A 576,716-nucleotide genomic window follows, 5' to 3' on the forward strand; every position below is an offset into this window, starting at 1 on the left:
TCTTGGTGAATAAAATGTTATTACCATTGACCATTAAAGAAGGAATTCCACGTTCTGCTTTCCTTATCAAGATTAAATGATGGTGACACAAAACCTTGAAAATCATTTGTCTCTGGTTTTTGTGATGAGGATTACGATGAGAAGGAATCCTATGGGCTTTATCTATTTCAAATTTATCAGGAGATTTGATACGCAAAAGACCAGGTATCAAATTCTCCAAATATAGGGGCCGATTATGATGGTGGACGGATGCATGACCGCTGGGCTGGAGGTGGCGGAAAATGCACCTCTTCGTCTGCCAGCAGCGGGCCTTCCGTCCGCCATATTAGGATGGGGAACTGGGCACATTTACCGTCTGCCGTGTAAAAACATGAACCTCCGCGGGAACACACCAGACACCACGGCGGAAAGAGCCAATCCAGGCTCACCGCCGTGCGGAATGACGTCCCGACCGAATGCAATATTACGTTGTCGTAAATAAACCAGAACACCGCAGCGGAAACACCTCCCTCTCATAGATAGCAGAAGCACCACAACGGAGAGGGAAAGCAGTGCCACGAGACCCACCGCACGGACCCGACCGCCATGGACCCAGCCTTACACGCCTTCCCAGCCCTGTTCCTACTTCACAACCAGCAAGTCATGCACTGTTGTGGACGCCACCGCAGGTACGCAAGCATGCAATACACACATACTACGCCACAGCATGCATGAACACTTTTACCTGTCCACACCAGCAGCGTCGGATTGGTAACGAGGGCACTAGGGCAATGCCCGAGGGACCGGTGTCCAGTCCCAGCTGAGGGCTGCTCTTTTGGGCAGCCTTGGTGGACCGATTTGGGCGGGTACTGCATTTTCAAACGACCGCCAGCGGCCCAATGGGTGCCTGAGAGCCCTTTCTGGAGGTAAATGGGCGTCCATTGCCACCCTCATCAATGGCAGAGGTGTCACTCCCTTCCTCTTGCTGGGCCGGCCCAGTAATATATGTATATTGAGCGGTGCAGGGGGCATGATCAAAAGTCGCCTCACTTATTTTCAGGTGCGTCACCAGTGTTAACTAATCTGTGGTTTTTGTAACTCACCCCCCTTTTGTAATAAAATTTCATTGAAGCAGTGCATACATGCCAACATTTTAGGACAGGGACGTGGGAGATTTAAAATAAAGCAGCGGGAGAATGAAAATTCCCCATTGATTTATATTGTAGAAAATGCAATTTCAGGCGGGAGACAGCTGAAATAAAGCCATTTGTGGCCTTAAAAATCGCTAGTCTCCCGTCTGAATTGGGTCTATTGGCATGTATGGCAGTGTTTTGAAAGGCAATTTGCAAATGTGGGCCACTTTATTTTTGGCCTGCCCGGGCCGCTTGTAAATCCCTATGCAACCCTGCACACCAGACACCCTGGTGGGTACGGGAACACACACAAGTGCACCCACACCAGTCCCACCTCAGCACAATCACCCCCCGCATCAGGCACGCGCCGCACACGCAACACCACAGCCAGCCCACAGACATCGCACCGTAGGGCGCACACGCCAGAACCCAAGTGTCCAAGATACCAGCCAGGCAGACAGGTAAGCATGAGTCGTCCTCTCAGACCACAGGGCCTCCATCCCACCACACACACAGAAGGCACACCACACACACAAGGAGAAATGCAGGAGCATCAACAAGTCCCCCAGCCCCACCCCCTCCCAGGCAGCTTCACATAGGCCATCCCTCACCCCCACCCCAACCAGCTGGACATGCACAGAATGTTGGGGTGAACATGAACACAAGACACCCAACCACAGGGCAATGGCAACACAATCACCAAAAGGCACCCCACATCAATGCCAAGTACACAAAGAACAATCACAAATACAACACACACATCACACATGAGCATCAACCACCACAAAGCCACCATATACAAGCCACCAATAACCACAGCCAGACACACATATCAGAAGCCAGCTGCAATGGAGAGCATGCACACAGATACTAAAAAGCTAAGGGGACACTCAAGAAAAGGCATATGGCCAAAACAAAGCATGTCTGCAGCACATACAAGAGAAGCAACAGAGCACAACACCACCGTCTAGCAAACAACACCCGGATGGCACAGTCAAGCAATGCAAACCACAGTGATCTGTGTGCAACAACAACTCTGGGTGACAAGAAGACAAGCATTGCAGAGTCACAATAAGCATAGGAAGTGCACAAAGTCAAATGCAGAAGATCAGAAGGATGCACATCAGGGCAATGCAAGCCAAAATACACTCACAGCACTGCATGCATGACAAGTAGTGGGAGAAAATAAACAGATGTTCAATCACACATCACAGGGACACAAAAAGTACCTCCACAACACTAAGCGGTACAAAAGGGGGTGGTGATGGACGGAGCATCTGAATCAAACACTCACACCCAGTCAAAAGATATGGGTTTAATCCATCACCGTTCTTTAGCCCACTCTGCCACCCCAGTTCAGACATGGCTATATGCAAATCAGTCTGACCTTGTGCCTCATGGGAACAGTCCAGCCCGAACTGCCAAGCCATGCCTTCCCTGGACCGGAAACAAGCTTCCGAGGACCGGTTTCTGGCATTCCAGCCGTCTTCAGCCCGGCTTGCTTGAATCCAGTGGCAAAGTGAGCAAGGGACTCACGTCTGAGCATACCCTGCCACATTTATGGCAGCCACAAGCGGTACAAAAGGGGGTGGTGATGGACGGAGCATCTGAATCAATCAAACACTCACACCCAGTCAAAAGATCTGGGTTTAATCCATCACCGTTCTTTAGCCCACTCTGCCACCCCATTTCCGACATGGCTATATGCAAATCAGTCTGACCCTGTGCCTCATGGGAACAGTCCAGCCCGAACTGCCAAGCCATGCCTTCCCTGGACCGGAAACAAGCTTCTGAGGACCGGTTTCTGGCATTCCAGCCGTCTTCAGCCCGGCTTGCTTGAATCCAGTGTCAAAGTGAGCAAGGGACTCACGTCTGAGCATACCCTGCCACATTTATGGCGGCCAAAAGCGGTACAAAAGGGGGTGGTGATGGACGGAGCATCTGAATCAATCAAACACTCACACCCAGTCAAAAGATCTGGGTTTAATCCATCACCGTTCTTTAGCCCACTCTGCCACCCCAGTTCAGACATGGCTATATGCAAATCAGTCTGACCCTATGCCTCATGGGAACAGTCCAGCCCGAACTGCCAAGCCATGCCTTCCCTGGACCGGAAACAAGCTTCCGAAAAATACAAGGAGAATTATCTAGCTTTATTTGGTCAGCAAAAAGTACAAGAATCTCATGGAACAAACTCAGGAGAAAGAAGGAACAAGGGGGAATAGCAAGCCCTGACATATACGAATACTATAGATCCTTCCAATTTAAAAATTTCAGAGTCTTGTTAAAGGTACATCAAGCCTATCCAACTTACTTACAACATCTAACAAACGGTGAAGATTATTTCCTCTTCAAATTTGGCCACCCAAAATTCTTTAAAAAAGTAAAATTGAAGGCTCTGAACAACGCTGTTAAGCTTTGGAATCAGATAAGAATTGCCACAAAGATCCCCTACTATAGTAGTATGGCTCCAATATGGGACTCGCCAGGCACCCCAGAATGCTTAAAGGACGTACTATCAAGCCCACTTAGACAATCTGGAGTTGAAAAATGGGGACAATTACTGGTTGAAAATGTTTTAATATCCTGGGAACATTTGCAAATAATAACAGAACGAAAAATCTCAAAGTTTAAATATTATCAGCTATGCAGCTGGGCAAATACCATTCCGAAAGGAGTAACAGATCCGAATAATTTGGAACCAGAAATGACGAAAGAGGTGGTATTAAAAAAAGAAGTCTCAAAATGGTACTGGACTCTAATTGAATCCGGCGAAGAAAATTTTACTATACCTGAAAAGATATGGAGGAAAGATCTACCAAATGAAGCTTTGGATTTAAGTCAAATTTGGAAAAAAACAGTAGAGAAATGCTGGCTGTGTGTAAAGCCCGCAGCCTTAAAAATAAACCATCTTTTCTCTATACATAGAGCTTATTGGACACCCAAAAGACTATCAAAGTTTAAAGGCTCGGCAGTAAAATCGTGCGGCAAATGTGGCGAAGAAAAGGTGGATGATATTCACATGTTTGGTGGCTGTCCGGCACTAACGCAATATTGGCAAGAGATTGGTAAGACACTAACTGCAGTACTGGCAACACCTATAACTGTGAGTACTCTTTTAATTATTTTTGGGATCCATTGTAATACTCAACCAAATCTGATGAGGCTAAGTAAGCATCAAGAAAATTTACTGTTCGTTATGATCTTGTTAGCACGTAGAGAGATTTGTATTAACTGCATAAAACCAGCTCCACCAACCCATGAAAATTGGCTAAACGCTGTAATAAGAACTAGCAGATTAGATAGAAAAGGGAAACAACCCAAGAGAGTGAAATACTGGGAGATCTGGCAAAATTATATCACCTCCAGATGACAAACTAGAACCTCTCCTCGTTTGGAGTTTTTTTTTTCTTTTGGCTTCTTTTTCTTTTTCTTTTTTCTTTTTTTTGATTCCAATGATTAAGCGGAACAATAATTCCAGGCACGACTTGAAATCTGCCAAATAGCCCAAGGGCTAGATATTACCAGAAACAAAGGAATTATTGAGCAAGATAAAGGTGTACGGAAGGAAATTGACTGGGTAGAACTAAGATAAAGACAAACTCCCCTTGTACCCATCGATAGACGATCAGGGGCAGTATGGTGGAACAACCACTCAAACACGGTCGAACTCCCAAACACCTTTTTTTCTGCATAAACCGCAATATGAGGACAAAAAAAAAAAAAAGCTTCCGAGGACCGGTTTCTGGCATTCCAGCCGTCTTCAGCCCAGCTTGCTTGAATCCAGTGGCAAAGTGAGCAAGGGACTCACGTCTGAGCATACCCTGCCACATTTATGGCGGCCAAAAGCGGTACAAAAGGGGGTGGTGATGGACGGAGCATCTGAATCAATCAAACACTCACACCCAGTCAAAAGATCTGGGTTTAATCCATCACCGTTCTTTAGCCCACTCTGCCACCCCAGTTCAGACATGGCTATATGCAAATCAGTCTGACCCTGTGCCTCATGGGAACAGTCCAGCCCGAACTGCCAAGCCATGCCTTCCCTGGACCGGAAACAAGCTTCTGAGGACCGGTTTCTGGCATTCCAGCCGTCTTCAGCCCGGCTTGCTTGAATCCAGTGGCAAAGTGAGCAAGGGACTCACGTATGAGCATACCCTGCCACATTTATGGCGGCCAAAAGCGGTACAAAAGGGGGTGGTGATGGACGGAGCATCTGAATCAATCAAACACTCACACCCAGTCAAAAGATCTGGGTTTAATCCATCACCGTTCTTTAGCCCACTCTGCCACCCCAGTTCAGACATGGCTATATGCAAATCAGTCTGACCCTGTGCCTCATGGAAACAGTCCAGCCCGAACTGCCTAGCCATGCCTTCCCTGGACCGGAAACAAGCTTCCGAGGACCGGTTTCTGGCATTCCAGCCATCTTCAGCCCGGCTTGCTTGAATCCAGTGGCAAAGTGAGCAAGGGACTCACGTCTGAGCATACCCTGCCACATTTATGGCGCCCAAAAGCATTACAAAAGGGGGTGGTGATGGACGGAGCATCTGAATCAATCAAACACTCACGCCCAGTCAAAAGATCTGAGTTTAATCCATCACCGTTCTTTAGCCCACTCTGCCACCCCAGTTCAGACATGGCTATATGCAAATCAGTCTGACCCTGTGCCACAACACTAAGCAGCACACAGACAACATCACATCCTGGAAGGGTAGTGGTGCCACTGTAGACACGCAGACGACCAGCAATACACTTACACAAGCAAAACTCAGGAACACACAGGTGCCAACAACATCAACAGAACCCAGTGCAGCAACAACAGTTGGACAGCATACAACCTACAAGTATTGCAAACCAGGACAAGAACATGACATAAGAGCAAAGGGACAAAGGATACACTGGCACATTGGCCCTGTGCACAGTCCTGCAACACAAACACAGTGGAATAGATTAACTGATGGTGAGGCGCACACACTGTCAAGCTAAGGGGATAAGACACACAACACACAAGTGAACTGTAACTCATAACCGAACAGGTCAACAGTGCACCACACACAAATACAAGGAGCAACAACACACAAAGGGGATGATGCACATACCAAGAAACAGGATAGAATGAGCACATATCACACATACCATACTGGAGAACAAACACACACAGGTGACATCATTGAGAGACAACACACCCCCACCATGTCAAGGGAATGGAATAGGGCTGCACACTTAACACACACTGTGAGCAGACACATATCCCATCAACAACACAGACCTGCCTGTCACACACCCTGCATACTCACAGTTGCCAGCAAAAGCAAGTAGGTGGACCACAGGACTGCAATGAAACCACAACACACTGCACTACCCAAACACCCACATGTGCACCCAAGCACAAGACACACAATGCAAACAGACTGGCACACAGCACCTGGCTCATACACTGCATAGCTGCCAAATGTAGGAGCATACACACCACCACAACAAAGTCTTCTCCTCACATCCCAGCCCATCACAATTGCACACAAACAATTTAGCACATGTGACTAGGAAGGCAGGCCATCACCAGAAGAGTATACATCCACATTGCTGTACACACATCAACAACCATCACACATACATGATTGACCCTGGACCGGCTGCCTGTCTATGATGGGGATAGAATCCCCACCTTGATAGCAACAGCATCAGCTATTGACATATGTGCAAATAGGGAGTGTATGCAAACTGTAGTTGGACTAAAAGATCCATCTGAGTCCACCTGCCTCTGTCACACCGACAAGACAAAATCTATTGCCTGTTACAGCTGAACACAAATACAGACCATTGGTCATGTGAAAGTGGTAGACAGGGCATGTTGTAAATCACAAGAAATACACAATGCAAGTACACAACAAGCACGGACACTGACAAAGTACACAACATGAGTAACTGACTTTATTAAAAATCTCAAAGATAGCACTCTGATGTACCCAGGAGCCGGCTCAGTGGCCAGTACACATTGCAGAGCATGTCCATGAGAAGCTGCACACCCAAGTGTCAAGAAGCAGCACAGTTCCAAACAGGGCAATGAGAGAGTGCAGAGCATGTCCATGAGAAGCTGCACAACCAAGTGGCAAGAAGGAGCACAGTTCCAACCAGGGCAATGAGAGAGTGCAGAGCATGTCCACGAAAAGCTGCACAACCAAGGGGCAAGATGCAGCACAGTTCCAACCAGGGCAATGAGAGAGTGCAGAGCATGTCCATGAGAAGCTGCACAACCAAGGGGCAAGATGCAGCACAGTTCCAGCCAGGGCAATGAGAGAATGCAGAGCATGTCCACGAGAAGCTGCAAAACCAAGGGACCAGAAGCAGCACAGTTCCAACCAGGGCAACGAGAGAGTGCAGAGCATGTCCATGAGAAGCTGCACAACCAAGGGGCAAGAAGCAGCACAGTACCCACAGAGCCAGTGGGCAGAACAGGGCATGTACATCTGAGGCAGCACAAGTCAGTGGCACATTGCATCATAACTCAAACAGGGCCAGTGGCCAGAACAGAAGCAGGTACATCTGAGGCAGCACAAGTCACTGGCATATTGCATCATAACTCAAACAGGGCCAGGGGCCAGAACAGAAGCAGGTACATCTGAGGCAGCACAAGTCAGTGGCACATTGCATCATAACTCAAACAGGGCCAGTGGGCAGAACAGAAGCAGGTACATCTGAGGCAGCACAAGTCAGTGGCACATTGCATCATAACTCAAACAGGGCCAGTGGCCAGCACAGATGCTGGTACATCTGAGGCAGCACAGGGGAATGTGGTGCACATACACTGCCATGGACAGCAACACAGCCAGGGTGCCTACAATGGACAGTCCAGCCAGCAATGTGAAAGAGATATGTATGAAGGGGACTTAAAGTCACACCAGAGAATCAGGTGGACTGTGTACTTTCGGAGGTGCAGACACACTGGCAGCACCTGATATAGGAGACTGAACAACAGACACAGCGCTAGCATCTGATACATGAGAGATAGCTCCATACACAGTGGCAGTACCTGACACAGGAGAGTGAACAACAGACACCATGCATCGTGTACATGAGAATGAACCACAGATACAGTCCTAGTATCTGAGACAGGAGAGTGAACAACAGACACAGTGCTAGTATCTAATACATGTGAGTGAACAACAGACACAGTGGCAGTACCTGATACAGGAGAGCGAACAACAGACACAGTGCTAGTATCTGACACCTGAGAGTGGACAACAGACACAGTGCCAGTATCTGACACATGAGAGTGAACTGCAGCTGAGGTAGTGACATCACTGTACTAATGACCCACTGGGCTGTATGGTCCAGGAGGCTGGGTGGCACTGGGAGCTGGAGACAGCTGTACAGGAGAGACAGTATGAGGCTCAGTTGTTTGCGGTGTGTGTCTACGCTTTTTGGGGATCTGTGCGGTCAGTCTGGACTTGAAAGTATAGGGAAGTGGTGCTGGCTCCACTGACACACTTCCCTTCAACGGTGGATCATGTGCTGGTGGTGGTCTGCTCTCTGGGGACGTGCTGGACCCTGCTGAACGCTTGCCCTGGCCCGGCCTTCTGCCCTCGAACACCTGTGTAACAGGGGACCCCACAACACTGTACTCCCTCCTCTGCTTCACAGGGGTGGTGTTGGGAGTCGAGGTATGGGGTGAATCTACCTCTGAGACATGTATCTTATGATCCCTCACCAACACCAGATTCAGGGGAGGCATGGCTGATGGCTGTATGTCCTCGGGGGATGTCTTGTCCTTGGGAGGTACCTTGTCCTTGGGAGGTGCCTTGTCCTTGGGAGGTGCCTTTTCCTTGGGAGATGCCTTCTCCTTGGGAGGTGCCTTGCCCTTGGGAGGTGCCTTGTCCTTGGGAGGTGCCTTGTCCCTGGGAGATGCCTTGTCCCTGGGAGGTGCCTTGTCCTTAGGAGATGCCTTGTCCTTGGGAGGTGCCTTGTCCTTGGGAGGTGCCTTGTCCCTGGGAGATGCCTTGTCCTTGGGAGGTGCCTTGTCCTTGGGAGGTGCCTTTTCCTTAGGAGGTGCCTTTTCCTTGGGAGATGCCTTGTCCCTGGGAGATGCCTTTTCCCTGGAAGATGCATTGTCCTTGGGAGATGCCTTGTCCTTGGTATGTGCCTTGTCCTTGGGAGATGCCTTGTCCCTGGGAGTGGACATGGATGGGGATGCCTGAGTGCCCTGTGTCTCATCTGAGGAGCAGCTTACATCGCGCCCTGCGCTGTCTCTAGCTTTCCCAGAGGATGGTGTCTATGGCCTGTGTTGCTTTGCCTGCTGCTTGTGTTGGCTCTGTGTGCCATATCCAGAGTGTGAGGCAGGATTGGAGAGGTCACTCTCCTCTGTTACAGCCTGTGGTGTGGACGCAGGGACAGAAGCTGAACTTTGGGCATGTGACAGCTGAATGGCTGCCGTCACTTTCGAGGACAAGGACTGGACAGTCCTGTGCATACCAGCCACATCCCCATGCATCCCCTCCATGAAAGCTACCACATGGCCCAACTTCCTGTCGTGGTCCAGGAATGCATTTAGCATGTTAGTCTGACCCACACACAGCTGGCGCAGCAGGTCAACTGCCTCAGCACTGAGGGCAGTTTGGCACACAGGGTCAGGTGCAGCGGTGCCTGGACCAAAGGACACCCTGCGTCTCCGACTCTGGCGAGCACGGGCAGTACTTGTTGCAGTTTGCAGGAGGGTGGGCCCTGTACGCGGTGTGCCGGTAGAGGGGGTCGATTTCCCACTCCCTGTGTCACCTAACAATGACGACTCACCTCCGCTGTCGGATGACGAGGATGTTGGTGTCCAACACGTGAGTCCTCATGGACACCCCTGCCACCCTCAACGATGCTACTCACATCCGTCTCGGTCGTATCCTGTGTTACATCAGAGCACGATGCATTGTCACCAACTGCCTCTGTTGTCTGCCTGACTTTGCCCTCGTCCAATGCTGAAAGAGAGAGAGATGTGGGTACACGTAAGTGCCAGAGTCCCAAACTTCATAGGCAAGTTGTGGACAGACCTGGAAGGCCAAACAACATATCGTACCCAGCCTGTGCATCCGCAACCTCCATCACCTATCCCCATTAGCACAAATTGCCTGTAGATGTGAAACATGTGCGTCAAACATACATGGCATGTCAATGCGGACAAATATGCAGGTGATGCCGTTTGGCCACAGATCTGATTGCCAAGTACAGGGCCAGACACAGGAATGCACCATGTATGTCTTGCTGCTGGAAAACCATGACAACTGCACACAACACAGAGTCCACTCACAAGCAATTGAAGCACACTGCCAACATCACAGAGGCAAGTACTGGCTCTAGCCTGCAACCTATGTGGGCACTCATTACGAAAATAAGCCCATACTGTAGAATCACCCCCAGATTCCTGCTGTTCCTCCCTCAAACGTGCAGCCAGATCAGGATGTGTCACTGCTAGGATGCGTGCCATCAGTGGGGTCAAGGTACGTTGTGCCAACCTGCCAGCGCGTGGAATCACCCCCAGTGTCATCTCCGCCACGTTCCTGCTGAGCCTGGAGATGTCGTCCCACGCTTGTGGCAGTGTGTATGCCGCCTGTTGCACACACCCACGGCACGCATCTCGCGTGCTATGGCCCTCCATATGGCCTTACGCTGGTGAAGTTTGAGCTACGGATTTGGGAGGTAAGAGGAAGACATGTCAGTGTACATTAGTCAGTCAACACAGGCACACTGTACATGTGAATCACATAAACATAGCAGGGGAACAGCAGATATGGTTGGTAGGTACATATGCCATGAGAGTTAGAGAAAAGGCATGGGAGACACACACAAACTAGATAGCTGGGATGGGGAGTGGAACAGCACATGTACCAGCATACACATATCTTCTTGGTGCCCATGGGTGAATCAGATGTCATATCATTGTAGCAAATCAGCCTGTGAGTGAATCAGACAAACCCCACAATGTCCAGGCAGGGCTGGAGCAGACCCACATTGCCCTCAAATGCACACCACCGAACGACATTGCTCTGGTGAAAAGGGATCTGTGCCATGGCCCCAACATGGAGGGACATGGACATGCGATTCCCACACCACCCCCACGGATTGTCACTTGCACACAACAGACCTGAGTCAGCCCACTAATTACTAGCCTTCTTATGGCATGTTCTCTGTGACACTGCGTGCCACACCCATCTCAAAGTGCGGACTGCGAATCATGAGGCACTGGGTACACATCACATCCCACACAGCCCCCAAGCATGCCCTGACAGCAGAAGCACAGAGTAAGTGGTGCACCCCATGGCCCCTCAGTTACCTCACACTATGCCTACCAGCACTCCAGGGGTACCGTATAGCCTCACATACTGGTTAAGCACCCCGTCCACAAGGACATCCAGCTCCTCAGTGGTGAAGGGACGGGACTGGATCTGCACAACCCTCGACATCACAGTGTCCAGGACACTGGCACAGCAGCACCTGATTCTGTACGGAGCAGGCAGCAGCAGGAAGAGGTGATGGGTGCAGGCAGCACTGGCTGAAGACTGGATCTGCAGCAACAGCAGTGGGTGTTGTAGGGAGCAGGCAGCAGAAGGTAGAGGTGATGGGTGCAGGCAGCAGTGGCTGGAAGCAGTGGAGATGTGGTGCTCACTCCCACACATATATAGGGCCCAGAGGTAATATCAGTGGTACAGGGCAGCTGCAATTGGTGTCCCAGGTCTGCCTTATTCAAAACTCTCCAATGACTGGCCCCGCGGTGGCAGTGCACGCCTTCTGCAATTTTCATACTTGCATTTGGCAACCGCGATGGCGGTTCCCATTGGCTGTTGAATAGGGTGCCATGGCGGGGACACACCGGCGCGGTCATGCGTGCGCTCCCGTTAGGGTGCATCTTTCAAATGCATCCAGTGTCCGGCACCGCGATGGAGGGCGGGGCACGCTTTCCGCAACATTTGAATCTACATTGTGAAATGGCAGTTGGTATGTCCCTCCATGCAGATAGCGGTACCCACCGCCGTTCCCTGGCGGTGAGTGACCGCCCATGCCCATTCAGTCTAGGGGCCCGCCAGGCACATAGAAGGTACCCACCGCTGTTCCTCAGTGGTGAGTGACCGCCCATGCCCGTTCAGTCTAGGGGCCCGCTGTCTGCATGGAGGGACATACCAACTGCCATTTCACAATGTAGATTCAAATGTTGCAGAAGCGTGTCCCGCCCCCGCGGTGTGCGTGAACCTCCATCGCAGTGCCGGACACTGGATGCATTTGAAAAATGCACCCTAGCGGCAGTGCACACATGACCGCATCGGTGTGTCCCCGCCATGGCACCCTATTCAACAGCCAATGGGAACCGCCTTCGTGGAGGCTGAATGCAAGTTTTGAATTTGCGGCAGGCGTGCACTGCCAGCGCAAACCAAATAACTGCATGGTCAGGCACACATTCTGTGTTGGCAAGGGGATATGGGTGGCAGAGCATGTACATGGTACCTGCCAACACATCATGCAGTGGCGAAGGGCGCTGTCCAAGGGTGTCCATTGGCCACCATGATCATGCAACAGGGCAGTGCAAACATTGCAAGTTACCCAACTAGACCAGTGCTGTGTGCACATGCCAGGCCCGTGCACATCAGTGACAATGTTGTGATGTGGCTCACATGTGACATGGGTTGTTGGTTAACATTTACACAGTTCAGTGTTACCATGGACCTGCAGACTGTGCTCCATGTGAGTCTGTGCTTGGTCTGTGCAACGACATGTGATGATGTGATGGATGCACTTTGATTTTGTTGCTGTGTGATGTATGCTTGATGGATTGCCCTCTCATGTGTCCATGTCCAGCCTATGAAAGTCTAATCAGAGGTGCCTGACCTCATGGACTGTGTATTTATGTATTGGCATGGTGCAGCACCTAGATTGGGGCCTGTAGGGATCCAGTTCCACACATGAGGTGTATGTTGCACAATCAGGGCTGTCTATGCTACATGTGGAAACGTGCCTTTGTGCATACACATGGCCGTGATGTCATTGTGGGGATGTCAATGTGTGGCAAGTCTACAGGTGTGCCATTGTTATGTGCCAGGGCCAACCCACATGTAGTCTGTGGTACCATCACTGGTGATGTCAGTCATTGTTGTTGCTGTGTCTGTCATGATCACAAATGTGGTACAGCTGTGTTGTGTTTACAATTGACATGTGCTCCCATCGTAGGTGGGCTCCGAATGTGCACCGTCCATACACTGTGCTGGAGGACATGGTGGCCGACGAGGTGATACACAGATTCCTTTTGGACCGTCCCACATTGCAGATCCTGGTAGCCCAACTGGAGCCCCACCTGCAGCCACGCAGGGCATATCTCGGTGCAATAACACCAACGGCCAAGGTGATGGTGGCACTTCACTTCTTCGCTACTGGCACATTCCAGCACACGATTGGTACAGCAGGGGGGTGTCCCAACCCATGTTTAGTGTGGTACTACGTGATGTCCTGGCAGCCATGATGCTGTTTAAGGATGAATATATCCATTTTCCACTGGCAGCTGAATTGCCAGCTGTGAAGGCTGATTTCTACGCTCTGTGTCTGATTCCACATGTGGTGGGTGCCATTGATGGCACACATATTGGTCTAGTTCCACCACAGGCACGTGAACACATTTATTGTAATCGGAAGCATTACCACTCCATCAATGTGCAAGTGGTGTGCCAGGCCTATCAGATCATCCCGCATGTGTGTGCCAGATTTCCAGACTCATTTACAACAAGGGGTGGTGATGGACAGAGTCTCTGAATTAAGCAGAGTACTCTCACCCAGTCAAGAGATCAGGGCTAGATCCAACACCGTTTTTTAGCTCATTGCACCATCCCAGTTTCAGAACCTGGCTGTATGCAAATTAGTCTGTCCCTGGCCCAGTGCATCATGGGAACAGTGCAGACCAGACTACAAAAGCCAATTCTTACACTGGGAAGGAAACAAGCTTCCGGGGACCGGTTTCTGCCATTTCAGGCGTCTTCGGCCCGGCTTGCTTGAATCCTGATGGTGCAATGAGCAAGGGACTCACATCTGAGTATACCCTTCCACGCTTAGGGTGGACAAAATTATTTACAACAAGGGGTGGTGATGGACAGAGTCTCTGAATTAAGCAGAGTACTCTCACCCAGTCAAGAGATCAGGGCTAGATCCAACACCGTTTTTTAGCTCATTGCACCATCCCAGTTTCAGAACCTGGCTGTATGCAAATTAGTCTGTCCCTGGCCCAGTGCATCATGGGAACAGGGCAGACCAGACTACAAAAGCCAATTCTTACACTGGGAAGGAAACAAGCTTCCGGGGACTAATTTGCATATAGCCAGGTTCTGAGCTGGGATTTGGGGCAGTGAGCTAAATAACGGTGATGGATCAAGCCCTGATCTTTGGACTGGGTAAGAGTGGTCTGCTTAATTCAGACACTCTGTTCATCACCACCCCCTTTTCTGAATCGTTTTTGGCCACTATAGGTGTGGCAGGGTATACTCAGACATGAGTCCCTTTCTCACTGCTCCATCAGGATTCAAGCAAGCCGGGCCGAAGAGGCTGAAATGCCAGAAACCGGTCCCCGGTAGCTTGTCTCCTTTCTGGTGAAGAATTGGCTTGGTAGTTTGGTCTGCCCTGTTCCCATGATGCACTGGGCCAGGGACAGACTAATTTGCATATAGCCAGGTTCTGAGCTGGGATGGGGCAGTGAGATAAATAACGGTGATGGATCAAGCCCTGATCTTTGGACTGGGTAAGAGTGGTCTGCTTAATTCAGACACTCTGTTCATCACCACCCCCTTTTCTGAATAGATTTCCAGACTCTGCACATGACTCCCACATCCTGCGGAGCAACATTGTGCCCCAACTGATGGCAAATCTGCATCCGGAACGTGCCTGGCTTGTTGGTGAGTTGTAAGTATCAACCACTGTGTTGTATGGGTGCCCTGCTGACCCCCACCACAGTGGTAATGTTGGATGTGCCTGTCCACCTCTCCCATAGGTGACTCTGCGTATCCGAACCGCCCATGGTTGTTGAGCCCAGTACGGAATCCCACTACCCCAGACGAACAGAGATATAATGTGGCACATGGCAAGACACGTCGGGTGGCGGAGCACACATTCGGGCTGCTGAAGTCAAGGTTCCGCTGCCTGGACAAGACCGGAGGGGCCCTGCCTTACTCACCGCAAAGGTCTGCAAAATCGTGGTCGCCTGTTGCATGCTCCACAACCTGGCCCTGCGCAAGGGGATCCCCCTGATCCTAGACCCTGCAGACCAACAAGTGGCTCCGCATGCTATCCCGCCCGTGTCCAGTGATGATGATAGTGGAGAGGAGGAAGGTGTGGACCAGAGACGTCAGCTCATTAAGCACTACTTCCCTTGAAGGTGGGTGTCAACGTACGGTGTTGACATGGTATGCGGGAGGGGTGGTTGGTGATGATGCCTGGATGTGGGATGTGAGTGCTGCCTGAAGTTGGCTCCTTGCTGGATGCCAATGTGTGTGGGACATGGTAGTCATGCACGGCTCAAGAATGGGTATGTTGAGACTGCAGCAAATTGTGGAATGGGTAGATAGCACGGCCGTGAAGTGCGGTGTGGTGTGATGGCTGTGCGGCAGTCTCCTGACATGTGTATGTTGTTCTCCTGTTCTCCCTAGGTCGCTTCATATTCACCATGCGTACAGACAGGGATTGCTCCTTGGACATGGTAATGTTTACATCATTGTACACCCTGTGATTAAAACATGGAGTACACACGGACATGAATGTTTCAAGGGTGTTTATTTACAATGGTGGCAGTGTTGGGGGAGTGCACATTTACAAGATAGGGGGTGGGGATCAGCAAGATGAAAGTCATGACGGATGAGAACATCGTGTAGAACCCACATTGTTGTGGGAACCCAGTACAACAGATTTATGCCATGGCCTGGTGGTGTGGGGGAGGATAGTCAGCAGAGTGAATCACAGGCTCAGGGTATGGTGAAGTCAGCGCTGGCTCCTCGTCCGGCGGCTGGCTGGTGCTTTGCCGCTGGTTTCACCTGGCTGTTTCCTTGGACGTCCCTTCTGTATTTTGGCTGGAGGGGGGGCTGCTGTGGGGGCAGCTTGTTCGGGGGACAGATCCCTCTCTGTGGCCTCAGGGGATGTTTGTGGAATGACATCCTGCAGGCCACTGGGGGGAGGCGGAGGTGGTATATAGCCTGCAGGCTGGTCCCTCCGAGCCGCTGCTTGCTGCCCCATGAGGTCCACCAGTTGTGCCATCCTGTTGTAGATGGACCTCAAAAGCTGCCGGTGCTCCAGTGCATCTTGGCATGCCTGTGCACGATCATATACCTCCACGACCCTGTTGATGGCATCCAGGGCCTCGGCACCACAATTGGGTGGGTCTTGCTGGCCATCTACCCTTGCACCTGCCCTCCTGTCCGGGACCTGTTGCCTCACCTGGGTCCTAGCCTGGACACTCTACCTGCTCTCCTGGGATGTGGAGGGTGTTTCATTGTCCAATGGGTCTGGGAGATTGGCACATTGAAGACTTGTTGCAATGGTGGTGGTGGTGGTGGTGGTAGTGGTAGTGGCAATACAGGTCCCGACAGCAGGGGCCACTGTTGATGTTGTGGTCAAGGTGGTGGTGACAGCAATGACCTGGGACCGTGAAGGCACTGGCGACACTGGTGTACCGGCTTCATCCATAGCATCCGAGGCGTCAAGGTCATCTGCACCGCAGAGTCCATGGTCTGAGGGGGGTGCCTGGTGTTGCAGGTTGCTGACATTTCCTGCCAGTTCACAATCACCTGTTGTACAAAGGATGGGGAGTCATTGATGTGTACTGCACAGGTTGGTTGTTGTGATGATTGGGATGTCATGTCATGCAGCACAAGATTGACAAACTCATCACATTGTTGTGGTACACAGTACTGGGCATCATGAGGGGGTAGTGTGGCATATGCCACTTGGCTAGGTGTCATACTGTGGTGCTTTACTATGGGACACCTAGGTATTGTTTGATTACGTGGTCATGTCCTCATTGTTGATGTGGCAATACAACGTGAACATGGCCATGTGTACAAACGGTTCGGAATACCCTGGCTTACTGTTGTACATGGGGGAGTCGTTGTCATCTGATGCATATCTGGCTTATTTCATGTTGTTGGCCTCCACGGAGTTATGTGCCATGCTTTAACAGCGCTTACTGGGGCCTGGTATCCGTGCACACATGGCCAGTGATGGTGGCTGTATGTCCTGTTAGACATGGTGCACTGACCTTCTACTACATGTGTTCAGTGTGCTGACAGTATTTCCCAGGTGGCATTTCCATGTACTAGGATGTGTGCAGAGGTGACATGGCTAGTGGATGTGTCACACATTCAAATTGTGGTGGCACCTTATGTGGTCCAATGGTTCTTGGTTGTACACAGAAACGTGCGGTCTGCAGGGACTGTGTACTTACCTGTTTAAAGGTTGCTTTCTGGTTTTGATCCTGACACTTCTAGGATGGTGTGAGGTACTTCTTGCTACCGTGTTGCAGGTCAAGGGGGCCTGTTGGGAGTTGTAGTGCTGCCCCCTCAACCAGGTACACCCCTCCCTGTGAAGATGGCTACCTACCTGTAAGTTTGGTGAGGGGGTTGCTTTGCTAGCACATGGTGGAGGGACTCCATCTTGCTCAGCTGTGGGTGAAGGGGGTCTGTTGGGAGTTGTAGTGCTGGCCCCTCAACCAGGTACACCCCTCCCTGTGAAGATGGCTAGGAACCTACTTGTAAGTTTGGTGAGGGGGGTTGCTTTGCTGGCACATGGTGGAGGGACGACATCTTGCTCAGCTGCGTGTGAAGGGGGCCTGTTGGGAGTTGTAGTGCTGGCCTCTCAACCTGGTACACCCCTCCCTGTGAAGATGACTACCTACATGTAAGTTTGGTGAGGGGGGTTGCTTTACTAGCACATGGTGGAGGGACTCCATCTTGCTCAGCTGTGTGTGAAGGGGGCCTGTTGGGAGTTGTAGTGCTGGGCCCTCAACCAGGTACATCCCTCCCTCTGAAGATGGCTACCTACCTGTAAGTTTGGTAAGGGGGGTTGCTTTGCTAGCACATGGTGGAGGGACTCCATCTTGCTCAGCTGTGGGTGAAGGGGGCCTGTTGGGAGTTGTAGTGTATGGTGTGGGGCCTAGGTGGAGTATCTTAGCAGTTGTGCAAGGCAGTACTTGGCATTGTGATTGTGGTCATTAGGTTGTACTTACCAGCCTCCAATCCCTCAGCTATTCCTTCCAGGCTCTCCGGGTGCAGGATTCCAAGCACCTTCTCTTCCCCTTCACTGTAGGGTATTGGCTGGATGGGAGTGCCGGCGCCAGTATGCTCTGCACGCTCGAGGTTCTTGGCTCTGATTGACTTCACCTTTGCCTTGAGGTCGTGCCACCGCCTCTGGATGTCTCTTTTGGTGCATGGTGCAGTCCCTGATGCGTTCACTCTGGTAACTATCCTTTCCCACATTCTGGTTTTGTTGGCCAGTATGGTCTGTTGTACAAGGGTTCCAAACAGGTTGGGTTCTACACGTATAATCTCATCCACCATGACTTTCAGCTCACTCTCTGTGAATTTAGGTTGTTTCTTGTGGGCCATGGTATGTGCTGTGCAGGGTGTTGGGGGTGCAGGTGTGTGGTTTGTTGGGATGGTGTTGTGGTGGATGGTGAGGTGTGTGTGTTGATGTGCAGGTTGTTGTGTGGCTATTGGTGTATGCAGTGCTGTGTTCTGCTGTGTGCCTCTTCCTCTCAGTTCTGCTGTGATGCAAAGGATTGTGGGGATGGGAGGGGCTCCTTTTATTTTCTTCTTTGTGGCTGTGTCCCAATGGTATCTTGCAGTCAGGTATGTTGTGGGTGTGGACCCTTGCCTGTCAGGTTTTCCACCATGGGGGTGTGTTTTTGATGTGGTTTATTGGGGGAGGGGTGTGTTCATGGTAGGTCTGGATCCTGATTTGCTGGATTGCATGGTACCTTGCGGTCACCATTTTTTTGCAGTCTGACCGTCGCGGTGGATTGGCTTTGGCCCTTCCGCTGATACTTACAATTGTCGATGTTATTTTCTGCTACGGTTGTGGAGGGTGATTCTTTACGTTGCCCTGGCGGTGTTATCCTAATCGTGCGGCTGGTCACTCTGCTGCACTGTTGGCGGTTGGGCCTGTTACCGCGGCCACTCCGTCCGCGGTTGGCGGTCTTTGGAGACATCCGTCCGCTGCGGTCGGGTTCTCTATGGTTCCGTCCGCGGTCGGGTGTCTTTGGATACATCAATCCGCTGCGGTCGGGTTTTGCTGGAGGGGAATCCTAATTGCACCGCCGGTTTCCCCACGGTGCAGTCGGACGGTCATTTCCCACGAGACTGGCGATCCGGACGCTTTCCGTCGCCATCCTAATGGACCCCATAGTCTACAATCATAACCTTCTACTTCTTCTGGTAAATTAAAAATGTGTATTGTCTGTTACAATTTTCCAAATCCAGAAGAAGAGCAGACATAGGAGATATTTTTGCTACAAGTGGTGAAAAGGCATCAATTTTAACTTTATTGTCTTGGATTTTGATTGCATTATCAGAGACCTTCGTTGATATACTAGCCATACCTTTGCACACATTTTTAATCTCTGACACAATAGTATCAGTGCTAGTACATATTGCCTGAATCTCATCAAGTATTAATGTCAAGGAAGGTTCACTAGATTCAACAGGGGGAGGAGAAATATTTGGTTTCCTCTTATTATATGGAGTTTGTACATTTTTGTTCTCCATCTCTCTGAAAATAAAAATTGAGCATGCAAATATAATCAGATATAGAAAAAAGATAATCCTGAAAAGAAATTCCTTCGTAAAGAAGCTGGTGCAGCAGCTAAAACTGACTGTGGGAGTGGTTAGGCAGAAACCAGGCTCTTTCTTGAATAACACTCCGCCCCCCTGACAGGAATTCTGGGCAGTAACTTGGTGAAGAGATCGATGAAGAACCAGGAAGGACGAGGGACAGCCTCTGATGCTTCTCCAAGCTTGAAAATAACCACAGTGGTTAGTAAATCCTACAAAACACTGCTTCCTACATTCAAAAGAACATTCTGGGGCTTAATCGTCCCAAAATCGGCAATTAAGGGATAAATGCGATGAGGAGCTCACGAGGAGCGGCCATCTTGATTTGCACGCTCGGGTGTCTCCCAGTCGTGTTTCTTTCTATTTCATACAGTTCACTGTTTGGCATATCATTTCATCCTCTAGGAAGTGCATGATTTCCAAAACATGAGGGAGCATTTTACATCTCAAAAGTACACTTGATTGCCACACATCCACTTATTCAACTCACAGATGTCTTGTGTACAGAAAGCAACCCATGCTTAGGTTCTCGCTGTTGCTTGCATACAAGAGGCTTAGAGCCTGCCCATTATTTACCATTGGTTGGCTTCATTATCACTTTTGTTTTTAGGTCTCACCTACACAGCATTTGCGCTGTCTCTTTGAGACATGCTGTATTCAGGTATAGACTTTAAGCTCGGCCCACTTTCCGCCCAAATCCTTTCAATTGGCTCAGTTTACCGTACTTTGTAAATGGTGGCTTTTGATTCGTTAATAGGCTTAGTAGTCCCTTCTTAGTACCTTCTTTTCTCCTGTTGTAACCTTCCATGAGGACTGCCCCTGTTACATGTATTGTTAGTCAGTACGTTTTATTTACTGTTTGTGAGCACTATTTTCTTAAGCACTTTCTCCTAGATGTTGTTGCAGGCACAACAGGCTCTCTGCTTCAGCACACCAGAGTCAATGCATTTTTGTGGCTCATCGTGGCACCCGATAATGGATGCCATGCTTTGTCTTTTAAAAATATCCCTCCACGGCTGGCCGCCTCACTTTATGCTTCATCAAATTCTTTTTTTAGTTCCTTTAGCTTTAAGCATGCAGACCCCCTTACCCCTCCCACAACACTGCTTGCCCGCCTCCAGGAATCCTCCGACATTGCTTCTTTTTTTATGTTTAATTAAAATTAAGAGCGTCTCAGTGGTTCACAATATGTGTGTTGTGGCACCCAGTGTGCAGTAAAAAGTAGCCAGGCACCAAGCACACAGTTTATGAAACAACAGATACACTTTATTGAGTAAACAGGCCAAATCTTCAGTACAACGCTCCCGCCCCTCCCCCTCCACGGCAGGATATCTAGCTTCATGCTTTGTCAGGTTTTATTTTATTACTTGCTTTAGCTTTAGGTATGCCGACCCCCTTAACCCTCTGAAACACTGCCTGCCACGCCCCACCACCCCTATGAGATTGCTTCTTTTTTCTGTTTAATTAATGCTTTGCGGTGGCTCACAATATATGCGTCACAGCTCCCCTGGTGCGCCATGAAAAGTAGCCAGGGGGGCCACACCAAGCACACAGTTTGGGAAACAACAGATACGCTTGGTCACATAAACAAACTAAATCTGCAGTCACCAACATTCACGGTGTTGTGAAAACTACCCGCTGCTGGTAGCCCTGACAACGACCGTACGCTAAGCTACACAAACGTACATTCTTCTTTTGAATAAAATAAACAAAGGACTGGCTACTCTTAACAAGCATGATTTGCAGTGAGTGGAGCTTTAAGCTGATTTACTACGCAAATGTGAATCCCAGTCATGATGTTCCTACACATAATGTGATGTAGACATTGTCTTCTGGATATTCCTGGTGTAGAATCTGATCGATGTTGGTGCCGGGCAGGTCAATGTCACAAAAATTAGACCTCAACATGGAGTACTTACAGAAATAAAGAAAGCAGGTACCTGAGTTGAAGCTCCACTTCTGAAACTTATTAATCAGTCTAACTTCATGCGCGTGGTCAAGGCTAAGCAATTGTGTTTTCTCCATATTTCCACTGTGAAAAGGTTGTGGTAATCCTTGATGCAGATGTTTATATCCTTGCTTTTCTCGGGCGCAAAAGCTCATGTAGTGTATGTGACAAGGAGTCTCTTTCTCGTCATCTGTTACATTGAGCCAGGCAGCAGGGAGGAGTAGTGAGCGCGGACATGTTCTGTTGTTGTTTGTTTTTTCACACTAAGATCACTGCCCGGCCTCACACACTCTCAGAGACCACATAGTGCCTATTGACAAACTGATCCAGACAAGAGCTTTGTCTGTACTGGGCTTCCCTTACATGAATCGACGCACCTCTTTCAATCAGTGGTAAGTTAAACTTGTTTGTAAGTATTTAAACAAAGTTTTGAGGATTCATGTCAGCACTCCTGTAGCCAAATAATTATAACAGTTAGGGCATAAGTAAAAAACCCTGCCAGTCTCAAAGGAAATTTTCTAAATCAGGCTCTATTGATTCTAGAGCTGTTTACAAATTTAAACATATGGCTTTATAAAGACAGAGATTCCAAAAATGTATAGTCCACTTATTTGTTTTTTTCTCCTTTTTCAATCTTTATTATTTTCAAACAAACAGGTATTTCCAGCAACAAGTAGAAATCATCAGAAATCACCAACACGTGTTTCGTCCTCCACAAGGACTTTTTCAAGGCTGGAAAATATACAAATAATGTACATTGTGAAAACAATTCATAAATTAGATCCTGAATCTATATACATATCCTACACAAATTCCTAAATGCTAAAAATAACTCCATATTTACATGCCTGTGATCCAAAGAGCCATATTTACAGTGAGACATAACACACAATAGTTTGTGATATACATTTAAAATACATGATTTAAAAACTCAAACTGCAAAGAGAGAAGTTTGCAGATAATCTAAAATTTGTACATGTTTGAGTAGGCCTACCCACCATGAGTGGGGAACCCACCATATAAGGGTGCATAAATGATAAAACAGAATCACTCATATTGAGCACTCAGAAGCTAGTTAGTACGGGGGCCAGAGTAGCGTTCAAGGAGAGTACGAGTCATTAGTTAGAACCACTGTCTGCTGATGCCTATGTCAGAACCACGAAACACCCACTAGTAGCATTCACTGTACTGAAATTCAGTAATTTGCAAAGAGTAATAAACAGGTCGGGCTGGCGGTAAAAACAAGCCCCACAGTCGAAAAAGCAATAATGCAACAACTCGATGAGCGGCGAGAAAGACAGTGCGTCAACTCACCAAATCATACGTTGTAAGGAGGGCTGAAAATGCGGGTCGAGGAGTATGGGGTGAGAGGATCACCACAAGTAATGGCTGACCCTGAAAAGGAAGACAAGTATGTCAGCAAACGTTGAAGGTACATAAGTACAGTTCAATTTCATTCGAATAAACGCAAGCAACAAGTTCATACCAAGTTATCCAAAGTTTCAGCTCGATGAACAGAAGGAGAGGCTGTCAGCATAAAAGCCATAACAGGTTGTCAATATTAATCTAACCAGTTAGAAATATCATAGAAGCTACATAAACCCAAATTCACAGATTGATGTAAGGCAAAATGTGGATGTTATCTGAAACAGCTTCCTTATGTACAGGAAAGCAAGATTCAACGTCACAAAGGTTCGTGACATGAGATTCACCTAGTTATAATTAGGAGTTGACAAACACGCATGTGAGGGTTTTGTCACATAAAACTCACCTAGTTGTAACTGAAAGTCGGCAGATGCGCATATAAAATATGCTAGCGCAATCCAATCATAAACAACTGATACCGAGTCGTAGTTCAAATTAACAACCATGGAAGGTTGCGGTCCTGAAAAGACAACGGAAACCCATTTGGGAATGTTATAGAGACACCCCCACAGGGCCTCCTAGTGTCAAGCACAAGCACGCATACACACATGCTTACCATAGTATTCTCCGTCAAGAATATAAAAAGTGCTACCGGATTCCAAATGCGAATACTCAGCGCGAATTAATGCTTCAAATTAACCAACCATAATAAGTTGTAGAGCTGAAAACAAAAAGGACAACCATAAGTATAGTATTAAAGGGGCACACCTAACCCACTAATATCTAAAAGAGCGAAAAAGTAAACGCGTGCTCACCATTGTAAAAGTTGTAATGGTCGTCACATATCCACACCCCAAGCAGTCTTGATAACGCGAAGCGAGCCCTCGTACCTGCCGCCTTAAGTAACCCCGCCAAGTATCCAGCAACGCCCAAACCCGCGTGGGGGAAGGCTCTCCCAGCGAGTAAAAGACGGACTATCCGGAAAACGAACAGTCTACTAAATCACAGGCTCCATATTAGAGTGTCAATGGAGACGAGTGTACGCATAAGCATATAAAGAAAAGCGTCCCAAATGGGCTGAGAAGTACATCTTATAAGATGAATCAATAATATAGACACAACGAGTGTGGTTTCAGGGCCAAAATGTGAGCCTAAGCAAAAAACGCCAAATTAGGTTCTAAGCTGACAATAGCAGAGAACTAATACTATATAGTCAGTTCGAAAATGCAAGACGGGCCATGTAATTTAAGATTAGAGGAAGTAGTGAAAAAGCACAAATTTGATACATTTGGACAATAAGAGCGTACAGGTAAAGCTCGAGACAAGTATACTGGCTATGTTGCTCATTTACGTAAAACTAGTACATACATTGAATATCACTCATTTCAAAGAGATTCGTGAATACATATTCTCAAGACAAGTAAATGTTTCATCATCACAAAATTATTATACAGTTTCTAGCTATGTCGCTTATTTACATGAACGTAATAAATGCATTGGACATTGCTCATTTCAGTGAAATAGATGGATACATATTTCTGAGACAATTACATATTTCATCATAGCAAGATTGTTAATCAATTCCTCACAGAACATGCCACAGTACATGTCAACATTAAGCTAATCTTTAAGGAAGACATGGAGCTCACGATCAGAATTAAGCCCCATGTCAACCGCTCGTAGTTTGATAAGCCATTGGGATTCACATTTACGTAATGTTAAGGTTCTATCACCTCCTCTCGGGTTAGCTTTAATCTCAGTGATGCCATGGAACTTAACAGAAATAACTTCAGAACCTGCATGAACTGTATTGTAATGAACGGCCAAAGGGTAACTTTGATTTCCGTTGCGAATAGCTCTGATATGTTCTTGAATTCTCTCTTTAAGTGGTCTGGTGGAGCTACCAACATAAATGAGTCCACATTGACAAACTATGCAGTATACAGTGAATTTAGTGTTGCAATTTATAAACTGATCAATATTATAAGTTCTTTGTGAGTTGTATTTGAAGCTCCTCTTTTTGTCATCAGCAAATTGGCAGACACAACATTGAGTACATTTAAAGAAACCCTTCGGTTTATCTGGAAACCATAGGGGAGGTTTTCTCACTGGTGCGGGTTCCTTGATTATCGATGGACTGATCTGGTTTCTGAGCGTTTGTCCTCTCCTGTATACAATTCTAGGATTGTTTGTTAGGTATGTTCCAAGATCTGGATCCATCCTAAGAGTGTTCCAATGCTTTTTCATAGTTTTGTATATTTGATTACTATAAGAATTGTATTGCGTGATCAATGCTACCTTGTCTGTGTTATTATTTTTTCTCTTAGATTTACGTTTGAGGGTTTCAGATCTTGTCACTTTATTAATACGATCATGTGCTTTGTCCAATACTGCTCTATCATATCCTCTTATCACAAAACGTTGCTTCAAATTAGTTATTTCATCTGTAAACTCCATATCTCGACTGCAATTACGGCGCAATCTCGTCATCTCTCCAAATGGGATTGCATTAATTTGTGCAGACGGATGGGCACTACTAGCATGCAGCACTGCATTAGAGGCTGTACTTTTACGGAACAGTTTACTTTCTAATTTGTCGTTGTTCACAAATAAAGTTATATCAAGGAAATCTACACTGTTTTTACTGTGATGGGATGTGAAACTCAAGTTATAAGAGTTCTCATTGATATATAAAACAAATTCTTTGAGGGATGTCTCATCTCCTCCCCAAATCAAGAAAATGTCATCTATGAATCGACACCAAAAAACGATGTGATTCGACAACTCTGGGGGACCTTTTTTCCAAATATGGAATTCTTCAAAGAATCCCATATATATATTAGCAAAAGACGGGGAGAATTTTGCCCCCATGGCAACACCTGAGTGTTGATGAAACCACTTTTTGTTATGGATAAAATAGTTATTATTGAGAGCAAATCGGGTGAATTCCAGAATCATTTCGGTGTGGTAGTACAGAGTGGCATCACGTTTGGCCAAAAAATATGTGAGAGCTTCCATACCTTTGTCCACCGGAATACTGGTGTACAAGGCACATACATCTAATGTCACCAGTATCGCATCATCCATCCATGTCACATCTTCAAGTTTGTTAAGAAGATCTTTGGTATCCTCTATGTACGAGGGCAAATTACGCACAATGGGTTTGAGGGTAATGTCTATATACTCAGATATGTGTTCAGTTGGACAACCAATACCTGATATTATAGGTCTTCCAGGAGGCTTCATCATACTCTTATGTACTTTTGGGAGCGTATAAATATACGCTGCCATAGGATTGGGGTTGAAAAGATATTTAAATTCTAAGTCTGATAAAACACCTGTACTGTGCCAATATTGTAACATTTTCTTTAAACAAGAATTAACTTCAGATGTAGGGTTATTTGCAACACAAGCATATGCAGTGGTGTCCATGAGTTGTCTATCTATTTCTGCAAAATAGTCATTCTTATCCATGAGGACAATATTTCCTCCTTTGTCCGCTTCTCTGAATACTGTATTATCATAGCCCTTTAGTTGTTTAAGAGCTTTCCTCTCCTGAGTATTTATATTATCACCTTTGATAGTAGAGGACCAATTAAATTTGTCCTCTAGTTTATAGAGTTCTGAAGTGACTGCTCTATAGAAACTATCAATCAGATTGTCCTGTGGAAGCTGTGGAACAAAGATAGACTTTTGTTTTAAACCACTGTTGGTTGTCAAATTATCCTCAATACCCAAATCTGTCATAATGTCATGAATACCTGGTGGATGCTCAATACTATCATCAAGTTCTAATAACATTTGTACATTCTGTAAGTCTTTAATCGATTGTCCACTTTCAATTACATTGTACACAGGGACGGATGACACCTTTTTGTTTGTTTCAAAGAATTTTTTTAATTTCAATCTTCTGGTGAATCTAAACAGATCAATATGTAACGAAACAAAGTCTGGTTTGGTCATAGGACAGAAATTTAAGCCTTTCTTTAATACACTTAATTCTTCAGTGCTTAATGTAATTGAGGATAAATTAATAATGGACACATCATTGGATTGCACAGGGGATGTCACCTTGTGACTAACAGTGTTATCAGTATCCTCCACTATTTTCTCTGTACTCGTGAGGCTGATCTTGTCACACGTTTGCTCTCGTCTGAACCGGTTCTTCCTCCCACCTCTTCTGGTTCGTTTCCTGTGTTTTTTCGATTGTATGATGTTTTGGTTCCCTTGCGGAACCTCTCGAGCTCTAATAAAAAAGCCGAACCAGTGTTTTCAATATTGGGAGTTGCATCATTGGGCATTATCTCACTTCTAGTTTCACTACATCCGCTGGCACAACTAGATAGATCAGAATTGCTAGTTGTTGTAACGGTATCAGCTCTTTTTTCAGATAAGGAGGCTGTACCGGCTCTGGGTTTCACTTCATCAAACTTTTTTGCAAAAGTGAAGATTCTCCCATTGCGATAATCATTTTCATCTCTCTTCATTTTTCGAAATTTCTTGTTTCTAGTGTAGATCTGGTGAGCATTAAGTATTCCCTTTAGAACATTATAATTCTTCTCCGTATTCTCTGGAAGGTTCAATGATTTAATCTCCTCTTCCAGTGCCTCAATTTCAACCAATAGTTTAGCTCTTTTGCGTTCTGCATGCCGTATAAGAATGTCAATCATCCCAAAGGATGAGCCTGATATCAATTTTTCCCATTCACTAAGAAGATCTGGATCAAGATCCTCAAAGGTGGGAAAGATTATTACACGCAAGCCCCTAGGTATCTGCTTCAATTCTATGTACTTTTTTAGAGTGGCAGCGTCCCACCATCTGGACAATTCTGCTTTCCGTAATCTCTCTAACTTAACAAATAACTGTTTCAAACCCACAGGTTTATCATCAACACTTGTGGTTGCTTTCATTTGGATTCCCTTATCCTGAAAAATATTGTTGAATAATTTGTCTCTATCATCTGAGAAATTAGCCATTTTAAATTTTAATGCCTAAAAAAAAATTTTTTTGTTGTCTGTGACAATCTAAAGCACAGCTCACGTGTACAGAGAAAAGAGTGGTGCAGGACTCACTAAAGTTATACACAACACAATATATACAAGAGAACTGGTGGTAGTGTTCCCTAGAGGGAAACGTCCGCACACACTCTACACACACTTGTAGTATCTCCAAAATTATGTACACAATGTATATGTTGATCACACAAATAGTCCAAATAGGGTGCCAGAAAACCTCAAAGCACCTACCACCCTGAGGTGCCACTAGCGTACCCAAAGGTACACTTAGAATTTAAACAAAGTTTTGAGGATTCATGTCAGCACTCCTGTAGCCAAATAATTATAACAGTTAGGGCATAAGTAAAAAACCCTGCCAGTCTCAAAGGAAATTTTCTAAATCAGGCTCTATTGATTCTAGAGCTGTTTACAAATTTAAACATATGGCTTTATAAAGACAGAGATTCCAAAAATGTATAGTCCACTTATTTGTTTTTTTCTCCTTTTTCAATCTTTATTATTTTCAAACAAACAGGTATTTCCAGCAACAAGTAGAAATCATCAGAAATCACCAACACGTGTTTCGTCCTCCACAAGGACTTTTTCAAGGCTGGAAAATATACAAATAATGTACATTGTGAAAACAATTCATAAATTAGATCCTGAATCTATATACATATCCTACACAAATTCCTAAATGCTAAAAATAACTCCATATTTACATGCCTGTGATCCAAAGAGCCATATTTACAGTGAGACATAACACACAATAGTTTGTGATATACATTTAAAATACATGATTTAAAAACTCAAACTGCAAAGAGAGAAGTTTGCAGATAATCTAAAATTTGTACATGTTTGAGTAGGCCTACCCACCATGAGTGGGGAACCCACCATATAAGGGTGCATAAATGATAAAACAGAATCACTCATATTGAGCACTCAGAAGCTAGTTAGTACGGGGGCCAGAGTAGCGTTCAAGGAGAGTACGAGTCATTAGTTAGAACCACTGTCTGCTGATGCCTATGTCAGAACCACGAAACACCCACTAGTAGCATTCACTGTACTGAAATTCAGTAATTTGCAAAGAGTAATAAACAGGTCGGGCTGGCGGTAAAAACAAGCCCCACAGTCGAAAAAGCAATAATGCAACAACTCGATGAGCGGCGAGAAAGACAGTGCGTCAACTCACCAAATCATACGTTGTAAGGAGGGCTGAAAATGCGGGTCGAGGAGTATGGGGTGAGAGGATCACCACAAGTAATGGCTGACCCTGAAAAGGAAGACAAGTATGTCAGCAAACGTTGAAGGTACATAAGTACAGTTCAATTTCATTCGAATAAACGCAAGCAACAAGTTCATACCAAGTTATCCAAAGTTTCAGCTCGATGAACAGAAGGAGAGGCTGTCAGCATAAAAGCCATAACAGGTTGTCAATATTAATCTAACCAGTTAGAAATATCATAGAAGCTACATAAACCCAAATTCACAGATTGATGTAAGGCAAAATGTGGATGTTATCTGAAACAGCTTCCTTATGTACAGGAAAGCAAGATTCAACGTCACAAAGGTTCGTGACATGAGATTCACCTAGTTATAATTAGGAGTTGACAAACACGCATGTGAGGGTTTTGTCACATAAAACTCACCTAGTTGTAACTGAAAGTCGGCAGATGCGCATATAAAATATGCTAGCGCAATCCAATCATAAACAACTGATACCGAGTCGTAGTTCAAATTAACAACCATGGAAGGTTGCGGTCCTGAAAAGACAACGGAAACCCATTTGGGAATGTTATAGAGACACCCCCACAGGGCCTCCTAGTGTCAAGCACAAGCACGCATACACACATGCTTACCATAGTATTCTCCGTCAAGAATATAAAAAGTGCTACCGGATTCCAAATGCGAATACTCAGCGCGAATTAATGCTTCAAATTAACCAACCATAATAAGTTGTAGAGCTGAAAACAAAAAGGACAACCATAAGTATAGTATTAAAGGGGCACACCTAACCCACTAATATCTAAAAGAGCGAAAAAGTAAACGCGTGCTCACCATTGTAAAAGTTGTAATGGTCGTCACATATCCACACCCCAAGCAGTCTTGATAACGCGAAGCGAGCCCTCGTACCTGCCGCCTTAAGTAACCCCGCCAAGTATCCAGCAACGCCCAAACCCGCGTGGGGGAAGGCTCTCCCAGCGAGTAAAAGACGGACTATCCGGAAAACGAACAGTCTACTAAATCACAGGCTCCATATTAGAGTGTCAATGGAGACGAGTGTACGCATAAGCATATAAAGAAAAGCGTCCCAAATGGGCTGAGAAGTACATCTTATAAGATGAATCAATAATATAGACACAACGAGTGTGGTTTCAGGGCCAAAATGTGAGCCTAAGCAAAAAACGCCAAATTAGGTTCTAAGCTGACAATAGCAGAGAACTAATACTATATAGTCAGTTCGAAAATGCAAGACGGGCCATGTAATTTAAGATTAGAGGAAGTAGTGAAAAAGCACAAATTTGATACATTTGGACAATAAGAGCGTACAGGTAAAGCTCGAGACAAGTATACTGGCTATGTTGCTCATTTACGTAAAACTAGTACATACATTGAATATCACTCATTTCAAAGAGATTCGTGAATACATATTCTCAAGACAAGTAAATGTTTCATCATCACAAAATTATTATACAGTTTCTAGCTATGTCGCTTATTTACATGAACGTAATAAATGCATTGGACATTGCTCATTTCAGTGAAATAGATGGATACATATTTCTGAGACAATTACATATTTCATCATAGCAAGATTGTTAATCAATTCCTCACAGAACATGCCACAGTACATGTCAACATTAAGCTAATCTTTAAGGAAGACATGGAGCTCACGATCAGAATTAAGCCCCATGTCAACCGCTCGTAGTTTGATAAGCCATTGGGATTCACATTTACGTAATGTTAAGGTTCTATCACCTCCTCTCGGGTTAGCTTTAATCTCAGTGATGCCATGGAACTTAACAGAAATAACTTCAGAACCTGCATGAACTGTATTGTAATGAACGCCCAAAGGGTAACTTTGATTTCCGTTGCGAATAGCTCTGATATGTTCTTGAATTCTCTCTTTAAGTGGTCTGGTGGAGCTACCAACATAAATGAGTCCACATTGACAAACTATGCAGTATACAGTGAATTTAGTGTTGCAATTTATAAACTGATCAATATTATAAGTTCTTTGTGAGTTGTATTTGAAGCTCCTCTTTTTGTCATCAGCAAATTGGCAGACACAACATTGAGTACATTTAAAGAAACCCTTCGGTTTATCTGGAAACCATAGGGGAGGTTTTCTCACTGGTGCGGGTTCCTTGATTATCGATGGACTGATCTGGTTTCTGAGCGTTTGTCCTCTCCTGTATACAATTCTAGGATTGTTTGTTAGGTATGTTCCAAGATCTGGATCCATCCTAAGAGTGTTCCAATGCTTTTTCATAGTTTTGTATATTTGATTACTATAAGAATTGTATTGCGTGATCAATGCTACCTTGTCTGTGTTATTATTTTTTCTCTTAGATTTACGTTTGAGGGTTTCAGATCTTGTCACTTTATTAATACGATCATGTGCTTTGTCCAATACTGCTCTATCATATCCTCTTATCACAAAACGTTGCTTCAAATTAGTTATTTCATCTGTAAACTCCATATCTCGACTGCAATTACGGCGCAATCTCGTCATCTCTCCAAATGGGATTGCATTAATTTGTGCAGACGGATGGGCACTACTAGCATGCAGCACTGCATTAGAGGCTGTACTTTTACGGAACAGTTTACTTTCTAATTTGTCGTTGTTCACAAATAAAGTTATATCAAGGAAATCTACACTGTTTTTACTGTGATGGGATGTGAAGCTCAAGTTATAAGAGTTCTCATTGATATATAAAACAAATTCTTTGAGGGATGTCTCATCTCCTCCCCAAATCAAGAAAATGTCATCTATGAATCGACACCAAAAAACGATGTGATTCGACAACTCTGGGGGACCTTTTTTCCAAATATGGAATTCTTCAAAGAATCCCATATATATATTAGCAAAAGACGGGGAGAATTTTGCCCCCATGGCAACACCTGAGTGTTGATGAAACCACTTTTTGTTATGGATAAAATAGTTATTATTGAGAGCAAATCGGGTGAATTCCAGAATCATTTCGGTGTGGTAGTACAGAGTGGCATCACGTTTGGCCAAAAAATATGTGAGAGCTTCCATACCTTTGTCCACCGGAATACTGGTGTACAAGGCACATACATCTAATGTCACCAGTATCGCATCATCCATCCATGTCACATCTTCAAGTTTGTTAAGAAGATCTTTGGTATCCTCTATGTACGAGGGCAAATTACGCACAATGGGACTGGCAGGGTTTTTTACTTATGCCCTAACTGTTATAATTATTTGGCTACAGGAGTGCTGACATGAATCCTCAAAACTTTGTTTAAATTCTAAGTGTACCTTTGGGTACGCTAGTGGCACCTCAGGGTGGTAGGTGCTTTGAGGTTTTCTGGCACCCTATTTGGACTATTTGTGTGATAAACATATACATTGTGTACATAATTTTGGAGATACTACAAGTGTGTGTAGAGTGTGTGCGGACGTTTCCCTCTAGGGAACACTACCACCAGTTCTCTTGTATATATTGTTTGTAAGTATGGCAGGTCTGGTATTATGGAACTGCAGGCTCAAGCCTGAATAAGGTATGCTGTGGCATACAGGTAACGATCTCAGAGAGGCACCATCAATATGGCTGTTATGGTTAGCTCTTTGTTCCACTGAGCACGCTCCAAAGGGGAAAAGACCTCACCAAGTTGGCTTCCCGGTTCACTCCAGAAAGAGTTATTAATCAGAGCTACATTACTTTCCAAGTGATACTAATCAACCCTTCAAACTACGGCTGTACCTGCAGACTGCCTTTGTCTTTTGTTATTAAGGGCAGAGGATTCACATTTCTTTGCATGATATCAAGAGCTGCATTAGTGTTAGGTGCCGCATCAAATAAAAGTGCTGCAGTATTACAAAACAGAGCGGAACTTCTGCTGTTAACCCTCTTTGTGGCAAGGTAAATAAATGGGGTTAACCCCATTGCCGCGGGGCTAACTCCCCCATGGCACGGGGGAGGGGGGCTGCGCGCGGCGCCGCGGTGCTGATGACGAGCTTGGCTCGTCATGCAGCACGGGGGCAGTGCTGATGACAAGCTGAGCTCGTCATGGCCACGCCCGCTCAATGGACGCCCAGCACAGCGGGGGAATTATCCCCGAGTGGGCGTTCCGCGGAGGTCATGACGAGCTCAGCTCGTCATCAGCACAGCGCCACCGTGCTGCATGACGAGCTGAGCTCATCATCAGCACACAATAGGTTAACATATGCTTGCTAATGTATGATTATTAACCACCATCATTGCAGAACTTCAATTCCTGGTGTATTCAGACAGAATATCGAGTTGTAAGTGTCGACTTACACAACTATTGAGTTGGAAATATCGTGACACAGAAATATTGACAGCAAGAATATCATGGTCAAGAATATCGAATTTAAGGTAAGAAATATTGTTAAAAAAATATAGAAGTCATTAATATCGTTTGCAAAATATAGTTGTTTAAAATATCAATTTTATAATTAGTGTTATGTATTTTAGTTTATATTTTAAATGTATGTGGTGTATGTTTTTTTGTATAAGTATTGTTTATGTTTTTTAATGCATGTGTTACGTTTTTAGTAGTTATCAATTTTTTTTGGTTACATTTTGCATTTTTTGGTTCCGTAGCGGGTTGTGGGCTTATAGGGGAATAGGGTGAGAAGCAATTTAATTATGATAAGTTAATGATTTTTTAATTTATTACTATTTATTGAATTGAGATTGTATAGTGTTAACTGTGGGGATTCATTTGTTTCTAAATAATTATTACTTTGTAATAAATAATTAATTGATAATTAATTATGGTAATTGTGTACTTTTTTAGATGTGGATTGTGGGGTTTATAGGGGTAAACGGTGGGAAGTTATTTATTTTATTATTTTTGATTAATAATCATTTAATTTATATTAATTAATTGATTGAAAATTAATCATGAAAATTGTGTAATTATTTTTAGGTGCAGGTTGTGGGATTTAGAGGGGTAAAGGGTGGGAAGTACTTCATGTTTAATTAATCAATAATTAGTTGTTAATTGATATTAAATAATTTATTGGAAAGAAAATATGTCAATTCTGTAATTAATTTTAGGGGTGGGTTGTGGGGTTTACAGGGGTAAAGGGTGGGAAGTAAATTATGTTTAATTAATTTATACTTAGCTGGTCATTAATATTAATTATTTTATTGATATTTAATTAGGGTAATTGTTTAAATATTTTTGTGTGTGGATTTTACATTTATAGGGGTAAAGGGTGGGGAGTAAATCCTTTTTATTTACTTTATAATTAATTGTTAAATACTATTAATTTTGTTTATTGAAAATACGTTTTATTTGTTAATTGTTCCACGGTTTAATTGTAGCTGTGGGTTGTGGGGATTATAGGGGTAAAGTGTGGGAAGTTTATACATTTTTATGTTTTAATTAATAATATTTATTTAATTGGTAATTAATTATGTTAACTATTTTTTTTAAATTTAGATGTGGGTTGTGAAATGTGTGGTACTATAGGGTAGGAAACATAAAGAAGTACATTAATGTAACAATTAATGTTTTTGTTTTTTAATCGTTTCTAATTAAAAATATTTATTTGTTTGAAAGGTATTTTTTATTTTATTTAATATAATATTTGTTGTTATTTGTCATATGTATTTAACATAATATGCTAAAATATTAATATGACATATTTGTATATTAATATTTATCATATTTATATATTTGTTTATTTATTTCGTTGTTTAAATATTTTTGTTGTTAATATTTTGTTTGTTTTTAATTTTGAACTGACTGAAGTGAGAATATTAATTGTTACCCCTCCGCAATCCAACATTTTCCCTACTGTTGCACTGATTGGAGTGGGAATAGTAAATGTTATCCCACCACTATCCAACACTTTCCCTACTGTTGCACTCACTGGACTGGGAAAAGTAATTTTTACCCCTCCGCTAGCCAACACTTTCTCTACTGTTACATTTATTGGAGTGGGAATAGTAATTTTTACCCCTCCGCTATCCAACACTTTCCCTACTGTTGCACTCACTGGAGTGGGAATAGTAATTTTTACCCCTCAGCTATCCAACACTTTCCCTACTGTTGACTCATTGGAGTGGGAATAGTAATTTAGACCCATCCGCTATCCAACCCTTTCCCTACAGTTACACTCACTGGAGTGGGAATAGTAATTTTTACCCCTCCGCTATCTAACACTTTCCCTACTGTTGTACTGACTAGAGTGGGAATAGTAAGTTTTTTCCCTCCGCTATCCAACACTTTCCGTACTGTTGCATTCACTGGAGTGGAAATAGTAATGTTTACCCCTCTGACATCCAACACTTTCTGTTGCACTCATTGGAGTGGGAATTGTAATTTGTATCCCTCCCCTATCCAACACTTTCCCTACAGTTACACTCACTGGAGTGGTAATAGTCATATTTACCCATCCACTAACACTTTCCCTACTGTTGTATTGACTGAAGTGGGAATAGTACGTTTTTTTCCCTCCACTATCCAACACTTTCCATACTGTTGCACTCACTGGAGTGGAAATAGTAATTTTACCCCTCTGCTATCTAGCACTTTCCCTACTGTTGCACTCATTGGAGTGGGAATAGTAATTTTTACTCGTCTGCTATCCAACACTTTCCCTACTGTTGCACTGACTGAAGTGGGAATAGTAATTTTTACCCCTCCCCTATCCAACACTTTCCCTACAGTTACACTCACTGGAGTGGGAATAGTCATTTTTACCCATCCACTAACACTTTCCCTACTGTTGTACTGACTGAAGTGGGAATGGAAAGTTTTTTCCCTCCGCTATCCAACACTTTCCATACTGCTACACTCACTGGAGTGGGAATAGTAATGTTTACCCCTCTGGCATCCAACACTTTCTCTACTGTTGCACTCATTGGAGTGGGAATAGTAATTTTTTCCCCTCACCTATCCAACACTTTCCCTACAGTTACACTCACTGGAGTGGTAATAGTCATTTTTACCCATCCGCTAACACTTTCCCTACTGTTGTACTGACTGAAGTGGGAATAGTACGTTTTTTCCCTCCACTATCCAACAGTTTCCATACTGTTGCACTCACTGGAGTGGAAATAGTAATTTTTATCCCTCTGCTATCTAACACTTTCCCTACTGTTGCACTCATTGGAGTGGGAATAGTAATTTTTACTCGTCTGCTATCCAACAATTTCCCTACTGTTGCACTGACTGGAGTGGGAATAGTAATTTTTACCCCTCCCCTATCCAACACTTTCCCTACAGTTACACTCACTGGAGTGGGAATAGTCATGTTTACCCATCCGCTAACACTTTCCCTACTGTTGTACTGACTGAAGTGGGAATGGAACGTTTTTTCCCTCCGCTATCCAACACTTTCCATACTGTTGCACTCATTGGAGTGGGAATCGTAATTTGTACCCGTCCGCTATCCAACACTTTCCCTACTGTTGCACTGACTGGAGTGGGAATAGTAAATGTTTTCCCTCCGCTATCCAACACTTTCCCTACTGTTGAACTCCCTGGAGTGGGAATAGAAATGTTTACTCCTCCACTATCCAAAACTTTTCCGACTGGAATGATAAATGTAAGTTTAAAGATTTTTGAATAGTTTAATATTTTACTTTATAATAGAACGTTTTTTAAAAATAGATTTCATGTTATGACATTTTTTGTGTAACCTGATTCCTAATTGAACTCATGACAGCCTCTCTGTCAGACATGACCTCAGAAATACTCACATGATGTAGTGGCTGCCTCACCGTTTATTGTGCTGCCACCCCAGGCAGCCACAGTTTGTGCAGGTAACAGCAGTGGGGCTGTGGGGCCGCGTAAGGGGGATTCCGAGGGACGATGCAGATGGAAAATTAAATAAATAATTAATTTTCCCTTGGCATCGTCCCTCGGAATTCCCTCTTACACGGCCCCACCGCCCTACTGCTGTTACCTGCACGAACCGCGGCTTTTCCCAGGGTAGGTGCAGGACATGTCTAGATTCCTTCTATAAGGGAAGTTAGAGGGTACCTTTCCCGAAATAGGAGTATAAAGCAGTGTTTAATTTGTAAATTACTGAGTGTCCTGCCCAAAGCTCTGCTCCGATACTCGTGGCCTGTGCTAATAAATGTCAAGGCATTGAATGCTAATGCTTCTTAGTCCTGAATCCACCTCAGGCCTCTTTAATTCACTACCAGATATGCCCTTCACCTCTTTATCACTCTTGCAGGTTCCTGCTTTCTCCTTTGGTGAGGATTTTACTGTCTTTCTCTTGTTCATTCTTTCCCGTTTTTATGTTCTTCCCTCTCTTGTTCTAGTATATGTTTGATTTGATAAAATAAGTGCCAGACCCCAAAAATGGCAACCACCGGCTCAAATTAAACACAGAGGAAAAGGATTGCGTCTGAGAGCATCTAGGCCCTGAGAGTAACATGTATCATTCTGTAGACTTGTGTTCGTTTAGTGTTCTAGATAACTTTACCCACCCCTCTTCCAAAAGGAATTCCAAAAGAATGTCTGGAGAATGCCTAGACATTATGTATTGCTCTTTACTTGGTAAAACAAACAATAGCCAACACCCACACGTACCTTTATCGCCTGTGTGTGTGCGTGTGTGGGTAGGGGCATGTGTGCACACTTGCGTTCGTGCATGCATAGGTGTGTGTGTGTGTGTGTGTAAGCACTGTTTTACATTCTGTCTTGTGGTTCTCAGTGTGATGTTTGTTCTGACTCACACCCTGGGGCTTCTGGCAGCACCTCCCTATAACAAAGAACAGCCTTAAAGAACAGGGTTACTTTGCTTATTTATTATGTGAGTGTCTTGCTGGGAGGCATGTCAAAGTTCAAGACTAGACTTTAAGAAATGCAAAATGTTTGTTTTTCTAAATTTTGATGGTCCGTTTTAAACAACTGCTAATTTCAGGACATTACACTGTAAAAATAAATTGATGACAGTGAAAAAAAACATTATCATACTTTAACAGCACGTTCTCCAATTTCTTTAGATTGTACAAAGCAAAAAGTACCTTTTCAGAGTGAGACTATGTGTTCTCCATACTGGCTATGACTATTAGTATCAAGACTGCAGTGGTTAGACAGGACCCCCCAAAGCTGTAGGCAAACTGTTGAGGACTGCCTCGCTCATAGGAAGTGCTCTATGTGTTGGTATCAAATACTATATCTCCACCTGGACATCGAAGAGACCACAGCAACAATGAAAGGCATCCACTCCAGGGCCCCCACAGACTGCTGCCCACCCCATATATACCACAGAGCCACTACCACCATTACACCTATATTACGATGCACCATCACCACCACATTCAAGACCGGCTCCTTCCCTGACGACTGGAAATGCGCAGAAGTCAGGCCCCTGCTCAAGAAGCTCTCAGTAGACCCGACGGACCCCCAAGAACTACAGGCCCATCTCACTTCTCCTGTTCGTAGCGAAAGTCGCGGAGAAGACTACCAACGCAGAGCTGACAAGCATAGGCACCCTCCTCGACCAAGGCCACACTGTCACCCTGATTCTACTCAACCTGTCGGCAGCTTTTGACCCGTCTTCCACCGCACACTAGCAGCAAGACTTCAAGACGCCGGCATACAAGGCACTGCCTCGCCCTTGACTGGATCATATCGTTCCTCACCAGCAGGAGCCAAAGAATCAGACTGCCACCCTTCCTCTCCGAACCCACAGAAATCAACTGCGGAGACCCACAGGGATCATCATTCAGTCCAACCCTCTTCAACATCTACATGACTCCCCTCGCCGCCATCAATCCGACAGCACGGCCTCAGCTTAATCTCCTATGCCGATGACACCCAGCTCATCCTCTCCCTCACGAAAGATCCCACCACCACCAGACTCAACTTCCAGGAAGGAATGCAAGATGTCGCAGCCTGGATGAGCAACAGCTGCTTTAAACTCAACTCGGAGAAGACTGAAGTGCTCATCCATGGAGCCACCCCCTCGGCATGGAGCAACACCTGGTGGCCCACCACCCTCAGCCGTTCCCTGACCCCCTCGCCAAGAACCTCAGCATCGTACTTGAGTCCTCCCTCTCAATGAATCACCAGGTTAACGTTGTGACCTCCAGCTTCATCAACACCCTCCGCATCCTCCGGAAGACCTTCAAATGGATCCCCCCTGAGGCAAGGAAGACAGTCACCCACGCACTCATTACCAGCAGGCTGGACTAAGGAAACACCCTCTATGCCGGCATCAACAAGTCTCTACTACACAAGCTTCGGACAATTTAGAATACCGCCACCAAACTCATTCTCGGGGTCCCACATCACGACCACTTCAGCCAACACCTACGCAAGCTCCACTGGCTCCCTGTTAAGAAAAGAGTCACCTTCAAGATACTCACCTATGCCTCCAAATACCAACACAACACCGAACCCCAATACCTCAATGACAGAGTCCCCCTCCATACACCCATCCGAAACCTCCGCTCTACCAAACTCCTCCTCGCCAGAACCCTGTACATCCACAGAGCCAGAACAGGGAAAAGATATTTCTCCTACATCGCGGCCAAGACCTGGAACGAGTTCCACACCAACATCAGACGTGCCCCTTCCCTGAACACCTTCAGGAAGGCACTGAAAACCTGGCTCTTCAGCTTATCCGGAACTGCTGACCCCTCCCCCAGCGCCTTGAGACCCTCACAGGTCAGTAGTGCACTTATAATTCCACTGATTGATTGATTGATTGATATATAATGCATTGTTTACTTTGGTATTGAAAGTCAACATCCTGTGTTTTTCATTTCAACAGAATATATTTTTAATTAAAGTATCACATAGGACAGTGTTAAAGAGTATTTGAAGCTTACGGCGAGACTAGAGGCTTGTATGATGCATCACTCCCTATGACTACTCTTCTGCACCAAACTTTAAAGAACAGTACATGATATCCTAGCAGTCATTGGATCAGTATCCTTCTTCTGGCTGCAACCAACCCTGCTGCCCAGCATTCTCCCTCTTTGAAAGGGATGTCACAGTAAGAAAGAATCTGGATTATTGCTTTTAATGTTTGGGAGCAATAAGCTGGGGATCAGATGGTTATTTTAGTAACAATGTTTATTTGAGTATTAACAGGTGATCTTTAGTTTTACTTATTAGTACACATTTCAAACCTGCATGACTATGCAAACACAAGTAATGAATTTTGGTTTATTTTTTATGCTGGATAAACTTGGCAAAATATGTAGGCAGTGCATATGTGCAAATAATGTCTTGCATTTGATGTTGAGGAGTGAGTAAGTAAGCATTGGATTGCAGGCATTCGTTAGTGCATGCCATTAAGCACAAGTTTTTCACTGGTTAGGCTGGATGGATGATGTGTGTGATGTTGTACAAGAGCTCGCATACATCAAAAATAAGCAGCCATTTTGGATGGGGAAGATTGCTTATCAGTAGAAAGGATGAAGCAGCATTGATGACAAGTTCGTGCAGCTGTTGATGACAGGTTCATGCAGCTGTCAAAAACAGCTGAACACGGCCAGACTGGGAACTGAAACCAGCTGTGGCGATCAGCTTGACCGGCCCCCAATTGGCAGGGGTGCTGCAAAACTGGCCACCTGTAATAAAACTGCCCCCCAGGGGTCCAAAAATGGCCGCACCCTTCCAGCCTACCAGGAAACGCCCGGTGCCCACTATGGCCAGTCCAGCCCTGTAGCTAAATAAGAAGCTTGAACGGCCTCAGAAATAGTGGTTGAGAAAAGAGGAAAAGCCTTCACAGAGAAAGCATATTTTGAGTCATAGAAATTAAGTAAGTACAGGAGATGTTTCAGATATGGCTGAAATTGAGGAGCCGAACTCTGGCACTAACAATTTTGCACAAACAAAACGTTTTACAAAGAGAGGAAAATAGTTCGTTCCTAGGCATTAGATAAATTAAGAAGGGAGATTTCCTTAGATGAGGAATTTGATCACTTTTTGAGGATGAGGAGAAAAATGTAAGGAATGTTAAAGGTGGAAAGTGTCTGAACAAACCTAAGCATGTAGATGAATTAAATAAGGAAGAAATGTGCTGCAGTATAGTGATAGAAGATGGCCACTACACCATAGAAAGGAAGAGCGTCCTTAGCGGCAGTCAAAGGAAAGTTGTATTTGACCGCACAAAGGACCTTACGCAGCATATTTAGACCAAGGAGAACCTTGATTAATTTTGCAATGAGAGAGTGATAAAGATGTTGATGAAGGCATGCTAGATTTAGAAGCAAAAGATTAGGAACAGAAGATTTTGATTGGTGACGATGAGAAGAGGGCATGTTAAAGGATCCATCGGGTGAAAGATATGTTTAGTCCAAATTCAGTAAGAAACCCCCATAGTGCAAATGGTGGACTTTAGGGATTACATAAAAGAGGGGGTCAGCAACCCTTTAGACAAGTTTGTGAAAGCCATTATGAGGGCAGCATGCTCGAGACCGAGCACTAAGGATAAGGTATGTCTTACACCTAATACAGATTCTGGTTTAAGTAGCCGTTTTATTCAGATTGGGCTGGGCTCCATGAAAAGGACTGCAAAGACAATTGAACCAGTGTCAAGGCAAGTTATTAGACTTTTCAGGTCCACTGGCAATATGAACATGAAATAAAAGGACCTGAAGCAAGGAGTAATGGTGGCTGTCACTCTTTGTAGAAGGTGAAGCCAGATTAAGATTTGCTTTCTTAGATGGACATACTCTACTTTGAATGCAGAAATATAAAAGGCAATTCTAATGAAAATTAGCCCAAATGTTGAACCAGTTAACCAATCATTAGTCCAGTTTAGAAGCAATTTCTATTTCTGAAGGGGTTGTTGAAAGTGTGGTAAATAAGAGCATCATTTATAGCTTTGAACAAAGCTCAACGTTTTTCAAGAAGAGTATTTGAAAGCCATGGTGATTTCTCAAGTGCCTGATGAGTTTTCCCAATTGAGATTACAGGCAGCTAAAGGATGTTTTCCTCAAATGGCAAAAAGGTATTATAGGCAGAGCTTCAAGAGAGTTTTGTCAGATTCTAAACAATACCCAAGGTGAGCGCAGGTACAACTTTTCGTTCTTCCCTCTTAAACGTGGGAGGCAGATGAAGTATTGTTTTGAAAATTGGAGGACAATCACAGTCAATCCTTGCGTATTGGAAACTGCTTTAGGGTTAGAAGATAGAGTTTTCTGAAAAAGTGGTTTTGGTTAAGGGACCTGCGGAGACAAGTTTTCAGAAAGATCAAGAGTAGTTAGTGGGTTTTGAGGTGTTCCTCATATTGGAAAATGCTGCCAATATGAAGGTGGAAGAGAGAGACAATGTTTACTAAAATACACTATTTTTACTGAGAAAGAAAGACAAGGGATGGAGCCCTGTGATACTCTGTATAGATGACTGCTCTGCAGACATTTGAAAAGAATATATCTCTTGAGGATATTTTACAAAAGTGAAATTGATTGATGAGGTTAGATTTAAACGATGCTTCTTTAACTTTCCCAATAACAAGAACTATCCATAGCTAAGACAGAAGGCCTAGCTGTATCAGTTTATATGTTTTCCCTTTGCCTGTCTGCAGCACTGGGTTGATATTTTAATACTGTCACAGAACAAAAATTGGTTGATGAAAAAACCCAGAGAATGTAGGTAGAAAACCTATGTGCTATACTCATCATGGAGGAGTCAGTTACACTTCTAAATAGGAATTTGGAGTTCTTTGGATTTTAACTGGGTACAGTTGAACTGTTTGTAATGAAGATGAAGTTATTTAAATCAGGAAGTCTTTTAATATTGAAAATAATCTGATAAGTCTAAATCTTTTATTACATGACATTTCAGCATGTTATGGCAAAGAACTTAGAGATGCTCTGTGCTTCGGTGACAAGGGGACATTGACAGAAGAGGCAAGAGAGGAGTTGAGAATGTGGTTCGAGCAGTCAATACTTGGTATGCATTAGCAATTTTTGTTAAAAATCTCAATTTAAATTAGTGCTCATATGCAAGTTGCTAAACATTGGGGCCCAAGACAGCTACAGACAGATGAAGAGATCCCTCAGCTCAAAACCTGTCTTGAAAAGAAAGCTGGTTTGATTGTGTTGGAATTTTTTCTTTGATGTACAGAGAAGTGTGTGTTTCTGTATGGTGCCTGTTTTTTTTTACTAGAATTGGACTATAGAAATGGCATATACATATTTATGCTTGCATACATCAGCTGTAAGGTAAATGAATAAATTGGGGAAATCAGGTGATAAAATATGTCTGATTTCGAAAGTGAGATATAGTAACATTGTTTGGAACCTTACATAGATCTTAGAACAGAGTAGCTACCTTATTTGAAAAATATGGCGGTGAATTGGAAGTTTAGAAATTTGACAGATTACAGCGATTAGATGCTGAGGAAGGTGCATTTCAGGAAATGTAGGCTTCCATTAGGGGAAGATCTGTATGCAGCCAGATTTGCAGATTAATTACAGAATTCTTACAGCTGGTGGTTGGATAAAGGAGTTCTTATGAGGACTGACGGGAATCCGGATCCGTTGGTTAGGTACTGAACCTTTTTGGTCTGAGGAGATCCAGAAAGTATCAACAAGAAGAAGATACAGAGGGGAGTTGAATGTTTTACGACAGTGCAGTGGTGTGTAGAAACAAGTGTGGATCCGTTAGAAGCTTCTGTCATAGAGGTAGAACATTTTCCATACAATATTTTGAAACAGGTTAAAGATATAGAACAGTGAACTAATTCAGATTCACAGTAGACGCAGTTAAATAGTGTAGTGAGGCAAAGCCATTGGTAGGAGATCTCCGGTGTGTAGATATATGAGGGGAATATGTTACGGAGACTGCCAAATGTAAGGTATATTTCTATCTGCCATCTAAGAAGTATAATAGCTCATTTGTGGTATGGCCAGTTAATACATTTTTAAGTTTAAGACAGTTAGGCCCCCATTAGGATGGCGGGCGGACTTTGCGTGCCCGCCATCCAACCGTGGAAAGGGACCGCCCGCAATACGGGTGGGGGTTCCGTGGGGGAAATTAGGATGCGCCTGCCACAGTGGCGGGCGCATCCTGTATTTTTAACATTGTGGCGGGCGGTGCTGAAAGCACCGCCCGCCGCAATGGTAAAAATACCTGTTGTGCATTTCAAAGCACAACGTGACAGGCACCGCGCGGTGCCTGCCACGTTGTTCTTTAAAATGCTGGGGGGTACCATAGGTACCCCCCATGTGCGCCCCCCACCCCCGGAGTCCCTGGGGGCCCGCAACGGGCCCCCAAAGCAGACTCTGCATGCCTTTCCGTAGTGGCAATGCCGCCACGGAAAGGCATTGGAAAATGGCCATTGTAATATGGCTGGCGGTGTCTGATAGACACCGCCACCATAGAGAACCCTTTTCCGCCCGGTCGCAAGGCGACCGGGGCGGAAAAGCGGCGGACGTTCTTTCCGTCCGCCGCGGACCCCCCAGCCATACTAGTATGGCGGGGAGTCATTCCAGCACGGATGGCGGGCGGATCGCCCCCGCCAGGCCGGCGGGGGCTACCGCCGGCCTGGCGGGGGCGATCCGCACACCATCCTAATGGGGGCCTTAGTTTGAAGTTCGTGTATTTTATTTCTTTCAGTAGGCTTTCAGACATAGCTTTTGAATTAGGAAGTAGCTATTGAAATAAAGATGGAGTGATGTTTAAGTATACAGGAGAATGAAAACAATGGGATAGAAAACATTTTTACCTATTTTGAGGAGTTTTGAAAGTTGTGTGTCATTAAAGGCATTCAAGTGTTAGAGATGAGAATGCTCAATTTTATGAAAGACCCAGAGGCTCAGTTGTGAGTGACAACAACTAGGCAGATGAGAGCAGCAATTCATGAATCTTAAGAAGATTCAAGTTGGAGGACAACTGATTGGTCAAATGCAGGAGTGTTCTAACAAATTTACTAAAGACCACTTGGGCATGTTGCAAATTCTGTACTGAGGAGGTTTAAACAAGCATAACACTAGCCTCCAGTCTTGAAATGATGATTCTACAAAGTTTAGTAACAGAAGAATTGTGATTTTACCAAAGACGCAGATGTTAGAATAATCCCACCATGCACTCCCCAATTCAATATTAACAATAAAATCAGTATAAAAAAGTTTCAGAGCAAAACAAATTGAGTAAAATAGTATTTGGGTGGAATTCTTGGAATGTTGTTCTCTTATATTTCCAGAAGGACAGGAGGTGTGGCAACAGGATTCAGAATGAAAACAAAAGAATTACAGAACCAAATTGGGGAGCGCGGTAGATGGAGTAAATATGTAAGTCTCAAAGCATTCAAAGAGGGACAATATTCGACAGAACAGCTGTTATACATCCAAATGAAGGATTTTAATTTCATAGTTGCTAGGATGTGATGTTTCGTTTTTTAAAGTGCTATGCAGAGTATTAGCAACAAGGAATTATGCATGATGCTTGCCTCCATGGGCCATATGTATCAAGGAACCATTTTGCGATTCTGAAATAGCGATTTTTAAGAAATCGCTATTTCAGAATCGCAAAATGGTATGTATCAAGAAAAATGCAATTTGTTTGCGATTTCTTGATATTCCTTAATTGCGAATTCGCAAATTGCGAATTCGCAATTAAGGAATACTTTCCCATTAATTTCTATGGGCCAGGAGGCCCACAGGAAGGAATGGGAATTTTCTCTCAATTTGCGATTGCAAATTGAGAATAATTTCAAGGGTGCAGGGGTGTCCAGAGGACACCCTGTTGCACCCCTGAAATAAGCATAGGTGCATGTATGTGCGTCACATGGCACTTTGAAAAATGCAAAAATGTTCATTTTTCAAGGAATTCGCAATTTACCACCAACTAGAAGTTGGTGGTAATTTGCGATTCCTTAAGGCCTTTTAGCAATTTTTTTTGCCTTCATACATTGTATTTAAGGAATCGCAAAATTTGCGATTCCTTAAATGCAATCGCAAAATATGGAATCACAAATTTTGCAATTCCTTATTTTGCATTGTGATTTCCTTTGCGAATGCGAATTTCAATGATACATATGGCCCTAAGTCTTTAATAAAATCTAGATACTCACCTCACTAAACCTTGGCGAACCATTATTCTATGGAGAAATCAGTTCCAGGGAGCCCTTTGTAAGCTGAGTGAGGAGACCTTCAATTAACCTCTGGCTTGTATCAGAACCAGTCCATTGCTCCTGCAATTACTGTTATTGTGTCTGTTTTTAATGCCATCATTTAGGGTGGCTGGTGTATCATTTTCGTTTTGGGGAGTTTGTCGGCATAATCAAGCTTGGTGCTACCATCCAGGAGAAGAAGAACTGAGATGACGTTGCCGCAAGAATGCCGCTCAGGAAATAGCACTGACACAGGACTTCGTTGCCAGGTCAGGTGTTTTTCACTTCTGTTCCTGGGCGAAGGCAGGATGACACTGCTGTGCCTCGGGGTGGCTAGAGTAGAATGTGGATGGGAAAATTGCTACTTTATGGACCCGAAGGCTTAAGAGGAAAACATTGCTTGCGAGCCTGGTACTTAAGGCGTGTTGGCTGGCATGTGAGTAGTTATTTACTGGCCTCGGTCCTTTCATCATGAATTTAATGAGCATTTTAGAGCAATTAACTTGCAGGAACCAGTCATTTCGCTTTGCTCAGAAAGGCCCAAAAGTGACACAAAGTACACGATGCAAAAGGATTGTCAGAATAAACAGATTTCTGTTTTCTTTAAAAACCTTCTATGATGGTTTTGGATGGATGACAAACTTCTCCATGGCTTTTAAAACTTAAGTTATGGCTTTGCAATAAGTTTCACATGAGAAGAAGTTTCATACATAAATTTTCTGCTCGTAAACATGCCAAATTTTAAAAGCTGCCAAGAGTGTTCCCCAGCATGCGGGAGGGGCCTTTGTCAGAGTTATAGGTTCTTCTCCATTCCAAGGGCTGCATAAAGATTCAGTGTCAACACAATAAAATGTGAAAACCAAAAAGTTTCTTCTTTCTACTCATAAATATTTAAATGGGGAACATTTATGGCGGTAGTTAAAATGTACAAATATTTCAGATTGAATATACGTGGGGGTATGTGTGTCTCTTGTATGTGAGTGTTTTTTGACACTCCTTGAAAGGAATGGACCTCCTGCTGAAACTAGGGTGTGCTACGGTGATGTTCTGCAGTCAGTGTCTTGACATTAGCAGCAGGCACTCTTGCTAAAACTGGCAAAGTGCCAATGATAGCTTCTTTATGAGGATCTTACTATAGGGAGTGTGTGTGTTCGGTGTCAATAGCATTGTTACATGTGTAGTTTTGAGTTGGTATTCTAATTGCTGTCTGGTTCTAAAGTTAGAGGTTTTTTGTATTTAAAAGGAGGCTTTTGGGGTTGCGCAGTAGCAGCTGGCATTGCTCGCGAGGGGGGTTGGGTGAGAGCGGTTTCGGGGGTGTCACGGGGGATCGCAGGGGGTGTCGCAGGGAAATAAAAAAATAAAAGAAAGAAAATTAAACTTACCTTTCCGCCCGGTTCCACGTCTTCTCTGCTCCCTCTCTTCTGCCTCCGACAGGAACAGTAACTAGGCAGCCAGGCTCTCTCCCCTAAGCCAATCGCTGTAATGCAGCATTGTGATAGGTCAGGAAGGTACCCAGACAGGGGCTAGTAGGGCGGGCATGTTCTCCAAGCAGGTAGCAATGCAGCCTGCATGGAGAAAGGCAGCGAGCTCATGACTGGTTTTGGCGGCCTGAGAGGGCCGACGAACAGTCTTTGCGCACTCAGGAGTGGGCAAACCACTCCTCCCCTGCCCTGTCCAAAGAGCAAAGCAGCCCCGCCCTCCCACCCGCCTGCAATCCAAAAAGCAAACATAAAATGGTAATAACTAAAAGTTATTATGATTTTATGTTTTGGCTTTCTCGCACTGTGAGAAAGCAGTGGGGCGATGCTCCTCCGACCCAATGGAGGAGCCGCCCCTGGGGTTGTGCTGATAAAGAGGCAGCATCCATGCCTGGAGCTGCTAATACATTTGTATATTCAGCCTGGAGTGTGCGTGTGTTGCTTCCACACTTAAATTCCAGCAATGTCGCCCTTTCAATAGGAAAGGGTCTATTCCCATAGACTCTCGAAGCGATAGATGCGCTTTTACACCATGTATTGTTGGAGAAACTTTTTATTCATTCATCCAAATATGTATTTTTCTTAACTTGAATTTACAGTATCACATCTTTGTTCATCAATGTTCCATGAAATATTTGTATTTCATATTTCAACGTTATGTTAAGTTTGGTTCAATTCAAAATTGCATTTCTCACGGGGTTATTGGTCACCCCTATGCATTTCGCGACCTGGCCTTCATCAGGGGGTTATCCCTAGAAAACAATATTAATACCTCACTTGGGCCAAAAACAGAATGTGTTTGACATAATCACGTCAACATTATTAGGTGCCCTCTAAAGTGCACATGTTTCTGGTGGATTTTTTGAATTACAAAGCTGGTGCCATGAGAAATAAAAGCGGTAAATGTATCTTAGTCATGCATTATTGCTGTGTAATTACGAACATACTGTCAAATAAAAACATGCCGTGTGATAAGTTTAAACGTAAATAGGACCTATTCTGATCTGATCCACTGGGCCTATTTAACCCGTTAGCGCCAACCCTAGTGGGGTGGATATTTGGAACAGTTATAGGTGTAGGGTTGGGTATGGTACCATGTCTATCCGAAGGCAATTGAAGACAAACCCTGGGTTGATTGTATGTCAAGTGCAAAATATTTGCGGGAGCAATAGCTCTTGCAGGTTGCGCCAAGATTTTAGGATTTGAAATGTTCGTTACTACGCCTTCGCTTTCATTGGCCCCGCACCCTCCAACCTCATTATCAACCACCATTTGTGTACATTACCCATCAATTGCCCCCCCCCCCCTTATGAATGTAGCCAGATTATCTAGGTGTCTCTGTAATAGGACAAACTTTTTATCAATGAGTTCAGTCATTTGTTAGGTCACCAACGCAGCAGCAATATGGGCGACAATGTCCCCATAGTTCTCAAGACAGGGTACTACTTCAGTCTGTGTGCTAATAGAGCAACTCAATTTCACAGTCTGTGTAGACACAGAGGAATCATGGGTCTCAATTGTACCAGTACCTGATGAAGGCTGTATCCAGGTGGAGAGACGTGTTTGGGTATGAGCGGGGGCACTGTGAGTAGGTTGCTTCCTTTTATTACAAAAATAAGTTTCCCAGACCCAGTCTTCCTTTTCCGTTTAACAGCAGGGATTCCCACTGATGTGGCAATATTGATGTCAGATTCCAGCTCTGCTTCCTCAGTTATATCTTGCCTACCTATCCTCCCACTTAGAGTTGGAGATTGATGAGTCCCAGTACCCTCTGGCTGCAGTCGGGGCTGGTCTTCATTATGGTCTGATAATGTGCCTCTAAAAATTGTAATGTCAGTCCGTCCCTCAATAACCATCGACAGGTGCTGCTCGGTGAGCTCAATTTCACTTGAGACAATGTTGACAGCCCTTTCAAGCATATTGTCAATACTGGTAGTTATAGGACGCATTGGTTGTGGTATAGTACGTTTCCACATAGTAACAGCTCAAGGGTAGCAGCGCGGTGTCAATTACAGGTTATTATCAGGGTAAATGGAGCACTCACCCGTATTGTCGCTGTCTTCCAGTACTGCTTAAAAGGGGGGTGGCCCAGCCTCATCTGGTCTCAGATGGGCGCAGATGGGCCCGACCTTGGCCTGGGCTGGGTGATAAGTGCCTCCTGGCGCGAGCGGATTGTGACAGTGGTGTCTTCGCCACTATGCAGGCTGGGGGATGTGGTGACTGAGCACGTTCTACAAACGGGCTTCCCTGCAGCCCCCCGCAGTCTTGGCGGTGATGTCCCTTGGCTGTGGTGGTCTCCCGCGCTGCAGGAGCCCTGGACAGCTGATAAGCACCTCTTGGTGGGAGAGGAGCATGACGGCAGCATTCTAGCCGTTATGCAGGCTGGGGGATGTGGTCTTTCTGCTCCCACCATGGTGATGGAGCAAGTTCTGCAAACGGGCTTCCCTGTGGGCCCCCCGCAGTCTCCGCTGAGATGTTGCTTGGCTGTGGTGGTCTCCCACAATTACAGAATTGCAGTCTTCCATTACATTGATTACAGAATTGCAGTATTACCTTGCATTGATTACAGGATTTCCGTCTTGCATTACGTTGATTACAGAATTGCATTGATTATGGAATTACATTCTTACCTTGCATTGATTACAGCATTGCAGTCTTGCATTGCATTGATTACAGAATTGCTGTCTTACCATGCATTGATTACATATTCGCAGTCTTAACGTACATTCATTACAGAATTGCAGTAGTACCTTGCATTGATTACAGCATTGCAGTCTTGCAATACATTGATTACACAATTGCAGTTGTATCTTGCATTGAGAACAGAATTGCAGTTGTATCTTGCATTGATTACAGACTTGCAGTTTTAATGTGCATTGATACATGCTTTGATTACAGAATTGCAGTCTTGACTTTTATTGATTATAGAATTACATTCTTGCTGTGTATTGATTACAGAATTGCAGTCACACCTTACATTGATTACAGCACTGCAGTCTTGCATTACATTGATTACAGAATTACAGTCTTACCTTGTATTGATTACGAATTGCATTCTTGCCTTCTTTTGATTACAGAATGTCAGTTTTGCCTTGGATTGATTTCAGAATTGCAATCTTGCTCTGCATTGATTACATAATTGCAGTCTTGCCATGCTTTGATTACAGAATTGCAGTCTTATCTTGCATTCATTACAGAATTGCAATCATACCTTGCATTGATTACAGAATTGCAATCCTGCCATGCTTTGATTACAGAATTGCAGCCTGTCATCACATTGATTACACAATTGCAGTCTTGCCATGCATTGTTTACAGAATTGTAGTCTTGCCTTACATTGATTACTGAATTGCAGTCTTACCTTGCATTGATTAAAGCATTGCAGTTTTGCATTACCTTGATTACGGAATTGCAGTCTTGCTGTGTATTGATTACAGAATTGCAGCCGTAACTTGCATTGATTACTTATGTGTTTTTGCGTCTGTATTGTTTTTTAATACCATCATTTATTCTTGCATGACTTACCCGTATAACCTACTCGTTTTACACATTCCAGTTGTTTTCTTTAGCTTGTGTTGAATTTAACAGATTATGTTTGTTTACTCCTATCTCATTAAACATCATTAACTTGTATAAGTAGTTTTGCATTCTAATTACAACAGAGATGCGAAGAGGTAGAGCTTTAAGAAGGTAACAGCGCATCGCTTTATTTATTCACACTTTAATTAACGATCACCTTTAGCTGTTCATTCTTTTCACAAACACAATTATATTTTAAATACTTTTCAATCCTTGTTAACAAATGAGGGGTGGTGTGTCTTAGTTCTTTACATTTGTCCCAATTCTGCTCCCCAAATAGTTTTATTCCTTTGGCCCACCTTCAGTTGCTTCTCTTTCCTTTCCATGCTCGCTGTGCCATAGGATCCAAGGTGAGACTTTTCCAAACATTCCACCCAACACCCGTTGTTGTTTAAATGTGAGGCCCTAAGTGCAACAGGTATGCCCAAAAGCAGATCTCGTACTCGCTGTGCCACGTAATTCGAGCTGCACATCTGTGATGACCCCCAGTAAGGATGAAACTGGGTCTAGGTTGGCCAGTGTTCTTGTTAAAAGTGCACAAGCCTGGTAATTAGGGCTACAGTTGGAGTAAGACTTATATTCGTATGGTTACATACACTCTGGACTGGTGCTGTGGCCAAATAAATGATGGACAGAATGCAATCCAAGGGATTGACACAGACTGAGACTTTTGCTTGCATTCTATGCATCACCTTTGTTGATTTAAAGTGCCGCTCTAACCTCTCGCCCAGCAAATACAATATGCAGGACTCAGTATGGTGCATTCATTTTTACTTTAACAAAATGATTGATTTAGCAGGCAATTTACAAGGAACTGGTTGAGTGATTTACAACTGGCAATACAAATATAATCAGTGGGAACTTTTTAATGAGCCCAGACATGGGTTATTGGGCTTAATTTATGTCCATCCAAACATTTTACCACTGCCCTCCTGGGATGTGACCTTACAATGTACCCAAAACAGAGCGCCTTTTAGTACTTGAACCTCAGGATATCAAAGTTGAGCAAACCAAGGCTTAAATAATGAAGTGTTGTGGGATTATTGACTCAGACCTCGACTAATCAACTAATTCCAGTGCTTAGTCTTTGCAAAAGGAGCACTTTATCATACTGGATGTTCTTGTAATACTCACAGGTTACTGGGGATGAAACCCAAATGCCTATAACGATGCCCTTTGAGCAGGAAGTCCAGAAGTGTCTCTGTGTTTGTTCCATGGGAGATAGGGAACACCTTGTGTTCTTGAGTAGACCAACTTGATTGGGTCACCACTTTGGATTACTTACCCCCCCCCCATCTATAAAGGCTTCTTTCCAAGCGCTCAGTATTTTCCAGAGGTTGCAAAGTACCTTGGTTACTGTTCTCAAATGTCTTTGTTTCTTTGATTGTCAGATAGGTGCACTGGTCAACCCGCAGAGGGAAGAGGCCAGTATCTCCACACTAGGCTAGATGACTTGCACAAGGTTGGAATCTACAGCACATGTGCAGTACCCCATGTGAACGGAGAGAGTGCCAGGACCAGTTGAGGAGGCTCTATCGATTAGGGGTGGGCAGACAACTCCGTTCCGCTCACGGAAAGCGCAGAGATTTCCCCTTTACGCCTTCTGCGATGTAGGCAGAGAAACAAAGCAAATCTCCGCACACTCGGGCGGAACGGAGTTGGCCTCCCGCCCGCCTCCTGCCCGCAGTATTAAAAGTTTACAAATCATTATAACAACAATTTAAATCACCTTACCTTATCGGCGGCGGCCCCGGGTTTCCCTCCGTTTCCTTATTGACTTCTTCTGGGAAACTGCACATTCCTCATGAGGAGTGCGCATGCGTGGGCACCCGCGCATGGTCAGTTTCCCAGAAGAAGACGCAATGTAGACGTAGGGAAGCCCGGGGACCCTGCAGATAAGGTAAGGTGATTAAAATGTTTTGTAAAATTGTAATATGGCAGGCGGGAGGCGAGCGGCGCGTAACGGAGCTATGTGGAGGGTGCGGAGATTGGTTCCATCTCCGTGCCTCTCCATGTAGACCCCTTACGCGACTTACGCCCACCCTCAGTATCGATTTCTCGGTGCTCACATCTCTGCGGATTTTGCAGTTTGGTCCCAGGCATAATACCCACCAGCCATAAAAACTAGGGGGCATATTTACAAAGGAATTGAGCCACCAGAATGTAACTTTTACCAACTTTCTGGTGGCTCAGTGTCCTGCTCCATGTTTGCAGAGTGGCATTAAGCCACTTTTTGTGGTTTAAATTCGCTTTGTATATATGGTACCCTTTCGCACAGATATCTGCGTGAAAGGGGCATGCAATGGGTGTTGCTGTGGGCATTCTACTGCACCACCCATTGCTTTTTGAGGCTGCCCCAGACTTACAAGGATGTGTAAATCTGAAGCAACGCCAAAAATGAACACCATTCAAAAGCAGGCGTTAGATTGGCGCGATGAGGAGAAATACTTTTATTTCTCCTCATTTTGCTCTTTGTATGTGTGCTGCATTCTAACGCACACATAGAATTAGCAAAACACCTTTAAAGATTGTTTTTGTGGAGGAAGTTGTCCCTTCCTGCACATAGAAATAGAAAAGTCCCAAGTATGTATAAACCAATTAGGTTTATTTCTCCAAGACTTATATGTACACAATTATTGGTACACCACTTGATGCATTCCCCACAGTGGTACTCACCGGGAAGCAGAATCTTGAAACTTGAAAGCCTCGGACTTCTACGCATGCGCCTTGGGCCACATTGCAGACAGTGATAGTATCATGGCAAACTGCTCCTGGATCAAGTCGCCAGGGCAGATGCAGTCACATTCACTACTGCTTCAAGAAAAAGAAACCTTTGTTGAAATCTGTATATTGCTCACACGCTGTTTCTGTCTGCTATATAACAAGTTCCACCCTAGTCTAAGGGCAGATGAGAGTGAAGTTCCCTATAAATAGCTCCTTGAAAATATGGTTTATGAAGAGCATGTCATTATTATAACTTGCTGAGTTTCTTGTAAATATGGCTTGTAAATAGCGCCATGTGGTCATGGTTTGTGCAGAGTATGTTGTCATTACGTTAGGCAGGAGAGAGCTGGATCACTTACAAGTGCTTGGAGGTAACGTTTTGAAGATGTTTTGCTTTAACATGCTGCTTAACAAGGTGTTGAGGGTTTTTGGCGTTGTTTGGCGTTTTCGGGGGGGCGTGTTTTTGAGCGGAAATTCGTACCCGTTCCAGTGGAGGGATTCGGCTGCTTTTTGGTGAGGATGTAGGGCATCGCTTGGACTACTGTGAAAAGGATCTGAGCTGTGGAAATGGAGGAAAAAGCATGTCTTGTGCGGAGGTGCGATTTGCCATGTTATCCAATGGGCGTTTTTTCCTAAAAATTATTTTTTAGAATCTATTTCGGCAGAACTCCCTTTGTTTTCTGATAAGGGGGTAGTTTGCCACATACCCAGCAATTAGTTGCATTGCTGGTCTGGCTGGTCACGTATGCATACTGGATGAATGTATATGTGTAGTTGACAAGGAAATAAAAAAGAAAACATGTAGCAATAAACTAACACCGATTATAACAATGCACAGAATAAAATATTGATCAGGGTAACAATCCATCTGCTGCGTAATGTCTTGTAGTATCTGCAGTGTCTTGCAGTGTCTTGCAATCTCTCATCTTGCTATTCTCATATGTGATCTTATACATGTCAGAAACTGGTCTAACCGATTCACCACCGGGTGGGCTTAAACAATTAAACTACGTCTGACTTACTAGATCTAAGTTTGGACCTATACTCTTGCTGAGGGGTCTTTTCAAGCAAAGGCGGCGCAAAGTCTGTTGTGTCATTTAAGTCAATGTTCTTTTCGAATGTTCCACATTGTCCAAAATAGCGCTTAACGTGATGGGCATGGATCCAGCCCTTGCGTCCCTCCACTTTCAGTGCGGTCCTCGTGGTAAGAAGCACCAACTTCGGGGTCTTCCAGCGCGGCTCAAGGGGGCTTGATCGGTCAAAATTCCGGATGCACACGAAGTCCCCTGGGACTATGGCGTGTTCCTTGGCCTGTGTGTTGTCAGGGAAGGCGGCAGCAACCTGTGAACGACAAGAGAGCAGTGCAGACATCAAGGAAGCCAGGTAATCTGTCAGCATGTTACTGTCAACATCAGTTATCTTTCTGGGCATAGGCGTACCCCACATATTTGGCGGTCTACCGAAAATCACTTCATACGGAGATAGGCCTGTTCTGGAATGTGCTACCATACGCATGTAAAAGAGGGCAACCGGCAGGGCTACCATCCAATCCACGCCTTTCTCTGCACAGACCTTTGCTAATTTTGTCTTGAGGGTTTGATTATGTCTCTCTACAAGGCCTGCTGCTTCCGGGTGTCTGACACAATGGAACTTCCATTTGTAACCTAACAGAAGGGACACTTGTTTCATTAATTCAGAGGAGAATGGCTGGCCGTTATCTGAATAGATCACCCGAGGTAATCCGTACCTGGGGAAATACTCGCGCACTAACTGTCTGGCTGTTGTTACAGCAGTATAATCTGGAACTGGATAAGCTTCTGTCCATCTACACAGTGCACACACTACCACCAAGACATACTTGTAACCTCTACATCTGTCCATTTGGATATAATCCATCTGGAGAACCTCAAAAGGGTGGTCAGGAGGATGAAATCCGCCTTGTTCCACCGGGATGCCTTTACCTGGATTGAACTGACAACAGATCATACATGTTCGTACTTTCTGCTTCGCTGCGGCACGCATGTGCTTGTTAAACCAGATGTTCTGTAAGCTGTCTAACATTGCTTTTTCTCCTAAGTGTGCTGGACTATGGGCTGTGTTAATGATTATTTGTACCATGGAATCTGGGAGAAACCATGTGCCTTTTCCCTTAGTCATCCAACCTTGGTCAGTCTGGACCCCTCCTTGTTCAGTCCATTTCTTTATCTCATCTGCAGTGGCATGTGTCTGTATGTCGAGTACGTCTTGAGTGGGATCCCTGACTGTCATACATGTTGTCAGTAATGGTACCTCTGTCCTTGTCGTGTCTGTTGGTGTCTGGGCTGTAAGTCTAGCTGTTCGATCTGCCAGGTCATTACCCTGGGAAATGGTGTCTGTAACTTTGGTGTGAGCTTTGCACTTCAGGATAGCAATGGCTGTAGGTAAATGTATGGCTTCTAACAGGGCTTGAATAAGCTGGCCATGCTGAATCTTGGTCCCATGGGAGGTCAGGAAACCTCTCTCCCTCCATAGTACCCCGAAATCATGAACAACGCCAAAGGCATATTGCGAATCAGTATAAATGTTTACTTTCAAGTGCTTAGCTCTTATGCAGGCTTGTGTCAGAGCGATGAGCTCTGCTGCTTGTGCTGACAATGTGTCTATTTTCTGTGTCTCTATGATTTCTTTATCAGTGGTCACAGCATAGGCCGCTACTAACTCTCCTGCACTCGTTCTCATGCATGATCCATCTACATAGAGCGTTAAGTCTGGGTCTGAAAGTGCAATATCTGTCAGGTCTTGTCTTGGTTTTGTCACTATATTCATGAGTTCCACACAGTCATGTGATGGTGCATTTACTGTACTTGAGGGCAAAAGTGTTGCAGGATTCAGAATATTACAACGTCTGATCTCTATGTGTGGTTGAAATAATGTCAGTTCATATCCTGTCAGTCTTGCTACAGTCAAGTGTTGTGTTTGTGTTCTGTTTAAGAGAACCTCCACTGCATGTGGAACTTGTACTGTCAGAGGGTGGCCCAATACTATTGAATCACTCTGTCTTATGGCTAGGGCTGTCGCTGCAACTGACTTCAGGCATGCAGGCAGAGCCTGGGCCACTGGGTCTAGCGTGCTAGAAAAATAAGCACAAGGCTTGTGTTTTCCTGCTTGATCTTGTGTGAGAACAGATAACGCTGTTCCTTCTCTTTCAGTTACAAAAAGCATGAAAGGTTTGCTGTAACATGGAGTTGCTAACACTGGCGCTTGACATAAAGCTCTTTTTAATTCCTCGAATGCCAAGGTGTGTTCTTGTGTCCAAGGGAGGACAGTCCCCCCTGCCTCCTGTGTAGTTAACTGTATGAGTGGTTTGGCTAGAAAGGCATACTGGGGAATCCATTGCCTACAGTATGAAGTGAGGCCAATAAAGGCACGTACTTCCTTTTGTGTCTTGGGCTGTGAAAGGTTAGCAATGAGCTGTATACGTGCTTGTGTTAGCTGTCTCCCCTCCTTGGAAAGCAAGTGTCCTAGGTACACTACTTGCTTTTCACAGAATTGCAACTTCGAAGGGGACACCTTGTGCCCCTTGTCAGCCAGAAAATGTAAGACTGTCAGTGATGCATTTTCACATTCTTTTTCTGAACGTGCTGTAATCAGGATATCGTCCACATACTGTAGTAACGCAGTGTTGGAAGGCATGTGAATGCTGTCTAGCTGTCTTTTTAGTGCCTGACTGTAAATACTAGGGCTTTCTGTAAAACCTTGAGGAGCTCGTGTAAAGACAAAGCTACGACCTCTTAATGAAAATCCAAACAGGTACTGGCTGTCTGGGTGAATGGGAACACTAAAGAAAGCGTTCTTCAAGTCGATAACAGTAAAGTAAGTAGCCTCTGAATCAATAGCAGTCAACAATGAAGAAATGTCTGGCACCACTGGATATTGTGGTACTACACATTTGTTCAATTCTCGCAGGTCAATAATCAATCGGTACACTGGCAATACACTAGGATCAGATCTTTTAAGGATAGGAATGACAGGCGAGTTACATACATTTGAGACTGTCTCTACCACTACCCCCCGTGCAATAAATTCGTCAACTATTTTCAGTAATGCTGTTTCGGCGTCAGGTGGTAACTTGTATTGTCTAATACGTGGAAGTACTACTCCTGCTTTGAGTGTGACATGGTGAGGCGTAATGTCCATGTAACCTACATCAGTCGGTCCTTGTGCCCACAGGATCTGTGGCACGTTCTTGAGTCTGTGGTCAAAATCAGTCAGTACATAATGTCCCTTAAAATCACGTAAGAACAGGCGTACTCCTTCTGGAGAACAGCAGATAACTGCTCCTAGATCTTTTAATGTCTTCATACCAAGTAAGTTTTCTGGACATGACTTAGTAAGTAGCAAGTCAGTGGTACGTGACAGTGGACCAACCCCTAGGGAGACTGGTTTTGATACTTCATTAACAATAGGCTTTCCTGAAAATCCCAGGGAAACATTCTGTGAGCCTGAGAGAGGTGCCCCTGGAACCTCGTCATGACTGATGGTAGTTCTGCTCGCCCCTGTGTCAATCAGAAACTTTCGATCCTGACCTAGAACACGACTATGTACATACGGACCCTCTTGATCTACAGGAACCTCAATAAGGGGCAAGCCTACTTCCCTCTCGAGGCTGTTTCATGAGAACTGTTGATATTCTGGATAGTCAGACTGTGTGTGCTGATACATTTGTGGTGTGGCATTAACAGGCGGTGGTGGAGGATAATTCGCTACTGTCTGTTGCGTGTTCTGTTGCGTGTTATTCTGTCTAGGAGTGTACTGTCGCTCTTTTGTCTTGCCTGTAGCAATGTTGTGTTTCAGAACAGTGCAGTCCTTTACAAAGTGACCTGGTTGTTTGCAATAATTACAGTTCCCTTTGACAGGTGTCGTGTTATGTTTGTTTGAAGTCGCCGGTACCATCTGGGCAACCAGCACCTTCATTTTTGTCTCTTTCATGCGTCTCTTTTCATGATCCTGCTCTTCTCTAATCCTATTCTGATGATACTGTAGCATCTGTAACATTTGTGAAGGGCTGTTTGCTTGCCAAGTACTCTCAACCTTCAGTACTCTATTCTTGATCTGGGGTAAGGAATTCTCTACTAATTTGCTCACAAAAAGATGTGGAAATGACTCGCTACCAGGCTTAAGGCCACTATTAATAGTAAAACATTTCTCAAATCTAGAATAGAAATCACTAGTGTCCTCGTCTTGCTTTTGTTTACATGCTGAAATAGCATCCCAATCTTCCTTTTTAGTAATCAACAATCTTGGCAAAACCTGTATCAGGAGTTCAGGTAGTTCTCTAGCTCTATCTCCAAGACCAACTCCTGGGGCCCTGCCCTTCTCTTCTGTTTCCAATGCATCCCAACTTAACTTTTTCTCACCCACTTCCCAGTCTTTTTCCTTAAGCTTTTCATAAATCCCTGCAGGTAACAGTACTTTTAATAGCTTCAGAATGTCAGCGTACGTATAATCTCCTATGCGGAGGATGTCTTTTAATTCACGGTGAAATCCCCCTGGGTCTTTATCATGACAAGGCAACATCTTTTTCATTTCAAGAATCTCTAATTTCGTTAAGGGGGTGTAAACATACACTCGTTGTAACTCATTGGCCGCATTCTTAACGGGATGAACCTCTCGTAGGGGGTTCTGTCTGTCTATGTGTACGTTATGTCTGTCATGGTGTAAGACTGGAGGCATGTATGTAGTCAGAGAATCTATGTACTTATGTCGTTGATCCAGGATTACATTAATTAATTCAGTACCTAAACCTGTCCATCTATCTAGTAAAATGTCGTCAAGTATTTTATGCAAGTGACCAGGATCAGAATGCTGACTTTTATACAACGTTATCAAGTGTTGAACCATGTAAATACCAGCCAAACGCTGTTCGTTCGGTGGAAGGCTTAAGAAAGTCTGAGCCACTATATCACTGCTATATATATTGGCATTGGACACCCACTGGGTGGCTGACCGGGCCAACTCTATTTCGTGTTGTGTGGGAGGTCTCTCACTCCCTATCCATTGTTTCAGTGCTTTCTCAGTAGCTTGGAATAGAGCTTCAAGGGAATACCTTTCTTTTATAGCTGGCCCCTGTTTACGGTAATCAAGGCACTTGGGTCTGTCAAACTGTCGCGCTTTTCCTACATAATTAATCTTGTCTTTTGGTTCATCTACTTCTTCTGTTGATAACTCACCATTTTCCTCAGACTCTTTTCTGTGCCTTTCTATTATTTCCTTTCGTATTTTCTTGTACATGGCATCTATCTGTCCCTGTTTCTCATGTCTACCGGCATCTATGTGATCACTCCATTCTATCAATCCTGCTTTTACATCTCCGTCCCCTTCGTCCTGTTCCCTGATCAGGCAGTTAATAATAAAACGTAAGACATGGTTCTTAACCCCTACTTTTCTCTGTGCCATGGCTTGTGCTATACTATCTGGTCCCTCCCCCGTTCTAATAAAACGATACATGCTATCTAGGTGATCTTTCATGTCTGGTAATGTCTCTAGATATGCAACAGCTTGTCTTAGTCTACGTGAAATCACTACCATTGAACCCTTTCCTGGTTCTGTATCATATACACAAAATGGAATGGCTGCATCTACAGTAGGCACCCCTCCCACTGCCCCTGGACCTACGTCATCTTTTGCTAGCTGCTGCTGAAGTTGCTGGAGCTGATCTGCTGCTGGGGGTGGAGGAAAACCTGCATTAACGTAGTCTGGAAGGGACTCGTCTAGATACGAGGAAATGAATGCTTCAGATGCTGTCGGCTTTATTCTATGTACTCTATATGGTACAGGTGGTGGCGTTCGAGACCTACTGGGTCTCTCTGAGGTGTTCACTTTAGCTAGTTCTTCTGACAGAACGGGATAAATACCATTAATAACGGCGTTTCTTTCCCTATCAGTCTGTTCTGTTTTGACACGTTCCCCCTCCTCCCGCAGTTCCTTTTCTCTGGCTTTTTCCCCAGCTTGTCTAGTTCTATCTGCTTTATTCAATTCTTTCTCTGTTCTCCTATGTGACTCTTTGCGCCACAATTCGATGGCATCTTTCTGAGAGGGTCTTGACTTATTTTTCCATAGCGCTTCCTCCACCCTCATAATACATTCAGGATCCCATGTTCCCGAGATTGGCCATCTATACTTTTCCTCCAGGTCCTTGGTGTAGTCTACCCATAAATCTAAAAACAAAATGGCGTCTAGCCCATGCTTATTATACATATAATGACCAGGTGTGTCTCTAGGCTGGATGTTAACTGGTTCTTCTAGTATACCTTTTCTGGTCCCTATCTGACGTAACTTTGAAAACAGTGGCATGTCTGAAACCAATATTCACAAAAATAGACTGATCAATCAACAATCATTCACACACAAACAAATATTAAACACTAAAACAGTTACAACCTAAACTGATACAGAGAGCTAAACATGTACTTGAAAAACTTTATGCACTGAAATACAGTACAACCATACCGGTCTCACGTGAATGAGACACGTCTTTACCGCACCCACGTTTACCATGGGCACGTCTTTACCGGTCTCACGTGAATGAGACACGTCTTTAATCTTGATGCATTCCCCACAGTGGTACTCACCGGGAAGCAGAATCTTGAAACTTGAAAGCCTCGGACTTCTACGCATGCGCCTTGGAACAGGTGGACCTCTGGAGACCTCGGACCTTGCTCTCTCATGGGCTGGGCTCTGGGTTGAGACGATCCGCTTTCATCACCGCCTCACATGGATGCCTGGTCACAGTCCGTCCTCCTCCTGGGCCTGAGGGAGTAGCGGGTAATCCCAATGGCGTGTACACTTTAAAGTCCGTCACGGCTGTGGAAGGGGGCAAAGACTAGACCTACAAACTCCGGCGAGTGGGAAAAGGGACATGTCCCTGTTCAAGGGCGCCAATTATTGTGGTAAATAAAATATTACCCTGGCAGAATTTCTAGGCATTAACTAAATATCATGCATCAAATGAGAGACAGGATCCGTGGTGTCCAAGTTAAAATGGGCTTTATTCCAATAACTCGAGTCTAAGGGAGAATATGTTCCATCACCACTGAGGTTCAGGAAGAGTAATCTAACATTCAATAACAATGAACAGCATATATACAATTTTCTCCTTGTACATAGGAGCAGGCGCAAGACAGAAAATGAGATAAGAGCATGTGGGCGTACACTTGAAGAGTCATAGGTAGATGATAGGTAGATGTCATAGGTGGGTGGGTACTTAGGGGAGGTGTTTGCATGACCAGCTGGAACTCTGCCCTAATTGTGCAACTTTGAGCATGGGGTGCAATTGACGTGTAAATGGGATGAAGCTGACTTTTGGCTTAGCAGAGTAATCTCTTGTGTCAGGGCGACTTGAGCACGTCTGGTACAACTGATGTCTGGAGTCAGGGGATGTTTTATCTGAAATAAAGGTTCATCGCTAGAAATAAAGAAAAAGCATATATTTCTCCGTTCATTGCATGGGGGCTGAGACAGAGAGCTAGGCCTTATCTGTCGCGAACGGGTTCTGTTTACATTTCCTCACCGGGCAAGGATGCCACTCTGTACAGCAAAACAGATAACTGTTATTCATAACACTGTCTTGGCAGAAGTTCAGAAAGTGGTTCAACCACAATAAAATAAAGGGCTCAGTACGATATTTATTTAAAATGCACAATGCAAAATGCAAAATACATGGGCCTTTATTTTAGCTTAACGTTTGGGAGACTTTGATGACTTGACTTGCAGGACATGTCTGCAGAGGCCTAGTGATTCAGGCCACTACGAGAAATATGCATGGGTGACATGCACATGAATGTAACATAGGGTATATGTAGTGGACATTATTTGGTCAGGCAAAATATCATTTTCCACAGTCTTGCCTTACATTGATTACTGAATTGCAGTCTTACCTTGCATTGATTAAAGCATTGCAGTTTTGCATTACCTTGATTACGGAATTGCAGTCTTGCTGTGTATTGATTACAGAATTGCAGCCGTAACTTGCATTGATTACTTATGTGTTTTTGCGTCTGTATTGTTTTTTAATACCATCATTTATTCTTGCATGACTTACCCGTATAACCTACTCGTTTTACACATTCCAGTTGTTTTCTTTAGCTTGTGTTGAATTTAACAGATTATGTTTGTTTACTCCTATCTCATTAAACATCATTAACTTGTATAAGTAGTTTTGCATTCTAATTACAACAGAGATGCGAAGAGGTAGAGCTTTAAGAAGGTAACAGCGCATCGCTTTATTTATTCACACTTTAATTAACGATCACCTTTAGCTGTTCATTCTTTTCACAAACACAATTATATTTTAAATACTTTTCAATCCTTGTTAACAAATGAGGGGTGGTGTGTCTTAGTTCTTTACATTTGTCCCAATTCTGCTCCCCAAATAGTTTTATTCCTTTGGCCCACCTTCAGTTGCTTCTCTTTCCTTTCCATGCTCGCTGTGCCATAGGATCCAAGGTGAGACTTTTCCAAACATTCCACCCAACACCCGTTGTTGTTTAAATGTGAGGCCCTAAGTGCAACAGGTATGCCCAAAAGCAGATCTCGTACTCGCTGTGCCACGTAATTCGAGCTGCACATCTGTGATGACCCCCAGTAAGGATGAAACTGGGTCTAGGTTGGCCAGTGTTCTTGTTAAAAGTGCACAAGCCTGGTAATTAGGGCTACAGTTGGAGTAAGACTTATATTCGTATGGTTACATACACTCTGGACTGGTGCTGTGGCCAAATAAATGATGGACAGAATGCAATCCAAGGGATTGACACAGACTGAGACTTTTGCTTGCATTCTATGCATCACCTTTGTTGATTTAAAGTGCCGCTCTAACCTCTCGCCCAGCAAATACAATATGCAGGACTCAGTATGGTGCATTCATTTTTACTTTAACAAAATGATTGATTTAGCAGGCAATTTACAAGGAACTGGTTGAGTGATTTACAACTGGCAATACAAATATAATCAGTGGGAACTTTTTAATGAGCCCAGACATGGGTTATTGGGCTTAATTTATGTCCATCCAAACATTTTACCACTGCCCTCCTGGGATGTGACCTTACAATGTACCCAAAACAGAGCGCCTTTTAGTACTTGAACCTCAGGATATCAAAGTTGAGCAAACCAAGGCTTAAATAATGAAGTGTTGTGGGATTATTGACTCAGACCTCGACTAATCAACTAATTCCAGTGCTTAGTCTTTGCAAAAGGAGCACTTTATCATACTGGATGTTCTTGTAATACTCACAGGTTACTGGGGATGAAACCCAAATGCCTATAACGATGCCCTTTGAGCAGGAAGTCCAGAAGTGTCTCTGTGTTTGTTCCATGGGAGATAGGGAACACCTTGTGTTCTTGAGTAGACCAACTTGATTGGGTCACCACTTTGGATTACTTACCCCCCCCCCCCCATCTATAAAGGCTTCTTTCCAACCGCTCAGTATTTTCCAGAGGTTGCAAAGTACCTTGGTTACTGTTCTCAAATGTCTTTGTTTCTTTGATTGTCAGATAGGTGCACTGGTCAACCCGCAGAGGGAAGAGGCCAGTATCTCCACACTAGGCTAGATGACTTGCACAAGGTTGGAATCTACAGCACATGTGCAGTACCCCATGTGAACGGAGAGAGTGCCAGGACCAGTTGAGGAGGCTCTATCGATTAGGGGTGGGCAGACAACTCCGTTCCGCTCACGGAAAGCGCAGAGATTTCCCCTTTACGCCTTCTGCGATGTAGGCAGAGAAACAAAGCAAATCTCCGCACACTCGGGCGGAACGGAGTTGGCCTCCCGCCCGCCTCCTGCCCGCAGTATTAAAAGTTTACAAATCATTATAACAACAATTTAAATCACCTTACCTTATCGGCGGCGGCCCCGGGTTTCCCTCCGTTTCCTTATTGACTTCTTCTGGGAAACTGCACATTCCTCATGAGGAGTGCGCATGCGTGGGCACCCGCGCATGGTCAGTTTCCCAGAAGAAGACGCAATGTAGACGTAGGGAAGCCCGGGGACCCTGCAGATAAGGTAAGGTGATTAAAATGTTTTGTAAAATTGTAATATGGCAGGCGGGAGGCGAGCGGCGCGTAACGGAGCTATGTGGAGGGTGCGGAGATTGGTTCCATCTCCGTGCCTCTCCATGTAGACCCCTTACGCGACTTACGCCCACCCTCAGTATCGATTTCTCGGTGCTCACATCTCTGCGGATTTTGCAGTTTGGTCCCAGGCATAATACCCACCAGCCATAAAAACTAGGGGGCATATTTACAAAGGAATTGAGCCACCAGAATGTAACTTTTACCAACTTTCTGGTGGCTCAGTGTCCTGCTCCATGTTTGCAGAGTGGCATTAAGCCACTTTTTGTGGTTTAAATTCGCTTTGTATATATGGTACCCTTTCGCACAGATATCTGCGTGAAAGGGGCATGCAATGGGTGTTGCTGTGGGCATTCTACTGCACCACCCATTGCTTTTTGAGGCTGCCCCAGACTTACAAGGATGTGTAAATCTGAAGCAACGCCAAAAATGAACACCATTCAAAAGCAGGCGTTAGATTGGCGCGATGAGGAGAAATACTTTTATTTCTCCTCATTTTGCTCTTTGTATGTGTGCTGCATTCTAACGCACACATAGAATTAGCAAAACACCTTTAAAGATTGTTTTTGTGGAGGAAGTTGTCCCTTCCTGCACATAGAAATAGAAAAGTCCCAAGTATGTATAAACCAATTAGGTTTATTTCTCCAAGACTTATATGTACACAATTATTGGTACACCACTTGATGCATTCCCCACAGTGGTACTCACCGGGAAGCAGAATCTTGAAACTTGAAAGCCTCGGACTTCTACGCATGCGCCTTGGGCCACATTGCAGACAGTGATAGTATCATGGCAAACTGCTCCTGGATCAAGTCGCCAGGGCAGATGCAGTCACATTCACTACTGCTTCAAGAAAAAGAAACCTTTGTTGAAATCTGTATATTGCTCACACGCTGTTTCTGTCTGCTATATAACAAGTTCCACCCTAGTCTAAGGGCAGATGAGAGTGAAGTTCCCTATAAATAGCTCCTTGAAAATATGGTTTATGAAGAGCATGTCATTATTATAACTTGCTGAGTTTCTTGTAAATATGGCTTGTAAATAGCGCCATGTGGTCATGGTTTGTGCAGAGTATGTTGTCATTACGTTAGGCAGGAGAGAGCTGGATCACTTACAAGTGCTTGGAGGTAACGTTTTGAAGATGTTTTGCTTTAACATGCTGCTTAACAAGGTGTTGAGGGTTTTTGGCGTTGTTTGGCGTTTTCGGGGGGGCGTGTGTTTGAGCGGAAATTCGTACCCGTTCCAGTGGAGGGATTCGGCTGCTTTTTGGTGAGGATGTAGGGCATCGCTTGGACTACTGTGAAAAGGATCTGAGCTGTGGAAATGGAGGAAAAAGCATGTCTTGTGCGGAGGTGCGATTTGCCATGTTATCCAATGGGCGTTTTTTCCTAAAAATTATTTTTTAGAATCTATTTCGCCAGAACTCCCTTTGTTTTCTGATAAGGGGGTAGTTTGCCACATACCCAGCAATTAGTTGCATTGCTGGTCTGGCTGGTCACGTATGCATACTGGATGAATGTATATGTGTAGTTGACAAGGAAATAAAAAAGAAAACATGTAGCAATAAACTAACACCGATTATAACAATGCACAGAATAAAATATTGATCAGGGTAACAATCCATCTGCTGCGTAATGTCTTGTAGTATCTGCAGTGTCTTGCAGTGTCTTGCAATCTCTCATCTTGCTATTCTCATATGTGATCTTATACATGTCAGAAACTGGTCTAACCGATTCACCACCGGGTGGGCTTAAACAATTAAACTACGTCTGACTTACTAGATCTAAGTTTGGACCTATACTCTTGCTGAGGGGTCTTTTCAAGCAAAGGCGGCGCAAAGTCTGTTGTGTCATTTAAGTCAATGTTCTTTTCGAATGTTCCACATTGTCCAAAATAGCGCTTAACGTGATGGGCATGGATCCAGCCCTTGCGTCCCTCCACTTTCAGTGCGGTCCTCGTGGTAAGAAGCACCAACTTCGGGGTCTTCCAGCGCGGCTCAAGGTGGCTTGATCGGTCAAAATTCCGGATGCACACGAAGTCCCCTGGGACTATGGCGTGTTCCTTGACCTGTGTGTTGTCAGGGAAGGCGGCAGCAACCTGTGAACGACAAGAGAGCAGTGCAGACATCAAGGAAGCCAGGTAATCTGTCAGCATGTTACTGTCAACATCAGTTATCTTTCTGGGCATAGGCGTACCCCACATATTTGGCGGTCTACCGAAAATCACTTCATACGGAGATAGGCCTGTTCTGGAATGTGCTACCATACGCATGTAAAAGAGGGCAACCGGCAGGGCTACCATCCAATCCACGCCTTTCTCTGCACAGACCTTTGCTAATTTTGTCTTGAGGGTTTGATTATGTCTCTCTACAAGGCCTGCTGCTTCCGGGTGTCTGACACAATGGAACTTCCATTTGTAACCTAACAGAAGGGACACTTGTTTCATTAATTCAGAGGAGAATGGCTGGCCGTTATCTGAATAGATCACCCGAGGTAATCCGTACCTGGGGAAATACTCGCGCACTAACTGTCTGGCTGTTGTTACAGCAGTATAATCTGGAACTGGATAAGCTTCTGTCCATCTAGACAGTGCACACACTACCACCAAGACATACTTGTAACCTCTACATCTGTCCATTTGGATATAATCCATCTGGAGAACCTCAAAAGGGTGGTCAGGAGGATGAAATCCGCCTTGTTCCACCGGGATGCCTTTACCTGGATTGAACTGACAACAGATCATACATGTTCGTACTTTCTGCTTCGCTGCGGCACGCATGTGCTTGTTAAACCAGATGTTCTGTAAGCTGTCTAACATTGCTTTTTCTCCTAAGTGTGCTGGACTATGGGCTGTGTTAATGATTATTTGTACCATGGAATCTGGGAGAAACCATGTGCCTTTTCCCTTAGTCATCCAACCTTGGTCAGTCTGGACCCCTCCTTGTTCAGTCCATTTCTTTATCTCATCTGCAGTGGCATGTGTCTGTATGTCGAGTACGTCTTGAGTGGGATCCCTGACTGTCATACATGTTGTCAGTAATGGTACCTCTGTCCTTGTCGTGTCTGTTGGTGTCTGGGCTGTAAGTCTAGCTGTTCGATCTGCCAGGTCATTACCCTGGGAAATGGTGTCTGTAACTTTGGTGTGAGCTTTGCACTTCAGGATAGCAATGGCTGTAGGTAAATGTATGGCTTCTAACAGGGCTTGAATAAGCTGGCCATGCTGAATCTTGGTCCCATGGGAGGTCAGGAAACCTCTCTCCCTCCATAGTACCCCGAAATCATGAACAACGCCAAAGGCATATTGCGAATCAGTATAAATGTTTACTTTCAAGTGCTTAGCTCTTATGCAGGCTTGTGTCAGAGCGATGAGCTCTGCTGCTTGTGCTGACAATGTGTCTATTTTCTGTGTCTCTATGATTTCTTTATCAGTGGTCACAGCATAGGCCGCTACTAACTCTCCTGCACTCGTTCTCATGCATGATCCATCTACATAGAGCGTTAAGTCTGGGTCTGAAAGTGCAATATCTGTCAGGTCTTGTCTTGGTTTTGTCACTATATTGATGAGTTCCACACAGTCATGTGATGGTGCATTTACTGTACTTGAGGGCAAAAGTGTTGCAGGATTCAGAATATTACAACGTCTGATCTCTATGTGTGGTTGAAATAATGTCAGTTCATATCCTGTCAGTCTTGCTACAGTCAAGTGTTGTGTTTGTGTTCTGTTTAAGAGAACCTCCACTGCATGTGGAACTTGTACTGTCAGAGGGTGGCCCAATACTATTGAATCACTCTGTCTTATGGCTAGGGCTGTCGCTGCAACTGACTTCAGGCATGCAGGCAGAGCCTGGGCCACTGGGTCTAGCGTGCTAGAAAAATAAGCACAAGGCTTGTGTTTTCCTGCTTGATCTTGTGTGAGAACAGATAACGCTGTTCCTTCTCTTTCAGTTACAAAAAGCATGAAAGGTTTGCTGTAACATGGAGTTGCTAACACTGGCGCTTGACATAAAGCTCTTTTTAATTCCTCGAATGCCAAGGTGTGTTCTTGTGTCCAAGGGAGGACAGTCCCCCCTGCCTCCTGTGTAGTTAACTGTATGAGTGGTTTGGCTAGAAAGGCATACTGGGGAATCCATTGCCTACAGTATGAAGTGAGGCCAATAAAGGCACGTACTTCCTTTTGTGTCTTGGGCTGTGAAAGGTTAGCAATGAGCTGTATACGTGCTTGTGTTAGCTGTCTCCCCTCCTTGGAAAGCAAGTGTCCTAGGTACACTACTTGCTTTTCACAGAATTGCAACTTCGAAGGGGACACCTTGTGCCCCTTGTCAGCCAGAAAATGTAAGACTGTCAGTGATGCATTTTCACATTCTTTTTCTGAACGTGCTGTAATCAGGATATCGTCCACATACTGTAGTAACGCAGTGTTGGAAGGCATGTGAATGCTGTCTAGCTGTCTTTTTAGTGCCTGACTGTAAATACTAGGGCTTTCTGTAAAACCTTGAGGAGCTCGTGTAAAGACAAAGCTACGACCTCTTAATGAAAATCCAAACAGGTACTGGCTGTCTGGGTGAATGGGAACACTAAAGAAAGCGTTCTTCAAGTCGATAACAGTAAAGTAAGTAGCCTCTGAATCAATAGCAGTCAACAATGAAGAAATGTCTGGCACCACTGGATATTGTGGTACTACACATTTGTTCAATTCTCGCAGGTCAATAATCAATCGGTACACTGGCAATACACTAGGATCAGATCTTTTAAGGATAGGAATGACAGGCGAGTTACATACATTTGAGACTGTCTCTACCACTACCCCCCGTGCAATAAATTCGTCAACTATTTTCAGTAATGCTGTTTCGGCGTCAGGTGGTAACTTGTATTGTCTAATACGTGGAAGTACTACTCCTGCTTTGAGTGTGACATGGTGAGGCGTAATGTCCATGTAACCTACATCAGTCGGTCCTTGTGCCCACAGGATCTGTGGCACGTTCTTGAGTCTGTGGTCAAAATCAGTCAGTACATAATGTCCCTTAAAATCACGTAAGAACAGGCGTACTCCTTCTGGAGAACAGCAGATAACTGCTCCTAGATCTTTTAATGTCTTCATACCAAGTAAGTTTTCTGGACATGACTTAGTAAGTAGCAAGTCAGTGGTACGTGACAGTGGACCAACCCCTAGGGAGACTGGTTTTGATACTTCATTAACAATAGGCTTTCCTGAAAATCCCAGGGAAACATTCTGTGAGCCTGAGAGAGGTGCCCCTGGAACCTCGTCATGACTGATGGTAGTTCTGCTCGCCCCTGTGTCAATCAGAAACTTTCGATCCTGACCTAGAACACGACTATGTACATACGGACCCTCTTGATCTACAGGAACCTCAATAAGGGGCAAGCCTACTTCCCTCTCGAGGCTGTTTCATGAGAACTGTTGATATTCTGGATAGTCAGACTGTGTGTGCTGATACATTTGTGGTGTGGCATTAACAGGCGGTGGTGGAGGATAATTCGCTACTGTCTGTTGCGTGTTCTGTTGCGTGTTATTCTGTCTAGGAGTGTACTGTCGCTCTTTTGTCTTGCCTGTAGCAATGTTGTGTTTCAGAACAGTGCAGTCCTTTACAAAGTGACCTGGTTGTTTGCAATAATTACAGTTCCCTTTGACAGGTGTCGTGTTATGTTTGTTTGAAGTCGCCGGTACCGTCTGGGCAACCAGCACCTTCATTTTTGTCTCTTTCATGCGTCTCTTTTCATGATCCTGCTCTTCTCTAATCCTATTCTGATGATACTGTAGCATCTGTAACATTTGTGAAGGGCTGTTTGCTTGCCAAGTACTCTCAACCTTCAGTACTCTATTCTTGATCTGGGGTAAGGAATTCTCTACTAATTTGCTCACAAAAAGATGTGGAAATGACTCGCTACCAGGCTTAAGGCCACTATTAATAGTAAAACATTTCTCAAATCTAGAATAGAAATCACTAGTGTCCTCGTCTTGCTTTTGTTTACATGCTGAAATAGCATCCCAATCTTCCTTTTTAGTAATCAACAATCTTGGCAAAACTTGTATCAGGAGTTCAGGTAGTTCTCTAGCTCTATCTCCAAGACCAACTCCTGGGGCCCTGCCCTTCTCTTCTGTTTCCAATGCATCCCAACTTAACTTTTTCTCACCCACTTCCCAGTCTTTTTCCTTAAGCTTTTCATAAATCCCTGCAGGTAACAGTACTTTTAATAGCTTCAGAATGTCAGCGTACGTATAATCTCCTATGCGGAGGATGTCTTTTAATTCACGGTGAAATCCCCCTGGGTCTTTATCATGACAAGGCAACATCTTTTTCATTTCAAGAATCTCTAATTTCGTTAAGGGGGTGTAAACATACACTCGTTGTAACTCATTGGCCGCATTCTTAACGGGATGAACCTCTCGTAGGGGGTTCTGTCTGTCTATGTGTACGTTATGTCTGTCATGGTGTAAGACTGGAGGCATGTATGTAGTCAGAGAATCTATGTACTTATGTCGTTGATCCAGGATTACATTAATTAATTCAGTACCTAAACCTGTCCATCTATCTAGTAAAATGTCGTCAAGTATTTTATGCAAGTGACCAGGATCAGAATGCTGACTTTTATACAACGTTATCAAGTGTTGAACCATGTAAATACCAGCCAAACGCTGTTCGTTCGGTGGAAGGCTTAAGAAAGTCTGAGCCACTATATCACTGCTATATATATTGGCATTGGACACCCACTGGGTGGCTGACCGGGCCAACTCTATTTCGTGTTGTGTGGGAGGTCTCTCACTCCCTATCCATTGTTTCAGTGCTTTCTCAGTAGCTTGGAATAGAGCTTCAAGGGAATACCTTTCTTTTATAGCTGGCCCCTGTTTACGGTAATCAAGGCACTTGGGTCTGTCAAACTGTCGCGCTTTTCCTACATAATTAATCTTGTCTTTTGGTTCATCTACTTCTTCTGTTGATAACTCACCATTTTCCTCAGACTCTTTTCTGTGCCTTTCTATTATTTCCTTTCGTATTTTCTTGTACATGGCATCTATCTGTCCCTGTTTCTCATGTCTACCGGCATCTATGTGATCACTCCATTCTATCAATCCTGCTTTTACATCTCCGTCCCCTTCGTCCTGTTCCCTGATCAGGCAGTTAATAATAAAACGTAAGACATGGTTCTTAACCCCTACTTTTCTCTGTGCCATGGCTTGTGCTATACTATCTGGTCCCTCCCCCGTTCTAATAAAACGATACATGCTATCTAGGTGATCTTTCATGTCTGGTAATGTCTCTAGATATGCAACAGCTTGTCTTAGTCTACGTGAAATCACTACCATTGAACCCTTTCCTGGTTCTGTATCATATACACAAAATGGAATGGCTGCATCTACAGTAGGCACCCCTCCCACTGCCCCTGGACCTACGTCATCTTTTGCTAGCTGCTGCTGAAGTTGCTGGAGCTGATCTGCTGCTGGGGGTGGAGGAAAACCTGCATTAACGTAGTCTGGAAGGGACTCGTCTAGATACGAGGAAATGAATGCTTCAGATGCTGTCGGCTTTATTCTATGTACTCTATATGGTACAGGTGGTGGCGTTCGAGACCTACTGGGTCTCTCTGAGGTGTTCACTTTAGCTAGTTCTTCTGACAGAACGGGATAAATACCATTAATAACGGCGTTTCTTTCCCTATCAGTCTGTTCTGTTTTGACACGTTCCCCCTCCTCCCGCAGTTCCTTTTCTCTGGCTTTTTCCCCAGCTTGTCTAGTTCTATCTGCTTTATTCAATTCTTTCTCTGTTCTCCTATGTGACTCTTTGCGCCACAATTCGATGGCATCTTTCTGAGAGGGTCTTGACTTATTTTTCCATAGCGCTTCCTCCACCCTCATAATACATTCAGGATCCCATGTTCCCGAGATTGGCCATCTATACTTTTCCTCCAGGTCCTTGGTGTAGTCTACCCATAAATCTAAAAACAAAATGGCGTCTAGCCCATGCTTATTATACATATAATGACCAGGTGTGTCTCTAGGCTGGATGTTAACTGGTTCTTCTAGTATACCTTTTCTGGTCCCTATCTGACGTAACTTTGAAAACAGTGGCATGTCTGAAACCAATATTCACAAAAATAGACTGATCAATCAACAATCATTCACACACAAACAAATATTAAACACTAAAACAGTTACAACCTAAACTGATACAGAGAGCTAAACATGTACTTGAAAAACTTTATGCACTGAAATACAGTACAACCATACCGGTCTCACGTGAATGAGACACGTCTTTACCGCACCCACGTTTACCATGGGCACGTCTTTACCGGTCTCACGTGAATGAGACACGTCTTTAATCTTGATGCATTCCCCACAGTGGTACTCACCGGGAAGCAGAATCTTGAAACTTGAAAGCCTCGGACTTCTACGCATGCGCCTTGGAACAGGTGGACCTCTGGAGACCTCGGACCTTGCTCTCTCATGGGCTGGGCTCTGGGTTGAGACGATCCGCTTTCATCACCGCCTCACATGGATGCCTGGTCACAGTCCGTCCTCCTCCTGGGCCTGAGGGAGTAGCGGGTAATCCCAATGGCGTGTACACTTTAAAGTCCGTCACGGCTGTGGAAGGGGGCAAAGACTAGACCTACAAACTCCGGCGAGTGGGAAAAGGGACATGTCCCTGTTCAAGGGCGCCAATTATTGTGGTAAATAAAATATTACCCTGGCAGAATTTCTAGGCATTAACTAAATATCATGCATCAAATGAGAGACAGGATCCGTGGTGTCCAAGTTAAAATGGGCTTTATTCCAATAACTCGAGTCTAAGGGAGAATATGTTCCATCACCACTGAGGTTCAGGAAGAGTAATCTAACATTCAATAACAATGAACAGCATATATACAATTTTCTCCTTGTACATAGGAGCAGGCGCAAGACAGAAAATGAGATAAGAGCATGTGGGCGTACACTTGAAGAGTCATAGGTAGATGATAGGTAGATGTCATAGGTGGGTGGGTACTTAGGGGAGGTGTTTGCATGACCAGCTGGAACTCTGCCCTAATTGTGCAACTTTGAGCATGGGGTGCAATTGACGTGTAAATGGGATGAAGCTGACTTTTGGCTTAGCAGAGTAATCTCTTGTGTCAGGGCGACTTGAGCACGTCTGGTACAACTGATGTCTGGAGTCAGGGGATGTTTTATCTGAAATAAAGGTTCATCGCTAGAAATAAAGAAAAAGCATATATTTCTCCGTTCATTGCATGGGGGCTGAGACAGAGAGCTAGGCCTTATCTGTCGCGAACGGGTTCTGTTTACATTTCCTCACCGGGCAAGGATGCCACTCTGTACAGCAAAACAGATAACTGTTATTCATAACACTGTCTTGGCAGAAGTTCAGAAAGTGGTTCAACCACAATAAAATAAAGGGCTCAGTACGATATTTATTTAAAATGCACAATGCAAAATGCAAAATACATGGGCCTTTATTTTAGCTTAACGTTTGGGAGACTTTGATGACTTGACTTGCAGGACATGTCTGCAGAGGCCTAGTGATTCAGGCCACTACGAGAAATATGCATGGGTGACATGCACATGAATGTAACATAGGGTATATGTAGTGGACATTATTTGGTCAGGCAAAATATCATTTTCCACAGTCTTGCCTTACATTGATTACTGAATTGCAGTCTTACCTTGCATTGATTAAAGCATTGCAGTTTTGCATTACATTGATTACGGAATTGCAGTCTTGCTGTGTATTGATTACAGAATTGCAGCCGTAACTTGCATTGATTACTTATGTGTTTTCGCGTCTGTATTGTTTTTTAATACCATCATTTATTCTTGCATGACTTACCCGTATAACCTACTCGTTTTACACATTCCAGTTGTTTTCTTTAGCTTCTGTTGAATTTAACAGATTATGTTTGTTTACTCCTATCTCATTAAACATCATTAACTTGTATAAGTAGTTTTGCATTCTAATTACAACAGAGATGCGAAGAGGTAGAGCTTTAAGAAGGTAACAGCGCATCGCTTTATTTATTCACACTTTAATTAACGATCACCTTTAGCTGTTCATTCTTTTCACAAACACTTATATTTTAAATACTTTTCAATCCTTGTTAACAAATGAGGGGTGGTGTGTCTTAGTTCTTTACATTTGTCCCAATTCTGCTCCCCAAATAGTTTTATTCCTTTGGCCCACCTTCAGTTGCTTCTCTTTCCTTTCCATGCTCGCTGTGCCATAGGATCCAAGGTGAGACTTTTCCAAACATTCCACCCAACACCCGTTGTTGTTTAAATGTGAGGCCCTAAGTGCAACAGGTATGCCCAAAAGCAGATCTCGTACTCGCTGTGCCACGTAATTCGAGCTGCACATCTGTGATGACCCCCAGTAAGGATGAAACTGGGTCTAGGTTGGCCAGTGTTCTTGTTAAAAGTGCACAAGCCTGGTAATTAGGGCTACAGTTGGAGTAAGACTTATATTCGTATGGTTACATACACTCTGGACTGGTGCTGTGGCCAAATAAATGATGGACAGAATGCAATCCAAGGGATTGACACAGACTGAGACTTTTGCTTGCATTCTATGCATCACCTTTGTTGATTTAAAGTGCCGCTCTAACCTCTCGCCCAGCAAATACAATATGCAGGACTCAGTATGGTGCATTCATTTTTACTTTAACAAAATGATTGATTTAGCAGGCAATTTACAAGGAACTGGTTGAGTGATTTACAACTGGCAATACAAATATAATCAGTGGGAACTTTTTAATGAGCCCAGACATGGGTTATTGGGCTTAATTTATGTCCATCCAAACATTTTACCACTGCCCTCCTGGGATGTGACCTTACAATGTACCCAAAACAGAGCGCCTTTTAGTACTTGAACCTCAGGATATCAAAGTTGAGCAAACCAAGGCTTAAATAATGAAGTGTTGTGGGATTATTGACTCAGACCTCGACTAATCAACTAATTCCAGTGCTTAGTCTTTGCAAAAGGAGCACTTTATCATACTGGATGTTCTTGTAATACTCACAAGTTACTGGGGATGAAACCCAAATGCCTATAACGATGCCCTTTGAGCAGGAAGTCCAGAAGTGTCTCTGTGTTTGTTCCATGGGAGATAGGGAACACCTTGTGTTCTTGAGTAGACCAACTTGATTGGGTCACCACTTTGGATTACTTACCCCCCCCCCCCATCTATAAAGGCTTCTTTCCAACCGCTCAGTATTTTCCAGAGGTTGCAAAGTACCTTGGTTACTGTTCTCAAATGTCTTTGTTTCTTTGATTGTCAGATAGGTGCACTGGTCAACCCGCAGAGGGAAGAGGCCAGTATCTCCACACTAGGCTAGATGACTTGCACAAGGTTGGAATCTACAGCACATGTGCAGTACCCCATGTGAACGGAGAGAGTGCCAGGACCAGTTGAGGAGGCTCTATCGATTAGGGGTGGGCAGACAACTCCGTTCCGCTCACGGAAAGCGCAGAGATTTCCCCTTTACGCCTTCTGCGATGTAGGCAGAGAAACAAAGCAAATCTCACACTTTGGACAGCATGGGATAGAGCCTTTAGAAAACTTAGCCAATCTAGCCGGAGACCAATAGACTCTATGGAGGGAAAAGAGATGGTTTCGCTTTAAATTGGCAGGTGAGACTGTCAGATATAGTAAGTCAAAAGATACTTGCCATATAGCCTGCAAGTCGACATCTAGGTCATGATTTTTCCAAAGATGCTCCGGTAGGCTAAACTCCCCATCCTCTGCTTCTAAGATTGTCCAATAAAGCACCGATGTTTTAATTTTCCTTGCTTTATTCAATAAGAGTTCTTCCAAAGCAGAGTTTACACCAATCTGAGTTAACTTATCCTGAGCCCAACTTTTGATTTGTAAGTATTTAAACTTGGATAAGTTATTGTCAGTAAGCGTGAGGATCTCCTCCCAACTCAAAAGAACTCCTTCCGGAATTATCTGGCCCCATGCATTCAAATCAGCTGCCCGTAGAGGCAATGCTAAAGAATCTTTGGTCCATTCTGGCGAGCCTGGTGAATCCCAGATTGGAGCCATCGCAGAGTAATATGAAATATTCAACGCCCTTCTCATTCTTGCCCATACATAGGCCATATCTCTAAGGACTTTTAACCGAACTTTTTTGAAAAAACGGACATCACCGAACTTAAACAAAAATCCATGAGTTCCTTCCTGGAGCTCAGAAAGCATAATCTGGAACATATTATCTGTTTCTGTCATTGTTGGAGAGTCGAATAGCCTGATTCCTGCCTTGATCAGTAAAGTCCAGGAATAGAGTTTCAGATCCGGTGCACATAGTCCGCCTTTGCATTTACGTCTACGTAACTTCTTCCATGCGATTCTTATGCCCTTTGAGGCCCAAATAAAAGTGTTCCATTTAGCTTGAATTTTATTTAGCTGGGCTTCACTAAAGGCAAGTGGAACATTCTGAGAAATAAAGATTAATTTAGGTAACAACATCATTTTGATCATATTAACCCTACCAATCAAGGTCAGAGGAAGAAGTGCCCAACCTTTCAATGCTTCCTCACTTTCCCGCTCTACTTTTATAAGATTTTTTTCCGCTATTAGGTTTATATCCTGCGTAATTTGGATTCCCAAATATCTTATTTCCTGCTTTAAAATTGGAATATTTGGTAAAGTTCTAACATTCCAAAACATGCATTCTGTTTTGGCCTGATTGATTTGATAACCTGAAATTTGACCAAAATGAGACGCGGCACTATAAATAAAAGAAATAGCATTAATTGGATCTGCTGTATATATCATCATATCGTCAGCATATAAAGAAACTGGAGAGTGTAAGTTGGAGAAGGCGGACGATCTCCATATGTTTTTAACCTGTCCTAATTTAAAGATTTTTTGGGCCGAGATTGAAGAAGGTATGAAATCACTTTTTAATTTTGATATACAGGTCAGTATATTACTAGTTTTCTTTGGATTATTTGGTAATTATGATGAACTCTCTCAAGATACCAACAAACTGTCTCTTTATTTAATAATTCTTGCTCGCAGAGAAATATGTAAACTTTGGGTGAGTGATAAATCACCTTTGTATATTGATTGGATTAGGGCAATCAGACATACACTTAATTTAGATAAGGTTGTATGGAAAAGAAGGAAGCATTTCTGGAACCCATGTATTAATTGGTTGGATAGGATGTAAATAACCTTGTCCAATGATTATGCCTTTTTGCAGACGGAGTTACCCTAAGATCAGTTCATGGGCCTCGATACTCGGTAGAACTGAATTGAGCCGGTATAGTGCAGTTCTGCTATGGACGCACTTGGGTATCTGCAGAAAGCGCACCTATAAGGATCGTCAGAGTCTAAAAAGGGACCCCTCTGCATTCTTGCAGAGGGTGGTTGGAATCACTGACTTTGAGAATATCCTTACGGCATATGAGGACTAAAAGAAAAAAACAAAAAAAAAAAAAACAAAGCAAATCTCCGCACACTCGGGCGGAACGGAGTTGGCCTCCCGCCCGCCTCCTGCCCGCAGTATTAAAAGTTTACAAATCATTATAACAACAATTTAAATCACCTTACCTTGTCGGCGGCGGCCCCGGGTTTCCCTCCGTTTCCTTATTGACTTCTTCTGGGAAACTGCACATTCCTCATGAGGAGTGCGCATGCGTGGGCACCCGCGCATGGTCAGTTTCCCAGAAGAAGACGCAATGTAGACGTAGGGAAGCCCGGGGACCCTGCAGATAAGGTAAGGTGATTAAAATGTTTTGTAAAATTGTAATATGGCAGGCGGGAGGCGAGCGGCGCGTAACGGAGCTATGTGGAGGGTGCGGAGATTGGTTCCATCTCCGTGCCTCTCCATGTAGACCCCTTACGCGACTTACGCCCACCCTCAGTATCGATTTCTCGGTGCTCACATCTCTGCGGATTTTGCAGTTTGGTCCCAGGCATAATACCCACCAGCCATAAAAACTAGGGGGCATATTTACAAAGGAATTGAGCCACCAGAATGTAACTTTTACCAACTTTCTGGTGGCTCAGTGTCCTGCTCCATGTTTGCAGAGTGGCATTAAGCCACTTTTTGTGGTTTAAATTCGCTTTGTATATATGGTACCCTTTCGCACAGATATCTGCGTGAAAGGGGCATGCAATGGGTGTTGCTGTGGGCATTCTACTGCACCACCCATTGCTTTTTGAGGCTGCCCCAGACTTACAAGGATGTGTAAATCTGAAGCAACGCCAAAAATGAACACCATTCAAAAGCAGGCGTTAGATTGGCGCGATCAGGAGAAATACTTTTATTTCTCCTCATTTTGCTCTTTGTATGTGTGCTGCATTCTAACGCACACATAGAATTAGCAAAACACCTTTAAAGATTGTTTTTGTGGAGGAAGTTGTCCCTTCCTGCACATAGAAATAGAAAAGTCCCAAGTATGTATAAACCAATTAGGTTTATTTCTCCAAGACTTATATGTACACAATTATTGGTACACCACTAGGTAGACATGGGCATCACTAAAACTAATCATTCTCTCCATGCATTCAAAAATTGACGTGAATTTCACAAATGAAAGACTAATATCAAGGCACCAATTATAAGACAGTCACAAAGTATTGCACGATAAATTTATACAAATTTATTAAATGCAAAGTTTTATGTTTAAACAATCTAAAATCGCAATAATAATACATAAAACCAGTATCACAATACTGTAAATACAAATGACAAATAAAAATTAAAAAAGAAGAAACAATTTGTCGACGCAGCGTTTCGTTTTTTTTGTAGTTAAAAACACCTTCTTCAGGACAGTTTCTAAATCAATAAAAACACATAATTATTATCAATTGCAAAACAAAGTGACAGTCAGATTAATTATTATAAAGGTGCATTTGAAACGTCGTATTTCAACCTTTCACACGCCTAATCTACACATTATGTCTACATTTTATATATAATACACTCTAGACAGTTCAGGTTGTTAAACAAATAGATTTTACAATGACTTGTACTCTTTTTTATACATGATTGATAAATGATTACTCTTTACATACAGGCCTAATGTTACTTATCTCACTCAGGGAGTAGTTACCTAAACAGAATCAACGAAGAATGGAAAAGTCCCCAGTGTGCTGCTAAATTAAAGGTAACCACTTTGAATTAGATTAAGTGGGGGTTATAATGTTGTTGCGTCGCTAGGGTAGCCTTCATTGATTCTGTTTAGGTAACTACTCCCTGAGTGAGATAACTAACATTAGGCCTGTATGTAAAGAGTAATCATTTATCAATCATGTATAAAAAAGAGTACAAGTCATTGTAAAATCTATTTGTTTAACAACCTGAACTGTCTAGAGTGTATTATATATAAAATGTAGACATCATGTGTAGATTAGGCGTGTGAAAGGTTGAAATACGACGTTTCAAATGCACCTTTATAATAATTAATCTGACTGTCACTTTGTTTTGCAATTGATAATAATTATGTGTTTTTATTGATTTAGAAACTGTCCTGAAGAAGGTGTTTTTAACTACAAAAAACCCAAAACGCTGCGCCGACAAATTGTTTCTTCTTTTTTAATTTTTATTTGTCATTTGTATTTACAGTATTGTGATACTGGTTTTATGTATTATTATTGCGATTTTAGATTGTTTAAACATAAAATGTTGATTGAAAACTTTGCATTTAATAAATTTGTATAAATTTATCGTGCAATACTTTGTGACTGTCTTATAATTGGTGCCATGATATTAGTCTTTCATTTGTGAAATTCACGTCAATTTTTGAATGCATGGAGAGAATGATTAGTTTTAGTGATGCCCATGTCTACCTAGTGGAGTACCAATAATTGTGTACATATAAGTCTTGGAGAAATAAACCTAATTGGTTTATACATACTTGGGACTTTTCTATTTCTATTTGTAATTCCCCTTGTCCCAGACTGGATGAGTAAGGGACCTCCCTTCTTTTTTATTTTTTTATATTATTTCCTTCCTGCACATAAACATTAATTCCCTGCAACACAGACACCCTTGCACAATGGTGCAAGGGTGCCTGTGTTGCAGGGAATCATCCCTGTAATGCAGGCACCCATGAACAATGGCAAAAGGGTGTCTATGTTGGTGCTAGGCAGCTGTTTTTAGCTTCAGCACAAGGGAAAACACAGGGTTGCACAGCATTCTATTGCATACAGCGCATCCCTACATTTTATAAATGACGCAGCACGGCACTGCAAACTTTACAGTTGCACCGTGCTGCACCATTTCCTTGTGAATATACCACTGGTCCTGGTGGTGAGCATTTGTGCCTTGACTCAGGCCTCTCCATCAATGTAGGGTTTCCTCCAGCCCTCTGTTTCTTCATTGAGGGAGGTTGCAGGTTACGTTTGGGATCCTTTTAGCTTCACGCTACTTCTTGCCTTCACGATGCACTTCAAGTAAAGTCGAGTTCCACTGCACAATCGGATCACTGAGGCTCACAGTTTCATTTAATCTGTGGACACACCTCAGACTTCCAGGCCTAACCCCGCAGAGATGTGCCGGTAATACCCTATTGTTGCAGTCAATGTCTTTAGATTGATCTGGCATGGGTTATGGACTAACCCTGCTCGTGGAGGTTACCATGAAGCCCTAACAGACCTTCTGGCTCCATCCAGTGTACAGAAAGTCCCATGGCTCATGTATGTCAGTACTGCATTGTGGTCCCTGGAGTTGGAGAGGCTTTGACTATGCCCGGAGGAGTCTAACTCCCTTACAAAAATGGACATTCATTCATTTTATTGGGAGCATGCATCTGTTGAAACCATCAGTGGAAGCAAAGGCACTTTAATTACAGAGTTTACTTATATTAAATTGTTCCCTATATACAAAGAATCAATTGACAAGTTCACAACCCTCCGGCCCAGAAAAAGTATTAACAGTATAGGTCCCTGTCTCTGCCCACTAGAACCTTTTGCATAAAGTGGGCTTATGCCCAATCTGTAGGAGACATGTGCCCAGTTTGGGTACCGCACAATTGATTTTTTTGCCCAAGCTCTGGTAGTCATAGGAAGAAATGGATATTGCCGCTGTGTAGAAAGTTCGGTACTAGGAGGCACGTGGGGGCTCTCAGGATTCTTAGGACCGATAGCTCCAGGTTGGGCGTATTCACAGCCGCAAGATACCTTATGTCTGTTTGGATCTGGAGCTCCAAATGTTTACAAGCAAGTGAATAGGAAATATTGTAAATTTGTGCTAATATAAGTGGATGTGTTTGGCCAAGACGGATCACTGAAATAATATCGACTACCAAAATATCGACTACCCAAAATATCGAGGAAAAAATATCTACAACCAAAATATCGAGTTTGTATGTACAAACAGGTAAGTACAAAAATATCGAGTACAAAATATCGTTTACAAAAATATAGTTGTAAAAAATATCGACTTTAATAAAAACAATGTTTAATTACATTAATATAAAAAATTAATTACTAAAATATAATTAACAATACTTAAAATAACTTTCAATAATTAAATAATTAATGAAAGTAAAAAAATAATAAATTTTTAATCATATTTCTTAAAACATATATATATATAGTAACAAAATTTAATTAAATAATAGCCAATATTATTAACGTACAAATACAAAAGAGTAAAAATTACTATTCCCACTGCAAAGAGTGCAACAGTGGATATATGACGTTACAACGCAACTTTTACAACGCACTACCATTACAACGTAAGTATTGGTAAGTATATAATAATTTTTTTAATTTAAATTATTTAAATATAATTTAATTTAATTTAATTTCATTAAATTAAATTAATGTAAATTTAATTTTACTTTATTTTTACACTGTACCCCTGTACCCCAAAAACCCAAAACTGACCCTGAACCCTAAAAAAACCCTTTACCCAAAAACCCAAAACTGACCCTGAACCCTAAAAATACCCCTTTACCCAAAAACTAAAAACTGACCCTGAACCCTAAAAATACCCCTTTACCCAAAAACTAAAAACTGACCCTGAAGCCTAAAAATACCCCTTTACCCAAAAACCCAAAACTAACCCTGAACCCTAAAAATACCCCTTTACCCAAAAACTAAAAACTGACCCTGAACCCTAAAAATACCCCTTTACCCAAAAACTAAAAACTGAACCTGAACCCTAAAAATACCCCTTTACCCAAAAACTAAAAACTGACCCTGAACCCTAAAAATACCCCTTTACCCAAAAACTAAAAACTGACCCTGAACCCTAAAAATACCCCTTTACCCAAAAACTAAAAACTGACCCTGAACCCTAAAAATACCCCTTTAATTTAACATAATTAGCAATTAATCAATTAAATTAAATTAATTACCAATTACATTTTAATTAATTAACAAATATTATTTAATTACCAATTATTTAAATATTACTACCAATTAATACATTTACATATTTAATAAATAATAATTAAATTACTTCCCACCCTATTCCCCTATAAACCCACAACCCGCTACAGGAAATACATTATTTTAATTTACATAATTAGCAATTAATCAATTAAAGTAAATTAATTACCAATTAAATTTTAAATAATTAACATATATTATTTAATTACCAATTAATTAATTATTACTACCAATTAATAAATTTACATATTTAATTAATTATAATTAAATTACTTCCCACCCTATTCCCCTATAAACCCACAACCCGCTACAGAATAAAATTACACAATAATTAAAAAAAATCATTATTTAAAAATAATTATAACATAAAATGACACTTTTCACACATATTATAACATAAAAACACTATAAATATTTACATATTATTTAAAAAACAATATTTTTTACTATCTAGATCAGTGGTTCCCAAACTTTTGACTCCTGAGGACCCCCATTGAGTCACCACTGGAAGCCGGGGACCCCCAAGCAATTTGTATAATTTAAATTTCAAACATTAAAAAAAAAGAGGAACTACTGAAAAATCCAAACGACTAAATGATCTAAAAGTGTGACTGTTCCGACTGTATTTGTCCCTGCCATTTTAAGTTCTAAGGACATTTTTACCCTAGGTTTCTTTTTCTTTCTCTTATTTTTCTTTTTTTAATTTTATTTTTTAATGTATATATTCTTTGACCAGTTTTTCTAAATATTATTGTATTTTAACTTTTTGTAATGTTTTTTATTAACTATACAATAAAAGAATTTACAGTAATTCCCAAAAAATAAACACATGTGCACACTTTTTGCGACGTTACCGTGGCGATAGAGGCTTTGCCTTCTTTACAAGGCAGCGTTAAGCCACATAACATGGCTTAATGTTGCCTTTTAAATAAGGCCCCCTGTCACGCAATGCTTAGCGTGAAAGGGGTGGGCAGTGGGTGTTGCAGTGGGGGTTCCACCGCAACACCCATTGATTTTGGCACTGCCCCCTATTTGTAGCATAAATAGGAGACAGCACCAAAATTAAGACCGGGGACAGCCAGTTCTTAACTTGGCAAAACGAGGAGAAATCATTTATTTCTCCTCGTTTTTGCTTTTTCCATGTGGCTTGCCTTGTACAGCACACATGGAAAAAGCAAAACGCCTTGGATTGTTTATGTTCAGAAAGGTGACCCTTCCTACACATAAACAATCTTTAAAAAAAATCCATTTTGTAACTTCAATGTGTGCTGCATTAAGCAAAACACATAGAAGTGACAAAACAGCATTTCAGGATTGTTTATGTGCAGGAAGGGGGACCTTTCTGTACAGAAAGAATCTTCCCCTGCCTGCACACACCCTTGCACTATGGTGCAAGGGTGCCTGCGTTGGTGCTACACTATTAAGTGTAGCACCAGCACTGGGGGAAACGCAGGGCTGCACCATTTTCTTGTAAATATGGTAAAGCCCTGCGTTTCTGAAGTGGCAAAGCCTATCGTTATGCCAAGGACGCTAACGACACGCTCTGCCACTTATGTTGTAAATATCCCCCTTAGTATTTTATATTCAAAGAATTTGCAAAAAACAAAACAATTTAATGGGAAGGTTGGTGCTGCCACTCTGTAACTAACTTTTAATTGGTTGGTTTTATTTTGCAGTACATGGCTCCTGCTCCCGCCATGCCAGACTGGAAACCTAAAGCAGCCCTGGCAAAGGTTTTCAAACCAGTCGCCATACGGTGCACACCAAGTGCAGTGAGTGAGCCTGACCACTACAAAGGGGGCTTTGGGAGACCCTCCTCCCAAGAAATTTAGGAAACAGTGGTGCATTCTAAACACATATATCATTATATATTAAATTGTATTAGCTTTTAAGGAATAGTAGATTAAGACCTTACTATGCACTAGGATAGGACAATCTGTGTTGGGGTTCTTCAATGATTCCTTATTATCACCCTTCAACAGTGCCTCTCATCTTTCCATATCCTCTCCGTCACATGTATTTCATTTGTTTTATAGCATCTCTCATACCATTGTAGGATGTCAGAGCACTTTACATCACATACATATAGAGACAATGAATCATACGTGTAAATCAGTTTATAGAAAATGTAACATAAGGCAAAGGGTGCTACAATATGTAGGATTCACATGTCATTCATACTGGTAGGCATTTTTAAAGAGTGCTTAGTCTGGAGAAGCACAAACTTGGGATTCAGAACATCACCCAGTTGTTAGCATTGACTTTAAAATTTAAAAATGTAATTCCTCCAAAATAAACTTTTTTAGCAGCATCAGGATAATGAAAGACTGGGAATAAACATAAGTTACTAACTTGTACCATGCAGTTTGCAAGCAGCTCTTTGATGACAGTTTATAGGTCACTGTGCTAGATTACGGTTGTCACTTATGAACTGCACAGTAACAAAAGAATGTCTGTGACAAAAGCAGTGTAACACACTCCCCCATGCACATAAAATACTGTGTTTTAAAATACAAGGGTCATGTTCTTTGCAGTAGGCATATTAACCCTCTGTACTACATTAGAAAACTCAAAGCTGCCACTGGACAAAACTCTCATCTCTCCAGCAGGTGCATTAATCACTGGCTTTAGTTTGACATTTTTATTGTTGCTGGAAAACTGCTAATTAGACAAGGAACCTTGCAGTGCTTTTAAAACTGCCTCCTGCGGACCCCCTGGGAATGTGTCACGGACCCCTGGGGGTCCGCGGACCACAGTTTGGGAAACACTGATCTAGATTATATACTTGGATATTTTCACTTTCTATATTATTTACAGTCGATATTACTTCACTTACCTTAAAAACGATATTTTGGCTGTCGATATTCTGTGCTGTCGATATTTTCTCCAAACGATATTTAAAACTCGATATTCTGTCCAAACGATATTTTGGAGTCGAGATTATGTCTGTGCACCGGCCAAGACACCATGGTGTCGATTCCGATCCGGTAAAAAGCGCTCCGATTTGCAGGTCGGAGCGTTTTTCCCCGTACGAATCGCACCCGTAGGCGTCCCCGTACGATTCAGCAAGTACGATCACAAATAAATGCGTGACTCCGTACGACTCGTAAAAAACACCGTACAAATCGAAAATCCATACGAATTGCAGTCGGCTGACGCACCACGCAGCGTCCGTACGTAAATAGACCGCGCCTTCCGACCCAGGAAGTACGATCCGTGTCGAACACACTCCGTACGGCTCTTTTGCTACGAGAGCTCAAAACTACCGTAAACCCACACTCCGGCAAACCCGGCACCCGGTACACGACAAGCAAGACATGAACGCCATCGTCCGTGTCATCCCTATCCTGTACGCCCACCACCTCGTATATAGAAACCGACGACGGCGCAGAAGGTGAGTACAACGAACTCCAACATACCTGTACGTGTTGCCATACGGGCACATCTCCATTGCACGACTGTCATGTCTGGGTACGTTGCACCACACACTCCCGCACAACACCAGTGTCATACGGAGACGTACCGCACCTACGTCATCGACTTCGGGGTAGGGTACGTCACCGCACCCCACCAGTGTTATACGTGCCGCATGTACGTCATCCAGCTCGGGGTACGGTACGTCACCGCACAACACCAGTGTCATACGGAGACGTACCGCACCTACGTCATCGACTTCGGGGTACGGTACGTCACCGCACCCCACCAGTGTTATACGTGCCGCATGTACGTCATCCAGCTCGGGGTACGGTACGTCACCGCACAACACCAGTGTCATACGGAGACGTACCGCACATACGTCATCGACTTCGGGGTACGGTACGTCACCGCACCCCACCAGTGTCATACGTGCCGCATGTACGTCATCCAGCTCGGGGTACGGTACGTCACCGCACAACACCAGTGTCATACGGAGACGTACCGCACCTACGTCATCGACTTCGGGGTACGGTACGTCACCGCACCCCACCAGTGTCATACGTGCCGCATGTACGTCATCCAGCTCGGGGTACGGTACGTCACCGCACAACACCAGTGTCATACGGAGACGTACCGCACCTACGTCATCGACTTCGGGGTACGGTACGTCACCGCACCCCACCAGTGTCATACGTGCCACATGTACGTCATCCAGCTCGGGGTACGGTACGTCACCGCACAACACCAGTGTCATACGGAGACGTACCGCACCTACGTCATCGACTTCGGGGTACGGTACGTCACCGCACCCCACCAGTGTTATACGTGCCGCATGTACGTCATCGAGCTCGATGTACTCATCCAGCTCACCGCACAACACCAGTGCAATAGACGTGTGGGACATACGTCTGCCAAGTAATTGTATGTGTAAGTATGAGAGTGTGTGTCTGAGACCCCCCCCCCCTGGCCACCTGTGCCCAGCATCAGAGTGTGTGTATGGCTAAACCCCCCCCACTGCCCACCACTGCCCCGCATCAGAGTGCCCAGCATCAGAGTGCCCAGCATCAGAGTGCCCACCACTGCCCAGCATCAGAGTGCCCAGCATCAGAGTGCCCACCACTGCCCAGCATCAGAGTGCCCAGCATCAGAGTGCCCACCACTGCCCAGCATCAGAGTGCCCAGCATCAGAGTGCCCACCACTGCCCCGCATCAGAGTGCCCAGCATCAGAGTGCCCAGCATCAGAGTGCCCACCACTGCCCAGCATCAGAGTGCCCAGCATCAGAGTGCCTACCACTGCCCAGCATCAGAGTGCCCAGCATCAGAGTGCCCAGCATCAGAGTGCCCACCACTGCCCCGCATCAGAGTGCCCAGCATCAGAGTGCCCAGCATCAGAGTGCCCACCACTGCCCAGCATCAGAGAGCCCAGCATCAGAGTGCCCACCACTGCCCCGCATCAGAGTGCCCAGCATCAGAGTGCCCACCACTGCCCAGCATCAGAGTGCCCCGCATCAGAGTGCCCAGCATCAGAGTGCCCAGCATCAGAGTGCCCACCACTGCCCAGCATCAGAGTGCCCAGCATCAGAGTGCCCACCACTGCCCAGCATCAGAGTGCCCAGCATCAGAGTGCCCACCACTGCCCCGCATCAGAGTGCCCAGCATCAGAGTGCCCACCACTGCCCAGCATCAGAGAGCCCAGCATCAGAGTGCCCACCACTGCCCCGCATCAGAGTGCCCAGCATCAGAGTGCCCACCACTGCCCAGCATCAGAGTGCCCCGCATCAGAGTGCCCACCACTGCCCAGCATCAGAGTGCCCACCACTGCCCCGCATCAGAGTGCCCAGCATCAGAGTGCCCAGCATCAGAGTGCCCACCACTGCCCAGCATCAGAGTGCCCAGCATCAGAGTGCCCACCACTGCCCAGCATCAGAGTGCCCAGCATCAGAGTGCCCACCACTGCCCAGCATCAGAGTGCCCAGCATCAGAGTGCCCACCACTGCCCCGCATCAGAGTGCCCAGCATCAGAGTGCCCAGCATCAGAGTGCCCACCACTGCCCAGCATCAGAGTGCCCAGCATCAGAGTGCCCACCACTGCCCAGCATCAGAGTGCCCAGCATCAGAGTGCCCACCACTGCCCCGCATCAGAGTGCCCAGCATCAGAGTGCCCAGCATCAGAGTGCCCACCACTGCCCAGCATCAGAGAGCCCAGCATCAGAGTGCCCACCACTGCCCCGCATCAGAGTGCCCAGCATCAGAGTGCCCACCACTGCCCAGCATCAGAGTGCCCCGCATCAGAGTGCCCAGCATCAGAGTGCCCACCACTGCCCAGCATCAGAGTGCCCAGCATCAGAGTGCCCACCACTGCCCAGCATCAGAGTGCCCAGCATCAGAGTGCCCACCACTGCCCAGCATCAGAGTGCCCAGCATCAGAGTGCCCACCACTGCCCAGCATCAGAGTGCCCAGCATCAGAGTGCCCACCACTGCCCCGCATCAGAGTGCCCAGCATCAGAGTGCCCAGCATCAGAGTGTCCAGCATCAGAGTGCCCACCACTGCCCCGCATCAGAGTGCCCAGCATCAGAGTGCCCAGCATCAGAGTGCCCACCACTGCCCAGCATCAGAGAGCCCAGCATCAGAGTGCCCACCACTGCCCAGCTCGTACATCATAAACATACCATTGTCAACCTCATTACCCTCAGGAGATAGACACATTTTAGTATACCTAAATGTGAACATCACACCAGCTCCCAGGCACCCAGCAGTCACAGACATCATCACACAAACTACAAATCTGAAAAGCAAAAATTAGCTTTATTCAGCGGAATCACAAAATAAAAGCAAATGAGAGTCCTCGCTCATTAAAGGCCAATGGCCAGTCCAATAGAGTCTCAGCAATAGCTTGTGCCTCCATGGGTGTCATCTCACCCAAACCTGCCTGCACATGGCGTTTAATCAGCTGTGCTGACTACGGGGGCACCATCTGTGGAATCCTCCGGCACCGCATGGACAGGAGAGGGAAGGACAGGTGGAGTGGGTGCAGGTGTAGTGGATTCATCCACACTGGTTGGGGCATCGCCGAAAGTAGATTCAAAAACCTGGCTGCACACCTCAGTCAGGGCGGAAAAACTACCACCTGAACCCGGGGACACATTAGGGGTGGAGGTACAGGGCTGTGAGTCAGTCCTACTGGGTGTGTGGATGTGTGTGTGAGGTGTCTCCCCTCTCCCTGTGGGTGTGCCTACTTGCCCTTGAGACTGTGTGCGTGGAGCTTTGAGCTTCTTATGCTGTGTATGTGCGCTGAGTGTGTCTGACCTGTGGCGTGTGCGTGTATGCTGTGTAGGTATGTGAGAGGCAGAGGTGGATGGCTCCGAAGGATGGGGGGGGGACAGATGCTGCTGGGTGTACATAGCTGCCGTCAGCGTTGATTCAATGGCAGCCACACTCCGACGCAGATCAGACATGGCTGATGACATGCCCTCCATGAACGACACCACCTGTGTAATCAGTTGTGTATGTCCATGGAGGACAGACAGCATGGATGCCTGACCTACTGCAATCTGCCGGAGTAGGTCCACTGTCTCAGCACTGAGGGCAGCAGGGGACACAGGGGCAGGGGCTGCGGTGCCAGGAACAAAGGAGACACGGGGGCTAGCACGGACCCTAGGCACACCAAGGAGTGGGAGGTTGGAGATGGGACTGGAGGAGGGGAGGGCAGCCAAAGATGTATGAGTGACCATTGCTGCATATTCCCCCCCCTCCTGAGAGTCTGTCTCGGATTCGTCGGCATGGTACGATGTGTCAGTCACATGTTGTGCGGCCTGTAGACTCTCCTCCCACTCTGTGCCACTGCCTCCCTCTGACACCTCCCAGCGGGTGGCACTGTCGGTGTGTCCCTCCACCTGGTCCGCGCCTCTGTCTCCTCCAGATTCAGATGATGATGCTGTGAGCAAGGAGAAGAATGAAAACATATCAGTCACCTGTACACATCAGACATATCAGCTGCAAATCATATGGCCTCTTTCGTCAACATGGCATGCATCATGAGTCACATGACACATAACTCTTCATAATGACAATTCTACTTGTGGAGAAATGTCAGAGACACACAGCTCAATGTAAGGTAGGAGACAAGGTATAGGCAAGGAAAATACTTGTATGAGAGACACAATCATGATCCACTGCCTGACAACAGGATAGCTGATGATGTATAACAGTTCATTAGCCAACCCTGCCACCCAAATCAAGACCTGGTCATGTTTGATTCGCTTTGACTCTGTGCCACATTAGAAAAGTCCTGGGCAAACTGCCATGTGATGCCATCCTGGGACCTGAAACAAGTCTTCCATCACCTCACACTGCCATCACCGCTTAGTACATCCAAAGTCACATTGTGTGGCAAACCATCAATACTATGTACAAAGAACATGCCACAGATGTAGAGAATATGCACACACGCACTGCCCAGTGTGAGTATGCAGAAGTCCAAAATATAGCACATGTACATTGTGCACCTGCAGCTAACACAAGATAATTAGAAAGTGTACCATGGACAAAGGCCACTGAGGCTGACTTGTGCACAAAACACTTGTTGAGACTCAAGAACAGTGCCACAATATGAAGAAGGGCAGACATAGTGCACATGTGGTGCTACATTTAAGGTACGAACAGGTGTCACATACCCCCCTACAACATGAAGATGTGCAAAGGAAGATGCAACTTGAGACACTGCACCATAGGAGTACATGTCAAAAACAAGCATTAGCCAAAGCAAACCTCTACTGTGGAGTAGGGCAAGGCATGTAAAGAAGCAGCTGCTGACAGAGGGACAATCGAATTCCAATGCATGAACTGCCTGTCTGACTACACCACTCAAACTATGGGAGTGTGACCATGCTGTAGAGCTCATCAGGTACCATTTCTCACACACATGACTACAAACAGACATATACCTACCCCCTTCGTGCTGCTGTCCCTCCTGCAACTGCCTATGGAGGTCTGGGAACACCACTTCCAGGACCCGGAGCATGTTGGGGGTGAGTTGGCGGCTGCCGCCATGCAGGCGTGGAGCTTCCAGCTTCAGGTGGACTCGGGCGATGCGGCGGCTCCAGCACCGGATGTCCTGCCACCTCTTCTTTATGTTTCGAAGCCTCCTGCGAGGCCCCCCCTCACTCCGGACAGCCCTGGCGATGTCCACCCAGATTTCACCCTTCTCATAGGCAGATACCTGTCACAAATGTAAAGTTACAGAACATCAGTATACCTGGTGCATGTTCCCAGGACACCCATATGTCCACAAAATACATGATGACAATAGGGCAACGTATGGCACACACATTAGCATCTTTGTCCAGGAGTATGTGGCCTGTGTGCTAACAAAACTGCTTAGCACGACATAGTAAATCTACAGATTACATGAGGGCTGTAAAACACTCTTTGAGCATGACACTCACTGAACAAGATATGCTATATCTGGGTGCAATGCAGCACGTGACATGCTGTCACACACCACACTACAACAAATAACTCTCTTCTAACAACACTGTGCACCCTGGCACTCACTCACAACAACATTGCATCTATCCAGTATTACTACACAGTGGCTATGATGTCACACACACAATAGGTGCACACTCCAAGGTATTGCACACATCACTCACCTGATCCTCTGGTCTCCCATACAGCTTGCTGAAGTTTGGCAGGAGGGCATCCAGAAGGGCCTTGTTCTCACCATCAGTGAATGCAGGTGCCCTCTCCATGTTCAGCTAATCAGGGCCAGAGGATTCAGAGACAGCAGCTGTGGTTAGCACACCAATGTTGTGCAGGCAAGTGCCCTCCCACAGCCACATGCTGCCTTATATCTGTGCTGCAGAGGGTCTGTGAGTCCAAGGAGTAGTGTGTGATAGGCCACCATAATTTGCATCCTATGTTCCATCCAATCACATCACACCTAAGCCCATGACACACATAGGCATGGTTTGAAAATAGAGCCAGAGCTGAACAACAACTTTCGCAACATTGTATACTTTTTCCTAACTGAATCTTCCAGGACACCTGTAGGAGTGGAAAAAACTCCGTATCCATGACAACCTGGTTGCATTTGGAACAGTACACTGTTCCCCTAGTTGTTCCCTATACATTTTTTAAAATCCACACACAAGTACGGTGACATTGCCATTGCCAATGCTACACATTGAATGGTGTAACGATGCGTACACAGGCCCGTACCATTGGGGTACGCTCAGCTCGCGTAGAGCCTAAAGGCGATAGGGAAACGATGCGTACACACGCCCGTACCATTGGGGTACGCTCAGCTCGCGTAGAGCCTAAAGGCGATAGGGAAACGATGCATACACAGGCACGTACCATTGGGGTACGCTCAGCTCGCGTAGAGCCTAAAGGCGATAGGGAAACGATGCGTACACACGCCCGTACCATTGGGGTACGCTCAGCTCGCGTAGAGCCTAAAGGCGATAGGGAAATGATGCGTACACACGCCCGTACCATTGGGGTACGCTCAGCTCGCGTAGAGCCTAAAGGCGATAGGGAAACGATGCATACACAGGCACGTACCATTGGGGTACGCTCGGCTCGCGTAGAGCCTAAAGGCGATAGGGAAACGATGCGTACACACGCCCGTACCATCGGGGTACGCTCAGCTCGCGTAGAGCCTAAAGGCGATAGGGAAACGATGCGTACACACGCCCGTACCATTGGGGTACGCTCAGCTCGCGTAGAGCCTAAAGGCGATAGGGAAACGATGCATACACAGGCACGTACCATTGGGGTACGCTCAGCTCGCGTAGAGCCTAAAGGTGATAGGGAAACGATGCATACACAGGCACGTACCATTGGGGTACGCTCAGCTCGCGTAGAGCCTAAAGGCGATAGGGAAACGATGCGTACACAGGCCCGTACCATTGGGGTACATTGAGTCAGACATGGTCAAGTGAACGATTGTGTAGGCTGCGTCCCTGTCCACCTTCATGTCACCATTGGCAGAGTCACACTAGGAAATCACACAGCAGGGATGTAGTCTACACTCATGTCAACCATGTGGATGCATACATCAGCATGGCACACATACATCAGTATGTGCCAGGTTTGGCAGACATTGAAGAAGCACAGGGATTGTGACCCTGTGCCTCAGTTGATGTGTAAATAGCTTGCACAACATGTCATCATTCATGATGCACATGTGCATCACATGCATTCAACAATTTCAACACGATTAACGTGTGCAACATGTAGCGAGGCACATGAACACTCGAATGGGCCACAATTCAGTACAGGGAACTGCCACATGATGACAGGAACATGCCCACTGTCACAGAGGTGTCATAGCCGCACAGCATGACCCTGTGTGACCACGTCATGTGTGTGCCTTGTGCTACATTGTGCATGCTGTTAGCATATGCCATGAAGAGGTCAGTAAAGTATTACTCACCTCAGAATATCCACACATGTCATCCTGGACATGGCAATTTCCGTAATACCGTACACTTGTGTGTTGGTGTGTAATTCCTCTGGCTCTGCAAGTATCCTTGGCGTTGTGTCTGCCCTGATGACGTTATCTGAGTAGTCATATGTCACCTCTGCATCCACACGTCAGGTCCTCTGTGTGTTTCTCAACACCAACGCAGGTCTGGTCTAAGTTAAAGCTTACACATTTTGTACCCTAAATCATTGTACTAACACTTCAGAACATTTACCTTTTATTGTCATACTCAAGACCGTGCCAATAGGGATGTCACTTACAAAGCCTGTGAGGAATGAAAAGGCCTCATGTTGGTGAGTGACCCTCACCGTCTGTGTCTCCACGGTTTTCACGTCAGGCACAACAACAAGAGCTGCTCCAATTGCGGGGAGCTGACATATGAATCCAGGTGTGATATGTCCCACAAGCCACTTAGACTCCAGCAGTTGGCACAGCAGCACAATAGCTCATGGTTGGGATGTAGGACCAGTGCATGTGTGGGTGTGGAGACATGTGAGCCCCTCATTAGTACATCATTCCCCAGGCGAAACTCGTCAGGTAAACAACAAAAGTCAGAGATGTGTAATTGCATTGAGAAATAACCATGATGCAAGTGCAATGCTGCATGGGATTAGGGTGACGGCGACCACACGGCTCCATCAGAATAGCAGCCATCGTAGCCAGCACCACGACCTACGGTCCCAGCCCTGCATGTGACACAGGAGGAGTAAGTGCACTTCCTCATGTCCATGATGTCCCTCACCCCGGCCAGTGACTCCGCATCAGCTTCTGGCCCACCGTACCCGTCAGGGGGCAGTTGCGCCTCAGTTGATATGCCCCTGACGCCATCATTCGCTGAGTGACGGACGCAGGCGGTGCATACGTCCCAGAACCGCTGTGACAGACATGATCGGAATGTTCATCCAGGTCCCCGCTGGTTCAACTCACAACCTCACTGCCAGATCTCCCCCAGGTGTCAGCCGTGGCGCCATTCTGAGGTGGTGCTGGCCCCGATAACACACACTGTACGGCTCCGCCGTGGTAACTGTGTGGCAGAACACCGCTCTTAATGCTGCATGGGAATGTAAACATCAATGAGCTGGCCACACCTCATTACAATTGGCGCAAATGAGTATTGGGAGGGTCAAGAAGACCCACTGGCACGTGAGTGTCAGTCCCAACACCACAGGACAGGTGGACTGGGGGATGCGAGTGTTGTGGACACCTAGCCAGACACAGCTGATGTCTCAACTCAAAAGATGTATTTGGATGATTTGGCAACGTTCAGTGTAGTGTTTATGTGGGCGGTTGTAACCATGGCCCTTCATCTCCCTGTTGTTGCGGTGAGGACCAACTAGTCACTCAGGTCCTTCAACTACACTAACGCTACGCTGAGCCTCTGCAGGCCTATCTTGATGAGAGTACTGTATGTATATTTGCAAGCATGTACAGCCACGCAGCATGTTTGTCTGTACATAGGCACGTTGTCAGACCCCCACTGCCCTACCCGGACTGACCATGTTCCCTGTCCTACCACCCCATCCCAGGAAGCATCTGCATGCAGCCCTCAATACCACAGAACACATTCACGTTACCTACGCTGTAGAGGGTATCCAAGAGGTACAGGCACTACGCAAAGATGTCATCATCCTCCCTGACTCTGGGAGTGATGTTTAGCTACTTGACATGCATCTTTGCCTGCTACCCACACTCTCTGTGGGATATGTTTGTGTAACAGCTGCCAGTGTATGCGTTGTAGGTACGGCCAAAACGTGGCCACGCCCTTGTCGGATGCCAATCAACAACACTAGTTTTGTTCCGGTGTGGCCTGGATAGCCACCACTCACTGGTCAGATCGATGACACCCAGGGAGGCTAATTAGTCCTAAGCTATGTATGTATTGAAATGTGACACTTTGCTACTGCCTACTGTTCCTTACAGATATTGGTTCACAAAAGGTAAGTAACTAGTCCTTGAAAGTACTGTGCATCTGCTGTAGGAGCATCTATGTTGTGTCCTTGCTGTGATGGCAGGGTGACTAATGTACACACACCATGCCACGTGTGTAAATGACCCGTTCACATGTGTGATGGCATTACAGACCGTCAGTGACAAATGTAATTATCATGCTGTATGAGGATGGTCATGTAATTGTCACTGAAAGTACACACCGCGACATGACTAAGGCTGAACAGTGCAAAAGATTGCACATGTGGTGTGTGTGTATTGCAGTCTGCCCTCTGGGGTGCAGACAACCTCCTACTGACATTGACATGACGTGTCTCACTGACATGATACATTGTCATGGTCACTTAGACCTGTACATCTGAAGGCTTGTATGCATGTCACATCCATTCCACACACTACAGGTATTTACCTTCGCCACGGAGGAGTGTGTGGGAGCTGGCATCTGTGTGTATCCCACACCACACTCCAAATTGTCTACATTATTTGAAGAGGTGTTGCTTGTGCCATGTACATTGTTATAGTCTTAGTCAGACAGTTGTAGACATTTCCTTAAAATTGTGTCTTGCAGGGCACCCCCTCTGGAAAGGCCGTTGCCTGACTTGGAAGCCATGAGGGAGCGCAACTGCATCCGTCGATATCGCTTCGGCCGACAGTTGATCAAGGACCTGACGGGCAGGCTTGAGGCTCACCTACAACCACGCCACAGGTATCCAAGTGCACTGACACCCAAGGTGAAGGTGATGGCAGCCCTCCATTTCTTTGCCACAGGTACCTTCCAATTTACCATAGCTGATGTGGGAGGGATGTCTCAGACCATGTTTAGCCGGGTATTGAGTGATGTTTTGGGAGCAATGTTGCTCCACCTTGATGATTTCATTACATTCCCTACTCCAGAAGAGTTGACAGATGTCAAGGGGCAATTCTATGGCCTGGGCCGTATGCCACATGTAATTGGTGCAATTGATGGTACACATGTTACTCTTGTCCCACCACAGGCTCAGGAGCAAGCGTATCGCAACAGGAAACACTACCACTCGATAAATGCCCTGGTGGTGTGTCTTTCCAACATGATTATCTCACATGTTTGTGCACGTTATCCAGGATCGTGCCATGATGCTTTCATCATGAGGCGTAGCAGGGTACCATAGATGATGCTGCAGCTGCACAACCACCGGGCATGTCTAGTTGGTGAGTATACACTGTGAGCTCTGTATGTCAGTATGTCACAACTTCATGATCTGCATCATATGATTCACTCTTGTACATGTTGTCAAATTGCAGGAGACGCTGGATATCCAAACATGCCGTGGCTAATGACTCCGCTACGCAACCCCAGGACAGCTGCAGACCAGCGTTACAACAATGCACATGTGAAGACCAGGCAGGTGATCGAACGGACCTTTGGACTCCTGAAGAGCCGCTTCAGGTGCCTGGACAAGACAGGCGGAGCCCTCCAATACAGCCCACGCAAGGTGTGTGACATCTTCACCGTGTGCTGCATGCTACACAACATGGCAGGGGAGAAGGCTGTGCCACTCTACCTGGATCCTGATGAGCTGGAACATCCGCCCGTTGAGGATGAAGGCCTTGGCCAGGATGCCAGTGATGAGGAGGGTGAAGATGATATCCGCGGTCACCTCATCCGCAACTTCTTTTCATGATGGTGAGTCCTTTCATCTTTTCAGTAAAAGATGGACTATAGAGTAGCATGGGTAGCATGCTATGTATGCAACAGACTGTAAGCAAGATCAATTGGATGTGTGTTGTGCTGTGTCACATGTTCAGTTGGAATGCTACACACATACGTGCTATGAGTGCACTCGGAATGTACAGGTGTCATACTACATCTGGCTATTCAACTGACATTGACAAAATGACATTATACCGACCGTGACCCCTTGTGTGCCACTCTCATCCACAGCTCGCCCTGCCTGTTGTCCGTTGGGGTACATCGTGGTCATCCTGCTACTGCTCATTATGATTGCAACGTCAGCCACATCAACGGAGCATGCTTGAACATGTGGAGGAGTCAATTTGGGTAAGGACTCATATGAGGCTGTTTAGCATTGGTATGTGTAGAAATGTGTGGTACATGTTCATGTGCATGTGGTGTCATCTTGCATACATGCTACTCCATTATGTACCTCATGACATGTATGGCCACTCCCATGACAGGATAGTCACCCCTTCTGTCATCTGTTGTACTTTGATACTCTGGTGAATGCATCAATGTGTGTAGACATTGCCACAGCAACATTGCACATACCATGGCATGACATTGTGTCAGAGGTCACAACCACGGACTCTGTGGGGGATTGCAGCCTCCCTGTGTGCATTAGAATGTGACTGGATCCTCACCTCCAGCTTGTGGGCCAGTCCAGTGTGATTACCATGAAACCATGTGGTGTTGGTGTTGCCCAGTGTATGTTCCACATCTTAAGACAACTGTCCCGTGAATCAGTTAACATGGATGCATTGCCCCTTGCAGCAGTATATCATGTCACTGTCATGTCGTTACCTCAGTGCAGGTTGAGAATACTGCTACGCCAGCCTTCACAGTGAGTAGCCGTGATGTTTAGATGCACATGATGCCATGTATGTTTAGCATGACAAAGTAAAAAGTGTGAAAGATGCATATGTGAATTTCTGTGTAGCACCAGTGGAGTGCGGTCATTCACATGAATCTCTGGTCGCCGGCACCATGACTGTGCTATGGTAGGGTCTGATTATGTAGCTTGGATGGACATCACTTGCCCTTCATATTTGTTGTACATGCATATCATGTTTAGCATTGTGATGCATACTTGCCACACCAAAACACTGGCTACAGAGTGCCTTCATTGCATGTCGATCATTAACTTCCTCATCATATGTGATACTAACAGCTGTAGTGGATTTGCTCAAGTTAGCTTACAGGGCCCTTATGGCTGGCCAATATCACATACAGACTTTAGAGTTAGCGGTAGTTGGATTTCCATATGTTTCCATTTGTTACTGAGGTCTACCTCATCTGTGCCTGGCAATGTGTTTATACTACATAGATCTTTTTGCATGGGTGCTCACTTGTGAGCGTTACACATGACTCTAATGGATGACAGACTGTCCCAGTTTTTATGTGTCTGTGTCACAGCATTGAATCTGATGTGATGGCATGATTCATCATCATTATTTGTCACCAGACAGTACACTTCACAGGTGTGACTGGTACAGTGTAGCTAATGAGGTTTTTGATGTGTCTGTGACATAAGAATGTTGTCCTAATGCTTGATTGCCTCTGTTTCAGGTCTCCCTCCCAGCAGTTCCCATCCTCTCCTTCCCTCGCCTGATCACCCTTTTGTGTCTGTTGTTTGTAATCAGACCAATGGGCTATTTGGAGGTGGAACCCTTAGAGCATCACACCAGTCTGATGAAGGAAGGTACGGCCACTCGTTGACAGCCTTGTAGGTATTCGTAAAGCGGCATTACAGGTGACATCATGATTAGTATAATTTGGACTTATTGACAATGCACATGTATGATTGTGATAGCTCCATGGGCTCACAATGTAGATTATCATGTTGTGCATGACGTCTGACTCCTACAGAATATAGTGCCTGCTTGTGGCTCTACACACATGTCCGTCTAATGTGCACATATACTATTTTGAACTTAGTTACCTCATGCTTGTTAGGTGTGTAACTGTGTATTGTCCACACGCATGGGGTGGGTGACGGCTAGAATACTATGTTGTGTGTGAGGTACATGTCTTTGTCGGTGCAGTTTTCCTTTGAACATACTAGCTCTTGTATACACCTGCAGACTCTGTGTGTCTTGTGCCCCACTTGACCGTAAGGGCCCTGATCCACTGACTGTGATGTGTGGTGTTTACTGTGCCATTTAGTTGTCAGTGATCCTGAGTGAGGCAGACACTCCTGCCTTCACATCCACATGTCACTTTGTGCATTGCGGCTGCCCTTGTGTTATGTGTTTGTTTAGCAATTAGTCACACCCCTCCTGCCGTCATTTATTCACTCATTGCTGCAGCTGCATACACAGCCAACATGCAGCGCACACTATCCAGGAACACAGACACCTACAGGATGACCCTCCTTCCATCCATTAATAGAGCATGCTCCGGCCACCCTACACACAGACAACACCAGACATTCACCCTCGTGCTATGAAAATGCTGTGTATTCAGCCATAGCTGCTGCTATGCGTGTGTGTGCAACACATACTGGCACAACTATGCAGATTCACATGACATTGGGTCTACGTACCACCAGGTCATGTGGCGTGTCCAACACACACACACCTTACATAGGCACACTATTGTACAGTGTTAGCTTGTCAACACCACTAGATCCAAAAACTGTTAGCTTACAGTCACGTGCCAGAACACAACATGCTCACACCACTTCAACATTGCTGTCACAGTCAGTCAAGTTGGCACATGGGACACACACCATGACCCTGTCTCTTGGGTGTGGTGTGATTTGGCCGTTCCGGGGTTGGTATTTGTCTGGTGTGTGTTGTTTTTCTGTATGCGTTGCTCCCATTACAGTAGTATAGTACTTGTAGCTCCATAGGGGTAGGTCACCTAATCAGGTGTGCTTGTGTAGAGTGCTCCAGCCCATTGCCCACAGTCTGTCCTGCCACCGTCATCCTGTGCGGCATTAATCACATACACAGTAATGCATCATGCTGATGGTAGCTCACATACCTGAGGACACAGTTGTAGGTACTCCCTACATGGACTACTACTTTTGTGACACTGACATGTACTCCTCAAAGTGACTCTCCTGGGCCTGCCTGTGCTAGCTGTTTGGGATTCAATCCCCCCTCCAGCATTGACTGTCCCACACAGGTGTGTCTTACCATCCATGTATGTAGTTTGTGGAAATTTCTGACCAATGTGTGTCCTCACTCAGATTCTGATCCTAGTGTGTGGATGACTGCTGTTTGTTGTATACCTTGCATTTATTACATTTGCTGACACATATACATGTATGCTGTTTCAAAGATTACTCACCAAATGTGTATGATGTTTACATTATTTATTGGGTGCTCTAGTGCATGAAACGTGAATAGGTGCTGTACAGAAAGGGGGGAAATTCGAAATTCACTGCTAGAGATGAGATGGCTTACTGTTTCAGTCAACAGAGTCCAGCCCACAGTGCCTGACATCATTGGGCAGACTGTGACCAGCAAGTCCTTGTGGGAGAGTCTCATAGGGGATGCTGTTGCACCCAGGGGCTATATGCCAGGTCCAGTGTCCTGGGAGAAGTCCATGGGCCACAGGCCCTCAACGTCTTCGGCGTGGACGACCCGCCTTCCTTGGGGGACCCTCATGTGCAGGCATGGACGGTGCATGGGACGCTACGTCAGAGGGTTCATCCTCCTCCCTCTCCTCCCTCCCTGTGGCTGGTGTTGCACTTTGCCGTGATGTTGCTGGCCTTGTGACACAGGGAGGGGGCTGCATGTTGGCAGCCATCTGACGTAGCACATGGACAATGTCCCTATGCACCATCAAGAGCTGAGCCTGGTGTGCCTCCACCCGTCCATAATGCAGGTCTTGCCTGGCTATTTGCTCTGCCTGCTGTTCTTTGAGCTGGTTGAGGGTCTCCGCAAGCTGGTTTACCTCACTGGTGTCCCGCCGGTATGCCTCAAGGATGTTACCGAGTTCAGCCATACCGGTCCCTGCAGCTGACTGCCCAGATTCTCGCCTCCGCCTTGCGCCACTCCCACCACCCTGACCCACATGAGCACGGCCTGCGCTTGTGGGCACATCCGATCGACGGGCCCCCCGAGTGCTGGGAGGGTGGAGGTTGTCACCAACCTCAGGGGCGCCCGACAAAGGGTGTCCCTCATTTTCAGACTGGCTCGATTGTGAATCATGGGCAGGGCTCTGACCTGTCTGCTGGGATGTGGTGGGAATAGGTCCGGTGGTTGGCAGAGATGTAGCTGGTATAGTTGCTGCAGGGGTTTGGGATCCAGAGGAGCCAGGTTGGTTGGGGTCATCCACAGTGCGTTGAGGGACGGCGCTGGCGGTGGGGTCTGGGTCCTGCTGAGCCTGGGACTGGGATCCTTGGCCCCCCTGGCTGGGGGGCGATCCGCACGTTGCCCTGTGTGTGGGAGAGAGAGAGACACTGTTAGGGCTATATCAAGTGACATGTGGTTTGGTTATCCATTATCAGCATCACTGTTCCACAAGCTATACATAGTTGACATAGTACAGTTGTGTATTTAGTGGTAGAAAAAACAATAGTACGATGGGGTATATACATTCTTCCAATCTCTTGACAATGACTGACACAGCCATTGCTGTGTCTTGTGTTGCCGGCACCACACGTGTAAAGCATTTGTAAGTTTCACACAACATCCTGGATGTGGTGAAAATTCGTATGTGTGCGTCAAGCATGCACAGAGTTTAGATGCAGCATGTTGATGTAAGAGACAGAGCATCATAATTTAGCATGTCAGCTACTACTTTGGATGTCTTTTGCTGTTCCATGCTGGCCAAACAATGCCAACACCGCTGGACCTGTACACCCACTTGGAGATCATGGCTTTAGAACTTGGCACTTCTCTGAGACGCATCACCTTGTCAATACCCATGTCCATGTTGGTACTTATGTACATCCACAAAGGTAATGAGATGGGGCATTAGCTTTTTTAGAGGGCCACAATGGACTGGAGCTTCTGTTATGTGCATGTAAGAGTTGTATGCATATTCATATGAGTACGTGTTTTGTTGTGGTACATGGCAATTGGGACAGTGTTGCAATACAACGCCTGTCCCCCGGGGATGAGTTTCTGTAAGGGGTGTGTACAACAGGCCATGCTATTACTTTGTTTGCGAATTGCAAGCGTCCATTGTTCATGTTTTGGCTGTCCCCTCATGTGGCATGCTGCCATTATGTTGGATTTGTGTTTGTGCACAGGATGTGCGACCTTGTCCTGATGTTTGTGTTGGCAATGAGCACAGGAGGGACTTGTGCTGCCTACACATGTGCCCATTGTGTACTATAGAGCTTTCTGAGATGTGTGTCCTGACACAGTACAGTGTTGACAGCAAATGGTGGCTGTCTTACAGGCACATGGCAGATGCTTGCTGGTACTTGTGAGACATCCCTTAACATTCAGCTCTATGGAGTTTGTGAGGCCTGTGCAGTGCTTGTGTGCAACTGTGTGTGTGCCCCAGGGATGTGCGTTGAGGTGACCGAGGGACAAACACTGACTGATGGAGACAGAGGGAGAGGGCGACAGAGGGAGAGGGCGACAGAGGGAGGGGGAGGGAGAGGGCGACAGAGGGCGACAGAAGGAGAGGGCGACAGAGGGAGGGGGAGGGAGAGGGCGACAGAGGGAGACAGAGGGAGAGGGAGACAGAGGGAGAGGGCGACAGAGGGAGGGGGAGGGAGACAGAGGGAGGGGGAGACAGAGGGAGACAGAGGGAGACAGAGGGAGAGGGCGACAGAGGGAGAGGGCGACAGAGGGAGGGGGAGGGAGAGGGCGACAGAGGGAGACAGAGGGAGAGGGCGACAGAGGGAGGGGGAGGGAGAGGGCGACAGAGGGAGACAGAGGGAGAGGGAGACAGAGGGAGAGGGCGACAGAGGGAGACAGAGGGAGACAGAGGGAGAGGGCGACAGAGGGAGGGGGAGGGAGAGGGCGACAGAGGGAGACAGAGGGAGAGGGCGACAGAGGGAGGGGGAGGGAGAGGGCGACAGAGGGAGACAGAGGGAGAGGGAGACAGAGGGAGAGGGCGACAGAGGGAGACAGAGGGAGACAGAGGGAGAGGGCGACAGAGGGAGGGGGAGGGAGAGGGCGACAGAGGGCGACAGAGGGAGACAGAGGGAGAGGGCGACAGAGGGAGAGGGAGACAGAGGGAGAGGGCGACAGAGGGAGAGGGAGACAGAGGGAGAGGGCGACAGAGGGAGGGGGAGGGAGAGGGCGACAGAGGGAGACAGAGGGAGAGGGCGACAGAGGGAGGGGGAGGAGAGGGCGACAGAGGGAGACAGAGGGAGAGGGAGACAGAGGGAGAGGGCGACAGAGGGAGACAGAGGGAGACAGAGGGAGAGGGCGACAGAGGGAGGGGGAGGGAGAGGGAGACAGAGGGAGAGGGCGACAGAGGGCGACAGAGGGAGACAGAGGGAGAGGGCGACAGAGGGAGAGGGCGACAGAGGGCGACAGAGGGAGGGGGAGACAGAGGGAGACAGAGGGAGAGGGAGACAGAGGGAGAGGGCGACAGAGACAGAGGGCGAGACAGGGATGGAGACAGGTAGATTGTGCTTGCTCTCTTGCTACACTGCCTTACTTTGTCACAAAATGATGCATCTCTGAAAGGTGTGTCAGCAAAATGTTAATATTTAGCAGCTGTGGTCTAGTATCTTGTGTGATCTTTACCTATCCCTGTGCATTGGGCATTATGCTTGTGTGTGTCCCTGGGATATATGGCATGAGAGCAGCCTCTTACCCTACACATTGCACCCTATGTGTCTCCCCCTTGCAACTACCACCATTTGGTTGTGTACTGCTTGGAGTCATGGCCACCCACCCCATGCTGCTGGGCACTGTTGTTAGTCTACCCATGTAAGTTGTGTTTTTTGTACACTCACCAGACTCAATGGCTCCTTCTATTCCATGTACTCCCACCGCTGGCAGTAGGACCATGACCTTCTCCTCCCAGGGCTGGTATACAGGAGGTCTGCGGGGACCACCGCCTCCAGTGTGGTGTGCATTGGCGTAATCCTGTGCCATCTTCTTCTTCACCATCCTCCGCAGATCGTACCACCTGGCCTGGCATTCTTCCCTGGTGCGCCTGATGGGTGCAACAGCATTGACCCGGTCTACAATCCTCTCCCACAGGCGTGTTCTTTCTGCCATGCTGGTCTGTCTGACCAATGCGCCAAACAGCTGTGGGTCGACTCTGATGACTTCATCAGTAAGTATCTCCATCTCCGAGTTGGTGAATTTTGGATTCTTGGGTGTGTTCATGGTGTGAGGTGTATGTGATTGAGGGTGTGATGGTGTGTATGGATGAGGGTGTGTGTTTGTGATAGTGAAGGAGGTGGTGTTGGTGTAGATGTGATAGGGTGTATGTGTGAAGGTATGTGGCTGGAATTGTTGGTGTGCTCTGTGTTTCCTCGCAAGCATGGGTATGTTGCAAAGGATGATGGGTTGTATGTGTGGTCCCTTTTATTGGTCAAATGGTGGGTGTGGCTTAATTTGAATTTTTGGGGTGGGTGTTATATGGGGTGGGTGTTGGTTTTGTCCTCTGTTTGGCTGCTTGGCTGTGACCAGGACATTGATTGTCAAAGGTGTGTACACAGGAGACATGTTCAGTGTGGTAGTGCGACTTGTTAGCAAGGTCCTTGTGGTCGTTTTGGTGTTGGCGTTATGTGTGCTTGCAGTACTTGTGCGTGCGAGTGAGTAGTACGGGCCCTTGGCGGGTGGGGGTGTTCGCGTAGGCTTGTTGGGGGGGGTGCGTGTCGTACTTGTGCGTGCGAGTGAGTGGTACGGGCCGTTGGCGGGTGGGGGTGTTCGCGTAGGCTTGTTGGGGGGGGGTGTGCGTGTCGTACTTGTGCGTGCGAGTGAGTAGTACGGGCAGTTGGCGGGTGGGGGTGTTCGCGTAGGCTTGTTGGGGGGGGGTGTGCGTGTCGTACTTGTGCGTGCGAGTGAGTGGTACGGGCCGTTGGCGGGTGGGGGTGTTCGCGTAGGCTTGGCCGAGGGGTGTGCGTGTCGTACTTGTGCGTGCGAGTGAGTGGTACGGGCCGTTGGCGGGTGGGGGTGTTCGCGTAGGCTTGGCCGAGGGGTGTGCGTGTCGTACTTGTGCGTGCGAGTGAGTGGTACGGGCCGTTGGCGGGTGGGGGTGTTCGCGTAGGCTTGGCCGAGGGGTGTGCGTGTCGTACTTGTGCGTGCGAGTGAGTGGTACGGGCCGTTGGCGGGTGGGGGTGTTCGCGTAGGCTTGGCCGAGGGGTGTGCGTGTCGTACTTGTGCATGCGAGTGAGTAGTACGGGCCCTTGGCGGGTGGGGGTGTTCGCGTAGGCTTGTTGGGGGGGTGTGCGTGTCGTACTTGTGCGTGCGAGTGAGTGGTACGGGCCGTTGGCGGGTGGGGGTGTTCGCGTAGGCTTGGCCGAGGGGTGTGCGTGTCGTACTTGTGCGTGCGAGTGAGTGGTACGGGCCGTTGGTGGGTGGGGGTGTTCGCGTAGCCTTGTTGGGGGGGTGTGCGTGTCGTACTTGTGCGTGCGAGTGAGTGGTACGGGCCGTTGGCGGGTGGGGGTGTTCGCGTAGGCTTGGCCGAGGGGTGTGCGTGTCGTACTTGTGCGTGCGAGTGAGTGGTACGGGCCGTTGGTGGGTGGGGGTGTTCGCGTAGCCTTGTTGGGGGGGTGTGCGTGTCGTACTTGTGCGTGCGAGTGAGTGGTACGGGCCGTTGGCGGGTGGAGGTGTTCGCGTAGGCTTGGCCGAGGGGTGTGCGTGTCGTACTTGTGCGTGCGAGTGAGTGGTACGGGCCGTTGGCGGGTGGGGGTGTTCGCGTAGGCTTGGCCGAGGGGTGTGCGTGTCGTACTTGTGCGTGCGAGTGAGTGGTACGGGCCGTTGGCGGGTGGGGGTGTTCGCGTAGGCTTGGCCGAGGGGTGTGCGTGTCGTACTTGTGCGTGCGAGTGAGTAGTACGGGCCCTTGGCGGGTGGGGGTGTTCGCGTAGGCTTGTTGGGGGGGGTGTGCGTGTCGTACTTGTGCGTGCGAGTGAGTGGTACGGGCCGTTGGCGGGTGGGGGTGTTCGCGTAGGCTTGGCCGAGGGGTGTGCGTGTCGTACTTGTGCGTGCGAGTGAGTGGTACGGGCCGTTGGCGGGTGGGGGTGTTCGCGTAGGCTTGGCCGAGGGGTGTGCGTGTCGTACTTGTGCGTGCGAGTGAGTGGTACGGGCCGTTGGCGGGTGGGGGTGTTCGCGTAGGCTTGGCCGAGGGGTGTGCGTGTCGTACTTGTGCGTGCGAGTGAGTAGTACGGGCCCTTGGCGGGTGGGGGTGTTCGCGTAGGCTTGTTGGGGGGGTGTGCGTGTCGTACTCGTGCGTGCGAGTGAGTGGTACGGGCCGTTGGCGGGTGGGGGTGTTCGCGTAGCCTTGTTGGGGGTGTGTGCGTGTCGTACTTGTGCGTGCGAGTGAGTGGTACGGGCCGTTGGCGGGTGGGGGTGTTCGCGTAGGCTTGGCCGAGGGGTGTGCGTGTCGTACTTGTGCGTGCGAGTGAGTGGTACAGGCCGTTGGCGGGTGGGGGTGTTCGCGTAGGCTTGTTGGGGGGGGGTGTGCGTGTCGTACTTGTGCGTGCGAGTGAGTGGTACGGGCCGTTGGCGGGTGGGGGTGTTCGCGTAGGCTTGGCCGAGGGGTGTGCGTGTCGTACTTGTGCGTGCGAGTGAGTAGTACGGGCCCTTGGCGGGTGGGGGTGTTCGCGTAGGCTTGTTGGGGGGGGGTGTGCGTGTCGTACTTGTGCGTGCGAGTGAGTGGTACGGGCCGTTGGCGGGTGGGGGTGTTCGCGTAGGCTTGGCCGAGGGGTGTGCGTGTCGTACTTGTGCGTGCGAGTGAGTGGTACGGGCCGTTGGCGGGTGGGGGTGTTCGCGTAGCCTTGTTGGGGGGGTGTGCGTGTCGTACTTGTGCGTGCGAGTGAGTGGTACGGGCCGTTGGCGGGTGGGGGTGTTCGCGTAGGCTTGGCCGAGGGGTGTGCGTGTCATACTTGTGCGTGCGAGTGAGTGGTACGGGCCGTTGGCGGGTGGGGGTGTTCGCGTAGGCTTGCCCGAGGGGTGTGCGTGTCGTACTTGTGCGTGCGAGTGAGTGGTACGGGCCGTTGGCGGGTGGGGGTGTTCGCGTAGGCTTGGCCGAGGGGTGTGCGTGTAGTATGTATTGGTGGAGCTTGCAGTGAGGCGAATGTCCCATACGACTCAATGTTGAAGCGTGAATACTTTGTCCCGTACGTATCTCGCTCAGGCATGTCGTTCCGAATCGGAATAGTGAGTTTGTACGGACTGATTACGAATCGTGCGGTGGTCTGCCCGAGGCTTATTCGTACGGGTATACGAATGTCAATCGTACGGATCGTAGCAAATCGTACGGAAATCAACGGTAACGGATCGGAATTCACTGGTCGGACGGTAGTTTCCCATTCGTACGGAATCGGCTACGAATACGAATCGTAAGCCGGATTTTTTTCCCGGATCGGAATCGACCCCATGTGAAACCTAAAGTTCCCATAAAGTAGCATTGACTTTTAATAGCTGTGTACTGTATTGCTTTGAGTGTGTGTGATTGTACCCTAACAAATGTACTTACGTTTTTTAAATGTTGCGCTTTAACTCTATGGGCATTTTATTATTTTTAGAGACACTTATTTTTTTCCCACCTCGTTTGCATGTAAGTCTGACCGTGTGCGATTGATTGTATTTTATAAATTACAAACTAATGCACTTAAATTCCACCAGCATTTTAATTGTTTGTTGGTAGAACTTTGACTCTCGCAAGGGGAAGCAGACCCTGTCTTAGATAATTTGCTAGGTCCTTCTTTTTTCCTTTATGAATGCTGCCTGAAATGATCCAGCCCCGCTGGTGTGGCAGACTTTTGAGGACGAGCCAATATAGAAAATTATACTTTATTGCTATGTCAATGCCATTGTGTACATGCCCATAGGGCCACAAGGTTCAAAAGGATTGTTAAATGTGGGCCACATTTGAATCACAAGAAAACAATGCAGCTTATATTATCTCGTTCAGGCCCACTTGTTTAGCTGCATGGGGGGTCAGTGGGAGTATTTGCTTATGACTATTTGGCCTTTCTCAATAACATCTTTCTACCACCTCGCAATTTGTATGGTTTCTATGTCCGAATGACTATGTTGGCTCTATTCAGTCTTTAGTGCCTTTCTTTACCAAAGTTGACAGCTCTTTGTATAATAGAAGTAGGATTCTGATGTATTGCATTGCATACGATCAATTAGCTCTTATTGAGCATGCCCTATGAAATCCTTTAATTTCCATATAGAGGAGAGGAAGTTGGAAGAGGTTGATACATTTTCCTATCTGAGAGTTTTATTTGAGAAGAAGCTGTCTTGGAAAAAGATGGTCCTACGTAAAAAGGCCATCTTGGAAAATGGAATCATGGCACTTGCGAAGCTTTCCAAAAATTTGGGATCGAAACCTATACCACAAATGTTAAATATATATCAATTGAAAATACTGACTAGTGTTACATATGAGGCAGCAATTTGGGGTATGGTAGACCCGGCTCCCCTGCAATGTGTTGAAGATGACTTTTGTAAGAAGATGCTGTCGCTCCCCCGTTCATGTGTAAATTATCTCCCCCATTTGGAATTGGATCTGTCATAACTGGAGGACATAACTAGACTGGCCCGCTATTATTATGGTTCTCCATATGTAAAAGACAGTATGTACAACTAAACCAGGCGATCCTGAGGGATTGTTTAAAATTGTATTATGCCCATAGCATCCCCTGGCTAAAATATGTAGAAAACAATTTGTCTGCGCTGGGACTGCGAGCCTTAATTGAGTCGCCGCTGCTGTCCGCCAAGTTTGCAAAGGCAAGGGTACAAGAGATTTTCCTAGAAAAAGCTACAAATGATAGATGGAAAAATAATAAAGCAAAAACTACAGTAATTGCATACAGCTTGCCCCCCACCTTAAAGATATATTACAATTATACCTATCATTTGTACAGAACCTTCAGCACCAATACATCTTGATCAGGTTTAGGCTGAACTATGGCTCATATTACCAAGGGCCTTATCGCCACTTTAGCAGGAATTTTTCCTGCTAAAGCGGTGATAATTTTATTGCCCTATTACCTAGCTGTCGCTAACACCAGTTAGCGACAGCTAGTAGGAGATAGCGACCATCTTGGGGCCCACATTGCATGTCAGCGATAATTATCGCTAATGACATGCAAAGTGGGCGTGCCAAGATGTTAGCGACTGGAAACAGTCGCTAACATCGCTATCTCCTATTACCAACTTTTGGAAATATTCGCGCTAAGCGCGAATATCTCCAAAAGCTAACGCCTGCCCAGAGCAGTTCTGAGCCATGTTATCCAATGGTAGGTGGATAACATGGCTAAGAGCATTAGCTCGGTAATGCATGAATATCGCTGACTTTTCAGCGATATTCATGCATTTCGGCCGATTTTTATCGCTTAGGAGATAAACCTTGATAATAGCAAGGCTCCTAAGCGATAAAAATAGGCGAAGCACGGCGATATAATTATAGCCGCTAACCAAGCTTAGCGATAATTATCAGTATTGCTTGGTAATATGCCCCTATATTCCTTTAATCCTTGGCTTTCCTGCAAATATTCACTCTATGAATGATTTACCACTGTGTCTGTGTAATGGGAGAATAGCTCCAACAACGCAACATATTTTATTCTTTTGCACTTTCTATGGGCCCCAAAGAAAAGCCTTTTTGGTCCCAATGTTACAAAAATATATATGTGTTAAATGTATGCCTGCACTGCACTTTATCCAACAGTTGCCAGACCTCTATGTGTGTTATTCCTTCGCCTCCTGCCTATGGGCTGTGACTAGGTGCAGACGCTTATCCTTGCAGATGTTTTAATGGACATTAAAGAGTTGGTAATTGAGAAATTGTAAATTTAAGAAAGAAATGTTATATGGTGTATGGTATTAGGAGCTTTTAATGGGTGTAAGTTAACTTTAACCTGTATTTGGTACCTTTTATGCATTGAAATAATATGAAATAAAGAAGAGTATTGATTGATTGAGCTCTTATTGTATATGTTTATCCCTGTTGTTTTAATTTTTATGGCTTTTATTTAGACTGAACTCTTGATTATATCGTGTTTTATGTGGTTTGATGACCCTGGCGATCGAAATAAAGCTTTGATGATGAGTGGCATAAAGTGGAGTGCCGTAGAGTGTTGTGGAGTGCCATGATGGGAGTAGAGTGGAGTGGAGTAGAGCGTAGGAGATAGATTGGAAGGGGCTAGAGTCAAGTGGAGTGTCATACAGTGGAGTGGCGTAGAATGGAGTAGAGTGTCATAGTATGTCATAGAGTTGAGTTAAATTGACGTGGAATGGCATAGAAGCAGTTGCGTTCAGTAGAGGCGAGTGTCATGACATAGAGCGGTGTAGATTGTCGTAGAGTGGAGCAGAGTGTCATAGATTGAAGTGAGTGTTGTGGAGAGTGTTGTTGAGTGGCATAGAGTGTCGGTCGTGGAGTGGCATATGGAGTGACGTAGAGAAACAGAGAGCGGAGAGGCATAGAGTTTTGTGGAGTTTAGTGGAGGACATAGAGTGGAGTAGAGTGGAGTAGTGTGGAAGTGCATAGAGTGGAAGGTCATAGAGTGGAGTAGAGTGCCGTACAGTGGAGTGGTGTAGAGTGGAGTTGCGTAGAGTGTCATACAATGAAGTGGTGTGGCATAGAGTGGAGTAAAGTGTCATAGAATGGAGTGGCATAGAGTGTCTTGGAAGGAGTGGGGTGTTGTAGAGTGCAGTAGAAGTAGTAGAATTGAGGGGTATAGAGAGGAGGGGTGTAGAGTGGAGTAGAGTGTCATGAAGTGGCAAAAAGTGTCATAGAGTGAAGTGGCATAGAGTGGAGCAGAGTGGAGAAGAGTAGAGTAGAGTGGAGTAGAGGGGAGTACCTTAGAGTGGAGTAAAGTGGTATAGATTGACGTAGAGGGAGATGCGTAGAGTGGACAAAAATGTTGTAGAGGACGGTGGCATAGAATAGAGTAGATTGTCATAGAGTGGAGCAGCACAGAGTGAAGCAGAGTGTCATAGAGAAGAGTGTCATTGAGTGGAGTGGAGTACAATGGAGTGGCATAGAATGGAATAAAGTGTTGTACAGTGGAGTGACTAGAGTAGAGTACAGTATCATAGAGTGGAATGGCATAGAGTGTTGTAGAGTGGAGTCACATAGGCATAGACTGCCATGGTGTAGAGTGGCGTAGTGGAGTGAGTGGAATAGTGTGTCATAGAGGATAGTGGAGTAATTGGAGTGGCATTACATAGAGTGGATGAAGTGTTATAGAGTGGAGTGGAGAAGAGTGGAGTATAGAGTGCCATTGAGTGGAGTGTTGGAGACTGGAGTGTCTTGATGTGGACTGTTGAAGAGTAGATTGGAGTAGAATTTCTTAGAGTGGAGTGGCATAGAGTGTTGTAGAGTGGAATGGCATAGAGTGGTGTACAGTGGAGAGGCAAGTAGAGTGGAGTAGTTTGCTAAAGAGTAAAGTGGCATGGAGTGACGTAGATGGGGTTGTGTAGAATGTCATCGACTGGAGTAGGCATAGAGTGGAGTAGAGTGTTGTAGAGTGGAGTGGCTTAGAGTGGAGTAGAGTGTTCTACAGTAGAGGGGTGTAGAGTGTCATAGAATGGAGTGGCATAGCATAGAGTGGAATAAAGTGTCACAGAGTGCAGTGGCATAGAGTGGAGTAGAGTATTGTATTGTTAAATGTCATGGAGTAGAGTGTTGTGGCATAGAGTGGAGGGGCATAGAGTGGAGTGGCATGTCATGGAGTATAGGGGAGTAGTGTAGATTAGAGTGGCAGGTTGTAGAGTGGAGGGGTGTAGAGTGGAGAGGCGTGTCATAGAGTGGCATAGAGTGACATAAGGTGCGGTCAAGTAGAATGACATAGAATGGAGTGCTGTAGAGTGGAGTGTTGAAGAGTGAAGTGGTGTGTAGTGTCGCAGAATGGAGTGGAGTTTCGTAGATTGTTATAGAGTGACATAGAGTAAAGGGGCATAAAATGGAGAAGAGTGTTGGACAGTAGAGTCCTATAGTGTGGAATGGTATAGTGTGGAGTATGCATGGTGTTGTAGCGCAGTGCCATTACAGACAACACATTAACTATTGAAATGACCATTACATTTGCACAGACATAGTTTTACTGATAAAAGTATACGTGCACAAACGATAATGTGTGGAAATGCCATCATTCAGTGTATTGATTTATTTTGATTGTATTAAATAAAATATAAGTTTCTACCACACTTCAGGATTACAAAACAATTTGCTTCATTTGTGCTTTCCTAATTCTAAGATATTCTGAAATACCTGCACAGTTAATTTAGAGACATTCAAGTGTTGTTGTGTGCTAGAAAAAAGTATTTCCTTTCACTGCAAGTTTGTCATATAAATCCTCTCACGTTGGAGTCACAGAAAGTAAAGTAAACATCAAGCTCCCTTGAAGTCAGAGCCTGACAATTAACCTCTGTCTTTTAATGCACAGCAAATGTGTCAAGATAAGACCAAGATTTAAAGTCCTTGTTACAGAAAGAAAGCACTTGTGGAAGAATGTAGTAAATAGGCTATGCTTCATGGGAGGGACAAACTCAAGCTGGACAGCCTAAAATAATAAAGCCAGCAAACTGAAGGCAAACAAACATGAGTTGCAAAACACAAAGCCAATTGTAAGTAATGTGCGGAATGCATTCCCAAAGAAATTTCAGAATGTCCCCAAGAAGTCATTAGCAAACCAGATAACTTTGCTGTCTGATAGGCTTCAACCTAAAAAGAAATGTCTTGCCACTATAATCTAATGACTGCTTCTCTTGTCAGTCCTATAAAGCCCTGTGAGCTGTGGTAGTCTTGCTCAGGAAGGAGGGTGCACATGGCTTGCCATCCAGATCACAGAGCTCAGTTCAGAAACAAATTACATTTCAGGAGAAAACCCTTCAGCACGCATGCATGGTTTCCATGAGTGTTATAATGTGAGATCACAAATCTACAGAAATCCCTGGGAGACTATGAGGCAGACTCCCCAGGGCCACACAGGGGACCAGTTCTCCAGTTTTATGACCACAGGGTTTCTGTTCATTCGTAGTCTTTTCTTTAGTATGCTTACGTACATAAGCTAGATTCAGGTTGCTTGTTTTTATTCATCTTTAAATTATTTGTCGTGGGTCGTTACGCGATATGCCATTTAGATTGCTGATTTGAATGAATTGTAACAGTCTCTCTTTGGTTCTCCGATTTCCTAATGTAACTTTCTTTATTTCCATTTTGCTATTTTCATAAATATTTCAATAACTCGTATTCCTTTAATGTCATCTTATCTATTATTATTCTATGATCATCTCTGATAAAGTGTTGTTTCCACTATATTGCTGCTGGTATTTTTGTAATGCGGACATAAAGAGGTTTGCTTGAACAGGTAATTATTTATTTGCAAAACAAAGTGTCACATTCTTTACATTATCACATGTTAATGTTCTTGCCTATGTAAGCATTATTTATTGTATTGCTTTTGAAAATGTACTCAAAACATTGAAATCAACCTTTGGGAATACATGATCGTTCTAAGAATCGACTAGCACTCTAGAATTTCATTTCCACCATTCCGTTTCCTCATAGTTCTTAAACTCTGTTTTGCTTTTTATTTAATGATTTAATGCAGTTAGAATGGGCAGCAGATGTGTGCACACTAGAGAAGATTTGGAAATAAAGTACAGTGAACCAAATATATCACCCACAATGACATTACCCTTTTTGTGTACGCCCCTGTTGTGACAGGTCAATAGCACTCTGCTAACACACACACTTTTATCCTATCTACTAGGAGACCCTCCATAAGGTACCTAAAACATATATACATCTGCCATGCAACACAGAGGTACTTACTGAAAGAGAAGAAAGATAAACAACCTTGGAATAACCCTTTGAGCACCCCTTAACCCTAACCCTACAAAGTCTGACAAATTCCCCTAACAGAAGCACTTTCCTTCACCCTGTTGACAACACATTTATTCTGACTGGTCTATGATGGAGACCTCAGCACCCTTGAGGGAATTATAAACCCTGCAACACCACACTAATGTTTGTTTGGGAAACAACCATTAAAAGCAGTTATTACAGCGCACCACCTTTCCAAAGCAGTCATTGCAACGCAACCTCCTTTACACCGCATGCCATTACAACGCAGTCATTACAATGCATGTCACTACAACGCATGCCATTACAATGCATGCCACTACAAGGCATGCCATTACAACGCATTATAAGGTAAGTAATGGGAAATAGTAATTTTTACCCCTACACTATCCAACACTTACTCTACTGTTGCCCTATAAGTATTATGCGTTGTAATGGTATGTGTTGTAATGGTATGCATCGTAATGGAATGCGTTGTAAGTGTAGTTTCTAAAAATGTATTGTGATGGCATGCGTTGTAGAATCATGCCTTGCGATGTCAAAAATGCGTTGCAAAGGCATGCATTGCAAAAGTTTACATTGTAACGTGTCCTATTCGTTTGTTTGTGTGCTATGTCATTACTAAAGCGCAAAAGCATTGCCTGACTTGCACTGATTACAGTAATGCCTTCCTCACTTTGAAGGCCAAATTATGGACAGGGTCCCTTACAAGAGAGAGTTTGAGAGGAAGATGCAATACCTGCCCCAGTACTCCTAGGTCTCTGTTGCAATGCAAAAACAAGCATTTACAATGCAACGGTTTCGCCTTTTGAAAAGTTAGAGCTATTGGCATTGTAAATGACAACATTTTTATTTATGTGTTGGTTTTGAAAACAGATAAATAAATGGCATTGTCATTTCCATTGGCAATAGCTTAATCTCTCGCAAATGTAAGACCTATGGTACCCTACTGGACGAGCTCAGCAGACAGCAATTACTTGCAGACGAGTTCTATAACACAACAGCGCTGTAAATGACGAGCGTTATTATCACGGGCGGTCGTGGTATGCATTTTATCCAGTCAAGAACGGTTTGCTTTTGTATAAATAAAACAAACAAAGCTGTTGTAATTGTGTAGCAGATCTAAGCTAACAGACAGGACGTACTGGGAGAATAAACTTTCAAATAGTTTGAAACTTTAGTATGCCGTTGGCGCAAAGACAGCCAGCCCATCTGCAGATATGTTGTGTATGTCGCGTTGTGTGCAACTGGAAATAACATGGCATGGATGTAACTTCTGCAGCAAGTATTCAAATCCCAATATATGCATGGATTATTCAGACATACAGAGAGGGGAGGCTGAGGCTTACACCAAGTATATATAGCTATATAGGCGCATACACCTATAGATCTGAGTGGTAACCTATGTGCCCCATTAGCTAGTCAAACGTCTCATTTATTTCCTGACTCGCGTCTCTCTATGATAATCGAGTCAATTTTACAGGTTCTGCTGGTGCACACATGGCGTAAGTCCCCCCGAAAACGACAAGAGAAGGTGGTGTCTAATTCAATTACACTGTCAAATAGACTGGCGGGTGAGTGTGGCCGTGTATCTCTGTGTGTGGCTGTCTCTTGGGCGTATCTGTATGTGTGGATGCCTCGTGTATATCTGTATGTCTTTTGGGTGGCTATGTGTGTGGATGAGGTGGGTGGGGGCCAGCAGGGCGAGCTAGAGTGCAGGGAGGATTTAGATGGAAATGAGGGAAGAGAGACGATCGAAAGAGGACGAGAGAAAGATGTGCCGAAACAGACTTCGAAAGAGGGGAACATGAAGGAGAGAGAGTGATTGGCGGAATGAGAGCCATCGAAAGGGGGGGGCATGAGGGAAAGAGAGAGTGGCACAGGACGAGCGAGTGGGGAGAGGGGTACTAGAAAGGGTATTAGGGGGACTCAGTCTGAGAGAAGTGAAGGGAGAGCGGAGGGTGAGGGGCAGGAGAGAGCGGGTATCTAGAGACAGCGTTTCTCAAGCTGCTGATCCGGTTGCATAGCTGCCGGTGGTGCAGCGGGTGCAGTGGCACTGGAGCCACTCTATTTGTGCACTAAACGATAATTCATACACTCATTCTTTGCTAAGGGAGATAGTAAACACGGCGAGTTGGAGCAATTTAAAGGCACTGTGCGACGGCGTAAATCTGGCACCATGCAATGTGCTACATTAAGGTTTGGCAATGGTCCTACGGCTGCCATTAACCCTCTCAGTGCAGCAACGAGCGCCAGTGCGTGTGCCGCTAGGAGAGATCGACCCGCCCGCCCCAGCTCTACGAAAAAATGTCGCACAGAGGTTTAACTTCATCCTACGGCTGCCATTAACCCTCTCAGTGCAGCAACGAGCGCCAGTGCGTGTGCCGCCAGGAGAGATCGACCCGCCCGCCCCAGCTCCACGAAAAAGTGTCGCACAGAGGTTTAACTTCATCCTACGGCTGCCATTAACCCTCTCAGTGCAGCAACGAGCGCCAGTGCGTGTGCCGCCAGGAGAGATCGACCCGCCCACCCCAGCTCCACGAAAAAATGTCACCCGCATGGCCGAGAAAAATAAATAAATAAACAACCGCCCACCGCCGCATGACGTAGGGAAAGGGGTGGGATGAGTAAAAATCGCGGGAACGCCCACGAATCTGCTCCGGCAATGGCGGGCAGATCTGTCTTCCAATGGCTAGCCTCCATTTATGGAGCTAGCCAATGGAAGACAGAGGCGGGAGAAAGCTCCATACTTGTTTACAAAAGTTTTCACCTGCGCGATACTGCTTGCGCAGTAAACGCCAGGCGAAACCTAAAAATCACTTCTTCCTTGTGGGGTATTTCTCTGCTAATATACAACATGGAACAGCACATCCTGGAGGGAGCAGGCACTCACCAGCACCCCCCTTGCTGCGGGCAGTGACTTCTTTCCCCGCACTGCGGCTAAAGCAGTTCCTGCCTTGTGCGGGTCAGCCCTAGGCAGCCTGCCCCACCAATGAGCTTCTGCTCATTCTTAATTTATTCTCCTGCAATTCTTTTTAGTTTTGGGCTCCTCCCAGCCCTTGGCATCACGTGATCGTATCTGACACAGAGAACGCTGCCATCCCACTGCGAGCCTGATTGAAGATGCCGCACCAGAGGGGGAACCGGGCGTAGACTGCATCTCCAGCTTTACAAATAATGACCACGCCAGGAACTTTATTTCCTTCCATTTTGGAGACGAGTTTCCATATTTCCCCAGGAAGCATGATTTAGCTGCGATGGAGGGTGAATTGTAACTTTGTTACATTTCACTTTCGAGTACCAAATGCTCATACACGGGACGAGCTTTCCAGAGCACCCATATTTACATTCAAGACGGCAAGCCACGTGTTAATACAGAGTTTTTTATTAAGATGCCCAAGAAGTTCTTCATTGGGTGGCATAATTCTATCAATTACTGAATTTAAACTGCGTTACATTCCCTTTGCCCCTGTCCTGATGAGGCCCTAATGAATGTGCTGAAACACGTCGACCCCACAATTTGGAAGAGTCCGACAGACTATGAATAATATGTATAAGAAATTGTGACACACTCCTTTTAAGTAGAGGGTTGAAGTATCCCCTCAAGTGAGTATTGGACTCTCTTCCCTCTTTTCGGATCGCTATTTGAACTGTTCTGTCTGTTTATTGTTTAGCATCCGTACAACACAAGAATGGATAGGAAGGAATTGTATAAGTATGTATTCACTTGTGAACATGATTTGTGTGTTGTGTTATTTAAAAGATAAATATATTTTTTGACTGCTACTTTTGGAGTCGGTATCAGAGTCAAATGAAATAAGTGTACAGAACTAATAGGCAGGGAGAGGGATCAATTTGTTTTTTCCTTCTAAAAAATAGAGTCTATTTGTTCCTCCACATTAGGCATTACAGCGCCATTTTCTCATGTTTACCCGCCACCTGCTTCCTGCTTCTCATCTCCTCAGCACCCCTCCCAGGACCTATTTATTGGATGCCACAGCCTGGCTGCGCGCAGTGGGGGCACCGCCAGCACGCCGAAGGCAAGTCTGTCTGCACCAGTCTGCTCCTGGACCGCAGCCAGTTCCAGGAACCCTGGCCCTCCGTACACTCACAGGTACTCCACCCCAGATCTCTGTGCCTTTTACTCTGGACCCTGCAACAACTGCTGCTTCACATCTTCTCCCTCTACAGCAGGGCCGTTCACCTGCCACCGCTGCCTGTTCACCTGCAACCTATAACCACCTACTATCACAGAAACCAGCGCCATGCTTACCCCACCGGCCAAAACCATCCCGGAACCTCTCAGATGGCTACTGATCAACACCAGATCACTCTGCAAACAGGCCACCAAAGTCTGGGATACCCTCTCCACCCTCGCCCCCAAAGTAACCTTCATCACTGAAACTTGGCTCAACACTTCCTCTGCCCCCGACATTGCCACGGTGACGGTCATTGGCTACAAGATGACACGCTGGGACCACACCAACAAACACGGAGGTCGTATTGGCATCATCCACAATTAATCAACCCGCTGCACCACCACCAAAGACCAATCATGGAACACCTGGATTTCCAATTCCACACCGATGACAAAACAACAATCAGAGTCACCCTTACTTACAGCCCCCCATGCGCTGGCATTTGACACACCATTGCAAAATGTATTTATTACCCCATTTGCCTTTGAAGCCAAGCACAACATCTTCCTCAGAGAGCTCTACTTTCACCTGGACGACGCCACAGACGCAAACCCTACCAACCTCTTGGAACAAATGGATAACATCAGCCTCACCCTCTTGGTTATAGGCCCCATGCACAGGGCAGGAGACACACTGGACCCTATCTTCATTTCCAACAACAGAGTCAAATACAGACACAGCATGAAACTCATCTGGACCAACCACTCCATTGTCTACCCCTATCCCTCATAGCACCTTGTTCTGCAGCTGGGGCAAAGTGACACTGATGCAATGGATGGACATGCTCAACACTACTCAGCCCACCATCGCACTCAACCTAAAACAGATGGTGGAGAACTTGTACACCTGAATCACCAGTGCCACTGGGCGAGTTGCCCCCATCAAAACAGCCAAAACCTGCAGATCCACCAAACAAGCCAGCTGGTACACACCGGAACGCAGCCTAATGAATTGCAGCTGCAAACAACTCGAGAGAAGATAGCGCACCAGCAGGTATGATGCAGCCCAAGCAACCCTCAAGAAAACCCTCAACAAATACTACCAATAATTCAAAGACACGAAAAAGAATGCCCTTCCAGACTGCATCAAGACTAGCCCTAACCACACCAAGGAATCCTCACCATCTTCATAATGTTCTCCCGGCCAACAGCCACCGAGAACATGATCCCGCCCTCACAGAAACTCTTTGACGTGCCAGCAAATCATTTCCACATCAAAGTATCCACCACCTACATGAATTTCTAGCCCCAAACCACCGACCTCCTCAGCCTCCTTACTCCAATGGAAACCCCTCCGACCAACATCTTATTGAATGGAAACAGCTCACCACACCAGACACCACAGCCATCATGCATTCCATCCACTCTGGAGCACTCACCGACCTCTTGCCCACACCGTCTCTTCAACCTAGGAAGCAAATAAATCAGCCACCACCTCACCACCATCCTCAATGCATCCAGAACCACAGTCACCTTTCCCGATGCATGGAAACATGCAGAAACCCTCCTCAGACCCCAACGAACTCCAAAACTACCATACGATCATGCTGCTCCTGTTTCCCGCCAAAGTCTTGGAGAAGGCCATCAACCGGTAGCTCACCAAACAGCTGAAGAGAAAAAATCTGCTAGACGCCTCACAATCCAGTTTCCGAGCCAACCACAGCACCAAGACCACGCTGATCGATGCCACGGACGACATCCGAACCCTACTCGACAGCGGAGAATCAGCCGCCCTGATCCTTCTCAACTTCTCCGCAGCCTTCAACACCATTTCCCACCACACACTCATAAAGAGACTGCACCAGATCTGAATCAATGGAGACACACTCAGATGGATTGCATCATTCCTCATAGGACGCATGCAGAGAATCCACCTACCCCTTCACCTCAGAACCCACAAGAACAATCTAAAGCTTCCTTCAAGGCTCATCCCTCAGCCCCAACCTCTTCAACAGGTACATGATGCCTCTAAGTGACATCATCAGAACACACAATATCAGCATCATGTCCTATGCCGATGACACCCAGCTCATCCTCTCGCTTTCAGCAGACCCCACAACTGCATAAAAAACAACATAGCCTGGATGAAGGACAACTGTCTGAAGCTCAACATGGACAAAACCTAAGTGCTGATCTTTGGCAACCATGCCTCCCTCTGGAACGACACCTGGTGGCCCGCTGAACTCCAATCCACCCCACACCAAAAGACCATGCACGTAACCTCAGCATCATGCTGGACAGCTGACTCACCATGAAACGACATATTAACTCAGTCTCCCCTGCCTGCTTCCATGCTCTCAGCATGCTCCAAAGAATCTTGTAATGGCTCCCCATAAGCACAAGAAAAACTATCACGCAAGCCCTAATCACCAGCCACTCTGGACTAGGGCAAAGCAATGTACGCAGGAACCACCACCAAACTCATGAGAAGACTCCGTACAATACAGAATTCAGCAGGCAGACAGATTCTGAACCTGCCCAAATGGACCAACATTACCCAGCACCTGAGGAACGGCTCCTGGCTCCCCTTCTAGAAAAGATTCCAAATCAAACTGTTGACACACGCAGGGCCGGCTTTAGTGCTGGTGGCGCCAGGTGCAACAATCATTTTTGGCGCCCCAGCACCCCATGACTGCCTCCTCGGATTCTCTGATATCACCAGGTGAAAGTGCTCCCATCTCTCCAATCATAAACTATTGCTAAACACAGTTCCCTCCCTGAGGTCGGTGCCCCCCCCCACAGGTCAGCACCCTGTGCAGCCACCCCAGTTGCACTGCTCTAAAGCCGGCCCTGGACACACGCTTACAAAGCCCTCCACTACCAAGGACCAGCATAGATGACCCACCGCCTGAACTTTCACCAACCATCCAGACACCTTTGCTTCAGCTCCCTTGCTCTTGCACAGATGCCGTGCATCCACCGGAGCCCCAGCAGAGGCCGTTCCTCTTCCCTCGCTGTCATGTCCTGGAACGCCCTCCCTCTCCACCTCCGAACTTCACCCGGGCTGACAGACTTCAGAAAGAGACTCAAGACCTGGCTTTTCCACTAAGCCCAGCAACCCAGCACCTGGATAGCCTCACGGGAGATAAGCTGTGCTCTACAAGTACTGATTGATTGATTGATTAATTGATTGACATCCTCTGGGAGCCAATCTGAAACCACAAATCCTTATCACACTTTTACAATGAACCGAATTTGCAAACCTATGTGACTAGAGGTGAAAGGCTCTTGATTTGTAACATACATTTTTCGAGGAAGCAATGCCTAGGCACAGTGCTTGGGTAGAAAGTCAAACTGTGGCAAATTAAACTAGCAATTTGATCATAATCACATACTTTGGTCAAGGGGATTATCCGATATTGGAAATCATGTCAGGTTCTACACCATAAACGCAGTGCTCATGTTGCTGTTGGGGGCTGGCAAGTGCAAAAGGTGGCGACAAGAGATAGAAAAGCATTCAGAGAAACTGGCCTCTTGCCCAGGTTGCGCAGCTCCCAATGAGTCTATCGCCCATTTCCTCTTCGCGTGCCCAGCATACAGGATGGCTAGAACTAAATGGCTTAAACCCGTTTGCAAAAAGCTTGGTTCCAAGAACTATCGAGGGGCACTACGTATTTTAAAAACTGACTCCTCCTCCCTCACCTTGGCCTGTGGCGTAGCAAAATATTTGGGCTGCGCATGGCTAATAAGATCAAAGCTTCTAGCGAAAAGTAGCAGCCAGGTAGTGCCCATGTCAGTCTCTTAATGTATTGTTTTTATGGCCATTTAATAGCCTTTCAATGATCCTGGCCTACGTATTTTTAATATAGTTGTATAATGTTTAGTTGCACTCATTCATTATGTTGTATTGTATTATGATTCTTTTAACAATATGATTTTAGGATGTACATGCTTTTATGATAATTTTTTATCGAATAAAGTACATACAACATCATTCAGGGAAACCCTATCTTGAGTCCCACAGCCTTTGCGAGTCTTCCACCTCGATGCCATTGAGGCAAATTACAAATGTATTAGATGGGATGATTTAACTTCACTGTGCTCAGATCCCCAGAAGGGCGATTTGGAGAGTGTGGGAAGGGGTGAGCTGATAAGATGACAGGTCCCTGTTCAGAAGAGCTTACCAGCCAGGAAAAACACCGCTCTGTTCAATCTGCCACATGGCCATCTCGCCTCACCAGTAATCGAGGTGCTGATTAAAATCTTCTGACTTGTTCTAACAGGACATGAGTGCTGTAACCCCGAGAGTAATGTGGTAGCCTGTAACAAGATGAAATAATACCCAAACTGTAATTCAAGGGGGAGGCTGGGAGTAGGAGTGCTGAGTGTTTGTGTGACAACCACGGTAAAAAATGGTTTTCATCTGTTCTGTGTAAAGTGAAGTATGCATTTTGCAGGGGCTGTCAAGAAGTGAAAACGCGCTGCCTCTGCATACCAGCCATCGTTTCCACTTATCTGTGACACAAGGCAAAGATTGGCAGCCAGCTTTGGTTTCAGCACTCGGGAAATCCAGGGAAGATTTGTTTCCGCCATCTCATTCTGTGTGTTTCATGTGAGTTTCCACTGAGATAGGTGTAGTCGAACTCAGCGGCATTCTGGGTAATTTGAAAATGGGTAACTTTTCCGACAAGCGGTGATTGGGATATGTAAGAGGGGCTGGGACAGAGTCATTTGCAAGCCAGGTTGCACGTGATTGCATCTGCCAGAGCTTAACCAGCTAGGTACCTATTTAGCACAATATCACAATATCCTTCGGTAGCCCTGTAAAGCAATTCACCTTTAACAAGCCCATTCTGAACTAAAAAGCCACAGTTTTCCAACTAAGTTCTAATTATATATGCAAATAATGTTCGTTTGCACCTCCATTGCGACTGTGTAAATAGTTAAGACAAAACAGTGGCTTTGGCCAAGTGCGGTTGGTCTTGTATCAGGTTGTAGAAAACATGTTGCTCTTCAGAACAAGTCAATGTAACAGAATATTTTGAAATAGTTCATGTTTAGAATATATATATATATATATATATATATATATATATATATATATATATATATATATATATATATATATATATATATATATATATGTATATATATAAAAATATATATATATATATATATATATAAATATATATGTATATATATAAATATATATATATATATATATATATATATATATATATATAAATATATATATATATATATATTTTATTTTCAAACAATAACATAAAGTGGAATTTTAAAAAAAATACTAATTTAATTACACATAAAAACTAAACAATATAAAAACTACATTAAAAAAAATATTACTTATTGAAAACATTACTAATTAAAAATAATATAATTTTTAAATACAGAGAAACTTCATAATAATTAAGTGTGGGCGTAGTGCTCCGCTCCGTCCAAGAAGTGTGCGTAGTGTTGCCTACTTCGGGACACGCTATGGACGAGCGGAGTTGCCCGCCACTCGCCTCCCTCCCTCCCTGCCCGCGCATGCGCATTTCTTGCGAGAAATGCGAATGTGCGGGCGCCCACGCATGCGCATTTGTGAGGAAGAAGTCAGCGATAAACCAGGAAGAGGGAGCCCCGGGATGCCTCATCTCAGGTAAGTCTTTTTCATTACTTTAACAATGCTTTTAATGATTCTAAGGGTATTTAGAAGAGGGCGGGAGGGAGGCGGGTAACGCGTAGTGGGGCTACGCGGAGTGTGCGGGTGTGCGTAGATTCCCCCCACTTCGTGATGCCCGAGCGTAGCCCCACTACGCCCACTACACCCAGGATTAATAATAATATACATTTAAACAATATAAACAAAACTATAGAATTGTAGGAATTATACGTAGACTATTCTCACTCCAGTTTTTACAACAGTAGGAAAGGCGTTGGATTGGGGAGGGATAACATTTACTATTCCCACTCCACTCTGTGCAACAGTAGGGCAACGGTTGGACTCAGGAGGGGTACAAATTACTGTTCCTACACCAGTCACTATAACGGTAGGTAAAGTGTTGGATTGTAGAGGGGTAAAAATTACGATTCCAACTCCAGCCAGTGCAACAGGAGGGAAAGCATTGAACTCAGGAGGGGCACACATTACTATTCCCACTCCTCTCTGTGCAACAGTAGAGAAAGCATTGGACTAAGGAGGGGTAAAAATTACTATTTCCTCTCTAGTCAGTGCCTCAATAGGGAAAGCGTCTCAATCAGGAGAACTGGTGGCTCCTCCGCTAAGGCGGAGGAGCATCGCCCCACTTCTTTTAAGAAGTATAAAGGAAAAATAAAAATGATAATAACTCTAAGTTATTAGCATTTTTTTCCCTCGTTGCAGCAGCTTTGTGAGTGGGGTGGGGCTGCTCTGCTGACAGAGGAGGGGAGGAGTGATTTGCACACCCTAAGTGCGCATTCATTTTTGGTAGTCATCTGGGGCAAGCCATACAGTCATGCACACATTGCATATTCTCCACCCAGGTTGTATTACAGCCTTGGTGGAGAACATGCCCAAGCCCCATCTGAGCTCTAAACCAAGATGCTCAGAACAATTACAACGCTGCATTGCAGTGTTGTAATTGGCTCAGGGGTGCCTGGGTACTTCCTGGGTGCATTGTTTCTGTTCCGGGAAAGACAACAGTGGAGAGAGCAGCAAGATGCTGGGAGAAGGTATGTTTATTTTCTTTACCCCCTCTCCCCCCTCCCACCCCTGAACTGTGCCAGCCACCACTGCTCAGGAGGGATACAAATGACTATTCCCACTCCAGTTGGTGCAACAGTAGGGAAAGGTTTGGACTCAGGAGTGCTAAAAATCACTATTCCCACTCCTGTCTGTGCAACAGTAGGGAAAGCGCTGGACTGAGGTGGGGTTAAACTTACTATTCCCACTCCAGTCAGTGGAACTGTAGGGGAAGTGTTGAATTGCTGAGGGGTGAAATGTACTATTCTGACTCCAGTCTGTGCATCAGTAGGGAAGGCGTTGGACTCCAAAGGGGTACAAATTACTGTTCCCACTCCAGTCTGTGCAACAGTAGGGAAAAGCACTGGATCAGAGGGGGTTACATTTACTATGCCTACTCCAGTATGTGCAACAGCAGGGAAAGTGTTGACTAAAGAGGGATACAAATTACTATTCCCACTCCAGTGGGTGCAACAGTAGGGAAAGTGTTGGATTGCGGAGGGGTAAAATTGACTATTTCCACTTCAGTCAGTGCAACAGTAGCGGGGAGTCTTTGTTTGCGGAGGGGTAAAATGTACTACTTCCATTCCAGTCTGTGCAACTGTAGGGAAGGCGTTGGACTCTGGATTGGTAAAAATGTCTATTCCAACTCCAGTCTGTACAACAGTAGGGAAAGTGTTGGACTCAGGAGAAGTAAAATTGACTATTCCCGCTCCAGTCAGTGCAACAATATGGAAAGTGCTGGATTGTGGAGGGGTATAATTTACGATTCCCACACCATTCTGTGCAGCAGTAGAGAGAGAGTAGTTCACTTAAAACAAATAAAATATTTTATCAATTATATGAAATAACAAGAAATATAAATATTTAAATATAAAAATTATATGTATAATTTTTTCAAATTACACGAGTTAGCTATGTATTACAATGTTTAATAAATATTAAACATTATAAACAATAACGTTAATATAAATAAAATACCACACTATATTCTCACAATCATAACAACCAGCAAATATGTTATTTACATTTAAAAAGCATGACATATTTAACAGATAACATAATAAATAACACCATTTTTAATGAATGAATACAATTTTTTACATTTATTATTACTTAAATAACTTCCCACCCTAAGCTGCTACAAACTAAACGACACACATCTGAAACATATCTTTAAAATTACAATATTTATACATTTTACATAATTATCAATTGAACAGTTAATAATAATTAGCTAATAATAAAAATTAATTATATTGAGTTAACTTCTCAACCTTTAACCCCTCAAACCCAACAACCCACTGAGTCCTAATATACAACCTGAAATATCTAAATTACATAATTTCTATGAATAATTATCAATTAAACAATTAATAATAATTAACCAATAATATATTAATTATAATTAACATCCCACCCTTTGTCCCTTCAAGCACCCCGATCTGATATATAACTTAAAATAATCTTAATTACACAATTTACATAATTGACTATCATTTAAGTAATTATTGATAATTAGTAGTAATTATCATAATTTATTTCCTTTGCACCATTTACCCCAACAAAAATCACAAAAAATATAAATTAAAAAAGTAACTAATTGCAAAATGTAAATACTTCATTTACAATTAAATAATTAATAATCATTAAAAAGTAATTATTGATTGTTTATATATAAATTACTTCCCACCCTATACCCCTACCAAACCCACAACCCGCACCTAAAATGTACATTTATTAAAAAAATGATTACATAATTTACATAAGTATCAATTCAATACTTAATACTTTTTTAAAAAGAATTATAATTAATTTACTTTCCACCCTGTACCCATATAAACGCCACAACATGCTATGGATCTACAAATTACAATAAATTAATAAATTAACTTTAGAAACAGCAAAAAATTTAAAATACTGTATTAAAACATCAACACTAATTATACAAACAATTTATAATATATACAATTAAAATATATACTAAAATACATGAACATAATTTAAAAAAAGTTTCTTTAATGATTTTTTTGTAAACAATAATAACAACATAGATATTATTAACCCCTTGACCGCGGCAAAAATTCCGCCGCGGTGCGGATGATTTATGGCGTGGGCGTGGTTCGGACGGCCCCCGGCCGTCCTCCGCACACGCCCACCGTGACGTCGGACGGCCGCCGGCCATCCGACGCATGGAAGGGGTTAATAGCAATATTAACAACATACTTTTGCTAACAATATTAACAAAATAGATATTTTAGCATTGATATTACAACATAGATATTTTTGTAAATGATATTTACAATTTAGGGGACGATTCTGATGTTGAACAGACTGGAGACCGTCCGACATCGGTCAGGAACAGTGTGACCTCTTGTCGTCAGTTCCAGACCTGCAAGTAGGATGCGAACGAACCCTGTTCAGTTGCAATCCTACCCTTAACAATGGGAGCATGCATTCCACATGGAATGCATACTCGCATCGTTAAGTGCAGAGGTGCAGTTCATCCCTGCACCCCGTGGCAGGCACCCCAAGGTGACCCTAAGCCGCCATTCGGCGGCCTCGCACCCGTGGGGGGCCTGCTAGTGGCCCCCAAAAACAGTTTCTCACTCTCTTTCTGTGTCCGAAAGGCTGCCATAGAAAGGCAGTGGGAAACTGCCATTGTACTCCCTTGGCAGGAAAGAGTACTGAAGGGTTTCCGGATGGTGGACAGGCTCCCTGATGGCGTAGGTAACAAGGACCCCCTGTTAGACAACTGAATTTGTTATACAGGGAAATAAACAATGTGAGAAAAACCAAGGAATTCGATAATACAACTGGGGAGAAAGGATATGAAAAGCACAACAACCAATTAAAAAACACAAGATCGCATTTATTTCTAGGTATACATGTTCATGATAAAAGCATTTTAATTCAAAAACATAAAAACAAAATAATTATGTAAACAATTAATCAAGTACAAATAATGTATTTATAACACAATTACACAAAAATTAATAAAACAGTGGCAGACAATTATAGTCATCGACGCGCGTTTCGGCGTTTTATCAAGAACGCCTTCCTCAGGAGCCACATTAAAATCTGAAAAACATATGGAGAATAAATTACAAACATACAAAGGAGTATCTTACACTCCTATCATAATCATACCAATACATGTGCATATAACTGTGCTTACATATCAATGCCTCCCTGCTCATGCGGCTTAACAATGTAGCTGCAAAAGGTACAGACTAATTATTTTATATTTGAGCAGTGGTATATTATTTACTAAGAAGGTCAGGATAGGATATTTCAACATGGGATTTTTTCCCCCCTATAAATTAAACCTAAGACAATGGACTCGTATTGCTCACAAAGAAAGATAGAAAAAACATGAGCTTGCACACTCGGTTAGATTAATACCTTATCGAAGAGAACACGAGATGAGTGTTCACTATGTATTCCTTATATATGTATCAAGACCAGGTAGGTATATAGTCTCTTAGTTTTCCTATCGCCTGGGTGGAGTCACATCTCATACGACGAAACTTGTTATCTAGAGTGGTGAGAACACAGCTATTGTAGATACAAAACGATACCAGATCCTGTGCATATGAATTGGCACTGGATATAATGAAAACGAGTATCATATCAATTGTTGTGGCAAATGTTGTAATGGAACTGACACTAAACTTGAGCAACACATATACATTGATTAATAAAAGTACCTTCATATATAAAGAGTTCCTATTTACATGTGATTTATCCAAATGCCTCCATATCTAAAGGGTTCCTTTATACATATGATTTGTCCAAATGGAAGCTTGACTATGTATCAGAATATAATTTCTAAAGTCCAAATTAAAAATTAATAATTAAATGGCTGTAATTTACAATAGAGACCAAGTCTACATGGTATCTATGATATCTGGTACATGTATGGCACCGATGTATGTTAGACATATATTTCTTACCAAAATTGTAGACGTGGCCGTGATTCCAACCAATAAAGGAACCACAAAGAAGACCCGCTCCCAGTCTTTTAAATGGAAAAATAGCTCAAGTGCTTATCCTTGTCTACATGCATTCGATACGCTCGTAAACATCCGTCATGCTTCAATGCTAAGAGGGAAATAATTGGGAACACTAAATGCCCTTCTGTATACCGATAATTTATGTTTGCAAAACTATTTAGAGCTACAGATGTCAATATCTTACCGAGTGTAGCGCAGAGTGGAAAATTGTGTCAGGTTACACAAAGAGGCCACCGTCAGTCTTCGGTACTAAGAGTGAAAAACCAGGCGGTAATTATCAACGAATACAAAAATAGTTTAAATTGCAAGTGCAATTTCGAGGGTGGAAGCGGCAAAACTTACCGAATATATAAAAAGGTAAATGATGACATAAAAACGGGGGAGCCGCGTTCAGAATATCCGCTGGCGTCCCTTGACAATGTTTTCAGTACTGTAGGGAAAGATACAACAAACCTGCAGTTACTAACAAATATCGGAGTGGTATAGTTGCAGGTACGCTTTCAAAGGAAACGTTCAAGGGGGGGTGGGGGTGGGGGGGGGGCAAAATGCTCGCTTACCGAATATAGTTGCAGACGAGCACTAACATCAACCTGCGGGCGCCACGGTCAGGATGTCTGTTGGCATCCCGCAGCCGTTGGAAAAGATGATTAACCCGGCCAGCTGCTACGCCCCTTCTTAAATATGCGTAACAGAGTTACCTGTGCTGACGCGTCGGTTCGTCTGAGCCTCTACTTAAAGGGAGAGTGTCCCAAGATTCTAAATTCGAGGGATGGAACACCTGATGCATATATCAAAGTCCAAACCAGGACTTTGCAGCGTATGTTATACCCACATGGGGGTATAGCTCCCGAATTATGGAATCAATATCAATCCTAAGACAATATTCTTAAATGGTAAACCACAATAGTTATATACAACGACGGGGAGAAGGCAAAAGGAATTGATGACAATTGATGATTGACAACTCCAAAAGTAAAATAAGCAATCTCAAAAGATGTTTACATGGGAGTAATGATATCCCATTAATATTAATGAAGAGTATACTCATATGCAACTGATTCAGCATATGAGTCACAGATAAACTTTACGTCATAAATGATGAACCTTTCTAGACTGGGGAAAGTCCCCCATCCAAAAGAATTTCGCCTCAAATTTTTTTTTTTTTTTAATACAATGGTCAATACCAAGATATTTTATGTATATACGGAAAAGGAAGGAAGGAGGGAGAGGGAAAGGTGAATTATATTTTCATCAAGGGATACGAAGGGGTATTGGAAGGGGTATAGGAAAGACGCCCTTATGGACTCTCGGATTGCTTAGTACATTTTGACCTTTAACGAGTTTTCTAACTATTCCAGGGACTATGAAACATAGAGAATGAACCTATGGACTACCCAAAAATTGATAATTCTAATGGAAACAAATGGCATTCCCTGAGCCAGTTGGAAGCCATTCGAAAAACCGAGTCGGATTCCTTTCTGACCGAACCCATCGGAATGACTTGGTTGGAGATCAATCAGAACAGCAGTGCACGATGCGGGCAGGAGGGGTCCGACCGAGGGTCATAGCCCCTCCTGCCCACATCAGAATCAGGCCCATAGAATTTTTAATATCAATATATTACTTGAGAAAATCGATATTCTTCTCAACAATATTTTTGCACACAATATTTGTGAATCATGGTATTTACAACTCAGTATTTCTGCATCTCAATATTTTTTTCTTATTATTTTGTCCGAACACTTGGAGAATCACCACAGGTCAGTTGTGCAACAAAATAAACAAGCATTTACAATGCAATGGTCTCGTCTTTGTTAAAGTTAGAGCTATTGGCATTGGAAATGTTATTGTTTTCATTTATTGTTTTTTTTTTAAACCAATAAATATATGGTATTGTCATTTACAATGGCAATAGGTAAGCATTAGAGAGTAGTAGAGAGTATTAGCAGTTATTAATAGTTAGTAGAGAGTGACTAGTTGATTAATAGAGAGTGTAATTGTATAGAGTAGAGTAGGAGTTAGTTGTAGGCAATAGTAGTTAGTGAGTAGTGTAGATTAGTGAAGAGCAGTATAGAGTGAGTAGTAGATAGTGTGTAGAGAGCGTGTAGGATTTAGTGAGTAGTAGAGACAGAGTGTTAGTGAGTAATGAAAAGTACTAGGTAGAAATAGATGTAATGTAGTGAGTTATAGATAGTATATGGAGTAGTATATCTATTTAGTAGAGTGAGTAGCAAATGACTTTTAAAATAGAGCATATATTAGAGAGCAGTAGTTAGTTAGTACTTGTTAGTATTAGAGTGTAGTAGAGAGTAGTAGAGAGTGAGTATAAAATTGTGGATAGTGTAATTTAGTGAGTTGTGAGGAGTGTGACTTGTATGTAGTAGAGAGTAGTTAGAGGATGTATTGGAGTGTGATTAGTTGAGTTAGTAGTAGAGTGTGAATTGACAGTATTAGAGAGTAGTAGAGATTGAGTAATGTGTGAGTAGCTTACAGTAGTAGTAGATTGAGTAGTTAGTAAAGTGTAGTAGAGTATTAGATAGTTACAATACAGAGTGTTATTGTGAGTAGTAATGATTGAGTAGTATTTTGTAGTTATAGTTATTAGAATAGTTTGAGTAGGGTATTATAAACTGAGTATTAGAGAGTTAGTAGTAGAGAGTGGGTTGTAGAGTGAGTAATAGTGAATAGTAGATAGTTTTCTATAGTGTGTAGTAGAGTAGTAGTGAGTACTATAAAGTAATAGGTATTAATAGTGTAGAAAGTTAGTAGTATAATTATTTTGAGTTGTAGTGAGTTTGTAGTAGAGAATTATTATTAGTGAGTCTCACCTTTGCAAAAGTTAGAGCTATTGTCATTGTAAATTACAAATTTTTTATTTATGTGTTGGTTTTGAAAGCAGATAAATAAATGGCACTGTCATTTACAATGCCAATAGCTTAATCTCTTGCAAATGCCACACACAAACACACAGACCCACACAGAGCCCCACACACATACACACCTACAGAGCCACACACAGAGCCACACACACACACAGAGCCACACACACAGCCACACACACAGCCACACACACAGCCACACACACACAGCCACACACACAGCCACACACACAGCCACACACACACAGCCACACACACACAGCCACACACCCACACACACACACACAGCCACACACACACACCCACACACACACACACAGCCACACACACACACAGCCACACACAGCCACACACCCACACACAGCCACACAGCCACACACAGCCACACAGCCACACACAGCCACACACACACAGAGCCACACAGAAACAGAGCCACACACACACACAGAGCTTAATTCCATGAGCCAAGCAGACTCCATCCATCCAGTCAACTAGTGGCTGACTCAATCTATGCATCCACCCACTGGCCAGCTCCATGGATCCACCTGTTAACTATATGCACCAACTGACTCTTTCACCAATCCATTGGCCAGCTCCATCTTCTATCCATTCACCCATCCACTTACCACATCCAGACATATACCCACCTACTGAATTGTCCATCCAACATGCAAATCCACCCATCCAACACCTAACTCAATTCAACCATCCACTGGCTCAATCCAACCATAAAACTCCTTCCAGTCACCCAGTGACTCGTGCATTCCACTAACTCCATCAATGTAACCACCATTCAACTCCAACCACCCACTAACTCATGCATCCACTGAACTCCTTCCACCCACTGACTCCATCCACCCAACCACCACTCAACTCCTTCCACCAACTGACTCCATACACCCAACCACCACTCAACTCCATACACCCACTGACTCCATACACCCAACTACCACTCAACTGCATCCACCCATGTCACCACCAGGCCAGCGGTGCCAGGGAGAGCCTCAGGCATGGTGCAGTGTGTGATCCTGGTATACAGGGTGGGATACTCCTGCAGGCTGCGCTGGCAAGCCACAATGTGGGACAAAGCAATACTGTTCGGCAAGGTAGTTCTTGTGGAGGTGGGGGAATCGGACCTTACACGTTCTCGCTAAGTGGAGGGGTTCATCAGAGTACGGTGTTGGACTGCCAAGTGGTGCCAGTCTATCTTTGCAGCAGCAGGAAACTGCTGATATGGGCTGTTAAAACTCTCAGTCTTTGTTTACATCTCTTCAGCTTCGTACTTTACAAATCGCAAACGCATGAGTATTAAAGCCACGTAATCGGACGCTGCCGCAACTGTACATTTATAATCCCTTCAGAACGAATTCTACACACCTTCCTACTCCCAATATTCACTGAATGTGCCCTATTCAGTTAACTGTTTTCCTGGTGCATCCACAGGAGTAAATTTGGAGTGGCAGCCAACATTTCAGAAGAATGCCATAGAGCTGAACTGGGCCAACACCCACAACCTGAGACCGGCAGACCGCATCGTCTAACTGTGAAGGCGAAAAACAGCAGCGTATGGGGCCCAGGGACTGCCACACACATATCGGAGAGGGCGAGGATGCCTGAGATGAGCTGAAGACAAGAGGTGCGCGCAGCCCTCCTGCCTTCTGTCAGAAGTAACTTGGAAATAGCAGTTGTCAGCCCTCCTCCTCTCGGAGGTTCTCCTCCCTCCCTCTGCAGCAGCCTCGGTGACTCCGCCAGGGAGAGCGGAGGCTGGCCTTATTATGTACGGACCGCAGCGTGAGCTGAGCCGGGCGCCTGCCGCATCGCTCCCCGGCCGAGCGCAGGAAATGGCCGTCGGTGGAGGTGGAGTGGGGGCGTGACCCTGCCCCGAGGTGGCGAACATGGCGCTCTGCTGGCCAGCAGCAACTCTGAGCAGGCGAGAGGGAGCTCCGGCCGTCGCTGCCCTCCAGTGAGGCTCCATGCCGAGGTGAGTCGATAAGGTCTGGGTTTAATGCAATGTTTCAAAACTCGGTGCTTTAAAATAAAGTCGGGCTATTATTAATTGCCTGTTCGTGCGAAGAGCCTGGGCCACGAAGTGAGACGCCTGGACCACAAATCTTAAATAATAATGTGTCAACCAAGCGTGTGAAAATAACAAGCGCTTGAGCGCACGCCATTTGTCTATAAGCCCCGTCCTTTTCAGATTTGGGGGTGTGTTTTCTAGGATGTAAACAACAATCAAAAACACCCCCCCGTTCTTTTGCGATTGGGGGGAGTGTTTTTGACTGACAACGTCACTAGTAGAACAAAACGAAAAAACAAGCCCCCAACCCGAAAAAGACGGGGCTTAGAGCGAGAGACTGACGACACTGAGACCTCTTCTCCGATGGCTGGCCGCCATTTAGGAGGCCAGCTAATGGAGAAGAGGGGCGGGGTTTACCCTCGCTACTCAGAGTCATTAAGTCTCGCTGGCGAGACTGCGCATGTGCGCAGCCTACGCTAGCCGAGACCTAAAAAGGGGAGATTGGGCGACCACGGCGGGGGTTCCAGCCCCGTTTCTAACCCCACACTGTGCATTGCTTTCGACTGTTTATGGGGAGAATGGGTGCAGGCCAGCCCCTGAGCCCAACCCCTCGCTGCGCATGGCTCAAGGTTGTGCATCATGGGGTGTTGGCTTTGGGGGTTCGCCATCCACATGAATTGAGTGCAGGGCCAGCGATCAACTCTATGCTGCGCACTGTGATGGGCATCTTACTTTATGTCAGAAAAAATAGAAATTCACTGAAGAATACAAACTTAAAATGATGTTCTAGTTAGTAATAATAATAATAATAATAATAATACATTACTTTACATTAAAATAAGCCTCAGAAATTCACTAAAAAACTAGATATTAAAGGGATCTTATAGTTAGGTCGAAATGTCAGTTAAAGCATAATGTTTTAAATTAAAAACCAAAAACTGAAATTCACTAATTACAGTTATCTCAAGTAACATAATGTGTGTCCTAAAGTAACTATAACTCACACCCTCTCAATGCACTGCTTGTACCCTCACATATTACATTGCTCATCACATCTTCAATGAATCTGTCAACATCATCCCTAATCACATCTGAAATGACATCATTGATAACAACACTGTGTATGGAGAGCCATATTTACTAGATACTATGATTTGTTCACTAGTCGCCATGCGTCATTTAAGGAACAGTGCGCCTCACAAACTGGTTGCCCTGTATTATTCTGTGATTATTCTGCTTCCCATTCACTGCTCTCTTAGTCTCACTCACTGGACAAGGTGCCGCAATAACTGCTTACAATAACTCATACACTTCGTCCTGCCTCACTCAATGGTCAACCTGCATCAGGTGTTAACTTGCCATCTATTTCTGGTCAACATCGTGCCTGTTTTTCTGGGCAACGTTTCTCATTTGTGTAGACACTCGAACTTTATAGTGCTGATTACTGACTCAATGAGTTTTTGATCATTGCACCATATAGACATATGTAAACACATGGGCCCAAATTTTCTAAAGGTTTGCGCTGGTGCTCTCACAATGCAAAGTGCTGCACAGTGGCAACAGATGGAACACACAGCAGCAGACCAGTATTGTTATGCAAAAGCTATACAGGTTGAAAGCTGCCATATCGCAGCATCCAAACTTCTTTGGGGCCCATTGGCGAAAGGGGGGGGGGGGGAAGAAAGCACCGACCCGAGGCTCAATGTAAGTGTGATAAAGGCCGCTTTATTGGAAGCAGGTGCATTCTACACAATAACATCCTTGGCCTGCGCCGCACAATCTACACCTCATGAATATGTAATTTCCTGCCTCACCCCCCGCCCCCTCCCCTAACTGCTTACCACAATCCACAACAGTAACAATTGGCATAACGTCAATTTGCCTCTCTACCTGGCTAAATACTTTATTGTGCTTGACCTACCCCCCGATAATCCAAACAGTTCTCCTGCTCTTCCCCCATATATTAGAAAGAACCGCCCCTACATACAGAATGCACCCCCACACCTGCTCCAGCGACATGCGAAAACCCCCCTCACCCAATCCAAAAACCCCCTGTATGCACCAGCCTCCAACAAAAAACACGGCCCAAAATCCCCGTCCCCCCCCCAAAATCCCCCGCAAAGGGGGCTCCCCCGTAGAAGAGATGCCAGACCTTGGCCCCCCCCGAATCATGCCCAGGGAGGGTGGGAGGGAAAAAATTGTCCCAAACGCCACCCCCCGCCCGGCGGCCGAGACACCTCACCTTAAAATGGTGTCTCTGCCGCGGGCCGGGCGGAAACCACCGCCCAGCCCGGAGGAAGCCCCACCAAGCCCCGCCCCCCAGCCCAAAAGCTACCAAACCTGGAGCTGTCCCCGGGCGGCGCCATTTCTACCCCCTTTTCCCCCCCCTTTCCCCCGGCCCCCAAATTTCCCCGGGCGGGGAAGGCCTCCCTTCGGTCGGCCCCCCCCCCCCAGGACCCATTGGGGCCCATTGGCGAAAGGGGGGGGGGAGAAAGCACCGACCCGAGGCTCAATGTAAGTGTGATAGAGGCCGCTTTATTGGAAGCAGGTGCATTCTACACAATAACATCCTTGGCCTGCGCCGCACAATCTACACCTCATGAATATGTAATTTCCTGCCTCACCCCCCACCCCCTCCCCTAACTGCTTACCACAATCCACAACAGTAACAATTGGCATAACGTCAATTTGCCTCTCTACCTGGCTAAATACTTTATTGTGCTTGACCTACCCCCCGATAATCCAAACAGTTCTCCTGCTCTTCCCCCATATATTAGAAAGAACCGCCACTCGAGGGACGTGCTAACGGTCCTCGACCCCCCCCCCCTAGGACCCCCCCCCTTAAACCGGTACGTGCCGTATGACCCCGTGGGCAGAACCACCCCCTAATGAACTGGAGTGCCGCGGACCCCCCTCAAGCCTCGTGCCGTCCGGTCCCTGCCTCCGACCCGCCGGCAGGTCCTCCCTCTCCCCACAGGGCCACGCCCTCCGTCCAACGGCATAGGGTCATGTTCTCCGTCACCACGTGTAGGGCCATGCCCTCCGTCCCCAATGTAGAGGGCCATGCCCTCCGACACCAATGTATAGGGCCATGCCCTTCGTCACCAATGGATAGGGCCATGCCCTCCGTCACCAACGTATAGGGCCATGCCCTCCGTCACCAATGTATAGGGCCATGCCCTCCGACGCCAATGTATAGGGCCATGCCCTCTGTCACCCATGTATAGGGCCATGCCCCCCGTCACCAACGTATAGGGCCATGCCCTTCGTCACCAATGTATCGGGCCATGCCATCCGTCACCAATGTATAGGGCCATGCCCTCCGTCACCAATGTATAGGGCCATGCCCTCCGTCACCAATGTATAGGGCCATGCCCTCTGTCACCAACGTATAGGGCCATGCCCCCGTCACCAATGTATAGGGCCATGCCCTCCGTCACCAATGTATAGGGCCATGCCCTCCGTCACCAATGTATAGGGCCATGCCCCCCGTCACTAACCGTATAGGGCCATGCCCTCAGTCGACATCACCCTCCCCCGGGGCGTGCTTCCTGGCCACGGATTCGAGCTCCCAACAGGTAGGCCGCACTAAAACGGGGCCGTGCCCCCTCTCTGGCGCCCAGGGCCCCCCGGTCCACACCAGGCCTGAGAAGCCGCTCCGCGCCTGCAGGCGGTCTGCCGAAGCCGGCCGTCCCACCAGAGAGAAGCCCTCCGGATGCATGTCCCACACCTGCGCCCGTCCGCCAGGAAGGAACCCCTGCCGCAGTGCCCCCCAACCTCCCCCCCTGTCATCCACCATACCCCGCAGCCCCCGACATGGCAGTGGCACCGTTCGGCGTCAGACCCCACTGCGCGTTGCGACCCCCTTGTCCTCCGGCGGGCGTGCTCCCTGGCCACGGAGTCGAGCTCACTATGGAGATTGACCACACTGACATGGGACCGTGCTGCCCAGAAAGAAGTCCTCCACACAGTGCGTCACCCCCAGAGCCTGTCCGCCAGGAAAAAGCCCACTGCAACAAACGTACCCCTTCCCCCACGCGACTGCGACCTCGTTGCGACCCCCCTGTCCTCCGGCAGGCGTGCTCCCTGGCCATGGAGTCGAGCTCACTATGGAGATTGACCACACTGACATGGGACCGTGCCTCCTCTCTGGCGCCCAGAAAGAAGTCCTCCACACAGTGCGGCACCCCCAGAGCCTGTCCGCCAGGAAAAAGCCTACTGCAAAGAACGCACCCCTCACCCACGCGCGACTGGAAACGCCCGTGGCCCATTGAAACGGTAATCTTGTTCGCCGTATCCACAAGTGCATATGCAGCTATGTAGTAAGGTTTCCCACTCTAGGACCTCAACTGTGAAAAATGTCACATTTGTAAAGTGTTTTGAACTTGTCTCCTTGTTTCATACTAATAATGGAAGAACGTACCTGTAGCCCACGCAAAATGTCACATTTATAAACCCTACGCGCTCGCCTCCTTGCTTCATACCAAGAAAAAGGTGCTACAGAAGACATCAGCGTGGTACTCCGCAATGCCCTTTTGTATAAAAAAGATCAGCAATATGTCAACTGTAAAGAAAAGTATGCCTAGATTTTGTGAACTTGGGATTCTAACCCAGAGTGCAAGAACAGGAACCTGGGCCCCAGATTGAATATATCTTACGGAAACGGAGGCGCAAAGCGCAACTCCGCATTGCTCCATCGGAAACCGTGAAGCACCAAATGTACCACGAGTCGCCTTTCAATCAGGTCTTCGCTGGCCCTCGTGCTAAAACAGACTGGTCCCCCGCAAATTACTCTCATATTTCACTATACGAAACCTTTATAGGTTCCGGAGTAGCAAGCTACCCATACTCCGGTCTGAATTTTCTCGAATTTGACAAATGGATTCAAATGAACCAACACCTCTGAACAGCACTGCACTGAGGCAATGACATGCAAAGCCATTCAAATAGCACCTTTTCTTGCAAGATTTCGTATGCAGGTAATGAAGAGGCAAGGATCGCTGCGGAAATGCCGACGGCTCGTTGCTACCCACTGTGAACCATTTAGCAGGATTTAACAAAACTGACAGCTATTTGCGGGAGGATATGCCGACCGGCTACCCCCTGCTCCCCACCTCGCAGCCAAGCCTTAAAGGCCGAATCAAAACAGGCCCAAAAGGTTACTCCTGGGCAACAACCCGCAACCAAACTCACCAGAAACATTATTCTCCATTATGCCGCGTCAAAGACCTGCTCACCATTGAACAAATGAACGACCAGACAGGATTTAACTTTGGTCAATTAACAGGGCGATATTGACGGCTGTCGGGCTCTATATGAAAGATGACTGTGATGGTTATTCAAAGAGCGCAAGCAAATGTTAATGAGTCCGTCTTAGCATATTCAGTTCGTTTCCGTTGTCGAAACGTCATTGATTATTACATTCTACGACGATGAATGCGGCTGCTGATGTTCTCCGATATGCAATTAGTCCTTAGACGGAATGAACAGATCAATTATGAGAAAGGGCCGAGATTAAGAAATATCCCACAAGACCGCCCCAATGTAGCGGGCGAAGGCGGTATGCCTTGGGGGCGCGTGAATTACCGCAGCACCGACAGCGCGCTAACACAGTTCCATGACTGTGAGGTCATAAGGGGACGGGGTCTCACAATCACTCAGTGAATATCAGCGGGGCCGCGCAGAATCCATCCCGGCGTACCAGAACGCTCCGCCGGTGATCTACCAAGATCTACGGCTGTGAGGACATAAGGGGTTTTTTCAATCTCGGGGCCGCGCAGAATCCTCTCCAGAGTCCCAGACCAGCAACAAACGCACCCGCGCGACCTCGGCTGCGTGCAAAAGAAAAGAATACAGGGCGACAGGCCCGCGTCAATCTATACGCCGAAACTTCCCGCCCCGCCCGGAGGAAAAACGGGCCTTCACCCCCCGAACCGCTCGGCTGCGCAGCACTGCCGCCCCTCCCCCCCCCAGTCACCCAGATGCACACGCCACCGCCGCCCGAAATGCGGTCGAGCCGGTGGCAACAACCTGCAACCCATGAACCTTCACGTGAGAAAGGTTCCTCCGAGGCCTGTAGCATACGCCCCCACTGCCTCACAGGCACCGAAACTCCATGATTGTGGGCGGTCCTCAGGACAGTGGCGCACGCCAGGCCGAGCCCTTGGGAAAAAAGGCGCGAAACGAGCCCGTGTCAGCGGAGCGCCGCTCATTTGCCCTCCGATCAAATGTGCATCAGGAAGTTATCCTTTGGGTATACTGCACAACACAACGGGCCGCATGTCCCTTTACGAAAGAAACGGGTAACAAGCAGGTCAAATGAAGGCACCAGCACAGACCCAGACCACCCCTGTGACAAGCAACAAGCCTTTCTAACCATGTTCCACCCCAAATCTACGCAGAAGCAAAAAGTTAGTTGCAAATTAGGAAAGAGGCAAACCGCGCCCCCGCCGAACCCCGTTCCCACTCCGGGAGCCGCTGAAGCCACAAACCACCACCCTCCCATAGTGAGCAGCAGGCAGGCCCCTCTGAACCAGCAACACACCGCACTGAGAAATGTCACAGAACCGTAGCGCCCATTCCACCACCTCGAAACCACTAAGAAGTCCATACCCCCCAGCGTACACTCCCAAACCTTTTCACCCCCAAGAAGAACCCCCACAAGAACGTCTGGATAACCCTAAGCCACACTTGTAAACTGAAACAATAGCTGAATAACAGTAATCCCCTTGTGCAACCGCAAACAAACACACATAAGGGTCTTTTCACCCCCCCGCCCTAAAGTACACCCCGGCGGCCGTATGGACCCTTCGGGTAAGGGCAGAAGGGACTCACCTAGTCCCACGTGGGAGCCTGACCGCCCGCACTAGCCAGAACAGGCCCGTCCGCTCGATCGGTGGAGCCGCATGCTGCTCTCCCGAGCTCAGAAGGGACTCACCCAGTCCCACGTGGGAGCCTGACCGCCCGCACTAGCCAGAACAGGCCCATCCGCTCGGTCGGTGGAGCCGCATGCTGCTCTCCCGAGCTCCTCCCACGTCCAGCGATGTGTCCGGCGCCGGTGATGTCTTTGTTTCAAGCCTGAAATGCCCCATTCTAAATCCTGCAATGTCCCATCGTACACACACACTCGTCAGTCCATTCCTCGACATTGTGTCCATCCCAAAACTAGTCCAACCGAAATGTCCACAATCCCTTGAAAAAATTGTCCCAAACGCCACCCCCCGCCCGGCGGCCGAGACACCTCACCTTAAAATGGTGTCTCTGCCGCGGGCCGGGCGGAAACCACCGCCCAGCCCGGAGGAAGCCCCACCAAGCCCCGCCCCCCAGCCCAAAAGCTACCAAACCTGGAGCTGTCCCCGGGCGGCGCCATTTCTACCCCCTTTTCCCCCCCTTTCCCCCGGCCCCTAAATTTCCCCGGGCGGGGAAGGCCTCCCTTCGGTCGCCCCCCCCCCCCCAGGACCCATTGTGCAATCCCCCTCATGCATGCAAGGGCTACATCTTGTGTCTGCCACAGCAAAAACATTAAGGCCCAGATTTAGTATACTTTCATGCAGAGCAACGCAGCAAGCCACCTCGCTGGGCTGCGTGAAATGGCAGGAATTTGCTATATTTAACATTATACAGCTCATTCCTGTCCTTTCCTTGCACTGCCGCATAATGCACTGCCTTGCGCCAAAACAGGCACCCTTTCACCTTGGTGCAAGGGTGCCTACGTTGCATTCAGGATTGTTCCTTCCTGCACAAAAACAATCCTTAGAAGCATTTTCCTCTTTCTTTGTGTGCGGCAGAAGGCAGCATACATAGAAAGAGGAAAAAACAAGGAGATATTCCCCTTGTTACACCTTGCCTGTGAAAGCATAGAATTTTGACACATTCCCAGGTCTGCCACTAATGGTAATTCTGGGAATGCGCCAAAATCCATGGGTGGATGTGTGGGAACATCCACCCTGCACCCATGGAAAGCCTCCCTGGGTCAGAATAACACAAAGCAGTGATTTGCCCTGCATTGCGTGATTCCTGATTTATCAAGCCATGGAAGCCATGCAAGGTGGCCTTGCATGGCTTGATAAATCTGATATTAGTGTTGCGTTGCCCTTGCGCTCCTTAGTGGAGTGGTGTGGCTCACTGGTTAGAGGCGGCAGACCCGGAAGCAGAGAACGGCCCGGGACCAGGGTTCAATTCCTGACGCAGCAGGGTCGTGGACCAGGGTCAGTGGACTCGACAATTCTCGCCTCTGCGCATACTCTAACCAGTGATCACACTCGGCAACTCTGGGCATTAAGCTTGCCTCATCTCTACAACGGCCCCCCACAGACGCCGGGGATGCCTGGTTTCACCTTGGAGATACCCAGAAGGGACCATCTCACAGGGAAAGCCAGGACGGGTCGCCCACGGTCTCCAGCGCCGGGACGCTTACGGGCAGCCGTGCGCTTTACAAATCCAACACATTTACATTTACATTTACATGGCACAACGGCGATGCAACACTATGTTATCTGGCTCTAGGCTTTATTCAAAAGACAGTTCACCTAACCCCTTGGCTGTCACACCCGTTCCCATGGAACGTTCAGCACAGCAGGGGAATCAGCCCAGCGTGCGAGCGTTCCACGGGACGGGCACGGTCATGACGAGCTCAGCTCGTCATGAGCACCGGAGCGCCGTAGCTCATGACGAGCTGAGCTCGTCATGAGCACCCAAGGGATTGAGGTAAGTGTCTGGCTTTGCCCCAGATCTTAGTGCAAAGTAAAACCAGCACAAGCAAGGGGTTAAGTAGTATACAGCTTGACCCACCTGAGTGTAACGTGTGCTTGACCATAAAGCACACCTTATATGTCTAACCTCTGTGTTGATGTCTCAATGCAGAAATTTGTATTTAAAGTTGTACCTTGAGCAGGACCACCTGGTAACATATAAAAGCGGTGGGGTGAACGAAGTGCCCCACCACATCCCAAAACACATTTACATAAAACAAGAAAACAAAATAAAAGCCCTCGCATGCATGACAATCACACTAAAAATAAAATAAATGCACTTACCTGGGATGCATCCTCAGTGTCCTTGCTGTCCGTGGCTCCAGCGGGCACCAGTGAAAGAGGAAACTACTTTAACCAATCCAGATGCTGCTCTCATGCTGCATGACAGCAGCGCCTGGATTAGGAGGAACGGGCTGGCTAGACGCTCCTTTGGGCCCTGTAGGCCTTTGCTTGATCTCCACCCAGCTGTCTTAGAGCCTTATTACGACTATGCGATCCATGGGACCACTGCAGTTGTGGTGGCGATCTGACCACCGCCACACTGCGGGATGACCCGCAGTATTAGAAAAGTGCCAGTTGGACCACCACTGAACCGCTGCTACTGCCACAGATCAAGGATCCTGCGGCGGTCTGACAGCGATTCGAGGCCAAAATATGCTGGCGTTGCTGCAGCGGCACCGCCAAGCATATTTTGGGTTGCCTCACCGCCACCCTTTGCATGGCGGTTGCACCACCATGAAAAGGGTGGCGGTGAGGCAACAAAGGGGGCCCTACAGGGACCCTTGTGCCTCTGTGGATTGAGGTGCATGCTGCGGGGCACATGTTGTGCCCCCCTGTAGTTTTTCACCTCCAGTTCCTGCAGGGGAAGGAATGACCGGCATGGTACATTCCTTCCCGTGCAGGAGCGTGCTCTGGCGGTCCTGAGGCGATGCTGTTTAAGGCTCTCAATGAGCCAATAAACAGCACCGCCGCTGGACCCCACACCGCCCGCTAGCCCGCCAGACCACAAATTACACTTTTTACCCTTTATTGAGTGAAGGACAGTGTCAAGGTCATGCATATTTGACTGGAACAGAGTCATTCAAAGCCTACATTTCTTCTAATATGCAGCAAACCCCTACACAATTTCTTGGTTGGTTTATTTTGTGATATAGTTAATGTAAACAAAACTCTAGAAAAGCCCTAAAGGGCAGCAGAACATAAAGAACGTGACCCTTAACCCATTTATTCACATACTACTCTTCACAATATAACCTCCTCTGCCCAACCAATGCATTAGGAATCCTAGAAAAGAGCCTGCCCCACTACACGTTTATATCCGTGGAATATGTGTTCCTTTGCAAGGTACTGCCATTTTTTTGCTATTTTGCATTTGCAGATGGCGGGCGAGCGGTGAAAAAATGGAAGGTTTATCATTTGATGGATTCGTTAACTTTCAGCACATGGCCAAATGGGCTTAGAAAAACCTACGTGGGGCCAGGTTTACCATCGTCCATTGGTCTCTTAACACTTGGAGACACACGTCTCTGAGACAAATAACAGAGGGTTTCCTCATCCCACAAAACCTCTTTCAAGTCCTCTGAGGGCTGGCACCTGTGGCTCAGTGACACTCTGGTACTTTATTTGTGCACATTCCTCACGCGTCTGTGAAACGACGCACACCCCTTCAGTGAATGAATTGGATTTGCACAGTGTGCACTCCCTCTCTTTGAAGTTTCATAGTATTCCCTCCTCACTCACCCACCCCCCAAAGAACAAGCACATACCTACTTCCTACCTGTAATTTCTATTTTTACAATATCCCCGAAGTGCTAGCCAACCGATAATTAAATACAATGTTTGCCACAAAACCATACTCTTAGGTGTACCCACATTTTACAGCATGCTCATGGGTAGTACATTGGGCAGTAGAGACGGCTGAAATGCAGGCATGCTTTGGTGTTCTTATGAAGTCACCAATGTAATGACCACAAGCGCATTTAAAACTATGGGTATCCGGATGTCAGAGGTGTGCTTTTTAGAAAAGAATCTTCTAGACTTTATTCGAAACTCAAGGAGATCATCTAATTCATTATTAGGGACTGGACAGCCACGGCTCGTGCAGGGCGTTACATTGGGCGGTGACGTCAGGCAGAGGAGGGGCAGGGTGGGGGGTTTTAAAATGCAGGATATAGACGATGTCAGGTAAGTACCGGGAAAAAAACAAACGAATTTCGTTGCGCGCGCTGCATCACATTTGGCGATGCAGCGCGGGTAACGAAATTCGGGTATTTTTTTTCCGGTCCATATCCCGCATTTTACAACCCCCCACTCTGCCCCTCCTCTGCCTGACGTCACCGCCTGGTGTAATGCCCTGCACGAGCCGTGGCTGGGACTGGATGCTTATGTTAGAGTTAAAAAACAAAACATACAATTGAGAACCAAGGGGCATATCACGCTTTGGCGTCCGTTTTCGGGCGAAAAGCGGCGATAATTATATTGCATTATTTGCAAGGACACACTAGCACGTGTTTCCTTGATTCAGCTCCCGTTTTGTTCACGCCTCGCTTTGCATCTCTAATGAGATGCATAGGAGGCGTGCCTACCAAAACACCATGGGAAAATATCGCTACCCCAGCTTCGTGATATCATCAATGAGGGGTAGCGATATTTTAAATCCTGTTAACTATGCCTTAACACAGGAATTTAAGCGATATTTTAAATCCTGTTAACTATGCCTTAACACAGGAATTTAATGTCCGTTACATTCCTGACTAAGGCATAGCTAACATGGGAGGTGGATTATTGCGATACGACCACAGGGGCGTATCACCAAGGCTATCTCCGTTTTGAGTGCAACATCACTGGTTTTCCAGCGATGTTGGCCCATTTCCCTGGAATATTATCGCCCTGGAGTAACGCTTTGTTAATAACGCGTTACCAGGGCGAAAAATTCCTGCGATAGACGGCGATAAATAAACAAGCGCTAAGCGCGCTTTGCGTTTATTTATCGCCCTCCTAGTAATTATTCCCCCAAGTGTTTCCTCAGTTTATCTACTTCTTTCACTGTTTCTTCATCAGAGTCCTTAGGGCCTGCTGTCTACACCCTTTGGGTTCCCCTTGTCGGCTCAGGCTCTGTACCCCTGTCCCTCATCATTCTAGGCGGGAACAGCAGTTGCTGCAGTTTTTTTTTTGTTTTTTTTTTAGGTGTCGAGCAGGCCGGTTCACTTTTATACATGCACCTCTTTGTAGTGCTTGAAGGGCTTGCTGGCCCACATTTCAGCAGGGATCTTGGGTACAGGCAATCCCTGTGTCAGCAAATAGGAGTAGCAAAAGCAGGTCAAAATCAACTTTATTCTTATTTTCTAAAAAGATTGTCCTCGGACGAGTATTTCTTCTTGAAACAACCTTGTACATGCATCAACAGTTTTTTTAAGCTTTAGTAATATTGATTTCGTCAACTGTTGCCCCAGGTGCAAACATTTCTGAAAGACACTGGAGCAACATCTGTTTGCTACGCAGCCCTTTAGGCAAGCAAACAAGTGCTTAATGGATTTCCACTGAGAATGTTTCCTTAACATGGAGTCTTGATGTCTACAACCCGCGCGGTTTAGTCTGGGCATCAAGATGTTCCATTGGTTGTATCTGCCAGTGACGCTCCCCTTTGAGTACTTGTCGGATGTCCTAAGCGTTGTTTCCCTCTCGATGGAACGGAAAAATGCCACCCGGCCCCAGAATAGTTGAAGGTGATAAGAGTCTCGTGAGTAGTATGGGAAGACATCTGCTTCACAGGCTGTGCCTCTGTACTAGACCCAGGAGACATGGCGCCAAATTACGGATTTCCTATTTGACCGAACTGTGTGACCATCTCAACATTTGGACAATTTAGAAACAGGTTAAGTACTTAAGTACCAGTAATTCATTATCAATATATAAAATATTCTTTAAATAGGTCAAAGTGTGTGTGGTGTGTGTGTGTTTGTGTGTGTGTGTGTGTGTGTGTGTGTGCGCACGAGTGCAAGCAGGGCATGAGGGCCTGTGTCCCTTAGTCTGATTATTTAAATAAATCAATAAATAGTTCCGCTAATCTAGAATCAGGGCTTCAAATAGTGGTTGATGTTTGTGGGTTGAATAAAGACCTTCTATTTAGGTGTGTCCACAACATTTCCTATGCAGGAAATCTCTTTCAAGAGTGGAAAACCAAGACCTCCGAAAGCTACCTTGCTGTGGGCTGGGGCCTGAATATACAGCAGATCCAGTCCTAATGATCTTCTGAAACTCCAGAAAAAGAGAAAGAATGTGAGAATGCACTAGACGGCGAATGTCTGGTGCCAGCCCCTATTTACCTTAACTGTGATTTGTTAAAGAGATGCCCCCCCACCACCACCCGTCCACTACCACAGCCCCCCTCCCCCAGCAGAATAGAGCAAAGGCTTCGGACATTTCTCAGGCGCTGAACGCAGTCTCTCTGAGCCACACTTGTCTTTCCAGTGGCCCCACGTTTCTGTGCAGACGTCCAATAACCAGCTGGCCCCCTAGATCCAGGGTTTGCTGACTGGACTGCTGGGTGCCTTGTGACTTTTGCCTAAAAGCCTCTTGATTTTCATTATCATGGAAAATACCTTTCTCGTAGATGACGAGGAGCTGAGATACATAATCTTTAATTTTCCTATTGCATTGATTTTTGGACTTTGGCTATTTCTCATACTAACCTGAATAAAAGTAAAAAATCACGTTGAAGATTAGAAATATACACTGCAGGGGTACCATCAGACTTTTCTTGTTTGTGCTTCGGCTACACCCCCAAAGAAAAATCTCCAAAAGAGCCCCATGTTAAAAAAATTCAGCACCATGGATAGTTCCAGAGCTATTCATGGGGCTAAACCCTCAGTGGCTACCACTGAAAATGTGTATCTTAGGACAGGTGATTTGCCGAAATAAAATGTGCCATGGAAACAGGAACAGGAGAACATGCTCAAATCCTTAATCTACTTACTTGAAATTTGTGGAATAGCTAACGGCTACCAACTTGAGCCTTTCACTGTTAATCTTTATTTTTACTGTTTCAATTCCAAAGTGTTAATTAAACTAATATTCTGTTTTAATGTAATGAGCCTCAATGAAGATCCATATGGATGGTTTAGCAGAGGCTGCCCCCGAAGGAGGCCTCAAGGGCTGGCACCATAATGGCCGCCAGAGCCCAACACGGAACCGAACTGGTATGCGCTGCTGTGAAAGCGCAGCACGGCAGAACACGCACCTGAGTGGTGCTTGGTCCCCGGACCAATAGTGGGGCCAGGAGAGGTTTCGGATCACCCAATCAGGGGCACCCCCTCCCCTCACCCCTTTCCAAGTGCCATGGTGAGAAGAGGAGAGGGGGATATAAGGCGAACCTCACCCTAGGGCAGCTCACTTCTACATCATGGAGCTGGGGAAGTGGCGTCAAGAATTTTCGAGTCCCACCTACCTACACCAAGGTATCAGCAGCTTTGCAGTGCTCGCGGAAGCAAAAGGTGTATTGTTTTGGTTCTGGAAACACACCAACACGGCGGTGTGTAGAAGGAGGGCCACTCAAGAAACTAGCAAGGTAGTGAGTTGGGGCCTAACTCCAGGGAAAGGCTACCTCTCACACGCAAAGGGGTGTGGAAAACAACAAAGAACAATCTACGTACTGTAAGGGTGATTTACACCCCTAGGAGATGCAAATGAGCAAAAGACAAACAAGTGATTTATGACTAGCCAATGATTTATGGCTGATGATTTATGATGATGATCATGCAGAATGATTTATGACAAGATAATGATGACCGATTGTGACAGAATGATTTTAGATACCACGATGATTTATGACCCGTGATTTATGGCTGCTGATTTATGATGATTATGCAGAGTGATTTACGACAACAAAATGATGACCGATTGTGGCAGAATGATTTATGATGCCCTGATGATGTATGACCCCATGGTTTGTGATGTCCAACTGTCACTGTGTGATACCCAATTTGCCATAACATGTAAGGATGATTTACGACCCCTGCCCCAAGAAGGTGTTCAGGGGAGATGCAAATGTATGGTGTATGTAATAAGTAATAAAACTGCGGCCAACAACGACCACCAAATACAACAACTGTTGGTTGTGTTCAGTAATGCAAATTCACAAATATGGTCCTTTCCTGGAATGCGCACAGTGCGGGCGTTTTATGTAAATAGTGTTACACTGTTCTTGGCATGACCTTCACATCTTCTCCCATGTGTGAGGTTTTTACTGCCTGACCAAACTTCCCAGGAGCACCGGGCGGGCTCTGGAAATTCAGCTTTTTTATGCACACTTAGTGAAAACCACCGTGGTCACTATTCACACAAAGCCTCATTTCTCATAGTGATGGGTGGCCCAGCATCTTCAGGGCCTGGAAAAAGGGCTATAAAGTATTGGCATACATCTCAGCTGCTAAAATGCAGGTATGCTTTGGTAAGCTTAATTATAAGCACACATCCAGGCTTGTATTAAGGAGCCGTACTGCGTGTTTATCACCCTTCAACCCTGCTACAAGTGAATCAGAACAGCTTGTTCAGTGAACAGACCTATGTCTACATGCATACAGGCCAACTTTTGATCTTTTTAAAATTTCTCTATTTTGATGCCCATTTTGTATCAGTGGGCATGTGTATTTGTTCTTTGTGCCTTTGAGAACGCCAGTCTGCCCGGGAAACGGCCACTACAACGCGGCGGTTTCCACGGATACCTTAACCACGCATGCAGTACAACGCATGTGTGGTTACCACGATAGCCTTTACCACGCATACCTTTACTACGAGGTATGTAGTAAAGGCATATGTGGTAAAGGTTAAAAGTAAAAAAAGGGGGTTTGGGGGGGTCTCCCCCCCAAAAAAAACTCACCAGAAGTCACGTCGGGATATGCAGTCAAACAGCGTTGTTTAAGAGAAAATGGAAAAAAACTTCCGCTTTCTCTTAACGACGTATGACGTCACCACGGAAGAATTTGTGGAAAAGCTAGTGCGTAGAAATACCATTCCGTTGTAACGCATGCATGGTAAAGGCATGCGTTGCAACGGAATGCGAAGTAAGAACATACAACCAGTCTGCCCAGTGCCAGATACTCACAGGAAGTTAGTATAAGATGACCCAAAAAGTGGCAAAATGATTTTTGGGTAAAGAAAACAAAGCAGGCCTTGTCCCTACTCAGTAGTAATTAGTCCTTCAAAATCAAGCTCACAGGATGGTTTAGTTCCCAGGTAGATCCCAAGCGCACCTACCTCGGGACAGCTCGATCGAGCGGATCCACTCGAACCCACCGTGGAAATGATAGTGCTGGACGTTGATGATGCAGTCAGTCGAGTTTCACAGAGGCTCTTGAGGAAGGCTATGAAACCCGTGACAATAAGGTCAGTATTTGTCGAGTGGGTTCAACCATTAAAACAAACCCAAAATAATTAAAACCAATGACAGCAATTCAAAATCAGTCCTTCCAGGGCTTGGCGCTAAAAAGAGACGACCAACATCCCTAATTCTATAGACTGTCTATATGAAGGCATTGCTAAACCCACTGGACAGGGGATTAAGGCCTGTCAGTGAACTTGTGATGCTCGATTTAGCTATCATTTATTGCTGCCGACTAGTGGTATGATGTAGCCTTACAGCTAGAGCGGTCGACTTTGAAGCTGGGGAACCGGGTTCGAGTTTCAGCAACGACGCTCAACATCTTGTGATTCTGGGCAAATCACTTAATCTCCTCCTGACTAACAAAAATGTAAAGCGCTCAGATACCTGATTTCTCAGGTCTAGTTCGTCCTATATAAAACTCTAAAAAGAAAAAAACAATACACAGGATGACTTTCAAATATTAAGCAAGCAGATACTAATTTCCGTACAAACTTGCAATATAACTTAAATACATCCAAATGTCAAATTATTCTAGCAAAGGAATACATACTGCTAATTATGGGGTAACGTCTGCAACATATCTTTCTGCGTGTATAATTAGATATATGAAATCTTGTTTGAGGCTTATCTATGTGGCAACTCTAGTCAGTATGTTAAGCATATAAAATAAGCATCGGCAAAATCAAAATGTCCTGCATTTCAAAGGCATTATCCAACCTGTTGGATTTGCAAAGCTTGTTGCCAGTGCTGAGCAGCATTGACAATACAATAATAATGCTTTGTTGCCAATATTAAACAGCATTTACGAAAGCAGCCAAAATGCTAACCTCAACATCTGTCATGACGATGCAATGGCAATTTAATTTTTCTGATTTACTGCGGACATCTGTTTAGGAATATTAAATCAAGAAAACCCAACAAATGCTCCACAGAGCTGCATTCTAAAGAAAGGAGTGGCAGTAAATTTTTACTGCTGTGCCTTCCCAAAAATTGAAATTGTAATTGTAAATGCATTTATATAGTACGTACTACCTCTGATGACGCATTGAAGCATTTTATGGCATGTAGAAATAATATAAAATAATTAAAAATAGAAAAAGAGTACAAGGAGTAGAGAACAAATCAGGGAGTGGCAGGAGGGGGCAAGTTAACACCACAGACTGGTGGGAGAAAGAACTGGGAGGGGTGGGGAAGCAATAGAGGACCTGAGAGTGACGAGGTTTGAATAGAAAAAAAGAAAAGAAAAGAGAGAGACAAGCAGAATGGGGAGGACTGGAGGAAGCAACGGATGAACTGGGTGTGCGGTCAGGGTTGGATTGGGAATGAAAATCGGCCCGGGCACACACACAAAAAAAAATCGGCCCACATTTGCATAAACACTCCTCATATCACTGCGTTGGTGTAATCTTATACAAAAACTTTAGGGGGGGGGGTAAAAAAATGCAAGCGTTAGTTTAGACTGGTGAAACAAGTGAGGCCACTTCTACTCAGGCCCCCTGCCCCCGCTCAGTATGTGCCCACATTAATAGGCCGGCCAGCGAGACAAAGGGAGTGACACCTCTGCCTGGTGCTAAACGGTGGTAATGAGCGCCCATCTGCACCTAGAAAGGCCACTCAGACACCCACTGGGCCGCTGACTGTATCAGAAGAACAGAGACAGCACCCAAATAGCCCCCCAGATTACTAAAAAAAACAGCCCACAGCAGCCCTCGGACACCGGCCCCTCGGGCATTGCCCGAATGCCCGCGTTACCAATCCGACGCTGTGTGCGGGAGCAACACAGAGAGTGCAAGGGGCAGGAATGTGAGAGGGAATCAGCACAAGGGGGAAAGTGCAAGAAACCATATGCACTCACTGGGTGTGCTCAAAGATAAAGAAAACAAGCATTTGCAATGCAATAGGTCTCGCATTAGGAAAGTTTGAGCTATTGGTATTGTAAATGACAAATTTTATATTTATGTGTTGGTTTTGAAAATAGCTAAATTAATAGCTTTGTCATTTACAATGCCAATAGTTTTAACTTTCGCAAATGTGACACCTATAGCATTTGTAATGCAATATGTGTTGTATTTACGTGACTTAGATGTATTGATATTACAAATAACAATGGCTTTTATTTTTTATTAATAATTAATACTTAAATACAAGTTATTGTAATTTATAGTAATAGCTTAAACTTTTGTAAATAATTTTTGTGAAGATTATGTTCAGTGTATTTTATTGTGACGAAAATCCAAGAACAGAAGAAAAATATTAACATCTTTTTGTGACATTTGTAATAAAGCTTGAAACATTGAGAGAACATATTTGAACCAGTTGTTGTTGAATGGTTGCACAGACTGATGCTGTGGGGGCGCTGAGTGATGTGGTTGCAAACGAGTGATGCTGTGGCGTTCAGTAATGATGTGGTAGCGCATAGTGATGTTGTGGTGCCCCTGAGTGATGCTGTGATGGTGCTGAGCGATTCTGTATGCTATGCTATGTTTTGTTTTGCTATCCTATCCTAGGTTTTGTTTTGTTATGCTATGTTTTGCTATCCTCTGCTTTGATTTGTTATGCTATGCTATGCTGTGTGATTGATTTTGTTATGCTATATTTTGTTATGCAATGTTTTGCTATCCTATGCTTTGATTTTGTTATGCTATGCTATGCTGTGTTTTGTTTTGTTATGCTATGTTTTGTTATGCTATGTTTTGTTGTGTTTGGTATGCTATGATATGTTTTGCTATGCTATGATATGTTTTGTTTTGCTATGCTATGTTTTGTTGTGTTTTGCTATGTTTTGTTATGCTATGTGTTGTGTTTTGTTATGCTGCTATGTTTTGTTATGTTATGCTATGTTTTGTTATGCTATGCTATGTTTTGTTTTGCTATCCTATGCTTAGTTTTGCTATGTTTAGTTTTGCTATCCTATGCTTTGTTTTGTTATGCTATGCTGTGGTTTGTTGGGTTTTGTTAAGCTATGCTTTTTTATGCTATGCTTATGTTTGGTTGTGTTTTGCTATGCTATGTTTTGTTGTGTTTTATTATGCTAAGCTTTGTTTTGCTATGCTATGTTTTGTGATGCTATGTTTTGTTATGCTATGCTATGCTTTGTTATGCTATGTTTTGTTATGCTTTGCTAAGCTTTGTTTTGTTATGCTATGTTTTGTGTTTTGTTATGCTATGCTATGTTTTGCTATGCTATGTTTTGTTTTGTTATACTGTGTTTTGCTATGTTTTGTAATGCTATGCTATGTTTGGTTGTGTTTTGCAATGCTATGCTGTTTTGTTTTGCTATGTTTTGTTATGCTATGCTTTGTTATGCTATGCTGTTTTGCTATGTTATGCTCTGTTTTGTTCTGCTATGTTTTGTTGTGTTTTTGTTATGCTATGTTTTGTTATACTATGCTATGTTTTGTTTTGCTATGCTTTGTTGTGTTATGCTATGCTTTGTTTTGTTATGCTATGCTGTTTTGTTGTGTTTTGTTATGCTATGCTATGTTTTGTTCTGCTATGTTTTGTTGTCTTTTGTTATGCTATGCTATGTTTTGGTATACTATGCTATGTTGTGTTTTGTTGTGTTTTGCTATGCTTTGCTATGTTATGCTATGCTATGCTATGTTTTGTTATGCTGTTTTGTTATGTTTTGTTATGCTATGCTTTGCTTTGTGTTTTGCTATGCTGTTTTGTTTTGTTATGCTATGCTATGTTTTGTTTTGCTATCCTATGCTTTGTTTTGTTATGCTATGCTATGTTTTGCTATCCTATGCTTTGTTTTGTTATGCTATGCTTTGTTATGCTATGCTTTGCTGTGTGTTGCTATGCTATGCTTTGTTATGCTATGCTGTTTTGTTGTGCTATGCTATGTTTTGTTGTGTTTTGTTATGCTATGTTTTTGTGTTTTGTTATGCTATACTGTTTAGTTATGCTATAATATGTTTTGTTATGCTATGCTAGGTTTGTTATGCTATGCTATGCTTTGTTATGCTATGGTATGTTTTGCTATGCTATGCTATGTTTTGTTTTGCTATGCAGTGCTATGTTTTGCTATCCTGGTGTGTGTGTGGTTGTGTGTGTGTTTTTGGTTGTGTGGTTGTGTGTGTGTGGGGTTGTGTGTGTGTGTGGGGTTGTGTGTGTGTGTGGGGTTGTGTGTGGGGGGGATTGTGTGTGTGTGGGGGGTTGTGTGTTTGTGTGAGGGGGCAGTGTGTGAGTGCTCTGTGTGAGTGGGCAGTGTGTGAGTGGGTTGTATGTGGGGGGCGTGTGTGTGGGGGGTTGTGTGTGTGTTGTTCCAGACTGAAAGCGCTTCCCCCATAGAGGTGCCCCCGGAATAGGAAACTGCTCCAAATAAGGACCTCGAGAAGTGATGCAAAACTCCAGGCTGGGTTTCCAGCCCTCAAGCAATACTGGCGCAAAGGTAGTTTTCTAATGTATAGCTTTGGCATTCATTGGACCTTCGGTAATGCCAATAAACCATTATTGCATAGCATTGCATTGTATCTTTGACTGTTTACATTCCTGGCCTACATACATTATGCAACGTTTCTTTGAAGTTACCAGTCCGGACAGTTGTTGTTGTTTGTAATGGCTGCTTATCACCTTAATAACTCTCCCTGTCTCCACCAGCCCCCTCCCGCCCGGCCCACGCAGGTCCCCCTCCCCTTGGTGTCAGGGCCCACCGAGCTGCCACATGGCCACTGATAAGAGTGATGGATGGGCTGTGGCGGGCTCCACTGGGTCCAGTGCTCGGCTGGAGGCATCTTAGTGCACCGGTGGCCAGGAGTCTGGCAGTGTGAGAGGAGGTAAGAGAGGGAGGGCAGGGGGGTGGAGGGATGCGATGGAGAGAAGCAGGGCAGGGAGGGTGGTGTAGATCAGGGCAGTCTTAGAGGGAGATGAGACGTGTGAGGGAGGTAGTGAGGAATCTGCAAAAAAAAGGATTTAAAGGAAGAATAACGGGTGGAAAAGAGGAGAGACCAGTGGAGGGAATGAAGAGGGAAAGGGGAAAAGAGAACACAGCTACGGATGAAATAAATTGGTATATAGAGGAAAGAGACATTGGAGGGAAGAGTTCAATGGAAGAGAGAATGGAGGGAAGGAAAAGAGAGGGTTTAGATTAGGGAGGGAGGGAAAGAAGGAGAGGCCGGAGAAAGGGAGCACGACAGAGGGTGGACACAGGGAAAGAAACAGGGAGGACAGGAAAGGAGGAAGTGACTTTGTCTCACTGGGGAAGTAAAAGCTGCAGGAATGTCTCACCTCACAGGAGAAACAAAACAAACAAGGCCCCCACCCGCCCCCCAGTAGAAATGCATGCAGTGGCTGTCTCAGAGCTACACAATGTGAGCGAATAAAACCCATGAACTCGATTAGACATGGCAATTCAAACGTGTTTTTCCACATGCTCGCAGTAGTTAATGATGTTAAATGGTGCATTTCGATTTTGGAAAGGAGACGACGGCGCTGAAGGCGTTTTACTCAAATACGCGGAGGGAGAAAAGGAGCTCAAAATTTGGCTGCTGAGCATGGGCATAAATTATGCACGAAAGAGAGGGGTTGCCTCGCTGGAGCGAAGGTGGGGGCCTGTCTGCTTTTAGGAAATGTGTTTGTTCTTTCTGAGAACAGAGCCCAAGGAAAGGCCAGTGGCAGGAGAGGGCTTTGAAGGCTCCAGCCACCAACTAAAATGACCTAATTTATAAACAAAAAAAGCAAGGTGTCTGAGGCGTGGGATGGGGGCGCTGGGCGCTCCAGCAGTGCTGTCCCCTGGCTTCCAAGACAGAGAGCGCGGCATGCCAAGGGAAATATTGAGCAGTGCGCCCGGAGTTCGTCTTTTATTACCAAAGAACGATAGAAAGAGAAGAGAACACCAGTTCATTGCGGCTTTTAAGTAAAATGACTTATGAACGCTCTAGGAAAGCAGGCGAGATAAGCCTGTTAATGAGGGAAAGAGAAGGATGTAAGTGCGAGGGCAGTCTTTGAAGTATGGTGCGATGATGTGAGCACAGACAAATGGTGGTTTATGACGTGGCTGGTATGGGGTGCGGGGGAGCAGGAGGCATTCTTCTGAAGTCTAATGCTGAGGTTTGGGGAGCAAATGGCAAGCACGCGCACGGCCACATGCACTGTCCATAATCCGCATGGCAAAGCCCTCTAGGTAAGCTTTCCTGGTGCACCTCTATATCTCTCGCCATAGCGATTGCTTAACAGCAATAGCTAGGTCGAGACCTAAAAACCGCATGTCATTGCCTATTCAGTACGGATACCTGAAATTGGGTGCACAAAATACCCTGGGTAATATCTGGGCCTTGCATTCATTCTATGGCAGTTTTTGCACATGATATTGCTGACTTTCAAAGAGAAGGAGAGGGTTTGACTTCTGTCTTCTGGATAGGGCTGAATGAAATGATGCACTTTGTTTGGCTTGAGGGATTCCAGTTCTGCAGGGGTCACCGCTTGAGAATCTCGCGTGGTCGCACCTGCTGCACGGTCATTTCACATAAGTGCTGCAAGGGCAGCTCTAGAAAGGGCACCAAAGCTCAGCTCCGGTACACAGGTGCCAGGCAGCAGGAAAGTTTTCTTACCTCCCCCGCTCTTCCTGACCCCCCACCCCCTCCATTGGAGAGAGAAGAATATAGATATTAATCGAGCAGGAATACGACACAACGTGTAACCAGGAAACACGGGTTCAAGTAAGAACTTCCCCATTGGCACAACACACTGTGGTACTGGGCAAAGTGTCTAACTTTAATTTACGCACTCGACATCACCCTGCACACTGTGCGGCACGCAATAGAGTGAAACCCTCCGACAACGTTCTCAGCAGACCCCCACTGCGAGGTCTTGTACACAAACTGCGGGGGCAGCTCACGTGGCCAACATATGCATGGAACAATGTAATCAAAGACAATCGATTCATTGCAACAAGAATCCAACACATTCCTGAGTTTTTCAGATAACTGAATCTCTAAAATAAAGAAGAAATAGGAGATATTTACCAACTGCCCGCTGTCTCCGTAATGACGTGCAGAAGAGAAACCAGTAAGGGTTGCAACCGTTCAGCTTTTATTTTCGGTTTCATTCTCACAGCGCGTTTCTTTACGAAGCAGGAAGCATCAATCTATAACACAGCGCCCTCTCACGTCGAACTAAATCACTTGCTTGAAAAGTTAAGGGGCTTTCCAGCGCTTCGAACAATTAAGCATATGTGCTGTGACATGTTTTTTAAGGATGGTTTTCGCTGTGAATGGATATGGTCTACCGGCTTGAAAAATAACACGATGAACCGCACGCTAGGAGTTGAGTTGCCGTGACTTACTGAAGGAAAATACTCTCTGTGGAGGAGACTATCTGAAGCAGGGCTTCACCTGTTCTCAAAATATGGCATTTTCGGTCGAAAACTTCCATTTGACTACCCAGTGCAGCCCGGGAGTTGTAGTTTTGATGTGTGTCTATTGAACTTACCGACCCGATGAACTTGACCTGAAACAGAACATGTCAAAACGAAACCTAAGAGCCGCGCGCGTGAGCTTCTACCGTAGACAGCTCACGTCGCGCGGCTCTTAGGTTTCGTTTTCCAAAGCGCATGGCAGAGTCGCGCTCGCACACATGCGCGCTCACGAGGTCAAATCCGAGATCCGAGACGGAAAGCGCGTGCACCTCCCCTGTCCCATTTACAAAGTATACTAAAGTATACTAGAGGTCCCTTCGCTACGCTCGACCTAAAAAGTAGTTGCTTGAATGTAAGCAGTGAAACAATACAACTCATCCAATCAGAAGAATGATAAAGAATCTGTGCTGCAGGGGAGGAATAAACACAATAATAGGAAAGAAAGCTTTGGAATAGGAAGCAAGCAAATGAGACTGACAAGAAAGTCAACCAATGATAAGCAAGTGCTCATCCAAAGCCTGCTGTAAGTAGGAAGAGATAGTATTATATAAAATAGGACTTTCAACAACACACAGCTGAAAGCTATCTGTAGGTGAAACTTGAAAATCCCCATTGAAGCCCCAGTATTAGCAATGCAAAACAGCTTAACAGATAGTTCCCTTCTTTTTTTAATCTCTTTATTATTCTTGCATATATGCATACATGTATGATAAACTGTCAAAAAGAAATAATAACAGGAAGTCCTGTTGTTCAGGTCCTAAAGTCAGGTGCCTTCATTCCTTCTTCATGCTGTTGCTGCTATTGCTTTACTGTGTGTAATGACAACCATATGGAAGGAACATAAACGTCTACAGATGATCTGCATGTGTGTGGTCCATATCAGTCAGGAGCTGCAAAGTGATCCCTTGAATGGCCTAAAGAACAACAAGAACCTATATCTAATACAATTGTACCCTAGTGGGTTAACCTAGCAATCAAACCTGTTGACGGTCACTATTGCATCAACATTTTATCACCTTGGCTGCTGGAGCTATTCCTCTGCTGTGCTGGGCCATAATAACAACGGGTGTGGTCATGACAAGCTCAGCTCCTCATGAGCACCCGAGAGGTGTATGCCATGACGAGCTCTCGTCATGAGCACCGAAGGGGTTTTAAACACGTTCCCATGACTTTTGCTCACGTTTTTGCTAAAAGCCATATCATGACGAGCGATGGTCGCTCTGGGCAGTCACGCTTTATCCCAAGGGCTTCACTCCCGGTTGGCGTGTACACCCTTGCCTATCTATGGCTAGGGGTTAGCCATTGGGAATGAGCTAGCTTACCCCGACCCTCAAACTTTGAAATCAATATGTAATGCAGTGCACATCATCTCACATGTCTGCACAGGGGTAAGTCTTAAGTCGTAGTCAACAGGACATACTCCTGCCTACTTTTCAGGGAGGTCCGTCATCGGATTTCGTCACCAGCACGGCAAGATGATCGTCCCATAAGTCGCATGGTGGGCCTCTCTGTCCCTAGGTGTCTAATTTGGTTCAGCTGTCTGATTCTGTTGTTGCCCATTTGAGGAGGTGGTAGAGCCACTTTCGCACTCGTGGAGCAGCCAGTGACATCCACACCATGGCAGTTCCCCTTTTGGTGACGACATATGCCAGAGCTATACATTTGATAACATGGCGATGTCAACCAGAGATACATGGCGATATTGAAAAATGCACTAAGCTAATTTAGCGATAATGATCGCTACTTGTTGTTGATATGCCCCTTAGCCTTTTTTCAGTGTGGTAACACTCGTAGAAGCCAATGAGAGTGGTCTATTTGTGAGTTCGGCAGCTTTCAGCAGCGTTCATCACTATTTCCTCCCAGTATTGTGCGATCTCTGGACAGGACCAGACCATGGGGCATATCAACAACAAGTAGCGATAATTATCGCTAAACTAGCTTAGCGCGTTTTTCAATATCGCCTTGTATCGCTGGTTGACATTGCTGTGTTAGCGGTGATGGAGCGAGATAGAAAACAAAATTTTGTTTAAACTCGCAAAGTCACATTTCCATAACATGAATAAAATTATTAATGATTTGTGATATGTCGTGCTAATACAACCTAGATTAAACTTTACACGTGGGGGGACTAACATGTGTGCTCATAAACGTGCATAAATGTTGCATCTTTTTGTTCGTGCAAAATAATAAAATAATTTATTGTTTTCGTTTTTGTCATTACTAACTGCTGCATATTTAAAATAAGCATGTGCTTGTTTTGCTTTTCTTTGTCTGTGTGATGTCATTTCTACTATTCTAGGTGCATATGGGTCTCATAGAAAAACGGAGACTGGTAAATATAAACGCTGCTTTATTTGTTTGCAATGGCTAGGTAACATTTGATTAATCGGGTGGGTTAATTATTTAGTAAACCATGGGGTGGATACAGAATATACTTTATTTCTTACATTAATACTTTTCTTGTGTTTGTTTTATACTAGAAATCATAAGTTGCCTGCTTTTGAGGCCTAACTATTTGAGCAGCACAAAAAGAGCTAATCCATATTTCTGCAGAAAGTCACGAGACGCCCATTCTGAATTAAAACGTTTATTGAAGCTGCATTCACAAAGCAAAAACTGATGAGCTGACATCATTCTGTCGGACATGGCCAAGGTCGAAAGTGAACTTTTTGTCAGTCCTTAACTTGGCATCCGCGGAAGTTGCACTGTAAGACTATGGAAGCTGCGAGGATGACTTAAAACAAAGTTGCAAATCGCAGGAAGCCTCTGGCTTCACGTGGAAGAGACAATGGTCTTTGTAAGACATGATTTTGTGGAACTTTTTAAGAATCGGGTGACATGTCACTTGTCACTCTCAGCCAATGGGACGTCGAGTATTTCTGAAAATTTTCCTTCGCTAGTTTAGTTAGCGTAGAAAGGTATAAAAAGTCATGCCCTTAGGGTTGGGCTGGCTGCTGCTTTCTGACTTTCCGATGAGGGTGATGTGCTGCTGGACTTTGCGTGGAGCACGTAAGAATCCTCAAAGAACTTTACTTTAATTTCTGTCTATTTAGCTCAGTTAGGGAAATAGGTTTTAGAAATGCTAAACTTTATATAATTTCTTTAAAATTGATTCCATTGCTTAAATTGTATTTTTCTCATATTTCTTACCATCATGCTTGCTTTATTGCTAATAAAATTCATTTATAAAACTTACAACTTATATACCATAATTTAGAAAATAAAATCTTACTTTTGACAAACAAGCTGGTCTTGGTTATTTAGAAGTATAGGTTACCTTTAGCTAGATCACGTCGCCTATGGTGGTCGTTTAAATGGTTGGGTTTTATTCTAATGACAATATTCTTTCTGCAAATGTATAAATATGTTTATAGTTTGTAAATAATGTGTATATAGATTTATTTGACCACCTGATTCAGTAGGCCCAAAAATATATCAGGTTCATAAATGGGTCCATGTATAGTTTAGAATTTTGTTTATAGGTTATGAAATTGGGTAGCGTAGTTTATGATATATTTTCTATAGCCCGCTGGATCAATTATCTGGTAGCAGAAATTGATGGTTGCTAAGCGGTAACCAAGGTAACATGTTGGTTGCTAAGGATTGCGTCATGGTATGCAAATAGGATTAATGTTTTAACACTTGTTAAGTTCGTTTTTCGTGCCTATCTGTAAGCTATACCGGTATAGATTGTGTGGCGAGAAATTAGTCACGCAAGCCATCTGTTCGTTTGTAGTGATATCGCCGAGTATCACAAGAGGTATCGCCGTGTACCATAGTGTTGTCGCCGAGCAGCACAGTTTTAGGGCTAGGTCTGAATCTTGTATAGTGAGGATTTTCTAAGAAATCAAAGCAGCATGAGAATAGGGACAAAGCGCCTTCCATAAAACTCACTGTGATGAGAGTATTAGTTATATCCAAGCTTGAGTGAAGGGTAAAATTTAACGTCGGTGCATGATTATCTATAAACAGGTTAGAGTCCTGTACGGGTACATGTTTCATATCTATAAACAGGTGAGAGCCCTGTACGGATAACGTCGTTATTTTGCTAACGGTGCATGATTTCTATAAACAGGTGAGAGTCCTGTACGGATTTCGTGTGTGTTTGAATTTAGGGAATTTTCCGTGTAAAAGTGCGAGTTTGAATTGTATTTTATGTTCAAGTGGAACTCTTAGAACTTTCACTTCGCGGTGGGTTCAGAGCAAAGCGAGTTCATAATTATACTTGCTTGAAGGGTGGGGTAAGGTTACTCTACTAACAATTGAATATTATCCTTAGTGTGAATAGCGCCGTCTATTCCGAAGTGTGGATACTTGAATGTATGTAAACTATCCTAATTAGTGAAACGAACAGATGTTGTCTTTATAAGTCATTGTTAAGAATTAATTTACACCGAAAAGTGTTCTTAAAATGGCGCTGTGAAAAGATTTTGTGAAGGAGGGGTAAGCGCCAGGAGTGAGAAGCGAGAAACCGCAGCTGCTGTGTACGTCACAGAGCCGCGCTGGGATTGGGTGACCTACGTCACAAGCTGTATTCTGATTGGCTCCTGAGTCTCTGACGGCCTGTGAGCTGATTGGTCCTTAGGAAAATCTCCAAAATTATTGGTCGAGCTGAAAAGTGACGCAGCTCAACTGCCATTGGCTTGTTGGTGTGTTTCGCGCACGGATTGGTTGTTTTGCGGAACATCCCGGAAATATTTTACGAACGAATTTGTGAATTAAATTTTACTTTTGAAAATGAGTTATCATTTTAAACATGTTGAGAAAAAGACAACATTATTTCAAAAATTTAAGAATTTATTTTCACCTGACAAGAAAATCGAAACGCGAGGTGGTAAACTACTTCATAAGTATAAAACACCTGCAGCGTACATGGAAGGTGAATACGGATATCATACTGTCTTATGGTTCGACAGTTGGAAACGCTATACTAAAAACGATGGTGTTTTGGCTTGGCCTGATGATGGTTCATTTAATGTAAGAGTTTTAAGAAACTTACGAGAGAAAATGAATGCTCTTGTTCCAAAACCGAGACCAACTCAATTTGAAGCTTTAGTTGAGTGGGAAGATGAAATGTATCAGTTACAAAGAGAAGCTAGTGGAATTAAAAGACCTTCTAAAAATCCATCATGGAAAAGAGAAACTCATGAAGATAGATTACGAATGTGGAGACAGGGAAACATGAGTGAAGGATTGTATTTAATTCATGAAATGGTAATGGGTTCTCCTACAGGAAAATCTATGGAAAGTGAATCTGAGGATGCAATTATGGAAGAAATATATACAACTACTAGAAATAAACAGCCTAATCAGCCTTTGAGACCTTCTAGATCATGGTCTACTCCGGTGGTTTCTACTGAAACTTCACCGAGTGCACCTCCAATTAATGAAGCTCCTAAACTTTATCCAAATAATTGTGAAATCACTGAAACTCCTAGAAGATCAGAATTTGAGAATGCTCGAAATGAAGGTAGACATTTTTCAATGACTCCAAGAGCAAGGGAACCTCCAAAAGATTATGCAAGAGAGACAAGAAATGTTGATGAGGTCGATTATAATGAATACTTAAGGTCTAAAGAAGAATTAATCAAAAGAATGACAAAAGGCATGGAAGCTGTCACAGTTCCAGTAACAATAGGTCCTGTTCAGCCTGTATTTGATCAAAGAAATACAAACAAAACTGGATTAACTATTCCTTTAAATACAGAAATTCAAAAGCCTGCTGAAAAATTTTATTCAGATTTGACAGAATTAAACACTTCTAGATCGAGAATGCCTGATTTAACCTTTAATGAGGATTTATCTCCAAAAACACCAATGGGTGCTATGTCAGATGTAGGAAGTCCTGAAGTCAGGGTAACTACACCAAAGCTTGATGTGGCCAAATTAAAAGCAAATATTGAAGAATTAATAATTGGAACAATTGGCCCAGATAGTTTAAATTACTATCGGGATGATGAACTGTTATTCATTTGCAAAAGTATTCAATGGAAAACGAAAAATAAATATGATCAATTAGAGGATCTAGCTGCCGAACTTGAAATCGATGTGAGTAAACAAAAGAATTTTGCAAAACATTACAGATTAGATTTCTCAGAAAGCGACATTGAGAGTTTGAACTCAATGGGAAGAATAGTTCACATTAAAGATTTAATTGTCTATATCAAAAAGCTAGGAGAACTGAACAAATGGAGAGTGAAATGGACTAAAAGGAAGGAAGATGAAAGATTAGAAAGAATGTCAAAACAATTTCCAATGAGAGAAGTTGCAGGTGGAGGATATGTTCATGTCCCATGGTCGAGACAAGACATTCTGTTATTCACAAATGACTTTCCTAAATTAAGAGAGAAACCTGTTGAGTGGTACAGGCAAGTCGATAGATTTATCAAAGTGTCAAAAGTTCTGTGGATTGATTTGGATGGATTTTTTGACATTGTTGTTCCATCTGATCTTTGGACAGAATGTAAAATTTCTATTAGTTGGCCAAAAACAGAACCTGAGCGAATCAAAGAAACAGGTGCCCCAAATCCACTCGTAATGGATTTTTATGAGAAAGTAATTGTTTGGATGAAAAACAAAATTCCACCCAAAGAAGTTGATTGGGTTAAAATAGAAAGAACAGAGCAGGAAACAAAAGAATCAGTTCATTCTTTTTATGAAAGACTACTGTTAATCTTTAAACAATACAGTGGTTATGAAAAATTAGATGAGAAAGACATGAGTCATTTTATCTATAGATTTGTTTATGGACTAAAACCTGAAATTGGAGAAATGATCAGAACTAGTATTGTCGGATGGCAAGCACTATCTATTGATGATATTCTGAGAAAAGCAAAATATTGTAGCGATGAATTAGAAGTAAAACAGAAGAAGCTGAAGGAGAAAGCCATGTGGGCACAGGTAAAAGTGGCTGAGCAACAGATTGCCAGCATGGGAAATAAGAACACTAATTTTGTTCAAACTGGAAATACGAACCAGATACAAGGAAAGTTTAAAGGTAATAATTTCCAAAAGAAATTTAGCCCAAAAATAGAAGAGCTGAAACAAAGATTACCTTGTTTTAATTGTGGCGAAATTGGACATTGGAGGGACGAGTGTCCTCATCCTCCTAGAAACTTAAAGAATCCCTTATTGAATCCACAGATGCAGAATGGTGTTAACGTGCAGCAACAGCTACAGATGCAACAGGGGTTAAATGAATTTAATATTCAGCGACAATTACAACAACAGCAACAACAACAGGTGAATAATCGACAGGACCAGTTGCCACAACCACCTTTTCCGAATTGTGGGGGAGTTCAAAAATATAATCCAAACGTGGGATTTCAGGGATGTGAACAGGTAATAAAACCACAAAAACAGCAAAAGCAGCAAAGGGTTCAAATGCAAAATGCTTCACAACAATTTTTATTAACAGAAAGCCAAGACAGTGATTCTGATGATTATTGCTGACGGTGCCCGAGAGAGGAGGAAGAGTGTGTTGTTGGAGCCACTCTTGAGGTTGACCAGTCTGGTCCTTATGTAAACGGGAAAGTTAATGATGTAGACATCACTTTTCTAGTGGACACTGGTGCTACCCGTTCTACTGTTAGATCAGTGGAAATTGAAAACCTACCTCTCTCTGGGGATACCATCCAAGTTGTCGGAGTAAGTAATCAGCAAATTAAAACAGATTTAACTGATCCAGTACCAGTCGAAATTGGAAATTACAGAGACAAACACAGATTTGTGGTTTGTAATAGTAGTCCAGTAAATCTATTAGGTAGAGACATCCTATGTAAAATGAATTGCAGAATATATTGTTCTCCTGAAGGAGTTGAATTACAAACAATGGAGGAAGATGGTTTGTACAGAATGACAATGATGATGATGGAAGCAGAAGAAACAAAATTGTTTCCTGCAATTGAAGAAAAAGATTTACCTGAAGAGCTAAAAGAAACAGTGAAATCTGAAATATGGGATTTTACTGGGAATGAGATGGGTCTGATGAAAAACGTAGATCCTGTTAAAATTGCATTGAAGCAGGGAATAGAATTTCCAAACACTCCACAGTATAAAATGAAAACAGAGACAATTGAAGGTATTACACCTGTAATTGAAAAATTAATCAAGCAAGGTGTATTGGAAGAAATGAAGAGTAGCTCTTGTAATTCACCAATTATGGGAGTTAAAAAGGCTAACGGAACATTTAGGATCGTACAAGATTTGAGAAAGGTTAATCAAATTGTTATTCCATGTTGTCCTGTGGTTCCAAATCCAGCAGTGATTCTATTTCAGATTCCATATGATGCTGAATGGTACACAGTCATTGACCTTTGCAATGCATTCTTTACTGTTCCTCTACACCCAGACAGTTATGAAATCTTTGCTTTCAGATTCCAAGGTAAGACCCTTGGATGGACAAGAATCCCTCAGGGCTATACAGAAAGTCCTTCAATCTTTAACGAACTGTTAAAAAGATCATTAGAAGATTTAGACTTACCAGGTAGGTCTACGTTGGTGCAGTATATTGATGATTTGTTAATTGCTGCAAAGACAAGAGAAAATTGTGTAACAGACACAATAATTCTGTTAAATCGCCTTGCAGAAGAAGGACATAAAGTGTCCCCAGCAAAACTACAGTTTTGCAAACAGGAAGTGAAATATCTTGGTCACAGAATTGCAAAAGGAAAAAGACAAGTAACAATAGAGAGAATAAAAATGATTCAAGCAATGTTACCACCAAGAACACAAAGACAGGTCAGAATGTTCCTGGGAATGGTAGGTTACTGTCGACAATGGATAAGTGGATTTTCGGTAATTGCGAAACCACTACAAAGACTGACCAAATCAGATGTAAAAGATCCAATTATTCTCAATGATGTTGAAATGGAATCTTTTGAGAACTTGAAAAAGAGCTTATGCCAAGCTCCTGCTTTGGGTATGCCAAATTATGAGAAAGATTTTGAATTGTATTGCAGTGAGAGAGAAGGATGTGCATTATCTGTGTTAATTCAGAGACATGGAAACCTAAAGAAACCTATTGCATATTTCTCTGCAGTTCTTGATCCAATTGCAAAAGCATTACCAGGTTGTTTAAAAGCAGTTGCAGCTACAAGTATCAGTCTTGAACAAAGTGAAGGAATCATTATGGGATTTCCTGTAAAAGTTTTTGTGCCTCATTCAGTTGAAATATTACTGACAAGAGGTAAGACTCAACATTTAACAAGTAGCAGATTGACAAAGTATGAGAAAATCATACTAGGAGCAGATAATGTTTCGATTTCAAGATGTTTGAATCTAAATCCTTCTACATTACTGCCTGATTCAGAAATCGTTAATGACATTGAGACAGAACATGAATGTTTAGATGTCATGGAATTCTGCACAAAACCAAGAAAAGACATCAAAGACAGACCTTTGCCTGAATCGGATTTTGTCTACTTTGTAGATGGCTCATGCTTAAGATCCGAAGGTGGTGTCTTGAAAGCTTCATACTCAGTTTGTACAGTTGAAAACATTAAAGAGGCATCATGTCTTGAAGGAGTTCGTTCAGCACAAGTGGCTGAATTGATTGCTTTAATTCGTGCATGTGAAATATCAAAGGATATAAGAGTTACCATCATTACTGATAGTCAGTATGGGTACGGAGTTGTGCATGATTATGGACAACTCTGGTCACAGAGAGGATACATGACATCAACAGGGTCACCAATTAAAAATGCAGTTTTCATTAGAAGATTAATTGAAGCAATACAATTGCCAAAAGAAATTGCCATAGTCAAGTGTGCAGCACACACTAGAGGGACTGATTATATTTCCAAAGGAAATGCCTTCGCAGATGAAACAGCAAAGTACTGCGCAAGGAAAAATTATTCTTACAATCGGAATAGAAGTACAGAAACTGATTCAAATTCATTAATGCTAACAACTATTGTAGAAACATGGAATGAGATTAGAGATTTACAAAACGAAGCAGATGATGAAGAAAAAGACCAGTGGTTAAGATCAGATTGTAGACAACGTGATGAAGATGGAGTGTGGGTTTACAAAGATGACAGAGTAGTTTTACCAAATTGCATGATTTCTGACATGGCCAGATTATATCATGGTCCTGCACATTTAGGAAGAGATTCTATGGTCAGACTGTTTAAAGAGACATGGTTCAATACCAAATTTAGAACCATTGCAGAATCTTTTTGTCAAAGGTGTTTATCATGCCAACAAATGAATCCAAACAGAAAATCAGTGGTGGGGACAGGAATAATTGGTCGAGAGGGTGGTCCCTTTACCAGGTTACAAATAGATTTCATTGAAATGCCCTTACACAACTGTTTGAAATATGTACTTGTAATTGTATGCTTGTTCTCAAGGTGGGTAGAGGCTTTTCCTACAAGACATTGTGATTCAATTACAGTAGCAAAACTAATGCTCAGAGAAATCATCCCAAGGTACGGTTTTCCAGTCACTATTGAGAGTGATGGAGGAAGTCATTTTGATAACAAACTGTTGAAATTAATTTGCGAAGCTATGAGTATTGAGCAGAAAATACACTGTGCATACAGACCAGAGGCATCAGGTGTAGTTGAACAAATAAACGGAACTATCAAAAACAGAATTGGGAAAATGTGTCTAGAGACAGGAGTTAAGTGGACTGATGCTCTTCCACTTGTTTTGATGTCAATAAGAAGTACACCAGATAAAAAGACAGGTTTGAGTCCTCATGAAATTTTGATGGGAAGAGTTATGAGGCAAGCTTTTGTACCTGTAGGTAAACTGTTGAGCATAAATGACAGTGCAATTTTGGATTACTGTAAAAGGTTATCTGATATGGTAACTTCTGTGTCTAATCAGGTGGGAACTGAAGCACAATCAAATGACAAAGTTTTGACACATGATCTGAGACCTGGAGACTGGGTCAGAACGAAAGTACATCGGAGGAGGAATTGTCTATCTCCTAGATGGCAGAAACCTAGGCAGGTAATCTTGATCACTACTAATGCTGTAAAGTGCAGGGGATTGAAGCGTTGGATTCATCCAAGTCATACTATTCCAATACCAACTCCTGAGAATTCTGATGTTGAAAGTGATACCACAGATGACTCTGATTCTGAAGCAGAAGACAGAACAGAAGGTGAAGTAATTCCAGATTCTGAAGATCGACAAGAAAGTCGACATCTGGAAACTGTGCCAGTGAATGGAAATCTGACAAGAAAAGACTTAGAAATAATTGAAATAGATTCTGAAGGTGAAGAGAATCTGTTAAAAGGAAAGATAACTGAGGATTCGGTTGTCTATATTGAAGACAGAGAAGCTGAACCAAAGGAAGTTTCAGACCAGGAGAGTATCGAAAGGCAGAGAACAAGCTCTGAAGTAAGGAACAAAAATCCGAAATCTGGGAAGCTAGAGGTAATTGAGGAAGAGGAGGAGAACGAATTACCGAGTACCAGTGATGGAAGACAAAGTGAAGTTCCTGAAGGAGTAAAATTGCCGAATAGAGAAGTTCCTGAGTCAATTGAAATTTCAGACTACGAAACTGAGGAAAGTGACGTGGAAGGTGGAAGTGAAAACAGAAAGAAAAGAACTTGGAAATCAGAATCAAATAATTCTGAACCAAAGAAAAAGTACGTGAGAAAAGCAGACTACTGGCCTGGTGGAAGATTGAGAGTGAGATTGATTAAAAAGCCAATAGAACAAGTTGAAGAAATCAGTAGTCAAAAGAGTCCTGGAAAAGAGGTTGGAGTTGGAAGGAAAATAGAAGTGATATCAAGAAAAGGGAAGAGAATAATTAGACCAAACCAGAAATACAAGTCTCCTGAGTGGACTTACTTAGTAATTCCACCTGTTATAGACATATATGATAGTAGTGAAGAAGAAAACGAAATCCAAGAAATTAGTGACAATGATTGAAGTACAAATTATTAAATTGGCATAAGGCTGAAGAAATCCTGTTAGTTGACACAAAGTCGAAGAAAAACTGTCTAGTAGAAGAAAAACTTATGTATGACATAAGGTCGAAGAAATCTTGTTTAGGGTTATAAAAGAAAAATATATTTTAAAAGGGGGGTGTATATAAATTTTAAAATTTATTTTTAATTTTTATTTTATTTTTGAGGCTAAAACTAACCTAAAAATGCCTTACATTAAGGAGAGCACTTCAAAATGCTCTGTTTTTAAAAGATGCTGTAAGATGACTCTGGTGTGTCTGCTTATTTTAGTTCTGCTCTGGTTGGTACTAGCTGTGATTATACCTTTAGAAATGAATAGAGAATTACACAAAGTTAATTTAACAAGCAAAGCTCTGATTAGCCAAACTAAACATAGTGCATCTGCAAAAGTAATCGATCATCAGCCTAACATTCATCAAGATAAATCAATAGGTGATTTTTCAAGTAATACTTTCACAAAGCTTTTGAGTGAATATGTAAAGGTAATGGATGCAAAGGATTGTTATGTGTGCGTTAAGTTGCCCGCTTCTGTTTCTGAGGGAGTAACATATAATATGCTTCCTCTCACTTATGCTGTTACATGTAGTGTATTAACTAGTTTATTTTATCAAACTGGTCGTTTAGAATATTACTATTCAAATTATGATGAGATTTTTGCTAATGTCAAGATTGATAATGCTTTAAATAAGCATAAGAAAGCTAAACAAATGAGAGAATATTTCCTTGTTACTAACGAACTCACTTATGAGTATGCTTACAAGAATAATCTAACATGTAAATTAAGTGCTGAAGGGAAGAAATTTTTGAATATGGTTGAGGAGAGAAGAGCAATTTATAAGAGAAATGAATTAGTCAAGCAGACTAAGTCATCATTCTGGCAAAAAGAGGATGAGAAACTAAATGGTAAAATGCTTGAAAATATTGCAATTCACATAGACAAACCTGTTAGTGGAAAGCTTTGCATTAGAAGAGATAACACACTTTTTGATAATTATTTTGTAGGTGCAAGCAACTGTGAAGATACTTATCAGATTTTGGGAGGTTGGGGATTTAAAGGTGGAAAAGATCCTATCTTTCCTGGAATTTATTTTGTTTGTGGTGACAAAGCCTACTACAACCTTCCAGACCATTGGTATGGAACTTGTTATGTGGGAATTGTTTTTCCTAAAGTGTTTCATGTTGACAGAGATTCAGAAGGATTATTTAAAATTCATAATTATGTAAATAGAGCTAAAAGAGAAACTTTTACTGAAGTTCTGGGAGATATTTTCCAAGCTGTAATACCTTTTGTTGGTATAACCCTAAATGCAGGGAGAATCAGAAAATTGTCCACTATAGTTGATAGATTATCAACTGACACTGCTGATGGATTTCAATTAGTGAATGTTGAAGTTATTGCAATTAGATCCATGGTAATTCAAGACCGTCTTGCTTTAGACATACTCCTAGCAAAAGAGGGAGGAGTCTGTGGCATTTTACATGTCCAACATTGCTGTACATATATACCGGATGAAAGTAAAAATATTGAAATGTATATTAAGAATATTACACAAATGCATTCTGAAATAATTCCTTTAGAAGAAGAAGATTTTACTGGGAAACTTTCAAATAGGTTTCAAGCAATTAAAAACTGGTTTCATAATATCGGAAGTTCAATTCTTGGCAAGATTTTGGCACCTTTGATTATAATTATATTTATTTTTATTTTGACTAAAGTAGGTTGTTTGTTGCATAAAAGAAAGAAGCATTTGAGAGAAAAGAAGAGAATTTATAAACTCAGAAAAGAAGAGGAAAGGGAGATTGAGTTGCAGGAGTTACATAGAGAGCGTCATGTTAATTGCAAGGATTATGCTGAAACAGACTTTTAGGTTTACTAATACAATGAATTTGAATCGATTTCTTATAAAATAAATTTACCAAAATTTTGAGTGCTGGTGTGGTGATTTGTTAATCACCAGATGAGGGAGTTGATGGAGCGAGATAGAAAACAAAATTTTGTTTAAACTCGCAAAGTCACATTTCCATAACATGAATAAAATTATTAATGATTTGTGATATGTCGTGCTAATACAACCTAGATTAAACTTTACACGTGGGGGGACTAACATGTGTGCTCATAAACGTGCATAAATGTTGCATCTTTTTGTTCGTGCAAAATAATAAAATAATTTATTGTTTTCGTTTTTGTCATTACTAACTGCTGCATATTTAAAATAAGCATGTGCTTGTTTTGCTTTTCTTTGTCTGTGTGATGTCATTTCTACTATTCTAGGTGCATATGGGTCTCATAGAAAAACGGAGACTGGTAAATATAAACGCTGCTTTATTTGTTTGCAATGGCTAGGTAACATTTGATTAATCGGGTGGGTTAATTATTTAGTAAACCATGGGGTGGATACAGAATATACTTTATTTCTTACATTAATACTTTTCTTGTGTTTGTTTTATACTAGAAATCATAAGTTGCCTGCTTTTGAGGCCTAACTATTTGAGCAGCACAAAAAGAGCTAATCCATATTTCTGCAGAAAGTCACGAGACGCCCATTCTGAATTAAAACGTTTATTGAAGCTGCATTCACAAAGCAAAAACTGATGAGCTGACATCATTCTGTCGGACATGGCCAAGGTCGAAAGTGAACTTTTTGTCAGTCCTTAACTTGGCATCCGCGGAAGTTGCACTGTAAGACTATGGAAGCTGCGAGGATGACTTAAAACAAAGTTGCAAATCGCAGGAAGCCTCTGGCTTCACGTGGAAGAGACAATGGTCTTTGTAAGACATGATTTTGTGGAACTTTTTAAGAATCGGGTGACATGTCACTTGTCACTCTCAGCCAATGGGACGTCGAGTATTTCTGAAAATTTTCCTTCGCTAGTTTAGTTAGCGTAGAAAGGTATAAAAAGTCATGCCCTTAGGGTTGGGCTGGCTGCTGCTTTCTGACTTTCCGATGAGGGTGATGTGCTGCTGGACTTTGCGTGGAGCACGTAAGAATCCTCAAAGAACTTTACTTTAATTTCTGTCTATTTAGCTCAGTTAGGGAAATAGGTTTTAGAAATGCTAAACTTTATATAATTTCTTTAAAATTGATTCCATTGCTTAAATTGTATTTTTCTCATATTTCTTACCATCATGCTTGCTTTATTGCTAATAAAATTCATTTATAAAACTTACAACTTATATACCATAATTTAGAAAATAAAATCTTACTTTTGACAAACAAGCTGGTCTTGGTTATTTAGAAGTATAGGTTACCTTTAGCTAGATCACGTCGCCTATGGTGGTCGTTTAAATGGTTGGGTTTTATTCTAATGACAATATTCTTTCTGCAAATGTATAAATATGTTTATAGTTTGTAAATAATGTGTATATAGATTTATTTGACCACCTGATTCAGTAGGCCCAAAAATATATCAGGTTCATAAATGGGTCCATGTATAGTTTAGAATTTTGTTTATAGGTTATGAAATTGGGTAGCGTAGTTTATGATATATTTTCTATAGCCCGCTGGATCAGCGGCGTATTAGCAGCGCTTAGCGCACAGGCGATGTCATTTCCAGCGATACACAGCGAGAATCGGCATTATCGTGTGATATCGGGCTAAGATTTCACAGCACTACTGAAATGATTGCTGATAGGGGAGTGTGGACCTAACCAGGCGATCCACCTCCCATTATCAGTATAGCTAAGTCGATTTGAAAGGAGATGTTAAATTACAGCGAAAACCGCAGTTAGCGTGTTTTTTTATATCGCTTTGCGGATCTGCTGCAGGGTTGCAAATATCGCGAAACCATGTACGCGAGTATTTACATGGCGTTGTGGGCAGGAAAGCCCAATTTGCACGTCATTAGCGATGTTCATCGCTGACATGCAAAGTGGAGAAAAAAAAGCAGCTAACTCAAGGAAACTCTCGTTAGCGAGTCCTTGTAAATAGTGATTTACTGAAATTTACGCTTTTCAGGCACTATGTGCCAGAAAAGCGGCGATATGTTTGTTGATAATATGCCCCTAAGTGGTGAAAGTCCTCGCCCTATTTGCAGCATCTGGAACAACTGGGCTCCACTTCCGGGGACATGCAGCCAAGTTGAGCAGGGGTGAAGTATAATTGATTTAAATAGTTAAAGTAGGTATACTTAAATCTCGGGTTCCTACTGTACCTGAGCATGCCTAAGTCACCATTGGTACCACTGTAAAAATACTCCTGGGTACTACAGGCACAAAAGCCCAGTATTCAAAACTTGAAGGCAAGTGTTTTTGTGTGTTTGATGAGATTGCAAGGTACTGCAGATTGCCCTCAAAAGTGAGAATAAGAATGTGGTGGTACCTAAAGACTTTAACAAAGTAAGAGAATAGCACCAGTCCCCCTTGTGTATTATTAGTGTGGCATATTCCCACATGCAGGGTGCACAGCACAAACCTTGTCATAGACTGACAGTGCAGAGGAAAGCGCTCCTTAGCTATTAGCCCCGCCTCCACCATAAATCCCATACAATGCAAAGTTGCTAGCATCAGTCTGTTGTGGAGCTGCTGCTGCTGATTGGACAGCTCTCTGTGTTCAGTGCAGTGCTTGCAGGCTTGAGCTGAGCACAGATAGCCGGTAGGTGCCTTCATGTTGGTCAGAGGAGTGGGACACAATATCATGGCAGGCAAGAAGATGATTTTTTTTTTAGAGTTTTATATTGCGCGAACTAGACCCGAACATATCAGGTATCAGAGCGCTTTACATAAGCACAAGTTTCGTTATAGATGGACACATTAATTTTTTGTTAGGCACGGGGAGATTAAGTGATTTTCCCAGAATCACAGAGTGTTGAGCGTCGTTGCCAAGACTCAAACCTGGTTCCCCCCGTCAAGGGTCGACCACTCTAACCATAAGGCTACATCCTCTCCCCTGAGGATCACAGTAGAATGTTCTAATCACCTTAATTGGCAACAGAAAAACAATAGTAGAGATCACAATACAGGCATCAATTATACATTTAGAAATATTGAAGTATACCTTCTTACCTTGATGTGGCCTATCGGCTGGAGTAGTTGACCTGGAAGTTGTGGAACTGGGTTCGAGTCTCGGGAGGAACGCTCAACCGACTGGGATTCTAGGCAAATCACTTAGGGCCTTATTACGGCCCAGGTGGTCTTCCAATCTTCAAACTCATGGTGGCGTAGCAGTGGCAGTCCACCTTCTGCCGTATTGCAACGTCTAAAATCGCTCTGGCGGTGGACCGTTGGCTGTGCCAGGGAACAGTTTTTCCCTGGCGGAGGCGCAGGAGTGCCACAACGCAATATGCTGAGTGGGGACTGGTGCTGTCCCGCTCAGCTTATTACGAGTTCCTGGACCGCCAGCCTTTTCATGACAGAGCCCCGCCATAAAAAGGCTGGCGGTGCAGGAACAAAGGGGGCCCTACAGGGCACCCATGGCCGCCATGGGGATACATTCAGTGGAGCACAACATGTGCCCCCCAGTCTGTACCCCCACAAAGTTCCAGCGCAACATGGACATCCACGCCCATGCCATACTGGAACTTTTTTGCTGTTCCCATTGCGGTACCTGTTTTCCATACACAACAATGGGAATAGCAAAGAACCGCTGACCTTATTACGAGTTGTGCATTTACAACTCCTAATAGGGTCGGCCGTCCTTGGGCGGTTTTGCACGAGTTCGCACCATATAAAACTCCCCAAAAAATCTGTTCTCAACTCAGTCACCATCATCAAAAAGAAAGGAGGCTAGCGATTGGACAAGTATGTGTTACAATAGAACATGAAACAAACGTGGCATCACATTGAAGACCTTTGATCTGGCAATGCACAAAATGTGTGGTACTGATGCTTCCTTGGCAGCGATCTTGTTTTACATAAAAACAAAAACTATTGTCTCAACCATGCTTCTACCCCAACTTGGTATCTGCTTTTAGAGGATTAAGAAAGCGCATGAGCATGAAAGGAACACCCTAGTAGCATACAGCAGCTGCAGGACTCTCCAAAAAATACATATATTTAAAAAAATGCAAGAATGTGTAGGGACGGGTGGGAAACAATGCAGGAGTTTGTGAGGGAGCAGCGATTGTTAGGGAGGGAGATATGCAACAATGCAATGGATGAGTTTGGGACAGGGGGGGGGAAACTAGAACAAATCTGACAGAGTGTCGTGGGGGGAGCAAAAATGAGCTGGGGGTGGGTGGAGAAACACAGATAGGGTGGTGGAAGGGTGCAGGGAGTTGTGATGGAACAGCACAATAGGGAGAGAGTAAGAAATGTTCCCATGCAGTCAGGGCTTTAGGTAGGCCAGGTCTTGTCGGTGCTCAGCACTGGCAGTTCTAAACAAGCATTGGCATAGCCAATAGGTCTCGCCTTTGGGACCTTGTAAGTGTACGGCCGGAGCTATTGGCTTTGCCAATGTCTTCAAGCCATGGTGTAGAGCAGTGTGCCTGCTGTGCAGCATGTTGGAAAGTTATAATAGAACAGTGTTATACGCATTTTTTTTACCTTTAATATAACCAGGAAGGCATTATGTACAATTGAACCACACTATTAAACAAGCATTAGAAATGCAATAGGTTTTGCATTTGCTTGAGTTAGAGCTATTGGCACTGTAAATTACAATTTTATTTACCTATGTGTTATGTATGTGGTGTGTAACGGAATCATGTGGGTTCAATAGGAATTATTAGTTGGGCAATTGTGTGGTGTAGAATTTTGTGGTGTGCAGTGGATTTGTGTAGTGGAATTATGTGGCGTAGTAGGCAGTGGAAATATGTTGATAGTAATTGTGTGGTATTGAGTGTACTGGAAATATGTGGAGTGGGATTGTGTGTTATATAGTGTAATTGTGTGGAGTGGCATTTTGTGCTGTGGAGTGGTATGTGGTGTAGTTTCATTATGTGGTGTGCGCTGTTGGATTTTGTGGCCATGATGTGGAATTTTGTGATGTGGATTGGATTTATGTGGTGTGTTGGGCAATTGTGTTGTTGACTTGAATTGTGTGGCTTGGTGCAAATGTTAGTGGTGTGGATTGGATGCATGTGGTGTGTTGTGTAATTTTGTGGTTTGGTGTCAAATTGTGTGGTGTGGATTGGAAATGTGTGCAGTTGAATTGTGTGGTGTGGAATTGTGTGGATAAACAACATTAACTTGTCAAAAGCAGCATACCACAGAAGCAACCAGCTTTTGGCAAAGTGCAGGACCTGGTAACAAGTCTTGCTTACCCTGCTGCCTCGACCTGTTATTTCATTTAACAAGAAGGGAACTCATGAGAGCGAGTGAAAGAGAGAGTGAAAGGGAGAGAGAGAGTGAAAGAGAGAGTGAAGGAGAAAAAGAGAGAAAAAGAGAAAGAGACTCTTTACACATTGTCTCTGGGATAATCCTGATTTCTCCGCCAAGCTACCAAGGGGGTGAGCAGGGGTTCCCTTGGGTGTGTAACTCCCTTACTCTAACTAGAGTGGTGGGTTCTGCATGGCTTAGGTGCATACCCTAGCCAACCAGAAACCCCATTTCTAACACCAAGCTACAGAGGGGCGCATGAAGCAGTTTGCAGTAATGCCATGCCACAAGCAATACCATTCTCACCTAGCTCCAGTGTTTCTGTGTAAAGTGGTTTTAATTGCATAATAACACCACAGGCACTGTTTATAACGCCATACGCCACCTTTCTAGCCCGCTCACCTACACCATGCAGCTACCCACCCCCAACACTCACCTCCCACTAGCCCCAATACTCCACCAGGGTGATGGAGATATTCAGTGGGTGATTCAGGAGAGTTGTGGGAGGTGCTATGTTTTCTGTCGAGAGGCCCAACGCTGTTCTGCTAGGGAGACTGCCTTATGGACATAAAAAGGGGCCCCTGCTTCCGAATTTCCTTTACCAGCGATAACGAGGGAGCTAAATACACTTCCGCCCAAGCCAGGGCACTATCGAACAAAGACCGACCCTGGGTGTACGGCCAGAGGCGGAGGGGAGTAGCTGGCCAGTAGTGTTTGCCCGCATGGTGGTTAGTGGTGGAAGTTGTGGACTTTTCACAACACAATGTGCCTCGTACTGACCAGCACAAACTGCAGACCAAGGTGAAAATTACATGCACAAGTGTTTGCATGGATGTGGCATCATCGCTGTGCCAGCGTAGGGCAGTGCCGCACACATCATACTTCCTGGTGACAGTTCAGGGTGCCAACTCGAGGTAGGAAGGGGCGGAGCCTCTGAACACTGCTCCGGGCAGTGAAACCTGGCCTGCTTCACCTGGCCCAGCACCTGTCTCGGGTTACAGTGCTCTTGTTCGAAGTTGTGACATCAGAAAGGGGTGGGTGGGGGTGAAAAGCCCCCAACAGCACAACCCAGCACCATGATTCTCCCCCAGACAGATGAAAGTGCAGCCAGGGAATAAGAGGGCAGAGGTACCAGGGTGGTGCCATACGAGGCCCTATCCATGCACTTAGAGGCCACAGATAAGGGTGATAAAAGGACACTTCTCAGCCTGGGTATACTTCTAGGCAGTACTTAATTTGTGAAAGAAAGGGCCGGTACCCGAAGCTCTGCTCAGAAGCTGGCGGAATTCAACATCGGCACGGGGAATACCAAGGCTGGTAGTCTCATCCACTACCACACACTCCCAGGCACTTTTATCGCTCTTACAAGTTTTTCCCATTGTGATGGTTTTGCAGCCTTTCCCTCCCTCAGTCTTTCCGATCTGTGCATTTTTCCCTTTTCTTGCACCCAGTAAACATCTGACACGGGAAATAAGTGTCAGTCCCAAAAATAAGTGCCGGTGACACGCCCGGCTCAAATTAAGCACTGCTATTAGCTTCTGTAAGGCACAAGATGGAAAGGTCCCGTTAACAAGCACGTCAGATAGACACTACTGGCGGCAGGCGGAGCTGAGACAGGTCAGAGACATGTTCCAACCTCTCTAGTAGTCAGTACTTGCAGCAGTCCACTGCCTTTGAGAAACGATTACGGTTTCTGCTTCTGAAGTGTCAAAAGCATCGGCTTCTCAGATTTCCACTCAACCATTAGTATGTACGCTTGGTTGGCAGCCTACGTGCCCTCCGCAACACAGATCCTGCTCTCTTATTTGATGTGCGAACGGACGGGCAGCCCCACCAGATTATCACCACCGACGACACAACTATAAATTACCTCCATCTCCCTTTAATTGTCTTCAACTTGCACAGCGTCCCCGTTTAAATTAAAGCCCACAGTTACAGTGTAACTACAGCAAGCTGCAAAGATAGTGAGGAATCTGCCGCCAGGGTGCAAAACATGCCTAAAGCTGGCTTTGTGCAAGTGGTCTTGGTGAAAATGGGTCCCCTGCTGTATCACACAAGACCAGTGCATGATGACACAACCTCCGCCCCGTCCAGGAGTCTATGATATGTATTGAAGGGATGGGACCAGGAAACTGGTGGACAAACTTTGGGACCTGCAGAACTACCACTATCGACGTTAATATTAAAACAAGCGCGGCCGCGAAAGATAAAGTGACGCGCACTCTTGTGGAGGTGGGGTGGAGGGGACGCGCCTTTGAAACCTGACCCAAAACAGATGGTCCCTGCGCGCTGCTGCTGGGTCCCGAGAGCAAAACGGTCTGAAAGTAAACATTTCCCAAAAAGATGGTACATCCACAAGCCTTTGGCCAATTGCGTGCTAAAGCCAGATGCAAAGGCCACTAGCGTGTGAGCACCACACTCACAAGCTTCTACTAAAGCTGAAGTGATTCCAAGAGGTCGATTTCCTAGATGCGCTGCTCTTGGCTCGACCTAAAAATGGCCACCACACTTCAAAACTGGCCCTACCCTTCCAACCACGAGGGGAACCACCTGATGCCAGGTAAAGCCTATTGGCCTGGGACACTTAATTGCCTACGCGTGCATCAAAGCTTCTAAAAGTCAAGACCTGATCATATTTTCCGCCTGTTCAAAGCTTAACAGTGTAAAACTGTACAAATAGCACTATACCAGGCTGAAAGGATGCGTGTGAGAATAAGGACTGATTGTGATCTTATGGAAGGAATGGTTTGGGTATTCCCCAAATGCACTAGTAGATGGAACATGTTTAACATGGGGCCTTGTATTTCTAGAAGTAATGGCTACAGGTAAATTGGCAGTATGCATCTTTAAACGGTAGGATGGGGAGTCCTGTAACATCTCTGCCCTTTGTTGAGAACAGCATTAGAAGTGTCAAACCTTCCAAAGAAAAAACAAGCAAGAACTAAGTGGACCAAATTCTTGAGGAATTTGGTCATATTGGAAATGAGACAGCTATCCATTTGGGCAATTTAAAGAGAGTATAAAGGAACATGACTGAAACTTGCAGGTGTAGGAAGTGTGCACATTGAAGCATTGAGCACCTTCTTTTCATATGCCTGATGCAGCTTGACTTCTGGAAAAAGTTCTTGCCCCCAATACTAATAAGCAAACATTGGCAAAACCAATAGGTCTTTTCTTTACTGCCAGGCGCCAAAATACTGGCTTTTGCCAATCTTTTTTATTTTTTTGCCCCAATGCTGTTGTGCATGTGTGCGCATGCATGGTAGACATCTTCTAATTGTTTTAAACATTTTTTTAATAAGAAACTCCATTGCAGGATGGCCACTTATATGACAGATATGGCTGTTTTTCCAGCATGTGGTCTCAGTGTTGCTTGGTTTCGAAATGAGGTTAGAAACATAGCGTCTAAGAAAATGTAAGTAAAATATTTCTTGATGGAGCTTGTTTTATAGTATAGTACCTGGGGAGCTGTATTTAATCTGTTAACATGTAATGCTGATATTATCGTGTTTGTCTTGTTTAAGGACCTTATAGTTGAATTAATATTTTATCTACATATATAAATACCAAGTGAGCAAGCATTTAAATAAATGCATAAACAAACATGTATGCACATTTTACACACAATCTGCTTCAAACAGGTTATAGTTTGGTTATTTCAATAACTCTGGGTCGCTTATTAATGCGTCTTTGCGGTCCGACTTGCGTTACCACAGTTTTCAACCTAATGTACTTGCTCAATGTGGGGAGACAAAGAGAAATTTCTTGCGCCACTAGAGGGCAGAATATGTTCAATTTATAGCCAAACCCACATTTCACAGACTCGCTGATGTAAAAAAAAACAAGCGCCGACAATTGGAAGTGTGGTCCGACTTGCGTTACCACAGATTTCAACCTGATGTACTTGCTCAATGAGAGGAGATAAAGAGGAATTTCTCGCGCCACTAGAGGGCAGTATATTTTCAATTTATAGCCAACCCCACATTTCACAGATACGCTGATGTAAAAAAAACAAGCGCTGACAATTGGAAGCGGCGCAGAACTTTATTTTTCCCGGCGACAGTGAGTGACATGTGTAAAAAATATAGAGCGTTTGTCTCACGCCGTGAGTAAAGCATACAGTCCCCGCGTGCACATCTTCTGTCCGTCCGCGTGCACATCTGGAATCTGTATTGATTCCAAAAGGCTCCCACATGGCGAGAGCAGCGCATGTGCTGCTAACGCCAGGCGAGACCTAATAAGCAGTTTCTGGGATGGGTCCCTTTCGGGCTCTCTATTATTGCCCTCACCCTGAGGGCGAACAAATCTTAACATGGCAGCAATGCCACCCTTCACTGCCTTTCATGTATCTTTAGAGGGACTCTAAAGTTCTTTCAAAGTCATAATTTCAGAACTGAAGCATTTTAACCATGTTGTTGCTTATTTATCTTATGCAACTGACAGCCATTGACAAGTCCAATAGTCCTGGCTTGCTGTAGGTGTAATGTTTCTTGTTGTATTATATATCTGGATGCAAAGGCAGAAAGAAGCAGTCAAATACCAGTCGGGCAGCACATAATGCTGAGCAGAGATTTCTAACTTACGTATTTTAAGCACGTCCATAATTATATTTGCCATGTCTCTTCAAGAGGACCCCCCAGTTGTATCATGCCACTTAAAGCCCTGCATGCAATACTGAAAGCTAAAGAAAAACGAGTAGGATGCAAGTCATGGAATCAAAAGGATGGGAAAGAAGCCATGCTCCAGTAGATGGACAAACACAAGAAGATTAAGGAAAACCATTGATTAAGAAGCAAGCAAATAAGATTGACAAGAAAGCCAACTAGCAATCAGCAATAGGCTGACAATAAACTCATGGTAACTATTCGTAGTATCCACAATAGGTCTTCAACAATAGACAGCTATACATTGTCTGTAAGCAGGACCCAAATAAATACCAGTCATTTGCATACATTTTTCTATTCTACAAAGGCCAAATGTTGGCACATGAAAAACAATTTGTGTAAAATGTTTCAGTATTCTTTTGAAATATGTAATTTTTCTGCTGTTTGCTTTAATAAACATTTAGAATAATTTAGACAGCTCTCAAATACTTTTAAGTGATTACCTCGCGAGTTTTCTATTTTAGGTTTGTATTTCAAAAAGGCAAAAGTACAGACTTTCACTATTTTTCCTAATTGTTTTAAGTGAGTTGAACATAAAAAAGTGCAATACCTTCCAGGTAGCAACCCTATCCATGTTAAGAGGACACCACTTGGAGTGTATCCCTGTCACCCAATAGAGCGCTGTTGGGGAGCAACATCCAAAGTGCACACATAGCGCATTTCAGGGGACTTGTGACATGGGTTTCTGCATAACAAGACATTCTGAGTCAATCAATACCAGAAAAGGAGGAACTGACTCTCATATGAACAGCACCAGAGATTTCGAACATACAGCATGTATTATTTTCAGTGTCCTGTGTTAGGGCACTTCTTTCATTCACTCGCTTGTAAATACCGACACTGTAGGAAAAATTGTGCTACACTCCTGCAACTATCACTATCCGGAAAATCATAACATACTTCTTTGAGTTTTTTTGATTGTCCAAGAATCTGGATCACTGCCTGGTGAGCTCAGAAAATCAACTTTGCTGCTGATTTTCAGGAAATAATATCTAACAGCCGCTTCATTTACATCAGCTTTTCTTGTAATTTTCACCAGTTTCTTTTTTATTTATGAACACTTTTGATTATGAAAATAATAAATGTCATGTCGGCTGTTCTTCTCTAATTTGACACTCTTCGGGACACACAGTTTACACTTTATAAAACTTGCAAAATAGTCACACATACTACTTTATTTAGACCTTCTGTGAAGTGTTTCATGCCTCTGTTCAGCAGTGAAAGAGACCTCTGGTAACCAGGCACAACAATTACATTCATGTAAATTGCGTGCATCCGATCCCTCATTCCTCTTTCCTTCACCTCATGCTCAGGTCCTCAACTGCAACATATGTCAGGATACAGCACCACCTGCAAGCTTCCCACACAGGCCGCAGCACCACCTTCAAGCTTCCCACACAGGCTTCAGCACCACCTGCAAGCTTCCCACACAGGCCGCAGCACCACCTGCGAGCTTCCCACACAGGCTACTGCACCACCTGCAAGCTTCCAACATAGGCTGCAGCCCACCTGCGAGCTGCCCAGACAGGCAGCAGCACCACCTGCAAGCTTCCCACACAGGCTACAGCACCACCTGCAAGCATCCCACACAGGCTACAGCCCACCTGCGAACTTCCCACACAGGCTACTGCACCACCTGCAAGCTTCCAACATAGGCTGCAGCCCACCTGCAAGCTTCACTTTAGATTTGGACTGCACACTTTAAAATTAAGTTCCCAATTTAAGGTAGATAACAGGTATAACACATTGACATTTTCAAGATTCAAGATTGTTTTCCCAGCAAACACACAAGCGAGAGAGTCTTTTCTTCATTTTTCTGTCCTTTATTCAGTTTTCTTTTTTTTTTTTAATTGCTGAAAGCCAAATAGCCAACAAGTTTCGTCAGTTACCGGACTTCTTCAGGGCTATACAAAATACAAAAAATATAAAACACATATTTACAAAGTGCTATATACATTTTTAAAAAACAGTTTTACTATAATGCATGAACCAGAATTATAGAAAACATTGTTATCTTAGCATCTTGAGATCTTTGGGAAAACATTTACAAAGTAGCATGGATAACAGAGAGTTAGATTTATCCACCACATTCCTATACAGATGTTTATTTAATAAAAAGGATATAGTACATGGAGTACATCAGGCAGCATTTTAGGCACAGTTTATTCGGCACAACTATGTGTAAGTCTCATTGATTCAAGAGAATTTTTCAGTCCACAATTATCCTTATTAACAATTAATCATGTTCATCACCTCGTATTTTGAGGGGTTTTTTTCTTGCTAAACCTTCAAGTACATTTTTTATCCAATCGTTATACAGTTCATTACTTATTACTAATTTATAAAAAGATATTTGGAAGAAAAAAGGTTTGCTCAAGTAATACCTGTATAGATCGTATCGTGATCAGGTTCACATTTGACTCATGCTTTTGTCGAGTGGTTGATCTGTTAATACAATGCTCCCCATTAATAAAATTTACAATTAAAAGACTGGTGTTACACATAGGGGCCGATTCCGATTCGGGAAAAACCGCTCCGAATAGCCGTTCGGAGCGTTTTTCCCGTACGAATCGTACCCTGCAATGTCCCCCGTACGTACGACAAAGTACGATTCGTACCAGGAGCCGTACTCCGTACGAGTCGTACAGAGACCGTACGACTCTAATCTCCGTACGATTCTCCCTTGGAACCCGCTGTACGCGAAATCTGTACGGTTCGCAGCTGGTTTTTACGACCCAGCAAGTACGATACGTGTCGGGTACGCACTGTACGGCCCTTTTTCTACGGGAGCTGAAAACAGCTGTAAAAGCAGAGTTTGCGCCGAAACAGGTACGGAACGGCCCCCCGGGTACGGTGCGTACCCCCCATGATACATGGGGTACGGCTCGTACACCCATCGTACATGGGGTACGGCTCGTACACCCATCGTACATGGGGTACGGCTCGTACACCCATCGTACATGGGGTACGGCTCGTACATCCCATGATCGCAGGGGTACGGTGCGTACCACTGCGATCATGGGGTGTACGGACCGTACGGTGTGTATGTGTTTGTGTGCTTTTCCATACGACTCTCCCTTACCTTACGTGGACCGTACGAATCGCGTCCTCATACCCCGGTCCGGATCGTACTCGTCGGGTCGTACGGCATGTGTAAGAGTCGTACGGCATGTGTACGAGTCGTACGGTTCACGGCTTCAGCCTTGCAATACGTACGGATCGCGTCGATTCGGACAGATTCACGGAATACGGATCGTACTACGTGACTCGGACGGACGGGTACGATTCGTACGGAGATGGCTCCAGATACAAATCGTACGGACGTTTTTTTTCCCGAATCGGAATTGACCCCATAGTGTATGTAATTAGCTAGTCCCTACACCATGGTGCCCTAGTGTTTTACACAAAGCGTTTCATTTGAGGAAGTATCCCACCGAGCAACTATTAGGAAAAAAAACCATAGTCTTTACACAGAACACCCTAGTTGTATTGTACTCTAGTGTGTGGAGACAGATACTACACTGGTCTAAACATTGACATCATTAATGAAAGCTCTGAGGTATGATCATACTCACTTAATGATGTATATTTTGTTGTTTATTTACTCTTTCTAAAGGTTCCCAATGATGTGTTGATCACTTAAACATAGGTTTTGTTCAGGCAAAAGGTAAGCCCTAAACATAAGAAAAACAGGTAGTAAAAGGAGATATCATGTGAAAGTAGATGACTATACCCTAAACCTTTTCTGACAGTAAATACTTAAAATGAGTATCGAACAGTACAATGAATGGACATCTTCGTATGTAGACAACACGGCAACAATGGTTAAAATACGCCGTGTTGTATATATAATTGCCTCAAAAAACGAAGCACCATTTTAAAATGGAAAAGTGACTGTGCACCCCGTTTAACCACCTCGTTTTAAAGAGATCAAGTAAAGTCATGCCATAGTATAATACACATTTGCAACAAAGTCTCCGTGTACAGACAATCATTTTAAGGAAAGATAAACGCGACGACCACACGACAGCAATAGTTATAATATGCTGTCTTATGTGTATAATAGCCTAAGAAAACGGAGCACCATTTTGAAATGGGAAAACATCAGAGACTAATGACTGCGCACCCCAATACTTCTTTATACAAACAATAGTCTTTAGAAAATAGTAAGCTGGATGATATTGTGAACATTTATAGAGTTGAGTAAAATACTACACTGACTATTGCACATATCTTAAAAATGCCTTCAAATCAAAACCGTTATTTTTAAACAAGGTTTACTAAGGAATATGGGGTAAAGAGAATCAATTCATATTCTACACAAAATTCATGCAGACGATAGGGCGGTTGGTTTAGTTATTCATAAACGTTAACTGGGTACGCCTGTTATCAGCGCCATCTTGAGAGAGGGAATAGTATATATAATCTAGGCCTCGTCTATCCTAATCCCTCCATGCTCAATGCTACGTATAAGTCAAAACAAAATGTAAACAATAAAAAATTAAAATAAATCGCTAGTGAAAGCACCCCATACCGTTACAAAACAGAGGATCCTGTCTAACACCACTCACCAAAGCACCGCGAGATTTCGAGTAATAATATGGTCTTCTGGTTCAACTTCCAAGTTCAACAACCCGTGCTTTTATACATGCCGCGATTGCAATTAGTAGAGTAGTTAACTAATTAAAGCCTAATTAGAGGCACTTTAATTGCGTCAAAGATAGTCCCAAAAGTTGCGCCATTTTGGAACGGTAAACCAAGGCGATTTTAGTTGGCAAAACAAGATATTAGTAATATAAAGGAGCCCAACAAAAGACTGCGTCAAGTTAAAGAATAAAGCAACAACGGGAAATTTTATTTGGCCACCCTCATCAGTGCTAGAATCAATTTTGTATATACTTAGGGTACTTTCATTCGCTTTGGGATATCAGCGCGAAATAAGTTCTCAAAAATCGCTACCGTGACGAGCATTTTACTACCGCAAAAATTACCAGGGAAACGTCTGTAACATCGTATGTATATCACCACTGTGGTCACACTCACCGCGTTAATGAGCAGCATAAGGTCAATGTTGCATTCTGAGAAAAACAGGCGCCATATTGACCCGCCCAATTTCAAGGGCTTAGCTTATATATATGTTTGAAAATATAAATATACGTGTGTATAGAATAGAGTGAGGTTGTATAAACAGGTAACTATACTCATTTCCCTCAGTTGAATAAATTGTATTTGGGCAATCATCCCGGTAATTTATGATTCAAAACTACACATTTGTCATACGATGTTGGTGAGGTTTCGATAATCGCAACACGAACAATCCACCACTTCATAAAAAAAGAGGTAAACGAACATTTTATCAAGGATATTTGTCAATCAATGAGACCCCATAGGCCACACTTTACAAGATCGGATGTCCAGTATCTGTGTATGGGCTCCATCTTAAAACGCCCAATTACATATATATGACTTATTATGAATCACACTCATCTAGTGACTACGACATCAAGGCGAAATAAAGTTTACATATTTTTCTTCCCAAACACATATTATTCACCTAAAAGAGCCTAGGTCATTGACTAGACATTGTCCATAGGCTATTCTAGCAGACTATATACGGATTGTCCTGCATAAGAAAACTAGGCACGTCAGACAAAGGCAATGTCACACAAGGGATATCATCAGTATAGTGAGGCAATCGCCCTATTTAACGAAAGCATCCACTTTAGGATGAAGCCTTTTCTTTTATTTAACCATTAAGACAGACATTCAGGCATCATAGTTAGCCACTGACTGTATATCCTCAGTATCTAGAACAAATCTATTTTCAGTGTATCACAAATTGCCAATCACACACAGTTAGCATATTGGTACAAAATTTTCTACACCATAATTTTTTCAAATTCCCTAACTAAAAAGGACTTTCTTTTCATCAGATTCAGCATCTTACTTCATTGCATCTCAGAGTTCCTAGTGGATCAAGCTACATATGAACACACATGACATCTATAGATCCCTACAGAAAATAGTGATATTCATTATTGTTATTTATACCTTGATGAACTGACCTCGGTCTACAGATCCACCGCAATTCCCTTTGTCTCAGGAATAGCGTTTTATCCCCACCCCTAATATTCATTTCTACATGATCAATTGCATGAAAACTGATTTTATCATGTTCGGGGTGACATTCCAAAATGTGTTGTACCACTGGACTGCGTGTATCACGATTCCTAATGTCTCTGATATTCTCCTGTATTCTTTTTTTAACATTTCTAATGCTGCTGCCCACGTATAGCTTTCTACAATGACAAATAAGGACATATACCACGTGAGTCGTATTACAATTAATAAAACCCCTTATGGTATAGTTCTTAGGTCTGTTGTATTTAAATGTTTTGATTTTGTTTATACCAAACTTGTAGATAGAACAGTTGCCACATATATAAAAGCCATCAGGTTTTTCTGGCAACCATGTTGTTATATTTTGTTCTCAAAAAACACAGTTGATGGACAGAATGTAGAACAATGTCATACATTCACCCCAGTACAAGGATCTGGGCCTAAATCCATCGTTTTTTTGCACTCCACACCACCCTGGGTTAGACACTGGCTATATGCAAATCAGCTCTGACCCTGTGCCTCATGGGAACAGTCCAGTCCGAACTACCAAGCCATGTCTTTCCCAGACCGGAATCAAGCATCCAAGGACCGGTTTCTGGCTATCAGCCTTCTTCAGCCTGGATAGCTTGACTCCAGTGGTGTGGAGAGCCTGGGACTCACGTCTGAGCATCCCCAGCAGACTCGGGGTGAAATTGCAAAAAACACAGTTGATGGACAGAATGTAGAACAATGTCATACATTCACCCCAGTACAAGGATCTGGGCCTAAATCCATCGTTTTTTTGCACTCCACACCACCCTGGGTTAGACACTGGCTATATGCAAATCAGCTCTGACCCTGTGCCTCATGGGAACAGTCCAGTCCGAACTACCAAGCCATGTCTTTCCCAGACCGGAATCAAGCATCCAAGGACCGGTTTCTGGCTATCAGCCTTCTTCAGTCTGGATAGCTTGACTCCAGTGGTGTGGAGAGCCTGGGACTCACGTCTGAGCATCCCCAGCACACTCGGGTGAAATTGCAAAAAACACAGTTGATGGACAGAATGTACAACAATGTCATACATTCACCCCAGTACAAGGATCTGGGCCTAAATCCATCGTTTTTTTGCACTCCACACCACCCTGGGTTAGACACTGGCTATATGCAAATCAGCTCTGACCCTGTGCCTCATGGGAACAGTCCAGTCCGAACTACCAAGCCATGTCTTTCCCAGACCGGAATCAAGCATCCAAGGACCGGTTTCTGGCTATCAGCCTTCATCAGCCTGGATAGCTTGACTCCAGTGGTGTGGAGAGCCTGGGACTCACGTCTGAGCATCCCCAGCACACTCGGGGTGAAATTGCAAAAAACACAGTTGATGGACAGAATGTAGAACAATGTCATACATTCACCCCAGTACAAGGATCTGGGCCTAAATCCATCGGTTTTTTTGCACTCCACACCACCCTGGGTTAGACACTGGCTATATGCAAATCAGCTCTGACCCTGTGCCTCATGGGAACAGACCAGTCCGAACTACCAAGCCATGTCTTTCCCAGACCGGAATCAAGCATCCAAGGACCGGTTTCTGGCTATCAGCCTTCTTCAGCCTGGATAGCTTGACTCCAGTGGTGTGGAGAGCCTGGGACTCACGTCTGAGCATCCCCAGCACACTCGGGGTGAAATTGCAAAAAACACAGTTGATGGACAGAATGTAGAACAATGTCATACATTCACCCCAGTACAAGGATCTGGGCCTAAATCCATCGTTTTTTTGCACTCCACACCACCTTGGGTTAGACTCTGGCTATATGCAAATCAGCTCTGACCCTGTGCCTCATGGGAACAGTCCAGTCTGAAGAAGGCTGAAGAAGGCTGATAGCCAGAAACCGGTCCTTGGATGCTTGATTGATTGACATTGTTCTACATTCTGTCCATCAACTGTGTTTTTTGTTATTTTGTTCTCTGCAGGTTTTATGTAGCTAGGGCAAATTAGATTTTTTATTGTGGTGCCCTTCTTGTACACAACTCTTGGTTGTATGGGCACTATATCCTGTGGAATCGTATCTGACTTTAGTAAATGCCAATGTTTTCGAAGCATATTGTAAATATGACTACTATATAGACCCTATTCAGTCACAAAGATACAGTGGTTACGAAAATCATTGTCCCTTGTTTTAGGTTGTCTAGTTAGGGTATCACTCCTTTGTTTTTTCCTAATTTTATGTTCTGCTTTTTCGATTACTGAAAGGTCATAACCTCTCTTTTTAAAGTCACGTGTGACCTTTTGTAAACCCTTCTCAAAGTTAGATTCCTCGCTGCAATTTCGGCGAACGCGTACCATTTCTCCAAACGGAATGGCAGCAATATTGTTCCTGCAAGCGTCCCACACAGGCCGCAGCACCACCTGCAAGCTTCCCACACAGGCTACAGCACCACCTGCAAGCGTCCGACACAGGCTACAGCCCACCTGCGAGCTTCCCACACAGGCTACTGCACCACCTGCAAGCTTCCAACATAGGCTGCAGCCCACCTGCGAGCTGCCCACACAGGCTACTGCACCACCTGCAAGCTTCCAACACAGGCTACAGGCCACCTGCAAGCTTCCCACACAGGCTACTGCACCACCTGCAAGCGTCCCATCATTGGCATCCGCAGAAATTTTTCCAGGGGGGGCACCGACTACTAAACTTATACAAAAGCTGAACCTCTTAGGAAGTCATTTATCTTCAGCCAGACCACAAATTGGGAGCAAAACACACATTGTATTGTGCAGTGGAAAACACAAACTTCTGGCTAAGCATCACACACATTGCCTTATTCTGCCCTTTATTGAGGAGGTTTCATCCGAGAAATAAAGAGTTACTTTTGGGTTTCACTTATCCCAAGTATAAACTGAGAATAACGAAATAATCTCGACTGGCACGATTAAAATATTTGTTTATTTAGCGATATGCAAACCTCTTTAAAAATGTTTTAACAGACACAGATTGTGTTTACGACGACTCGCTCATATGATGTTGATTTTCAAAATCAGCAGAGCTTTACAATTAGCAGCTTTGTGGGGTGTAGATGTTCATGTAGAATCGTTCTATTCTGTTGCACCTCACAGGACTTATTTCTCAACTTTTGTGCACATAAACACCAAGGTCATTGACCCTTTGTCCAGCCCGAAAGCACAGGTCTAAATTATTCCTTGAACATTAGTTGAGCTGTATTTATTTGACTGACCGGGCTTTTTACGGGTGTTTTTCTTACGTGAAGTACAAAAAAAGAAAATAAATCATTACAAAGTGACTGTGTAATGATTTATTTAGTTTTTTATTTTTCATATTTTGCACCTATTTTTCTCTTGGTTCCGAGGCTGCACTTTGTAACAGAAAAATGTAATAAAAAGAGGACATTTCCAGCAAAAGCGTTTCTTTCATCTTTGGATCCATTTCACAGGGGAAGGAATGAAGGAAAGTAGAGGAAACAGAGGGTAAGCGGCGTTTATTGAAGCACGGTTTTCAGCAAGTGAGGAGCTGCGAGAGAGACAGAAAGGGAGGGAATAAGAGGAAGAAAGAGAGATGGGGCAGCTGACAGTGGCAAACCAGGAAAAGTGAACACTTCAACCACTAATCTTACCTTAATACACCTGCTGGCACCGTGGAGAAGTGTGGCTCAATGGTTAGAGCGGCAGACCCTGATGCAGAGGTCTAGCCCCGCCCGGGACCAGGGTTCAATTCCCCGCCTCGCTGGGTCTTGGGCTCAAAAATTCCAGGGACCTGATAATTCTCGCCTCGGTGCCTATTCCAATCATGGAGTCCTACTCTGCAACTCTGGGCAATAGTTTGCTTAATCTCCACAACGGCCCCCACAACGCTAAGGATGCCTGGCCTCCACCTTGGGGGTGCCCAGGAGTGGACACCTCACAGGGAAAGCCCGGATGGGTTCCACAGCGGTAATCGTACAAGCGCCTTGAGACCCTTGCGGGTGAGTAGTGCGCTATACAAGTATCAATTTACATATAAGGACTCCCACGCGCAATAGAACAAAGACACAGGCTGCAGAGTCGGCCAACCAGCCCTTGCCTTGAAGTTCCTGACTCCGCCTCTCGAGCTCCAGACCACAGCACTTGGAGTCTACTGCGCGCCCACGCCAAAAGAGGCAAATGCAGGGATTCAAAAGTGAAGAAAAAAAATGACGACAGGCCTGCCCTTCGTGAGATCATTGGTCCATTCTCTCTGGGGGGAAAGCCAGAAACAAGAAAGAGGGCCATCATAGGTAGCGCGTTCGCGCTATGAATGATTGACAGCTGCTCAGGGTGGCTGTTGAGACCCACCCCACAGCCAGGAGCAGTCCAATGTCTTTGCAGGTTCTAGAGGGATTCGTAGCATGATTTATGTAATTACGTACTGCTGATTGGCTGCTCAGCTCAATATGACTGGGTCTCTGATTGTTTTAATCCAGAGTCTTCCACTGATTAGAGGGGCACTGAAAAATGATTTCATTAAAACCCATTCATTCCTATCTGACTGAACTCACGGTCGTTGTACCATGATCTGGAGCGCGCTGCATGAATAACCTGGTACCGCCTCTGCACAATGGTGCCTGCACTGCCTGGCAGTAGCCCGTACTGGACACTCTATTGATGGCCCATGGTGCTGAAGGGCGCCATTCTTTTTTGTAACGTCGCTCGCACTCCGGCAGCCAAGTGAGTCACTGGGATGCTGGAGTGCCAGCATTACAAGAAAGAATTGCACCTCACCACAACACTGCAATCCAGGGGGGGCAAGCGCCCCCTTTGCTCCTCCCTGCAGACGCCTATGCTTCCCACCCACACAGGATACAGCACCACCTGCAAGCTTCCCACACAGGATACAGCACCACCTGCAAGCTTCCAACACAGGCTACTGCAACATCTGCTAATTTCCCACAGAGGCAACAGCCCACCTGCAACCTTTCCATACAGGCTACAGCCCACCTGCAAGCTTCCCACACACAGGCTACTGCACCACCTGCAAGCTTCCCACACAGGATACAGCACCACTTGCAAGCATCCCACACAGGCTACAGAACCACCCTGCATGCTTCCCACACAAGCTACAGCCCACCTGCAAGCTTCCCACACAGGCTACAGCACCACCGGCAAGCTTCCCACACAGGCTACAGCACCTCCTGCAAGCTTCTCACACAGGGTACAACACCACCTGCAAGCTTCCCACCCAGGCTACAGCACCACTGCAAGATTCCCACACAGGTTACAGCACCACCTGCAAGCTTTCCACACAGGATACAGCACCACCTGCAAGCTTCCAACACAGGCTACTGCAACACCTGCTAATTTCCCACAGAGGCAACAGCCCACCTGCAACCTTTCCATACAGGCTACAGCCCACCTGCAAGCTTCCCACACACAGGCTACTGCACAACCTGCAAGCTTCCCACACAGGATACAGCACCACTTGCAAGCCTCCCACACAGGCTACAGAACCACCTGCATGCTTCCCACACAAGCTACAGCCCACCTGCAAGCTTCCCACACAGGCTAGAGCACCACCTGCAAGCTTCCCACACAGGCTACAGCACCTCCTGCAAGCTTCTCACACAGGGTACAACACCACCTGCAAGCTTCCCACCCAGGCTACAGCACCACTGCAAGATTCCCACACAGGATACAGCACCACCTGCAAGCTTCCAACACAGGCTACTGCAACACCTGCCAATTTCCCACAGAGGCAACAGCCCACCTGCAACCTTTCCATACAGGCTACAGCCCACCTGCAAGCTTCCCACACACAGGCTACTGCACCGCCTGCAAGCTTCCCACACAGGATACAGCACCACCTGCAAGCATCCCACACAGGCTACAGAACCACCTGCATGCTTCCCACACAAGCTACAGCCCACCTGCAAGCTTCCCACACAGGCTACAGTACCACCTACAAGCTTCCCACACAGGCTACAGCACCTCCTGCAAGCTTCTCACACAGAGTACAACACCACCTGCAAGCTTCCCACACAGGCTACAGCACCACTGCAAGATTCCCACACAGGCTACAGCACCACCTGCAAGCTTTCCACACAGGATACAGCACCACCTGCAAGCTTCCCACACAGGCTAAAGCACCACCTGCAAGCCCTGCATGCTTCCCACACAGGCTACAGCACCACCTGCAAGCTTCCCACACAGGATACATCACCACCTGAAAGCTTCTCACATAGGCTACAGGACCACCTGCAAGTGTTCCACACAGGCTACTTCATCACCTGCAAGCTTCCCACACAGGCTACATCACCACCTGCACGCTTCCCACACAGGCTACATCACCACCTGCACGCTTCCCGCACAGGCAACAGCACCACTGGTAAGCTTCCCACACAGGATATATTACCACCTGCAAGCGTCCCACACAGGCTACAGCAGCACCTCAAGCGTCCCACACAGGCTACATCACCACCTGCAAGTGTCCCACACAGGCTACAGCACCACCTGCAAGCTTCCCACACAGGCTACATCACCACCTGCAAGCTTCCCACACAGGCTACATCACCACAGCGCCACCTGCAAGCTTCCCACACAGGCTACATCACCACCTGCAAGCTTCCCACACAGGCTACATCACCACCTGCAAGCTTCCCACACAGGCCACAGCACCACCTGCAAGCGTCCCACTCAGGCTACAGCATTACCTGCAAGCTTCCCACACAGGCTACAGCTCCACCTGCAAGCTTCCAACATAGGCTGCATCCCACCTGCAAGTTGCCCACACAGGCTACATCACCACCTGCAAGCGTTTGCTACACAGGCTACTGCAACACCTGCTAATTTCCCACAGAGGCAACAGCCCACCTGCAACCTTTCCATACAGGCTACAGCCCACCTGCAAGCTTCCCACACACAGGCTACTGCACCGCCTGCAAGCTTACCACACAGGATACAGCACCACCTGCAAGCATCCCACACAGGCTACAGAACCACCTGCATGCTTCCCACACAAGCTACAGCCCACCTGCAAGCTTTCCACACAGGCTACAGTACCACCTACAAGCTTCCCACACAGGCTACAGCACCTCCTGCAAGCTTCTCACACAGAGTACAACACCACCTGCAAGCTTCCCACACAGGCTACAGCACCACTGCAAGATTCCCACACAGGCTACAGCACCACCTGCAAGCTTTCCACACAGGATACAGCACCACCTGCAAGCTTCCCACACAGGCTAAAGCACCACCTGCAAGCCCTGCATGCTTCCCACACAGGCTACAGCACCACCTGCAAGCTTCCCACACAGGATACATCACCACCTGAAAGCTTCTCACATAGGCTACAGGACCACCTGCAAGTGTTCCACACAGGCTACTTCATCACCTGCAAGCTTCCCACACAGGCTACATCACCACCTGCACGCTTCCCACACAGGCTACATCACCACCTGCACGCTTCCCGCACAGGCAACAGCACCACTGGTAAGCTTCCCACACAGGATATATAACCACCTGCAAGCGTCCCACACAGGCTACAGCAGCACCTCAAGCGTCCCACACAGGCTACATCACCACCTGCAAGTGTCCCACACAGGCTACAGCACCACCTGCAAGCTTCCCACACAGGCTACATCACCACCTGCAAGCTTCCCACACAGGCTACATCACCACAGCGCCACCTGCAAGCTTCCCACACAGGCTACATCACCACCTGCAAGCTTCCCACACAGGCTACATCACCACCTGCAAGCTTCCCACACAGGCTACAGCACCACCTGCAAGCTTCCCACACAGGCTACATCACCACCTGCAAGCTTCCCACACAGGCCACAGCACCACCTGCAAGCGTCCCACTCAGGCTACAGCACTACCTGCAAGCTTCCCACACAGGCTACAGCTCCACCTGCAAGCTTCCAACATAGGCTGCATCCCACCTGCAAGTTGCCCACACAGGCTACATCACCACCTGCAAGCGTTTGCTACAGCACCACCTGCAAGCTTCCCACACAGGCTACAGCACCGCCTGCAAGCGTCCCACACAGGCTACAGCACCACCTGCAAGCTTCCCACACAGGCTACATCACCACAGCACCACCTGCAAGCTTCCCACACAGGCTACAGCACCACCTGCGAGCTTCCCACACAGGCTACATCACCACCTGCAAGTTTCCCACACAGGCCACAGCACCACTTGCAAGCGTCCCACACAGGCTACAGCACCACCTGCAAGCTTCCCACACAGGCTACACCACCACCTGCAAGCTTCCCACACAAGCTACATCACCACCTGCAAGCTTCCCACACAGGCCACAGCACCACATGCAAGCTTTCCACACAGGATACATCACCACCTGCAAGCTTCCCACACAGGCCACAGCACCACATGCAAGCGTCCCACACAGGCTACAGCACCACCTGCAAGCGTCCCACACAGGCTACAGCACCACCTGCAAGCGTCCCACACAGGCTACAGCACCACCTGCAAGCTTCCCGCACAGGCTACAGCACCACCTGGAAGTTTCCCACTCGGGCCATGCTGCAATGAAACACTCTTACACCTGAGCTACCCTTGTGCTAATGTGCTTCCATTCCTCGTCAGGGGTAAGAAGCGCTATATAAATGCAAGTACAGTGCATACAATGCAGCTAGGTTAGGAGGAACTAACAGGACGCACTCCTAGTAAAAACCAGAGTTTAAGAGCTTTGCCTTGAACATTCCTTGACATATTATCAGCTACTCCTCTGGGAAGTACATGTTTACATCCTTAAGCGAATTTCAAATGCTTTGAATGAATCTCCATAAGCACCAGCATTGCATAAGCAAAAGAAGTAAATAAGTGGAGACAAGGGGCCTAATCTGCACCTCCGCGAGAATCCTAAGTGGTGAACGAGTCTTGGGTGTGACAAACTGAAGCGTTGCAGCCCATTGGCTGACGCCTGCTTCTGCTCCTCGCGCTCCGAGGTCGCCAGCTGCCTGGGTCTTTCATCTCATCCCCCTGGGGAACACTGCTATGAAACCAGACATGTCTGCCTGTATGATTCATTCTAGGTGTGCCGCATCCATTGCTCTGCGTTGTGTTATGTCTTCAGGTAACTTTAATCATCAAGTGGGAGACCTGCCAGCCCAATAACATACCGAATGAGTAACTTCTCTGTGGGTGTTTGGTGTTAAAGGGGTGCGTGTGAGGTCGGACTGGCCTAAAGGGGGACCAGGCAGTGCCAGAAGGTTTAGTTTTACAGGTCAGTGTGCTGGTCTGTTTTGTGGCTGTTTGTGGGCCTGTGTCATTGTCTGGGCGTCCCGTTTCTGCCGTTGATTTCCCTGAAATTACAATGAACGTGGCCTGCACAAAGTACAAATGTATGTAGTCCCCATTATCTTGGAAAACACCTATACAGTATGTGTTTGAAAGCTCACAACATAGGGGGTCATTTAGAGGTCGCCACAGGTCGCAACTGCAACCCTTAACTTTCCACTTGAGATCCCTAGCCTCAGAGCTGGCAATGTCGGGGCCAAGAATACAAGGGAGACTTGCCTTTGTGGGCATCGGAGCACTGCCCTCCTTGTTTTCTGCCCATTTTTATTACACTAATAGAGGTTATTAGTTTTCATTTAATTTCATTTAATTTCTTTATTCTGCATTTTCATTAAACACCATAAAAGTACAATAAACACTTTTGAACTATACAGTTTAAAAAACATTTGGAGTGAGAAACACATTGAAAATGATATAGTATTCATGATTACATAGTTTGTTTAAAAGACTAATACTCCCCCCAGTATTTACTCAACTGATGCCTCTAGTATCCCTCAATTTAGCTGCTGATCTTAAAAAATTTGTCACCCCAAATAAAGTCAGATGATCTCGGGCCATTTGTAAATATAAGAGGGCTTCTGACACATGTCTAAAATTAGCCATTTTTAGCAAATTTATTAAAAAACGACGCCTGGGTATTGAATAAAAATGGCATAACAATACAAAATGAAGTGTATCTGCGGAGATCGTTGATCGCAGCCGCAAGGACCCTTTGACTCAACAGAATTTGTAAAACCTGCTGGCTCAGCTAGCAGGTGATGTAGAAGGTTGAGCCTAAAACGAGTTATTAAAAATCTGTCATGGGCGTTATGAATTGGTGCAAGATAGGGCTCCATTCCTACACAGGACCTTATCAGAGTATGTGCCTTAACTGATTGTTTGGTACTATCCTTGGCTTCTCGTGTTATGGCTTTATTTTTGAAAAACATATTTTTTACTCTAGCCTGATCCGCTTTTGTGATACAGGAAGGCATCAGAAAAAGATCTTCGCACCCGATGCTTTCCAAGCCTCCCTTAATATACTTGAGCCAAGGAATGGCCATTCCCTTCTCCCTCCCCAGGCAGTCCGTAATTATCTGTTTTGTCAGACTGGCTTCTGGGTTAAAACAGATCTTTAGCCATGCAATCAGTGGCCTACTCCCCACCCTATCGACTAAGAAATCACAGCCCAGTTCTTCGTGTATAATATGGGAGGAAACACACTGGGGGATTTTGAGGAGCCTTCTCATGTATTTTTTCTCCTCAATTTGCAATTTGGAGGCATCCGCCATCCCCCAAAGTTCCACCTCATAAGCCACTTTTGAGTAACAAATAGAATTATATAAAACCATCATCTGTTCAGGTGACCATCGCCCTAGTCTGCGGCCAAAATTCATTATTGCAATTGAGCGCCCAGGTAAGAAAAGGACTGAACCTTTGCTAAACTAAAAGTACCTATTTTATAGTTGGACATTTTTTCCCCACTTCTTGGGCCGACCTCCATAACATACGATTTAGACAAATTGGCAGTTAGATCTAAACCGTTCATGAAGTCCACGAACCAGTCTAACAGTAGCTGCTGTCCGAGTGGTGTGCGTGCCAGCAAGACCGCGTCGTCTGCATAAAGCAGGACAGGGATTGCTCTAGTTCCTATTCTGGGAGAATCCACTTTTAATTTCATAAGGGACTGTTCTAGACCATTAATGTACAGAGAAAACAAAAATGGGGCAAGGATACATCCCTGTCTGACCCCACTGGAACAATTGAAGGGCTCGGTATTTTCTCCCTCTAAATTGTACCTCACTCTCGCTGATGTATTATAGTTTAGGGCTCTCAGGATGTTAATCAGGTCAGTATCTACTCCTAAATTGGACATTATGATCCACAACTTCACCCTATTCACACAATCAAAGGCAGCAGTCAGGTCCATAAACGCTAAGTAGACCTTTTCCTTACTGGCCACTGTATATTTTGTTACCAGCAGGTATAAATTCCGGCATTGATCTGTCGTAGATCTGCACGCCCAAAATCCGTACTGTACTTCGGTGAGAATATGATGTTCCTCTTCCCAACCCATCAGGCAATTCAAGACTGCTCTTCCCAAAACCTTAGCTGTTACGTCTATCAGAGAGATAGGGCAATAACACCGAGGGTTATCCCTTCTCCCCCTTTTGAAGATAGGCACTATTATGGCCGTTGACCAGGAGCGTGGTAACCCTGAGACTATGGCCGCATTTATCACTCTTGTTAGGATTGGGCCCCACAGATCTACTTCACTTAAGAAGAGGTCCGGTGGAATCCCATCCGGTCCTGGCGCCTTATTTTGGGTCAAGCCCTTAATTCCCTCCACAATCTCCTTTAGTGTAAATGCTAGCGCCGCTATCTCACCCCCCCCCCCTTTGCCTTGTACTCCTGAGAAGCAGTGGTCCCTCTGTTGTACAGACCTCTAAAATGTTCCACCCACTGTTCCGGGAGTACATTAGACGCTATCTGTGGGCTGTTTCCATCTTGAAAACAAGGGCTATTAACTATCTTCCAAAAAGCTGAAAGATCTCTCTTTTCAGCCGCTCCCCTGAGATCATCACACGTTTTGGTCTTCAGCGCATTTTTCCTATGCCTTACTGCCTGCTTGTAGTTTAGTCTGCAGTACATAACCTTTTGGCTGTCTCGTGGCTTCTGTTTGAGGGCAGTTCTTAAATGTTTTTGGGCTAGGGAGCACCCTCTGTCAAACCACTTGGGGTCTGTCTGTATCTTGCCCTTTCCTGTGTTGCGCATTAGGGCATCCACTAGCCTTCCTACCTCTTCGAAGGCCTCCACCAATGGAGGGCCATTTACAGATAGATCTTGGCACTTCTCTATGCGCTGTTTCCCCTTTTCCAATAGAGATTTGTAGAAGCTCTCACCATTTAGTTTGGCACATTTAAGGTGCCGTCCTTGGGCTATAACTGTCTCCCTAACCTCCTCTACCGCCCTCCTTATGGCCTTTCTAACCTTTGAGACTGCCACTGACACTGTTAGTGGGTTATGATCACTAAAGCCACTACAATCAATCGAGAAACCCACTATTCTTTTTTTTAACAGGTCTGCTACGAGGATAAAATCAATGTAAGAGCTACATCCTGTTCCCTTGAATGTAGGATTACCCTGCTTATTTTGTTTAATAGGTAACAGATCCATTGAGTGTTCTATACTGTGGCTCTTCATCACCCAGCTTAATACCCTACCTTCCGAGGTATGTTCAAAATGTGCCCCTTCTTCAAAATTGCATGTTGTCCACTCTTCCGTAAACTGTATCAGTTTTGGACATAAGTGGCAGTTAAAATCCCCTGCTATTAAAATCACTGGGGCCGTTACTCCCTTATTCGCCACTCTCTGTGACCCGAGTCTTTCCCCCAGCTCACCTGCTTTATATCCTCCCACATTGTAAAAATTGACCAATGTCAAACTGAGGTCCTTACTCTTAAAATGTACCGCAATCATGCAATCTGAGTTCCATTTCAGATCTGTCCAGACTCCTTCTAAACTCAGATGTACCCAAATTAGGAGACCACCCCTAGCTCTTCCTGCCAATGAGCTACCTGCTGGAACACCAAAGGACTTGTACCCAACCAAGTTAAAGTTAGTGGGATCCAGTTCCCAGGTTTCTTGAACGCAGATAATGTTAAACCTGTTGATATATTCCAGCCATTCGGTGTTCTGGAATTGGCTGATAAACCTGCTACATTCCAAGACACTAGTTCTAGGGTACTCCACTGATCTCTCTGGGGGGCAGCAAGAGTACTAGAGGGCTCACTATCTATATGGGTATCTATGGGTGCTGCTTGATTTAAAATACATAAATCCCATTGAGTAGTATACGGGGTTACTTCATTTAGGGGTTCCCTTCCTTTATTCCTTAACTGTGAGTCTCTTTCTTTGACAGCCTCGCCCTTGGGCAGTCAATCTACCTCACTGAGGTGTCTACCCCAACCCAGTGGTGCGTATTTATTGCACAGCGGGAGAGTGGGCTCTTCTCTTATTTGGACAATCTCACTCGCTTGTAAGTGTGCTCCCTGGGCATCATTAACAAGGTACTCACCCCTCTCTCTCCGGGCCCAACCGCGTCCTTTATCTGACTGCAAGGTCCTCCCCCTTCGATCTTCCCAGCGCCCTCCATTGAATCCGATGTTTGCGGATTTATAAAAATAACTTAGTTCTAGTGTCTGTATTTTAGAACAAGTATCAATCTGGGGACCGTGAGTGATATGTTGGACTGCCTTAGGATCTCTGAGATTCACCACAATACAGTCCCCTGCTATATTTTTTGTCTGTTTTCCACCCAACTCACCCTCCTTACATGTAGGATCTTCGAGTACACCTCTTGGGGCAGAGGTCTATTGTAATTAAGCCAATATATTGTTTTATTTTTCAGTTGGTCGTATGATTCCTCTGTCTCCACTTTTAATTCGGGGACCCCCGTTAGGATAACCACATAGGGTGAGCACTCGGGGGGCAGGTCTAAACGGGGATGAATTTTCTTAGCAGTGTTTCTTCACCTTTCCTCATTGCTTTTCACCCTCATTGGACTGCCACCGTCCATCCTACTACTGCCAACAGTTTCTCCCCCCGTTTTTTCCCTTACAGGGGGTTGTGCCGTACTGGTTGGTACCAATGCTACGGGGGAGTTTAGATCAATTACACCATTCCTTTCACCCCCCATACCAACGTTTTTTAAGTGAACAACCCTCTCGATCGTATCGTCAATGCTGCCCAAGGTACGCATTATCCCTCCCTCAACTTCCCCCAGTCTCTGCTCAATTGCATTCAGTCTATCGATGAGGGGCTCCAACTGAGAGGTTAGGAGGGCTTCTATTCTCTTCCAAATTATTTCCTCGACATGCAGTGGGCCCAATGCAGTCACTGTGTCTGAGCTAATTGGTGCAGTGCCCCCTGACTGCGCTCCATAAGCGGTGTTATCCACTGAGGGGCCCTCTTTAGGAGTCTCGCTCTGAGTGTTTGGGCAACAGTTTTTGGGCTTCTTCCCTTTCTGTAGTATCACTGCCCCGGTGGCTCCTCTCTTTCTTTTCGCCCTTGCCCCCTTCAAATGTTCCACTGGCGAACGGGGCTCCTCAGGAGTTGATATAGCCACCCCTGGTACAGCATTTATGGGCGAGTGCGACTCTCTGCCCCGATGTAACAGAGGTGCAGAGGCCACTGGTGTACCTGTGGACTCAACCTGCGGGGCAGATGTCGTATTGTCCTTACATTGTTTATTTGGCGTGCGTGCATTCTGGATGGCCCCCAGAGATGACCTTTTTGAGAATACTGGATCCATCGAAAGGCGACGTTCCGTGAGAGGGCTATTTCATGGGCCAGTACTGAGGAGGCCCTCATAATAAATTGATCGAGGGTCCCTGCTACATACCCTGTTCCCACTACTTTTCTCCCTCCTACATTACGTGCTGACATCGTTTTTCTGAAAGGTAAACCAGCAAATTCAAAGTTTGTAAAAAGAAGTTACCTTTCTCTCTGTGTCCAAGGGCTTAGAGGGGGGCCCAGCCTCTTCTGGCCTCTGACAGGCTCAGATGAGCCCGCCTTTGGCCCGGGGCAAGCGAATGAAAATTCATCCTTCCGGTGGTTGGTGGTTGGTGGGAGGGGCGAGCTGTCTCCGGTAACCTCCGCTGGCTTCTGGGCCCCGCAGTTCAGTTCAGGTGAGCAGGAAGCGAGTGTCTCCGCACTTTATATATATATATATATATATATATATATATATATATATATATATATTTATATACGATTATGTAATAATTCGTAAGTTAAACCAGATGCCAATGTATTTTCTATTTTTTCTCCTTTTTGCAGTCCGTGTATTGTATTGTTTCAGTATATTGTTCCAGTCACGGTGTTTCATCAAAATTACATGTTCCCCCATCTAAACAGGCAGGCAGTCTTGGGAGGGAGAGAGGGAGGCAAGCACACCGACTACCATTTTGTGTGTGTAAAAGGCCGCTTTATTGAAACAGGTGCACATCACATCATTACCAAACTGGCAAACTGCCTTACAAAACTAGCACCTCTCTAAAAATCGAGTTACCTGACCCCCTTTTTGTTTTTCTCCCTCCGCCCCTACGATCCCACATGATAATATCCCTCCACCCCGCAACATAACAATATATAACAGCATTATATCCTATGAATATCCAAATTTCTCCCCTACCTCTTAAATCCAAAACCTCACAATACCTCCATTCCTATCTGTCCTATTGCAACTGTAACCAAACTACCCTCTAATGTAACCCCCAAACTGTTTACCCTTTCCCCGCTCCCGTTCCCCAAGTCCCCAAACTTAATGAGAAAATACCGAACTCCCGCCAAAACTTGGCCAACATCCCAAACAAACTCCGCCTGCACCTGCTTCCAGCGACAACATACAAAATATCCCCACCCTGTGCACCTGTCCCAAATCCGCATCCTTCAAAAAATTCTTATCCCCCAAAAGAAATACCCAAGGGAAAAAACACCCCTTAAAAAGAACCGAACCCGGGGGGGCGGGTGGGAACAATTTTACTACAATCCGCTCCCAGCCACCAGGTTTCAATACCTAAAATGGTGGCTGGGGAACGCGGGAAGCCCCTGTTATCCTTGGGCTACAAAACACGGGATTTGGGCTGCTTTTGGGCTATACCCAAGCAGCCCAAAATGGCAAAATGGCCGCGCCCATGTCTCGCTCCCTCCCAAAACTGCCCGGGGGGCAGACCTCGCGGCTCGGCTGCCCCCCAAACCCCCCTTGGGAGGGAGAGAGGGAGGCAAGCACACGACTACCATTTTGTGTGTGTAAAAGGCCGCTTTATTAAAACAGGTGCACATCACATTATTACCAAACTGGCAAACTGCCTTACAAAACTAACACCTCTCTAAACATCGAGTTACCTGACCCCCTTTTTGTTTTTCTCCCTCCGCCCCTACGATCCCACATGATAATATCCCTCCACCCCGCAACATAACAATATATAACAGCATTATATCCTATGAATATCCAAATTTCTCCCCTACCTCTTAAATCCAAAACCTCACAATACCTCCATTCCTATCTGTCCTATTGCAACTGTAACCAAACTACCCTCTAATGTAACCCCCAAACTGTTTACCCTTTCCCCGCTCCTGTTCCCCAAGTCTCCAAACTTAACGTCAAAATACCGAACTCCCGCCAAAACTTGGCCAACATCCCAAACAAACTCCACCACCCAGGGAAAGGTGGATGCAGGTGAATGCACCGCCTCCCCCTTTCCCTGCCCCCCCACTCCGTTCTGCGCAGCGAATCCTGAACCAACACTGAAAACCAGGGTCCTACTCCCGGCGCACGCCCAAGAAACGGGCCAACACCTCCCGAAGCTCCAGCAGGTACAAATCCATCCCGATCCTCGAGAGGTGTACCCCATCACCCCTGAACAGTTTCGGTGCATCATAGTGAATATCCTTGTGCCAAATCCTCGCAAACCCCAAATGCCGACAGAAACGAACCATTTCCACGTTTATCTTCTTCCGCGCCTTGTCTACTGCCTGCGGCCGACTCGCCCCGCGCCACATACTTCTCGGCACCAGTTCCGTCCATAACACCGAACAACCGGCCCAACGTCTCCTCAATTCTGCCAAATCCCGCCGCATCGCCCTCATTAACACCAGGCCAGTCTCCCGCACCATATCGTTCTCCCCCAGGTGGAGAACCAACACATCTGGGCACCGCCCCCCGTGCACCATACCATTCAATGTAGCCAGGAGTTCCTTCCAGCGCATGCCCCCCCTCCCCATCCACACCACCTGAAACAGAGCAGGATTAAAGCCCAGGTTCTCCCCGAAATAGCTATCCTGGGCCTGCAACTTCGCTCTCTTCACAAATGAATGGCCCACAATCCAAATCAACATTCCCTGTGCCGCAGGACCTATCACCAAACCTGAAACGAAAAACAAATGTAAGTAAATGTGACCCCCCAACATCCTGTGTGCGCCTTACGACAACTCTGAGCTACGCACATACCGCCGGTATCAAGCCGAGGACCACCTCCCGAAACGCATGATGGCCCCTTGCCCGCAACCTCGCCGATGCGCTTCCGACGCCGCCCCAATTCGAAAAGAGTGGGTGCCATACTGTCTGCCATCGACCCCCAACCTGCCCAGCGCCTTCCTCAGCACCCCCAGCAGCTGCGGCCCCGTTGCCCGAGATCCATCTGCATGCTGAAACACCAACTCGTCCCCCCGCCGTACACCATTCCAGGGCCAACCCCAGCGCACCGGGCACGCCAGACCCCCCCTCCCGCAACGTCACCCAGGCCCCTGCACAATGCTGGTCCGTCTTTGACTGCCGCAGCCAAATGCTCACTTCACGCTCCCCCAACCTCACCTCCGTCCACCCCAGACCCCGGCCCGTTCTCCCGCCCACCATTTCAGACACCCGAAAGGCCCCCGCAAACATCCACACCATCCGTGTCGCAAACAAGTACGTTTCCCGCTCATCCCTACACACCAAATGCAACACCTCCACCACTCTCCTTAACAGCTCTTCCGACAGCGGCCGCCGCAGCACCCCTGCCCGCCCGCACTCCCGTGCCCAACCCTCCAACATCCTTGACCCGAGTTCTCCCGCGGAAGGTGCGTAGCCCCAACACAGTTTACCCATGAAAGATATCCCTGCTAACTTGCCCGCTATGGTCACCCTCCTGAGACCCTTATCTATCAGGGAGAGCATAAATCGGACTACATCTTCCCGTCTTTCCGCTCCCGGTGGCCTCCACCTCGCCCCGGATGCCAAAAACTCCCCCCAGGCCACCACAAACATTGTCTTGGTCGAGCTGTAACATTCGGTGTTGCCCACTCGCCACAGTGCGTCGGCATGGGCGTCGGGTCCCGCTCTGCGTCCTCGACCAACCCACGGAATCTCCCCCACTGCGAACGAGACAAGGCATCCGCAATGTCATTGTCGATTCCCGGGACGTGCACCGCGCGGAAAGCAATGTCATGCCGCAAGCATCCAAGCACAAACACACGCAACAGCTTCAACACCTGCTCGTCCCTGGCTGCCTGCTGATTCACCACTTGTACCACAGCCATATTGTCCACACGGAAAGTCACTCGTTGGTGTGCGAGCACCTCTCCCCACAACCAAATCGCCACCACCAAAGGGAAAAGCTCCAGAAAAGCAATGCTCCTGCCCCCCCGCGCCACTCCCGGGGCCAGCTCTCCGCACACCATTTCCCGTTCCAGTACAAACCGAAACCGTCGCTGCCCGTCGCATCTGAGAAAATCTGTACATCCCAAACCATGTCCACGTCCCGCTGTAAGGGCACATCGTTGAACTGGTTCAAGAAAAACCGACACATCCGCAGATCCTCCCGCACGCCCGCCGACAAGCGCACGTGGTGGTGTGGAGGCCTGTTGCCCGCCAGCGCCCTACCCAAATGCCTACAGAATGTCCTCCCCACTCGCACCACTCTGCATGCAAAATTTAGGTGTCCTAACAGCACCTGAATGTCCAGGACTGCCACCTTGTGCTTTGCCACCATCGCTTCCAGCAATCCCAACATCTGCCGCTTTTTGTCCGCTGGCAACCTCGCCTCCATCCGCACTGAATCAAGCTCAATGCCCAAAAACGACAGCGCCGTGCCTGGCCCCACTGTCTTTTCCGGTGCTAACGGCACCCCTAGGTCCTCCATGAGCTCCTGAAACCTGTCCAGCACCACCTGGCAGTCCGTGGTGTCTGGGGCCCCGACCAAGAAAGTCATCCAGGTAGTGCGTAACTCCCTGGTGACCCGTGCGTTCCGTAAAAAACCATTGGAGGAACGTGCTAAAACATTCAAAAAGGGCACAAGGCATTGAGCAGCCCATCGGCAGAGCCTTGTCCACATACCAGCGGCCACGAAACTGGATCCCCAGTAGGCACCAGTCGTCTGGGTGGACCGGCAACAGCCGGAAGGCCGATTTGATATCGCACTTGGCCATTTGTGCACCGGGGCCTGCTTCCACCACCAAAACCATGGCCGCCTCCACCGAGGAGTACGACACCGTGGCCTCATTTTCATCAATGAAGTCATTCACCGACCCCCCCTCCGGCCACGACAAATGTTGGATGAGGCGAAACTGCCCCGCCTCCTTCTTGGGCACCACTCCAATGGGGGACACTATCAAGTGCTCCAGCGGCCAATCCGAGAACGGACCTGCCATGCGGCCCTCCTGGACCTCCCTGTCCAACTTGCCCGGCACCACCTCCGTGTGCTCCTTTGCCGACCGCAGATTGTCCACCCAACGCCTCTGCCGCGGCCCCGCATACCCCAAATGAAACCCCACCCGAAAACCGTCTCGCAAGCACTCGGCGGCCCTCGCGTCCGGGTATGTACGCAGGGCCGCTGCCAATTGATCCAACCTAACTGGAGTACGAGCCCTGGGTCCCAGAGCCCCGACCCCCTCGCCCGCTGCCCGCCTGTGGGGCAGCTCCAGGACGCGTGCCTCCCCCGGCGCCTGGTATCCCCTGTGCTGTTGTGCGGGGCCCCAGCATCGTACCACTGGGTGTCCGTACCGGCCGCAACCCGAGCAGTCGTGCTTAAAACAACAGTGCTCCCTGGCACATGCTCCCCTGTTGAAATCCCAACAGGTGCCCGCCACTCCGGGCTGGCTCTTGGCCCCTGCCCCATCCCTCCACGGGTGGGGCACCCCTGAAAGGGCTGATACACTATAGGCAAACCGCTAGCGGTAAAGATAGCCTTCCCTGACCCCGCCAGCCCCATCGTGTGCTGCCAGAGGTCACAATCCAATTCCCCCCACTTTGCCTCTGGATCCCACGCCATCCACGCACGAAACTCCTCATCGTACTGTGCCCATGCGTACCCCCCCCGTGATCTGTGCGCCTTCCGTATAAGTTCAAGTTCAAAAATGTGTATATCGCACTACTCACCCGGAGGGTCTTAAGGCGCTTGGGGAGGGGGGGTACTTCACTTATCGAATATCCAAGTTTTTAGTTGCTTTCTGAAGGAGAGGTGGTTCTGTGTAAGGCGGAGGTGGGTGGGGAGAGAATTCCAGGTTTTGGCCGCTAAGTAGGAGAAGGATCTTCCCCCCATGGTGGATCTATGGATGCGCGGAATTGCGGCGAGGGCTTGATTGGACGAACGTAGTTGGCGGGTGGGGGTGTAAAAGAACAGTCGCGTGTTGAGGCATTCGGGTCCTAGGTCGTAGATGGCTTTGTGTGCGTGGGTGAGGAGACGGAACGTTATTCTCTTGTTGACGGGGAGCCAGTGGAGGTCTTTCAGATGACCGGAGATGTGAGCTTGACGGGGGATGTCTAGTATGAGTCTGGCTGAGGCGTTTTGGATGCGCTGGAGTTTTTTCTGTAGTTTGGCTGTGGTTCCGGCGTAAAGGGTGTTTCCGTAATCCAGTCGGCTTGTGACCAGTGCGTGGGTGACCGTCTTTCTTGTTTCAGTGGGGATCCAGCGGAAGATTTTTTTGAGCATGCGTAAGATGTTGAAGCATGATGATGAGACGGCGTTGACTTGTCTGGTCATCGAGAGGGAGGAGTCCAGGATGAAGCCCAGGTTACGTGTGTGGTCCGTAGGTATGGGTGCGGTTCCCAGGGCTGGTGGCCACCATGAGTCGTCCCAGGCAGCGGGGGATGAACCTAAGATGAGGACTTCCGTTTTGTCCGAGTTCAGTTTTAAACGGCTGTTCTTCATCCACTCGGCTACTTCTTTCATTCCTTCGTGTAAGTTGGTTTTGGCGGAGTTTGGGTCTTTGGTGAGGGAGAGGATCAGCTGGGTGTCGTCTGCGTAGGAGATGATGTTGAGGTTGTGTTGGCGTGCGATGGATGCGAGGGGACTCATGTATACGTTGAAGAGGGTGGGACTGAGTGATGATCCTTGCGGGACGCCACAGATGACTTCTGTGGCCTCTGATCTAAAAGGGGGGATGTGGACTCTCCGGGTTCTACCGGCGAGGAATGAGGTGATCCAGTCCAATGCTTTTCCTTGGATTCCGACGTTGCTGAGGCGTTGTATGAGGGTGCTATGACAGACTATGTCGAAGGCTGCGGAGAGGTCAAGTAGGATGAGGGCAGCTGTTTTCCGTTGTCCAGTAGAGTTCGAATGTCGTCTGTTGCTGCGATGAGGGCGGTTTCGGTGCTGTGTTTGGCTCGGAAGCCGTATTGTGAGGGGTCGAGGGATTTGTTGGATTCGAGGAAGGCGGCGAGCTGACTGTTGACCGCTTTCTCAATGACTTTGGCAGGGAATGGGAGGAGCGAGATGGGGCGGTAGTTCTTAAGTTCAGTGGGGTCTGCTGTGGGTTTCTTCAGAAGGGCGCTGATTTCGGAATGTTTCCAGTTTTCCGGGAAGGTAGCGGAGTTGAGGGAGCAGTTGATGACGTCACAGAGATGCTGTGCGATAATGGAGTCTGCTTTGTTGAAAATGTGGTGGGGACATGTGTCGGTTGGTGATCCCGAGTGGATGGAGTTCATCAGTCGGATGGTGTCTTCAGTGGTGATTGGATTCCAGGCGCAAAGGTTGTTAGAGGGCGGTTTTGGTTCGGAGGTGGGTGGAGTGGACTGGTCTTCGGACTGGATTCCAAAGCTGTTATGTATGTCGGCGATTTTGTTGTGGAAGAATGAGGCTAGGGAGTCGCAGAGGTCTTGTGAGGGAGTGATGTCATTGGTGCCGGCGGTGGGGTTGGTAAATTCTTTGACGATGTTAAATAGTTCCTTGCTGTTTTGGGCGTTGTTGTCAAGGCGATCCTTGAATTCTGATTTTTTGGTGGATCGGATCAGTTGGTGGTGTTTGCGGGTGGCGTTCTTGAAGGTGGCCAGGTTGTCGGTGGTTGGGTTTTTTCTCCAGGCTTTCTCGAGGGTACGACATAGCTTCTTGGATTTCTTAAGGTCATCGTTGAACCAGGGGGCTTTTTTGCTACCTTGTTTGATTTGATGGTTTTTCAAGGGTGCTAGTTCGTCAGCGCTGTGGGTGATCCATTGTGTGAGGTTGGTGGCTGCTTGGTTTGGGTCCGATGATTTGGCAGGAGGGTTTTGGTGAAGCGATGTGAAGAGCTGGTCGGTGGTAATTTTGTTCCAGTTTCTTTGGGGAATAGGTTGTGGGGGGTTGTGGGTCGTGGTCTTTTTGTAGTTGAAGTGAACGCAGCTGTGGTCCGTCCAGTGGAGATCTGTGGCGTGATTGAAGGAAATGTGCTTGCTGGAGGTGAAGATTGGGTCGAGCGTGTGTCCGGCATAGTGGGTGGGGGTGTTGACAAGTTGTTCGAGTCCGAGGTTGGCCAGGTTGGCCAGAAGGGTGGTGGTGTTGCTGTTGTTTTTCTTTTCCAGATGGAAGTTGAGGTCTCCCAGTAGAATGTAGTCCTCGGAGGGGAGGGCGTGTGGGCTGAGGAAGTCAGTGATGTCTTCGCTGAATTGTGTGCGGGGTCCTGGTGGTCTGTAAATGAGGGTGCCTCTGAGTGTGGTCTTGGGGTCGGTGTGTATCTGGAAGTGAAGGTGTTCGGCGGCCTTATAACGTCCATATATTTAAACATGGACACCGAGCGCTCAGGGAATTTCTCGCAATAGACACTAGCGAAAATTAAAAACGCTGCCGTCCAGTTCTCAATTGTCAAGGGCACCCTTGGCCTCTTCTGCAGCTCATATTCGTCCTCCTTTGACCCTTCCTGCGACCTGACCTCGCGGTGTAGCAATTTCAATAGCTCCACATATTCCCCCTTCCATATCTTCTCCTTGGTGGACGCCATTAAATGCGCCCCCAGCGGGTTCGTGACCCCCATATAGGGGAGCCGCTTTATCTTCAACTCCTTGCTCTCTACCTTCTCCGCACCGCCGTCGGACGCCGCCGCCCCCGCCGTCCCCCGCTGTACCTTTTCCCGCAGGCGCCAACGAAACTTCCAATGAGCCCACACCTTTATCAGCTGTACCTTTTCCCGCGGGCGCCAACAAAACTTCCACTGAACCCACACCTTTATCAGCCACATACTTGCCTTTGCACAATCGATCCTCCCCCCCACACTCCCGTCCCCCACCCCCACTGACACCATGCGCGCCGCATTGCCTTTACCTGGCACCAACGCCTCCCCGTGCCGTTCCACACCTCTCCGCTCCGTCGCTGACCAGTCCCTGGCTTGTGTCGGGCCGCTGCAGCACCCAGGCCCCGTGACACCTGCAAAAAAGAGCTCACACGATTAACGGACCCCCGTCCGCCCTCGCCATCCCGTAACTCCCCTTCCTCCAAACTCTCCTCATCACCTTCATGTAAGTCCACCACGCCCCATCTATACACCTGACGAGCCAGCGGCGGCGCCGACTGTACCCTACCAGCGGCCCGCTCCCCCGCTCTACCACCCGACCACACAAAACAGTCCTCCTCCATGTTATTCTCCGTCCGTCGCTGGACCCCAAGCCGTGGGGGCCCTGTGGGGTGATGGGCCAGCGAGCCCGCCAGGGGCCTTCGTGTGCCAGCCATGTCGTGCTCTCTCGCTGTCTCCGGGCCTGCTGCAAGAAGCCCAGCCCTCCCTTCACCATGGCGCCGTTCCGCCGCACCAAGTCTGGCCAAGTCTGCAGCCCCGCGCCGATCATCCCCCTGCAATAAAAACAGTACTGCTGATGTGCTGGGTCCCTGCCACTGCGCGGCTCCCCCACACTCCGGCCCCCGTCCTGCGACCCCCCTACCTCCCCCCCATCCTCCTCTTCGCTCCATGCCAATTCCCCAACCCCGGACCCCCTTATCTCCGGGGAAAACTCCACCACCTCCTTTGCCCCCGACCCCCCACCTGCCCAACTCGTGTCGCTGCCACCTCCCCCCTCCCTACCCTGCCCCCTGTCGCCTCTCTCAACCCCTCCACCCAGGACTCAAAGACATCCAGGCCCTCCCAATCCTGATCCCTGTCCTCTGCCTCTAATAATAATGGGGAAACCCAACCGCTCCCCCCCAGCTCCCCTCTCCACCCCCGACCCCCCCAAATCCACCACCCGCTGTCCCGCTGCCCCCCCCAGCCCCCTGCCTCAATCCCCCTTGTGCCCCCTTCATATCCTCTGGCCATGTCTCCTTCCTGCCCCTCCCCCCCACCATGCTGTCCCCCTGTCTGGCCGGGGAGGGGCTCCCCCTCCTCACCTTCAGCTGTGTCCCCCCTACCTGCCCTCTTTCGGGGGGCCCTGCCCTCTTCTGTGTCACTTTGCCTCCCTGCTCGAGGTCTGTTCCGACGCTCATCTCGCCCTTCCCCTCTGCACCCCACCCCCCCACAGCCTTTCCCTCCGGCTGCCGCCTAACTGCCGAGTCCCCGCCCTTCTGAGGGATCTCCCCGCCGTCAGCCAACGTGCTGGGGAGATCCTGCGCGTCACTGCGCCGCCCCGGTTCATTACCCGGGGCCTTCTGAACACGCGGCAGGCCTTTTTGCCTTGCTCCTTTTTTAGTATCGCGCCCTTTTACCGCGCGCTTCGCCCCCGGCGGCTGCCCCGCCCCCCCGCCAAACCGCGGGCCGCGCTCCTGGCATCTGCTTGGCCCCCAGCACCCACCTGCAATCTAGGGGCTTTCCGCGGCAGCGAGCAGGCAAGGATCGCTGACTCCACTCCTGCTGCGGCGCGCCGCGGCAGGCGCGTCGTCGCTACCGATCCCACCAGGAGGTCCATCCGCCCCGTCTCTCCCAGCAGGCGGATGGCCTCCAGCACTCTAAAATCCCCTTGAGCAGCCATCCTACCGTCCGCTGACCCGACCACTCAGACCACACTCCGAAAAGCTGACGAACAAAAATTAACGCTAGACAATAACAATTTTACTACAATCCGCTCCCAGCCACCAGGTTTCAATACCTAAAATGGTGGCTGGGAAACGCGGGAAGCCCCTTTTATCCTTGGGCTACAAAACACGGGATTTGGGCTGCTTTTGGGCATACCCAAGCAGCCCAAAACGGCAAAATGGCCGCGCCCATGTCTCGCTCCCTCCCTCTCCCAAAACTGCCCGGGGGCAGACCTCGTGGCTAGGCTGCCCCCCAAACCCCCCTTTTACGCTTACCGGCAGCGTTATCTTCCTTTCCCCCGATGAAGGATTCGTGCCGAGTGCACCGTGCGCCGTGTGCCTTCCAGCAGCCTCACAGTACACCAGCCGTCAGCCGCAAAACCAAACCCCACTTCTTTGTAAGTACTTAAATTGAATTGGCTGTTTGTAGGCCTGTGTCGTTGTCTGGGCATCCGGTGTCTGCCGTTGATTTCCCTGAAATTACAGTGAACGTGGCCTGCACAAAGTACAAATGTATGGAGTCCCCAATATCTTGGAAAGCCCCTATACAGTATGTGTTTGCAAGCTCACCACATGAGGGCCATTTAGAGGTCACCACAGGTCGCAGCTGCAACCCTTAACTTGCCACTTGAGATCCCTAGCCTTAGAGCTGGCAAAGTCAGGGCCAAGAATACAAGGGAGACTTGCCTTTATGGGCATCGGAGCACCGCCCTCCTTGTTTTCTGCCCATTTTTATTACACTAATAGAGGTTATTAGTTTATTACACACTATTATTATTATCATTATTTTCATACTTGCAGTTTACATTGTATTTGTGGAAGATTTCCTAATGGGGCGTTTAGACTGGCAAAAAGAAGGAATTTATCCTTTTGTTAGAAACCCCTCACTCACCAGCCTGGTGGTGACATGCTTCATCATCGGGGTCCACCCTGGTGGCCTAGCGTCACCTGGGTGTGCTACAACACCTGAAATACAGTGGAGCTGGTTGTGGGTGTAAGTGCAAAAAAAGGTGTTAAAAATTGTCCTGGTTTAACTTAAGGAAGATAAATTTTATTTTGAAGCAACTGGACAATGTTAAAATAGGGGGTAACGAGATACTTAAGTAGGTAGTTGCGGCCAAAAGTATCTCTATGTGTGTGCTGGTCTACATGTTTCTAGCTTACATGGAATGTGCCAGGTATTCGTCAGGACCGAAAAACAAGGAAGTGGGTGGAATGTGCCCCCTACAAGGCACACCCAATCCTAATTCCTCGTTGACCTATTAGCAAAAATCGCTAATGGTAAAGTGCTCAAGCAACATTGCGTGAGCATGTGTAATAAAAATCAAAAGACCTGTGGGGAGGAAAGAGAAACGAACATTCATCAGACGTGAACAATATTACATGCCTGTTACGTCGTGCAGTATCGTGTCTCTGTGCGTTCATGCTTCATGCCATTCTCATTAGGAAATGTGGTTATTATCTGCGTGATGATGTTATGCCGATAGGTGGCCCTCTGTGGGCATGCTAATTCGCCGGCTCACGCATACTGATCAAACAAGCATTTGCAATGCAATAGGTCTCGCATTAGGAAAGTTTGAGCTATTGGTATTGTAAATGACACATTTTTTATTTATGTGTTGGTTTTGAAAATAGCGAATTTAATAGCTTTGTCATTTACAATGCCAATAGTTTTAACTTTCACAAATGTGACACCTATACCATTTGTAATGCAATATGTGTTGTATTAACGTGACTTCGATGTATTGATATTACAAATCAAAATGGTTTTTACATTTTGTTTATAATTAATTCTTAAATTAAAGTTATTGTAATTTATAATGGCAATAGCTGAATAAAAACAAAAGAGTCAAAGATAACACCGGATGTACCAGCTAAAAGTCAATTCATAACAGTAGTAAAAAAAGACACCGTGTGTTAGTTTAGTGAAAGTGCACAAAAAACTTGTGAAAAGATAAAACACTGTATATTGAGTGAAATGAAATAAAATAAAGTGGGCGCAAACCATGCCCGTGTGTTATATTGCAAAGGGTGGAGTGAAAATGCAACTGTATTCGGAAAAACAGTGACACAGTAAAACCAACGTGTAGCACCGTGCGCTCTAAACATAGCGTGTCATGATGCAGGCGATCTGTAACACACTTACTCAAACCGGAAGTGAAGGAATAGCCTGCTACTATATTTAAAACCGATAGCAGTAATGAATCTAAGTCAATGGAGATAGAGCCCCAATGTTAGCATTAGCGATTACAAATAATAATAACCTAATGTGTGGCAAAATGCTAGAAAAATATACTCACTAAAACACTGCTCTAATGTTGCCACGCTGGAGATTGAAACTCGAGATGGGAAATCTAAACAAGACGGAGGGCATTGCTGTGGGGAGGGGGGAGGATAAATGCGACACGGCGGGCAGGGGAGGGGGCGGAGCGGGGAGAGCGGCATGAGGGTGTGAAGCAGCAGGGGCCTTTGAAGTGAAGCTAAGCTTCACTTCAAAGGTGTGGGAGGAGTGCGGCTCAGGCAGAGCGCACACTGGGGGAAGTGAAGCTAAGCTTCACTTCAAAGGTTTGGGAGGAGTGCGGCTCAGGCAGAGCGCACGCTGGGGGAAGCTTGTGGGACGGAGTGGGAAGAGCTGCTGGGGAACAGATGGCTGGCGATTTGATGCTGTGCACGCGCATTTTAGGTCAATGCGCTTGCGCATTGACCTAAAAGCGCACGGGCACAGCATCGCCAAATCGCCAGTTAGTTAGTTAGTTTGCATCAGAGGGCGGGGCGTAGGCTCATCATTTGCAACTGTTCGGACCCGTTTTTCCACAACAGTTGCTTCCTTGTTATTGCAGAGTACGTTTCATCAAATGATGAGCCTACCCCCCGCCCTCTGATGCAAATGACACTAGATTAGGAGTAAGCCTCTACCTACCCACCACTATTGTTTGTGTGTTTTTCCGTGTTACATGTTTGTGAGTCCTTGTGAGCCACTTGGCTTTTTACGGGCAAATTATGCACTTTTCCATAACGATCGTCCCGACCACCATAGCTGGGATTCGGGAGTCAGATATCACGCCTCTGAAAAATTACGAGTGAGCGAGATAAAAATAGTGAATGCCACTGAGCACGCACCTTTTTTGATAAGTATGCGTGAGCCGGAGAATTAGCATGTCCACAGAGGGCCACCTATCGGCATAACATCATCACGCAGATAATAACCAAATTTCCTAATGAGAATGGCATGAAGCATGAACGCACAGAGACACGATACTGCACGACGTAAAAGGCATGTAATATTGTTCACGTCTGATGAATGTTCGTTTCTCTTTCCTCCCCACAGGTCTTTTGATTTTTATTACACATGCTCGCGCAATGTTGCTTGAGCACTTTACCGTTAGCAATTTTTACTAATAGGTCAACGAGGAATTAGGATTGGGTGTGCCTTGTAGGGGGCACATTCCACCCACTTCCTTGTTTTTCGGTCCTGACGAATACCTGGCACATTCCATGTAAGGTAGAAACATGTAGACCAGCACACACATAGAGATACTTTTGGCCATAACTACCCACTTAAGTATCTTGTCACCCCCTATTTTAACATTGTCCAGTTGCTTAAAAATAAAATGTATCTTCCTTAAGTTAAACCAGGACAATTTTTAACACCTTTTTTTGCACTTACACCCACAACCAGCTCCACTGTATTTCAGGTGTTGTAGCACACCCTGGTGACTCTAGGCCACCAGGGTGGACCCCGATGATGAAGCATGTCACCACCAGGCTGGTGAGTGAGGGGTTTCTAACAAAAGGATAAATTCCTTCCTTTTGCCAGTCTAAACGCCCCATTAGGAAATCTTTTATTTCTCCATGGTGGTACTCCTCTCTTTGTTTATCTAATCCTTGACCAGGGGAACAGAAGTCCTCTCCGTTCATTCACAGTGAACACGATCCCTTGCTCTCCCTTTTGTTAGTCCATACATTGTATTTGCCACAACTGAAATTAAATGTTGTTTACATCTCAGCTGTATATAGATAATGCAGTTATGGCGGTAGACATTTCAGCCACTAACATCTGCTACAGACCTCATATATCAACAGTTGCCGTGTCATCTTGAGCATACGAATGTTAACTACAGATAACGTTGCTTAGTACACACATATAACATTTTACCCTGCCTCCTGAAACATGGAACATGTACAGTCTGTCTACGCAGCATTACATACAACAACACATCTGTGAGCACTGCTTCGCATTGTGGCAGTTCAGCCATTCTCGACTGTGTGCGGTGCCCCACGCCTGCCAATACTCAACAAATATATTTTAGATGGTGTATTATGATTTTTGAGGGCTATATATGTATCTAGGAGGTGAGTAGAGGGCAACCGAAGAGGCAGGGGTGAGGAAGTGGAGCTTGTGAGGAGGAGGGGGGTTAGGGGGTTGGGGGGGATGCGATAGGTGAGAAAGGGAGGGGAGAAAGGGGGTGGGGGATACCGTTACAACCATACTCCTGTGCCAGCCACTGTGGTAGGATGCTAAGTGCTTCCCTGCTGTCTGTGTATTATATGTTGTCTTCCATTGCCTGCTGGTCCTCCTCGGACGCACCTGCTGGTGCCTCCGAGCGGTCTCGCCAAGTCGTGCGGAAGCCTAGCAATACTGCATCCCACGCCGCCGCTATTGGCTGCTTTCGCAAACCCATGGCGTCTTTTCAGCGGAGCACTACGCTCTCCGCCTCGCCCAACACAATAGAGATTGGTACCCGGCTGTCGCTGCTGGAGGGGGGGGGGGCAGGGGACTACCTGCGGCTCGAAAGTAGACGTTTGGGCACTATGATGCCCAGATCTATGTATCCTAAAGTCACGTTATACTTTTTGGTCCGTGGGTACAGCCCCAAAATGCACATTTCCCATGTCCAGTCCAGGCTGCTCTCCGTGCATTGGGATAAACAGCTGGTGACTGCACCCCAATACTCTTTTGTAGCAGTGCATGACCACAGCATGTGCATCAGGTCTGCACCTGCCTCATCACATCTTGCACATCTGGCAGCGATGCGATCAAAGTACATGTTTATACGCTCTGGAGTCAGATAGGCTCTGTGAATGATGTAATATTGAATAAGCCCAAATGTGGCATAATGGGAGATTTGTGTATGGCTCTTGAATATACTTTGCCATTCCCGGTCTGTGATGGGTCGCTGCAAGTCCGCGTCCCAGTGGGCTCAGAGAGAGAGAAATTGCGGTGACGTGTGGATTCTAAGAGAGTCCGGGAGCCATTTGGTTAGGTGACGGCCTGTGCCCAACTTGTGTAGATATTGTATAGTTAGGAGGGTGGCAGGTTCCTGTGTCATATCACCCCACAGCGCACTCAGCGCCCGTGTCACCACAGCATTCAACAGGAACCGTCCATGCGGTAAGCCCGAACCTTCGGCCAGGACCGCAAATGGGAGGAGCTGCTTATCATTATAGAGAGCGCTTAGCGTCTGTATGCCGACCTCTCCCCAATGAGTCAGTTCTGCATTGGTTACTGCCCTAATTCTCCTGGGCGTGCCAAGTATAGAAAGCGATGGTGCATGTGGGGGGGAGAGTATACCGGTAACATAGGTATGCCACCCGGGCTAGCAGCTGAGTAGGTGTGCCGACCACCCGACCTGGATGAAACAGGGTCACTATTTGGGAGTGGGTGAGTCTGGGCGCTTGCTCTGCCTTGTCTTCAAGCTGGCGCGCGCTTAGCCAACGGGCAAACCACTGAAGCTGCGCAGCTAAATAGTATTGCTCCATGCTGGGTAGAGAGAGTCCTTCCTGGGTGGTCTGTGGATACATTTTAGCTAGCGATACTCTGCTTCGCGACCCATGCCAGATAAATTGCTTCATATCTGACTCTAGGCTTATAAAACACAGAGGTCGAACGTGAAATGGCAAGTTTGTAAAATAATACAGGAGGCGCAGTAGGACCACCATTTTTAGTAACGCGATCCTGCCCGTAACTGCTAACGGGCAAGCTAGTCCAAAAGGACATCTGTGCCCTCACCCCTACGATGGCACGAGTCAAGTTGCCCTCGAAGAGATCCTGCGGGTCCCTGTATATAAGAATCCCAAAATATCGGCCAATCTGCCAGTGCACCAGCCTACCGCTAATAACTAATTGTGGGTCGCGGGTAGATTCTACAAAGGGATACAGGCACGACTTTTCCCAATTCCCCCTCAGTCCTGACACTAAGGCGAGCTAGAGCAGCTTGAACTCAAGTGCCTTGCACGGTTGCCCCACATCTCTCAGATATATCAAGAGGCCATCCGCGTATAGCGAGACCGCATGCATGCCATCTCCCAACGAGATTCCCCAGTCAGTTTGTGAACTGCGAAGTGCCTCAGCTAGCGGTTTAATAGCAAGCGCGAAGAGCAATGGGGAGAGTGGGCAGCCTTGTCTCGTGCCTCGTTCTATGGGGACCCGCTCCGACACATATCGGCCTGTCTTGACTCTGGCCGCGGGGCCCATGTAGAGTAACTTAATGATGCCTAGAAACACCTCCCTTAATCCATACCTACGCAGTGCAGCAAATAGGTACTCCCATTCTAGGGTTTATTTGTTTATTACACACTATTAGTGTAATAAAAAGTACCAGGACTGGAACCGGACCTAAACTAGCAGCTAAGGTAAGTAAACTAAAAAGCTTTATAGAGTTGTGTGAGTGCATGCAGGAGATAGTATTTTAATGAGAGAGACAACATGTGTGTGTGTGTGTGTGTGTGTGTGTGTGTGTGTGTGTGTGTGTGTGTGTGTGTGCGTGCGTGCGTGTGTGTGTGTGTGTGTGTGTGTGTGTGTGTGAACGTGTGCCTGTTTGTATGTGTGACAACCTGTGTTTGTGTGAAGGAAACTGAGTGTGAGGGTGACTAGTAGTGAGAGAATGAGTGACACTGTGTGTCAGAAAGTGAGTGTGGGTGAGATGACTGCAAGTGAGCAACAGTGATCGAGTAAGAATGAATGAGTACAGATGTGTGGAGGTTGGAATGTGCCCAGCTATGTATATAATAATGGGTATGATTGGGAATAAGTGAGAGCGACATCGAGAGAGAATGAGTCAGAGAAGGTGAGAATGAGTGAATGGCAGAACAAATGAGTGCGAAGGTGAGTGAGGAAATATGAGTGAGTCAGACTAAGATTGAAAATGAGTGTGAATCATTGGGTGCAAGAGTAAGTAAGAATGAATGAATGCAAATAAATGAGAATGAATAAGTGAGAGTCAGCAAGAGTTAGCGAGCATGAGAATGTGGTGTTATGATTGTGAGTCTGCAGTTGGGACTGGCATTCTTAGGATAATTCATGTTTTATAGAGCCACCTATGGCAAAATATTGGTACTCCCATACTGGAGGCAATTCTTAGCCTGAGAGGTACCATTGATAAAATACTGGTACTGCCATACTTGAAGAAATACGTGGAATATGGGACACAAATGTTAAAATACTGCTGCTGTCTTCCTGGAGGTAGTTCTAGGCATTGAGGCACCCGCAGAAAATCTCTAGCATACTGGAGACAATCCGAGGTTTGAGGAACCCATAGAAAACTGCAGTACACATTGGCTGTCATTCCTCACATAAGGGTGGGTAACTGTGTAAGGTGGTGACGGGAAACCATGACAAAATGGTGACCATTGCATGGCATGCCGGAGGTAATTTTTGACATAAGGGTTTCCTATCGTATATGGGCAGCACTAAAGACATTTTGGCAGTGGGTATTGTAAGTATTGTGTGTAATTTTTGGTCTAAAGGGCATGCATGGCTTAAGGGAATATTTAAGATAAAATGTTGGCCCTGGCACATTTAAGGTAATTTTCAATGTACGGGACACCAATAGCACATTTTTATAAAAAATGGCCTCAACTAATGGAGAGAGTCAGGTCTTCTTGGCCGGCACACAATTAAAGGACCTGAATATTTATTTAGCGCCCTTACGTAGCCTATGGCTTTTTAGCAGATTTTTATTAAAAAATGTATGTAAAATGCGCTCATTAATACCGTTTCGTACGAGACTCCCCCTCAACCCACAATAGATGAGATTGGATTCACTCTATTCAGGTAAACCAGTCTTGATGAGCATTGTTTATGGCCTGAAGCTTTCACTGGGACATTAACTTCCAGGCTTTGCAAAAAACATACATTCAGCAGTACAGTGCACATATCATGTAACAACCTTCCACAAAGCATAGGAGCGGTCTAACAGTTCCAAATGCCGGATGATGACAGTATAGGATCCGCTTTTGATACAGGAGAGAAATTGTGTCTTCCAAATGGATCCTACTGGTTGCTTGATGCTCTCAGGCTCCCATGAAAAGTGGCAGTTAAGTCTGGGACCCGCCAGTCTGCTTAATTTGAAGTGCTTAGGGGGAATGCTTTTGCTGATAGTGCTGACAAAAAGCTGCTTTGTCCCCTAATTCCAATGTGTACCATGCGCCAGTGATCCTCTCATGCCCACATTACAGGACTGTGCAACTGCACAGGCGCAAGCCACAGGGGCTGTATTATGGAAGGCGCCAAGGGGAGACAATGGCACACACTTTTTGGGCCCCAGGGGCACTTTGGTATTACCGAAAGGGCCGTAGATGATTGTGCCGCCCTTTCTGTAATACATATAGCGCTGGTACACATATAGCGCCAGTGCTAACACCAGAGGGTGTTCCCTCATTTGCTTGGCGTGTGGCCCCCTGCAAATGAGGGAATACCTCTGCCTCTGCTCCCGCGCCGTATTATGGAGGTGGGCTCAAAGACAAAGAAGCTGTCAGGAGGCGCACTATCAGTGCGCCCCCTTGATGGCAGCCATCTGGAATAGGGAAAAGGGGTCCTATGGACCCCACAGACATCCTCTTGCAGGCAGGTGCAGTCACTCAATCCACCCGCTCCCTCTTAAAGTTGTAGGTGGGTTGCCGCCTGCACAGTGAAACACGGAGTGACTGCTTTAAAGCTGCTCTGATTTTCTCTTGAATGCGCTACCCCCAGGGCAGCAGAACTGCGCGGCTGCCCTGGGGCAGCACATTCAATGTAATAGGGAGCACTTTCCCTGTTTGCGCTCAGCTCACCTGTTATAAGGTACGCCATGGCTCAAACAGGGAAAGTGAGTCCTATATATAGTAGGTCCCCAGATGGTAGAAAGATGATTTAGACCAAGTACGGTTGTCACAAACATTTGGGTTGATTATAGCAAGCCAAGAGTGGCAAATTGGTCACTCCTAAAATGCTATTACCCCATTTCAGGCCTGATGTAGACCATGTCTGGCAGCCCACCATTAGTCAGGATAACAGAGGTCATCTCCTCTGCCATCCAGGTCAGACTGCTGTCCTCCAAATTACAAGATCACTTCCGGTCTGGCAGTGATCTCTGTGCCTTCAGAAGTTTGTTGTGTGGCCGCCATCTTTTTGGTGGTCGTACACCAAACTTTTTTGTTTTCACAATGTGGGAGTTTGTTTCTAAAAACAAAAAAATAATGACCCTCACAACAGGGAATTTTCTTCCAGGGAGTGGGTGTTATTATTTCTGTTTTCCAGGCCTTGACCGCCAGGGTTTTCAACCATGTACCCTGTATACCAAACTGTAAATTGTTTCCTTAGTTTGATTGTATCATGGTGTTGTACATGTCAGTTTATTTATATATTTATGGTTGCTTATATAGCACGACCATCACTTTGAAAGGAGTCTGTAGGTGCTTGTAAGCTTTACTTTAGGGGAGCAGGGTGTGACTTTGCCTTTGCCACTCTGAGAAGAACCATGCTTTTAAAGCCTTTATGAACATTGTAGACGGAATGCCTTAGGACTGACTTCCAAGGGAATTTGATTCCACAAGTTTGCTCCTTGTGTCCTGAAGGCAGTACCACCTCAGTTTGAATATTTGAATGGGAGGAATTCACAGCTGTTCTTGTAGCGGGAAAGAAGGAGAAGCACCAGGATGTCTTTTTTTAAGTCGTGGAAGCTTTTAAACATCAGGCAGGCTGATCTAAAATAAAACCATTTCTTTACAGGAAGACCATGTAGTTGGGGTAGGTATTCAGAAACAGAATCAAATTTCTTTATACTGAAAATAGCTTGAACAATTGCATTTTAAAAGTTCTGCCATCAGATTGGTGACTTTTGAGAGAGACCTAAAGTAACTGGATTTCCAAATTCCAGATAGGGTTGAACAATTGCATTAGGTTCATGACCTTGTGAGGGAAAGAAATAAATGGTATAACACAACACAATGTGCACATTTTCAGGAAACAAGATTTAGTGATCTTGGTGCTCTGTTTCTCTGAATTGATGTTGGTGTCAATGAGAACCCCTAACAATAACACAATACAGGCAGTTAGTTACCTAGGTATGAGGGCCAAGGAGAGGATTGGTGTTATGGATTATATGGAGAATTTTGTTTTGTTGGTTTCAGATTGAGGAAGTTATGATCCATCCAGGACTCAATGGATGTTAGATTTTCTAGAAGACTGGAAACTGGGTTTGTGGAATCATCTTTCAGGCTGATGAAGGTTTGTGTGTCACCGGCATAGAAAACATTCACAGTAAATTGTTTAAGTAGGATGGCTCACACTTCAATGTAAACACTAAATATCAGAGTAGATAGGGCTAATCCTTAGGCAATGCCCCAAAGTAAAGGGGTAGAGGTAGGATTAAAATGAGCGAGTTGGGTTTGTTCGGCTTTGTCAGAGATGATGGATTCCAGCTGGGAAAATGCTTTGTCTTCAGTGATTTGAAGCGACGTAGGAGAATTTGATGGTCAATTGTGTCAAACACAACAGATACGTCCAAGAGATTAACTGCTCTTGAACTTTCATTGTTGACTACCCATATTAGGTCTTTGATAACCAAAGTAATTACACGTTCTGTGCTAAAATCTGGCATCAAACTAGCATGGGTAATATTAAGGATGTTAATTTCTTGAACAGAGTATTGTAGTTGCTTAGTGATGTCTCTTTCTATTCTCTTGGCCACATAAAGGAGAAGAGAAATCAGCCTACAATATGCTGACTCCATAGGGCTCAAGTTAGATTTATTTAAGAAAGGTCTTGTCATGTCTTTTTAGTCAATATGGAATAATACGCTTTGCAAACCATCAGTCAATGATCTGCCATATCCAGGGGGTAATAATTTTGCCAGGTCATGATGTGGGTTAGTTATCAAGGAGAGAAACTGTGAGGTTGCTTGTAATTATAACAATGAGATTCTCTGACCTGTACCGCTGGCATCCATTGACTTGTACCCCAATTTCTCTCAATTGTTTAACAATATTGTCACACATGCACTCTCTGTCAAGTTTACCATATTATTCCAAATGACCAATGCTAGTCTTATGTTTTGATTCCGGTGCGGATATGTTTGCTTTCTGGAGGGGTGGAAGTCTATCCTTGTGCCTGAACGGATATTACGAGTGTGGCCAAAGGATTGAGCTCAGAATTATTTGACAAGTTTGGAATTCTGCTCAAGCTCGGAAGTACAATGGAACACATTTTGTGCAGTTGATAGATCATAAACTGTGCTGAGCCATAGGTATCTAGCAACATTTTCTCTGTACATACCACCGTGAGTCCTCTGGAGAACTAGAACAGCTTAATAGAACCTTGAAAAATAAAGTGTCTAAAATATGTGAAGATAGAGGACTCAATTGAGCTGATGTTCTACTCCTGGCCCTAATGTCAATGAGAACCATTCCTAGCCAAAAGACTAAACTGAGCCCATATGAAATTATAATGGTAGACCATTGATTCTTCCTTCTGCTTCTCCATTTCCTCCAACTTTACTTGATATGCACCTGTCTGATGCAGAGACTTTTCAGTACTATAAGGAACATTTTGACTGTCTTCAGAGTTTCAATCCTCAGGTTTAAGCTGTAGTGCCCACCAGCTCTGTGGAAATCAGCCTCAACCTTCAACTTGGATATTGTACTGAAGTGAATATTCACCAGTGCCAAGTCCTTCTCACCACTTACAATATTGTCAAGTACCAAGTCCTGCTCACCACAAACAATATTGTCAAGTTACAAAAGTTGCTGACTGTATCCACACATTACACTAAAAGTGGGGCACAGAATTGAGAGATGCCAGACCTGCTAACAGATAGGCTCCAGCAGCTAAAGGCACACTGTAGACCCGTCAACAACATGAAGCATCTTCTCCTGCCAACAGCTTGCAACTCCAAGAAGTATAGGCCTCACAACTACCTAACACCTTACTGGGTCTGTCTGATCCTCTCTGCATCAGGCTTGTTTGGTTTGTTCATTGTCTGGCTGTGTCAGGAATGTGCATAAGATGGGCCAGAAGAATTTAACTTCACTGAGCTGACTGCCATTGTCAGAAACCAGTCATCGATCTAAATAAATCAGATTTTCCTGGAGTTTGTGGACCAGAACAAGTAGGATTTAAGCCTTTGTTCTTGTTGCCTGTGTTCCCATATACTGATATATTGCAATCACTGATTACAATGTGGGCATGCCTATGATTTTAATTCCTTTAACATAAGAGTAGCAGCATTCTTACCTAAACCTTCAACAGCGTTTATTGCTAATGCTATAACTGCACCACTGGTGATACCCTTACAGAAATTACTGTGCCCGTGTCCAACAAATGGATTCTGCCCCGAGCTATCCATCTAGGTTAAGCTGCCTGTGAACCAAGCTGTGAAGAAGAGAACCACAATATCTTTTACACAGTGAGTGTAATGTGTTCATCCCCAAAGGCACTGCCCCAGGTCACCTACAGAGCTAGCTCTGGTCAAACTGAAACCTACTATGTCTGAGGCAACCAAGCCTATGTGTGGATACCCAAGGACTGGTTTGGATTATATTACCGTAGATTTCTCATCATGCTCTCTTCCACCCTACTACATGTAAGAAGGAAAAGAGACATTTTAGAGACATTATGATTCTTTGCCATCTTGATATTAAGTCATGGACTTTGCCTGTCCATAATTCAACTGTAAATGCACTTGATCTCAAAACTATTCAATTTGTAGTATAAATCAATGCCTTCCAGCAGCCTCACAGTACACCAGCCATCAGCCGTAAAACCAAACCCCACTTCTTTGTAAGTACTTAAATTGAATTGGCTGTTTGTAGGCCTGTGTCGTTGTCTGGGCATCCGGTGTCTGCCGTTGATTTCCCTGAACTTACAGTGAACGTGGCCTGCACAAAGTACAAATGTATGGAGTCCCCATTATCTTGGAAAGCACCTATACAGTATGTGTTTGCAAGCTCACCACATGAGGGCCATTTAGAGGTCACCACAGGTCGCAGCTGCAACCCTTAACTTGCCACTTGAGATCCCTAGCCTTAGAGCTGGCAAAGTCAGGGCCAAGAATACAAGGGAGACTTGCCTTTATGGGCATCGGAGCACCGCCCTCCTTGTTTTCTGCCCATTTTTATTACACTAATAGAGTTTATTAGTTTATTACACACTATTATTATTATCATTATTTTCATACTTGCAGTTTACATTGTATTTGTGGAAGATTTCCTAATGGGGCGTTTAGACTGGCAAAAAGAAGGAATTTATCCTTTTGTTAGAAACCCCTCACTCACCAGCCTGGTGGTGACATGCTTCATCATCGGGGTCCACCCTGGTGGCCTAGCGTCACCAGGGTGTGCTACAACACCTGAAATACAGTGGAGCTGGTTGTGGGTGTAAGTGCAAAAAAAGGTGTTACAAATTTTCCTGGTTTAACTTAAGGAAGATAAATTTTATTTTGAAGCAACTGGACAATGTTAAAATAGGGGTGACGAGATACTTAAGTGGGTAGTTACGGCCAAAAGTATCTCTATGTGTGTGCTGGTCTACATGTTTCTACCTTGCATGGAATGTGCCAGGTATTCGTCAGGACCGAAAAACAAGGAAGTGGGTGGAATGTGCCCCCTACAAGGCACACCCAATCCTAATTCCTCGTTGACCTATTAGCAAAAATCGCTAACGGTAAAGTGCTCAAGCAACATTGCGCGAGCATGTGTAATAAAAATCAAAAGACCTGTGGGGAGGAAAGAGAAACGAACATTCATCAGACGTGAACAATATTACATGCCTGTTACGTCGTGCAGTATCGTGTCTCTGTGCGTTCATGCTTCATGCCATTCTCATTAGGAAATGTGGTTATTATCTGCGTGATGATGTTATGCCGATAGGAGGCCCTCTGTGGGCATGCTAATCAAAAAAGGTGCGTGCTCAGTGGCATTCACTATTTTTATCTCGCTCACTCGTAATTTTTCAGAGGCGTGATATCTGACTCCCGAATCCCAGCTATGGTGGTCGGGACGATCGTTATGGAAAAGTGCATAATTTGCCCGTAAAAAGCCAAGTGGCTCACAAGGACTCACAAACATGTAACACGGAAAAACACACAAACAATAGTGGTGGGTAGGTAGAGGCTTACTCCTAATCTAGTGTCATTTGCATCAGAGGGCGGGGGGTAGGCTCATCATTTGATGAAAAGTACTCAGCAATAACAAGGAAGCAACTGTTGTGAAAAAACGGGTCCGAACAGTTGCAAATGATGAGCCTACCCCCCGCCCTCTGATGCAAACTAACTAACTAACTGGCCGCCAGGTCGTGCGGAAGCCTAGCAATACTGCATCCCACGCCGCCGCTATTGGTTGCTTTCGCAAACCCATGGCGTATTTTCAGCGGAGCACTACGCTCTCCACCTCGCCCAACACAATAGAGATTGGTACCCGGCTATCGCTGCTGGAGGGGGGGGGGGGCAGGGGACTACCTGCGGCTCGAAAGTAGACGTTTGGGCACTATGATGCCCAGATCTATGTATCTAAAAGTCACGTTATACTTTTTGGTCCGTGGGTACAGCCCCAAAATGCACATTTCCCATGTCCAGTCCAGGCTGCTCTCCGTGCATTTGGATAAACAGCTGGTGACTGCACCCCAATACTCTTTTGTAGCAGTGCATGACCACAGCATGTGCAACAGGTCTGCACCTGCCTCATCACATCTTGCACATCTGGCAGCGATGCGATCAAAGTACATGTTTATACGCTCTGGAGTCAGATAGGCTCTGTGAATGATGTAATATTGAATAAGCCCAAATGTGGCATAATGGGAGATTTGTGTATGGCTCTTGAATATACTTTGCCATTCCCGGTCTGTGATGGGTCGCTGCAAGTCCGCGTCCCAGTGGGCTCAGAGAGAGAGCAATTGCGGTGACGTGTGGATTCTAAGAGAGTCCGGGAGCCATTTGGTTAGGTGACGGCCTGTGCCCAACTTGTGTAGATATTGTATAGTTAGGAGGGTGGCAGGTTCCTGTGTCATATCACCCCACAGCGCACTCAGCGCCTGTGTCACCACAGCATTCAACAGGAACTGTCCATGCGGTAAGCCCGAACCTTCGGCCAGGACCGCAAATGGGAGGAGCTGCTTATCATTATAGAGAGCGCTTAGCGTCTGTATGCCGACCTCTCCCCAATGAGTCAGTTCTGCATTGGTTACTGCCCTAATTCTCCTGGGCGTGCCAAGTATAGAAAGCGATGGTGCATGTGAGGGGGAGAGTATGCCGGTAACATAGGTATGCCACCCGGGCTAGCAGCTGAGTAGGTGTGCCGCCCACCCGACCTGGATGAAACAGGGTCACTATTTGGGAGTGGGTGAGTCTGGGCGCTTCCTCTGCCTTGTCTTCAAGCTGGCGCGTGCTTAGCCAACGGGCAAACCACGGAAGCTGCGCAGCTAAATAGTATTGCTCCATGCTGGGTAGAGAGAGTCCTTCCTGGGTGGTCTGTGGATACATTTTAGCTAGCGATACTCTGCTTCGCGACCCATGTCAGATAAATTGCTTCATATCTGACTCTAGGCTTATAAAACACAGAGGTCGAACGTGAAATGGCAAGTTTGTAAAATAATACAGGAGGCGCAGTAGGACCACCATTTTTAGTAACGCGATCCTGCCCGTAACTGCTAACGGGCAAGCTAGTCCAAAAGGACATCTGTGCCCTCACCCCTACGATGGCACGAGTCAAGTTGCCCTCGAAGAGATCCTGCGGGTCCCTGTATATAAGAATCCCAAAATATCGGCCAATCTGCCAGTGCACCAGCCTACCGCTAATAACTAATTGTGGGTCGCGGGTAGATTCTACAAAGGGATACAGGCATGACTTTTCCCAATTCCCCCTCAGTCCTGACACTAAGGCGAGCTAGAGCAGCTTGAACTCAAGTGCCTTGCACGGTTGCCCCACATCTCTCAGATATATCAAGAGGCCATCCGCGTATAGCGAGACCGCATGCATGCCATCTCCCAACGAGATTCCCCAGTCAGCTTGTGAACTGCGAAGTGCCTCAGCTAGCGGTTTAATAGCAAGCGCGAAGAGCAATAGGGAGAGTGGGCAGCCTTGTCTCGTGCCTCGTTCTATGGGGACCCACTCCGACACATACCAGGACTGGAACCGGACCTAAACTAGCAGCTAAGGTAAGTAAACTAAAAAGCTTTATAGAGTTGTGTGAGTGCATGCAGGAGATAGTATTTTAATGAGAGAGACAATGTGTGTGTGTGTGTGTGTGTGTGTGTGTGTGTGTGTGTGTGTGGGTGTGTGTGTGTGTGTGTGTGTGTGTGTGTGTGTGTGTGTGTGTGTGTGTGTGTGTGTGTGTGTGTGTGTGTGTGTGTGTGTGTGTGTGTGTGTGTGTGTGTGTGTGTGTGTGTGTGTGTGTGTGTGTGTGTGTGTGTGTGTGTGTGTGTGTGTGTGTGTGTGTGTGTGTGTGTGTGTGTGTGTGTGTGTGTGTGTGTGTGTGTGTGTGTGTGTGTGTGTGTGTGTGTGTGTGTGTGTGTGTGTGTGTGTGTGTGTGTGTGTGTGTGTGTGTGTGTGTGTGTGTGTGTGTGTGTGTGTGTGTGTGTGTGTGTGTGTGTGTGTGTGTGTGTGTGTGTGTGGGTTTGTGTTACTATCCTTGTGGGGACTTGGGTGTGATAACACACTCACGCTGTGGGGACTTGATTGCGCTGTGGGGACCTGAACCCAGGTCCCCACAAGGCAATGTCTTCTAAATGATAGAAAATGACTTCAGGAACATCCGTGTAAATTTTTACAACTTTTTAAAAAATTGCCTTGTGGGGACCTGTGTTTTGTAAAGTGTGTTTATATTTTTGCTCTCTCTGCCCCTGTAGACAGGAGGCGGTACTGCAGTCTTAAACACACTTTGCATTTAAACACACTTTGCTCATTAGGAACAGATGCTAGCAGCAGAAAGCACACATATTTCGAATAAAAAAATGCATAACCCAATGTTAAAACCTATTTTAAGCTGTTGAATTTAAATTAATTGTTTCTGAAAATTATTTGTTGTTTTGTAAACATTGCTTAAAGGATTTTAAGGCTCCCAGTTTTCCGCTTTTACTGTTTTTTTGCAGATAAATTACAGACAAAAAAAGATGTTTCCTCTCTGTATTTATTTTTGCAAATTCATTCATTCTCAAAACACGTTCAAAACAAAAGCATAGTTAAAGTAAAAGACCAATAGAAAAAAGAAACTACTTATCGAGCAACTGTAACTTAACAGACTGAGAATGGTTTAAAAAAAGCAGGCCCTTATTGTGCAGCTTATTTATCATTCCGTGTAAATGACTGACCAGTGCCTCTAAATATATTATTTTATTTCGTCTGTGCTAACCTTTAGTTTAAAATGACATGGTTCTTTTGATTCTTTTTAAAAGAATCTCTGAGGCACTGGGCGTGTTCCTATCCTGTGGGAAGCAAAATAAAAGTGCGCTCGGACATTTCCTCTGCCAGCCAAAGAAGTGCATCTGCATAACAAGGCTCCAAGTAGCCAGCCTTGGTGATGACAGCTCCAGGCCGTGACTGTTCGAGTCAGGGGGGATGGGCTCTCCTGCTTCCTAAGGCACACACCTTGGTGAAGGGAGCAGGTAGCCAGGAGTAAACAGTAGCAGGTGTGACTCGCCGGAAAAGCTGAAGGCTGAAGATCTGACAGAGCGTGTTTGAGACTATGCTCACAGCTTGAACTTGAAAAAAGTATCGTTTTTAAGTAGAGCAAATGCAGAGCAGCATTATTCCTATGCTGGCCAGAGCAGCTGATTTCGGAAGTTATGCCTTACATAAATTCTGGAGAAATCACTTTATCTCACTCTGCTTTAGAAAGGAAAAAACAGTGCATCGATGTAAAGCCCTTTGGTCAGGTTTGCACTATAGCCAAGGCAACCTCACAAGTTAATGAGAGCTAAGCACCCTGTACCACTGCATATATTAAACAGAACAGCCGAGTGACTTCACCTGCACAAGCACAGAAAGTTTAATGCTTGTTTTGTTTTATTAAGGAAAATCCCTTTAAATTCTTATTTTGGCTGCTAATCATTATGTTTTCCTTGAACGTTTCAGTCATCATCATCTTCTCTTTGAGTCATGTGGAGGTGGGATGCGCTCCGGAAAATTAATCAACCCCCTGTTTGCAAAAAGCATCAGCTATTTTTAAACAAGCATTGGAGGGACGTTTGTCTTTGGCAATAGTTTTAGCCATGTGCAAAATGCTCAGAGTATCCCAGTGTTTTCTGAACTCCTGACAGTCTGTGATCTCCTATTTTCTTGAAAACTAAGGGGCATATTATCAACACAGGCGATAAAATTATCGCTGCTTTTATCGGCAGAAAACTGCCGCAAAAGCGGCTTTAGCGGCAGTTTTCTGCCGCAAAAGCGGCTTTAGGGGCAGTTTTCTGACGATAAAAGCAGCGATAATTTTATCGCCTGTGTTGATAATATGCCCCTAAGTGACTCTTTACATTTTCCATATGCCTTTATTGTCTTAATTTTAACAGTGAGTGTCCCCAAGTACGCTCTTAATAGGGAAACTTCATCAACTAATTTTTTTATTTCTCAGGGCTGACTTAATTCACTCTGGCATGTGCAAATATTACCTACATTGTTGTTTCCAAATGCTCTTTTAGCTTCTGCTAAATATATACAATAAATAAATAAATAAAAAGAACTTTGTTGCACGTGCTGCATCACATTTGGCGATGCAGCTTGCGCAACGAAATTCATTTTATTTATTTTTTGTTTACTTACCTGAAATCGGCAGTATTGCACATTTTACTACTCCCCACCCTGCCACTCGCCCACCCCACGTCAGCGCCCGGCAGCACGCCTTATACAGGCTGCTACTGCATGGCACAGTGTTGTATAAAATATTCACGATCCTGAACTGTGCTAAAAGGTTAAGAATTAAACCACCAGGTCTACAGAGAGCCATGCACCATTGATGTAATCAGGGATGAAGAAAGACTGGTTATTGTGAGTGAAATCATTCCCTAAACCCCCCAGCGAAGTCATAGACATCACCCTCTCCCAGGACGTCCGCAACAAACTCAGCACCTTCTCCCATCTAAAAATCAAGGCCCTCTATGACAACTTCAACAAACTGACACAGGACGACTAAACCACTCACTCTCCCACCAACGACAGTCAACGCACCATCTCCGCCTGGACCCCAGCCACCACAGAAGAGACTGAATCAACCATGAAAAGCATCCACTCAGGAGAATCCACAGACCCCTGCCCTTCCCACATCTTCCACAGAGCTGGCTCTGCCATTGCAATGGAACTACGATGCAGCATCAACACCTCCTTCGAAACTGGAATTTTTCCTGATGACTGGAAATGCGCAGAGGTCAAACCCCTTCTCAAGAAGCCCTTGGCAGATCCTTCAGACCACAAGAACTACCGACCCATCTCCCTCCTCCCCTTCACAGCCAAAGTCACCAAGAAGACCCTCAACGCCTAACTAATGAAGTTCATTGAAGAGAACTTCATTCTCGACCCCTCCCAGTCCGAATTCCAAAGCAACCACAGCACCGAGACAACATCTGCAACCTCCTTGACCAAGGACACACCATGGCCCTGATCCTACTAGACTTCTCCGCAGCCTTCTACACCTTCTCCCACCGCACTCTCGCCGCCAGACTCCATGATGCCAACATACAGGAAACCACCCTCAAATGGCTCCGCTCCTTCCTCTCCGGCAGAACCCACAGAATCAGGCTGCCAACCGTCCTCTCTGAACATGTAGAGATCAACTGCGTAGTACCTCAAGGATCTTCTCTCAGCCCGACGCTCTTCAACATCTACATGGCCCCACTAGCTGCCATCGCCAGACAGCACAGACTGAACATAGTCTCCTGTGCCAATGACACCAAGCTCATATTCTCCCTCACCAAGGATCCCACCACCACCCGACTCAGCTTCCAGGAAGGAATGAAGGACGTTGTATCCTGGATGAGCAGCAGCTGCCTGAAGCTCAACTTAGAGAATATGGAGGCCCTCGTCCTCAGACCCTCTCCCACCGCATGGGACAACACCTGGTGGCCCAAAGCCCTCGGCAGCCTGCCCAACCCCACTGACCTCAGCATCATACTCGACTATTCCCTTCTCATGACCCCTGCTTCAACAACCACCGTAGCCTGCGCAAGACCTTCAAATGAATCCCCCCCACCGAATCAAGAAAGACCCACTCACTCATAACCAGCAGACTGGACTACGGAAACTCCCTCTACGCTGGAATCAACAAGTCCCTGCTACGCAAACTTCAGACCATACAGAACACCGCAGCCAGACTCGCCCTCGGCATCCCTCGACAAGAACACATCACCCAACACCTGCTCCCCGTCAAGAAGTGAGTAACCTTCAAGATACCCACCAACACCTACAAATGCTTCCACAACACCGGACCCCAATACCTCAAAGAAAGAATATTCTTCCACATACCCAAGAGAAACCTCTGAACCGCCAACCTTGCCCAAACCCTGCGCATCCGCAGAGCCAGAACGGGGGGGAAGATCCTTCTCCTACATCAAAGCCAAGTCCTGGAGGGATCTCGAAGTGGAAATCAGATGCGCCCCTCTCTGCACATCTTCAGAAAGACCCTCAAGATCTGGCTCTTCAACTGACCGGAGCTGCTCACCATCACCCCCACTCCCCAGCACCTTGAGACCCTGCCTGGTGAGTAGTGCACCTAACAATTCCCTGATTGATTGATTGATTGATAAGTTACTTCATTTGTGAGGTCATAGGAAGTGCATGATGAAGCTGCCAGATATAGGAAGTTGACTTAACTATAACTTGTGTATTTCAGTGTTTTAAAAAAATACTTTTTCTCACCTTCCGCCGCCTAATAATAAGGTAACATCAACCCTTGTTTTTCCAGTGAATTTCTGTTTTATTTTAAAACAAATGTTAAGGTGTAAGAACCTAATCTAACCAAACATCACTTTAACCTTTTGTATTTACATAGATTTTTTTAATCAAATTTTAAATTGGACCACCATCCAACCCTTTGCATGCAGCCACTCCTTCTGCACTTGAGCTTTGGTCATGTGCTGTTACGGATGACCAGAGGGCCCTGCACACAACCCCATGTTTGACCAACCCCAGCTTTCAGTACTTGGTAATTACTTTCTAGTACTGTGGTACTCCCAAGGAAGCTTGCACAGTTAAGAGGTATCATAAGGCAGACACGTGTACAGACTCCCACAGGAGTACAGACAAACCTCACAGGAGGGCCTTGTTTGGTCTCATTAGAGTAGTTCCGTACATTGGACCCAAAGAAATGCATTATTGTAATCAGTTGGGGCATCTAAATGCATTCCAAATCAAATAATGAGAATACATTTCTTAGGACAATGTTAGTGAACTTGCCAGATGTACAGTGGTGGTCATTGCTAGTAATCCTGCATGTAATGGTCGCTAATTTAAATCTTGTCTGATGTCACTGTTATGATTATTTGTGTAAGAAGCCTGATGGCCAAGGGGTGCCTACAATGTGCCTTTATTCTGAGATCATCTTTTTTCAAGGACTTTGGTACTGAGCCCCTGAGTCCAGTAATTGCACCTGCAAAATGTTACTGTGATGTGAGTGTGAGGGCCTGCAGTACAGTCCAGGGTAATTGTTGGACTCCATTGGGTGTTAGGAGAAAAGGCTCAATCAGCCAATGTGATTCAAGCAGTTTTAACATTTTGGGCTCAGCTGGACATCCATAGAAGTCCTGCAGGATCCAATGGTCCAGATATCCTAAAATTTTTGGAAAATGTAAATTACGCTGGCTTAATTTGTATAATTTCAGAAAAATTAAGCACTTATGCCAATTTATGTGCCCATTGTGGTAACAATTTACAGTGAATGGTGTAATGACTGTGTTCACAGTGCTTTTATTTAACATGTCAGAGTGCCAAAAACTAATGCAGGGATGCATTTTGTGCTAAAATGTGATGCAAAATGATGGATTTCTATTTCATGTGATTGAAATTAATGTCATGTAATTTTGCCATATTTCACATAATTACACTGAACGATATATGTGCTTATGTAATTAAAAAAACATAACTTACCTGCATGGTAAAGTCCTGCATTGTGAGGTACCTATAAATAGCCTTCGTGGTACTTTCCTGCACAGTAAACACTACCTGGCAAAGGTGCTACGTGGTGAAGGATGCATTGTAAAGTTGACATACCCAAAATGGCAGTTGGGACAGTCCCACCGCCATTTTTTAAAACTTAGTAAGCTCTTTGCTTAGCAAAACCTTTGAAGTTAATATATTGAATTCCCAAAGTTACGAAGTCTTGAACATGGAACACTCCTACTCAAGAATTGCATTGCACCTTTATCCGAAGATACATCAAGCAATGGCATCCAATAAGTGAGACATTGACAAAGAAAAAAGTGAGACATTGGCATGGGTTGATGTAAACTCTGCACTGATATTTATATTACTGAGATAGAGTGCTCCTGTGATGCTCTGTTCTACTGCCAGGCATCACCGCGCGCTCAGTTCTGAGAGAAGGAGGGATGCTAGTAATAGCTCATTCTGAGATCAGCATGGTGACATGTTAAATCTCAATAGAATAGCTGATGAGACCTCTATCTGTTACCTAAATCTGTGTGTAAATTGTTACGATTCAATCCAAGAAGACAGCATTGAGGGATATTGTGTCTTTTGCATCTACACGTTTCACTTGCAACTTGTATAGTACCTGCCCCTTGTCCTAACCCCATCGCCTTGGGGCTCATTCCTCCGCGGCGTGGGGGGAGGGGGCCGCACACGGCGCCGCGGTGATGATGACGAGCTCGGCTCGTCATGCAGCACGGTGGCCGTGTGCTGATGACGAGCTGAGCTCGTCATGGCCACGCCCGTTCAATGGAACGGCCAGCACAACGGGGAAATTATGCATGCGTGGGCGTTCCGTGGAGGCCATGACGAGCTCAGTTTGTCACCAGCACACGGCCACCGTGCTGCATGACCAGCTAAGCTCGTCATCAGCATGCAAGGTGTTAAGGAGGCTTCCACTATTCCTGTGCATGCCATTGCTGTCTTGTGCTTTAGTGAAATCTGTGAAAATGTTTTTGATGACACTGTGCCACAATAATCAAACGTTTTCCTTGTGTCCCTATATCATTGTTAGCACTGCGTTTCAATCTAACTCGGTGGATTAAACTCTCACCTCTGCAGGTTGCACGTTTATTTTCTCAACACAGTCTTTCGGTCACCAAGAGTTAATTAAATGAACTAGAAGGATACAAAACACATTCCCAAAAGCTCTGTTTAAAGTGCTTATCATAAAAGTACGTGATCCATGTTTTTTAATAACAATAACAACAAGCATTGAAAATGCACTAGGTCTCGCCTTTGATTAAGTTAAAGCCATTTGCTTTACTAATGGTATTGTATAGCAAATGGCTTTAACTTGATGAAAGGCGAGACCTATTGCTTTTTTAATGCATGTTTACACATCGGTTTCATGCGCTTTATTGTGCATGCTTTATTATGGGCAGCAGCCATGCTTTAGCACACAGCATGGCGGACACTTGGGGAGGCCGCACGCATTTTTTCTGCACTGTACATCTCGGAGCTCAAGGGAAGCAGTCTGTCCCGGTTACCACTGCGAAACCCACTGGACGTATCTGCTGCATGGCAAACCTATTAGGTCCCAAAGGCGAGACCTATTGGCTATGCCAATGCTTGTTAAACTTGGTAACACAATCTGGACATTAGTTGCACCTCTTTAGTACCAGTTTAAATCCAAATAGAACACTAAGCAACAGAAAGGTGACCAGTCCAGCTTTGCAAAGGGCCTTCCACTGTGGGGCAACACATGTCACTGCAGTTTTAGTCACTTTTGAACCGTTTGAGCTAGAAACAAAATGATTTTTGGGTTAAAATCTGCAGATGATTCAGCAGATTGTGGACTATGTGGCAAATACGGCAAATCTATAATTATATGAAAATCGCAGCTGCCGCTCAATCTCATACTTCCAGTGGCCCTGCTAAACGTGAGTTTCATAAAGCAAATTGCTCCTCTCGCCTGCTTGTAACTCTAGATGAAACTCCTGATAGTACCATCTAAAAAAAGAATCCGTAACCTGCAGTGGGATTGCCTTGAACAAATAGATATTCATCTTAAAGACATTACATCGACCAATAATTCTAAGTGAAGTTTATTCCATGACTTCATCAGAAATAACTGATAATAGTGAAGGTTCATAATTCCATTTAATTATATCCCCACCCTCGGAGCACAATTTGACACCAAGGTATGCAGCAGTTGAGGTTACCTCTGGAGTTGGAGAATCTGGCTTACAATTCAAGAGAACCTATGTCTTATATAAGTTGAGCTTGTACCCCGAGAACATTCCAATGCGAGTGCCTTCATTAACAAACTGTCCCAGTGCTGCTAACAGGTTTGATGAAAGAAAACGAAACCTCATCTGCGTATGCATGAAGCTTATGACCACCAAACATCAAAGGCTGGATACCTGTGTTCATGTAAAGCAATTGCAAATACAGGGCAAATAAAAGGGGAGAAAGCAGGTACCCGTCAAGTACTGCAACAGATCTGAAATAAGCGAGTACCACCCAGCATACGCCACCTTGACACATGGAGTCTTATATACATGGGGTGTATATATAGTGCCTAAGCCAGTTTGATACATCTATCCAATTGTCGCCTAGCGTAGCCCACAATCAGTCCAGGGGACACCTTTTCTCCATAATCTGTTTTTTTTACCCCACGTTCAAGCAAGGTTCGTTTCTTAATTACCCGAAAATAAATAATATGCTCTTCTGCCACTCCTTGAATGATCTTCAAGCGGATGAATAGCTTGGGGCAATAAACAAGCACCCTCTAAAGCAGCTCTGTTTTATTTGAGAATTTACTTAAGTGCGATACTGCATATGTATGCCTTCATGGTATCCCAAGCTACTGGAGGTGACGCTGTACCTGCGTTGATTGGGGGGGGAGGGGGTAGGGGAGGAGGGGCTGGGGGAAACTGAGACATGCTTCCCTTAGTCGCCATTAGACCAAAGATGACGAGGAAATTATAATTGTAAACTGCTAGCTCTAGCCTCAGTAGAGCTGATTGAAAATAGAATTGGATTATGGTCAGAAACAATCCAAGGGCTTACATCTATTTCTGCACGTTCTACTAAAAACCTCCCAGCAAAATCCATGTCAATCCCATAGTAGTGCTTGTGTGGACATGAATAAAAAATATACTTCGGGTTGGCTGGATAAAAGATCCTCCATACATCACAAAGCCCATGTACCTGGGTCAGGTCGTTAAAGAAGGCCCTATTTCTCGGCATACGAGGGGTAGTGGTACGATTAGTAGAATCAATGCAATAGTTCATTACACAATTAAAATAACCTTAATCAATTCTCTGACCCAATCAAACCGTTCCAAGGAGAGCATATCCAATACCTCCAGAACATCAACATTTGGCCCTTAGACTAGACATGTAACACATTTCTGGGAGTATAATACCAATTGTACATGCACCCATCTCCCCCTTGAGCCCGCAGCACTTTTCAGAACCTTACATTGAAAATACTTTGCAGATATTATGGCCACACCGGTACGGAAACAAATTGTGAGGTACAAATGATTGTAATAACTCAGCTGCCTGAGTAACTAGCTGGCCTCTGTTGTAGCCTCACAGCTTTCCTGTTGACAAAAAGCCACAATCTGAAAGCAGCCCGGGCTGAGCGCGAGAGGGCGGGAGCTGCCCGCGCGTGCGCGCTCCAAGCCCCGGCACCAAAGAGGAGTGCGGCATCTGAAGTCCCGGGTCCCAGGAGGGGGCCCGGGTGAAGACCAGCGCTGCGGAGGGAGATTGAGGTTCGAGACTGACCCCCTGGCTGATGACAGAGACACGGAACACACTAAAAGAGCCCGGTGAGTTGGGGGGGGGGTGCGTGCGTCTGTCTGTGTGTGTGTGTTGTGTGTGCCTGCGTGTGTGCCTGTGTGTGTGCCTGCCTGTGCCTGCGTGTGTGCCTGCCTGTGCCTGCGTGTGTGCCTGTGTGTGCCTGTGTGTGCCTGCGTGTGCCTGCGTGTGTGCCTGCCTGTGCCTGCGTGTGCATGTGTTGTGAACAGCCGGCCGGGATCGGAGCGCGTGACCTGATCCGATTCCGGCCGGCTGCGTGCTCGTGACAGTCTGTTGTCTCTGCCTAGTCCTTGACAGGGAAAATGACTGAAATGATTACAATAGATCGCTTTGCGACAGCAGGGGCTTTCGCCCCTGCAATCGCAGGCGCGACCTAAAAATGGCTGTTTCTACCAACCATGAAAGTATGATGCATTGGTTTCTTGGTTTTACATGTTTTAATGCATTTAAGCCTGTGTCATGTACCTCAACAGTCAGAGCGACACTCACCTCAAGACCAGAATACGGTAATCAAAGATTAAAGCACAAGGGAGCTTGGCCAGGAAGTGATTTGCTTACAAAATGCATCCATCCTAGTGGAAGGCACTTCTTGTGAAAAGAGGGGCCTTGGCCGTGAAGGTTGAAACACCACATTAAAAGTGAGTGCGTTAGCATGCATTTACAATTTTAAACGTGGCTGCTCAGCAGAGGAAGCTCGGTATGTAAAATTATATTTTTCTATATACAATAAAGAATTTCGGAATTAAAAAAAAAAAAAAAAAAAAGACCTCCACTGTCCTTGCATTCTCCAGGTCATGTTTACTTTTCATAAGAAGGAAAAGAACCAGAATCAGGATAAATGAACTGATTGTTTAAGCCAAAATAAAACCGGGAATATTTCTTTTAGTTTACAAATAAATGTAGATACAGCACATGAAAGTGTCAAACAGCTGCTGAACTTCTACCTTGCCGGTCTGTGCCATTGCCAGATCCTGACCCTCTGTGACCTAATTGACTGGTAAATATGTTGAATTGCACCTTCTCCCGGGCTTAAGAATGGAAACTCCCTTCCTGTTACTGCGCGGGCAGACCTTTAAACTTTCAAAGAGGAAAGCGCGATTCACCTGCATCCTTTGAGACAGTCCCTTCCCCCTCCTGCTGATGCGAGGTGAGGGCTTGCTTTGTCATTCAGGGGATGCAAACGAGGTGCGAAGAAGCGCTCTCCCAGGACAAAGGACCTAGCCTGACACTCCCAGCCCCAGCCAAGTGGCTTTGACCCACTGGCACCAGTGTCTGTAGATTTTTGAGAACTGCACTCACTTCACAGAGACTTACATGCAGACAGGCTTAAAGCAAGGTAAATCTTTCACTGAAAAATAAACATTTTCAAAGCTGCAGCCTTTTAACTTACGTTTTTTGTCTCCATTGCAATTTTATTAATTATACACATAAAAATCCATCAGTGTTGTTAATAGTTCCAGATTACTGTTTAACAAACTGCACGACAGAGTACAATTTCTATTGTCTTATTTTCAGTAGTTACAATCCCGGCACTTAAGTGTGTCGTAAAATAAAGCAACCCCACTAAAAGAGCCGAAGTGGGCTTCTGAAGTCTTTAATCGGTTGAAGAACTATTTTACGTTCTTTAACTACTGTGAAAGAGCCGGGACACAGCAGCAAATGCCCATTAAAACACATTTATATTACAATTCGAAATCATTACTTTTTTCCAGAACTAGTAGGAAAACCTATAGCTTTGACCTAAATATACATTTAGATACAAATGTTAACTGCATGCTTATGTCTGTGTGTTTTCATAGGCGGGTCCTTCACAGTCTAATGGTGGTCTTTTTCTTACAAAAAAACCCTGCCCTTTATAAGATCACTGCTTGCGCATCATTTCTTTTAGTTAAAAACAGGGATATTAGAATTGTGTGATTGTGCGGCCACTGCAATTTCCGCATAGTTATATGGTTATAGTGGATTTGCTGCATTTGCCACTTAATCCTTCACCTGCCACACGATCTGCTGAATTAAGCAAAAAAATAGTTTCTAGATCAGTCGGTTCAAACTTTACTAAAAATGCAGCGAAACGTGTTGCCCATAGTGGTTGGCCCTTTGCAAAGGTTGACTGGTCCCCTTTCTGTTGCTTGTTGCTATGTTCGAGTATTCAACTAATGCCCAGGCAGTGCGAACAAGTTCAAAAATTAAATGCTAATGAATTAATACAAGGTGTGCCACATCATGCAACATAATTTGCCTATTTATGCCGCATAATTAACTCAAACCTGCCGCAAAATTTGGCCCTCCCCAGCCAAATAATTCCAGTGGGCCTGGTTAAAAGTCTACCAGGGGACTGATCTCTCCACATCTCATGGTGTTCTTCTCCAAAGTAAATGACATATCATTGTACATTATCAGGCAGTATCCCTGCCTTTGAAATAAATGGTGCATAGCTACTTCTTGTAGAACCAGCTCCCCTCATTACCGTTTGATGTCATTTTTAGGCCTTTTTTAAATTTAAATTAAGCTGCGTAATTTATAGAATTTCATGGTACACTTGTTAGGCTGAATTCCAGAAATTGTGCCATTTCAAATAAATACGTGCGATTTGTGGTAAACATTGACCGCAAGGGCATGGGAATAATGTGAATGTCCAGAACGTACCTTCTGTTGCTTGTGCCACTAATGTATTTTTGTGCTATGTTTTTACCGCAAAACTCTTTTCGTGCTCACATACAGCAGTAAATAATGGATTTGCAGTTGCATCCTTACACCTTATTTCACCTAATTTTCCTGACATTTGCATGATTCCGCACAAATGATGCAAATTTCACACACTATCATTTTACACATTCTACATCATCCTTTCTTGTAGATGTTGCCAGATTGATTCCCAAGCCTTCTCTGTTTCCCCCTCTTTTTTAGTATATATACACATATCACCCGACCGTCCCTCTGATAAGGCTTGGGCTGTGTACTGCCTATATGCTTTAGTCATAACTAAATTATAATTTGAGTGCCTATCTCTCACAGCTACTGCTACACTCATAGGACTGCACCCCAAGACAAGATAAGAGCATCTCTCTGGTTACTTATCCATGAAGTCAAAACACTTCCGTATAGAATGATTATAAATACAACACTCTGACAGCCACACACGCCCTTATGGTGTAGCATGTTACGTGTCCAAAAAGGTGATCTGGCACCAGGGCTCGAGTCGGTGTAACACGCGGGTGGACGGCGTCCCCCCACTTATTTTCCCAGGAACTTGATAACTACAAACTGCAACTGAGTGCAAGCCACCTTTCGTGACATCACTTCCTGTTGTGATGTCAGCGTCCCTCCCACTTCTTTTTTTTAGGACTTGTGCCCTGTGTGGCACCCCACGTGAATCACTGTACAATACAATAGCAGCGCCCAAATCCCTAATGTCAGCAGCAAACTGTTGTTGCCATTTCATCCTGACTCTGCCTGGCACCACTGTACCTGCTCCAGTAGTGATAGCTGTGTCCTTATGCTCCATACTTGGACTTTAGCTACAATGCAGTGGGCTATTCACCTCCTTCAGCTCAGGTGCCACAGTTCCTGCTGCAGTAATGACATATGTACCCCTCTACTCTGTCCTGGGAGCAGTTTGCTCTCTGATACTCATTTTTCTGGGCCCTGGTAGTAGGATGCTCTGGGCTCTTCACACCCATACACCCTAATGTGACGCCATGCAAGCTGCATTCTCGTGCTGGGAGCAGTCTGTAAAAGGTTTGTCAAACATCTGAGCCCTGGTGCCACTTAACCTCCTCAATCCCTATCTCACAGATGAACTGAGTTTAAGAAAAGTGGTGTTTGGGTATTGCTTTTACATCAGTCACCATTAGCGACTTCTGACCCTGTCACCAGACAGGTCGCTCCCCTCACCGCCATGCAGCCCCCCTGTGTGACCTGTGATCCGCTTGTGCCGGCCCGCCTACATCGCGTCTGAGTCGGTTTCTGCTGCTGTTTTTTGGTTTGTTTCTTTACGTGCCCATCCTTGTTTTCTGTACCCCTGTGCCCGCTGCCCCTGTGCCCCCTCTCCTTTTTCCCCCGGCGTTTTTTTCTGCCGCTGCGTCCCTGTGGCCCCGCCCCCTGTCCCCTATTGGCCATCCCGCTCCCACCTCCCAGCTGCTCCTCCCTCCCTCTGACCCTCATATGGAGGCCGCACAGCGGCTGCGCCGAAGGTGCGCCAAAGGCAAGCCCGTCTGCGCCTGTCCGCGCCTGGACCGCACCCAGCGCCAGAACCCCTGGACCCCGCACCCCCCGCAATGCCAGACTGCACTACGACTCCAACACCCTCCATGCACTTAACACCGGACGAGACCACCCCTGCTACCGGGCCACCCCGAAGCGCACCCAAGGGCCCATTGCCTGCCGGAACTGCAGATTCACCAGCATCCAGACCACCAACCAGAGAACCCAACCACTTCCGCTGCATCCCCCTCAACACCCGCTCCGCTCGCAAGCACGCCATTGAACTCTGGGACCTCCTAGACTCTACCGCCCCAAACGTGGCCTTTCTGACAGAGACCTGGCTGAACGCCACCTCGGCACCAGACATCGCCATAGCCATCCCACAGTGCTACAAGATCACCCGCAGAGACCGCACCAACGGAGTTGGAGGGGGAATCGCCATCATCCACAAGGACACCCTCAGAGTCTCGACCAACACCGACGACTGCCTCACCACTGCCGAGCACATGCACTTCCAGATCCACACCGACCCCAACACGACCCTCCGAGGAAAACTCGTCTACAGACCACCCGGACCAAGACCACAGTTCAGCGACACCATCGCCGACCTCATCAGCACCCACGCCCTCGCGTCCACGGACTACATCCTCCTCGGGGACCTGAACTTTCACCTCGAGAATAACAGCAACGCCAACTCCACCGCCCTGATAGACAACCTCGCCAACCTCGGACTCAAACAGCTCGTGACAACACCCACCCACGCCGCCGGACATAAGCTGGACCCCATCTTCTCCACAAGCCCCCACGTCTCCTTCAACCACACCACCGAACCCCACTGGACCGACCACAGATGCGTCCACTTCACCTTCAGGAAACCCACCACACACCACCGCACCCAACACCTGCCACGCCGCTGATGGGGCAAGGTCACCAAGGACCAACTGACTACCACCCTCACCCTGAGACCACCCGCCGATCCCACCGACCCAGACACCGCTGCGACCAACCTCAAATAGTGGATCAATGACTGCGCCAACACCCTCGCCCCTCTCAAGACCTCCACAACCAACCACACCAACAAGAAAGCCGCCTGGTTCACCGAAGACCTCCGGACATCCAAACGCACCTGCCAGAAACTGGAGAAGAAAGGCTCCAAGACCGAAAACCAGACAGCCACACAGCCCACAAAAACGCCACCCGCAGACACCACCAACTCATCAGGACCACCAAGAGGACCGCCTTCAAGGACCGCCTAGACAACAACGCACACAACACCAAAGAGCTCTTTAGCATAGTGAAAGAACTCTCCAACCCCAGCTCCAACACCAACGACATACCACCATCACAAGACCTGTGTGACTCCCTGGCCATCTTCTTTCACCGCAAGATCACCGACATCCACAACAGCTTCAACTCCGAGACCCCCGCACCCACCACCGAGTCCACCACCCCCGTGACCACTACCCGCACCAGCCGCCTGCCCGCCTGGTCCAACGTCAGCGACGAAGACACCATCAAAACCATGAACTCCATCCACTCCGGATCCCCATCCGACCCCTGCCCTCACCACGTCTTCAACAAAGCCAGCACAACCATCGCGCCCCACCTCCGGAAAACAATCAACAATTCCTTTGAGACAGCAACCTTCGTGGAAAGCTGCAAGCATGCAGAGATCAACGCCCTTCTGAAGAAGCCCAAGGCGAACCCCAAGGACCTCAAGAATTTCCGGCCCATCTCTCTGCTCCAGTTCCCGGCGAAAGTTACAGAGAAGATTGTCAACAAACAGCTAACCTGCTACCTAGAAGACAACAACATCCTGGACCCTTTCCAATCCAGTTTTCGCAGCAACCACAGCACCGAGACCACCCTCATCGCCGCCACTGATGACATCAGGATCCTGATGGACAAAGGAGAAACAGCCACCCTCATCCTCCTGAACCCATCAGCAGCCTTTGACACAGTCTGCCACCGCACCCTATCAGCACGCCTCCATGACGCCGGAATTCAAGAGAAGGCCCTGACCTGGACCACATCCTTCCTCTCCGGCAGAACCCAGAGCGTCCGCATCCCAACCTTCCGCTCAAAACCCACCAAGATCATCTGCTGCGTCCCACAGGGATCCTCCCTCAGCCCGACGCTGTTCAATATCTACATGGCACCGCTCGCCCACATCGCACGACAACATAACCTCAACATCATCTCCTACGCCGACGACACCCAGCTGATCATATCCCTCACCGAAGACCCCCCACACCGCCAAAGCCAACCTCCACAGAGGAATGAAGGCCGTAGCCGACTGGATGAAGGACAGCAGACTGAAGCTGAATTCAGACAAGACGGAGGTCCTCATTCTCGGACCCACCCCATCAGCCTGGGACGACTCTTGGTGGCCCACATCACTAGGCACAGCCCCGGAACCCACAGACCACGCACGCAACCTGGGGGTCATCCTCGACTTCACCCTCTCCATGACCAGGCAAGTCAATGCTGTCTCTGCATCCTGCTTCAACACCCTCCGAATGCTCCGCAGGATCTTCAAATGGATCCCTCGCGACACAAGAAAAACCGTCACCCAGGCCCTCCTCACCAGCAGACTCGACCACGGGAACGCCCTCCACTCAGGAACAACAACCAAGCTCCTGAGAAGACTACAACGAATCCAGAACGCCTCGGCACGTCTGATCCTCGACGTCCCCCGACGCAGCCACATCACCCCCCACCTGAGAGGCCTGCACTGGCTCCCCGTCAACAAGAGGATCACCTTCAAACTCCTCATCCACGCACACAAAGCACTACACAACACCGGACCTACATACCTCAACAACCGACTCAGCTTCCACATCCCCAACCCAAGCCTCCGCTCAGCCGGCCTCGCCCTCGCCACAGGTCCTCGTATCCGAAAAACCACAGCCGGCGGCCGATCCTTCTCCTACCTCGCCGCCAAGACCTGGAACACTCTCCCTATCAGCCTACGACAGACTCAGGACCTGCTGGCCTTCAGAAGACTTCTCAAAACCTGGCTCTTCGATCAGTAGCGCCCCCACCCCCCCAGCGCCTTGAGACCCCCACGGGTATCTAGCGCGCTTTAGAAATGCATTGATTGATTGATTAGATTATCATTGAAAGTTTGCATGGCAGATCATGGGGTGGTTTCACTGACATTCTTCTCCTTGTAACTGAATATACCCTCACAGATGTCCCGATCAAATTTGGTGTACGTAAAAGTTGTGTAATTGGTTTTCCTGAAACTACACATAATTATACAATATGCAAATCCATCATTTAGCATTATATTTTAGTGCAAAATGGTTCTTCGTGCAAAAAATAAAAGTTCCCCGAACAATAACTGCTGGCGCTCTAGTTGTTTGACAAGCTCCCATGTTCACATAATATGATTTTGGTATGAAAGGGGTATAATTACATGGTGTGGTATTATGAAGTAATTTCAGACATGAATTTCACATAATAAGTATAACTTGAAATTCCCAAAAATATGGGAAATTACACCAGCGAACTGAAAATTTCACCCAGGCCTAGAGTTAAATAAAAAAGATGCAATTACAGACATCAGGAACATTCTCTTATGCCAAGATTCATTCAAAGAGGATGAGTAGGAGGCTTAGGTTAGGTTGCAGTCCTGCATCATGGAATCTTACTTCCTAGGTAGTACTACAAGGAATGAAGATTCATCCCTCGATTTGTAGACCAAGATGTAAATTCAGGGCCTGAAACGCATGAGTTAGTAAATATTTTAGAAATTAAGAGCCTTATTACAATGAGGTTCAGACCGCAACTAACTGCTTGTCGGTTGCGGTCCAAACCGCATCGATTGCTGCGGTCCAACTGAAGCATTATAACTCCAATTAAAATAAAAGTATGGAAAGTGTTACACTTGAAAGGTATTATATTTACTGCTCCCACTCAACATAAACAAACTCATTGAAAATATTAGACTTCAGACTCCAGTCTGAGCAACAGTACAGAAAGGTTTGGAATTCGCAAAGGTTAGACTTCCTATTCCTACTCTTATTTAAGCAGCACAAGGAAAAATATTGGACCTCAGGGAGGCTACATTTACTATTTCTCTGCAATCTAAGCAGCAGTATGGAAAGTATTGGACTTCAGAAGGGTTGGAATTAGTATCCCCACTCTGATCTAGGCAACAGTAGAGTTACTCTTTCCACTCCAGTCTAAGCAACTGTAGGGAAAGTGTTGGACTTGGACAGGCCAGATTTGCCATTCCCACTTCTATTTAAGTGACAGTAGGGAAAGTCTTAGACTGCAGAGTGGTTCTGTTTACTATTTCTACTTCAGTCCAAGCACCAGTAGGGAAGGTGTTGAACTTCAGAGCAGTCAAATCTACTGCTCCCATTCCACCCTAAGCAAAAGTAGGAAAACTGTTAAATTTTGGAGGGGTTAGATTACTATTCCCACTGCAATGTATGCAAAGCTGGGAAAGTGTTGGACTTCAGAGGAATTAGATTTACTAGTCCTACCCCTATATATATACAACAGAAGGAAAAGCATTGGTCTTTAAAGGGTTAGATTTAATACTCTCTCTCCATCCTAAGTAACAATATAAAAAGCGTTGGACTTTGAAAGGGTTAAATTTACTATCCCCGCTCTAATTAAGCAACAATAAGGAAAGCATTGGAATTGGATTGGCTAAATATACTATTCCCACTCCAATCTGTGCAACATTAGGGAAAGTGTTGGACTTCAGGAAGGTTACATATACCAATCCTACAGTCATTAAATATCTAAAAACATAAAAGGATTAACCATATTTAAAGTAAAAAATATATTTTGTATCAATTTAAATAAGATGCTAAATGTATCATAAATATACAAAAAATGTATGAACAAATGAAATATTGAAATAAACAGATAGAATTCGCTTCTCTAGCTACTACTGAAGAAAAAAAGATAAATTGAATTATAAATAATAAAATAATAAAATGTAAATTAAAATAAATAAAAAGAAACATAAAAATAATAAATGATAAATAAAATATGCACTTGTTTATAAATATTACTAATTATTTCTTACATGTGGGCTGATTACGATGTTGGTCATAAAGTCTCTGAAGTTAGGTCGATGGATTTACGGCCGACATCGTTGGTTTCAAGTCCGGTCAGCTGATTCCGATAATCGGTCAGAATCAAAACCTGCCAGTTATTCTGGCTGGCTTTCAACGGGCTCAAGGAGCCTGTCGGCCACTTGGAACCGTCCTTTAATTCATATGGATGGAGGTTTAAGCCACCTGGATTACAATGCAAGGTTTACAGCTCGGTTTCCAAGCCAACCTTTCCCAAATAGAAACCCTGTTGGAAAGCGTATTTGGGGTCCTCTAGCAGGCCTGCTTTCCCTTGCTGCCTCCGGTTGTGGGCCGAGGGGGCAGATATGGTGCCCCACTGTTAAACCCTGCACAACATGACAGGCACCTTGAGGTGCCTGCCCCGGGATGTAGGGATTAACACAATCTCCCATTTATCTATGGGGGCTTGTGTTACGACCAGTGTATGCCCATAACACTAGCTCCCATAGTGGAATGGAAGAATGAGACCACACCATGTGCAATCGCATCATAATTAGACGGTCCTGATCGGTCCCCTTTCCACCATGTGTCACGCGGAGGAATCTCCGACCGACATCGTAATAGGCCCCTAAATCTAAGTAAAACAAAATTTTTCATATTCAATAATCAAGGAAATGATTATATAATGATTTATAAATTTTAATATTTACATAATCTAAAAAATAAAGAAAACTATTTTAAGTTAAGTAATTTCCACATTTAAACCCCTAAAATGAAAGAAAAATTAAATATTTTTAACATTTACATAATAAGCAATAAAATATTTAATTTACTTTATATCCCTTAACATTAAAAAACAATTCTGTAAAACATATTTAACTTCCCACCACATTCCCCTACAAACCCAAAGTTCTGCTAGTAAATTATAAACAACTAACTACATTAGAAAAAATGAATTAATCGATGAAAATTACAAACTACATTTAAAAATTGACAATATAATACTAATATTATTAGTATATACATATTTATTTAATTAAAACCAATGTTTATTACACCTATATCAAAGTACAGAATATTAATTACAACACTTTTCTTCCTAACGATATTGTATTCAATAAAACCTACATTCTCACTTTTGATATTCTGTTCCACTATATTTTTGCAGAGGTGAGATTTTTTTCTACATTTGCGCAAAGGACAGCTAGCCCCATTCTGGAAAAACCACATACAGAATTTGTGCTTCCAAGCACAAAAAATGTTTTTAGTTTGTTAAATAAGGTTCATGTACATATATAGGTATTTATGTACATATATATAGGTAGAGTGTGAGCCTGGGTAGCTAGAAAGAGCCCCAAGAGCAGGTAGGATAAATAATTGAGAGAAATAGGAGCTTTATGAAGGAAGTACCATTACATTCTTGAATTATTGAGACGAAATTATAAAGATTTGCCAGTTCCTAAATCTATTTCTCTATTGTAATGATCCTAAAAGGTCAGATCGAATAAGCATGGGGAGTTTGTTGCAATCAGAATTACAGTTTTATCTTCGTGATGGAGACTAGATTTCATAAGATGGTGGCTAGAAAAGAGAATGAGCACTCAGATATTTGGATTTTTAAGGAAGTGTGAATCTTCCTGAAGGGACACAGTTTAAATCAGTTAATGCTTCGTTTTAGTTGGGATTAATAGATATGGAATAATTCCAGTCTATCTCTGGTGTTGGCTTAAGCACCACTATTATCACATCATCTCATGTGCATATATAAAGTACACATTCACACCTACGGGTATCTTGGTATTGAGTACCATATGTTTATTGTTATCCAAGTAAATGGTAATTATTGTATGTACCTTTCAAGTATGGAAGACTGAGTAGAAGCACAAGGATTCAAACATGTGAGAGAGAGGTGAAACACATATCCCACAAGAGGATTCATTAGTTTAATAAGCCACCAGACTAAAATAATCCATATGGATCCTTCAATTTACCTATCATAACACATCAAAGTGGAGACTTGAGCATGACTATAATCACACAATATCTCTGTGGGGACCTGGACATCCCTATAATCACACATTATATCTGTGGGAACCTGAGCATGTCTAAAATCACACACTAGCTCTGTGGGGACCTAGACATCTCTATAATCACACACTATCTCTGTGGGGACCTGAGCATGCCTATAATCACACACTATCTCTGTGGGGACGTGAGCATGCCTATAATCACACACTATCTCTGTGGGGACCTGGACAACCCAATAATCACACACTATCTCTGTGGGGACTTGGGCATGTCTATATTAACACACTATCTATGTGGGGACCTGGAGATCACTATAACCACACACTATCTCTGTGGGGATCTGGGTATGTCTATAATCACACACTATCTCTGTCGGGACCTGGGTGTGTCTATAATCACACACTGTCTCTGGCAGGACCTGGGTATATCTTTATTCACACACTATCTCTGTGGGGAACCAGGCATGTCTTTAATCACACACAATCTCTGCAGGAAGCTGGGAATGTCTATAATCACACACATTCTCTTGGGCAACCATGTTAATACTATAGTTACACACCATCTCTGTGGGGACCTGGACATCTCTATAATCACACACTATTTCTGTGGGGACCGGGAGCATGTCTAAAATCACACACTATCTCTGTGGGGACCTAGACATCTCTATAATCACACACTATCTCTGTGGGGACCTGAGCATGCCTATAATCACACACTATCTCTGTGGGGACCTGGACATCCCTATAATCACACACTATCTCTGTGGGAACCTGAGCATGTCTAAAATCACACACTATCTCTGTGGGGACCTAGAGATCTTTATAATCACACACTATCTCTGTGGGGACCTAGACATCTCTATAATCACACACTATCTCTGTGGGGACCTGAGCATGCCTATAATCACACACTATCTCTGTGGGGACCTGGACAACCCTATAATCACACACTATCTCTGTGGGGACCTGGGCATGTCTATAATCACACACTATCTCTGTGGGGACCTGGACATCCCTTTAATCACACACTATCTCTGTGGGGACCTGGGTATGTCTATAATCACACACTATCTCTGTGGGGACCTGGCCATCCCTATAATCACACACTATCTCTATGGGAACCTGGGCATGTCTATAATCACACATATTGTCTTTGGCAACCATGGTAATACTATAGTCATGCACCATCACTCTGGGGTCGTGGACAGCTCTATCATCACACTCTATCTCTGGACATGTGCTTCACTTTAATCTCACAATACCTCTTCAGGACTTGAGCATGTTTATAATCACACACTATCTGTGACTACAACTCAACATTTTAATCACATTCCATTTTTGCAGGGATCTGAGTATGACTAATATGATACACCATTTCTCCAGGAACCTGAATATTTCTATCATAACCCTCTTTTTATAGTGAGTTGAACGTGACTATCATAACACTATTTATATGGGTACTTGAATATAATTGTAACCACGCATTGTCTCTGTGAGGTCTTAAACACACCTATAAATATACACTATCCATGAGGATAACTTGAATATGAATATAAATTCACTCTATCAGGACTTGAGTGATTATAATTAAATGCTATATCTGTGGTGACCTGGGCACAACAGGGATGGCATACTATTTATGCATGAATATCAGGATAAGTATCACTGTACACTATGAAGCACTTGAACATGAATAGCATAACACTGTCTACGTGGGGACTAGAACATGACTATAATCACACACTATCTATATGGGGACTTGAACATAACAAATCCCACACTATCTCTATGGGGACCTGAGAATTACTGTAAAAACACGCTATTTTTGCATAAACTACAGCATCACAATCATCGTAGACTATCTCTAGGGGTACTTGAGCATGCCTATAACCAAACACAGAGGGGCCCATTACGATGTCGGGCGGATTGCCCCCGCCAGGCTGGCGGTAGCCACCGCCAGCCTGGCGGGGGCAATCCGCCCGACATCGTTGCACTAAAGACCCCCCCACCATATTAGGATGGCGGGGGAACCTCGGCGGACGGAAAGACCGTCCGCCGCTTTTCCGCCCGTCGCCTTTGGCCGGGGCGGGAAAGGAATAATATGAAGGTGGTGTCTATCAGACACCGCCAGCCATATTAGGATGCCCTTCCTGACATGCTTTTCTGTGGCGGCAATGGCGCCACGGAAAGGCATGCGTAGACTCCCTGCGGGGGCCCCGTTGCAAGCCCCCTGGGAGTCCGGGGGTGGGGATGCACATGGGAGGTACCTTTGGTACCCCCCCGAATTTCAAAGTGCAACATAACAGGCACCGCGTGGTGTGTCATGTTGTGCTTTGAAATGCACAACGTGCATTTTTACCATTGCGGCGGGCGGCGCTTTCTGCACCGCCCGCCACAATGGTAAAAATACAGGATGCGCCCGCCTAATGCTCAAGGCGGGACCGCCGCTCCTATGGTGGGCGGTCCCGTTTTGCACGAGGATGGCGGGCGGGCAAAGTCCGCCCGCCATCCTAATGACCCCCTATATCTCTAGGGACCTGGGCATGACTATAATATTCAGACACTATCTTTTGGAGGATTCGAGCATGACTATAATGACATGCTATCTGTGTAGCAACCTGGGCATTACTCTAATGACACACTATCTCATGCAATTTCAACATAACTATCAAACACTATCTCTACAGAGAATTGAGCAATTATTACCATCTCGGTGGGGGCTTTTAACATACATATATTCACACTCGGTCTATGGGGATTTGAGAGTGACTGTAATTAAACACTGTCAGTGGGAACCTGGGCATCAATAGATACATGCACTATCTCTGCGGGGGCTTGAAAATGACTGTCACAACATACTCCCTCTGTCAGCTCTAGAACATTACTATAATCCCATGCCATATCTTTGAAGACTATTATTTTATTTATTTATTTATTTATTCAAAGTTTTATATAGCGCGAACATGATCCTTACAGATATCAGAGCGCTTCACAGATACAAGGGTTATTGTACAGCCATATCAATAATATGGTGAAGTTGATGTAAAAAAACTAGGTAGCTTCAACTTGACCTTCCCATGTGACCACACTGCATGCTCTTTGGCCTTTACATGAATTTAATAATTTGTTGTTTCCTTATCTCTTAATGTTTGTGAGAACTCAGCAATAGACTAGGCATCTGTAAACCCCTTTCCGTGGACTTTATATACCATATGTTTCTACTGAGAAATGTATTAACAAAATCCATTTGCTGAAGGCTCTCAGGATACAAAGAGATATTCATATATGTCTAAACAATCAAGTAATACAGACAAATCACCTGAAAAATAACATTTAGTCATTTGTTTTTGAATGTATTCAATCAGACATGATTATTATTGAGTAAGTCCCCACAAGGATGGTAACACACGTTCAAGTCCCCACAAAGATGGTACTGTGCGCGCGTTTAAAAAACAATATATTTGCAGATTTGAAGCAGGATCCTATATAATGATTTTTTTCTTAACATTTTTCTGTTATTGGTATATTTTTAAAACATTGGGAAAGGTTAGTCCCCACAATGCAGGTGTTCACACATAGTCCCCACAAGGATGGTAACATGTGTGTGTGTGTGTGTGTGTGTGTGTGTGTGTGTGTGTGTGTGTGTGTGTGTGTGTGTGTGTGTGTGTGTGTGTGTGTGTGTGTGTGTGTGTGTGTGTGTGTGTGTGTGTGTGTGTGTGTGTGTGTGTGTGTGTGTGTGTGTGTGTGTGTGTGTGTGTGTGTGTGTGTGTGTGTGTGTGTGTGTGTGTGTGTGTGTGTGTGTGTGTGTGTGTGTGTGTGTGTGTGTGTGTGTGTGTGTGTGTGTGTGTGTGTGTGTGTGTGTGTGTGTGTGTGTGTGTGTGTGTGTGTGTGTGTGTGTGTGTGTGTGTGTGTGTGTGTGTGTGTGTGTGTGTGTGTGTGTGTGTGTGTGTGTGTGTGTGTGTGTGTGTGTGTGTGTGTGTGTGTGTGAACGTGTGCCTGTTTGTATGTGTGACAACCTGTGTTTGTGTGAAGGAAACTGAGTGTGAGGGTAACTAGTAGTGAGAGAATGAGTGACACTGTGTGTCAGAAAGTGAGTGTGGGTGAGATGACTGCAAGTGAGCAACAGTGATCGAGTAAGAATGAATGAGTACAGATGTGTGGAGGTTGGAATGTGCCCAGCTATGTATATAATAATGGGTATGATTGGGAATAAGTGAGAGCGACATCGAGAGAGAATGAGTCAGAGAAGGTGAGAATGAGTGAATGGCAGAACAAATGAGTGCGAAGGTGAGTGAGGAAATATGAGTGAGTCAGACTAAGATTGAAAATGAGTGTGAATCATTGGGTGCAAGAGTAAGTAAGAATGAATGAATGCAAATAAATGAGAATGAATAAGTGAGAGTCAGCAAGAGTTAGCGAGCATGAGAATGTGGTGTTATGATTGTGAGTCTGCAGTTGGGACTGGCATTCTTAGGATAATTCATGTTTTATAGAGCCACCTATGGCAAAATATTGGTACTCCCATACTGGAGGCAATTCTTAGCCTGAGAGGTGCCATTGATAAAATACTGGTACTGCCATACTTGAAGAAATACGTGGAATATGGGACACAAATGTTAAAATACTGCTGCTGTCTTCCTGGAGGTAGTTCTAGGCATTGAGGCACCCGCAGAAAATCTCTAGCATACTGGAGAAAATCCGAGGTTTGAGGAACCCATAGAAAACTGCAGTACACATTGGCTGTCATTCCTCACATAAGGGTGGGTAACTGTGTAAGGTGGTGACGGGAAACCATGACAAAATGGTGACCATTGCATGGCATGCCGGAGGTAATTTTTGACATAAGGGTTTCCTATCGTATATGGGCAGCACTAAAGACATTTTGGCAGTGGGTATTTTAAGTATTGTGTGTAATTTTTGGTCTAAAGGGCATGCATGGCTTAAGGGAATATTTAAGATAAAATGTTGGCCCTGGCACATTTAAGGTAATTTTCAATGTACGGGACACCTATAGCACATTTTTATTAAAAATGGACTCAACTAATGGAGAGAGTCAGGTCTTCTTGGCCGGCACACAATTAAAGGACCTGAATATTTATTTAGCGCCCTTACGTAGCCTATGGCTTTTTAGCAGATTTTTATTAAAAAATGTATGTAAAATGCGCTCATTAATACCGTTTCTTACAAGTTTTTTCAGGGGAGACTCCCCCTCAACCCACAATAGATGAGATTGGATTCACTCTATTCAGGTAAACCAGTCTTGATGAGCATTTTTTATGGCCTGAAGCTTTCACTGGGACATTAACTTCCAGGCTTTGCAAAAAACATACATTCAGCAGTACAGTGCACATATCATGTAACAACCTTCCACAAAGCATAGGAGCGGTCTAACAGTTCCAAATGCCGGATGATGACAGTATAGGATCCGCTTTTGATACAGGAGAGAAATTGTGTCTTCCAAATGGATCCTACTGGTTGCTTGATGCTCTCAGGCTCCCATGAAAAGTGGCAGTTAAGTCTGGGACCCGCCAGTCTGCTTAATTTGAAGTGCTTAGGGGGAATGCTTTTGCTGATAGTGCTGACAAAAAGCTGCTTTGTCCCCTAATTCCAATGTGTACCATGCGCCAGTGATCCTCTCATGCCCACATTACAGGACTGTGCAACTGCACAGGCGCAAGCCACAGGGGCTGTATTATGGAAGGCGCCAAGGGGAGACAATGGCGCACACTTTTTGGGCCCCAGGGGCACTTTGGTATTACCGAAAGGGCCGTAGAGGATTGTGCCGCCCTTTCTGTAATACATATAGCGCTGGTACACATATAGCGCCAGTGCTAACACCAGAGGGTGTTCCCTCATTTGCTTGGCGTGTGGCCCCCTGCAAATGAGGGAATACCTCTGCCTCTGCGCCCGCGCCGTATTATGGAGGTGGGCTCAAAGACAAAGAAGCTGTCAGGAGGCGCACTATCAGTGCGCCCCCTTGATGGCAGCCATCTGGAATAGGGAAAAGGGGTCCTATGGACCCCACAGACATCCTCTTGCAGGCAGGTGCAGTCACTCAATCCACCCGCTCCCTCTTAAAGTTGTAGGTGGGTTGCCGCCTGCACAGTGAAACACGGAGTGACTGCTTTAAAGCTGCTCTGATTTTCTCTTGAATGCGCTACCCCCAGGGCAGCAGAACTGCGCGGCTGCCCTGGGGCAGCACATTCAATGTAATAGGGAGCACTTTCCCTGTTTGCGCTCAGCTCACCTGTTATAAGGTGCGCCATGGCTCAAACAGGGAAAGTGAGTCCTATATATAGTAGGTCCCCAGATGGTAGAAAGATGATTTAGACCAAGTACGGTTGTCACAAACATTTGGGTTGATTATAGCAAGCCAAGAGTGGCAAATTGGTCACTCCTAAAATGCTATTACCCCATTTCAGGCCTGATGTAGACCATGTCTGGCAGCCCACCATTAGTCAGGATAACAGAGGTCATCTCCTCTGCCATCCAGGTCAGACTGCTGTCCTCCAAATTACAAGATCACTTCCGGTCTGGCAGTGATCTCTGTGCCTTCAGAAATTTGTTGTGTGGCCGCCATCTTTTTGGTGGTCGTACACCAAACTTTTTTGTTTTCACAATGTGGGAGTTTGTTTCTAAAAACAAAAAAATAATGACCCTCACAACAGGGAATTTTCTTCCAGGGAGTGGGTGTTATTATTTCGGTTTTCCAGGCCTTGACCGCCAGGGTTTTCAACCATGTACCCTGTATACCAAACTGTAAATTGTTTCCTTAGTTTGATTGTATCATGGTGTTGTACATGTCAGTTTATTTATATATTTATTTATGGTTGCTTATATAGCACGACCATCACTTTGAAAGGAGTCTGTAGGTGCTTGTAAGCTTTACTTTAGAGGAGCATGGTGTGACTAAGCCTTTGCCACTCTGAGAAGAACCATGCTTTTAAAGCCTTTATGAACATTGTAGACGGAAAGCCTTAGGACTGACTTCCAAGGGAATTTGATTCCACAAGTTTGCTCCTTGTGTCCTGAAGGCAGTACCACCTCAGTTTGAATATTTGAATGGGAGGAATTTACAGCTGTTCTTGTAGCGGGAAAGAAGGAGAAGCACCAGGATGTCTTTTTTTAAGTCGTGGAAGCTTTTAAACATCAGGCAGGCTGATCTAAAATAAAACCATTTCTTTACAGGAAGACCATGTAGTTGGGTTGGGGTAGGTATTCAGAAACAGAATCAAATTTCTTTATACTGAAAATAGCTTGAACAATTGCATTTTAAAAGTTCTGCCATCAGATTGGTGACTTTTGAGAGAGACCTAGATTAACTGGATTTCCAAATTCCAGATAGGGTTGAACAAATGCATTAGGTTCATGACCTTGTGAGGGAAAGAAAGAAATGGTATAACACAACACAATGTGCACATTTTCAGGAAACAAGATTTAGTGATCTTGGTGCTCTGTTTCTCTAAATTGATGTTGGTGTCAATGAGAACCCCTAACAATAACACAATACAGGCAGTTAGTTACCTAGGTATGAGGGCCAAGGAGAGGATTGGTGTTATGGATTATATGGAGAATTTTGTTTTGTTGGTTTCAGATTGAGGAAGTTATGATCCATCCAGGACTCAATGGATGTTAGAGTTTCTAGAAGACTGGAAACTGGGTTTGTGGAATCATCTTTCAGGCTGATGAAGGTTTGTGTGTCACCGGCATAGAAAACATTCAAAGTAAATTGTTTAAGTAGGATGGCTCACACTTCAATGTAAACACTAAATATCAGAGTAGATAGGGCTAATCCTTAGGCAATGCCCCAAAGTAAAGGGGTAGAGGTAGGATTAAAATGAGCGAGTTGGGTTTGTTCGGCTTTGTCAGAGATGATGGATTCCAGCTGGGAAAATACTTTGTCTTCAGTGATTTGAAGCGACGTAGGAGAATTTGATGGTCAATTGTGTCAAACACAACAGATACGTCCAAGAGATTAACTGCTCTTGAACTTTCATTGTTGACTACCCATATTAGGTCTTTGATAACCAAAGTAATTACACGTTCTGTGCTAAAATCTGGCATCAAACTAGCATGGGTAATATTTAGGATGTTAATTTCTTGAACAGAGTATTGTAGTTGCTTTGTGATGTCTCTTTCTATTCTCTTGGCCACATACAGGAGAAGAGAAATCAGCCTACAATATGCTGACTCCATAGGGCTCAAGTTAGATTTATTTAAGAAAGGTCTTGTCATGTCTTTTTAGTCAATATGGAATAATACGCTTTGCAAACCATCAGTCAATGATCTGCCATATCCAGGGGGTAATAATTTTGCCAGGTCATGATGTGGGTTAGTTATCAAGGAGAGAAACTGTGAGGTTGCTTGTAATTATAACAATGAGATTCTCTGACCTGTACCGCTGGCATCCATTGACTTGTACCCCAATTTCTCTCAATTGTTTAACAATATTGTCACACATGCACTCTCTGTCAAGTTTACCATATTATTCCAAATGACCAATGCTAGTCCTATGTTTTGATTCCGGTGCGGATATGTTTGCTTTCTGGAGGGGTGGAAGTCTATCCTTGTGCCTGAACTGATATTACGAGTGTGGCCAAAGGATTGAGCTCAGAATTATTCGACAAGTTTGGAATTCTGCTCAAGCTCGGAGGTACAATGGAACACATTTTGTGCAGTTGATAGATCATAAACTGTGCTGAGCCATAGGTATCTAGCAACATTTTCTCTGTACATACCACTGTGAGTCCTCTGGAGAACTAGAACAGCTTAATAGAACCTTGAAAAATAAAGTGTCTAAAATATGTGAAGATAGAGGACTCAATTGAGCTGATGTTCTACTCCTGGCGCTAATGTCAATGAGAACCATTCCTAGCCAAAAGACTAAACTGAGCCCATATGAAATTATAATGGTAGACCATTGATTCTTCCTTCTGCTTCTCCATTTCCTCCAACTTTACTTGATATGCACCTGTCTGATGCAGAGACTTTTCAGTACTATAAGGAACTTTTTGACTGTCTTCAGAGTTTCAATCCTCAGGTTTAAGCTGTAGTGCCCACCAGCTCTGTGGAAATCAGCCTCAACCTTCAACTTGGATATTGGACTGAAGTGAATATTCACCAGTGCCAAGTCCTTCTCACCACTTACAATATTGTCAAGTACCAAGTCCTGCTCACCACAAACAATATTGTCAAGTTACAAAAGCTGCTGACTGTATCCACACATTACACTAAAAGTGGGGCACAGAATTGAGAGATGCCAGACCTGCTAACAGATAGGCTCCAGCAGCCAAAGGCACACTGTAGACCCGTCAACAACATGAAGCATCTTCTCCTGCCAACAGCTTGCAACTCCAAGAAGTATAAGCCTCACAACTACCTAACACCTTACTGGGTCTGTCTGATCCTCTCTGCATCAGGCTTGTTTGGTTTGTTCATTGTCTGGCTGTGTCAGGAATGTGCATAGGATGGGCCAGAAGAATTTAACTTCACTGAGCTGACTGCCATTGTCAGAAACCAGTCATCGATCTAAATAAATCAGATTTTCCTGGAGTTTGTGGACCAGAACAAGTAGGATTTAAGCCTTTCTTCTTGTTGCCTGTGTTCCCATATACTGATATATTGCAATCACTGATTACAATGTGGGCATGCCTATGATTTTAATTCCTTTAACATAAGAGTAGCAACATTCTTACCTAAACCTTCAACAGCGTTTATTGCTAATGCGATAACTGCACCACTGGTGATACCCTTACAGAAATTACTGTGCCCGTGTCCAACAAATGGATTCTGCCCCGAGCTATCCATCTAGGTTAAGCTGCCTGTGAACCAAGCTGTGAAGAAGAGAACCACAATATCTTTTACACAGTGAGTGTAATGTGTCCATCCCCAAAGGCACTGCCCAAAGTCACCTACAAAGCTAGCTCTGGTCAAACTGAAACCTACTATGTCTGAGGCAACCAAGCCTATGTGTGGATACCCAAGGACTGGTTTGGATTATAATACCGTAGATTTCTCATCATGCTCTCTTCCACCCTACTACATGTAAGAAGGAAAAGAGACATTTTAGAGACATTATGATTCTTTGCCATCTTGATATTAAGTCATGGATTTTGCCTGTCCATAATTCAACTGTAAATGCACTTGATCTCAAAACTATTCAATTTGTAGCATAAATCAATGATTTTTCTAAATAGGCTGGCGCTTGATTTTGTCTTGGCAGATGATGGTGGATTTGCTCTCTCTTTTGAAAATGAATCCGGGGCTACATTGCTTCCATCAAGAGTCTCAAAAGAGCAAGTGAACTTCCACAGCCTATTCCAGCAATACTGATTATGAAGATGTTAATACATTTGACGATGATGGTATTTTAGGAAGTTGAGAAGATGGAGAACAGCAAGAAGGAGAAAAGCTACGGCACCTATTACCCAATACTCCGACAGCAACATCACAAATATTTGCCCTACCACTTGGCTTTTTCTACAAACCAATGTTGCACCAGCTATGCACAGATGGAATTAGGTGCCACAACTCTATCCCACTTCCATCAGATGCCCACGCATGCTCAAGGAGCGGAGTTACTCCTGCACCACTCTTATCAACCTTCAACCGATTTATGGTGTTATCGGACTTGAATGCTTGTGATTGACGAAGAACCATGGAGGTTACCCAAAACCCAGTAGTTATTCGCACCCCTGAGTGTACGAACTTCAAAATCCTATTGCCAAAGGATTCAGACAAATTCACTGCCATCACATGGAATGTTGCAGGTTTGGGATATAAACCTTTGGACCCAGATTGACTCAGGTATATATACACCTTTGATCTAGTCTGCCTCCAAGAGGCTTGGGTAGTGGGACATATCCACATAGTCGGATCCAGATCGTACTATACCCCTGCTGTTGCCTCAAAGTCTGGTCAGGTAAGGGGCAGTATTGTGACATTACTAAAGAATACATTGAAGTTTAAAGTCTTTTCCTCTCATTACGAATCTCAATATTATAATATGCTTCACCTTAAAGGCCCAGATGGTACCACTGTTTTATCAATTCATTTCTATAATAACCTTTTTGGGGGCGAGTGAAGAACCGGGTTATTTAATACCCAGCGGCGCCAGGGGCACGCCCAAAGTCTTCGGGTTCCACCTCTCTTAGAATACAGAGACACGGGACTCTTCTTGGTGGCGTCAAATATCAAATTTATTGGCTGCAGGCAGTAACAGAAGTCCTAGAAGTCATCACGGTATGAGTTCTCAGGAGACTGCTCAATTTTACACAGCAAGTCATCCCTTTTTATGCCAAAAATTATGCTTCAGGCAAACATTCCTTGTTTACAGTTTAACCAATCACATGTTTCCACAACTAAAGTATCGCATGACGACAAACCCACTTTTCAGTTGCCCAGCCCATGATCAATCATCGGTCAAACCCAACATTCTTCTTTAGACAGGTCAAACGAACCCATAATAAAAAAGGCCACAACCCAATCATAAATAGACCATAAAGAAAGGAGCAGAAACAGGTGAGAGTAGGATAAGGCATATTTGTGTGCAATAAAACTTTACGATGTCCTGTGCTCTGATCCTTAATCTTGATCAGCTAAAGGGCAGGAACTGGTTTAACAAGGTCAGCTTCAGGCAACAGGGTCAGTTCACTCAGGTCAAACAGGAGTCATCACGAACTGGAGCTAAGGTGTACATGTACTTAAAAGACTTGTTCAGCCACAGTCATCGGCCTATGTGAGGGCAACCACAAAATGGCTGCCATACACAAAATGGAACCCAAGGGTTCAGAACGAAATCCCTAAATACGTAGTGAATCTATCAGTCTAACATGACCAAAAAACTCATACTTGCCGCACTAACTAGTTACGGTTCGCTAATATCAAATTCATAACGAAACCATGACCTTTATGGAATGGGTTCAGAATTCACGGAACCTCAGACCCTCCTTTTGCCCTTACATAGGCAATAACCTAAACTCACGTCAATCTGAATCCTGGTCTATATTCACCAGATCATCAAGATGTTGCTGGAGCATAATTCTATTACCTAGTACCTCTCTTGGGGCAGGTCTCCTTGCACACGTAGTAGCACAGAGGCCACATATAGCAGGAGCGCACTGCACACAAAGACAGAACAGGACAAGAATCACTAAAGCCATACCAATGATCATCAGAATCTTCCATCCCCAGGTCGATAACAGTTCCCAAAACCATCCAATCAACGACCAATCTCCTTTATCCACATTTATAGACTCAGAGATCTTATGTTACTTAGAAATGGCCTGGTATACTGTAGGAGCATTGTCTGGTATGAAAACGCAGCAACTCAATTGGATCACTTTACATACCCCACCTCGATCTGCAAGTATGACGTCTAAAACCATTCGATTCTGTAACGTCATAAGGAGATCCGCTTGAAGCTCAGCGGTCAGATTACTAAGGGCACCGGCAGTTTCATTTATGGTGGATTCAACCACTCTCGTTAATTGCCGTATATTTCTACTGTTTGCCATAGGTCCCCAAAACGGTAGGAAACCCTTGAAAAAGTCTCCCACTTCTTGTCCCGTGGTATCTTCCTTACTGAAGACACCCCTAACGACTCTCGTTCTGTGGTAATCTACGGCAGCAGCGTAGGTAGGAGGCAACAAATATGCAACATAACATGTTCCCGAAAAATCAGGGGGCAACCATGTATATGCTCTATCATAGCAGATAAAATACGTGCCCTTAGCTTCTAAAAACGGTGGGGAAGTTTGGGACTCAAAGACATACGTCTGAGTACAAACACTCTTCCCTAACTGAGCTCTCGGATTCTTGCCTTTCCCTTGCAGACAAAAATGACCACGATGGGGTACAATCCAAATCGGAGGTGACCTTTTTCATCTCTGCTTCTCACCCAGACTAATACTATATCTGGTTGCATTCCAACCAACATATGCTAGTAACTCATCCTTGGGAATAGTCTCATACGTTTCGATATCTCTACTCATATCTGTAATTCCCTTCACCAATGCTTTATTACTTGAGTTATCTCTCATGGAAGGCAGGTGATAGATTTCGATGGCATAAATAAACATCATCTGATATGCCCATACGGACCCATTGTAACTGAATGGCAGAACCAGATAAGGAATACCTCTATCCATAGTATGTGGCATAAGACCACACACCCAACAATTAGTGGTGTTTATTACTAACTGGTGTTGATGGAGAAGTTGCACAAAGGAATTATTCACAAATTCAGACCTTCTAATCTGTTCGTGTTCAGGTAAAGTATGAAAAGAATGCAAAGAACTAGTAGCAGGTAAAGTCGTAGGTTGGAAAATGGGTGCAGAAATCAGTTGAAGAGAAAATACAAACCAACCCACCAAAGCTAACGTCATGCTAAAAAACATCAAAAGTCATGTGATCAGAAAACATTTGCTATGCATAATTTTACACAGTTTCTTCTTTAAAACGGCTCTCTCAATCTCAAAAAACTCCATCCTCTAACCGATGCTGTTCACGGCGGTTGGTTTTCTTCTGCTAAGGAATGCTTCTGTCAGCCCAGGGAACTCCCTTACACCAACCAGAACCACTGACCTTGCGTCTTTGGCTTGCACTCTCAAGTCTTTACACCGTGACCCTACAGCTGAACCCGGATGGTGGTTCACAAAAATATACCCAAAAAGTTTCTTGGCTGAGAGAGTTCAATTCCTGAGAGAGTTCAGTTCCAAAAAATAAAAAAAAAGGAATTGATTTATTTTATTAGTCCATTGTTTCTAGGACGTAGATTATAACGCTCTTTTCCAGGCCCCGTTTGAGGCTGAAACAACAGTTCAGGTTCAGTAGTGTTTAATCTTTGAGACACAGGCACAGCTTCGTGAAGGACATCGTCATCTTCTTTCTCGGAGCCTCTCCACACCAACTCAGCGTCGCTAAACGGTGCAAACTTCGACACCCTTTCAGTCTCTGAATCTGCAATACCTTCACGGACCCACTGGTCGTACGGCAGAGGCAACCGCGCCCTCTTACAATGTACGCCGTGGATCCAGTTTTTCTTCCCGAAAACCTTTACTGAAGTCCTCGTAGATATCAGGACTTGGTACGGTCCATTCCAGCGGGGCTGATCATTCTTAGTCCGCTGAAAATTTTTCACCAGGACCCAGTCACCGAGATTGAGGATGTGACCTGGGTCCGCAGAAGCTGGTGGCAATTTAACATGAACCTGTTGATGTAAGACACGCAATTCAGTTGTCAAGTCATACAAGTAGTCCACTAGCATAGGGTATTCGATGTCACTAAACTTCGTTGGCCTCGGCACTCCCCAAACGTTTGCCGGACGCCCAAAGACAATCTCATACGGACTAAGGCCTATCCGGGAGTGTACTGTAGTTCTAGTCGACAAAAGTGCCAACGGTAAAGCATCAGGCCATTGAAGACCAGTGCTTGCTTGAATCTTAGCCAGCTTTAACTTTAACGTGCCATTATAGCACTCAACTAAACTAGCTGATTGGGGATGATTCGCAGCGTGGAATTTCTGGTAAATTCCCAACCCTTCACACACTCTCTTCATCACCTTCCCCACGAATTCACTTCCGTTATCACTCCATACCATCCTTGGCAACCCAAACCTAGGGAAATATTCTTTGACCAGGACTTTAGCAGTGGACGAGGCAGTATTATCTTTTAGGGGGTATGCGTCTACCCATCTATAAAAGGCGCAAACAACTACAAGGACATACTTTAAATTATTGCACCTTTCCATATGGATGAAATCCAATTGCAAAACCTTGAACGGATACGTCGGAGGAGCAAAGTGACCAGCTGGAGTTGGGGTTCCCTTGCCAGGATTATACATTAAACACACCATGCAATTCTTGACCACATTCTCCGCACATTTGGGAATTCCAGCATTATGCCATACTGGAGCCAACAACTTACAAATCCCTTTCACACTGATGTAAGACAAACCATGTGCCATAGTAACCACTGCAAGCACGTACGCATCTGGCAACATTCATCTTTGGTGTTCTGACAATTCAACCCATCAACCAGTCGAATCCAATCTACCCATAGTTTCTCTCCAAACATTCTTCTCACTTTCTGTAGCTTCAGCCTGTATCGATTTCTCACTCTCAATCGTATCTTCGCACATTCCAACATCACCAATCCATCTCGCAGGGCCTGCCACATACATTCGACTCATCAGATTTCTTGCTGTGTCTTTCGCAACTTCATCCGCAAACGCATTACCACGGCCAACATCATCCGTAACCTTCCGATGAGCACTACACTTCACAATCGCAACTTGCTTCGGCAAAGTAAGTGACTCGAGAAGCTCATTCACCAACTGTCCATGCTGAATCTTAGTCCCATGGGATGTGAGGAATCCCCTTTCTTTCCACAAAAGTCCGAAACTATGGGCAACACCAAACGCATACTGACTATCGGTATACACATTCACTCTCTTTCCTTCAGACAAAACACACGCTCTCGTTAATGCAATCAATTCCGCTGCTTGTGCTTAATTATAGCTCACTCGTGCAGTTTCAACAACTGTACTTAATGTCGTCATGGCATATCCTGCAGTTGTGTCACCATTCGGAAGCTTGTAGCATGAACCATCAACCCATAACGTACCATCAGGATCCGGAAGAGGAGAATCTTTTAAATCGATCCTACCCTTCGTCTCCTCTTCCGTCCTCAGAAAATAATCGTGCTGTTCCTGACCATCTGTATCCACAGACGTCGGCAACAATGTTGCTGGATTTAATACATTGCATCGCTTAATATGCACATGACTAGCCAAAAGTGTCAACTCATAACCTGACAACCTTGCACTAGTAAGGTGTTGAGTTTTTGTCCGATTTAATAAAGTATCCACTGCATGTGGAACCATCACAATCAACGTATTATCCATCACCAGTCCAGCAGACTGTCGGATAGAAACAGCCGCTGCCACTGTAGCTCTTAAACAACTTGGCAACGCTCTAGCTACCGGATCTAACGTTGATGAAAAATACGCGCATGGACGCTGCTTGTCCCCAAAAGATTGTGTCAACACTGACAACGCACATCCCTCTCTCTCGTGCACATAAAACGTGAAAGGCTTGTTATAGTCTGGAGTACCCAACACAGGAGCCGAACACAATGCATCACGTAATTCCGAAAAACTTTTCTGACATTCATCAGACCAAGGAAGAGGATACGGAGTATCTTTCACAGTCGATGCTAACAGAGGCTTCGCCAAAAATGAAAAATTAGGGATCCATTGTCTACAATACGATGTAATACCCAAAAAGGCACGAACTTCTCTCTGTGTCGTTGGCACACTCATTTGCGCAATCGCCTGAATTCTTTCTGGGGTCAATTTCCTTCCCTCCTTCGACAAGAGATGACCTAAGTAGGTCACTTCTTGGCGACAATACTGCAACTTAGAAGGTGACACTTTATGATGCAAGTCCGACAGTTGTCGCAACAAAGATAGAGTAGCTTCTTTACAAGTTTTCTCATCATCGGCGGCCACTAATAAATCGTCAACATACTGAATAAGAGCAGCACCAGCAGGCAACACAAGAGTATAAAGTTGAGTTTTCAAAGCCTGACTATAGATAGAAGGACTTTCACAATAGCCTTGGGGAGCTCTCTTAAACCGGAAGCTTCGGCCTCCTGAAAAGAAGCCAAAAATATCTCTATTTTCCACGGCAATTGGAATGCTGAAGAAAGCATTCTTTAGATCTATAACCGAAAACTAGGCAGCTGAAGCAGGAATCAAAGTCAACAAAGCAGTAATATCCGGAACAACTGGAAACTGTGGCACAACAATCTTGTTAACCTCTCTAAGATCAATCACAAACCTATAAACAGGTGGCTGAGTAGAGTCAGTGCGCTTCAGGACAGGCAAAACTGGACTGTTACACACATTACCTCTCGTTTCTTCAATCACATCTTTCTCAATCAAATCATAGATGATCGCTAAAAGCGCTCTTTCACCATCGCTAGAAATCCTATATTGGGGGATGCGCGGCAATTTAACATTTGCTTTAAGCGTTACAACGTAAGGTGGAATCTCCAAAAGACCCACATCATTAGGACCAGTAGCCCAAAGAGTATCAGGGAGAGAACGTAATTCCGCTGGAAGCCGATCTTTAGACAAATACATCGGAGAGAACACTTTCTTACCCAATGTAAGCTGTACTCCCGCAGAAGAACAAAGTAATGTTGCATGCAACCTTTTCAACAAATCCAAACCCAACAAATTCTCACCACAACCTGTCGTTAAAATGAGAGGTTTCTTCCAACTCACAAGGCCCTATAGAAAGAGACAAGGGACTAGAAACTGGGTTACGAACTGGGGCGCCAGAGAATCCTACTGAAACATTAGTTAAGCCAGACAAAGGTGCGCCAGGGAGTTTAGAGTGCATGATAGAACTCTTCGCTGCACCAGTATCCAAAAGAAAAGGCTCTACCACACCCGATGTGGCTACTGCAACATAAAGCCCACTCTGATCTACTGGAACCGACACTACTCCCTCTTTTTGTCCATGGCTGTCCTAGCAATCATTATAATCAGCATTCTCACTCTCAACATAATAGTCATCAGCATAGTACTGAGTCGACTGACCAGATGCAATTTTCAATTGATCAAAACAATTCATAGAATTCTGTGGGGGAAAGGAACGTTCGTTCTGAGGAAACAAACCACGTCCTCTACCCCTAGACACTTGCTGAAAACCATCACGGCCTCTCGGGCCGTCATACCACTCACGCGCTGTCTCAACACAGGGCACTCATTTTTATAATGGCCTTCCTCCCTACAATACGCACACTGATTTAAACCCAAGGGTGGTCTTGGAGGAAAATACCCAGCGTTCTGTGGCGGTCTCTGAAATGGGGGAGGTTGCTGAAACTGTGGGCGTTGCTGTGACTCTTGCTGATTCAAGCGAGGCGGATACGCCTGCTGCAAAAGAACCTTTGTCTTTAAGTCTTTGGTCTTTTTCTCTACTCTTTCTTTCTCGTCCTTGTCCCTATTCTCGTAGTACTGTGCAGTCGCCAATATCTGGGCCGACGAGGAAACAGCCCAAGAACTCTCAGAATCTTTCAATTTATTACACAGTTCAGGAAGTAAGTTAAAGACAAACTTATCTACGAACAATCTTTGTCCACCTTCCGTACTCATATCCTGACCACTATGATCTATAAATGTTTCTTCAAATCTAGTGAAGAAATCAGATACACTTTCGTCCTTCTTCTGCTTACATGCTGCTAACTTGTCCCAATTTACTCGTAACGCTGGCATCATCGTCTTCATTAAATTAATAATTCTACCTGGCAATTCCGTAACCAAGGGTTCAGGTATACCACCTCCCTGTTGTCTACCATCCGCAGCAATAATATTTGCCCAAGTATCTCCTAATTCTACCGCATGATTCTCATGACGAATCTTTGCCCATAGAGGTTGAGGTACTACATTACCCAACAGCATATCTATGTCTGCCAAACTCATGATGCATGCGTCAACTGTCTGGGACAATTCTTTGTAATAGCCAGCAAGATTCTTACGGGGATCAGGTAAGGTCTGCTTAAGAGCCAAGACCTCTGCTCTCTTCCAAGGGACATGTACCCATACTCGCTGAAAATGAGGCAGAATAGCTGGATTAGCGTTTGGGTCCCCTTCCTTCCAAACTGGGGGAACTTCTCTCATGGGATACTGTCTCGCTTTTCTCCTAACAGAGGAATCAGGTTCGTGCAATGTCTGAGGCGGAAGGCTAGATCTAAAAGCCAGTATCGTCTCTACGGCATCTGTAATATCAGATTCCACTATCATCCCTTTAGCAAAATCCGACTGAACATCAAGTAGTTCCTGCGGGATCAAACCCAAATCATTATCTTCCCATTCCTGACGCAGAAACATACACATTACATTAAAAACATACCTTTGCTTAGGCGGTTCCCACTGAAAGAAAACATCCATAACCGCTGGCAAACTATACCTTGAGGCATTTATAATCCATTTACGAGCCAACAAATCCAACACAGCCCGTTCCTCTGAACCAGGAAGCTGACTACGACTCTGCTTACGTTCCGTATTATAGGGGTCATATTCAGTGACCCAAACAATGGAGACAATAAACTAGAAACAGTTTCTGTCATTCGTTTTCGAACAGAAGGAGAAGAAGCAGTCATAAGAACAGGAGAATAAGTGTTTTGAGGCAAAGAAGGTGTAGGAATAAGAACAGTAGGAGTCTCAGATGCAGAAGCGGAAGGCAAAGGAGTTTGAGGCAAAGCTGATAGCAAAGCTGGCAACCCTAGAGCGGGTTGCGCAGGAGGAGGTAAAACCATCTGTGGAGTACCAGGTGGCTGAACAACAGCAGGAGGTTGAACAACAAAGGGTGGAACAACCGGTGGTAATGGAGGCGCAGTAGCACCCTGCACATAAGGAGGTGGTAATCTCTGTAAATGAGACATCAAAGGATCTTTCTCAAGATCTTCAATCGCTTTCGGAGGAGTAGACGGCAAGGCCGGATAACATTTATTTATGGCCATGCAACGTTGCCTATCTGACACCTCAATTGCTTTATCGAAGGACTGCTGCCCTGACTGTCGCCCTGTCTTGGACCCATTTTTGATGCTTTGTACGGCGAGACGATAGACGGATCTTCTGGTGGCGTGACTGATACCTCAGTTAAGTATAAGTAGGTCGCTCCCAGTCCTTAGTTTTTGGTCCTTTGGTTCTTAGTTTGTTTGGTCCTTAATTTTGATTTGAAAATTGCAATTTCCAAAGCCGAGGGTCTTGTATATTTACGAGTGTATCGGTAGAGATAATCCCTTGAAGTTTGAAGCTCGATTAGTGAGCGAAGATGCCTAATCACAGCAAATTTGGTACTTGGTTTGATTGTGGTTGCAACAGGGATTCCTGATTGGAGGATTCGTGTTCGATACCTCCGGTTGGAACTCTGACTTATGAGCTCTATTCTAAACACGGCGTGGGCCCCATTACGTTTAATGAAGTATGGGTTTGCTACACTAGGAAAGATGGTGTCTTACGATGGCCCCAACATGGTAGTTTTGATACTGAGATTTTAGATAATCTAGAAACTCAGGGCCCGATGTAGGTCGGTCGGTAACGGCCGAAAATCGGTATTTTCGGCCGTTACCGATCGGAATTGAGCCATCGGGATGTAGGAGGCCGAAATCCGACAAAATCTGTGAAATTACCGAATCGGAAAGTCACCGAGTCGGTAAAATCCCGAATCGGAAAAAATAAGGAATCAGAAAAATCTCCGAATCGGTAGAATACCGAATCGGAGATTTTTCAGAATCCGTATTTTTTCCGAATCGGTATTCGACCGAATCGGAGATTTTACAGAATCGTGAACGTACCGATTCGGTATAATTACCGAATCGGTGATAATCCGATTCGTTGTGAAAAGCTGAAGATTGAGATGTAGGTAAGCACTGAAATACCAAATTTGCTTCAAATTCGGTATTTCAGATTCGGTAATTACCATGGATTGGAATCAGGTGGTAACCAGGTGCAACCTATAAAAAAGGACCCAAAATGCAGTTCTACTTGCAACATGGCAGCTTTCTATGTCATAGCAAGACGGCTACAGCAGGAAGGAGAGAGGGAATGGCAGAGAGAGGAGCAGGTGTACAGACAGAGGATCACCCTGTCCATGCTCACTGATGCAGAGATCCTACAGAGGTACAGGCTGGACCCAGAGACCATCAGAGACCTCATTAGGGACCTCAAATCCCTGTTGCAGCACCCCACCCCAAGGGCAAACGCAATCCCTGTGCATGTGCAGGTGTTATGCTGCCTACACCTGCTGGCGTCTGGCAGCTATCAAAGTGTAGTTGCTGTGGCAGGAGGGGTGACCCAGAGCAGCCTGTCAAGGTTCTTTCACAAGTTCCTTGACGCCATGATCCAGAGGATGGACCAGTACATTTCCTTCCCTGCAACCCATGCAGAACTGGTACAGACTAAAGCTGACTTCTACCAGATGGCAGGATTCCCCCACATCATTGGCTGCATAGACGGCACACACATTCCGATTTGCCCCCCTGCCGACACGGAATACGTATACCGCAATCGGAAGTCACGGCACACCATAAATGTCCAGGTGATTTGCAATGCCAAGGGTGTCATCACTGACCTGGTGGCGAAGTTTCCGGGGAGTACCCACGACTCCTATATCTTCCAGAATAGCGGAATTTATGCACGGCTGATGGCAGGGGAATTTGGTGAAGGATTCCTCCTAGGTAAGACACAGTGTCAGACCCCCATAACGTAAATAGCAGTATGAAGTACATGTATGCATGTGAGTAATGTCACCCCTTTTCCTTCTAGGCGACAGTGCATATGCCCTCCGCTCGTTCATTCTCACCCCCTACCTGAACCCCTCAACACCCAGCCAAAGGAGGTATAACCGTGCCCACAAAAGCACGAGGAATGTAGTGGAAAGGACCTTTGGCATCTGGAAGAGCAGGTTCAGATGCCTGCACAAGAGCGGAGGTGCTAGACAATATACCCCCATCACCTGCTGCAAAATAATTGTTGTCTGTGCAATGTTGCACAACCTTGCAGTCAGGAAAGGCACTGAGGTTGAGTTGTCCGACTACGAGGACCCTGACGATGACAATGCTGTGCCACTACCACTACCTGCTGGAGTGTCTGCACCAAGTGACGGCAGATACAGGCGTGAGGAGATAACAGCCAACTATTTCTGATTGAGTACAGATGCACAGACAGGTCAATGAATGTTTTCAAAAAAGAAATTTAATAATGTTGCAACAACGTTACTGCACTGATGTGCAACAAAAAAAAAGTAAACAAGATGTGGTCAAATGTCAATTGTCCGGGTTGCCTCACCCGCCCTGGCAGTCTTATTTCTTGCTGCGCTTAGCAGCCCCACTAGGATGTGGCTCACCCCCTTCTGTATGACCAGCAGCCTCAGCTGAGCGCCTGCTGCTCCGGCGCGGCTCAGACACTGCGCTGGCCGGGCTGCTGCGGCTGCTGCTGTCCCCAGCCTCGCCCAGGCCCAGGGCGGGATTAACAACTGTGTTGGATATCAGTAATGTCTCCATTGCGTTGGTAATGCGGGCCATGCCCCTAGTCACCTCTGCCATGTTCTGGGTGAGGCTGCTCTCCATGTTTGCCCCACGTTGGCATAGCTGGGCGGTTGCAGCAGCAAGGCTGTTCATAGACCTATTCAGCATGCGGGCATCCCTGCGGCGACAGTGCTCGTGTTCATCCATTTTATTGCAGAGCTGGGTGATGGCAGTGGTCATTCGCCCTATACCTGTTGCAATGTCCTTGTTGCTATCAACAAATGTTTTGAATCCCTGTGCCATCTCCCCCATCTGCAGGTTGTGCAGCCGCAACTGGCGATGGCAGGCCAAGATTGATTTTGCCTGCATTCTCTGGATTCTGACCATACTGCCCTCCAGCCCTCGGAACACGCTGCCCTCCTGTGCTGGATGTGCACTGCTGGATGCACGTGGCCTCCGGGGATTGCTGCTGCCCTGCTGTGTGTGCTGGGGTGACACAGGTGTTACAGGGTTTTGTGCTGGAGCCTGACCCGCTGCTCCCTCCATGAGGTTTAATGGTGCAACAATTCTCCTCCTGGCAGGAGATGTGGCCGGTGCAGGGTGGGTCTGTGGTGGTGAGTTCTCCGGGGAGAAATGCAATGGGGGCGTCTGAGACAGAGACAGTCTGGGGGAGTGTGGTAATGTGAGGGAATGTCCAGTGTCTTCCTCATTGCCCAGGGCGCTGCTGTTGTCCTCCTCCTGTACATGTACACTGGTGCTTGGCACTGCCACGCACTGGCTGATGGTGCTGGAGCTGGTGCTTGAGTAGCTGCTGCTCCCCCGCCTGATGGTGCCCCTAGGTATAAAGAGGCATTTGTCAACTGATTGCTAATGTATTACATTCACTACTATTAAAACATTGCACATCTCATTACTAATACTTTGATGCAGTATTACAGTTCTTTTTATTACGCTTCTGCAGTGGCATTTTAGGGTACTTTTGCTGACTGCATTTAGCATGATGCATTGATCATGTCTGTTGCTAGCAGTACTGGGCTGGGGTTTGGCTGTGCATTGGGTCTAAAGGGGAGATGTCTGGTATGGTGTGTCAAGTTGCGCATGCTTCTTACCTGTAGCTGTAGCTCGGGATGAGCTATCCAGGTCCCCAATTCCCACAACACTCGCGCGCTCAATGGTATTCGCCACAAGTTCCTCCAGCTCAGTGAGGGGTGGCGCCCGGTTCTTGCCTCCACCAGTTAGTCCAGCCTGCTTGTGCAGCTCGGCAAGTTTCCTCTTAGTGACGCCCCGGATGTCGTAGAACCTCTTTTTGAGGTCGTCCAGGCTCCTGTGGGTGACACCGACAGCGTTTACTCTTTCCCCAATTTCAATCCACAGCTTCCTCTTAGTGCTCTCTGGAACAGTGAGGGACAGCCTTCCATACAGCTGGCTGTGTACCCTCACCACCTCCTCCACCAACACTTGCAGCTCCATGGTGCTGAATTTGCTCTTCCGCTTGCGCTCTGCCTTCTGCCTCTCAGAGCTGCTTGCCATGTTTTACAGGGATCCTGGATACTGCTGCTCACTGTGGCTGCTCAGCTCAGGCTGCCTCTCCAGAAAGTTCTGATGAGTTGCACTTGCCTGGCTTGCCACACCCTGTGGGGGAGGGTGCTTCCACCTCATTGGCTGATGCCTTTAGTTTCAGTTTCCTTGCTCGACAAATCGGCATTTACCGATTCGGTAATTGCCGAATCGGAATATACCGATTCGGTAATTGCCGAATCGGTAAATGCCGATTCGGTATTTATAATGCATTCCTATTGGCCTTTTGGCCCAAGGGGTGTATTGCTATTACCGATTCGGTATTTTCCGATTCGGTGGTGGCAGATTCTGTTTATACCGAATCGGAACTTGCCGAATCGGTACGTATCGACTCACGATACCGATTGCTACCGATTCGGAAAATTTCCGAATTTTTTTATCTACATATCATTTACCGATTTTGAAATACCGATTCGGTACGATTCGGTATTTTAAAATCGGTAAATGCGTTTTACCTACATCGGGCCCTAAATTATTTAAAAAGAAAGCCCGGCCGACAATGTTTGACTCCTTTCGCCTTTGGCGTAAAGAAGCCAGACAACGAGAAATAAAACAAGCTAAAAGAGATAAGAGAGAAAAGGGGTTGTCGATAATGCAAGCTGCTAGGCAGTTTAAGGAAAACAAAGACGATAAAGCAATTAAGGTTTCAGATAGGCAACATAATATGGCTATTGATAAATGTTACCCAGCATTGTCACCTCTCTTTGAGAAGGCGACAAAGGATCCTGAAAAGGACCCTTTAATGTCACATTTGTTGAGATTACCACCCCCTTATGCACAGAGTGCTACGGCACCTCCGCAACCTCCAATTGCACAACCTCTTGTTGCTGCTCAGCCACCGGCTCCTCCTTAGCTGGTTCTTCCTCCTGCGGCGCAGCCTCCTCTGGGGCCGCCGACTTTGCTATCGGTTTTGTCTGGAACTACTTTGCCTTATTCTCCTGTACCTTCAACTTCTCTTGCTACTAACACTACGCTTCTCTCACCTCAAAATACTTTGTCTCCTGTCCTTATGACAGCTTCTCCTTCTGCTCGACAACGAATGACTGATACTGTTACTGGTCTTTTGTCTCCTTTCTTTGGGTCATTGAGTATGACCCCTTTTTCTGCATGTAAACAAATGCGTAGTCAGCTACCTGGTCCCGAAGAACGGGCAGTGTTAGATCTCTTGGCTCGCAGATGGGTTTCAAATGTTTCGAGGTATAACTTAGAGTCGGTTATGGATGTTTTCCAGCAGTGGGAAGCACCCAAGCAAAGGTATATTTTTCAAGTTATGTGCACTTTCCTTCGTGAGGAATGGGAAGATAATGATTTGGGTTCAGTCCCTGTAGAATTGCTAAATATCCAGTCTGAGTTTGCAAAAGGGACGATAGTGGGTCCCGGAATTGAGAATGCAGTTGCGATGGTACTTGCGTTTAGAAACGATTTCCCTTCTCAGCGACTGTTTGAGCCTGATTCCGCAGTTAGGAGGAAAGTGAGACAATATCCGATGAGAGAAGTTCCTCCAGTGTGGCGTGAAGAGGTAGCTGCTGGTGCGACTAATGTTCCCCCAGCTATACCAGCACATTTCCAGCAAATATGGGTACATGTGCCATGGATGAGAGCAGAGGTTTTGGCTCTTAAGCAGTCTTTGCCTGACCCCCGTAAAAATCCGTCTGGTTATTACAAGGAGTTGTCTCAGACAGTTGACGCATGCATCATGAATTTGGCCGATATAGATATGCTGTGGGGCAACGTGGTACCTCAACCTCTGTGGGCGAAAATTCATCATGAGGATCATGCGATTGAGTTAGGTGATTCATGGGTGCATATCGCTGCTGCAGATGCTAGACAGGTTGGTGGTGCTAAGCCTGAGGCTCTAGTGGCAGAACTACCTGGCAAAATTATAAATCTTATGAAGACGATGATGCCTGCGTTGCATGTCAATTGGGACAAGTTAGCAGCATGTAAGCAGAAGAAGGACGAAAGTGTATCTGATTTCTTCACTAGATTTGAAGAAACATTTATAGATCATAGTGGTCAGGATATGAGTATGGAAGGTGGGCAAAGATTGTTCGTAGATAAGTTCGTCTTTAACTTACTTCCTGAACTGTGTAATAAGTTGAAAGATTCTGAAAGTTCTTGGGCTGTTTCTTCGTCGGCCCAGATATTGGCGACTGCACAGTACTATGAGAATAGGGATAAGGATGAGAAAGATAGAGTAGAGAAAAAGACTAAAGACTTAAAGACAAAGGTTCTTTTGCAGCAGGCGTACCCGCCTCGCTCGAATCAGCAAGAATCACATCAACGTCCACAGTTTTAGCAACCTCCGCCATTTCAGAGACTGCAACAGAACGTTGGGTATTTTCCTCCAAGACCACCCTTGGGTTTGAATCAGTGTGCGTATTGTAAGGAGGAAGGTCATTATAAAAATGAATGCCCTGTTTTACGACAACGTGCGAGTGGTATGCCGGCCCAAGGGGTCGTGGTGGTTTTCAGCAAATGTCTAGGGGTAGAGGACGTGGTACATTTCCTCAGAACGAACGTTCCTTTCCTCCACAAAATTCTATGAATTGCTTTGATCAACAGAAAATTGCATCTGGTCGGTCGACTCAGTACTATGCTGATGACTATTATGTTGAGAGTGAGAATGCTGATTATAATGATTGCTAGGACAGCCATAGACAAAGAGAGGGAGTAGTGTCGGTTCCAGTAGATCAGAGTGGGCCTTATGTTGCAGTAGCCACATCGGGTGCGGTAGAGCCTTTTCTTTTGGATACTGGTGCAGCGAAGAGTTCTATCATGCACTCTAAACTCCCTGGTGCACCTTTGTCTGGCTTAACGAATGTTTCGGTAGGATTCTCTGGCGCCCCAGTTCGTAATCCAGTTTCTAGTCCTTTGTCTCTTTCTATAGGACCTTGTGAATTGGAAGCACCCCTCATTTTAACGACAGGTTGTGGCGAGAATGTGTTGGGCTTGGATTTGTTGAAAAGGTTGAATGCGACATTGCATTGTTCTCCTTCGGGAGTACAGCTTACATTGGGTAAGTAAGTGATCTCTCCGATGTATTTGTCTAAAGATCGGCTTCCACCGGAATTGCGTCCTCTCCCTGATACTCTTTGGGCTACTGGTCCTAATGATGTGGGGTTTTTGGAGATTCCACCTTACGTTGTAACGCTTAAAACAAATGTTAAAATGCCGCGTATTCCCCAATATAGGATTTCTAGTGATGGTGAAAGAGCGCTTTTAGCGATCATCTATGATTTGATTGAGAAAGATGTGATTGAAGAAACGAGAGGTAATGTGTGTAACAGTCCTGTTTTGCCTGTCCTGAAACGTACTTACTCTTCTCAGCCACCTGTTTACCGGTTTGTGATCGATCTTAGAGAGGTTAACAAGATCGTCGTTCCACAGTTTCCAGTTGTTCAGGACATTACTGCCTTGTTGACTTTGATTCCTGCTTCAGCTGCTTGGTTTTCAGTCATCGACTTGAAAAATGCTTTCTTCAGTATTCCAATTGCTGAGGAGAGTAGAGATATTTTTGGCTTCTCTTTAGGAGGCCGAAGCTTCTGGTTTAAAAGAGCTCCCCAAGGCTATTGTGAAAGTCCTTCTATTTATAGCCAGGCTTTAAAGACTCAGCTTGATACTCTTGTATTGCCTGCTGGTGCTGCTCTTATTCAGTATGTGGATGATCTGTTAGTGGCCGCTGATGATGAGAAAACTTGTAAAGAAGCTACTCTTTCTTTGTTGCGGCATCTGTCGGACTTGTATCATAAAGTGTCACCTTCTAAGTTGCAGTATTGTCGCCAAGAAGTGACCTACTTAGGTCATCTCTCGTCAAAGGAGGGAAGAAGGTTGACCCCAGAACGAATTCAAGCGATTGCGCGAATGACTGTACCAAATACACAGAGAGAGGTGCGTGCTTTCTTGGGTATCACGTCATATTGTAGACAGTGGATACCGAATTTTTCTTTGCTGGCCAAACCTCTGTTGGCATTGACTTGTAAAGATACACCGAATCCTCTCCCGTGGTCTGACGATTGTCAGAAAAGTTTTTCGGAATTACGTGATGCATTGTGTTCGGCTCCTGTGTTGGGTACTCCAGACTATAGCAAGCCTTTTACGTTGTATGTGCACGAGAGAGAGGGATGTGCGTTGTCAGTGTTGACACAATCTTTTGGGGACAAGCAGCGTCCATGCGCGTATTTCTCATCAATGTTAGATCCAGTTGCTAAAGCATTGCCGAGTTGTTTGAGAGCTACAGCCGCAGCAGCAGTTTCTATTCGACAGTCTGCTGGTTTGGTGTTGGATAATACGCTGATTGTGATGGTTCCACATGCAGTGGATACCTTATTAAACAGGACTAAGACACAGCACCTTACTAGTGCATGTCATTCAGGTTACGAGTTGACACTGTTGGCTAGCCACGTTCATATCAGAAGATGTAACGTGTTGAATCCAGCTACGTTATTGCCGATTTCTACAGAGATGAATGTCGAAGAACAGCATGATTTTTTTCTTCGCACAGAGGAAGAAACAAAAGCTAGAGTGGATCTTAAAGACACTCCTTTTGAGAATGTGGATGGTACGCTGTGGGTTGATGGTTCGTGTTTTAAGCTTCCGAATGGTGAGACGACTGCAGCGTATGCTATCACAACTTTAAATACAGTTGTCGAGACAGCACGTATACCACAGAATTCTGCGCAAGCAGCAGGGTTGATTGCATTGACTAGAGCGTGTGTGTTGTCGGAAGGAAAGAGAGTGAATGTGTATACCGATAGTCAGTATGCGTTTGGTGTTGCTCACAGTTTCGGACGTTTGTGGAAAGAAAGGGGATTCCTCACATCCCATGGGACTAAGATTCAGCATGGACAATTGGTGAATGAGCTTCTCGAGTCACTTACTTTGCCGAAGCAAGTTGCGATTGTGAAGTGTAGCGCTCATCGGAAGGTTACGGATGATGTTGGCCGTGGTAATGCATTTGCGGATGAAGTTGCGAAGGAAACAGCGAAGGATATGATGAGCCGTATGTATGTTGCAGGACCAGCGAGATGGGTTATGCTGGTGGAATGTGCGAAGATACGATTGGAAGTGTGAAATCGATACAGGCTGAAGCTACTGAAAGTGAGAAGAGCGTATGGAGAGAAACTACGGGTAGATTGGATTCGACTGGTTGTTGGGTTGAATTGTCAGAACACCAAAGATGGATGTTGCCAGATGCGTACGTGCTTGCAGTGGTTACTATGGCACATGGTTTGTCTCACATCAGTGTGAAAGGGATTTGTAAGTTGTTGGCTCCAGTATGGCAGAATACTGGAATCCCCAAGTGTGCGGAGAATGTGGTCAAGAATTGCATGGTGTGTCTGATGCATAATCCTGGCAAGGGAACTCCAACTCCAGCTGGTCACTTTGCTCCTCCGACGTATCCGTTCGAGGTTTTGCAATTGGATTTCATCCACATGGAAAGGTGCAATAATTTAAAGTATGTCCTTGTAGTTGTTTGCGCCTTTTCTAGATGGGTAGAAGCATACCCCCTAAAAGATAATACTGCCTCGTCCACTGCTAAAGTCCTGGTCAAAGAATATTTCCCTAGGTTTGGGTTGCCAAGGATGGTGTGGAGTGATAATGGAAGTGAGTTCGTGGGGAAGGTGATGAAGAGAGTGTGTGAAGTGTTGGGAATTCACCAGAAATTCCACGCTGCGAATCATCCCCAATCAGCTGGTTTAGTTGAGTGCTATAATGGCACGTTAAAGTTAAAACTGGCTAAGATTCAAGCGAGCGCTGGTCTTCAATGGCCTGATGCTTTACCGTTGGCACTTTTGTCAACTAGAACTACAGTACATTCCCGGATAGGCCTTAGTCCCTATGAGATAGTTTTTGGCCGTCCGGCAAATGTTTAGGGAGTGCCGAGGCCAACGAAGTTTAGTGACATCGAATACCCTATGCTAGTGGACTACTTGTATGACTTGACGACTAAATTGCGTGTCTTACATCAACAGGTTCATGATAAATTGTCGCCAGCTTCTGTGGATCCAGGTCACACCCTCAATCCTGGTGACTGGATTTTGGTAAAGAACTTTCAGCGAACCAAGAATGATCAGCCCCGCTGGACCAGTCCACACCAAGTCTTGTTGTCTACGAGGACCTCAGAGAAAGTTTTCGGGAAAAAGAACAGGATCCGCGGCGTACATTGTAAGAGGGCGCCGTTGCCTCTACCGTACGACCAGTGGGTCCGTGAAGGTATTGCAGATTCAGAGACTGAAAGAGTGCCGAAGTTTGCACCATTTAGCGACGCTGAGTTGGTGTGGAGAGGCTCCGAGAAAGAAAATGACGATGCCCTTCAAGAAGCTGTGCCTGTGTCTAAAAGATTAGACACTACTGAGCCTGAACTTTTGTTTTGTGATCAGACATTGCCTGGTAAAGGCTGTTATAATTTGCGACCAAGAGTTGTGAGACTAATAAAGTAAAAATTATTTTCTTTGCTACTTTTGAAAATTCAGCTCTCCCATCTGAGAAACTGTTTTGACCAATTTTTGTTTTTCGAACCGCCATCCGGGTTCAGCTGTAAGGTCGCGGTGTAAAGACTTGGGAGTGCAAGCCGAAGACACAAGGTCGAGGTTCTGGTTGGTCCTAGGGCGTTCCCTGGACTGACAGACGCATTCCTTAGCACGGAAGAACCAACCGCCGCGAACAGCACGGTTAGAGGATGGAGTTTTTCGAGATGGAGAGATCTGTTGAAGAAATGAGTTTTAAGAGCAAAATGTGTCAAATTATGAGTAGAAAGTGTTTCCTAATATTATGTTTTCTTATGTTACTTAGCTTGATGATGTTTTTGATGGGATATATTATATTCTCTTTTCAAGTGACGTTTGCACCCACTACACAACCCATACCTTCTTCTACTGTTTCTTCGCATTCTTTTCATCCTCTGCCTGAACATGAATCCGTTAGAAGATTGGAATTCGTTAATAACTCCTTTGTTCAGCTTCTGCACCAACACCAGCTGGTAGTGAACACGACTAACTGTTTGGTGTGTGGCCTTATGCCTCATACTACTGATAAAGGTATTCCTTATCTGGTCCTGCCATTCAGCTATAATGGTTCTGTGTGGGCATACAGAACGATGTTCATCTATGCTCGTGAAGTCTATCCTCTACGTTCTGTGAAAGACAATCCAAAGAATAGTGCTCTAGTTAAGGGAATAGTCGATATGATTAGAGGAGTTGGTTCCTATGAGACAATCCCGAGAGATGAGACACTAGCGTATATTGGATGGAACGTGACTGGATATGAAGTTAGTCTGAGTGAGAACCAGCGAGCGAAAAGATCCTCTCCGATTTGGATCGTACCCCATCAGGGTCATCTTTGTCTGCAAGGTAATGGCAAGAATCCAAGAGCTTAGAGTGGAGAAGTGTGGCTCTCTGGTTAGAGGAGGCAGACCTGGAAGCAGAGGTCAGCCCGGGACCAGGGTTCAATTCCCGGCTCGGCAGGGTCTTGAGTCCTAAAATGTCCATGGACTCGACAATTCTCGCTCTGGTGCCTACTCGATTCATGGGTTCACACTCTGTGACTCTGGGCAATAGCTTGCTTAATCTCCACAACGGCCCCTCGCGGCGGGATGCCTGGCTTTCACCTTGCGGATACCCTGCCGGGGTTATCTCACAGGGGAATACCAGGACGGGTTCCATAAGCAAGCGCTTAGAAACCGCTCGGTGATTTGCGCTATATAAATTCCTATACATTTACATTTACATTTACATTTAGTTAGGGAAGAGTATCTGCACTGAGACGTATGTTTTTGCGTCCCAGACTTCCCCATCGTTTCTAGCAGCTAAGGGTACCTATTGTGTCTGTTACGATAGAGCGTACACATGGTTGCCCCCTCATTTCTCGAGCACATGTTTTGTTTCGTTCCTGTTGCCTCCTACATATACAGCTGCGGCAGATTACCACAAGACGAGAGTTGTTAGAGGTGTCTTCAGTAAGAAGGATACGGCAAGACAAGAATTAGGAGATTTTTTGAAGGGTTTTCTGCCGTTTTGGGGACCTATGGTTAACAGCAGGAACATACGGCAATTGACGAGAGTGGTTGAATCCACCGTAGTTGAAACTGCCGGTGCCCTTAGTAACTTGACTGCTGAGCTCCAGTCGGATCGCCTTATGACTCTCCAGAACAGAGTTGCGTTAGATGTCATACTTGCAGATCGAGGTGGGATATGTAAAGTGATCCAATCAAGTTGCTGCGTTTTCATACCAGACAATGCTCCTACGGTATAGCAGGCCATTTCCAAGTTACATAAGATCTCTGGGTCTATAAATGTGGATAAAGGAGATTGGTCGTTGATTGGATGGTTTTGGGAACTGTTATCGATCTGGGGATGGAAGATTCTGATGATCATTGGGATGGCTTTAGCGATTCTTTTCCTGTTCTGTCTTTGTGTGCAGTGCGCTCCTGCTATATGTGGCCTCTGTGCTACTATGTGTGCAAGGAGACCTGTCCCAAGAGAGGTACTAAGTAATAGGATTATGCTCCAGCAACATCTCGATGATCTGATGAATATAGACCTGGACTCAGATTGACGTGAGTGTAGGTTATTGCCTATGTAAGGGCAAAAGGGGGGTCTGAGGTTCCGTGAATTCTGAACCCGTTTCATTAAGGTCATGGTTTCGTTACGAATTTGATATTAGCGAACCGTAACTAGTTAGTACGACAAGTATGAGTGTTTTTATCACGTTAGACCGATGGATTCACTACGTATTTAGGGATTTCGTTCTGAACCCTTGGGTTCCATTTTGTGTATGGCAGCCATTTTGTGGTTGCCCTCACATAGGCCGATGACTACGGCCGAACGAGTCTTTAGCACACGTACACTTTAGCTGACTTCTGAATGACCTGAGCGAACTGACCCTCTTGCCTGAAGCCAACCTTGTTAGGCCAGTTCCTTTCCAAGTAGCTGATCAAGATTGAGGATCAAAGCACAGGACATCGTAAAACTTTATTGCACACAAATATGTCTTATCCTACTCTCACCTGTTTCTGCTCCTTTCTTTATGGTCTATTTACGATGGGGATGTGCCCTTTTTAGGTCGAGCGACCTATCTCAATGCGCATTGAGCGGGAGCAAGATATATAGGGGCTGATCGAGAGTTTACCTAACTGGCGATTCCACTGGCGATTTGATGCTGTGCCCGTGCGCTTTTAGGTCAATGCGCGTGCACATCATCAAATCGCCAGTCAATCACCAGCAGCACTCCTCCCACACCTTTGAAGTGAAGCTTAGCTTCACTTCAAAGGCCCCTGCTGCTTCACACCCTCATGCCGCTCTCCCCGCTCCGCCCCTCCCCTGCCCGCCGTGTCGCATTTCTCCTCCCCCCTCCCCACAGCAATGCCCTCCGCCGGCCGTACTTTCACTTTGACGGCCGCAGGCCGTCTCTCGTGTTTCTCCTTGTTTTTTTTTTTGCCGCGCAGCCCCTCTTCTCCGTAATGAATTAGTCTATTGTTGGCTATAAAAGCGCTATATTAACAAAGCATGAGGCCGTCTTCCTCGCAGCCATTTTCCGATTGCACCATCACCTCCGTGATAACTATATATTACAGCTACACATACGCTGTATCAGTGTCGGGAATGGGTATTTCATTACCGCACCACGACTTCACGCAAACAGTATTGTTGCCCAGTAGGTGAATCTAGGAGCAGGAGCATATTACTGATAATTCATTTACCAGCTCCCTTCTATTGCTCACCAGTATTACATTTCACGTTAACGTCACCCATACGATGCAATGCCAGCCGCGATGTAACATTTAGCAGAGCATCATATGTTACATGAACACCCTGTTAATGTCTTAAACACACTGCTGGGCTAGCTATCATGGAAAGTTCAGTGCAGCATTCCTTTCTTCCGCTACTCTTGTGCAGGGAACTGAGGGCTGAACATACGCCATGCCGAAAAATCATTTCCGATCAACATCTGGGGATGCAGTGCCGCGCGTGCATTTAAACAAAGGTAACTTTAACTTGAATACTGTGTCTACAATACTTTTTCGACTGTATATGCATTAAACCATATTGTACAAAAGGCCTGGCCATATGATTTGTCAGTTTGAAAGTACCACGCGTACTGCATTATTTCAAACTTGATTGGTAAAGGTTCCTTTAAACAAACATCTAAACGATAGGTTTTAAAGGGCTGTAAGAATCATGCATTCCAATACAAATGCGGGTGGAGTCAGCATGCTCGGATTGGATAGCCAGAGCCCTCTATATAAACAGCATAATGGTCTTTTTAGGTCAAGCTTGCTCGACATTTTGTATAGGGGCTTTTCAAATTGCTACCCCTGTTTTCCCTGGCTGCAAGCTTGCGTGCATGTGCGTGTGGCCAGCTTGCTCCATTTCACCGTGTTGCGCCCCTTCCCCCCACGCATTCCCAGCCCTTTGATGCTTCCGCCGCACTCCAATTGCTCCCCTCTCCCGTGGCGTTTGTAATCCTCACCCCTGCGTTGCCCCCTCACCCTCACACTGTGCTTGCGTCTTTAATTGACTAATACACCCCAATGCTTGTTGTAGTCGCTGTGTAAATTGTACTGCCTCACACTGAGCATGCCACTGCAAAGCACTCGGCTGCTCAGCAAAAAGGTGCCTGCCAAACTTAGCATTATCCTAAATATTTTACAGTGTACTACCTGCATGGTAAATTTTCGGATTCAAGACTGAAGTGTATTCCGGAATATCATTTGTTTGACCTAATTTCTCTGCCTACACCCAGTTACGTTGTATTCACAACTTCTACAGTGTAATGTTGCGTGGCGGAATCCCCTTAATTCACAGTTTCTGACCTCAATTAAAATCTAGCCTGTAAGGTTCCCCGTTTCCATGAGGAGTGCTTCCATTTATTTGCTTTTTTTTTTTTTATTATGCATCAAGCCCCTAAACCAAACGTGCCTTCCTGGTATTTCATGGTGCTGGAGTCGATAACATGGTTCTCACTCTCTCCTCCTCTATCCCTCTCCCTGCTCTCCTCTCTCTCTCTCCCTCTCTCACTCCACTCCCTCTCCTCTCCCTCCTTCCCTCTCGTCCTCCCTCTCTCTCCCTCCCCTCACTCTCACTCTCCCTCTCTCCGTCTACCTCTCTCCCTTTCCCTCTCTTCCCTCTCCCTCTCTCCTCTCTCCTCTCTCCTCTCTCACCCTCTCCCTCTCTCTCTCCTTTCTCCTCTCACCCTCTCCTTCTCTCTCTCCTCTCTCCTCTCTCCCCCTCTCTCTCCTCTCTCCCTCTTTACCTTCCCCCTGCTCTCCTTTTTCTCCCTCTCCCCATCTCCTCCTCTGCCTGCTCTCCTCTCTCTCTCCCTCTCTCCCTCCCCTCTCTCTCCCCTCCGTCCTTCGCTCTCGTCCTCCCCCTCTCTTCTTACCCTCCCTCTACCCTCTCTCCCTTTCCCTCTCTCCCTTTCCCTCATTTCCCTCTCCCTCTCTCCCTTTCCCTCTCTTCCCTCTCCTCTCTCCCCGTCTCCGTCTCTCTCTCCTCTCTCCCCCTCTGTCTCTCTCCTCTCTCCCCCTCTCTCTGCTCTCTCCCTCTCTTTACCCTCTCCCTCTCCCTGCTCTCCTTTTTCTCCTTCTCCCCATCTCCCACTCAGCACCATCACAGCATCACTCAGCACCACCACAGCATCACTCAGCACCACCACAGCATCACTCAGCACCACCACAGCACAACTCAGCACCACCACAGCACAACTCAGCACCACCACAGCATCACTCAGCACCACCACAGCATCACTCTGCACCACCACAGCATCACTCAGCACCACCACAGCATCACTCAGCACCACCACAGCACCACTCAGCACCACCACAGCACCACTCAGCACCACCACAGCATCACTCAGCACCACCCCAGCATCAATCAGCACCACCCCAGCACCACCCCAGCATCACTGAGCACCACTCACCATCACCACATCATCACTCAGCATCACCCCAGCATCACTCAGCACCACCACAGCATCACTCAGCACCACCACAGCACCACTCAGCATCACCACATCATCACTCAGCGCTACCCCAGCATCACTCAGCACCACCACATTATCACTCAGTGCCACCCCAGCATCACTCAGTGCCACCCCAGCATCACTCAGCGCCACACCAGCATCACTCAGAGCCACTCCAACATCACTCAGCGCCACCCCAGCATCACTCAGTGCAACCACAGCATCACTGAGCGCAACCACAGCATCACTCAGCACCACCACAGCATCACTGGTTCAAATATGTTCTTTCAATGTTTCAAGCTGTTTTCAAGCTTTATTACAAATCACAAAAAGATGTTAATATTTCACTTCTGTTCTTGAAATTTCGGCACAATAACAAACACTGAACATAATCTATCTATAGGTGTCACATTTGCGAAACTTATAACTATTGGCATTGTAAATGACAAAGCTATTAATTTAGGTATTTTAAAAAACAACGCATAAATAAAAAAAATGTCATTTATAAGACCAATAGCTCAAACTTTCCTAATGCGAGACCTATTGCATTTCCAATGCTTGTTTATTATGGGTTCGTTCGACCTGTCTAAAGAAGAATGTTGGGATGACCGATGATTGATCATGGGCTGGGCAACTGAAAAGTGGGTTTTACCATCATGCGATACCTCTGGTGTGGATACATGTGATTAGACAGTTTGTAAATGTAAGGTATTTGTCTGGAATGTGATTTTTGGCATAAAAAGGGATGACTTGCTTTGTAAAATTGAGCAGTCTCCTGAGAACTTATACCATGTTGACTTCTAGGACTTCTGTTACTGGCTGCAGCCAATAAATTCGATCGTTGACGCCACCAAGAAGTTTCCGTGTCTCTGTGTTCTAAGACAGGTGATACCTGAAGACTTTGGGCGTGCCCCTGGCGCCGCCGGGTCTTAAATAACCCGGTTCTTCACCAGGACAACTTACCCCTGCCTCACCACTGGAGAAAAACACACTGCTCCACCACTGCATCTCAACAATGCCTTGGAGCATCCCTTGCTATTCCAGCACTGATACCCTTACATTAGTACTCTTGCCCTGCCATCAGGGCCTACAGTCAGCCTGACCCTTGCCCAAAAACTACAACAAAAAAAGTACTGGAACAGCACAATCAAGTCTGAAAGTAAATCTCCATCCTAACAAGCATCACTCACTGCTTTGACTCTGCAGAACAACATGCAGTGCTCTGCTATTGCATCTCAACCATGACCTGATATCCTAGCACTGATACCCATATAACCCTGTGCTAATGCACCAAAGTAATGACCTGCAGCCCGCCCATGCCCAAAAGACGACTTTCTGGACTACCCCACTTGGCGCTGCTAGTGTTCCTCTATCTTGACCTGTCGCCACCCTACTGAGTCCCTGGCCCACTGTCCTTTCAGAGGTACTGATTTCTCGTCCAAGTAGAGAAGATGTGGATTTCCTGTCCTTAGTTGTTTTCTTTGCGGGAAATGTCCACCAACCTTCCACCATAACCCCATCCCTCAAATGACTCTGCCACTAGACCTTACTACCAGGCTTCTTTAGTTGGTCAGGTCAGTAGCAGAACAAAGTGCAAGGGATCTGTTTAGGGTGAACCAGAGAACGGGGCTTCGAAAAGGAACGAGCATTGGCAAAGCCAATAGCTCCAGCCTACGCAAGAGCTATTGGCTTTGCCAATGTCTTTGACCTATTTTGTACGTCAGAATGGCTGTGCAGCATGGTTAACAGTTAGATTAAAAGTGCTATGACACAGCCAGCACTGGTGGAGCTTCGTAGCGTTTTTTCCTAACTTTACATTCAGCCACACTACACAGCCATGCACTACACACCCTTTACAACATGACTAAAAGACATTGGCACAGCCAATAGCTCTGGCATAGGCGAGATCTATTGGGTTTACCTCCAATGCTTGTTCATCCATGTCACTGAGATCTGGGCGCCGTGCTGGCAGCCAAGACATAACTAGTCAATCATGGAGACCGCTGTGAGTTCGGTGAGACTAGTGCTGTCTAGACATGGACACTTTAATCACCAATTATAATCTCTTGCAAGCTTTGAGTAACATACATTTTTAGAAAATCTCATGCAATGTTGGAGCAGCGATTACGATTTTGATTATTTCTTTTTTTTTATCAAAACAGCCCAGTAAAGATCTGAGTGAGCGGAATAATCTGGGCGTTGTTTTTCCCAAGTGAGAGAGATGACGACATTGTGTTTTTAAAGCTGCATTCTGACTCCTTCTGAAACGAAACACAGCAGGGTCTCAGGTTAACAGGGCCCCGTGATGTTCTGCGCTTGGGGAACGATCGTACCTTTTCACTTAAGCTCTGCTGACTCTCTCGGTGTGCAGGTGGCTGCTTCAAGCAGGAATACAAATATTGGGGAAAGCGTTGGCTGCCCTCTTAATTCAGTTTTTGCCTGATCTTTGAAACTGGGTATTTCGTTTTAGACTGACAAGGTAAGAATCTCCTGGCACTTCATTTATTATGATACTCCACCCTAAATGATACAACCTTGCAGATGCATGCCTGATGCTTCCACCGAAGCACATAGTGCCAACATCGGCACATACCCCATCCCTCCCACAACAATGACTGAATAACAGACACAACACAATTGTTTGGTGGAGAAAGTTGCTGCAGGTTTATTTGCATAACAATATGCCAACATGTTGGGTTATCTCACTGGCGACCCAGGGGCAGGCAGCCCCTCGCCACCTGCCCACCTGATGAGCCAAAAAACCCAAATGTTTTTAACCGCAGGGTGTTGTCAATTTGGGGGAAGGGATAGCCCCCCCCACCGGCGGACTTCCAGTACACCCCGTACTCACGCCCCTCCCCGCTACAGGGGGGCGCAGAGTTGCAGGCAACCCCCTCTTAGGTGGCCCCCTTCTGTGGCCCTGGGCAGCCTGGCAGAGGGACCAGTAGTTGGAAATGCTGCTGCAGCTAGGGAGGGCTGCAGAAGTCCCAGCTCCTATTACCTTGGGGACTACTGTTGCTCGGGCAGGGCTTAAATGGTTTCTGCACTTCCGCCAACTCAAAATATAAATGATTGTAGCATCACTGGTTGGAGAGGTTAGCTCTCAAGCAGGCAGCCATTGTGTGAGCCAACAAAGTAGAGTTTGGCAAATTCTGTTTCTCTCCAGCACTTGCCTTTTCAGCTGCTACCTTCCTCGGCTCATTGTTTCTCCTGACTGCAGAGTCCAAAGGACCCGAGTACCAGGCTGGCTTTTGACTCGTCCTGGCTGATGTCAGATTGGTCAGCTGGGATAAAGGCTTTGGATCCATGTCACTGCTGCTTCTCAGCCAGTTCTCTGAAACTTTATGGTGGTTTCATTGAAAGTGTCCAAAGTCTTTCTCCACAGATCCTGCACCCCAGTTGCTAAGTAAGTAAAAGCATTTATGCACGACTAGTGCTTACACTGTGCAGGGGTGCGTTACACGCCTATCAAAGCACCCCCACAGACGCGTGATGCCCACCAGTCCTTCTCTTCCAGGAACCATTCTTGTAAGGTAGCTATAGACCCCCAGTTCAGAATGCAATCCCTGAGGACTCTCCTGGGCATCTCAGGATGTGTCTGTTGTAGCCGCTGCAGACTAGAACTTAGGGGGAAAAGGTAAAATAAAGATGCTCCAGAAACCAATATGAATGCCTCCACCCCCATAAATGACTTCTTCCACTATCCCAGATACAATCCTCAGGAAGTTACAACATAGCAACATCTTGAATGTAAAGGTTGCATATTATTTTTCCATCCTTCTATCCATTCACCCTTTCTGCTATTGATCCTCTAATATTTCCATCCATCCTTTTATCCTTCCATCTATTCTTCCTTTAACCCTGCCATCCTATATTTCACTGTTTCTTCCATCTTTCCCCTTCCTTCCCCTCTCACTTTTCCCCTTTCTATATACCTGTCTTATCTCTTTCTTACTTTTTCTCTCTTGCCCTTTTTTCTCATGCTCATTTGTTCTATTTGTCACTCTCTCAAGAATCTTTTTATCCTGTTACCGTTTCTGTTTCTCAGCACCTTGCTTGCAACCCCCTTTCATGGTATTCCCTTACATTGTTATTTACTAGCCTTTTTTCTGCGGACCCTGTCATATCGCCGTGCCTGACCTGTTTGTTAATTCAGGGTCAAACTTGCCGTAGGCGGAAGGGGAGGGCCAGGGTAGCGTAGCGCCAGATAGGGATCGGCCAGCAGAGAATAAACGCGTGCTTGATCCCAGCTGGTGCCTGTGCATTTTTTCAGGGTGCGATCTGAAACTTGGCGACGAAGGAGGGATGCGGAGACACCCCCCTCTGATCAGCACATGCAGAAAACGCTGACCGAGCACTGGCGTGAATGGGGAGCTGAGCGCTTTCCCTGTCAAGGTGAGTGCCTGCGGCGGCTCCTGCCACTATCTCTGTCTGCAATAAGAGAATCCACCACCAAGGCCGCCAACAGCCTGCATTTGGAAAAACCCCTGGAGCTCAGACAGAGTATACGTCGTGTTGAGCTGAGGTAAGCCCATTGATCTTTCATTGTTGAGGCTGATATGCAGAGGTCGCATTCAGCGGCCATTTTGAAGTCAGGCACACCTCAGTGGAAAGCATGGTCACCAGCCCGGTGGCCATTTTAAAGTCAGGCAAAAAGAAGAAAGCAGTGCTGTGCCTGCCAAAACCACAATTTGAGATCCCCATAGACACTGCCGCAGATTGCTGGAGTGGAGAGTGAAGCCAACTGTGCCTCATCATGACCACACAACCTGACTCCTCGCAAAATGCACCACCTGGCCCAGCTCGAATTGCACCACCCAGACCAATACTAATGGGGGTATCATTCCTGTGTCCTTCTGAACCTTTGATGCTGACCTCCGTAAACAGCATGGGTGCTAAGTGGAAGAGCTGAATAGAAGACTTTGAAGACTTTATGAAGGGTTCACAAGTCAGCGAGCCTGATCAACAACTCATAGCGTTACGAAACTTAGTGGGCAAGGATATCGGACAAATCATCAAAGAACTACCCCCGGCCAGTGCTGCGTCATATACAGATGTGAGGGAAGCCTTAAACAAGAAGTTTCTCCACAAGCGAAACCTAGACTACGAACGCTACACCTTCAACCTCGCGTCTCAAGAATGAGATATGTCCATGGGCGACCTCATTTCTCGCCTCAAATGTTTAACCCAGTACTGTGAATTTGATAGTTTGATCATTTTAACAGCGAAGATGCGCCCTGCTTACGAATCATCGAGGGGTGTCAATCAGAGTCACTATGCCGTTATTTGCTAAAAACACGAGAAACTCAAACAGGGGTTATGCCCAAATCACCCTCTTATACATGAGCAAGAAACATCAATGATGTATATCAAAAAACAATAAAGAAAAGAGGGATCAATTCAACATTTATTTTCATACCAGGTACAATTAATTACCCTGATGTTCTCAAAATTATTTATAAATCCTATATATTCATACGTCAAGCAAACTTATATACATGTCAAAGGACGGGGTAGGGCACAAATAACACAATTGTATATATACACTTCATAAATTTTAAACAAAGACAAAAATACTCTAAGTACATTAGATCACATTCATATCTATATTGCAGGACATAATACATTATATACACAACCTGTACAACATATACAATACATACATGAATCAAAAAAATATATACAAGAAGAATATACCCTTAATGAAAATAAACTATCAGAGTGTACACTCCTGATTTAGAAATGATCCACTCGGAGGAAATCCAAGTTGCGCCAGAGGTGAAACACCCCTAACTACTTATTTTGTAGGCGCTATACTCTTTTAACCAACTCAACACTTAGGGGATTCCTCATTAAAGTGTCGACGCAGTCGCGGTCGTGTTTCAGCCGGTCATTTCTATAGGCTTCATCAGGACAAAGGTATAATGTCACTTCAGAGGGAGCGAAGTAAACACTCTCCACTCCCAGAATTACCGGGAGAGTCAGCCCAGCAACTCAATCCTAAGGCTCACTGCGCATCTGAAAGAACACAGTCCTTCGGTGCATTATATGTCACCCACACGTCACTCTTCAAATGTCAAAAAGCGGCTCTCTTTACTCCTGCTAAAGGAGGTCCCCGGCATACAACACGTTCCTCAAGTTCACCGAACTTCACCCGTCCAAACATTCGGTCCCCAAAGTGGAAGAGCTGAATAGAAGACTTTGAAGACTTTATGAAGGTTTCACAAGCCAGCGAGCCTGATCAACAACGCATAGCGTTACGAAACTTAGTGGGCAAGGATATCGGACAAATCATCAAAGAACTACCCCTGGCCAGTGCTGCGTCATATACAGATGTGAGGGAAGCCTTAAACAAGAAGTTTCTCCACAAGCGAAACCTGGACTACGAACGCTACACCTTCAACCTCGCGTCTCAAGAATGAGATGTGTCCATGGGCGACTTCATTTCTCGCCTCAAGTGTTTATCCCGCTACTGCGAATTTAATAGTTTTAATTTTAACACCGAAGATGTGCTCCGCTTACGAATCATCGAGGGGTGCAATCAGAGTCACTATGCTGTTATTTGCTAAAAAAGCACTACTCACTCGACGACATTGAGGAGCCCACACGAATAAACGACCAAGCGGAAGAGCATGCGAAAAAGATGGAAGCTAATAAGACAGAGAAACGGGAACAAGCATTCCAAATACATTCTCAAACAGATTAAAGACGTCGACCGGATCACCGGAAGCATGAAAAGTTCACAAGTTCGCCCGCAACAGAAACAAGAGCAGTAGCACCCGGAAACAACTGCCACAGTGCTATTGCTGAGGCCAGGACTACCCTCACACGGGCCCCTGCCCAGCCATCGGACAACAGTGCCACCGATGCGGGAAGGACAATCACTTTGAAGCAGCTTGCCAAACCCGTCGCAAGGAAGCTGGGCCGACCAAGCGAAGCACAGGATTACGTCACTATGTGAGGGCAGTGCAAAGGAGAAGAGACTGCTCAAAGAGCTTGTCGAAATCCAGCACCCAGTCACAAGGCTCATATCGATCCCAACGATCAACCTCAAGAGAATCGTCCGCCCTCACTCCTATATCACAAGACAGTGATGAGTATGTGTGCATGGTAGTGGACTGTATGGTGCACTTCCCCCCTTGTGCATTTCAACTTAAAATAACGTTGCAATAGACCCCTGATGAAGGGTCTACAATTTGACCCGAAATGCATTGGGTTCATGAAAACTAACAAATGGAGTAATTTACAAACAATGGTATCTAAGGATTATGAAAAAAGATTTTGATTTTGAAAATGAAGAATCAATAAAAACAACTTGATATATAAGAAATACAGCCTCAACACATCATTTAAGGATTGAAAAAATTGAAGAAACTTTATTGTTCAAGTAAAATAGTGCACACATTCCCTGGAACAGATTTTTCTGCATCATACAGTTTATATAAAATAAAAGTACTTCCAGACAGAGTACTTGGCTGGAGTAGAACACCTTGAAAAAGATTATAATTTAAAGAATTTGGTTCATGAACAAAAAAGAGTGCACAGAAGAACACAAACTCTGCATGGCAGTGGACCCAGACCGACTAAAAAAGTACCCCCGGTTACACATTCAAATGGGAAACCACTCTGCCAAGTTCGTCTTAGATACTGGAGCATCACTCAACTACATCTGCACAACTGAGTACAAGAAAATGATCCCGAAGCCTAAGTTAGAACCAGCCGCAGTGAGCGTCCACACGTGGACGTTCACTGAACCTCTGCCATGCTTAGGACAATTTTGTACGTCTTTTACCTACAAAGACAGGACAGTTCATGCACAAATTCATGTGATAGAAGGCCCTGAAGCAGCTGACTGCCTTCTCAGTCTACCAACAGCAGAACGCCTGAAGCTAGTAGAGATTCTACATAAAGTGGATGATTTGCATGATATAGTCTACAACAAGGGGTGGTGATGGACAGAGTCTCTGAATTAAGCAGAATACTCTCACCCAGTCAAGAGATCAGGGCTAGATCCAACACCGTTTTTTAGCTCATTGCACCATCCCAGTTTCAGAACCTGGCTGTATACAAATTAGTCTGTCCCTGGCCCAGTGCATCATGGGAACAGGGCAGACCAGACTACAAAAGCCAATTCTTATACTGGGAAGGAAAAAATGCATGATATAGTCAGCAAGTTCCCAAAACTATTTTCTGGTTTAGGAAAACTAACTCATTTCAAAGTCAGATTGCACATCAATGAACAAGTGGCGCCTGTAGCTCAGCACCATAGGAAAGTACCATTCCATCTCCAACAAGCAGTGAATGACGAACTCCAAGACCTGCTGAGAATGGATATCATAGAAAGGGCAACAGAGCCTACTCAGTGGGTGTCGCCAGTAGTAGTTGTGCCCAAACGAGGACAAGAAAACAAAGTACGCTTGTGTGTGGACATGCGAGCCCCGAACACAGCCATCAAACTGGAGCAGCATCCAGGACCCCATATCAGTGACATGATCACTCACCTGAATGGAGCCACAGTCTTCTCGAAACTGGACCTCAACAAGGGGGTACCACCAGCTCGAACTTCACAAGAAGTCTAGGTATATCACCACGTTCACCACACACCAAGGACTCTTCAGATACAAGCTCCTTAATTTTGGAATCTCTTCAGCGGCAGAGATCTTTCAAGAGGCAGTCTGACGCGTCATCCAACACATCCCAAACTCATTTAATTACAGCGATGACATCCTAGTGTTTGGTGAAACACGCAAAGATCATGACAAAGCACTTGATCGCGTATGTCATGCCCTTCTTAGTGCCAATCTCACGCCCAACAGAGATAAATGTGAATTCCAAAAGTCAACTCTCAAATTTGATGGTCGCATCTTCTCCAAAGACGGCATGAGACCTGATCCTGAAAAAATGTTGGCGCTCTCTGATACGCCACAACCATGCGATGTTAGTGACATTCGATCCTTCCTAGGCAGGGCCAGCTTCCGCGCCCGTTACTTCAAAGACTACGCGACTATCAGCTATCCGCTGCGAGAACTCATAAGACAAGGCCAAAGCTTTCACTGGTCAGCCAAATGCGAACACGCCTTCAATTAAATCAAAACAGCTGTGAGCTCTGCCATCAACCTAGCGTACTTCAATTCTCGAAGAAAGACAGAGATTACAGTGGACGCTAGCCCAATCGGACTTGGCACCATTCTAGCTCAGTATGATAATGAGGGAGAACAACGCCACATCGTAGCATATGCCAGTCGCAGCCTCACCGACACAGAGAAAGCATACTCACAGCCTGAAGAAGAAAGCCTGGCAGTTGTGTGGGCGTGCAAGCATTTCCATCTGTTCTTCTATGGGAAACATGTCACACTCATCACTGATTACCAGGCTCTAATAACCATATTTGGCACCCCCCAAGCGAAGATGCCTCCACGGATTGAACGGTGGGGGATGCGCCTGCAGGACTATACATACACCATCATTCAAAAACTGGGGAAGGTGGAAAATCCGGCAGATTAAATATTGCAACATAGCCAGGCCTTGATGCGGACGCGCAGCTCGTTAGCAGAAGAATATCTCCACTTTGTCATCGACCAGGCATGCCCACCTCCCGTCCCTATGGACGCCATTATAGAAGCCACTACCAAAGACGCCACGCTCCAAAACATCATGTAGTGAATCCTCACAGACTCTTGGAGACATCTGGAGGACCTGCAGACTAATGACGCCGTCAACACTCAAGAACTCATATAATTCAGACATGTCAAGGACGATCTCACGATCAGCGCCAATGGATTACTACTGAGAGACAGGAGAATTGTCATTCCTCACCAATTGAGACAAGGAACTGTCAATCTAGCACACGAAGGTCATAGAGGTGTATAGGCCACGAAGAAAGTGTTGCGAGAGCGAGCCTGGTTCCCGTCCCTCGACCAGATGGTAGAAGCCACACTCCAAGATTGCCCGCAATGTCAACTAGTAGGGCCGGACGAACCACACTCCCCGGTGCAAATGTCTGACCTCTCAGACAGCTTGTGGCAGCAAGTAGCTGTTGAGTTCTTCGGTCCGCTGAAGTCTGGGAAATACATCATCATCATCATGGATGAATACTCCCGATTCCTCATTGCACACCAAATCTCATCCACAAAGGCAACCGCCGTCATACCCATCATCGATGAAGCTTTTGCAGCGTGGGGAATCCCCTACGGTAGTGAAGACAGACAATGAGAACATGCCCAGGCCCCCATTCCCTGGCTAAGCATCAAACCACGGCACTCAGACCAATCACAACGATGCATTGCAGCCTTGTGATTGGCTCAAGGGAGCCGGGTGCTTACCAATCACAATGCTGCATTGCAGCATTGGGATTGGCTGTGGGGAGCCTGTGTGCTTACTGGAAGAGACTCACTCAACGTGTGAGGGACAGAGGAGAGACGCGACGAGATCAGGTAAGTGATTTTTTTTATTCAAACCCCCTGCTTCGCCACCCCTATACTTTACCAGCTGCCACTGGTTTTCGATGCGCACTGTAGTTGGATTACAGATATATGTAGATGACACACAAACCCGCCTCACATTTGAAGAAAAATCTGCTGCTCAAACCGTCAACTGCTTAAAGCAAGTCCATACCTAGGTGCAATATAACAGCCTCTGAGTCAGAAGCCTGAAAACAGAAGCTATATGTGGGTTTTGCATGTGCCTCTTAATCCTCACTTGCCCTGATGGACTGCATGGGCTCATCGCCTACACTATACACAAGGTGCTGATCTGGGAGTTGTATTCGACATTTATGTTTCTTTCAGCTAAGGACTGAATGTTGTTATCAAGAATGTGTATTGTCATCCATTCTTTGTGGTATAGACTCTCAGATATCTCCGTCATAATATTGCCTATATTTTGGTCATTGTCTTGTCCTGCAGGTGCCTCAGAAAGTCTGTAAACAAACTGCAAGAAATCAAAAACTCTTCTGTTCAACTCATATATAGACTAATATGTCATGACGACTCAAGGAATTCTACTGGCTCTCAGTCAATTCAAACTCCTTGCATTGTCTAGAAATCTCTCCTTGGTCTCCCCCAACTTTAGCTGAAGAATAATGTTCTTTTCTTCTCTAAAAACAGGTGTATATATGTTCAAACAGATACAGAACATTTTCTCAATAGCTCATCCCAAGATAGCACTTAGGATCTTACCAGAAGCCTTGGTAGTACCACTGGCGATGCCTCAGAGAGCATGTTCTCAGTTTTAGTTTTATTAATCTTGCTTTCTCCTTTTCAGTGAAATGGTGCATTATCTTGAGAATATTGTGGGTGTGATTGCAGTCTCTATATCAATTGACTGCCATATAGATTGCCTGTGACCCTGGTAACCTATAATAGCCCTGTAACTTGTTTTTTAATGAAAACATTCACTTCAGAATGCAGCCGCAGCCAGTAATGTACAGGGATGGCGGGGTGGAGGGTATGGGGGGGTTGAATAATAAAAATATCACTTACCTGATCTTGCCGCTTTTCTCCTCCGTCTCTCCTACGTCATGTGAGTCTCTTCCGGGAAGCAGGAAAGGAAGCACCCAGGCTCCCCACAGCCGTGGTTCGGCGCTCAGCCAGGGATGGGGCCTGGGCATCCAGGGGACCTGGGCATGCAGGCAGCCTGCATGGAGAACATGCGAAGGGCGCATGACTGTTTGGCCGGCCCGAGAGGGCCAGTCAAACATGCATGCGCACTTTACAGAGTGCACAACCACTCTTCTTTCCCGACGTCAGGGGAGGCAAGCCCCGCCCCTCCCTAGCCTGATGGTACGAAAAATAAAATGATAGCTTCAGTTATTATCATTTTTTTTTTCAATTTACACTGCTTCGTGAACAGTGGGGCAACTCCCCTCCACCTTAGTAGAGGAGCAGGCACTGGTCAAATGCCTACTCCGCATCCAGTGTCCCAGCTTTAATATATAAATCTACAAACTATGCCGGGAAGTATGTGATAACCTAATCATCAGTGAACTGCCCATATTTAAACCAGCCTGGTTCACATGGACAAGCCCCTGCACCAGCCCTGCTATTTAGTTGGTAATAATTCTGGACAAGAGTTTATAATAGTTAGCAGGGTGCTGGCCCAGGAAGACCCTACTTCTTAGCTAACATACATCACCTTGAAAAATGTTAAGAAATATTTGTTTCATAGAGAATGATAAGCACTACGCCTCCCGCTAAGATAATATGAAGTAGGGTGTTAAATGTGGACTTTACTGGGTAGAGGAAACCCTTATGAAAGTCATTTGTGAATTTGTAGCTAGGTTGCTGGTTTCTGACCTCGCACATCTCTGCCACGGTGAAAGGGCGAACAGTAGCTGCTGCTGCTGCAAGTGTGTCTGCATGTAACAGGCCCATTGGCGTTAAGTACTGCTCAAAATTCTGGTTTACAAAACTAGGAAAAGAGCAGAACTTTTTGCTGTGCTACTGGAAAAACAATCTCCGGTATGTATGGAGGATCCTCCGTCTTCATGCTCGTTGCAAGCTCTTTTGTAGATTCTAACAGATCGTTGTCTGACCTCTTTTTAGCTGTACAAGCCCAAACACTTCTGTTCCTTCTCCCTCCTAGTATGCGTATATGCCTGATCACCTATGACTCTTAATGAACTCTTAGGCTTGTGCACCAACGGGCATATTTATAAAGGAATTGTGCCCCGGTGCGTCACTTCTTAGGACGCACCGGTGGCGCAATGCCCTGATTCATATTTACAGAGCTGCGTTAAGCCACTTTGCTTGGCTTAAAGCCGCTTTGTAAATATCGTACCCTTTCACACAGGTATCTGCATGAAGGGTTTTCAGCCAACGCTCTTCATCCATTGGCCTGCTGGTTTGTCGTTCACATTTTTCTTGCACCCACTACAGTATAAAGCATGGAGCAATGGATCAGCTCACTTCATCCACTGGCTAAGTTCACTGTGAGCGAAGGCATTCTGCTCTTTCACACGGTGCACATCCACACAGAAAATAGTTCCATTCCCTCACCAGAATTACCAAGTCAATGCGTGCTTTTTGCCAATGTTTTTATTTTAGAGATCGGTGATGACCCAGCACCTCCTCTAACAACATTTTACAAAAACCATAACAAAGACAGCATTGACAAAGAGAAAAGGTGGCCAGGCAATGCATGGGTCTTTCTTACTATTCCATGCTTTTTGCCAGTAATGCTTTATTCCAAATTTGGAAGTATACTGTTTAACTCTATCTTGGCAGTGAAATCTTTGTATATTATTACTAGCAGCCCGTCCCGACATTGTCCGGGTATGAAATAGAATGTGTGTAATGTGTGTATTTGGCAAGGGCAATTTATTTTAAAATTTCGAGGTAGACAACATTTTTTGTTTCATTAGAATAGGGACGGAGAAGGCCCAGCTGCAGCCCTGGTTGATGTTAGCAGGCGCGTGTAATTGGTGTAGTGATCCGCCGCATGAGCCCGGCTACAGCCCTGGTTGATGTTAGCAGGCGCGTGTAATGTCGTTGAATGAGAGAGTTATCAGCCGCGGGTAAATCTGTTTCATGAGAAAGTTGAGTGACAGCGAGTAGGAGAGGCTGCAGTAATTGTTCCTGCAGACACGCTCATTTGCGTGTTCCCCCGCTTGAGGCCCAGATGCAGGCCTGTTTGATGTTAGCAGGCGCGTGTTCCCCCGCTTGAGGCCCAGCTGCAGCCCTGGTTGATGTTATCAGGCGCGTGTAATTAGTGTACTGATCCGCCGCCTGAGCCCGACTAGAGCCCTGGTTGATGGTAGCAGGCGCGTGTAATTTCGTTGAATGAGAGAGTTCAGTAACAGAGCGCAGGATAGGCTGCAGTAACGTTACAGGCAGAGGCGAGGGGCTTGGTGTTGCTTGGTCTTGCTGCTTCAGAGAACCTGGGTGGAGCGGTGGAACTCTTGGCTACTTCGAGAAGGGCGGCGAGAGGCAGGGACTCGTTAGACCAGGAGTCCCTGCACAGCCACGGCGATCTTGGCCGCGCCCCCTCGAAACCACGCCCCCCCGCCCAGCTGAGATCTAAAAGCGTGTGAAGCCAGGTTAACGGTGGGAGAGCTTACCTGACGAGGTCCCTGAGCTGCCCTTTATCCCTCACGGCAGAGGGATACCGCCTATCCCGCTACACCTCGCCGCACCCGCTTCGCGGGTGCCGCAGCGCGGGCAGAGGCGAGGGGCTTGGTGTTGCTTGGTCTTGCTGCTTCAGAGAACCTGGGTGGAGCGGTGGAACTCTTGGCTACTTCGAGAAGGGCGGCGAGAGGCAGGGACTCGTTAGACCAGGAGTCCCTGCACAGCCACGGAGATCTTGGCCGCGCCCCCTTGAAACCACGCCCCCCGCCCAGCTGAGATCTAAAAGCATGTGAAGCCAGGTTAACGGTCGGAGAGCTTACCTGACGAGGTCCCTGAGCTGCCCTTTATCCCTCACGGCAGAGTGATACCGCCTATCCCGCTACTCCTCGCCGCACCCGCTTCGCGGGTGCCGCAGCGCGGGCAGAGGCGAGGGGCTTGGTGTTGCTTGGTCTTGCTGCTTCAGAGAACCTGGGTGGAGCGGTGGAACTCTTGGCTACTTCGAGACGGGCGGTGAGAGGCAGGGACTCGTTAGACCAGGAGTCCCTGCACAGCCACGGAGATCTTGGCCGCGCCCCCTCGAAACCACGCCCCCCCCCGCCCGCAACGCCACCTACTTATCACGATCGGCGCGTAGCGGAACGCGAGCGGAACGCCGAGCGAAGCCCGGGCAAAGGGCAGGCAGTCTGTGGCAGTCAGGGGCTGTCTGAGGCTGGGCTGGGCCACCCCTCTGTCATTACGCCTTGACATTCCAGTCCCGGTACTCATTCTCACGCCAATAAGGGTATCTGCATTTTCCTAGTAGTCAGTTCTAATGTTCACCCGCTCGGGGAAGAGCCTGAGGGGAGGGGGGGAGGTGGGACCCTGCAGTGTAATAGGCACTATGGACAAATTTATCACACGGGTTGCAGCCGTCATTGAAAAGGAAATTGTAATGACGGAGCGGCGTCTTTCGCAAGATTTCCACCCGTCTAAAAGATCATCCCTGGGCCCTCTTGCTCAGGTAGTATCACCTGTATGCGACCCTGTCCCCCTTTTACCCATCCCCCGTGTATCCGATGAAACGAGGGTTGCCTCACTGAGGGTTAGCATTGACAGATTGGAGAGGCTGGTTGAATCATCCACACCTCCTCTCGAGGCTGGTGGCAATCCAGTCGTGTCTCCTATTGTAACCCCTCCTCCCATAGCAAGCCCTGTCTGTTCTCCCCCCACAGTGGAAATTCCAAAGCCAATAGACATTCCGCCGTTGGCCCGCAAGATCCCTGCGAGCACTAAAAGAAAAAGCGTCACTAGCCCACGCAGAAGAAGCTCCTTGAAATCATGTAAGAAGCCAAGAAAACAGGGGACATGGGGCATAGGTACTAAAACGGGCGAGGGTTTGGGCCCGTCCAATCCCTCTTCTTCCACCAAGGGGAGCGGTCCCAACCTAGAAAAAGCGGGCGCAGCGCCCCTTTTCAGTTACCAGCCATTAGTACCCTGTGTCCCTGTTTCTATTGACCAATTCGAGGAATCGCTGAAAAAATTGTTGTCCCCGATTATCGACAGAGTAACTGGGCTGGGTGACAGGTTCGACAGGTTTGAACAGTCAACCTTAGATAGTTTTTTTTCATTGAAAGCTCTGATCAAACTGCACTCTAGGATAAGGGATGAAGGACCAGGAGGGCCTACTGGAAGCAGGAAAACCACAGAGCACCAGCAGGTTTTCCCTGTTGTACCCTCTGCGGCTACTTTGATAACTCCCCAGGTGTCTGACAACATTCCCTCAGTGTCGCTTGTGGCTACCTCTGGGAGTATTGGTCAAAAAACGCAAGTCCACCCTAGTACTCCCAAGCCCTCTCAAGCCCCGGGTATGAAGCCGGGCCAGGTTGAGCTGCCGGGTGGGAGTGGTCCCGCTAAACTGAAGGGAACAGCCAAGGGGACAGGCAAAGGTAAAGCTAATAGTCAGGCTTGTCCAGCCAAATCCACGTGTAATAATCCTGCTCCTACCCACTCACAAACACTACCAACAAAAACTGTCCCAAAAGTCCCACCACCCAATGTCGCCCCAATGTCCCCTCCTATGGACCTACCCCCGGACTGCCACCCTTATGTTGTTGTCCTTATAAATGTACCCCCCCGAAGGCCGACGAAAATGAATCCCCTCAAGCATTAACAAACAAAACGTTGCACTGGCTAGAGTCCAACAGACCCCTCCCTAGGGGTTTGGATGGATCAATTATAGGAGCCAGAAGGGTGGGGTGGGTGGGTCATGGCCACAAGCATCTAGAAGGTGACTGCGTGGTGGTCAACTTTAGGGATAGTAGAGTAGCTCAAACTATTTGTAAACTCAAACCTAATCCCGGGGGTCCGGGAATCGACACAGTGGACTTAACTTTCTTTTATCCAAGACCATTCACCCCCCGGATTGGTCGAGAACTCGGCATGGGTGGGAGCACTAGCCCCGCCTATTCTGAATTTCCCACTAATCCTCACCTCTATCCTCAGACAGTCTGGCCATCGCCAGGGTGGAGACCACCGGGCTACTGAACCAACGGCACCATTGGGGAGGTCCCAAGAAGTGGTAGTATAGACGATGTCACTGAGCAGTTAGGGCTAGGAATTGATCACGGTATACTCCCTCTGAGCACGGTAGTCCCCACTCCCAGACAAGAGAGTAATCAGCTTCTTGGGATGCAGGGCGGCGCTGGCAGCCATATGACCCAGGTCCCGTTGAAGGTGGGAGGCAACCTCGTTCCTGGCGGTGAGCCAGCTGTGACGGATCCAGTCCTTAGGATTTTCAGCTGGAACATCGTGGGAATAGAAAGGAAGACGGGGTTGCCCGATTGGAACGCTCTTGTGGAGGGTTATTCCATCTGTATATTCCAGGAGACATGGGCTAAGGAGCCCTGTCACAAGGTGGGATTTTCATCCCACTTTGTTCCAGCTGTTTCCCCTTTGTCAGGGAGGGGTCGCCCTTCGGGCGGTCTCCTCATTTGGGTTGCTGTTGCCTTAGATTGCAGGGTGGAAGAGCACCCTACAAACTCACCAGATATCCTTAACATTACGCTAAAGGATTCACGGGGTTGTCTGCTCCTAGACATCTTTAACATCTATGCTAGAGGCACTAGGGGAGGCGTACAATCTCCCACCATTGCCCTTTTGGAAGATCTCCTTAGGCAGCGGCCAAGAAAATCGTGCACTTTGGTGGCGGGTGATCTAAACTGTACGTTCGAGCCCCTAGGCCCTGATGACATGCTAGGCACAGAAGAGGAGGACTCGAGAAAGGGGATTCCGGCCCTGGCTCTGCCCCTCATCAAAAGGTGGACACAAGTGGCGTTGCAAATCAACGCCCTTAACATGGAATTCGATCTGAGGGCAGTCAATGGGAGGGCCAAATCTGATTGGTGCACCCACCTACAATAGGCCCAATCATACGTCTAGAATAGACTACATTCTTCTCGACGTATGCCTATGGAGTACTCTGAGCGATATGGAGATTATTCAGACCATTGAGAGTGACCACAATCTTCTCTCTCTTGTGTTATCTCCTGAGTGGCTCAGGGGCAGGGTTGGATTACATCTCCTGTCGGCTTCTAACTCCCAGATGGCCAGCGTATCTAACTGTGGGAGGCGACTGAAGTGGGCCAAACTGGCCCTGTCTGCTGAGAAAGTCTCAGCCATAGGGGCACTGTTGGCTGCAGCCCAGAGTAATCTGGGATCATTGTCCCACGCGCCTGAGGAGGCCACGCAGATTTTTTGTGACCTAACCAGGGCCCTAAGTAAGCTTTTCATCTCACCCTCTAGCCCTTCTGGCGCTACCAACAGGACCAAACCCATGAATAGTCAGGGATGGTATACAAAAAAATGCAGGTCCCTGAAAAAAACCCTGATAGGGGCAGTCAAATCTAAGTCCCAAGTAGCAATCAGGGTAGCAAGGAAGGATTACTCCCACACCTTAAGGGCAGCAAAGAAGGAGTGGGAGGAGAAGTTCTGGGAAGACCTGCTGGCAGCTAGTAAGGGAAAGGATGCAAGGAGCTTCTGGAGTTTGGTCAGAACTAGGAATAGGCCTGAAACATCGGTGGTTACGTGTTCCGTCCCCGCCCAGATCTGGTACAACTACTTTGAAGCCCTGTATTCACAACCAGAAGGGGTCCTTAGCGAGCCCTTCTTCCTGGAGGTTGATGTTCTTGTTGGGGGTGGTGATGACTTCACCTCGAGGGAGGTGGAGGCCGTAATTAAGTCCCTGGTCCCACTAAAAGCAGCTGGGCCAGACGGGCTACCAGGCGACCTGTTACGAGCCGACCCGAAGAAATGGGGTAATTTGGTCGCTAATCTTCTAAACGCAATCATGAGAGGCGCACCAGTGCCTGATTCCTGGAAGGGGGCGGAGGTTGTCCCGATATTTAAAAAGGGGTGTCGGGATAGCCCCGCCAACTACAGGCCCATTAGCCTGATCGACTCTTCCCAAAAGGTGGCCAGGAAGGTGATTTTGGGGAGGGTCCTTCAATGGGCTGATGACCACAAGATTCTGTCTGACTTCCAGGCGGGGTTCCGATCAGGCACCGGGACGATCGAAAAGGCCTTTAGGCTGATGCTCCTGTATTGGAAGGTGGTGGTGCTGGGCAAGGGCAGTCTTTATATGGCCTTCATCGACCTGAAGACTGCTTTTGACCTAGTACCTAGGGAGGAGCTATGGAGGGTTCTGCAGGGGCTGGGGCTCCCCCCCTACACCCTGTCGCTTTTGATCAAACTTCATGCAGACAATTATGCACAGGTGCGTTGGGGCACGAACGGGGAGAAAACCAACAGGATCCCGGTGTGTAGGGGCGTCCGCCAGGGATGCGTGCTAGCTCCTACACTATTCTCACTTTACGTGAATGGGGTGGTAGAGCACCTGCTTAAAGAACCAGCAGATGCCCCGTCCCTGGCGGGCACCCGGATCCCCACCCTGCTCTTTGCTGATGACACCCTTCTCATCGCAAAGACACCCTGGGGTCTCCAAAAGCTCCTCAACCGCTTCCAGGAGTTCTGCTCCCTCAGGGGTTTGACGATTAATGTAGACAAGACCAAATTTCTGACCATGAACCCTCCTAAAAGGTTAGGACCCCCCCGATCTTAAACTCTGTCCCCCTAGAGAGGGTCTGTGAGTTTGATTACTTGGGGATCCGCCTAAGTAATTCCATGAGCTGGTCCCCACACATTCAAAAGATGCTGCTCAGCCACAAAAGGGTTACTGGTGTCCTACTCAGGGAACACCGTTTATCTGCTAAGCATTGCATTTCCCCGGTTATAGACATTTATAAAGCCAGAGGGGTAACTGCCGCCCTGTATGGAGCGGAGTTGTGGGGCACCTCAAACCTTGAGGTTTTAGCTAAAGCAGAAAGCAAATTCCCGAAAGACCTTATGGCGCTCCCACTGAGCACTCCAACAGTCCCGGTGCTTCTTGACTTGGGTTGCAGATCAATTGCGGACCAGGCACGCCTCCGGCCTCTGCTCTTGTGGGCTCGCCTGTGGAGGGTCCCCGAGCTAGCATCATATACGGCAGGCTTGTCGGAGGTGATTGCCATGGAGGGTTGGCATCGAATTAAATGGCTCAGGGACGTTAGGAGCCTATTGGGGGAGCTGGGGTTGGACGACTCCTGGAATACCCGTTCTGCTCCTCCCAAAGCCACCCTGAAGAAACTTTACTGGGAGTGGGTATCATCCAAACTCATTGGCAACCCTTGTCACTGCAACTCAACCACAGCATTCCTAAGGATTAAAGACGTGGTCGCATTTGAGCCCTATCTGGACCTCATTTCTATTCCAATGGACAGGGCTCTCTACTTTAAGCTCAGAGTGGGTACTCTACCTCTAGGAAACCTGGTGTCTAGGTGGAAATCAGCTCCCCAGTCCTCACCCTTTTGCGCTTTGTGTTCAACGCGGGTTGAGACGGTGGCACACATTCTCTTCGAATGCCCGGACTATTGTGCTCCAAGGAGGCGCTGGCTTACACCAGTGTGCAGACTTCTAGGTACAAGACAGCATTTGGTGGCCCTCCGTATTTTATTTACTGATACATCATCCCCCATTGTGTGTGGTGTTTCTAAATTTTTTTAATGGGTTTGGGTGATTCGTTCTAAAAGGCTTTCTATTGCAATTTAATTCTTTTTAAAAAAAATATTTATTACAGCAGTGTTGATTGTTTTATCTTTTTTAAACTTCTACTTGTTTTTACCTTTGCCTTAAGAAATGTAAATCTTAATGTATGTACTGCTTTTAAGATATTTATGTATCCAAATAAAGCATATATCACTCATATCACTCATCACGTTACTTACCAGGCCTCCAGGTGAACGCGTTTGTCACGCCCCCAGCACACGGCCACAGCAGACGATCTTCTGATAATGTACGACCCACATGGCATGAAGGGTGGAATGTAGCACACGCCCCCAGCGTTTCTCACGCCCCCAGCGTGCCCCTTGATGCGGCGCAATTGCGTTCACATGGCATGAAGGCCGGACACACGCCCCCAGTGTTTCTCACGCCCCCAGCGTTTCTCACGCCCCCAGCTTGTCAAGCTCCAGCGTGCCCCTTGATGCTGCACAGCAATGTAATTGGCGCTTGTATGTACGACTCACATGGCATGAAGGGCGGACACACGCCCCCAGCGTTTGTCACGCCCCCAGCATTTGTCACGCCCCACGCCCACAGCACAACGCAGACACGCCCACAAGGGACTACTTTGCTGGCACAGTTCTTTTACCTTTTAAATGTATAGAGGAGTTGGCCTAACGACTAAGGCGCTCGCCCTCGGACCTGGGGATCTGGGTTCGAGTCTTGGTAACGACGCCAACCATCCTGTGATTCTGGGCAAATCACTTAATCTCCCCGTGCCTAACAATAATGAATGTGTGTCCTCATGTAACGTAACTGGTGCTATGTAAAGCGCTCTGATACCTGATTCAGTTCGGGTCAAGTTTGCGCTATATAAAACTCTACAAAAAAATAAATATATATATATATATATGGTGGCCATCTGCATAGCCTATGTCCTTCTGCTGCAACTGCCCTTTCCAAAGCTGTATTGGGTGTTGTGATTGGTGCTGTGGTTACTGAGATTACCCACCTCAAAGGTTTGGGCTCTCTCTTTATAATATTAGTATGGATGTTATGACTAGGCTTTGCCTAGATGGGTCGTAAGAGCTTGTGCTGTGTAATGTTGTTATATTATCAAATAGAGTTTGTAATTGAGATTTTCAAATGGCCCATTTTGCCTCTTTATCGAACCATTCCCATTTCAACAACTTCTTCCTAGTAAAGATGTTTGAATTTGAGAATGTTCATATCTCTCCTGCTTGCTCAGGGTCCCAAGTATTCCAAATCCAGTGGGGCTTACGTGCCTGTTAAATCTATTTGAGCAAGGTGAAGCTCTGTTCCGTGAACCAAACCTACACTGAAACTACATTTTCTGTCTGACACTAATTAAATGTCGCTGACAGGCAACTTTACCTACATTTTCCAGACCTAGTGTCTACTAACCTACTAATTACTAATCTTGGGTTCCGGAGTAATGTGTTACTCACCATAAAAAGGGCTTCAATGACTCGCCAGGGGTCGTAAGTGCTATATGAATCCATACTAATATTATAAAGAGAGAGCCCAAACCTTTGAGGCGGGTAATCTCAGTAACCATAGCACCAATCACAACACCCAATACAGCGTTGGAAAGGGCAGTTGCAGCAGAATGACATAGGCTATGCAGACGGCCACCATATACATTTAAAAGGTAAAAGAACCGTGCCAGCAAAGTAGTCCCTTGTGGGCGTGTCTGCGTTCTGCTGTGGGCGTGTGCTGGGGGCGTGACAAATGCTGGGGGCGTGTGGTACGTTCCACCCTTCATGCCATGTGAGTCGTAATTGCGCCACATCAAGGGGCACGCTGGGGGCGTGACACACTGGGGCCGTGACAAACGCTGTGGGCGTGTGTCCGCGCTGTGGGCGTGTGTCCGCCCTCAATGCCATGTAAAGCGCCAATTACGCAATTGGCCGCATCAAGGGGCACGCTGGGGGCGTGACAGACCCTGGGGGTGTGTGCTACGTTCCGCACTTCATGCCATCTGGGTCGTACATTAATCAGATCGTCTGCTGTGGCAGTGTGCTGGGGCGTCACAAAGGGGTTCACCTCGAAGCGTGGTAAGTAACCATTCACAAGACTCCCTTGGGGGACTGGCCGTTGTCTCACACATACTGGGGGTGCCGAATGCAGTGTGTGTCTTGGCCTGGGTGCATCTGAAAGGGCCGAACGCAGTGTGTGCCTTGGCCTGGGTGCGTCTAAAAAGCACTCGGGCCGAAGAGCGTCGGTGTGGGTCATAAAAAAATAAGAACAGCGGGAAACAATCATTCAAGACTCACACAATTCTAATTGTTAGACGGTCACCGCTGGCCCTCAAGCGGGGGCACACCGACTGAGCGTGTCTGCGGGGACAATTACTGCAGCCTCTCATCCCCGCTGTTACTGAACTATCACATTAAACCAAATTACACGTGCCTGCTAACATCAGCCAGGGCTGTAGCCGGGCTCAGGCGGCGGATCACTACACTAATTACATGTACCTGCTAACATGAACCAGGGCTGCAGCTAGGCCTCAAGCGGGGGGACACGCGCCTGCTAACATCAACCAGGGCTGCAGCTGGGCCTCAAGCGGGGGAACACGCGAATGACCGTATCTGAATACACACATTACACATATTCTATTTCATACCTGGACAACGTCGGGACGGGCTGCTAGTCCATTTATAATTACAATACTAGACAGAGTGGGCTTTGGGGGTCACACCATGCATATGATTGGATAGTAGTCATGTCTTGCTCAGGTCGATGCTCCTGATTCAATGGTTTCCCTCCCGATTCTTGTCCTAGTCCTGTACCTGAAGCATAACATTTCTACCAATCATCACTTTGATTGGATGAGTTATATCATAGAACCTCTTCGTCATTTTTAAAAATTATTTTATTTTCACGACTGGGCAAAGTAAGCTAATCAACTGATATCTCCCGTGCACAAGTTTGTCAAGTGTAACATCATGAACACAAAGATTCAGCAGTAGTTACCAACGTACAATGAAAGCATAATATTTTGCAAATCGGGTACATGACACCACTTTAGCATTTGATAATCAAACCGTACAGCACCTCTTGTAGAAATCATCACAGTACTGTACTGCAGGGGCGACCGGTCCATTCAGTCCGGTTCTAATTTTAGCAAGTAGGGCCTCAATGGATCCCAAAAGTCTTGAGTTGGGCCATCGGCAGCAGAGTCTCTGCATATAACTCTGATCTATCCTCACACAGTGACATGTCCTTTAGCCAGTCCCTAAATGTCGGAGTGATCCCACCACCCCATTTCATCGCCACTCTATACTTACCCAGAAGCAAGCTGGACAGTACATTTCTGAAATGATTTTGGAATCAGTATAACATATCCCAACAGTATCATGAAGTCGGCGAGTTAGTAGGCATGACCCGTCATGTTGAGTAATGCCATCATAAGTTCGGACCAAAACTTGGCCACTGCTGGGCAGGTCCCTGCTAAGTGAAACAAATCTGCACCCGGTATTCCACAAGGTGTGCATTTAGTATCAACATCATAACAGTGTCGTTCAAGATCTATGGGGCAATGATACATTCTATGTAAATACTTATAATGGATCAATCTATACCTACCATTATGGAACACCTTCCTGGTTTGTTGACAGCAGAATTCCCATTGCTCATCTATTATATCCTGTCCCAGATCACCCTCCCACGTGTGGCGATTCCTAAGGAATTACGGGATTAAGTAGTCAATTCCTGCGTTACACAATTTTGTGTTGAGATTATAGGGCTGTGGTTAGTAAGTAGGATGTATAATAACGACCAATCAGGGGGTTCCTCTGGGAGCATACAAAGAAGGTGTTGTGCTTTGTGTGCAGGTTTATCATAAGCAAGAACATCTACCGTGGAGGCCCGTGAGACTTCAGCATATTCCCTGTATGTTTTGAATTTGTGTGTGACAAATACATTTCCCAGTGTGAGGAGATGTCTCTTCTGCAGTGACTGCAAAACCCCATGGGTGCTGTCCAGCTGCAACATATGATAATGCCTTAGGTGTATTTGCTTAGGATACATTGCACAGAGTGGCGAGGCAATTCCAGGCCCAGATAGTGCTGCGAATGGTATGAATTAACTGGGTTGGCCTGGGGAGTTGAGTGTAAGGGACCGCCGGGAGAGGGGTGGGATGCATCAGGCATCTCTCAATAACCACATGAGGGGTGTGTCTGCTATTGTAGAACCAATGGTGGATATATTGTACTTGTGCCACTAAGTAATACACTTCAAAGTAGGGGGCTGCAAACCCACCCATATTATACAGAAGTTGTAAGGTGTGCCACCCAATCCAGGTTTGCCTCCCTGCCCATGCTAACTTGATCATGAGAGAGGGCAGCTGGACAAAAAGGTACAGCAAGATTCTGAAATAAATAGGGCAATTTGGGAAGGACCCCTATTTTTATTAGAGCTGTCCTACCCACTAATCAGAGCGGGAGGGTTATCCATTTATCAACGTGAGACTGTAGGGTCTCCAAAAGTCTCCCGTAGGTCACTCTTGTAATAGTCGTAAAATCTGTATGATAATAGATACCCAGGTATCTAACCGGGTCAGTCTGTCACTGTAATTGAAAAGGGGTGTCGGGTCTGGGGTGGCTATTGTCAAGGGGACCATAATTGATTTAGACCAATTTATCTGAAGTCCAGACGAGCACCCAAAGTCTATAATTTCCTTTATAATGAGATTCAAATTGACAGCTAGATCTCGGACCACCTGCATCCCATCGTGAGCTTACATGAACAGTAGTGTGTTTGTGAACCCCACGTTTACCCAGAGTCTATGGTGGAATTCACGTAGGGTGCATGCCATGGGCTCCACAGTAAGGGGACAAAGAAGAGGTGACAGGGGGTATCCCTGTCACGCATCCCAATCTTTCTCTAAATGCTCCAACATGCAGCCATTCAAGCGTAATGTAGCTAAAGGGCCGGATATAACTACTGCACCGACTTCACAAATGCCCCATCCAGCCACATTCTGGTTAGCACTGTGAGCAGAAAAGGACATTCAACAGTGTCAAGTGCCTTGGGGACATCTAAAAAGGTTTCGACAACTGGCACCTCTGTATTCCACTGGTGTGCAAGAGCAAACAGCAAGCAGAGACTATCTGCCATTGAGCGGCCCGGGATAAAGCTGTACTGGTCAGAGCGAGCCAAGTTTGACAAGATTTTGCTGTCATTGTTTATAAGAGATAGAGGGCAATATGAGTTGCATTTATAGAAAGGGTTATCCAGCTTGGGGAGCGTGATTATAACAAATTCCCTCATTGACAGGGGTAGCGTGCCTTATTGAAATTCCTCGGCATGCATGTCGAGCAATATAGGTGCCAGCTCCTCAGCGTAAGTTTGATAAACCTCTACCGGGAGTCCATCGCTCCCAGGTGCCTTTCCGTTCTTTAGTTGTGTAATAACCTGTTTAATCTCGAGTACTGTCAGGGGTCGGCAAAGGATCTCACAGTGTGCCTGGCCTAACCATGTCAAGGCAACCCACTGTAAATAATTTTCCACTTCTGCAGGAGCAGTCTGTGTGTGAGAGGTACATAGCCCTCGGGAGAAGGCAACAAGCTCCTGCAGAATCTCCTCAGGGTCATGCAGTAAGTGTCCATCAGGAGTGTTTACACTATGGACAAAATTGGCAGTTCACTGGGGTTTGAGCAGCATGGCCAGCATGCGCCCTGACGTGTCTCACTCTCCGCATTTCCTAGCCTGCGAGTATCTACTTAGGAATTTCACCTCTCTATCCACTTCATCCTGAAACTCCAACAGTAGTGCCTGTATTGGGAGTATTAGGCTCTTGTCTTTGGAGTCCTCATAGTGGAGTTCCAGGTTGTGAAGCTCTAATTCCAGCTGTATAAGTCTGCTTCTAATTGATTTGAGGATTCCATGCCCCTTAGCAAAGTACTCACCCCAATTAACAGTCTTCAAGACCTCCAAAAAAGGGGCAATTGTAGTGATAGAACCCTTATTAAAGGATATATATTTCTTCCTTAAATACCGCATCGAGCAGCGCCCTAGGTTGAAGTCTTCATGAAGGTACTTGTGCACAGGTAGTAGGCAAGGTGATCAGTAAAACCACCAGAGAGTGGTCAGACAGAGTTCTGGGTGTCTCACATCTTTCATCCAGCCCACCACATCCCGTGTACCCACTCAGAAGTCAAGCCATTAGGAGGTATCATGCACGAGGAGTGAAAAGTGTACTCAAGGGCCACCCCATGCAATGCGCACCAAAGATCTCACATATCAAACTGTGCCATTATGTCCAAGAATGCAGCTCAAGCCCTGGTCAGGCGGCACTCGTGGCAATCAGAACAGTCCAAGTCAATATCCAGTACTAGATTGTGGTCTCTCCCACCCCAGATGATAGTGCCAGGGGCAACTGTAAGCATTGTTTTAGATCAGTGTTGAAAAAGTCTAGAAATCTAAATTAGGGCCATATGCATTAAGCAGTGTAACCTGTGTATTTCTGATGAGGCCTTGTAGTATTAGATACAATCTGTCTGTATCTTCTACGGTTCAGAGATGTCAGAACAGCACCTGCTTTCGGATAATGATAGCTTCCCCCTGGAATAAGAGGAATAAGAAGCAAAGTATTGAGAGGGGCCCATGAGGTGTTCAATCATGTCCCTCTCCCTGACATGATCTGTGTTGTTGCTAATACATGATGTCCACTTTATGGCAGTTGTGATAGGAGAGAACCTGGCAACATTTACGAGGGTTTTTCAGACCTTCGATACCTCAAGTAATACATTTTAATGCTAGGCCTCCATGAGCAGGTATACACAACATATAAAACTGGAAGTATTAATGGTGTGTAATCAAGTACAGGAATTGCTAGTCACTCGCCACAGCAGTTCATCAACTAATGAAAAGTACAAACATCCTTTCCACCAACCCTTCCCATCCACACTAGAACCCTATCTCTCAGTGAATCAGCAAAAACAGTATAAACAGACTGATCGGTGAGATAAGAGCAATCTAGTTTGCGCATCAAATTACTCTTTAGATAACATGGCCAAATGCCGGGAGCGGCCAAAGCAGTGATAAGGTAGCGACAACCAGAAAAAGATTCATCTGGTGACAGTGTGTAACATTGAGAGTGAGCCAATGCAGCAGAGCTTGCAATATGAACCATACAACCCAAGTGGGATCTGTGACACATGATGGACCTCATTACAATGTCTGTCGAAAAGCATTCCAACCGACTCCTTGTCAGAATCGGTTCAGACCGACACAGGTTCGGCTAGTCTGACCGACCGATTACTATGTTTCCGAACACTGTTCGGCTTTACTCCAATTGACTTCAATGGGAGCCTGTGTTCCGACCAACAACACAGGCTCCCATTGAAAAAAGGGGTGGTTGCGGAAAACCTCAATGGGAACCTGTGTTATCGGTCAGAACACAGGCTCCCATTGAAGTGCATGGGAGAGTTTCCGAACAGTGTTTAGAACCATTGTAATTGGTCGGTCGGCCTCTCCGAACATGAGTTGGTTGGAACTGATTCCGACAAGGAGTCAGTCAGATTGCTTTCCGACCGACATCGTATTGAGGCCCCGACTCGGAAAGGCTGACGGAATTCGACATCGTAATACATCGGTTGGAAACGCAGTCCATAGACCTGCTCAATTCGTCTCCGACCGACTCGGAGTCTCCCAATGCCAGTCGGAACCGAGTCGGAAAGACCGGACAGTAACCTTCTATCGTAATCGGTCGGTTGGAAATGTTTCTGGGTTGGTCGGAAACTTGGGTTCCGACACAGGTTAGGAAAATCCAAATGCCGTTCGGAGCCTTTCCGTCCGATATCGTAATGAGGACCGATATTGTAACAGTGTAAGAATTGCTATTCAAGCTAGAGAGAGGTGCCAGGAATCAGCCGAAGGGCCAACGATCTATGCGCCCTCTCGATTACAAATGACTGGGAAAAATGTTCAGCTCCAAATAACTTGAGAATTCATTTTTCAATTCAGTCTTCAGTGTGCCTCATCACTGTAGTTTCAGAAACACCTAATATACATACGTTGTTTCTCCTAGACCTGGCTTCCAAATCATTGTTTTGTAGTTTACTTTTATTTATTTATTTATTTATTTTAAAGGTTTTATATAGCACTGGCGAGACCCGGAGGTATCAGAGCGCTTTACATGAGTATCAGATCGTAGTTACAGGTTACATCATTACAAAGGTTACACAGTTATTAGAGCATGGCAACATAGTTACTTGTAAGGTCGAGATAAACAATAAGCACAAATACGTAAGGGGAAAAGCAGGCAAGGGGAGAGATTCAGGGGAGGGGGGTAGGAGCAGGGGAAGCAGACAGATAATGAAGACGGGAGAGAGGAGGGGAGGGTGAGACACCGCATGGAAAGAGAGGGGCAGGGCGACAGGGACACAAACCGGTAGACGAGTCAAAGCAACGTCCAAACTCCAGTAAAGCTGTGATCCCAGGGGAAGTGGTATCACTTCCCTATCTCTGTTGCGAGAGGCTCCCTTTACGCAGTGGACTCTCTCAGAGGGGTCTCTGAGACTCCAAGGCCTACATGCTGGATCCTTCCCCAAAAAGGGGAGAGGGAGTGCTTTGGCAAGCAGTGCTATACCATACCTCAGCTGTGAGTGGCTCCCTTGGCGCAGTGGACTCTCTCAGTGGGTCCGCTGAGACTCCAGAATATACATATTGGATCTTTCCCCAACAAGGGAAGAAGGAGTGCTTAGTCAAAGGGCACAAACGACAGGGGGCTAGGCAGAGTAGCAGGCAAGGGGAGAGATTCAGAGGAGAGGGGATAGGAGCTAGGGAAGTAGACAAAGAGAGAAAGAGTACTAAATAGGAACATATTTAATTAATGAGTTATTATATAGAGCTGGCTAGACCCGAAGGAATCAGAGTGCTTTACATGAGGAACAATGATGTTACAATTAACATCAGATAAAGTTACATAAGTATCATGGAAAGGATTTAAAGAACATAGGGGACAAGGTGAATGGAGTAAGGAAGGGTAAGGGGATAGGATAAAGGGGTAGGAGGAAGATAGACGTAGAGATCTACCCAAGGTCCGGCTGGGTAGGTGACGGCAGGGTGAGGACCCTGTCATGCAACTCAGAGGAGTGCCTATCTGCTTCTTGAGCATGTGTTTCAAGGTCGATTACTCTGCTGCCCACGTTGCGATTAATATCCGCCGTCTGTGTGGTAAGATCAGTCTTTAGTTAGTCTATGGAAGTTTGAATGTCTTGACACAAATCTTTACGTAGTTCAGTTTAAAATCTCTAAGTGAGGACATAAGATCTTCTTTGGTAAGAGGCATAGTGGATGCCTCGACGCCATGGTCTGAGGTCCGATGTGCTTATCTGCTGGTGTGAAGAAGCTTGTGACCTTAGTCGTCGCTCGAGTTGTCAGCTTCTTCGGAGGCATAAGGCTCAAACCCCAGCCCCTGGTTACTGGTGTGGCGGAGAAGAGGTGAGTCAGCAGACCAAGATGGGACTTCGGAGCAGGAATGTGTGGTAGGTGCTACTGGACAGACTTCATTGAGCTTGTAATGATGGTAAATAGAGAACAGACGAAGAGGAGTTAGGTGTAGTGGAGGTCCAGCACTTGCCACGTAAGTCAGGGAGGCACAGGGATAAGACAGCCTCCAATATGTTTACTGTACTGGCGATATCTTTGGGCTTCAATTAAAAATTTCTTACACGGGCGGGCAAGCCTGCCTCGAGGATAAATATACACAGCCCCTGATGGCCAGCTTTTGTCAGTGGACTCCTCTGAAGAGGATCAGAGCCGGTGCATGAAGAACTGTGTAAAATCGCTAACCTAGCTATCGTGCCACCATCCTGAAAACCTCATCCTGAAAACCTTGCACGAACATTGTCCTTGAATGAGCAAACCCTGCCGATCTTGTGCCTCCCCCTACCTCAGACACAGCTGTGCATGCAAGAAACCCCCTTTATGACACTGGCCACCGAGCAGACCCGGGAAGGTGACTCTGTACTGTTTCCCACACTCTGCCCCCGGGTATACATCGGCCTTGTGACAACAGCTGAAAGCTATGAATAAAGATCATCAAGCGTCATCTGTGTGCGGACTTAACACCCCCTCTCTGAGAAACAGCGGGACCTGCCCTTTTACAACCTGTGAACGGCGACTTCAAACACTGATCACTTCCTCCATCCTGTTTCAAAGACTCCTGTGTCCGGACATCAAAGGCGGGAGGGGCGGAGCTATGGGTATAAGAGTTTATGTGCCGCAGACGGACAGTACAGTCTCGGCAGATCAGTGTGTTGTATTTTATTCCAGGAGACTGTCCTAACCCGGGTTAGCAAAATAAAGCTGGTGTTCCCGTCTCATGCCTGGAATCCCGAGTCCATTTCTTTTCCTGGAATAGGTGAAAGTAGACTTGGGCGTGCCCTGCGCCGCTGGCCCGTATCCTCACATATACTTGTGGGAAGTCTTCAGGGGTTGCTTCAACAGAATGGCGCCCGAATAGGGACACCTCCAGAGGTCGTAGGTCAAGCCCGGTGGCCGTGGACGGGCCCGGTGATCGAAATCCAAGGGAGGCGCCCTACACCAATCCTGTCCAAGTTGTCAGCTTGTAGACCTGCGGAACTCGAAAACCGGCCCTCACCACCCGGTCTGGGCTAAAATTGACCAAGACCCTGGCTGGGGTTCCTGTCGGACGGTCAGATTTCAGGAAAAGGACCGGGATCTACGGTTGAGACGACAACACCTTTTTCAGTCAGGTAAGGGTGGGTCTTACAAACCCACCTATATTTAATTTAGGGTTGCAACTAAATTAGTGTAAATCGGATAAATCAGGTAGCCTTTTACAAAGTCTAAAACCAGTAGTGATTGTGTTGTGTTTAATACGCTACTGATTATTGTAGGTAAATCGGATTCCAGATAAGGAAAATATGTCTAGGCTTAGTTAATACGCAACTAATTATTTTAGGTAAATCGGATTTCAGATAAGGAAAATATGTCTAGGCTTAGTAAATTTAAAAGACTGTGTTGTTGCTGTTGTTCTAGCTTAGAAGATAGGTTAGAGAAAAAACAACCACTACCCCCTCCTGGTACACCCCTCTATGAGATGTATGTCAAGACGGGATTAACTCACATAAAATGGACGTCCATTTGGCGGAAGTTTACCAAAAAGGACCACGAACACCGATGGCCAGAATATGGATCCTTTGATCAAGATATCTAAGAATACCTTGAGCAAACACTATTTTCGAATAGAGCTCGTCAGGCCATGTTCTAATCTTTTCAGGCCTGGCAGAAAGAAGCTAATCAGCAGAAAAAGAAAGCCGAGAAACATGCTCGACTGCATCAAAAGACATTAGATGAGGGCAAGAATAGGCAAAACGAGAGAGAGACAAAAACGGGCGAAATAAAGCGACAGGACGGGGAGTTTAGTAAAGAAATTGAAGGATGCTACGTATCCAAAGAAAAGAACATAGAGCCGGAAAGTCAAGACCTCCTTATGAAGCAGTTATTGGAGGATAGGAAACCTCCCCCTTATAATCCTTCGCCCATCTACCCTGTGCTAGCACAGCAGAACGATTCATTTAGACGCTCGCAACAGCCAAATGCACCCCTACCCAGAACCCTGTGTCAGCCGGGCGCTGAAAGTCAGCCCGCTACCTCCAGCTTAAGCCCAGTACACCAAGCTGTCCAACACACAGCTCAGCCTCCTGTCCAGCATCAGCCCAATTCCGCAAACGCTGTACAACAGACTACCATAGACGCGCTAAATCCAGATTCACCATTAATGAGAACCCAGCTAGTTGAGGATCCCAGCACACATACGCCCGGACCCAACATGCCCACAGCAATAGGCTCAGCGAATGGATGGAGAGATCAGGCACTAAGTGTGGCAAGAACCCTATTTACCCCTAATGCATATGTTCTCCGGTCTCATCAGAAACAGACAGAAGAAGAAAGGGTCATACTAGAACAAGGCCATAAATGGATATCGGGCTCTAGCTATGCGCCCGATCAGATATGGCAAACGATAAAGCAGTACGCTCCCGAACAACAGCTTATGGTACTCCTCAGCATGTGTACAGAGATACAGGAAGACTGGGCGACATTCCTGTCCCCGCTGACACCGATTCCCTTACAAAAAATGAAAGAAGAGATGAAGATGGGTCATGTAGCATCGCGCAAGTTAGAACACTTCCTGTTGACACTCACGCAGTATAGGGATCAGCTCATGACACGCATGACTCGAAACGAGCGATCACGAATGAACCCTATGCGAGAGGTACCCCCGTTCTTCCACCCAGGTTCCCCGGCCGTCGCTCCAGACCCAACTGCCAATCCCCCAACCCTCGGCCAATCAGAAATAGGTCCCCACATGGTCAGGCAATGGGTACACACGCCTTGGCAACGATCTGATATACTACAGTTTAAAGCAGCACTACCAGATCCGCGCGAAAATCCCACGGCCTACTACAAAGAATTAGAACAGCAACTTAACACCTCCATAATGACGTATACATGGACATAGTAATGTTCTTTGGTAGCGTAGTCCCGACAGACGTATGGGCAGAGATACACGGAACCGATCACGCCACACAACTAGGAGACACATGGAAGGCCCTAGAACAGGCCGACCTAGATCGAAAAGTAGGGGATAAACCACCTCAGATAATACTCGACTTACCAAAGAAGATAGTCGTCATGATGAAAGGAATACTGAAACCTAAAAATATAATATGGGACAAACTGACGGCATGCAAACAGGGCAAAGCCAAAGACAAAAGCGTCTCGGACTTCTTTTCCCGCTTCGAACAGACTTTCACTGACTATAGCAGCCAAGACCCATCCACCGAGGGCGGCCTCTGCCTCTTTGTAGACAAATTTGTTGAAAACCTATTACCCGATATATCGCTCCTCTTAAAAACGTCCGAAAGCTCCTAGCAGGCAACCACCAAGAGTCGGTTACTCTTTATGGCTAACTACTACGAGCAGAGAGTACACGAGAGACAGGAAAAGGAAGGTAAAAGGTTGAAGGATTTTTAAACAAAAGTGCTACTCCAACAAGCTTATCCTACATCCCAGACAACCCCGACTCAGGCCAATAGGTCACACCCAGTAAATAGACAAAGACCGCCCTTAGGAGAGAACCAGTGCTCTTATTGCAAACAGGACGGCCACTGGTCAAGAGATTGCCCTGTTCTCGCCGCCAACATAGCTGCTGGCATAACCAAACCCCGTACATACCGACCATTAGACACACGTCCGACACAGGGTCAAGGTAGAGGCAGAGGGCAGGCAGCCCCACATCAGCAACCCAAACGAGTGTCCAATTACTTTGATAAACCAGCTGAAAAATCCCGGAATTATTATACAGAAGATTATGACCCTGAGGAGGGTGAGGGTTACCAGACAGCATAGGACAGCCAAGAGAGGGGAAATGGGCCAGTACAGATTCCAACCGATCAGGAGGGGCCTTACATTCGTATAGGTCTTCCCAATGGACAGCAGGACAACTTCCTAGTAGACACTGGGGCAACAAGAACTTCTGTCTCGCACGCTCTGGTCCCTGGGGCACCCCTTTCAGGCATTACAAACGTTTCCGTAGGTTTTGCAGGAATCCCTGTAGCCAGCCCCTATTCATTACCCATGCCTTTGCAAATAGGCCCGTACACTACCCACGCTCCAGTCGTCCTCACGTCTGGATGTGCAGAGAACCTCCTAGGTCTAGATTTATTGAAAGCATTACATGCCACCATCCAATGTTCTCCAGACGGCGTACAAGTGACTATGAGTGCCCCTGAGGTAACGAAAGCCTGTTTTTCCAGCATGCGTCAAATACCGCCCGAATTATCGTCAATTCCAGACACGCTTTGGGCCCAGTCCGATACTGATGTTGGATGCCTGGACATACCACCCTATCGCGTGCAGCTGAAGGAGAATGCCCACATGCCTCACATTCCACAGTATAAGATACCCACAGATGGTCAGCATGCGCTTATACAGATAGTACACGATCTAATTGAGAAGGGAGTGGTAGAGGAAACCAGAGGAAATGTATGCAATAGCCCCCTCATCCCAGTCAAAAAGAAAGGCCCAGCGGGTACTCCCCATGTCTACCGATTGATAATTGACCTCCGTGCCATCAACAAAATAGTTGTTCCCCAGTACCCCGTAGTGCCCGATATTACCACGCTGCTAACCATGATTCCCCCAACTGCCACGCATTTCACTGTCATCGACCTCAAAAATGCATTTTTCTCTATACCCATACACCCGGCCAGCCGTGATATATTTGGATTCACATTAGCCTGCAGAAGCTTCCGGTTCTGCCGAGCTCCACAGGGGTACACGGAAAGCCCTAGCATATACAGCCAAGCCCTGAAAAGTCAGTTGGACACCATGACCCTACCCCCCACTTCCACACTCATACAGTACGTCGATGACCTACTCATCGCTTCCCCGTCCGAAGAAGAGTGCCGCGAATGCACCAGCATACTGCTCCTACACTTACATAAACACAAGCATAAGGTATCCCTCCCCAAATTACGGTACTGCCAACAAGAAGTTACTTACCTTGGACACCTCCTGTCTAAAGAAGGGAGGCGACTCACGCCAGATAGGGTACAGTTAATATTTAACATGAGCAGACCCCGTACCCAAACAGCAGTCCGAGGCTTCATAGGTATCACGTCCTACTGCCGTCAGTGGATCCCAAATTATTCTCTTACAGTCAAACCTTTGCTTGCACTAACCACAAAGGAAGTTACCGACATTGTGCCATGGTCCCTTGAAAGTGAGCAGGCCTTCCAGACACTCAAACAAGACTTATGTTCTGCACCAGTGCTAGGTTCCCCCTGCTACACCAAGCCTTTCTTCCTTTACACACACGAGCGAGACGGGTGCACATTGTCCGTACTGACCCAGCCTTATGCCGACAAACAACGCCCATGTGCTTACTTTTCAGCGACCCTAGACCCTGTTGCCCAAGGACTCCCAAGCTGTTTAAGAGCCGTTGCTGCTACAGCTGTGTCTATACGACAAAGTGCCGGACTAGTAATGGGTCACACCCTCACTGTAATGGTACCGCATTCCGTCGAGGCCCTTTTGAACAAAACAAAGGCACAACACCTGACTAGTGCACGCTTGACCAGTTACGAACTCACACTCATGGCCACTCACATTACCATACAGCGATGCACCACGCTTAACCCAGCTACCCTACTGGCCGCTACTGACGGACATCAGAACGATACTGATCCCCATGACTGCCTTCTCCGAACAGAGGAGGAGACAAAAGGACGAATTGACCTGACAGACCAACCCTTAGATACGCCGGACAGCACACTCTATGTAGATGGGTCATGCTTCAAACTACCTGACGGTAAAACCACAGCAGCCTATGCAGTAACCACCTTACAGACAAAAGTCGAGACAGCTAGGATACCGCAACAATCAGCACAGGCAGCCGAACTCATAGCACTCACCAGAGCCTGCGAACTCAGCACTGACTTACGAGTAACTATTTTTACTGACAGTCAGTATGCGTTCGGGGTGGCACATAACTTTGGCCGACTATGGGCAAATCGAGGATTCCTCACATCCCATGGAACACGCATCCAACATGGCGTCCTGATAAGCAACCTACTCAACGCACTGACACAACCCAAACAACTAGCCATAGTGAAATGCAGTGCACATAAGCGAATCACAGACGACATAGGATGAGGGAATGCCTTCGCTGATCAGACAGCCAGGGAGACAGCACAGAAAACCGAAGACAGAATGTATGTGTCTGGTCCGGGCAGAGGGGTTCCTGAGGGAGGACTGATTGAAGATTCCATAGACAATGTAAAAGAAATACAAGCAGAAGCGACCGAGACTGAGAAGACAGTATGGACTGACAAAACTGCCCAATTAGACGACCAAGGTTGCTGAACAGACCTCTCGGAGCATTGGTGATGGATGCTCCCAGATGCCTACGTCCTTCCAGTAGTATTGATGGCCCACAGACCTGCACATATCAGTGCAAAGGGAATATGCAGACTCTTGGCACCAATCTGGGCCAACGAAAACATTGCCAGAACAGCCACACACCTAGTGAAGACCTGTATGGTATGCCTCATGCACAATCCCGGCAAAGGCCCTTCTACACCCTCAGGCAATTTCGCTCCTCCTTCCTTCCCATTCGAAGCCTTACAGATGGACTTCATTGAGATGGAACGAGTAAACAACCTGAGATATGTGTTGGTAGTGATCTGCTCTTTTAGCAAATGGGTAGAAGCATATCCAGCAAAAGACTGCACAGCCACCACAACAGCAAAAATTCTACTAAAAGAATTCTTCCCAAGATACGGGCTGCCCCGCTTGATATGGAGTGACAACGGAAGTCACTTCACAGGCAAAGTTATACAAAACGTTTGCACAGGCCTAGGCATCAAACAAAAATTCCACGCTGCAAATCACCCGCAATCCGCCGGATTGGTGGAAAAATACAATGGCACCCTCAAACTCAAAATGTCAAAAATCTGTGCAAGCACCGGGTTGTCATGGCCAGATGCACTACGACTAGCCTTACTATCCACCAGAACCACACCACACACACGGTCCGGTCTCTCTCCACACGAGGTGGTTTTCGGTAGACCCGCCAATGTGTGGGGAGTGCCCAGACCAAAGAGGTTTTCCGAGATAGAATACCCAATGTTGATAGATTACCTGAAACAACTCACTGACAGTTTTCGGTCTATTCATACACAGGTGAAGGACGTCCTTCCTCCGATTCCTGACGGGCCCGGCCACTCCATACGGCCGGGAGACTGGGTACTGACCCGGAATTTCCAGAGGAAGAAGAGTCTCGAGCCCCGCTGGAAAGAACAACAGCAGGTGCTCCTGGCCACGAGGACCGCTGTCAAGGTCGAGGGCCGAAAAAACTGGATCCACGCAACCCACTGTAGGCGTGTACCCTTGCCGCTGCCCTATGTTCAACGAGTGGACAACGACCTGCCAGACCAAGACAGCGAGACGGCTCTAAGCAATGACATACAACCAAAAGACACAGAAACACCAAGAGAAACGGACATTACACTGTTAGAGGCCATACCTCTTCGCACAAGAAACGAGCAATTATTTGATGATCACACCATCCCAGGCAAAGAGAAGTACAACTTAAGACCAAGAAAATAAAGTGGGACGTGAGACGTATCATCCTCCGACAAGTGCCTAATAACAACTGACCTGACCAGCGGGCAGATACAGGATGAACAAAAGCAGTGAAACACGAGTAACGGAGCCGCGAGAAAAGAAAAAGGAAAAATACTGTAAAATACTACATGGGAGGTTCACTGTATGTCTAGGCTTGCTACTGACCGTCTGTATGGCACTGACCATCATCGGATGGGTACTACATGACATGCTGCCAAAACCAGTACCCAAAGATCTGTCAGAACTTGAACAAGCCACAATGCCACCACATGAGAGCCACAGACGACGAGAATATGTGAACAACACATTCCTCCAAATGCTGCACCAACACCAGCTCGCCACGAACAGTACTAACTGCTGGGTGTGCGGCCTGATACCGCATTCCACCAAACGAGGAACGCCTTTCCTTCCTCTGGCGTTTTCAGAAAATGGGTCTGCATGGGCCCTCTACAACATATTCGCAGGTGCATATCTGAGCACCCCAACCCAAGCCCCTGACACTCCGTTCGGGCCTCAGAGAAGAGCCATAATTAACGGAGTCATGGCAATGATGGACTATCTCAAAAACAATAACACTGGGACTCCAGATGAAGACGAAAAATATGAACGATGGAACTTAACCTACTATGTAGCCAGCTTCAAAGAAAGAGAACGCAACAGAAAACCGCCATCAAAATGTCTGGGTGGTGCCACACAAGGTAAATCTATACCTCCAAGGAAAAGGCGGAAACAGCAAAGCACAACTAGGCACCAGCATATGCGACAAGACGTATGCTTTTTCTGAAGCCGCATCTCCCCCACTGGTGACAGCTCAAGGCACCTACTTCGTCTGCGGTGACAAAGCGCATACGTGGCTCCCAGCCAACTTCACAGGGACTTGTTACATTGCCTTCCTCCTCCCATCAACGTATATCACCACGACTACCCATCATCAGGTGGGATCCAAAACACGAAAAGAAAGAGACATTCTGGATTCTGAAAGCACTGCCGGCCAAATAGCAGGTGACATCTTCAAGGGACTCATTCCTTTCTGGGGCCCAATGGTCAACAGCCAAGCAGTCAGACACCTGTCCAGAGTGGTCGAAGCAACCATCAATGAAACGGCAGGAGCCCTGAGCAATATAACAGCAGAGGTCCAAGCGGACCGCCTAATGACACTTCAACACCGCATGGTCCTAGACATCATCCTGGCCGATCGTGGTGGTGTATGCAAACTAATCGGGTCCAGTTGCTGTGTTTACATTCCAGACACGGCCCTAACAGTATACCAGGCCATTCAGAAGCTGCACAAGAATGCTGAATCAATCCACACAGAGACTGGGAATTGGTCATTAACTACCTGGATATGGGGGTTGATCACGAGCTGGGGCTGGAGAATAATGACTGTTATCGGAGCCATCCTCGCTGCTTTGCTCACATGTTGCCTCTGTATCCAGTGTGGGCCGGCAATCTGCGGAATCTGTGCCATGTGTCTAACCCCCACACCGGCCAGACACAACAAACAAAAAGAAAAGAAAGAACAACAACAAGAGATCCATGAACTCATGCAAATACGCCTTTAAGGTTTGCCATTCAATGGCAAAAGGAAGGACTGAAGAACTGTGTAAAATCGCTAACCTAGCTATCGTGCCACCATCCTGAAAACCTCATCCTGAAAACCTTGCACGAACATTGCCCTTGAATGAGCAAACCCTGCCGATCTTGTGCCTTCCCCTACCTCAGACACAGCTGTGCATGCAAGAAACCCCCTTTATGACACTGGCCACCGAGCAGACCCTGGAAGGTGACTCTGTACTGTTTCCCACACTCTGCTCCCGGGTATACATCGGTCTTGTGACAACAGCTGAAAGCTATGAATAAAGATCATCAAGCGTCGTCTGTGTGCGGACTTAACACCCCCTCTCTGAGAAACAGCGGGACCTGCCCTTTTACAACCTGGGAACGGCGACTTCAAACACTGATCACTTTCTCCATCCTGTTTCAAAGACTCCTGTGTCCGGACATCAAAGGCGGGAGGGGCGGAGCTATGGGTATAAGAGTTTATGCGCCGCAGACGGACAGTACAGTCTCGGCAGATCAGTGTGTTGTATTTTATTCCAGGAGACTGTCCTAACCCGGGTTAGCAAAATAAAGCTGGTGTTCCCGTCTCATGCCTGGAATCCCGAGTCCATTTCTTTTCCTGAAATAGGTGAAAGTAGACTTGGGCGTGCCCTGCGCCGCTGGCCCGTATCCTCACATATACTTGTGGGAAGTCTTCAGGGGTTGGTTCTACATGCATGTAGGGTGACAGCTGCTCAATCTCCGAGTGGTCAGCATGAGGAAATGGCGCCCATGCTAGCGGTCGGCCACCATTTTAAGTTCAGGCACAGCGTGGTTCAAGGTTGTATAATGGCTGCAAGCGGATCGCCCCCTCATCCCAGGACAGTAGACCACGGATGAGCGCCCTCGCATCGGTCTGCTTATCTCAGGGAGACCGCCAACTGCCCGCATCGTTCCGCTGCAGCACTCACACGGGGTTCGGGGGTATAGTGCGTCTCCTCCCCCTATCTTCTAAGCTACAACCCGCTCACCTGAGCTCTAGGAGCAAAGTTTCTTGGAGAAACTTTGACCTGTTGCTTGTGCGCATCCTTGACATCAGAGATATGCTCTTCAGCATCAGTTAGGCGCATGTGTTGCTTATCCATGTGGGCATCCATGTCATCCATGCGTCTGGTCAGGAAGTCCAGTTTATAATCAATGGCGGTGAGACTGGTTTGCATTTCAAGTAGGATCAATTTAATGTCTTCAGCCAGTGGTGAAGCATCTCTCCCATCACCTTCTCCTCCTGGCAACTGATCGGCTGGGGGTGCTGCAAGATGCAAATGCCTCTTAGATTCACATGTGAGGCGCTGTTGATTAGCGTCTGTTTTGCCTATTGTGCAGTGCTAGAATATCAAGTGTTCAATTGTTAGTAGGTTGGGCTAAGGAAGGGTAGTGACACAGCAAAAGAGGCCTAGAAAATGTCCAGCAGTAAAGTCACCGTCTATGGGGCAGGCAATGTCTCACTTTACTCTGACATTCAACTTTGACTAAATAGTAGAGTAAAGAATGAAGATTGCATAGTACAGCACTCGTGTCCAAATTACATTGTTTGAGGCAGGTTGTGCCGATGTTGGTGTGAGTCCAAAATCATTGCACTTACAGCGCAACATGTTATGGAGAGGACATCCAGCATAGTTCCCCCAGCAGCAATCCACTTAGGATCTTCAATGCAGGTGTAGGAGATCTACAGCTCTAGGCCGCGGTCAGGCAACAAACGCACATAGGTGCTGGCACACTCCCCTGGCTGTCCCCAGCCCGTCCAGTACCCCCAAAGGCCCTCAATATCAATCTGGGGGCCCGACTCAATGCAGCATGGTTCACTGACATCCCAGGTGAGGGCAACAGCACGTGTCACCGCAAAGGCCCTGAGCCCCAGACAGTGGCGCAGTGACCCACCCTGTTTCGCAAGACTTGGTCACACCACCGTCCCAGAATTTGCTTCTTTCACATATCCTGCTGTTCAAGATCTGTCTGTTCTCTCACGTACGTATCCTGTTTTGCAAGACCTGTCCGTAATCTTTTGTACCATCTGCTGCAGCACCGTCCTGCCTGAACAAAGAATGGCGTAACTGCATTCTGACTCCGGGGCGCCAGGCCCCCATCCGAACTGGTTTCTTAAGGTGGGAAATGTGTATATAAGGCCTGTAAGCTGCGGAGTGAAGCAGCAGCCTCCTCTGTCATGTCTCCGACGAGCTTGGGACTCTGTTCCATAGCCCGGGCTATTCGAATAAAACTTGGTTCCTCCTGCAGACGAAGGCTCCTGTGTCTCCTTTTTTCTATATAAGGAGGGTATGGAAGACTTGGGCGGTTCCCCCGCCGCCGAGACCCAGTAAGTGGGTGTAAGTGGTTCTTCACAACATGGAAATAACATATTAAGCAACTTCCATAAAGAAATCTTGTATGGCCCAGAATATATTTGTACTATTTGTAATCAATAATGGCATAAACAATCTTTAAGAAGGATCACCAACATTAGTACACATTCCAGATTCATACGATGTAACATAACCCCACACCCAACTGATAAAATATGCAACACTTGCCATATACACATTAACAACAATAAAACACCACCCTGTTCATTTATCAATGGAATGACATTTCCAAATATCCGAATGCCATTACATTTACATCATTTGGAAGCAAGATCAGCTTTGCCAAGAATTCCTTTCTTACAAATTAGAACATTGCCACATGGATTTCAGAAATCATTATCAGGTGCTGTAGGTAATGTACCTGCAGATGTTATGAGAACAGTTACAGCATTACCAATGCAAATTAATGATGAGATGCCAATTACTATAAAATTTAAAAGAAAGTTAGCTTATAAATCTTCTACACATTTTGAAAATGTAAGGCCAAATAGAGTGAAACAAGCAGCATTATGGTTAGCATTAAAGACTGAAATGTTAAAAGATTATGGAATCACTGTTAATCCAGATTTGGAGTGTATAACAACAAATAAACAGTAGCATTGATACATCAGAAATAAAGGATTCATCTGATACAACATAGCAGCAGGAAATCTAGATACCATGTTAACTAATGAAAACATTACCAATAGTACTGCTACTATCTCATGCTTAGCACCTGCTGAACATAACTCACCTAGAGGTTTAAATGAAGATAAAGATTCTGAATTTTTAGATTGTGCTACAATATTTTGTGGAGAAAGAAGACGTTATAATAAAGATAGACCCTTACCGGCACATTACAGTACAATATTTATGGGCTCCAGAGTAGCGTGATACTGGTCATAAAAGCGCTTCAACACCTCATCAGGGTTAGCAAGAGCTATATAAATGCAGACCTTTTCCCCTCCTCCTTTCCTTTGCAATCCTCCTCAATCCAAATAACTAACATAGCTACCACTAAAATGACTCTCATATTTCACTATACTAATTCACCACTAATCCTTTATGGATTCCGGAGTAACGTGCTACTCGCCGAAAAAGTGCTTCAACACCCCATCAGGGATAGCACGTGCTGTATAAATGCAAACCTTTTTCCCTCTTCTATCCCTCCGCTATCCTACTCAATCCAAATAACAGACTAATATCCACCACTCAAATTACTTTCATATTTCGCTATACTAATTCACCACTAATCCTTTATGGGTTACGGGGTAGTGTGCTACTTGCTGAAGTGCTTTGGTGCCTCGTTAAGGGTAGTAAGCTCTATATAGAGGCAATTTCATTCAATAGAATCATGGTCTCCGTGCGCTCATGTCACATCCAAATAGATTCTAATGTTGGAACACTAGTGAACATTCTAGTGCTGTGAACGCAGACAGATAGGCACTGCTTTAGAAGAATGACTACTATATAATTCGGTTATAGAGATTTGGGGGGCGTAGCAACATGTGAGGAACCACGGAAGAGTGTAAGGCCCTGATTATGAACTGCGTGTTACATTTCAACCCCCCTGTGTAAGCAGAAGTTTCAGTTTGCCAAGAGATTGGAGTTCATAGCTGTTTGACAATGATCACACCCTCCCAGCTGTTTTCCTTGAACAGATATACTCCGAAATCGGAATTGGGAACGGGGTATTTTAGAATGCCCAGAAAAAAAGTCAAAACTTGCTGAATTCAGTGTGCAACATACCAATTATGTAGTTTATGCTTAAATTTCAAACAGAAAACTCAGAACAGGAACATTTATTACACTCAATAAATACCTCAACCTAGGGCATAGTGGCTAAAAGGGGTGCGTAAGACCCGCAGGGCTTGAGCAGATGCAGTCCAATAGCAAAACGCACGTTTAAAATGCCAGAGGTTTTCGGGCAGAGTCTCACTTAAAAAAAAATCTTTTTTAGAAAGGATATAATGGGTGGAATAGAGTCGGTGCCAATCCTTCTAAGGCGCGTGACTTCCTCTGTCCCAGCAATCCCCACTTTTCAGAGTTCTGTGGAGAAATCTACGCATTTCCCCGGCCCACGCCACCAATGAGCTGGGAACCAATTTCATTAGAGGAATAACTCCCGTGTCCACTGAAAGACACGGCCCTGGTGAAATGTGATAAACCGCGCGGATGTCACCAAGTTCCGGCCAGCACTCTCCAACAGCTGGACTTGAATTTTATCTCCTGACAGGATGGTGCCAAGAGGCCGGCAACTGTTTTATTGAGTCTGGCAGGCCCCTGCGAGTTTCATGGCTCCAGACAAAGGGAAGACCGGGGTGAGGTAATGTGTTAACAATCTGCAACATGAAAGGAAAGGGAAAAGTTGCATATATAAAAGCACTGGACATTCGTTTCGGCTCCCAACTGTTTTTACAGGAGAATGGGCTGGCTGGTAACGACGATGTTGCCCTTTCACAGGGATAAAACTTTTAACATAAACATTGAGGCGACCTGCCCCACCCTTCCTCCCCTGAAGTAGCAGTTCACCTTTCCTGTTATCTCTGTTTTCACCTGATTTACGAAGCCTAGCAACCTATGGGGTGATTGGTAGATTCTCGGCAGGCCTATACCTCTAAAAAGGTCGGTTCAGCTGGATGAGAGTCACCCACATATGACTGGCATCGACTCTGAGTGGGCGATTCTGGAAAACTTTAAAGTTGCGTTTAAGGATTCATTTGAAGGTAGAATGCATGTTGTCATGACTTAGGTTACTTTAGGGGCGATGAAAGAGTGACTAGGATGAAGGACCGTTTGTGACTGAAGTGGGCTGTAGACCGGGGAAGATGGTTAGTGGCGTCAAGACTGTTGTGCATTTGTAGAGGGGACAGTCAGTCCGCCTGTTTAAAAAAAAAGATTTTTTTTTATTTTATAAGTTTTATATAGTGCTAGCTAGACCCAGAGGTATCAAGGTGCTTTACATACATAGGTGCATAACATAGCATGACAGAGGGATGCATACAGATAAAAGCCAAACGTTATAAGTAGTCGTACATTGCATAGCAGGACATAGCGGTGCATGAGGATATAAGCAACACATTATAATTTGGCATGCAGTGAAGGATAGAGGGGGAGCCCACAAGGTTGAAAACAGTCCAATCTCCACTTATCCATGATGGACAAATAAGCAGGGAGTCAACTAGGTTATTGGAATCTTGGTTCATTGATTAAGACGGTAAGGTATTTCTTGAGGAGAATACGTTTCAGGTCCCTTTTAAAACACGGGAAGGAGGAGTTGCATCTGAGGTAAATCGGGCATCTGAGGTAAATCGGAAGTAAGTTCCATATCCTGGGTACGTTACCAGAAAAAGATCGGGACTGAGTAGTTGTCTTTTTGAATTTCGGAGGGATGAGAAGAAGTGAGTTGGAACTTCTCAGGGATCTGGATCTTCCAGCTTTGGCCAGTTTGCTGTTAAGGTAGTTGGGGGAATGTGAGTGGAGGGTTTTGTGTGTGACGCAGGCCAATTTGTAAATACATCTGCCTTCAATGGGTAGCCAGTTGAGGGAGTGGAGGGATGGTGTGATGTGATCAAACATTCTAACCCCCATTATGAGTCGAGCAGCCATGTTAAGGACTGACCTTAGAGGGGCTCGTGAGATTTTGGGGTCCCTGTAAGGATGGCGTTTCCGTAGTCCTGTTTGGATAGGACTAGGGATTGAACGACAATCTTGAAATTGTCTTGGGAAATGAAAGGTTTCATTTTCTTCAGGTGTTTTAAAGAGTACAGCACACTTTTTGTAGAGTTTTTGATGTGGTCCTTCATTGATAAGTTCTTGTCCAAGGTAATGACTAGTGACTTAACCGAGTCGGTTATAGCGAGGGAGCAGTTTAGGGCATCCAGGATCTTGGGCCAGTCATGGATAGGAATGTGGTTACTTTTTGTAGTGAACAGTATTAATTCTGTTTTGACTGGATTCAACTTTAAGTGGTTTGCGTTAAACCAGGATTGTATTTTGGTTAGTGTGACATTGAGGTGTTGAATGTGGCCGGGTGATTTGATTTTGTAGTAGTGTTGAGTGTCATCTGCATATAGGTGATATTTACCTCTTGCTTCTTTGAGAATGATTGTAAGGCGTTCCATGAAGAGATTGAAAAGGGCAGGGGAGAGGATCGAGCCTTGAGGTACCTCAAGTGTGACTCGTGTTGGCTTAGAGCAGGGTTCTTCAATCTGTGGGGCGCGGCACCATCCCAGGGGGCGCGCGCGCTCCACTCCGATCTTCCCTTTGTGCCCGTTCCTTTGTCTGGGTGATTCTCCCAGGAGGGGGCCAATTCACGGAGTCAACAGCTTCGGCTGCAGTGCAGGCAAGGAGTCTCCTCTGCTAAAAACGAAAGCAAACAAACAGACACGCTTTCAGCTTTAGCAGAGGAGACCCCTTGCCTCCCACTGCAGCTGAAGCTGTCAACTCCGTGAATTGGCCCCCCTCCTGGGAGAGTTAGCTCTTCCCAGAAGGGAGAGAAGGTTTCCGGAGAGGTTTTGAGGCACGGACGGGGTGGGCTCTGGCCCAGGGCCCCAGCCTTTCAAGGGGGGTGGGAGTGAGGGGGAGGGGGGCGGGAGTCCTTCAGTTATTTTGGGAAGGGAGGGAGAGGTTGCAATCCGGGTTTGGGCCATGAATCGGGACGGTGGGCTCTGGTCTGCGGTCCTCAACTCATGAGGATCTTTGTGTGGGGCACCGAAGTGTCTGTGTTATGGGATGTTGGTCTGCAGATTCGAATTTGAATCATCAAATGTGTGAGGGATGTCGGGTGGAGCCGGCCACCAGACGTTTGTTATGTTGCCATGTGGGTGAATAGATGTATGGGTGGAGTGGTGGATGTATGGGTGGAGTGATGGGTGGAATTGTGGATGCGTGGGTGACATGGTGGATGGATGGGTGGGGGGGTGGATGGATGAGTGAGGGGATGGATGGATGGGTGAAGGGGTGGATGGATGGTGGGAGAGAGGATGGATGCATGAGTGGAGGGATGGATGGGAGTGGATGGATGTGTGTATTGTTGGAAGGGTAGATGGATGGGTGGAGGGATGGATGGATGGATCAGTGAAATGGTGGATGGATCGATGGGGGGGTGGATGGTGGACGAGTCGGTGGGTGGATGGATGAGAGAGGTGATGGATGGATTGATGTATTGATGGGTGAAGGGGTGAATGAATGAATGGAGGATGGATGAGTGAAGGGGTGGATGTGGGGATGGATGGGTGATTGAGGAGGGTGGATGGATGGGGGATGGATGGATGGGTGAAGGGTGGGTGGAGGGATGGGTGGCTTGGTGAGGGGGGAAAGGAGAGAGAGGGGGAGGATGGATGGATGGATGAGTGAGGACTTGGATGAATGATTGGCAGAGTGGATGGGCAGGTGTGTGCATGGATGGGTGAGGAGAGGAGCATGGAGATGGATGGGTCAGAGAGTGCATGCATGAGTGGGGGGAGGGTGGAGAGCGGGAGGGATGGATGGGTGGGTGGATGGATGGGTGGAAGAGTGGATAGATGAATGGAGGAGTGGATGGTTGAGTGGGAGGATAGCTTGGGTGAAGGGGTGAATGGTTGGATGGATGAGTGGCTGGATGGATGGGTGGAAGAGTGGATGGATTGGTGAGGGGATGGATTGGGTGAAGGGATGGATGGATGATGGATGGATGAGTGAGGGGGTGGATGGAGGGATGGATGGGTGAGATGATGGATGGAGGGATGGATGGTGGATGGGTTTGCAAGTGGTTGAAGTGGCTTGGATGTGGATGGGGCACAGATGGAGGGACGGAATGAATGGTGGGGGAGTTAGTGGATGACAAGGTGTACATGATGGATGGGGAGGGTTGTGATGACTTCCTTTGCCTTGGAGGATTGTGTTTTGAGCTGTGTGGTACGCCTCTGTCATTTCGCCACACCCACTCACAGGTCTGCAGTTTGCTAGGCACTCTTGTTGTGTTGAGCATTGTTTGCCGGATATGGCTCATGGTGTGTGCGTTGCAGTCCATCATGTGGTGTGCCGGATTCCCGAGGTTTCTGTCGGGTGGTGGGGGGGCCCAACATCTGGGGGAATTCAGCTGGGGGGGCTCAACCTGGAAAAGTTTGAATACCTCTGGCTTAGAGAGACAGGACTTGATTTGTTGAGACCGGTGCTGGAGGTAGGAAGCAAACCATTTTAGTACCATGCCATCAATGCCAGAACGGCCCTTCAGAGTCTCAAGTAAAGCTAGGTGATTAATTGTGTCAAAAGCCGCAGATAGGTCAATAAGTATGAGAAGACAGGCTTCACCTTCGTCTAAGGCTCTGTGTATATCGTCTGAAATATTAAGCATGGCTGTTTCAGTGCTACACCCTTTCCTGAATCCCAATTGAAAGGTGTTGAGGAGGTCGAAGTCATCAATATGTTTGCTAAGTTGTTGGAGGATGTACTTCTCCGAGGTTTTGGCTATGAACGGGAGGTTGGAGATCGGTCTGAGATTGTTGAGATCATTAGGATCGGCTCTTGGTTTTTTTGAGTATGGGTGTGATTTGTCCTAATTGAAAGGAGTCTGGTACACAGCCTGATGTGAGAGAGGAGTTGATGATCTTAGTCCAGAAAGGGGTAATGATGTGGTTGAGTTTTTGTACAATAGTGGCTGGGAGGGGGTCCATAGTGCGGTAGGTGGGCTTTAAGATCGCAATTATATTGAAGACCTCGTTTTCCGACACAAGTTCGAAGTCCGACCAATTCGCATCATTTTTCAGTTGTCAGCAGACCTGGTTGTCCCTGGTATGAATTACATCTGCTTGGTGGAGAGCAAGTAGTGGGGGGCAGGTTGAGATTGAAGATGTATTGGAGGTTTGGATGAAGGATTGCTCAATTTTTGTGATCTTGTCTGTGAAGAAGCTGGCAATTTCTTCGCATCGATCCTTGGTTGCTATAATTTCGTGCTGGGATTCGCGGTTCGTTTGCCTTTTGACAATATTGAAGAGTTCTCTAGGTCTATTCTTAGCCTGGTCTAGTTGGCTGCGGAAGAATGAGGCCTTTCCTCTGAAGATGTGCTTTTTATATTCTGACCGAGCAGACCTAAGATGTGCTAGGTGCCTTGTTGATGGGTCTTGTCTCCAAGTCCTTTCAGCCAGTCTGAGTTGTCGATTTTCGGTATTGAGATCCACATTGAACCATGATTTAGATTTGATAGATCTCAATTGTTTAAGTTTGAGTGGCGCTACTATATATAATACCTCCGTCATTGTTGAGTTAAAGTGAGCTGTAAGGTCATCGGCTGATATAGTGGTAGGCTGGGACTGTAGATGGGCGTGTATATTGGATTCAAGTTCGGAGATAGGAACTTCATTGATGTTCCTGATCCAGTGCTTGGGTTTGTCAGATTATATTGGTTTGTGTCTGATAGGTGAGTTGATATTAAACCAAATGAGGTGGGGGTCAGATCAGTCAATGGGCGAGATTGACCTCAAAGAGACTAGTTCATTACTGGTGATGATCGCGTCTGGAGTTGCTCCTTTGATGTGAGTTGGTTCATTGCAGGGTTGTTTTAGTTCGGTTAATTCAAGCAGGTTGGAGAGGTTCTGGGCAATGGTGTCTTCTGTGATGTTCCAGTGGATATTGAAGTCACCCAGGAACACGTCTTTCATGTCTGTTAGGGAGAAGCGTGTTATTAGGTCGGTTAGTTCTTCGGCGAAGAGGGTGCGCTTCCCAGGGGGGTGGTAGTGGTGTGAATTTGATGGGGGTGTTGCTTTTGACTGCAAGTTCGATGCCGAGGTTACCCCCTTTTGTACCGCTTTTGGCCGCCATAAGTGTGGCAGGGTATGCTCAGACGTGAGTCCCTTGCTCACTTTGCCACTGGATTCAAGCAAGCCGGGCTGAAGACGGCTGTCATGCCAGAAACCGGTCCTCGGAAGCTTGTTTCCGGTCCAGGGAAGGCATGGCTTGGCAGTTCGGGCTGGACTGTTCCCATGAGGCACAGGGTCAGACTGATTTGTATATAGCCATGTCTGAACTGGGGTGGCAGAGTGGGCTAAGGAACGGTGATGGATTAAACCCAGATCTGTTGACTGGGTGTGAGTGTTTGATTGGTTCAGATGCTCCGTTCATCACCACCCCCTTTTGTACCGCTTTTGACCGCCATAAGTGTGGCAGGGTATGCTCAGACGTGAGTCCTTGTTCACTTTACCACTGGATTCAAGCAAGCCGGGCTGAAGACGGCTGTAATGCCAGAAACCGGTCCTCGGAAGCTTGTTTCCGGTCCAGGGAAGGCATGGCTTGGCAGTTCGGGCTGGACTGTTCCCATGAGGCACAGGGTCAGACTGATTTGCATATAGCCATGTCTGAACTGGGGTGGCAGAGTGGGCTAAAGAACGGTGATGGATTAAACCCAGATCTGTTGACTGGGTGTGAGTGTTTGATTGGTTCAGATGCTCCGTCCATCACCACCCCCTTTTGTACCGCTTTTGGCCGCCATATGTGTGGCAGCCTATGCTCAGACGTGAGTCCCTTGCTCACTTTGCCACTGGATTCAAGCAAGCCGGGCTGAAGACGGCTGTAATACCAGAAACCGGTCCTCAGAAGCTTGTTTCCGGTCCAGGGAAGGCATGGCTTGGCAGTTCGGGCTGGACTGTTCCCATGAGGCACAGGGTCAGACTGATTTGCATATAGCCATGTCTGAACTGGGGTGGCAGAGTGGGCTAAAGAACGGTGATGGATTAAACCCAGATCTGTTGACTGGGTGTGAGTGTTTGATTGGTTCAGATGCTCCGTCCATCACCACCCCCTTTTGTACCGAGGTTACTCCAGAGTCAGGTATTTCGAAAGGTTTTAATGCTGCTAACTGAGCCCTGAGGCGGAAAGCCGGGGCTTTAGGCCATTGTTTTATGAATTTGCTGCTCGACCCGTTGCTATTTGCATTATTTGCACTGTTGGTCTTTTAAATAGATTTTAAAAACTGATGCACTTTTTGGGGCACTTCTTAACCCACCTGGACCCTCTCAGCTGTCCCAGCAGCCGATTTGGGGCTGACATGGGACGCTGATAGGAAAGACGCCATTTTGGGTGAGGCGACGGGTTGCGGACCAGTTGGTTCTTCCGCCCCGCCCTCGCCAGTATAAAAACGCTGCTTTTGAGCCCCCCCCCCCCGATTTGCTGCTAACTGAGCCTTGAGGCGGAAAGCCGGGGCTTTAGGCCATTGTTTTATGAATTTGCTGCTCGACCCGTTGCTATTTGCATTATTTGCACTGTTGGTTTTTTAAATTGATTTTAAAAGCTGCTGCACTTTTTGGGGCACTTCTTAACCCACCTGGACCCTCTCAGCTGTCCCCGCAGCCGATTTGGGGCTGACGTGGGACGCTCATAGGAAAGACGCCATTTTGGGTGAGGCGACGGGTTGCGGACCAGTTGGTTCTTCCGCCCCGCCCTCTTTCCACCTGACCCCTCCTCCTCCCGTCCACCCTTTCTCAGTATTTATGGCAATGATTTCCCGTCCACGCAGCGGGCGGGCGCAGCGGGCGCGCCGGTGGTGCGCCAAAGGCGTGCCCGAATGGGCCCGTCCGCACCCAAACGGGTCCAGGGGCCATACCCCCTGGCCTAATGGCCAAGCCATCCCCTTGACTTACCTACAGCGCCAGCTTATTGGGAGCTTACAGGCCCCACCGCCATGCAGACTGTTCCACGTTCAGCTTAACTAGTAAGTCCTCGCAGTCTAGCTCTAACTGCTCTCTATCACTCGAGGTTTCTCAACTTTGTCATAGCTGTACTCCTCAACCGCCGATCATCCCAAAAACAGTATATAACTTTTTCAGCATGAACTGTCGTTCCATACCAAAGCACAGACGTGAGATCTTTGACTTCCTAAACGATGAACAACCGGACGCCCTGTTTGTCACGGAGTCGTGGCTTCATGACGTCTCTGGCCCGGACATCGCTGAAGCACTCCCGGCTAACTACGCCATGGTCAGGTGTGATAGGGTGGCCAAAGTTGGTGGGGGCATCGCTATTATTTTTAAAAACGTATATCAATGCCTTTTAGACCGTATTAATTTACAAAATTGTGAAGCCGCGTCTTTCAGACTTGTCCTTCATCCCAAAATCTCCCTAAATGGCATCCTAATCTACCGCTCACCGGGGCCAGCCAATGACTGGGTCTCTCACCTGTCTGAGCTTATTGCCTCCTTGCTGCCGAATTCTAATACTCTTCTAGTCATGGGTGATTTTAATATTCATTTGGACGACCTTAGCAATAGTGTAGCTAGAACCCTGATTACTGACCTCCATGCGATGAACGTCATTTTACATAATCATGGTCCCACACACAAAGGTGGACATCTCTTAGACCCCATTTTCTCCAATCTGCCGGACCTACAATGCCTTCCGGCTTTGCCCGTCCTTTGGTCAGATCACTATTTAGTCAACTTTAGGATCTCGCCCTTGACTACCTCAGCTCCGCACAGAGGCAACCACGTGGAAAGGAGAAGGGCATGGAGGAAATTGGACATCGGCTCCTTGAATAAAGCTCTTGCCTCCCATCTCCCTTTGGATTTGTCCACATCAGCTGATGCAGAAACGTCTGCGATGCTGATGGACTCCTGGCTAAAAAACGCTATTGATATCGTCCTCCCCGCTTCTCTAAAGCAGAATGCACCTCACAAGATGCCAGCCCCTTGGTACACCGAGGCATTAAAAGTTGAGAAGTCCCGGTGCAAGAAGCTTGAGCGCATTTGGCGCAAAGATTATTCTAAGCAGGCAGCTCTGGCCTACAGAAATGCCTTAAAATCTTACCACAAAGCGTGTGCCTCTTCTAGGGCTAGCTTTGTGACGAAGTCCATAACAGATGCCATCGACAAATCCTAAGTCCTGTTCGGCATAGTGAAAAATCTCGCAGGCTTTTTCACATCAGCAAAAACTCCTCCTCTGACAAATAGGAAATGCAATGAAATTGCCCAGTTCTTCATAAGTAAGGTGGAGAAGATCCACCAGGACATCTCCACTTGTAATCCCAACAACAAGTCTATAGCTCAACCCACTCCAGTAGAGGATGCACCCCGGCCCGTGACCTCTATTCTCCATACGCTTCTAACTTGGCCTGTACTACAGCCTGAAGGTCTTCACGAAATGCTCTGCAATATAAAATCTGGCTCCCCTTTGGATCCCCTCCCTATCTTTGTACTTAGGGTGCTCGATCCCCCGCAATTGTCTACAATCTGTTCCACTTTGAATCTATCACTAAAGACTGCCACGGTTCCTGCCATCTGGAAACATGCAATGGTCACGCCACTTTTGAAAAAGCCAACTGCTGACCCGGAGCTTCTTGCCAACTACCGCCCCATTTCACTGTTACCTGCTTTTTCCAAGGTCCTCGAGCATCATATCCACCTTCATCTCACTCAGTTTGTGAGCTCCAACAACTTACTTCATCCCTCGCAGTCTGGTTTCCGGCCTGGTTTCTCGACGGAGACCACACTCCTGGGGGTCACAGAGAACCTGCGGTCCCTGCTTGACAAAGGTGAAACGGCCGCGCTGATATTACTTGATCTCAGCGCGGCATTCGACACTATCTCACACAAAATCCTTCTAGACACCTTAGCCACCATGGGCATAGAAGGATCGTCTTTGGACTGGCTGACCTCTTTTCTTTCTAAGCGCACCTTTCAAATTTTCTCTCATTCCGCCTCCTCCAATACCTATTCACAGTCCCACGGTGTCCCTCAGGGTTCTATTCTCAGTCCCCTACTTTTTAATCTTTATGTCACCCCTCTGGCTCACATAGCTGATAGCGTCGGTCTCACGCTATTCACATATGCCGACGACTCCCAGGTCATCTTTTCACTTACCAACTCTGACAAGGCCTCCCCCTCCCTCCTTCAGCTTGGACTTGGAGAAATAGCAAAATGGATGAATCACAATCCTCTCAAGCTGAATGGCGAGAAGACGGAGGTCCTTGTCCTAGGACATAAGCCTAACCTGTGGACTTCGAGACACTGGCCAGCAAATCTGGGTCCTCTTCCCGTACCAGTGGAGCAGGTACGAAATTTGGGCGTAGCCATTGACAGGGACCTGACAATGCAATGTCAAGTCAGTAAAGTATCAGCCACATGTTTCACCATTATACGTTGGCTTAGAAAGATCCTGTGGATGCTGCCTGATGACACAAGGAGGATGGTGGTGGGTGCCTTGGTCACCTCCCGGTTGGACTATGGCAACATACTCTACCTGGGGGTGCCCAAGGCTGTCACCCGACGCCTGCAGCTGGTACAAAATGCTGCAGCGCGTCTTCTTAGCGGTTGCCGTAAAACCGACCACATATCCAGCCGCCTCCGTGATCTTCACTGGTTGAAGGTGGAAAACCGGGTGAAGTTTAAGGCTCTCACCTATATGCACAAAATCAGGCACAAGACGGCACCTAGTTATTTACAGACCCTAGTAAAATCCTATTCCCCCTCCTGTTTCCTCCGCTCTTCCTCCCAATTCCTCTTCTCTGTGCACAGGGTCAAGCTCTCCAGAATGGGAGGCCGTTCCTTTGCCTATTTGGGGCCTAAGTTATGGAACTCTCTTCCTTTGGCCATTTGGTCTGAGGACAGCCTTATTTGCTTTCGTAAAGCCGTTAAGACCTGGCTTTTAGACCAATAACTATTTGGCCTATTATTGTTTGTTAGCTGCATTATCTCACCCCCGGGAGACCCTTACGGGTAGCTGTCGCGCTCTATAAGCCCAAATAATAAATAAATAAATAAAAATTTGAGCGGTCTGTCCGGTCTAATGACGTTGTAACCTAGAGGTGAGAGTAGGTCAAGAATGGGGTTGGAGTGATCATTGAGCCAGGTTTCTGTGAGAAATGCTATGTCTATTTCTTCCCTAAGCATAACTTCGGCAATGTCTGTGGCGTGATGTACTGCTGATCTGCAGTTGAGGAGCATGCAAGATAAAGGGCAGGACTTTATAATGTCAGGGGGTGCTGTAAGGATAGAGGACTGTTCAAGGTGTGCTGCATGTGCCAACAATGACTGGGATTGGGACGGGAGCTGTATTCTGGTTTGTTGCAGGTTGGGAGTTGTTGATCTCATCTGTTTCCATTATAGAAAAGGGTGCGGAGAGCTTGATTAGGTCGATGAGCCTGCCTCCCCAAAGTAATGGTGGGCCATGGGGGGTTGGGCGGGGCCATGAAAGCAGTTGTGTGGGGGAGGAGGAGTGTTTATACCCGGATAGCATGAGCAAGGTGGCTTGAATAAGTTGGGCCGGTCTAGTTGTAGATGTAGGATGTCGGCAGCTAGGGCGTCAATTTTTTGCTCCATTCTGGTCAGTTGTTGGGTAAGGGAGTTAAAAGAGTTACTAGTCTTTGGATGGGGCAGCGTATGACTAGGGTCTGTAGAAGGAGAGAGTGCTGGGTTCTCGGAATGAACGGAAACATTGGGGGTAGGCGTAGGTATAGGTTGAGCGTGTTGAGTTGGATCATTGATGTTTCCAGACTTAGGGGCTCATTAGGATGGCGGTTTTTCCGCATCCTCTGGGCCGGCGGAATCCACCGCCGGCCCGGAGGATGCGGAAAAACCGCAGCGGACCCACCAAAGACCCACCGCCACATTAGGATGGCTGGTGGGTCCTGGTTTCCGTCCGCAGCTTTTCCGCCGCGGTTGGCTTACAACCGCGGCGGAAAAGCTGTAATATGGTGACGGTGTCTCTCAGACACCGTCCACCATATTAGGATGCACAGAAAGAAATGCTTTTACACGGCGGATATTCCGCCGTGTAAAAGCATACGGAGCTTCACTGCGGGGGCCCGTTGCGGGCCCCCTGGGTGAAGGGGGGGTGGGGGGTGCACATGGGGGGTACCTATGGTACCCCCCTGCATATGTATGCAGCAAGCGGCAGGCACCGCACGGTGCCTGCTGCTTGCTGCATACATATGCAATGTATGCTTTTTTAACATTGCGGCGGGTGCAGCTTGAAGCTGCACCCGCCGCAATGTTAAATATCCAGGATGTGACCGCCAGGGTGGCGGTCACATCCTAATTTGCACGGAGGGACCGCCGCAGCCCATGCGGACGGTCCCTCCTACTCTAGGGTGGCGAACGGACGCAAGTCCGTCCGCCATCCTAATGAGCCCCTAAATGTAAGGAGGTGTTGTGGGACTATGGCTAAAGGGAGGAGGGTGAGCAAAGGTCTGGCGGGGGTCTGAGTCCAGGGGATTGGCAGTGATATTGGTGGTGGGGGTGGGTTGGGCATGTGGTCTTGGGTCAGAGGAAGGAGAGTGAGCAATGATATGGGGAGGTCAGCATCCGAGTGATTGCCGGTACCGCCAGACCTGGGGTTGTCAATGGCAGATGGAGAGTGAGCAATGCTTTGGGGGAGGTCAACGTCCAAGGGATTGTCAGTGCCGTTGGATCTGGGGATGTTTATGGCAGATGGAGTAGGGTCACTGTTGGAGTTGGGGGTAGGTCGTGAGGGCAGAGCCGAATCTACTGAGGTCAGGAGGGGTGTGGCTGTATCGAGTCTCGTAGTGGGGAGACTGCAGTTTGTGTCCGATCTGTCTGGTTTGGTGGGCCCTGGCAAATTTGCCCATTGGGGGGCACATATTGTGACCCCCTATATTTGCACATTTGTTCCTGTACTGCGTGGCATGCAAGACATGGTGCATGCCGCACCACACAGGAACGTGCTGTAGGCGCAGTTACGGTGGCAGTCTGCTAGTTAGGCTCTCATATTAACCTAACAGACTGCCACTTTGGTACCGCCACCTCACCGCTCGCCTGCCCTGAATTCAACTCGGAATCCGGCAGGTGGGTGCACCACTAGCTTGGCGGTCCTCCTGGGAGCGCAGCAGTGGCAGTCCCACTGGAGGACCACCAAACTTGTAATCAGGCCCTCTGAGTAGTGGGCCGAACAGAGAACAAAGAACGTACCCCGCCAATTATTGATGTGGTCCCGAGTCCGGGATCCCAATATATGAGGGGTGAGGGGCCCTTTGCTCTAAGGAATCCTCTGTAGACTACTTCAGGTAAATTGAATACTTGGATCATGGTGTGAGCCTTTAGATCATCTTTTTACCGAAAACTACCAATAGATAGAATAACATTCAGTTAAATTACCCAGATACTACCTAATATCACCGCTGTCTGTCCTTACCTATTTTACTTAACATATGCTTACCTGTATTGACATCTAAATATCCAAGAAGTATCAAAGGGTTTGAGTTTAAAATTATTTGTAACAGCGCACGTACACCAGCGGTTTCTTGGCGCTACAACTGACAGACTCCAAAGGAAAGAAAAAAAGGGGGCAGGGGACCGTTAGAAATTACTCAAAGGACTTCTTAAATAAGTAGGCCTTGAGTTGTTTCCGGAATTGTGAGTACAAGGTGAGGGATCGAATTTCCAAAGGAAGAGAGTTCCACTGGGACGGGGCCAGAGTGGAAAATTTAGAGCCTCCCCACTTCTTTGTTCGGAAGCGTGGAACCATAAGAAGGGCCTGGGAGGAGGAACGGAGCTCTCTACATGGAACATAAGGGGTAATCTCAGAAGAGATAAAGGCTGGGGCTGTACCTAGACGAGCAAGGAAGGCGATGGAGGCGATCTTAAATTGGACCCGAGCTCGTACAGGCAGCCAGTGTAGGGACTTCAGGAGGGGGGTAGAGTGATGAAATTTCGGGAGGTTAAAGACCAGGCGGGCCGCCTGGTTCTGTATGAGTTGGAGACGCCGTAAACTATATGCAGGGATCCCCGCATATAGGGCGTTACCATAGTCCAGGCGGGACACCACCATGGCCAGAATGATAAGTTTGAGGGCAGAAAAGGAAAAGAAACGGGACACCCTGCGTATGGTACGCAGTGCAAGAAAAGAAGCAGAAACCACAGAACCAACCTGGGAGTGAAGGGACAGTTGGGAATTAATTTTTATGCCAAGGGTTTTAACTGAGGTAGCAGGAGACGGGGAGGGGCCAAGAGAAGAGGGCCAAAACATGGGAGTCCAGGGGCTGGATGAACCACCTGTCAACACCAACTCTGTCTTGTCAGGGTTGAGTTTAAGGTGGTTGTGGCTCATCCAGTCCCGGATATAAAGCATAATAGATTGAAAGTTAGAAACAGAAGAGGGAGAAGAAGACAGATCAAAAACAAGCTGGAGATCGTCCGCGTAGTTAAACACGGCGACCTCCATTTGTTGCAGGGAAAAAATAAGAGGAGCAATATAAAGATTAAATAAAAGAGGGGAAAGAGAGGAGCCCTGAGGGACCCCGCACTGAACTCTACGGACGTCCGCTGTAAAATCACCCAGGCGAACAGCCTGGGTGCGGTCACTCAGGAAGGAGGAAAGCCAGACCAGGGCCGTCCCCCCGACCCCCGCCGCCCTGACACGGGAAAGTAAGATGGAATGATCCACCGTGTCAAAAGCGGCTGAGAGGTCGAGGAGCACCAGGGCCTGGCGCTGGTTGGTGTCCATACCCTCCCTGAGGCTGTCCAAGACCGAGATAACAACGGACTCCGTAGAGTGTGCGGGGCGAAAGCCGGCCTGACGGGGGGCAAGGGCTCCATGCATCTCCACAAAGGAGCTCAGGGCGCAGGTGACGTGGCGCTCGAGCACCTTTGCCAGAAATGGCAAGAGGGAGATGGGGCGGAAATTGGCAGGCACAGAAGGGTCCGAGCCGGGTTTTTTCAAGATAGGTACAATGACCGCCGATTTCAACGGGTCGGGTACCACACCTTGAACAAGTGAACTGTTTAGGAGGTGAAGTGAAGGGTCAGGGCAGGAAGTGAAGATGTAACGGAGAACATGGGCGGGACAGGGATCCCGTGGAGAACCGGACTTGACCAAGGGGACTATGGTGGACAAGGTTTCCCTGGTCATGAGGGGAAAGGAAGTGAGTTCGTCCTTGGGAAGGGGGCACAGGGGATCAACAAAGGAGGGGGAAGGAGGGGGAATATTGGCCTTGATGGTCACTATTTTATGAATAAAGTAGTCGTTTAAAGAGCGACAGAGTTCCTCAGACGGGGCAGGCTTAAGGGTGGATCTGTCCGAGAACGCCAGGTTGTGAACAATTGCGAATATTTCTTTAGACTGGTTTTCAGCAGCCAGTATTTTGGAGGAGAAATAGATGGTTTTAGCCTCCAAGATGTCTCTTTTGTACTGGGTCAAGATGGTAACAAACTCCAGTCGCGCAGTGGGGCTATAGTTTCTCCTCCAGGCCCGCTCGGCGCGCCGTACCGCTAACTTGGTGGCCTTAAGCTCTTTACTGAACCAGCGGTTAGCGTCTTTGTCGCGCTTAGAAGTGATACGCTTAAGCGGAGCCACAGAGTCACAACCTGAAGACAGCCACTGTTCTATGGCCATAGCCTGGGAGAGGGTAGATAAGCCCTGTAATGAGGGGAGGGAGGCAGTGAGCGAAGAGGAAAAATCTTGCAGATTGACTCGGCCCCAAGCTCGAACCCAGATGTTTTTAGGGCGAGGGGGTTTGGCAGGGGAGTGCGCAGGGAGGGAAAATGAAATGATATAGTGGTCAGACCAAGTGCAAGGAGAAATTAAGAGAGATTCCACAGGACAATTCAGTGACCAGATCTGGTCGAGTGCATGACCTTTAATGTGGGTGGGAGAATGAATATGTGGAATGAAACTGAGGGAATGAAGGGTTTCGGAAAGCTCTTTAGAGGAGAGACATTCAGCGGGGTCAGAGAGCCAAAAATTAAAATCACCAAGAAGCAAAATAGACGAATTGTTAACAGTAATGGTGGCCAATACTTCCAGGAAATCAGGAAGAAACAGTAACGGGGATTGGGGAGGGCGATAAGTAAGAAAACAAGTCAGAGGGGGGGTGGTGGCAGTAGTGCGAATGACCAAGTATTCGGAGGTCGAGATGCCAGGAAGAGATAAAATTTGGAAAGGAAGGTCAGTACGAGCGATGACCGCTACACCGCCCCCAGTTCTGCCCGTAGAGCGGTCTGCTCGTAAGGCATAATATTGGGCAGGTAGAGTGGCTAGAAGGGCGGGGAGAGAGTCATCGCTAAACCAGGTCTCCGTTAAAAAAAGGAGGTCCGGTGCATGAAGGTCCAACAGGACCGAGAGTTCATGCGCATGGGCGACAGCAGATCTAGTATTGAGATAGAGTGCCGTAAGGGCTTTGGGAGTTGCTGATGAGTTTGTATCTTCCAGCGAGTATAGGGGATCAACTGTGGATGAGGAGATAAGAGGAGGAGAAACTAGAGAAAGGCCAAGAAGGGAAATGCGGGAATGAGTAAGGGCTGGGATGGGCCACGATCCCTGGAGGTGGTGGAGCTGGTCAGGGGAGTAGATGATGTCGGGGGCAGAGTGACATGCCCCTTGCCCCGGACTGTCGCGGACGGGCGCAGACGGGCTTGCCTTTGGCGCGCCTTCGGCGCGCCATCGTCGCGCCCGCTGCGCCCGTCCGCTGCGCCTCCGGCCCAAACACATAGTTTTATACCGGAATCCGAGGAAAAAAGGGGAGGAAAAGGGGCGTGGCCTGCAAGGTGGGTGGGGCTTACTCGCCCGCGATGGATGGTGGCAGCGAGGGAGGACTCCCCAAGGCAGCGCCCAAGTCGACTGTCAAGGAGCTCCACCGAAGGCAGGGGTAAGTGCCAGGATGCTGGGCAAATTTTAAAAGCACACAGATACAAAAGTACAATACAGTTTTTAAAACGAGTGAAATCAGCGCTCCCGGCTTTCCGCCTCAGGAGTTAGTCAGAAGGGCGCGCTCGTGATCAGCGCGCGCTTTTAAGCGAGTGAAAGGGGGCGTGGCCTGCAAGGTGGGCGGGGCTTACTCGCCCGCGATGGATGGTGGCAGCGAGGGAGGACTCCCCAAGGCAGCGCCCAAGTCGGCTGTCAAGGAGCTCCACCGAAGGCAGGGGTAAGTGCCAGGATGCTGGGCAAATTTTAAAAGCACACAGATACAAAAGTACAATACAGTTTTTAAAACGAGTGAAATCAGCGCTCCCGGCTTTCCGCCTCAGGAGTTAGTCAGAAGGGCACGCTCGTGATCAGCGCGCGCTTTTAAGCGAGTGAAAGGGGGCGTGGCCTGCAAGGTGGGCGGGGCTTACTCGCCCGCGATGGATGGTGGCAGCGAGGGAGGACTCCCCAAGGCAGCGCCCAAGTCGGCTGTCAAGGAGCTCCACCGAAGGCAGGGGTAAGTGCCAGGATGCTGGGCAAATTTTAAAAGCACACAGATACAAAAGTACAATACAGTTTTTAAAACGAGTGAAATCAGCGCTCCCGGCTTTCCGCCTCAGGAGTTAGTCAGAAGGGCGCGCTCGTGATCAGCGCGCGCTTTTAAGCGAGTGAAAGGGGGCGTGGCCTGCAAGGTGGGCGGGGCTTACTCGCCCGCGATGGATGGTGGCAGCGAGGGAGGACTCCCCAAGGCAGCGCCCAAGTCGGCTGTCAAGGAGCTCCACCGAAGGCAGGGGTAAGTGCCAGGATGCTGGGCAAATTTTAAAAGCACACAAATACAAAAGTACAATACAGTTTTTAAAACGAGTGAAATCAGCGCTCCCGGCTTTCCGCCTCAGGAGTTAGTCAGAAGGGCGCGCTCGTGATCAGCGCGCGCTTTTAAGCGAGTGAAAGGGGGCGTGGCCTGCAAGGTGGGCGGGGCTTACTCGCCCACGATGGATGGTGGCAGCGAGGGAGGACTCCCCAAGGCAGCGCCCAAGTCGGCTGTCAAGGAGCTCCACCGAAGGCAGGGGTAAGTGCCAGGATGCTGGGCAAATTTTAAAAGCACACAGATACAAAAGTACAATACAGTTTTTAAAACGAGTGAAATCAGCGCTCCCGGCTTTCCGCCTCAGGAGTTAGTCAGAAGGGCGCGCTCGTGATCAGCGCGCGCTTTTAAGCGAGTGAAAGGGGGCGTGGCCTGCAAGGTGGGCGGGGCTTACTCGCCCGCGATGGATGGTGGCAGCGAGGGAGGACTCCCCAAGGCAGCGCCCAAGTCGGCTGTCAAGGAGCTCCACCGAAGGCAGGGGTAAGTGCCAGGATGCTGGGCAAATTTTAAAAGCACACAGATACAAAAGTACAATACAGTTTTTAAAACGAGTGAAATCAGCGCTCCCGGCTTTCCGCTTCAGGAGTTAGTCAGAAGGGCGCGCTCGTGATCAGCGCGCGCTTTTAAGCGAGTGAAAGGGGGCGTGGCCTGCAAGGTGGGCGGGGCTTACTCGCCCGCGATGGATGGTGGCAGCGAGGGAGGACTCCCCAAGGCAGCGCCCAAGTCGGCTGTCAAGGAGCTCCACCGAAGGCAGGGGTAAGTGCCAGGATGCTGGGCAAATTTTAAAAGCACACAGATACAAAAGTACAATACAGTTTTTAAAACGAGTGAAATCAGCGCTCCCGGCTTTCCGCCTCAGGAGTTAGTCAGAAGGGTTGGCTTCTAAATTCCGTATTCTATGACTACCAACCTGATGTATAATAACCCTTGCTGGTTTTGGTCAAAATGTGTCCGAGAATGAATGTTTCGTATAATGTTAGTAAATGTGAGATATGAAAGATGCTAAAATGCTCTCTTTTGGTTACTTAGCTTAGGTTATCCAATTGCCTTTCACAGATCTCACCTTTTGGGAGTCTGGTTTAGGGAGTGGCCCTAGATGTGTTGGGTACTGCATGCTGTCACAATGGCAACCATATAAATATCAGATTGAAGACGACAATTATGTTTTCTTTTTTATCTATTTTTTTGTATAAAAGAAATGTATTAGAAAGAGATATGCATTGACAAACCGAATTGTTATATAGATTAATACTAAAGCAATGTATTTTATTCTTAGATTATTATCCTGTCTCCTCCCAGTCAACAACTCCCAGCCCTGACGAAGGTGTGGCCCACCCGGCCTGTCACCGAAACGCGCGTCGGCTTGTGGCTCCAGAAATACGGCATACTATGTAGTATCAACTAACAAGATTAATTGTCTGGAACAATACTCTGCTCTATACCACATATCTACCATCCCTGTGTGGCATACAACAGAACGATTTGTATGAATTGAAGAATGTGAGCGGAATGTCTGAACTTTAGGTAGGATTAGGTTTTGAAAAACTGAAAGAATGAAAGTATGATTGAAGTATGAAGTGTTACTGGGTAGGTTCCTAATAAGAATGCAATTTTGTCATTTTTACCTTTCTCTAAATTGACTATGTATATTGTGCAATATTTGTAAGATAATCTTGTGTTATAGATGTATATAAAAGCTTTCTACACTAAAATAAAAATACTTATATATTTGCTAAAAACCTTCTCTTGCAAGTACTTGAATGGTGTTAACCTTGTAATGTGCAGTGCCAACTCCTAGGCTTATCACCCCTCATATATTGGGATCCCGGACTCGGGACCACATCAATAATTGGCGGGGTACGTTCTTTGTTCTCTGTTCAGTTTTTCTCCCCCAACGTCCCGCCTACATCCAACAAGAAGCCCATTGGGGAACCCCCTTCTTTCGCTTTCTTACTCACAGCCTTGTGCTGTGGGGGTATTCCGGGTGTTTCTCTCCCAAGTAAACCAATTGAGATGGGCTATGATAGATAGTTGTCATGATTTGAATGGTGTTGTGAATGTGGAACACATTGTTTGACCTATAAAAGCTGAGGTGCATAGAATCCCTATTGTAAAATCCACCTTACATGATATAACTCCGATTGAACTGTACCTATTATGGATACCATAAAAACATTTGGTTTTACGGATGATGACTTTGCCAAGATGCTTGGTCTTCCAGCAGATGGTAATCAGGATTTCACCGTTCCTAAAGGCCTAAACGGTGATTGGAACAAACTGTTAAACCTCCGTAAAAAAAACAAACGAACAGAATTACATGCCAAATTCATGCTCGACTACCTACGAGCTGGCACCATCCCGATCGGACTTAGAGTCCGGAATATCCCTGGGATGTTTATTGAAATCAGACAGTTCCTGGAGCGATGGGCACTTATTTCCAACCGTTGCTCCAGGGACTGGATGATGCTCATTGTAGAAACAGCACGTGCCATGATAGATATCCTTAATAAGGAGATCTGTGAACTAGAAGATAAGCTGAAAGAAGGAGATGCGGTAGACGATGGTAAAAGGAAACTAGAGGAGATTCAAATTGAACTGGAATCCTTCTCTGACTATCTTCTCAAAAGGAAAACCGAAAAACTAAGAAAGGATATTCGAATGTTTACCCAAGAAAGGGCATACCCCTACCTGGCTACTAACTTTTACACAGCCCAGGAAGAGAGTGCACCTCGAGGACAAGCCCCTAGGTGGGGCCAGGGAAGAAAAATCACCACCTTTTCAGAAACTACTGACTCTGAAGGAGATACCCCTGAAGACTATGATCCCATCTATGAGGAAGGTCATAACCCCAACCAGGGACATAACACCAACCGGGGGAACCGGAATGGTAATTATAATCATCAGCAAAACCGTTTTTTAGGGAACCGCCGAGGCAACACCCGTCCTCCATCGAGAGCGCCTCAGACGAGGAATTACCGTCAGGGTCGCGGACAGCCGCAGATGTACGTACAGACTCGCCACCATCAATATTGGCGAACATAAGGGGGCTCCCTGTGTTCAACATATCGAGTGAAATCATTGACCCAATGGCCATACAACTCCTAACAAGGGGCCTATCCTTTGTACCATCAGCAAACTTTAACAAGTTTGAACTAAATAAGGATCTGCAACTATTTTTTAGGAAAGTGCGTCTTCAGAAATTCTTCCTGGAAACCCAATCTACAAACAATGAGAACAATAGATCTGGGTGCAACCCCCCGTATTCATTTACACCATCGCTGGAAATGGTGGGCCCGGAGGTAAACATCTTCGAAAAGACGGTCATGAATAAAATCAATAAAGCGTAGTTTAGTAGGGCCATAAAAGTAGTCATACACTTCATCCGAACACTAACCACTCCTCTGTATTGAACGTCAGGCATGGGTGAGCAGAGGCTTCAACGCCGCCCGGCCCCCGGGTTGTGGGCTGAACGGCTGTGTACTGGTTGACGAGATGTATTGTATATCTGCTAAAACTTATGATGCTACCTATATGTGTGTATTGGCCTGTACAGGTATGCCTACAATAAAAATTGTTTTCAAAAAAAAAAAAATGAATAAAATCAATAAAGTGACCAAATATGTCCCGATACCAAAGGCAAACCTTCCTTTATCAGAAAAAACTGCTCTAAAAGAGCTTGAACAGAACAGAAACATCACAATTAAACCATGTGATAAAGGGGGTTGGATCACTGTATTTGATACCAAAGACTACAAAAGAAGAATGACCGAACTGCTCTCCGCGTCAGGCCACTATATTCGAATTACCAGGAATCCTGAAAACGCCCTGAAAAAACGAATTTTAAACCTTGTCCAGAGAGGGGTCGATCAAAATTACATATGTGAAGCGGAAGCAGAATTCCTTACCCCATGCAACACCAAAATGCCCATCATATATGGGCTACCGAAGACCCATAAGAGCAGCATCGATCCCCCCATGCGACCAATTGTCTCTACCATTGGCTCTGCCACCGAGCCACTGTCAAAATATATTGACAGATTTTTAAATCCCTTGGTAACTGAACTAGACTCGTACGTGAGGGACACAGGACATCTCATCCAACAAATAGAAGGACTACCATTCCAGGAGAACTCTGAAATAATGGTTACCCTCGATGTTGAATCATTGTATTCTAATATACCCCAGAGAGGAGCATATGAAGCCATTGAAAGCATACTCTCTAGAAAGCCCGGGATTACCAACGATGAATTCATCTTGCAATGCCTCAGGATAGTTCTCTTCGAGAACTATTTTGAATTTGATAACAACATATATAGGCAGGCCACTGGAGTCAGCATGGGGGCAAGCTGTGCCCCGAGTGTAGCATGCCTATACATGGGCGAATTCGAAAAAATCAATATCTTTAATGAACTGGCCCCCTTCTTTGAGAACGTCATGAACTGGAAATGGTTCATTGACGATATCTTTTTCATCTGGAGGGGGACCGAAGAACAGCTATCTGAATTCATCCAATGGCTCAATTTAGCGGATGCTAATTTGAGATTCACTAGCCACACAAGTACCTCCAAAATTGAATTTTTGGACGTCTGGATTGAACATGACAAAAAAGCCATTAAGGTATCATTATACACTAAACCTACGGCTCGGAACACCCTGCTCCAGTACTCCAGCTTTCATCCGCGGAGCCAGAGGGACAGTATCCCTTACAGTCAATTTCTGCGAATTAGGAGAAATTGCTCTGATATGCATGACTTCCTGACCCAAGCGGATATCCTGCAAGAGAAACTCCGATTTCGAGGCTACCCAGCAAGGCTGATTAAAGAGTCTTTCAAACGGGCCAGATACACCAACAGAGAGGCTATGTTCACATCAAGAAATTCTGAGAAAACCAACCAGCTTGTATGTGTAACTCGCCACTCTGAAATGAACCACAAGATTAGACAGGCCATCAACTCAAGTTGGCATATCTTGAATGTAGAAAAGGAGAAACCACATCTGACTCGACCGATTTTTGCTTTTAAAAAAAATCCCAACTTAAAAAACCACCTGGTCAGGGGTAAATTCAAGGAGACGCCCGAAAACATTCAAACCTCAATAACCGGACTTGAACCAATATATGGAAACCATAAATGTGGGACTTGCCACATCTGTCCTCAAGCTGTTGTGGGAGAGACAGTCAGTACCAACGACCGCACGATATCTGTACGACGGAATGCAACTATGACAAACTGTCGCACGAGTAATATCGTATACCTAATTCTATGCCCATGCAACCTCCCATATGTTGGGGAGACGGGCAGAGAATGTAGAGTGCGGATAGGGGAACACAAATCGAACATCAGGAATGAAAAAACCACTGCTCCCTTGGTCACTCACTGGCTTGAAAAAAAGCACACGGAACAAGATCTTCGCTGGTTCATCCTAGAAAAAATAAAAGCGAACCCAGGCACTGACCCCATAGGTTTAAGAAAAAAGCGGGAGGTGTTCTGGATTTTCTACTTGGATACTGTAAATAGAGGACTCAACGAAGAATGCCCTTGGCATCAAGCATTTTTGTGAAACATGAACCTTGTTAAGTCAAGAAATATGTTTTACCTAACTAAACTGTAAAAAACTATGAAGTAACTGCCTTGCCTTGGATAAATAATTCAAAAATTCAGTAGTGAGCATGTAACCACAATACACGTAGAACAGTTGTACCCGGATTTGAATCGCAGGAATTGGCCTACCTGTCTAAGAGCAATAGCCAAGTGACCTGCTAAATAGGTCCATTATTCATTTTTTTAGTACTAGTAATGTCAATGAATATCACTACATCTGTGCCTCTTTGAAGGCGTTAATTTAGTGGCCTACCCAATAGGCCTATCACTCGCATTTGTAGCATTTGAGTAGCATTTTTGAGATGGCTAGGATAACCCTATTAGTATTTAGTAAATATACGGGCTTTTTCATCATAACCTAGGTGGCAGATATATTCCAACCAATTTAAATAATGGGTGTAAAATCTAAAATTATCGACATCATAAATCAAATGTGATTATCTTAAACACCTTAAAGTCTATGTAAATGAAATAACAAAATCCTCCTTAAAGATGGCGACCACAACAATATAATACCTTTCATCTAGTTATTTAATCCCCGTTCAAAGATGGCCGCCACTGAGCGAACCATAACCATTTAGTCCATCTTTGATTTTACTATTCTTGAACAGCTGATCTGCGTCTGGTTTGGCGCGATATTTCGGCTATTTAAAACCCAACAGGCTTAGTGTCTTTGCGAGTCCTGCCCCCCGTGAGGATAGGTCGATCTGGCCAATCGACGGAACCCCATCTATGGATGACTTGTCAGGGATGCCGAGTAAGTGCGCTTTTTCGATGCCCCTCGTTGTTTCTAAAGCAGAATGCGCGAAGAGGCTTTCCTCACTCTGCCTCTCTTTACTTCTAAACATTAGGCAGTTCCTTTTAAAGACCTACAAACTAAAAGCGCCTGTGATAGAACCCCATCCATGGACGTCTTGTTAGGAACGCCAAGTAAGTGCCCCTTATCGATGCCTCCTGTTTTTTCTAAAGTAGAATGCGTGTAGAGGTTTTCCTCACTCCGCCTCTTTTTACCTCTAAACACTAGGCAGCTCCGTCTAAAGATCTACAAACTAAGTACGCTTGCGAACCTCGTCCCCCGTAAGGAAGGGTCGGTCCGGCCAACCGACGGAATTCTATCTACGGACTGTGTGTCCACTCAGCCAAGTAAGTGTATTTAGCCGATAGCTCGGTTTTTTGAGCAAAATGCGCTAGGAAGCTTTATTCACTCGACTGCTTTTCTTTATTAGGCGGGCATATGCCAGCAGCGTTGGTGGATTCAGATTTCCCAGACTTGCTGTCCCTAAGTCATCGTTCATGGTGTGTATAAACTATTAGCAAACATACCCTGTGACTAAGTGAGTGATGGCTATTATGTATATTTACTATACTGTCTTACTTTAGGGATGCCTGCGTGATATTTCTAAGAAATCTTCAAAGTATAGCAGTCCCCAGCTCACCATTCATCTGTAAACCCCTACGTAGTGGAATTCTCCCATTGACAAACAAATTTTAAAAAATTCAGGTAATGGAATTAAAAGCTCACCTAGTGTCTGGTTGAAACAAATCCATGAGGATAATATATAATCAGAGCTCGTGTATCATTTATTAGATTCCTGATTTGCTGGAAAAATCAATTTTATGCGCCCTTTGCTCTAAGGAATCCTCTGTAGACTACTTCAGGTAAATTGAATACTTGGATCATGGTGTGAGCCTTTAGATCATCTTTTTACCGAAAACTACCAATAGATAGAATAACATTCAGTTAAATTACCCAGATACTACCTAATATCACCGCTGTCTGTCCTTACCTATTTTACTTAACATATGCTTACCTGTATTGACATCTAAATATCCAAGAAGTATCAAAGGTTGGCTTCTAAATTCCGTATTCTATGACTACCAACCTGATGTATAATAACCCTTGCTGGTTTTGGTCAAAATGTGTCCGAGAATGAATGTTTCGTATAATGTTAGTAAATGTGAGATATGAAAGATGCTAAAATGCTCTCTTTTGGTTACTTAGCTTAGGTTATCCAATTGCCTTTCACAGATCTCACCTTTTGGGAGTCTAGTTTAGGGAGTGGCCCTAGATGTGTTGGGTACTGCATGCTGTCACAATGGCAACCATATAAATATCAGATTGAAGACGACAATTATGTTTTCTTTTTTATCTATTTTTTTGTATAAAAGAAATGTATTAGAAAGAGATATGCATTGACAAACCGAATTGTTATATAGATTAATACTAAAGCAATGTATTTTATTCTTAGATTATTATCCTGTCTCCTCCCAGTCAACAACTCCCAGCCCTGACGAAGGTGTGGCCCACCCGGCCTGTCACCGAAACGCGCGTTGGCTTGTGGCTCCAGAAATACGGCATACTATGTAGTATCAACTAACAAGATTAATTGTCTGGAACAACACTCTGCTCTATACCACATATCTACCATCCCTGTGTGGCATACAACAGAACGATTTGTATGAATTGAAGAATGTGAGCGGAATGTCTGAACTTTAGGTAGGATTAGGTTTTGAAAAACTGAAAGAATGAAAGTATGATTGAAGTATGAAGTGTTACTGGGTAGGTTCCTTATAAGAATGCAATTTTGTCATTTTTACCTTTCTCTAAATTGACTATGTATATTGTGCAATATTTGTAAGATAATCTTGTGTTATAGATGTATATAAAAGCTTTCTACACTAAAATAAAAATACTTATATATTTGCTAAAAACCTTCTCTTGCAAGTACTTGAATGGTGTTAACCTTGTAATGTGCAGTGCCAACTCCTAGGCTTATCACCCCTCATATATTGGGATCCCGGACTCGGGACCACATCAATAATTGGCGGGGTACGTTCTTTGTTCTCTGTTCAGTTTTTCTCCCCCCACGTCCCGCCTACATCCAACAAGAAGCCCATTGGGGAACCCCCTTCTTTCGCTTTCTTACTCACAGTCTTGTGCTGTGGGGGTATTCCGGGTGTTTCTCTCCCAAGTAAACCAATTGAGATGGGCTATGATAGATAGTTGTCATGATTTGAATGGTGTTGTGAATGTGGAACACATTGTTTGACCTATAAAAGCTGAGGTGCATAGAATCCCTATTGTAAAATCCACCTTACATGATATAACTCCGATTGAACTGTACCTATTATGGATACCATAAAAACATTTGGTTTTACGGATGATGACTTTGCCAAGATGCTTGGTCTTCCAGCAGATGGTAATCAGGATTTCACCGTTCCTAAAGGCCTAAACGGTGATTGGAACAAACTGTTAAACCTCCGTAAAAAAAACAAACGAACAGAATTACATGCCAAATTCATGCTCGACTACCTACGAGCTGGCACCATCCCGATCGGACTTAGAGTCCGGAATATCCCTGGGATGTTTATTGAAATCAGACAGTTCCTGGAGCGATGGGCACTTATTTCCAACCGTTGCTCCAGGGACTGGATGATGCTCATTGTAGAAACAGCACGTGCCATGATAGATATCCTTAATAAGGAGATCCGTGAACTAGAAGATAAGCTGAAAGAAGGAGATGCGGTAGACGATGGTAAAAGGAAACTAGAGGAGATTCAAATTGAACTGGAATCCTTCTCTGACTATCTTCTCAAAAGGAAAACCGAAAAACTAAGAAAGGATATTCGAATGTTTACCCAAGAAAGGGCATACCCCTACCTGGCTACTAACTTTTACACAGCCCAGGAAGAGAGTGCACCTCGAGGACAAGCCCCTAGGTGGGGCCAGGGAAGAAAAATCACCACCTTTTCAGAAACTACTGACTCTGAAGGAGATACCCCTGAAGACTATGATCCCATCTATGAGGAAGGTCATAACCCCAACCAGGGACATAACACCAACCGGGGGAACCGGAATGGTAATTATAATCATCAGCAAAACCGTTTTTTAGGGAACCGCCGAGGCAACACCCGTCCTCCATCGAGAGCGCCTCAGACGAGGAATTACCGTCAGGGTCGCGGACAGCCGCAGATGTACGTACAGACTCGCCACCATCAATATTGGCGAACATAAGGGGGCTCCCTGTGTTCAACATATCGAGTGAAATCATTGACCCAATGGCCATACAACTCCTAACAAGGGGCCTATCCTTTGTACCATCAGCAAACTTTAACAAGTTTGAACTAAATAAGGATCTGCAACTATTTTTTAGGAAAGTGCGTCTTCAGAAATTCTTCCTGGAAACCCAATCTACAAACAATGAGAACAATAGATCTGGGTGCAACCCCCCGTCTTCATTTACACCATCGCTGGAAATGGTGGGCCCGGAGGTAAACATCTTCGAAAAGACGGTCATGAATAAAATCAATAAAGCGTAGTTTAGTAGGGCCATAAAAGTAGTCATACACTTCATCCGAACACTAACCACTCCTCTGCATTGAACGTCAGGCATGGGTGAGCAGAGGCTTCAACGCCGCCCGGCCCCCGGGTTGTGGGCTGAACGGCTGTGTACTGGTTGACGAGATGTATTGTATATCTGCTAAAACTTATGATGCTACCTATATGTGTGTATTGGCCTGTACAGGTATGCCTACAATAAAAATTGTTTTAAAAAAAAAAAATGAATAAAATCAATAAAGTGACCAAATATGTCCCGATACCAAAGGCAAACCTTCCTTTATCAGAAAAAACTGCTCTAAAAGAGCTTGAACAGAACAGAAACATCACAATTAAACCATGTGATAAAGGGGGTGGGATCACTGTATTTGATACCAAAGACTACAAAAGAAGAATGACCGAACTGCTCTCCGCGTCAGGCCACTATATTCGAATTACCAGGAATCCTGAAAACGCCCTGAAAAAACGAATTTTAAACCTTGTCCAGAGAGGGGTCGATCAAAATTACATATGTGAAGCGGAAGCAGAATTCCTTACCCCATGCAACACCAAAATGCCCATCATATATGGGCTACCGAAGACCCATAAGAGCAGCATCGATCCCCCCATGCGACCAATTGTCTCTACCATTGGCTCTGCCACCGAGCCACTGTCAAAATATATTGACAGATTTTTAAATCCCTTGGTAACTGAACTAGACTCGTACGTGAGGGACACAGGACATCTCATCCAACAAATAGAAGGACTACCATTCCAGGAGAACTCTGAAATAATGGTTACCCTCGATGTTGAATCATTGTATTCTAATATACCCCAGAGAGGAGCATATGAAGCCATTGAAAGCATACTCTCTAGAAAGCCCGGGATTACCAACGATGAATTCATCTTGCCATGCCTCAGGATAGTTCTCTTCGAGAACTATTTTGAATTTGATAACAACATATATAGGCAGGCCACTGGAGTCAGCATGGGGGCAAGCTGTGCCCCGAGTGTAGCATGCCTATACATGGGCGAATTCGAAAAAATCAATATCTTTAATGAACTGGCCCCCTTCTTTGAGAACGTCATGAACTGGAAATGGTTCATTGACGATATCTTTTTCATCTGGAGGGGGACCGAAGAACAGCTATCTGAATTCATCCAATGGCTCAATTTAGCGGATGCTAATTTGAGATTCACTAGCCACACAAGTACCTCCAAAATTGAATTTTTGGACGTCTGGATTGAACATGACAAAAAAGCCATTAAGGTATCATTATACACTAAACCTACGGCTCGGAACACCCTGCTCCAGTACTCCAGCTTTCATCCGCGGAGCCAGAGGGACAGTATCCCTTACAGTCAATTTCTGCGAATTAGGAGAAATTGCTCTGATATGCATGACTTCCTGACCCAAGCGGATATCCTGCAAGAGAAACTCCGATTTCGAGGCTACCCAGCAAGGCTGATTAAAGAGTCTTTCAAACGGGCCAGATACACCAACAGAGAGGCTATGTTCACATCAAGAAATTCTGAGAAAACCAACCAGCTTGTATGTGTAACTCGCCACTCTGAAATGAACCACAAGATTAGACAGGCCATCAACTCAAGTTGGCATATCTTGAATGTAGAAAAGGAGAAACCACATCTGACTCGACCGATTTTTGCTTTTAAAAAAAATCCCAACTTAAAAAACCACCTGGTCAGGGGTAAATTCAAGGAGACGCCCGAAAACATTCAAACCTCAATAACCGGACTTGAACCAATATATGGAAACCATAAATGTGGGACTTGCCACATCTGTCCTCAAGCTGTTGTGGGAGAGACAGTCAGTACCAACGACCGCACGAAATCTGTACGACGGAATGCAACTATGACAAACTGTCGCACGAGTAATATCGTATACCTAATTCTATGCCCATGCAACCTCCCATATGTTGGGGAGACGGGCAGAGAATGTAGAGTGCGGATAGGGGAACACAAATCGAACATCAGGAATGAAAAAACCACTGCTCCCTTGGTCACTCACTGGCTTGAAAAAAAGCACACGGAACAAGATCTTCGCTGGTTCATCCTAGAAAAAATAAAAGCGAACCCAGGCACTGACCCCATAGGTTTAAGAAAAAAGCGGGAGGTGTTCTGGATTTTCTACTTGGATACTGTAAATAGAGGACTCAACGAAGAATGCCCTTGGCATCAAGCATTTTTGTGAAACATGAACCTTGTTAAGTCAAGAAATATGTTTTACCTAACTAAACTGTAAAAAACTATGAAGTAACTGCCTTGCCTTGGATAAATAATTCAAAAATTCAGTAGTGAGCATGTAACCACAATACACGTAGAACAGTTGTACCCGGATTTGAATCGCAGGAATTGGCCTACCTGTCTAAGAGCAATAGCCAAGTGACCTGCTAAATAGGTCCATTATTCATTTTTTTAGTACTAGTAATGTCAATGAATATCACTACATCTGTGCCTCTTTGAAGGCGTTAATTTAGTGGCCTACCCAATAGGCCTATCACTCGCATTTGTAGCATTTGAGTAGCATTTTTGAGATGGCTAGGATAACCCTATTAGTATTTAGTAAATATACGGGCTTTTTCATCATAACCTAGGTGGCAGATATATTCCAACCAATTTAAATAATGGGTGTAAAATCTAAAATTATCGACATCATAAATCAAATGTGATTATCTTAAACACCTTAAAGTCTATGTAAATGAAATAACAAAATCCTCCTTAAAGATGGCGACCACAACAATATAATACCTTTCATCTAGTTATTTAATCCCCGTTCAAAGATGGCCGCCACTGAGCGAACCATAACCATTTAGTCCATCTTTGATTTTACTATTCTTGAACAGCTGATCTGCGTCTGGTTTGGCGCGATATTTCGGCTATTTAAAACCCAACAGGCTTAGTGTCTTTGCGAGTCCTGCCCCCCGTGAGGATAGGTCGATCTGGCCAATCGACGGAACCCCATCTATGGATGACTTGTCAGGGATGCCGAGTAAGTGCGCTTTTTCGATGCCCCTCGTTGTTTCTAAAGCAGAATGCGCGAAGAGGCTTTCCTCACTCTGCCTCTCTTTACTTCTAAACATTAGGCAGTTCCTTTTAAAGACCTACAAACTAAAAGCGCCTGTGATAGAACCCCATCCATGGACGTCTTGTTAGGAACGCCAAGTAAGTGCCCCTTATCGATGCCTCCTGTTTTTTCTAAAGTAGAATGCGTGTAGAGGTTTTCCTCACTCCGCCTCTTTTTACCTCTAAACACTAGGCAGCTCCGTCTAAAGATCTACAAACTAAGTACGCTTGCGAACCTCGTCCCCCGTAAGGAAGGGTCGGTCCGGCCAACCGACGGAATTCTATCTACGGACTGTGTGTCCACTCAGCCAAGTAAGTGTATTTAGCCGATAGCTCGGTTTTTTGAGCAAAATGCGCTAGGAAGCTTTATTCACTCGACTGCTTTTCTTTATTAGGCGGGCATATGCCAGCAGCGTTGGTGGATTCAGATTTCCCAGACTTGCTGTCCCTAAGTCATCGTTCATGGTGTGTATAAACTATTAGCAAACATACCCTGTGACTAAGTGAGTGATGGCTATTATGTATATTTACTATACTGTCTTACTTTAGGGATGCCTGCGTGATATTTCTAAGAAATCTTCAAAGTATAGCAGTCCCCAGCTCACCATTCATCTGTAAACCCCTACGTAGTGGAATTCTCCCATTGACAAACAAATTTTAAAAAATTCAGGTAATGGAATTAAAAGCTCACCTAGTGTCTGGTTGAAACAAATCCATGAGGATAATATATAATCAGAGCTCGTGTATCATTTATTAGATTCCTGATTTGCTGGAAAAATCAATTTTATGCGCCCTTTGCTCTAAGGAATCCTCTGTAGACTACTTCAGGTAAATTGAATACTTGGATCATGGTGTGAGCCTTTAGATCATCTTTTTACCGAAAACTACCAATAGATAGAATAACATTCAGTTAAATTACCCAGATACTACCTAATATCACCGCTGTCTGTCCTTACCTATTTTACTTAACATATGCTTACCTGTATTGACATCTAAATATCCAAGAAGTATCAAAGGTTGGCTTCTAAATTCCGTATTCTATGACTACCAACCTGATGTATAATAACCCTTGCTGGTTTTGGTCAAAATGTGTCCGAGAATGAATGTTTCGTATAATGTTAGTAAATGTGAGATATGAAAGATGCTAAAATGCTCTCTTTTGGTTACTTAGCTTAGGTTATCCAATTGCCTTTCACAGATCTCACCTTTTGGGAGTCTGGTTTAGGGAGTGGCCCTAGATGTGTTGGGTACTGCATGCTGTCACAATGGCAACCATATAAATATCAGATTGAAGACGACAATTATGTTTTCTTTTTTATCTATTTTTTTGTATAAAAGAAATGTATTAGAAAGAGATATGCATTGACAAACCGAATTGTTATATAGATTAATACTAAAGCAATGTATTTTATTCTTAGATTATTATCCTGTCTCCTCCCAGTCAACAACTCCCAGCCCTGACGAAGGTGTGGCCCACCCGGCCTGTCACCGAAACGCGCGTTGGCTTGTGGCTCCAGAAATACGGCATACTATGTAGTATCAACTAACAAGATTAATTGTCTGGAACAACACTCTGCTCTATACCACATATCTACCATCCCTGTGTGGCATACAACAGAACGATTTGTATGAATTGAAGAATGTGAGCGGAATGTCTGAACTTTAGGTAGGATTAGGTTTTGAAAAACTGAAAGAATGAAAGTATGATTGAAGTATGAAGTGTTACTGGGTAGGTACCTAATAAGAATGCAATTTTGTCATTTTTACCTTTCTCTAAATTGACTATGTATATTGTGCAATATTTGTAAGATAATCTTGTGTTATAGATGTATATAAAAGCTTTCTACACTAAAATAAAAATACTTATATATTTGCTAAAAACCTTCTCTTGCAAGTACTTGAATGGTGTTAACCTTGTAATGTGCAGTGCCAACTCCTAGGCTTATCACCCCTCATATATTGGGATCCCGGACTCGGGACCACATCAATAATTGGCGGGGTACGTTCTTTGTTCTCTGTTCAGTTTTTCTCCCCCCACGTCCCGCCTACATCCAACAAGAAGCCCATTGGGGAACCCCCTTCTTTCGCTTTCTTACTCACAGCCTTGTGCTGTGGGGGTATTCCGGGTGTTTCTCTCCCAAGTAAACCAATTGAGATGGGCTATGATAGATAGTTGTCATGATTTGAATGGTGTTGTGAATGTGGAACACATTGTTTGACCTATAAAAGCTGAGGTGCATAGAATCCCTATTGTAAAATCCACCTTACATGATATAACTCCGATTGAACGGTACCTATTATGGATACCATAAAAACATTTGGTTTTACGGATGATGACTTTGCCAAGATGCTTGGTCTTCCAGCAGATGGTAATCAGGATTTCACCGTTCCTAAAGGCCTAAACGGTGATTGGAACAAACTGTTAAACCTCCGTAAAAAAAACAAACGAACAGAATTACATGCCAAATTCATGCTCGACTACCTACGAGCTGGCACCATCCCGATCGGACTTAGAGTCCGGAATATCCCTGGGATGTTTATTGAAATCAGACAGTTCCTGGAGCGATGGGCACTTATTTCCAACCGTTGCTCCAGGGACTGGATGATGCTCATTGTAGAAACAGCACGTGCCATGATAGATATCCTTAATAAGGAGATCCGTGAACTAGAAGATAAGCTGAAAGAAGGAGATGCGGTAGACGATGGTAAAAGGAAACTAGAGGAGATTCAAATTGAACTGGAATCCTTCTCTGACTATCTTCTCAAAAGGAAAACCGAAAAACTAAGAAAGGATATTCGAATGTTTACCCAAGAAAGGGCATACCCCTACCTGGCTACTAACTTTTACACAGCCCAGGAAGAGAGTGCACCTCGAGGACAAGCCCCTAGGTGGGGCCAGGGAAGAAAAATCACCACCTTTTCAGAAACTACTGACTCTGAAGGAGATACCCCTGAAGACTATGATCCCATCTATGAGGAAGGTCATAACCCCAACCAGGGACATAACACCAACCGGGGGAACCGGAATGGTAATTATAATCATCAGCAAAACCGTTTTTTAGGGAACCGCCGAGGCAACACCCGTCCTCCATCGAGAGCGCCTCAGACGAGGAATTACCGTCAGGGTCGCGGACAGCCGCAGATGTACGTACAGACTCGCCACCATCAATATTGGCGAACATAAGGGGGCTCCCTGTGTTCAACATATCGAGTGAAATCATTGACCCAATGGCCATACAACTCCTAACAAGGGGCCTATCCTTTGTACCATCAGCAAACTTTAACAAGTTTGAACTAAATAAGGATCTGCAACTATTTTTTAGGAAAGTGCGTCTTCAGAAATTCTTCCTGGAAACCCAATCTACAAACAATGAGAACAATAGATCTGGGTGCAAACCCCCGTCTTCATTTACACCATCGCTGGAAATGGTGGGCCCGGAGGTAAACATCTTCGAAAAGACGGTCATGAATAAAATCAATAAAGTGACCAAATATGTCCCGATACCAAAGGCAAACCTTCCTTTATCAGAAAAAACTGCTGTAAAAGAGCTTGAACAGAACAGAAACATCACAATTAAACCATGTGATAAAGGGGGTGGGATCACTGTATTTGATACCAAAGACTACAAAAGAAGAATGACCGAACTGCTCTCCGCGTCAGGCCACTATATTCGAATTACCAGGAATCCTGAAAACGCCCTGAAAAAACGAATTTTAAACCTTGTCCAGAGAGGGGTCGATCAAAATTACATATGTGAAGCGGAAGCAGAATTCCTTACCCCATGCAACACCAAAATGCCCATCATATATGGGCTACCGAAGACCCATAAGAGCAGTATCGATCCCCCCATGCGACCAATTGTCTCTACCATTGGCTCTGCCACCGAGCCACTGTCAAAATATATTGACAGATTTTTAAATCCCTTGGTAACTGAACTAGACTCGTACGTGAGGGACACAGGACATCTCATCCAACAAATAGAAGGACTACCATTCCAGGAGAACTCTGAAATAATGGTTACCCTCGATGTTGAATCATTGTATTCTAATATACCCCAGAGAGGAGCATATGAAGCCATTGAAAGCATACTCTCTAGAAAGCCCGGGATTACCAACGATGAATTCATCTTGCAATGCCTCAGGATAGTTCTCTTCGAGAACTATTTTGAATTTGATAACAACATATATAGGCAGGCCACTGGAGTCAGCATGGGGGCAAGCTGTGCCCCGAGTGTAGCATGCCTATACATGGGCGAATTAGAAAAAATCAATATCTTTAATGAACTGGCCCCCTTCTTTGAGAACGTCATGAACTGGAAACGGTTCATTGACGATATCTTTTTCATCTGGAGGGGGACCGAAGAACAGCTATCTGAATTCATCCAATGGCTCAATTTAGCGGATGCTAATTTGAGATTCACTAGCCACACAAGTACCTCCAAAATTGAATTTTTGGACGTCTGGATTGAACATGACAAAAAAGCCATTAAGGTATCATTATACACTAAACCTACGGCTCGGAACACCCTGCTCCAGTACTCCAGCTTTCATCCGCGGAGCCAGAGGGACAGTATCCCTTACAGTCAATTTCTGCGAATTAGGAGAAATTGCTCTGATATGCATGACTTCCTGACCCAAGCGGATATCCTGCAAGAGAAACTCCGATTTCGAGGCTACCCAGCAAGGCTGATTAAAGAGTCTTTCAAACGGGCCAGATACACCAACAGAGAGGCTATGTTCACATCAAGAAATTCTGAGAAAACCAACCAGCTTGTATGTGTAACTCGCCACTCTGAAATGAACCACAAGATTAGACAGGCCATCAACTCAAGTTGGCATATCTTGAATGTAGAAAAGGAGAAACCACATCTGACTCGACCGATTTTTGCTTTTAAAAAAAATCCCAACTTAAAAAACCACCTGGTCAGGGGTAAATTCAAGGAGACGCCCGAAAACATTCAAACCTCAATAACCGGACTTGAACCAATATATGGAAACCATAAATGTGGGACTTGCCACATCTGTCCTCAAGCTGTTGTGGGAGAGACAGTCAGTACCAACGACCGCACGATATCTGTACGACGGAATGCAACTATGACAAACTGTCGCACGAGTAATATCGTATACCTAATTCTATGCCCATGCAACCTCCCATATGTTGGGGAGACGGGCAGAGAATGTAGAGTGCGGATAGGGGAACACAAATCGAACATCAGGAATGAAAAAACCACTGCTCCCTTGGTCACTCACTGGCTTGAAAAAAAGCACACGGAACAAGATCTTCGCTGGTTCATCCTAGAAAAAATAAAAGCGAACCCAGGCACTGACCCCATAGGTTTAAGAAAAAAGCGGGAGGTGTTCTGGATTTTCTACTTGGATACTGTAAATAGAGGACTCAACGAAGAATGCCCTTGGCATCAAGCATTTTTGTGAAACATGAACCTTGTTAAGTCAAGAACAATGTTTTACCTAACTAAACTGTAAAAAACTATGAAGTAACTGCCTTGCCTTGGATAAATAATTCAAAAATTCAGTAGTGAGCATGTAACCACAATACACGTAGAACAGTTGTACCCGGATTTGAATCGCAGGAATTGGCCTACCTGTCTAAGAGCAATAGCCAAGTGACCTGCTAAATAGGTCCATTATTCATTTTTTTAGTACTAGTAATGTCAATGAATATCACTACATCTGTGCCTCTTTGAAGGCGTTAATTTAGTGGCCTACCCAATAGGCCTTAAACTCGCATTTGTAGCATTTGAGTAGCATTTTTGAGATGGCTAGGTTAACCCTATTAGTATTTAGTAAATATACGGGCTTTTTCATTATAACCTAGGTGGCAGATATATTCCAACCAATTTAAATAATGGGTGTAAAATCTAAAATTATCGACATCATAAATCAAATGTGATTATCTTAAACACCTTAAAGTCTATGTAAATGAAATAACAAAATCCTCCTTAAAGATGGCGACCACAACAATATAATACCTTTCATCTAGTTATTTAATCCCCGTTCAAAGATGGCCGCCACTGAGCGAACCATAACCATTTAGTCCATCTTTGATTTTACTATTCTTGAACAGCTGATCTGCGTCTGGTTTGGCGCGATATTTCGGCTATTTAAAACCCAACAGGCTTAGTGTCTTTGCGAGTCCTGCCCCCCGTGAGGATAGGTCGATCTGGCCAATCGACGGAACCCCATCTATGGATGACTTGTCAGGGATGCCGAGTAAGTGCGCTTTTTCGATGCCCCTCGTTGTTTCTAAAGCAGAATGCGCGAAGAGGCTTTCCTCACTCTGCCTCTCTTTACTTCTAAACATTAGGCAGTTCCTTTTAAAGACCTACAAACTAAAAGCGCCTGTGATAGAACCCCATCCATGGACGTCTTGTTAGGAACGCCAAGTAAGTGCCCCTTATCGATGCCTCCTGTTTTTTCTAAAGTAGAATGCGTGTAGAGGTTTTCCTCACTCCGCCTCTTTTTACCTCTAAACACTAGGCAGCTCCGTCTAAAGATCTACAAACTAAGTACGCTTGCGAACCTCGTCCCCCGTAAGGAAGGGTCGGTCCGGCCAACCGACGGAATTCTATCTACGGACTGTGTGTCCACTCAGCCAAGTAAGTGTATTTAGCCGATAGCTCGGTTTTTTGAGCAAAATGCGCTAGGAAGCTTTATTCACTCGACTGCTTTTCTTTATTAGGCGGGCATATGCCAGCAGCGTTGGTGGATTCAGATTTCCCAGACTTGCTGTCCCTAAGTCATCGTTCATGGTGTGTATAAACTATTAGCAAACATACCCTGTGACTAAGTGAGTGATGGCTATTATGTATATTTACTATACTGTCTTACTTTAGGGATGCCTGCGTGATATTTCTAAGAAATCTTCAAAGTATAGCAGTCCCCAGCTCACCATTCATCTGTAAACCCCTACGTAGTGGAATTCTCCCATTGACAAACAAATTTTAAAAAATTCAGGTAATGGAATTAAAAGCTCACCTAGTGTCTGGTTGAAACAAATCCATGAGGATAATATATAATCAGAGCTCGTGTATCATTTATTAGATTCCTGATTTGCTGGAAAAATCAATTTTATGCGCCCTTTGCTCTAAGGAATCCTCTGTAGACTACTTCAGGTAAATTGAATACTTGGATCATGGTGTGAGCCTTTAGATCATCTTTTTACCGAAAACTACCAATAGATAGAATAACATTCAGTTAAATTACCCAGATACTACCTAATATCACCGCTGTCTGTCCTTACCTATTTTACTTAACATATGCTTACCTGTATTGACATCTAAATATCCAAGAAGTATCAAAGGTTGGCTTCTAAATTCCGTATTCTATGACTACCAACCTGATGTATAATAACCCTTGCTGGTTTTGGTCAAAATGTGTCCGAGAATGAATGTTTCGTATAATGTTAGTAAATGTGAGATATGAAAGATGCTAAAATGCTCTCTTTTGGTTACTTAGCTTAGGTTATCCAATTGCCTTTCACAGATCTCACCTTTTGGGAGTCTGGTTTAGGGAGTGGCCCTAGATGTGTTGGGTACTGCATGCTGTCACAATGGCAACCATATAAATATCAGATTGAAGACGACAATTATGTTTTCTTTTTTATCTATTTTTTTGTATAAAAGAAATGTATTAGAAAGAGATATGCATTGACAAACCGAATTGTTATATAGATTAATACTAAAGCAATGTATTTTATTCTTAGATTATTATCCTGTCTCCTCCCAGTCAACAACTCCCAGCCCTGACGAAGGTGTGGCCCACCCGGCCTGTCACCGAAACGCGCGTCGGCTTGTGGCTCCAGAAATACGGCATACTATGTAGTATCAACTAACAAGATTAATTGTCTGGAACAATACTCTGCTCTATACCACATATCTACCATCCCTGTGTGGCATACAACAGAACGATTTGGATGAATTGAAGAATGTGAGCGGAATGTCTGAACTTTAGGTAGGATTAGGTTTTGAAAAACTGAAAGAATGAAAGTATGATTGAAGTATGAAGTGTTACTGGGTAGGTTCCTAATAAGAATGCAATTTTGTCATTTTTACCTTTCTCTAAATTGACTATGTATATTGTGCAATATTTGTAAGATAATCTTGTGTTATAGATGTATATAAAAGCTTTCTACACTAAAATAAAAATACTTATATATTTGCTAAAAACCTTCTCTTGCAAGTACTTGAATGGTGTTAACCTTGTAATGTGCAGTGCCAACTCCTAGGCTTATCACCCCTCATATATTGGGATCCCGGACTCGGGACCACATCAATAATTGGCGGGGTACGTTCTTTGTTCTCTGTTCAGTTTTTCTCCCCCCACGTCCCGCCTACATCCAACAAGAAGCCCATTGGGGAACCCCCTTCTTTCGCTTTCTTCTGAGTAGTGGGCTCAGCCCCATACACCCACAAATATCCACCAAAACCTGAGAACGTACAGCTGTTTAATGTACTGCATGGGGTTTCCCCAAGACTCCCAAACAGACTGATTAACAGACACAGCTTACACTGGGTAGAGACTAGGTAGGGGGGAGCGTCACATTACCTGCCCTCCCACTGTAATACAACATTCAGAAACCACCATAACAAGCATTGCAAATCCAACAGGAATCACAATGGTGAGATATTGGCTTTGACTGTCGGTTAGGGACGGGGAACAGGAGTGCAGGTGATCGGAGCAAATGGGACTATTAAACAAAATGCACTATGAAGTGGTCAGCGCTGGCCATGTCATAGCGTTGTTTTTCCTTATGGAGGTTGGTAGGTGGTAATAAGCAAGCTGGACAATAAAGGGATGGTAGGGGAATAGGCAACACAGCGGGGGAGGGAGGGAATAAAATGACACAGCCAGTGGAGGGGTGGAAGCGGAATAAGTAACATAGGGGATGGGGTAAGGCAATAAGGAACGTGAAAGGGGGAGTGAGAAAACAAGCAACAGAGACACTGTGTGGGTGGGAAGCAAGGCAGATAGGGTTTTGGGTTGGGAATGGAATGGGCATTAGAAAAGGGGTGGGAAGGATAGAAGCAACACGGATGGGGTAGTAGGAGAAGAAGCAACACAGCACAGCTGAGAATGATCGTAGAAGGTAGAGGTGTCCTGTGTCGGACCTCTGCCACGGTATTCTATTTTCTTTAATTGTTTTAACAATTTGGCTACTCTTAAAAAAAACTATTGTTTGCACTAGTGCACCATTTTTAACCACTGTTGCACTATTCTTAAAACTCTCACCTGGCAGCAAGAGCGGTGCACTCCTCGCTCCGGCAGGCAGAAACCATAGAGTGCGGTAGAGAGGTAGAGTTACCCCTCTCTACCATAGAGTGTTCTCAGTAATAGCGTCAAAGGTCAGCAGTCAAGCTCCCAGGCCCAAGGCGCATCTAAGGCAAGCCCGTCTGTGCCCGCGGGCGCCTGAAAAGCTCCAGGGGCCAGGAACCCTGCCCTAATTATGCGGCCCTGCATAATATATACCGGTACCCAAGTACGTAGTTTTAAGCCTCCTCATGAAGCTTGCTGCGAGAAGGGCTGGCAAATCAACAGCGAACTAGCGCGAGATCAGGTATGCCGACATTGTAATTTTGAGATAGAAATGCCTGTCGAGCCTAAGATAGACACTCGCAGTTCACGCACGGAGTCGCAGGCTTGGAGGTTAGGCCTATTAAACAGCCGCTCACTTCCCAAACACAAAACCGAAATCTGCCTGCTACTAGAGGAGGCAAACTTTGACGCCTTATTGATAATGGAAAGGTGGCTTAACGACAGCTCCACCCCAAATATTTTGTTGGCCCTTCCGTCAGGATTTCAAATCTATAAACAGGACCGCATATGGCAGGTGAGGGCTGGACTTGCCATCCTGATAAAAAATTTATTTAAATGCATCATTAACTCCCTTTCTATCCAGGGCTGCGAAAGCCTCCAATTTTCAATTTCTTTCTCGCCAACATACACCTTTTCAGGGCTTCTAATATACAGGCCCTCTGGCCCCTATGGGCAGTTCTTAGATATCTTGACCAATTCTTTAGCCAGCTTTCTGGTGAAGAAAGGCCATATCACCATATTAGGGGACCTAAGTCTTCATTTTGAGGACCAGAACCTCCCTAGTGTCAAGATGTTGCTGCTACATATTGAAGGTCCACAACTATCTCAGCTGGTTAAGTCTGCCACACACATCAAGGGTCATATACTCAATCTAGTAATTTCAAATGACCCTAATATCTCAGTCGCCCCTCCAACACCAGTACCCTGGTCAAGCCACTACCTCATTCCGTTCAAACTTGGCAACAGGGTAATTGGAACGGAAAAGTACCTTCCTTTGGTAGTTACGAAGACAGAAACTGGTCCAAGTTGAACACTGATTCGTGGGGGGTTCTCCTAGCCTCACTGGACACCAAGGCACATGATAAAGCTGCTGAAGCTTATGGCCCCTATAACATCTACTAAACCAAAATCCAAGCCCAAAATGGCTCTATGGCTTAACGCTCAACTATTATCCTTAAAGAAGAACTGTAAAAAAATTGAAAGGGAATGGAGGAAGACCTATGATTTACAACTCAAAGCCAGGTATAAGGCGGCTATCAGACTATACCACAACAGTATTAATGAGGCACAGGCAAAATTCTTTGAGCTTAAGATTAAACAGGCTCAGAAATCCTCAAAGGAACTTTTCATAGTGGTCAAGTCCTTAACCTTCCTAACACACGACATCCACACGGATGAGGTCATGGAGGAAAGATGTAATGATCTAGCTACCTACTTCCTCAAAAAATTCACAGAGATTTATAGCTCATTTATGACTGGGAGAGAGTCAGTTATAAGGCAGGAAAGAGATCAGGTGCAGATCTCATCTACGCCCACTCTCACTAGCTTCCCCCCAGTCAACACAAAGAATGTGGGATTACTGTTGGATAAGGTGAAATCAGGCTTGTCGTTAGACCCTGCTCCACCGCATGTTCTTTAAAAAGTTACAAAGGTCCTGCTTCCAACCCTAATTAAAATCATGAACCTCTCACTAGATTCGGGCAAGTACCAGGTGTATGGAAACATGCAATAATTAGACCTCTGTTAAAAAAAAGAACAATCTAGAACCAGCCCAACTAGAAAATTATTGTCCCATTTCACTGCTGCCATTTGTTGGGAAATTGGTGGAGAAACACATAAATGGAGTGCTGACAGAGTTCCTGAAAACAAACCAATACCTCCTACCCACAGATGGGATTCCGTGCTCAGCACAGCACAGAATCAGCACTCCTGGCAGTAGTAGAGGAACTAAAAATGAGGCTGGATCAGGGAAGCTCAGCCGCTATACAACTTTTGACCTTAGCCCAGCATTCAACACTGTAATACACTATACTTTGCGAAATAGACTGCTGGATTTTGGAGTCCAAGTTAAAATCCTATAGTGGCTGGCATCTTTTCTGGAAGGTAGAACTTTCCAAGTTATGGAAACTAACCTCCTGTCTAAGACGATGCCTTTGACTCACGGGGTGCCTCATGGCTCCGTGCTCAGTCCCACATTGTTTAATGTCTACATGGGACCGCTAGCATGGATAGTGCAAGAGTTTGATGTCTCAATGATATCGTACGCTGATGACACTTAGTTGGTGATCTCCCTAGATCCCAGATCCAACGGGGACTCCGACAGCTTAGCACCCTGTATGGAAAGGGTTGTGGAATGGATGACGAACCGCTACCTGAAGCTAAACTGGGATAAAATGGAGCTGATGGTCCTCTGGAATAATGCAGTCCCCAGGCCTCTGATCAACTGACCCAATTGCTTGGGTAGCCCACCTACTCCGAAAGGTGACAAAAATCTTTCTGGCTTGACAAGGATATAACAATGGTGATCCAAGCCAAGAAACTAGCAAGCACATGTTTTGGACTACTTAGACTACTTAGACTGCTCCACAAAGTCCTAGAGCGCATCCCCACACAGCTCAGAAAGACGGTGGTCCATTCCCTGGTCACCTCACGTCTGGACTATGGAAATTCACTCTTCCTAGGGCTACCAAAATATGTTACCAATAGACTTCAAGTGGTCCAGAATGCAGAAGCAAGGCTGCTGTGCAAGATCCCAATCCAGGAATCACCCAGGAAGCATCTAAAAGCACTTCATGATTGAGGCCAGAATTTAGTTGAAGGCACTCTGTATGACACACACAGCCTTACACAACCTTCAAGTGAAGTGAATTGGTCCCCTTCCACGGACCGGATAAGCTGTGTATCTTCCGCATAATTAATAAGGCTGCCCATGTGAGTTTTGATATTAGCCAGCAGGGGTCTCAGTCTCAGATAGACGTTAAAAAGTATCGGACTGATAGCAGACCCCTGAGGAACGCCATGTGGATTAAGCCCACGTATTCCATCAATGTTCAGGCAATAGCGGACCACCGGGGAATCTCCACCAACGTCGACGCCAACCACCCAGGCAGTGTGCATGATCCCAACATCTTCCGACAGTCCATCATCAACCAGCGCAACCAGGATGGCACCCACGGAAATGCACTGCTCGTTGGCAAATACCAAATGAACACACCACACACCTCAACCCCACAATCATGCAACTCACAACACTGGGAGTGCACATGTCACAAGCTCACATACAACATGCCAAACAACATGCACACCCACCAGACACGACAGCACAACTTACTGTGGGAACCTGGGCCAGCCATGTACTTTAGCCATCAATGGCCTAGCACCTCAGCCATACAATAGTAGAATGTGAGAAGAGGTGGGTACCAGGCATGTGTGAAAGAGGCAAGTGGCGGATGAATAAGAATGTACACAATGCCAAGTGTGGCATGGAAGTGAGGGCCAGACTGCAGTATGCAGACCACACACATATCCATGTCGACATACACCGCTGGTGTTTGGAGTACAGTGGACAGTGGATGCAACCATGTCACCCCAGCCAGTGGGGAAGATTGCAGAAATGTAGCTTGTTACGTCCCCCCGTAAGCGTGAGTGGGGTGGGCTGGCCCGGCGTATGCCAGGCCAGCGTAGGGGTCTGAATAAAAGGCACATAACTCTGGGCGTGGTCCTCTTCCAGAATGCCCAACTTGTCTGCCAGGGCGGCGCCTCTCACCCCGCCACGAGGCTGACGGCATGAGCGGTGTTGCCTGCGATCCTGTGCGCCTGTTGCACCCTGGGACGCTTGTCCCTGAACCAGTGCTGCCCGCCCCTGCATACCGAGGCCTCAATGCCCACCTGCCAACACCGGCGTGTGTCGAAGAGGGCCCACCACGTGCCGGTGCAAACTCCATGGCCGAGGCCCGCGACCCTGGTAGCCTCCTCAGACCATCACAGTCTCCCCAACACAGGCCCGCAGTACTCCTTACTTGTTGACGAACCCCACCGGCATACACAGCGGACTAGTAGGTCACACATTTGGAACTGAGTCTTGATATCCTGATGGGCGAGTTCATATGTTCATGGGACATTTGATGTCACTATACTCCCTTCAATGTGGTGCCACCAAGTCTGTGCATAGCATTACAACCACACATGTCTGTGGGCCCACGCAGACTACTGTCCTCGGCCTATGCTGCGCTCGAGTAGGTCACACAATTAGAACTGAGTATCAATTTTTCCATGGCAGAGTACATATCATTGCACGCAAGGAGAGGTGTAAGAGGAGGATGCGTTTCAGTTAGGAGGAAAAAAAGGATCATCGTTACGGAGGTGATCGAACACTACCGACAACTGCCCTGGTGTCACTAACTCTGTGCATCGCGAGCCAACGACACGTGGCTGTGGGCCACTGCTGACCTCTGCCTCCGGCCTACACTGCGGTCAAGTAGGTAACACATTTGGGACTGGGTCTTGATTTAGCAATGGCAGAGTTCATATCATTGTACCAGCATCATCGCAGACTGCATGCCACAAAGTCTGTTCCCCGACATTCATGGACACTCTCTGGTTGAACTTTGGTGGCGTCTGAGCCTATGGACTAGGGGGTGCTCTTCATCCTCATGTAGCTCATACCGAATTGGTGGTGGAAATGAGGCTGTAGCTTTCCACTCCTCCATTTGCTGTTTCCGAAGGCTACTGCACTCTGCATCATGCCCTGGAGGACATCGTCCACTGTCCCCCACAACCCTCCACCACATTCCCCTTGGACATCATCAAGGACCCGCTCAGTCCGTGTGGCCCTACCTCAGTGGACTGCGACTCACCGTCCCGTGGCGGCGTGCCTGTGCCGGCCGCTGTGCATCCGGGGCCACTAACTCTGTGCAGCTCAAGTCAGGGACCCTGTCTTATTGAATATTAGATGGCCTCTGAGACGATGGCTTTGGGGTTGTCAACGCCATGTGTCTGTGGCCCTGCGCTGTTCGCTGCCTCCGGCCTCAACTGAGGTCCACCAGGCCTCAGACATCAAATCGAGTCCTGATCGGCCCGAATGTCACATCACTATAGGAGGCACACGCCACCATCGCCAGGACCACCTCCAACCACCATCTGCCAGAGTCAAAACAATCGTACTGGCAGACTAATGGAGTTGCTCACACCTGTCGTGGATGCCAACATCTACCTGATACTCTGCGCAGCACTTCAGGTGCCACTGACTCAATGCAACGCAACCCATGGACCGTTACTGATTGATTTTTGTGCTGTGGAGAAGTTACACAGCAATGTCACCTCAGGCGTAACACACCCCTCTGAAGCTGCATTAGGTATATCCCGAAGGGACACAATCCTAGACACTCTATACACATGAGCGAGCTCAGCTCTAGTGCCACAATCTCAGTGCACTGCAACTCACGGACCTACTGTTTGCATATTAGGTGACCTCTGTACTTGCTCCGGCACCTCCATGATGCTCCGCAGTCATCTTTGTTATGCTGGTGTTTTCAGTTTCCATTGTAATGTTGTTCACTGTTCAAGTTGTTGCCAGAACCAACCACTCTGTGCGGGCTGGCTTACAATCACCCCACACACATCCAGCACAGGCGTCACTGTACATGTGACCCTGCCAATAAAGGGGCCGGGCATAAGTGCCCGTAGCCAGTCCCACATACTGTCTGCGTGTCCCCCCGTGGTCATGTTGTATGCATGAGGGCCCTGGGCCCTACGACATTACATTGTGTATGTTGGTGCATTGTTCCTGTTTACATGCAGAATGTATGGCAATGTACCTTGTGACTGTTTGGGAGGTGCTGGATTTTGATGGTGGACACTGGACATTTGGACTACATCACAGGTGTGAGGCTGTACGTGTGCATTCCCATCTCACAGTTTCCTGCTCTGTTAGATGTAGTTGGCCTGTTTCTGCGTATGTACGGAGCCAGTTGTGTCCTCTGTTCTGCAGTGTCGGGGTTGCACATTGTACCACATTGAAGTCAATGTGGATGTGCTGTTATTGCTCTGTGTGTGTGCTGCAGTGTGCCACGGGGATCAGGGACATGATCCAGGGTCATTGTGGGTGTGCAGTGCGCTACACATTGTTGTGCATGTGTGCCATTGTGCCCATCTCCCCCCGTCCTCCCAGTCCCTGGTAGTTTCTCGCCCTTTTGATGCTGTGTCAGATCCTCTTGAGCTGTGTCCGGACTCCCAGCTCCTTGCACCATCTCCACACTGATGACTGTGGCCTCCAGCTCCTCCTGTGGCGCAGGATTCCCACCTCCTGTCGCCGTTGCTGCCTTCCTGTTGGCAGTGGGTTTGTCCTTGGTTTGGTTTTCACATCATGACAGCGCCTCTTGGCCTCCTCCATTGCCCTCCTTGACACTCCAACTGCATTCACGGTAGTCCAATTGTTGGTCAGTTGACTGTAGTGTTCTGTCACCTCTGTGACGCTGATCTGATTTTCCTGCGGACTGCACCCGTCTTCCTCTCCCTCTTCTCCTTGGCCTTCCCCGACCCTGTTGTTCCTTGCTGGTGGTCTGTGGGGCTTGTGGGGTTTGCGTTGGCCTCTGCATGCTGTTCGGGTGCACCCATGTTGCTACACACTTTGGATTGTTTTTGGTGAGCTGTTTTTGTTGTTTTTATAGTGCATTTTCCCACCAGATGCATGGGATTTGCAGGCCTGTCACTGGTTTTCGCGGTTTTTGCATCGCGATTGGCCTCATTGCAAGTTTTTTTGCGTTCGTATTTTGCATTTTTGCGGCGATGAGTTGACTTTATCGCGGACATTTAACGCATTGTCAGGCCTATTGCATGGTGCCTCCATGTTTTGAATACTTTGTTAACATGGCGTTCTTTTCCCGCAATAGACTGCGATGTTGAAAGTTGTGTTCAGTTAATTTTGCAATGGTTATCACACGTTCTTGAGAATATCCCCCTCTGTTTGTTATTATAATCTTCCTATGGAACTCAGCCTCTCCAATTCGACTCACATGTTCCGTCGGATTCCTTTGACGTTTTTGGAAGCGGTTTCTCGGCATTCGTCGTGGCTTCTCTGCTGCCGCATTTCTGATCACGAATACCTGGTGAAACCAGAAATATTGCCCAAATCGTAACGATAAAAGGTGGGAACAGCGCGTGCCTGCTCCTGCAAGTTACTTAACTGGGCTGGGCATGTTGTTTCCTACTTCTTGTGCTCTGACTGTTATCGAGTCAACACACGTGGACAAGCTCTGCTACTCACGTCCAGCAACAAAAACAAGGGTGCATTGAATTTGGGCAGTAGATTTTTGTTGAAAGCTTGTCTGACATTGTATACATATAAATGACTACGGCATGTATAAAATAAATCTGGCAATGTAGTTTACGACCAGGTAAATGTTCCTATGAATGTTTACGCTTTCTTAAGCTATGCACGAGGTAAGTGGTGAGTGATGTTAACTTACCAAGTTTCATTTAAAAAGGTTAATGTCAATCAATATGTATCTACTTTGGGGAATGTATTGTTATAAGTTCTTATATCCTTACTTACATTTTATAATACATTAGCTATTAGGTACAAGGCGCTTCCTGTTATATCTTGTGGTATGTACACAGTTATATGAATCATATAGAGAACGCCTGGTGTATCCATATTCTTTGAATAGAGTGACAACTCTTCTATTGTTTATATGTTTTCAGGCTGGCCGGCTCCAGAGATTCATGGCACTCCAACTCCTTCCCAACAATACACTATTGAGGACAACAAGTGTAGTCAGGGAAAGGAGATGAACAGGTGTAACATTTTATTAAACGGTAGGATAGAGTGTAGTATATATACTTTTATAAGTAACCTGGCTCTCATCCTATAAGGAGTGAATCCTGAGAGAACCTCCAGTTGGCAGTCTTCCGGGAAGGGTTCAGAGGGTTAAAAAACCCAAAGCTGTGTCTTTCTCCTATTCCCAGTGGGTTAGAGTTGCCTTGTTTAATAGATCTTGAATAAATGATTTGTCGAGTTGGATACCAGCTGTGTGCATCCAGCTCACTCCTGCAGGAAAATCTGGTGAGTGCTTGATAATTTGAATGGCACTGTATTTTTACTATTATGGCTATGCAATTTTTTTGTGGGCACTGGATGAAGTTTGGAGACAATTAAATTAGGGATGAAGAGATGATTTGAATATCATCAACAAATAGATGATGGAAGAAATACAAATTAGAAGTTTTCGCTAACAATGAATGGAAAGGGGAGAGCAGAGTCAAGGACAGTGGCCTTGGGGATGACCACTGGGACCAGTACATAGAGTGGAACAGATAGCAGGACAGGAGATAATTTGTGAAAGGCTTCAGAAAAGGCGACAGAGATCATATATAATTGGGATGATGGAGAGATGGATATGGTGGGCAGAGGTGGCTTGCGTGTGTTCCAGTTCTGGGAGGAGCAGTTCTGGCATTTCATGCTGGATTGTTCTACTTGGACCAGGATCAAGACTCATTTATATATGGCTGGGTCCAACCTCAGGAGACCTAGTGTGGTAAATAAGAATGGACTGGAATACGACATCAAGAAGTTACCAATGGGAAACATCCTTTACAACGCAACTTTTACCACGCAGTGCCTTTACGACGCAACTTTTACAACGCAAACCATTACAACGCATTGCGCTGGGGGCGCTCTAGGATAGGGAATACGTTTAATTTACTGTCCAACACCTTCCCTAGTGTCCACGGGGACTGGAGTTGGAATAGTAAATTAAACTATTCACTATCCAGCACCCCAAAGCGCTATGTGTTGTAAAGGTTTGCAATGTAAAAACCGCGTTGTAAAGGCATGCGATGTAAAAGCATGCATTGTAATGTCATACATCCGTTACCAATGGGTAAGATTAATTGGAGCATTCCATCTATGACTTTTTTAATATACTTCTTTGAGCATGTATGCGCAAAAAAGATGTACTATTTGTAACTCTACAATTATATACTTCGAAGTTGTGTATCTATTCAAGGTACATAGATGTAGAGTTAAGAACAGTTAATGTATATATACTTACCTTTATGATATTTTTGTTGTTTGTATTCTTGTGTCATTAACCACCCAAGTTATTTCACAAACATCCACTGATTAGTGTTGATTGTATCCTGGATTGCCCTACATCTTTATGTATATTTTGTTATGTTCTTACATAAAAACCCACTAGACAGATTTTATCATTAATTTGGAGAATGAGCTATGAAAAACCTTTGTCTCCAGTAGTGGGCATCAGAGCTGGCTTTTGTCCCAGGGCACCAATCTTCAGAGGGGCACACAGAGTCTGTAAAAAGATCATGCTAAGAGCAATGCCTCTCTCACTTGACTCCAGTGATTCAGTTAAACATCCTGCCACACCAACACCCTCTCCCCTCACACAACAAAAAACCTGACACATACATGATAGAACTGAGATATGATGAGTTGGTGTTCGGTCACTGTTGTGATGTAATAAACCAGTAACTGACCTATGAACACAATAAGGTCCCCCACTGCCTCACATTATTCACCAGCAGCAGCAAGGGTGCCAAATTTCTTTCAAACCAGTGTGGTACCCAGTCAAAGGCTGGTTCTGGTGGACAGAGAGGTCTAATAAAGAACACCTACAGTAGACTGGTGGCATGTCCAGAAACGTCCTCTGTTTTCTCACAGCATTACCAGATTGGTATACTATTCTTACCTGCACTCTCATTTGTGCTGGAGTGCAGCCTGTTAAAAGTTGGCTCTAGCAGCAACTTAGCTAGCAACATTTGATAGTATCCACATTTAATGTATTTTAAATTGGAATCACCTTTATTCCAAATATTTCTCTCAGGGTTTACTTTACAAGTTTCCAAAGAAACAGTGGACACTAAAAAGCACAAACGAGAAGCTGAATTTCATCTTGTTTTCTGGATCCCGCCTACTCAGTTTAGAACATCACAGTTTCTTTCCAGAAAAGTTTGACATTCATGAAAACTCTTAGAGTGATTCCTGCATAGCTAACTAACTTGTTTGTGCTCCAAATTGTACCTCAGCCATTTCTATTTGCTTCAGTCGAATGCATTTATTTTAATTTGTTAATGGATTCCCCTATTTATTTTGCATTTATTTGAATTGTCCTAACGTTCTTGCTGACTGCCTTCATTTGTGTTTCTATGGGAGTACTAGTGTATAATACATGTCATGGGTAGGATAATGGATGCTAAATCAGTTAGACATTTTGATTGAAGAATATAACAATTAAAACATGTCACATGGTGATACATTCACAACTGCCAGAAATATAGTCATCAATTAAGAATACTCAATTATATATATAAAACCTTATTAGTGACAAACATTTATAGAAAATGTTAATCAAAGCTGAAAGTCGCATTTAACAAAATAAGGCATTATGATTAATTTGTGATTTTATACTCATAATAAGGAACTGAAAGAATGAAAGACAAACCTGGAGAGAAAAAAAGAGTGAAAAGAGAAGATAAGAAGAGTATATCATAGAATGAAAGGCAGCATTATAATTTCTTTGAAGATATAAAACAATAAAAGGCATGAATCTCATTCAACACATCCACATCCCCACCCACCTGAAAGGTCATATTCTTGACCAAGTTTGGACATCAAATCTCGATATTTCACCTCCCTCAGTTGTCCCTTGTTCCTGGTCTGATCATTATTTCATTTCCTTTCACTTACATCTGCACACTCTGTGTCCTCCCCCCGTACCACAAATATCATGGCTCGTAACTGGAAAAGGGCCAACCTTCCTGACTTTTTTGACTCACTGGCCTCTACTGCACCTCCGTCGTCGACCTTATTAGAGAATCAGGCTGACAATCTTGAGGAATGGCTGCGTCAGGCTACTGATAAAGCTGCCCCCTTTAAGAAAATTAAAACTAAGCGCCCCCACGACGCACAATGTTGGTTTTCTGACCAACTTAAAGCGGAGAAACTTACATTGCGGCAAACTGAACGCCGCTGGCGCCGCCATTATGACCCTCAGCTTAAACTTGCCTACATTGAGTCCTTGAAATCTTATAAACGCTCAATTCTGGCAGCCAAGACGGCATACTTCTCACAAAAAATTCTGAACTCTAATAATAAAACTAAAGATATTTTTTCAATTGTAAATGAGCTCTCCCTGCTAGATAGAGTCACCCCTCAACCCCAGCCGACCCAAACTCTTTGTGACTCGCTCAACTCTTACTTTACAGAAAAAATATCTACAATAAAAAATAATATTCCGTCGCCGGCATCCCCTACTTCTCCTCCTCTTCCCCCGACAAATACTACTATTTTGACAGAGTTCCCACCTATATCGCCAGAAGAGTTCATTACTCTCCTTCATAAAGTCAGTTCGGGATCCCCCAATGACTGCTGCCCCCCGCAGGTTCTGAAAGAAGCCTTTTTTGCTTGCCCAGGCCCCCCTTTAGCATTACTTAATAACTCCCTTGCTATCGGGGAGGTCCCTTCTTCTTTCAAGCAAGCTGCAGTTCTACCTATATTAAAGAAACCTAATGCTGACCCCACAATCCTCAGTAATTACAGACCGATCTCCCTCTTGCCATACCTAGGAAAGATCTTGGAGACCTACGTCACCCGCTGTCTGAGCTCTTTTATAGAGAAATCATCCTTCTTAGACCCCCAACAAGCGGGTTTCAGACCCCTCCACTCCACCGAGGCGGTCATAGTAGCTGTCATGGACACCCTTAGGAAAGGAGCAGACAAAAACATCTCTCAAGCCCTTGTCCTATTAGATCTTTCGGCAGCATTCGACACGGTCGATCACACCATCTTGATCGACCGTGTCCAAAACGCCGGCATTCAGGGAGTGGCCCTTGACTGGCTCAGATCTTTCCTCTACCAGCGTTCACAGTCTGTCCACCTTTCCACTTTCTCCGCCCCTTACACTTCCCTTCCCTGCGGTGTTCCACAGGGTTCAGCACTATCTCCTCTCCTTTTTAATTTGTACCTCCAACCACTTTTAGCTTCCCTCCGCAACTCCCCTGTCACAATTTATAATTATGCGGACGATCTTCAGTTAATTTTTCCCATAGATTCCCTCCCTTCCTCCCGGACCAATTTCCAGACCATCATGCTGACCATAGCGGAGTGGATGCACCACAGCCATTTAAAGCTGAACCCTACCAAAACTGAGCTTGTTTTGGTAGGAGGCCCCAATCATCCTTGGAATCCCACCTTTTGGCCAACATCCTTGGGGCTTGCACCCTCCCCCGTGAGTTCAGTCAAAAGCCTGGGGGTGATCATCTCTGAAGACCTATCTATGAGACCGCATATTAACGCGGTCACTTCTGCCTGTTTCTTCCACCTCAGGCGGATCCGTAAGATCAGCAGGTATCTTAGCAAAGAAGCCCTGGCCCAAGTGGTTATTGCGCTCATCACCTCCAGGCTCGATTATGCGAACATTTTATATGCAGGTATTCCTGCATATCATCTCCAACGACTGCAGCTGGTGCAGAATCAGGCTGCCCGCCTGATTTTCCACCAGCCCAAACATCAGCACGTCACTCCCCTCCTCCGTAGTCTTCACTGGCTTCCAGTTTCTAAACGCTGCACGTTTAAAATGGCATGTACTACCTTCAAGGCCCTGTCGGATGCAGCTCCTGCCTTCATTACTTCGGCCCTGTCCCGTCATATCCCGATCAGAACTCTTCGCTCAGCCTCATTAAATTTTCTCGAGATCCCTAGATTCAAAAGAAAAAAGCATGGCGGCCTGAGCTTCTCCTTTCTGGCCCCCTCCACTTGGAATTCCCTTCCACTCTCACTTCGTCTTTGCCCAAAGTACGATTGTTTCCGTAGACTTTTAAAAACCCTGCTCTTCCAAGCCGCATATGACTAACCCTTCAGCCTCTGGTCCACGCTACCTGTCAATGAGCGCCAAGAAACCGATGGTGATAGTGCGCGTTATAAATATTTTTTATAATAATAATATACAAGTGAATATAAATATAAATTATAATTCAACATTGAATGCATATCATATAAAGATTATTTAAGATAAATATGAAAATCGATTGTGAGCAACAGAGCCTTTCTCAACAGCACTTTTTAATAGATAATTAGTAAGTAGAAACCACAACATATCACGTTTAATAGCTATTTGTACTGATTGCAGGTTATACTTATCTAATCTATGAATATGACAAACAAGATGCCATCAAGTTCCTTGATCTTTTGACTTCAAGTTAGGAGTAATAACTTATTTAGCAACAGCTACTAACTTATCAACAAGTTTACCGAGCAAAATATTGTGATTCCATCAACTATGCAACCCACCAAAAATCTATTTATATATTGAGAGATGCGGTGAAACATTTTTTATCATATTAGCTTTTTGTGAAACCTCTATCCAAAATCGGTAAATTCTAGGGGACATAAAGAATATATGAAAGTAGGAACACACTTTGAAATCACAACCCAACAACTATCTTGGTTAGCAATTTTCAATAGTTGAACAGTATAACAGTACAGTAAAAGAAAAACAGAGTTTAAATCAAACATGTGGAGCGGGAAGTGAAATTAATTTTTGGGCCTAAATTTGATCCCAAATAGGCATTTAGAGGAGAGTATCTTTAAAGGGCTTTTAAAAGATCTGGGGTTTAGACAAGTTCGTGTTGCCTTACTGTTTTTACAACTTTTACATAATGCTCACTTACTTTTTTGTGTTAGTAACTTCTTAAGGTATGCCTTAAGGTTGAGAGGCTCGAGGGGCGACTAATGGTTATTACTCCTTCACCATTTGTACAATGCTTTCCTGCTATAAAATGGAACGAAATACTGCTGGCTATTGTGGAGTATTTACGTGTTTTTTGCTTTTCAATGTGTGCTCATGGCCAGAGCATTAATTTAATGTTTTTTTAGCTGTCTGATGGATACTTTGTAAACCTGTAGATATGGTTGTACACAGTTAATACATGAATCAGATGTGCTGAGTTTCTTTTATGGCTGTATTTACTGCAGAATAAAGATTATTATTATTAATTTTTTAGAGAAAACGGGAAAAATATGGAGATTCCATGATTAAACCACCTTTTATTGTATATTTATTTATTTCATTATTTATAAAGTTTTATATAGCGCAAACGTGACCCAAGTGGGTATCAGAGCACTTCACATAATGATGAGGATAACAGAGAGTGAGACAGGTGGGTACATAACAATTTGACAGTGCAGGATAAACGGGTAAACAAGAGTACTGCGGTAGCAGAGCACCACATAAATACAGTAAATAGAGTAAATGAGCAGACATGTGAGGAAGGGGCCTCAGCACATTGTTTCTGGGGGAAGTAGGTACATTACAGGTTCAGAATGTTTGTATAAGAAGTGCTTTGACTTCTTTTTTGAAAGAGGACGTTGAAGGGATTCAGTCTGATTTCCAGAGGCGGGGCGTTCCAGATCCTCGGGGCAATACCAGAGAAGGCTCGGTTATAGGTTTTCTTTCTTTGAAACGTTTGTGGATTTAGCAGTAAAGTGCTAGAGCTCCTCAAAAATCTGCAACTACCCGAGAGTTCCAGTTTCCGGGCAAGGTACAGAGGAGTGTTAAGGTGAAGGGCTTTGTGAGCCATTTAAGCAATTTTAAGATGAATCCTAGACTCAAGAGGAAGCCAGTTTAGAGATTTCAGATCTGGTGTGATGTGGTTATTTCTTTTAGATCCTCTGATGAACCTAGCCATCGAGTTCAGAGAGGCCTATCAGCTGTGCCAACTTGTAGCTCGGAAGCCCACAGAGAGCTTAGCTCCCATACTCCAATCTGGATATGACTAGTGCTTGAACAGCAGACTTCAGGTCTTCCGGAGGAAGGAAGGGTTTTAACTTTCTTAGTATGCTCATTTGGAAGTTTGTTCCTTTGGTGGCGTTGCTGATGTATTCCTGCATGCTCAGGGCCTTATCAAGTATTATTCCGAGAGATTTGGTAGAGTCAATGATGTGTGGAACACAGTTGAGAGCCGTAAGCTGCTTCTTGTATTTAGTGATAGTAGAGATCTGTTTGGGAGGAGAAATTAGGATGAATTCCGTTTTGATGGAGTTTAGATTGAGATGGTTGGAAGTCAACCAGTGTTGGGTTTTGAGTAGGGTCAAATTAAGTGAATTTATGGCTTCGGGGGAGGAGATTTTAAAGTACAATTGGGTATCTTCAGCGTACATGTGATACAGTATATTGGATAATTTGAGCATATGCGTTAAGGGCTCCACGGACAAGTTGACGTGAGTGGTTGAGAGCGAGGACCCTTGTGGGACCCCAGAGTGATCCAAGAAGAGTTGGAGAGGGAGGGATTGACTTTAATTCTTTGCGATCTTTTATGAAGAAATAAGGTAAACCAGTTCAGAACTGATCCTGAGAGACCCATCCTGCGTCCAGTATATCCAGGAGGTTGTCATGTTTGACCGTACCAAAAGCCGACAAGAGGTCAAGGAGTATTAGAAGGCAAGCTTCATTCCGATCCAGCATTTTTAGAGCGTCATCCATTAAATGGGTAATGGCTGTTTTGGTGCCATGACCCTGGCAAAAGCCCGATTGGAATCGATCAAGAAGCTGGAATTGATTTATGTGGCTATAAAGTTGGACATGGACACATTTCTCTAGCAGATTCGATAGAGAAGGCCTGGTAGTGACTGGGCGGAAGTTATTAAGGTAGTCGTGCTCAGCAGAGGGTTTTTTAAGAATGGGTGTAACCTGGCCCGCCTTTAGATAATCAGGAATCACACCTTGCAGTAGGGAGTCATTTACAATCCTGGTCCAGATTGGAACTAGGGACCTCTTCATTTTATTGAAGATTATAGATTATATGAGATTGGTTCAGTTAAAAAGCCTACAATTTGTTTAGTACAAAATGCATTATAACATTTAACTAAATCCCAAAAATTAACTCCTCCTTTAGATCTACACATTTTCAGTTTTTCAATGGATTTCTAGCGCTTTACCATTCAATACAAATCTGGAACGTTGTTAATCATTTCAGCCAAAAACCTTTGATGTATTTTTATAGGTAACACCATATGGAAAAAGGGAATGACAGTAAGAATCATCATTTTTATCATATCTAGGAAACCGCACAAGGATAAGAACAATGGGGACCATTCTGTATAAGGTGTTTGACTTAACAATGTATCTCATCAGGATTGATATTTAAAGTACCTCTAATGAAGTTACAGTAAAAGATCCCTAAGCAATTAACTTTTGATGAGTTCCAGGACAACATACCCTTGTCAATTGTACGATATTTATTAAGGAGCATAACCTCAGGCTTATCGATATCTACATTGAGCTTATAACCGCATACCTCTCATAAAAAAAGTGGTGGTCTGGAGTGTTCTGGGTTTGAAATAAACAACATGTCATCAGCGTAGCCCATGAATATAACGTTATGATCCATAATGGTGAATCCTGAAAAACCAACAGAACTTGGGGAGAGGATGTATCCTAGCGGCTAGGGCAGTTAATCTCTCATCTGGGGAGCCGGGTTCGAGTCTCGGCAATGACGCTCACCATCCTGTGATTCTGGGCAAGTCACTTAATCTCCCTGTGACTCCAAAAAATGAATGTGTCTTTGTGTAACACAACTGGTGCTCAAGTAAAGCACTCTGATACCTTCAGGTCAAGTTTGTGCTATATAAAACTATGAGGAAAAAAAAACTTTTAAGCTGAATATGAAAGGTGGCAGGTGCCACAACAAAATATAGGGGGAGACAATGGACAACCCTGCCTGGTGTCTGTTTTCAGAAAAAAAATATGAGGAGTGAACTCTATGAACAATGATAGAAGGTTTAGGTGAAGAATATAGCAGAGAACTGTGCTTAATAAATGGAGGCCCAAAGCCATGCCATGATAATGTTTTATAAGAAAGTACCAATCAACCCTATCAAAAGCTTTTTTGCCATCCAGGATATATTCTTTCACCCATGAGGTTTTAATAGTAAAATGTGTAGATGTAGTTCAGGTAAAAGAGTCTAGTCTAGTCTCAAAGTTAATGCTTTAAAAATCTTGCAATCAATATTTATATGTGAGATTAGTCTATAACTTTTACAGAAGGAGAGGTCTCTATCTTTTTGGGGGGATAATACATAACTTGGCTTTAGTAAAGTAATTACGGATTTATTCATGAAAGAGAAATAGTTAATGAATGTAAAATGAAAAGGGTTTTGAAAATTGTCAATAAAACTCAACTGAAAAAACCATCTGGGCTTGGAGTCTTTTAGGGGCATTCTGTTCTCAAACGTTCTTCTAAAATAGATAGATCTATGTTATGTTCTTTGTTTTTAATATATTAACCAAATCGGCATCCATTGATTCCTCGGAGGGAGTAACTAAAGGAATGTAAATGTTCTGACAAAAATTTGTGAAGAACTTTTCACCTGAGTCTTCCCACATTAACATCAAGCATTTACTTTAAGAAGAGGTCCACATTATTTTTCAGTAGAGGACTTATTAATTAACATTTTAGCTGCAATCAAATCATCAAGACAAGCCTTGTCACCTTTAGAAGTAAAGTAAGTGGTCTAATGCCATAATGTTTTTTAAGATAGCCAATTAATCACTTTCGTTTTTTTTCTTTTTAGAAGAAACATAACTAATTAAATTGCTTCTCGAAGCAGCCTTCAAAGCATCGGAAACAGAAACTAAGCAACTATAAAAAGTTTGTCATTCAATAACAAATTAGTAAATTTCTATCTAGAGTTTTTGGTATTGGTATGGAGAGTTTCCAGATCCGTCCAAACCGGAGCACGGTCAGAATGGAGCCAATCTTTTAATTTATGCTGAACCATATTGTTAGACCTGTCTGGCTTTTTGCGTTGTCCCTCCAATTTATTATTTATTTTGTCCCCTTTTTGCCCCTCATACCTTTAATAATTTTTGTCCACTAACTTTTTCTAGGTGTTGGTCAAAGGGATAGGTGTTCTTTCCCCCCCTCATAGTTTTTCACCTTAGGCCCAGAGGCCTGTTCTGACAGGAAGATAGTTGGAACCACAAAATGGTGGCTACCAACTGCCCTAACTGCCAAACCCAGAACCTGCCCATAGACTAGTATAGGGCGTTCCAGAACCTTCTGGTCCCTTCTGGACCACTGAGGGACAGCCTATATAAGGCGGAATGCTGGACAGCCATTTTGTCTGTCAGTGAGGAGCAGCTAGAGTGAAGGCTGAGGTCTGGTAGGGGTAGGATCCTGAAGGGTGGATTGCTCTACAAGGGTAGCCCTCTGTCAAGGCTTTCCCACCTCCCATTTCCTGTTGTCCTAGCCAAGTTAGTTCATCCTGCTGATCCTGGACAGATAGGGGAAGGAGTTAATTCCAGTAGTCTTGGGAACTGAGAAGGACCCTGCCCTGGGAGCAGAAGTAAGAGTTCCCTAGTGCCCCTAAGTCTGTTCAGTAAGGAGGGATAGGGGATTAGTGCTGAAGAGGAGCTCTGTGGCTCTACTCTGAAGGAGCCCCCCTTTTACCCCCCCTCCTCTCTAAAGTGTGGAAAGGAAGCACTTCCTCGATATAACAACTAAATATCCTTACCACTGACTGGTCCTGCGGTGTGTGGCAAGCCTCCCAGCCTGTTAGGTGGAGAGTGAGGGGTTAGGAACTTGTTCTCTTCCTTGACCTGGGAGCGGGGCCCCTGAGGCACCGATCGCGCTCTGTATCAGCGCCTTCACAGGATCCACTGAGCCTGAGAAGCCTTGCGAGGCTTTCCTTCGTGAGCGGGACCCCGGGGGCGCCTGCCGCGTTCCAGTCGCGTTGCTGTGCAGCGCCCCGGTTGTCAGGGGAAAGTGAGGGTGAGACACTGCCAAAAGACGCCTTCGCACATGCCCCAGATCGTTGCAGTCATTCCCTCAGGAGGGGCCTAGGACCGAGCAGGCCCGGGTGAAAAGCGTCACTCCTGAGAGCGGGCGCAGTGAGAGGCGGCACCAGCGCGAGCGCTACCGCACATGACAGCGGGAATAGTGGCCCCGCCGATCAACACGGAGGAAGAGCGCCGGCTGCCACAGCAGCCAGAGTGAGTGTCCCGCCTTTTCCCTCTGCTCGCGCGCCACGCAGAGGAGCTGGCCCGAGTGGGGAGGGAGAGCAGAGGAGCTTCCAGAGGCGAGAGAGCCTTTTCCATACTCTGTTCCCTGGCCATATCGGCTGTTATTCCCCCTTGCTTCTGGCGTAAGACGATTTCAGCATACTCACCTACAAGTAAGGAGGTAAACATGTGGGGGAAGTGACTTCCACAGGAGTAACTGGTGTCATAGCCTGAGACTTCAGAAGTGAGTAAACAGAGACTCTGTCTCCCGGAGTGCAATGTCCATGAGGAATCCCAGACAGGGTTTTATTGAATGCTGATTTAATTGATTACAACCAGTTCTTCTTTGGCAAGCTAAGAAGGGGAATTGTGGGATTATCAATGTGATGGATATTACCTACCTGACTAGTTATAAGTGCTGAACTTGCCTCTTCTAAAGTAATGCTGTGATGAGAAGTTGCTGAAGAGTAGAGCAGAGTACAGTAAATGCATATCTGAGCTAGTAGAGTAAAAGTGTTACCTGCCAGACTTGGTTAAGAGGCCTGACTAAATGTAATGTACTATAAATGCTGGTTGATAAAATGTTTTAGTAGCTTAAAAGTATAGTTATTGCTTCCAAGACAGTCTGAAATGCCTAAAGTGTAAATTTTGAAACCAAAGAGCAGAGATATTATTTTTATAAACCAGTACTTATTTTTCCAATATTGGTGTAGTGTCCTTTTTATGTGTTATTGCGTGGATTTACTGCTGGGTGGTTTGCAACCTTCACACTTGTGCCTCTAGGATTGCATGTCTTACCCTAGGCAGGCTACCCTAGGTGACCTGACATCCCAGGTTCCAACAGATTGGTGTCTAGCGGTGGGATCCTGACTTGGTTGCAGCTACTCAATAGTAATTCAACGCAATACACTGGCCTACACCAGGAGTTTTCTCCTTGCGGCCCTCCTAATTTGAATTTTGTTTTTCCAAATTTGTTCCTGGTGGGGGGGTGGAGGTAGCTTCAGGTTGCCCTTGCCACTCTATTCTTTTTGTGTGCTTAACCTTGTGTTGCCTTTTGCAAAATGGAATTTGCACTGGAAAAACTGGACACTTATTCATTGGCCCAGCTAAAAGATTTCTGTCAACAATTGGGAGTGTTCTTTAAGCGTGGTGCCAAGAAGGGGGAACTCCAGACCAGTTTGAGGGCTTGGGTGGAAGCGCGCAATGAGGAGGGAACGGTGGAAGAGGAGGAATCGGAAAGAGGTACTGTCATTGATAGGACTGCGGAATGTCCCCCGGGGGTGGGTGAGATGTCAATCAGCCCCAAGGCAACCTCACGGGAGGGCAGCAGTGTGTCATCGAGAGGGTTGTCAGAAACCGAGTTAGCTGACAGGAGAGAGGATAGACTGTTAAGGTGGGAAATAGCAAAAATGGAGTTGGAAGAAAAGAGGGAGGGGAGGGGGTTAGAACAGGAGAAGGAAGAGCGGAGAATGGCTCATGAATTCAAACTAAAAGAGTTAGAACTCCAGGCCCTGCAACGGGGACCCTTTCCAACTTCAAATGGTGGCAGAGAAACCAGAGAACCAACCAGGGAATCCAGACCCTACCTGCCTAAGGATATAATTGCCAGCTATAGTCAGGGGGATGACATAGCCAAGTGGCTGGCAGCCTATGAGGTCTCCTTAAGAGCCCATGGGATCCAGGAGAAGCACTGGGGGGGTGGGTTGTATAAGTACATGCCTCCTACTGGTCGGGACACATTGCTGGCCTTGGAATCAGAGGAGCAGACCAACTACCCCACCATGAAGCTAGCATTGGTCAGGAAGTTTGGGCTTACCCCGGAAAGGTATCGCCAGAAGTTCAGGGGGAGCCACAAGTTAAGCACCCAGAACTGGGTGGACTTCCTTGACTACGCACGTAAGGCATTGGAGGGCTGGGTCAAGGGCAGTGAGGTGAAGGACTATGAGGGGTTGTATGATCTATTTTTGAAAGAGCACCTCCTCGAGAAATGTTTTCCCGAGCTGCGCCAACACCTGGTGGACAGCAAGCTGACCAATCCCCGGAAGCTTGCAGAGGAGGCGGACATCTGGGCAAGTACCCGGGTGTCCTCAAAGGGGACTGGAGGGGATTCCCAAAAGGCCGGACAGGGCGCCCCCCTGAAGAAGGAGGGAGGAGATAAAAAGAAGGAGTTCTCTAAAGGTCCCCAAAACAATTTCCAAGGAAAGGGAACAGGTTTCACCCCTAAGGTAAACCCGCCCAGAAACCCTAATCCTGGCCAAAGCCAGCAGCCAAGGGTTCTCCACTGTTTTGAGTGTGGTGGTGTTGGACATTATAAGGGAGATGTCAGATGCCCAAAGAGACCACCCCCTCCCACCGGAGGAAAACCACCGGGAGTAGCTAGTGTAGCGCTCGGGGAGGAGTTGCCCTTAGATAAGGGGGGTGAGTGGGCGGGTGTCACCTTAGTGTCCCTGGGAGAACGGGAGATGGTTCCAAAGATCCAGGTGCCCCCAAATACTACAAAGTATGGGCAATGGGTCACCATCAATGGCCAAAGAGGGGAGGCTCTGAGAGATACAGGAGCCAGTATGACTATGGTGAGAAGTCGACTGGTGTCTCCAGAGCAGGTGGTTCCCAATGTACTCCACCCCGCCGCGATGGCTGACGGCAGAATGGGCCACTATCCAGTGGCTGAGGTTCCCTTTGAGTGGGAAGGGGTTGCAGGTTCACTTCGAGTTGCCGTAAGCCCTGCCGTGCCAGTTGATTGTCTGCTGGGGAATGACATGGAGCACAACACTTGGAGAGAGGTGGAATACCGGACGCACTCTGCGATGCTGGGTACACCTGATTGGGCCTGTGTGAGCACAAGGTCTGCGACTGCCCGGAGAGGGAGTTCGCCTGGGTTGGAGCCTGGAACAATGGCCCAACCCGCTGCCAAAAAGGGACAGACCCGAAGACAGGAAGAGCCTGCTTCGGCTTCCACACCCCATGTGACAGATCGGCCACCTGCAGTGGTGGACCAGGAGTCTGTGGAGGGGGAAGTAGACTCTCTGGAGGATTTACCCATCTCTGCTGAGTGGCACGTGGAGGGAGGACCTACCAGAGAGGAATTCTGTAAGGGGCAGAGGGAGTGCCCTACCCTTGAGGGACTGAGGCGTCAGGCTGAAGCCCAGGCAGCAGGTGATGCTACGGGACACCACCATATTTACTGGGAGGATGGACTCCTCTACAGTGAACCCAAGGTACCCTTACCTGGCTCATCAAGGGCCTTGGTAGTCCCGCAGCAATACCGAGCCTTTCTGCTGGAATTGGCTCATGCAATACCCTTGGCAGGACACTTAGGCCAGGACAAGACCTTTGCTCGACTTGTCCTCCACTTTTACTGGCCTCAGATGAAAGTGGCGTCCAACACTTACTGTCGGACATGTGTATCCTGCCAGGCCAGTGGGAAAACGGGGGTAAAGCTGAAAGCTCCCCTGGAACCACTTCCAGTCGTTAGCACCCCCTTTGAAAGGGTGGGCATCGACATTGTAGGGCCATTGGATCCACCAACAACAGCTGGTCACAGGTTTATCCTGGTTCTGGTGGATCATGCCACACGTTATCCAGAGGCCATTCCTCTGAGGACTGTCACTGCACCTGTGGTGGCTAGGGCCCTGATGGGAATCTTTACCCGAGTAGGATTCCCTAAGGAAGTTGTGTCCGACAGGGGGACCAACTTTCTGTCGGCTTACATGCGGGCGATGTGGAAGGAGTGTGGAGTGACTTACCGTAGTATCACCCCCAGTCGAATGGACTGGTAGAGAGGTTCAATAAGACCCTGAAGGGCATGATAAGAAGTCTGCCTGAGAGCCTACGGAGGAAATGGGACGTCCTCCTGCCCTGTTTGCTGTTTTCCTACCGAGAAGTGCCGCAGAAGGGAGTGGGCTTCAGACCTTTTGAACTGTTGTACGGGCACCCTGTGCATGGACCTCTCAGCCTGGTGAAGGATGGATGGGAAAAGTCTCCCAGAAAGCCTCCTCAAGATGTGGTGAGCTACATGCTGGCCTTCCGGAGCCAGATGGCAAAGTTGTGAAAGCAAGCTTCTGACAACTTGGAGGCCAGCCAGGCAGTAATGAAGGAATGGTACGATCACAATGCTCACCCGGTGGAATTGGAACCTGGCCAGAAAGTGTGGGTGATGGAACCTGGAGAGCTTAGTGCCCTCCAAGATCGCTGGGCAGGCCCATTTGAGGTGTTGGAAAAGAAGGGTAAGGCCACTTACTTGGTGGATCTTAAGACCCCGCGACAGCCCCTACGGGTGCTGCATGCCAATCGCCTCAAACCCCACCATGAGAGGCCAGAGGTCATCCTGATGATGGTGACTGATGGTGCCGAGGAAGCAGAAAGCGAGCCTCTACCTGATCTCTTCTCGTCTCAAGAGAAGGATGGGTCGGTGGAGGGAGTGATTCTCTCCCCATCCCTAACTCCTGAGCAGCGAGAGGATTGCCGCCAGGTATTGGAGCAGTACTCTTCGTTGTTCTCCCTTGTCCCGGGAAGGACCCACCTGTGTACCCATGATTTGGACACAGGGGACAGCCCACAAGTGAAGTCGAAGACCTACCGGCTGTCCGACAAGGTGAAGGCTAGCATCCATGGAGAGGTTGCCAAGATGCTAGAGCTGGGAGTTATCGAACCTTCCAACAGCCCTTGGTCCAGTCCGGTGGTGCTAGTGCCAAAAGCCGCCCCACCAGGCACCACACCAGAACTGAGGTTCTGTGTGGATTACCGAGGACTGAACTCAGTTACAAAGACTGATGCTCATCCGATCCCTAGGGCGGATGAGTTAATTGACCGGCTAGGAGCTGCCCAATACCTAAGTACCTTTGACCTCACTTCAGGGTACTGGCAGATCTCCTTGACAGATGGAGCAAAGGAAAGGTCAGCCTTCTCCACGCCCGAGGGACACTTCCAATTTTGTGTGATGCCCTTTGGGCTCAAAAATGCCCCTGCCACATTTCAGCGGCTGGTGAATCAGGTCCTCTCTGGAATGGAGAGTTTCTCTGCTGCCTACCTGGATGACATTGCTGTCTTCAGTAGCAGTTGGGGGGACCATTTTCAACATTTGCAAGCAGTTCTCCAGGCCCTGAAACAAGCTGGATTGACCATCAAAGTCAGCAAATGCCAGATTGGGCAAGGGTCGGTTGTGTACCTTGGACACTTGGTGGGTAGGGGGTCAGTGCAGCCCCTGCAGGCAAAGATTGAGGCAATCATGGCCTGGGAACCCCCCAAGACACAGACTGAGGTCCGAGCTTTCTTGGGCCTCACAGGATACTACCGTCGCTTGGTGAAGGGGTATGGCACTATTGTAGCGCCCCTCACAGAGCTCACCTCAAAGAAACAACCTCGACGGGTAGTTTGGACGAAGGCTTGTCAGCAAGCCTTTGAAAAGTTGAAGCAGGCAATGTGTGCAGCACCGGTCCTGAGGGCCCCAGACTTCTCCAAGGAGTTCATTGTCCAGACAGATGCATCAGAACATGGCATTGGGGCAGTGTTATCGCAACTAAATGAAGAGGGCCTGGATCAGCCTGTGGTCTTCTTATCCAGAAGACTGCTTCCCCGGGAACAGAAGTGGAGTGCAATTGAGAGGGAAGCTTTTGCGGTGGTGTGGGCTCTGAAGAAGCTGCGGCCATACCTGTTTGGCTCGCACTTCCTGGTTCAGACTGACCATCGACCCCTTCGTTGGCTGATGCAAATGAAAGGGGAAAATCCCAAGCTGTTGAGGTGGTCCATCTCCCTACAGGGAATGGACTTCCGGGTGGAACATCGGCCTGGAGTGGACCACGCCAATGCAGACGGTCTCTCCAGGTATTTCCGCCTTAGTGATGAGGACTCCCAAGGGGTTGGGTAGTTCTCCCCACTTTCAGCTGGGGGGGACGCGTGTTAGACCTGTCTGGCTTTTTGCGTAGTCCCTCCAATGTATTATTTATTTTGTCCCCTTTTTGCCCCTCATACCTTTAATAATTTTTGTCCACTAACTTTTTCTAGGTGTTGGTCAAAGGGATAGGTGTTCTTTCCCCCCCTCATAGTTTTTCACCTTAGGCCCAGAGGCCTGTTCTGACAGGAAGATAGTTGGAACCACAAAATGGTGGCTACCAACTGCCCTAACGGCCAAACCCAGAACCTGCCCATAGACTAGTATAGGGCGTTCCAGAACCTTCTGGTCCCTTCTGGACCACTGAGGGACAGCCTATATAAGGCGGAATGCTGGACAGCCATTTTGTCTGTCAGTGAGGAGCAGCTAGAGTGAAGGCTGAGGTCTGGTAGGGGTAGGATCCTGAAGGGTGGATTGCTCTACAAGGGTAGCCCTCTGTCAAGGCTTTCCCACCTCCCATTTCCTGTTGTCCTAGCCAAGTTAGTTCATCCTGCTGATCCTGGACAGATAGGGGAAGGAGTTAATTCCAGTAGTCTTGGGAACTGAGAAGGACCCTGCCCTGGGAGCAGAAGTAAGAGTTCCCTAGTGCCCCTAAGTCTGTTCAGTAAGGAGGGATAGGGGATTAGTGCTGAAGAGGAGCTCTGTGGCTCTACTCTGAAGGAGCCCCCCTTTTACCCCCCCCTCCTCTCTAAAGTGTGGAAAGGAAGCACTTCCTCGATATAACAACGAGATATCCTTACCACTGACTGGTCCTGCGGTGTGTGGCAAGCCTCCCAGCCTGTTAGGTGGAGAGTGAGGGGTTAGGAACTTGTTCTCTTCCTTGACCTGGGAGCGGGGCCCCTGAGGCACCGATCGCGCTCTGTATCAGCGCCTTCACAGGATCCACTGAGCCTGAGAAGCCTTGCGAGGCTTTCCTTCGTGAGCGGGACCCCGGGGGCGCCTGCCGCGTTCCAGTCGCGTTGCTGTGCAGCGCCCCGGTTGTCAGGGGAAAGTGAAGGTGAGACACTGCCAAAAGGCGCCTTCGCGCATGCCCCAGATCGTTGCAGTCATTCCCTCAGGAGGGGCCTAGGACCGAGCAGGCCCGGGTGAAAAGCGTCACTCCTGAGAGCGGGCGCAATGAGAGGCGGCACCAGCGCGAGCGCTACCACGCATGACAGCGGGAATAGTGGCCCCGGCGATCAACACGGAGGAAGAGCGCCGGCTGCCACAGCAGCCAGAGTGAGTGTCCCGCCTTTTCCCTCTGCTCGCGCGCCACGCAGAGGAGCTGGCCCGAGTGGGGAGGGAGAGCAGAGGAGCTTCCAGAGGCGAGAGAGCCTTTTCCATACTCTGTTCCCTGGCCATATCGGCTGTTATTCCCCCTTGCTTCTGGCGTAAGACAATTTCAGCATACTCAACTACAAGTAAGGAGGTAAACATGTGGGGGAAGTGACTTCCACAGGAGTAACTGGTGTCATAGCCTGAGACTTCAGAAGTGAGTAAACAGAGACTCTGTCGCCCGGAGTGCAATGTCCATGAGGAATCCCAGACAGGGTTTTATTGAATGCTGATTTAATTGATTACAACCAGTTCTTCTTTGGCAAGCTAAGAAGGGGAATTGTGGGATTATCAATGTGATGGATATTACCTACCTGACTAGTTATAAGTGCTGAACTTGCCTCTTCTAAAGTAATGCTGTGATGAGAAGTTGCTGAAGAGTAGAGCAGAGTACAGTAAATGCATATCTGAGCTAGTAGAGTAAAAGTGTTACCTGCCAGACTTGGTTAAGAGGCCTGACTAAATGTAATGTACTATAAATTCTGGTTGATAAAATGTTTTAGTAGCTTAAAAGTATAGTTATTGCTTCCAAGACAGTCTGAAATGCCTAAAGTGTAAATTTTGAAACCAAAGAGCAGAGATATTATTTTTATAAACCAGTACTTATTTTTCCAATATTGGTGTAGTGTCCTTTTTATGTGTTATTGCGTGGATTTACTGCTGGGTAGTTTGCAACCTTCACACTTGTGCCTCTAGGATTGCATGTCTTACCCTAGGCCAGGCTACCCTAGGTGACCTGACATCCCAGGTTCCAACAGATTGGTGTCTAGCGGTGGGATCCTGACTTGGTTGCAGCTACTCAATAGTAATTCAACGCAATACACTGGCCTACACCAGGAGTTTTCTCCTTGCGGCCCTCCTAATTTGAATTTTGTTTTTTCAAATTTGTTCCTGTGGGGGGGTGGAGGTAGCTTCAGGTTGCCCTTGCCACTCTATTCTTTTTGTGTGATTAACCTTGTGTTGCCTTTTGCAAAATGGAATTTGCACTGGAAAAACTGGACACTTATTCATTGGCCCAGCTAAAAGATTTCTGTCAACAATTGGGAGTGTTCTTTAAGCACCAAGAGTTTGTATTTTTAGCTATGGCAGTATATAGATTATGCATCGCTAGGGCATGGTTAGATCTTAACCCTCCTACACTACAAGCATGGTTGGCTAGTTTGTTGTCCTCATACAACCTGGAAAAGGCAATATATGCAAGGAAAGGTAGGAGGGGAAGGGAAAGAGGGCTGCGGATTTGGAAGCCAATAGCAGATTGGCGTAGCGGGATAGGATAGGATGCATACACATGAAGGATATACCTTGAAGAAACTAAAAAATTTAGACTGGTATTTGATGTTAAAATGTTTTTCAAGATTGAATCTTATAAGCTGTGTATGTACTATACTTTGCTTCTCTTTTCTCTTTTTTTGATTGTTTTTGTTCTTGGGCATAAATGAATGTATTTAATATTACTCTGTACTATGTCCCGGTTAATATTGTGCTGAGTTTGAAAGGAAAAAAATAAAATATATTAAAAAAAAAAAAAAATCTACTGGCTCTGGGCAGTGGGGCTGACGCCATTACAGAGCAGCGCCCCTGCATTTGCAGCGAAAACGGTTTTGCTGCACACAAAGGATAATGTGTGCAAATGTCATTTACTATTATTCAAAATGTGTAAAAGTTACATTTCACAGCATAAATATATCACCTGGCATAATTGCGCAATTTCGATTAGGTTAACACGCGTAACACAAAACCTTGGGTGCTCAGCCGTGCCACCCTGCGAGATACGTGCTAAGGTGGGGGTGGCAATTCATCCTCCAGTTCAAAGGTGGCTACAGGAAATGGGGAATACCCCTCATTCATTTTTACAGCCCTGCACCCCAAGACTGCTGTGCCATCTGAAGAAGAGCTGTGAAGGGTAGGAGGGAATCAGACCAAAGAATGAATGGACCATGGGATGATCGCAGAAGAAATGGTTCACTAGAGAAGAAAGACACAAGCGATCTTGGGGGCAGCGGGCAAGATTGAGCGAAGCATACCAGCTGAGGAAAAAGAGCACCGAACCATCAGGCAAGCAAGGGAGAAAACGAAGCGAGCCAGTGGATGAGAGCAGTGAGACAGTGGATGATAAAGAGAGAAACAAGCCAGGAGAAGAAATAGCTAGAGAAAAGCAATCCAGTGAGCGACAGAGAGAAGACAGTGTGTGGTAGACGTAGGTGAGCCAATTAAGGCTTGAGGCTGTGATCAGCCTGAGCACCACTGGGAGTCCCGAGCCAAGCCTAGTAGATTCCAGAATCAACGAAAACACTACACCTGGCAGTGGGTGAGGGGTCTGAAGAATGCCGTTTTAAGGCACAGAGGGGGGGGGGGTTCACCAGAAAGGAATGACAACGTATTTTTTGTAGGAATGAAATGAGAAAGGCAATGAGAGCAAGAAAGACCCGAGAAAGAGTTAGGGGAGAAAACATAAGATAGAGAAGAGTAGGAAAATGGAGTGTGCGAATAAGTGAGAGGGTGGAAGGGACAAATGGAGAGAGAAAAGAATGGAGCAAAGAGGGAAGGAGACAGGAGAGGGAGAAAGGGATCGCAAAAGGGAGAAGAACAAGTTGGGTCGTTATCTAGCTAGTTTGAGAAAGCGAGAGAGTATTCAAATGTTGATTTTTTTTGCAGCTAGGCTCGTGTTTTGGCTCTTCCCATCAACTATGTGGCTTGTACGAGTGGGTGAGAGAGAGACTTTGCCCAGATTTCTATTATATGTGTGGCTATCCAACTATACAAACAAAGGAAGGAGTAGTCCCAGGACGGGCGGTCCTAGTACATAAAAACGGAGAAATGTGAAGAAAAAGAAAAAAAGATTTTTTCTTTTTTAAGAAACCCCTCACTCACCGACTTAGTCGGTGACATGCTTCAACATCGGGGTCCACCCAAGTGACCGAGTGCCACTTAGGTGGGCTGCGACGCCTGCAACTGCAGCGGAGCTGGTTCTTTTGTGAGTGAATGTGTGAAAAAAGAAATCGTGAAATTTAAAAGGTGTACAGCATGTGCTCCCTCAAGAAACTTTATTCTGGGGCCAGTGTAACATGGTTAAAAACAAGTGAGATACTTCTAATGGTTATATTGGCCAAATAGTATCAAAGTGTGAATAAAAATGTGGTCGACATGTTTCAACCCTGTTTGATTCTAGGTTTTCTTCAGGACCAAGTGAGGCGAGACGGGAGGTCTGCACATGCTAAGGTGCACCCTTCCCAGACCCACCTATGTGTACAACCGCGTACTCACGGTTTTGCTTGCTTACAGCGTTCTGTGTAAGGGAATCTGAAACAAGATAACACAGCATTGTAATGATGCTCAGGTTAATAGGTAATTGGATGTCTCCATTTGTGCATGTAATTCGCCATTCTCAGCATGCATTATCATGTCCTCCAGTGGAGTCGTAACCCAGGTTAAAACTTGGAGTTGGGTTGCATACAGATCCATATTTAATTCTTTCAATCGTAGATCTTAAGCGTACCTTGAAAATTTATAAGGGCGCTTATGTGACTAAAACTAGTCAGGGTATATATGTAGTCACTGGTTATATTCAGACTCATATATACTATTGTTGTGTTAAATAGGGCGAGAAATCAAGGTGTCCATCAATAGTGAATGCCATTACTGCAAAGCTTCAATGCACCCAGGGAACGGGAAAAATTATGGACTTACTTGTTTATAGTGCTAATCGAGCCCCATGAATACCGTGGGGGGGCAGCCTATGAGCGTTCTGTAGAGATAAAACGCCAAAATTAGTTATGGTTACTATCGGGATGTCGTGATCACAGGCGCCCGGTTTTGTTGGTTAGCACGCAAGTAGTGCAAGTGTTCTCAGATCTAAATCACTTACTTGTCATGAGGCGAAAGCCCTCTGGAAACCTATCCTTGCCGCACAGTGTCCCGAGGATACTGTCGTCTCAGCTTCCGTGTATTTAAAACAGAAGCTCCATGATTGGACAGCTGGGACACGTGGTAATAAGACATGTGACTGTTCTTTTAGGGAACGTGTTTAAAGGATAGTTTCCAATGTTAGGGATGCCTAATATAGTAACTCTCAAAACTTTATTGGCACCGTGGAAGGGGACAATTTTAGTCTCCTAGCGATGAAGCTCTCAGTATTCTAACGGGCATTTTATTTGTATTAAGAGCATTCTTTTACACGTGAGGGGAGAATATCAATCTTACGCTAAAAAAGGGATTTGGCAGGCAACTTTGTATCTACTGTAGTGATAGTAGTAAAGGTCATCTGTTTCCCACAGTGGACCCAGGTATAATTATGAGTGGATATCCAATATATCCAACTAATGGCGGTAATTGAGTGAAGTGTTTGAAGAATAGTTTTAACGGTTAGGGATGCCTAGTTCAAAAAGATATCAAAACTTTATTAGCACCGTAGACATTATGACGGGTATACTTGGGCATTCTCATTTAAAATGAAGGGAGGATATTGGACTTACGTTAAAGGTGACCTTTATTATAGTTGTGGTAACAGTAGTTATCTGTTTCTTACAGTGGACCACGGTATATTCTCATTCAGTCCAGATATGTGAGTGGATAGCAGATATATCCAGCGCTGCTCTTTTTCAAAGATTTTTTTTTAATTTGAGGGAGCACTCTTCTTACAGATTTGGGGGGACCTCGATGGGGAGCATTTTCGCCCCCAGCGTGGTGGGCCTCTACGTCTTTGATTTTGAGAAACAATTCATATTGGGAGAAGCTAATCCTTATGGAGAACATATTGTATTTTGGAAAAGATACATTGATGACGTCCTTGCCGTTTGGCAAGGACCAGAACAAACACTGAGTGAATTTATTACATGGATAAACACCTGTGACAACAATCTAAAATGTACTCACTCAGTTGACAGAAGAATCATGGTCTTTCTTGATTTGGAAATAACTAAGGAGGATGGAATAATACATACCAGAACTCATCACAAACCAACTGCAAAGAACAATGCATTGAGATATGAAAGTTTCCATCCACGGGCCCTTAAGGAAAATCTCCCCTATGGCCAATACCTCCGCCTGAGACGGAATTGCAGCAAACTTGAGGATTACAAAAGCCAGGCGAGGGAACTAACGGCAAAACTATCTGACCAGGGCTACCCTAAACACATCCTGAATAAAGGACAGAAGTGAGCCGCAACCAGCCGAGGGAGGCTACTCTTGAAGACAAAATAAAAGAGGACAAACCACTACCATTAACATGTGTCACTACATTTAACAGTTTATCGAATAAAGTGACAAAGTCAATCAATAAACATTGGAAAATTTTAAATACCGGTAATCTCCACTGGGATAAACCTCTGTTTTCATTCAAAAGAGCCCGCAATATCAGGGATACTCTTGTACACACCCGACCTAGCAAAATCAACACAGCTGAACAACCAACTGTACTAAGTGCGTGGGGCCTCCCAAGAGTGACCGGACACCATCCATGCGGGAACTGCAGTGTTTGCCACCTGACAACAACAACAAAAACACCGCATCTGGGTAACGGAGAGACTTGGACACAACGCACACATACAAACTGCAACAGCGCCAATGTGGTGTACCTGATAAGTTGCACATGTGGGCTACAGTATGTGGGCATTACTGGAAGGAGTGTCAAGCAACGTATTTGCGAACATAGAAGCTCAATAAGGTGTAAAAAAATCGCTACGAAATTGACAGAATTTTTTTTGACAGTGAGCCACACTACTAACAATCTAAGGTGGACAATAATTGAGCAATTACAACCTGGTGGCAACACAACCCAACGTCTCTTTGAAAAAGAGCAACGCTGGATATATCGGCTATCCACTCACATATCTGGACTGAATGAGAATATACCGTGGTCCACTGTAGGAAACAGATAACTACTGTTACCACAACTATAATAAAGGTCACCTTTAACGTAAGTCCAATATCCTCCCTTCATTTTAAATGAGAATGCCCAAGTATGGCCGTCATAATGTCTACGGTGCTAATAAAGTTTCGATATCTTTTCGAACTAGGCATCCCTAACCGTTAAAACTATTCTTCAAACACTTCACTCAATTACCGCCATTAGTTGGATATATTGGATATTCACTCATAATTATACCTGGGTCCACTGTGAGAAACAGATGACCTTTACTACTATCACTACAGTAGATACAAAGTTGCCTGCCAAATCCCTTTTTTAGCGTAATTCAATTCAATTCAATTAGTATTTATTATGATTTAGAATTCCGAAGAATTCCACATAAAGTACATAAATAAAACATCATTCATTACATACAGAAATGCGAAGTAAGAATACAAGTACAATTTTATACTAAAAAACCAACGAATAAAAAGAGGACATTTTCCTACAGTAGATTAGACTATACAGTGGGCTATGTCATATCAATGCAAAAGATCTTTTTTCAATTAAAACAAAACATGGACTGTCAGGAGAACCTATTTTAAAAAGAGTACACAGAAGAGTTAACTACAATCATAATTGGGTCTATGGGAAAGGGAAAAGGAAAAAGCACTACCCCATCATACAAAGTGCAGGTGCTCTAGGCAATTTCCGAAGGGGTGCCTACCAAAAGCTCCCCTACAAAAAGTGCAAGTGCATTGTGCAATCTTTTCGGGCAAATGCCTCCCTCCCCTAGCAACAGTATATTTGAATTAACATCGAGAAATTATAAGTACTCGAGTCACTTAAATAAACAACTTTCCATTAAGACACACTATAGGCCGTCAAGAGTACCTGATTTTAAAAAAGTACACAGAAGAAACAATGCCAGATATAATCCGAATTTAGGAAAAGGGGAAATGCACTATATTGACATAGAAAAGTGCAAATGCTCTGTGCAAAATTTGGAGGAGTTATTACCAACTCTCCCCTAGCAGCTATACAAACATTTTAACCCCAGACTATTAAAAACAACTATTTACATATCATACATAAAGTGCAAGTGCTCAGTGCAATTTCAAATAACAGATATAGCAGCAATATTAATGAGTTACCATTTAACTATTTCAAACTTTCAACTCACTTAAAATATTTCAATCCTAATAAATATTTAAAAATTCTTTAAAGAACCGAAAGATTTTAACACACATCAGTTCAGACGGAGGGGACAGAAGACAATTACGGGCCTGTTCGGCTGTTGAGATGTTATACTTTAAAAAGGCAATCCTTAAATATCTTCGTCGTATTGAGTGGAGTGCGGGACACACAATCAAAACATGATTCAGATCTTGTATTCCGCAATTACACAAATGACAATATCTTTCATTTTTGGGAATACCCTCCCAGGCACCTGTTACAATTCTTAGGGGTAATAAATTCATTCTTAGCAGCAGAATAACCCTACGAACACCGTGTTCCAGGTTCCAGAGAACATATGGCTGGGGGTTTTTGACAATAGAGCTCCCTACAATGCAGTCCATCCTCCCATTCAATGAACATAGTATCAGATCTCTTTCGCGAGAAACCACATACATTGACTACTTAATTATCTGCTTTAACGAGGTTTTACATAAAGCTGCTGCTCCTTCCTTATCTAGACCGAACATACTTAAAGCCTTTATATCATTTCTAAAAATAGCGCTTTTCCCCTTCATATCTATAAATATTTCCCTGTGCAATGCTGCCCTCAATAAGTTATCGGGCCATTAATCAAAGTATTGCACCATCTTAGAGAGGCAGCCATTGATAACACATATGTTGACAGAAGACCAAATTCGAGCCTAAGTGCCGCAATTGGCGCAGCATAGTTCAAATTACATATTTGGCGCCAGATCTTTCCTTCCACTTTCTCGAATTTGGCCCATTCACACTCATCTACTGTTTCACTAGCATAATTCAATGTCGGCGGTATTTTTATTTTATACACCAAAATGATGTGGGAAAAATGTCTTTTCCCACAATGCATATACAGGCGATTAATTGCAGGCGCTTGTGAAATTGCTTTCCCTTTACAATGGTCCATATGTCTGCCAGCAGAACACTTATTTGAGAAGATTTTTCCTAAATATGCATAAAATTTCACAACTTCAAGTTTTTCCCTTTCCAAAAACCAACAAAATTTTTTTCTCACCTTACACCCTTGATAGCTAAAAATCATAACTTTACTCTTTAAAATGTTTATTTTAAAAAAATGCTCCTCTGTGTACTTAACCAGCTCTCTCAATCTTCTTTGCAGCCCAATTGGCTTTAAATCCATTATTATTGCATCATCTGCATACAACAAACAACTTAATTTAAGAGGACCTAATTGGGGAGGATCACCTTTACTCCGTCCCACACTACTCAGCAGATCATTGATATAAATAGAAAAGAGTAAAGGTGCCAAAAGGCACCCCTGCTTTAGCCCATTGTAAGTACATATTTTTCTAGATAGGCCTTGGGATCCCCCAATAAAACTTGTGTCCACGTAGAGGAATGAAGTGCAATTATTAGTCTTAAAAGATTCCCTGGGATCCCCATTGTCACCAATTTCCTCCACAGCGTCCCCCTATCGACCCTATCGAACGCTGTGGAGAAATCTATAAAGGCGGTGTACAACGGGATCCCTCTGCCCACCGGATATTTTTCAATTAAAGTTTGTAAAACAGAAATATTATCCAGAGTGCCACTATTCTTGCGGAATCCTGTTTGTTCCAGAGGTAAATGATTATTTCCAAATGCCCACTCTTGCAAGTGGCCAAGAATACTCTTTGCAAACAGTTTCCCCGTTGCATCTAAAAGAGAAATTTGTCTGAAACTAGACGGGGAATTTCTTGGGCCCTTCTTATATAATGGAACCAAAATACTTCCCCTCCAGGAATACGGGATTTTACCAGTGTCATAACAATGAGCAAACAACGGGTATAAAAATGTTGCCCAATCTTCACAGTCCTGTTTTATTATGGCTACTGGAACATCATCTGGTCCTATTGCCCCAGAGTATCTTGACCCCTTAATATAATCTACAATTTCCAATTCTGTTGTTTCTCCTACGTCAACCCCCGATTCCGAGTTTGTAAGAGCCCCCTCAAACTGTTCTGCTAATTGATTAGGAGCATACAGTTGGGAGATATAACTAGACCATTCAGATTCGGAAATTAAAATGGGTTGTGATTTTTCTCTACCATCACAAAACTTCGCTATCAATGCCCAGTACTTTCTGGTATCCCCAGATAAGGACACTTCACGAAGGGTTACCCATTTTTCATCTTCAACTTTCCTCCGATCTGATACTTTGTTTCTGTTCCGTGCCTGTTTTAGTCTATGAATCTCTCTCTGATTTTTTAAACTAGGGGCTTTAAATTGGAGTCTAATCAACTCGTTAATCTCCTTATTCAGTTTTTTGATTTCCCATGATATTAATACTATAGGGGAGGTTCTCATATCTTTTTTATTTCTTCCCAAATTTCTAATTGCTGCCAAAACTCTCTCATACCTCACAATCGGAGTCTCCAGACTAGGCCTAAATGCGATATTCTTAAACACCCTCTGGAAGTTCGGAAGTGCCTTTTTTAGCGTAAGATTGATATTCTCCCCTCACGCGTAAAAGAATGCTCTTAATACAAATAAGATGCCCGTTAGAATACTGAGAGCTTCATCACTAGGAGACTAAAATTGTCCTCTTCCACGGTGCCAATAAAGTTTTGAGAGTTACTATATTAGGCATCCCTAACGTTGGAAACCCTCCTTTAAACACGTTCCCTAAAAGAACAGTCACATGTCTTAGTACCACGTGTCCCAGCTGTCCAATCATGGAGCTTCTGTTTTAAATACACGGAAGCTGAGACGACAGTATCCTCGGGACACCGTGCGGCAAGGATAGGTTTCCAGAGGGCTTTCGCCTCATGACAAGTAAGTGATTTAGATCTGAGAACACTTGCACTACTTGCGTGCTAACCAACAAAACCGGGCGCCTCTGATCACGACGTCCCGGTAGTAACCATAACTAATTTTGGCGTTTTATCTCTACAGAACGCTCATAGGCTGCCCCCCCCCCACGGTATCCATGGGGCTCGATTAGCACTATAAACAAGTAAGTCCATAATTTGTCCCTTTCCCTGGGTGCAATGAACAGCTTTGCAGCAATGGCATTCACTATTGATGGACACCTTGATTTCTCGCCCTATTTAACACAACAATAGTATATATGAGTCTGAATATAGCCAGTGATTACATATATACCCTGACTAGTTTTAGTCACATAAGCGCCCTTATACATTTTAATGGTACGCTTAAGATCTACGATTGAAAGAATTAAATATGGATCTGTATGCAACCCAACTCCAAGTTTTAACCTGGGTTACGACTCCACTGGAGGACATGATTAATGCATGCTGAGAATGGCGAATTACATGCACAAACGGAGACATACCATTACCGATTAACCTGAGCATCATTACCATGCTGTGTTATCTTGTTTCAGATTCCCTTACACAGAACGCTGTAAGCAAGCAAAACCGTGAGTACGCAGTTTTACACATAGGTGGGTCTGGGAAGGGTGCACCTTAGCGTGTGCAGACCTCCCGTCTCGCCTCACTTGGTCCTGAAGAAAACCTAGAATCAAACAGGGTTGAAACATGTCGACCACATTTTTATTCACACTTTGATACTATTTGGCCAATATAACCATAAGAAGTATCTCACTTGTTTTTAACCGTGTTACACTGGCCCCAGAATAAAGTTTCTTGAGGGAGCACATGCTGTACACCTTTTAAATTTCACGATTTCTTTTTTCACACATTCACTCACAAAAGAATCAGCTCCGCTGCAGTTGCAGGCGTCGCAGCACACCTAAGTGGCACTCGGTCACTTGGGTGGACCCCGATGATGAAGCATGTCACGACTAGGTCAGTGAGTGAGGGGTTTCTTAAAAAAGAAAAAATCTTTTTTTCTTTTTCTTCACATTTCTCCATTTTTAAGTACTAGGACCTCCCGTCCTGGGACTACTCCTTCCTTTGTTTGTTTAATAATGTAATTTTAGGGGCCTAAGAAGTAGGAACCCACAGAATACCCTTACTCTCCTTTTGGTATAAACGTATCCAACTATACAGCAAGTAAAAAATAGCTCTTTAGGTGCCTTGCCTGGAGACATCTTACTTAAAGTAAAGGCATTTAGCGCAAATGCCACGACACAGAAGCGAATTCACTGGGAGTTGAAAGCCAAATACTAAAGCCGACCACAGTAAACAGGAGGCAGTTACTAGCGGCTGTTCCTTGTGCAGGTGATGCGTTAGTGAAGGTGAGATTCACCAAGAGCACACTCGAAGCACGGTGTTATGGACCGCAAAGAATGTAACAACAAGCACTGAAACACAAGCGCGGCCCACTGCCGCAAAAGTTAATTGTGAGAGAGAGGGGGAGCAGGAGGTGAGCCCACGAGTGGTGCATGCGGGTGCTGGGGTGAGCAGTCTGCTCTTTTTGGAAGCACATACTCGTGCTTGTGGCGCGCCCCTGCTCGCTTCCGCAATGTGGATCCGCCACAAGCACGAGTATGTGCTTCCAAAAAGAGCAGAGCGACGGTTAAAGGTCTCCTAGGTAGCGCATGCGTGCTGCGTAGGCGAGGCCTAAAAACTAAGATATACCAGTCCATGTCTTGCATTTGTAACACTGCCTTGTGGTGTTAGAGCCAATAAATGTTTTCTGTGATTGCCAGTCACGTTTGAAAAATCTTGACCATTGTAGATTCATTTTAAGCTGGCAGCAGAGAGAAACCTCCATTAGATCAGAGATAAGTGAATTGCAAGAAGATGATGATTGTGCCCTTGGGTTTGGTGGTATCCACTCTGTCGCGAGCGCAGGATGCGCCGTCACCGGGTGGAATGACCTCGGAGAAGGACAATGACCGATCTGATACTGAACTTTCAGAGGCGGATGATGAGCGGCTCCCGAAGGTGACACCGGCAACGGCGGAGGGCATGCTGGAAGAGGCTTAACAGCGGCCGCTGACCTGAACGAAGGGGTACTTTGCAGCTTACATGAACTCCATGTAGTAGGTTCTTGGGGTGGGGGATCAGGGGGATGAGGAGGGGGGATTGTTGCAGCTAGTTATTTATCCAGGGCTTGGTTTGAGACGAGAATTGCGTGGAGGTTGGGCGGCGGCCAGTTGGCACGCAGTCCCCTCACCGCCCTTAATGCATGCCCTCAGCGACTGCTGGTGGGATTAGTAGTATGTCAGAGTTTGTATTGGTTTGGATGGGAACTAGCAGTTTGTTACTAGGTCCTATTCTGGGGAGGGTGGGTGGAAAGGCTAGTTGGGGGAAGGGTTGAGGGGAGTTCTCCGGTGTTGTAGGAGAAGAGTGTTTCGGGATGCAGCTGTTACTTGTGGGGGATGAGGGATATCGCTGATTTACGATGGATTACCTGGAATGTGAGGGGCCTACACACTATGACACGACGCCACAAGGTCCATGCATACCTGGTTCGGAGAGGGATACACATAGCGCTACTCCAGGAGACCCATCTCACTAAGGCTGAGGGGATAGCACTGCAGAGACGTTGGAGAGGGCAAGTCTTCAATACTACCTATTCAGCCTTTGCGCAAGGAGCTCTGATATGGATTAGGGCAGGGGTCCCTTTTCAGGTGTCAAGGCAGACAATAGACCCGGCGGGCAGGTTCGTGGCCATGGAGGGTAGACTAAGGGGTAGAGATATAGCAATTTGCAGTGTCTATGCACCGAATGTAGATCAATTAGGATTTCTCACACAACTTTCAGGTATGTTGGCGTCATATCTGGTGGGCTCACTTGTGATGGGAGGTGACTTCAATTCCATAACGGATGTGGCGTTGGATAGATCGCACCCCCATTGGCTGATTCCCCGATTCACAGACTGTCTAAAGGCAGGCTGGACTGGCAGACTAGATGGAACCTGGTGGACGCATGGCGTACGCATCATCCTATTGTCCGGGATTATTCTTATTTCTCCGGGATGCATGATTTGCATGTCCGGCTGGACACGGTTTTGTGCTCCCCGACGGTGCTGCCCTCGGTGGTGCGGACTGAATATCTGACTAGGGCGATTTCCGAACATAATCCGCTGCTGTTCACCATGCACTGGATGTTGGGGGTGTCAAGCGTTCCCACTTGGAGGCTACGACCTGAAACGCTGGAAGACCCGGTTTTTCAGAGAGAGGTGAGTGCAGGAATCACTCAGTATTTCGAGGAGAACACAGGCTCAGCCTCAACGAGGGCGATAGAATGGGATGCCTTCAAAGTGGTGATCAGAGGCATATGCATAGGGAAACATGCGGGTGTGCGGAAGGTACTTCTCCAAGATCTGAGTAGAGCTGAGGATAAACTGCGTAAGGCGGAATTGGCTAGGCCCTCCCACCCAGAGCTTCAGGAGGAGGTCATGTCAGCGAAGGGGGAGGTAGCAGCAGAAGTAGAACGGCTGCGCTGTTTTGATTATAAGGCCTTTACCACGAGAGTCCATGCTGAGGGAGACAAGGCAGGTACGATACTGGCCTGGTTGGCCAACCGGGCAAGGAAAGGATCCCCAATTCTGGCCCTGGGAACAGGTGGCGGGGAAGTGGTGTATACCTAGAACGGGATCTTCCAGGGATTTTTGCACTACTATGAGGGGCTTTATGAGAGCTCATTGGTGGCGGGGGACCCTGAAGTCAGTGCCTTCTTGGAGGGACTTGCACTCCCAGAACTGGAGCAAGAGCAGGCGAACTGTTTGGGCCGGGATATAGAACTGGCTGAAATCAGAAGCGCTGTTAAGCACATGGCCAGGAATAAAACGCCGGGAGTGGATGGGTTGCCCATAGAGTTCTACGGGAAATATATAGATATATTGGCACCGAGACTCCTGGAGGTATATAGGGAAGCTAAAGAGCTGGGACAGTTGCTGCTTCTATGCGGGAAGCGTTAGTGATTCCGCTCTTAAAACCAGGGCGGGAGGGGACGAGTCCGGCCTCCTACCGCCCGCTATCGATGCTGAATACTGCTTATAAGATTCTAAGCAGCATCTTGGCCACCCGGCTGTTAGACCATATGACCACACTGATACATGAGGATCAATCTGGTTTCATTCCAATGAGAAACACATCCACGAACATTAATAGACTGGTGAGGTTGATGGATACAGACCAGCCGGAAGCGCAACACCCAATGGTTTTGTCGATAGATATTGAAAAAGCCTTTGATAGCTTAGAATGGTTATATTTATATAAAACAATGGAGCGCTTTGGCCTGGGAGCTGATTATGTGCAGTGGACGAAGGTGGTATATACCTCAGCTGTGGCTAAGGTGCGTGTTGGAACGCTGATATCCTCGCAATATCCGGTGGCTCGTGGTACCAGACAGGGGTGTTCGCTCTCCCCCCTATTGTTCGCTCTAGCAGTGGAGCCTCTAGCGGTGAAGGTCTGGCTGGGGGCCCACTACGATGGTTTGTGGTGCAGAGGAGATCGGCAGTACATCTCGCTTTATGCTGATGACCTGCTATTGTTTTTTGATAACGCAGGTGGTGCATTGGTGAGAGTTGAGGCGTTACTGTCGGGCTTTGGTGATGTATCGGGATTGAGAGTGAACTGGTCGAAAACATGCTTGTTCCCGGTGAAGCGGGGGGAGCCCCAGCCAGCTACCGATGGGGAAGTGAGATGGGAACCCACTTGTTTGAAATACCTAGGAGTACATATTTATCACGCAGTCACCGATATGTTAGAAGGAAATGTGGGACGTGGCGTGAGAGCATTCAAGGGTAGTATGGCCTTTTGGGCCACACTCCCGCTATCTGTAACTGGTCGGATAGCTCTATTGAAAATGATAGCACTTCCTCGGCTATTATACTTTTTTAGAACTCTCCCGATATGGATCTCGTGCTCAGTGTTTAAATTGTTGAAGTCGCTCATAGTGAGTTTCCTATGGGCAACAGGTAGACGACGAGTTGCGCAGGCAACGATCCTTAGGCCCAAAGCTGAAGGGGGATTGGCACTCCTGGACTTCGAGCTCTATTATGTAGCGGCCCAACTCCAGGTATTAACACAAGCAGTCGCGAAAGAATTCAGAGGTCTGAAACAGCAGCGAGTCAAGGGAATACCGCGCTATGTACTCTCTTTCATAGTGTTGCAACAAAAGCTAGACCTTAGGGACCTTTACACGGAAGAAAAGACGATAAGGCAGTGCTGGAATCGTACCAAGCGCAGGGCGGGAGTCCTGCACCCGTATCCACCCGAGATCCCACTGGGGATGGCGACGGCTCTACCGCATTGCAAAAAACACAGTTGATGGACAGAATGTAGAACAATGTCATACATTCACCCCAGTACAAGGATCTGGGCCTAAATCCATCGTTTTTTTGCACTCCACACCACCCTGGGTTAGACACTGGCTATATGCAAATCAGCTCTGACCATGTGCCTCATGGGAACAGTCCAGTCCGAACTACCAAGCCATGTCTTTCCCAGACCGGAATCAAGCATCCAAGGACCGGTTTCTGGCTATCAGCCTTCATCAGCCTGGATAGCTTGACTCCAGTGGTGTGGAGAGCCTGGGACTCACGTCTGAGCATACCCAGCCCACTCGGGGTGAAAATTGCAAAAAACACAGTTGATGGACAGAATGTAGAACAATGTCATACATTCACCCCAGTACAAGGATCTGGGCCTAAATCCATCGTTTTTTTGCACTCCACACCACCCTGGGTTAGACACTGGCTATATGCAAATCAGCTCTGACCCTGTGCCTCATGGGAACAGTCCAGTCCGAACTACCAAGCCATGTCTTTCCCAGACCCGAAACAAGCATCCAAGGACCGGTATCTGGCTATCAGCCTTCATCAGCCTGGATAGCTTGACTCCAGTGGTGTGGAGAGCCTGGGACTCACGTCTGAGCATACCCAGCCCACTCGGGTTGAAAATTGCAAAAAACACAGTTGATGGACAGAATGTAGAACAATGTCATACATTCACCCCAGTACAAGGATCTGGGCCTAAATCCATCGTTTATTTCCACTCCACACCACCCTGGGTTAGACACTGGCTATATGCAAATCAGCTCTGACCCTGTGCCTCATGGGAACAGTCCAGTCCGAACTACCAAGCCATGTCTTTCCCAGACCGGAATCAAGCATCCAAGGACCGGTTTCTGGCTATCAGCCTTCATCAGCCTGGATAGCTTGACTCCAGTGGTGTGGAGAGCCTGGGACTCACGTCTGAGCATACCAAGCCCACTCGGGGTGAAAATTGCAAAAAACACAGTTGATGGACAGAATGTAGAACAATGTCATACATTCACCCCAGTACAAGGATCTGGGCCTAAATCCATCGTTTTTTGCACTCCACACCACCCTGGGTTAGACACTGGCTATATGCAAATCAGCTCTGACCCTGTGCCTCATGGGAACAGTCCAGTCCGAACTACCAAGCCATGTCTTTCCCAGACCGGAATCAAGCATCCAAGGACCGGTTTCTGGCTATCAGCCTTCATCAGCCTGGATAGCTTGACTCCAGTGGTGTGGAGAGCCTGGGACTCACGTCTGAGCATACCCAGCCCACTCGGGGTGAAAATTGCAAAAAACACAGTTGATGGACAGAATGTAGAACAATGTCATACATTCACCCCAGTACAAGGATCTGGGCCTAAATCCATCGTTTTTTTGCACTCCACACCACCCTGGGTTAGACACTGGCTATATGCAAATCAGCTCTGACCCTGTGCCTCATGGGAACAGTCCAGTCCGAACTACCAAGCCATGTCTTTCCCAGACCGGAATCAAGTATACAAGGACCGGTTTCTGGCTATCAGTCTTCATCAGCCTGGATAGCTTGACTCCAGTGGTGTGGAGAGCCTGGGACTCACGTCTGAGCATACCCAGCCCACTCGGGGTGAAAATTGCAAAAAACACAGTTGATGGACAGAATGTAGAACAATGTCATACATTCACCCCAGTACAGGGATCTGGGCCTAAATCCATCGTTTTTTTGCACTCCACACCACCCTGGGTTAGACAATGGCTATATGCAAATCAGCTCTGACCCTGTGCCTCATGGGAACAGTCCAGTCCGAACTACCAAGCCATGTCTTTCCCTGACCGGAATCAAGCATCCAAGAACCGGTTTCTGGCTATCAGCCTTCATCAGCCTGGATAGCTTGACTCCAGTGGTGTGGAGAGCCGGAAGAAAAGACGATAAGGCAGTGCTGGAATCGTACCAAGCGCAGGGCGGGAGTCCTGCACCCGTATCCACCCGAGATCCCACTGGGGATGGCGACGGCTCTACCGCATGGCGGTAACTGAGAGTCATTGCAGGACTGGGATGAAGCAGGGATCCAGGTCCTAGGAGATCTGTATTAGGATGGAGCGCTGTTGCCATACCACATATTACAGGAGAGATTTGATCTGCCGATAGGGGGATTCCTTTTGCACGCAGCATTGACTAGAGCACTTCAGGTACACTGGCGGTAGGGGCTGGCGGAGCCTAAGACCACCATGGCGTGCCAGTATGCCATGATGGCAGCCGGTACTTTCAACGCAGTTACGTGTCTCTACTCTAGAATGCTTAATGAAAATTTAGAACCCCTAGAGGGGCTGAGAGTGAAATGGGAGGCTGACATAGGGAAGCCTATCCCTGCAGGGACCTGAACACAGATTATGCGTAGAGCCTGGAAAGGCACAAGGAATGCAAGATTCCAGCTGGTACATTTTTACATACTTCATAGAGCTTACCTGATGCCAGGGAAAATAAAGAAATATTTTCAAATACAGGAAGCGGCGTGCCCTCGCTGTGCACAGACAGGAGCAGATTTGGTGCACATGCTCTGGTCTTGCCCGGCGTTAAGCCTATTGGGAGGAGTTGGGAGTTATACTAAACACAATCACAGAACGAAGCTTGACCTTTGATGTAGCCACTAGTGTCTTGCATTGGTTTCCACACACGTCGAAAAACAAGATAACGAGTACATTTGTGCACATGGGGCTCCTACTGGCGAAACGGGAACTAACGAGACATTGGAAGGCGACAGTGGGGCCTGCTAGCAAGAAATGGAGGGTTGAGTTTGTGAAATGGGCGGCCAGCGAAAGCACACTTAGGTACCAACAGGCGCGACGACTGAACAATGATAAAGCATTGGAGGTGGCGACGGCATGGGAAACATTAGTACAAGCGTTACAGAACTATCAAGCAGGAGATGACTGAGAAGAGATCGCAATCGCAGTAGGGGGTTCCGACCTATCACAGGTATACCGAGAATTAGTAAGAGAAATGACTCCTGTCCACACAAGTCAGGATAGATTTGCAGCATAGTACACACCGGTGACATGGGGGGGAGGTGGGATGGGTCCACACCAGTTGGGGGAGGAGGTGGGGATAAGCAAATTTTGAGACTGGTTTATTGGCATTGGTTTCGTACCTCATTGTAGCAATTGTATTATATAGCACGAAAGGAGATGAGGGGGGGAATCTTGGTGGGCATGGCTACATAGGTTGATTAACAGATGATATGACTATGTATGTTGTATGTAAAAAACCCAATAAACTACGTTTAAAAAAAATCAAAAATTGTGCCCTCAGGTTTGGGACAAGAAAATGAAATGGAGGGTTTAGGACCTAAACAATGATCTCTTCTAATATTGAGTAAAGTGAGTCTCCCCATATCAACGATCATCAGAATAACCTTTTGAGGAAGGAGACCTTATATGGACCTTCAGAACCCTCTGGTATGCCATACAGCCTTAGATGTGTTCTCCTATTTCTGTTTACCATATTATCTGTTGGCCTTCTAAGCCGCTTTATTTCCCTTACCATATTGGTAACACCAGGGAGGGAATCTTTACCATCACTCAGTCTTTGTTCGATAAAAAAGACTATCTTTTCAAGAGGAGACCATTTCTCCTCAATTCTCGTGGTACCAGACAGGGGTGTTCGCTCTCCCCCCTATTGTTCGCTCTAGCAGTGGAGCCTCTAGCGGTGAAGGTCCGGCTGGGGGCCCACTACGATGGTTTGTGGTGCAGAGGAGATCGGCAGTACATCTCGCTTTATACTGATGACCTGCTATTGTTTTTTGATAACGCAGGTGGAGCATTGGTGAGAGTTGAGGCTTTACTGTCGGGCTTTGGTGATGTATCGGGATTGAGAGTGAACTGGTCGAAAACATGCTTGTTCCCGGTGAAGCGGGGGGAGCCCCAGCCAGCTACCGATGGGGAAGTGAGATGGGAACCCACTTGTTTGAAATACCTAGGAGTACATATTTATCACGCAGCCACCGATATGTTAGAAGGAAATGTGGAACGTGGCGTGAGAGCATTCAAGGGTAGTATGGCCTTTTGGGCCACACTCCCGCTATCTGTAACTGGTCGGATAGCTCTATTGAAAATGACAGCACTTCCTCGGCTATTATACTTTTTTAGAACTCTCCCGATATGGATCTCGTGCTCAGTGTTTAAATTTTTGAAGTCGCTCATAGTGAGTTTCCTATGGGCAACAGGTAGACGACGAGTTGCGCAGGCAACGATCCTTAGGCCCAAAGCTGAAGGGGGATTGGCACTCCTGGACTTCGAGCTCTATTATGTAGCGGCCCAACTCCAGGTATTAACACAAGCAGTCGCGAAAGAATTCAGAGGTCTGAAACAGCAGCGAGTCAAGGGAATACCGCGCTATGTACTCTCTATCATAGTGCTGCAACAAAAGCTAGACCTTAGGGACCTTTACACGGAAGAAAAGACGATAAGGCAGTGCTGGAATCGTACCAAGCGCAGGGCGGGAGTCCTGCACCCGTATCCACCCGAGATCCCACTGGGGATGGCGACGGCTCTACCGCATGGCGGTAACTGGGAGTCATTGCAGGACTGGGATGAAGCAGGGATCCAGGTCCTAGGAGATCTGTATTAGGATGGAGCGCTGTTGCCATACCACATAGTACAGGAGAGATTTGATCTGCCGATAGGGGGATTTCTTTTGCACGCAGCATTGACTAGAGCACTTCAGGTACACTGGCGGGAGGGGCTGGCGGAGCCCAAGACCACCATGGCGTGCCAGTATGCCATGATGGCAGCCGGTACTTTCAACGCAGTTACGTGTCTCTACTCTAGAATGCTTAATGAAAGTTTAGAACCCCTAGAGGGGCTGAGAGTGAAATGGGAGGCTGACATAGGGAAGCCTATCCCTGCAGTGACCTGAACACAGATTATGCGTAGAGCCTGGAAAGGCACAAGGAATGCGAGATTCCAGCTGGTACATTTTTACATACTTCATAGAGCTTACCTGACGCCAGGGAAAATCAAGAAATATTTTCAAATACAGGAAGCGGCATGCCCTCGCTGTGCACAGACAGGAGCAGATTTGGTGCACATGCTCTGGTCTTGCCCGGCGTTAAGCCTATTGGGAGGAGTTGGAAGTTATACTAAACACAATCACAGAACGAAGCTTGACCTTTGATGTAGCCACTAGTGTCTTGCATTGGTTTCCACACACGTCGAAAAACAAGATAACGAGTACATTTGTGCACATGGGGCTCCTACTGGCGAAACGGGAACTAACGAGACATTGGAAGGCGACAGTGGGGCCTGCTAGCAAGAAATGGAGGGTTGAGTTTGTGAAATGGGCAGCCAGCGAAAGCACACTTAGGTACCAACAGGCGCGATGACTGAACAATGATAAAGCATTGGAGGCGGCGACGGCATGGGAAACATTAGTACAAGCGTTACAGAACTATCAAGCAGGCGATGACTGAGAAGAGATCGCAATCGCAGTAGGGGGTCCCGACCTATCACAGGTATACCGAGAATTAGTAAGAGAAATGACTCCTGTCCACACAAGTCAGGATAGATTTGCAGCATAGTACACACCGGTGACATGGGGGGGAGGTGGGATGGGTTCACACCAGTTGGGGGAGGAGGTGGGGATAAGCAAATTTTGAGACTGGTTTATTGGCATTGGTTTCGTATCTCATTGTAGCAATTGTATTATATAGCACGAAAGGAGATGAGGGGGGGAATCTTGGTGGGCATGGCTACATAGGTTGATTAACAGATGATATGACTATGTATGTTGTATGTAAAAAACCCAATAAACTACGTTTAAAAAAAATCAAAAATTGTGCCCTCGGGTTTGGGACAAGAAAATGAAATGGATGGTTTAGGACCTAAACAATGATCTCTTCTAATATTGAGTAAAGTGAGTCTCCCCATATCAACGATCATCAGAATAACCTTTTGAGGAAGGAGACCTTATATGGACCTTCAGAACCCTCTGGTATGCCATACAGCCTTAGATTTGTTCTCCTATTTCTGTTTACCATATTATCTGTTGGCCTTCTAAGCCGTTTTATTTCCCTTACCATATTGGTAACACCAGGGAGGGAATCTTTACCATCACTCAGTCTTTGTTCGATAAAAAAGACTATCTTTTCAAGAGGAGACCATTTCTCCTCAATTCTCTGTACAGCAAAGCTAATATCCACTAGAAAGGGTTTCAAAAGCCTAAACTCTTCCTGAAGATCTTTCAGGCTCAGTGGAGCTTGGAAATATTGGAGGAAAATCAATGTCTTTTTTGGCTCTTTGAACAGAGTTCCTTGCATTTGCCTTTCTAGAGATTATTCCTGAGGTACAAGAGGAAACAAGGCATTCATAAAAGACATCATTAACCTTAATTTTAGGGTAATCCAAAGAATTACTGTTCATGTGAATTTTGATAAGGGTTAGGTTAGGAGTTTTAAAAGAGAATGATGTAAATGATGACGTTTTCTTGAGGCCCTTTTCAGCCAGGAAAGGCCAAAACATAGTAATCAGAGAAATACTGCAACTACATAGAACCCTGCAGTCTGTTTATCGAGCTTAATCATGCAGATTGAATCAGTTGAAGAAAGTTCATATCCTGGCCTATGGCAGCTGATTGCCAGAGTACAAATGAAACATTAGAGAGCTTCATAAAACAGAGTACTCACAAATTCAAGGCTTAAATGAAAGAAAGTATTATCACATAAAAGCGATATAGGTACCTTGCTTCAAACATATGTTAGAGTTGTGCGGAGAAATGCCACACAACAGTGCGGGAATATGAAGTAACGGGGTACAGGCTAAGTCAAAGAAGACAAAATGGCGGACACAAGTAGACACCCTTCAGATGAAGAAATTAAATTCTTTATTATGGAACAATGCTTGCAGGTGTTGAAAGCTCCACAGCTCTCTCCCGTTATGACTCCTTCATAACAGCCATTTTTCTTGTATTAGGAAACATTAACAACCAGCTGCAGAGAGAAGTGATTTCTAGAAGTCTTGTCGCTTGCTAAACTAGCCATGATGAATACTCTAATTCACCTCTCAGTACTGGGTGAGCTGCATGTGGTTTGGGACTCAGGCCATGTCCAGAGTCAATAAAATAAGCAGAAAAATGCACAGCAGGTGAATAGTTATCAACTGACGAGAGAACCATATCCTCTGTTATTTGGAAATATGAGAGTATGACTTAATAGTGGCTGATGGAATTGGGTCTGTTGCCCAATATATTCTGCATGATGCGACTGGAGAGCTGGGCGAGGGTCATGCAGTCTTGCTAGTCCTCACAAATTTATTGGCAGTTTTCAATGCTTCGCCTTCCTCTACGTTCTTCAAAGGCACATGGTTATCTAAGGGCCAGGTGTGATTTACATTGCTCTGTGACTGGACCAACGTAAATTGTCACCTCCAGCCTAATCTCTTCAACTTCTATTTGACCCATTTGAGAAAAATGTGCACAGAAATACGTTTCTCTCGACATTACAATTGTTACAATTCTTATCGAGAGAAACGAAACCGTAACATCTCCTTCAATTATACCAATATTCAGATGCCAAGAAACTATCCCGTAGTTGCCAGTTAATAAGGAAAAGGTTCACATAGACCAAAGACAGCTGCTCGTGAGCACTTGGCAGTGGCCCCAGCGTCCCATAAAATCATGTACCCATGTTACTTTCTCTCTCTCCCCCTGTCCTGTTTCCATTATTTCCTGTCCTTTTCTTTCCATCCCCAAACCCTGTTTATTTTCTCCCTTATTTCCATCATTCCTGCATCTTTCACTTGCTTCCATTCTCCTGCTCTTCGGACCCTCACTTTTTAGGTCTCGCCTAGCTATCGTGTAAGCGATGCTTTGCGAGAATTTAGTAAGGGACTTTTGAAAGTGCTCTCAAAGTTTGCTGGCGGATCGGGTACAGTGCATGTGCGCCGGGCGCACACACCATTTGTCAGCCTGCATGATCACTTTTGCGGCCGCTTTGTTGCTCTCAGTGAGCCGCGCGGCCACTGAGAACATCAAAGCGGCAGCGAAAGTGATCACCATTTGCCATGATTCTTGGAGTCAAACGGCTTTTATAGCAGTTCCTTTATATCCCACTCACTTGTATCTTTACACGCAGTAGTAGCCAGATGCCCAAATGTCGTTAGAATACAGGCAGAACACTGGGTCATGTGAAGTTGCCTTTCACTTTTAGACGTTGAGTGTTTGCTGTGCATCACTGCAATAAAACGTTTCTCGTTACATAAAGCAACCACATATCAGTTCTGTGTCCTTATGTAATGTACAGATGGTAAACTTTAGGGTTTCCTTTATTTTTTATACATTTGCAGTGGTTGCAGCCCTTCTTCCTCAGCTTGTTGTTCTTGCCTTTCATCTCTTACCCGGCTTATCCCATTGTGGATTTCCGCACCTCTGTCCGTCTGTCTATTAAGCGTACCTGTCTGTATGTCTCTGCTTTTTAGTGTGTGCCCTTTTCCCTCTGTCAGTATTTTGTAAGCGAACTTGCTAACTGTACTGTCATGTGCTGTTTTTCATAGTGCCTCTTACGCACACATATTAATGATCGGCGGTGCAGAGCCTCACCCGCACATTTATAAGCAGTACTTGCAACGTAACGTGCGCTCTCCTTTACTGTCACTTCCTCCTTCATTTCAGGCCCACAATCACGCTCTAATTGTATTTCATTCTTTCTCCACGCTTTCTCCTATCTCTTTCCTCTTTTTTACTCTCCTCTACCCTCCATCTCTTTAGCATATGCATCGCCCCTGATGGCTCATGTTTGCCACCTGTCCGCTGCTTCCCTTCTGTCTCAATCTCTTGTTTCTCTTCCTCCACTTTGTTTCCAGGCGCCCCTGTCTTTTTCTTTTCTCTTCTGGCTATGCTTCTTCCCGCCCCTCTTCTTTAGCTATGTTGTTCCTAGTTTTACTCCCTGGTTTTGCCTTTCATCCTGCCCCTTTCTCCGTCTTTCCCTCTCTTCTCACGCCATCTCTCCCTCATTAGCTCGTCTCATTCTTTACTTTCCCTCTTCCGCTCCCTTCTTTAAGTCTTTCAATCGCTCCCTTTCTGACTAATTTTCGTGTTCATTCTTTTCCCTTCCCTCAAACTCTCGTTGTTTGTCTTTTTGGCGCTCTTCTCCCTTACCCATACTTTTGAGATTTTTCACCTTTCTTCATTTAACACATGCGTTGTTTCTGCCTTCCGTTAGCCCTCTCCTGCCTTCACTTCTGGTTCATTCTGTGTACATATCCATCCTTGTCATATCAGGTATATCTATATATATCGGATATAATTCTGCCTCTCCTTTTCACTCTCCTTACTTATTTCTATGTTTACGCTCCTTGCTTTATTCTCTCTCGCTCCTTCTGTGCATATCCTCACATTAGCGCCCCTTTAGCCTTTCTGAGAACATCAAAGCGGACGCGAAAGTGATCACATGCATGTGCACCGGGCGCGCTCACCATTTGTCAGCCTGCATGATCATTTTGGCGGCCGCTTTGATGTTCTCAGTGAGTGAGAACATCAAAGTGGCTGCCAAAGTGATCACAAACAAAAACGCCATCCCTTGTTTTCCCATGCTTCCCCCTATCTACTTTCCACTACTCTTTACCACATTTGATAAAAGCTGAAGAAATGCAAAAAATAGGAATAAACCACACTTAAATAAACGTGTGCCATGGTTTCATTGCTCCCTCAAACGAGAACACAATAGGTTTGGTTTCTTGAGGCCAGATGTAGGTGGCCCAATACCGGTCGGTAACGGCCGAAATTACCGAATTTTGGCTGTTACCGACCGGTATTGGGCATTTGGGATGTAGGGGAGGATTCGGTAAATAACAAATCGGTATTTACCGATTCAGTATTTACCGAATCATCATTTACCGATTCGGTAATTACCGAATCGGTAAATGACATGTAGGAAGCACTTTGAAGAGTTCTTTTGTGCTTTAAGGATTCGTTATTTAACACCAACTATTAGTTGGTTTTAAATAACAAATACCTCTGTAAATGCAAATCTGTGCATTTAGACCTGTGCCATGTGACAGACATACATGCCCTTAGGGCATGTATGTGTGCCACATGTGCACACAAGCACTATTCAGGGGTACAACAGGGTGTCAAAGTGACACCCTGCCACCCTTGACTCTTTCCCTATTTTACCGAATCGGTAATTACCGATTCGGTAATTGACATACATTCCTATGGCCTCCAGGCCCATAGGAATGAATGGGAATTACCGTTAACGATTCTGTAAATTTTTACAGAATTATTACCTACATAGCATTTACCGATTCTAAAATACAGAATCTGTAAAATTCGGTATTTTAGAATCGGTAAATCCTATTTACCTACATCTAGCCCTAAATCTTTTTTTGAAAGATGAAACACTTTTTTTCCCCTTTCTGTTACAATTTATCCCGCCTGCCAACCAATGGGATACCAAAAATATTTTCTCCATATTTTTTCTGTACCCTAAAAATGTTGTTGTCTGACGACAGCTAGCTCCAGCAATATGAGGTGTATACACTTAAATATAAACCTCTTGCACAGGTGACTCCACGACGATCTTGGGAAAGGCAGTTACTGTGTGGAAATGTGTATATTCAGTGGTTAGTGTGCCTAGAAATGTTTGTTACACTTCGAAATCATTAGGTGGTGATGATGATGATGTTCTCATGCTAAAAAATGTTCTGAATGTGATCTACTTCTGCACCTACATTGAGTTATAGTTTGTTGGTAGTATTTTCTATTTTATGGAACTCAGTTAGTTTAAGGGTCTTTGTATAGTTCGTACTGGAAACGTTGGATCGTTCTTTTGTTGACGTATTGAAAGAAGACATGGCAGTCTCATTGTAATAGCTGAGCTGCTCTGTCCATCCTAATCTGCCAATATCTGTGTGGAGGCCATTGTCCTCTACCTGTCATGCTGCTGCCCCCCTCCAAACACACACACGCACTCACACTCTCTCAAACACAAATCTCACTCACACTCACTGACTCTCTCACACACACTCTCACTTTCTTACACACACTCTAACTCACTCACATACACATACTCTCACACACACACACTCTCTCACACTCTCACAAACACTTTCTCACACAGGCTCTCAGTCTCTCACACACTCTTTCCCCATTCACTCCCCCCTACCCCCCATACTAGTGTGGAAGCATGAACAGGGCGCTGTGAAAGCATTGCCCAGGACTTTGTCAGTTCGGTGGAAGACTTTTCTACTTTTGAAGCGGAGTTCAGCGTGAGTAACGGTCCATCATTTCCAGACAGCACTGACGTCACAGATGACGAGCACGAATTAACTGTCAGTCACTGAGAGCCGCAGGCCGCCATTTCTTATTTCTGTGTCCTGCATCAGCTTTAAGCAAAGCGCTGCTCCCAGTTTCGTGGTGGGAGGGACATTTTGTGAGCTGCCGATGTAAGAACACGTTTTGAATTACCATTTGTGTAGCAGTCGATTACAAATCACCCTAGCCAATTATAGCACAGGCTCCATCCAGCCCCTATCATTGAGAAACAATGCAATTTCATGTATGGAGTGCGCGCTCGCCACTCTGCGGAGCTTAGCACGCAGAGCGTTCCTTTATTCAACGCATACACAAGAGAGGCCCAGAAAGCCTTTACATTTGCATTTATAAAATCATTTTGTCACATTGTTGACTGAAGCATATGGTGTTTCCCATTTATGTTGAGAACTGAACTTATATATGAGATGCATTTCACATAACACACACACACACACAACACCACACACACACACACACACACACACACACCACACACACCACCACACACACAACCACAACGCCACACACACAACCACACTCACAACCACACTCACAACTACAACCACACTCACAACCACACACACAACCACACACAACCACACACAACCAAACACACACAACCACACACACATACACAGCCACACAACCACACACACACACAACCACACACACACAAAACCACACACACAACCACACAACCACACACACAACCACACACACAACCACACACACACACAACCATACACACAACCACACATACAACCACACACACAACCACACACACAACCACACTGTAAGTGCACACTTTCACCAGACACAGACACCATAAGTTGTCAGTGCACATTTTCACCGGGCACAAACATGACCAGCCATCAGTGCACGATTTCACCGGGCACAAACACCACCAGCCGTTAGTGCACGCTTCCACCAGGCACACACCACCAGACGTCAGTGAACGCTTTCACCAGACACACACACATCACCAGCCGCCAGTGCACGCTTTCACCAGGCACACACACACCACCAGCTGTCAGTGCACACTTTCACCAGGCACACACACACCATCAGCCATCAGTGCACGCTTTCAACAGGCACACACCACCAGCAGTCAGTGCAGGCTTTCACCAGGCACACACCACCAGCCGTCGGTGCACGCTTTCACCAGGCACACACACCACCAGCCGGCAGTGCACACTTCCACCAGGCACACACACCACCAGCCATCAGTGCACAAATACAACACACACACCACCAGTCATCAGTGCACACATCAATTGTTAACGCATCCACAATTAACTATTGCAGCAATCGCAGTATGGCGCACTTTACTTTTATTACTTATTTCTGCATGGACCTGTACGAGCTTGATTGAGAGAAGGGAATGTAGACACACATGAGGAGACACATAGAGAATGTATGAGGATATTTTAAAGGTAGGCACACCCTGTTGTAACTCTTAGAGTGGGTGTAAGGTTAAGTATAACCACACATACGAGTCAACAGAGGATGATAAGGAATACATTGCCTATTCAGATCAGGATCAGGTTATTTTGAGTAATATGACATGAGTGGAGGGCACCTGAGTCCGAAGTTTCCCTCTGAGCTCCAATTTTGAGAGAGCACTTTTAAACATATTCATCTAAAGCGCAGCATGCTACCATTGCTACAAAAATAAATACACTTTTTATGGCCTACAATTTATAGACTTTTGCTGCAATTGGTGTTGCAATATTTAGCAATGCCAATAGCTTAAACGTAATTAATGCGAGACCTATTGCATTGCAAATGCTTGTTGTGGTATGGGAGGTTCCCAATACATTACAGAATCTTGAGAACCTTCCAGAATAACCTATCTTTTTCCTCATGGACAGAACTGTGAGGTTCTGTTTTGAACAAACTGAGAATTTACCTAATTGGCTACCTGATAGCAATAACTGTTGGGGGGAAGTGACCTGCTAAGGCCCCCATCTTAAGGATGCGTGGGAAGGTTTTAGTTTTCCAATCAGCTGGTCCTCAAACGTTACCCCCCAACTCCACCCGCGCTCAATTATAATAACAGTCTGGATGAGAGGTCGACTTTTGGCTCCCCTCACCTGGCTGGTAGAGAGGGGAAGGCCCTTCGCTCCCTCACATAGAATATTGTGGGTATACAAATGAGGATTGGTTGAAAATAGTAGCCGATTACGATGTGTTATGCTGCCAAAAGACCTGGGCGACTGAGAACTTTCATTCAGATGATTTTCAGTCATTCTGTACTCTGGGTTGGCCTTCCACATTGGGCAAACCAAAGGGGGCCTTGCTGTACTGATTTTGTTTAAATAGCCAGATAATAAAGCGGAGGTTTATTATCCACCCTTGTTTTCAGACGCTGATTTTGTTTTTTGAAGGAGTCTATGATATGTTGTTAATTTTTTTTTATTTAAAATGTTTCACTGCACAACCTACCACTATCATAGGTGAAATAGATTCCTCCATTTTAGCTCATGCTCATAGCAGTAGAAAACCAATAGTTATAATCTGGGCGGGTGACTTTAACCTGGCCAGATGTTCCCTAAGAGGGGACTGTGTTTGCGAGTAATTAACCAAGCAAGGAGGGAATACTACACACTTTTTGCACACTCCATACAGGGAGGCGTTAAATGAAATTGTTGTGAAACATAACCTCCATTTTACAATGGGCTTTTTCAAAGCAGAAGTGGAATACACGCCTACGTTTATAGGCAAAGGAGCAGAAAGTGTTATTGATTTTATTTTGATTTCCTCAGACCATTGCCCCCCCATTGTGACCGATTCACATATTTTATCGGCCAGGCTCAGTGACCATAATTCTATAACAGTGAGCCTTGATTGCCCTTTGTTAAGAAACAATCTGACAAGAAGCAAACATGATTTTCTTATTCTTCCCAACAAGGGATTACAGGCTAAATGGAACAAAATAACTCAAATAAATTATTTAAAGAACTGCTCATGTGCAATACAGAAGAGGTCAATTGCTGCCGCTCTGAGGAGGCTAGACCTTGGGAAATTTTGAAAAGTTATGAAGACATTCGTAGTGCAATGTCCCCCATGCTGACCGCTAAACCAACTTGTTAGAAATCACCCCCCTCCAGAAATGGTTTAACCCGCCTGCACAGCTGCCTTAAAGAACCTTACATCAGTTACAAATGCTGCCCCACAAAGCATTGAGGATGTTAGAGTAGCTAGACAATTTTATAAAATTACTCTGGCTGAGAGGAAGGAGGAAATAAGAAGGAAGTCCTGGGAAGATCTGGAATGCTACAGGATTACAGGGCCTAGTTGTAAATCAGGGGCTGGTTTTTTCTGAATAGAATAGAATGCAACACATCCGATGACAAATGGGTCATACATTTTTCCGAAGTTTTTGGTAAGGAAAACAACACGCCCGTTCAGGTAAACCTAAATGAGCCATAAAATCTAAACAGTGCGCTAATTATGAGTGAATCGATAGACTGTAACGATGTATCCAAAGCCATCTTAAGATGCCCCACGGGCAAGGCAACAGGTCCAGACGGTGCCCAAGGCACCAGGTCCAGACGGTGCCCCAATTGAGGTTCACAGACAAAATCCTCACTTTTTGGACACCGCTACTAACCAGCATCTTCAGGGCAGCCATTAAAGGGGGGGCTACCATGTTCGTGAAGTGAGTCCACACTTTTCCCACTTTTTAAAACCGGGACAGAAACCTCCCAACATGTTATCATCCCATATCACTTCTGTATTCGTCTGTAAAGATCTTATGGAGGGATATTCTCTGGAAATTGGAGGACTGGGCGGACTCAATGGAATATTTCTCAGATGTGCAATTCGGCTTTAAGCACAATGGAACAATTCCTAACCCTCCTTCTAATAACTGGAAAATATGTCTAAGCAGGGGTCTCCAACCTTAATTATAGCGAGAGCTACTTCTAATCAGTGAAAATAATTGTTACTCATGGCTAAGCATCTTGTGCATTGTTACCAGACACTCTCACAACCTGCTCTGTTGAATTTAAGCCTAATGCCCATAGAACCAAATAGTATGGTTTGAACAAAATACTTTGACTAGGGGCACTATGACAGGACTGCCATGTGTGTCAGTGAGAGTGTGGTCTTTGGGGATGTATGAACATGTGTGCATATGAATGAATAATGTGTATGGGTGACTGAGAGCCTATGTTGTACATACTTGTGGTACTGGAATACCTTTTGTCATATATGGCACCATTAAACAAATAATACACACATATAACCATTTTTTTTTAAATGAGAGAAATTTAAAGTGCAGAAAACGTTCTACAAAAATGCTCATGATATGGGACATTTTGCTGCACTTCAATTTCTCCCACTTAAAATAATTGCAGTATTTTTCAGTTATAAATATGACACCGTGTCAACCAGTCTCTGGGAGCAAGATGCCTACAGTGTGTAATGGCGACACTTTGAAATGGAAGAAAATGTAACAGAAAAGTTAACTTTATGTTTATATGGATTTCATATAAGTCATCATTTAAGTTTAATACAATTTTCAAGTCTCACATTTACTAACACTAGGCATCTTGATCCCAAGGGCCTGTAGACAAGGTGCCATATTTATAACAGAAAATGTTTCAAAGAAATATTTTTCTTCATTATAAATTTCTCCCATTTTAAAAAGAGGACTGTATTTTTCAGTTATAATTATGCCATAGTGTGTACTGGCGACTTGGAGAAAAAGGCCTGCTGTTTGTAAATGTGACACTATGAAATGGGAGAAAATTAAAATGAAGAGTTAACTTGATCATTAAGGTAACTTCTCATTTTAATTTTATACCATTTAAAAACATTCAGAAGCATACTTTTGTTCTCATTCTCCAGCATTAAGTTGACAAGGACTTATTGAAGAGTTAAATACCACAGTGCTTCAGTTTTTCAGCTCTGTGCCCTAGGTCATAAATCTGACTCCAGCACTGCTCATTATCAGCCCCTGCCATCTGCAGCATGAAGACAATATTGTAAAATAAGCACAGCCTTCCTGTAACTTTAAAAGAAAAATGTGATCCTGTGCTTTTTTTGTAAATGAACTTGAGGCTGTGAGCTACTCTGAAGGTGTCAATGAGCTACTGGTAGCTCGCGATTGACTGGTTGGAGTCACCTGTGTCAAAGCAAGTAGAGGTTCCTTACACCTGGCATTCATGGACTTCTCCTGTGCCTTTGATTTGGTGGATAGAGTAAAACTATGGGCCTTGATGAGAGAGGTGGGCATTGAGGATTCCCTTCTAGAGCTCCTTAAATGCTTGCACTGGGGTACGGTGACAAAAATCCACTATGGTCAGGACAGAGAAGGCGCCCCACTTATTAGGACAGAAAGGGCGGTATTCTAGCTCCCTTTATATTTATTTTTTCATATTAATGCTTTGGACTCAGTATTAACAGAAAAAGGGAAAGTTCTACCTAACGCCAGTCCCATTTCTACTCTATGCGAACAACACGGTTTCAATAGCTCACACCGCCAATGGCGTTTAGATTTCATTGGATTTTTGGGATGATTTTATGGATAATCTAAAGATAAAACTGAACCCGGAGAAATCTTTTATTATGACCTGTGGCCCTAAGAATACTTGCTCAAGAAAATAACATATTGGCCGGACAGTTATATTCAAAGTTCAGAAATGTTACTATCTTGGAATTATTGAATCTAGTTTAAAGTGGGAAAACGTTATGATTCAAAGATCAAAAGAATGTTCTGGGATCTTTGAACCATTTTTACATTTGCCAATAAATGAGGCCAAAAGCCCATAAAAGAAAAGTTAACATTATACAAAAGTAAATGTCTTTCAGTTGGCACATATGGAGCAGGGGCTTGGGGCTATTTATTTATTTATTTATTTTATTTTAGGTTTTTATAGAGCGCGTAGTCACTCACGAGTATCCCAGCGCTAAACCTCGGGCTCCTAAGGGTTGAAGTGGGGGATGTCGACGACTCAGGGGAAAAGTAAGGTTTTAAGGGACTTCCTGAATCTTAGGAGATTTGTTTCCGCTCTGAGACTCGGGGGGAGCGCGTTCCATTTTTTTGCTGTGTTGACTGAGAAGCGGCGGCCGCCTGCGCGGGCCTTCTTCACCCTGGGAATCATGATAAGGTTTCCATGTTCTGACCGTAGCGCTCTCGTAGGTCTGTAGGGTATGATCCAGTTGTTGAGAATTGGGGGGCCTGCATTGTGCAGTACCTTATGGGCCAAGCAGAGGGCCTTGAAAGTTACTCTTTCCCTAACTGGTAGCCAGTGCAACTTTCTTAGTGCAGGTTTGGCTGATGTTCTGGCTGGAGTATTCATAAGTAGTCGGGCTGCGGCATTCTGGGTTTTTTGCAATGTTTGGAGAGTGAATTCCGGTGCTCCCAAGTAAATGGCGTTGCTGTAGTCGAGCCTAGATAAAATTAGGCCTTGGATCAGCAAAAGTCGAGACTGGAATGGGAGCAGGGGGAGCACCTTTCTACATGATCTGAGTAGGCCATAGCAGATGCCGGCCGTTTTTCTTGCCTGTGTTCTGAAGGTGAGATCTGTCTCCAACCACACTCCCAGACTCTTGACCTCCGTCTTGGGGGTAGGGGGTTCACCCATACAGGCGGGCCAGATGTTAGGGGGAAAGTTCTTGGTTTTGTGACCTAGGAGCAGGATCTCCGTTTTTGATCCATTTAATTTTAGGGCTGAGTCACTCATCCATTGATGGACGTTGGAGAGGCAGTCATGGAGATTGGAAGGCTGTAGCTTGGGGTGGGAGAGCGTCACCACCAGCTGAGTGTCGTCAGCATAGCTGACGATGGTGACTCCAAATGGTGAGACCAGCTCCTCCAGTGGGGCCATGTACACGTTAAACAGCGTGGGGCCTAGTGATGAGCCCTGTGGCACACCACACCGGAGGGGGAGCGGCTTTCACCTTCCCAAACTTGGAAGGAGCGTCGGAAGAGAAAGGACGTGAGCCATTTCAGCGCTCTGTCTTTCACTCCGATGTTGTCTAGACGTTGGATTTGGACCTGGTGGCTGACCGTGTCGAAGGCCGCACTCAGGTCTAGGAGGACCACTGCCACTGATCCTCCTGTGTCAATAATTTCCCTGGTCTTCTCTACTGCTGCAAGGAGGGCGGTGTCAGTGCCCTGACCTGGTCTAAAACCTGTCTGTGAGTTTTTGAGAAGATGGTTTGCTTCTAGGAAGTGTGACAGCTTTTTATTCGCTAGCTTCTCGGCGACCTTACCTATCCAGGGGAGGAGCGAGATTGGTCTGTAATTGGATAAATCCGTAGGGTCTAGCGATGGTTTCTTGAGAAGCCCTTTTACGACTGCCTCCTTCCAGCTTAAAGGGACTTCTCCTTGGGCTAACGAGGTGTTGATGAGGGCAGTTAGTTGGGGCACTATGGACCGGGTGATGTCTTTAACGAGCCGTATGGGAACTGGGTCACTGGGGGCGCCGCTCTTGGTTGATGCAAATGTTGCTGCTACTTCCTCTTCAGTGACTGGGCCGAACGACGCTAGATAGAGCGTGTCGGGTTTCGCGGGGAAGTTCCATGGTAGGGGAGATAAGTCCTTAGCTTTCTCTGTGGTGTCGGGGTTAGCAGCAGGAAGGGAGGCAAGGATTTTTAAAAAAATTTCGTCAAAGAAGGTGGCCAAATTAACGCATTTTTCTTCTGCTGCTTTGGGGTCCATGGGTTTCTGCGGGGGGTCCGGGACATGGAGGAGCTCTTTAAGGATGGAGAAGGTGTCCATGGCTGAGCAGGAGGAATTCTTTATTTTTTCCTCATAGAAGGCACTTTTCGCGTTGTGGAGGGCTTGTTTGTACGCTTTCATAGAAGATTGATAGGCGTCTTTCTCTGTCACCGACTTGTTCTTCCTCCAAGTGCGTTCTGTCTTTTTGCACTCCTTCCTTAAGACATTAAGGGAGGGTGTGTACCATGGAGCGGGGTTGATCCGTTTGACGTGTTTTAAAGTGCTGGTTAGTGGGATAAGACTATCCAGGGGGTGGGTGAGCCAATCGTTAAATTCTCTGTTAGCTGTGTTAGGGTCCGCGGAGAGGGAGCCAACGGATTCCCGTAACTTCGCTTCCCATTCCTCTGGTATTAGCTTGTGCCACCGTCTGGCTCGTATCCTGGTTTTCTGTTTGAGTGCTGGGGTGATCTGAAGAGACCAGTGCATAGGGACCAGCATATGGTCTGTCCATGGGAGGGGGATCGGATCATGGATTTTAAGGTTCCTGATGTTAGTGAAGATCGGGTCTAGAAGCTGTCCTTTTTCATGGGTGGCTTTTGAGTTCAGGAGGTGGAGGTCGGCTGATGTAAGATCTGCTAGTAAATTAGCTGCGGTATTATCCGCAGGATCTAGGAAGTGCAGGTTAAGGTCCCCTAGGAGGAGGAAGTTGGAGGCTGAGATAGATTTTAGTAGAATGTGATCCATCAGGGTGCTGGTGAAATCGCCTAGCGAGCCTGGCGGTCGGTACACTAAGAGTCCCGATAGTGAAATAGCTGGCGAGATCTGGAAGGTGAAATTGCAGTTTTCACAGTCTTTAACAGTGCCACATTCGATCCTACAACTGAGATGGTCTTTATGGAGTATGGCTAGCCCGCCACCTCTGCCGATCGGTCTGTTCAAGCAGCAGATTTGGTAACCAGGTGGGGCTGCATTGACCATGTCAAAGTCACTGTTAGAGGTCAGCCATGTTTCGGTCAGAAACAGTACGTCTAGCGTGAAGTTTTGGGCGAGGATGTTTATTTCGTGCGCGTGTTTTACCAGGGACCTGCAGTTCAAAAGGCCGAGTCGAAGCGCTTGGCCGCGTCCTGTTTCCTCTGACGTATTGCAGAGGGTGCATCCTGAGAAAGGGGTGTCTTCCTTGAGGATGAATTTACACTGAGGATGTTTTTTTGTGTTCCAGGCTCGAAGCGTATCTTGGGTGTAGGATATACGTTTCTGCAAGTTGGGCATAGTGTCTAGGCCTGAGGCCGTCTGGGCCCGGACGGGCCCAGACGGGCTTGCCTTTGGCGCGCCTTCGGCGCGCTGACGGCGCGCCCGCTGCGCCCGTCCGCTGCGCGTCCGGTGGTTGCACATCTTTTAAGGGTGGAAAAGGGACGATTGGGCGTGGCCTAAGGGTAGGCGTGGCCTCGTTCCTCGCCGTCAATGGCGGCAGATTTGTTTTGTTTCTGGGGCGTTTGTTGCAGCGAAGAGTTCGCTGTTTAGGCGGTTCTGGGGCACGCTCCGGTGGTGCCAGAAGAGTGAGTGCAGTTTAAAATACAAAGAATCTGCTGTTTGTGACACAAAAAATACAATTTTTTAAAAGCAAGTGATCTCCCGGCTTCCGCCTCAGGAGTGTGCGAGGTTGTGAATCGTTGCGCTGTCAGCAGCGTTTTATACTGCGGCGGGCAAGTGGGCGTGGCCTCGTTCCTCGCCGTCAATGGCGGCAGATTTGTTTTGTTTCTGGGGCGTTTGTTGCAGCGAAGAGTTCGCTGTTTAGGCGGTTCTGGGGCACGCTCCGGTGGTGCCAGAAGAGTGAGTGCAGTTTAAAATACAAAGAATCTGCTGTTTGTGACACAAAAAATACAATTTTTAAAAGCAAGTGATCTCCCGGCTTCCGCCTCAGGAGTGTGCGGCTATACAAACCGAGGGGAAATTAGAACAACTGGAGAATAAGTTCTTATGTAGACTGTTGGAAATTCTCAAGAGCACAGTGACCTATACTACACACTTAGAACTTGGGCTCCCATTCTTGGAGGACGCAGTGGAAAATGCCCCATTACTGTCCTGGATAAAGATCTGGAATATGTCTGAGGCTAAACTATCCCGATTGGTACTCAAGGACTGCTGGAGCCAGGAAAAATCGGATTCAATCCCTTGGCTAGTTTATGATAAGAAGGCATTTTTTGATGTTGGAATTCCACATCTTTACCGTAAACCAAACTAGGCTGATAATCTTTCAAAAACTGAGGTAAAAGATCTTTTTATCAAGCAGAGTTAAGAAGTTAGTATTGCAAGAGCATTATCACTGACTTCAGTCTTACGCCACTTATCTATACTGACCACAAATGGGATGGAACCTTACTTAGCATGGATAACTAACCCACTTTACAGTATTTATTTTAGTCATTTGAAGTTCAGCACTGTGCCCTTCTTGATACCATTTGACCAAAAGGGTTCTTGGTTTTCTTCTTTACCCTGTTGCACCTGTGACAGTTTATCACTACAGTCCACTGCTTATTTCATATTTACTGTGATATTTATAATACTCCCAAAAGCCAATTATTGTGACCCATTCTGCAGGCCAAACAATTTTCATCTTATAAGTTAGGTTTACAATATCTTCAGTGTTTAGAACATCAACCTACCTGCTATGCAGTTATCCGCTATATTAGATGGGCAATAAGAATCTGAGATAAATATGTCAAATAGAATCTCTTTTTGCTGCTAAAATGAGTACCCATTTTAAAGAGTTTTAATGCTTGGGCTTTTAAAATGTTTTTTAGAATACTGTAATGAATATTGAATACTATTGTATCTGTTAAGATTCATATGTTATTGACAATGTTCGGATTATGAATTGTTTTTAATCTTGTGATTTAATGTTACTCTCTTTTGATGGCTATTGCGAAATGAAAGCTTGTTTGACTGATTTGATTGACCTCATTGGTTACCTTTCATTCATATTTTATCCTGTGTCCCCATTTTCTCAGCTCTTTGTGGGGTTATATATGCAAAATTGCTAGGGCTTAGATTTACTAAGGACTGCAAAGTAGCTCAAAAGTTCCTGCACAATTTTTTTCTGCTCTTTCATGTCCTTATAATGGTAAGTAAATTGACACAATTCGTTGCGCCATTCCAATGCCTGCACACAACGTCAGTAAATAACCCCCTATGTCTCGTGAAACTGTCTTCCTTCCATGTACATATTTCTTCTATAGCCTTACTTTCTAAATTAATTATTAGCTATTTCTAGGCTTACCTGTTTTCAGTTTCTATATTTGGTAAATTCAAGTGGGGGGGGTTTTCAGTGTTATCAATACCTTAAAAAACAGTGGTTATCAGTGGTGACACATTATTGCGCCATTAAAAACAACAGAAACAGTGTTTTTCTGGTGTTTATGGAATGTTTTTCTTTTATTATTGCTTGCTTTCTGCACTGATAGTGCATGTGTACAGACAGTGTACGTGCAGGGTATATGAGGTCCAAATAAATTTGTACAAATCAAACGTATTGTAGTACACCATATAATAGCTATTTAGTGAGTCTTTGGTCATACATGCTTGCTCTTTCTTTCCCATTTAAACATTAATCTGCGAAAAGGCCCTCTCAACATTGGCACTTGAAACAGCAATGCCAAAACAGCTAGTACACAATTTACTAACTATGGCCACTGGGTAGCTTTCCATGCAAATACTGGTTCACGTGAACATTGTGATTCCCTGGGATAGGCTCTGCAACATATGCGTTGAACTGAGCACATATGCCCTAAGTTATTGAACCAGTCAAAAATAAAGAAGGATTTTTCAAAGTCTGGAGTAAATTCCCCTTTATGGGAGGGATCTAGAAAGGCCGGACTGGCCGTTGCGGGCACCGAGCATTTCCCCAGTGGGCTGCCAGGGTGAGGGCGGGTTTGGGGCCCCTAGGGCTGTTTTCGTTACCAGGGGTCTGCAATATCAGGCACCCGTGTAACAAATCGGCGAAACCGGCCCTTGCAAACAGCTTAGCCGCACCCCCTACCACCCACTGGGGGCCGGCCGAGCAGTTTGACTGGGCTGGTTTCAGTTCCCAGTCTGGCCACGGGATCTAGAACTTGTGCAGCGTACCACAGTGAGGCTTCATTGACTTCAAATGCCATGGTTGGTGAAGGGACATATCTATGGATCATTGCAAACCATTTCTCATACATTGTATAATAAAATTTCCTGAATTGCCCCTCAACATTTCTTTGCTTACCAAGTGGCAAAAATTCTAGCATGGAACATGTGGCAGTGCCAAAGTCAATAAAAGTGTCACCCAGCCTACTCTAAAGGAGACGTTTCACATCTACACCAATTACTCTGAACACTTGGTGGACAAGGGTGTTTTCAGACTCTAGTTTTTTATTATGTCCACTACAGCAGTCACGTTTTCCTGTAGAAATCTAAGAATGCAGTAGAGTGTACTTTTTCACATCACTATCAATATGCAACCAAAGAGCCTCAAATTTCTTGCCTTTTGCATCATCACTAAGCAAAAATTCTGTAAACGATCGCCACATGGATAAAGTAGCATTCAAGGCTTCTAGGACTGGGAGCCACCGGCTAAATGACACAGTTGGAATGACTCTTTCTTTAATGCCACACAAACCCAAAAATTTGAAATATTTGTGTTTTAGTTCCTGCACATAACTAAAAAGTGTATCAGAATGGACTACAAAGTCAACAGCATTTTTCATTAACTCTGAAGATTGCAAAGATGCTTTCAGCATCATTTAGTAAGTGCCAAGGATCTCTTACAGGGAAGCACTTCAGCTCAGGTATCGATTTTGGCAGGTCATTACACAACTTTTTCATATACATGGCTGAATTACTACAAATACAAACAATTTCACTCTAATCTTTGCTGAACTTAGTAAGAACTTTTTGCAGCAGCATTCCAGGTGACGCGGCGTTCCATGTTTTCCAAACGTTTGGTGTCATGTTTTCACCCCTATCTCAGATGCTTGGTGACAGCACTCTTTTCACATATACCTGTTACTACACCTTGTATTGAATGTTTAAATCCAGGGGTGTTTGGCAATTCACCTACTTTCAAGACTGACTCACAAAAAAAGGGGGTGATGTCTCAAAGGGTTTCACCCAATCTCTGTCTGTGAATAAATGTGATTGTACATATTGGGAAAGATTCTTATGAAACCAGGCATTTTACCTATCAGTGAACAAATCAAACGTAGACAAAATTTCAAATATGATGTTGACATTTCCTGTTCTCTACAGTTCATAAACTAATTCAATAAGACCTAAAACAAGCTTTTAAACCCTGCACCTTTAGACCAAAGACCACAAAACTGAAAAAGGCAAAAGGAAGAAGAAACAATATTTTAGTGACATCCCTAAACAACAAAACTCAAGTAGAATAATGTTAGCCCCTTCAGGCAGAAATTAAATTGACTCTTTTACCCACCTTTTCCTTTCTTTGAATGGCATTTAGTTTGTGGTTGTGAAGGTGTTTATTCAGTGTTTATATTTTAACACTGGTGAGGGCAATTTTCCTTTCGGTGTACTTTAATCAGTCATTATAGGTTTAAACCTAAAACAGAATAGCCTATCTATTTCTTATAAGTTTATATACTTCAACATGGCGATGTGAGGCACTTTGTAAAACTTCCGTTGCTTGTACATTGAGTTATGTCAGAGTCCTAGAACCTTACAATGTTACAGTGTATTCAGTGATCATGTCCCTTGAAATGAGGTGGGATGGCAGGGACCTGCCAGATATCCCTCTGTAGATGGTTGCAGTCTCTGTTAAGAATACATTTCTGGAGATCAGAACTTTCCAACAGCATTTAATTATTTTTTAACCTAGTTTTTCATCAATTTAATCTTCAAAGGAGCAAATATATTGTAGCTTAGAAGAGAAGCTTATTAAAAATGTTATGGAGTAATCCACATTAACGTTCATAAGCCGTTCTGACTGTGCTTCCAGAATGCCTGAGTATTATTACTGTTATTTTTTTAATGCATCAACACCCACTGGAAGAACTTGTATTGGGCGTGCCCAAGACATTTCATGCAAGTCATGCAAATTCAAGCTGAGTACAAAGCTGCCACCCTTGAAAGTGAACTTTACTAAGGATATGAGCACCTTGTTTTCACTTGCAGAGGACCTCACAGATATACTCTCGGAAATGCTTGCTGTGTTCAGACTGGGACCTCCATTTAATCATTCTAACCTAGAGCAAAAATAAAGGGTGGCACATGGTGTTCCATCCAAGTTGCTAAATTATGTAACACTCTTCCATCAAGGATAGGAACCAGTGATAATCAGATTGGAGGTTTTCCTCAGCTGAATCTGAACTCAGGTCAAAGATAGAAACCCATGGTTCACTGGTTCCCTCAACAATGAGAGGAGATCCCTCCGACAAGCCGAAAGAATCTGGAGACAGCACCCCTTGGCCGCTCACCTAAAACTTCTCCGCCAGGCCAGAAATACACACAACAAGAACATCCTCAACTAAAAAAAAAAGTTCTTCAGAGCGGAACTAGGAAATGCCCAGAACAGACCACGCAAACTCTTTGAGCTGGTCAAACACCAATCAAACAAATTGGCCAAAACATCGAAAGAAAACCCCAAGTCTCTCATCTCATCCGAGGAATTCTTCTCGTTTTTCGCAAACAAAATCAAAACCTTAGGTAACAAACTTAGTTCTGCCTCACTCTCTCTACCGACCCCTGACCTTCCACCTCCTCCCCCCTGCCTCTACAATTCTCACCTAAGAAGCAAGCATACTGGACCAACTTCTCACTCTACGACGAAGACTCTGTCGCCAAAATCCTTTCCACCTTAAACCCGAACAATCATTTCAACGACCCGCTCCCTTCAAACTGTCTTGCAACTGCCGCCCAATCCATTATTCTTAGCTGGACTGCGATAATTAATGCTTCTCTCCAGCAGGGATCAATCCCTGACTCTCTGAAAGCGGGCCAAGTCCTTCCCATCCTGAAAAAGCTGTCGCTGGATCCAGCCTCCCCAGACAATTTCAGACCGATTGCCAACATTCCTCTCTTAGCTAAAGTGCTGGAGAAGTGTGTGAAACTGCAGCTAAGTCACCACATCAACAACTTCCACCTACTCGATGTCTGCCAATCTGGTTTCCGACCTGGTCACAGCACTGAAACCACAATGCTCCACATCGTCGATGATGCCCTAGAAGCCCCTGACCAAGACAAAACCTGTCTCCTAATCCTCCTAGATCTATCCTCGGCCTTTGACACGGTCAACCACGGGAAGCTACTTGAACACCTCAAACTTAGGATGGGATTAGATGGCCCTGTCCTTGACTGGTTTAGATCCTTCCTCCAAAACCGATCTCAGAGATTCCTAATCAACGGTAACCTGTCCGCTCCCACCTTGGTCACGGTTGGAGTCCCTTAAGGATCAATGTTGTCCCCCACCCTTTTCAACCTTTATTTAGAACCCCTTATCGAAGTCCTTCGCACCGCAAATATCTCCTACCATATGTAATCCGACTACACTCAGATCTACATAAAAATCTCATCTCTCAAGGAGATTCTCTCCCTGAATGAGGCCTTGAAGCTGACCGTCCAATGGCTATCCTCCAACCAACTCAAACGCAATGCAAAGAAAACTGTGTTCCTTCTAATTTCCCCGCCAAAAAGCAACCCGGAGATCCAAACATGGATTAAAGCCATCACAGCCTTAAACTGTCCCCCCACCATTGTGGAATCAGCCAAATCTCTGGGAATAACCTTGGATTACAACCTAAACATGCGAGACCACATCAACTCAATGGCTAAATCTGCCAGATTCCACCTGAGCTACCTATGGAAACGAAAACCCTTTCTTGACGCTCCCGACCTAAAACTTGCAGTCCAAGCACTAGTCATCTCTAGGCTGGAATATGGCTGTTCCACCCTCTCTGGTTTACCCAAGCTCTCCCTAGCACCCTTAAAAGCCTGCCTCAATGCAGCCGCCAGACTACTTACTGGCACAAGGAAATTTGATCACATCACTCCTCATCTGAAAGCGTTGAACTGGCTTCCTCTCGAGGCCAGAATTCAACTCAAGCTGGCATGCATCACGCACAAGGCCCTACACTCAAACCCCCCTGCGTATCTTACACAGAAACTTGTGATATGCTGAGGAAGCAGAAACTCACAATCGGCCAGTGCTCTCCTACTCCAGCCTGCACACTTTCGAAAAAAAAAACTATAATCAGGCGTTCACTGGGGCTGCACCAAGAATATGGAACTCCTTCCCACCCGCCATCAGAAGAATCCCCCCTCTGGCATGCTTCAAAACGGAAGCTAAATCCTTCCTTATAGGTAAATTCCTCTGCGAAACCCCGTCCCACAACCACCTCATAGACTATTGCCTTCCTCCTTCGACCTCGCCCCACCAAGAAACCGGGGGCCTGTCTTCAGCAACTGTAATATTTACTATCCTTGTATACTCCCAGCCCTCTTGTATTCAGCACCCCCTCCCTAATGTACAGTATACTCTTGTGATATCATGCCTCTTGTATGACTCTTTGACTCTGTAAAGCACTCTGATACCCTAACGGGTCAAGTTCGCGCTCTATAAAACATAACATAAATAAATAAATAAATGATGACAATAAGATAGTGGTACTCAGCTGTCTCACCACAAGAAAAGAACTACAACGTAGGGGGTCATTACGTTGGTGGACGGACTGAAGTCCGTCTGCCATTGTCCCGGGGATTGGGACCGGCCGCCAATAAGGCGGCGGTCCCGCAAGTGACATTACAATGCGGCCGACACCACAGCGGCCGCAAATGGCACGTTTAACATTGCGGAGGGTGCTGCTAACTGCAGCACCTGCCGCAATGTTAAGAATGCACTGTTTGCATTTCCCTGCACTACTTTGCCACATGGTGTAGGTAAATGTAGGGGTGCACAAACAACCAGCCCCTGCACAAGGGGGGCCCGCAACAGGCCGCCAAAGTACATCCCCACCAGCCTTTCCATGGTGGCTGAACCACCATGGAAAGGCTGGCGGAGATTCAGCATCCTAATCTGGTAAACGGTGCCTGCTAGGCAGTGCCACCATTCTGAGGATGCGGGTGGGTCCGACAGGCAATCATAACGATTGCCTCTGTCAGACCCTTGGCTGGCTTTCTGCCCACCCGCCAGCTCACCGCCCGCCATCACAATCTGGCGGGTGGTGAATGGCCACATGATGATGGTGGACCCGCCACTGGCAGCCTGCCGGTGGCGGGTTCACCGCCATCATAATCAGGCCCTTAGCCCTCAGCACAGCCCTCCAGCATCAAATGGACAAGATGGAAGAGACAACAAGAAACTTGTTGTCAATGATAATGCCAACCAGAGCTGACAAAAATCAAATAACTCTGATCATGCAACAATAGGTGTAATAAATAACAAAAGAATGTGCATTGGCGACTTGTTGAGTTCTACTTGTTGATTTCAATAAAACATCTTATAGCTTCTGAGAAAATATATCATCCTTATTGCATAATTTTAATCATTGCATGACTCTGACTGTCAGGTGTAAATGAGGTCTTTCTCAAAAATGCTTGAACTACAAACATTCATTAATCTGTTTCTCCTTATATTACAGCCGTACTACCCAAACATAAGTCTATACTACAGCATTGAACGTCCATTTAACTACACTAAAACTGCATCTTCTCGTATTTTATATAACAAATCCTATCACAAAACATGCCCCCAGATGCATCAACAACCCAATTTGCGATTCCTTAATAGCGAAAAATACCGATTCGCTATTAAGGAATAGCAAAATGGAATGCGTCAAGAAATCACTAAAAAAAATAGCGATTTCTTAGAATTACTTAATTCATTGCGACTCGCAAATTGCGAGTATATGCACATATATTGCGCACACACACGCCCTTAGGGCATATGTGTGCGCAACACGAAACTTTGAAAAATGCACTCTAGTGCATTTTTCAAAGTTTTTGCAAATTACCATGAAGTTGTACTTCATGGTAATTTGCGTGCCCTATTAGCGAATTCGCTATTTTTAAAACTTTAATGCATTGCATTTAAGAAATCTCAATTTGAGATTCCTTAAATGCAAATAATCGCAATTTAGCGATTTCTCTATTTGCGATTTTTGCTTTTGGGGTGATGCGTCCCAAATGCAGAAATACCGGTCGCAAAGGGGCAGATTCTGAGAATCTGCCCCTTTGCGAGCGGATTTTTGTTTGATGCATCTAGCTGTAAGAGTGTAAAAAATGTGGACAAATGGCACAACGACGTTTTATCTACATTCTGATTACAAACACATGACTAACTACTTTCCACATGGATGAAAATCTTGATTTCAGTGTGAACCACGCTGTCATCTCTAGTAGATGACATAAGCATCATATAGGGATCCTGCACTTTTCATACTTGCCTACATGAGAAGAATATTTCAAATTGCACACAGGAACAAAATAAAAATCATTACTTACTATATTCCTTATGCTTGTCTAATCACTAAACTTGGATCTGGGAATTTGAAACATGTCACAAGTGATACATTTTCAAAAGATTTGCTGGAATTGTTTCATATTCCCACACTTTAGGTGTGACAATCTTAGGTTTTTTGTCCAATATCTAAGAGGCTGTAGTGTATTTCTCTTCATTAACTTGTCAGGCTGTGGAAAATTAGTGCGTTTTGGTGAACATTATCTGCGCCATCTTGCCTCTTCCCCTGATGCCACACTTTTGTCGTGCGCGCCCGCCATTTTAAGATGCCCCGATCAGAACAAACCCTTTTGCATGCCGCTGGCCCCTGACATAGCCCTTTGCCTTCACTAAGCCTGCACGCTGACCACCCCCTGCTTGCACCTGCCTTGAGTCATAAACCCCTCTTCGGCGCTGCTCTGCCCCCGGCCCTCATCCTGTTCCCAGCGCGACACCTCCCTGCTTTCCTTTCATGATCTCCGGCCCTTAGATGCAAGCCCCCTTTTTCCCCGTGTGCCCGTTTTGTCCTCCCCGTTCCCAAGCCGACACCCAGCTCTGCCGATACCATCCTTGCCCCTCCCCGTACAATAGAAAGCTTCCCCCATCAAAGAATCCCCGGGTTGATCAAAGCCCCCCACCCCATGAGATCCGATCAGACTCCCCACATTCCGTGAATCGGCGGATTATCCAGCTGCGCGATGCTCATCACCTGTTGTGACTAGGGTGGGGACTTTAACTGTAAATGTGTGTGGGAACGGGCCCAAAGGGGAGTTCCGAGAATGTCTTTTCCGTACATCAAAGCTTTAAACATGTAAGTGTAATCTGCAATAAAGTCATAAATGTGGATATAAGAGGCCAGGCCTCCGAAATACAGTTAGAGCACCTCAGAACGATACCTTCTGTCCGTTTCGTTGTGTTCTCCTCCGGAGAGAATAAAAAAAAACCTTGTTTCCTGCTTTCCAGTCTCCAGCGCCTGCCTCTTCATTGATTTAAATAACTAGAGGGTCACAGAGGCAATACCGCCGGGCAAATATCGATTGTCCCCGACCCGATTGAACTTTTTACAATTGGCGTCCCAAGCGTGGGGCCCATCAGCGACTCGTGGATCCAGTGGGAGAGGTCCCGACGACAGAGTGAACGACTGCAACGATCGGGAGAGCTCTTGCCCAATAGACCCTCGTCTGGCAGCCGATCATCCGAACTTCACTAGTTCCGAACAGACCTCTCTCGAGTGATCTACGGTCCTGACTGGGAACCATCAGGAGTGCCGTGAGAAATACGAGAAAAAGAGGACGATCGGGCGCTGGATTCGGAAGACAAGAAACTGTCCACATGGTCCGGGTAAGGTCGTGTTGCCACGACAAGTTGCGAAATTTGTTTTGATTGCTTGATTGTCAAAAATACTAGTATTGCTTTGTTTATTTTTATTTAGAGATTCACTGTCTGCAAACGGAGAAACAACAGGCTCCCTCTCCCTTTGCAAGCAGTGGAGGATAAGTAGGGTAGCAGCCGTGCTTGTTCTTTTTCTCCCCCACTCAATAATTGCTTGAAACTGAACTGTTGTTCACAAACTATTGTTTCCTGGAGATTCCCTGTCTGCAAGCAGGGAAGAGACCACCCTTTTTGCAGATAGTGAAAAGGGTAGGTAACGCAGATCTTTGCGGTCCTACTCATTCTCCCCATTGTTATTTCTTTGGTCTTTTGGTTTTTTGATCCATGAGGTATTCACTACCTGCAAACAACGTAGAATAGAAATATTCTGTCTAGTCTTTGCACCTAGTGATAAGATAGGCAGTGCTGACTTTTTAGTCCCTCGTTACGAGCCGTCATGTCTGTCTTCTCCCCATTGATAAATAGCCTGTTTAGCCCGGACCGGGTGTTAGAGGTGGACCATATGGCTCCACTAGAAGGCACCCCTAATAAGGACATGTTCATAAACTATGGGTTAGTCACCATAGCTTATAATAAATTATGGCACAAGTATACCGAAGATAGCCAAGACAAACAGTGGCCACTGGCAGGATCCTTTGACCTTGATAAAATAGAAACGTTAGAAATAGCCCTTCGAAATAATAAGACGACGCCAATTATGCTCGACAGTCTCGGTATGTGGCGCAGAGAGGCTACGAAACGACAGAGAAAAGACGAGGATAAACCAAGTAGGGAAATATACCGACAGGACAACCCCAGGACACCGCTACCCACAACCTATCCCCCGACACTATGCAAAGGACGACCAGACTTAGGGTCAGACCAATGCGCTTTTTGTAGGTATGTCGGACACTGGAAAGCCCAATGCCCGACTCTACTGAGCATGAGTAAAGGCAAAGGGCCGACAAGAACGACAGACCGACAGTACGAGAAAAGGCGCGAGACAGAGAAGAACCCGACTTACATAGACAGACCAGACAGAACCACCACGTTTGATTATGCCCGATGGCACAGATTTCGCCAGGAAAATCTCAGCGGCATGATCAAGTTCTCCTAGGTCGGGCAATGTCAAGACGGGAACCCAGCCTCGTTTAAAATTCACAGACGGAAAGAGATAATTATGACCAATAACTGTTTTTTATATTTGTCTTGGGTCTTTGTATGTCGTACTTGTACTGTCCCCCGTCTGAGTTCGTGTGTATGTAATGTACAAATCTGCGTCATCCCTCTACACGTGTTTCCGTGTTACTCGACCCCTGTTAGCAGAAACTTAGCATAAAAGCAACCTGGAAAGAAAGAAATGATAAAACAAAATCCGTAGACCATTAATAAACTTGAACTTTTAATTTAACACAACAAACAAGGAATAATAACGATAAACTGTAGAAAATGAAAGTCAAACAGAACATTCGCCCCCCCCCCATTCTGGAACCTTCCAAAGTAGGGCAGGGTTACGGCTACGCCCAACCAACGGCAACCCATATAAGGCGAGCCCCGCCGCCAACTCTTGGTCAGGAAATCTTAACGTATGGGGGAGCCGGAGGAGAGGCAGGAGCCCGCAGCCTGGGCATTTGCAGGTAGTCCCGCCACGTGTCTCCTTGGCCGGCCGCAACGGGCCTGGAAAGACTAAGGTAGTCCCGCCACATGTCAAGAGGAGAGCGAGGCACCTCTTCCTTTTCTCTTCCGTCACAGCCGCAGCAGTCCTGGACGGCGGGATGTCCTGCACGTACCTCCACAACAATTTGTCCAAGTTGGGCTGGGAGGGAGAGGCGACGCGGACGAGCCTCTCCCACCTCCACCGGTAGGAGGTTTCCCAGCCCCCAGCCCGACGCCGAACACCCCCAGTCAGGCGATGGTGCCCATACTTCCACAGCACCGGACACACCATGGTGGCACCCCAGTACTTGCGCAGCACCGAACGTACAATGGTGGCACCCCAGTATTTGCGCAGCACCGAACGTACAATGGTGGCACTTGGGGAACACCGGATGTGGAGAGGCCTTCATGCGGGGCGATGAAAAGGAGCGGCATGGAGTGCACCGGGAGAAGGAGACGATGTGAACGAGTCTCCCTCGCCCCCCCAGGTGGGGGCATCACAGCTGCACCCCAGCTGAACGTCCCGCTCTCACAAAACAGGGACCTCTTCCTTTCACTCCGAAGGGTCTCTTCCATTCTTGCAAACTCGACGAGAGTGGCCCCTGTAGGGCCTCAAAATGGCGTCTGGATCCGCTGGAAGGCGGGCCCCGGCCACTAGAGTAACTTTGGCCAGCCATACAACTCGAACATTTGTCCCATGGAGCACGAGCCCCCATCTCCGACAGCATCTCCGCAGCCTTGAAGATCATACAAAGGTCCCCGGCGGAGCCTTCGGCCTTTGCAGGTTTCCGGTAAGGGACGGCTGCCTTGATCGCCAACGAAACAAACATGACATTGCCACACCTTCTGTTAGCGTGAATTCTAGAACTGCCGAAAAGGACTCTGGTCCAAACTGCCAGTAATGGAAACATTTCCCCCTGATGCTGCTTCCGGACTGTGCCGGCCCCGCCCAAAATGGCGCTGGTATTAATCGGAACTTACGAACACCTCGTGGTGTTCCTTCGCACTAATATAAACTTGATGTTCTGAGATTTTTGTGATCCTTTGTACACTTGGCTAGAAAAGACAAGGAGAGCTCACTCGACGAACAGTATGAAAGAATCCCCATTACAAATGTTGATTACAAATGTACACTGTATTATATTTTTATAACCGATGTAAACCTCATTTACGATGCACACGTACGGTATGCATATAGGAAATCTGATTACAACTGTTATGATTATGTTTCTAAATTATGAAATATATGCCCCCGAACCCCCAGCCAATTAATAGACGTTTTAGTCTCTTACAAATGAATGAGTAAAACTTTCCGATGTTTTTATTGTTGCAAACAACACCCCCCACTGTACGCACTTTAGCCATTGCCACGACCGACCAAATACGACCACACCCTCCTAATCCATATGCTGAAATGAATTTGCAAAATAAAGTCTTCTGAAACTATGGACGGGTATTGCATGCTTTATTTTAAAACAATATGGGATGGGTAGGAAAGTTCTTTTTCTGTGCACCCTACTCTGCTCTCTCTTTAAGGTTAAAGGAAGATGGTTGCCCAGCCCTGGAGGACGGATCGGATCGACAACACGACACTCCGCCTTAAAAGTACGCGACTGACTCATGAACTCTCGCGTAGAGGAAGACCGTGACTTCCAAGGATGGGTAAAACGAATGGTGTAAATGAGGGAATGTAAAAGGAGGGTGAAATGAAATAATGTAAATATTGTAAAGTACAACGTTCCAAAGTAGCAGGGACCCAAGAACCGAAGAACTTTAGAACGCCACGGCGTTGAAAGAGGTTTAAGGATCCCGATAGTGAGATATATCCTTTGACTAGATACCTCGCACTAGGCACCTCTGGTTTCCTTTTTATGTTTCCCCGCACACGCCCTACATGAACACACTACCCCCCCCCTCGACTCCGAAAACCATATCCCCGGGGACCCTGCCCCAAGGAGGAAAGACGAGTAAGAGGTAAGTAAAGGACTTATGAATCCATGTATTTGAATGCGCGCGAATGCTGTCTCCCCCACCCCCCCCCTTTTTTCCTTCCTCTGCAGGTTACATCAGAGATTACAGCCAAGGTGTGGCGAAGATCTGAGACCTTGCCATGTCTAAATACACGAAACGGACTAGCGCCGCAGGGTGGTGTCTAAGCACGCCTGCAAACTACTCACGTATCGAACAAACCCGAAAAATTAGCACAACCTGATAAAAAGTGATCTCCCTTAAACCAGACCGGACGAGTGAACCCATGTCACGTATGATGCGAAACTGTGAGGGAATGTGTGTGTGTGACTGAGGCGTTGACCCAACTGGTCAAAGGACCGAGAATGCGAGAAAGTGCGACAAAATGGTACCTCCTTTTTTCTTCTTTCCTTTTCTCAAAGCACGTCCCCTCTACCCTGTCTAATGCTCAAACTGCATGATTACAAGATTCTAACGCGGACTCGTGAATACCCTTTACTGTGTAATGCACTAAATAGCCTTTCTTGAATGCACTGCCGCCCTCTCTGTTGCACGTGTACTATTTAGCCTGCCGTTGCACTCTCTCTCTCTCTCTCTCTCTCTCTCTCTCTCTCTCTCTCTCTCTCTCTCTCTCTCTCTCTCTCTCTCTCTCTCTCTCTCTCTCTCTCTCTCTCTATTTTTGCACTACCACTCTTCCGAGTGGTTAGCCCCGAAATTGGCAGATTGCCACCCCTAGCACACCACCTAATTGGCTTCAAATACCGTCAGTATTTGCACAAACACTTGTCTTTAATACAATCACCCTGAGGCCGCGTCATTACCTCTCCTTTTCCGCTAGAAGTCAATGAACCCAGGTTGGGCCGTAAGGGAAAGGACAGGTAAGACGACAGAGGTTCCCTAATCTGGCCCGAAATAAGGGAACTACATGTCAACGGCTCCTATAGTATAAAACAAGGACCTCAGAATACGCGACCCTCCCCTCCCCGAATCGTCGCAATACCCAAACCAGAAAAACGATCACCCCCGTTACCTCCCCTGTCTATGTCCCTGGTTGTTTCCCATAAAACCCCTGTCCTTCCTAGTTAAGTAACCGGGCTGTAAAAGGTTACGTAGGACCCAGAATGATGTTTTACAAGGTTAACAGACTAGACCAAGGTAAAGAAATCATCAAAATGAACCCCGCAGTAGTTGAAAAACAGGATGCACCGATAGAAAGGAAATGTTTAGCCATGTTCGTCTCTCAGCAAAATACCTGTGTAGTACCATGTTGACGACTCACTGTACCCTTTTGTAAATGTGAAACTCTAGAGAACGGCATATCTTTGCCAGATTTGTCTCCCGAAGGTGGGTTACCATCAGATGAACTGTCATGCCTGTAATAAATGATTATGAAGGAAAGTCATAGTAAATCCAACAGGTCCGCCACCGGTCATTCATATGCCAGTTGTGAACGTTAAATATAACGGACATTTTCATTCTTTGCCTGGAGCTGGGAGAGAAATAGACTTTTTGATTATCTTCATCTGCAAACTTTCTAAAGACTGTCTTTTCAAACTTGTTTAAGGGTACTGCTGTTGGAGGAGAGAAGGACCGGATGTGGGAGCACGAGGCCCGACTGCAGACTAAGGGACACCTGCGACATTAGCCAAGGCGAGACCACGACTGAAAGGAGCTGCAGGACGAGGCACTGTTTTCGACAGCATGAAAAGAAAGGGTCGACCTGATGCCCCTGCTCGACGTCCAGTGCCTTTCGACAAGTCCCCGCTCTCTGAATTCCGTCGCACGCCCGCCCATTTGAAGTCTCTCGTTCCCCTAGTTTGTTCCCAATTTGGCCTTGCTCCATCCCCCTTTTTCCTCTGACCTACCCTATGGACTGTTTTGAACGCTCTTCTTCCATCGGAACTTTCTGACAATCACCTCAAAGGACACAGGGCGAAAAGGACCTTTCCGACCAGAAACGCGAGGAAAGGGTCGTGCCCTGCAACGCAGAACTTAGAACAGAGCTGGACTCGTAGCTCCACCGCCGGTGCTCAACAGCGCCAACGAAAGACCACAAAGAACAATGAGAACTCGTAAACTTCGAACATTTGACATCCTCAATCACCGTTTTTTTTTGCCTCATTTCTCTCCCAGCCGCCATTGTATTGATCCTGCTCCAAACCGAATCTGAAATATGTATTAACCTGCCAGTTCACGTTATGATATGTACTTGCTGCTCGCCGTTTTTTTGTATTTCATTCCTATGACTTTCCTGCTGAACAAATTTATCAAAGTTTATCAAATAGGTGCACCCCCTAAAAACTAGAAACCTCAAAATGTATTGTTTACAACTCTTTTTCTAGGGTTCCTACCGTTTTCTTTCTCATGCCCACCACAATAGACCCGAGTAGAAAATGAACCAGCAAGATGTCTTGAATATGTTAAAGGGAGGACTGTGGAAAATTAGTGCGTTTTGGTGAACATTATCTGCGCCATCTTGCCTCTTCCCCTGATGCCACACTTTTGTCGTGCGCGCCCGCCATTTTAAGATGCCCCGATCAGAACAAACCCTTTTGCATGCCGCTGGCCCCTGACATAGCCCTTTGCCTTCACTAAGCCTGCACGCTGACCACCCCCTGCTTGCACCTGCCTTGAGTCATAAACCCCTCTTCGGCGCTGCTCTGCCCCCGGCCCTCATCCTGTTCCCAGCGCGACACCTCCCTGCTTTCCTTTCATGATCTCCGGCCCTTAGATGCAAGCCCCCTTTTTCCCCATGTGCCCGTTTTGTCCTCCCCGTTCCCAAGCCGACACCCAGCTCTGCCGATACCATCCTTGCCCCTCCCCGTACAATAGAAAGCTTCCCCCATCAAAGAATCCCCGGGTTGATCAAAGCCCCCCACCCCATGAGATCCGATCAGACTCCCCACATTCCGTGAATCGGCGGATTATCCAGCTGCGCGATGCTCATCACCTGTTGTGACTAGGGTGGGGACTTTAACTGTAAATGTGTGTGGGAACGGGCCCAAAGGGGAGTTCCGAGAATGTCTTTTCGGTACATCAAAGCTTTAAACATGTAAGTGTAATCTGCAATAAAGTCATAAATGTGGATATAAGAGGCCAGGCCTCCGAAATACAGTTAGAGCACCTCAGAACGATACCTTCTGTCCGTTTCGTTGTGTTCTCCTCCGGAGAGAATAAAAAAAAACCTTGTTTCCTGCTTTCCAGTCTCCAGCGCCTGCCTCTTCATTGATTTAAATAACTAGAGGGTCACAGAGGCAATACCGCCGGGCAAATATCGATTGTCCCCGACCCGATTGAACTTTTTACAAGGCTTTTTTAAAACTTGATGAAATGCTTTCTGTAATTTTGTATCACTTTTGAAGGATTGTACACGGAATAAAATCGTACTGAAGTGAAACTTAAAATAGGGAGACCCAAACAAGTCATCACTTACTCAGTGTCCATGCACGCTTGATGAGACAGGAGGCACTTACTTAGAGCAACTGGTCTAACACCTCATACTCCCATCTCAGGCGTCTCTTGTTGGGAAAGCATGATTCCCCTCCAGATTGTCAGACTTCAGTCAAACAAGCATTGGTATAGTCAGTAGGCCTGGCTAAGCCTTCAATGTGTTTTTTCTTTCTTTATTTGTAAATGTAAGCAATATATGTTAAAAGTGTAAAAGTAATAAAAAGTACAAATGCTGCCTTCTAAAGGTGGTGCTCAGGAGGCAGATGTATGGACTCCCAGCAGACTTAGTGCATATTCTGCCTAATACCCCAGCTGAGTGAGTGCAGCAGATGTCTTTCCTCGAGCACCATAATAGCCTTTGTGTGCAAAGTTATGCTTTCATGTGCTATGTGAATTCCAGGAGATAAAACAAAAACAACTCGTAAAATCGACTTTTCAGCCATACCCAAGCACAAATACCTCTGTTGCTGTGATTTTACAGACAGGTTTGGAGGGCTGAGAAGCAACACTCTGCAGGGAGCCGAGTTTTGAGGGGGGGAAACAGCACACAAATGTGAAAGTTAGAAAACGCATGCACTTTCATGGAGTGCTGAAGAAAAATTGAAAAAATAGTTCCCAACAAGTGCGCAATGTAAGGATACAAGACAACCCATCAAAATGATTGTGACGAGACTATGCTCCAGGGGTTGGACAAACACAAAAGAAGAGGAAGGTGTGCCATAAATAAGAAGCATACAAAAATTTAATGGATGGAATACTTGAATTAATCTCAGCCACTGGTAATTACTCGGCCAGTATCCCAATCCAACGGTACTTTGCACACCATGTCACCTCAGTTTGGACACAGCTATTTGCAAATCAGTCTTGATCCTGCTTCAATCGGAAGAGTCCAGCCAGAACTGCCAAGTCAGGTCCTTACAGAACCAGAACATAAGCAACCCAGGACCAGGTGCAGCTTTTTTTTGGGGGGGGGGTGTTTATAGCGCAAACTAGACCCGAAGGTATCAGAGCGCTTTACATGAGCACCATTTACTTTACAGACGGACACATTCACTTTCATTAGGCACGGGGAGATGGAGTGATTTGCCCAGAATCGCAGAATATTGAGCGTCCCTGCTGAGACTCGAACCCGGACCACCAGCTCCGAGGTCGATCGCCCTAGCCGTTAGGTCACATTATCTCCCCAGCTTGGTTCCAGTGACTGTCTGCACAGGACCCATGTCTGAGCATACCCATTCTAGAAGCAAGCCATTAAGAGTGCCAAACGGACAAATCAATGTTAAGCAATGGGAGGGCCATAAGGCCACTATAAGTTCAGAATAGGTCTTTCTTATGTCTTTAGGCGAGGCCTAAAAAGAGACCAGAAAAATATTGTGTTCTAAATATTGCCTATACAATATGACGCCACTCCAGTAAATAATAGAAAATCCACACCCAATTAACCAATACTTTATGCGAACGATACTCAAAATGCTGTATTTTTGTCAAGCTATAGTTTTGTGTACCATATTCTGACATGCAACCTCAGTCGTCTGGTATAAGGACGACACCTGGAACATGAAAACTACTGTGCACCGACTCCTCTTATAATCCATCCATATTGAATCTACAAAGACACAAACCCTCTCTCTGGATCCTTATTACAAAGGATTTCTATTTCTTTACTTCTTGATAAATGAAGAACTCATATAAACTATAAGTCCCACTTCCCACCGGTTCCACATCTGGGTTTACTGCTCCCTTAGCTGGCTCATACACTCTACTTGGAATTTTCATCACATGTAGTCCAATAAGTAGATATTGAAAGAGGGACAGCTGACATGACAATCCAAAAAAGACTGATGTGGGCATTGCTTCAAGTGATGCTTGACTGGAATATAATGGAATCTTCCTTATATAATAAGACTAGCAGCCCGTCCCGACGTTGTCCGGGTATGAATTGCTGCCGGCCAGTAGTATATTGTTTTGTAGGATTTCGTTTTGATAGCATTTCTTATCTGTGACAGGCCTGCGAAACGCTCCAATTCACAGTGTACTGCTGATGCACTTAAGAGTGCGTGTTTAGTAGTGTGTGAACTCAAGTTTCCCTACTTTATTTTTCCTTGCAATATTATATAGCGCAAACTCGACAACATGGCATGAGCACAATTTACATTACAGAAGAACACATTCATTTGTGGTAGGCATGGGGAGACAAAGCGATTTGCCTGGAATCACAGGATGTTGAGCTGATGCCGAGATTCGAACGTAGCTCCCCAGCTCTAAAGTTCGCAATTGTAGAACTTGTGGCGGGAGGTGTGTCTAAAAGTGTATGTCGGTGCTGGCCATCAATGAGAGAGACCTGTGCATTTTTCAAATGGGTGGTGAAAAAATATGAGTATGTTGCTGGAGATGTGGGCCGCCGTGCCACCAATGTACTTACCCATTATTCCGCAACTTTCTTTCCGCATACCATCACTCCGCATACTTTCATTACGAAAGTACCATGACTCCGCAATGCCATTATAACGCATGGCATTACATTTTATATGCTTTTACCACACATTCATTTACAACGAAATTCGTTGTAAATGCATGAATGGTAAAAGCATGTTTTTTTTTAAATGTTTGGATAAGGTAAGTATGGGTATAGGGCCCGGGGTATATGTTTTGGGGTACTGAGGTATATGTTTTGGGGTGTTTGGGTATTTTAAGGGTTCAGATATAGTTTTGGGGTATGGGGTACAGGGGTAGTTTTAGGGTTTAGGGGTAGGTATGGGTTTTGGGGTACAGGGGTATTTTTAGGGTTCAGGGCTAGGTTTGGGTTTTGGGGTATAGGGGTATTTTTAGGGTTCAGGGGTAGGTTTGTTCTTGAGAACAGAACTTACTGGACTGACTAGATGCACTGCTAAAACAGCACGAAACTTACCGGTCCCATAAAGAGACACGTCGGACCCGCATCCACCTAGGTGGACACTTCGTGTTGGATCTGTGTACCCAAACCCACGGACCAGAGACAAATTAATTGACCCTGTCTAGATACTACCCCAGCAACGGTACTCACCGGGCAGCAAGAACGGAAGGCCTCGGACTGGACTGGACTGCTACGACGACGGACTATGAACTTCGGACTTCAGTTACAGGTGGGCCTCCGGATACCTCGGACCTTGAACTCTCGGCTTGGGCTCTGGTCGGGACTCGCCGCGTTCCTCACCGCCTCGTCTGGACGCTGGACCGCAACCTCCGTCTCCTCCGTGGGCCTGAGGGATACTTGAAGCAGAAATATCTGCACGTGCACGGTATGGTTCCGTCACGGCTGCAGAGGATCAGGGGGCCTGCGTGGCTTCTCCGGCGCGTGGGGAAAGGGCAAGTCCCTGTTCGGGCGCCATTATGTGGTAAATAAATAATTAATTACCGGTACTATTTTTCAGTATAATCAATAAAACAGATAGCTCAATAAATAAGAGTCAGGATTCGAGGTATCTTGAGTCTTCAGGCTTTAATCAGGCATAAGGGAAAAGGACAGAACAGCCTGGAAGCACGGGACGGCAGCTGCACGGGGAATGGGGAAGGACCAGGGAATAATGGGGCAGGTAAGGGTAAGGGTAATTTTCAGTAACAGTGCACAATATATATATACTTAACAATTACATTACATTCAATACAGTAGGCGTAGCAGTAGGCGTGACTCGTAGCAGTCGCGAAAGATAAGGGCAAAATGATGTAACAAGAAGGCGTGTACAGGGCGTATACATAGACATGTGATACAAACGTAACAGAAGTGTCATAAACGGGGCGGAAACATGGAGGGGGCTACCTGAGCAGCTGGGACCTCTAACCTAGTGGTGCGCGCAAACGGGCAATGACGTGTTACCAGGGAGAACTGGGGGCTATGACTTCTGTGCTAGAAGAGGAGACTAAAGTCTGGAGTGTCAGAGCGACATGTACCTAAGGCATATCTAGTATCTGGTGTTTAGAGTACATATTGATAGAATCCAAAAGTTATCAGGACAAAGACTAATAGACACTAAGACTGGTGCATGCATAATTCTACATGTATTGCATGTGCTAGGAATATTCTATGAATATTAATACAGTATTTCTCTTACATGGAGACAGAAAGGCTAGACTATGGCTGAAACTATTGATGCGATTCAGTAGCTTAGGAATGCAGAGAAGGAGGGCTGGACTGATAACTGGAAGCATAACATACTCTTGGCAGACTGGGAGGCAGAGCCAGGCCGGGCCGGGCACTGCGAGGCATGAAGTAAGCGAAGGGTCAGGGATACAGGTGGGGGCTGTATCGCTCCTTGGAGAGGATTCAGAAGACTGGAGCTGAATCTGGTGTCCGGGCCCTTTTGAGGCCTAGAAACGGGGACAATTCAATGAATTAACGTGCACACTGTAAAATGTGGCAACGTAGGTTTACATAGGCCTAATATTCGTTGCTTTCACGAGGACTGGAAACTGGCATACTAGAGATGGACACAACTGTAATTGCGTCTTTAATCGATCAGAGGGGAATACATGCATATCGATCATGCACATATAACATAATATGGGGAACACGTAGGCACATATAACATGGCAAAATTTACTTTTCCACATTCCCTCCTTGTGCCCTACGTTTCCATCAGGAAACAGCAATATTCATGATACCATCTATCATTTCATGTAGCATCATTTGCTCGTCTCGAATTGTCTTGGAACGGGACTTAGGACTAGGAATACAAGAGGTAGCACACATGCCGCAAATCGCAGGGCCACATTGTATACAGAGGCAGCAACTGAATATGATCATTACTGCAATACCTAAGAATGACAATACTTTCCATCCCCAGGCAGATATGATACTCCAGAGCCAACCGGACCATGTCCAGGTGCCTGGATTCTGGTGTAACTGATGGGCAATTTTATGAAGTCTGGTTATAGCTGAATAAACAGACGGCGCGTTATTAGGAATGAAAATGCAGCAACTAGATCCGATGACTCTACATGCTCCTCCTCTATCGGCCAGTATGACGTCAAGAACGAGACGATTTTGGAGCACGACAAATCTCATAGCAGATTGCTCTTCAGTTAAGTTACCTAGAGCAGAAGTAGTCTCATTCACTATTGCTTCAAGGGTTCTGGTTAACCTACGTATTAACTTACTATTCTGGATAGGTCCTATGAAAAAGAAGAAACCTTTATTAAAGTCTTGATACTGTTCTAGAGTAGTTTCAGTTTGATCGACAATTGGGGACTCGATCTCCCTTCTATGTCTAATGTGTACTAGATGTGTGTTTCTGTGATAATCAGATGGGGCTAGAAAAACTGGTGGCAGTAGGAAGGCAATGTAACATGTTCCATCCCAATCGAGGGGCAGACGAACATATGCGGTCTGACCACAAATAAAATAAGAATGACGTGAGGCTTTGAAAATAGATTTCCCACTGTCACTATACTCGACCATAGTAGTACAATCACTATGTCCTACATGTGCGGAACCATTCTTTCTGATACATAATTCGCCTTTGACTGGTAGTACTGAAATGGCAGGTAAATCTGGAGTAGTATCGGACTGAACATTCAAAACCATGAAATTTGAAGAATGATTACCTAAATCATATACTTCATTTTCTAGATCTAACCCTGTTCTATGGGAGAGACCCTGCTTGTCTGGAAAACATGTTCTATTCAGAAAGGACATGTCATTGGAGGATGATGTTAACGTGGACCATGCTCCACACGAACCATTATGTGAAAACGGATAAGGAAAGAGTGGCAGAACTCCCTTCGGTGTCTGGAAAGGGGGGAGTCGACCACACACCCAACAATTAGTGGCATTGCTGGTCTGGTGGGAATAGTGCAACATTCGAATGAATGTATTATTTCGCATAGCAAGACGATAGGATAGCTCGTGAGGAGGCAGATCACTAAATGTGTGCTCTACTGTGGCATTAGAAAACATATGTACATGTGAAGCTGGAAAACATAAATGTAACGCATAACTTGTGCAGGTAACCATAAAACTCAAAAATACTAAGAAAAATAGAACAATAATACATCTTTTGGAGTTTTGACTAACTCTCTCACTGTGGGAGTCTATCTCATACATGTCAGGAACCTGTCTAACCGTTTCACCCGAGAGGGACTTAGACAATTAAACTGGCTGACTTATTTTACTAGACCGGAGCTTCTCTTTATACTCCTGTTGCGGAGTTTTCTCTAACAGGGGAGGCTTGGGTTCAGAGTCTGTTTTTAGGTAGTCTTTAGGAAAAAGGCAGTCCTTAGCAAAAGTCTTTTCTCGTAATCCATGGAACTTCTTAATATGGCTCAGATGGACCCACCCCTTCCTGCCCTCGAGTTTTACGGCGGTCCTTGTTGTAAGTAAAACAAGGCGAGGCTCCTTCCAGCGGGGCTCCAGCGGACTTGAACGATCAAAATTCCGGACGAATACGAGTTCACCGGGAACGACTTCATGCGGTTTCACCTCGGTGTTGTCTGGAAATGCGGCGGCAACCTGTGAACGACAAGAGTGTAGGGCAGACATCAAGGAAGCTAGGTAATCTGTCAGCATATTACTGGAAACATCTGTAATACTGCGGGGTCTAGGTGTACCCCACATGTTTGGGGGGCGGCCGAATACGACCTCATACGGGGACAGACCTGATCTGGAATGTGCAACCATCCTCATAAAAAATAAAGCAACTGGCAGGGCAACTAGCCAGTCTACACCTTTTTCTTTACAGACTTTTGCAATGCGTATTTTCAGAGTCTGATTATGTCTCTCTACGAGACCGGCTGCTTCTGGATGGCGTACACAATGGAACTTCCACTGGTACCCTAACAGAAGGGAAACATGTTTCATAAGCTCGGATGAGAATGGCTGGCCGTTATCTGAATATACGACCCTAGGGAGTCCATAGCGGGGAAAGAATCACGAACCAACTGCCTGGCAGTGGTCGCGGCTGTGTAATCTGGAACTGGATATGCTTCTGTCCACCTGGACAAAGCGCATACAACTACGAGGACATACTTGAAACCTCGACATCGCTCCATCTGAATATAATCCATCTGGAGGACTTCAAAAGGATGGTCAGGAGGTTGGAATCCACCTTGTTCCACCGGGACACTTTTACCTGGATTGAACTGACAACATATCATACAGGTACGGACTTTCTGCTTGGCTGCAGCTCGTAAATGCTTGTTGAACCAAAGGTTCTGAATACTGTCTAACATAGCTTTTTCTCCTAGATGTGCTGGACTATGTGCGGTATTAATAATGACTTGAACCATAGAGTCGGGGAGAAACCATGTGGCTTTTCCCTTCGTCAACCATCCTTGATCTGTCTGGACCCCTCCTTGTTCGGACCATTTCTTGATTTCTTCGGGAGTAGCGTGTAACTGTATGTCTATGACATCTTGTGTAGGGTCCTTGACTGTCATACAAGTAGTCTGATCTGGAGTAAGTGTCTGTGTCGTGTTAACTGGAATGTCTGGAGTCTGAGCTGTAAGCTTGGCTGTTCGATCTGCTAGATCGTTACCTTGGGAAATGATGTCAGTAACTTTCGTATGTGCCTTGCACTTCATGATAGCGATAGCTGTCGGTAAATGTATTGCATCTAACAGAGCTTGAATGAGGAGACCATGCTGAATCTTGGTTCCATGAGAAGTCATGAAACCTCTCTCCTGCCAGAGCACTCCGAAGTCGTGTACGACTCCGAATGCATAACGTGAATCTGTGTATATGTTTACTTTCAGGTTCTTGGCACGTATGCAGGCTTGGGTCAGAGCGACTAGCTCTGCTGCCTGAGCAGACAGGGTGTCAATACGATGTGTTTCTATAACTTCGGTTTCGGTAGTCACTGCATACGCGGCTACTAGTTCTCCTGTACTTGTTCTCATACATGAACCATCCACATAAAGTGTCAGGTCGGGATTAGGTAATGCAATGTCTGTCAGGTCTTGTCTTGGCTTAGTCATAGTGTTAACAACTTCCACACAGTCATGTGTGGCCGGATTTGAAGTAACTGACGGTAACAGTGTAGCAGGATTTAGAATGTTGCAGCGTCTGATTTCTATGTGTGGCTGGAATAGTGTCAGTTCATAACCTGTTAAACGTGCAATTGTCAAGTGCTGAGTCTGGGTTCGGTTTAAAAGAACTTCCACGGAGTGTGGAACTTGTACTGTCAGGGAGTGTCCTAACACTATGGAATCACTTTGTCTGATCGCTAGAGCTGTGGCTGCAACTGACTTGAGGCACGCAGGCAGAGCCTGGGCTACTGGATCTAATGTGCTCGAAAAATAAGCACAGGGCTTGTACTGTCCTGCTTGATCTTGTGTGAGAACAGATAATGCAGTACCATCACATTCTGTAACAAAAAGTGTAAAAGGCTTACTGTAGTTCGGTGTTGCTAGAACAGGTGCTTGACATAAGGCTTTCTTTAACTCATTGAATACAAGTGTATGTTCCTGGGTCCAAGGGAGGACAGTCGATACGGCTGCCTCCTGTGTCGTTAACTGTATCAGTGGCTTAGCTAGAAATGCATACTGAGGAATCCATTGTCTGCAGTAAGAAGTGAGGCCGATAAAAGCTCGTACCTCCTTCTGTGTCTTGGGCTGTGGAAGACTCGCTATTAACTGGATACGGTCTGGTGTCAACTGCCTACCCCACTTGGACAGTAAGTGTCCTAAGTATACCACTTGCTGGACACAGAATTGTAATTTGGAAGGGGACACCCTGTGCCCCTGGTCGGCCAGAAAATACAGAACTGTAAGTGACGCTCGCTCGCAGTCACGTTCAGAACGGGCTGTGATCAGTAGATCATCGACATACTGGAGCAGGGCAGTGTCAGTTGGCATGTGAATATTGTCTAGTTGTCTCTTAAGTGCTTGACTATAAATGCTAGGGCTTTCTGTGAAACCTTGAGGAGCTCGTGTGAATTTATAGCTTCTTCCATTTAAACAGAAACCGAAAAGGTACTGGCTGTCTGGATGAATGGGGACACTGAAAAATGCGTTCTTGAGATCGATAACTGTGAAAAACGTAGCTTCAGAATCAATGGCTGTCAATAGGGAAGAAATATCTGGGACTACTGGGTACTGAGGTATGATACATTTATTAAGCTCTCGAAGGTCAATCACTAATCGATATACTGGAGGTGCATTTGGATCAGTACGTTTCAGGACTGGGATGATAGGAGAATTACATACATTGGAGTCAGTGTCTACAACCACTCCTTGAGCAATAAGTTCGTCAATAATTTTGGATAAGGCTGCTACAGCCTCAGGTGGCAATCTGTACTGTCTGATTAGTGGCAAAACTATACCTTGCTTGAGAGTCACACGATGGGGTGTGATATGCATACACCCTACATCAGTTGGACCTTGCGCCCATAAATGCTGTGGTACATTCAATAATCTTGGATCAAAATCACGTAATACATAATGACCTTTAAAGTCTCTCAGGAACAATCGGACCCCTTCTGGGGAGCAGCAAATTACTGCACCTAATTCTTTTAATGTCTTGTTGCCTAACAAATTTTCTGGACATGATTTCGTGAGTAACAAATCAGTAGTTCGGGACAATGGACCAACTTCTAGAGTAACTGGTTTTGAAATTTCATTAACAATAGGCTTTCCTGAAAATCCAAGGGAAACATTTCTAGAGCCTGAGAGCGGAGCCCCTGGAACCTCGTCATGACTGATAGTAGTCCTACTTGCCCCTGTATCAATCAAAAACTTTCTGCCTTTCCCTAATACTTGACTGTGTACATAGGGACCCTCTTGATCTACAGGTATCTCGATGAGAGGCAAGCCTACCTCCCTCTCTAGGCTGTTTCATGAATACGGCTGATAATCTGGATACTCTGTCTGGGCATACTGGTACATCTGCTGTGTAACATGCTGTGTTGCAGCGATAGGCTGCGATGCTGGAACTGTCTGTTGTGCATTCTGGGGTGGCTGAGAAGTCTGTGAAACTTGTTCTTGTCTTGGCGGACGTGGTCTTTCTTTAGTCTTACCAGTAGCTATGTTGTGTTTCAGAACTGCACACTCGTTTATAAAATGACCTGGCTGTTTACAGTAATTGCAGGTCCCTTTAACGGGAGCTGCAGGATGACTGGCTTGATTCGGACCCCTCTTCTGACTGTCTTGTGGAACAGATTGTGCAACTAATACTTTCATTTTCGTGTCTTTCATACGTCTCCTTTCGTGTTCTTGCTCTTCCCTGATTCTGTTCTGGTGATACTGGAGCATTTGTAACATTTGTGACGGAGTATTAGCTTGCCAACTACTTTCGACTTTCAATACTCGATTTTTAACTTGTGGACTTGAATTCTCGACTAGTTTGGTAACAAAAAGATGAGGGTACGATTCACTACTTGTTTTCAGACCACTGTTAATAATAAAACATTTTTCAAATCTAGAATAAAAATCACTAGTGTCTTCATCCTGTTTCTGTTTACAAGCTGAGATTGCATCCCAATCTTCCTTTTTCGTAGTTAGTAATCTTAGCAAAACCTGTATCAATAACTCGGGCAATTCTTTAACTTTACCCCCAAGACCGGTACCTGGTACTCGGGAAGTATCTTCAGCTTCTAGAGCTGTCCAATCTATCTTTTTCTCTCCCACCTCCCATTCTTTTTCCTTGAGTTTTTCATATACCCCTGCGGGCAACAGGACCTTTAACATTTTAATGATATCAGGATACGTGTATTCTCCCATACGGAGCATGTCTTTTAATTCTCGATGGAACCCTGCTGGATCTTTATCGTGACAAGGAATTAACTTTTTCATCTCTAAGAGTTCCATCTTTGTGATAGGGGTGTAAACAAATACTCGTTCTAGATCACCACCCGCTGTCCTAACTGGGTGTACTTCTCGTAACGGATGCTGTCTATCTATGTAAAACGATTTACTTTCTGGAGGTGAGACATGAACAAAATGCGGATTCAGAAACGTTCGGTATTTGTGGCGCTGTTCTAGAATGATACTAATTAAATCAGTACCTAGACCTCTCCATCTGTACTGGAGTAACTCGTTCAAAACATCATGTAGTGGACCTGGATCAGAATGCTGTCCCTCATACAGTGTAATGAGGTGCTGGATCATATACATACCCACCAGTCTCTGCTCGGCTGGGGGCAGTTTCAGAAACATTTGTGCCACTATTTCGTCTGGAAAAGTGGTAGAATCAGTAATCCATCGGACTGCTGATCGGGCTAGTTCTTGTTCATGCATTGTACTAAGTTCACTATAACCGATTCGTGATTTCAGAATGTGATCGGTAGCTTGGAATACTTGTTCAAGAGAACCTTGTTCTGGTACTGGAGGAGGGAAAACTTTCTTGTGTTCTAGGCGTGAATGTCGGTCGGGAAGTCTAGTTCTACCTACATACGCTATTCTGGAGGGATTCTCGTCGGCTACCTCTTCATTAGAAGAGTCGTCTTCTTTCTCGGTTACTTGTGCTGCTTCTCGTTTCTCGTGTAACTTTATTATTTCCCTACGGATTTTCTTGTACATAGTCTCTATACAGTTCTGTGTCTTGTGTCTTCCCTCGGCTATATGGTCACTCCACCTGGTCAGGACTTTCATTTCTTCCGGATCTTTATCCGGATAATCTTGTTCCCTTATTAAACAATTAATTAAAAACTTTAGAAGCATGAGCTGAATCTCGACTTTTCTTTGAACCATGGCGTCGCCAATACTTTCTGGATCTACTCCTGTGCGGATGAAACGATATATTCTGTCTAGATAACCTTTCATATTCGGTAGGGTGTCCAAATATTCGGTCACCCGTCTTACACGCAATGAATATAGGACCATATCATCATCGCCTGGGACTGGATCATAACGGCATTCGGTAAGGGCTCGCTTGATATCTGTAAATGTCTGAATTTTTGGCGAACGCTGTAACGCTTGTTCATGTAACTCAAGTATCGTCATACGTCTATGTTGAGGCGGGGTTCCAGGAGGACTTCCCCCCGTGGCCCCTAGACTAGAATCGTCAACGGGTACTGTACGTGCTGGGAGAGTGACTGATGTAGCGGGTACATGTACTGTAGGCTGGACCGGGGGTGCCGTAACAGGTGCTGCAACGGGTGCCCCGGTGGCTGGAGGAACAGGAATTACATTATTTACGGGAGCTGGCGGAACAGGATTTGCTTATTCTGGGACTGTGTCGTCCAAATAGGACGAGAGAAAAATATCAGCTGCGGTCGGTTTATGACGTAGCTTAATCGGAACTAATGGCGGCGGAAAATTACATGGTGCTTCCGGGGTTGCTTTCGGCAAGCCCTCGGCAAGAAGAGGATACATACCCTTAATAAGGGCATTTCTCTGTCTGTCTGACTGTTCGGTTTTAACTCGTTCACCCACTTCGATTAATTCCCTTTCTTGGGCTTTTTCTGAGGATTCCCTACTTAATTCTGTCTTTCTGATTTCTTTTTCGGTTCTTCTATGAGATTCTTTGCGCCATAACTCGATGGCATCTTTCTGGGACTGTCTGGCTTTCTTTTTCCATAATGCTTCTTCTACTCGCATGATGCACTCGGCATCCCATGTACCTGACATGGGCCATCTATATTTCTCTTCTAATTCCTTGGTGTAATCCACCCACAAGTCTAGATATAATATGGCACTTAAGCCATGCTTGTGATACATAAAATGACCTGGACTGTCCCTAGGCGGGACAGGAACTGCTTCCTCGAGCAGACCTTTTCTGGTTTTTAACTGACGTAACTTCGAGAATAGAGGCATGGTTTAGGCTGGAATCTGGACACAATATAATACACGATAAACACAATAATGACTGGAAAAACAAATCACTCATACCACGACATTTGAAAACACATGGAATAACATTTAGAATAACAGTTCGGACAGAACACATGGATTTCTTGAGAACAGAACTTACTGGACTGACTAGATGCACTGCTAAAACAGCACGAAACTTACCGGTCCCATAAAGAGACACGTCGGACCCGCATCCACCTAGGTGGACACTTCGTGTTGGATCTGTGTACCCAAACCCACGGACCAGAGACAAATTAATTGACCCTGTCTAGATACTACCCCAGCAACGGTACTCACCGGGCAGCAAGAACGGAAGGCCTCGGACTGGACTGGACTGCTACGACGACGGACTATGAACTTCGGACTTCAGTTACAGGTGGGCCTCCGGATACCTCGGACCTTGAACTCTCGGCTTGGGCTCTGGTCGGGACTCGCCGCGTTCCTCACCGCCTCGTCTGGACGCTGGACTGCAACCTCCGTCTCCTCCGTGGGCCTGAGGGATACTTGAAGCAGAAATATCTGCACGTGCACGGTATGGTTCCGTCACGGCTGCAGAGGATCAGGGGGCCTGCGTGGCTTCTCCGGCGCGTGGGGAAAGGGCAAGTCCCTGTTCGGGCGCCATTATGTGGTAAATAAATAATTAATTACCGGTACTATTTTTCAGTATAATCAATAAAACAGATAGCTCAATAAATAAGAGTCAGGATTCGAGGTATCTTGAGTCTTCAGGCTTTAATCAGGCATAAGGGAAAAGGACAGAACAGCCTGGAAGCACGGGACGGCAGCTGCACGGGGAATGGGGAAGGACCAGGGAATAATGGGGCAGGTAAGGGTAAGGGTAATTTTCAGTAACAGTGCACAATATATATATACTTAACAATTACATTACATTCAATACAGTAGGCGTAGCAGTAGGCGTGACTCGTAGCAGTCGCGAAAGATAAGGGCAAAATGATGTAACAAGAAGGCGTGTACAGGGCGTATACATAGACATGTGATACAAACGTAACAGAAGTGTCATAAACGGGGCGGAAACATGGAGGGGGCTACCTGAGCAGCTGGGACCTCTAACCTAGTGGTGCGCGCAAACGGGCAATGACCTGTTACCAGGGAGAACTGGGGGCTATGACTTCTGTGCTAGAAGAGGAGACTAAAGTCTGGAGTGTCAGAGCGACATGTACCTAAGGCATATCTAGTATCTGGTGTTTAGAGTACATATTGATAGAATCCAAAAGTTATCAGGACAAAGACTAATAGACACTAAGACTGGTGCATGCATAATTCTACATGTATTGCGTGTGCTAGGAATATTCTATGAATATTAATACAGTATTTCTCTTACATGGAGACAGAAAGGCTAGACTATGGCTGAAACTATTGATGCGATTCAGTAGCTTAGGAATGCAGAGAAGGAGGGCTGGACTGATAACTGGAAGCATAACATACTCTTGGCAGACTGGGAGGCAGAGCCAGGCCGGGCCGGGCACTGCGAGGCATGAAGTAAGCGAAGGGTCAGGGATACAGGTGGGGGCTGTATCGCTCCTTGGAGAGGATTCAGAAGACTGGAGCTGAATCTGGTGTCCGGGCCCTTTTGAGGCCTAGAAACGGGGACAATTCAATGAATTAACGTGCACACTGTAAAATGTGGCAACGTAGGTTTACATAGGCCTAATATTCGTTGCTTTCACGAGGACTGGAAACTGGCATACTAGAGATGGACACAACTGTAATTGCGTCTTTAATCGATCAGAGGGGAATACATGCATATCGATCATGCACATATAACATAATATGGGGAACACGTAGGCACATATAACATGGCAAAATTTACTTTTCCACATTATGACAGATTTACTAATATTTCACACAATGCAACACAGGAAAACAACTTGCTGCACTGTGTTGCATGAAAGGGATTAAAAAGAAGAGAACCATATCTACTAAGATATGGTGCCCTCTGCTCTCCCATACCACTTGAGCACTGTGTGCTGCCTAGTGTCAATGCAGGCCACCTTGCGTCATGTTCAATGTCAGGATTATTTTTGTGCAGAAAGGTGCTCCATTTAGGTGCAAACCCCAGTTTACAAGTCTTTGTGAATCTAGGTTTACTTCAAAGTACTTGGGCAGATGCCCAAGTACACCCATGCTCTACCCATGTAACGCCTTCCCAATGAAATGTAACTCAAGGCACCACTATGCTCTTGTTGCATTATTTTGGATTTACTAAACAATACAAAACCACAAATCGACTTTGCGTGGCTTAGAAAATTTTAAAATCTGCCAGATGAGCAGCACCAAAGTGAAAGCATCTGCCATGGGAGCAGAGACCTATTGCATTCACAGACATGAGTGACCATTTTGGGGGAGTTTTACATCCATTCAAAGGCAGCTACCTGCTGATACAGGGGTAGTGAAAGTTTGAGGGGTTGTGAGGGCCAAGCAGGCTCAGGGGGAATAATAATTTACAAAAAGAACAGTGGGAAAACGAAGGAGGAAAAGTACTGAGACCAGCAGCGGCTGGCACAGGTAAGCGCGATGGGTTGGGGCACAGTGAGGGGGGGGTTGGGGGAGTCTGTTGACCTCCCCCGCCTCGCGTTTACCTGCCAGTCGTGGCTGGTGCACATAAGCGCGGTGGAGCTAGGTGGGGGGGACGTCGACCTACGCCAGAATATGTTTCTTTATTTATTTAACTTTACCTATTCCGTTGTCTGTTGACTCCCCCGCCCCCACCCCCCCTGCCCAACCGCGATTACCTGTGGCGGCCGCCACTGAGTGAGAGACACAGAGGGGTTACAAAAGTACATCATACAGTGCAATGCAAGGTTCTCACTTCGGCAGTGGAAACAAAAAGTCATCCAGTCGAAATAAGGTGAGACCAAAACGCTCCTTGGTCAGGTCAAATCCAGGAACAAGGAGGAACGCTCCTGAAGCAGGAGCAGGGAACTGAGGTGGACAAGAACACCATCAAATAATGAGAAAGAGGCAGACACCGAGCCCATCCTGGTGGATAAATATGTCTGTTTGTCATCTGACAGCTGAAGCTGTCTGTAAGCATAAGGTCTGTTTACATGTAGGTCTGTTTGCCAACAGGCAGCTAAAGATGTCTGTAGGCAAGACTCAAAAAGGTTAGTAGCTGGCTGCTTAGATGGCATTATTTCATTGAAAGTTTCTGTGAGAGGAGGTGGATATTTATTTGTCTCTGGGCTCCATTGCCACATCTTGATGCATTTTCGCTGACCCTGGCACGCCTGTTATTGTATATCCTGTTTTGGGAAGACCAAGGAGGGACACATTCTAAAAGCTAAAAGCCGAGTACCAGAGCAATTCGAGAAGGCAATTAACTTGTTTGGGTAAACCTTCGGCCAAGTGCACATCACGTATACTTTCCTATCTCCCTTGTGTCACTACACAGCAAATGGGAAATTACCCAAATCATTTCTGTTTGAAGTGAATACCTGCTGATAACTCGGTGACAGAAAATGGTCCCTGTGCCAAAAAACATAGCAAACCTGTGCATGATAGTTTGGCGGCAGGCCTATGGGTGTGTTCCACATACTTTTCTGACTCAAGTCATAATTTGAATTGAATGGCCTAATCCAATGTTATCTTTGTGTTTAATTTATTCTTATGAACTCAGATACTGTTTATCATTTAAGAATGTGTTTCTGTTTTTATTTGGCTAAGAGGAGGTTGCCACCAGCTGAAGTGAGTTGCCAAACTCCCACTCTTCCCCTCAGCAAATTCAACTTTGACACCAACATGCATAAGAGTTCAAATGGACATCAACTCTCTCCTTATGCACCCATTCATGTGCTCCACTCTTACTGTCATGAAAATCTCTCCAAAACATCTGCTCCTCTCTTACTGTCATGAAAATCTCTCCAAAGCATCTTCATCTATGGATTCCTATAGTCCCATCACAATCATACTCTCCTCCAGCCATTGCCCCATCACACACAGGGTTGCTCAGAATGAGTGTGCCTGCATGTCCTCCACTATAGCTTGCCTACATGGGTACCCTCTCAAAGTGCTCTTTCTGATTTATGCTAAATGACAAGCAATGCCCTATAATGTAAGTAATTAATACCCCAGGCCAGGCATTGCAAATGGGAAAAGCATGAGCCGAACACATTAGATAAAACAAATGACAGACTATGTCTGAAGAGGTTTGTCTCTGGAGGTGTGTTCCCAATGCCTTAAAATATTGCAATACATATCCTGCACCAAAGAGAGGGGCATTATGCAAAGAGGTCAGAGTGGAGAGACCTTATAAAAAGATTAATGTTGGTGACATGCCTAAGGTGCTGGAGTGAGAGTTGTCTAATCTCTGGAGCTCTGATGTTGACCGCTAGGTCCAAGCAGCCCCTACTTGGGCTTTCAAGCGCATATGCCCTCTTAACGCTTTGCATGAGTTGTAGAATGCTGGTGGGGACGGAAACGCTGTTGTTCTAGAGTGTACCAACCTTGATGCCACCAACGTCTCCCCTTATTGCCATGGATTGAAAGTCAAGATGGCACCAAGAAGAGGAACACTGCACCCCTTTTTTAGTTCATACGCCTGGGGAAGAAAGCAGATAACATGTGACTCAGTCTCTATCCTCTATCCATCCTAGGGTGGGGAGTGTGCACAAGAGTTGGCTGTAACTTTGCCCAAACATGGGGGTAAGTTCAAGTTCAAAAATTTGTATAGCGCACTACTCACCCAGAGGGTCTCAAGGCACTTGAGGGAGGGGGGAGGGGAGGGAGGGTACTTTACTTATCGAATATCCAAGTTTTTAGTTGCTTTCTGAAGGAGAGGTGGTTCTGTGTAAGGCGGAGGTGGGTGGGGAGAGAATTCCAAGTTTTGGCCGCTAAGAAGGAGAAGGATCTACCCCCCCATGGTTGATCTGTGGATGCGCGGAATTGCAGCGAGGGCTTGTTTGGATGATCGTAGTTGTCGGGTGGGGGTGTAAAAGGACAGGCGCGTGTTGAGGCATTCGGGTCCTAGGTCGTAGAGGGCTTTGTGTGTGTGGGTGAGGAGACGGAACGTTATTCTCTTGTTGACGGGGAGCCAGTGGAGGTCTTTCAGGTGACCGGAAATGTGATCTTGGGGGGGATGTCTAGTATGAGTCTGGCTGAGGCGTTTTGGATGCGTTGGAGTTTTTTCTGTAGTTTAGCTGTGGTTCCGGGTAGGACCAGCAAGGCAAGCGATACGCCTAATTGGGGAAGGTGATGCTTGGCAACCAGTCTGGCCACTGGAACCAACAAGTATGAAACCACTGGGTTGGAACCAAAGGCGCTTGTTTAGGTCCGGCAGCCCTTTCCACACCAACCAGAGACAAGAAAGGAGGAGTATTAAGGTCATGGACCAGGAACCAACACAGTCAACGATGCTGCTTAGGTAATCAATCATCTTGTCCCGGTGAATGAAATATTCTGTGCTAAATGTAAGCAGACCCCTAAGCGCAGAGTTGTATTCCCTGGAAGTAGACACTTCCTTCATTGTTGATGTCTCACCTCTGCTCGCACCTTTTCCTATGGCTTGGATCCTGTTTTGCTTCTCCTCTGCTACCCTTGTCTCCAAGGAAGATCCTATACCCTCCCAACCTAAATCTGATTTATGGGATGTAATCAAAACAGGTCTCACCTCCTAAATTTTGAAATCAGTTTCCAAATAGGTGCTTTGCTTCCCTACATGGACTCTGTTGGAATGAGATTTGTGGAGATGGAGGCAAAAGTAGAGCATCTGGAAAACTAAAGCATTGACGGAGGCAACGCCCGAGGTTCTGTCTGCTCATAATGAGGGAATGAAGTTTGAAGATCTTGAGAATTGAGCCATGGAGGTTCATTTCCACATCAAAGCTCTGGAAAAGAGTGTGGAGGGGCAGACATAGAGGCATTTATGGCAGGACTTTTTTTTTAACCTTCATAACGATCATCAATAGATCAGCCTGGAGCAAGTCCAGCAGGTTGTTGAGAGGTGAGAAGGCTCCCTCCCATGGCACCAGCTTTGTGATTTTAATCACACATTAGAAAGTCTCTCAGGTCAATTATGTGCCCGTCCCGCCGGTCCAACTCCGCCAGGTTAATTATATTATAATAAATTATTGCCATGTCCTTCTGCACCGGTAGCCTGCAGCAGCGCATGCCACTGAGACTCAGATGCTCAGTGCTGTTGAACGGACAAGTACAACTCCAGTCGAGTCCGATCCCGGCCCCACCACTTCTCCAACCTCACTTCCTGTTCCAGGACTACATCCCTGACACCCCCCCCCCCACGGTGCCACAGAGCTGCCTGTAACGCAACTGGGCAGATTGTAACATTGTAGCACAGCACTAGTGAGAACACGATCTTTAACTGTTTAGTGTTAGTGAGCCTGGCAAGTGAAGTCTGCTGCGGCCCGGGCTCGGCACACGGCACACAGGTGTCAGAGGCACCATTTCAGCGCTGTCAGCAGAGTGCCAGTCAGTGGCAAAAATGCGTAACAATACATTTCAGTGCGGTGATGCGGGAACACCACACTGAAATGCGTTTGCGTCATGCCTGATGCGTGATACTTGGCAGGATTGCAGAAACATTCTCAACAAAACCTTTATATTTAAGGTGCAACAAGAGGGCCTGATGGCCAAAATTTCAGCAAATACAATCTCCGTTTAAAATTATGAATGCACTCTCTTCTGGGACATTGTGCCTCCTATGTCCCAGAGCCACTGCTCATCCAACGCTCTCAGCGATAAGCTGAGAACAACAAAATTAGATACAGATGGCCATCCCCATTTGAGATTATCATTAAGCATGCTAACACAATGCATTTTATGGATGAAGAAGAGGTGGCAAAGGTATTTAGCATAACGTTGTCAATGATGAGAAAGGAGTTATAATCACACTAGAATCTGAAACTGGAAATATTCAACATTGGAACACGACTGGGCATGGCTGTATTATCTCATGAGCTGGATACATTGCTCGTGATCTACGTCTGGATGTTGAGGTAGGGACAGAGCTGCAGTCTCATCAACGTCCAGCTTAATTCTGTGCTGTAAGATCTGGGGCAAAACAGATGGTTATAAGCTTGGGTTATAATAACTAGCCTTTTTCTTTATTTTATTCTTCCTTTTTGGTTGGAACCAGAGGCCTGGTGATCCCAGTGGGCTATATCTCTTGGGGTCCCTGTCCTTCCAGTAACAGACCTTTGTGTGTGCCATCAGAGGCTTTTTTCCATGAAGGGGTAGTTCCACTCTGTTGGCAAACAACTATGCTACTTCACTATGAAGATAATTGTACAACTGTTAATGGTATTTGGTTAGGAACTACAGTTCACATGAATGTTCTGTATTTAGGATAGGTTGGTACAGGTTAGGTGTAGGCAATGTGAAGCTACAGCCCCAATTTTCAGTCACCTCCCTTTTTTTTATTTACATCATAGTCATTTACTCACATGATCAATTGTCTATTCAACACTGTCTTTAGGGTATTCAATTATCGCTGCTCAGTTGAGCTTTAAACAATTTCTTAAGAAATCTTCTTCCTTTATTACGAAGGCTCTGAACTCTTCAAATCAGAGAGAGAAGGAAACCCACTTGAAGAGAAGTGAGCAATCAAGCTTTAAACATAACTTCTACTTTTTGGCATTCTGTTCCTCTTCCACCACTAAACATGATGAGTTGTTATCCTGTTTCATAGCTCTCTGCAATTCAAGACCTTATCCAGTAACAATGATAAAAGAAGGCAGGTGCATAATGTTTACCAAAGGGTTGTATAATTGAGAGCCAGAATGTAGAATGTATATATTGAATATAAACCAATATGTTGTCTTCAAACACTTCCTACACACATTCGCTGTCAAGATTTGCTGAGGGTGATCTAATACTTTCAGGGGGTTTTAACTCGAAGTGAGCCCCTCTGGTTGATGGATCTGGGAAATCTACAGGGCACTGAGGCCAAATAGTACAACATCTTTCCTATTTACCAAGCAGCCACCAAAATAATATTCTGTGCTGTTAAACCGATTATAGACTAAATAGTAGAAATGGTGTACAATTTGACCAGCTGCCGGATAAATAGTGTAAAGGAGGTCTTCATTTAGCTAACCATAAAGAAACAAGAATTGGCAAAGCCAATAGGCCTTGCCTATGCGAGAGCTATTTATTGGCTTTCACAATGTATTTTAGCCAATATATACACCAGGATAGATTGGAGTGGGGGAGTCGGGTAGATTGATTAATGTGGTAGATTGGATTGGGGTAGATTGGGGTGGAGTGTGGTAGGTTGGGTGGAGTGGGGTAGATTCGAGTGGAATAGATTGGGGTAGATTAGAGTGGGGAATAGAAATAGGGTATATTGGGACAGATTGGGGTACAGTCGAGTGGGATATGTAGGGGTGGATTGAAGGGGAGTGGGGTAGATTAAGGAGGAGTGGAGTATGATGGATTGGGGTAGATCGGAGTGGATTGGGGTAGATTGGAGTGGGGTGGGGTAGATAGGGGTGGAGATAAGTAGATATGGAGTGAAGTGTGGTAGATTAGGGTGGAATGGGGTAGAGTGTGGTGGGTAGATTAGAATGGGATAGTTTGGGTGAATTACAGTAGGGTAGATTGGAGCAAACTGGGGTAGATTGGAGTGGAGTGGGTAGACTGCAGTAACATATATAGAAGAGGGGTAGTTTGGAGTAGGTGTGGGCGGTGAACTCCGCTCCGTCAGCGGAGTTTGCAGAGTTTTGCCAACTGCGCATAGTTCGGCAAACAACTCTGATTCCGCTGTGTGGCGAAGTTTACCCCCACTGCTCACCTCTAGATTTATCTCATGTCCTTGGCTGCAAATTACACTTTGCTGTTTAAAAAAAAGGACATAATGGCTGTGCCCGTTTTCACGCTGTATTGCATTTTTTAACTGGTGCGCACGTGGCAACAATTTCAACAAGGTGACGGTAGTGGTCCAAAAGAAAGCGCCATTTCAGGGGCAGTTGAGGTTAAGCTGTTTGGCTAAAACTGGGCCTGTTTTTTTGTTAGGTCTAAGTGACTGCTAAACCTTTTAAGACCAGTCACAAATTTAGTGGCGACATATCCGAAGAGTGCAAAGTTTAAAAACGAACCAGGATCCCTGGATTGCAGCTTGGTTTGGTTATTAAGGGAGGACTTGCTGACAGTGTCCTCATGAGAAGGGGCAGCATGCCAGCTGTGCCCATATAGAAGCAGCATTTAATTAGGCTGAGCAACACCGGGTACCCCTCATCTTGAAGAGGAATTGTCCAGCAAGTTACAACAGCTGGAGGAACCGTATCTTACAGACCCTGTACCTGCCTCCCTAGCCGTTCTCTGTTCTTCTCTTCTCACATGCATCACTGTCCACACCAGCAAGTGGTGGATGTCAAGCAACTGACGTGCATTGTGTGCGCTGTGCCCTGGAGCAGGGGGCAGTGGAAGAGCCTGATGTAGCGCCACCACCTGCTTCCATCTTTTTGGGCAGCGAGTCACCCCTTTCAGTAAAGATCACTGGGGAGACGAGGCGGTGCTGAGAGGTGAGTGCAGCGAGAAGGGGCGATCCGCGTTCTTACAGTAGGGCAGAATGGAACTCCGTTGTGGAATTCCACAGAGTTTTTAAGCAACTCCGCGGAATTCCACGTAGTGCAACTCCACAAACTCTGCCCACCCCTTGTAAGGAGTTCGGAAGTTCAGAGCAGAGTGGGGTAGATTTGAGTGGAATAGATTGGAGTGGAGCTGGATAGAGTCTTGTGGAGTGGATTGGGATGGGGTAGTGTAGACTGGAATGGTGTAGATTGGGTTAGGGTGGGGTAGAATGAGTGGGGTAGACTGAAGTGCAGTGGGGTGGATTGGATGGTGTAGATTGCAGTATGGTGGTTTGTGGTGGAGTATGCTAGGATAGATTGGAGTGGGATGCAATGGGGTGGATTGAGTTGGAGTGGGTTTGAATTAACTGGAGTGGGGTAGATTTGGGTGGCATATGGTAGATTGGAGTGAAGTGGAGTGGGGTAGATTAGGTAGAGTGGAAGGGAGTGTGGTAGATTGGGGCAGAGTGGAGTGGGGTAGATTGGGTGGATTGTAGTCAGTAGACTGAAGTGTGGTAGATTGGGGAGAGTGAGACAGATTGGAGAAGAGTGGATTGGAGTGAGGTGGGGTTGATTGGGGTGGGGGTAAGGTAAGTAAATTGGGGCGAGGTTAATTGGAGTGGGGTAGACTGGAGTGCAGTGTCATAGATTGGGTGGAGTGGAGTAGATTGTTGTGAAGTGGATGGGGTGGGGTAGATTTGAATAGAGTGGAGTCGGGTAGAGTGGAGTGGTGTAGGTGGTGTGGAGTGAGTGGCATAAATTGGACGGGCGTGAAGTCGAGTGGCGTGTCTTAGAGTGTCTTAGAGTGGAGAGGGTAGAGTGGAGTGGCATGTCGTGGGGTGGAGTAGAGTGGAGTGTCGTAGAATGTAGTGTCGTAGCATAGAGGGATAGAGCATAGAGTGGAGTGTAAGGATTGGCGTAGTGTGGAATATGCATGGTGTGGTTTCATACTGCCATTACAGAAAACACTTTCCCAATGGACATGACCATTACATTTGCACTGAAAACGATTACGTGCGCAAATGTCATCACCAAGTGTATTGATGCATTTTGATCGTATTCAAGTATTTATTTACACCACACTTCAGAATTAAAAAATTCTTCATTTGCACCAATTATGATATATTCTGAAATATCAGTGCAGTTCTTTTTTTGTTTTGAGTGCTAAGAAAAAAACACCCTACATCCTCTCTTTTACAAGGATATTCAGCAGGATTATCACAACTTCTCTCACTTTGAAGTCAGAGAAAGAAAAGTAAATACCAAGCTCCCGTGGAAGATAAACCTTGGCATTTAACCTCTGTCTTTGAATGCACAGCAACCGTGACAAGATAAGAACAACATTTAAAGGCCCGTTTACAGAAAGCGAGTTCGTGGAAACCTGCAGTAAACAACATTTGGGCAATGCGAGAAACATACTCAAGCTGAACAGCCTAAAGCAAATGAGGCCATCAAATATAATCCAGTTAATGTCAGTTCCAAAGCACACGGGCAATGATAAGCAACGGGCAGAATGCATGCCTAGGTAAGCTTTCTGACTGTCCCCAAGATGTCTTTTGAAAACCAGACAGCTGTGCTGTCTGGTAGGCTTTGACCTAAAAAGGGACTCCAGGCAATGGTAGTGTAGTGGCCATCTTGTAATGGGAATGCAACATTGGTGAATCATTTGAAAGTATGTGCATATAGAAATGTACAATAGGCTGTTAAAAGGTAAGTACATGAATTAAGCTAAGCTGTTTATGGAGGAAAGAATCGTGAGAACAATTTTGAATAAAAACATGTGTTATTTTAATATTCAAATAATACAAGTGTAAATCAAACAGATGCTTCAGGATATGGCACTAGGGATGGGTGGAACTCTTGGAGTTTTACTCCGTGGTATTCCAGGGAGTTACCTAATAACTCCGCAAGAATCTGTGGAGTTCAGCCAGGGGTGGAATTCTGTATGTTGTGCTGCTCGTGCTGATTTTAACGATGGGAGTTTATCCTGTGCTGTAAAATCAGCGAGAACAGCACTATGTGGCACGCCAGAGGGTGCTGCTTCTTTCTGCCACTTGACCATTCAATATAATGGGGTAACCCTGTAACCCTAAGAACCTGGGCGGGTAGTTGAACAAATAATAATGGTTCTGTCGGATGGGAATACCTAACAACTCGGTATTCAAATCTGTTATAAGAATTATGCGTCCCTCTCCGGGTACACATATAGTAGCCTTAAATAATCAAACACTGACCCAGGTGGAGAAAGTAATTCTTTAGTAATACTCTCTCTCAGTTATTTGACATATTTGGACACATTTGTTAGGCTGTCCTAACGGTAAATAAACATATACAATACAAAACAACGTGGTTTGTGAAGACCTTATTGCAGGATAAAAACATACATACATAAATACACAATAGTACAATTACTCAAGGTTGTCAACAGTGAACACAATAGCCATTTTAGGCAAAATAATTTATTTTGTTCCTAACAGACTTTGTACAGTTAGATCTCAGATAAGGTGCGTCGACGTTTCGACCCTAGTGGTGATGCGCTGACTACGTACATCAGGGGCGGGTCTTCATCAGTACTTGAATAAGGTTGACAGCCTTCTATGGATTCCTTGTAGAGAATACTTTATCTCATGTCTGTCAGCCGACTAGGCACAATGGATGCTGTAGTTGCTCTGGTCCTTCGTGAATGAAGCGGTACTCGAAGGAGATGGCCGCACTCTGCTGTGTTCTCAAGCAATAGCTGAGACATCCCGTGATCTGAATACTCGTCCCAAGTGCCTTGAAGAAATTCACAAGGACCAGGTAAGACCAGGGGGAGTAAGAGGATATACTGGGTATTGGCCTCCACTACATATAACTTATTACAAAAAAAGAAAGACCCAGGTCATTTTTGTACAATCTACTCTCCATGGAAGAAAAACAAAAGTTTTTCTTGCAAAACCCTCACCCACCAGGGTTACCGCTTGGTGGCATGCTTTATCATCAGGTCCATCCAGTTCGACTGTGGAACGGGCATTCTACAACCTATCACCTACATGGGAGCACGTTCTGTTGTTATATACAATGAAAAAGTGGTTGTTTGCACAACTCTGGTGGGTGAGGGTTTTGAAGAGTAGTTACGGCACTGACATTTTAATCATCTGCACAAGACATCTTGGGAATGGTAGTTTTGGTTTTTAACATGTTAAGCAATGTTTTAAGTGGTCATGGTCCTGTCTCTACTGGGCCCTCATGTATGCACTTGACAGTGCTGTCTCAGCAAAAGAAATCTGGACATCAAAAAAAATCTGTATTACAGGCTTTGAAGCTGTACCTGATGAAAGTCATTGTGGAGGCGTCACTGAGGACTGAAGCAGTATGAGGAGGAGGATGGAAAGTAGGAGAATAAGGGCCAAGAGGAAGACCACTAGGAGGGCTCGGGCGATCAAAGCCATAAGGATCAGGACAAGAAGAACCAGGCCCAGGGTCACCAATGCCAGAGAGGAGCAGGAATAAATATATGATGAGGAGCAGGACAGTAAAAAATAGCACTAGGGGTACCAGGACCAGGGTGAGAAGAATCAGGAAAGCCAGGAGGATTTGGAACAGGGAATCTGGACCCAATTGGCAAGGGCCCAAAGGAACAGAAGTACCTGAGGTATAAGTAACAGGAGGCCCTGGACCATAACGACAAGGAGGGCCTATGCACACTGACCAGGACCAGAAGGATGAGAGCAACCAGGGCCAGGAGTAGCAAACCCAAGTAGACAGACTAAAGAAGACCAGTACCAGGAGACAAATGGAGAAAAGGACCAGAGCCAGGAGGGCAGTACCACATATATCAGATCAAGGCGAACCAAGAGGCCAAAAGGAAAAGGACCAGGAAGACCGCTACCAGAAAGGACCAGTGTTAGCAATCAATGAGGACCCTTGATTAGAAATATGAGGGGTTATAAAGGACAAGAAAGGCTAGATCCAGAGCAACCCGGATCAGAAGGTGTCAGAATCAGAGGTATCCGAACCCAGGGGGACAAGAACTACAATAAACTCAGGAAGGACAAAGGCTATGAAAAACAAGAATAGAATGACCATGGCCAATTAGCTAAGACCAAGGACACAGGCAGCCAAAGTCAGAAGGAAAAGTTCTAAGAGGACCAGGAAACAAAGGACCAAAGGGACCAGAAAGATCAGGGCAAAGAGGATCAGGACATTGAGTACCAGGACCAGGAGGATCAAGGTGAGGAGGAAAAGGAGGATGAGGACCAGGGATATCAGGACCAGGGTGACCAAAGCCTGGAGGTCCAGGCCACAGGGTTAGGAACCGGATGTCCAGGGAGAAAAGCAACAGGATGGCCAGGCCCAGAAGGACCGGATAAACAAGGACCATGATGAGTTGTGTAGCAGCACAAGGGCAAACAGTAGGAAGACCAGAGTCAAGAGGTCCAGGATTAGATCCAGGAAGATGAGATTTGAGCTAATAGGACCTGGGGCCAGAATAAGCAAGGAAGTTAAGCGGATCAGTACCAGAAATACAAGGAGGCCCAGAGCGAGGAGGACCAGACAAGGATGACTAGAAGGATCAGCCCAATAGAACAAGGAACAGGCCTAGGAGTGCCACAGGGCTCATGACCACAGGACTAGGTGCCAGGGCACCAAGTGGAGTACAAAAGACCAGGACCTAGGGTAGCCGGACCAGGGTGAGGGCAATCAGGAAGACCAGAACAGGCAGAGCAGGAAGACTACGGAAACCGGACCTGGATATCCAGGTGGACCAGGGCCAAACCGACAAGGCTCAGAAGGGCCCAATCAAAGAGGACCAAGAGTGCCCCGACCATTGGGTGCAGTGCCAGAAGGACCATGATGACAAGGCACATGGTCAAAAGGACAATGTCGAGCCAAACCAGGAAGAGAGGAGCTAAAAGTGCAAGGCCTAAGGAGGGAGGGACACAGGAGGCCAGGTAGTCTAAGGGGACCAGCAGGACTAGGAACTGATGTACTGGTAATCAGGAAAGTAGGGTGAGAAAGATGAGAAGGCTCAAGTTAAATGGAGGAGGGTCAAGATGATCAGGAAAGAAAAGAAAGAGGTAGGAGAAGGGGGCCTGAAAGTACTAGAAGCAAAAGGATTGGGCATACAAAGAACCAAACAAAAAGAACCAAAAACAAAAATGTCAAGTCTGGTGGGCACAAAGCCAGAAAGAGAACACATACTCACAGAACCAGGAATAGGAAGATCATTGCTAGGCAACCAGAAGGAGAATGAGAAAGAATAGGAGAGCAGGTTCTGAAGAATAAAGAAGAGATGGCGAGACATCCAGAACCAGCAGGACAATAGCAAAGCGGACCAGGCAAATGAGGATCCCTGTGACCACAACCAAGGGAAAAAGGAAGCTCCATTTACAGAGCCCCAGAGTATCAGGAATTGGCATACCAGGACAAGCAACACCAGGATGAGGAGAAAAAGGAGGTCCAGGACAAGGAAGGCCGCGATGACAGGAGCCATGATGACCAAGCTGGGTGACTGAGGGTGGCTAAGAAAAGGATGACCTGAACAAGGAGGATCAGGATAAAGTTGACAAGGTAGTCCAGATTACAATATGCAGGAGGACCAGGCCCAAGATTATCATGACATGTTTGAGGAGGACCCGAAAAGAAAATCAGGTTAGGAGTAGGTAGACTAGGTCCATTAAGTCCAGGGAGCAGAAGGGGGAGGATTAGGTGGTCTAGAAGGATCAGAATAAGGAGGGCCAGAAATGGCTAGGAGGACCAGGGAGATCAGAACCAAGGAACGAGGACCTAAAGTTCCAAGTAGAGTAGGAAGACAAAAGTGGCCAGGCCCAGCCCAATAGGACCTAATAAGAAGGATTAGGACCAGTGAAGGCAATACCAGGTGGATAACAAGGACCAGGGCAAGAAGAATCAGGATGACCCAAATCAGGAAGACTAGGAGAGCCGGCCCTAGGAGAACCAGAACAACAGGACCCAGCAGACCAGCAGGATCAGGATGAGGATTGTTAGTACCAGGACCAGAAGGCCCAGGAAGGCCTAATATAAGAATGAGCCAAGAGCAGGTCCAAGAAGGGGCCCTCAGATTTAAGAAACCTGCGACAAGATGACCAGAACTAGTTTACCAGGGACAGGATAAGGATCAGGAGAACAAAACAACCCAGAAAATGGGACTTGGAACAGGACTAGGAGGAGGACTAGGAGGAGGGCCAATGTCTAAAGGCAGACAGGGTCCTGGAAGTGATGGAAGAAGATCAGTAGCAGAAGGATACCTATGTGGGTACAGGCCACATCTATTTGGATATCCCTCTTGTAAATGGTTCTGATCAATGCTGCTTATATTGCTAAACTCTGGAAACCTTCACCTCTTCAGCCCATGTATAGAACTGGTAAGTATTTCCTGAAAAATCAGAGCATGCAAAGTGAATGACAAGCTGGGACTGTTACACACTGACCTTAACATGTAAACACTGAAAACCTGCACAACTACAAACTAAATGCCATTCAAAGAAAGGAAAAGGAGAGTGAAAGTGTAATTTTTATTTCTTCCTGAAGAGGCCAATACAGTGTAACTTTGTTGAACAAGGTAGCAGTAGGAACGACTGGCCTAACATTCTGCTTGAGTGTTGTAGTTTAGAAGTCACTAAAATATTGTGTCTTCTTTTTTTTGCTTTTTTTCAGTTTTGTGTCTTTGGTCTAAAGATGCAGGGTTTAGAATAATGTTTTAGGTCTTATTTAATTGTTTTATAAACTGCAGAGAATCAGGAAATATCAAAATCATATTTGATATTTTGGTTACTTTTGATCCTTTCACTGATAGGTAAAATGTGTGGTTTCATAAGAATCTTTCCCAATGTGCTCCATTGCATTTACCCACATACAGAGTATGGGTGAAACCCTTTGATACATCAGCCCTCTTTTCTAGCGAGTCAGTATTGATAGTAGGTAAATTGTCAAACACCCAAGGCTTTAAAAATTCAATACAAGGTGTAATGAGAGGCATATTTGAAAATCGTGCTGCCACCAAGCAAAATGGATAGAGGTGAAAACATTGCACCAGACGTTTGGAAAACAAGGAACGCCGTGTCACTTGGAATGCTGCTGCACAAACTTCTTACCAAGTTCAACAATGAATGTCTGACTAAATATCGACATTCACAATATCGACGTACAAAATTATCGGAGCAAAAATATCGAAATCAAAAATATCGGCTTCCCATACTTAACTAGATATATACACAAATATCGATTTTTTAATATCGATATACTAAAACATCGTTTACTTTTATATCGACTACATTAACATCGGAAAACAAAAATATCGCTATCTACACAAAATAATGACATTAACTATAATATCGACATCAAGAATATCGTGCACTTAAATATTGGATTATCAGTTATATCGACTTTTTATATGCTTCTGTTTGCATAATTAATTAACGTTTTATATGTTTTCACATCTAAATAAACACACAATACTTAAATTAATACTATAGACACACTATTAATCGGTCAAAAATATGCGATTGGTATAATTATATCACCTACACATATAAAAATATTCTATACTACTTTGTATAATTTTATAATTTTTTTTTTAATTTTCACTTCTATTACAAAGTAATCACAACTTAAATTCAAATATACTAACTAACCAATCACAAACCTAATTTTTAAAATGAACCAATAGCAAAGTAATTACTACTGACACTCCCCTATATAAACAATTAAAATCTAAGCACAAACTACTTGCCAAAAGTCACTGAAGGAGATTCATCTCTATCCGATTTGCTGCACAACAACTAGAAGAACGAGACTATCAACCTACTATCACATCTTCTAAGTAAGTAAATAAAATAGAAACTGCATTATTTGCTACTACTACTTACTTACCTGCTAAATACCCAGTGCCCCTTTGCTATTCATACTACTTAACATGCTAAATAATTATATGAAACAATTTTTTGTAGATATAACGACTACTGAATATTCTACTCAAAATAACTGTGAACAAACCCTAGGAATACAGCTTCTAATAACTATGTAAGTAATTTCAAATTGTTTCATTATGTGCACATAAATCTAAACACACAGAAATAATGACTTTTGGCCCACATATTTCTTTTTTTCTGTAGATTCTACTACTGAAAACTGCACTACTAATGAACTAAGGACATCAGTACTATTTCTCCAATACATTTTACTAAGTAAGTATTATGCAACTGAAATAAATGTGCAAAAACAATACAAACATTTAGAACTGTTCTAATTATTTTCTATTATATATGTTTTATTTACAGAGCTAACACAACGAATAGATATACAGACATAATACAGAACTCCACATTCTGAATAATACAGATACTAATCACAAAGTAAGTATATTAAAGAACATAATTACCAGATAATCTATTAAAAAACATACCAACATGGTGATTATTCTAACACATATGTTCCTTTTTTATTTAAGATAACACTACAAACTACTCTCCAGAAGCAGAAGAAACAACTATACTGGCAAAGACCAACCTAAACAAATATGTAAGTATCTTCACAATGTGAATCACGAAGATACACTTTTGTAGTACAAATGAGCTCTAACATTGCAAATGTACTGAAACATTAATTAATAATATACTACTTTCATGTTTATCATAACAGCTACAACAACATCACAAACAATTATCCCCAACTAAAGAAGCAAGCAACTCGTAATTTTGCTGTAAATTCTAAAACACGTAAGTATAAACATTCCTACTTATCACTAACATAGATTATTTATCACATTTAATTTGACATTAACTATTATATATATATTTTATAGATATACAATGTACAAAATGACCGAAGGAGCCGAATTTGTGACCAGCCAGAAAGGAAAACTATTACTATGCTACATGGGTTACACTTATATACAAGAAAAGCAATATGGCAGGAAAGTTAATTGGAAATGTTGTAAATATTATTCTAACAAGTGCTATGGCAGAGCAACAACTAGAGAAGCTACAGTACTGTATACTAGGGAACACAATCATCCACCTAATGTTACAGAAATAGAAGTTAGAACAGCTTTGGAAAATATAAAAGAAGCTAGTACAGGTTCCCAAAAGCAAACAAATGTCATTTTAAAAGAAGCCATTCCGAAAATCCCAAAAACTGTCACAACTCAAATGCCAAATATCCTCTCCTTAAAAAGAACTATAGCACGAACTAAAAAAGCTACTACTGCTACAACACCATCTCCCAGAACATATCAGGATATAAATGTAACTGCTAACCAAATAATAACTTTAAATAAACAACCATTTATAGTTTACGACAACGAAAACAATGACAAAAGGCTTATAATTTTTGGTACCAATATGAATTTAGTTAAACTGCAGCAAAGCCAATATTGGATGATGGATGAAACATTTAACATCTGTCCCAAACCATTTTCCAATTATACACAATACATGGCCTGTACCACAACTGCAACATACATTTGCTATATGCACTATTACCAAACAAAAATAATTCCACATATATGGAATTAATAAATATAATTAAACAAAAAACTAATGATTTTTCTCCTGAAAGTATCATTCTTGATTTTGAGCAAGCAATGCTCTCAACTATCCTAAAAATCCACCCCCATACCTGCATTCAAGGCTGCTATTATCATTTCAACCAGTGTTTATGGAGACACCTTCAAAAAACTACCCTAAGTGTCGAATATGCTACAAACTCATCTTTTGCTTTCCAAATTAAAAAACTCATTGCACTTGCTTATGTCCCTGAAACAGACGTAGCTGACACAACGAATAGATATACAGACATAATACAGAACTCCACATTCTGAATAATACAGATACTAATCACAAAGTAAGTATATTAAAGAACATAATTACCAGATAATCTATTAAAAAACATACCAACATGGTGATTATTCTAACACATATGTTCCTTTTTTATTTAAGATAACACTACAAACTACTCTCCAGAAGCAGAAGAAACAACTATACTGGCAAAGACCAACCTAAACAAATATGTAAGTATCTTCACAATGTGAATCACGAAGATACACTTTTGTAGTACAAATGAGCTCTAACATTGCAAATGTACTGAAACATTAATTAATAATATACTACTTTCATGTTTATCATAACAGCTACAACAACATCACAAACAATTATCCCCAACTAAAGAAGCAAGCAACTCGTAATTTTGCTGTAAATTCTAAAACACGTAAGTATAAACATTCCTACTTATCACTAACATAGATTATTTATCACATTTAATTTGACATTAACTATTATATATATATTTTATAGATATACAATGTACAAAATGACCGAAGGAGCCGAATTTGTGACCAGCCAGAAAGGAAAACTATTACTATGCTACATGGGTTACACTTATACACAAGAAAAGCAATATGGCAGGAAAGTTAATTGGAAATGTTGTAAATATTATTCTAACAAGTGCTATGGCAGAGCAACAACTAGAGAAGCTACAGTACTGTATACTAGGGAACACAATCATCCACCTAATGTTACAGAAATAGAAGTTAGAACAGCTTTGGAAAATATAAAAGAAGCTAGTACAGGTTCCCAAAAGCAAACAAATGTCATTTTAAAAGAAGCCATTCCGAAAATCCCAAAAACTGCCACAACTCAAATGCCAAATATCCTCTCCTTAAAAAGAACTATAGCACGAACTAAAAAAGCTACTACTGCTACAACACCATCTCCCAGAACATATCAGGATATAAATGTAACTGCTAACCAAATAATAACTTTAAATAAACAACCATTTATAGTTTACGACAACGAAAACAATGACAAAAGGCTTATAATTTTTGGTACCAATATGAATTTAGTTAAACTGCAGCAAAGCCAATATTGGATGATGGATGAAACATTTAACATCTGTCCCAAACCATTTTTCCAATTATACACAATACATGGCCTGTACCACAACTGCAACATACATTTGCTATATGCACTATTACCAAACAAAAATAATTCCACATATATGGAATTAATAAATATAATTAAACAAAAAACTAATGATTTTTCTCCTGAAAGTATCATTCTTGATTTTGAGCAAGCAATGCTCTCAACTATCCTAAAATCCACCCCCATACCTGCATTCAAGGCTGCTATTATCATTTCAACCAGTGTTTATGGAGACACCTTCAAAAAACTACCCTAAGTGTCGAATATGCTACAAACTCATCTTTTGCTTTCCAAATTAAAAAACTCATTGCACTTGCTTATGTCCCTGAAACAGACGTAGCTGAACACTACAACATTGTTATAGACAGCCCCTTCTACAAACAAAATGAAGCTAAATTAAGTCCATTTCTCGACTACTTTGAAGACACCTGGGTAGGCAGACTCCACAGATCTGGCCACAGACGAAATCCCAAATTCCTCATACCCTGGTGGAACGTTTACAGAAGTACCCTTAACGGAGAATCAAAAACTAACAATGCAGTGGAAGGTTGGCACAATGCATTTGTACAATCAACTGGCAGAACCAAACCTACTCTAGAACATTTCATTAAATGCCTACAGAAAGAACAGAGCTACCAGGAATTTAGAATGGACCAATCTGTAACTGAACTTGTCCCTAAAACATCTAAGCAAAATAAGCAAATGCACAAGTACCTGGAAGAACAAGTTAAACTTTACCCTAGTACAAAAGGCATAGAATACCTAAACATCATTGCCAAAACACTACTCTAATTAATTCCCAAAAAGGTAAACAACACTAAAAGTATCACCTAAGTATTCAAAAATATGTAACGTGACTTTCTAAAGTATTTAATGTATGCAATATATAGAGATATTATTATAATATATGCACACATTAAAACAAAATAACAAGTAAAAAACAATTCCATAATAAAAATAACATTACCCACCCACACAAAATAAGAAAGCAAGGACTTACCAATCATGTTGTCAATCCAATAACGTCCTCCTCCCCCAAAGTAATCCAGGTAGTGCAAAATTAACCCAAAAGAAAATGTAAAAATACAACTGTTCCAAAATTAAGACATCCACGTTGTCCAGAGCCATCGAATAACCATAAAAAACCCGAAAAATGGGAAAAATAAAAAGAATCGCTCCAGCAAAACCGAAAAATATAAAGAAGTGTTTGTAAAGCAGTGTTGAATTAAACAAACAAACACTTCCTTTAAAAAAAAACGGAACTTCCGATGTAGCGTACACCTATGACAAAAACATAGAAAACAGACATTCCCACCCACATTAATTAGCTAGTAATTAGGTACAAACATATTAAAATTGATGATTTCACTTGTAGATATACCGTAAAAGACTAAAATTCACTCTATATATAATGAGTTAACTAACTAACACTACGTGTATATACCATAAGTAATTATTTGTTTTCGAAATCTAAAACATAACTCCCTCACATTGAACAACACAAAATATAAGGTCACTGGTCTCAAAACATCATTAAAATACACATAAAACATATAAAATAAACCTTACCTGAAGCGACGTGAAGTGTCTCCCAACCGCAATCAACCCTTCTTCCAAATAACCCAAAACGACCTAACCCGGTAACAAAATAAAGCACCCAAATGCAATAAAATAGTCCCAAGTATAAAATATAATATCTATACTTAACTAAATAGGCAAAAATAAACCTTAAGTTTCTATTATTGTAAAGAAATATTTACTTTAATCCTACAATGATTTGATTAACAAATATGTAAATGAATGTAATAAATACATATTATGAAAAGAATAATATTTATGTTAACAATGTCTAGACATATAAATACATTGTCACAAATTATAATAATTGAAAAATGTGTAAAAATGTTTTGTAAAAAAGTATGAAAATAATAATGCTTCTGTATAGTTGCTTATCATTGTGTTTATAAAATATGTTTATAAAACCAAATATAATAAAAAGATTTTTGTTATGAAATAACATTTTATTTGTGAAACATAAATAAAAATAATGTTTCTACAATCATATTGAACTATTTGTATCATTATCTTACTATAATGTAACAATCTTATTAGAAAATTTGCACTGTATATTAAATTTGAGTATATGTTGGACTCTAATAATTTAATTATTACTATACCAAATCCAGCTTACATTAAATTAAAACTGACCCTGAACCCAAAAAATACCCCTTTACCCAAAAACTGAAAACTGACCCTGAACCCTAAAAATACCCCTTTAGCCAAAAACCCAAAACTGACCCTGAACCCTAAAAATACCCCTTTACCCAAAAACTCAAAACTGACCCAAAACCCAAAAAATACCCATTTACCCAAAAACTGAAAACTGACCCTGAACCCAAAAAATACCCCTTTACCCAAAAACTGAAAACTGATCCTGAACCCTAAAAATACCCCTTTACCCAAAAACCCAAAAACCCAAAAACCCAAAACTGACCCTGAACCCTAAACATACCCCTTTACCCAAAAACCCAAAACTGACCCTGAACCCTAAAAATACCCCTTTACCCAAAAACTGAAAACTGACCCTGAACCCAAAAAATACCCCTTTACCCAAAAACTGAAAACTGACCCTGAACCCTAAAAATACCCCTTTACCCAAAAACCCAAAACTGACCCTGAACTCTAAAAATACCCCTTTACCCAAAAACTGAAAACTGACCCTGAACCTAAAAAATACCCCTTTACCCAAAAACTGAAAACTGACCCTGAACCCAAAAAATACCCCTTTACCCAAAAACTGAAAACTGACCCTGAACCCAAAAAATACCCCTTTACCCAAAAACTGAAAACTGACCCTGAACCCTAAAAATACCCCTTTACCCAAAAACTGAAAACTGACCCTGAACCCAAAAAATACCCCTTTACCCAAAAACTGAAAACTGACCCTGAACCCAAAAAATACCCCTTTACCCAAAAACTGAAAACTGACCCTGAACCCAAAAAATACCCCTTTACCCAAAAACTGAAAACGGACCCTGAACCCAAAAAATACCCCTTTACCCAAAAACTGAAAACTGACCCTGAACCCTAAAAATACACCTTTAACCAAGAACTGAAAACTTACCCTGAACTCTAACAATACTCCTTTACCCAAAATAAACTATTATTATGTAATTTAAAATTAATGATTAATTAACAATAACAATAAATTAAATATATTAGCACATTAGCTGTAAATAATTAAAAATAATAATTAATATTATTTTTTCCAAATTAATTTAGAAGTAAAAAAATTATATTCAACTAAATGAAGCTAATTAATATAATTAACTAATTAATATTAATTATTTACCAATTATTTATTAGTTAACATTATGTAAATAATTTATATTAATTAATTAACTAATTAATAATTATTAATTACCAATTAATTATTATTTAAAATTATGCACAAAATTATATTAATTAATTAACTAATTATTATTAATTAATTAGCAATTAATTATTATTATTTAATTACTAATTATTTATTTTTTAAATTTATGTCCAAAATAATATTAATGAATTAATTAACTAATTAATAATAATTAAATACCAATGATTTATTTTCTAAAAATATGTACGAAATTATATGAATTAATTAACTAATTATTAATTACCAATTAATTATTATATAAAATAATGTACAAATTTATATTAATTAATTAACTAATTAATATTAATTATTTACCAATTAATTAATTAAAAATATTTTTAAAAAACATATATTAATTGATTAATTATTTTTAAATTACTTCCCACCCTTATCCCCTATAAACCCAATAACCCGCTCCTAAAAATTGATATCTATTCTTATTTTTTAATATTATTAATTTAAATGTTTTTTTTAAATTTATCTTTTTTTAATATTTCTTATTATTTTATGTATTTTTACATACATTTTAATACACTCCCCACCCTTATCCCCTATAAACCCAATTACCCGCTCCTAAAACTAGATATGTTTTTTTAAAAAAATTTATTTTTAAATATATAGTAATTTTTTAATATAGACCTTTTTATCAAATTTTTATATACAATTATTATATTTTTTCCTATACTATTTATTTTTTCCATTACTACACGATATTTTGTATTGTCGATATTTCGTCATACGATATTATTATTTTCGATATTTATACTTACTTACCTATTACGATATTTTGGTATCCGATATTTTTGCTTCCCAATATTTTTTACCTTCGATATTTTTACTTCGATATTTTGTCTTTACGATATTTTTTTTCTCGATATTTTGTCTGTGTACCTTCAACAATGATTGGAGTGAAACTGTTTGTATTTGTAATGATTCAGCTATGTATATGAAAACATTGTGTGTTGACCTGTAAAAATTGATGGAGGAACTGAAATGCTTCCCTGTAAGACATCCTTGCACTTGCTAGATGGTATGCTGAAAGCATTTTTACAATCTTCAGAGTTAATGAAGAATGCTATTGACTTTATAGTTCATTCATTCTGGTCATCCCAACTGTGTCATAAACCAATGGTTCTCAGTCCTAGAGGCTGTGAAAGCTATATTATCTATATGGCAACCGTTTACAGAAATTCTGCTTAGTGATGATGCCAAAAGCGTTATGACCTAATCAGATAACACGTTCCTGTGCCGTAGTGTGACTGCATCAGATAACGGTATCTGCATCATGGGGGCTTTTCTTGCCTCATGGGCTGACTGTTAGTTAACTTGATAGTTAGTCTAACCAGAACAGGGTCAGGAATAGGGGGATTGATTCAGAACCTATAGGAATACACGACACCCACTCCACGCTAACTCTGGTCATATTTACTAATCTATGCATAGTATAACATAGTACAACATACTATAGAGTATAGTGTATACCTTACCACCCCAAAATACATAAAAGCATTTTGAAATTTTCAAATATACTGAAAAATTGCAGTCATATATATTGTATGCACTTAAGCTATGAATTAAATGCAAAAGTAAACACGCATTTGTATGCATTATTGCTAATTTGGTATTTGAGAAATACACATGAAATGGCTCTTAATATTACTATACAGAAAGGAAGTCCGAGACCATTTCATCACATAATAAAATATTTATGAACATACCAGCGGGCAACTAAAGATTATAAAGTATCTAAAAATAGAAATCTTAGTTCTCTAGGAATAGTTTCTTACTTTAAGCAGAAGATAAGTGTCCCGAAAATTTTGTAAAAAATAATTTGGGGCTGCTAAAAAATTGCTGTCCGTGAACTGGTGGGAAAAATTGTTCATGTGACTTTATTTTTAAAGTTGAAGGCCGAATTCAGGGAACGCCGTGTGCGAGCTTGCTCAAAAGTCTCTATTTCTGTTCTGGAGAGAACATCATATCATTAAGGCTTTCGAAAAAACTGTCAACAGCTTCATGGGAAAGTTCCACTAAGTCGGAAATAGGTGTAACCATGCATTCGTGCGCATGATTGTCTCCATTGACATTCTGATTCGCATTGCTGACAGAAGGTCGTACCTGATCGATGCTGCTTTCATCTCGAACTTCACTACTCTTCAATCGTAGTGGTGAAGATTCCACGAATGCCGTCATCAGGATTGGCAGCCTTTGAGGGCAGCACAAAGCGTGAACCTTGGTAAGAACCAACAATGTATCTGCATCCACTGGCGCATCCGATTGTAGCGTCAGACAGGTGTCTAACACGCATTCTTCTCCGCATAGCAGACACCTTAGTACAGGTAAAACACACCTTTGCCACATTGGTCGAAATGATAGAAACCAAGTCATGTTAAGGTCTCTAAGCCGGGAGAGTCCCAGGATTTTTGATATCCGGTCCCGGTATCCAATGGCTAGGATCGTATCTTCCATTGTCGCGAGAATTTGATCTGTGACATGGGTTGCCATAACGAAAAATAAGGACTAAGAATAGGATTCCTGCAATTAGTCCCAGGATCAGGGTAAGTCCGCCAAAAATCGAATGGACGAAATCTGGAAAAATACCCAGTATGGCTTTGAATGGTGTTAATGCCATCGAAAATACTGTCTTAAATACCTTTGAGACCCCTGTGGTATCAGAAATATTTAAGATTTTGCTCAGGATTTCCGCGAAATGTACGGGGGAATTAGTTGATAATAATGTATGTATCTCTGCAGTCGTCCTTGCGACTTGTAGATCATACGTTTCTTTTGATGACGTGAGCCTTGTAGGCGTCTGAAGAAGCACTGTTTTCATTCTGCTTAAAGTATCTATTCGAATAGAAGTAATTTTCAAATTGGGCCATGCCCTTGCCTCCCTGTCTGGAAAGGAGCTGGGGAACAAAGAACGTCCACAGCACTTGACCTTCGCAGTCGTAGTGACTAGATAAGGAGTCCCGGGCATAAGACTACAACATCTGCGGTCTACAATAAGAATGTAACTCCCATTATAGAGTCTTTGAAAGAATGGTTCTATTTCTGTTGCAGGTGCGCCTTGCTGGTGACATGAAAGGTTGTATGAATTCCCTTCACAGGCTCCATGCAAACTAATTCCGTTACACAGAAGCGTGCCGCTTAGTGACATAGCACAATTGTTGCCACTAAGAAACACTTTCTGTCCTTTATTACTGACACATGCATGTGAATAGGGCAGGTTCCATGTTGTTTTAATGTACCCCTTTCCCAATTTCTCGTACATGCCAGCCTGTATATAGTTTTGGCAGTATTGAAACCTGAAGGTTGAGATTGGAATATTTATGATTCCGTGGATTATCCATTCACTGACAGGTCGTTCTGACATTGTCATTGGTAATCTTTCTAGTTTTTCAATGCTCAAGATTGTATAATCAGCACCCTTTTGCGCCATACCGATTTGTCTATCAGTTAGGTTAAAGATTTGGAATAGTGACGTCGTGTTGATTAAACGCCAAGGTACATAGCCTGAACGCAGATTTTGTAACGTCCAGCCAAGCTGTACAATAGAACGCAATTGTGACTGTCCATGTTGTAATAACAGTAAGTCTTGCGATAATATATCGATTGCTGAAGACACAATGCTGTCCAATGAAAAAATTCTGGAGGACAGAGTCATTAACCCATTGTCCACTACAGAAAGTGATTTTTCCAAATTGATACGGTCAATTTCCCGTATTCTTTCTGCTGTTTCAATTTGAGTAACCTTCCAGGCCTCATTGTATGCTGCATATACAGAGGCTGCTATGAAACGCTTTTGACGCTGTTTGCGTGGTCCCATTATGAAATCACGCAAGTCAGCACCATCGGTAAGTAAAGTTAGGTGTTGCTTAATTTCAGGCAGTGTGGAAGTTTGTAGCCATTGAAGGCATAATTTGCCCACACTGTAGGTTGTTATTATCCCTGGGTGATGTCTTTGGGGATATCTAGGGTCTGGCCTGGTCATTTTGAACCCCTGTGTTTTATTCAGGAATCTGTCTTGACAGTTATTTGTATCTGTGGGCCAGATCAACCATTGTTTCCAATCAGGATGTGTTCTGTTTTGGTTTAATATATGGTTTACGTCTATCTCTTCATCTGTATCAGAGCTATTGCTAAACATTGTTGGCTTTGGAATAGACGGTTTATTTAAATCTTTGATTTTGGCTAAGCCAAGACAGGTGGTTTGTTGAACAGTGTCATTTAAAAATATCATTTGTTCTGGGATCATGCAGGCTCTAAACAAAGCTTCTATACCCTGTACTTGCCATTCTTTTGTACCCCAAACACTTTTCAAATCAACATTTTTGTCCCAATAATCAAATCCAAAAGTATTCATTTTTTCGAAGAATGAATCTGAATATATCAACTTTGTGTTGGTTATAATGGTTTTCATCCCTGTCTTGTTTGACAATTTAAAATAAAATGTTTCAGCATTACTTATGTTAAAACCTGAAAAATATGAATATTTGTCATAAACGGTTCTTGAGCTCCCTTTTGGAGGTGTAGCACAATGTTCCCATTGATTATAATTTAAAACATTTCTAGGTTGTGCAGATTTATGCAAAAAATGGTTACCATAGTGGTTATAGCAATACATACTATCATAATTTGTAGAACCTTGCAAATAATCATGTTTTGTAAATTTAGCAGACATTACTAAGTCAGACATCATGTTATTAATGCTTTCGAAGTCCCAATCATCAGCAAATGAGTTTGGTTTTGCAAAGTCACTCAAGGAGATCTTGATTTGGTGTGGATATTTCAGGATCTCGACCGGACCATAAATTTCATAGTCAGTGTTGTCCCAGGCTACCCCACCAGGTATAGGATTGGCTGTGAAGTTGGCTGAAGAAAGTTCTCTTTTCTCGACGTGTGAAGATGTGTGTGGTTTGAGGACCAGGTTGATGTTCTGACTTGCTGTGTCCATTTTAGCATATTTTCCCTCAATGAAGCGTCCCAAAGTAAATACCATGATGAGCCAAAGTATGAGGATAAATGCACCAAAACCCACCCAAAATTCAATCCATGGAGAAGTCAGATATGTTTCTTTCAGTTTGTTCAAAAGTTCCTTAGCTTTGTCTTTAAAGGATTTTGATGATGGCTGTGTCTTTGATTCACTGAGGCTTTCAGAGGAATCATCGAAGTTTATGAAGTAGCCGGATGCAGTTCTGTCAATTGTTCCAATTGCTTCAGGATTTTTGTTTCTTGCATTTTCACTTGGTACTTCATTGTAGATTGGTGTGTCTCTGCTAAATGTTTTTATTTGGGTTTTCAGAGGTCTTAATTCTATTGCATTGTTGCATAGTCCTTGTTGTTCTTCTGTAGGCGTTTCGAATGTGATGAGCCTCTTTGTTAGGACCTCTGTACTGGTAGCAAACCTTGGTGTTCTGCTACTTATTGGGAGTCCACTTGGCCTACTGTTTGTTATCGGCCACATGTTGTGGTTTTACCAGGTCGATGGATACAACTCGGTTCTCCTTTTTTCCAGCAAGTGGCGGTAGTACAACTGATCTTGTCCCGTTGACAGACAAGACAGGAACTGCTTTTCTGTAAGAAGGCCCAAATTCCTTCTTTACCGCGATCTTCTCCCTGACTAGATCCCCGACTTTTGGAATCCAGACAGGTCTTGCTGGGACAGGTGGTGATTCTTCAGTGGTTGTTGGCTGTTGTTTCAACTGTATGTTGCTCAGGTCTGTTCTTGTTTTGTTTAAGTCCTGCAAAATAGCCAAACGGTCTTTGACATCAAAGCTTTTTTCTTTAACCACTGAAGTCTGACTGTCGAGGTCAGAGATAATCATTCTAGTTCCAAATAATAATTTGTACGGACTGAATCCCTTCAGAGAATTTCTTGGCAAGTTATTTAGACTACGTTGGACACTTATTAGATGTTTGACCCACCCAGCTCCCGAACCTAATATCCTTTCCATTATAGATTGCTTTCTGCCTTGGTTTTTTCTTTACACCATCCCGTACCCTCAGGAAGGAAGTGAGAAGATTCCCTCTGGACTGTGCTCATTTGGCCATGTTTCCCCCCAGGCTGGTGTGCCTGAGTGAAAACAATGGTCAAACGTAACATGCTCTTAGCGTATATGCCATTTAGACACGCAAATCTTTGTATAACAGTCCGGACGTCAGCCGAGTGCTGAGGATCTACATTATAAGTGGAAATTAGCCTGTATATGTTAATCGCAAGCCATTCTTTTTACTGGTGATGTTATCTGCAGTCAGATTCCACCGTATTATATTTTTTCTCTCCCCACTGCGATTTCTGTTGCAGTTTGGGCAGTTTTTTACAAACATGGTATGATGTAGGCTCATGCCTGGCCACCAGTACCGTGATTGTAAATCTTCCAGAGAATCTTTTAGTTTGAGGTGTCTGAGACCCTCGCCCATATGTGCGTCTGCGATTAACAAGCTTCTCCTGTCCATGTTTGGAATCACTCTATCCCCCACTCCAGGGATTCGAGCAAAAGGGACGGAGTTTGCATCGATTATGTATGTATAATTGAGTGGATAGTTGATCGGTAACGCTGAGCAGTCGCCTTTTGATGACGTTTTCACCGCCAGCAATGTTTCACCGTCAATGTATTTTAATGTACGCTTTTTTCGAACTACGGGAGCCGATTTAGTGGCTGCCGCTGCGGCTGTTTCAGCCAATGAATTCCCTGCAACGTGAACGCCATCACGCTGGTGACTCAGTGAGTGTGTCACGTGAGTCTTTGGTAGTTCTTTTTGTAAAAGAGCTATTTGTTCCCAGAGCAGTTTCTGCTTTATTGGTGCATCTGTGTCATCTTTGTAACCGTTTTGAATCCATGTCTGCAAATCCTTGTTGTATGATTTGACGCAGTAATACGAATCTGACACTATAAGTGTCGGGAATTCGCGATCCGCATTATCTAGCGCCATTTTCAAAGCTATTATTTCAGTTTGTTGTTCTGAATTAGTTTCTACTGAGTGTGATTTTGTTAATAGAGGTCTTAGTTTACCTCCGCGCCACACTTCTTTTGTAATCTCACATGTGGGGTTGTATGCTTGTTCTCCCCAAACGGAGGGTTGAGCATGTCCGTCTGTATAGATTACACAGGCGTAATGTCGTAGAGGCAGAATGTCGATTGGCAGAGGGTATGTTTTTTCATATTCTAGATTTTCCATTTCTTCTAGTTCTAGAAAATTGTTAGCCAGGCTATACTTGATAATTCATATCCTACGTACTGGACTTTCAGATGGGCAATTCTGGACTTTTTAAAGTTGAATTTGTAACCCTCTGCAGCGAACCCAAGTATTATGGTGTTCACTCTTTTCAAGTGAGTATCCAAGTCATCATCTGTTAAGTAAATGTCATCGACATAAGATAACGCTTCATCATCATATAGTTGTAGTAATTCTGTTACTCTCGCTGAGAATACCCCCGGGCTGTTCTTGTACCCCTGGGCTAACCGACAGAATTGTTTTTGAGTGCCATTTCCTGAGAATGCAGTTAAATATCTGCTCTCTGGTGCTATGTTTTGACAAAAGAATCCATTGGAGATGTCCAAGGTTGTTTTGTATTTTTTGCGCACTATGTTATTCATTAGTGCAGCACTGTGTGAGTTTTGCACTGCAAAGGTTTTGCAACATGTGTTAAGGTGTCGGTAATCCAAAACTAGACGATATGAATTGTCTGGTTTGGAGACCGGAAACAAAGGATTGTTCATTTGTGAGGTGCAAGTTTCAATCACCCCCTGGTATTCTAGCTGATCTAGTATTTCATTTACCTGTTTTTTAGCTTCTTGCTTAATTGGGTACTGCCTTTGTGCAGTAGGTTGTGATTTTAACTGGATTTTGTGAGGAGGAGAATCCTCATCCCATCCTACATGATTTTTATATAAAGCAGGTGCTAAGGCCACTGCCCACTTTCTAGCAAGTGTGTATTTTTTATGAATCGGGATTTGATTCGAGAAGGCAGGCATAATTACTTCTTCGCCATGAGGGCACTCCCTGACAAACTCTGGTGGCCAGTCTTTTTCAGCTAGAAGGATATCATAGCCCTTGGAGAGATTATCCCAAAATAGTCCCCTTATTTTCCTAGTCTTATCTCCCTCTATACGTAATGTTATCTCGTATATCTTGTGGGGTTTGCTAACTCTGGTGTCTGCAGTTTCCACTTGAAGATATTCATTCGTGTCCACTGTCTCCAGATGATTCATAAGGACTTTGCGAGCTATGCTCACTTCTGCTGCGCTGTCTAGCATTGTCTGAGCCCACTCTCCGTTTTTCAGTTGTGTCCTCAGTATTCTCGGCATTGTTAACTACCTTGATACTGGCTACCTTCTTTTTTGGAAATTGTAATTTCTTTTTTAGCTGAGCAGGTTCCTTGTCTTTGGACTTGGCGTGCTCTTCTCTTTGTTCTGATCGTCCTCTTCTTTCCGATTTCTGCGAGGAATTCTGAAAAGATTGAGAGGGACGTGTATCAATGTCTTGATATCTATCAGGTTTTTTAATATTATCCCTATTTCTAAGGTTATATCTATTCCCAGAGGGGTCACTCTGCGGTGACCTCTGTCTTCGGTTTGGAGATTTTTCTCTTCGCCTAGGAGACCTTCCTCTGGACTGGAATTTCTTTTCTTTTGGATTGGATTGTTTGTTTCCATCCCAGTTCTTTTTCTGTGATGTTGAATTATTATGAAAAAATATTTTTTCTGGACTTTCAGTCAGTTGCGGTTTTACTGGTATTCCACCTAAACTATCTCTACCTAGTTCTTCATAGGATTTTTCTATGATTCTGGCAATTTCAGCTGGTTGGTCTGCTATATCTGTCTCTTTTAACCTCTGGCGGATCGCCACGTTTGCTGCTTCACCTTTTATATTGGCTAATAATATAGCCGAGACCTGCTTGAAGTCTTTCAGTAATTTCATACCAAGAGTTAAAGCTGGTTCTGGACCGTATTCATCTTGAATTTGTTTTAGCACATCTGGTATTACCGAAATGGATGGAACACCGTGCGTTTTTGTGTAGATGGAAGCAAAGACTGTACCCCAAGTGTCACAGTCCTCTATGTGTGGTGCGATTCCCATTGGGAGACATATAGTCAGAATCCTGTGTTTTTCTAGCGGGGTGGTGTCAGGAAACACCGCCTCTATTTGGGTAATTTTCTGTGCCAACCAGAATGGTATTTGTTCCCGTTTAGCCGGAACTTTACCTAAGCAGGATTGGATGTTCTGTGGTGTGATTTTATTTGTGTTCCCCTGGTGAGGGGTCAGCTGTGGAAGTTTAATCGCTGGCTGAATTGTTGAAGTCCGCATTACATACTGAACTAATTGTCTGTGAATTTTTAGTAATTGTTTTAGCTGTATTAACAGCTCTCCTGTAGACATCCCTTCGATGTCTGGGTGTGGTGTGTATCCGGCTAAGACCGGCCACGTTGCTCCTGGTCTACCTAAAGGACCAAGCCTGGTGATGTGATTATTGTGTTTTAGGGCGCCATCAAATAAGAGCAAATGCTCTTGGAATTTGAGTGGTACTTCCACCTCCTCGAAAGGAGTGTACTCATTAGGAGGTTCCTCTATTTTGTAATAGTGGAAGTACTTTGTTACAGCATTTGCTGCTGGAAAATGTATCCATGAATAGTATACCTCTGTCTGCCGATATTCGTGTGCCTCAATTACGAATATGACTGTGCCACCTCTAGGTGTCAGTCCATTTTCTATAAGTTTTAAGGTTATAGATTTCCTTTTGGTGACCGGGATTAGTATTATATCCCCGTCTGCATTTAGTGCTGCAGTATCAGCTGCTGCTATTTCAGCTGCTAATCTAACTGCTTCTCTTTCTTCATCATTGTCTGACATTTTACTGTCAGGATGTTTTTTTTGGTTGTTTGCAGATCAGGTTTCTTATGGAAACAGAGATTAGATGCACAATTTTTTGGAACTGTGTATCCTTCAACGTTGACTATACCAAGAACCATACATAGGAGTTCCCTCCTGCGAGGTTTTGGAGGATATAACCTTTCACCCACTCCAGACGTCTTTGGAGTATTTGGGAAAAGGGGTCTGAATGAGAAAGCACGACTGAGTTACTCTAAATGTCTTACGTTAGTTTTATCGCCCTTTCCAAACGCGTTGGGCGCCATGTAGTGTAGCTCCTATCTTCCCAATAGGCTCTGCGCATTGGAATAATACCTACAGCAGTAAAGGCCTAGGCCAGACGTTAACTAGGTCTACTACTGTCGATACTAGACTTAAGTTTTGGGTTTGCCAGCGTAGCTCAGAGTTCGCTAGAAACTTTCTCGAATGTTCAAGGAGGAATTAACTTCCCTGATTAGACAAGAAGGGATTTAGTTTCTGACAACCATAGAACATGACAACTTTGCTCTCCCCTAATCAAGAGTGTATCTCCAGAGTCGTGTGAGCACGAGGCAATTATTTTACTCAGTCAGTACGTGCATTCTTAGTCTCATCAGATTGTAGAGAAAAGGAAGAGACGGGCGTGTTCAATAAAAAGGTGTTATTTATTGATCAGTCTCTTTTCTCGTACAAGAGAAATGGATCGATATTATTGCAATATTTATAGTTAAGTAAAGTGCATACATTAAAAGCAATAGTATAAAATAATACTGTAAAAACATTGATATGGTTTCTGAGCCATATGATGTTTAGAATGATTAAAATATATTTACATACACATATACATTTGACTAAACGTACTCAACTGGTGTTTCTAAATACGCCTACCCCGTGTACCTGACCTAAGTCTAATGCGTGGGCGGGAATAGAAAGTTACAGTTTAAGTTAAGTTTGTTTTTGCCAAGTGAATAACTAAAGAATTCTCTGTGAGGGGTTATTCAGTTCTGTACCTGGAATTTAGGATGAATGAGGAATGGTATCTCTTTCTCTGCTCTCGATATTCCAGGCCGCCTGCGAGGGCTGCCCAAAAGCGCCGGTGCTGGGTCTCTCGGCTTGAGATAGCAGCGCGTCTCTCAGCGCGTCAGGAAGGCGGGGCTGCGCCAGCGGGGTCTGCTCTGCTTCTGGGCTTCGGCAAGTATGGCTGCTCCGTCTCGTCACCACGCGTGTGTTTGCATAGGGCAAGATCGGCAATATTTATACCTTAAAGGTGCCGAGATTGACGTAAGGATGGACATAGATACGTCAATAAAGATGTCATACGACTTGCTCGTTAGCACATTCTTTACTAAAGTTCTCTGTGAAATCAAAACAATGGCCGCACGGATTTTCCAGGTTGTCATAGGTTTGATTTGTTATGAGAACGTCGTATGCCTTATCAGGGGCTGGAGGAATGTCGCTTGTCTAATTAGATCTCAAGCGTTATGACCTAATCAGATAACACGTTCCTGTGCCGTAGTGTGACTGCGTCAGATAACGGTATCTGCATCATGGGGGCTTTTCTTGCCTCATGGGCTGACTGTTAGTTAACTTGATAGTTAGTCTAACCAGAACAGGGTCAGGAATAGGGGGATTGATTCAGAACCTATAGGAATACACGACAGTGCGCCCTGTCACCGTATTACTCTACTGATGTGCGGTGCGTTCCGTGCCCCGTGGTCGATGACGTAGGTGCTCCCTGTCACCGTATTACTCTACTGATGTGCGGTGACGGTCCGTACCCCGTGGTCGATGACGTAGGTGCGCCCTGTCACCGTATTACTCTACTGATGTGCGGTGCGTTCCGTACCCCGTGGTCGATGACGTAGGTGCGCCCTGTCACCGTATTACTCTACTGATGTGCGGTGCGTTCCGTACCCCGTGGTCGATGACGTAGGTGCGCCCTGTCACCGTATTACTCTACTGTTGTGCGGTGACGGTCCGTACCCCGTGGTTGATGACGTAGGTGGGCCCGCCCACGTATTACTCCACTGTTGTGCGGTGACTTACCGTACACCGTGGTCGATGACGTAGGTGCGCCCTGTCACCGTATTACTCTACTGATGTGCGGTGCGTTCCGTACCCCGTGGTCGATGACGTAGGTGCGCCCTGTCACCGTATTACTCTACTGATGTGCGGTGCGTTCCGTACCCCATGGTCGATGACGTAAGTGCGCCCTGTCACCGTATTACTCTACTGTTGTGCGGTGACGGTCCGTACCCCGTGGTCGATGACGTAGGTGGGCCCGGTCACCGTATTACTCTACTGATGTGCGGTGACGGTCCGTACCCCGTGGTCGATGACGTAGGTGCGCCCTGTCACCGTATTACTCAACTGATGTGCGGTGACGGTCCGTACCCCGTGGTCGATGAGGTAGGTGCGCCCTGTCACCGTATTACTCTACTGATGTGCGGTGCGTTCCGTACCCCGTGGTCGATGACGTAGGTGCGGCCTGTCACCGTATTGCTCTACTGATGTGCGGTGATGTTCCGTACCCCGTGGTCGATGACGTAGGTGGGCCCGCCCACGTATTACTCTACTGTTGTGCGGTGACGTACCGTACCCTGTGATCGATGACGAAGATACGGCCTCTCTCCGTATTACACTAGTGATGTGCGGGAGTGTGTGGCGCTACATACCCAGACATTACAATCGTGCAATGGCGATGTGGCCGTCTGGCAACACGTACAGGTATGTTGGACTTCGTTGTGCTCACCTTCTGCGCCGTCGTCGGTTTCTAAGTACGAGGTGGTGGGCGTACAGGATAGGGATGAGACGGACGATGGCGTTCATGTCCTGCTTGTCGTGTACCGGGTGCGGGTCTTGCCGGAGTGTGGGTTTACGGTAGTTCAGAGCTCTCGTAGAAAAAGAGCCGTACGGAGTGTGTTCAACACGGATCGTACTTCCTGGTTCGGAAGGCGCGGTCTATTTACGTACGGACGCTGCGTGGTGTGTCAGCCGACTGCAATTCGTATGGACTTTCGATTCGTACGGGCTTTTTTACGAGTCGTACGGAGTGACGCTTTGATTTGTGATCGTACTTGCTGATTCATACGGGGACGCCTACAGGTACGATTCGTACGGGGAAAAACGCTCCGAACAGCAATTCGGAGCGCTTTTTACCGGATCGGAATCGACCCCAAAATGTTTTCCATGATTACTAAGTCATCCTATGCTTAACTGCACCTTCTATGGATAGAGAACAATGATCAATTGACATCAACTTTGCTCCTCAAGATAACCCCAGATCAGCAGTAAGAACATGAGGGCTCCATTCACCAAACCTGAATTTACTCCATTGCTGCTACTCCTGAGGCGAAAAGCCGGGAGGTGTAACTCACTCGTTTTTTAAAGATTGTGAATTGTTTTGCTTTTAAAATACTTGCCTACCTGAAATACACCTGATCCCATAACAGCTGATCACTAGCTGCTGGGACACGGAAACCACTCGTTTCTTGGCGCCATAGAACGCCGAAGGGAGACGACAGCCACGCCCACTTCTTGTTGGCCACGCCCCCTCCGCAGATATAAATAGAGCGCGCTGCCGCTGAACGCTGCTCCATTGCTGCTACTCCTGAGGCGAAAAGCCGGGAGGTGTAACTCACTCGTTTTTTAAAGATTGTGAATTGTTTTGCTTTTAAAATACTTGCCTACCTGAAATACACCTGATCCCATAACAGCTGATCACTAGCTGCTGGGACACGGAAACCACTCGTTTCTTGGCGCCATAGAACGCCGAAGGGAGACGACAGCCACGCCCACTTCTTGTTGGCCACGCCCCCTCCGCAGATATAAATAGAGCGCGCTGCCGCTGAACGCTGCTCCATTGCTGCTACTCCTGAGGCGAAAAGCCGGGAGGTGTAACTCACTCGTTTTTTAAAGATTGTGAATTGTTTTGCTTTTAAAATACTTGCCTACCTGAAATACACCTGATCCCATAACAGCTGATCACTAGCTGCTGGGACACGGAAACCACTCGTTTCTTGGCGCCATAGAACGCCGAAGGGAGACGACAGCCACGCCCACTTCTTGTTGGCCACGCCCCCTCCGCAGATATAAATAGAGCGCGCTGCCGCTGAACGCTGCTCCATTGCTGCTACTCCTGAGGCGAAAAGCCGGGAGGTGTAACTCACTCGTTTTTTAAAGATTGTGAATTGTTTTGCTTTTAAAATACTTGCCTACCTGAAATACACCTGATCCCATAACAGCTGATCACTAGCTGCTGGGACACGGAAACCACTCGTTTCTTGGCGCCATAGAACGCCGAAGGGAGACGACAGCCACGCCCACTTCTTGTTGGCCACACCCCCTCCTACGCTACCCGTCACCACTACTACTATGTGTCACTGTCGGAAGCGCAGCGGACGAGCGCAGCGGGCACGCCGATTGCGCGCCGAAGGCGCGCTTAAGGCAAGCTCGTCTGCGCTCGTCCGCGACGAGGACGCGCCTAGCGCCACAAACCCTGCCCGGCACAGCCCTTCATCCCCTGGCTCCACTCGGGATGCTTTACTCGACCTTCGGGGGTGTGCGCAGGAAGGTAAGCTCTCCTTTGAAGAATCGGCCTTCCCACTAACTGACTTCCTACAACGGAACTTAATTGTAGGAGGCCTTTTGAACGTAAGATCCTTACCTAAACATGCCACTGAAATTAATCTTCTTATCGAGTCGCACCATCTAGATGTACTCTTTTTAACTGAGACATGGACACATGCAAACTGTGAGACAGACCTAGCAGCTGCTTGCCCGCTAAACTTTAACATCCTCCACCTCCCCAGACCTAAAGGCCGCGGTGGCGGAGTTGGTGTCATCTTTAAAGCCTCGTGGCAAACGAACATCCTAGACATAGACCCGACCCCTGGAACCGAGCTTTTTGGGCTGTCTATAAACTGCCATCAAGGCGAAACCTTCACGGTAATCGTCTGCTACCGCCCGCCTGGGGCCTTTTCTATCCCGCAACAGCAAGCCCTCCTCACGACTATTACCAACATGGCAACTTCTCACAGTAATCTTATACTTCTAGGAGACTTTAACCTTTGGCCATATGGCAGTCTTGATGCAGGACTAGACAACCTTCGGCTGTCCTGTGATAATGTAGGCCTCCAACAACTGATAAAGGGCCCCACTCACTCTGCAGGCAACCGACTCGATCTTATCTTCTCGAGCCCAGGTCTAACCCAAGTAGGCGACATTCTGCCCATGAGTTGGACAGACCACTCGCTCATCAAATTCTACATTAAGAATACCACAACAAGCAAAATCAAATCCCACCCACCCCCACAATTCTCGTACCGAAACTGGAAAGCGCTTGAAAAACTCAGTACCCCCACCGGAACCTTTGAGGTGGAAGACAGTTTCGCTATTACCAGCTCAGTGGAAGACAACTACAGGTCCTTTAGCTCAAGAATCACTTCTCTTACGGACGCTGCTGCCCCTCTTAAGCTCTGTAAACCGAAAGGAAGGGCTCCCTGGTACAACAACTCTTTGAAACCCCTTAAATCAGCCTGCAAACAAGCTGAGAGAAAGTGGAGACACGGATACTGTAACAACAATAAAATCCTTTGGAAGAAGTCACTCCGTGACTACAAGTCCGCTATTGCAGAAAGTAAAGCGAACTACTATTGCTCCACCATTACTAATGCAGCCAACAGTCCAAAAAGCATATTCCAGATTTTGGACAATATCTTACACCCCGACTGCGTCAAAAACTCCATCCCCCCCTCTCAGTCCCTCTGTGACAATCTTGCTCAGTTTTTCACTGATAAAATTGAGACCATTATTAATAACCTGGCAACACCCCCGTCTACCACCCTCTCCACCCTTCCCGAAATCATTTCCACTAACCCTGATTCCCTGAGGCCATCCTGTCCTCCCACGAACAAATTGCTGGCCTTCCCTCTTATTTCTCAAATAGAATTTGAAACAGTTGCACAGGGCATTACTTCCGGATCCCCCCTTGACCCTCTGCCACCGAAAATATGGAAAGCCTGTGGCCCCCAACTATTTCACATCCTTCGGTTGATATGCAACCAATCCCTGAGCTGTGGCGTCGTTCCCCGCTCTTGGAAGCAAGCACTTATTACCCCGCTGCTAAAGAAACCCACGCTCAATCCAGACTGTCTGTCCAACTTCCGTCCCATATCACTCTTGCCCTTCCCAGTGAAGGTGCTCGAACGCTGGGTCAGTAAATGCCTCTCAACCTACCTTGAGCAGCACCATTTTTTGGACGAATTCCAATTTGGGTTTCGCCCAGCCCATGGCACTGAAACCGCGGTGCTCACGTCCATGGAGGAGCTTCGAATGCGCGCAGACAGGGGCCAAGCTGTGGCCCTCATTTTACTTGACTTGTCTGCCGCATTCGATACTGTCAATCACAGAATCCTGCTCCAGCGGTTGAGAGCGGCAGGGATTGACGGCACGGCCCTTATTTGGTTTCACTCCTACCTCAGCGACAGAAAACAAGCTATCTCCCTTCCCCCTTTTCAATCGGCTTTTTCCCCGGTCCCACACGGTGTCCCCCAGGGTTCCTCTATCAGTCCGATTCTTTTTAACGTTTACTTAAAACCTCTGGTCACGTTAATCAAGTCACACAACATGACCACAGTAAACTATGCGGACGATACACAGCTCCTTCTCTCGTGGGAAGGCGAAGACTCCATCTCCCTACAAGCCTTCCATGACTGCCTACGAGACACGGCACGCTGGCTGCACCAGAACTCTCTTCAGTTCAACTCCGCAAAGACTGAGGTGATGTACTGTCCTGCGAGTCGCATACCCCGCCCTTTGCCCGCTGAGTTCTGGCCCCCGGAGAACTCCAACAACCCCCCACCAGTTACCACCGTCCGTAACCTGGGCGTCATGCTCAACCATCAATTGAACATAACAAAAGAGAAATTGCCAGTACTGATGATACCGCAGTAACATAAATTCAAAAACAGTACTTGAAAAAATATTCAAAACTGAGTGCTAGTTGATAGCTTTTATTCTTATTTATGATTTCATCAAAAGATACTTTTTCATTTTACAAAAACCAACATGTAAAAAACAATTTACTACCCACAATCAAAAATAGGAATGAACATTCATCATAACAATCATATCACAACCATTCAGTCGACAATCAATCAAGGAGAGAAGGAAAGCACTAAATCAGAAAACTACGACAAGTAATAAAACATACAGTATTTACAATATAATACAGTACAGTACTAACAAAAACAAGAGAAGCCAATGTCTGCAAAAGCACTTAGAAAATACTTTTTTCTGATATACAATCAATTTTGGCGTACATTCCTATAGTTAAGTATAAAGAATACTTCTCAGTTCTTTTGAGAAAAAGGGATAATGTACGAAAATAATAAGTGATAAGCAACAATTATCATAACATTCACGCTTATCACTGCAGCAGACAGTCGAGTGGCTTGGGCCTACGCGTTTCGAATCCCAATGACTTGCAGGGATTCTCTTCAGGGCCTTTTGAATTTTCTACACAATAGAAAGACAAAGAAAAAAGGGGGGGAGAAAAAGGATTAAAACACAACTCAGACAAGTAAGGTTAATTGTAGTCACCAGATCAACATCAGTCGCCTGCACTCAGTGAGGACCCAGAATTTCTTAAACTAAGACTATGCACAAACTCCTGACCAATACAAGAAGTCTTAAAAGTACCGCAGGCAAAATAGACTTTACTCACATTTTTTATTTGGGAGCATTAATGGTCTCAAGGTGGAGATAGGTAGAAACCCTTGAAAGGAGGTAGACCTATAAACGAATTTAAGATTTGTTCAAAAGAAGGGCGAAATTATATGTTACATTAGAGGTGCTTGCCGTTTAAAAGAGATTCTCACCTAGTAAGATGGTGAAGGAGAACGCGTCTCAACAGGCTGTTCATTTATTGTCACTGGACGTGTCTTTTAGAAAAATAAAGAAATGTCACATTTAGTATATCCTAATGACATAGTCTGAAACCGTAGTGAACAGAACAACAGATGTCAATCATTTACCGAAAAACGTAGTTGTACGAAGTATTGAAGTAGCACTTGTTCGCGGAAACCGTCTAAACACGAGGAGGCTTTCAACGCGTAGCTCGTCTGAAAAACAGTGAGTCTCATTAGCCGCCAGCGTGCTTTCTCAGAAAGACCGTAAATTAAAACAGAGGCGGCCGCTTACCAGCACAACAAGTCAGCTACGAGTGGCCACGATAATTCGGCACACGGTTGTTTGGAGATCAAGACGCCTAAGGGCGGCACATTTTCGCGATCAGCGTTAATTTTTAAACTAGGAAAAATAATAAGTGAAAATGCCAAAGTGAAAACGTGAATTGAACTCTCCAAACAGAGCGTAATACCGCGAGTTACCGGCTTAAAGTACTTACTAGTTTTAAAATTAATCCGGTTTTCAAAAAAACGGCAACGTCCAAGACAGCACAAGCTCGCGTCTCCTCCGCAGTAGCAGACTCAGGTTAAACTGCTCTGCTTAAATACCTGGTTGAAGAGCCTGGGACCCGCCCATTCGATGGCCAGGGTTGCCTGAAAATACTGGGCTGGAACCAGGAAGGGGTTGGAGTTTCAAAATTTAAACGAAAAAACACCAGTGTTTACTTAGATACATATCATCACAGTACTTTGAGATGGATTATGGGCCCTTTACAATTTGAAGATTTCACTCAATTCATTGAGTCCAGATACAGCCGTATCGAACTTCACGATAAGGAAAGCTTCACGTTTTGATAATGTCAAATCTAAATCGCCACCTCTAGGATTTCGCTCTATCTTAGAGATTACTGTCCACTTGAGGTCACTCACAGAGTGCTGCAACCCTTCCTGGTTCCAGCCCAGTATTTTCAGGCAACCCTGGCCATCGAATGGGCGGGTCCCAGGCTCTTCAACCAGGTATTTAAGCAGAGCAGTTTAACCTGAGTCTGCTACTGCGGAGGAGACGCGAGCTTGTGCTGTCTTGGACGTTGCCGTTTTTTTGAAAACCGGATTCATTTTAAAACTAGTAAGTACTTTAAGCCGGTAACTCGCGGTATTACGCTCTGTTTGGAGAGTTCAATTCACGTTTTCACTTTGGCATTTTCACTTATTATTTTTCCTAGTTTAAAAATTAACGCTGATCGCGAAAATGTGCCGCCCTTAGGCGTCTTGATCTCCAAACAACCGTGTGCCGAATTATCGTGGCCACTCGTAGCTGACTTGTTGTGCTGGTAAGCGGCCGCCTCTGTTTTAATTTACGGTCTTTCTGAGAAAGCACGCTGGCGGCTAATGAGACTCACTGTTTTTCAGACGAGCTACGCGTTGAAAGCCTCCTCGTGTTTAGACGGTTTCCGCGAACAAGTGCTACTTCAATACTTCGTACAACTACGTTTTTCGGTAAATGATTGACATCTGTTGTTCTGTTCACTACGGTTTCAGACTATGTCATTAGGATATACTAAATGTGACATTTCTTTATTTTTCTAAAAGACACGTCCAGTGACAATAAATGAACAGCCTGTTGAGACGCGTTCTCCTTCACCATCTTACTAGGTGAGAATCTCTTTTAAACGGCAAGCACCTCTAATGTAACATATAATTTCGCCCTTCTTTTGAACAAATCTTAAATTCGTTTATAGGTCTACCTCCTTTCAAGGGTTTCTACCTATCTCCACCTTGAGACCATTAATGCTCCCAAATAAAAAATGTGAGTAAAGTCTATTTTGCCTGCGGTACTTTTAAGACTTCTTGTATTGGTCAGGAGTTTGTGCATAGTCTTAGTTTAAGAAATTCTGGGTCCTCACTGAGTGCAGGCGACTGATGTTGATCTGGTGACTACAATTAACCTTACTTGTCTGAGTTGTGTTTTAATCCTTTTTCTCCCCCCCTTTTTTCTTTGTCTTTCTATTGTGTAGAAAATTCAAAAGGCCCTGAAGAGAATCCCTGCAAGTCATTGGGATTCGAAACGCGTAGGCCCAAGCCACTCGACTGTCTGCTGCAGTGATAAGCGTGAATGTTATGATAATTGTTGCTTATCACTTATTATTTTCGTACATTATCCCTTTTTCTCAAAAGAACTGAGAAGTATTCTTTATACTTAACTATAGGAATGTACGCCAAAATTGATTGTATATCAGAAAAAAGTATTTTCTAAGTGCTTTTGCAGACATTGGCTTCTCTTGTTTTTGTTAGTACTGTACTGTATTATATTGTAAATACTGTATGTTTTATTACTTGTCGTAGTTTTCTGATTTAGTGCTTTCCTTCTCTCCTTGATTGATTGTCGACTGAATGGTTGTGATATGATTGTTATGATGAATGTTCATTCCTATTTTTGATTGTGGGTAGTAAATTGTTTTTTACATGTTGGTTTTTGTAAAATGAAAAAGTATCTTTTGATGAAATCATAAATAAGAATAAAAGCTATCAACTAGCACTCAGTTTTGAATATTTTTTCAAGTACTGTTTTTGAATTTATGTTACTGCGGTATCATCAGTACTGGCAATTTCTCTTTTGTTATGTTCTATGAAGGCTCAGCCATACTGATTAGAGCCAACCCTTAGTTGTTTATCAACCATCAATTGAGCATGGAGACTCAGGTCTCAAGAACAGTCGCAACCTGCACCGGCCTTATGCGCTCACTGCGCAAAGTCTTGCCTCTGCTCCCATCCTCTGCCAGAGCACTAGTAGTCAGGTGTACTATTCTTAGTCGCCTTGACTACTGCAACGCCCTGCTGCTTGAATCTCCGGCGACACTACTGGACAGACTCCAACGAGTCCAGTCAGCAGCAGCCAAACTGGCTCTAGGATGGACCAGGAGATCATCGGCCACTGCCGCACTGGCCGAGTTACATTGGCTGCCTTTGAGGCAACGCATTGCCTTCAAGGCCCTTTGTTTGGTCTTCAAGGCACTGCACGGAACAGGACCCAGACCCCTCCAACGTCTATTCTCCTGGTATACCCCCACCAGAACACTTAGGTCCACTACTGCTTGCCTCGCGAGAGTGCCCAGATGTAAGACGGCCAGGATGGGAGGAAGATCGTTCAGAGTAGCTGCAGCCAAGCTATGGAACAGTCTACCTGCCGAAATTCGCCATATCCCTCATCTCCTCCCATTCAGGAAACGTATCAAAACTTGGCTCTTTCCCCTGTCCCTATAAAAAAAAAATAACTGGCCTTTTCCAGCTCCCCCCCCCGTCAATAAGCCACAGAAGTAGCTATCAGCGCCAGGATACCTGCCAGGTGACAGTCGCGCTTTATAAATATTTTAAATAAATAATAAATAAATACTGCATTCATAAAACTTTTCAAAGTCAGTAAAGCCATGGGATGATAACTCTATCTGAAGGGGGCTATGATCTCACTTATACCAAAGCTCAGGAAGGAGACTAAGCTTGCCAATGTAGACGTACGGCTAGAGCGGTCGACCTCGAAGTGGGGGAACCGGGTTTGAGGCTCGGCAACCATGCTCAACATCCTGTGATTCTGGACAAATCACTTAATCTCCCCTTCCTAACAAAAAAATGAATGTGTCCATTTGTAACAAAACTGGTGCTCATGTAAAGTGCTCTGATACCTGATATTTTTGGGTCAGTTTGCGCTATAAAAAACTCTAAAAACAGTCAAATAAAAAAATCTCATAGACCAAGTTCCCTTTTGAATGTTGATACACTAATACCAAATGATTTATCAAAATATTGGCAAACTATTTGGACCCCCTGCAATCATACATAATATGTTGTGGTCACTCTTGTTTCGTTAGAGGATGCCATTGTCAAACAGATGGTAATATTAGGCAAATAGTCCACCTGGTTGAAAAGGTAAGTAAGAACTCATTTTCACCTACTGGATGGCACAAATGGCAACTTTTGATAGGGAAGCAGGCTTCAAAGTCCAAAATTCTTAACTTGATACTTCCTCAGACAAACGTGGAGGGTCTCCAGGCTCACATCTCTTTTAATTTGGCTCCTATGACTATCCAATACCTGGGTATTAAAGTTACACCTGAAGGGGCAGTCTTTAATAAAGCTATTGCAGAGATTCTGTTTGGGAACCGAACTATGCCTGGGATCACAGGACGTCAGTATTGTAGGGACTGAGTCACCACACCACATCAGTACCTATGGGCCCAAATGTGACTAGCTAGGTACCTACCATCCTAACCTTACCAGGGTAACAGGTAGATTTGCAACATAGAACACAACAATCTAGTCCCCAAGGGAACCGTGGAAACAGATCAGCGTCTTTCGTTTTCTCACTCATGCATGCCCACAATAAACAAAAGAGAGCCACGAGATAAGTTTACAATATTTATTGAAACAATTGCACTCTATTATGAAGCAACTGTGCTGCAATTAGAAAACATATATACTTGAGCAAAGTAATCAGCATTACGAGCAAACTGTAAACTGTATACAATGGAAAGCCTTATCATAACAAATGAAATATCTGCCTAACCCTACCATCGCTACATGAGCCCAGTGATATATCAGTGATCTCTAGGATTAGCACCGGATCTCATACCAGGCATTTTTTGTGAGATGGTCTGCATTTCAGCCCGGGGGGGGGGGGGTCATTCCAGAACCTTTCCCCTCTGCAATAATCTTTCTCTTTATCTATCAAGGGGAAAGCTCTGGTTTATATGATAAGAAATGCTGTGCTGAAAATCAGCAGCTGCCCCTCTGGTGTGTCTAAATATTATGATATGTTGCTGACCGAAGACAGAAAAAACTGGCAACATGTTGTTCGACCTTGTGCGAAATGTTTAGTCTGAATCCCAGGAAGAAGTACTGACTAATAAAAACATGTTCAGCATTTTTCTAAAATAATGTTGTGACACAAAAACAATTGTTTTATTTTCTAACGTGTGCAAAGCAAAGAGGCCCACAACTGGTAGTTAGGCTGAAATAAGGGCGAATTCAGTAGGCCCTAAAGGGAATTTACTACAAAGCAAATCTCTCTCAACTACTAGTGGATCTCTGGTATGATTGTAAGTAGCAGCCCTGCCATTACCTTTCTTGGCTGATAAGAATCCATGTAATTAAGATTCAGATTTTGCCTCAAATTATATAATGTTCTGCTCGATTTTCCCGACCCTCTTTTGAGGAAAGGTGATTGATGGTGACTTCAGTCTCTTATCATTCCAGTGCAAGGGTTAGAGTAGTGGATAGAGCCTATTTACGAGGCACTTTTGATATAATTCTGCATTCTCCTCCCTAGATTAGAGCTTATATCTATAGGCTAGGGGATAGATTTGCTAGTATCAGGGATAATCCGTCCTTTAGTTAGGGTATTATTATACTTTCCATGGAGTTATGCTGAATTCGGGCCTGGTAGGCCTCAAACGGGAGAGACTCCATCTTTCTTTCTGCCCCGGCAGCTTGGGATGCTTCTAGGTCAAGTGTAATGTTTTAGTTACGAGGTGTTGTTCGCTTGGAGAGAACCGGCTTAGGCAGGCCCTTGTCGAAGGATTGTATTTTTCTTCATGCCGAAGACACAACATCAGGCCGGCCGGCTGGGAACGTGTCTTTGGTACGGGGAGGTACAAGAATTTGGTGGGCGGCAGGTTACTGGCTGGAATTTTCCATGAAGAAACACGCTTCTATATTAGTGAAAGCCCGAGATAGTTGTGCAGTAAGTTCGTAGGCGGCATCTAGCCGTTAGTAGCAAACCTATTACTTATTCCAGGGAAGACAGACACCATTCTAAAAGCGGAGAAGAATCGAGGAACAGATACTCTCCTAGTAGAACAGCCAGGGAAGGAGAGTAGCCGATGAGAGGAAGGTCCCAGGGGCTTGGAGAAGGGTGAAGGGAACAGCGCATAGCGGTGCAGCCGTGTACCCGTGATTGCGGAGGTGTGACTTCAAGACGAGCCAAGGCCCAGACGAGAAGGGAACCTAGATGACTGCTGAGTGTGGACTGCATATTAATAAGGTGATGTCGACCCTTTCTTATTAGAGTGTACAACCTAATCTTTTACTTTTCTTTGCAGGTTATGTGTTGTAGTATGGTGTTATATGTTTGTTCAGTGTAATGGGAAATAAAGTACCCCAGTTCTTAGTGAACCGACATGTGCCGTGTGTTCTTGTATGAGAGGGTAACCTATTCTTCTAGTCAGATGCTGCTATGTGAACAAATGCTAACCCTGATCAGGTAAGTGGTAACTGAATAAGGGATAGAGGAGCCCCTTGAATTAACGACCCCGCTGTACATTATCTAAATTGGCAACCGTTGTGTGATCTGGGACATTGTAGTTCTATAACCCTGATGAATAGTGAGATCGATCCCTTTATATAATGGTAGTCATAGGATAAGCTGCCGTCTGGGTAGGTTGTCTGGGTCTGTATGAGACCGCGAGATCGCCGATTCTGATGCTGCCGTCTGGGTAGGTTGTCTGGGTCTGTATGAGACCGCGAGATCGCCGATTCTGATACTGCCGTCTGGGTAGAGAGATCTGGGTTCGTATGGGACCGCGAGATCGCCGATTCTGATACTGCCGTCTGGGTAGAGAGGTCTGGGTTCGAATGGGACCGCGAGGCCGCCGATTCTGATACTGCCGTCTGGGTAGAGAGATCTGGGTTCGTATGGGACCGCGAGATCGCCAATTCTGATACTGCCGTCTGGGTAGAGAGATCTGGGTTCGTATGGGACCGCGAGATCGCCGATTCGGATGCTGCCGTCTGGGTAGGTTGTCTGGGTCTGTATGAGACCGCGAGATCGCCGCTTCTGATACTGCCGTCTGGGTAGAGAGATCTGGGTTCGTATGGGACCGCGAGATCGCCGATTCTGATGCTGCCGTCTGGGTAGGTTGTCTGGGTCTGTATGAGACCGCGAGATCGCCGATTCTGATACTGCCGTCTGGGTAGAGAGATCTGGGTTCGTATGGGACCGCGAGATCGCCGATTCTGATGCTGCCGTCTGGGTAGGTTGTCTGGGTCTGTATGAGACCGCTAGATCGCCGCTTCTGATACTGCCGTCTGGGTAGAGAGATCTGGGTTCGTATGGGACCGCGAGATCGCCGCTTCTGATACTGCCGTCTGGGTAGAGAGATCTGGGTTCGTATGGGACCGCGAGATCGCCGATTCTGATGCTGCCGTCTGGGTAGGTTGTCTGGGTCTGTATGAGACCGCGAGATCGCCACTTCTGATACTGCCGTCTGGGTAGAGAGATCTGGGTTTGTATGAGACTGCGAGATCGCCGCTTCTGATACTGCCGTCTGGGTAGAGAGATCTGGGTTCGTATGGGACCGCGAGATCGCCGATTCTGATACTGCCGTCTGGGTAGAGAGATCTGGGTTCGTATGGGACCGCGAGATCGCCGATTCTGATACTGCCGTCTGGGTAGAGAGATCTGGGTTCGTATGGGACCGCGAGATCGCCGATTCTGATACTGCCGTCTGGGTAGAGAGATCTGGGTTCGTATGGGACCGCGAGATCGCCGATTCTGATACTGCCGTCTGGGTAGAGAGGTCTGGGTTCGAATGGGACCGCGAGGCCACTGATTACTAATATTATAGGAGGTACATGGTATGTATCTTAGGAATTCCCTGTCCTTAGGGGGTAGATACCTGTTGTGAATAGGTCCTAGGGAGGGACAGCGGGTAACGTTCAGGCTGGGTTAGTAAGGCTCTGATGAGCTGGTTCTATCTAATTTGAGAACCCAAGCAGAACATATATCTATTTTAAGCCCTGCCCCTTTTGGTGATGGAGGGCTTATTTGAAGATTTGAGTAACTTAGATTCATGATAATACATAAGTATGACTTGTATGGATGACATATGTGCAGGATTACTGTATGGAGGAACCATCAAGAAAGTCAGAAGTTTTTGTGGAACTGGGACTCAAACCTTTTGCGTGTCCGCACTTTGTTGCTCAATAGAAAAGACCAGCCCAGATGGCCCTGTGCACTATTCGTCACAAACAGTATAGTTTCAGAACCTTGTGGTAGAGTCTGGAATAAGGCCTCCTCTTGTTACAAATGTAAGAGGGCCATACCCCAGTCTCCTTTAATGAAAATGTTGTGGGGTAAAACTTAAAGATGTCCTATCCAGACTGAGGGCTAAATGATTCTCTCCACACAATACACATGGGACACATGCCTTGAGCCATCCAATTCCAAGCATCAGTAGATAAATACACTGTAAGGCATTCATCAAAGGACTCACTATTCCCAAGAACATCAATTCTAGCACCAAGATGAGAAAATAAAGCTCAGCATTGTGCAGAACTTAACAAGATAAAGAAACATTTAAATTAATGGTGATCTTTTACTTTAAATTCTTAATTTCTCTATATTCACAAGTGGTTGGGAAAAGAGCATCTCTAATAAGAAAGCTGTTACTTGAAAATAATTTGGAATCCTCCATGAGTGGAGTGTCCTGCCATGTGTGATTGTCTGCCGGTTTGATGTGTGACACAAATCTGTAAGCAAATTGCAACATATTTCTTATGACATACAAGGTTCTCGCATAGTATATAGTCTAAGATAGTTGGGTGCTGTGATAGAGGAAGATAAACAAACAAACAAACCAGAACCAACCTGAAGGCAAGTTTTCCATCGTCTGTCCTTCTGAACTGATTGCAAAAACTGACTCTGCTGCTTAAAATTCCAGTGAAGGGGAGGAAGACATCATGGGGGCTATTCTCAAACTGCATAGTATGCTGAAATGTACTACAAAATGCTATTCACAAACCTCCGCTCTGAGTTTATGCTTCTGCCTCTCTTATTTTTATGTGCAGAGATTGCAGCCCCAACTACAAAGTCTCTCCACATATAGATATACGTTTTAGCAGTAAATGTGGGAGGTATACAGGGCAGTGACTTTAAAGAGGGGAATACTTACAAAGAAATGAGAGGGGTTTAGCTGGGCCAGCAAGAGGTTTCAGGAGGGATGTCAACCCACCCAAAAAAGAGTAAGCCCATTAGTATTAACAACCTGCACTTCTATAGTTACCACAACCAAAAAGGGACCCCAAACAGTACTATCATCATAAAATCTTTTTTCTGTTGCAGAAACACCATAAAAGAACAAAATTACACAGCAAGTGCAATTGCTCAGATTTAAAAGACACACATGAAATATAAATAGATAAAAAGTAATTACCAGATAGCAATAAAATCAGAATTAAAAAAACATTAGCATCAATACAAACTAATTGGGTCTATAAAGCCTAGATCTCAATGCAAAATACACACAATTGGTGGACGGAATGTAGAGCAAATCAAAACATTCACCCCCAGTCAAGAGATCTGTGCTAAATCCTCCATTTTTTTGCTCCCCATGCCACCCCGGTTTAGACCTGGCCATATGCAAATCAGTCTTGACCCTGTGCCTCATGGGAACAGTCCAGCCCGAACTGCCAAGCCAGGTCCTCCCTGGACCTGAAACAAGCACCCTAAGACCAGTTTCAGGGTTTCACCTCTCATCAGCCAGGATAGCTTGATTTCAGTGGCACAGTGAGCCCAGGGCCCACGTCTGGGCATATCTGGTGCACTTAGGGCGAGAAAGCAAAAGACATACATACACATAGATCTCAATGCAGCATGTAAAAAACAAGAGACAACATGTAAAACATGGTCATTCAGGAGCAACTGCAAATATATGAGTGCAGGGCGTACTTGGATGAAGTTCTAAGACGTTAGTAAAGCAACCATAAACTACTTTCTCAGCTTGTTAAAATATTTGCAGAACATCGCAAAATGTAAAGTATCCTGAGCAGACCTATTGTCGCAACCGCAGAGCAAAATGGAGGCAAGGTGAATAAGGATGATCCCAATCCCTTGGTGATGGCAAGAGACGGTGTAGCAAATTACCTCCATCACTCCGGAGATTCCAGTTTTTATTCACATCAAATAACACCCCTAAATAAGGAAAGGCCTGGACTTTTGCCAGGGTTTGGTTAGCTACTTTAAATGTCTTAAATGGACTGGGGGCCAACTACCATAATATACGATTTAGGGACATTTACTGCCAAATCCAGACTTACCATAAAGGCACCAAACTTATCTAGCGGTAGCAGCAGCTCTATAGCAGTTCAGGCCATGAGAACTGTACAATGAGCCTCATTACGAGTTTGCAGTGATGGTTCTGCCGTCATGGGGTGTCAGATTCCCCACCCGCCTAGCTGGGGGACTGCCCAACAGATGACGATGTTGGTGGGTTGCTGGGGTGAAGACCTCCGGAGTACCTCCAACACAGACAGCCATTCGCAGACCACCGCTAACGCAGCAGGAAAAAGCAGCTGTCAGAGGGCAGTACAGACAAGGTTACTGCTGTCTGAATTATGAGTTGCCTTTTTCCTTCAGTCAACGCTGGCGGTGAGACCAGCTTCGAGTCAGTGGAATCAAAGGAAATGGGGTTCAAGCTCAACCATTTCCTTTTTTCCCATCAGTTTTCTGTGTGGATCCATTCCTCCAGGGCCCTCCTACCCAGTGTCGAAATCCAGGTTAGTCCATTTTGCACTTGTCACCCATTTACAGGACTGGGCACATATGGTCCGGACCCCAGTAATGGCAAAGTGCATGTAATAAGTATTTTTACACATGTGTCATGCATATGTGTACAAGTTACACTTGTGGAGTCAAAATCTACACACCTGCATCAACACATATGGAAAAATATTCCCCGCCATAAGGAACACCGCTGCTGGGCCAGCTGAAACACTTTAATACGGAGGACGAGAGATCCCCAACTCGGCAGTGCACCTGGGACTGCCGCAGCAGCGTTATGGTAGTAAGATCGCCAGACTCGTAATCAGGCCCTAAATTACTCCAGAGTCCAGATCAGAGCTGAAGTCAGTTTAGCACTGCACATGGCTCACCACTGGGTATTGCAACACCATCCCATAGAAAATAGAAAATAATGGAGCTCGGGACTTAAAATGAAACCTCATAGGAACAATTTTAAATTCCCAAAAATGTTTTACAATAGTTAAAATAATAAAGTTGACAATAATTTATAAAATAATACATATTTGGAATGTAATTATAAAATATTTTAATCGATTTTTTTCTGAAAAATTATGTTGCAATATGTTTTATTAAAACAATTAAATTACTTTTACTTAATTCTATATATCGTTTTTTCAAAGTATTAATTCATACTAAAAGATTTTTTTTAACTTTAGGTGGTCATTTATTTTTTAATTCTAATTTCGTAAAATAATTTTTATTTAATGTATTATGTTTACATTCATTAAATATGTAAATCAAAATTAAATTGGTAGTGCTGTTGCATTTTTTCTTAGTTCGACATTTAAAATAAATATATAAATGAATTTACATTAATATTTAACATCAAAATATTTATAATAATTATTTTAGTTTAATAATCTTTTTTATTATCCCTATACTTTATCGTCGAGAGACTCCGCAGTCGGGCAGAAATCTCCACATTGTAAAGTTCAGGGAGCCTTTCTCTATACTTTACCATGGACAGAGCCCCACCTTGACAGTAGAGATAGCCTTATGGTACAGTACGGGGAAAATTGGAAAATATTACTACACGTTGAAAAAGTATGTAAAAATATTTTTAGGTTAAATATTATTGTCAATTATTATTATATATGTATTTTAGATGTAGAACAAATACAAGAAACACTACAGTATTAATAACTTAATTTAGAATTATATGTTTAATTAATTAAATATACTAAACCCAATTAAAATTATTTGGCTGAATTTAAATTGAAAAATAAATTCACACCTTAAGAAAGAAATCATTTATTTTATTAAAGTGATGTATAGAATGAAGTACAAGCAGTTTAATTATATTTTAATTGTCTCAATTTGTAAACACAAAAAAAGTTTATTTAAGTATAATTTAAAAATGCATACTATTTCAAAATATTTTGTAACATTAAATTCTGCTTATTATTTTAACTATTTGAAAAAACTTAATTCAATTTAATTTAGTATTATTTGATTTTGAGTTCATAACTCCAATATTTTCTATGAGAGGTTGTTGTACTTGCACTAGTAAATTTGGCTCCAATCCCTTTTCCTGGGGTGGACAGGTGTAAGTCAACACTTTTGAGTAACTTTGCTCTCAAATTATGCGAACAGCCAAAAGAAGTAAAGTTACTCAAAAGTGTAAAAGTAAACACATATAGTTTTACTCACAAGTGTAATTTACTTTCATGGATAGCCCCTCATATGTCCAACCAGTCACCAAGAAATTAGTTATCCAGGACTTCTTGACCCTGGCTGAAAGATGCATCATACCTTCAAAATATGTCTAGAGAAGCTTAGAAAAATCATGAATAGTAGCCAAAAACTGCTGTCCTGCAAATGTCTCTGAAGGCCTTTGATGCTACCTTTGTTTTGGTAGAATGAACATGAAGGTCCAGATTTATGAACCTGTCACACGACGCAGCCTAGCACCGAACATTGCTGCACTGTGTTGCATGACAGGGAGAGAGCAGAAAACCTCCATGTCTACAGCGAAATGGTACTATCCTGCTCTCTTCCTACAGCTGTCACACAATCAGGCTGCCAAGCTGTAGGCACACACTTTTGCATCATAGTGCAATGATGTGTGCTTGAGGTCTAGCAAAGGTTTTTTACTGGAAGGTTCTTTCCAGTACAAAACACCATGCCCAAACAAACTTTAAAACTTCACCCACTTTGGAAGTGTGCTGCACAGGGCAGCACAAATGCAAATTGTGGAATGTTAGGAGTAATAAAAACATTTCTCATTTTTAACGCCTGCTTTCAAGTGACATTCATTTTTGGTGCAAAACCTTGTCTACTATTGTTAGTAGATAGGGATTTGTGTCAAAACGATGGGTGGATACAAGGGAAGGCCCATTTACCACCTATGGAATGCCTCCTTGGTGAAGAGTAATGCAAAGCAGCCCGATGTGTGGGTTTGCCTTAGTTTTTCTTACAAACCAACGCAAATTCCAATTTGTGTTGGTTTATAAATCCTAAATAGGATTTTGCATCAGGGCTGCATGATAAAAGTAACACAAAACCTATGCTAAACCTTTTTAAATCTGGCCCGAAGTCTCTAAAGAGTTTGAACTTCATTATTATCATAAAAGTTTAAAATGTCTGCGACAATGGCTTTAATCACTTTGTCGCTGGAAGTAAGATCAGGCCGTCTGACTCTTTTTGTCCCAGTTACAACTTGGAGCTCTCAAGACAAGGATTGTACAAAGGGCCTTATTATGGGTACGGTGGTCCAGAGGACCGCCGTACTAATGGTAGTAGTCCGACCACACTGGTGGTCCTCTCACCATATTATGAGCGTGATGGTCAGACCACCATGAGACTGCGGCTGCGCAGGGATCAAGGATCCAACTGAGCCAGCAGTCTGGAAATGGACAGGAATATGCTGGCAGTGCCACTGCGGTATCACTGAGCATATTACAACTTTAATTTCCACCACTCTTTTCATGTCGGTGAGCCTGCCATGAAAAGGGTGGTGGACAGGGAAGTAAAGGGTCTGGGCCTGGGGGCACATGCAGCAGGCACATGTTGTGCCCCCTAGAATTGCACCCCTTGTTTCTGCATGGTATGCATGCCACACCATGCAGGAACATACTGGAGGTGCTGTCACAAAAGCGGTCTGTTGGCGGCATGACAGGAGGACCGCCAAACTCGTAATAAGTCAATTTGGCCAAACAAACATATGGTATAGGCTAAATGATTTTGTAGATAACCTCATTATTCAATAGAAATTCAGTTAATATTATTGAAATGAAAGAAGTGACAGTCTGAGTGACCACTTCAGTGATATATTAGTTCTTCAGAAGAAAGCCCTTGTAACACACAATCCTTTTAGCAGAGTGATCTCAATCAAAAGGCTGCTTTTTTCACGTGAACAAATCTTTGTCTGTCTCTTATAGCTATAGGTTCAAAATGGTGTATTTATAGGATATGCCAGATGGATTCAAGTCTCACTGAGAAGCAGGATCCTTAATGTAGTATAGTATAGTTTAATTAATTAATACATGTTGTATAGTATAGTTTAATTTAATAATTTATTATACACCTGTACATATTTCCAATGTTTCTTTTATGTTCATCAAATGGATGCATCATTGCATTCTAGAAGGTATAATGAGATGAGGATTCTCTTGTTTCTCCTACCAGCATTCTGAGTCTAGCTGCAAAGGTGATCGTGCCTTTTCTTGTCCCCTTCTCTGTCGTGGAGTGTGTTATTATGGGATAAATCTCCATTCTTCTTGGTGGGTCGTCTCATCTCATTCTTACCCTACTACACTTAACTAGAGGATGAACTTTAAGAAGATTGAAATTGGGCTGAATTGAAGTTTCTTAATTAAAGGACTCCTTAGGGCATTAAGTAAGCCTCAATGGCTGACAAGAAATGTTTACAGAAATCAAATTTTCCACTAATTCATGAAATGTAAATTGGTAATCAAAGGTGTGTTCAGCAGTTGTAAAGATCAGTCTAGGTGCAAGTGATAAAAGCATGACCATTTGTTCCTGTATTGTTTCCTGGTAGAATCCTTTCCAGTTGTTTCTGCAATAGAGTCTTGCAGAAAGGTTTTGTAGAATTGGGAAGGGCCATGTCAAACGATTGTTTTCAAAAGGTCACAGTTATTTTTTATGAGATAAACAGACAGGTTTCTGGTTTACCTTCCCTGAACAATTCACATTTTGGGAGCATTGTTGTGGAAATACATGCAACCTCCGGGGGGGGGGGGGGGCTCATTACGAGTGGCCCACAGCCACCCGCAATTGATCTAGGTCATTCTGAGTAGTCATGCATTTCATGGGGTACTGGGTCCAGAAATAGTGAACCCAATAATCATGTGCCCCGAAGCACCAGACCTAGATATGGATATGCCCCATCCCTTGCTCTCACTTCCCATATGAGAGATCACAAGAAAGCCCCTACATTCATTTACATATTTACATTCTGCTTGTGGCAGGTGGTAAATGGATGCCGGTTTGGCTCCGTTGATTTATCTGGGCTATTGAAAACTATGGATCTGGAGTCAACATTTCCAGATCCACATTATTCCTAATTCTGGGCTAAATAACCCATTACCTCCAGATTTAGGTGCAGGCATACTGGTCAGAAGTGGAGATTCTCCTCCCCCAACACGCTCGACACCAGTATTCCAGCATCTAAATGTAGGGAACTCATAATGAAGGTGTAGTGTAGAGTATCTATCTAAGGTAAAGCAGGAGTTTATTCCGCGAGAAAACAATCAGAAACACCAACTAGTACTGGCATCCAATAGCTGTTACCAACTGTCATAGAATAGGAACTGATAGGAAGGAATAAACTAACATGAGGAGAGGACATGGAAGTGGAGGGTGAAGGTAAGAACATGTAAGGAGAAATCACTGTATCCTGCAATGAATAAAATACATGCGCCCCCTTCAATTACTCTTCAATTACTGTATAAATATAAAGTCAGCTATATCTTCCAGAGCTGCATGGTCTAGTGCTTCCATAAATGGTGTGTTCAGCAGATGAAAGCTGTCCCACTTCTCCGCGAACTTTGTGATTGGAAGGTGTGAAACTAGTACTCTCATCTCTCATCTTTAATCTTCCTGTCATTACCCGACCCAACCGCATCATCAAATTGGCCTTTTCTGCAGGTATCATAGTATCCTTTAGCTTCAACTTGTTTGTCTGATACTTTTCTACTTCACAATTGAATTTCAGATTATTCTCATCTTGAAATTTGAGAGTTTTCTTTTTCAGCCTCCAAGGACATAACTAAAAGGCAGGCATTAAGCCCTTCAGTAAAATAAATGTGTGAATGCGTGAAAACAGTTCTAACATGTCCAACTCACTGGAGCTGGGAAAGTGCCCCCAGAAGCGACCGATGAGCACTCTTACCTAACTGGTTTTTCTCGGTCTCCCATTATGCCAGTCACTTCTTTATTCCCACTCTGCGGCACCACAGGCGGTTATCCCAGGACTTCCTCAGATTCACTTTATTGCACTCTAAACGATGGACATAGAGTCTTGACTGTGGTGAATTAACCTGGTGAGAAGGCAACTTCTGGTGTGTCTTGCAGCACCCTTAGGGTGAAGTTGAGCCGGAGTTAAACTTTAAATAAGAGACACAAATGACCCCGATACACGAGTGGATACATATGCGTTTGCCAAAGTGTTTCAATAATTTTTATAAAGCTACCATATTTTTGATTTGTTAGATCGGCTTAAATGGATTTACCACCTTGCTCATCCTTTTACGGGCCTGGTGAGAAATGCGATTAAACTCGCTTCCATCCTAAAGTCTACTACTATTGCCAGACAGATTTGGAAGTAGTAAATATATTATATTATTGCTGGATCTATAAAGCCTTGCTGTTTCCTGAAGAAAGACAAGGTTATTACAAAAATATTGTAACATTAAGATGAGCATTAAAAAATTAAGAAACAGGAACATAGTTCTAAGATTAAATCGAGGTTCAATTGGACCCAAAAACTCAAAGTGGTCTATAGAAGGTCATCCCATATAGGTGCACTAACTGGCTTGCCACAGATTACATCCTTCTTCCCAAGTACCGGAGATGGAAAGCAGGCCACAATTTCTGTTGAGCCAACAGATACAGACAATAATCCCAGATGGCAGAGTCTTACCGCAAAAGACCGCAGGAGACCTTAGTGGCTCTCATTTCAGCTTCGCCTATATTTGGGAAAATACTCTGAGGCTGATTACCACTGTGGCAATGCGGGAGTGGGGCGGCAAACCACAGCCCCACTCCCGCACCGGCTGCCCAGCAGATTAGGAGTTTTCTCCTTGTCTGGCAGGCGGTCCTTTGGCGTTACCATGGCGGTGCCTTTGAAAAAGGCACCTCAGTGGGAATGTCAAACCTAGTTCCTGCACTGCATGGGCAGTTTAGGACTGCCACCACCATGACCCAGTGAGTCTGGCAGACTCGTAATCAGGCTCTCTGATTGGATTCTACTTGATTACACACTTCTAGACAGAGATATAGATTATCAATCACAACATTGTAGAGTGAAAGAAGTAATAGAGGCTCCAAAGAGCTTCATGTCCTTCAGGGCATCTTGGATTCTATTTTAAAATTATTGGAAAAAATTAGACTTAATTCTGACCATGTGCTGGAAACTTTTTCAGCAATTCTTTATTCCATAACTAATGACGGTGCTAAGACAGGCCTTTCCAAAGAATTCCTTTCAAAGTCTTGTGGTTCAAGGAGTCAGTCTCAGATACCTTTCGTGGATAAGGGCAAAAGAGAGAAAATGCAGCCATCCCAGTAGGAGGAGCCATTACTGAGAAAGATTGTTAGGAAGAAAAAACAGCCTAAAAATTACTTCATTTATTCTCTCCAAAACCTTTTTTCAACTGTAGTATCTGCTCCAGACGACTTTAGATAAACAACTGCTGCTCTTTATTGTCTCATCATTACCCATAACTCAAATCGCCCTTTTTCCAATATTTGTGACTAAACAAAAAGGTCCTTCAAAGACAGGATAACTTCCAAAAAGGCCGCTAATGAACAGGAACTATCATACCAAGGAACCCTACCAGGAAACAAAAGCTAATAAGAGAGAGCTAAAAAACAGAGGATTTTGAAAAAAAACAGGAGAAAGATTAGGTTTCATCTGGAAGACCAAAGAATTTTCAATCATGACTCTAGTAACCATCCCCTCCCTGAGGTTCTGCATACTTAAGTAACTAAAAATTGTCCCATCTGAGAGAGGAACTCTTGTGGGGCTAATAGTCTCAGTAAGGATGAATTCAGCAGAATGGTACACCTGCGTTAGTTTGAACCCGTTACATATGACTTTTAAATCTGACATAGTTTCAGAAGATTTTATTGGTCAGAATCTCCAATTCCAACTTCCTACACTAACCAGGCCTCACACTGAGAGTAAGTTGCCGCATAAATGTCCCAGATTCATATTCTAATATTTTTGATTTCTGATCCCTATTTCCGTGGGAAGTTGATCCCTTAAACAGAGCTAAAAGTTTTAAGTTGATACACTAGTTCCCACCTCTGAAATCACTATCTTTCGTTTAAATACACAGAGTGCTGTTTCGTGATAAAAGCGATATATCTTATAGCAGAGTGATCATTTGGTGTAGGTTCACCCCTTACATCACCTAAGGGAATGCAGACCTTTTCAGGAAGAATGAGTATGATGTATTTTCAGCAAAAAACCTGAATGAAAATACCATACAGAGAAAATATCTAATGTTGTTTCTTGACTTTGATGTTCCTGAAGGTGTACAGTCAAAATATTGAGTTTTTAATATCGAGTAGCAATAATATCGAGTAAAAAATATAGAATAGACATAATATCGAATAGACAGAATATAGACTACCAAAATATCGAATAGAATAGTATTAATATCGAATAGAATAGCATTAATATCGAATCAAAAATATAGAATGGACAAAATATCGAAAGGACAGAATATAGACAACAAAAATATCGAATTTGAGGTAAGTAAGTTAATATTATTTTTCATTTTTGTGTAATATAATTCTGTAGCGGGTTGTGGGTTTATAGGGGAATAGGGTGGGAAGTAATTTAATTATAATTAATTAAATATGTTATTTTATTTATTGGTATTTGTTTTGAATTTATTGTTAATTAATTATTAATTGGTAATAATTAAAATATAATTGGTAATTATTTTTAATTGATTAATTGATAAATATGTTAATGTTAGTAATTTATTTTCTGTAGCGGGTTGTGGGTTTATAGGAGAATGGGGTGGGAAGTAATTTAATTATAATTAATTAAATATGTTAATTTATTTATCGGTATATATTTTGAATTAATTGTTAAATAATTGTTAATTAATTAAAATATAATTGGTAATTCATTTTAATTGATTGTTTTATAAATATGTTATTTTTTGTAATTTATTTTCTGTAGCAGGTTGTGAGTTTATAGGGGAATAGGGTAGAAAGTAATTTAATTATAATTAATTAAATATGACAATTTATTTATTGGTATTTATTTTGAATTAATTGTTAATTAATTATTAATTGGTAATTAATTAAAATATAATTGGTAATTTATTTTAATTGATTATTTGATAAATATGTTAATTGTAGTCATTCATTTTTTGTAGCGGGTTGTGGGTTTAGAGGGGAATAGGGTGGGAAGTAATTTAAATATAATTAATTAAATATGTTAATTTATTTATTGGTATTTATTTTGAATTAATTGTTAATTAATTATTAATTGGTAATTAATTAAAATATAATTGGTAATTAATTTTAATTGATTATTTGATAAATATGTTAATTGTAGTCATTTATTTTTTGTAGCGGGTTGTGGGTTTAAAGGGGAATAGGGTTGGAAGTAATTTAATAATAATTTTAAATATGTTAATTTTATTTATTGGTATTTATTTTGAATTAATTGTTAATTAATTATTAATTGGTAATTAATTAAAATATAATTGTTAATTAATTTTAAATAATTGACTAATTGATAATTATGTTAATGTAATTAATTTATTTTCTTTAGTGGGTTGTGGGTTAATAGGGGAATAGGGTGGGAAGTAATTTAATTGTAAGTAATTACATTTTTTAAATTTTTATTTTTTATCTAATTTTTAATTATTTTTAAATTGTTAATTAATTTATTGTTAATTGGTAAATAATTTGTATTAGTAGGTAATTATTAATAAAAATTAATTTATATTTGTATTTATAATTGATTAATTAATATAATATATAAAAATTTTAATTATTTAAATTAATTTGTAATTGGTATTAATATTTATGTTATTTTTATTTATATATGAAGTATTTACTTTCGCTACTGTGGGAATAGTAATTTTTACCCTCCCACTATCCAACGCATTCCCTACTGTTGCACTCTCTGGAGTGGGAATAGTAATTTTTACACCTATGCTATCCAACGCTCTCCCTATTGTTGCACTCTCTGGAGTGGGAATGGTAATTTAAACCCCTACGCTAGCCAACGCTTTCCCTACTGTTGCACTCACTGGAGTGGGAATAGTAACGTAAACCCCTACGCTATCCAACGCTTTCCCTACTATTGCACTCACTGGAGTGGAAATAGTAATTTTTACCCCTACGCTAGCCAACGCTTTCCCTACTGTTGCACTCTCTGGAGTGGGAATAGTAATTTTTACCCCTGCGCTATCCAACGCTTTCCCTACTGTTGCACTCTCAGGAGTGGGAATGGTAATTTTTACCCCTACGCTATCCAATGTTTTCCCTACTGTTGCACTCACTGGAGTGGGAATAGTAAATTTTACCCCTACGCTATCCAACGCTTTCACTACTGTTGCACTCTCTGGAGTGGGAATAGTAATTTGTACCCCTACGCTATCCAACGCTTTCCCTACTGTTGCACTCACTGGAGTGGGAATAGTAATTTTTACCCCTACGCTATCCAACGCTTTCCCTACTGTTGCACTCTCTGGGGTGGGAATAGTAATTTTTACCCCTACGCTATCCAACGCTTTCCCTACTGTTGCACTCACTGGAGTGGGAATAGTAATTTTTGCCCTCCCACTATCCAACGCTTTCCCTACTGTTGCACTCTCTGGAGTGGGAATAGTAATTTTTACCCCTACGCTATCCAATGCTTTCCCTACTGTTGCACTCACTGGAGTGGGAATAGTAATTTAAACCCCTACGCTATCCAGCGTTTTCCCTACTATTGCACTCACTGGAGAGGAAATAGTAATTTTTACCCCTACGCTATTCAACGCTTTCCCTACTGTTGCACTCTCTGGAGTGGGAATAGTAATTTTTACCCCTACGCTATCCAACGCTTTCCCTACTGTTGCACTCACTGGAGTGGTAATAGTAAATGTAACCCTCTCGCTATCCTACGGTAAAAATATTGTATATGTTTTGCTAATAATATGTATATATATATATCTATATCTATATCTATATCTATATATATATATATGTATATATGTATTAAAAAAATATGTTTAAGTTACATTAATTATTTATTAATTTTAAGTTTATTTAAGTATTTTAAGTATGCTTAAATTAATTATATTTATTATTATATTAATTTTAAATTACTTTCAAGACATTTAAAAAATTCGATATTTTAACTGTCTATATTTTTTACAATCGATATTTTGGAGTCGATATTTTTGTACTTACCCGTTTGTAGATATGAAGTCGATATTCTGGCATTCTATATTTTCTCCACGATATTTTGGCAGGTCGATATTTTGCACCTCGATATTCTGTCAGTGACCCGTTCCTGAACTAGAAAATGGGAATCTTTTCGAAAGACCACAGACTCCTCAAAATATGGTCCACTCATTAGTGGTGAAATTCTCCATATCTAACAGAACAATAAAAACCCATGATCGAAAAATAATGGCCCTGGAGGCAAATACTGATCTTACGTGGTGTTGGCTGCTAGAGGCTCTAAAGAGCAACAAATGTCAAGATCAGGGATGTCATTCTACTTAGTAATGAAATCTTGGATCATGGCTGAGCTAATTAGTTCAAGAATCACGAAATGGAGGAGGAGCTACGCAACGAAGCAAGATGGTCGCCTGAGCCCTCGGCTCCGCTGACCACTGTCCGCGATCGTATATCCTGTCTCACATCCTGATATCCAGTCTGACCCCCGCACAGATGAAGGACTGCTGTGTCCATTTGTGTGGTCCCGAGCCTTCCAACGCTCAGATTTGCTGAGTTACGTCGTGTGGAAACCTCCGGCCTCCGACTGCCTTACGAGCCGGGGTCTCGATTACTGGCCCCGCCGGGTCGCAACTGCACAACATCGGCCGTGAGACCTGGACAGAGACCGGCCCCTTGCCTCGGAAAAGAACCTCCTGGCCTGGAGTATGTGGAGAGCGGTTGACCTGATACACGCAAAGGAGCATTGTTGTCATCGCCGGGCTGCCCTTCGGGGGGGTTTCTGGCCCGGAGCCTGAGCTGCCGCCAGAGTGAGGCCACAGATCGGCATTCGTGATCTGCTACCCGAAGGTGCACTCTCCGTCACCGGACGACCCCACTCCAGTTATCCTGCCAGGTGAAATCGGGTACTCACTGATGTTGAGAACGGAGCGATGGGCGGTAGCCCGGGGACAGTATGAGCCGTCTTTGCGGACCGTGATGGCCGCCATTGGGGACCTACACTCCATTGTGAAGGCGAGGCTTCATGAACTGGTCGCCGACGACTCTGGCATCGAGCGATCGTGCCTGGCGCCTGCTCCTTCTGAACACCGGCATAATCTAGGTTGCCAGATGGAGGACCGGGACCACGGCCGTGAAACCGATTTGCCTCCACTGTCTCTGTCCCGGAGCGCTACTGACCTCACTACTATGGTAGGAAATTCGCTTACACCGCCGGGTGCCCTGGCTGTTGGAATCACGGCGTGGTTCTTCCCTATCCCGGGGTTTGATGGCGACCGATGGATGTATGGCCCCTCTGCTGTCCCTGTAGACTGTGCGGAACTGTGGACTGTTGTGCCGCGGGACATTGAATTGGTAATGGGGACCACGGTAGCTACGGAGGGCTACGAGGTGAACTGTAGTCCGAGTAGACGCGCACCACCGGTTATTGTCTTGTTCGACCGTTTTGATTCTTCAAGGGCTCCAGTGGCACTACCGGACGGTGTTTGCTCGATGCTTCGGAAGGGACAAGGATGATACGGTTGGTCGGAGACGAAAGCTGGGGCGTTGGGAATGGAGAGGGACACTAACGCATTGCTTTGCGGGTGGTTGGATGTTGCTTAATGTCTTCCCTTCATAGTCTTGTATGACCCGATTTCATGATTGTTGATTACGTTTAGGGCGTTACGTGTCGGACGGGAGGAATGGGGAGTTTCCGGGGCGTTTATTCTGGTAGTTTCTCCTCCACCCTTTTTCTTTTTCTTTTTCTTCTTCTTTCTTCTCTTTATAACTCTACACTCTTACTATATTTCGGGTTTCGTTACGGGGCGACAGGCACGTTACTAGGGGGGGTAGGCCGTAGCCATCCGCAGGGGTGCAGGGTGGGGGGTTGGGGGGAGGGGTTTTATTGTTTCCGTTTTTTGTTTCTATGGCCTTTTTTCCTTGCTTTTCTGGCATTCCTTTCACTTCTTTCTTCTGGGTCTGGAATCAATATATTGGGTTACTCTTTGGGATCTCGAGGATATGTCGTAGCCTGTGCCTCAACATTCTCTGTGTCATTGAAAGCAATGGGCGGGTGCTTGACTGTTGCGCATAGTGATTGTATGCCTGCCTATCCTAAGTCACTCGTCTAATTGATATCGTATATGTATCGGATTCGTTCATTTGGCCCGCTCATTTAGATGATTATGTTCTAAAGTCTGGCACCTGATTCCTTCCCCCCCTTCTTTTCTATTTTTCTGTTCCATAGGGGAATTTCTTTCGTACTATTTGATTTCATCCTGATTCTAAAATGAAAATTAAACCTCATGTATCCTGATATTATGATCTGTGTGTGCCGCTCAGTTTATGCTTTTAATGTGCTGCCGTGCCTCCGGGATGTTCGGCTGAATAGCTGTGTACACTTTTGTATAAATAAAGGTTTAAAAAAAAAAAAAAAAAAGAATCACGAAATGCAACTATCAACTTTCTCCACGAAATCTGGGCTAGTGCTGCAAATGGCTATGGCAAACCTATTATGTTGATCATGCAAAAGGTGGCACTGCTATTCTCTTGTCGATCGATTTTGCCTGGATCGCCCACCACATTCCATGTCACAAAAAACTATCTTCTGTGCGTGAGGATTGAATTTGCAATGAGTAAGGAATTAGAGGGCCTATCGCTGCTTCTATTTAATATTCATATTCCCCAGCTCAGCAGAATAACTATATACTTACTAATATAATCAAGTGTAGAAATGTAACAGTTGACAGAGAAAAGACTACCTTTGTTATTATTTCTCAGGATTTAAACAACAAGGGGGCCGATTCTGATCCTGGATTTTTATTTTCCATACAAATAGGATGTGTATTTTTTTCCATACAAATTGTAAAAGTCCCTTCCAACCCGTGTAGTACGATTCGTATGGGAAAAATACATACAGATTGGCCCGATCTTTACAAATCGGATCGGGAAAAGCTGTACGACACAGACTTGTAAAAAAGACCATACAATTTGTAAAAAGGCTGTCCAACCCGTCAAGTACGATTCGTACCGGGTTGTCAGCATACGATTTGTATGGAAAATGGCCTGTATACGGGGAATGACTCATACCGAGCAACGAAGCGAACCCCTATACGCCTCGTACCCTGGTATGACTCGTTCTGGGGGTACGACTCATACCGGGGTACGGGTCGTATAGGGGTATGAGGCGTACAGGGGTCCCCCCACATGTGAGGCGTGTGTATGGTGCGTACCCCAACATCGCGCATGTATGCACCGTACGTACGCGCTTTTGGGGTACGGTGCTTGTACGGTGAGTACACGACCAGTACCCCTTCATCGCATATGTACGCACCATATCCCACTTTCCGTGTCATCCGTACGCACCGTACATACGCACCGTACCCCTGTATTCATGGGGTGTACGATGCGTACATGGGGGGGTTTGTCTCGTACTGTTTTCGGGGCTTACAAGGTTTTTCCGGCACTTTTTGGTTCTTGTAAAAAAAGAGCCGTACGGAGTGCCGTTTGTACGAATCGTACTTGCCGGGTTGTAAACTGCTACCGGGAATACATGGGAACGTCGCGTACAGAGCAATCCGAATCGGAATCGCTTGTATATACGAGTTGTATGGTCTTTTTTACAATTTGTATGGAGTGTGTCTATTTGAACGGATCGTACTTCCTAGGTTGTAGGGACCTCCTTACAAGTACGAGTTGTATGGGGAAAACGCTCCATACCACGATTTGTACAGCGTTTTTCCATGATCGGAATCGGCCCCTATGTGTCCAACAAAGTGATGCGCGTTTTCGGGAATACTGAACTGGAAGAAAGTTGGAAAATTCATGAGCCTCAGTTTGCAGGTAACTGTAAAGCAGATAAACACAGATATCTCCTCCTGGGGGAACTGAAGCCGTTAGGTGCTATTATTTTAAATGGACTAAAGGCTCCTGATAACCCAGCAAATGCTTCTTGTTTTGTTTCCTTTGTGGCCTTAAGTCGTGTCTCAAACGTGAAATCTGCGTAAATCCAATTGCCGCACAAGATTGGATAGATTATATTGCAAATCTTTAGAAGACGAATAGGGATATTCAATCACTTAAGTTTAGTTCCCTATTATGCTCCCATATTACTTCCCAAATCATATTCAAATAGTTGGCTATATATGTAGTAGTAGATCTTCTGATGCCATTGGTGCAGATGAGATTCCGATTGATGTATTCAACAGGATACGGAATCATAGGCCAAAATTTTGAGGTCATTATTTGTGCAATGATATGACACTGATTTAATTCCTGAAATAATGGAAAGGGAGTATCATTGTGGCACGCCATGAAAAGGAAAGGAAAGCAAAACAGCACTAGGAAACTAAAGACAAATTGCCCCACCTGTGGAAGGAGGGAAGATTTTTGATTGGGGAATTATGAGGTCAAGAGGCAAATATAATCGTCATGGAACAGTCAGGCTTTAGAGCCAATCGTTCAGTAAAGGACAATATTGTGGTTCTCAACATTGTGTAAATAAAATAAGGGGAAATAAAGGTCTCTCCTCAGCTACTCCAACATATAATGGGTTAAAACAGGAGTGTCTGACAGCACCTTTGCTGTTTTTGATTTATATGTCTGGTGTCCCACAACAATTCTCACAGGTGAATAATTTCCCCACCAGACTGGGGTCATTGCACACTCTTATGGATGAAGATGACAGCATTTTTTTTAACCGGATCCCTCTAGGTTTGCAAAGACATTTGCAAAAATTAAGGGTCCAATTACGATGGCAGTCAGAAGAGCGTCCGACTAGTATCCCAGTTTGTTGTTAGTACAGTTGGTGTTCCTGCCCACCAAATTAGGATCCAACCACCCTGGAGGCAGTCAGAAACATGTTCTTTGCATTGAGGCTTGCGCTGCAGTCCGGAAAAGGGCAGCAGCACAAGCCCCAATACAAAGAGGCATGTTTACAAACATCCCTGCACCTTGTGGCAGGCACGATGCAGGTTTTTTTAGGGGGGCACCAAGATGCCCCCCCCAGGGCACATGGAGGAGGGCCACAGGGGACAGGGGCCCTGATAGGGCCCCCCCAAAAAGCCTTTATGTCAACCTTTTTCACAGCGGAAGAACTGGCGTGAAATGGCTGGCGGAAAGGTGGATTGTAACCCCCACAGCAATGCCTGAGAAGGCACCGCCCCCATTGTAGGGAATGCGATCCGACGGATCGTCCGATGGGCTCCTTGAGTCCATCAGAACCTGCCGGTCGGACACTGGGGAAATATAGTCAGATCGACTGATTCGTAATGCGGCAATCCAACCGCAGTTAAAGATGTCAGTGGGATACACCGATGTTCCATCAGTGTCGGTCCCACTGACATCGTAATCAGGCCCCTATGTATTTATGCTGACAGGCACTTTCTAGAAAGAAACAACACACAACCCAAGGGTATTGTTTTTTGCGGTAATCAAAGAGGGTTAACATATAACTGGTATATGGGTCAAGCAAAAATAAAGATCATTGATAACTATCTCTATTTGGGCAAAATATGTTCCAGCAACCTCTCCTATAAGATGCACTTTACTAACTAAGGGAAAAATCCCTTGCCCACTCTCGAACCCTTCATAACTTCTTTAATTGTATTGAGAAAAGGCATCTTATTCCTTTATTGCATATCTATACATGAAAGATGCCCCCTACTCTCACTTGTGCTCACTTGTGGAATGTACTCCAATTTCTTGCTGGTCCTTTTTAGATTTATACGAAAGAAATATTTTATATAAACTTTGCATTTGTGCTCGGCAACACCAGTTCAAATCCTTAGATTAGAGCTTGCTTTATCTAGCACTTTTATGTAAACTCTCACAAATGTCTTTTGTTGGGACTATCAGCCCCTTCATGCACCAGGCTCTTCTCCACTCTACTATAGATTTGGGACCAACTGATAAAATTATTTTTTTACAGAAAACCTAACTTTGCACTAGAGAGTTTTAATTGCAGTATGGACTTTTTAAAGTCATGGGGCAGATTTACAAGCCCATTGCGCCACTTTTGCGTCACTTTTCCCGTGTTAAAAGTGACACAAATGTGGCACAAGGGACTTGTAAATCTGCCCATCGACTTCAGGGCAGTTAAAGTTCAAATTGAAAATGTAAGATTTTCCTATTCATCTCGATTACTGTAGCAATTTGATTTCATATAGAATTTGTATTGCTATGAATAGTTTTGTTCATGTACAACCATATCTTTTTCTTTAAATTTCCTGTAAGGTGAAATATATGCTTTTGCAAACAGGCACATTTCCCCTCAATACATAAAAAGGGTGGTGGAGAAGTCATTCCTCAGATTCTGGTACTTGCAATTTAGGTAAATTGGGACTCCAAAATGTACTTCACCACTGTCCAGTTTTAAGAGATATCAGAAATATATATTTTATATCCTTTCAATCGTCAGTTTTATTATCTCAACTCAACATGAGTTGATACAACTGATTATACATCCTCTGTCCGCACAGATCAGCTATACTATGTTTACTTTTTTCAAGGGCTTTCATCTTATATTTTAAAATCATCTGCAATATTTTAAACATGAATTGTATTTTTTTTTATTGTTAGAATGTGTTTGTATGTTGCATGGATCTCTTCATGCCATTGTTGTATTATATTGTTGATCTCAGTAGAGGTCTAAATCAATTCTAATAAATATGAAGCAAATGAAACATAAAACTCACGCCTATGACAGATTGTGTATGTCCACAGTCTTCTCTGATGGTTTAAACCAAGGTTGTTTTGTCAGGAGGCCAGAACAATACTGTCCTTCAAATAGCTGGTAAATCATTCCACTTGCCCTTTGCACTGAAAGTCATTGAGAGCAGATGTGATTTGTGCTATGCCATGATCATCAAACGAGCTGTTCCTTTACAATGAACATAGTTGGACACCATTATCCTTTTCAAGAGCTCCAGGGAGCCCTTGCTTGCTGAATTCATCAAACAAAAACTGAATAACATTATTGATGTTGGGATGTTCAACAAACATTACTTTGGCACTTTTTTGCACTTGCACTTCCTTGGCCGTGTTTAGATCCAGGACTGATCTCGCGAGGGATGCCATTTTGGTCAGAGGTCTAGTCTTCATTCCGGGCTCCTTATTTAAAGAGCCTGAGGACGTAAATGCACCATCTGTTATACTGACTTGGGAGCATCTAGGAGAATGTAACAAGCTGTCCTAATTTATTCTTAAAGTAGTTTTTAACAGATTTTATATTGTTGCTGATTTGCACAGTGTACGTTAGGAGGCTGTTGGACTGGGCCTTCTGGCAGGTCCATCCCTGAAGTTTTTGCTTGTTATATGTGACCTGGGGATGGTGATTCCCACTCTGAGTGCGTGTAGATGAGAGAGGCCTGCCCTCCCATAGGAATGCATGGGGAATGTATGTGTCCCTGGTAGTTCCTGATGCGTGGGGGGTACAGGCTCGAGTCTGGTATGTGTGGACTCGTGTGATTGTATGCTGCAAGATGATGTATGCAGCGTGTGTGTGTCTAAAATGGAAGTGCCACTTCTAGACATGGGTGTGTGTGTGTGCAGTAGGTGTGCTGGCGCATGATTGGCGGAAGCCGGCTGGGGAGCCTGGCTCCAGGAGTCTGTGTGGGTCTGCCCCAGTGGTGAATGGAGAGATTAACATGCTGATGTGAGGGAGGGGCTGTGCCTGTATCCTGTATGGGGCTGGGCTTTCCCCCACAATGCTGGCTCCACCCCCCTGGGGTGTGTCTGATGACCCTGGCCTGCCTGATGAATGGAAAGGGTGGCTGGGGAAAACAAGATACTCCCAAAACCAGCTGCGACTGGTTTCTCCCCCACCCAGCACCTTTAGTCAAAGGAATTTCATGTATAAAAGGAGGCTGTGACCTCTTCTAAAATGTTCTTGTTCCCAACTTGAATCTACCAGGGGCTGCTGCTGCTTGGGCTCAGGGTTGGCTTGCCTCCCTGGGCCCTGCCCTCCTCCTGGACTTCTGAAGGCCTTTTCCCTTCTAGGAGCTGCCATGCTCCACCTGAGTTCCTGGACTCTTTCTGGACTTTGCTGTTTTCTTTGACCTGTAGCGCTTGGGAGCGCTCCATTCTGCTTATAGCGCTGGGAGCGCTGTATTCCTGCTACCAGCACTGGGAGCGCTGGTTCTTGCCTGCTAGCGCTTGGAAGCGCTTCATCTCTGTCCTAGCACCTGGGAGCGCCGTTTATCCGAGCCGGTGCCCACCCGGCATTTGCCCCGCTCTTGAAAAGGTCTCGGGGCCCCAGCGAGGGCCTGCCTCGCTTTATCCCTAAATCATCGTATTTTCGAGGGAGCCTACCCCTCGTTGTCCTCCTGAATTCACCCCCGCTGGCCCGGGACCCCTCGTGACGTCCTCCCCCCGGGCCGCGCTGGGATTGGCTGCCGGCCCGGGATTCCCTTGTGACGTCCCTCCCCGGGCCGCGCTCTGATTGGCTGCCGGCCCGAGGACTCTGAAGACCGCCCCACAAAGCAGAGAGAAGCAGGTAGCGGCGGGAGCCTACTCCGCGCTCCTGCGTTGTGCCGAGATGTCGCCGACCCCCCCCGGGGCTCCCGAGAGTGAGGGAGAGCCCCAGAGAGCGAGAGGGGGCCGGCGGAGCAGAAGCAACCGGCGCACCCAACCGTTGAGTGCAGTGAAGGGGAGGGGGCGTCGGGGCACATTGCCGGTGCCTGCCCCTCCCCTCCAATGATCCTTTGGCGGGCTGCAGAGGCCCGTGGGGCCCCCAGTGATGCCGGGTCCCCCGATGGGGACCTCGCCTGCCCACAGCTTGTTTCCCGAGCCCGAGAGGCTCCCCCAGCCAGGAAATGTTTCTGAGTCCCCCGAGAGGGACTCCATCACCCCCCCCTGTTATCCATGAGCCCAAGAAGGCTCCAACATGGTCAGTTGTTTCGCGAGCCCTGAGAGGCTCCACCGGCGGCATTCCTTTCCCGAGCCTGCGAGGCTCACGCCCCGCACCTTTGCTTCTCGAGCCCAGAGAGGCTCCCCCATTTGGCACTCATTCCTCCTGAGCCTGCGAGGCTCAACCCCTGCCCCTTTGTTCCGAGCCTGCGAGGCTCCAACGTGTTGCCCTCATCATCTACAGCTGCCCAGCACTTTGTGGGCAGCTGCCACGTGTAGGTTTAGTGCAGGCTACCTGCAGCCTGTCCTGACATTAAGACATTGGGCGTCCTAGCCCCGGAAAGGCCAGTTGGCCTGTTGGAAGTTATTGGTTAATGTTTATGTGATCCCTGAGAGTATTCTGGGTGGCACCTCTGAAAGTGCTCCTGTTACGTTATGTGCTTTGTCATTCCTTCCCTCCTGAATACCCGATGTCCCATGTATGTTGTTCTGGTTAGAGTGAGTTCTACTGCTAGTTCCATGAAGCTCCTGGTGGTTATGTGTTCTAGTACTAGTTCTAGGAAGCTCCCAGTGGTTATGTGTCCTAATGCCAGTTCCATCATGTGCATATTCCTGGCAGTGGTCCCTTGGCCCTGTCCTGTATAAAGTCCCTTGTAAACCCTGCCCGTGCCCCTGGCACCTTGTAAATTGTGTAGTTATCCCTAAGTATGTTTTTCAATACAAAGTCTATTTTTCATATATATCTTGTGTGGAGTTCCTTTTGTGGGGGGCCCGGGAGGTTGTTGCTGGGGGTGCGTGCGCAAATGCTTTACACATGACCTCCGAGATAAGCCTGACTGCTCGTGCCAAGCTACCAAGGGGGTGAGCAGGGGTTGTCTTGGCGGGTGACTTCCCTACCCTAACTAGAAATGGTGATTTCTGCCTGGCCTTGGCGCAAGCCTTGGCCAACCAGGGATCCCATTTCTAACAGAGGCACACTATAATTTTTTCACTTTTTTACACTTGAACTGCCTTGGCCAAGTTTATGGCCAGGACTGGTGGGGACCTAGAGGGCGCACTGCGGGATAGCTGGCTGAATAGACAGCTCCGCCGGACGGACATTGAATGGCATAATTTCTTCCGTTTCCTGCAACCGAATGTAGAGTTGCTGCATGGGATCTGTGAGCGGAATGAGCGGGGCACCTAATGCGAGAGGTTTGACGATTGTGCTACTGCCATGAGCGGAGGAAATTGCAGTAGAATTGTGCCCCGGGAACTCACACGGATCGGGTAAGATGGCGCCTGCATCGCGAGAAACTGTGCTTTGTGCTGGCTCCGTGGCCGCAACGCCGCAGCATAGCGTCTGGAGCCGGAGGACTGGTCCCGCTCCCCCTCTGGGACCGCTAAATGAACAGGCGGTCACGTAGCTGGCATGGTTAATGGAAGTTACCGATCCCCCTTTTCTCACACGGGTGGCATCTCAAGATGGCGGCCCACCATGCGTCCAACGGCCCCAGGCTTTACTTCCAGCACTCGGTTCATGATGGTACACTTACGGATATGCAAACTACAAAATAATGTGGCCCTAGCGAGTGCTCTATACCCGCGCTGCTGCCCGAGAGGCTAGAGGGGACATTGTATGCTGTACCGGGCTGAGGTCTGATAACGGCGCGAAACCGTGAAGTAAGATGGCGGCGCCCAGGGAACTTCATGCGGTCTGAGGCACCTACTGCAAGTCCGCGCTGTTTACGGACACTGAGGCCTCGTGGAGATCCGCCGGAGAGGGTAGCGTGGACCTTGGAACACCACGAGCTTCCTCGCATTAAAATTTTGACACGTCTGCTGCCGCTACGATTCCCACCCCCTGAGGTGCAACTCGCAGGAGGAGTACACACGGGCTGATAAAAAATGGGGAATGGCTGCCCGTGGTGACCTGCATGTGTGAGCCGGTCTCATCGTTAGCTGTACCACCAATTGACGGCTTCTACTGACAACATGGTGACCGCCGCGCAGACTGGCAGGAAGACGCTATAGCTGTGGGGAAAGACTGCGGCTATGACTAATTGGCACCGAGAGCGGCTCTGCTTCTTACCCTGGCAGCACAGCCAACGCTTTGAGCACAGAAATAACGGCGATTGTGGCCCAGTTAACACCGCAGAGCAGCGTGCCTGCTCCACAGGAGGCTGTTCAGCGACACGCACTGTGCGCCGCAATAACATGCTGAAATCAGTATATAAGCGATACAGATAATCACGAACAACAGTCGTAGTCGTTGATCGCCAGTACTATTGGGTGCGCCATTTCTGTACACGCCCTGTGGACTGTATGTACGGACCCCGGATGAAACTACTCATGTGCTAAATCGTTTGGGACCTGCTTCATATACCCGCCGACTCTCTACTTGGACATATAGGGCAGTAACACCGTTCTCGAGCATTCAGACAAGGAGACACCCAACTGCCATCAATCGGCGCCACCTCAGCTCGAGGTCCAGGTCCATCTCACAACAAGACCGTCTCCGGCGCCAATTCTTCACGACCTCACTCTACACTGCGGTGCCCTTGCTGAGCTGCTCTGGGTGGTCCAGACCTAACATCTTCCTTACTGCCTTGAATACCTGGCACAGACACACAGCCTAAAAATGGGGAAGTCAGATAGGCAGCAGCCTAAACTCACCTTTAAACAACGCAGGCCGACTAGAGGCCCAACATCACATTGGGACACGGAAACTGATGCGGAGCAGGCCTCGCCCAAAGGCATGGAGTCTATGCTGAAAGCCATCCAGACAAGCCTCCAACACATCCATGGCAAGTTAGACCATCTCACCACCCGCATGGACACCATGGCAACCAAAGTGGACCGACATGGCGAGAGGTTGGACGACGCTGAAAATCGGATCTCTGCGGTGGAAGATGAAGCACACGCGAGTACTTCCAAATGCACCGGCTTCGAGAAGATATTGGAAGAGATCAAATCCAAGGCGGAGGATTTGGAAGCCAGGTCACGCCGCAACAACGTCCGAATAGCAGGCATGCCGGAATCGACAAATATTGGCAACATGGAAGCCTACGTGGAGGAAATGTGTCTCGCTCTGTTTGGTAAGGAGAAAATGTCCCCAGTCTTTATTGTGGAGAGAGCTCATCGATCGCTGGCGCCACGTCCACCGCCAGGCACTCCGCCCAGACCGATAGTAGCCCGCATCTTAAATTATCGAGACCGCGATGTTATTTTGAGAATGGCAAGGGAGAAGAAAGATATCCACTACCAGAATAACCGGCTCGAATTCTACCCTGACTACACACAAGCTGTACAGCAGGCCCGCAAAGAATTTAATGGAGCCAAGGCGAAGCTGCGCGACCTACAAATTGAATACGCCATGCTCTACCCGGCGCGCTTGAAGGTCACCTGGGATGGAAAATCGACGCTGCTTCTCTCACCTAAGGCAGCTAATGACTTCATAAAGAAGATTATTAATCACCACAAAGAGAGTAAGCGTCAGACCCAATCTCAAGATGAAGACTAAACAGTCCCTGCAGAGATGCTACGCCCTCATGACTCTTGGTGGAAAGGGGTGACTGAACAGTAGGTGCTGCACTCCTTCCTTCACTCAGTACCGGGGACTGTGATGCAGTGGCGGCGCTGAGGTTGGTAAGTCTAACATGACTCCCTGTGACTACTTTATGGCCCTCATCAATGTTCGCTCATTGGGTAAACATCGACATGAGATAGCAGAGCTCATGGAAGAAAAACAATTAGACTTTTTGTTTTTAACAGAAACCTGGTTGGACAATGCTTCCGATCCGGACTTGGTTATCGCTGTACCCCATGGGTTTTCAATCCACAGACTGGATAGACAACGCAAGAGAGGGGGAGGGATAGCCATAATTGCGCGGGATACCTATGCGGTCAGAATTAATGAGATACCGCTTCTTTCTTGTGAGGCTCTCCAATTTTCCATTAAACTTACTCCCTCCGTAAACTTCAAAGGTATCCTTCTTTACCGTCCTCCAGGACAAAGGTCGGCATTTATTTCCGACATCAGTCATATTCTGGAAGTATCTGCTCTGGATGGTCCATTTACCATACTAGGCGACTTCAATTTTCATTTCAACAAAATTGAAGATAGTGATACAGTCGCCCTCCAGGCATGCCTAACCACTTTCGGACTCTCCTAGCTAGTGAAAGCCCCTACCCATGAAGGAGGCCATACTCTGGATGGCATTTTTTCCAATTTAAACGACCTTCAGGTCTCTGCCATTTTCCCCACCATATGGTCAGATCACTTTGTTATAACGGCCACCCTAACCAGCCATGCCTTAAGAACAGCTATGGAAAATGGTAATCACCGTCAGACCTTCCTGGATTGGAAAAATATTGACAGCAACAGTTTACAATCACTTCTGATTAAAACTAGCCCGCCTCTATCACATGATCCCAATCTCGCTATTACCCAATATAATGAATGGGTTGCATCCGCGGCCACTCTCTTGGTCCAGTTAAAACAAAGCTCCCGAAACAGATCATCCCCGTCTGCCCCATGGTTCTCGGAAACACTAAGGACACAGAAGCAGTTGTGTCGGAGGAATGAAAGGAACTGGCGCAGACACTATTCCGAAGAGGCCAAAATAATATACAAGCACTCGGTTACCATATACAAAAATATGATCCTAGATGCTAAGAAGAAGTTCTTCTCGGAAAAAATCGAACTCTCCAAAAATTCAAACCTTGTTTGAGACCACTAAACAATTGGCCGGCTGCTTACCTAATCTACAACCCCCCTCCTCCCAATTATTTTGTGATGCATTGGCCAACTATTTTTACAATAAAGTCAATGACATTTATGCTGTCTTTGCCAACTGCGTAAAAATGCCATTAAATACTGCTCCTGAGAAGGCGAGTTCCTCCATAGCTGGTCCTTCTCTCTCTCAGTTTAAGGAGGTCTCCATCACTCAGGTCAGGGATTTTTTGTCACTCATTAAATCAGGCTCTGCCCTTGATCCTTGCCCTTTTAAAGTATTGCTACCAGTTTTGGAAGTCCTGCTCCCAGCCATCACTACTATCTGTAACACTCTGATCAACACAGGAGTTTACCCCTCTGATCTAAAAAAGACATTACTTAAGCCGCTGCTGAAAAAACCAAACCTAGATAGGAACGAGCTCAAAAATTACCGACTGATTGCCAATTTGCCTATTTTGGCTAAAGTTGTCGAGAAGGCTTTAAACGTCCAACTGTCAGCCTTTATAGAATCCCATCATCTATTGGATGATTCCCAGTTTGGTTTTCGCCAACATCATGGGACGGAGACGGCCCTGATCAAGGCCACAGAAGACATCAGAATCATTTGTGATGCGGGTGGCACTGCAGTCTTGATACTGCTGGACCTGTCAGCAGCGTTCGACACGGTCGATCATGCTATTTTGATCGACCGTGTCGAAGATCTGGGGATTAAGCACAAGGCTAAGACTCTCCTGGCATCCTTTCTTGCCGAAAGGACTCAGGTGGTCACCGTAGGGCCTTTTCAGTCCACCACCCTGTCCCTGCCGTGCGGAGTACCCCAAGGCTCATCCCTGAGTCCGACACTCTTTAATATATACGTGTCGGACCTTGCCAATACCATTAGAGCTCATGGGATGAGCCTCACATCCTACGCTGACGACACCCAGTTGGTCTTGGCCATCAGAAATGACGGCCAAAAAATGGCCGATAATTTCAATCTGGGCATGCAGGCCATAGGGAATTGGATGGCCTCCAATTGCCTTAAATTGAACTCGGATAAGTCCGAGGTGGTCATCTTTGGAAACGTATCCCCAGATTGGTCTTCCCGCTGGTGGCCACAGTCCATGGGTTCACCTCCCACTCCAGTCAGCAAAGTGAGGAACCTAGGTGTCATGTTTGATGACCGGCTCACTTTTCTCCCCCACGCAAATCAGATTGCCTCCTCCGCATTCTACAAACTACGAATCATCAAAAAAATCCTCCCTTTTCTTCCTACTTCAGCTGGCAAAACCCTGATTACGTCCTTGGTCTTATCCACCCTGGACTATTGCAATGCTCTATTCTTGAATTCCCAAGAGAGAGTCCTCAATAAGCTGCAAACCATTCAAAATGCTGCTGCCCGACTGTTGGGTGACATCCCCAAATTTCAATCAGTCTCAGGCACCATCAGAGAATTGCACTGGCTTTCCATAAGGAACAGAACTAAGTTCAAGGCTCTGTGCATTGTCTATAAGGCGTTGCACAACCAGGGACCAGCCTTTCTCACTCAACAACTTGTCCCCTACCGGCCTACTAGGTCCCTGCGGTCCTCTGATCTCTTCCAGCTGGAAGTACCCCGTACCAAACTGGTCTCATGGGGTGACAGAAGATTCCTCGTTTCAGCACCCAGGCTCTGGAACTCCTTGCCACTACTCATAAAGAACAGCCCCTCCTTATGGTCCTTTCGAAAACAACTCAAAACGTGGTTATTTGACCAATAATCACATCTTCCTGTAGGGCTGAATTTAGCAGATACTAGCGCCGAGATGCCCAAGGGCCTTCGTAGCGCTTTACAAATGTTTAAATAAATAAATAAATAAATAAATAACATGTACATTCTTATTAGTTGGCAACGGACATGACTGCCCTGCCTCTGTGGCCTCTGGGCTGTTTTGATGGTGTGGTATACATGGCACTACCTCTGAACTGCGAGACTGTGCTCACCTCTCCCCGGACACTAAGGGCGGATTCGACCACGAGTGAGGGTTGGGAGGAACACGGCTTCTGCATGCCTCGAGGGGGAGGCCTGTGAGAGCAAAATGGTGCCATTGCTGGGTGCAAAACTCTGCCTTGTGTGTAGACGCCACAGGGGACAGCGTCTACATTTGCACTGCATGTACTCATATGGAAGGTGTATTTTCATTGAAGGTTGGCGGACACTGTGAAGATGCAAAGGAGACACTTGGTTGTAATGTGATGATGTCAGTCCGCTAAGGAGCACAATGTCAACTATTTGGGCACTTTACATGTGATAATTCACGTCTTCATGCCCTGGATGGCATAACTTGTCATTGTATTGCTGAGGGGGAACGGGGAACTGTGCTACACATGCTTACTATACATGACTCACATCGTGCATTTATATGGTAGCCCCAGTATGCACCTACCTGTTATGTCTATGTTGTTAATTGACGGTGCTAAATATAGGCCGGTCATCAGTGCACCTGCTTACTTAGGTGCTACTTGCACCTCCTCTCAGGTTTAAAACTGATGACACGCTACTGAGCGGGACATGCTGTGGGGTACAGGAAGAGCTACCTTGCTTGACGGTTACTATGGGATTGGTGGCCTATATACATTGCACTGATAATTCCTCATGCTGTAATATATGATGTGCTAATTCGGTTGCTAATAGATAGTTTTGTTCGTCCACATCCGCTAGTTCGGATGGCGATGTGCAGTCCAGGCGGACCCCCCCATGGGTGATCCCCACGAAAGTTCTACGCAATTGGGATGTTTATTTAGGGTATGGCATCAGCAGGATTTGGCTGCTGTTGTGGGTGGGGAGTGGGACATGAGGGTTGCTGTTTTAGTTCATGGATCAGACTGCTTAGGAAGCACTGCCTACATCCGTCCGGGATATGCCTACTGTTTGCTTTATTGTGCCTTAATGCATTATCTGTTGTCCCCCACACGGGGGTATTGTCTAGTTCAGACAGGGAACGCTCACAGCTTAGACAGGCGGACCCAATGGCTGCTTCTACATTGACTCCACCAACGTTAAACTTCCTCACCTGGAATATCAGGGGCTATACCAATCCGAGAAAGATACGTCAGATATTCGCATGCCTGGATAGATGGCACATTGATATTGTTATGTTCCAGGAAACACACGAAGCTCCACACTCACACGCACAGGTGGGACGGAGATGGGCGGAATCGATACACTGCTCCAAATACTCATCTTACTCTAGAGGGGTCTCCATACTAGTTAAGAAAGGCACAAATTTCAAAATCGACACGACGACTCTAGACGAGAATGGCCGCTACATTTTACTGAGAGGTAGACTGTGAGGTAGACAACTGACACTGGTTAACACATACGGTCACAACACGGATGCCCCTGACTTTTTTCATGAGCTTGGGCTGCAACTGACCTCTGAGACTGATCAAGTATTGCTTTGGGGGGGTGACCTAAATATCGCCTTAGATGATAGTGTGGACAGATCAGGCAACACGACAGAGCACCACACGCAAGCAAGAGCCAAATTGCATGATGTCATGTTAGATCTAAATATAAAAGACCTATGGAGAGCGCGTCATCCGGGTGTTACAGAAGCGACGCACACATCGGCAGTACATGGCAGCTGGTCGCGTATTGATTACTGGCTTGGCTCGGATGAAATATTACTGTGGACCCAGGCAATCAAACACATGCCCAAAACTCTTTCGGATCACAACCCCATTAAACTGTCCTTACAAATTCCCAATTATACGCCACCACCGTACAGTTGGAGGTTCAATGCCGCAGTGCTAACTGACTCCCTCTATGCAGATACCATAGAAAAGGCAATTAAGGAGTATTTTCAACTAAATGAAGAATCGACAGATGACGCTGGCCTCTTATGGGAAGCGTTTAAAGCCATGATATGTGGTGTTTGCATCAGCACGACTGCGGGGATATTGCGGGACATTAGAGCGCAGCTGACACGTTGCGAGTCCAAACTCAGCACACTAGAACGTCAATATGAACGAACTCCACATCCATCGATACTTAGTGAAATTAGAAGCACACTAACTGAACATCAGGCGTTCGCGGCAGATGAGATTAAATACTTAAGTAAGAGACACATAGCCAGGGCATATGGGGAGGGAGGTCGTCCTGGGCGAGTACTGGCGTCTAAAATCTGTGGTGGCCGTAAAACACACACTGTAACGCAGATTACTGGGGAAGACGATATTACACATACGGATCAGATGGGAATACTGCAGAGTTTTGTCCACAACTATAGAGACTTGTATACATCACGACCGGTAGCTACACAACGTGACACACTACATTATCTGGAAGACATTGCAATAGCTTGGCTATCCGACACCCAAAGACAATATTTGTCTCTGCCGATAACCGTAGAGGAGGTAACGGAAGTGATCCAGTCATTGCCAAACGGAAAAGCTCCGGGCCCTGACGGATTCACTTGTGAATTCTACAAAACGTATAAAGATATACTGGCGCCTCGTTTAGTTGCAATGTTTGGTGCTGCCCATGACGATCAGGTACTCCCAGCTACACTGCGCGAAGCAATGATAATTGCACTTCTTAAACCTGACAAAGACCCTGGCAGATGCAATTCATATCGCCCCTTGTCTCTGCTAAATGTAGACTCGAAAATACTCGCTAAAACACTCGCTACGCGATTACAGCCACTCATGGTAAATCTGGTCCTCCCGGACCAATCAGGGTTTATACCCTCTAGAAATACCGCACACAATACCAGGACGCTCTTTGCGGTCTCCCACTACCTGAGCCCAACCACGAAAGATGTAGTGGTTATGCTGGACGCCGCAAAGGCGTTCGATTCCATTGAATCGTCCTATCTAATCACGATACTTCACAGAATGGGCTTCCCCCTAATTTTCATTAAATGGATCCAGTTGTTATATACCCAGCCCACGGCTAGGGTTAAGGTCAATGGCTACGTATCGGAGGCATTTAATATAGGAAGAGGGACAAGACAGGGCTTCCCCCTGTCCCCTCTCCTGTTTGCCCTGGCCCTGGAACCCCTGGCCTGTATAGTGCGGCAGCAACACCATCACCTAGCGCTCCAATTCCCAATTCGGCCCCTACATATCTCCCTACATGCGGACGATATGCTGCTCTATGTCCGCGACCCCGCACAAAATCTGGACTGACTCTTACGTGCATACATCCAATTTGGGGGATATTCGGGAATACAGATAAACTGGGACAAGTCCTCCGTATTCCCACTGACTGACACTACCCTGCCGCACCCGATTGAATACCCATTAGCGTGGCAGACGGACCCAATACGATACCTGGGTATATGGTTCCATAGGGACTCGGAATTAGTCATACGGAGGAACTATGGCAGGGCCATAGATACACCAGAAGACAAAGTCAAGAGATGGATTCAGCTTCCATTATCACTGGCTGACAGAATAGCGATCGTAAAGATGGTCGTGCTTCCTAAACTCCTTTACCTCTTCAATAATATCCCCATCCAACCGCCAAGGGAAGTTTTCAAGCGACTGACCACATTCGTGTTGAAGCTGATATGGGCGGGTAAGCAAGCGCGTATTACCTTAGCTATGTTGACAATACCTTATGACAAAGGCGGGTGGGGAGTACCAGACTTCTTGCTATATAGCTTATGTGCCCAGGCCCAATACGCTACGCACTGGTACCACAAAACCCCATATTTGACACATGTAGCTATTGAGGAGGGTGACGCGGAGCCTGTCCCACTAGACGCCATCATCACACACAACAGACCCCCACTCCACAGCAATGACATTAATACAATTGACACCACAAACGCTGCATGGAGACGATTAGGTCAACTGATGCACAAACTACCCCTATACGCTCCTGCATTGCCGCTACACCATCATCCGAATCTGTCGGTCACGGCTGAAGCTGTCGGCATGGGTCTCCTAAAACAGGTGGGGATAGTCTCCATGGGTGACTTATATAAAGACGGGGTATTCATCGCGGAACAAGACCTGGCCTATATACAAAACCCAACGCTATTATTTCGCTTTACATTTCACAGGCTAAAGGGGGCAATCAAACAGCATTACCCAACCTTTCCTGATGAACCGTTAACTTTGGATACATTGCAATTCCTTCTAACGACTCCCAACAACACACACTTGGTTTCACGGCTCTACAAAATGGTGCAGTCTGAAATAGGCTGTAGAGCGACGAGGGCTAAGGATAGATGGAACGCAGTACTGGAGGCTCCCCTCACAGAAAAAGATTGGGAGATAGCCTGCACACTAACCAAAATGCTTACGCCCAATGGCAATTTGCGTATAATACATTTTAAATACCTGCACCAAGCATATTACACACCAGTCCAACTGCATAGGTATGGTCTACGTGACGAGGCACGTTGCAGGCGATGTGGTTACAGCCAAGCAGATTTTATTTATTTAGCATGGCATTGTGCGGGGATACAGACCTACTGGATCGAGGTGGTGGCTAAATTGTCCGAAATGGTGGAAGTAACTATTGCATGTACAATTCGCTGTTGCCTACTGGGGTTACTGGGAAGTGTGAAAGCCACGAAACGTAGGTTCTGCGCAGTGGCCTTGCTGTTGGCTAAGCGAAGAATCTGCATATGCTGGGAGAGTACTAGGGTACCATTGGTCAAGCAGTGGCTGAAGGACAAGGCGCATTGCCAGGACACGCTCCGGACTTATGAAGAATCACTGCCGCCTAGGTCCAGACCTAAGGACTATTGGGTGTACCTTACCACCTACCTGAATGCACATGTCGATGATTGAGTGGTTTTGGTCGTCTGTTATTTAAACTGACCTCCCGCAATTATTGAAATGAGAAGGCACCACATGTTTCTTAACACTTTAATGTCGGTTGGGTGGGGAGTGTGGTAGTGGAATGATCCAGTTATGGTTTATGACTGTTCTACAGTAGAAAAAGCTAAATCTGAGACCAAATGTTACTGTCAACGCGGCCGGCAGACGGTGGTTGTAGGCGGGTAGCTGTGTATTTTATATACTTGAGTTGCAGTTTCTTTATGTGACATTTCTTTAACGGATTGACACGCTGCCGGCCCACGTAGGGTTGTAGGCACCAAGCCGTATAACATTGACGTACTGTATCAATAAAGGTCTTGGAATCCCCAAAAAAGTTTATGGCCAGGACTGGCTACGAGGGACACCATTTGGTCAGCTGTCTAGTCTTCATTCCAGGATCCTTATTTAACGAGCCCGGGGATGCAGACCCGAAGCAGACGTGGGCAGTGGGCGTGCGCCAGAGGAGCGCCAAATGCGAGCACCTCTGTGCCCGTCCAAGCTAAGACCACATTTTGCACCAGGGCCCTTGGCCAAATTCCACCTCAAAAGTACCCTAGGGAGCAGTTGCTGCTGTTGTCATGATCAAGCACTGGTCACTTAACATTTTTAACTTCAGTCACGATCAGGACAATGTACATTGTAGTTACTGTGATTTTGCCTGCCAGGTGGAATACACTCTCTAATATTCAAGACTGACTGTCTTTCAGCCAGGCAGCCTATAGACTATGGTGACACTAGACTGAAGTGCCAATGTTGTAAAACATAACACTAATAACATAATGAATTAATAATGAATTGATTAATTATTTAAAATTAACAAACAATTTAAAAACAATGATTAATAATTTAATTTACACAAACAACAGTATAAATCAATTTAAAATAAATTATATAAAATGTGTTTTTTTAAATATAGAAATTAAATTACTTCGCAGCCTACTCCCCTATCAACACACAAACCACTCTTAAAAATCACATAAATAATATAATTAATGATCAATAAATAATTATGAATGACCACTTAATAAATAATTAATTAATTAATAAATAATTAACAATATATAATTTACCACAATTGACGGTATACATTTTTAATTACATAAACATTAAATAAGTAATAATATCAATAAATTAATTATTATTAAATGACTTCCCACCCTACTCCCCTATAAACACACAACACACTTCTAAAAAAATAACACAATGTACATATTTACCAATTAATTATTAATAATTAACGAACAATTACAATTATTTAATAATAAATTATTTACCACAATTAACAATATTAAATAATAAATACTTAATTATTAGTCAATTATAATTAAATTACTTCTCACCCTATTCCCCTCTAAACCCACAACCCGCTCCTAATCAAATAACACAATTAAGATATTTACAAAATAATTAGTAATAAACAACCAATTAATAACTAATTGATAATAAATTATTTACCGCAATTAACAATATAAAATATTAAATATATAAATATAAATTAATAAAAAAGATCAATTATAATTAAATTACTTCCCATCCTATTCCCTTATAAACCAACACCCCGCTACGGAACTAAAACACTAAGGGGTCGATTCCGATTCGGGGAAAAAACGTCCGTACGATTTATATCCGGAGCCCTCTCCCTACGAATCGTACCCGTCCGTCCAAGTCGCGTAGTTCGATCCGTATTCCGTGAATCCGTCCGAATCGTCACGATCCGTACGTATTGCAAGGTTGAAACCGTGAACCGTACGACTCGTACACATGCCGCACGACTCGTACACATGCCGTACGACCCGACTAGTACGATCCGGACCGGGGTATGAGGACGCGATTTGTACGGTCCACGTCAGGTAAGGGCGAATTGTACGGAAAAGCACACAAACACATACACACCGTACGGTCAGTACCCCCATGATCGCAGGGGTACGCACCGTAGCCCTGCGATCATGGGGTGTACGAGCCGTACCCCATGTACGATGGATGTACGAGCCGTACCCCATGTACGATGGGTGTACCCATCGTACATGGGGTACGGCTCGTGCAGCCATCGTACATGGGGTACAGCTCGTACACCCATCGTACATGGGGTATGGCTCGTACACCCATCGTACATGGGGTACGGCTCGTACACCCATTGTACATGGGGTACGGCTCGTACACCCATCGTACATGGGGTACGGTGCGTACCCCCCATGATCACAGGGGTACGCACCGTACCCGGGGGGGGGCGTTCCGTACCTGTTTTGGCGCAAACTCTGCTTTTACGGCTGTTTTCGGCTCCCGCAGAAAAAGGGTCGTACGGGGCATACCCGACATGTATCGTACTTGCTGGGTCGTAAAAACCAGCCGCGAACCGTACAGATGTCGCGTACAGCGGGTTCCGAGGGAGAATCGTACAGAGATTAGAGTCGTACGGTCTCTCTACGACTCATACGGAGATTATGTCAGATTCACCGAGATATGGCGTTTCGGTGTTTTCAGCGACAAATTCTGATTTTGCTCTGTGCTGACGACGTCACGTTATATATTAGGGAGCCTCAGCAAAATATTAACCCCCTGTTGAGGGAATTTCTGGTATTTGGACAGCTTTCAGATGTTAACATTAATTGGGAAAAATTGCAATTTTTCCCACTTACGTCAGCGGTCTCTAAATTCCCACTAGACTTTCCCATTGAATGGTGCGAGTCTGATCTTAGGTATTTGGGTATACAAGTGTGTAGGGATAGGGAGGAAACACTCTGATTAAACTATGGCACAGCGATAACGAAGCTGACGACTAACGTCGCCCGATGGATATCTTTGCCCTTATCATTGGCGGGTAGAGCCACTCTTGTTAAGATGGTGGTACTCCCCGAATTTCTATATTTATTCCTTAATATTCCCTATTACCCTGGAGCATTCTTCTTCAAGACCCTTCGCACTTAGTTAATACGACAAGTGTGGGGCGGTAAACAACCTCGACTTAAATGGTCGGTCCTTACGCAGCCATATGATAGGGGTGGATTTGATATCCTTGACTTAGAGACCTATTATATCTGTGTGCAAGCTCATTATGCCTATCACTGGGTGTCGCCTACACCATATATGCCACAGTTTAGCCACTGAGGATTGGTTGGCACGTCCTCTTCCTCTTAGTGGAATCATACACGGCCCCCTTAATGCTATAGAGACACCGTTCACAACAGTAACCTGCACGGTAGACGCATGGGGGCGTATGGCACTTCTTCTGGAATCGCGGTTACTGTATTCACCACGACTCCCAATCACATACCACCCAAATATGATCCTCCTACAGGAAGCGGGCTTTTGTGCTATGTGCAAACAGCTACGGGTTGTCACATGGGGAGATCTGTTTCATGAGAGGATGTTGCGCACAGTGGAACGCCTGTTCCAGGATGCACGCCCCACGCCACTGGAGATCTTTCTATACGTGAGATTGAGGCAGGGAATGAGTGTGCTTCTTCCGGACTTTCCCTTTGAACCGGAAATTTTCACCCTTGCACTTTATACTAAGTTCTTCCGATGGGAAACACCTGGTATCGGGTAAGTACCGTACCATACGGGCACAACGGCATGGGGTGGATAGCTCAGCTTGTACTCACTGGAGTGAAGATTTGGAACAAGAAATTACTGATGATCAATGGAAGTATTGCTGTAGTGTCACAGAATGTGTATCGGCTAGTTTTAGGTTCAAGGTCATACATTACAAGTTTTTACAACGTAGCTATTACAACCTGCCAAAAAATATAATTTTCACCTTTCAGATAATGACAGATGTGACAAGTGTTAGAGGCTGGACCAGGATTCTTGGATCTGGCGTGGGACTGTCCGACGATATGGGAGTACTGGACGCAAGTGCATGAGGCCCGTGAACAAATGCTGGGTACTACGCTGGAGAGAGATCCCTTGATGATGTTGTTGGTATATACCGCTCAGACACCCAAACACAGTAGAAAGTTCCTAGATATTGCTTTGTTATTGGCCAAACGTAGAGTGGAATGCCGATGGGGTAGGGGGAGGGCTCCAAAATATAAGGAATGGATACGGCATGTTATTTATTGTCAGGCGCAAGCATCTGTATATGCAGAGACATTACCGATGGCCTCTAAACCAAGAGATGTGTGGGGTCCTTTACAAACGTATCTCTTACGAGGGGAGGAGGGAGACTCTGACTCTTCTCTAATGCAAGAGGAGTAATTGACGGATGATGGGGTGGATCGTTCTGGCACCTTGGTGGCCTCCTACTGTCATGACATTGCCTATGTGAATAATATATAAAGACATCTCTTGTATCTGTCGTCCTCGATGCTGTGGTACACTGTGCTGCAGAGATTGAACATCTCCGTCATACTTAATGGTATGCTGTATTTTAATATTTTTATGTTACCATGAAAATGTTCCTAGTACTGATATACTGTATATTGAGGCCTGTTGACACTGTCGGAGAGAACTGTTGGGATGAACTGTCGCAAATAATGCACCTACAGAAACGATCTGAATACGACACCAATGCCTATTGTCACTACTGATGTGTATGTCACGCTGTACGAGTCTGTATCTCTGATGTTTTTTGAAAAATGATATAAATAAAATCATTTAAAAAAAAATCTAAATACTGTATGGAACTTATCAAACATTTCATTTGCGCAGAATGATATATTTCAAGTATCACAGTGATAGAGGGTTTGAACTTTTGTTCAAACCTTTTCATGGCTTCATCAAATGCAATTATATTTCCTTCACTTTCTAAAGTTACAACTCTAAATACGGTTTCAAAGATTTCCTGTCCCATCGACCCCAAACTAAAATTCAGCATCTATAGCAGTCAAATAATGTAGAAACCAGTGTTTCCATAGCTCATCCAGTGTTGGTGGATCACCTTTATATTGATGAAATTACTTCAGTGGTTCAAATTGCATTTGATTGGGTTACAAATACATTAAAGGACACTTTGCAATTAGGTTATACAATAAGGCAGCACTTAGATAATCATATAAATAAGTCTAACAGTTTTGGAACTTTGGATGCGTAAACATGTATTCAAATGTACCACTAATTTAAAAAGTGTGGCAAACTTTGAATGAAGCTGTGAAGCTAGCACTAAGGCAAGAAAATGAGAATTAAGTTTACCCTTCTAAATGCACAATATTAATAAACTTATCCATAATGCATTTGTGTCAAACTGAAATTGCACCAAAGTGCAACTGTATCGTAGTATCAATTATATTCAAAAATGTGCATTTACTGCAGATTAATAATAATGGAAGTAACCTTTTAAAGAGTGTATGTGTATGGTGGAACCGACTGACTTTAATATAAAACTGTGCTGCACTAGATACCAACCGGTGAAATGCGGTTATAGAATGAGATGGCCGTTGCTTTTCATAGGATTTCTAGAGACATTGAAAGATTCCACCTCACTGAGTAGGTTCAGGGGTATTGCCAAAATAATTGTTAATGGAAGTTCACTGAAGAACAAATACATTTAGAAATGTCATTGCTACTTCTCCTCCGGGAGAGCTTGACCCAGGACAGAAGATGAGAAGATGCGCGCAAAGACAAGTGGTAAATATCATGCCTCCGTATATTTCATTGACGCATTGTGGCAACATCGAGGTTCTGATGGATGTGAAACACACTGCTGCCAGGATGTGTACAAGCTAGTTCAGTGTGCGGTAAAATCCAAGCACATGCAAGGTACACAAGAACACCATTGAATAAATGCATAATTAGGTAACTGGCATTATAATCAGTGCAGCACCGATAAAAGATAATAAAAGTAGTGTCACAGTACCTTAAATGGCCATGTTAAAAAGCAGAGGCATCAACAAGACACAGTTAGCTCACTGTGGGGAATGATCAAACGCAGCTGATGAAGCAAAGCGAAACATCGTTTACAACGTGGTGTTTACACCGCACTACCTTTACAACTATGCCATTACAACGCAAGTCGTTACTACGACTTGCGCTGGATGGCGCTGTTGGATAAGGAATATTGTAATTTTATATTCCAACGCCTTCCCAACTGTTACGTGGGCTGGTGTTGTAATATAAAATTATAATAATCCTCAATCCGCGCACACCAACGTAAGTCGTTGTAACGACTTGCGTTGTTATGGCAGCGTTGGAAAGTAGGGCGATCTAAAAGATCGCGTTGTACTGACGTACATCCGAAGCAAATGCCGTTGGATGCTTCTCACTGCTTAAGGTTTCTACAACTTGGTACCAGTGGAGCATTGTACAAGATCCAAGTACAGCAAAAGAAGAGTCTATTCAGCGAGAAATAATCAGCAATATCATCATGCACTGACATTGAATTACTGTCATCACCTGTCATATAGAATCTTGACAGCTGGAAAGGAATGCACTGACATGAAGAAGGAACAGTAGAGGGGAGTGTGGTGTGCAGGAGATGAACAGCCTCCAAACGCAGCTGATACATATTGAGAAAAACCCTGCAGAAACCAAGGCCAGGTTTATTAGCTGTATGACATCCATTGTTAAGTGGATGAGAGGGAACTTTCTACAGCTAAACTTCTCTAAAACGGAGATATTGCTGTTTGGCAAGGCAGAAAAACTGTGAAGTGCCGACTGGTGACCAACAGAATTAGGAGAAGCCCCTCCCCTAGAGGTTGGGCCAAAAACTTAGGGGTTAAAATAGACAAAAAACTTTCAATGGAGGAACAGGTAAAAACCTTAGCAGGTACCTGTTACGGGACCATGCGGTCTCTCAGAAAGATCTTTCCCTGGATCCCCTTGACTGCAAGAAAGACTTTGATCCAGGCACTCTTGATGAGTCGCCTGGACTACGGTAATGCTTTGCTGGTGGGGATCAGAGAGGACCTGTTGGATGAGTTGCAAGTGGTGCAGAATACCGCAGCGCGTGTGGTTTTAGATAAACCAGCGCGAACCCCCTCGCGTCCCCTTCTGCGTCTGCTGCACTGGCTGCCGATAAGAAAACGGGCCATCTTTAAGCTGCTTTGCATGGTCTTCAAGTCTCTGCATGGGCTGGGACCGGTCTACCTAGCCAATAAGATAGAACGACACCAACCAGCAAGACTACTCAGATCCAGTAACCGTAACCTGCTTCGTGAAATGAGGATTAGGAAGGTTAAAATGGGAGGATGGGCTTTCTCTTATCTGGCCCCTACTCACTGGAACAAGCTTCCTGAACCTCTTTGTGCGTGTACACATTTTGTACACTTCAAGAAGCTGCTTAAAACCTGGCTTTTTTGAAGAATGACTTTTTATGCCTCCTCAGCAGCCTCTCTTTCTCAGGCGCCGAGAGATCCTTTGGGGGATGATTTGTGCATCTTACAAATGAGTTTAATTAATTAATTAATACAAAATTAATTAATTAATTACTTAATCAAAATTTAATTAATTAATTAATTAATTAATTAACCCACGTTGTCATACACACCCTATACACCATGGGTGCTGGACACCATCTGATAACATGGCTTTATAAGTCCACCAGAGAACACGTGGTGATTTCTGTGATACCTCTTTGTCAGAGTTGGGAGGATGACATCACATGCCCCCTACATGATTCAAATAGAACACGGCCCTCAAATCCCCAAAAAAGCGTCTCTCTTAACGCGAGCTTTAAAAATATTCAATCCATGATACTCCGCAGTCTATCTCACACTGGCAACTTTGCTCCTGCTTTTTAATTCCATACTTATGATTATAGTTTGGCAAGAATGGCTATCCCTGTTGCAATGTATCTCCTTAATCATGCGTTGTTCATGTTGTTGTGCAATGGCCCTTGGGTGACCTCTATCTGGGAGGATTGCCCACTTAAGAGGTGTTCTACTTTTTTCAGTACCACACCCAACTCTGCTGAAGAAGGGTTCAGGAAACTGTCAAGTCTGTTGTTTTTCAATTTGGTCTTAGTAAAGTTTTACATAGAGACTGACAACATATATAATTGTTTCTTGGAACTAATTCCAGGAAGGTGTCATATTGCTGTTGGAAACTATGAGCAGCTCCTGCATGACCCCTCACACTCAGTGTTGTGAGAACACTTGTAAATGCCAAGTTATGATACTCTATACCAGCTGATTTCAGCAGGTAATTTGTAAAAGTCCAGCCTGCTGCAGTACGAGTACTGGTACTCCTTCACGTTCATCATGGGGAGAGTAGTAGCGGTTCAAAACAATGTCAGTAGGTCCAGCTCACTGGATAACCAGATAACTAGATAGTTGACTTTTTTTAACTGGATCATGCTACTAGGTTTACCTAACTCAAGCTTGACATAAAAGGTGGGTTGTTACCCTTTATTAACCCGGGGTTCTCCAAAGTTGGTACTGGAGGGCCAAATCCATGCCAGATTTTTAGCATACACCCATTTAGCTAAATGTAGTTATCTTAAAAATTTGGCACGGATCCGGCCGTGCAAGACCCTAGAATAACCTGTAATCGATACTGCATTCACACACTACCATAGAGTTCAGAATGATGCTGTGGAATGATACCAGGCCCATCTTTAGTCTCCAGTTCTCTTTCCTGCACTGACTTCCTGCGGCCAATGCTTTTTAGGTCTCGGACCTAAAGGCTGCGCTTGCGCAGTCTGGGGTCGGAGAATTAATGTTCTTTAGTAGCGCTTTGGATCCCGCCTCCCTGCCCTGTCTCTCCTCCATTGGCTGGCTTCCTAAACGGAGGCCAGCCATCGGAGGAGAGAGCCGCCCCTCCAAAGAAGCTCCATCTTTTTCAGATTTGGGGGCGTAAGTTTTGCTGTTCTTTAGCTCGTGACGTCGTCCGTCACTCAGGACAGCAAAACACGCCCCCGAATCCGAAAATTTTCGGCCGCCATTTTTTTTAGTTGTTTTTGCTGTTGGCCGGAACGGTGCAGAAGTTGCCCTGTAGACCACTTGCTTCTGTTTCTCTATCAGCCGTACTGTATATTTCCTGTTCCTCTCTCCTGTTAGCGTGATTCGAATGCCGAATGCTTTCCTAGTTTTCTCGTGCATACACTGTCACACAGGGCACTGCTGTTTATCAGATGTTTGATGTTTTGTTTCCTGTTCTCCGTTTGCGACAACGTCGTTGATATTCTCCGACACAACACCACCTCGTCTTTTGGTTTGAGGGTTTCGGTGTTTTCTTTTCTTGTCTTTGACGCTTTTATTTACTCTTCTACTTTTCATCGCGGATCCCCGGCCTCGATTAGGGAACGGTGGCCGGTGTTGGTGCTGATATGTCGGGTAGGAGCGTACGTGAGTTCCCGGCTTCAAGGCCGCTGTAGGCCACTTTGGAGGAATTTCTCTTTTGTTAATAAAGCCGTGAGAGGGGGGTCGCCGAAGGTTTGTCATTTGCAAGTAGTTGGTTTGAAAGCGTGAGAGTGCTTTTTGATGCCGAGTAGGGGCTGAAAGGGACTTACAAGTTGTTATATCTGACCCTGAAATTAGTTAAAGGGTTTTGAGAAGATTCTGCCCACCAGTGGTGGAGCCAAAGTGAGTTCCCGGGTAAGCAGTCTACCCAGAGACCGCATATTTGCGTTCCTTCGGACTCAAACCTCTGTTTTAATGCGGAGCGTACCCCGCACACTTTGGCGGCCGCTTTTCCACGCGAGCCGTTTTAGTTGGGTAGTCTCCATTTTTTGCTGGATATTGTATACGGTTATTGTTGTGAATTGACACCCGCTCCTTAAGACTCTCAATTCTGTCCCCCTGACACACACACCTGGTATCGACCGAGAGGGTAAGTTCAAGATGACCGACCCTACCTCGTTCTCTGAACCGAGAATGTCAACCCTTTCTCCCGGTCGATTCCAGAAAATGTATCCAGGTCTTTCTGATCTGAAATGTCTGCTCCCTCACCCATACGTTAAATATCATTTTTCCATTCTCGCTTATACCTAGGGTGCGATGAACAAGTAATGTTGACCCACCCGACAGTGAGAGAATGTCCCCATAACATCTCCTGTGGTTTGATTTGTTTCTTGCACCCAAGTTTGAATACCTCCTCCAGACAAAATCTCAAGTCCTTATTTTACACACTGTCTCCGCCGTCCTACCTTTGTTTGGCCGTTCATGAATACATTTGACTCCCCACCTTACATCTTCAGTGTCTAGTCTGAGCACCGCAACGCATCACATCACATGCTCTGAACTAAAATTTTCTTTGTAACAATCCTGCTCTTTCCAGTCTCCTTTCAATGGGCATATGCAATGTAGTTTCGGTTTCTGGATTTTACAACCTTTTGACACTTGGTTTGTGATTTCCGGTACAAGCAGTACTGCAGTGGTTTACTCGCAAACACTTCCTGCTCGGCCCTCTATCCTTATGTCCTGCGCTTGAACTCTGTTCATGCACCTGTGCATTGCACCCTGTCCGACACTCTAACATTATGCTGTGCCCCTGCACTCTGTCCATGCACCTATGCATTGCATCCTGCCGGTACACTACTCAAATCATGCCCCAGTATTCTGCCTGTGCTTTATATAATGCCAACCCACCTTTTGCTGTCTCTGCATTCGTTATGTGGATCGTGTTCATGTACCCTACACTGAATTCTTCCCCTACATCCGGCGCTGTACCTGCCGATATCCTGTCCATGAACTCCACTCATGCATCATGCTACTACATAATGCCCCGGGTCAGAGTGCAGAGTCTGAGGTCAGAGTGCAGAGTCTGAGGTCAGAGTGCAGAGTCTGAGGTCAGAGTCTGAGGTCAGAGTGCAGAGTCTGAGGTCAGAGTGCAGAGTCTGAGGTCAGAGTGCAGAGTCTGAGGTCAGAGTCTGAGGTCAGAGTCTGAGGTCAGAGTCTGAGGTCTGAGGTCAGAGTCTGAGGTCAGGGTCTGAGGTCAGAGTCTGAGGTCAGAGTCTGAGGTCAGAGTCTGAGGTCAGGGTCTGAGGTCAGAGTCTGAGGTCAGAATGCAGTCTGAGGTCAGAGTGCAGAGTCTGAGGTCAGGGTGCAGAGTCTGAGGTCAGGGTCTGAGGTCAGGGTCTGAGGTCAGAGTCTGAGGTCAGAATGTAGTCTGAGGTCAGAGTGCAGAGTCTGAGGTCAGGGTACAGAGTCTGAGGTCAGGGTCTGAGGTCAGGGTTTGAGGTCAGAGTCTGAGGTCAGAGTCTGAGGTCAGAGTCTGAGGTCAGAGTCTGAGGTCAGAGTGCAGAGTCTGAGGTCAGAGTGCAGAGTCTGAGGTCAGAGTCTGAGGTCAGAGTGCAGAGTCTGAGGTCAGAGTCTGAGGTCAGAGTGCAGAGTCTGAGGGCAGAGTCTGAGGTCAGAGTGCAGAGTCTGAGGTCAGAGTGCAGAGTCTGAGGTCAGAGTGCAGAGTCTGAGGTCAGAGTGCAGAGTCTGAGGTCAGAGTCTGAGGTCAGGGTCTGAGGACAGGGTCTGAGGTCAGGGTTTGAGGACAGGGTGTGAGGACAGGGTCAGAGTCTGAGGTCAGGGTCTGAGGTCAGGGTCTGAGGTCAGGGTCTGAGGTCAGAGTCTGAGGTCAGAGTCTGAGGTCAGAGTGCAGAGTCTGAGGTCAGAGTGCAGAGTCTGAGGTCAGAGTGCAGAGTCTGAGGTCAGAGTGCAGAGTCTGAGGTCAAATCCACGTCGCCAGCGAGGGATCCTTCCATTTAAGGCTGGAATATGGCAGTGCGGATGTTTGTCCGTCGCATAACGATGGAAGTGGGGCGGGAAGGATGACTGAGGCTAGCCAACGTTCCTAACCGGGCCCCAGCTTTGGGAGGACGGGCAGCTGGATTCCGTCAGGACAGAAGGACATCTCACGTACGGCTACTCGTCGTAGATGCTTGAAGGGTCCCCCGCTGCTTCCTATGTCAGTCGGGGACCCAACTGAGTTCCCAAGTTTGCTAGACCCTTGTCAGAGATAAACAGGCTTTGCATTCGGTTACTTGTAGCATGCACGGCTAAAGGAGTCCTACAACTGACTGAATTGAATGGGAAAAGCTAGACTGGCTCAGTTATTCGTGGCCCTGTCTGTGTGTGTGTGTGGCTCTGTCTGTGTGTGTGGCTCTGTCTGTGCGTGTGCGTGGCTCTGTGTGTGTGTGTGTGCGTGGCTCTGTGTGTGTGTGTGTGCGTGGCTCTGTGTGTGTGTGTGCGTGGCTCTGTCTGTGTGTGTGTGTGTGCGTGGCTCTGTCTGTGTGTGTGTGTGTGTGTGTGTGTGTGCGTGGCTCTGTCTGTGTGTGTGTGTGCGTGGCTCTGTGTGTGTGTGCGTGGCTCAGTCTGTGTGTGTGTGTGTGCGTGGATCTGTCTGTGTATGTGGCTCTGTGTGTGTGTGTGTGTGTGTGTGTCTCTGTGTGTGTGTATAGCTGTGTGTGTGTGGCTCTGTGTGGATAGCTTTTTTTGTAGGTGGCTCTATGTGTGGGTGGCTCTGTGTGAGGGTGGCTCTGTATAGGTGGCTCTATGTGAATGACTGTGTGGGTGGCTCTGTATGTGTGTGGGTGGCTTTGTGTGTGGCTCTGTGTGTGTGTAAATGCAATAGGTCATGCATTTGCAAGCGATTAAGCTATTGGCATTGTAAATGACAATGCCATTTATTTAACGATTAAGCTATTGGCAATGTAAATGACAATGCCATTTATTTATCATTTTTAAAAAAAGAAAGAAAAAAAAATGTCTTGAGCAATGCCAATAGCTCTACCTTTAATAATGCCGAGACCATTGCATTGTAAATGCTTGTTGTTTAAAGTTGTGTGCATTGCTCACCACCAGTGACAGGTCTGGTCCTCAGTCCATCCAGAAATGACTGATTGCTTACATTCCTAGCCGCCTGATTCGCTCTGCCTCTTCTAACTTCGGTGTGGCTTTTGGAAGGTACGGCTGACAGGCAAATCTTTTTCCTCTTTAGCAGCCAAATATGTAACTAGCCCTCCTCGTGTGATTTGTTGTGAAACCGCTCCCTTAGCCTTCGGGATTAAGCTAAGGACTTGGCCCTTCTCTGCCTCATCAACTGCTTAACTTCACGTGCCTGCGTAATCTCACTCAGCGTCAGGACGCCCTTATGTGTAAGAGTGCGGTTTACACCACTCTTTCATTCCTTTAGTCAACAGATCAGGAAAGGGAAGTGTTGAAACGAGGATTAGCATGGCGTGTTTTACCAGAAGCAGGTTTTAGTTTAGCTTTGGTTGTTTTTTCAGATATAAACATGAGGAAAACAGTGTCTGTAAAAGACTGTACAGAGGACTCGAGATAATATGGGCAGAACAATTCTTGAGTAACATTTATCAACTTGTTACAGATCCCTAAATGTGGCTGCTAGTTAAGAAAATGAAACTCAATTTCGAATAAAATGTTCCCGAATTACAATTGACACAGTGTCGCCTCTGTCCGCGCCTTATCTTATCATGTATGTGAACCCATGCATGCGTGGACACTTTAGGTCTCCTCTACAGAAACCTTTCAGCCGTCTGTTGTTGAAGACCTATTCTGAACAATACCAATACTTACAGCGGGCTTTGGGCCAGCCCACTGCATACCATTGGGTCGCTTTCCTGTCAGTCTTCTTTGCTTGTTTCTTTTCCGATGGGCTTTCTTCTTCTTTTTGTACTTTGTACCTCTATTGGAACGTAGGTTTCTTGTATCCTTCCACTGCTTACAATGAGAAATTCCTTTTTTTTGTTTCAGTGCTCCAGAGCAGTGCATGTATTTTCTTGCTCTTTTTCTCTCATGTGCTGCTTACCTCTCAAATACTCGCTCCATCTTCCTCCCCGATCTCATGTTTCTTCCCCCACCTCTTCCACTCTGGGGTTTTTTCAAATCTCTCCACAGTTTCCTCCATTGCTGTCCATCCCCTTCACCTGTTCCTTTCCGTCTCCATTGTTGACCTCTCCGCTACCCGCAACTGTTGCTCCCCCCCCAACAAAGTTTTTTTAAAACATTTTTTGGAGTTCATCCCATTTACAATTTGCTGATTTGCTGCCAGATTACTTTTTTTTACAAAAAGCTCTTTCACACATGTTTAACTTAATATTATTATTTACACCCCCTCGGTGGTTGACTTCTGCCATCTCGGATTGGCTAATAAAAAATGAGTAAGGGAGGATTATGGTCCTGAAAAAGGTGGTGATTCCTCACCTTCTATACCTCTTCGTGAATATATAGATCCCACTTACGCACCATTTCTTCCAGACACTTAGGAGCGCGTTGCTCAAATTAGTGTGGGCTGGTAAACAGCTTAGAATTAGGTGGTACATTCTCATGCTCTCGTATGGGAAGGTGGGATTGGAAGTGCCTAATTTTGAATTATACTATTTGTTCACACAGGCTCAATATGTGCGGCACAGGTTCCATCTTGATGCTTGCCTCCCTTTCCTTAAACCCGAGCACACTCAGGCAGATTGGGTTTCACTTGAGGCCCTCCTTTCCAAGGGTATACCCGTCGACCACACAGAAATAAAGTCTGTCATCACGACCTGCTGGGCGTGGAGGAGATTAGCCCAGAAGCTCAATTGTACATGTCTCTACTCTTGTGCCTTGCCATTACCTTGGTAGCCACTGCTGCTAATTGCTGCAAAAACACTGGGGTGCAATACTCTGCAGCACTGGGGGATGCATGACTTGGGCACCATGTACATTCAGGGGACATTTGTATTAACAGACTTTAGAACATCAGCCCACAGACTGACTCCACTAGATCAATTTCTCTATGCCAGGCTGAGACACATGGTCCGAAAGTGCATCCCCAGGTTTCCTGAGGAACAAGTGGACCTTACCATGCTGACACATCTGATACGGTCCACGGATGCAACAGAATGGGTTTCCAGACTTTACCTGGCCTTTGTATCACTTAAACCACCCCAAACACACTGCGCTGGGAATGCTTGGGAGAGGAACATTGGTGCTACACAACATGCTCTGTGTCTCTTCTTCTGTATGGAGACCAAGCTTGTTTCACTAAACCATTGGCACAAACTCTTACACTTGAAATATATACACCGCACCTATTCCACCCCAATCCAACAGGCCAAGATTGAAACACACAACCGCACAATTGCCCTAGGTGCGATCATGACTAAGCATATTTTATACATGTAGGCTGGACAAGCCCGACAATATAGACTATCTGGAAGGCGGTGGCAGACACACTGTCAGATATACTTGATCATCCCTGGCATCCTACTCTCTAATGGGGGAACATCCTTTACAATGCAACTTTTACAACGCACTACCATTATGACGCAACTTTTACAACGCAAGTTATTACAACGCATTGTGCTGGGGGGCGCTCTAGGATAGGGAATAGTTTAATTTACTATCCAACACCTTCCCTAGTGTCCACGGGGACTGGAGTTGGAATAGTAAATTAAACTATTCACTATCCAGCGCCCCCCAACGCAAGTCGTTGTAACGACTTGCATTGTAAACCCTGCGTTGTAACGGCATGCGTGGTAAAAGCATGCGTTGAAACGTCATACATCCCTCTAATGGCAATTCTGAGCTATGTCAAAAAAGTACTATGGGGTATACGCAGGCTAACCACTCTTGCACTCCAGCTAGTTCACAGGAGAATTGCCATGCATTGGGAAAGCACTCATTCACACCATGTAAAAGACCCTCTGTAACACGGGAAGAGAAGTCTATGCAGGGTTTCACTCCCCTACGTACTGCCAAAAGGACATATAGTGCTCCTTGAGCAATTGTCTAGCCCATACTGCTCTGGACAACTTAGAAGAGGGGTTGCATTTCCCGATGCTGGGGAGAGCACGCTCGACTTGACAGCCAGAGGGGATTAATGAGAAATATTGATTGGACTATGCCTGTAAGGACACTGATGCCATTTTGAGGATGACACGCAGTGCCTCTACTGTACACCTGCCCTTGCAGCCTATATGTTTTCTTTTTCTGCTGTTTTTCGTTCTGGTTGATTTTACTAGTCACTCTCTGATGTGACCTGTGATTGGTCTGCACTATACAATGTGTAATTGTACATTAAAACATAATAAAAACATTAAAAACGAATTAAATAAATAAAATGCCTGCCATGTTATTCTATATGAGCACCCATGCGTGATGCTGCACAAAAGTGCATACGTCATCATACTGGGCTACTGTAGCATAATGACACATACACATGTATGAATGATTATTCATGCAATCTGCATAGGCATCCAGATGGATTGCCATGAATTGTACATACAGCTAGAAAACCAATCCTTTCAAACTACTAACAGATTTTTTGTAGATTTGCCACACAGTGCCTATGCCAAAGAGTTAGCAAAGAAACACTTTTTTTGCCCCACTACCTTTTAATGGCCCATGCTCTCTTTGCTGAATCTTCATACATTTGAAAGTACCAAGAGAAAGTACCAGTATTAAGCATGCTAACTCTCTCCCAAATTTCTAATGGCTCCAAAGTTCTTAGTAAATGAAAAATGTTTTGTCCCCTCACTCTGTTTTAATTTTTCCACTTGGATCTGCAAGAAAATTGAAAAACCTATATTGGATGTAACTTACTAACTGCTAAATTGTAGGTAAATTCAAATTATGTTGCACCATTCAGCATTGATCTTCTATTGATGTATTGCCACAAACTTGACATAACAATAGAAACTAATCCTCCGGGGCTTCCGCTGGATTTTGTTCAGATTTATCACAAAGTGTCACAAGTACTAGCAAATAAACACTTTTTTGCACACCCACACCTTTTCCATGTCTCTGCATACGTTTGAAAATACCAAGAGTAATCTCAACATACTAAGGCCCTAATTATGATGTTGGGCGAACTTGAGTCCACCGGACACTGTTTCGGTGTGCAAAGCAAACAACCGTAGGTCAGTGGTTCCGAACACCCTATTATAAAGCGACCGCACATGGTGCATTTACAAACTCCCATTTCCCTATGGGAGCCTGTGCAGCGATCAAAAAACGGGCGCAGCACAAGCTCCCATAGAGAAATAGGAGTTCCTGTGAATCCCTGTACCGTGTGGCAGGCACCTCACTTTGCCTACCAAACGGTGCAGGGATTTACGGGGGGTACCTCCAGTCCCCCAACCAGAGGCCACAGAGGAATGGGGCCCTGCTAGCAGCCCCCAAAGTCGCTTTTGACAGGCTTTTCATGTCAGAAAGCCCAACATGAAAAGCCTGTCGAAAGCCAACATCATAATCCCAATGGCACAGACTCAATCCGTAGGAGATTATGTGTGACCTCCGACTGGTCAATGGACTCCTTGAGCCCATCGGAAGCCAGTGGGTCCAACCGGCCAGTTTATACTCCGACCGCCTACATTGTAATCAGGCAGTCAGACTTTAAACGAAGGATGTCGTTTGAAAAGCCTCCGACCTCTGGTCAGAGGCTTTCCGACCGACATCCAAATGAACCCCTTAGTGTCTTCCAAATTTCATGCATACTTATCAAAGGTGCAAACTGTATAAGCAAAAGTTGCATTGTCTACATAGCCTCTCAAAAAAAGGGCCACTATAGCAACAAGTTAAATGTAAACCTGTATATCATCATACCACCTTACCATAAGCAATCTGTAGGAGGCACAGCTTTCAGTACAAGGTGACAAGCTCTGAAACTCTCTACCAGCCAACGTTAGAAGCAACCAGAAGCATATACACATCCAAAGACAGTGGAAAATGTGGCTATTTCCGCAATAACTGCACCACCTGCATTTTTGCAACACAGCCCAGAAAACAGTCACACCCTCAAGTGCAATCCTCAGCTTCCAACTCATTAATTACAAACAAAACTGCTTTTATCATGCAGGAAAGCAAAATAGAGCAGATCTATTATTCACCATGGAATTATGTAGCTATGTGCTCCCATATATAACAGTTAGGAACAACAATAATACTAAAACCATAATATGCAGCAGTCCTCAATAAACTAACTTATACCTATTAAATTCACATAATACATAGGTGATATGAGTGTTATCCATCACGAGCACAAGAGCACTTACTGGATAACAAAATAATTACTTTACTTGTATCATATTCCTGGGCTGGATTACATATCCTCGTAAGGAAAGTAAACCTTTTCCAAATGCTATCTCTGTTTTAATCAGATGTCACGAATCCATGGCCCTGAGATATTAGCCCTGTAATTCCAAGATTATTGTTTTTCATGTCCTGTGATGCTGACCGATATCAAACTCACTTGCCAGCCTCTGTTGAACCGAAAAGGTTACATCAATGTATTTAAAAAATATTTAAACCCAGGCACGCAACATTACTAGCAATAACCTTGTATCTTCTCCAATAAAGTTGCCGCAAGTAAAGTCGCAAAGAAATGCCATTGGCTCACTGAAGATTAAGTTCGATTTTTGTTATGCTAAAATATTTTTTCTTTTATTTCAAAATATATTCAGCGTTATTTCACCCTCCGTTCTGGACAGATACTTTCTAAATGTCATAAGCAAACTCATTTGGATATTGTGAGTCATTTGGGCTGAGTCTTTAATAGTTCAATGAATTCCTTTGTCTCTAGGTCTGGTCTAGACATATACATGTGCTGTGTTATACCTACATATTATTTGCAGTTAATTTCCTACTACTCCCTTTTCCTTTATCAATGCTGAATAGTTAACTGCAGTTTCATACAAACCTTTCCTCTGAAACTCAATGCATTGGATTGAGCAAGCGGTGCAGTCTGATGTAACCTGTGGGTGATTACATCACCTCCAAAGTAATTTCCCTTGTAACCGCAGCCATCTACAAACATGCCTTTAGAAAGAGCGTTGCTGAGCTCTGAACCTGAATGTGTCACTGAATTATAGTAGTTTGAAGGAAATGAAAGGAGAGTTGAAAGGGCTGGACCCATAATTTCTGGACCTGTTCTAGAATCACAATCTGATGGTTCTTTTTAGCAGCATGTAAGCGTAGAGGGGAGAAAATCATTAATAATGTCATGCAATTCAACTGGAATTTCTCTGGGCACATAGTGACTACAGACAACTACGTAAGCTTAGTTAGTTTATTGCAAAGCAAAAAATAGCTGGACATAGAGACACCTCAAAAGGAGAGTATAAAAATACATTGGAACTGGCATAACGCCAAATCAGCAAATAAAGTTAAGTCAATGCAACATGCACAACACAATTAACTCAAGAAATAGGATGCAGAGGATCAAAAAACATGAGTCCAAATGTTCCTGCATTGAGAGTTGATGTAAATAAAGCATTAATCTATCCCTACACTAGCGCTAAAATGACATCCCTACTTAAGCATCTTCAGGGTAAGAAATAAAACTCTGTAAGCATTTGGAGTCTTCCTAAGAAGTCTATCCACCATCGATGGGTCCAATAGCATAAAGCTATTGAGACAGAGCTCGTTCTAAGATGCTCTCTCACCGAAGGCAGAGAAGAAGTGGGCACCTTTCCCTACTTGTAATGTTCAATATTACAGGTATCTTCCCAAGAATCCCTGCTCCGACCATCTCATCTTATAGGTACTTTTCCATGGGACAGCGATGTTCCCAAACTGCAACATGTTGACCTTGATTCCTAGTTCTTCTCCGGTGTTAAAATAAGTTCCCTTATCAGCTTTAGCTCGTGATCTATCACCTTCTCTCCTTTCCTGACTAATAAAGCAAAATAGTTATTCTAGCTAACAAGGGTGCTTTCCCACCTGCAACACAAACGTGAGAACGATCGAAATCCACAGAACACCTGAAATTCAGAGTGTTAATTCTAAAGCAAGAGTTTCCAGGGAAATGCATTTCAGGCCTACAAGTTCAGCTAACATAAGAGAATGGCGTATGAGCTTTACGAAATGCATAAGAAATTAAGATATGTTCAGTTAATATTCCTACCTATATGAAAAATGACACATTAATAAACACATTCAATAAATGAAGGATTGTCATTTACACAACACAAATTCTTCACGTTAGCGTTTTCTGCTAGTTACATTTACTTTCTACCTGATCTCTTCACATTTCCATTCAATGGCCTGAATACATCACGTTTCCCGTTAATACATTTCAAGATCCCAACACTTCATGTTAACACAACAAAAGGATTATATGCAAGGGCGCTCTACATGTTTGATTATAATGCACCCCTACAAATAAAATGAAATTTCCGCTACATCACTTTCATACCACAACATCTTCCTTGTGTAAGAGTTTTTTCATCAGGTTTTCTATTCGATATTAGAGGCTCAGTGTAGTGTGCTTGCATTCAAACAACTTGTAGTGCTTTATTTATGTTGACCATGGTCGTTCTGTAAGCATGTTCTCATGGGTGGTGCCCTCCGTCAACGTTTTTTGATCAAATGTGTGACTCGTGGGACAGTTTCTTTTCAACAAGTTCAGAATGCAACTGCAGCCAGATGCAATCTGTTCTTCGTTGGGAAAGGACACACTCCTGTGCGTTACGCTACATATTGGAATAAACTACTCCTGTTATTCAAAAGGATTCGTCAGTGGATTTACTAATATTGTACACTTTACATCTGGTGATGGGCAATATTCCCGGCAGCTTTGCACCATTTTTTGTGCAGTCTCAGAAATTGTTCACTGATATGGATCAAGTAACTGACAGTACCTGTTGACAATATTTCCTGAATTTCTTCATGAGGTCTCTCTACTTGGAACTCCTGTGCCTGCACAGAAGAGCACCGTGAACATGGACCAGCTTCCTGTGGTGCACCTCATTCTTTCTGAAATCCCTTTTTGAAGAGGAGCTCTCTTTTGAATAATGCTGATAGAAGAACGCATCTTAAGCTGCAGAGACCCCTCACTGGCAGAAGTCATTGATATGGCAAAGAGTATTGAGAGAGCGATAATTTCTTCAAAATGTATTTCGGTTGACGCTGCCATCACATCCTCGATTATCTCAATTCATGAAGATCCCTCAATTAATGCAGTAACATTTAGATCATTAAAAAAATTCTGTTGCCATATGTTTTAGATGTGGATTGAGAAGAGTAGGTAACAGCCCTATTTGTCCGGTTTTAGGCAAAAGATGCATGAAATGTAATAAGACTGGTCACTTCCAGTCTGTGTGTAGAGCTAAAAGTGTGGTTCAGGTTAGCAGTGTACAAACAAGTGACTGTTAGGAGACAAAATGTGCTGAACATGGTGTGTCTTTACAAAATGACTTCCAAAATGTGATCTTAACTATTGATGCTGACGTTTCTGACCTTCATATTCAGAAAATCAAGGGTCCCTTTTGTCAAGTTACCTTGGGTAAGATTGAGTTTGACATGATGGCAGATTCTGGACCCCCAGTGACAATAATATCTATCAACATTTTGCAAAACACTGGGCCACTGGTGTCACTCTTGAACACGCTGATATTAATCCCAAAGCATATGGTGATAAAGAAATTGACATGTTGGGTTATTTCTTTGAAAACTTAACTTGTTTAAGTAGACATGTGTACACCAAGGTTTATGTAGCCATCAAAGGTAAGAACATAGTGGGTTGGCAGGATTTAGACAAAATGGGTCTTAAACTGGCAACTGGTTCTGATAATCCTGTGCAGCTGAATGATGTAAATTTGTCTTTAGTATCGGATTCTGAGGATGTGGATGTACAAAATGTTATAGCAAAGTTTCCAGAAGTTTTTGGTAGCAACATAGGAAAAATAACTAATTTTGAACATTTAATTAAATTGAAAACCAATGCAATTGTCATTTCTCAGAAACCCAGATCAATACCATCAAGTGTGAGAGAAGACCTCAAAAAGTTACTTGATAAACTGGCAAGTGAAGGTATTATTCAGTCTACAGACTTGTCAGAATGGGCCAGGCCCATAGTGGTCATTCACACAAGGTGTAGAGACGTTCGTTTGTGTGCTGACTTACGCACACTAAACAAAAATATTTTAGTGTATTGCCATCGCCTGCCTAAAATCCAGGACTTGTTAGCTGGTATTAGTGGCTCTAATTTTTTTAATCCTCCTAGATTTGCGGTCAGCCTACCATCAAATTCCATTTACACCTTGTTGGAAAACGAGTCAGTATCTGTGAGACCTTCACAAATAACATTACATTTGTCCTTCACTGGGAACCAAACACCCCATTGTAGCGCTTGACTCTCAGAGGGTAGCGTTGCAAAGCAGTCTAAGGCTTACTCAAGGGAGGTGGTGTGAGCTAGTAATCGCCATTTACCAGTACGCAGAAATAACACTCAATAATTGATTGGCCAGTCTGTACTTTGCTTTATAAAAGGAAAATACATTTATTAAACACACACACTACTCAATACTATGCAACAACTTACAAATATACATAAGCTTTTGGAATTACTTTGTGACACTGCATAACATTCCCACCCCTCCCGCGGGGGGGTGTCAAGTACCAGCACTCCCATGTATGCTCATTATCTTGCCCCCTAATGCAGTGGGTTGAACATAACCTGGAGTGAGGGACTTGCCCACTGGCACCATCCCAGTGGCGCAACCCACCCCCTTTATCTCAAAGAGCATTTAAAATGGGCACATCTGCCATGGTGACACATAACCCTGACTGGCCATACAGTATACACCTCTAATTCGTAGGGGCTAAAAGTCTGGGTTGTTCTTCACCTAATGCAGCAGCAAGAATACATGTTTAAGCATCACTTAAAATGACAGTACCTATCATGGCTGATACAGTTATAAGGCATTGCAAGCAGAGCCCCTAAAAGGCATCACAGTTATAATCACATGATTAAGCATATACCGCCAGACACTGTAGCAGGAATGTTCAGCAACATAGCCCCACTTTGCTTATGACTTCATCTTAGACATGTGACTTCCAGTCCCAAAAAAGAAACAATTTTACGTGAATGCACCATTGTGCAATTTCACCTTTCCACCTCTGGGGGGGCCACCTCAGTGACCATCCAGGTTTAACCTCACACTCTCTAGTGACGTCTCAAGTGTCAACTTCCAGCTGTAGAACAAAAGTTCTAGCGTTGATTTTTCTATTAAAAACCATGGCTAACCCTTGAGGGGTTCTTCCTTGTAAGTCCCCTAGAGGCTGAGGGTGGGACTCTTCATCTTCGTGCAGGGGGAGACTGTGTTACTCCTGCAGCTCCCCCTGCATTTTTGCAGGCATTTGGCAGTGCCCCATCCTCCTGGGGCAACCACAAGCCGAGAACAAGCCTAATTTCTCTTGCAGGCCGGTCCGGATCAGCAAGTCACTTTGAGGCTCTCTCATCAGCTCGTGCATAGCATAGTAGCAGCTCCCCAGCTGCTCAGGCATAGCTGCACTGCCCTCGGTGGTGGCCTGCGGCCACTTCGGATCCTCGTGGGGGGCCCGGTCCCACCTGGACACCCAGGTGAGTTATTGAAGCTCGGGGAGCCCACCCCTGCTGCTCCTATCACCTCTCTCCTCTTAGCGGGGGCCCAGTCTCACCCGGGCACCCCGCATGGCAGGATCGTTGGAGGAAAGTGTGGGGAGCCCACCCCTGGCTGCCCTAACTGGCTCACCGCCTGGCCAGCACCCTTGCATGCTGCTGCGGGAACCGGCACTTCTGCTCTGTTCTGCCCACTCCGGGGGGCAGACATGGCTGCTGCTGCTGGTCCGGCCGGATATTGGGGGAGTGCTGGACCAACACATTCTTTTATAAAGCATATAGCGGAAGGGGATAGATCAGGAATAAAACTAATTTGTGGTTCGATGAGAACTGGAAATTAGCACGGCAAGCACTGATGGGAGCAGTTAAGACTGGCCAAAGAGACCTCAAAGACATGAGAAGGAAAGCCTATAAAAGTGTACTAAATTAGGCACATAGGAACTGGCATATAGATCTATGGCAAGACCTATTAGTTGCAGTGCAGATGAAAAATAGCAAAGAATGTTGGCACGTAATAGCGAAAGGGACGAGAAGCTTCGTTGTGGAAGAGAACTTCCACATTCTCCCACAGACTTGGGAAGATAATTTTTCTAAAATATATCTAGGCCCAGCGGATAATGGTGTTATGTCCACTGTCCACTGAGCCCCTTAATGTAGGAGCAGACTATGTTTGCTTATCCTTCACTATAGATGAAACCCTGGAAGCAATCACAACTACACGGAGGGAGAAAGCCCCAAGTTTAGATCGAATTCCAGGGGATCTCCATCTATCTGAACCCCAAATATGGAGTGTAATTCTCAAGTACAGATATAATGCCATACTAAAAGGGGTAGAAATTCCAGATTCCTGGCTGGGTGCCGAGGTTGCTCCCATCTACCAAATGGGTGACAAAAAGCAACCCGGCAAACTATAGGCCATAAGCCTTATTGACATCGCCCCAAAAATATTCTGTTGCCAACTGCTAGGAAGAATTATCGATTGGGTATGGCAAGGGGACTTACTATCACTCCTGCAGGCAGGATTTATAGGGAAGCCAAGCACCCTAGACCAGGTGTTTCGCTTCCTTCTGTCCTGTGGAAATATGTGACAATTGGGAAGGGCACTATATATGTGGTATTTGTGGATCTCCGTGCCGCTTTCGATCCAGTGCTGTGGGAGAAACTATGGGTAGTCCTGAGCCAATTGGGGATCCCAATAAACCAAAAATAAACAATGGAGGGAGGGTAGAGGTGTATTGATAGAATCAACCTCCAGTACAAATGTTTACAATCAATAGGATTCTACCAGTTTTTATTTATTTTTTATTTTTAAGGAATATTGTGAGTTAGAAATACAGTGTACATTGCTGATCCTTGTGGTTGACAAGAAAAAATCACTATGTGTTTTTAAAATACCCCTCACACACTATGAATCCCATAGTATCATGCTTCATCATGGGGGTCTTCCCGTCCCTCTACGGGGCGGGGCGTGCTATGACCTACGGATTACGCGGGAGCACTTGTTGTTATGGAGTCAGGCTATGTGTGATATGCAGAGAAAGTGAGTGGTAGGGGGTGGAAGGATTATGTGAAAGATATTAAAGTATAAAAAATTCCCTGGCTGGTAGAAAAAAACAATTTTATTCACTTCTCTAGCTGGGAATATTAAAATGGGGTTGTGGTAGGGATATCTACTATGCCCTACTTGGTCGACATGTTCCGTAAGCAGTTCCCACTGCTTTACTCATCAGGACCTCCGTTGATCCCTACTACACTCAAAAAAACTAATTTGCTAGTGTTATATGCCTACTTTCCTAAAATAGACTTGCAAAAATAGGCTAGTCTATTTATGAACAGGCTTCAATGAGCCTTTTGAGAAAAATGACCCAGTTTGGTCTATCTTCTACTTGTTAATCGAGCCTCATGAGCTTGGCATCTGAGGTAGGGGCTATTCAACTGGTTAATAACCATTGGTGTCACCTCATCCTTTCACCCGACATGCCAAGCTCATGAGTCTCGATTAACGAGTAGAAGATAGACCAAACTGGGTCATTTTTCTCAAAAGGCTCATTGAAGCCTGTTCATAAATAGACTAGCCTATTTTTGCAAGTCTATTTTCGGAAAGTAGGCATATAACACTAGCAAATTCGTTTTTTTTAGTGTAGTCGGGATCAACAGAGGTCCTGATGAGTAAAGCAGTGGGGACTGCTTACAAAACATGTCGACCAAGTAGGGCATTGTAGATATCCCTACCACAACCCCATTTTAATATTCCCAGGTAGAGAAGTGAATAAAATAGTTTTTTCTACCAGCCAGGGAATTTTTAATACTTTAATATCTTTCACATAATCCTTCCACTCCCTTTCACTCACTTTCTCTGCACATCACACATAGCCTGACTCCATAACAACAAGTGCTCCCGCGTAATCCGTAGGTCGTAGCACGCCCCGCCCCGTAGAGGGACGGGAAGACACCCATGATGAAGCATGGCACTATGGGATTCATAGTGTGTGAGGGGTATTTTAAAAACACATAGTGCTTTTTTCTTGTCAACCACAAGGATCACCAATGTACACTGTATTTCTAACTCCCAATATTCCTTAAAAATAAAAAATAAATAAAAACTGATCCCAATAAACCTCCTACAAATCATTATGAGATTGCACACCAATAATTATGCCCAAATTAGATGGGGGGAGGAAGGTGGGCTCACAAATCGGATAAGTGTTAGTCGTGGAGTGAGGCAAGGGGGCGTTCTGGCGCCGGACCTTTTTACGCATTATATAAACGACTTGATTACAATGCTAACAGGCTGTAGGGGTGACACACCAAAGCTGGCAGGCCAAGAGGTGCCTGTCTTGCTTTTTGCAGATGACACCCTACTCATTTCACGCACACCAGTGGAGCTTCAAAATCTAGTGAACAAGTTTGGGAGGGCTTGTTTGGACCATGGATTAGAAATGAGCACTCAAAAAACAAAATTCATGTTTTTTAACCGGCACAAGTCCTTCAGCCATACAATAAAGTTGGGCTCAACTGTGTTAGAAGAGGTCAACCAATTTGATTATTTAGGGCTTAGGCTCTCAAACACACTCTCATGGTCACCACAATTATTGAAAAGTCAATTTTCTCTGCAACACTTGGGGATGGCCCTCATTAAACAATTAAGGGAAATCTGCTTATAGACCATTGACCCCTATTATCCAGGTATATCAATCTAAGGGTCTAGAAGCCGCCCTCTATGGCGCGGAACTCTGGGGACATACTGATGCAGCAACCATTGAAATAACTGGGAAAAAATATCATTAGATCCGTATTGGAGCTTCCCTGAAATGCCCCATTAATTCCAATGCGTCTGGATTTGGGCATGAAGAGCGTTGCCCATGCAATTGCCCTATGGCTGCTAACCTTTTAGATGCGTATATGGGTAAACGAGTCACCACTCCCAATGAAAAAGTCAGTACAAGAAATATTATCATTGGACACCAAATGTTGCATTTAGTGGTTGTTAGACCTGACACCTTTTGGCGTGGTTCTTCCCCCATCTTTTTGCCTCTGACTCATGTGTTTTGATGCTGTGCTGGATTTCGTTTTTGCTGATTTAGATGTTTTGGACACTCTGCCACTGCTGATCAGTGTCAGAGTGTAAGTGCTCCTTCTGTAAATTGTGATATTGATTGAGTATACCTAATTGGCATATTTGTATCACCACGAAGTCCCTAGTAGAGGGCACTGTGTGTGCCAGGGCTGGTGATGACAAATGCTACTAGTGGGCCTGCAGCGCAGATTGCGCCACCCACATGAGTAGCTTTAAAATGGTGACTCAGGCCTGCCAGCGCAGAGCCTGTGTGCAGTCAGTGACTGCCATGTCAGCCTGGCCAGTGTCCCCACTGGCTAGGCCTAACCCTTCCCTGTCTGTGCACATCAGTCACCCCTATGGAAGGCTCAAGGTACCCCCCTGGGCAGGGTGCAGTGTATGGATAAGGTAGAGCATGTGCTAGTGCAGGTACTATGCTCTGGTAGTGGGCTACAGCCATTTTGTGTGCTCACTGCTGTAAGGCTATCTTGCTCCATAGAGTAACATGGAGGGGGGCTGGGCCCATGTGATACCAGCCTATCTCCCGATAGGAACAAGATGGGACATAAGTGAAAGATATCCCTGGACTCAGAATTTAATGACACATCTTTTAGTGAAGGGTGTTTTTAAATCCTGGGTTGGAGAATAGCCCTTTTAGAAAGTGGCTGTTCTCTTGTCTAAACCTTTCTGTGTGCCTGGGTTTGTGGAATGTCTGCCTGGTCTGGATGTGACAGGAAGGGGCTGCAGAGCCCCAGAGGAGAGGGTCGGAGCCATCCCGGGGATGAAAGGGCACATCTGCCTGCTTGGCAGGAAGGAGGGAGGAAGGAATGCCAGATAAGTGCTGGGCTGTGCCTGCCTACCTCCCCCACATTAGCTCTCTCCTGGTGGTCAACTGACCCCACTGGCCCTGAAGCTGACAGGAAGAAGAAAGCCAGAGACACCTCAGTGCTCCGCAACCCCCAGAACTGGTTTAGACTGGACCCAGGGCCTCCATGCACAAAGAACTTCAAAGACATTGGGGGGTATAAGGAAAGGACCCCTGTCTGCAGAGAATTAGATTCTGAAATTCTGCAAGCAAGAAGGAACCCTCGCTGGAAGGAGGACAGCTAGAGAACTGAAGGAAGACTGCCTTGCTGTGTGCTCTAAGGGCTGACTTGTTCTGCTGTCCACCTGGAAGCTAAGGAGAAGAAAGGGACTTTGCTGTGTGCTGTGACCCTGCCTACTTGAAACTGCCAAGACTCTGCTGTGTGCTGTGTCTACAACTGAATCTCCAAGGGCCTGAGAAGAGCTGGCCCCCTGTCTGCAACCCAGGGACATAAAGGTTGCCCAAGGACTGCCAAGACCCTGCTGTGTCCCCTGAAGCTGCTGTGGGCTGAAGAGATCGTGAAGCCCTGCTGTTTGCCTGACCGTCGACCCTCTGTTTGGCTGGAGGGTGCTGGGCTGTGCATTGTCTGCCCAACCGGCTGCTGTGCCGTGCTGTGAGGTCGCCGTGTTCATCGACACGTGTTATGTGCAGACTGAAGGTTTGTGAGCCTTCCCCGAGCAGAGCGCACTAAAACAACCTGTGTGCAGCTTCACCACCGTGACCCGGGGCCAGTAAACCCCCGACGAAGGGCCCCGTACCTTGCTGGTACCAACGCGACCGAAAACGAGCCCGCTGCCCTCCGATTGGACGAGAGAGCCGGGCCCCCTCACCAAACGCCGCGACGGGATTGGCCCGTGCGGCGCAGCGTCATCACCGTTGCCGTGTGGTGATTGGCTAGGGCGAGGAGCGTCATCGCAGGCTTGACCCGGGAGCCGCACTGCCATAGGCTGACTCCCGGGTGCTGTGGAGGCTCGCCCGTTCTGCCGCGTCTGGATTGGCCCGCTCGACTGGAGGAGCCGAGAATTCACCGCGATCACCGCCGGGCCCGGGGAAGATTGACCTGACCTCGCCGAGGGACCTGAAAGAGTGCTTCAGCCCCCGGCCTGCCGTCTCTGCTCCCCGCTGCTCCCTGGAGAACCGAGAGCGGGCGGTGGAGCGTCCTGAGACCGGCCGGGCTGGAGCGCTAGTGAGCGCTCGCCGCGAGGTGCGCCTGGTGGGGAATCCCCCCTCCCAACAGCATTGCGGTGAGACGCGCTAGAGGCGCGAAGGGTCCCTGACGCTAGGGGCCGGGTCCCGTGTATGTTATAAAACATTGGCATGATCCTTGGCTCGTTTTAAGAGCGAATTGCATATAAATCAGTGGCCATATTTTTAGGCCTGATTTAAGAGACTAGAGACTATTTTTATTTTTATGCTGAGAACTGCCTATTTACAAGACCTACTAAGAATTAAGTGCAACCTTGTTCTAAATGAAGTGTTTAACGTGCAACCTTTAAGTTAGAAATGCTATGTGTTTTAAAGAAGTGATTATCATGCAACTGCTTCATTTACATGCTGAAACTAGATAAAGTTATATTTTATATATACTTACCTGTGTGGTCTCAGTTTGTGGTGGATTGGGAATTATTGTTGTGTTAAGTGCAAATGTTATCCACATTGTCTCCGAGTTTAGCCTAGACTGCTCGCGCCATGCTACCTAGAGGGTGAGCAGGGGTTATCTCAGAGGGTTATTCCGTCGCCCTGACCGGAGCTAGGGGGTCCCTACTTGGGCCAAGGTACTTACCTTTGCCAACCAGAGACTCCCGGTTCTAACATTGGTGGCTCGCGGTGCGGATTTTGAACTAATGATTGCACTTGACCTGCAGTGATTTCTTGTACATCACTAGTCTAGTTTAGCGGAACAGGTTGCGCAGGATTTTTTCTTTTTGGTGAAACCTTTTTAGTTGAAAAAGGGTAGGAGGTAACATGTCTCAGAACGCGCAAAGCATGAATGCAGAAGGGGAAGTGGAATTTGAAATCCAGGAGTTGCTCACCTATAACAAGGAGCAACTGAGAAAATTCTGCAGACAGCTGGAATGCCCAGGAAGGGGCGGCGCAAATAAGGAAGAGCTACGGACAGCTCTGAGGGCCTGGTGGGAGGCCAAACATGGTGACCCAGAAGCTACTATTGAAGAGGGTGGCGCACAGGAGATTGGGTTTTTGCCCAGTGAATTGCCAGTGGCGAAGCCAGCGTCTAGGGCCGGCAGCACCCACTCCAGTAGGATTATTTCTCCAGAGGAGTTGGAGGAGAATCAGAGAGCTAGGGCCCATGAGATTGAGCTTTTGAAGCTCAAAGCGGAAGCCGACGAGAAGAGACTGCGCCTAGAAGTTGAGAAAGAGGCGCAGGAGAGGGCGGCACAGGAGAGGAGGCATGCTCTCGCTTTGGAGGAAAAGAAGCTCCAATTGGCTCATGAGAGGAGCATGAAGGAGTTGGACTTCAAATATAAAGAGAGGGGGTCCAGTTCTAATGGTGGCAGCGCACAACCAGTACAGGCGGGTAAGGTATACATACCAAAGGATCTGGTACAGAATTATCAGAGGGGTGAGGATATTTATGCGTGGTTCAGAGCGTATGAACTTGCCTTAAAGATGAATGAGGTGCCTGAGAAGAATTGGGGAGCAGGATTGTGGAAGCATTTTGAGGCCTCTGGGAGGGATGTTTTGGCACCCTTAGAAGCAAAGGATGCTTTGTCCTACTCCGCCATGAAGGAGGCTTTGTGCCTCAGGTATGGGCTCACTGCTGAACAGTACCGCCAGAAGTTTAGGAACTTCAAGAAGCTTGATTCAAGTACTTGGTTGGAGTGTGTGAGTATGTACACGCGTGCACTGGAAGGTTGGATGAAGGGCAGCAAAGTTACTGATTATGTGGGGTTGTGTCACTTGATTAGTAGGGAGCACTTAAGTAGTTTGTGTGTCCCAGAGCTGCGCCAGCATCTTTTAGACAGTAAGTTAACTGATCCCAGTGAGCTTGCTAAAGAGGCGGACCGGTGGACTAGCACCAGGGTCCACAAGGGGGTGGTAAGTACCCCCGCCAAAGGTGGACAGGGTCCCCAGCAGAAGAGTGGGGGGGACACGGGTAATCAAAAGGAGTCTTCTAAAGGGCCCCAAAGTAGTTCCCAAGAGAAGGTGTCTCAACCCCCCAAGTCTAAGAAGTCCTGGCCCCATAAGGGCCCGCAGGACAAGAAGACCCTCACTTGCTATGCATGTAGGGAGGTGGGGCACATTGCTCCAAACTGTCCAAAGAAGAAATCTGCACCCACTGGTGCTCCAGCTCCAGCTCCGGCGATAGCCAGTGTAGCTTTGGGAGGGGATTTGATTTCTAGTGGGGAGGAGGGGTTAGCATTGATGACCCTTGTCTCTCTAGGAGACCGAGAGATGGCCCAGGAAACCTTGCTGCCCCAAAACACTAAGAAATACGGGCAGAAGGTAACCATCAATGGACAGGTGGTGGAGGCTCTGAGAGACACAGGGGCCAGCGTGACATCTGTTAGGTGTCAGTGGGTGTCTGAAGAGCAAATTGTTCCCCAGGTACTCCGGCCTGTGGTGGCAGCTGACAGTTCAGTGCGCTACTGCAGGCTGGCGAAAGTTCCATTTGAATGGGGAGGAGTCTCCGGTATTTTGGAGATTGTAGTAAGTGATGCCTTGCCTGTAGATTGTCTATTAGGTAATGACCTGGAGAGCTCCCCCTGGAAAGAGGTGGAGCACAGGACTCACTTGGAGATGTTGGGTTTGCCTGCGTGGATCTGTGTGTCCACCCGTGCAATGACAGCAAGAGAGGGCGGTCTAACAGAGCTGGAGCCTGGAACAATGGCCCAGGGACTTGCCAAGAGAGGACGGGGTAGAGGGCACGGGAAACCGGCCCCCACTGTTCCCACGGTCCAGGAGGAGGCAGACCCGGAAGGGGATGCCCTGGAACCTACAGGGGAGCAGGTGGCCGAACTAGGGGAATTGCCTGAGCTGTCTCAGTGGCAGCAAGAGGGTGGTCCCTCCAGGGAGGAATTCTGCCAGGCTCAGAAGGAGTGCCCTTCTCTCATTGGTGTGCGGCAGCAGGCTGCCGACCAGGCCGCAGGCCTGGGGTCCAAGGAGCATTTGATCTATTGGGAGGATGACTTACTTTATAGTGAGCCTAAGTTCGCTGAGCCCGGCGCAGCCCGTGTGCTGGTGGTACCGGAGCGCTTCAGGAACTTCCTACTGGGTCTGGCTCATGACGTGCCTCTCGCAGGACATCTGGGGCAAGACAAGACCTATCACAGGCTTGTCACCCATTTCTACTGGCCCCAGATGAAGACGCACGTCTCTGCCTTTTGTAAGTCTTGTCAGACTTGTCAGGCCAGTGGCAAGAGTGGAGGGAAGCGCGTGGCACCCCTCCAA

The sequence above is a fragment of the Lissotriton helveticus genome, chromosome 12 (assembly GCF_964261635.1).
Source record: "Lissotriton helveticus chromosome 12, aLisHel1.1, whole genome shotgun sequence".
In the NCBI taxonomy this organism is placed as follows: Eukaryota; Metazoa; Chordata; class Amphibia; order Caudata; family Salamandridae; genus Lissotriton; species Lissotriton helveticus.